Source organism: Pseudorasbora parva, chromosome 1 (assembly GCF_024679245.1).
Source record: "Pseudorasbora parva isolate DD20220531a chromosome 1, ASM2467924v1, whole genome shotgun sequence".
NCBI classification, from domain to species: Eukaryota; Metazoa; Chordata; class Actinopteri; order Cypriniformes; family Gobionidae; genus Pseudorasbora; species Pseudorasbora parva.
Genome location: NC_090172.1, coordinates 3,788,816 through 4,365,531, shown reverse-complemented (window position 1 = coordinate 4,365,531; position 576,716 = coordinate 3,788,816). Strand labels below are relative to the sequence as shown.

The 576,716-nt window shown below is 39.0% G+C and overlaps 8 protein-coding genes across 18 annotated transcripts in view; 3 read left to right on the top strand and 5 right to left on the bottom strand.

The window, feature by feature from the left end:
* Positions 1 to 2,704: 2,704 nt before the first annotated feature.
* Positions 2,705 to 85,156, bottom strand: znf609b (zinc finger protein 609b). 2 transcript variants are annotated; one of them, XM_067453649.1, is made up of 9 exons: positions 84,774 to 85,156; positions 68,108 to 68,973; positions 20,057 to 20,282; positions 10,147 to 10,234; positions 7,465 to 9,775; positions 6,854 to 7,178; positions 5,999 to 6,367; positions 5,545 to 5,623; positions 2,705 to 5,076 (listed from the first exon to the last, which is right to left on the bottom strand). In XM_067453649.1, exons 2-8 carry the CDS (start codon positions 68,846 to 68,848, stop codon positions 5,550 to 5,552), a joined length of 4,134 nt encoding a protein of 1,377 aa, XP_067309750.1. In that variant the 5' UTR covers positions 68,849 to 68,973; positions 84,774 to 85,156; the 3' UTR covers positions 2,705 to 5,076; positions 5,545 to 5,549. The 2 variants fall into 2 exon arrangements, with proteins under 2 accessions (XP_067309750.1, XP_067309667.1); XM_067453566.1 differs by having other exon boundaries at positions 5,554 to 5,623.
* Positions 85,157 to 93,756: 8,600 nt separating this feature from the next.
* trip4 (thyroid hormone receptor interactor 4) lies at positions 93,757 to 209,984 on the bottom strand. The gene is made up of 13 exons (XM_067456326.1): positions 209,815 to 209,984; positions 209,205 to 209,380; positions 206,945 to 207,075; positions 206,632 to 206,850; positions 203,290 to 203,368; positions 203,099 to 203,204; positions 201,953 to 202,168; positions 195,582 to 195,708; positions 195,274 to 195,458; positions 193,834 to 193,958; positions 193,651 to 193,742; positions 143,070 to 143,172; positions 93,757 to 93,926 (listed from the first exon to the last, which is right to left on the bottom strand). The coding sequence occupies exons 1-13, from the start codon at positions 209,892 to 209,894 to the stop codon at positions 93,868 to 93,870; spliced, it is 1,698 nt and encodes a 565-aa protein (XP_067312427.1). The 5' UTR covers positions 209,895 to 209,984; the 3' UTR covers positions 93,757 to 93,867.
* A 1,897-nt stretch (positions 209,985 to 211,881) lies between these two features.
* LOC137091416 (NLR family CARD domain-containing protein 3-like) lies at positions 211,882 to 225,940 on the bottom strand. Of its 2 annotated transcripts, XM_067455944.1 has the most exons (8): positions 225,277 to 225,940; positions 224,945 to 225,040; positions 223,449 to 223,639; positions 218,765 to 220,822; positions 217,374 to 217,547; positions 216,981 to 217,154; positions 215,047 to 215,093; positions 211,882 to 212,814 (listed from the first exon to the last, which is right to left on the bottom strand). In XM_067455944.1, exons 3-8 carry the CDS (start codon positions 223,595 to 223,597, stop codon positions 212,273 to 212,275), a joined length of 3,144 nt encoding a protein of 1,047 aa, XP_067312045.1. In that variant the 5' UTR covers positions 223,598 to 223,639; positions 224,945 to 225,040; positions 225,277 to 225,940; the 3' UTR covers positions 211,882 to 212,272. The 2 variants fall into 2 exon arrangements, with proteins under 2 accessions (XP_067312045.1, XP_067311956.1); XM_067455855.1 differs by having other exon boundaries at positions 223,449 to 223,657; positions 224,945 to 225,940.
* Positions 225,941 to 240,312: 14,372 nt separating this feature from the next.
* senp8 (SUMO peptidase family member, NEDD8 specific) lies at positions 240,313 to 248,140 on the bottom strand. The gene is made up of 2 exons (XM_067456517.1): positions 248,005 to 248,140; positions 240,313 to 242,346 (listed from the first exon to the last, which is right to left on the bottom strand). The coding sequence occupies exon 2, from the start codon at positions 242,324 to 242,326 to the stop codon at positions 241,688 to 241,690; it is 639 nt and encodes a 212-aa protein (XP_067312618.1). The 5' UTR covers positions 242,327 to 242,346; positions 248,005 to 248,140; the 3' UTR covers positions 240,313 to 241,687.
* Positions 248,141 to 248,276: 136 nt separating this feature from the next.
* Positions 248,277 to 492,609, top strand: myo9aa (myosin IXAa). 8 transcript variants are annotated; one of them, XM_067455027.1, is made up of 44 exons: positions 248,277 to 248,569; positions 300,175 to 301,092; positions 363,630 to 363,724; positions 363,807 to 363,869; positions 366,377 to 366,476; positions 375,468 to 375,521; positions 387,748 to 387,848; positions 389,763 to 389,889; positions 392,970 to 393,059; positions 395,672 to 395,788; positions 398,716 to 398,850; positions 406,155 to 406,276; positions 409,480 to 409,621; positions 412,701 to 412,896; positions 416,123 to 416,236; positions 418,966 to 419,032; positions 432,699 to 432,818; positions 432,907 to 432,946; positions 434,589 to 434,711; positions 437,712 to 437,792; positions 437,872 to 437,982; positions 441,182 to 441,307; positions 441,472 to 441,621; positions 444,915 to 445,222; positions 445,916 to 447,313; positions 449,160 to 449,247; positions 450,380 to 450,577; positions 454,665 to 454,765; positions 459,769 to 459,890; positions 460,361 to 460,572; positions 461,073 to 461,189; positions 461,924 to 462,112; positions 462,304 to 462,351; positions 466,970 to 467,081; positions 467,340 to 467,401; positions 467,480 to 467,672; positions 472,746 to 472,874; positions 473,669 to 473,774; positions 476,222 to 476,353; positions 476,474 to 476,597; positions 479,799 to 479,852; positions 481,200 to 481,411; positions 484,903 to 485,045; positions 490,469 to 492,609. In XM_067455027.1, the coding sequence occupies exons 2-44, from the start codon at positions 300,250 to 300,252 to the stop codon at positions 490,897 to 490,899; spliced, it is 7,596 nt and encodes a 2,531-aa protein (XP_067311128.1). In that variant the 5' UTR covers positions 248,277 to 248,569; positions 300,175 to 300,249; the 3' UTR covers positions 490,900 to 492,609. The 8 variants fall into 8 exon arrangements, with proteins under 8 accessions (XP_067311128.1, XP_067311212.1, XP_067311539.1 ...); XM_067455111.1 differs by having other exon boundaries at positions 387,751 to 387,848; positions 490,469 to 492,608; XM_067455438.1 differs by lacking the exon at positions 416,123 to 416,236.
* Positions 492,610 to 496,569: 3,960 nt separating this feature from the next.
* On the top strand, positions 496,570 to 512,914 carry scamp2l (secretory carrier membrane protein 2, like). 2 transcript variants are annotated; one of them, XR_010908173.1, is made up of 10 exons: positions 496,570 to 496,986; positions 498,991 to 499,068; positions 501,188 to 501,262; positions 505,204 to 505,318; positions 505,408 to 505,536; positions 507,203 to 507,362; positions 509,023 to 509,124; positions 509,210 to 509,258; positions 509,530 to 509,647; positions 512,100 to 512,237. XR_010908173.1 is itself a non-coding variant. In XM_067456391.1 (10 exons), exons 2-10 carry the CDS (start codon positions 496,930 to 496,932, stop codon positions 512,226 to 512,228), a joined length of 963 nt encoding a protein of 320 aa, XP_067312492.1. In that variant the 5' UTR covers positions 496,573 to 496,710; positions 496,798 to 496,929; the 3' UTR covers positions 512,229 to 512,914. The 2 variants fall into 2 exon arrangements, 1 of the variants encoding a protein (XP_067312492.1); XM_067456391.1 differs by lacking the exon at positions 509,210 to 509,258 and having other exon boundaries at positions 496,573 to 496,710; positions 496,798 to 496,986; positions 512,100 to 512,914.
* A 1,467-nt stretch (positions 512,915 to 514,381) lies between these two features.
* enosf1 (enolase superfamily member 1) lies at positions 514,382 to 529,622 on the top strand. The gene is made up of 15 exons (XM_067456338.1): positions 514,382 to 514,516; positions 514,611 to 514,713; positions 517,744 to 517,859; positions 517,934 to 518,020; positions 518,127 to 518,153; positions 518,546 to 518,618; positions 518,726 to 518,764; positions 519,649 to 519,731; positions 519,818 to 519,940; positions 520,904 to 521,038; positions 521,111 to 521,152; positions 525,807 to 525,936; positions 526,028 to 526,127; positions 526,309 to 526,390; positions 528,768 to 529,622. Exons 1-15 carry the CDS (start codon positions 514,433 to 514,435, stop codon positions 528,867 to 528,869), a joined length of 1,326 nt encoding a protein of 441 aa, XP_067312439.1. The 5' UTR covers positions 514,382 to 514,432; the 3' UTR covers positions 528,870 to 529,622.
* A 14,145-nt stretch (positions 529,623 to 543,767) lies between these two features.
* Positions 543,768 to 576,716, bottom strand: part of LOC137091355 (A disintegrin and metalloproteinase with thrombospondin motifs 7) — a 113,749-nt gene continuing 80,800 nt past the window's right edge. The window contains exons 17-24 of the mRNA XM_067455724.1: positions 573,824 to 573,950; positions 573,489 to 573,702; positions 568,028 to 569,665; positions 563,741 to 563,893; positions 563,476 to 563,649; positions 562,846 to 562,992; positions 560,790 to 560,952; positions 543,768 to 546,160 (exon numbers count right to left, since the gene is read on the bottom strand). Coding sequence (XP_067311825.1) covers positions 546,012 to 546,160; positions 560,790 to 560,952; positions 562,846 to 562,992; positions 563,476 to 563,649; positions 563,741 to 563,893; positions 568,028 to 569,665; positions 573,489 to 573,702; positions 573,824 to 573,950 — 2,765 coding nt within the window. The 3' untranslated portion in view covers positions 543,768 to 546,011. The remainder of the gene's footprint in view (positions 546,161 to 560,789; positions 560,953 to 562,845; positions 562,993 to 563,475; positions 563,650 to 563,740; positions 563,894 to 568,027; positions 569,666 to 573,488; positions 573,703 to 573,823; positions 573,951 to 576,716) is intronic.

The window sequence follows — 576,716 nt, the reverse complement described above, 5'->3', positions numbered from 1 at the left end:
GAATGTGAAGAGGGGGATTGCTTGAGGCTGCTATATGATGATGGAGGATCACTCTTAAGCCCCTTTCACGCTGCTCGTCGGACCCGCAATATTCCCGGAGCATTGCCGGGTCGCCTTCTGTGTGAAAGCAACCACGTCCTGGAATTGATTACCGAATTCGACTCGGGTCGGGGACCTAGTACACTCTAAAAAATGCTGGGTTAAAAACAACCCAAGTTGGGTTGAAAATGCACCGACCCAACAATTGAGTTGTTTTAACCCAATGGTTGAGTTGTTTTAACCCAGTGGTTGAGTTGTTTTAACCCAGTGGTTGAGTTGTTTTAACCCAGTGGTTGGGTTAAATGTTGCTTAAGACAACCCAATTGCTGGGTAAGAACAACTCAACCATTGGGTTAAAACAACCCAATTGTTGGGTCGGTGCATTTTCAACCCAACTTGGGTTGTTTTTAACCCAGCATTTTTTAGAGTGTAACATTGCGGGATATGTATCAGAGTCGCCAAGGAAGCGGAAAAGAGAATTAAGCCGGCAACGCGACAGGCAAATCAACAAGACAAAAGTAAATATTGGAGTGGCCTTTCCAAGATGGAAAGAGCTCATGGGGAGCAACGATTTTAAAAAGAACGCCGACATTGCCTGCTTTCTTCTCGACAGGTAATATTAATTCAGCCTATTTGTGTATATTGGAAGTTTTATTGTTGCTTGGCTAATTATATCATGGTGTGCTGTGCATAACACTAGAACGACGTCTAGGATAGTTTTCCTCGCGTCAATGATGAAAAAGTATTGTTTACCTTATAACATAAATCCGTGTTCTATGACGGATAACATGACATTAATATTTTAATTGCATTATAATTTGTTTGCCTTACGCTAGTGGTGTTGTACAATATACAGAATAATGATAGCACTGATAAAAGTTCCTTTACTAAGAGCTTGCATTCGTCTGGGAACCTGATAGCTGATGTTAGCAATGAACTGGTTAAAAATAACGAAAACGTAAAACTATTATTCATTTTACATAGATTAATTTGATCATAGATCATTTGTTAAATTAAATAACTGCAAATTATAATAGTTTTCAAAAATTACCTCATCACTTGAGTTGACGCAACACTCACCGAAGAGGTCGAACTGGAAGCCATGACTAAATCGGCCACCGTAGGAGTTGAAACGAAATCGAAATTGAGAGGAGCAGAAACTATTATTCACTGGATGGTCATATACCTTTTCACCACTAGATGGGAGAAAATATCACACAGTGTAGCTTTAATGGTTGGGGGAAATCATGTAGATTTATTGGTCGTGTAGGAATGGGAAAAATTAATTAATTTGATAAAGAATCATTGACAAAGTAGGAATAAGTGTCCTCTAGTGTTAACTGGACCTTACAATTGTCAGCATGGCCCGGTTTACAGCTGGCGTTAAGATGCGTTTCGGTCAATCGGATCCCAAGTAGACGAGGGAGTGACATTCCCGTTTACACCTGGTGTTTTAATCCATCTCTTGTCCACTTTTAACCACTTCTGTCCTGATTTCTTTGAGGGGAGGGTAAATGTATGGGCTTTTTCAGATCTTTCCATCTAATGAACAAAATAAGCTTTTAAAAAATGCAATTTACATATGAACTCGTCCAGAGATAAAGGAAAAACATCGGAACCAGTGTCAGAACCATTGAAAATGGGTGGAACGAGACCCCCACTTTTTAAGACCAAGATATTTAACCCACTCAGTTTTATCGTCTCTAATTCAGTGCATGTCTGTTTACCTACCCCTAATTGATAAACACTTATTATTAAACACATTAGATGCTTTATTTTCACATTTATATTGAAAATAAATGCCTTTCTGATCTGATATGTGATGGGGAAAAGGGAGTAGAGGGAGTTCGGCAAAAGGCGGATTCGAACCTCGGGTCGTTTTGCATCAAAACTTGATGCCATTCTCCTTACCCCTACACTATCGGTGCTGTAAATTAATCTGTGTTTTCCATAGTTTTGTCTGGCCCAACCAGATGTTTAGTAAACACGATATATTTGTACTCAATATGAATGGCATCTGCTCCAGTAAAATATTTTAGAGAGGACCCACCCACATTTTTTTGCTTCCGACACCCATGAGGGAAAACACACAGAGAGCCTCAGCTTTAGTTTTGCTCTGACAGCCCCAAGACCAGCAGAACGCTGAGAGTGTGTGTTAGAAATCAGGAATGGTGAGAGAACATTGTGCTGGTACGTTTTTCATCTTCAAACCAAACTTGGGTCTCCAGCCGTCAAAGTTAAAATCCCGTCTGGCTCGCACTCTTCCCATAATGTTCCCGCATTAGGTCAGTAGACGGAGAGAAGACGGTCTTTTGTGGCTGTTTGAACACATTCGGCCACATGAGCGTCTACACTACGAAAGCAATCCGGTCCAATGTGTTTTCCACTACCTCTGGACGTGGCCGAAAGTGGATAAGCTCAAAACATTTCAGACCCGTTTACACCTGTATTTAGAGTCGTCCACTTGTGATCTGATTGACCAAAACTCATCTTAATACCAGTGTGAACAGGGCCAATGATAACACTTGAAAACCATCTTTTGATTGAAAGATAATAACATCCACATTTATCGTTAAAAAAAAGAACATGTAAAAATAAATAAAAATAATTATAAAGTTCTTTAAATGATTGTAAAACAGAACAGAGAGAGCCACACAAGGACAGATGTGATTGTCTCATAAAAAGATTTATTTTTTTTTGCCTAAATGTACAAAGGCAAGTTACAGTATTGTATAAAAAAGAAACGTGGTAATGTACACTTTACATAAGAGAACAGTCCAAGAAAGAACAGGAGGAATTGGGTGAAACAGCAAAAAAAAAAAAAAAAAAAAAATCAAAATAAAGCCATTAAAAAAAATGTAAACATTCTTTATTCTTTAAGTACCGGGGCCTGATACTTGGTGATAAGATGAGAAACACTTGGGATGAAGCGCAACAGGAAAGAGGTGGTAGTCCATTGTGAAAATGACGTAAAGCATGCAATAGTGCACTGCATCCTCTTTCCACAAAATCACAGCATGTCAACTGAGCACCATTTGAAGCGAAATGCATGGGACAATTACCATGTTCTGAGAATCTTTCTTCACTGACAAAAAATAATTGTTCAGGTTTGAACTCTTGGCAATTCAGAAAGTGGTTCTGTGCAGCACAAACATCCCAATGTACCTAATATCAAATTACATATTTGGATGTGTAACAGCCCATTTCTCTCTGTGTACCATGGTGCTTTACTGCTTTTTATTATCCATTGCGACTTTAAACACGAGAGGGAGTGAATGAGTCAACGTAATCCTCCGAACACCTGTCTGTCGTTTCGTTCCAAAAATCTACCCATTTGTGTGAAAATATGACCCCAAATCAGTATTTTCAGCAGAAAATGACCAGGAAACCGCCTGAGAACCACCATTATCTAACAAGTTGAGATTTTGGATTGAGAGACCCCCGAGACTTATTTGAGAGTTTCAAGGATCTACTGAATGTTAAAAAATCCAGCAAGCCAAAACAAAGCTATGGCAGATAAAGCCGAGGACAGTACCGAAAAACACACCTAAGAGACAGATTTCAACAAAACAACAGTAATCAGATGGTTGCTCGATTGCATTTTAAAATAGTCCCTCTGTACATCATATACAGACATCACATGGTGTGCGCAACCAAGAAAGTCGACAGTGTTTGGTGTGAAACCAAAGCTGCTTTGCCTGAGGAGACACTGTTTAAAGCCACATTTCTAGTGCTATAGTACACCATGCTGGACGACACATGAAATACACAGAGCATGATGGTCTATGAAAGCATGTTCGGGTCAAACGCTCACTTGGTTTCATAAAACACGCTGGAGTTATCACAACACTTCCACAATAAGTGTTCAGGGATAGAGCGGCCCCATGCAAGAACGAAACTACTGGGCCTCTGGTGTCACGCACCCCATACCGCTGTCACAGAACGGCCACCACGTAAGCGTCTCTCTAAAAGAACTTACTATACCTTGTCACATAAACAAACACCCATTTTAAGAACCACAGCGATAAATCGGAAATTCTGTTAGCAATGAGGTAAGGTAGCCAAGACGGGAAAGAGGATATTCGGATTCAAGTTGAAGGATAACCGAGAGAATTCCCTGGAGTAAACGGACCTCAGCCGGTGCTGTTCTTCTGAAAGACTGGCCAAACAGTGCTCACTAAAATTAGATTTCACAAAAATGAATCTGGAAGTGAAGAATCTCGGGCAGTCATGCTAGTGTCTAACTGATACAGGACGCTTACCATGAGAGGCCAGATGGTCGTGCTGAACACGTCTTGATAAAACAGCATGACGGTCACCGGAACTTACTGCACAGTTTAAGCAGTGCTATAACTTACTGGTTGTTGGAACAGAAATGTTGATGTCATTTTTGTTACACGGAACCATGCTGATGATAGAGAAGCGAGGCGTGGAAAAAAGAAACAATCTTGAGGGGGGAAAAAGCAGTCTTGAGGCATGTGGCGATCAGAACCGTTTAGGAACCAAGGGCCAAAAGACAGAGTTATGAGACAATACTAGATATTATCTGAAGCGTTCACTGGTGGTATCTAGAGAACAATTCAAAAACGTGGGTCAAACCGTTTTTTGTTTTTGTTTTCAGTGAGGATGCCAACTAAAATAAAAAAGGAAACAACTTTAGTTATCTCAGTGTGATAAAACTATTCAGTCTTTGTGTTCTTATGTCCCCTCCAAGTCCTCGCCTCAGCCTGGCCACAGCCTGCGTCAGGCGAGCACAATGACAGTCCTTGCTTTTCAACCATTCCTCACCAGTTGACAGGCAGAGTTCAGTGGCCAGCTGGGCTTTGAGCAGGGCAGGATGGCTTTGAACCTGGTCTCAGTCTGTAGTGGGGTACGAGGTACAGATACTAGGAAAACATCAATCTGCCACACATTCCGGCAGAAAAACTAAAAATATAGAAACACCATTCAACTGATGTCTAAATGAACTCCATATACTTCCCCATGTGATCCAGTCACATGATTATTTGTAAATAAGGGCGAGACAATCAGGTTTCCCTAAAAGAAAGAAAGAAAACACAAGAAACCACTGGTTAGAACAGAGCATTTTAATTTGGCTTTCAAATGAAATCTATAAACAATTATAAAAGTAAATTATTTATTATTTTTATTATTATTAAACATGCCTAATGCAATGCACTCTCCCCAGTTCCCTGATGTCATTACATGTCTTTCCACCAGAGGTCAGCACAGGCTTCATTTGTCGAAACGGTGCAGGAGTGTTAGCAATGCTGCTGTGCTAAAAACACTAGCCTCGATCTAGGGGTCCTTAAATAATCTTGCTATGAAACATATGGGAGGGCTACAGAACCTTTAGTAAAGAGCCTTCTATGAAGCTTTGACATGAAAGCAGAACTAGGGATACACATGCTGCTGTCATTACTGACTGATTTATGCGATTTACTCTCTGTTTGGCCACAATCCATCGCTCCTGCTGACTTTCCTTGATCTTTTGTTTCCTCTTACCATTCTCACCTCCGTGCTGGTGGGTACAGGGAAGGGGCTGAGGCTTGCTGACTGGCAACAATCGCTGACGATGAAAGGCCTGCAATTAAGGAACATCCAGTAAAGATGTTGTTTATGCTCAGTTTCCTTGTGCAATTGGCACAGTTTTATGAGCAGCAATATTTTGTTGTGTTATCCCCCCTAAACACATCACATAAGCCATTTTAAATCTCATTAAGAAATGCCTGGAAATTAGTGTGGTAAAGAAAAAAAGCTAATTTATGATATCATCATGATTAAAAATGAGGCCATATTGCACAGCATATGCTACCTATATAAAACGCATATAATAAAGTAAAACAATGATTTGGAGGTTAAATATATGTTCTGGACAGACTGTGAGCTTCATCCACAACCATCTCAAAATAATCTGAATGCTCATGTTCATAAATTAATGTAAAAGAGTAATGCTAACCTGTGGCATAAGACAGATCATACTGTCCGGCTACAAGGGGATAGCCTAGATGGTGGTGGTGGGGTTGCATTAGACGTTGGGAGGGAGATGATCGAGGCCGATCCATTTCTCTTTCCCTCTCTCGATCCCTCTCTCTTTCCCGCTCTCGATCACTTGGTCCTCTCTCCCTTTCATGGGAGGGCTTGTCGGCAACGGTGGGAGATTTGCTCTTGTACTGGTTGGCATGTTGGTGTAGTATGTCCAGGGCTTTGGACTCTGAAGCCGACTTGCTGCTGACTGTGGGGCTGGAGCGAGATTTCTCTGCTTCCTCTCCACCGCCCATTTTACTGCCATAAGGGGAGAAAGGGTATCCCGCTGGCAGATAGGACCCTAAAGATTAGGAAACCATATTGTGTTTCTATTTTATGGAAGTGCCTTAACACACATAAAGACCCAAAACATACTTTATGCAAGTATATGAATGTCAACTCTTTTACCAACACAAATTGATTTTTACATGTCATTGTGTTATAAAATGTCAAAACCAATTTATAAAGCAGCGCAAGTGTGTGTTGCCTTCTCAACGTTGCCACAAGGGGTGCTATAATGGGGATTCTGTAATCTACAAGAGGAGATTCTTGCTGAACAAGTTAAACTGTAGTCATGTCTAAAAATGATAACGCATCTGATTAAAAAGCAGCGGTATTTGAAAGTAATAGTTGCCACCTTGAGTACTGACGTTTGTTAATGCAACGCAAGAAAAATTTGTCATCTAAGTGATGATCCTTTGCACCATTCTATAATTGCATAGAGTATGTTGTTGGCCAAAACATACAAATCGATCATTAAATTAAATGATGTTATTATTTGTCTTACCTGGGTAGTTCTGCATCATGACGGAGGACATGCCTCTGTATCCAGGATGGTTGGGATCGTAGCTTTGTCCAAAAGGATATCCATGCATGTAATGCAGGTAGGGTTGGTGCTGTGCCAAGGGGGAGCTGAAAGGTATGTGGGCATTGGGCCGGGGATCTTTCCCTCCACTTCGATGGTCCTCAGTGCTGGGAGGACATGAACCATCAGTTCCATCTTTACTATCTTCTTTGGAGCTGTTGTCTTTTTGCCTAGGTCTCTCATCTCTGCCTTTTCTGTCTCGTTCCCTGTCTCGCTCCTCATCTGGCGGTCTCTGACTGTCAGGGTACTGGAAAACAAGAAGAAGTAACAGTCATGGTTTTAAAAGGTAATTAAATATGTTTACCCTTATGAAATCTGTGATTTTATCATTTTGACATATAATCTCACAATAATACTTAGAGTTTGCATTAGAAGACTTTAATTATGCTCATTGTTATCCTTTTCAGACTTCCTGGTCACTATGTGACATGAAGATGAGTAAAAGATGACTGATTTTTTATTTGTGTGTGAACTATCTCTCTAGCTTGCAAACAGTGCAGTTGTTCAGTTCAAGAATGACATGTTTGCCTCACCTGTCTGTACCACATGGCTTGCTCCATACCCAGCCTGGCAGACTCTACACTTGCCTTTGAGTCATCCTTTCCATGATGACCAGCTTCACTGAGCTTCATTTTAAGCCCCTCAGCCTGCTGTGGCTGCAGCTTGACCTCCTCCCCTTTAGGGATGATGACTGACTTGACAGGTTCGGAGTTAGTGTCTCTCTGCTTGCCAGTGGCCTGTGGCTTTCCAAGGTCTGAAAGGCTGGGTGCTTTTGTTAGGCTTGGAGGAACAGGGCCCTTCTGTTTCCAGTCCTCCTTCATAGAGGCTTCCCTGTCCTTTACACCTGAATCAGGCTTTTTCTCAGCAGACCTGTGCTGCTCAGCCATGAGTCTCTGCCTCTCCTCATACTGCTGCCTATAGGTTGGATTAGTGTTCATGAGGTGGTTGTGATATACCTGGTCTGGGTATCCATATGGGGGGACATAGTATTGGTTGTAGTAGAGCGGCTGCATGTACATATTGGAGCGCTGCTGAATGACCGAGGCTTGCTGCTGTTGGTGTGGCTGACTTGAAACAACCTCAGCTTTGCGCTCATCCTGCACGTCCACCTTCGCCTTCTCCTCTGGCAATTCTTGTTCATCTTCTTTCTTCAGTTTCACAGCTTGCACATCTGGTAGAGGACCACCACCAGTGGAGCCACTAGGGCTAGGGTGGGTGTAACTGGGAGAGTAGTAGTTGTCATAGTTAGCGTAATACGAAGATTCCTTAGAGGATGCCTGAGGCGGAAAGAGAGCCTTTTTCGCACTGTCCCTGCCTGACTGATCTTCAGTCTTGACTTTGACCCCTTCCACTTTGCCTTCCCCGTCCTCTCCTGCGTCAGATATGTCAGAGTATGCAGGACTATTCGTCTTTACTGAGGAACTATCAGCCCCATTCTGGGTGACAACGTGAAGAGGAGTGAGAGGCTGTCCGCTGCTATCCACACGACTGGCCACCCCGATGGATGGACTGGGAGCATTGTCAGTGAAGCTGTATATCTTATCCGCCTCTGCCTTCATGCTAGCAAGGCGGCTTTGATGAGGGTCTGAGGAGCCATTGAGATGACCTTCACTTCTACTTCCTGGGTCAGAGGTTTCAGAGTATGGACTTTTCCCCTCTTCGGTTTTCCCGCTTTTTGCTGGGAGCTTGGGACTGTCTGCATCCTTGGCCAAATCTTTCTTTTTCTTATCCTTTTTCTTTTTGTCCTTGGAGCTGCTCAAGGCTGGATTAAGTGGCGACGAGTCCCCAGCTACACCTAACTTAGATTGCATGCCTTTTAGCTGGGGACTCTTGGGGATGCCCTGCAACAGGTTGGGCATCCCAGGGGGATGGTTGGGGCTTCCACCACTGAATGATGTTGGCTGCAGAGAGTACATCTGCTGAGAAGGTATGGATGGAGCCATTGTCCTGGAAGATTTCATGTTCTTCTGGGACAGCTTGTCAGATTTGACATTGCTGTTGGGCTTTTTGGACTTCCTATCCTCTATGCCATCATTGCTAGCCTCATCAGCAGTGACGCAAGGCCCATCCTCACAAACCTCCATAGGTGTGCCACAAACGTCTGCCTCAACATCGCCATTCTTTTTCTTTGCCTTAGAGCCAAACTTTCCAGGAGAAGGAGATGGACTCTGAGCATCAAAGCCTCTTCCTTTAGGCGTGACAGACCGTGCTGGGGAGAGAGAGCCTTTCTGTGTAATCGAAGCTCCATTGCAACTTCCTGGCTCTGGATGAAGAGAGGATTCTTCCCCATACTCGCTGTCCCCATCCATGTCTAACTTAATATCATCGTCATTATGAGCACGAGCCTGATGGTACTTCAAGCCATTGATGTGCTTGTACTTCTTGTTGCAATTGGGATGTGGGCAGTCAATCAATACAGGTGAGGGGCAGGTTCTGTCTAGTGGAGGAGGAAGGGATTCAGTTTTGATGATAGGAATTGGGAGTGCAGAAGAGGTCATTCCACCATTTGAATTTGTGCGCATACGCTTATTGCCTTTAGAATCTTCAGAGCTGGAGTTGGGCTCCATGTCTGATGCAGGCTTGCTCTTGCGCTTACTGGCCGAGGAGGGACTGGCTTTTATATCCTCTGTGTTGCTGTTGGGAGGAGTCCTGCGCTCAGAGGAGTTTTGGCTTCCACGTCGACCCTTGCTGTTGGAACTTGCTCTTGTCTTGCTGTTGTTGCTGCCCTTATTATCAGACGAGTTGCTGTTCTCATTTACTGGGGTGTTGCTATTGGGTCGCATTCTTTTACCACGGCCACGTCCATTTCTCATTTCTAGATCACTTGTGGGAGACTCACAGAACCTGAAAGAAAAATGTACATTATTTATAAGACCTTCACAATTAACTTAATAGTTAGCCGTCATGTCAATCCCTAAATGAAATGCTGTCAATGGATAAATTAGATCACAGTTGTTATTGTAGATTCTTGCATTAAGCCAAAGGAGGGATTATATTCTTATCACCTGATAGGCTTGGTGATGTGTGTGTTTTTAATAGTGTGCCTCATCCCTAGGGGTTATGATGTGATACACCTGGCTTACTGCTAGTCTAGAGGGAGTAGGGGCAAGTGAAGTGGGAGGAAGGGAGGGGGGCTGACAGTCAGAGACCAGAGAACAGGATCCTGGTACACTTGACTTTCTTGATTTGAAATGTGAAAAAAACATTTTACATACCTTGGAGGGGCCCAGTCATGACGTGTACAATCCAAAAGTGTTCCGACATATGTTTTGTTCCTCCAGGTAACGTTAACCACCAGCATACCTGTAAAAAATAAATATGACCCTTAATTTAATGTGAGAATATCTCTGGAGGCTCAATGACACACTAATACTATGGAGTTATAATTCTAATGCTCCTCCACCTCATTCACAATATTCAATGCACAGTCCTGACAGAAGCCACAATTCCCATTTAAAGAGTTCAAATGGAGGCTTTCAAAACAGCCATGCTATTTTATACGGTGTACTTCATGATTACACCAACTAAAAGCTGTAAGAAGTAGAGTGTGTCATTTCTGGAAGGAAAATTGTTTGATGGTGTCCTCCATCTGACTTTGCAGTACTGTGAGCCGCCTCTGCAAATGGTTTAGCAATTGTGTGAAAACAGCTGAAGCAAATGAAAATGTTTGTGTCTGGCAGTGATTCAGAGGCTTCGCTACAGAAGCTTGGACAGGTAAGTGCCTGATATTTCTATTTTACACTACCATAATAGCAGGCAAAATCAATATAAGACTACAATTAAATGCCCTTAATAGCTCATGCGAGGCAGTATAATGTTGTGTAACACTGATATGGCTTCAGTCAGACTAATGTATTTCAGGTAAGCCACTTTTATGCTAAGTATACTATTTTGTGCACTTAATGAACATTTGTAGAATGTTGGTTTATTCAAGGAGGAGTATCAAAACCTTTTTCTTGTTTTCCACCATCCCAAGCATTATAGCATGGGCATCTGAATGTGAGAGCTGAATTCATGACCGTTCCTTTGAAAAATGTCAATGGAGGTCAGTCGAAGGGCACATTAGTGGGGCCCCTTCCTATTTCACTTGCAGTCATTAGTGGTTCTCTGGCCACCTGTCTGAACCCAGACTAAATGAGGCTAAATGGCCGGCGTTTCACCTCTGATGCTCTTCAGAAGCCAGAGTGGAACAAACAGAAGCCTGGCATGTGCACTGCTGCACTCTTACACTCCATTAAAAACAGCTCTATTAGTTTTGAAAGGCTACACCAACTGAAGATTTACTAGCGGGGATTTAAATCCATAAATAGCTCACATGTAATATTTAAAATGCAAAACCCAAAACATAAAGAACTCAACAACAACAACAAAAATCACACACACACACACACACACACACACACACACACACACGCGCACACACACACACACACACACACACACACACACACACACACACACACACACACACACACACAAACAACATCACAAACACCACACACAAAAAATGTAACAGCTTATTTGTTGGTGATAAAACAATTGCAGTCATAATTTTTTTGTTTTTAATTGTTCATTGTTACTTAAGCCTGGTGATATTTTACAAACCATAGTTGTCATGCAATATGTCCACCCAAACTTTCCATTGCACTTGGAAATACATGAGCAGACTCCAGTTTTTAAAAAGAGCCAGAGTCTAAACTCAGCAGGAGGTAAGTTTGATTGATTTTTAAGATGCATGCACTTCATTGGCCTCATGGTGAAATCCAAGAAGTGACAAGTATGCAAATGAAAACAGAAAAGCTAATGATACAATCAGCTATGTTTTGCTTAAACCAACAGTCAATTCTGGCCATAAAATAGCAATGGGTTATTGAGGTGGCCCTGGAAAGAGGGTTGAATCAGGATACTGGCATATTAGCCTTGCTGTTTGGCACGGTTGTGTTTGCTGGCACGGAGCCCCTCATAGTCTGTGGGTGAGGGCTTTCTGGGCTCTACTTCAAGAGCAATAAACTTTCAGAAGATTTAGGGCTGACATTTGGAGGCATCAGCATGCACGGCTTGTGAGAGAGGATGCCACACCAACACGACCCTGGTCCGCTTCCAGCGTCCTGCAGAGGGGATTTGTGTCAGAGTGATGCCTAGAAATATTGCACCAATCTGCCTCTGACTGTTTCATCATGAACTGAGAGCTGTCTGCCCTTAACCTCCTGCCATTCTGGGATTCACGCACTGGGCTGAAACATGAGCAAGTCAATATGTCCATCCACAAATAAAAGGTTGCAGTGCACTAGATAAGATTTCCACAGTCTTTGGCTGAAATAAAGCACAGCACTGTTGATTCGAGGAAGTCAGGAGAGGACACTGCGACTCAGCAACAACTTGATCTGCAATAAGTCATGGAAGATAGATACTCTGTGTCAAAGCCCAGCGAGCTGCCTAGGCAACATTTGTTGTTTTACTAGTTACATTCCTGACACAAATGCTGCTAAATTATGTTTCCCTACAATATGCCTTGTTGAAATCTCAGAAAGCACTGTATGCCTCCATACATAGTGAAACTAAGGGAGATTCAACAAAAGTATTTGACTGACAACTACTGTATTGATGCCAATCAAGTCAACTGGGTGCTGGGTGTCCAAAATAGTGTACTGTACGAGTAGGGACTACAGGGAGTGCAGAATTATTAGGCAAATTAGTATTTTGACCACATCATCCTCACTATGCATGTTGTCTTACTCCAAGCTGTATAGGCTGGAAAGCCTACTACCAATTAAGCATATTAGGTGATCGGTCATCTATGTAATGAGAAGGGGTGTGGTCTAATGACATCAACACCCTATATCAGGTGTGCATAATTATTAGGCAACTTCCTTTCCTTTGGCAAAATGGGTCAAAAGAAGGACTTGACAAGCTCAGAAAAGTCAAAAATAGTGAGATATATTGCAGAGGGATGCAGCAGTCTTAAAATAGCCAAGCTTCTGAAGCGTGATCATCGAACAATCAAGCGTTTCATTCAAAATAGTCAACAGGGTCGCAAGAAGCGTGTGGAAAAACCAAGGTGCAAAATAACTGCCCGTGAACTGAGAAAAGTCAAGCGTGCAGCTGCCAAGATGCCACTTGCCACCAGTTCTGCCATATTTCAGAGCTGCAACATCACTGGAGTGCCCAAAAGCACAAGGTGTGCAATACTCAGAGACATGGCCAAGGTAAGAAAGGCAGAAAGTCGACCACCACTGAACAAGACACACAAGCTGAAACGTCAAGACTGGGCCAAGAAATATCTCAAGACTGATTTTTCTAAGGTTTTATGGACTGATGAAATGAGAGTGAGTCTTGATGGGCCAGATGGATGGGCCCGTGGCTGGATTGGTAAAGGGCAGAGAGCTCCAGTCCGACTCAGACGCCAGCAAGGTGGAGGTGGAGTACTGGTTTGGGCTGGTATCATCAAAGATGAGCTTGTGGGGCCTTTTCGGGTTGAGGATGGAGTCAAGCTCAACTCCCAGTCCTACTGCCAGTTTCTGGAAGACACCTTCTTCAAGCAGTGGTACAGGAAGAAGTCTGCATCCTTCAAGAAAAACATGATTTTCATGCAGGACAATGCTCCATCACACGCGTCCAAGTACTCCACAGCGTGGCTGGCAAGAAAGGGTATAAAAGAAGAAAATCTAATGATATGGCCTCCTTGTTCACCTGATCTGAACCCCATTGAGAACCTGTGGTCCATCATCAAATGTGCGATTTACAAGGAGGGAAAACAGTACACCTCTCTGAACAGTGTCTGGGAGGCTGTGGTTGCTGCTGCACGCAATGTTGATGGTGAACAGATCAAAACACTGACAGAATCCATGGATGGCAGGCTTTTGAGTGTCCTTGCAAAGAAAGGTGGCTATATTGGTCACAGATTTGTTTTTGTTTGGTTTTTGAATGTCAGAAATGTATATTTGTGAATGTTGAGATGTTATATTGGTTTCACTGGTAAAAATAAATAATTGAAATGGGTATAAATTTGTTTTTTGTTAAGTTGCCTAATAATTATGCACAGTAATAGTTACCTGCACACACAGATATCCCCCTAAAATAGCTAAAACTAAAAACTTCCAAAAATATTCAGCTTTGATATTAATTAGTTTTTTGTGTTCATTGAGAACATGGTTGTTGTTCAATAATAAAATTAATCCTCAAAAATACAACTTGCCTAATAATTCTGCACTCCCTGTACATTTGAATTTGAATTTATTTACTGTCATGTGACCAAGCAGCTTTAGTTGCGTTGCGTCATTTCACTTCCATTCATAAATCCCCTCCTGTGGCCTCATGGGATAGTAAGTGTCCATCGAACGCACACTTCAGAATTTTTCAGTAGTAGTAGGTAATCCGGGGACTTTTTGTTGACTATTTTCCAAATACTATGTCTTCGGACATACTATTATTTTTGGCGTACTGTTATTTGCATAGCATATAGTAGGGAAGTATTTGATTTTGGATGGTCTTATGACATGGCTTGGCAAATCTGGGCTATGTCCGAAATCGCTCCCTATACACTTAAATAGGGGAACGGCCATTTGTAGTGGTGTCCTAAACCACAGGAGACATCACAGAGTGCACTCATTCAATCCCACAATGCACCCCAATAACGAGCATACAACCGATGTATACTCAACTGCTAGAGAATACTAGGGCTGTAACGATATGTGGTATGAAATCAAAATCGCAATATGCAGGTCCACGAACCTATGTCGCGATGTGAGAAGGCAGAATCGCGACACACTCCTTCCAACTCCCAGAATTATCCTTCCTGTCCAGGTCCAAATTTTAAGTCAGCAGTATGGCAACATTTCGGCTACCCGGTGGAGAACAAGGATGGCAATCATGTAGTTGACAAGACCCACACAATTTGCCGTAAGTGTTTCAAGAAGCTTCCCCAACTGGCCAGCAACACAACCAACATGCAGATGCTGGAGACACACTGATAGATTATTTTTTATCGCAGACAAATGCCCGAGATCATCAGCAAATCAGTGCTCGTGTACACGAGTGACAATCACACAGTGTGAATGATCACAGACGCTATCAGAGAGAATCGCAGACGGGTCGCCAACGCCTGCAAGATATTTGGCATGCTAAATATCTGGACCTGTCAATAGGGTCTGGCTGCAGACTTGCAGTCTTCAGAACTCATTTCAACTTCTGCTGTGTGAAATGAGTTCTGACTGAAAATGACATCTGCGATGACCGACAGCCAATGAGAGAGTGAGATACAGCAGCGGGAGGTTCAGGGAGGAGTTATAGACAGAATATCAGTATTTTAATAGATATATTTACAATTCTATCAAACAGAAACAAAGCCTAAACATTTGCGCGTCGTTCAGCCGCAGCAGCACATTACACAATTATTTATTTACCTCAAACTCTCTTTGCAGAACACAATCCTGGCTCCCTCTGTCTCTCCAACAATTTCCTCCGCCATATCCTTTTTCCTTTTTCTCCACAAATCAGTGCACAGACAATTTGAAGCAAACTTTGTGCAGTTCATAATTTTTAATAACAATTCCAAGTCTTGCGCGAGAACTCCGATCTGACGCACGTGTGATCTCACGTGATTACTTGTCACATCGCACGTGTGTTTGGTTGGGAAACGTAGTTTGCGCAGCGGAGAGAGAGTTGTCTGCGATTCTTCCTCTTGTACAGTTTTATACAGTGTGAACTCTTCTGTCTCCGATCCATCGGTCAGTGTGAACCCCTCTGTCTCCGATCCATCGGTCAGTGTGAACCCCTCTGTCTCCGATCCATCGGTCAGTGTGAACTCTTCTGTCTCCGATCCATCGGTCAGTGTGAACCCCTCTGTCTCCGATCCATCGGTCAGTGTGAACCCCTCTGTCTCCGATCCATCGGTCAGTGTGAACTCCTCTGTCTCCGATCCATCGGTCAGTGTGAACCCCTCTGTCTCCGATCCATCGGTCAGTGTGAACCCCTCTGTCTCCGATCCATCGGTCAGTGTGAACCCCTCTGTCTCCGATCCATCGGTCAGTGTGAACCCCTCTATCTCCGATCCATCGGTCAGTGTGAACTCCTGTCTCCGATCCATCGGTCAGTGTGAACCCCTCTGTCTCCGATCCATCGGTCAGTGTGAACTCTTCTGTCTCCGATCCATCGGTCAGTGTGAACCCCTCTGTCTCCGATCCATCGGTCAGTGTGAACCCCTCTGTCTCCGATCCATCGGTCAGTGTGAACCCCTCTGTCTCCGCTCCATCGGTCAGTGTGAACCCCTCTGTCTCCGATCCATCGGTCAGTGTGAACCCCTCTGTCTCCGATCCATCGGTCAGTGTGAACCCCTCTGTCTCCGATCCATCGGTCAGTGTGAACTCCTCTGTCTCCGATCCATCGGTCAGTGTGAACGCCTCTGTCTCCGATCCATCGGTCAGTGTGAACGCCTCTGTTTCCGATCCATCGGTCAGTGTGAACCCCTCTGTTTCCGATCCATCGGTCAGTGTGAACCCCTCTGTTTCCGATCCATCGGTCAGTGTGAACCCCTCTGTCTCCGATCCATCGGTCAGTGTGAACCCCTCTGTCTCCGATCCATCGGTCAGTGTGAACCCCTCTGTTTCCGATCCATCGGTCAGTGTGAACCCCTCTGTCTCCGATCCATCGGTCAGTGTGAACCCCTCTGTCTCCGATCCATCGGTCAGTGTGAACCCCTCTGTCTCCGATCCATCGGTCAGTGTGAACCCCTCTGTCTCCGATCCATCGGTCAGTGTGAACCCCTCTGTCTCCGATCCATCGGTCAGTGTGAACCCCTCTGTCTCCGATCCATCGGTCAGTGTGAACCCCTCTGTCTCCGATCCATCGGTCAGTGTGAACCCCTCTGTCTCCGATCCATCGGTCAGTGTGAACTCCTCTGTCTCCGATCCATCGGTCAGTGTGAACTCCTCTGTCTCCGATCCATCGGTCAGTGTGAACTCCTCTGTCTTCGATCCATCGGTCAGTGTGAACTCCTCTGTCTCCGATCCATCGGTCAGTGTGAACCCCTCTGTCTCCGATCCATCGGTCAGTGTGAACTCCTCTGTCTCCGATCCATCGGTCAGTGTGAACTCCTCTGTCTCCGATCCATCGGTCAGTGTGAACCCCTCTGTCTCCGCTCCATCGGTCAGTGTGAACCCCTCTGTCTCCGCTCCATCGGTCAGTGTGAACCCCTCTGTCTCCGCTCCATCGGTCAGTGTGAACCCCTCTGTCTCCGATCCATCGGTCAGTGTGAACCCCTCTGTCTCCGCTCCATCGGTCAGTGTGAACCCCTCTGTCTCCGCTCCATCGGTCAGTGTGAACCCCTCTGTCTCCGCTCCATCGGTCAGTGTGAACCCCTCTGTCTCCGATCCATCGGTCAGTGTGAACCCCTCTGTCTCCGATCCATCGGTCAGTGTGAACCCCTCTGTCTCCGATCCATCGGTCAGTGTGAACCCCTCTGTCTCCGATCCATCGGTCAGTGTGAACCCCTCTGTCTCCGATCCATCGGTCAGTGTGAACCCCTCTGTCTCCGATCCATCGGTCAGTGTGAACCCCTCTGTCTCCGATCCATCGGTCAGTGTGAACCCCTCTGTCTCCGATCCATCGGTCAGTGTGAACTCCTCTATCTCCGATCCATCGGTCAGTGTGAACCCCTCTGTCTCCGATCCATCGGTCAGTGTGAACCCCTCTGTCTCCGATCCATCGGTCAGTGTGAACACAGCAGTGACTGAATGATTCCCCAGACTGTCATGCAGTGACCCGACGAGTTTGAAAATCGCGCAGTCTGAACTAGGCTTTATGTTCAAGTAATGTCGGAAAGATTGCACGAGCGCCACCATAAAGCCTTCATCCTCAGGTGAATTTAATGTAAATGCGGCAAGGCAAATCACTCCTGCACTAATTATTTAAAACCAAAATAAACTTTAGGACTTCTGAAGTTATCTTTATGAGAAGTGTGGGTGGACTGTCTGCAACGTCTTTAAGAGAGTGCAGCACAGCGGAAAGACATCTCAAAGTGTGTGAGAGATGTGTTCCCTGCCACGGGATCTTGCTGCTCTACTTCCCACCCACACAAAGTGTCACCACGATACAGATCTGCCCAACACCCCGATGAGGAAAATAACACATCAAAAGGAGAGATGCACACCAGTGGAACCAGCTCTCGCATCCCAAAGAGAGAGAGAGAGAGGTAGTGTATGACATCTGCCCAACAATGGTTCCCTCTCTGAAGTGAAAGAGCAGATGACTGGAGCCCTGTGTTTGAGAACCGTCCTGCAAAAAAAACAGATCCGAGCTGATGTCATGGAAGTGTGGCACTGGTTGGGAAGGGCTGTCAATGGCCACACAAACGGTCTTGTTTTTCTCTCCCTCTTGACCCTTCAACTGCGTTCTCTCTCCATGTCAAAGACACACACACTAGAGTGGCCACAGAGGAGCAGGGTGAATCAGACACACTGTGCCCATGGCAAGAGGAATAGAAAACACTTAGACAGCCAATGCGCTCTGAATGTTGATGAAGCAGCCCTTTATGTGTCGGCATTGGGAGGATGGCAGCAGGCAGAGTGTGGGCGGCACTTATTCCACTGCCTACCCAAGGCCTAGATATGCTCTCATTTAGGGATTCGAAGGAGATTTTTCCTTTTTATTCTCGACAATCAAGACTGAGGCTGGTGGAGAGCAGAACACATTGATGTTTCTGCAGTGGGCTATGATTAGAAGGCATAAAAAATAAAAAAACTTCAGAATCTGGCCAAATCCAGTTAGAATAAATTAAATTGCAAGCGTGAGGTGCCTTACGCTGCTCTGAATGAGAAGCTGAAATCATTACCAGGCAGGTGTTTTCATACAAGATATATAGATAGATGTACTTTATAGTTCCCTGAGGAGAAATTCAGGAAGAGACTAATATGTAAATTAGGACAGGAACAAATGATTATTTTGGTATATGTGTAGTGTGCTCTAGATCTACTTTAGAAAGCATTTCAGCCGTTGTATCCATTTGAAGAAAGCCGACGTCACAGTGCAAGTACTGAACTAAATTCCCTAATTGCGCTTTAATTGTCAAATACATACAAGGTTTACATAAACACAGCCGGTTATATCTGAAGTGAATGTAGACAGTTGTGTGTCAGTATATTGGATCCGCGCATGAGACATGAGCCTAATAAACCTGCTGACTTTGTGTCATTCATTTTAATCAAACAACAAAAGACAGAGAAAATCACCCACCGAATAACTTCAGTAGCATAAATGTATATTTAATTAGGTAAAAGCAGTTTAATTTGAAAATTCAAAATAGACCTTGCCAAAAAAAGTCAAGCACTGTTTATTTAATTTGTATCTAATATTGTATATTTATTTAGACTGATCTCATGAAATGGCATACGTATGATACGCAAATTCGTATGCCATTTTGGCGTGCTATCAAGACACATAATCGCTTTTTAGCGTGTTTATCAACGCCGTTTTATCCCATCCCCCTACATTGCCCCTACCCCTAAACCTATTCATCACTCTTTCACACACACACAATGCCCCTACCCCTAAACCCATCACACATACACACACTGCCCCTACCCCTAAACCCATCACACATACACACACTGCCCCTACCCCTAAACCTACTCATTACTCTCTCACACACACACACACACTGCCCCTACCCCTAAACCCATCACACATACACACACTGCCCCTACCCCTAAACCTACTCATTACTCTCTCACACACACACACAAACTGCCCCTACCCCTAAACCTACCCATCACAAGAAACATTTTGCATTTTTACATTTTGAAAAAAACATAATTTAGTAAGTTTATAAATCCATTTACATTGTGGGGACACACTCAAGCACACACACACAATGGTTCGTTTCGGCATAGACATTCATACGGAATCACAGAGTAGACATACACGCTGATAGCTCAAAATGCGTACTTGCCTCCTTATTCTCATTTTAAATAAAGACAACATAACACCTTTTTTCAGACTGCCTCTTCCTCAGTGTTGGCGGCTCTTGGCCAGAGTACGCTACAATAAGGTCCAGACTTATACAAGATCAATCGAAAAAAGTCTGGCTAATCGAAACGTGCACGGCCTTGCTAGTACAGTACGTTTTCTTACCGTCCTCAGTTTCCTGCCACACAATGCCCTCCAGGTTGACGCTGGTGCCCGGCTCGCAGGGTCCCAGGCACTCCGGCTCCGTGGACAGGGCGACGTCAGACGTGTTGACCGCCACCGAGCGAGTGCGCACCATAAGCTGCTCACAAGGTGAGGCGATGTCGCTGTTTCCCAAAGAGGCCAAGAGGTGAAGCGGCGGAGGGGCCGGCGTGGAGACCGGAGACTCCATCTGAAGAGAAAAACAGCAAGAGATAGACAAAACAAGCAAGATAAGTACTGGTGGATCTAAGACAGGAAATAAATGACACATGGAGAGCATTTGCACATGCCCTTCAGGTAGACTATTTTATGAAGGCTGTTAGAGAGGACCTGACCTGCACCCTGCTGGACCTCATTAAGAGCCAGAGATGCTTTGAGTTTCTTAAGCCTGACTCCAGGGAAACAGGGCCCACACAGCAGGCTCTCTGACACCACATCATCTCACGGCACGAGCAAAGGCTCATTTGTTCAATTAAGGTACAGTGGCTGTGTGTGTTCAGGCGCTCTAATTGACCCTACCTGCATTCAGGGGGCCGTGATGGACACCAGCCAGGTAAACGGACAGAAATAGACTGGTATGAATATGGCATGCTGCTTCACAGGGCACATCATGGTATTTTTTCTGTGAGATTCCTCTCCTACATATCTACGGTCTCTGAGTTAATGCATTATTATTATTACTAATATGTTTAGGAACAATTGGGAAGTGTTTGGCGCACGACTCCGTTATAAACCATAGATATCAGATCAAACAGAGCTGACGTGGAGACCAGGAGAAACGTTGAGCCATGAGCGAAGATCAGGGGTTTCAGTCGACAAATCACCAACATTCACCATGAGTTACTGTAGTTACACCTCATGATATATTGTGGAAAAAAGTCGAATGCTCTCAGGGTTTGTACAACCTTTTGGGAGGGGAATTTAAGCAAGGGCTTTCAAGAGCTTCACACTTTATCCAGCTCTAAACATCTAAATATTTGTATGTTATTTTTAATGCAATGATTAGTGAAACTAAAAGTTTAAAGGTGTAGGCCACTTTGTGGCAAACAAGCACTTTTATTTTAAAAATACATGAAATGACCACTTTAACCAGTAGATGGCAGCAGAGGAGCACTTAGTGAAGTGGCAATTTCCACTCCTTAATATAAAAAAGTAAATAATGGGAAAAAGTTGGATGTCACAAAGTCCCACACTTTTCTTAAAATTGTGACTAAATTACCCAGAATTTTTTTTTAAATCGCTTCATTTATAAATCACTGGAGCTGTCAATCAGTTCAGTGTGATACTATATCAGCAGTATAGTAGAACAATGGTACATTTGGTATATCAATTCATGCTCAGTGCTTCACTGTTAAATGTCCAATAAAAAATAAAAAAAACATGTAATATTAGTAACAACTTATTAGCAAAACAATGGCAATTTTATGATTAAATTAACTATGATAAAAATGTATAATTTACCGCTGGTGCCACTGCTCTCAAATGTTAGTCTGGAGCCTTGCTTTAAACAAAGAGAGAAAGATGCTCCAATATATATATATATTTTTTTTTTATGTTATCTAAAAAATAAGTCATGATGACACCAGCAACTGTAAACAATGACTTTCTGAGCTCTTAATCAACGAGATTCAATACCCACTCACGACCAAAACAAAGCAAAACATGCCATAGTTTAATTTGTCTTAGAACATACATTTTGTAATATATATATTCCCTCCAAAAATTGCACTTTGGTGCAATAAATAATTAACGGGGAAAAAAAAGATGACTAAATATATCATTAACCACAGGAATCATCAACGTTGGGCATGCGATCACCGCTGGCATGCAGAGGAGTAAACATTGGCCAGAAACGGAGAGAGGGGAATATTATATTATATGATTGTAATTATAATATGTTTGCTTTAGAAACCCTGAAGTCAAGGTCCAAAATGAACACTCGCAAAGCAGCAGTCATGAGTAAATCTAACATTACATGAGAAACTGTAAAGAAAACATGATTTACATTTATAATTTAGCAGACGCTTTAATCCAAAGCGACTTACAAATGAAGAGCAGAAGCAATCAAGCTAACAATAGGGCAACGATATGCAAGTGGCAGTCCATCCAGCACAGTACACACACACAGAGCAAGGTTTTTTTCCTAACAGAGAAAATATCTGCCGTCACATGTTTTCCTCCAGGACTCGATGTGGAATATCCCTCGCATGATGTCACCAAAGAGAAAATATGAGAGAGAAATGATTGCAAAGTGTAAACCAAAAGCAGCACTGCAGCGGGTCAGGAGTGTAAATGTGCATCGCATGTACAGCATCGTTGCTTCGGAGATGATGGGAAAGTACATTCACAAGTTTGGGGTCATTACTTTTTTTTGTTGTTGCCGTTCGTGAAAGTTTCTTTAACGCAGCAAATCAGCATATTAGATTAATTTCTGAAGGATCGTGCGACACTAAGATCCTTTGTGATGAAAATCACGTTTTTAATGTTTATATGTCGATGTGGTGTGTTTATTAAGCTTTCAGACAAACCATGTGCAAATTTATCGGTCAACGTCATAATTGCGGAGTATGTTCTCAAATACACAATTTGAAACCACCTGTTGAAACATGTTACCAATCCCATCAACGTGTGGGCGGCTTTAACAATGTTCTGATGAATTATATGCCTTTCTCCATTGACTTTCTATGAGGTTTAAAGTGCTTTCTGCTGGTTTGGCATCTGTCTGACTCTGAGATGGCCAACGGGAACATGGTTTGTGTAACATTAACAACTTGCTTATGAGTTGTTAATGTTGCTTATGAGAATGATTACAAAGGGGTTACATCTGAATGTTTCCTGTAAAAAGCTATGTTGAATAACATTAATTTGTTGCTTTGCCTGTTTTTGATTTGCATGATACCTCCTGCCATTTAAAAGCCGTTTAGCGAAGCTATCAGTCTGCGTTTGTGCTGAAAGCTTTAGGGTACAACCCGTCTGAGAGATGCCACCATGGTGAGTGATAAAAATGCATCCCAGGGCTGGAAAGAAGTAATCAAATGTAATCAGTTACATTACTTTAATAAAGCAATAGAAATAGTTACACTACTTATTACATCTTAAATAGGGTAACTTGTAACCTGTAACCTATCACATTTCCAAAGTAACCTTGCCAACACATTATCAGCAGTTTGATAATGCATTCAAGCCAATGGCTAATCATAATAATTACTTTTATGTGTCTGATGTACATTAAAACGCATTACCATTCTGACACATCAACCTGTATAATTCACTCTTCCTCTTCTTCTGAATCACTTTCTGGTTCAATCATATATTGCTGAATTAAACTCATATTGTCATTGTGTAACGTTTACAACCGTTGAGCGAGGGGATCCGGTAATCCGAGCTGCTGTGAGTGGGGGCGTGGCTAATTTGCATATTCATGAGTCAGTGTATGCTAAATGGAGCGAGGGTGTCAAGTTACATTCAAGCTATTTTAAGGCATGGAGAACTTATTTTAACAGGATAAAAAAATGTAAATGTCATTTTGATAACCAATGAGTTTTAAGGGAATGATGCTGAAAATCAGTTTTCCCATCACAGGAACAATTTACATTTTAAAATATCATTTCACATATGATTTTACAGTATTTTTTTATTACATTTGGTGAGCATGAGACTCCCAAAAACAAAAGTCTTACTGAGCCCAAACTTTTAAATGATGGCGTATTAATATAAGGCCTGGTGCATGATACAAAATCGAGTACTGTGTAGGGGTGTAACGGTACACGTATTCTCACAAAACCGTTACGGTACAGGGCTTTCGGTTTGGTGCATGTGTGTACCGAGCGGTACCGGAAGCAATCTTTAATAGTTTTAAGCGCATAACAGTTCAGTGTGAGTTCCCACACGATCATATTAAGTATTCAGTCCATATTATCACGAAATTCAAACGATAAATACCGTTTTGATGTTCTCTAAATGTGAGAGATCACTATAGGCTCTTCAGTTCAAACGGCGGAGCGGCACGCAAGTGAACGTGATTATCTCTTCCTAAAGAATAAACATGAATTAATATCTCAAGGTATGTTGAGGATACATTACAACTGCCTGAAACGTATCATATGTCATGTAATCGCTCAATGTTTCAACCGCGGAAAGACAAAACAGCTTAAGATCAATGTCCCTTTACCCGTAGCATTACATTTACCTCAGAAGTCATTCAGTGTCCACAGCTGTGTTAGTTCACTAGTAAAACAAACTCTTCCGCTAAATATATGCACTATATTAGCATATATTCACATTATATTCATATATAAACATTCATTATATTCTACTTAACCTGTTAGTGATGTCTAATAAATCTGTCATGATTTGACAGCCGTGTATAAATAATTATATATCAACAACGAATTGGAGGAGAAAAAAAAAAGGTAACACTTTAGTATGGGGAACACATATTCACTATTAACTCTGACTTTTTCCTCAATAAACTCCTAATTTACTGCTTATTAATAGATAAGGTAGTTTTTGTTGAATAAGGTCATGCAGAATAAGGCATTAATATGTGCTTTATAAGTACTAATAAACAGACAATATCCTAGTTATAAGCATGATGATAAGCAACTAGTTAATAGTTAATAACTGAACCTTAAAATAAAGTGTAACCAAAAATGATTATAATTACATTTAGAAGTTAATGCAACAACTGCCTTATGTGAAGCTTATGAGTTGATTATTATATCTAAAAAATAAATAACTGAATTGAGGCTAATATTTGGGCTCTGTTGTTAACCTTTAATATTACAATGTGTAGCCTAAGTAAAGACTCACTATATTTACAGCATTATCTTTAAAACACTTTTAGTTATAATTGAATTAATTTAAGGACAGTCCATTTTTTTCAGTGAACCACTGTTGAATAAAAATAAATAAATAAGCAATTTTGTAAAACTGTTGTACCAAGCCGTCAGATTTGAGTACTGTTACAGCCCTAGTACTGTGTGTTAAAAACATTCCCAACTCCTGATCTATGGGAGCTTTCACACCTGCCTCGTCTAGTTTGGTTGAATCGTATTTCCCTCTTTGGCGCGGTTCGTTTGGTCAGATGTGAAAGCAGCAATCGCACTCGGGTGTGCACCAAAAGCGGACCAAACAAGCGTAACGAAATGGTCTCGGCACGCTTTCAAACGAACTGGAGCGGTTCATTTGTGGTGGGAACATGATCCGACCTCGAACAGAACCAACTGCAAAAGTACTGGTCATTTTTGGACTAAACCAGCTGCCGTAGTCAGCTGTGCTGACATTATGTGCATTACATTACCTGATAGATCGTTGGCAAAATTTTCGGAAGATGAGCATGTCAGAGTTAGGAATATTTAATGCACGCCTCCGCTTGAAGTGACAAGCGATGTGCGCTTGCCGTTTGCAGCGCATAATGCTCTAGAGCGTTGTTTTCAAGTCCCATCCGCGCTTCATTATAGAAATGTATTGTTTGCATATTGTGGTAAATACACACAATGTAGTAGATTATGGCCAGGGACAAAACCAGCCTGTGCAGTCGTCTCTCCATAGTGTTATTAGGGTGACCAGAAGTCCTGAAAAATTCAGGACAGTCCCGAAATCTACACTGTTATCCCGACTCTGGCCCTAATTGTCCCGAAAATTATATTTAAGCAAAATCTTGACTAGCCTGATAAACATTAAAAACTGTCTGCAGAGGTTGAGGCGTCCTGTAACCAGCCCCCGCCGGCTGCTCATTGGCTGCAGCATTTCTAAGTTCTTAAAAAACAAAATGTAGGCGGCATGTACTGACGTCGGGCCTCCACAACCTAGGTAGGCTATAGCTGTGGGAATTTAAAGTTTTATTGTTTCTATATGTTTCTTATTAATCTATATGCACAAAGAAAATAGTCCCCTTTTTGTCCCCCAAAGGGTTGTAGTTTGCTGGCTTTTCCTCTTCTGTTGGAATTTTCCCACACGTAAATTCTGACCAATCAAAAAGCAGTTTAGGAAATATGCCATGGCCAATGAGTGATGTGGATGTTGTCATGTGCCTGCATTTTGTGCGTTTCAACTGGTTGAGTGTCGTCTAGCAACTCTCAATACCCTTCTGAGCTGTAAACGCCAAACTCTGGTCGGGCCAATCACATTGTGTATAGAGTCGGTGGGCGGGGCTTAACATAATGACGGCCGAGTTGCGCTTGCGTGCTTCTAGTAAACACAGAAGCTGGCGAACGGCGGCCGTTCGAATCAGCTTTGGCTGCTTGAAGTCTTATAAAGTCTTATTTGCTTATAAAGGGAAGATGTGTTCAGAGTTTAGCCGACCGGATACGGTGAATGTTTAATCTTTCAGCGAGCTCCGCTTCACCTTCGTTGCTCTGGTTGGTGGTAGCGCTATCCTATCGCGTGCAGAGGGAGTTTGAAAGACAACCGTTTATCCCGCCCCTCGGATTGAGCCGTCAATGGTGAGTTTCCAGACCAAACATCTTGATGTGGGTACGGCTTGTCAGGCTACTGATTTGGACCAAAGCAATCCAACAAGAAACCCAAAAAGCTGAAAAATGCAACAATGCATAATTCTTTGCCCTTGGTTCAGACCAAATAAACTGAACTAGAGATGTGAAAGGACCCTAAATGACGAAATCATGTGGACAAATAGTGAAGCATGTCTGAATTGTGCCTAATGGCCTGTTATCACCAGTGATTGAGATAATAACAGGTTCAGGAGCTCCATGACTGCTTTAACCTCCTGCATGAAACATCACACCAGCGAGAGAAGCTCCTGTCATCTCAACCGCCTGCTGATTTATGATCATGCGTGACTCGCCAGAGTGGAAGCTGGTGCGCTGACACAACAGACGAGCAAACATCCAGCTGTCAGCTCTCCCAGAAAACACACAGACATGCTCAAACACACTACAGGCCGTTCAAATATACTTACAGCCCTAATGTCCTCCGTACCACATTCATCAAGCAATTACCTCACAGGATCTGGATGTTCTCCGCTATACATCAATGAGAGCATTCAGGACTTTTAATAGTGACGAATAATGAGAGCGCATCTGCCGATACTGACACACGAGCCTTCAGAATGTAAATGAAAAAAAACTCCAATTGGTTTTGATGCCAAGCACCACAATCTAGCGGAATTGCCTTGGCAGAAAACAACCGTCATGCGCGCACAAAGAGCGGGTAGGAAAAAGTGAAGGCCTTCAAATCGAATAACAAAATTCCAGCTCTTCAACCTAATCTTTTCCTGAAATGAGAATTCAATGTGATGTATAAATCTTGCCCAAACGTCAATCATCTTTGGTTGAGCACAGATGCTTCTAATACTCTTGCAAAACACCAACATAGCCTAAAACAAGATAGAAGAAATGAAAGACCTGGAGAAATGATGATAAAGAGGCTATTCTCCAGCAGTCTCAGCCTCAGACGGCACACCCACGCTCAGGCCATTTGCGGATCGACTAATGCATTTATGTGCAGAAACCTTACCCAGTGTTTTAATCTGACTGCTAGTTTTATCAATACACTTGGAAACAGTCGTGAGGAATAAATAATCACTGGATTTGCTAAGGTAATACCAAGTAGGTAGGCATTGAATCTTTAAAGGATAGTCCCGGAAAGAGTTTCATTACGAGGCACTTTTAACAAGTACAAGATTTGGGTTTCAAATAAATATCTAAAAGTAAACTGTGGTTGGTTTAGAGAGTGCTCTCGTGTGTAAGTGGGTGGTTGTTGACTAAAATAAACTACAGTGCGAGGAAAACTTTATTCTGTTTAGATAAATATCAAGCGATGTTTGACTACACATCAGAACTTCTTCTCTGCTTATATTTCCTCAACTCTGTATTAGGTAGATAGTGGCTGACTGGGTTTTAAATATAAATATAGCCTATATATAAAAATGATAAAATAACAGCGATTAAGATGGACATTAAATAAAAGTCCAGAAAAAAATAATAATACACAATACTGAATTGAACTTCACTACAAAAATACCAAGACTAGTATGGATATACCAATAGTAAAGTGAAAATAATGAAGCGTTTATTGATCAGACACGTATTGATATAATTCCAAAACCTTCATAAAATGGCTGATTAATGACTGATTAATGACACTACTGACTACTGAGCAGCGATAATAAATATACACGTATTGATTAGGCAATAATGTATAGACATATGATTTATTAGGTAATAATAAAGCATAAATGGCTGATATTAAAATTCTATACTATATTTTGTGCAAAAATTTGTTTATTAAAATCTCTATTTTAAATTTAGGCAATAATACATTGTTTGAAATCTTGAAATGCAAATGTTTAAAAATCTATTCAATGATTTATCAAAAATGTATGTGGTTCAGATACAATAATATTTTGAGTTTCTATTTATTAAACAAATTTCCTTCATTGTATCAACTCAAATTTTTAATTTCAATAATCTCAAAATTAAGGCAACCACACTGTAAAAATTTTAGAAAAAAGTTACCTGGTTGCCTTAACATTTTGAGTTCATTGAAATTAAAATTTTTAGTTAATACAATGAACTTTTTTTGAGATTCGGCAACCTTTATTAAAATATTATTAAAAGATTTTGTAAGCATATTGGGTAATTGTGTGTTTTATTTCTGATGACAGTGAAACTATTTTTGTGCTATTTTCATGATTTATCACATTTTTTATGTGGTTCAGATACAATAATATTTTGAGTTTCTATTTATTAAACAAATTTCCTTCATTGTATCAACTCAAATTTTTAATTTCAATAAACTCAAAATTTTAAGGCAACCAGGTTACTTACTTTTTTAAGTTAAACCAACAAAAACCAACACAAATTTTTTACAGTGCAGGTTACTTACTTACTTTAAGTTAAACCAACAAAAAAAATTCACATGGTGGTCACAATACTGGCTCAATCTGACCGTCTATCACCAACTCTAAATGTAATTTAACTCACAAACGTCCTTTTCCAGGAGGTTATCAGAGTGTATAAAGCCCTTACAATGTGAGCAACAGTAAACTTTGACACAGAGGTCGAACTACGAAGCCGTTCCACAAGAGTGGAAGTACAACTCAGTCCTGAAGAATGCACAAGCCATGCATACTTAAGAGCTCAAAGCTCAACTCATTTCATTCGCAGAGAAACCAATAACTTCACTAAGCCAGGAAAAAGGCGAAGCGGCCAAAGAAGATGAGACGAATCTTCACAGCAGTTGCCAGATGAAACGGCTTAATCTGCAGCCGTCTGCGGAGATGCACCAAACAAACCGGGTCTGAGGTCTCTCGCCGACATCTTTACACACAATGAGAAGAGACTGGACCATCACCCTTCCAAGTGAGAGAAAACTGTTTGTGCATTCCTGTTTTTGGCTTAACCTCTTAAACTCCAGGACCATTTTTGGGATTTGCGCCTGGATTTGGCCGACCCAAATTGAAAAGCTTCCCATACACACATACAGTGGTCTAAGATCAAAATGTTGGTGTTATTTTACAGGAAACCCGTTGAAGTTACATAAAACACTGCTAAAAGTCATAAAAATGTAAGCATATGTTGTCTAAGCTGTTATACCCTTACAAACTGTCTGCAGGGTCCAAGAGCACACAGGGCCTGAGTTACACACTTTCGAAAATTAATTTATATTAAAATCAAAAAGCGTCTACATTTTTGGGGGGTTATAATAGCTCAGACAACATATACTTACATGTTTATGACTTTTAGCAGTGTTTTATGTAACCTCAAAGGGTTTCCTGTAAAATAACACCAACATTTTGAACCTAGACCACTGTATGTGTGTATGGGAGGCTTTTCAATTTGGGTCGGCCAAATCCAGGAGGAAATGGCACCAGAGTAATTAAGAGCAATACATTACTTGGTCTAAAACAAATGCCAAAGTGATGCATATCTCCAGAAAGTAGAGACTCTAAGCTTTAAAATGGTACCTCATATGACATCAGAGCTCCTCCACAGACATTTAAAAGGGAAAGTATTTACATGACGATGTCTTTCCGTGTCATGCAGGGAAGCGAAATACATCAAAACCACAACAGCAAAGATTTATTCTTGGCTAATTAAAAAACAATTATCCCCACTCCCCAGCATCCACTTCACTGATGCTTAGCCTTCCGCTAGAGCCGCATACAAGGATGTGATTTTTATAACTGATAAAGACATTTTCCGCAGGCAGAGGAAGATCTGCTACAGAAAGCCTGGCTGTTGAAACAGGACCTCTGCTTTCCCCAGAAGACATCCATAGAAAAACTAATAGAGAGGGAATAAAACAATTGCCTTTTATGAGTCCAAACACAAAACAGCAAGAATCAATCTGAGAATGATAGCAGTGCCTGAGGGTGAAATGTTGAGAAGGAATCGATGGAGGCTAATAAACAGGCAAACGGCACACGTGCATGATGGGCTCCGTGACGTCTTTGACCCATCAATCTCAACTGGAAACGGACAGAATATATCAAGCGGTTTTCCCACCTTGCTTGATAACAGAAAATCCGCCAAATACAAAGAATGAAAGTTCAAAGGCAAACAATCAGACAGTATAAACAGGCCAATTACACTTGATCAACAGCTAGACGGGCCAGTTTTCATTCCAACTGATTATACTTGAGTCAACATGAATAATATCCTAGATCAGTGTTTCCCGACCACGATCCTGGAGGCACACCAACACTGCACATTGTGCATGTGTCCCTAATCAAACACACCTGATTTAAATGATCATCTTATTAGTGGAGACTCAGGCCATCTCCACACTAATACTTTTCGTTTGAAAACACATGTTATCTCTCCGATTTGGCCTTCCGTCCACACTGAGACGCCGTTTTAAAGGTCCTGTTCTTCGCGATCCCATCTTTCGCATATATAATACCTGTAAAATTATAACGCTCAAAGTTCAATGCCAAGCTAGATATTTTATTTAACAGAAGTTCCCTTTCAAAAGTTCCCTTTTGCTGTCCAATCACAACACGGGAAGCGCTGGCCCAATCAGAACTCGTTACGTATTTCTGAAGGAGGGACTTCATAGAACAAGGAAATCATCAGGCCGTTTTTAGCAAGCGGGTAATCTAGCGCTCGGAAAGCGTTCCACCCATAGAGGCGGCCATTGCTAACCAAGCCATCACCTGCTGTTAGCATCCCATTGACTCCCATTCATTTGTGAGTCACTTTGACAGTGAATAACTTTACATCTGAGGGGTTTAAAGACTCCGTTTGTCCGTTGTTTATTTCTAAAGAAACACGACAATGCATAAAAGGCTCCATTACCTTGTATCTTACACTATCGCCCCGTAGAAGCTGTTTTTGTAAAAATAGGCTAACTATTGCGTCATAACCAACGTGACTCTGTCGCACAGTTGAGAAATTACCGTATAGGCCTGAGGAGACGCTCGCAGGCAATCTTTTACTGTCTATGAGACAGTCGGGGGGACGTGGAGACAAAGTCTGATAAAGTCAAGGGAGAAGAATGGGGAGAAGCCCATAGTGAGCCAAAAACAACGGGAGAAAATATTTAAACAACGTGATTCAGATTTCACTTTCCACAACTACTAGAAGACTCACAGCTGTCCGACAGGAGGCTCACGTCACATCTACGTCCTCAAGCTCAGTCTGAGCCTGCGCAGTTCGCTCAGCCATCAGGAAGTGAGCGCCCCTAGGTTGACTTCATTATTTCGCCGTTGACGTCAATGGGATCGCTCAGTCCATTTCTTTTACTGTCTATGGTTTTTAGGACAGAGGAAACATTAACTCGTTATATTGCACACTATAAATACAATCAAGGCTTCAAAAACACACGAAAAACGGGACCTTTAAGTCAACGAAAACGTAGCTTTTTGAAAACGCTCTCCAAAGCAGATAAAACTGAAAACGCCACCTTCGCGTCGTAGTGTGGACTGTGAAGACGGAGGTACTTGAAAACGATGACGCATGTTTAGTCATGTGACGCATATTATACCAATAGATATGCATCTTTATACAGCTATGGAACCAGTTGTGATATTCACTTTCACACAGTTGCTCAAATAAGTCACTTTGCTGACTTCATATCACAGTCCTGCAAGATGAAAGAAAACGTACTTGTATTTGCTGACCTGTGGCGAAACACGAGTGGAGTTGCGTTTTAGACCAAACATAATAATGGTCGACCGAGTGTGACCTGGACGCATCAGTGATGGTGAGATATTGTGCTAAATAAAATGATCCTGCCAGAAGAATTGTGTGATAACTTTATGATGTCTGTATCATCTCAGTGAGCTTTTACGCATGCGCAGTGAGATGAATTTGGCGTTTACTGACGTTTCAGTGTGGATGAGAAACTTTAGGTTAGTTTGGACAGAGAGTGTTTTGAAATGAAAACTCAGTTTTCAAATTTATCCGGATTAATGTAACCCCAACGACATGAAATGGGCGTGGCAGATAAAGGAGACCGTGTTGTTGGGCCTCTAGAATCGTGGTTGGGAAACACTGTCCTTGATGACGGGTTTCCAAACCTATGAAAGGCCCCTAGCAAAAGGTAGCCCTTCCTAAAATATCAAATTAAGCTACAAACAGCAACCATATATACTGTGATAAAAATAATAAGTATTATATTACAAAAAGACAACAAAATTAGTTGTTTCCAAAATAATTGCACACGCAAAAAGATGAACTTTCACTGTTGTTAGTTGCACTAAAATCATCCTTGTTCAAAATACTTAAAAAACTCATGTAATAATAATAATAATAATAATAATAATGCGTTCGATTTATACAGCGCTTTTCAATACACTCAAAGCGCTTTACATTGAAGGGGGGAATCTCCTCAACCACCACCAATGTGCAGCATCCACCTGGAGGATGCGACGGCAGCCATATTGCGCCAGAACGCTCACCACACACCAGCTGATTGGTGGAGAGGAGACAGTGATGAAGCCAATCAGGATATGGGGATTATTAGGAGGCCATGATGGACAGGGGCCAATGGGCAAATTTGGCCAGGATGCCGGGGTTTTTTAATGACCACAGAGAGTCAAGACCTCGGTTTAACGTCTCATCCCAAGGACGGTGCTTTTTGTCAGTATAGTGTCCCCATCACTATACTGGGGTGTTAGGACCCACACAGACCACAGGGTGAGCGCCCCCTGCTGGCCTCACTAACACCTCTACCAGCAGCTACCTGGTTTTCCCAGTTGGTCTCCCATCCAGGTACTGACCAGGCTCAGCCCTGCTTAGCTTCAGTGGGAAACCAGTCTTGGGCTACAGGGTGACATACTACATGAACTTAAATTTACTGAGTTGTTTCTACTAAAAATGAGTATTGACAGCTTTACTTAATAAGTGTTTGTTTTGTCAACTTAACATTGCTGAGTAAAAAACAAACTGGGCAGTGGATCTGTAGTTCCCATCATGCTTTGCAAGGGACTGTATTAGAAGAGTAAATATAGGGAATAAAGTGTTATTTTATGTGTTTTTCAGTAGAGATAAATATGTTGTTAGTTTATGTTAGTGTTTAATGTTCAGTTATGTTGGTTATTTAGAGGAGTTTCTGTAATTTTGTGGTTACCTTTATGCAGAAGACTGGTGCCTGTGTTTAGGCGGGTGTTTATTTCACTCATATACACATTTATTAGACGGAAATCCTGCCGTCAATAAAATTTAGCTTGTCCAATGAGTTATTTTTGCATTTTGTTTCCAAAGAATATGCTTGTTATTTAATAGTGGTCCACTTACACTTATACTTAGATCAAATAGTTCATTTAATAAGGTAAATTAAATCAATAAATGTGTTCACCTAACATAATAAACCTTTATAAATTTAACATAATATTATTAAGTAAACAGTGGTAAATTCAAATGGTTTGTATTTACTCAAATTGTCTGCTTTACTTGAATTTCTTTTCTTCATATAACTAAATTATGTGTAAAAAAAATTACTCAATATGGTTGTGTGGAACCACTGACGCTGCATTTTTTAAGTAAATTCAACAAGTCCTTTTTTGAGTGCAGAGCTCAACGCTAATAGTCTACTTTTTACTTGGCCTGCCAAATTTGTCACTGGCCCCACCACAAAAAAACAAACAAAAAAACAGCCCTAGTTATTGTCTTCATTGTTTTTGACCCATAACCCTAATAAATAAGGTTGAGAGTTGTGACACCAAAAACTACTCATATATACTCACCTAACTCATATATATTTCAAATATTGTTTGACAAGGAAACTGTCAATAACAAAATAATAACAAATAATCATGTTTTTCCATGCTAGTCTAACAGTAATGTTCAGGAAGAGAAAATTAATGAATGTAAAATCAAATATCTTCACTACATAAATTAAATATAGATTAATGCTTATGCAAAAGTTACAAAAGTTATTTAGTCAAGAGCAGCAAGTGTCTTTGTCTTTTGTTGTTTGACTGACATTAAAACAAAGACAGAAGCTGGAATATATTAGTCACTTTAAGAGTGAATGCACCGATCCAATTTACTGATACACACGCGTTTTAGTTCCCTTGAGATATAATAGACTATGTTTACTAGAATACAAACCTCTCACACTATTGAATGGAGTTCTCTTTTGCATCATCTTGCGATTGAATATTAGAAAAACACGAAGTGACAGTCGTGTCAACTGTCCTGAGTGACCAAAATAGTTGTCAAGCCCTGAATTGGCTTTGATATTGTCAGTAGAAATACAATTATGACAATAGTCTCATGGTTTCTGACCAGTCTTTACAAAACAGTATGAAACAGTAACGTTATGAAATTTCTTTAATTAATTGAAAAAAACGTTCCCTAGATTACCATTTTCAGCTTAACCTGGTGTCAGTAAAGGCAATCAGTGCTGTCGATGGAGGGGAGACAAGTGGTGTCAAATCGGCGATTTCAACCGAGGAATGACTCTACCTAGGGGAGTAAAGGGACACATATTCGCACTGAAAATACACGTGTAATGAATGATTACTATAATATAATTGCCTCTAAATGTTACAAATGCACACACGTATTTTCATTTCACAATCCTGACAGCAAGCGAGTCTCTTTTTAACTCCGGAGACTTCTACGAAAGAGTGCCGGTGCATGCATACGCATCAAATATGAGCTAAATAATGCTAAACGTATAGTAAAATATTTAGCTACTATGCATCCAAAAGAGTAAGCGCTTCAAATCTCGTCATTCATTTACAACAGCAACATGAACTGCAGAGTGTGTTGCTGCCGGATGCAAAAATATTGGCACTTTTTTTTAAAGACAGCCAGTTCAGTAAATCAAAAACGGTTTCATTTCCCCAGCTGTCCTGAAACGCACCAATTTGTGACCGAGGTACGTACCGAACCATCATTTTTGCATACCGCTACATCCCTAGCGTTACCCTGATTAAGGTCTATTGGCAGAAACTGCCCCGCACAAACACATGAAGCAAAGACATTTAAAGCAAACCACAGATGAATTCAACTCTGATAGCAGCTGGACAGAGGCTCTGAGGCAGTAATCTGTCAGCTTTACTTAACTGCTTCTGCGCTTTCCAAGATAACAGATGACCTACGCTGATCAACTGAGCTTAGGCTTATTTCAAGCACTGAAAACATTATGTTGTCCATCAGTATGCCTACATATGTCCTTATAGTTCTCTGAATTTGATGCCGGGATAAAAGCTTTTAAACTTAAAACAGACACTGTTGGAGAGTTCTAAGGAAGTGAGGGGAATGGACAAATATAAGCTACGTCTACATTAATCCGGATAGATTTGAAAACTGAGTTTTCATTTCAAAACGCTCTCCATCCACACTAACTTCTTACATTTACATTTACATTTATGCATTTGGCAGACGCTTTTATCCAAAGCGACTTACATTGTATTCAAGGTACACATTTTACATTTTTGACAAGTCTTGCTTTCCCTGGGAATCGAACCCATGACCTTGGCGTTGCTAGCGCCATGCTCTACTCATTGAGCTACAGGAAAGACAATTTTTTCTACAGGATTTTTTCCAAAAGTTTCTCATCCACACTGAAACGTCAGTAAACGCCAAATTCATCTCACTGCGCATGCGTAAAAGCTCACTGAGATGATACCGACATCATAAAGTTATCACACAATTCTTCTGGCAGGATCATTTTATTTAGCACAATATCTCACCATCACTGATGCGTCCAGGTCACACTCGGTCGACCATTATGTTTGGTCTAAAACGCAACTCCACTTGTGTTTCGCCACAGGTCAGCAAATGCAAGTACGTTTTCTTTCATCTTGCAGGACTGTGATATGAAGTCAGCAAAGTGACTTATTTGAGCAACTGTGTGAAAGTGAAAAGCACATAACTGGCTCAATAGCTGTATAAGGCACCAATCACAGAGAACACGTTTTTCATGTTCGAAAACGCAAGGCGAACTGCAGTGCTTCTTTTTGGTTGAGGTTTTTTCATTCTTTTCTCAAGTTTTTTTAACTTCATGCACTTGGAGCGCTCATTCAAAAACACGAGGTGCAGCAAGCGGTTATAACGCTCTCTGCCAACCGAAATCCATTCAGAAAAGGCGCCTCTCGCTGCAAAAACACGTTCTGTGTGATCGGGCCCTTAAGAGGTAGTCTCAGCGTGGACGGAAGGCCAAAACAGAGAGAAAAGGTTGCGTTTTAGTATTACACTAAAACGTATTAGAGTGGACATGGCCATAGTATCATTATTTCTGTGTTACTATAATTCATATTAATTACAGGAGTACTGGGATAAAAGTTCAGATACAGACACTGATGTCTACGTTGGTGATCAAAATAAAGGGAATTTTCTTTTCAAAGTAACTTGACACTTCTAAGAATGATTGCATTCTTACATTACATCAGTAGGTAGAGACACGTGACTGTTAAAAATATCACTGAATCATTCACTCAACAGATTAGTTCAAAAACACTGATTCATCCAGTAATGAAACAATTCTTTGAGTGAGTCATTGAATCATTCACTCAACCCAATAGTTTTTTTAAGTAATTCATTTAGATAAATTAAACATTTTACAAAGTGTGCATACATTTGCATTTTGTCAGAACATCTAGTAAATTGCATGCTATTTTGTTTAGTTGTCTGTTCCTAATCATGGGTGAATCGTGATCTCGATTTGAATAAAAAAAATTGGAGATTCTCAATTTAAAAATTGAGAATCATTTCCCAGCACATTCAGCATCTGGCTTATATTCGCCATCTCAAACCTATTCTGAAAACGATAATTTTCAACATTGTGAAAATCAATGCTTTGATCGCTGACAGCTTCTTCACCAGATCCACCATCACGAACAGTGACACTAATATTTGATTGTGTTCAATACTTGCTCTGTAGTAAATCACCCAGCCATTTCATATCTCGCAGATTACACTTATTTTTGTTTTCAGTCTGCAGTAAGCAGTGTTGGGCAAGTTACTGAAAATTAGTAATTAGTTACATTTACTAGTTACTTCGTTTGTAACAAAACCATCTAGCCAATACAATCTTGTAATGTAAAAGGTTTTCTAAATGTTGTAAAAAATAGCATTTCACTAAATAAAAATAATCAATTAAACTGGATTACATGTTTTGTTTTGGACAAAATTAAGAATGTTAACCTGATTTAACTAAATGGCATTGAATTAGCTTTACATAAAAAAAATATGTTTACCGAAATAAACAATGTTAATTAAATTCAACATAACCCAATTACGTGGAACCTGTTGTAAATCCAAGGTATAATTTTTTTTGTGTACACAGGTCTCAGGGTTCAGTTACGATTATCATGTCATCGATTCGGTTCAATTCAATATCACTGTGCATCGACGGTTCACTGCCTCCTCATGTACACAATTTTGTCAGTGCGCACAGATGTCGACTATTAAAGCAGTTAGAGCATTTTTAATCACTCGCATCTCGCCAACCTCTGCCATTGTGAAGATACACGTGCGTGACAAATAAACATTATATTTTTATAATGACGTCAGTAACATTATAACCGGTTATGGTCTATTACTGAACCGAATCCGAATCGCGATGCATCGAAGCAACGATTAATTTCGACAGCCCTATCCGCAGCATGTGACACAAAAGCCAAAGTCATTTGATGTATAAAAATGATCACAATAAAACATTACGCTAAAATAAAAGCACTAGCACAAACAGACACAGTGAGCATGGGCCTGCTCTGCACCTCCTGCTTTGAGAATGTGTTTGGTTAGTGGACTGGCTTCTGCACAGCAGGTGTGTTGAGCTCATTCTCTCAACATGGCCCGGTCGTGTCTGCCCTTCCCCCTCCTGCCTCGTTTGGCCTCCTCCACGCAGCTGGTTGGGCTTGGGCTCATGCCCAGTATTGTTTAGGGGCCTGTGGGAGGCTGGAGGGGAAGAGGGAAGGCCCCTGAGCTGAGCGAGAGTGGCGACCTGAATTCCTCAAAGCTGCTGCTGCTGCTGGAGAAAATGGACGCCTGAGAGCATTTATTGAGGCTGCGAGAAGAAAGGATTCACAGAAGCAGATTCTGCAGTGATGTGTAAAAAGCCACCGTCAGACTTTTAACTTCATTATTAATACTGTTTATTGAAAAAACAAGATTAAACATTATAGATTTTTTGAGAATGACTCAAGGGGCATTCACTAGGGTTGCCATCCGTCCCGTGAAAAAGGGAATCGTCCTGTATTTACAGGCAAAATAGCTGTTTCCATCCAAAGTTGTGAATGTGCAAAATTGCAATATCGCATAAAATATTAGCGAATAAAGTTTCCATCCAGTGAGTCGAAGAGAAAATAACCTTCACTTCCTGATAAACTAAAAAAAAACATAGGAGAAGCCACCATATATAATAATTTTTATATATAAATAATGATATGCGTCTCAATAAACGTGTAGTCGTGCTTTCAGAGGCAGATGCTGCTGTTTAAGAACGCAGTCATGTGACGCCCGTTTCACACATACTCCGTCTGCAGTGCGTGTGCGGTGCGTGTGACGCCCGTTTTCACACATACTCCGTCTGCAGTGCGTGTGTGGTGCGTGTAACGCCCGTTTTCACACATACTCCGTCTGCGGTGCGTGCGGTGCGTGTCACGCCCGTTTCACACATACTCCGTCTGCGGTGCGTGTGTGGTGCGTGTCACGCCTGTTTCACACATACTCCGTCTGCAGTGCGTGTGTGGTGCGTGTCACGCCCGTTTTCACACATACTCCGTCTGCAGTGCGTGTGTGGTGCGTGTCACGCCCGTTTTCACACATACTCCGTCTGCGGTGCGTGTGACGCCCGTTTTCACGCATACTCCGTCTGCGGTGCGTGCGGTGCGTCACGCCCGTTTCACACATACTCCGTCTGCAGTCCGTGTGTGGTGCGTGTCACGCCCGTTTTCACACATACTCCGTCTGCGGCACGTGCGGTGCGTGTAACGCCCGTTTCACACATACTCCGTCTGCAGAGCGTGTGTGGTGCGTGTCACGCCCGTTTTCACACATACTCCGTCTGCGGTACGTGCGGTGCGTGTAACGCCCGTTTCACACATACTCCGTCTGCGGTACGTGCGGTGCGTGTAACGCCCGTTTCACACATACTCCGTCTGCGGTGCGTGTAACGCCCGTTTCACACATACTCCGTCTGCGGTGCGTGTAACGCCCGTTTCACACATACTCCGTCTGCGGTACGTGCGGTGCGTGTAACGCCCGTTTCACACATACTCCGTCTGCGGTGCGTGCGGTGCGTGTAACGCCCGTTTCACACATACTCCGTCTGCGGTACGTGCGGTGCGTGTAACGCCCGTTTCACACATACTCCGTCTGCGGTACGTGCGGTGCGTGTAACGCCCGTTTCACACATACTCCGTCTGCGGTGCGTGCGGTGCGTGTAACGCCCGTTTCACACATACTCCGTCTGCGGTGCGTGTAACGCCCGTTTCACACATACTCCGTCTGCGGTGCGTGTAACGCCCGTTTCACACATACTCCGTCTGCGGTGCGTGTAACGCCCGTTTCACACATACTCCGTCTGCGGTGTGTAACGCCCGTTTCACACATACTCCGTCTGCGGTGCGTGTAACGCCCGTTTCACACATACTCCGTCTGCGGTGCGTGTAACGCCCGTTTCACACATACTCCGTCCGCGGTGCGTGTAACGCCCGTTTCACACATACTCCGTCTGCGGTGCGTGTAACGCCCGTTTCACACATACTCCGTCTGCGGTGCGTGTAACGCCCGTTTTCACACATACTCCGTCTGCGGTGCGTGCGGTGCGTGTAACGCCCGTTTCACACATACTCCGTCTGCGGTGCGTGTAACGCCCATTTCACACATACTCCGTCTGCGGTGCGTGCGGTGCGTGCAACGCCCGTTTCACACATACTCCGTCTGCGGTGCGTGCGGTGCGTGCAACGCCCGTTTCACACATACTCCGTCTGCGGTGCGTGTAACGCCCGTTTCACACATACTCCGTCTGCGGTGCGTGTAACGCCCGTTTTCACACATACTCCGTCTGCAGTGCGTGTAACGCCCGTTTCACACATACTCCGTCTGCGGTGCGTGTAACGCCCGTTTTCACGCACACTCCGTCTGCGGTGCGTGCGGTGCGTGTAACGCCCGTTTCACACATACTCCGTCTGCGGTGCGTGCGGTGCGTGTAACGCCCGTTTCACACATACTCCGTCTGCGGTGCGTGCGGTGCGTGTAACGCCCGTTTCACACATACTCCGTCTGCGGTGCGTGCGGTGCGTGTAACGCCCGTTTCACACATACTCCGTCTGCGGTGCGTGTAACGCCCGTTTTCACGCACACTCCGTCTGCGGTGCGTGTAACGCCCGTTTCACACATACTCCGTCTGCGGTGCGTGTAACGCCCGTTTTCACACATACTCCGTCTGCGGTGCGTGCAGTGCGTGTAACGCCCGTTTCACACATACTCCGTCTGCGGTGCGTGTAACGCCCGTTTTCACGCACACTCCGTCTGCGGTGCGTGCGGTGCGTGTAACGCCCGTTTCACACATACTCCGTCTGCGGTGCGTGCGGTGCGTGTAACGCCCGTTTCACACATACTCCGTCTGCGGTGCGTGCGGTGCGTGTAACGCCCGTTTCACACATACTCCGTCTGCGGTGCGTGCGGTGCGTGTAACGCCCGTTTCACACATACTCCGTCTGCGGTGCGTGTAACGCCCGTTTTCACGCACACTCCGTCTGCGGTGCGTGTAACGCCCGTTTCACACATACTCCGTCTGCGGTGCGTGTAACGCCCGTTTTCACACATACTCCGTCTGCGGTGCGTGCAGTGCGTGTAACGCCCGTTTCACACATACTCCGTCTGCGGTGCGTGTAACGCCCGTTTTCACATATACTCCGTCTGCGGTGCGTGTAACGCCCGTTTCACACATACTCCGTCTGCGGTGCGTGTAACGCCCGTTTTCACACATACTCCGCCTGCAGTGCGTATGCGGTGCGTGTTGCGTTGTGTATGCGGTGCAGGAAACTGTCAAACTGTTCTGAACTGTCAAAAAAGTGATTGCTGGTTCAGAATGACCGCTTAAAGGGCTAGTTCACACAAAAATCAAAATTCTGTCATTTCCTCATCCTTTAGTTGTTCCAAAACTGTATGGGAAGATACAGGAACACATGGGAAGATCCATTCCTACTATAGAAGTCATCGCTGCCCCGAAAGCAGCCTGGGTACAAACTTTATTCAAAATATCTTCTTTTGTGTTCAGCCGAACAAAGAAACTCAGAGGTTTGGAACATCATGAGGGAGAGTAACACATGACAATTTTCATTTTGGGGTGAACTATCCCTTTAAAGTGCACCAGAAAGGCTACTAAAAAGTTCTTTAGAAATAGATAAAATGTAAACAAAATGTAACAATGTAGTATTAAGTGTGTTCTGTTGCAAGTTCATATTCTTGAACTCATGTTTCCTTACGGTTTTTTGTTGAGCTGTCAAGCTGTCATAGTCAGTTCATGACTCATTCTTTATTTGTGTCCTTGGAGTCCTTGATTGTGAACTGAATTGTGAAGAAGAGTTAACAAAGACTGTCTCTAACATATCTTTACAAAAAATTTATATTATTTATATATATATATATATATATATATATATATATATATATATATATATATATATATATATATATATATAGGAAGAAATATATACATTGCATATGAACACAAACTAAACACTTCCTGAACACAAACTGAGGCCCCGTCCACACAGAGACGCGTTTAGCTGTATACGTATAATTTTGTACCGTATCATCAGCGTTTCCTCCACACGGATCCGGCGTTTTAGAAGCATGCATCCGATATTTTTCAAAACCGGGTCCCAAAGCGGATAAATCTGAAAACGATCATCTTCCGTCTTCATGTGTACAGCGAATCCGTATATTTTCTGAAATGGTGATGTCATCACACTACGTCCAGCACGGTGAAAGAGTTAAGGGATACAACTACGGGCTCTGGGCATGCGCACATCAATATCGCGCCTTTTAATTAACGTATCTGCATTGTTATAAGGGTATGTTTTGGGTTGGGGTAGGTGTAGGCATTAATAAAACACATCTGTTAAGTAGCAAATGTATTTGTTGTTATTTTATTGTGAGATTTTGCCTCACCTCTGACCACTGCTATACCCCTGCTAGCCACAACTCTTCTTCTCCGTTTTTAGTGTATTTCTGTGGCAGAATTACAGTGCCACACACTGGCCTGGCATGCAAACTACATCGTTTTTAGTCCGTTTTTGTAATCTTGTGTGGACGCAGATATTTCTTGAAACGAGGGGAAAAAAAGATCGGATTGGGAAAGCGCTGGCTTCGTGTGGACGGGGCCTTAAACTACAGTTCACTGAAGAGATCGTGTGATGATTATGTAAAGGACGGGAGGGTTGATATTCAACATGAATCGACTAGTAAAGGTTACACTTTTGTATGTTAACTATGCAAACCAAAGATAAAACACCATCTGAGTCGAATACTTAAAGCACAAATTTAAGGACTCACATAAAGGTGTGTAATAATCCTGCTTTATTACACTCTATATTAAATGTCTATTTCTGTTTTAATAATGATGAATCAGTTTCCCATTCATTACAGAGTAATCAGCCTCGCCACAATTTCGTAATGAACCTAAAAGATCAGTAACTTGCGTTTTGCACCATTGCTTTGGCAAATCATCTTGTCAATCGAACAGAAAACGAATTTGCGATATAGCTTAGTGTGCTTTTCATTAACTATCATTTACATAAACCATTACTGCATGTGCTGTGAGTAGGGGTGGAACGGTATGCAAATTTAATATCACGATTATAGTGACCCAAATTATTACAGTTAACAATATTATCACGGTTTTATTCAAATTAGATGAAAGTGTTCAAAAAGAACAGATGCAGACACTGAAAATATTTCAACAAGTTTTATATTTGAAAATCAACAAAAAAACAAGCAGCTCTACGCACTTTAAAGGCCCTTTCACATCAGACGCGTAACGAAAAAGCAAAGCGAATGAGCGAATATTTCACATCAAACCCATTTGCATCAGCCACGACACATTTTCAGAGCTTCAACATTCCTAAACATTCACGGCGAGAGTGAATGTTTCATCTTAGGAGATGTGGTCTTCACCTCACAGCCGGTGGAAAATAGGACTCGGGCAGAAATCACGTTCATGCATGCGGTTATTAACGTTACTGTAGTCTAAAGCAGAGCAGGACCGAGTGTTGTGGACCTGAGCACTTGTTAAACAAACACACGCCTCGCGAATACCAGGACTTTTATTATGACGGGACGGGACACAGTCGCCGGGCGCCTGCACAGATCCGCTCTTCCGGTTATGATTTTGAGGTAATGGAGCTCTGTTTATCATATTAGATACATTTAAGTGTGTTCAAAACGATGTTATGACGTTACTCCGTGCGTTCACTTATTCACACTGCTAAGAGTAAAGCGCTCCTGCGAAATAAAAGCCGAAACCGAGGGTAGCGCAGATATGACGCAATTGACAGGCGACTCCCTCAAATGCAATGCTGAAACGTCCCTGTCCTTAGTTAAAATAGCAATTTTCTCACAATTTACAAATAGTTCATCTGGGATATTGTAGATACTCAACTGAACAAAATATATAACACTGGCCTAGGGGTTTTTGGATATTTTACTGCAAAAATACTACATAGTGCACCTTTAAAAGACCGAAAAGATGGTTTTGGGTGCACCCACAATGTAAACATTAAAGTGCCACAGTCGTACTGACGGAAACACATTCACTTTCCATAATCGCGGACACAATGTTAAAAAAAAGAATAAAAAAATAAAAAATAAATCAACGATTTATGAAAGGTTAAGTTATTGCTGTTTACACAGCTGCAGCTTTAACTAGACCTACAGTTGTAATCTCATGAGAAATGCCATACCTGGCAAAGGTTTATGTTGAGTAAATAGCTTGTGACATCAACTGGACAGTGTCACCTTTGTTTCCTTGTATGTGATTGGTTGAAGCCGTTTCTGTCGCCGCTAGAGAGAAAAAAAAATCAACATCGAAATGGGGAAAAAATCTCGTTTTTTCGCCGCAAAGTCTTCGCGTTCGGTGTGGAAGCGCTTATTACACACAGAGCTGATCAAAAAATAAAACTCAAAAACACTCAAAAAAGTATAAAGGGCCTTAAGGAAGATTCTATTCTGTTAGATTTCCTCCCTTATAATGGCCGTCGTCAATAGCAACGCATGACAGCAGCTCAAATCCACATACCACAACGCAAACACTCGTTTCATTAATGCACATTTTCAGAGCTTCAACATTCCTAAACATTCACGCTGACAGCTGAGAAAACACAGACAATTCATCATTTAGTGAAGAAGAGCATTTCATTTTATTTAAAAGACCGAAAAGATGGTTTGGGGTGCACCCACAATGTAAACATTAAAGTGCCACAGTCGTACTGACGGAAACACATTCACTTTCCATAATCGCGGACACATTGTTAAAAAAAAAAAGAATAAAAAAAATAAAAATAAAAATAAATCAACGATTTATGAAAGGTTAAGTTATTGCTGTTTACACAGCTGCAGCTTTAACTAGACCTACAGCTGTAATCTCATGAGAAATGCCATACCTGGCAAAGGTTTATGTTGAGAAAATAGCTTGTGACATCAACTGGACATTTCGTCACCTTTGTTTCCTTGTGTGTGATTGGTTGAAGCCGTTTCTGTCGCCGCTAGAGAAAAACAATAAAATCAACATCGAAATGGGAAAAAAATCTCGTTTTTTCGCTGCAACGTCTTCGCGTTCGGTGTGGAAGCGCTTATTACACACAGAGCTGATCAAAAAATAAAACTCAAACACTCAAAAAAGTATAAAGGGCCTTAAGGAAGATTCTATTCTGTTAGATCTCCTCCCTTATAATGGCCGTCGTCAATAGCAACGCATGACAGCAGCTCAAATCCACATACCACAACGCAAACACTCGTTTCATTAATGCAACTTGCGCCTCTGTTTTTGATTGTACTGAAAATGAAATCAGACTTTCCTATTAACACTACTATAATTATAACTAACTTCTTCTGATCATCTTGTCTGGACGATTGTTTTGTACGCTATACGCAAAAAGATGTAAAACAATCTCAATTCAATATGCCCTGTAATTATTTATGTAGTAAAGAAAATCTGTGTAATAATAAGTGTTGAAAGAATTTACAATTTTATCCTTTAAATGTCTCTAGTCTTGTCTGAACTTGTTTGTTCGACTTTGGTTCAAAGCCACTTGTGCTGCAAGCTTTTCTTTGTGGAAGCTTCACGTTAATTTCAAGTGAGTGAGATGAAATATTTAAACTCAAAAGTTTGTGTCCAATTATTTCCCAGACGTAGTTTTGGTATTGAGGTCAAAGTTGCCACACCTCAGATATGGTGCTTTTAAAGGCTGAGAAATCTCCCGGTGCTGTCACTGCCTTGTGCCATTTCATCTCATTCAAAAAAACAGCGTCTGCATCAGACTGATGCTGGACAGGATTTACCATGAGTTTTCAAAATCGTGATAATCAAACGTGGTTTTAATGATAATTAAGTTTGAAACAATATTACTATTTATCGTTTATCGTGAAACCGGTAATCGTACCATCACTAGCTGTGAGTTTGAAATACATTTTTGACTACTCTTGTATGTCCCATTTAAGTTGCATACATTTTGTTCTTGCAATGATGTAACATTTATTGCAATTTTGCACTTTTACTTTGACATGAAAATTTTGGTCAATACCGATAACCGATAATTCTTTATATTTGAAAGCCGATAATTGATATATTGGTGAACAGTACACATCTTACGTGTCTCAGCTGAAGTAAATAACGCATTATTTATCAGCTTTATTATATAGGACATATTTTCGAACCGATAACAAAAACATAAAATTTTTACATTTAACCGATACCGATATGTGGCCGATATATTATGCATCTCTAGTGAAAAGTAACAATTGCTGTTAAGATTTCCGGGCAATATCTCGGTTTATCCCAGTTAATTAACAAATGGTCTGCTCTGAAGTTGACATTGCCCACCAATCATAGATGCATTTTGTTTCATAAGCCCTATTCGGACTGGATTAGATTAACATGGGGAGGTGGGGGTAAAGTAATTATTACCAGAGGTTCTCGGTGATTTTAGTCCCGTCCGAATGTGCCATCTCGGTAATCATTATGGACAATGTCAGTAAAGATTACCGAGAGACTTTTACCTTCTGGAAAAAGGTCTGGAAAAATGACCTCGGGTAATACTAATCCCGTTCGAATAGACCTGCTGTAAAAATGTATGGTAAAATTCTGTCATTTCCTGTTTAAAAGTTTTTAAAAAAGCGCATTTTGCGAACTTGGAGGCGCTTGAAGCATTCGGTTGCGTTGTAGGTAGTGGGACAAATCTGTGGAAAATGTCCGGTATTTTCCGCATTTCATTTAAAGAAAAAAGAAGATCAAAAGCACTTATTAGAGGCACAACACATTTAAGCTCTAGGAAAGTGTCTATTACCAACATAATCCCATCAGAATCGTTAGACTGGACCTAACTGTTAATTAAAACACACATATATATTGGAGACGGAGTTCAGACTGGCGCTCAGGTTGTGTGTTTGCTCATGTTGGTAACGTCATACGCACATGAAGTCAAGGAGGTGCGTAAAGCGAGTTACTCCTCCCACTTCTGCTAGTTTTACTGAGATGTCTTATCCCGTGCGAATTGGCCATTAATATTACAGAGGTCCTGAGGTAAAATTACTTTACCCCCACGTCCCCATGTTAATCTAATCCCGTCCGAATAGGGCTATAGAGTGAATAAAGTCCCCTTCATAATTCACTTTACCCATTTATAACCCTGACTGAGAAAGCAAAATACCAGTGTCGACATAGTATAAAATAGGCAATGCGAACTAGGTCATATCGTTCCATGGCAGTTTTACATTTTTAACTTTGACAGTCCTAAAACAAAAAAAATGTATAGACCGCTAGAACCCTGATTTAGACTAATTTCTTAATGAACTGAACCATATGAAAGATTCATTAACACATAAATAAAGAGTTGCTGAAAGCACTGCGTCTCATTCTAGCGGTTTGATAATGTGGTACCATTCTAGAATAACAGACATTACACATATTTGAACAAGGAGTGTTTCTTGTCAGCTAGTGAGAACATTTTCTGTGGAAAAAGAAAATCAGCTTGTTTGTTCGAGACACAGGAGATCCAGCTAATTTCAAGTCGCTTTGAGTGCTCTGTCAAACCACATCTTGCTTTCTTTTCTTAAATGCAAAAAGGGTGTCTGGAAGACCAAAAAAAAAAAAAAAAAAAAGATCCAGATGTCAAGCCAAGCGCTAATAGTGTAGCAGATCAGAGAGTGAGAGTGATCAAGAGTAAAACAGGCGTGGGGGAGGGGGTAGAAAAGCAAATTCTTTCCCCTCCTCCATTATACCACCTCCTGGTGTGACTAGTCATTCGCTAACAACAGTATCTATTACAATAATAATCCACATTCTTGTCAAGGTCACCCGCTCTGGAAAAGGCTGGGCTGAGAGGAAATCCAGATAAGCAGCTCAGAAGCAGCGCAGCCTCTGCTTCGTCATTCACCTTTTCACAACATATGCAAAAAGCGCAACGCAACTCGCTGCCAGACGCCAGAATAAACATCCAGCGCTCCAGCAACTTCAACGAGAACTTTGGCCCACAATCCTGGAGAAAAACAACTCTATTAATAAGACATTTTCCCAAATGTCCATTGTTATGATACGTTTTTTTGTTTGTTTAACGCAGGTCACGTTAAAATGGTCTTGTTATCATGTCTTGGCTTGTTTTTAAATGCCTTTTATGCATGTTTTTTTTCTTTTTTTTACCTTTGTCCCATAGGAAACTATGAACTATGACAATCTGTCATAAAAATATGAATTACATCATGTTTACAACTATGATAATCAAAAGAAAAAAAGAAAAACAAACCAATATAAAACACATTCAGCCTACACACACTACTAGTCAAAAGTTTGGACACACTTTCCCCCAGAAAATTGTGTCGAAACTTTTGACTGTGTGTGTGTGTGTGTGTGTGTGTGTGTGTGTGTGTGTGTGTGTGTGTGTGTGTGTGTGTGTGTGTGTCTATCTAGAGAGAGAGAGAGAGAGAGAGAGAGAGAGAGAGAGAGAGAGAGAGAGAGAGAGAGAGAGAGAGAGAGAGAGAGAGAGAGAGAGAGAGAGAGAGAGAGAGAGAGAGAGAGAGAGAGAGAGAGAGAGAGAGAGAGAGAGAGAGAGAGAGAGAGAGAGAGAGAGAGATGTATCTATGCAATATTTATAGTAAGGTTTTCCAAATCTACGGCACAGACTATTATTTGTGCACTTCAAGGTAAATATAAGAATATTTTGTGTGTTAGTTTCAATCATGCACTGATTTAATTATGCACGTGTGAATTTGTTTTTTTCTTTGATGCATAAAAATTTGACAAAATGCTATCTCAAATGTTTAAAACGTCATTTTCAAAAGTGCCAAAATGATTTCAAAAAACTAATTGAGATGTGGTGGGAATGTTTAATTTTCAGAAAAAAAATTTCATCTTATAGATTTTCTGCCATACAATCGTACACAATGACAGAACCAAAACACTGCTCTGCATACCCACTTACAGGACGAGTTGTTTTCATTCTGCTAGATTTCCCTGGAGAAGCACAAGCCAACTATTTATGGATGTAAAGCATTCTGCTGCTTCCTCTAAACAGAGGAAAGGCTCTATGTGGGTGGTACTCCGTCTAACAGATACAACATATATACAGAGTCAGGGGAGGAACAGCTTTTTCACAATCCTCCGAACTCTCGGAGCTGAACTAAGGTCTATGAACAAAAGACGTTGATTGGCGACTACAAAAGAAAAAACATCCATTCAAGCACAAACCTTCTTTCTGAATTGGCTCTCAAGACACAAATGTCACACAAAACAGCTGGAGCTGAAAAGATTAGTGTTTTACTACAACACCTTTGTTGGGATTTTGAACTCCAGGCAATGGTTTTCACATAATAATTTGTTGAAGGGTGATGAAATACTGCAGCTGAAACTACAAATCTTTATGATTATTATTTGCTGTTGTGTATGACAGCCTCTCCAGAAATAACAGCATTGAGCAAAGCAGAATTCAGCTTTTCGTCAGGGAATATTTAGATTTATCAGATTAACCCAATAATTTAGTAGTAATTAGGGGTGTAAGGATACACTCGGGTCACGATTCGATACAAATCGCGATACTGAACTCTAAATATTTTAAGCTTTTTAAGATATTTTAAAATCACAAGAAAGCCTGTCAAAATTTCTACACCCAAACTGTATTAAATGTTGTTTAGCCCATCCAAAAATGTTAATTCTTCATTTACTCACTCTCATGATGTTTTACGCGCTTCACGCCAGCATCTGAATGTCCATCTTACGACAGTATGCGTGTCGTTGTAAATCTATTCATCATACAAAGCCATCGTGTGTCTCTTCAGAAGACTTGGATTTGGATTAGACACTGTTTGGGTCTTGGATCTTTTAAGTTTGGGAGGAATGAACTTAAAATGGAGGGGCAGAACTCTCTCAGGTTTCATCATAAATATCTTCATTTGTGTTTGTAATAAATACAAATATGTTGAGTACATGAGTTGAAAATACTCTTCATTGGTGAGTACATGAGTAGAGCTTTGGATAAAACTTGCAAATCACACCGTTTACATCAACGATACATATCGTTGCATTTTTATATCGCACTATATCGATTAACAATGTATCGTTAAACTCCTAGTAGTAATAATGTAGTGTGGCTACAGAACGGAACATAATGGAAGCTTTTCAACATGCATTTTTCAAATTTAACTACTTTTTACCAAGATGAAACAGCCAAAAAAATGTACATGGACCAACTATTAAAAGAAAAACATGCATAAAATGCATTCTGAGTCTACCTGTAGCCATGTTTCCATTTGTCTATATTTATTCTCATTTTGGGATATTGCATAAAATAAAAACAATGAATAGGCCTGTCACGATAACAAATTTTGCTGGACGGTAAACTGGCCAAGAAATTATTCCGATAAACGATAATATTGTCATCCTGAGACCATTTTCATCTAAAATAATGATAATGGCATAAAAATGCAGGTACACCTTTTCAAAGATCAATAAACTTTAATTTCTAAAGACTATTTAAAGGGTCATGAAACCCCCCTGCTGCAGCGGTGTTTTTTCACACCTTCGATTTGAAAAAGCTTGTTAAAAGGGGAGTGGTCGACTGTGAAAAGGTGGGATGGTATTGTGTGGAAAGAGGGAATGTTTGCATAAATAGGGGAGTGTCAGTAGGTGCATTAAGATTAGCGATACCAACAGCAGCAGTTACAGCGGTTCTGAGACATGTTCTTGGTTCACGTTGGCATAGTTTACCACAGTGAGATTAAATGAGGGATGAGTACAGCGAATGAGAGAGCTATGAGTGGCGTGCAGCAGAGATCGCAAATCATTCAGCTCTTCAAAGTTCAAACCAGCATAATTCAGTGAGAAATGAAAATAAATGTTATTCTGCGTGACGAAATATTTTGCAAACGTGATAAAACTATATTTGTCCAAATATGCACGCTGTTTGGCAAGATGAACAACGCGCCGACGTGATAAGAGAACGTGAACCACCCAACATGCGATGTGACAGAGATGTGTAATTCTAGATCGGGGTAAAAGCGAAGAGGTTTGAGGCTGAGGGATTCCTCAGGTGAATTTTACTTTACCGAGCCTTTGTAGCAAAGGCTTCCACAGACGGCGCCGGTTACAGCTCGCTCGGCGCTCTTTACGTTATTTCGTATCAGCACAACGCCTAGCTTTCCTCCGTGACTTTTCCGCACGCTGCTTCCAAAGCTTCCCCACCATATCTCTACAATAATGATGTAAGACGAGCCTGACAGAAGTGACTGTCTCATGCATATTAACTAAATTATCTTGTATGCATACTACAGCGCAGTGATTGGACTGAATGAGCTTCATGTCATGAATATATATCGAGAATCGCTCGGAGCGGTCGACGTCAGCATGTGCCCAGCAGCCCATACTTGGGCCGAAAAGGCCGCGCCGACGTCAGCATTTGTGACGTTGCTCCGACTAAGCTTTTCAAACCGGAAGACAGAAATCGCTATGAAAAATGCAAAAATAACTATTTTCACATATTAATACCTTTAATGAGTACCCTTAGTGTTTTCAATGATGTGCAGCCTATACATATCTGTTTACATCTCAAAAAAAGTGTTTTGGGGTTTCATGACCCTTTAACACTAAAAATGGAAATCATTTTAAATAACCACAATAAATTAACAAAACAACCAAAAACAATAAAAGCATGGACTCTCAGTCTGTTTAAAAAAATGCATTTAAATAAGTACCAAAAACAATAAATAAAATGTATGAAAACTGCAACGGATGATTGTGTTTTAGGAGCATATTAGGGGCGGCACGGTTCACAAAACCCACGGTTCGGCTCGGATCACGGTTTTAGGCTCACGGTTTTCCGTTCTGTACGGTTCTTGTTGTTTGTTTTTTTTCTTTTTAATCCAGAAATGTACTTCAGCATATGATATATTAATTATCCACAATTTAGGATACAGCATTAAAAAAAAAATGGTATATCATAGCCTAATCATGCACCAACTGAACTTGACCATCTCTGAGGAAAGTGATATTTCGATACGGCAAGAGAGAAGACATTGATGAGATGCTTTTCATTTATTTGGCAAAAAAGGAGAATGTGTATTGCTTTCTCTACTGGAACTCATGTGCCTTTTTAGCACACAAAGATTGAACTGAAGGATTAACTTGCGTTTATCAAACTTCAGTGTAGCTTTAAGTCTCGTTTATACACGACGCGTCCGCTCGAGCGCGAGGGTGCGTGTTGCAATAATGACGTCGACGCGAGACCCCATTTCGCTTGCCATTGTGCACGTCAAATTTCATGACTTTGCGTGTGGCTCTGCAAACGAAGAGCCATTAGTTTCAGACGAATCTGCTGGCAGAGAATGACGTCTCATCACGCCGCACCCGGTCTGCACGTCAAGTACAAACACCTCCCCAAACGGACGAGGTGCGTGCAGTCAACGAGAGAGACGAGGAAAACAAAAAAGCATGCAAATGGCAATTATCGCGGCCGGAAAAATTATCGAGCTCATTTTATTTATTGTGCGATTAATTGATTTATCGACTATCGCGACAGGCCTAACAATGAATGGAAATACCAAGATGTGCATAAATTCTAAAAATGTGCTTAGACACTCAATTGAGCTGGATACAATGTCTATCTGATAAGACGACATGTGCATGAACTACAATAGAAAACACCTTTATGAGTTGCGTGATTTGCATAAATCATGTGACTGTGTAGTGGGATGGCATAACTGTCTTACCCAGCTGTTTTGGTCATTCTGAAAAGCTTGAGCCAAAGCTTCCATCTCAATGTGCATGCTATCCATCCTAAATAGTATGTGACCTTAATATTCAATATTAGGGCAGATTGGATGCAGGGAAAGTCTGTCATCAAAGTGGTTGGTACATACAGAGAAAAAGGGTGTCAAAATTGTACCTTTTAGGGGTACAACAGTTTGCCACTGGGTCAGTACCCTTAAAAGGACATATTTGTACCTTTTTTTTACCACAAAAGATTCATAGTAGTACCTTAAGGTGCGTATTTGTACTCTAGGGTACTAATATGCACCTTTTAGGGGCACTGACCCAGTTATAAACTGTTGTACCCCAGAAGGTACAATTTTGACATCCTTTTTCTGTGTAAATTCCCTCGCAGAATTGTCTTACACAACTGCGCTCCCAAACTTGCTCTGAAAGCAAGATGACATGACGGCGTTTATTGCGTTTTGTCATTTATTATAAATGAAAAACACCCACAGTGGCTTCTCCTACTGAAGCAACTTCCGACTCTGTGAATGGAAGCACAGCTTCATTCGCAAATGTTTTGTGACATTTAAATTTTGCGCATTAGTTAAATACACAACTTCAGATGGAAACACCTTGTGATGAAGCTTAACTTCAAAGAAATATCAAACAAATAATAGTCATCTTTATGGTATTCATTCATTAAACAGCATGTCATGTAATAAAGCCAATCAAAAATGAATCGACTGACAGATCTCAGAGTAAGTAGATGAAAACATGAATGACGCCCAACTGGAAAAACACATGATGAGTGAATAAACTCCAGGCATCAACAGATGAGTGGTGAAAGTTCAGATTTCTTGAATAAAATATCAGTACTCAGTACAGCATTTGCTACTGAAGTTTGGAGATGGATTGTGGGTCACAGTGGTTAAAAAACATTGCCACGCCAAAGTATAAGATACTTTTGGTCTCCTAGTGAATTAGTCTACTCATCCATGGAAAAGTTAGGACATGATTTCATTTCATTTTCATTGGCTCTCCTGCAATAGATGCCATTCATACCACTTCACAATTCTTTCAGTTTAAGTATCAATGCCAAAGCACTTCTATACAACAGGTAATACAACCCTGAAAGCCTGATACAATGGTAAATATGACAATGAAAGAAAAGAATGCTCCAATGTCATGTATTCAAGAGCATGTGAACTCCAACACACACCATAAAGTAGGCCGTTCATACTAAGGAATGGTGTGTGGAGGTTTTCAAGAGTCTTTACCATCCTATGAGTCGGGTTGGGTATCATTTTAATTTTAACAATTCAGATTCTGCTTATCGATTCCTAATTCCGATTACAATAAGGTAAAAACCTTTGATATAATTCACATTTATTCTAAGTCTTATTGAAAAACATTTCACTGTAGCTGAATACCGTGAATAAAAATCAACACCAAAACTTCTGCCTATAGTTTCAAAATACCATAGCAAAAACTAATGTCAATATCAAGCATTATGAAAGATGAGTAAACACTCAGTTATTTAGAAAAAAGAACAAAAACAAATGAGCAATTGCACAAAAAAATACAACTCTTATCATAGAGACGGCAGCAGGAATATTAGGCTGCTGTCACTTAAAGAGTTGCATGGATCCAATACACTGATACACATGCGGTTTCTATGTCAACTGTTTACGTTCATTTAAGATGTAATCAACTGTTTACATAAGGATATTTTGACATATCTTGGTGTGCATTTGTCCGGTCAGAAGCAAAAAGTTCAAACTTTACAGAATGAAATCTGGCTTTCTGTGTGCACGCTCTGGATGTGTGTGCAGCACAGAGCGCGGGTCTTCTTACGCTTGAATGGTTTAAAGTCATATTGAAATGCACATAAAGGAATCGATGAGGAATATAAATGTGCACATCTTATCGAATCCCCGGTTATGGGAATTTTGGAACCGCTCCTCGATACCCAACCCTCACAATGAGAGGTGAATGTTTTAAATTAATTCCACATCCTCTGAAATGCATTTTACTTTCAAAAGGTACATTTACATGCAACCAAATAATCTGTTAATAATCAGATTCACTACTTAACTACCATAGTACGATGCATCGTTGAAGAAATCAACTAGCTAGTCTGTTTACCGAAAAAATATTGTTGAAAATAAGGATGTACAACATAATGGCCACCATAATGGTATCAGCAGATATATGTTAATTTTTTTATGTTATTGGTTTCAGCCAGAATTCGTATGTTCTTATGTACTAGAGCACTCTTCAAAAACAGCGCTTCAAGTCTCTTGACAAGCTAAAATGTGTATACATTCAAAATAAAAGATATAGATTTTAGTGAATGTCAGCCTGTTTATATAGCTCAAGATAAGGATTTATTAAGTCCACGTCATGCGAACGAGAAACTGCTTCTTACCATAGGTCGAGAGCTGTCGTTCCAACCATACAACTCTTTAAAATGGTTATTTTCAAAAATGATAATCAAAAGCATTAATAAATTCAATCATGTGGAAAATATGCACAGAATGTACCCAAGGAAAGTTAAATCAAACCATCATATGGTGAAAATTAGGTCCACCAGAATTGCTAAATAATCCCCAAAAAATTGCTATATATATATAGCAGCAGAGGGGCGGCAGTGGCTCAGTGGTTCATGTAGGTTGTCTACAAACCGAAAGGTTGGTGGTTCAATCCCCGGTTCCACCTGACCAAGTGTCGAAGTGTCCATGAGCAAGACACCTAACCTCAGCTGCTCCCGACGAGCTGGATGGCGCCTTACATGGCTGACACCGCCGTCGGTGAATGAATGGGTGAATGTGAGGCAATATGTAAAGCGCTTTGGATGGCCATATGGTCTGTTGAAAGCGCTATATAAATGCAGTCCATTTACATATATATATATGTATATGTGTGTGTATGTATGTATGTATGTGTATATATATATATATATATATATATATATATATATATATATATATATATATATATATATATACTACAGTCTAACATATTGCACTGAGAGTAAGTAGCTAACTAACAATCATTAAAAAAATCCCACTTTTATTCTAAAAACAAGCCATTTGTGTCATCTATCCTAATCAATAAGGGTGGTTATTGGCATGAGCTCAACAGTTCAACTATAATAAAGCACCAGACATGCTTTAGATCAATATCTCTATCAGCATCATCTGTGCTATCATTGCTCTATCGGATCAAACCCTTTAAGGGCCTCTATCTGCATGTGAAATTCAATACACATGAGCGAATACATTTAAAGGGACGGTTCACCCAAAAAAGATTACTTGCTATGCATAGATTTTCTTCAACAAGGAGATATTTTGCAGAATCTCTTCCATAAGTCTTTTTGTTTTCTTCTCAAAGATAAGGGTTAAATGAGATAAGTGGAACATGAATCATGATAGCACAAAAGAAGTCTGAGAAGGTCGCAGTAGGGGATTCAATTAACGCTGAAAACACTGTGCAGACTTACACTTTTAAAGACCAAAGGGAAGGGCAAGTGATTCATTAATAACGGCAGTAATCAGAGTAACCTTGAGTACAGAAACTCACACAACATCAGGAAAAACACACTGAAGCTAGACATATTAAAAACAGCATTAATCGGCGGCAGTGAGGTACAACACAGAGTGATTAAACACCTGAACATCTCATCATTACGGCTCGAATACAGGAGGACAACGCCGATGAAAACGACACAAAACAAGACGCTGTAAACTCAACTGGCGTGGTGTCCTCTAATTTCACCTCATTTTACTAGATATTTATGAACTCTTATGATGAAGCCAGGCTCTCAGTTTTGTGTTTAAAGCCTTCTAATGTTGTCACGATACTGACATTTATAACTTGAATTCAATACCTCGGAAAAAACGTAATACCATTTGATACCACAGGGAAAAACTGCCCATATACACTCAAACCAAATATGGTTCAGACATCAGATATTATGTTTCACTAGTGTGTGCAGGACACTATAGTTCATTTATGTAAGTGAGGACAGCAATATAAAGTAACACATTATACCCAAAAATACAGTGGACTACCAGTAAAATTGATAAAAATTTGGTCATTGGTTGACCGACATTGGTATTATCTAATTGTGTAAATTGAACAGCTGATTGGTTGACTGTAATCCGTTACACACTTTTCTATTAAAGTTATCTGACATTATCAAGATGAATTTGTTCTGAGTTCTTGTCATATTTTATTACCATTTTCTAAACTATAGTGAATAAACTGTGACAATAAGGTGTCTAAATACAATTTGGTTTGATTGTAGATCATTTTAATATTATCCAATTTGTCGTCAATTCTAGTCAATCAATTTTTCAAACTTCAAAAAGCACGACACACATTGTAACAGTAAGGCCGTGTGTCCACCAAAGCGTTTTTAGCCAGCTGAAAACTAGGCGCTCTGCTGAAAACGCCTCGCTGTGAGCGCTTGAGAGCGTGTCGGCAGGCAGCGCTTTTTTCCTCAGGTGAGACTCTTTGCATGTTATGATACGGAAAATCACAAGAGTGTTACTAATTTCACAGGTAGTTTGTTCCTGTATTGATTCTATATAAAATTGCAGATACAATGTAAAGTATTTACTCTGGCTCTTGTTTTAAATCATTTTGTTCCGTTATTAATGCTTGTTATCATCTGATGACGACACGCAGGATGTGGCGGTCGGTCTGTGTAGTATTAGCCCCGCCCCTCCTCCACTGTGATTGGACGACTGAGTGAAGAGTGACAGTGATGAGCGCTGCATTTCACTCAAATTTGAACATTCTTCAACTCTTGGCGACCAGTTAAAAACGCCGAACACTCAGCGCGTGAGCTGGAAATACTCGTTCAGCGCCTCGTTGCGCTCCAGGCGTTCTAAAAACGCGGCGCTCTCATTGAAAACAATTGACAACGCCAGCCCGCAGCGTGGAAAAACGCTTTGGTGGACACACGGCCTAACACTTTTTCATATTTACTGCACAGCTCTGTGAAATACTTGATTCTGATTGGTCAATCGCACATTCCAGCGGTATGTTATTTCCAGATAACACCCGCTCATCCGGGTACTACGAGTTATCTTGATCGGTACTACTTCTATGCTTAATGCTGGCGCCATCTTGTGGCTGTTAAATACTTAAACAGCCATGGCTACAATGGAAGACTTCAAGGCGGGTTTCCTTTATAAACTTTTAAAAATTTATATTTTTCTTACACAAACGCATCGATTTGAATCAGAAGGCTCTATTAACCCATCGGAGCCGTGTGGAGCACGTTATTTGACGGACAGCTGCATTTTTTATGGACTTCAAAAACAGCTACAACTACTGCTTGGATTAACGTTAGCCTGGACTTTTTAAATATAACTCTGATTGTATTTGTCTGAAAGAAGAATGTCATATACACCTATAATGACTTTAGGGTGAGTAAATCATAGGCTTGGTTTCATTTTTGGCTGAACTAACCCTTTCAGCATTCATTTTCAACATTTAGCAGCAATAGATAAAGGCTTAAAGCAGGTTGGAACTGTTTTTCTTCGTGGAAGCTTTGCGTAAGAACTAATAAAATATTTAATCTCAAGACAATATTTTGTGTCTAATTTATTTGAGACTAGTAGCCGTGTAATAAGCGGGATAATGTCCACCCAGCCGGTTGTTATCGCAGAATAAACCCCTTCAGAGTGATGCTCCGCTTCGCCTCGGGGTCCTGATCACTCTGTCGGGGTTTATTCTGCGATAACAACCGGCTGGGTGGACATTATCCCTTACTTAGAGTAAACACTGCACTGTTTTTCCAAGTAATTACGCAAACAAAGAAAAATTATATAAAATCTTTTCTATGTAAATATAGTTGTTTGATTGACATGTTGAATTACATGATTAATGATGACATTATAATGGCAGATCTGATTCTCAAGACAATTCAGATTTTTGTTTACATTAACTTAATACTGTATCGTGTACATGCGCACACACACACACGTTACGCTGGAAAGTGGTATGCAGGGACCAAATTACTACCGACATTTTAGTGCCAGCCTTTCCTAATTCCCTACTTAACGGAAACGTTTTATAGATTACATTAGTGGACCATTTTTTGTTCCTTTTGAAACTCTACATAGAAAAGAGCAGCAGAACATTCTGCTAAATAACTTATAGTTTTATGGGTTTGCAATGAAAAAAGATGAGAAATTTTGTCTTTAATCCTTTCAGAAACATCTATATTTAAAGCTGTACCAAAACTAACCTCTCCAACAGCTATTTTGTCTTAACAGTAGATGCACTGTTTTGTCGAATTATGTGGATAGACTCAGCATTCAAAGCAAAGCTCAGATCATGGCTGACACTGATTATGGAAACATGGAAGTATGAATGTATGAGCCTTTCATCTCACATGTGCTCTTTGCACCCCTGAAGCAGCAAAACATATCGCACAGCACGTTCTCTCCACATAAAACATCCATAGCATTACATGATGTAATGAGTAGCTGAGACAGACTGAGAAAATAAAACACACACACACAACCCTTCAGAAGCGAGGCAGCTTTAGTGTTGCTGAACTGCTCGATTCATTCAGGGGCTCCCATGACGGGAGGGTGTGAAATAGTGAAATAAACAGCAGATGAATGTGAGAGAGGGAAAACATTTGAACAAAGGCACAATTCGGCACACAGCAAATCCCCAAAGAGAAATAAAAGCGTTTCTTTTTTAACAGATGAACAGCTTCCACTTTGAGGAAGGAGAAATTCAGTATTGGTCGAAATTTTTATATTGGTCTATAATTGAGTTAGTTGATATGTAGTTTGTAGTAGGGCCAGTGACATACAAGAGACTCCACGAGCGAGCGAGAAGAGAGAGAGAGAGAGAGAGAGAGAGAGAGAGAGAGAGAGAGAGAGAGAGAGAGAGAGAGAGAGAGAGAGAGAGAGAGAGAGAGAAGAGAGAGAGAGAGAGAGAGGAGAGAGAGAGAGAGAGAGAGAGAGAGAGAGAGAGAGAGAGAGAGAGAGACTCATGGAACCGGATAAAATGAAATATTTTGTTTAAAATAGACAGAGGTCATGATTCTACCACAATTCCGATTCAGAAAACCAAATAACATGTAGTTTTCTAGACAAAGTGTCAATTGCTGCAGTCTTTTTAAAAATATTTAATTAATATGATTTATTTTTTAAATCGGGTTGAGTGAATGATTCAGTGACTCACTGAAAGACTTCCCTTGTTGATGAATCAGTGTTTTTGAACGAATCTCTTGAATGAAGGATTCAATGACATGTTTAACAGTCACGTGTCTCCACCTACTGGTGTGACAATGTAATCAAAAAAACTTTATTTGAAGAGCCAAGTTACTTTCAAAAGATGATTTCCTCTATTTGATCACTACCGTAGACATCAGTGTTTGTATCCACTAGGGATGTCACAATACTCAATATAATTTTGAACCGTTCGTACGTAATTCACGGTTCAATACTGTGCTTGTGAATTGCGGCTTTTTTGGTTTTACATTTAATAAAAAAATGTTCTATAAATTCTATAATTTGCATCCATCCCAATATACTGAACAATGCGACATACATTCACTTCACACGTTAGTGCTAGAGTTATACTCACAAAACACTATAGTTATTCACAATCACGAAAGTTCATTATTTGCCTGCGTTTTAAAGCCTTGCCGTTAAACATATCATTTGCGTGCGTATCCACGTTTTTAAAATGCGCTTTTACAGCGTGCGCAATAAACGCCTGTCAAACACGTGATTACTGGACTAAGTAGGTGTATTCCTGCATTAATACTGTCAAATACACACAAGGTTTACATAAACACAGTCGGTTATGTCTAAAGTGAAAGTAAAATCGGTGTCATTAGATGCACACAGGTCTTAAATTGACAGCAGCGCAGCCCAGTGAACAGAACACGCTGTGCTTAAAGGGACAGTTGACCTCTAAAATTATGTAATTATTTACTTACTATAATATTTTTCCAAACCTGTATTCATTTCTTGATGACGGAGGTTTCATTTTTGAGTTAACTATCCCTTTAATGTTAATACAACAACACATGATAGAGAAAACCTATCAATGCTCTTGCCTGAAAAACTAATACAGTATTTAAGAATCAATGTATATTTTATAGTGAAGTCTATGTAGTGTTTTATTTTTACATTTATTCATTCAATTTCCGCTTAAATGCTACTGTACAGCTCTGAGCTGCCAGTGTAAATCTTTATGTAATCTGTATTATACAATACACTAGGAATGTGTACAAGGGTTGTTTTAAAAGTAAAGTTCTACGTTTAAGTAAGGTTTTTCAATTATTTTAAGTAAAATAAAGAACGAGTCTTTTTACCCCTTTAACATCCTGCTGTTCCTGTGGCTTAAGAATAGAATAGCAAAAAACCGAACCGAAAACCGTGGTTAAAAACTGAGGTGTGTATTGAACCGTGGACTAACTGTATTGTTACATCCCTAGTATCCACAGGATAAACTCTTATCCCAGTACTTCTGTGATGATATGAATCATTGTAAGACATGATAAATAATGAAACTGTGTGGTTAAAACGGCTCTCTCTGGATCAGAACACACATCAATGTTCGCTGAGATTATATTTTTCAAAGGTTTAATAGACATAGAGCCGAATCGCTGTCATTTAGGAATCAGATCATGTGGGTGTTTGAATCGAGATCGAGCCATCTTTTCACGATTATCAAGACTGTTGTATCACCCTGAAATTTCATGCAACATTCAGAGCCAATACAGCCTGGATTGTCTCCTGCACAAAGAAATCCTCAATCATTCTGTCGCCGAAATCTTTAACAATACCCTCTAATCTTCTTAAAAGGATCTTTCCAGTGACACTAACCTCATTAGAGCCAGAGTAACTCGACACACAATGCCAGAGCACAAAGATGTTAAACACACCACAAGACTAAGCAACCTTGAATGGCAGCTCTTTACACATTCTGCATTACAAGAATGAGATCTTGTGATTTTCTTGATCAAACAATAATGTTCCACTTTTCATAGCAGCCCCAAGGGCTTAAAGCATTGTGCTTGTCAAAATGAAAGAACGGCCATTGTAAAGCGACTCATGATGGTCCAATGCCCACCCCCACAACACTGGGTTACTTCATACAACAGCTGTTTTTGCTAAAGGAGAAGGCAAAATAATCTTTCATTTCAGCAAAACAACATGCTGCACATGCTACGGATTATGCTACATTTTCTACAAAAATTACAGCCAATCTCTGCAAGTTACCACTCATTCTGTCCTGTGAGAGAGAGCCGTTCAAATGATCAGACCACACACCCTAAATAGACTACACCGCATCCCAGCTCATCATATCCACCCTAAACTGTCAGCCAGAGTAGGTTTAGTGTGTCTTAATGCGCTGTATTCCAAATTATTAAGGGATGATGAACTGATGATGTGTGATTCAGGCTAATATTGTTTTCAACCCCTTGCATAAAATTGGAACCATATTGCTTATTGGCTGATATTTGTGTTCTGCATTTATCTGTATTGATATTGGATAATGGACATTGAATTGTGGATCATTTCCACCCATTTTTAAAATGTTCCGATTGCTTTTGCCAGTTGAGTTAGCAAAGATGAGCAAAAGATGAGTTAAGTGTTAGTTAATTTTTCTAACACTTATTTTCTTAGTCATATTTCATATGGTACATTCCTTAAAGTTCAACCAAAAAAATTCACTAACAGTTATTTTTAATCGAGTAATCAGTCGATTATTCTGACGATTAATCAAGTTTTTTTATTATGGCAATAAATAAAAAAAAGACCCAAGCGAACAATAGCAAAAAAAATCATTTAAAATACATATAATATAATATTTATAATCGTAATATAAAAACGATTATTTTGGTAATAGAATAATCGGTCGATTATTTTGACGATTAATCAATAATTTTTGTGGTAATAAAAAAATAGAGCTAAGCAAACAATAGCCTTTCAAATGGTGTAAAATACATACATCCATAATGAGGCAATTTTTTGGATCAAATAAAGTAATCATATCAACACTGTTAAAAAACATGACCTGCTCCACGCATGTAAAATGACAACAGTTCATGTAGTGATCCAGTCAACAGTTCTCTGAGATGCACATAAGCTACATGCATGTAAATAATTAAAGCGCATCTATATTAAACCCGCAGGGCATTTTCTTATTTAATTGAATCGCAGTCTTTGTGAATTCAATAGCACTGTGCTACATTATCAGGTATTTGTTGTGGTAATAAAAAAATTGACCCAAAATCTTTTGACATACAGCATATATTTTGACACACACTAAACCTACTCTGGCTGACTGTTTAAGTCGGATATTATGAAATGGGATGCGGTGTAGTCTATTTAAGGCATGCGATCTGAACATTTGAACGACTAACGGTACAGAATGACGTTGGAAAACTTGCAGCCATTGGCTACACATTTTGAAGAAAACTTTGCATAATCCGTAGCATGTGCAGCACGTTGTTTTAATACATTGTGGAGCCTTAGAAAACGGCCTAATAATGCGGTTCATGAATTCTCGTCTGTGGAAGAGCCACTTCCTGTTTTTTGCCAGTTAGTTGACATTGACAAATTGCAACCAATGATACTTTAAATGGATTTAAATTTAATGGAGAAATCGTGACAGCCCTAAACGTCTCCTTATTGAAAGTCTATGTAACAAACTCAAAAAGCAAGAATGAAAACTTGAGCTTCAATTAACCATATTTGATTAGCTCTGTATGTGCATTAGACCCACACGATTAATCGTTAAAAGTTGGCAATCTCGATTCAAACACCCACATGATCTTATCCCTAAATGACAGCGATTCTGGTCAATTTCTTTTAATCCTTTGACAAATACGATTACAGCGAACATTCAGATCATATCATTCAGTCAAGAGATTAATTCAAAAACACTGATTCCTCTAGTAATGAAACGAGTGAAGTCTTTATGAGCGAGTCATTGAATCAATCACTCAACCTGATTTAAAAAATAATAATAATTTTATTTAACATCCTGTCAGTACTTCTCAGAAGACTCACGATCTCTATTTTAAACGAACAAATTGTGATTCTCAATTTATCCAGAATCGTCCAGCTCTAATGTGCGTTGACCACTTGTTTCAGAATAAAAGCCTAAATTAAATGTGTACATAATATAAAGTGATTGAGTTTGTTCAAAAGACATTTTTGCGTGAACTAACCCTTCAAATTAATTAAATTTACGAGCAACACAACATTGCTCATCATGGTGGTAGCGTGACCCAATTAATACTTTGTGTTTCCAGCAGTGCTAAGTGAATTGTGAAGAAGTCCTGATTTCTTCTTTGCCTCAGTGGAACTGTGAGCGCTGACAACCTCCTTAGTGTGTAGGAAGTTAAAGACTTCATCCACTTACAAAGCAACCCCCCTCCCCCTCTTTCATTTAGCCAGGTCATTTGTTCCCTCTTCTCTTTCCTCTGGCCCTCGAGTGGCCTTTTTTTCCCCTCAGCAGATCCGAGCAGAGCACCTTCCAACCCCTCGCAAAGCTACAAGCAGACTTCACCGCTGGCATTTAACACACAATCTCTGCAACCTCCATTTGTGGAAGCACTGCGGCAACTTGAGGCATTCAACAGTTCTCTCATTTATTCATTCCTTCCCTCATTTATCGGCCTCTGTTTGTTTATCCCCCTCTGTTCTGCCCTCTAGCTTTCTCTCTGCTCACATCGAGAGGTGAAATGAGGCATGCTGGAAATTTGCTGGCTGACAATGGAGGACAGCTGCTCTCACTGCTCAAGCCTTTCATGAGCTGAATTAGCAGTGCTCTCCCTTCCCCCACCCTTGCTGCTGGCTTCAACACCCATCCAGACATACTCGCAGTCGCCGTGTACAACACACCACCAAATGCCTTTGTTTCTCAAATCTGCCATTGCTCTAATTGCTGAGATTTCTGAGCCACCTTGTATTTTTTAATCAGTTCCCTCAAGCATGCCGCATCAAGAGCTTAAATCATTTGAAATGCTCTAAAGGAAACCGTGTTGCATACAGCAAAAACAATCTATTAATCAGTCAATAGGTTATAAAATATATTGAATGTATGAGATATAATAAATGCATCACTTTAGTTTAGGGGCCAACTCAAATAAATACTGATTTCTCAATTTTAATCAATTATTTTTTACAAACCAATATTGATTGTTGATTGATCAGTCATCCTGTTTTCAGTTAATGAATGAACGGAGCCTCTCCCGTCCGCATCCTGTATTGCAATAAATTTGTGCTTTGCTACTTTTTATATAAAAGTCTCAGATTTCAAATTATGTCCATTTTTATTATGAAATAAAAAATTAAAAAATTCTGGCGCTGTTTAATGTGGCGTGACAGATCGCTTTAGTTTAACCTGATCATCTCCTTCGCTTTAATACCAGTTACAGCGCCAAATTAACATTTAAATGAGCATCTGAAGGTGTGTTAAAAGATACAGTACAACTTACAGAAATCTGTATCATGTCTCACGTAACCGTTTTAATCATGGAAAGCCGTCAATGAAACAGTCACGTAATGTCACATTTACCTCAGAAAAACCACAGTCAGTGGTCATAAACTCGATAATCAGCTGGAAAATAAATTTTGTTAAATATGTGCACCATATTCATTAAAATTTTTAAATGTTCTTCAATATTTAATGCAAGTTTGAATAAATCCTTCAGGTTTTTATGACAGCCACCATTTAAATGTTTATATTTCAAGAAAACTAAAGTTAGTATTATATTGTTTTTATTGTATATTGATGTTTTTATATTATTATAGAGTGGAATTTAAGTCCTTGCATACAAATCAGCTCATTTTAATCTTCAATGTTACAGTTTACAGCATTAGTTGGGAGATTTTTTTTCCTTTAGAAAATTTGCCATGTACTTTATCTGATATACATCCAAAATAATCGATATTGAATCATGAAATTTGTGTCAATAGTACCCAGCCCTACTATTAACAATGACCTTTGCCTCAATAAACTCCTATTTACTGCTTATTAATAGTTAGTAAGGTAGTGGTTAAGTTTAGGATTAAGGTAATGCAGAATAATGCATTAATATGTGCTTGATAAGTACTAATAAACAGCCAACATCCTAGTAATATGCATGATAAGAAAGTTAATAGTGAGAATTGGACCCAAAACTAAAAGGTGTTGCCTCTTCTAAGAAAAATTGGCCTACAGGAATTTAAATTACAATAAATATCAATGCACAATTAGCTGCTACAACATAAACTGCAAAAAAAAAAACTGCTCATGCAAGAATACACTGCATTCTTACTTCAAGCTTTAAATCTTTAAATTGCATAATATCTACTTGACCCAAGTTATGGGGGAAGCAACAAAATCTCTTTTGAACTGGTGTTTCCAAGAAGATTGTGCACTGTGGAAATCTGGGGAAAGAAAAGGATTTGGCTTTGATTTACAGCATTTGCTTTTAGAGCCTTAAAATGGGCTTTAAATCATCTCCAGAAGACACAGGGTATACGCTCTTAATGGGGACTGGAGTTTCAATGTTGGTAGCAAACATAATCCTGAAATGAATATGACATGAATCTGCATTTGTTCTTTTAGCCGAACGGCATGTACTTGCTAAAAGTTACATCATTATGTTTAACACGGTGGAAGCCATTACTGTTTCCACAGATAAAAGACCAGTGTACAAGTTACAAACACTGGCATCACGTCTCTGCTTAAGATCACACACTGGATTTGAAGCTTTTATTGGAATTTCCTTCCCGATTTTAATGATGCACAGAAGCACAGAAGCTGTTCTGATTAAAAGCTTGTATGCATGCAGATAAATGACCATCTCCCAACCCTTCCCCCACCGTAAGTTTAGGCCAGTGGGTTCCAGGGTCTGAGATTTTTCCCAACCCTCCCCCACAAACACATCTTTGGCTCCTGGGATTAACAGCCAAACCAGTCCTAAACTTCCCTCTATACAAAGAGTGGAACAAATCGAGCCAAACACATTTGTAATGTGATATTTTTAGCATAATACTGTAAATGCTTGAATATATGAGTGATTCTATCATTGGAGATACATTTGGCATTTCGAAAGCATTAAGGGGAAAAAAACTGAAATTCTTTCCAGTACATACTGAATTTTAATAATAATTTAGTGCTTGCCAAACACAAGTTACTGAAAAAGTCATTTCTTTATAGTATTGTTAGTCAACTCTGTTGCAGACAAATTAGGCAATCTGTAGAAATAACATTGGCAACAGAGTTAGACGGTAACAGGACTGACCATTTTAACTCTACTTGTTGGCATAAATGAGAAGATCATGATTAAAAGACTTAAACAACCCACTGTGTGATCAGAGATCAATTCTATTTTCATTTTGATATTGTGGTTACAATTTTGACGTTTACAAAAGAACTATTTCGATTTTAATATTCTCTCAGAGAGCGCACACACCGCTTCAGATATTATCAGTGAGGGACAGTGAAATAATTTCCTGTATCTTACATAGTTGTGGGAGATAATTCCCCCGATTTAACGGCAAAGTATGGCACGGTAACAGAGATGACGCACGATTTACGGACACATTTTTATAAGATAAAAGTTGTTTTTAAACATGTTGTACAATTAGGAATATGGCTATTTGGGGCTTTTAGAAATACAATAAATGAAATATTACCAAAAGAAAAAGAAGTAAAAAAATAAATAAAAATGGATTACACAAAACATGATTTACAACTATATATGACACTTTTTACAGAAAATTATATTATTATGGCCTGTAACTTATTGTGATTCATGACAATAACATGTGTTTCAGTAAACAATCATAAAAAATATAACCATTTAAAAAAAACTGAAAAACAATTATGACTATGGACACCAAATGTAGCTGAAATGATAGAATCACCCATATGTTTTACACAAATAATTCAATGACGGCCTAATGGCTGAAACACCATGATTATCTTACTCGGGTAATGCAATTTCGAATCTGGTCCTGATCAAAAATGTCATTCAAAAAGCACACACACAATGCCAAAAACAGGATGTGAGGAATCCGCAGAGGAAACGACTTTAGGTCGTTAATATTGACTCAAGCTATCAATACTTCAATAACACAATTTGCAGAAGCTGCTAAATGGCTCAAATACACAAGCGGGCCATCCCGCGCTTACCTTTTCATTCTTCATCTTCTTCAATGCTCTGCATTCCCCGTCAAGCTCCTCTGGCTCGGATTTAATAGCTAACGGAGAGACAATCCCAACAGTTTCCAGAGCGTTATTCCCAAGCTGCTCTGTCACAGCCATGTCTGCGTTCTGTGTATTGTCAAAGGGAGCGTTGCGTGTGCTTCCAAACGCCTGAGCGCTTGCAACTATCTCCTTCTCAATTGCCACGACTGCAACTGGTGCACTTTCGCTTTTATCTTTCTTGTTTTTCCCACCCGATACTTCCTTTTCCTTTTTGCTGTTGGGCACACCGCGCGAGGCTTTGGCGCCTTTCTCGCCACCCTTGCCCGTAGTGGCATTTCCGCCTCCTGAACTACCTGTCGCGCCGGTAACCTCCCCTTGGGTCCGTCCCTGATGGTCCTTTTTTGCTCCATCTGCAGCTGGAGACTTGCTATTGTCTTTAGAATTTTTGTTGCGTTTGGATTTGGATTTGCTCTCTTTGCCCTGAGGGGCGCTCACGGGGCTAACGAACTTGATATTGTCTGGCAGAGCCGCTACTGCGCTAGGTGGAGCTGCCATTCCCCCTCCGTCCTTGGTGCCAGACATCTCGAGTTTGTCCTTCTCTAGGTCAGCGTCAAGGTCGATAATCAGATTTCCAACCCCAATATCCCACTCATCACCGCTGTCGTAAGTGTCCACCGCATGTGAGTCCACACCTTTCCCGCCTGCAGTGCCACCACTTAGGGACATTTTAGTGCCAGCGGCCCAGATTTGTCACAGTAACGTCTGAATTCTCAGACTGCCAGGGTGTGGGGAGAAGGAGAACAGTAGCCTCAGCGTATCGATGTCAACTTCCCAGTCGCCCACATTTTGCCCTAGAGGAGAGACATACAAAGAGGGATTATCTGTCTTGAAATTGTACTCTGAAAATGAATTGGTAAGGAATGAATATGCAGCACTAAACAAGGGGTTTACAGAAGAGCAAAGAGCAAGACAAATACAATTTCACACAAGAGCAAATACAAAATAGTTGGTTAGCAAACAGATTTCCTGAATCTTCTTTAAGAGTTTATAAAATGAATAAGCATGAGATGTCCTAAACAGATGCGATCAATCTCTTCCATGTTAAATTCGACAAACTCAACAGAAAGGCGTGTTTTTTTAATGCCACTATTTTCTGGGACACATTTTTACATCATTCTCTTAATTTCAGTAGTACTTTATTTTACAGTTCTGGTATGCATGTGCACACAAAGTACTGATTATAGTCATAACGGAGTTATAACCAACCATAAACCTAACCTTAACCCGTGTGCGGTCCATGTACTCGGGCTGCTCAATTACAGCAAAATCATTATTAAGATTATTTTGTTCGATATTGAAATCATTATTTAACATGATTATTGGTGGGTGATATGATCAAAGTCTTATTTCATGATAGGAGTCATTTTCAATAAGCAAAATGATCAATAGGCTACTTATGCAAAAAATAATACTAGGTTAACTAATGTAGCCAAAGTAAAAGATCCTCAAAACAGTAAACAGTCAGCAATCTGAGAAACTTATTACAAACAAAACCGACAAATACACATCAGGAAGATGCACTAACAGTGGTTTTCAGATTAGTAATAGCCTACGACGAAAACTGAATAAAGCAATCAAATGTAAAAACACTCCATGGTCTTCATTGTGTACACTAAATTTAGATTAATCCTTATTAAATCTACACAAGTTATTCAGTCAAGAGCAGTGAGTGATTTTATCAGGGAGAGGGGGGGTGTTTGATTAACATTAATGACAAACTGAATCAGTAATATTAGGCTGCTGTCACTTTAAGAGTGAATGCACAGATCTAACATACTGTTACACACACATTTTCTTTTTAAAACCTTTACATTCACTTTAGACATAACTGACTGTTTATGAGGATACTTACCAAAACAGCATTTTGACATTTTTAGGCGTAGGCTATTCAACCTTTTAGACACAATTAACCCACAGTATTTTTTAATATGCGCGTCTCGGCACAGTGTATCTCTTAATGCGGTTTTAAAAACACTGTTTAATGTCAAACACATCCCGCAGTTTAGCAACAGTAGACTATATTTCACAGCACTCTTTTTTGGCTGATTTGGATGTTAAGTTTGGCTTGGGGAGGAACAGAAGCGCACCGCTGAATGTGGCAGTGGCACAATAATTGCTTTCTCTCAATTATCTTGTTTTCATAATCATTGGAAGCCAACATCAAAAATCAATTACGATTAATCGCACAGCCCTACTATGTTGTTAGCTTATATTGCTCAGTACTTTCTTGGGTTAGTACACTGTAAGTGCATGTACTATAAAATTAAGTGCAAACAATATTACATCATTTATTGAATAATTTCTGTTACTATGGCATTTGGCTAATCAATCAATCAATCAATCAACATTTGGTCATTTTAGGCCCTTTTTACAGCTGGTATTAAGATGCGTTTTGGTCGATCGGATCACACGTGGGCGAGGCTGACACATTCCCGTTTACACCTGGTGGTTTAATCCGTCTCTTTTGTCCACTTTCAACCGAGGGGAGGGTTGTAAAGCCAAATGAATTGGCTTTCAGATCTTTCGATCTAATGGACAAAATAAGTTGCCGCAATTTACATAAGAACATGCACAGATACAACTGAAAAACACATCACATCAGCTTTAGTTTCTGCTCTGACAGACACAAGACCAGCCGAACGCTGTGAGTGTGTGTTAGAAACCAGGAGTGGTGAGAGAACATTGTGCTGGTACGTTTTCATCTTCATATATATATATATATATATATACACACACACACACACACACACACACACACACATATACATATATATATATTATCACAATCTATAACAAATATACTACACATAGATTAGTGGATAATTCAGCAGCAAAAGTTGAGTGCAAAATACATTCATGAAAACCAAGCTAATATATTTATAGAAATAGGGCCTATATACTAAGAAATTATATTCATTGGAAATGTATAGTGCATCTTTTTTCGAAGGGAGTAACATATTAGATAGTTGTCTGACCGATACCCGATCCGGCAAATAATGGTGGATCGGAGCCAATACAGTTACGGAGTATCAGATCCGTGCATCTCTATCCACTCGTGGTCCAATCAACCAAAACGCATCTCAATACCAGCGTAAACTGAGCCTTAGATTACGGAGTGAAATTTCCTTCTTTTGCCAGTTCCAAAATCTGCCAACAGTCATGAAAACCAATAATAAAGATTTTTGTCTTATTTATTGGTCAATAGTAAGTCAGCTCTCTAGATATCCTGCATTGTCCATTGAAAAACCTATCATCACTTGACCAATACTGTAAAACGTCTATGTCAACAATAACAGATTACCGGTTTCATGATAAACCACGGTAAAATGCACTGACGGTTTAATATCGTTTAAAATTTAAATATCATTAAACCCGTCAAGTGAATATCACGATTTGGAAAAGTCACAGTAAATCCTGTCCAGTCTGGTGCAGGCGCGTGCAGCACGTGACGCAACGCTGTTTTCTGAATGAGAAGAAATGACAGAAGGCAGTGACAGCACCAGGAGATCTTCTGAAATCTGAGGTGTGGCCATATTTTGGCTTTTACAAAAGTCCTAAGGGAAAATTAATTTTGGAGTTTTGTTCAGAGCGCGCTTTCACTCACTGTAATCTGCCCTCAAAGCAGAGATGAATGTGCCGCGATGTACACAGGAAATTCATTCAGCATACGGTGGTTAAAGGTTTTTGTTCTATTTCAGCAGCGAAAATAGTTTACAACTAACACCGCAGAGGTAGAGCACATCTGATATGACTGGCATAAAGTTGGCTTGACGTTCGAGATTCTCAAATTTAGGGACTGTCTCGAAAGTTACATGCAACATTGGTGTGCGAGTTTGTATAAAACGGACTGTAAAGTGTTCATCTAGTTGTCGGTATAATGCACACCTTTTGGATTTTTGATGTTTAATAAAAAATAATAAAATAAAAATAATAATTAATAATTAATAAAATAAACTGTCATATGAAAATATGGATGATTTATTTTACTGGGATACTGTTTTGGGCTCATACACAAAATATGTTATATTTAAATGTGTCATAGCTGATATAGGACACTGATGAGAATATTGCTTTAACATATTTATGAATATAATATTAGAGATTATATTTACACCAAATTATTATTTATGCATTATGTGGTGCTAGTGATGACGGCCAATATAAAAAAAGGAAGGAAATCCCACAGAACAGAATCTTGCTTTAAAAAAGTGCATACGAGCAGCTTGATTTATTTGTTGTTTGTTCATTTTCAACTTGTAGAAATGTTTTCAGCGTGTGCATGGGTTCTTTTTGAACACTATGTCATTTGAACAAAAGCGTGATAATATTGATAACCGTGATAAATTGGGTCACTATAACCGTGATGTTAAATTTCCATACCGTTTCATCCCTAATACACACAAAGCATAACGTTACACTGAACAATGAGCAAAGTTTAGATGACAATGGTGACATTTTTGCAAAGACATTCCCTTCTAAACAGAAAACTGATCTGTGAAATTGTGAGCATTTTGACCTGTATTATGTGCTTAAGAAGAGCACGTGTCCGCTGATATTGGGCTGCTTTCAGAGCCTGATGTCTGTGAACTAATTACGGCGGCCATTCTTTTCCACAGGTCATCTCTGCTTAGCAGGGGGACGGCCAAATAAGCTAACACAAGTCAAGGGAGCACGCACTCTGACCTCTGACAGTGTAAATAATTAACACTTAAGTCTGCAGCATTTGTCCTGCAATGCCAAGGGGCTCAGAGCAGCTCACACACACATCACGGGCTGGAGAAGAACCGCTCACGCTAGATCTGTAAGCATCTGATTAACTCATGTTACTCTATCCACATTTGAAATGCTTCGCCAAGCTTAACTGCAGATGAGTTCAGCGAGCGGAGGGCTTTGTTCAATAAGCTGGAGCTTATATTAGTCTTTCATTTACTTCCATATAGGTTTTCACAAGTCTCTGATGATCACAAAAGCCAAATAGTTGCATTGAATGTGAGCGATAACATTTGAGACACTGTAATTCCCCCATCAGGCACCTGGCACCAATCGATTGTGCTTCTAGCTTCAGTGCCTAATAACTTCCTACTATGAGTTGATCAATTTAGAAATAGATACTTAGAAGAATACTTATGTTTTACTTCAATGGTCAATCCTCTAATAAAAGTGTTTCTTTCATTACACCAAACAATGAGATGTATGTATATATGAATATGCATATCATAAGTTTGTTTACAGGAAAACTTGATAACTTATTGTACTCTTATAAATTATTCTTTTGTTTTGTTTATTTAATAAATACATGAAAACACTACAAGATGTCTAAACTTCGCCAACAGACATAATGAAATGATTTAAAAAGAAAACTGTAGCAGCAGGGCTCGACAGTAAGGACTGCCCGATCAGGCAGTTTATTACTTGCACATTTTTTGAGGCTTGACAAGATACATATTCAAGAGCAAGATGACACAAAAGAGAACACAGTTTGATTGATTTGTTTTTGATCACACATCCGAAGCACACACTAAGAAAGTGTGTGAATGCGGAGTTCTCTTTCATGTCTCCTTGCGCTTGAATGGACATATTCACACATAATTACGTCAAAAAATGCCAAGTATCATTGGCCCTGTTCACACTGGTATTAAGATGTGTTTTGATCGATCAGATCACAAGTGGATTGCTCTAAATACAGGTGTAAACGGGTCTAAAGCGTTATGACCTTGTCCACTTCCGACCTCTTCCAGAGGTAGTGGAAAACACATTGGACCGGATTGCTTTCGTAGTGTAGACGCTCATGTGGTCGAATGTGTTTAAACAGCCACAAAAGACCGTCTTCTCTCCGTCTACTGACCTAATGCGGGAACATTATGGGAAGAGCGCGAGCCAGACGGGATTTAAACTTTGACGGCTGGAGACCCAAGTTTGGTTTGAAAATGAAAAACGTACCAGCACAATGTTCTCTCACCATAGACCCTCTCCTCGGGACAGAAGGGGTTGAAATAGGACAAAAGAGACGGATTAAAACACCAGGTGTAAACGGGTCTGCTTGTGATTTGAAAACACATCTTAATACCAGGTGTAAACAGGGCCATAGTCTATCTCAAGTGAACAAACAATTAAGAAATAAAACACGTGTGTATCAGTATATTGGATCTGTGCATTCACCCTTAAAGGGACAGCAGCCTAATATATTCCAGCTTCTGTCTTTGTTTTAATGTCAATCAAACAACAAGACAAAGAAAACCCTTGACTGCTTTTGACTTTAATAATGATTCATCTATATTTAATTTATACAGTGCTATTTTATATTTGATTATTCATTTTCTCTACCTGAAAAATTACTGTTAGATTTTATGATTTTTTTTTTTTTAGAAATGAAAAAGATGAAAATGAAAAAAAATAAAAGCAGTGTTTATTTTATTTGTGTGTTTGTTCTACAGCTCGTAATTTGATTATTTGTTCTCATTTTAATACTGACAGTTTACTTCTCTTCAACAATATTTGAACAATATGAGTAAGGCGAGTTGTTTTTGGCGTCATAATACACAACCTTATTTATTAAAGTTATGGGTCAAAAACAATAAAGACAATTTTATTGATTACTTTTTTGTGGTCGGGCCAGTAGAATTCCTAAGCGTTGGGCCCTGTCAGATACCACATCACACTAAAACATAATAGCTTCTTGATTTCTTGAATCTAGTATTACACAAACCTCCTAAATCCTAGATTTGAAAAAGTTCTTTCCTAAGTGTAATTACCATGGATACTGAGGAGATAAGGATGAAAACGGTGTTGCCGTTTAAATAAAGATTTGTTTTCTACTATAACCTGATTCCCTGTAACTATGTCTTGTAAAAGGACAATAACCAATCAAGAACAAGACGCAAAATCTCATATTGATCACAGGCGCTTCATAATCCCAGATGGTTGTTCTTCCTTTTAAAGACTGCAGCTGTCCTGCAGGAACACACACTCAAACGGGTCAGTGTGTAACATCTGCAGCTGTCCTGCAGGAACACACACTCAAACGGGTCAGTGTGTAACATCTGCAGCTGTCCTGCAGGAACACACACTCAAACGGGTCAGTGTGTAACATCTGCAGCTGTCCTGCAGGAACACACACTCAAACGGGTCAGTGTGTAACATCTGCGGCTGTCCTGCAGGAACACACACTCAAACGGGTCAGTGTGTAACATCTGCGGCTGACCTGCAGGAACACACACTCAAACGGGTCAGTGTGTAACATCTGCGGCTGACCTGCAGGAACACACACTCAAACGGGTCAGTGTGTAACATCTGCGGCTGACCTGCAGGAACACACACTCAAACGGGTCAGTGTGTAACATCTGCGGCTGACCTGCAGGAACACACACTCAAACGGGTCAGTGTGTAACATCTGCAGCTGTCCTGCAGGAACACACACTCAAACGGGTCAGTGTGTAACATCTGCAGCTGTCCTGCAGGAACACACACTCAAACGGGTCAGTGTGTAACATCTGCGGCTGACCTGCAGGAACACACACTCAAACGGGTCAGTGTGTAACATCTGCGGCTGACCTGCAGGAACACACACTCAAACGGGTCAGTGTGTAACATCTGCGGCTGACCTGCAGGAACACACACTCAAACGGGTCAGTGTGTAACATCTGCAGCCGACCTGCAGGAACACACACTCAAACGGGTCAGTGTGTAACATCTGCGGCTGTCCTGCAGGAACACACACTCAAACGGGTCAGTGTGTAACATCTGCAGCTGTCCTGCAGGAACACACACTCAAACGGGTCAGTGTGTAACATCTGCAGCTGTCCTGCAGGAACACACACTCAAACGGGTCAGTGTGTAACATCTGCAGCTGTCCTGCAGGAACACACACTCAAACGGGTCAGTGTGTAACATCTGCAGCTGTCCTGCAGGAACACACACTCAAACGGGTCAGTGTGTAACATCTGCAGCTGTCCTGCAGGAACACACACTCAAACGGGTCAGTGTGTAACATCTGGAGCTGACCTGCAGGAACACACACTCAAACGGGTCAGTGTGTAACATCTGCGGCCGTCCTGCAGGAACACACACTCAAACGGGTCAGTGTGTAACATCTGCAGCTGTCCTGCAGGAACACACACTCAAACGGGTCAGTGTGTAACATCTGCAGCCGTCCTGCAGGAACACACACTCAAACGGGTCAGTGTGTAACATCTGCGGCCGTCCTGCAGGAACACACACTCAAACGGGTCAGTGTGTAACATCTGCAGCTGTCCTGCAGGAACACACACTCAAACGGGTCAGTGTGTAACATCTGCAGCTGTCCTGCAGGAACACACACTCAAACGGGTCAGTGTGTAACATCTGGAGCTGACCTGCAGGAACACACACTCAAACGGGTCAGTGTGTAACATCTGCAGCTGTCCTGCAGGAACACACACTCAAACGGGTCAGTGTGTAACATCTAGAGCTGTCCTGCAGGAACACACACTCAAACGGGTCAGTGTGTAACATCTGCAGCTGACCTGCAGGAACACACACTCAAACGGGTCAGTGTGTAACATCTGCAGCTGTCCTGCAGGAACACACACTCAAACGGGTCAGTGTGTAACATCTGCAGCTGTCCTGCAGGAACACACACTCAAACGGGTCAGTGTGTAACATCTGCAGCTGTCCTGCAGGAACACACACTCAAACGGGTCAGTGTGTAACATCTGCGGCTGACCTGCAGGAACACACACTCAAACGGGTCAGTGTGTAACATCTGCGGCTGTCCTGCAGGAACACACACTCAAACGGGTCAGTGTGTAACATCTGCGGCTGACCTGCAGGAACACACACTCAAACGGGTCAGTGTGTAACATCTGCGGCTGTCCTGCAGGAACACACACTCAAACGGGTCAGTGTGTAACATCTGCAGCCGTCCTGCAGGAACACACACTCAAACGGGTCAGTGTGTAACATCTGCGGCCGTCCTGCAGGAACACACACTCAAACGGGTCAGTGTGTAACATCTGCGGCCGTCCTGCAGGAACACACACTCAAACGGGTCAGTGTGTAACATCTGCAGCTGACCTGCAGGAACACACACTCAAACGGGTAAGTGTGTAACATCTGGAGCTGACCTGCAGGAACACACACTTAAACGGGTCAGTGTGTAACATCTGCAGCTGAGATGTACAGATCATTCAATCCACTTCTCTTTTAAACGTGCCATTACCGAATAAGCCTTTTTGGGATCGTGAATCCTAATATTTTTCAGCCTTTTGAAAATGCATGATATGCATTTTGATATGTTTCTGCTGTAAAATGACGAAAATCAGCTTAGGGAACGATCATATTGGGCAAAGTCCAGTTGTTGCCAAGTAAATTCAAGATCTAAAAGGCACACTGTTAAAAAATGTGTTCTAGTGACTGATCACATCAAAACATTTTAGTCGGCCAAATTGCATACATTCACAGAAATTCAATTTGGGCAACTAAAAATTTAGATGTGATCAGTCACTAGAAAATGTTCTTTTGGGGTCTGATTTGTTTTTTACAGTGTATGCTTTCCTCAGTTTTTAACTAAATGTACACAGGGACATATGATATCTGATCATTTCTACAGTAAGAGTAATAAATAGCTATATTTGAGTAAGGGTGCGTTCACACTTGTCATGTTTGGTTCGATTAAAACGAACCCTGGTGTGATTGCTCGGTTAGTGCGGTTCATTTGAACATATGTGAACGCTGCCATCTGAACCCTGGTGCGCACCAAACAAGCGGACAGAGAGCGCCAAAAGGAAGGGTCTCGGTCAGCTTCCAAACCAACTCTGGTGCGGTTCGATTGACATATGAACGCAACACGGACCAAAGACATGTAAACGGACCAAAAACAGGACCTAATGTCACAAGATGCGACGCACAGTCAGCTGATTTGACGACACGGAAAGATTGGTGTACGTTATCCAAAAGGAATAACATTAACGTTAGAGGGCAAACGTAGAGCAACGAGGAAGAGCCTCATCAATATTTGGTCTGACGAGCATGTTTCGAAAATCCTAGAAAAAACACACAAAAAGCAAACCTGGCTCTTCTCATCAAAGGACCTGTTGGCCATTATTAGCAGGTACAGACGACAGAACGGCCGTCTCTTTTCTGCACAACGGAGGAAATCCTGCTGCTGTTTTGAATGTTTTGAACATTTTATGAGCTCTTCATGAGTTCTCAGCGGGTAAAAATAATGCCACATGTACACGCATAAAATGACCGTGTGTAATCAGTACACAGCGTTGTTTTGCATGTTCGGTAAGCGAGCTCCTGCGTCATATAAGCCGACCAATCAGGTTGTGAGCGTCTCCCTGAGCCTTTGGTTCGGTAACTTTAGGTTCGCTGTTAAAAATGCCAGTGTGAACGGTAAGCGGACCAGGACTATATGTTTTGTTTTTGTTTTTTGGTCCGGACCAAACGAACCAAACCAACCGAACTACAAGTGTGAACACACCCGAAAATATTTTAAACATCTAAAATGGTGCACATCTGTTTGTCAAACCAAAAATGATTCATTCACAAAATATAATTTTTCAATAGTGTGTGCATTACACTATAGTTCATTTATGTAAGTGAGGACAGCAAAATAAAGTAACACATTATACCCAAAAATACAGTGGACTACCAGTCAAATTTATGACAATTTGGGCATAAAATGATTCAGACACTGAGCTGAGCATGTTTTGCTGAAGTGTTTTTTCTTGAATTGCTAATGTGACCTTTGACACCACAGACTGAACAAAATGAAGCATTGCCTGGTCATTGGTTGACCGACATTGGTATTATCTAATTGTGTAAATTGAACAGCTGATTGGTTGACTGTAATCCGTTACACACCTTTCTATCAAAGTTATCTGACATTATCAAGATGAATTTGTTCTGAGTTCTTGTCATATTTTTTTTAACCATTTTCTAAACTATAGTGAATAAACTGTGATCGTGTGAGAAATGTTGAAGGTGTCTGAATAAATGTTGGTTTGTAAGTGACTGTGGCTCTATCAAGCTATTATAATACCTTTATAATCTTATACTAATGAAACATGACAAGATGTCTTTAGGAAACGTAACGCCAAATGAGCAGCGCAATAAAAACCCCACAATATTGACTAATTTTATCAATAAAAAATACAAATAAAGAAATCCGCCCTTTTGACACCACAGTGGCTTCAATAGCATTCATCTGCATTAGAAAGATCAGGCACAATCATCTCACCAAAGAGCATAACGGTCCACTTGTAACGCACAATAAAGATCGAACGCTGAACTGAGTGATGTGCGTAGCTTGAGCGGTGACAACAGTAAATTCATAATGAGCGTATGGATCTTTCTAAGCATTCACAAACATTACAGCGAGAGCTACAGCAGTACATCTCCATCCCAGCTGTACGCTCCCACCGGCTCGGACCTATTGATTTCCCTTGGACTATCTTGACACCGGATCAGAGAGCTTTCAATATCAAAGCGTGGCGCTCGACGCGATACAGACTGAAAAACAGCTGTCTAGACCAAGAGGATTTTAGCAGAAAGTATAGAGAGTAAACATCTCGCTCTGGCCTGCAGACAAAACTCAACTCTATAAACACTGAACGGCTAAAAGACAGAAAGAAATCTGTCTGAGATACAGGAAATAGATTCGCCCTGCGGCTGACTGCCAACTCCTCTCCACACGAGGACTCGACAGCATTATTACTGATAAAAGCAGATCGTATTGAAAGCAGATGATGTGAAATGTCACATATTCGACTGCATTCATAATATTGCGATATTCTTTTGGGACATGGTGTCACAGAATATTTATACACACTTAGAAATAGCATCTAATAGAGCGCCGCAGTCGTGACGTCAAAGCCGCCGGTGGTTTCCTCCAGGTTCTCCTGTGGGTTTTACAGCGAAGAGTAAAAGAAGCTGTGTGTGAAACATCACTGTCATGTTTTGTTCCACGGCGTAAATTACACACACTCCCAACTCAAACATTCTTATCTATTCACTTTAGACCAGGGGTCGCCAACCTTTTATCATTCGAGAGCTACTTTTTAAAAATGAAAGTCACAGAGAGCTACTCATGTATTATTATACTTAAAAAACTCATAAATAATGCTTCATAAATCTCATATTAACAACTATCCAAACTGTTTCACACCTGAAAGAGTGTATTAGTGGTTCCAGTAGTAGCTCCCAACACAAACGTTTTATCTAGTCACTTTAGACACTTATTAAAAACATACCAACATTTTTTAAATAAACATAACAGCTTCAAAATTTTTGACACCGTTTTTGACAGGTGTGTGCAATTCACACAGTGGAACAAAACGTCCAAGCATCGTCAGCTTGTGTTCATCACAGACTAGAGCTGCACGATTCTGGATAAATTGAGAATCTAATTTTTTTCTTTTCAAACAGAGATCATGATTCTCCCACGATTCTGAACAGGCAACTAAACCAAATAACATGACATTTGATATTTTCTTTCCTTTTTAAATGCTATTGCAGATTCAATGTCTATGTTCATTAGGGATGGCGAAAACTAAACATTTTCTTGACCGACCACCGAGCCTCATTAGCCGGTTGAAACCGGTTAACTGATTATTTCAAAATATGCTGCGCTTTTCGAAATAACAGCCGCGAGCCGCGCCTGCTATCTCACAACTCTGTCGCATCTCTCTATGATCTCTCTCTGCCGCTCTCACACACACACACACACACTGTCTCGCCGCCTCCCTTCCACTCACGTCACTTTTTTACAGCGCGAAACGCGCCACCGAGGAGCTTGTTTGTAATCGGAGGACAAATGGCTCCTTAGTTTCGAAATGGTTTGGGTACAAGGTGATCGTGTTGAAAATAAAGGCATTTGTCTAGCGTTAGAAGCTCATTTTAAACATTGTGAATGAAATGTTTTATATTCTCATTTAAGAAAATGACAGCTCCGAAGCGACGCCGCTTTAGCTCGAGGTAGAGCTAGCAATAATAAAGAAAGATGATCAACACCTTATGCGTTTCCACTGAAATGAAGATGTAATATTTCCAAATGTAAGCGCATCTTATGCGGAATGACGCTTCATACGGTCGTCTGCCCTGGCTCTAACCTCGAGTGTTTATTTTTTGCAAACCTTGTGAGCGCGCAAACCCAAACGCTGTGACCTCGTGCCAAATGTTTTTATTGGTTTATTAAGTACAAACAGGTGAGTTATGAAAAATTGCTTTTCAAAAGCATCAACAGAATTAACGTGTAATTTTCTAGAATTTCTGATAAAATGTTCATTACTGCACTCCATTTAAAATATTTAATTAATCTGAGTATTTTTTTTATGGATTGAGTGAATGATTCAATGACTCACTCCTAAAAACTTCACTTGTTTCATCACTGGATGAATCAGCGCTTTTGAAAAAATCTCGAGTGAATGATTCAATGACTCATTCATAAAGACTTGTTTTATTAGTGGATGAATCAGTGTTTTTTTAACGAATCTCTTTAATGAATGATTCAAGGACGTTTTTAACAGCCACGTGTCTCCACCTACTGGTGTAACAATGTAATAAAACAATCTTTATTGTGTCAAGCTACTTTCAAGAGGTGATTTCCTCTATTTGATCACTACCGTAGACATCAGTGTTTGTATCCACACGATAAACTCTTATCCCCGTTCTTCTGTGATATGAATATAACAGAAATAATGAAACTATGAGGGTTTTCATACCTATACATGACATTTGCTCTCTAGGTCTAGGTTTGAATGTTCCAGTTCCAGTGTGGTGTGGTGTAATAGACAGGCGAATCGTTGTCATTTAGGAACAAGATTGCAATCTTTTATGGATTAACCTTTAGGAAATTCTCAAGGGAACACTTTTAAAAGTAGTCTTTTGGGTTTTGATGTCACGGCTGCAGCTCTCTATACCAGCGCTGTGCAATATTATCACAGTACTGCACTGGAAACTCAAATGAGTTCTCAACTCCATTTTAAAGAACCCTGTATGCCAAAAACGAGAAGATATTACGATATACAAGGAGAAAGTCTTAAATTATTGCATAATCCTTTCATGTTCAACAGTTTTTTTTTGTAATAAAGTATTTTTACAAGTAGTTTCATTAATAAAATGTAGTCAAAAAAATAACAAATGAATGAAACTTAATGAATTAATTCAAACTAAATCCATTAAATCCAATCAGAAGTGTCATTATAAATGAAGCGCCTGACAGAACCTTTAAGATCTAGAACCTTTAGATGATGCGTGGCTAATAAAACCGCGCCATATCAGCGATTAACATAATCGGTTACCAGAAAGGAGGAAACTGTAAATTAAATACTAAATGTAAAACCCAAGTTCAGACTCAAACAATTTTCTGAACAAGGAAACGTCTTCATCTTATCTGGAGGATGTCAGCAGGTGTCTGCTCCAACACTGCTTTCTCAGACCAAATAAAGTCTGGGTTTTGATTATTTCCCATATGCTATTCATTATGGTTTCCCTGCTTGTCTTTATTTGATATCTGTGCTAATTCTTTAAACAATACAAAAGGGCAAACACATTTCAGTACCATTCACACACACACACACACACACACACACACACACACACACACACGCACACACACACACACACACACACACACACACACACAGAATAGTGTACAATAGGTTTCCCTAGCTAGTACATGAAGTGCAGAAACCTAGATTATATCACCATAGCAAGGTATTTACATGACATGGGGTGCTATGGTGGTAATACGCAACCATCATGCAATGGTACAACATGGGCAATGTCCAACAATGTCAGGAAAACATACACCAGCACAATTTTTGTTAGCATTGAGAGCCAAATTAAGACTTTTAGGAAATTAAACTCACTGGACATTTAAAGGAGATGCATGGAAACTAGATGAGTAAAAAATAAGTTTGTAATTTTTCTCTGCTTATTCAAAACAAAGGTGTATCTTGATGACGCCAGGATTAGGCGGGCCTTTTATTCTGCCGCATACGAGCGCTTCCGCTTCTTCCGCTCATGTGTATGTTGGATAACGCGGTTCTGTTTTATCATATTACACACATTTGAGTGTGTTAGTGATGTTATTATACTACCCTGTGTGTTCGCTCAGCACTACTATGAGACACTTGTTCACACTGCAGTGAGCGAGATCGATATTAGGCATGGTAAAACATGGTACTCGCGGTAAACCAAGAACACCAGATTTAAACATTAAGACTAACTGTGTTGAACTGGAGAACAATGATTGGTTTTCTGTCCATTAATGATCCAAACAGTGTCTATAATTAATAAAAAAATCTCTTATATTAAAGCGTTTTTGGTGCTTCCATGGTTTCTACAAAAAATGAAACCAGAAATCGAGGGTAACGCAGGTGTGACTGTAATTGATAGGTGACACACGCACGCACGGTCTGTGTTCAGGTTAAAATTGCTTATTTCTCTGGATTTAACCTTTCTTGGAAACATTTGGAATAATGTAAGTACACAAGACAACAAAATATACAACACTTATTTTTTGATATTTTAATCCAAAGTTTTTACATATTGTGCCTTTAAAGAGCTAATAATCCACATCATAGAGCGAACACAATCTCAATCCACACTGGTAAAACTAGAAGAATTTATACAATTATTTAGAATCAGTGGGAAAATTAAGCAGATAAGAGAAATATGGTGTGAAACGTTAAAAGGATAGTTAACTCAAAAGAAGATATTTTAAAGAATATTGGCAATCAAACAGTTTGCCAATATTCTGACTCCAGAGGAAGAAATATAAATACTATTGAAGTCAATGGTTACAACATTCTTTACCATATCTTTTGTGCTCAGCAGAAGAAAGAAACTCACAGGTTTGGGCGAGTAACAGATGACAACATTTTCATTTTTGGGTGAACTATCCCTTTAATTCCACAGTACTGATTTATGCCGTGGAATTTGCACTGTAATCGAAGATACTTCAGAGAACACCACTTGTCCAAAAACATGGTACTATTATGGTTTGTGTCCAGAAACCATCCTATAATCATGATACGATGTCTAAAAGCCATTGTAATGACATGGTACCCTTTTGTTAATGTGTGAGAAAGACATGTGACTGTTGAAGGTTGTGTTATATGGAGTACTGGAGTTTAAAGCAGTGATTCTTTGCAAATCTGCTGATACTCGCTCGCTCGCTCGCTCTCTCTCACACACACGCGCGCGCGCGCGCACAAACATCTTTTGACATTCAGAGCTGACTCGAGAACTGCAACTCCAGCATAAACAAGCCACAGCCGTTTAAAGCACTGTCGGTGTGTTTATGGACTAGCAACCCGTTTATTTTTGCCGAGCTCCGTTTTCGAGTAATCGAGTGAGCCGGGACTCGATTGTTCGATTCGCCGCGCCTAACGCGTTGCTCGAGCGCATTGGTCCGCGTTGCTCTTAAGGAAATTACTCTCTAAGATGGTCAAAGCATGTGTGAGCCATGACAACCAAGCTAAGCTAACGGGCTAAAGCACCTCCAGTCTCCATCTGCACCAATAAAACACCACCCCCTACCCACACACACACACACACATACATACACACACAAAAGAAATGCACTAATCCCAGCGACACTTACCCCACACGCGAACCCCTATCCAGAGAATACTTATGTACATTCCATAGAGGAAGATGGAAAAGCCTCTGGATTTGTGTGCAGAATTCCAAAAATGATCCCAAAGCGGTGCACTTCCCAACACATCCAGCAACTAGAGAAAGGGAAGGCCAGCAGCCATCACACTCCTAAAGATCCCGTTCAGAAATGCAAACACTGCCCTGAAACTGGCATCGCAGGGTCGAAATCTCACAGCTTTCTTCGAATGCGTCTTTCTTAAACTCCCAGACGATAAATCCAACATCTCGGCGCGTACATTTTCACGTATATTCATTCATTTTCTCCCTTGAGTTGAGTCCTAGATCCCTCGCTCCTTTCAGTAAGGGAGATACAATGTAACTAAAGGGCAGGAGGAGGAAGCGCCATGAAATCCAGGAGAATGATCCGGGTGGATTGAACCCTAGGCGCGCAGTCCGCTGTAAGACGTGGAAACTGGATCACTCGTTCTGTTCCCAGCATTCTTCCTGAAACTTCCAGCGTGTGTCTGTGTGTTCACATTTCTTAACTCTTTATGTTTTGTATATGAAATGGCAGATTGATTTTGCAAATTTAAACTAAATTTCTGTGGGTGAACTCAGGATGACTGGGACACTTTTTTGGGAAAAAGTATTCCAATTCATAAAAATCTTATTTTTAGCTTCATTAATGTTAATGCATTTTTGAATAAACTTTAATTAATTGTTTTAATGCTGGGTCAAATATGGACAAACACAACAATTGGGTTAAACGTTTAATTATCAAATTTAACCCAGCGGTATATGTTAAAAAATGCTGAGATGTTTAAAACCAAATTTGGGTCATATGAACAAACTCAACCATTGGGTTTAAAATTTTAATTTAAAAATGTTTATGTTGGGTTTGTCCACATTTGATCCAGATTTAAGTTAAAACAGCCCAGCATTTTTTAGAGTGTTCGATGATGAAATGATCACCCGTGTATTAGACGATTCCAGTCTTTTAATGAATGCCAGTTTTGGATAATTAAAAGGACACAGGTTCACACAATGTTTTTTTTACGGTCATGCTGAATTATCAAATCACAATTTAGTTATCCTGCCTGACTTCTGAACATGAAAACTCTTATTAAATGTCTTGTAAAAACCATTTTTCACCTTTTCTGCCATGAACTTTAGCAGTTTAGCACACAATGAAAGTGGAAAGGGACCAGGGGCCGCCAAAGCCTAGGACAAAAAAGACCATAAAAGAATGATAAAAATGATCAGTGTGCTATATTACAAACCTTCTAAAAAATACTTGAAATTATGAAAGTATATATATATATATATATATATATATATATATATATATATATATATATATATATATATATATATATATATATATATATATATACTGTAAAAAAATATATATATATTATTCAGGCGGCAATTGAAAATGTTTTAGTGAGTGATCACATCTAAATTGCTTCAATTCACAGAAATTCAATTTGGCCAACTGGAAAATTTAGATGTGATCAGTCACTAGAAAATTTTCAATTGCGTCCTGAATATTTTTTACAGTAGGCTATATATATATATTGCCTATATGGTGTGAATAAGACCAGTTTTGACACCACTATAGCTGTTTTCATCAAAAGTTACGAATTTAACATATACAAAATTAGAATATCGCATTAACCAGCGTTTCCATCACATGTACTAAAGAGAACAAAATCGTGAAATTGGCGCAAAATATCAGCAATAAAACTGTAAGCTGCTGTGTGTCTTTTCCCCTCCGTCATTAATGAGTGCCGTCTCACAGCGTCCGGCGAAACACTAAACGCTGTCATGTTCCCTTGCGTTGGGGATGTTGGTGTTTGGGAACACACTCGTGAGAGAGACACTCATTATAATTAAACCCAACCATTGCGGTGACAAACATAAATGACCAAACCAACAGTTGAGATGCTGCGATGCCATTGGTTCGCTGGTTAGTCCGGTTATCCAATCACATCTTCTGTTGAGGCAGTCATATGCTTTTTGTTGGGCATCAAGGGATTTATGCGTTTCCATAATCTTATAGGATAAAAAGAATGATCCGCCTCAATTGAGCGTTTCCATCCAGCGCTTATCCCAAAATGTGCATAAAAATAAGTGGATGATGCCATGCTTTAGAAAATGAGCAGCATTAACATTGTGCTAAACATCCTTTACATAAAGGTTTGAAACAATATATTTGAGTTTACACTCTAAAATGGGCCGGGTTAAAAAAAAAAACAAGCTGTGTTGAAAATGGACACACCCAACAATTGTGTTAAATGTTTGCCCATCCTGCTGGGTAGTTTTTATTTAACTATTGTTTAAAAATGACTGTATTGCTGGCTTAAAAATGAACCCAACGTATGATGGAAATGACACATAAATTAATATGTTTAATGAATAATAATCACCTTTTGATTATTATTGTTGCCTCTAGTAATTATGTGTCAGAGTTTTAATTTCCAGCCTATTTTGGGTTAATTTAAAGGGGGGGTGAAACACTCAGTTTCAGTCAGTGTCATGTCAATCTTGAGTACCTATAGATTAGCATTGCATCCTGCATATCTCCGAAAAGTCTTTATTTTTTTTATAATTATATAAGAAAGATGCGCTGTTCCGAGTCTTTCCGAAAAAAGCCGAGCGGGTGGGGGCGTGTCGTGTGAGCGGAGCTAAATAATGACGTGTGCTCGCTGCTGCTATTGTGTTGAGTCGAGTGCGTCGTAAAGCTGTGTCATCCCTAACAGCGGGAAAAAAACTTTATTCAAAATAAAAATATGGCTTTTAATCAGATACAGCCATACATCTATGATCCGGAATCAGACCCAGAGGCTGCAGTTGAACAGGAGCAGCAGCAAAAACGACTAGAGCAGGACGTCTCTATGTGGTACAAGTTATACACTAACTATATAATATGCTTAGCGACTTGTGTTATTTACATATTTATACTTGAATTATATCATCGTATTTTTGTCTTTGAAGGTGTACATGTGGGAAGTGCAGTTGTGCACGTGTGTGTGTGTTTGTGTGTTTACGCGTGGTTTAGACAATTGTAACGTTAGTAAGCGGACTGGTTTTGCACGGCAGGCTAAGTTAGTGTTTACATAGAAAGACACGGAATAGTAGCGCATTTGAATGAAGAAGCGCTTATTTAGTTCAACATATTTCCCCCCTCTTTGTGTATTGTTGTTTGGAGTGCTTTTACAATACACAAACATAAAGTTACACATATAGTGGCCAGCTAAACAAATGTACACGCACTACACATCGCATGCTCCATTGATCAATTAACTATACGTGATCATGTTTGGGCTACTTGATGAGCATTGGCAAAAACACAGACATTTGAAGCAGTCTCACTCACCGCCTGCGGTTCTAATGTTGGGACTGCTCCATCCTTCAGCATTAGGCGATTGGAAAATCCGGCGTCGAGCTGGGCCTTGTTTGTGAAACAGTCGGCACCGAAATGCAGCGAACAGATATAAACATTCGCGCAACTCAGTTGCTGATCCGGAAAAGCAAATTCCATCCACTGTTGCCTTAACGCGGGGGTTTTGGGGAATCTGTGCAGGACTGTCTTGGTCTGGCAACCAAAAACGCACTTTTTTGGTGACATTATGTGCACATCACGTGTGCAGCAGCCTACAAGCCAGCGCTTTGATGGGCGTAGCCTGTTACTTTCGCTCTCTCCCTCGCTCTCTCTCACGCGCTTCTGGTAGAATTGTCCGTAAGGCCCATACAAGGAAATTCCGCCCCCATTAACGTCAAAGGGGACGCATGATCTCAAAAAACTTGCCGAAACTTATGACTAACCGGAAGTAGTATTTTTGACAAAGAAATACTCCCATCAAACGTCCACCTTAAAGGGGTACTTCAGCGCTGGGAAGATGAATCTGTATTTAAACCGGGTCATCAATGCAGTAGAAATGTGAAATTATTTTTGAATTTGGTGTCTTCTAGACTGAGAAAAGACAGAAAATGTATTTTTGTCCCATGGGGATGAAAGACTACAATTCCCAGAATGCTTCGCTGCCCTGTGAGGCCATTCCCAACACCACCAACTTCATTACTGTGACAGAGTTAGAGAAGACACTACAATTAAAAACTGAACGTGTCTGTTCAATATAATGAGTGAGTCACCGCGCGAGTATCACAGCACTGAGCACTAACTGCAGGAGTGATGAGAGCTGAGGTAATTGCGACTACATTCGCGGCATACATTCACAACTCGAGTTCAGTCTGGCACGCGTTTCAGTTCATGCCTTTGCAAGCTTAACTTTCATAGAAATGAATTTGAGAAGTTAAAAGACTTACATTGCTCACCATAGCTCCGTTTAAATGATCCTGTCTGCAAGCTGAGCTCTCCCTGCCAGCTGAGTGTAATCTCCCATCCCCCATGCGCAGATTCAAAACATGCGGAAATAGCTCCCTCTGCTGGCTGTAGTCTTTAGCCTCTGGGCAAACATTCCTCCTATGATGCAAAAATCGTCATTTTGCATCATAGGAGGAATTTTTCCAGAAATAAAATGCATAAATCTCTTGTCTCAGGGAGATATGAGGGGGGAAAGCACAATAATTTGAATATTCTCCAGGGTTTCTACTGATACAAAGCCATATGCTAATCGCTGAAGTAACCCTTTAACTTTTGAAACTTTGTCTATGTTTAGTATGGGATTCCAAGTCTTTAACAGTGTAAAAAGATCAGTATGCATGAAACAGCATTTCACCCCCCCTTTAAGCCAGCCATACAGTCGTTTTTAAACAATAGTTGGGTTAAATAAAACTGCCTCAAGAGCTCATGTTAGCAGCTCTGATTACCTCACGCAGAAAAAAATTAGAAATTGTTCACCCTATTATGTTAATAAACTGGAGTCGGACAATAATGGAGAGACTTAAGGGCTGCGTCCGAAACCTGGAAAATGCTGCCTTCGGAGGACACATTTGAAGGCATGAAGGCATCAATCTACGTCTGAATCTAATGTTAGCTTCACTTCTGAGAAACCTTCATCTGATTGAGTTTTGAAGGCAGCATACATGTATCCTTCTCTACCTTTGATATCTCACAATCCTCTGCTTTCCATTCAGTGACAGTTGAGCTGGGAAGAAAAGATGGCGTCCGAGAGTAGCGTTTGCTGGTCAGTTTGTGTGTAAATGTATATTTTTTACCAATATTTTCCACTTCTGTTGTCATTTCTAGCATGAAATTATCAATGTAGTAGTTAAATATGTGTTTAGTTCTCACCAAAACTCGCTCTGTATTGCTGTAGATCATTAAACTGTTACTCTGCCTTAGCAGTCTGTCCGAAATCAGTTTCGTGAGGTGCTTTCTTGCTCAAAATGCTGCATTATAAGTCATTGTCTGATGAGGCAGCGAGGCAGCGAGTCAGCTGTCTAGGTTTTCGGACGCAGCCAAGAAGAAATGCCAACATGTAGAATGAGACAGGACGATTCTGAAGGGTTAGTTGATGAATTTATGAGTTTACAATCTTCAAGTCATTGATTTGCATATTCTGTCATAGAGACAGAGCGTATTTAGGCCACGCCCACACCGGGCGGGAAAACAATCCAACGCCCTCCATTGACTTTGTATTGTGTGAAGCGATTGCCTCGTCTTTTTTCACTTATAACAAAAAAAAAACTGAACGAATGTCTAAAAGCTGATATGTGACATGGTGTGCCGCAAACAAGCTAAAAACACATAACTAAGTTTTAATAAGCTGTCGACCCCAAAAAACGAGCGTTTAAGAAGACAAGTGGATACAGGCAATAAGACATAAAGCTTCAGCGGGAAGAATAGGTCAATTTTTGGGGATCCTGACCCTCAGTGTGTCTCAGTATGCCTACGTGTGCAGTAAACATGTTGTCAAATATCCAAATGTCAGTTTTGTATATTAAATTTCCTGTCGCTGATTACTTTCCCCTTCAGTGTGCGAAGTTCTCAGCGTAATCCCGCATGTCCCGCTCTGTCTCTATTGCATGTATGCCCTTTTATGTCTTTAAACGCTCGTTTTTCGGGTCAACAGCTTATAAAAACTTCTAGTGTTTTGTTCCTGGGTTTTTTAGTTTGTTTTCTGTACACCTTGTCACATATCAGCTTATAGACATTGTTCGTTTTTTTTTTTTGTAATAAGTCTGAAATGACAAGGAAATCGCTTCCCGCAATAGAAAGTCAATGGAGACGGTTTGTTTGTTCCCCCCCCAGTGGGCGTGGCTTTCAGATTATGACGCGTGTCGCTCTGTCTCTATGATAATCTCCCCCTTTGTTGTGTGTTCTGTGGGGCGGGGTTTATGTAAATTCCTTGTTAGTGATGTCACTAACCCGGGAGGAAGCTTGTGTAGTCCCCACCAGCCGATTCTTGTAGTCCTTAAAAAACTATTTAAAAAAAAAGAAAATATCTCCCTTTGCTTTGAACTTTGCAAATATTGTTTATGCTCAAACAGCAACATTACACACTCAGTGAAATCATAAATCAATCACCCCTTTAAAAGAGGAGGAGTTAAATGATTAAACACTTGACATTGTGGCTGAGAGAACATGATTATCTGTAATGTTTTTGCTTTCGGTTAGTGCATGATGACTGACAGCATTGCCTTCGAGGCATGACCAAGCCCAGACATACGTGTTAATACAGCGAACACATTTTTAACACTCAAAAATGTCCTAATAATGTCCAAATGCTATTTGTCAATGTGCAGGTATGCTTGTTACTCTTTCACACTAGAGAGCTCCTCAAAACAAAGATGGCTTCCCGCCGGCTGATAACAAACCAGCCGAATCTGAGCCGTGGGGAGATCGTTCTCTGGGGGGCAGCGTCGTGTCTGTAGCCACAGGTATGCTCATTTGCACTTTCTTTATTCGAGGTTAACAGAGTGAGGCCTGTCAAACCGTGGTAAGAGAAGGAAACGCCTGCGAGGAAAGTGCTGACCGAGAACAGGAAGACCTGCTGCTGACATTCCTCCTACAACCTAAGCCTCTTTTAAAATGCCCCCTCATTCAGATGCAAAAACTGACGCTTTTCACAGGATAATTAGCTCCTTCACACTTGAGTCGTGCTTTTAATGGCTCATACTGTTTGCTTAAACAAATGCAGGGAATTAGTTTGAATGCTCCACAATATTGTTGTTTTATTGAGAAACATTTTTCACGTATGTATCCCGTGCATTGAAGCCCACCCAAGATCAAAACTCTGAAAAACTGAACTTTGGAAGCTCTTCGGCTCTCCCAGAGAAACGTCTTTTGTACTTCGGCACAAAGCAGCGTCCCAGACCCATCGCTGCTTCAGATGAGCCCGTTTGAGTCGCTGCTCACGGCCTTTACACAACGGAGGCTTTTCAGAAGGGTCAATCTGAGACTCAAACGCGTTCGCAATTTGGGAAATTCATTTGGCACATTACAATATGATGGTCAAATATTTGGAAACATTAAGGTGTACTGAAAGGAGTCTCTTCTGCTCACCAAGGCTGCATTTATTTGATCAAAAATATAGTAAAAACAGAAATACTGTGAAATATTATTAAAATGTAAAATAACTGTTTTCTATGTCAAATGTAATGTATTTCTGTGATAGCTGTATCTTCAGCATCATTCCTCCAGTCTTCAGTGTCACATGATCCTTCAGAAATCACTCTAATGATGATTTGATGCTCAAGAAACATTTATGATTATTATCAATGTTAAAAACAGCAGTGCTGTTTAACATTTTTGTGGATTTTTTTTCCGGATTCTTTGATGAATAGAAAGTTCAAAAGAACAGAATTTATAATAATAACAAATATTTTGTAATATTTATTTATTTCATAAAAGACCCCACTGTCTTATTTTATCAGTTTAATGTGCATTTGCTAAAAAGTATTTTCCCTTTCTTTTCTTTTGACTTTTGAATGACAGTGTATCATTTCCAAATAAACCGATGTTTGAACATTGATAATATTAATGATTATCGAAGGATCATGTGACACTGAAGACTGGAGTAATGATAATAAATTCAGCTTTGATCACAGGAATAAATTACATTTGACAATATATTCATGTAGAAAACAGTTTTTACATTTTAATAATATTTCACAGTATTACTGTTATTGTATTTCTGATCAAATAAACACAGCCTTGGTGAGCAGAAGAGACTTTTTTCAAAAACAAGGCGTTTCCAAAATGTTGGCCGGTAGTACATATAATATAAAATGTAATTGATTCATTTAAACTTTATTTTAATGACGATTAAGCACATTTCATCCTTTCTCAATTGTTAGTAGTGTACCGTAAATGTGAAATATAAAATAAGTATAATTCACATTTTTTGTAAAAAAAATATATTATATTTAAATATATATTTATTAAAAAAATAAATATTTATTTTAAATAACTATTATTTTAATAAGAAGAAACATTTAAAAAAATGAAAGCAAATTTTTGCATTACAGGTATTGTAATTTAGTGGGAAACTGACTTTTCTTTTTTCCTTTATTGTTATTATTTTGTGAGAATTACCCGAAAGGATTCACAAATGACACAAAGATCAAAACGAAGCGATCCCAGAACAACAGAACGCATATGCGAGCGAACCGCTCGTCATGCTGATGCATTTACCCGTGTGGAAATGTACAGAAGAAGAGGGGAATATATGCTCCATGGCTACTCGAATGCAGTTCCCATCATGCAATCTAGCGTTAATGGAGGCAGTCATTTGCTCTTTCTGGTGCAGAGATGCCTGTGTCACAAAGAAGACACTCAATCACTCTGAGAGCAGCACAACCAAAACCCTGAGAGGCCGCGAGCCCCACAGAACAAGAGCAGCTCCAGCACAATCGCCTCTTCAGTCAGCAGAACATTCCTTGCTCAGCCAACCGCTTCTGGCTCAGCCGGCTTTATGAGCTGGGAATCCAATTGAGATTAAAAGGGAGCTGGTTAATTAAATGGCAAAAAAGACAACAAAAATATAATACTGAAACGTATGAAAGAACAGATACACAAGTAGCTTTCAGCCTTTTATTGCAGAAAAAGGGAATGATGTGTATTTTGGGCGCGGTGGCTTCCACGGGGATCCTCTGTTCCTCGTCTCTTGACCGCCATGTCTTTGTTCAGGTCAGGCCGGCTGCATTAAACACTTCTTGGCACTTTGGTGGCTCTGGCTCTCCAGTTTCCCTGTGTGAGAGAATGGGGAGGGGCGAGGTTAATGGCGATTCGAGTCCCGGTGACCTTTTCAAAGCTCCCTGTCAAACAACGAAAAGCTGCCCCGCTGAGCTGAAGGCTGGGATCAGGAAGAGGGAATTTATGAATCTGTTTACACACACACAGTCACACGTCCAACACCTTTTTCACACTCTCTCATCGTACATATAGTGACTGCAGCGCGGTAAAAGTCACACTAACACGCCGTTACTCGGGATGCATGATGCGTTCACAGAACAGCCCATCTGTTACATGTGAAGAGCAAGAAATTCAGGGAATTTTGATTGACAACCAACTAACGTTCCTCGAATGATGTTCAACATTCAACTGCATGGATGTTGTTATTGGGAACATACAGTACCATCTGTAGGGAAGTCAATAGACTCAAATCTTCCATCTTGTTTATTCTTTAAAATCTGTCTTAATGTCTTCTTTTTCTTTCCAAATGCCGTTTTAATGCACTCGGTTAATCTTGCAAGGAATATTGCCTTATTGATTTCTACCAGTGTTTCGCTCTTATTGCATATTTGTTGAGCTTCTGTAAATACATTTAACCATGTAAAGACTGCAAATGACTTAACCATTGTTAAAGTCCAGTTTGGATTGGGTTTTGTCATTAGGAAGGCCATGGGTGTTGTAGTAGAGGAAAACAGATGAGAATGAGGCAGTTTTGTCAAATTGAGTAAAAGTGTTACCCTCGTCTAAAAACAAATGATAGTAAACACTTAAAATGTTCTCAGTCTTACAGTATAGTTTTTTTAGTTAGTTTTATCAGCATCACAGTGAAAGCTAATGCCATGTTTTCTCATAATATCATCTAAAGGGAGTGTGTGTACGGAGAATAACAAAGGGCCCGAGACTGAGCCTTGTGGCACTCCATACTTACAGTACATTGATTATCAGTGAATAACAATTTCAATTTTAATCTGTTTTTCGCACAAAACTATTCAATTACTTTAAATGGAAATAAGAATACATGACTGAGGAGCACAAAACCAGTCCTGCGTCTCACGGGTATATTCGTGGAAATAGCCAACAATAAATTGTATGGGTCAAAATTATCCATTTTTCTTTTATGCCAAAAATTATAAGGATATTCAGTAAGGATCATATTCCATCAATACATTTGGTACATTTCCTACCGTAAATATATAACAAATGCATTATTATTAGTAGTAATATGCATTGCTAAGGACTTAATTTGGACAACTTTAAAGGATTTTCAAATAGTTGTATCTCTGCCAAATATAGCAAACCATTCATCAATGGAAAGCTTATTTATTCAGCTTTCAGATGATGTATAAATCCCTATTTTAAAAAATGTACCCTTATGACTGGTGTTTTGTGGTCTAGGGTCACATAAAGCGCACAATGTAAGTTGTACTGACCCCCTTTTTTGGAGTATTGTTTTGTCCTTTTTGAAGCTTTTGTTGTATGGAAAAGAACAGATTGGATATTCAACTATAGCTCAAGCTGAGAAGATGATTTTAAGTTTTAGGTCTATTGTTTTAAGTTCCTTGTTACATTTTACTTGTATTTTTTTATCTGCCCTTAAAGGGATAGTTCACCCAAAAATTAACGTTACCCCATGATTTACTCACCTTCAAGCCATCCTAGGTGTTTCTTCTTTCAGACGAATACAGTCAGAGTTATATTAAAAATGTCCTGGCTCTTTCCAGCTTTATAATGGCAGTGAATGGCAGCCCAAAATTTGAAGCCCAGAAAAGTGCATCCCTCCATTATAAAAGTGCTCCACACGACTCCGGGGGTTAATAAAGGCCTTCTGAAGAGATGTGTTTGTGTAAGAAAATTATCCATATTGAACACGTTATAAATTAAAATAATAAGCTTTTGCAAGACCAGCTTATGAATTTAGCTTATGAAAAAAGTGTAACGCCTCTTCAAGCATTCAAAATGCTTCCGCTACGTCCGACGTCACGTCAGTAACACTTTTTCCGTAAGTTGTATACAGAAGGCGCTCTTGCGGAGGCTAGATATTTTACTTTATAGCGTGTTAAATATGCATATTTTTCTTACACAAACCCATCGATTCGCTTCAGAAGGCCTTTATTAACCCCAGTGGAGCTGTGTAGAGCACTTTTATAATGGATGGATGCACTCTTTTGGGCTCCCATTCACTGCCATTATAAAGCTGGGATTAGCCAGGACATTTTTTAATATAACTCTGATTGTATTCCTCTGAAAGAAGAATGTCATACACACCTAGGATGACTTGAAGGTGAGTAAATCATGAGGGAATTTGAATTTTTGTTGAACTAACCCTTTAAGTTTCCAACAGTTATAGTTATTCGAATGGCCCATGTTGTTTTTTCCAGACTATAAGCAGTCCTGTTAGATTACATAAATCCTTGAGTTCAGAGCTTGATCTGAGCGTAGGTAGTTGATGGAGTTCCAGCAATGCTGCGTACCCACTGCACCTATTACTGGGCTGGCTCCTGTGCTGCAGTATGGGTAATAAACTGCTTCACAGCAGCCCCCAACTAGAGCAATCAATGGGAAATTATCTTGCCGGATCGATATCTGGCCTTTTAGAAGTTGCCTCTCCAGCCAATGCAGAATCCCGAGACTCAGCAGCTCTACGCAACCATTGGCTGGAGAAGAGCATCTCCATTAGACTGTGTTTGTGATGTTTCTTTGTAGTTATATTATGTTTAGATCTCTCTTCTGGAATCGTCTTACCTCATTTCAAATGCGCTTCTATTGCTCGGTTTGATAAGAAAAAGTGTTTTTATCAAAGAAAATAAATTCTCTTTGTTGTTGACCCAACTGATCTGTTCATTCATGTCTCGGTAGTGTGAAATTCTCTTCTTACTGCAGTGTGACAGTGTGCTTCAGATACATGCTCTGAAAGATTGTTTACAAGGTTTTTGCTTTCCTAGCGCCCAGGTTTAATAGGACGAGACAAACAAAAAGACAACATCTGATAAGCTGGCTTTAGCTTATGTCGTGTTTCGTGACTCAAATCTTGGTCAGGTTACAGATTTCATCCGTATGAGCTGTTTGAAGTGAGCCAGATTCTGCCGTTCTCACAGGTTGACAGATGCTCTCGCTGTGCATCTTGTGCTGAGCGCTGCCAAATGAAATGAAAAAGCGGCCAGCTAAGATCAAGGGGTGGAATTGAGAGTCTTTGCTTTCCCACAGAATAGAGATGCTAATGCCAGCCAGATCAGCATCATCTCTTGTGCTATCGATCGAGTGGCTCCGGTTTCAGAATTGAAGACTGTTGAGAGCCTCGCACAGGCGGATCTTAGCTACAGTAATGCAGCGTTAGGAATCACAGAATCTCCCCTGAAAAATCGGACAGAACTGACACTAGCCTGGAATTGAGATTTCTTGAGCATTTGTAGTTCTTGAAGATTAAGGGCCCTATTTTAACGATCTGAGCGCATGGTCTAAAGCGCATGTCACAAGTGCACTTTTGCTAGTTTAACGACATGAAAAATGGTTGGCTCGCCCGGTACATGGACCAAAAGGGTCGTCCCTCGTCTCTTAATGAGTCATGGGTGTGTTTTGGGCGTAACGCGCAATAAACCAATCAGAGCCTCATCTCCCTTTCCCTTTAAAAGCCAGTTGCACTCGCACCATGGTGGATTCACTATTTATATGCGAGTGGAAAGACTGAATGCTTTTTTCAGAGAAAAATCCTTTTATTTGTAATATTTAAATGTGTGTGTGCTGCTGCTCATCCCTGTGTGTGTGATAAGCAGAGCGTACACGTGTTGTGCGCTGCCTATATCAGTGGTCGACAACTGGCCAAAATTGGCCCGCCAGCGATAATATCTGGCCCACGTGCGCCGCCAGATTGTTTTGATAGAGGCTGGTTCTGAAATATATCTGTCATGATAGCGTAACAGAGGTGAGCTAATGAGAGCTGTGCAGGTAAACTCCCCCCATGTCAAGAGACGCTGTAGTCTAGTGGCTTGCGTAAAAATGTTGCAGCCTTTAACCTCATTGTTAGAGCGTCAGACTTCCATGCAGAAAGACCCGAGTTCGAGCACCGCTTAAAGCGGGCGGTGCGCACCTAAGAAATTACAACACCAGTTACTCACAATTAATTTGTCTTTAGTGATTTTGAAATTGTGAGCTTTTAATTTGAAACGTTCTGAAAGACTTGTGGTTCGCTAGACAGGCCTCTAAAAGAGCCGTCATGTATATTTACTTAACATTCTTCCTTTCCGATACACAACATATGTTGTAATATTGCGTGTCCCGTAATGTCTGGTCTCAAATAATACCAACAAGTGATGGTGAATGTTCAAAATTATTGAATCTGCAATTTTGAAAGAAGTTATTGAAGAAGACACATAGAAAATAATATGAACAAGGAGGAACTATTATATTTATTTTATTGTCCTTTTTTTATGTATATAAGTGCGCAGGTGTTATTGTTAGATGGGGTGGAATTATTTGTGGGTTCTATGTGTAAGTGAATAGAGTTAATTTGTGTGTTGTATGGTTTTGTTGTGTTTAACAAAATACAATAAATAAAGTATAAAAAAAAAAAAAAAGAGCCGTCATGAAATGTGTGGTGTGATAAAACGAACAGTGAACCATTGAAACAATTGCTTATAACGCGAGGCCTCAGCACCCACACGTGAGCAATAAAAACTCCCTTTTTTTTAAATCAAAAATACCATGAATTTCTTTCTAGTGGACAATATTTTCATTTTCTGGTAGACTTTAATCTCATTAAAGCCTTGATTACATGTGTGACGTTTCACACTTGTCCATAGAAGACCACAAATGCCAGAAATCCAATAGTATCATAAATGTTCAGGATGGATTTCATTGTTGGAGATCCCCAAAGGATCCGTACAGGAGGAAACACTCTCTGGTTTTTATTGTGTTCAATCATATGTGTTCCTGAAACGGCTGTTTGTCTTGTAGCCATGGGCAGTGAAGGGTGGGAGGAGGGACGTCAACACATGCACTCAGTGGGGGTAATAAACACAGACAGCTGGAGCGTTGTGATCTAGCTCTAGAGGTATTATCCATGTTAATGAGTTAAGACGAGCTGGAATAAATGACTAGAAATAATAATGTAATAACGTCTTTGAGTCAAGTCAAAGCCTAATAAAACAAATCTGACAAACTCTGAGGGTCTCAATCATGGATAACGCACAGAAGTGCCAATGGAGAATCACATCACAGTCTAGGGAAATCCAGCACGTTTTTTCCAATCTAACTCTAAGTACCTTAATGATTAGAGCATGTCATGAATGCTCACAGACACTTACAGCTTCCTCACTGCGGTGAATTCAATGCACACGCGTCTCCTGGAAGGAAGAGGCTGTCGGCTGGTTTAATCATATGGAATTTACTCAACGATTTCCCCTGCTGCAGAATTGGACTAAAATGAAAGGTATGAATAGGTCCCTGTGCACTTTTTTCATCAAGTGTGTTAAACGGGAGCTGAGAGTGCTACACTTTTATTATCAGAAAATACATTCCCCAAATTACCTACCAAACGAACACGAGCAGCACTTTATGAATGAAGGCAGCCAGAATTCTGGGTAAATCTGAACAGCTTTCTGCTGAATGTACTTAAATATGGTCAAATGTGCTTGCCCATTATCAAAACAGCCATTGAAAAAAACAAACACGCAAAGGTCAGGGGAAATTTTGAACACTGTGGAAGATGATCATTTTTATTTCTGCAGAGCTTTCTGTGGTGACTGAGGTGGGAGAAAGTCACACATGTTCAGGTCACAAATAGGCCTTAAGAGCCTTCCATCAAGTCTCAAACCAAGTTTTCAAGAAGAGAATGAGGTTGTAATGGTTGTGTCTAATATCCCGCCATTGTAAAATGTGCATACAGCAAATCTCCTTTTATGAATATGGTCCATTTATCCAGTCTTTACATCGAAAAGTAATGCTCTTGGGAGATTCTCTTCTACCTTCTCTATTTTTTGTTCTGTGCCGGTGGTTCTGTGACTAGCATTGTTTATCTGTAGATATTGCATCATTTGCTAAATGTGTTTTGTGCTGGCAAAATGAGACGATATGAGCAAAAACATTCTCAATTAAAAAAACCTTAAAAATGATTTCTGATAGTTTTGAGATCTAGACTTAAATTGAGGGGTGACCGTGCCTTTCCTATTGTTGGCCCAAAATTGTGGTATATTCTTCCTCTATCCCTAAGATTAACCTCCACCGACTCTGAATTTAAAAAACAACCTTTTCTCCAAGGCCTTCAAATGTTTTTGAGTTTTAAGGTTGACATTTTTTTCTGATTGGTGTTTTGATGTTAACTCCCTTTATCATTGGTTTGCGTTTATTAAATTTTTTCTTATCTGTCCATTTTTTTAAATATATATCTTTTGTCTTTTTCTGTACAGCACAATGGTCAACTACTTGTGCTATATACTGTTAATACGATTTTATTTGAAAATTTGATTGGTTTGAATCAGACAAAAAATGACCGAGCTACACCTGTTTGAAGTTGATTCTGAGAAACATCGAGTTTAAAAAATCGAGTTTGTTTCTAAAACAAAATCACCTAGAAATCATACCTTAAAATCCCTGGTAATAACACCAAATTTGACACACACAGGTCAAAACCAAATATCTATAGAAAAATACATATTCAACATTTTTTATATGATACCATCCGATTAACATAAATTAAACAGACAGTCTATATATTAATATCTGCTGTAATGCACAGATCTAATATAATGTTACACATCAGATGTTTTCCCCCAACAATTAACCAAATGTTCACAAAAGATATAACAGATAATGTTTGCTTGAATACTCGCCATGACAGATTATTATTTTTTCTTTCTGATATAATTTTTTAAGCATAGGATTGTGTGCTATGTGAGTCTTTGCGCATGTGTCAAATCTGATCATCATCATTTTAGATGTTTAATTGCTATTTGGAGCATTGGGATCACTAGACAAGAGTTTACTTAACTAATTTTTGTGAAATGCTCAAAATCGACATTTTTTTCCTGTGCGCATTACTACTCATTTTGCCAGCACGGGCCACAAATGTAATAATTTCATTACAGTTCTTATAAATTAATTGTCGAGTCATGCAGTTCAAGTCCAAGTCAAGTTTTGAGCCATTGGTTCCCAAGTCAAAGTCAAGTTAATCATGACGCAAGTCCTTAAAGGGATCCCCGTGGTGTTGAGACTTGTATGGCTTAATATGACATAAATTATGTCTCTTACTGAAATATGTAGTAGAAAACCCATGAAAGATCTATGTTATTTAAAAAAAAACATGGGCGGCACCATTTTGTTTGCGTTCTAGGTTGATGACGTAGAATGGTTGCACTCCTCAATCAGCTGGCGTTACCCGTAGCTATTTTTACCACAACGCAACTCGAAAATTGTTTCAGAGTTAAACAAAACCAATGAATTGCTTTGTAATTGTACTTAAAACACACTCAAACATACATGTGCACACAAACTCACCTACACAAGTCACAAACAGATCGGCGGGCGCGCACACCTGACAGACTGCTGTCTCAATCGAGATGTTGGCTGCTCAGTCTCGACCACGACAGGGGCTAAATCTGAAATCGACCCCTTATACCCTGAAATAGGGCATTATTTGAAGGGACGGCCATTTGTAGTGTTGTCCGACACCATAGTGGACATGTTTGAGTGCACTCATTCAGTCTTACGTTGCGCCGCAATAACGAGTGTACAGCCGATTTACACACAACAGCTGTCCGACTTCACGCACTCGTCTTCATTCACTCCTTCAAGTTGTATTAGTGAACAAAAGTAGGGAATGTTATTCGTGTCTTAAAGATGAAAGTTTAAAGATTGAGGTTTTAAGTCACTGAGCTTGTGCTCAGTGACTTAAATGCACGAACCAACATCATCACCAAAACATCCTGCCTCTCTTCCTCACGTTCCCCTATCCCATGCTCCGACCTAGATAGTTCCCTCTGCTGGATACATTAGGCATTACAGTTAATCTACTGCATATCAACAGTCTATCTATGATATCAACACAGGGAATCGTGAATGAGGGTGATCTGTTGGTGTGTGTGTGAGTCTGTGAGAGAGAGAGTTTGTGAGCACATGTATGTTTGAGTGTGTTTTAAGTACAATTACAAAGCAATTCATTGGTTTTGTTTAACTCTGAAACAATTTTCAAATTGCGTTGTGGTAAAAATAGCTACGGGTAACGCCAGCTGATTGCCGAGTGCAACCATTCTACGTCATCAACCTAAAACGCAAACAAGATGGCGCCGCCCATGGTCCAAATATAAAATAGATTTTTTAAATAATGTAGATCTTTCATGGGTTTTCTACTACATATTTCAGTAAGAGACATCATTTATGTTATATTAAGCCATACAAGTCTCAACACCAGGGGATCCCATTAAATTTTCAACTCAAGTCAGTCTCAAGTCAAGTCATGTTGCTCGAGTCCCCCCACCTAAAGCTTGAAGTCGAGAGCTGAACATGTTCCATAAAAATCTCCAATGCGCTTTCCCATTTTAGATGCAAACCCACACACAGACCAGGACAGGTACGCAGAGGAATCACAGTGCTTGGACCGTTAAAACAGGGACACACTGTGTTTACAGCACTTCCCCTAATATGCTGTGACATTAATCAATTCCACCTGCCACACAGAGTTTGGAGTTTGTTGAAACAGCCAGCTGAGGATGGGAATTTTCCAGACACATGAAGAGAAAGACAAAGAAAAGTGACTGATGAAAAGAAAGACAGCCCAGTCCTACTGGCTGCCAGGGAGCTCCAGACCAAGAGAAAAATCTTCCAGCCACCAGGGTCGCCCATACTAATGGGCCAACCAGAGAAAACAGATTAATCCTGCAGCCATTAATAATTCCTGCAACTGTTCCCTCCAAGGCAATTAATCACCTCCCCTCTCTGTCAGCACAAGAGCCTGGGGCTAAGCACAGATTCGGGGCTACTGCTGGAGACACGACTAAACTCATTCTCAATCACAACCATACTCACACCGCTCCATAGAGCAATGCAGACATCATTAGCAGAATCTACTCAGATAATACACACAACATCCATCCATATTCTTAATATACATGATAGTAAGTGTTTTTGGATCATATTAAAAGGTATCAAAGGTATCATCATATATATGGTATTAATATGATACCATGTTTAAAAATCGTACATGTCCATAAAACCTTGTCACCATATTAATATGTAAGATTTTTGGATCAAAATATCCAAAAACCACTAGAATGGTGTTATGGTGTATATTTTGTTTACTTGTGTACTTACATTATCTCAAATGTTTCCAAGAATGTTTAAATCCAGAGAAATTTTAACCAGAACACAGACCATGGTAAAAACCATGGAAACACCAAAGACCCTTTCAAATGTGTTTTATTAGACAGGTGAGCAACTGTTTGGATCATTGATGGACAGAAAACTAATCATTGTTCTCCAGCTCAACACAGTTAGTCTTAATGTTTAAATCTGGTGTTCTTGGTTTACCGCGAGTACCATGTTTTACCATGCCTAATATCGATCTCGCTCACTGCAGTGTGAACAAGTGTCTCATAGTAGTGCTGAGCGAACACACAGGGTAGCATTATAACATCACTAACACACTCAAATGTGTGTAATATGATAAAACAGAACCGCGTTAACCAACATGCACGAGTAGAAGAAGTAGAAGTGCTCATCTGTGGCAGAATAAAAGCCCCGCCAAATCCTGGCGTCATCAAGATATACCTTTGTTTTGAATAAGCAGCGAAAAATTAAACTTATTTTCACTCATCATGCATCTCCTTTTAATGTCCAGTGTGAGCTTGTGAAGGGATACCATCTCAAAACTTAATTTAGTTTTCAATAAGCGGCCTCTAGCGGTAAAAAAAACCTACATATTGTGGCTTTAATCTTCACATTAACTATTACTCTGTGTCATGCTAACCCATGAAATAATTAACCATAAGAGTTGTTTTAGCCTTATGTTGGCATCACAAAAAATCAAGCAAGTGAAATATGGAGTTCCACAAGGTTCGGTCTTAGGCCCTTTGCTATTCTTGAATACGCCTCTCTTTCAAGTAATATAATCAAGAAACATCTTGTTTTTGACACTCCAATGTATCAAACAAAACCATGGTATTACCATCCCTTACCAAAATGAACCATGGCTTTATCATAGTAAAAGTGTAGTAACCATGTTTTTTTGCTAATTGATTACCATTTATATAACCACAGTTTTACCACAAATACCACGGTTAAACTATGGTTAGTGTAGCAAAGCCATGGTTAATTTGAGGTTACCATAGTTTAACTATAATAACCATGTTTTTTGGGTTTTATTTGTATTAAAACCATGGTTCATTTTCGTAAGGGATGATCCCATGTCTACAATATATATGATATCCCCATGGTACCACTATCAGAAAGATTATAATTAGGTACACGTAATGATTCAGCCTTACAATGTAATACACAACATTAGCTTGTTAAAAAAACTACCATGTCATTAACATAGTATAACAATGTCCACAATGACAAAACATGTCCAAAACCATGAAAGTACCCAAGCAGGCTACAGCTACCACTGATATACAACCACCTGGTCTCTGTATAGAGCAATCTGGCATAACCATCACATTAACATTTACTCTGTGTTACGCTAACTCGTTAAATAAGCATAAGTAGTGGTTCAGGCTTATTATGTTGGCATCACAGAAAATCACAGTGAAGTATGGATTTCCACAAGGCTCTGTCTTAGGCCCTTTGTGGTTCTTGTATACACTTCCCTTTCAAAGGGATATAATTAGAAACGTATTGGTGTTTTTGAATGGGACTCCAATGTATCAAATAATACCAAGATACCATGCCTACTACAATATATATATATATATATATATATATATATATATATATATATATATATATATATATATATATATATATATATATATATATATATATATATATATATATATATATATATGACCCTGGAGCACAAAATCTGTCATGCATCTCAAGGGTATATTTGTGCCAATAGCCAACAATACATTGTACGGGTAAAAATGATTAGGATATTAAGTAAAGATCAAGTTCCATTAAAATATTTTGTAAATTTCCTATATGTATTAATAGTATACATTGCTAAGGACTTCATTTGGACAACTTTAAAGGTGATTTTCTCAATATTTAGACTTTTTTGCACCCTCAAATTCCAGATATTCATATAGTTGTATCTCAACCAAAAATTGTCCTGTCCTAACAAACCATACATCACTGGAAAGCTTATTTATTCATTTGTGATGTATAAATCTTAATTACAAATTGGCCCTTATGACCGGTTTTGCGGTCCAGGGTTACATACATGATATCACCATGATACCATTTTAAGAAAGAATATAATTAGGTATACGTAATGATTCAGCCTTACAATGTAATACACAATTGTAGCTGTAACTTGTACAAAAAAAAACATGGTATTACAATGACTAAACATGCCCAAAACCATGAAAGTACCCTAGCAGACTGGCTTTTGAACAAGCTACAGCTACCACTGAAAAACAGCCAGCTGGTCTCTGTATAGACAAATCTGGCACAACAGTGAGTCAGAACTCAATCCAGGTGAGAAAATCTCACATATATGTTGACGGTGACTCACTAAAGCCTTTTGGAAGAGAGATCAGGCAGATCCTCCCAGCAAACAGTGTAGCACAATTAGTCACAGAGCTCTTTACATGAGATATGATGGCTCGATTATCATTCATTAATGAGAAACACTTGAGTACATGACCGCTCCCCCACACTCAAACACTGCTGAGCTCTCTGTTCCACTTCTCTCCTGTGAGGGGGAGGCAGGGCAAGAAAATCTTCATTAGCAGAGCAGCGGCAAAAGAAAGCGGATGAGAGAAAGGAGGAGAGAGAAGCAGAAGGGGGGAATAAATTGAGGCTGATCTGCTGCTCTGTTTTTGAGGCACTGAGATTTGCATATATGTGCAGCAGTGCAGAGGGAGAAATGTGTCAGTACTGACAGCTTCCTGAGAATCTTTAGGTTCGACATTGGCGCCTCTCTTTCTCTCCCAGAGACCGCAGGAGCCCTGCTAACAGCCGCTCGGGGGTCAGGACCAGTGCCTTTGTGCTCAGCCCTCCTATGGCAACCCAGCAAAGCATGTTTAACGGTCAGCTCAAGTGCAAAGCTGCTCTCTGGGGGGAGGGCGAGTTGAACCTTCCCTGCTGCAAGGGCAAATGGAGATGAGTGTGTGTGTGTGGGCTGGTACAGAGCTAGACTAAAAGAGAACAAATTAATATTATAAGACTCGTACAAATTCATATACTGTAAATACTTTCCAACATACCTATAGATTAATATTTAATTTGATGTGAGACTGAGAAAAAGATGATAAGTTAGTCCTGAGATTTTTTTTACCTCTTTGGAAAAACGTACTGATTGACATCAAGGTAGAACAGACCGTACGATGCCTTTGGCGCTTAAAATCAAATATGGCCTCCACCCAGACTAAGGTCGATATTGTTACCCTCCTGAAAAGACATGCTTAGGCAAGTATTAATTTCCATGCTTGTCATGGTTGGTTTTTATCCTGGTTTGATGGTGATGAACCAACATAAACATGCTATTCACCAGAAAAAACTTTGCTGGTAAAGCTTTCCAACCAGGATAGATCACAGAAGCTGGCTAACTAATGATGTCTAGGGGAGCTAGTTAGGAAACTGGGACACCAACCAGTCCAGGCAACAGCTAGCATGTTAGGACTCTTCTTTAAAGTGTCATGAAACCCCCGTTTAAGCCTGGTCGTTCACACTTCAGTTGCAAAAAGTCTCTGAAAACGGGCGTGTAAAGCTGTAGAAAAGTTGGAGTGTAAAGGGGGGAAGAGGGAAGACAACAACCAATAAAACACAGACCAGCATCACACATTACAGACACATGAATATTAAAATATGACAATGGAGAGAAAAAAAACAAGATTTGTAGGCACCTTGCATTTTAAAAATATAACCCTATATAAAAAATCTGCCAAAACGAGGGAGAAACGCAGTAGAACATTTAACATGTCTAATAATATTTTCAGCACATTTGAGAGCACTAGAGTCTTCAAACAAACGCCATGTGTCAGTTTAACACAGAAACAATAAAGGCATAGTTACCATCGCGCCATTATGTTTATAATCAGACGTACGGCTGTATCAGTGTCCTTATTTGCACATATATTTCATATATTTTCAGATGACGTGATTAAATATGTACGCATACATGGTGCTAGTTCATGTTTAGGTCACCATCTCATGGTGGCTGTAAAAAAAAGTAACCACCATACAATGGAAGACTTCAAGGGTTTACTCTATAAAGTTTTAATATGGATATTTTTCTTACACCAACGCATCGATCCGAATCAGAATCTGCGTTTTTTTTTGGACTTCACAAACAGCTACAACTACTGCTTGGATTTACGTTAGCTAGGACTTTCATCTGAAAGAAGAATGTCATATACACCTATGATGACTTGAGGGTGAGTCAATTATGGGGTAATTTTAACTTTTGGGTGAACTTCAGCATTAATTTCAACATATATGGTAAAAACAAATCAAAGCAATAGATAATAAACTAAAGACAATACATATTTCGTGTTTAATTTACTTGAGACAAATAGCTGTGTAATAAGCAGGATAATGTAGCTCTGCTCCGCTTCGCATCGGGGTCCTGATCACTCTGTCGGGGTTTATTCTGCGATAACAACTGGCTGGGTGTACATTATCCCTTGCATATGATCCACGTGGTGAGCGTTGTTAAACTCATTGTGGCATTCCACGCAGAATCTTTTCTCGTTGTTTGAATTCTCCGCTGTAATGTGATCTCATGTGTAATATAGTGCAGTGATTGGCTTAAAAGAGCTCATTCTCATGAATAAATGCAGAGGGCCGGCTGATGTAGAATCATGCCCGCAGCCAGTCACACACTCTGAAGGCATGCTTCTACCTCACATTCTGTAATGCTGCTTCGAATTTTGGGTTGAGGTCAGGACTCTGTGCAGGCCAGTCAGGTTCCTCCACACCAAACTCTCTCCCCCATGTCTTTATAGACCTTGCTTTGTGCACTGGTGTGCAGTCATGTTGTAACAGAAAGTGGCCATCCCCAAACTGTTCCCACAAAGTTGAAAATTGTCCAAAATGTCTTGGTATGCTGAAGCATTAAGAGTTCCTTGCACTGGAACTAAGGGGCCAGGTCCAACCCCTAAAAAACAGCCCCATACCATAATCCCCCATCCACCAAACTTTACACTTGGCACAATGCAGTCAGGCAAGTCCCGTTCTCCTGGCAACCGCCAAACCAAGACTCGTCCATGGGATAGCCAGACAGAGAAGCATGATTGGTCACTCAGAGAACATGTCTCACTGCTCTAGAGTCCAGTGGCGGCTGCTTTACTCCACTGCATCCCACGCTTTGCATTGTATTTGGTGAAGTAAGGCTTAGATGAGCTGCTCGGCCATGGAAACCCATTCCATGAAGCTCTACGCGCCGTTCTTGAGCTCATCTAAAGGACACAGAAGTTTGGAGGTCTGTAGCTATTGACCGATATTTTGCTGTCAATACCATAGATGTGTATGGTCAATACTGCCGACGTTGTCTTTGCTGTATCAGTAGGCTATATATTTATGTTTACCATGAAGTATAGGGCTTCCCTGTATGCACCTAGCCGAAGCAACGCAGCGTCAGACACACTTCTGACGTGGAAAAGGCATAGAAAACGCCACGCTCATGCCACGCTTGCAGTGTGTCTCCGACCTCAAGATGGGTCATAGAGTTGTGGGTGGCTGGGTTGATCCTCAGACCCCTCCATGAATCAGCTATGCTGGTCTTTTCAAGGAAAGGGATCCAAACCGTTCCCAATCATCATAGCGAGAGTAGTCAAACTAAGCATTCATCAGCAGACATACTCCTCTACCAGTCTCATGAGATACAAACCAGCACACACACACACAGACAGCTTCTGAAAAACACATGGATCTAAATCCATCACTGTGCATGCAAAATCCATCACGGTTTGTTCTGTTACATTTTGAGACATGGCTCTCCGGGAGAAATCATTCCCACTAACTACCAGGGGTCCTCTTCTTGTTGGCGTAAGTGAGTCACAAATCAAAAACCAGCAGGAGAGGTTTTCCGAACACTTCTCCAACTGTTCATCTTCCTGCCGTAATTTCTGTTAAGAATGAAAAACGATAAGCAGAATAACTGCACAGATTTTGCACATGAAGTTAATAAACTCTTATATTTACTCGAGTAGTGTTTGATCATGAAACGCACAGCAGTATGGTGTTGTGGGTGGTTTTTAGCAGTTACATAGCAGTGTAAAATTAGTTTTGACCTCATAATTTTTAATCAAATTGCCATAACTCGATCTTCCGGTGACGTATACTGGCCTTCTCCAATAATTTAGTCCAATTAAACCCAGCCTCTATTTTTTTTTTTTGACAATCGACTGCAATCTCGCATCCAATCAACAACTGATGGACTGAACCAAGTCCCCTATTTTTTCTCGATAATCTGTTTCACTTGGATGTACTTCACAAAAGGGAAGAAAATATCTGTATTTCTTTACGACTTGAATGTGTTCCCGTGCATTTGCTAGGGTGGTTTTTAGCACATTCCTTGGTTTCTAGGCTGTTCTGGGTATTTTATCCTGCGTTTTCACTTTTCTACCACAGTCAAATATTCATTCGGGGGATTTTCTCCGGGAAAAAAAAAATCATTCATGTTCGTACTATAAACGGAATTAGTTGATGCAATGAAGTTTAATACTTAAAAAAACTCTTAATCCTCTGTATGAGCAATAGCAATGTCTTAAAATCCGCCATTAGTTAAGTTAACAGCAAGCACTTCACAAACAATCAATTACCTGCTGTGTAATGGCAAGAAATTGCATTGTAGTGCCTGTTAAAGACTGTTGCTCCTTTGATAAGACCTTGAGAAAGGTAACATAATCAGTATTTATAGCTCTTCCATGTGGGCTGAGCTCAGAGCATGGGTAGGACAGGAAGCAGTTAATGGTGTGCTTGTGCTGGCTCTTTGGCATGCTGGAGGGAGAGTGACATTGATCCACCAGCTCCCGTCCATCCGTCTCCCTGACAGAGGTAACAGGATTGTTAATAAAAATGGAAATTGAGCTGCACAACCCCCTCACACACACACACACACACACACACACACACACACACACACACACACACACACACACACACACACACACACACACACACACACACACACACTCTCTCTGACCGTATCCAGGGCTTGCGCTCAGCTGGCTTGCTCTGCCTGACATCTCCCTGCAGAGGCTAAGCACTGGTTGCACTCACCGCCATGGTTGTGCTTCTTTTTAAGCATGAGCCAGAGACCTAACACACACACACACACACACAGGCACACACACACACACACACACACTTACACACACACACACACACACACACACACACACACACACACACACACACACACACACACACACACACACACACACACACACACACACACACACACTACCTGGCAGTGGGGGAGGAACACTGACAAACGGTTGGTTGTCACATCATATATTAAAACATTTAAGGTTAACAATTCAATCCAGCAGGAAATGACTCACACGGTGCGGTTAGGGTTTTACTAACACAGAGACTTGGGGTATAATTAGTTGACAGATAAGGTTTTTTTTATGACCAATGCTGAAATGATTTGTGTAGTGCCGATAAACACCGGGTCCAAAATCCAAAGCCACCAGTGACTGTGATCTATCTATCTATATATGGTTTGGTGGAAACTGGAAAGTAATGGGCTTACAAACTTCACAAAAAGCATTAGCTGTGTTAAGCAGCAATTTTTGCATGTGGATCCCTGTCTTTCAGAGGCGTATTTGAGAAGGCTGTAATCTCAATAAGATAAGATCACAGTGCAAAACTAGCTGTGTTTCCATTACACTTTAAATTGCGAAATTTTAAAATATGCCCAATGGAAATGCATCAACTTCGCAAAAACTCCCATATATCACAAAACAAGTTTTTCGATCGCATGAGGTGGTTTTTCAGGCAATTCATAAAAGGAATATTTTGCAACACTGGAATGGACTTTTTCACATTTACAGGTCACCTGGCATATGTAGAAGTCACATGATCATTCTTTGAAGATGGTGCGGTATGTTTGGACAGAAGTAGTTCTTTATTAAACTCATAAAAGACAAGAATTATGGGAATACTGGAATCTAAACAACAAAGAAATGCCACAATTTATCAAGATCTAAAAGCAGATATGAGGGAGAAACACCTCATACGTGACACTCACAACTATAAGAGGCTTTCCTTGCCATAAATGCTTGGATAACGCGTCAACGTCTCCTTCGGTTAAAATAATGGGTAGTGCGGTGACTGCGATATAGGTAAACCTATTAATATGCTATTCTACCTTGCATGATCATTTTATTAGCAAAATATCCCACCACTCAGTGTTGCGTCTAAAATGTAAAATGCAGGACAGCAATTGCGAGTACATTTGCAGGAATGCAATATGGAGACTGTACAAAGGAACATTTATCTTTAGCAACACTATGAAAGTATAGCAGGCACAACAATGCCGGTATAACCATATATATTTATGGTACAATATGCGTTTAATGACTAAACATGCATCGTCGTTTTCAAACACGTCAGCTTTCAGAGTTCACACTACAACGAAAACAACTTTTCAAATTCATCCTTTGGGAGAGAGTTTTAGAAGCATCTTTGTTGATAAAAATGCTGTCTCAATGTGGACGGAAGGCCAAAACAGAAAGAAAAGGTCTGTTTTCAAATGAAAATGTATTAATGTGGACAAGGCCTTATACATGGGTATAAAGGATGATAATCTTGCAGTAAAATAATGATTTTTGCAACAACGACAAAAAAAAGAACACAATGATTAGCGATGCGCACTTTTCCTATGACATTATTGGTATAGCCTTATACCAATATAAATGTTTTCTACACTAATATTGAAATGTTTTATTGCACATCCCAAAAAGTAACACTGAGCTTTTGGTTTCTAATGTCTCCATTTTTCTAAACTCTAAAGTCTTCTCGTTTCTCATTTCAGTTTAATGCACTTTGAGCAGATGGCGTGAAAAACAGATGCAAACTCCTCAAGATGTCTGTTTGGATGTGTACACACATGAACAATAGAAAAGCCTCTAAAGCCACTTTATGTAACGACTAGTAAGTGCTTTATTCGTCTGCCACAATTATGTCTTTGAACTCTCTTCATTTGGTGCCTTCTCAGCAAAAACATGCAATTATTTTTAATTAATTATGTTATACGCCAATGAATAAATCAATAAAAAACAATGGGCAGATCTACTAAGTGTTTTTTTTTTTTTTACTTTGCATGGTTTTGTAAATGGTTCAAGGATGAGAAGATGCAAAACTGTTTATTTTGGGATCTGTCAAGTGACGGATAGATTAGTGGCAAAATGGTCTTTAAAGTCAACCACAACAGATACTGGAAGCACCTTTTAAAAAAAATAAGCATTTTTGCTATAACTATGCATGACTATACGATTATTTGCATTGAGCTCAATAGACCAGCTATCCGCTGTTGGGTCTCGCTCCACCAGGTGAGAATCCCAATGTTAGCATATCAATTAATGGCCATTACTTAAAGATAATGAGTAATCAGTATAGGACACACAACAGTCATGTTTGTGCTTTAAAAAGCACTATTCATTCAAAGGACAGGAAAGCAGCAAAGGATGATAAATATCAGCGGTTTGTTTATGAGTGTGAGATCAAGGACAGATGATTTTAGCCCACGGAGCCAGTCTAAATGTAGATTCACTCAGAAACTGGGTCAATTTGGCTCCCCGAAGGCTGTGCGCACAGACAGTGGAATTAAACACTCTTGGTAATCATCAAAATGGGTTCTCGAGATGGAAGGTTATGTGTTGGGTGTTAAGGAATTGACTGTGGACACAGTGCGGAGTATATTCCAGAAGCTCAGCTGGTTTTCTGGAGTGCAGGGAAGAATAAACAGAGTGACGCGAGGCAGAAAGAGCTCAGCAGACTGAGTGCTGCCTCATTGAGCAGCCCTGGAAACCTGCCAGTCTAACGCCACAAAGCATTAATACACGCAGAGTCCATCAGAGGAGTGTATCGCACACCTCTACACAGCCACTGCTTTTACAAGCAAACGTGTCAGGAGCACTTATGAGTGCACTCTGTGACATATGCTTTCGCGTTAGACACGCAGAGCCATGGAAGCACTGCAAAAAATCATTTCCTTAAGCAGTATTTTTGTCTTGTTTTCCAGCCTTAAAGGGATAGTTCACCCAAAAATGAAAATGATCCCATGATTTACCCTCAAGCCATCTTAGGTGTATATGACATTCTTCTTTCAGACAAATACAATTGGAGTTACATAAAAAAAATGTCCTGGCTAATCCAAGCTTTATAATGGCAACCCAAAAACATGCATCTATCCATTATAAAAGTGCTCCACACGGCTCCGGGGGGTTAATAAAGGCCCTCTGAAGTGAATCGATGGGATATTTTTCTTACATAAACCCATGGATTTGCTTCAGAAGACCTTTATTAATCCCTTGGAGTCGTGTGGAGCACATTTACAATGGATGGATGCAAATGGATTGGGCTTGCTGCCATTCACTGCCATTATAAAGCTTGGAAGAGCCAGGACATTATTTATTATAACTCTGATTGTATTCGTCTGAAAGAAGATCATCATATACACCTAAGATGGCTTGAGGGTGAGAAAATCATTTTAATTTTGGGTGAACTATCCCTTTAAAACGATATGCACTTAATCAAGAAGCAAAATTATGATATTATTATGATATTATGATATAAATCATTATATTGAGATACTCCAATACATATGGTAAAAGGTTAACAAAAATTTGCTGTTAATAAAAATGCTAAATTTGGTATTACATTGGGGGTGGAATTGAATGGGCGAATGAATATGGTGCTGGTAAACGTGCATCAATGAGCCTTGGCCGCCCATGACCCTGTGGCCGGTTCTCCACTGTTCCTTCTTTGGAGCACTTTTGATAGATACTGACCACTGCAGACCGGGAACAGCCCACAAGAGCTGCAGTTTTGGAGATGCTCTGACCCAGTCGTCTAGCCATCACAATCTGGCCCTTGTCAAACTCGCTCAAATCCTTACGCTTGCCCATTTTTCCTGCTTCTAACACATCAACTCTGAGGACAAAATGTTCACTTGCTGCCTAATATATCCCACCCACTAACAGGTCATAATGTTATGCCTGATCGGTGTATATTCTTACAACCCTAGTAATCTTGCAACCAAGTAACTAGAACTAGAAAAAAGATTCAAAGCAGGTTTTCCTAAACACTTCTTCCACCACTTTCCTTGCCATTCTTACCAGTTCACAAAGATATAGTAGGGACATTAGGGTAATAAAATGGGAAATAAAATGGGTCGTGAAAGCCATTTCACATTGACTTAGAACATTCATAAAGGTAAAATGAGCTTAGAAATGTAAAAATACCACATTTTCTCTTTCCGCCACATTATGGGAAGCAGCACAATGGCATAAGAGATGTCAGCAATCCTCTCTGGTGCGACCTCAGACTCTTCAAAAAAAAAAAAAACTTAAAAAATTCCACGAGTGCTGTTTTCAAAGTGTGAATCTTACAGCCGGCAAACACAAAGCCTGTGGGGACTCAGTATAAACACCAGCATTCGGGGCCTCTTCAGCACACGGAGAACTAGTCCATACATGGGGAGACAGGAGCGAGGGCCCTTCCCCCAACAAAGAAGGCAGATCTGGCTGCGATGTAGGGGGTGAGCAGATCAGACTGCAGATTATCCTGCTGAGAGAGGTCTGGCTCAGCCGAGGTGGCTACAGACAGCTCTCCGAGTGTAAATACACTTCTTTCAAAAGCACAACAATAAGCTCAACTAGAGATATGGAGATTAAAACAAGCTCAACACAAAGCCAGGGCTAGCTGTTGGAAGCACTGAAATGTAAAACAAAGAGTCTTTCTAAGTGCTGTGTGATTTTGCTATGGTTTTTATCAGCACACTTTCAAGGGCACTGGTACTAAATATCACAGATAAGATACAGATCTGATAATTGCCATGGGGAAGCGTGTGTTTGTGTGTAACCTTAGTCTTCAAGACGGCCTTGTCCCTGTAGAGCCTACTGGGGAACATCAACAGGAAATGACTCTAATTATCAAATCAAATCTTTTTCTAATTGTGAAACTGTTGTGAGGAAAATGTAGGCATTAAACTGTAAACTACAAATCATTTTCACTGCAAAACAAACTGAAAAAACTACTTTCTAATGACAGTCCACTTACAAATGTCAATTTGCAAGTATTATTGTGAGCTATTTTCTCCATAAAAATTCACTGATAAAAATGTTTACCTTAAAAAAATTTTTTTTTTTTTTTTTTTTTTGCTTAATTTTACTACGTAGCTCAAACTAGACTTGTCTGTTGAAATAAATGTTGGTTACACTTTATTTTAAGGTGTAATTTTACATTTAAGTACTGAATAATATTAATTAACTATGTACTTACTATAGGATTAGGATTATTTGCATGTAATTATGCATCATTTACTGATATTACTATGGTAAGTACATGTAACATTTGTAACAAGGACACTGTAAAATAAAGTTTTACTGGGTTTGGTTTGGGGTTAGTTGCGTGTAATTATGCATAATTAATCTATAGTTATTACTATAGTAACTACAAGCAACATTTGTGACAGTGACACTCAAATTAAGTGCTATATTAGCATTTCTCTAGTAATTTTTTGAGTGTAGTTAGCTTCATTTGTAATACTTTTTACTCAAACAATACAAGTGAATTAAGCCACACGTTTGAAGTGTATGCTTTAATTAGAACATCTAAGTAAATAATACAATAGATATTGTGTAGACAACATATCTAAGTAACAAAAGTAACACGGCATACTGAACACAGAGACCGCAATACTTGGTACACAATACACAGTGAGGGTAACATTCGACTGATAGTTTGAGTATAAATGTCATTTTGAGGAGAAAATGAACTCCAAATGTCACAAAATGGCAAGTTACTAAACCTAAAAATAAAAAGCAATGATAAAATTGCGAAAAATCAACCTTATTCTTTATTCATGCCCCAGTGCATGATGGGAACACTAAAATCAGAAAAGTTGAGTTGGTTTTCCTTAATTTTATAATGCGGATACTTACGCTTTAATTTCTACAAGCTTGAATAGAGTCCTAATATAATATTATATGTTTATTATATTATATATTTTTTATTGGTGTCTGAACTACCGTTTTGATGAGGAAATTACATCTTGTCTGTAGTATTTACTATGTCACAGAATCATTTTTATAAGTGTGTGATAAAGTGTAACCATTTTATTTTTTATTGTACTTTAAAACTACGGTTCTATCAGGATTAACGTTGAGTTATAAATGTTTCTATAACATCACTCTCTTCGTATAAATGTTAAGATGATTATGATATTCTTTAAGGAAAAAGTACATATTTTAATATTAAATCCAGTGCAATGTTCTAAAAACCATTGTAAATGCATTATTGTAAAGAGTTCTTTGTTGGCAGTAGCTATTTACACTAAATGTAAATAGCAAGTATATTTTATTTATACATTAAAAATAGCAGTATTTCTTTGTAATAAGTTGAAATAGTACTTTGATTCGATTTATATTTATAAATAGTGGCAGATACTGCACTTCAGTTATGTTATATATTAAACAGTATGCGATAATAACAGTGTAAATGATCATATTTAATACGATTATTAAATGGATGCCGCCTTATTCATAGTTTTCACGTGTCGTCGTCACACCATTATAGGAACGCCCACCTGGAGGGCAAAACAAGGCTCTCCTCCATTGCCCGCCAGTTATTTTTACCAGGTTTGTAGTCGGTATTAATGCAGTAAGACAGTGACATTAAAATACCTAATTCAATATACACCTTATTGATGTTGCATACGTTGTACAGGAAAGCAGATGAACGCCGAATATTAGTGCAACACAAGGTTTCACGTTATGTGTTTGCCCCAACAAAACCCATTATGAAGAAAATATAATGGCTCAACTACTCGCCTGTACATAGTATGCATCATCAAAAAGGTGTAAACTGAATTTGATCTTTAAATATCACTGGTTTAGTACATTACGCCACTTTAAGTGTGGGTTGCACTAATATAATGATTCTTTAGCCTGCCATCGGTTCACCCGCCGTCTGCTGCTTGATCAGCTCTATAACGGTTTTACTGCGTAATTAATCTTTTTAAAATTAAGTGGTGCAATAACTGTCACGTCACAGACAAGGGAAAAGGGTGCGAGGACTCAAGTGCAGAAAAAAGATGATTTATTTACAAAAACAAAACATAAACTCAAAACAAAACCCACGAGGGGGAAAAACAAATAATAGAATAATATAAATACAAACTTAAACAAACCAACAGAATCACGGGGAGGACGGAAGACGCAGACATTACACAAGGATCCAACACAGACTGACAAACACAAGGAGATTATAAAGGGAACAAACAAGGCAGATAATGAGGGAGAACAGGTGGGGCAAATAAACCAATAATCAGATAACAAGAAGGGCGGGGTTGACAGTAGCACATGCAAGACATGACAGAACCCACATGTGCACACAAGACAGGACAGGCATGTGACATTACCCCCTCCTTAAGGAGCGGCTACCAGACGCTCCACTAGGGACGGGCGGGACAGACCAGGGAGGGACGGGAGGGACAGACCAGGGCGGGGCGGGAGGAACAGACCAGGGCGGGGCGGGAGGGACAGACCAGGGCGGGGCGGGAGGGACAGACCAGGGCGGGGCGGGAGGGACAGACCAGGGCGGGACGGGAGGGACAGACCAGGGCGGGACGGGCGGGGCAGACCAGGGGGGCACGGGAGGGACAGACCAGGGGGGCACGGGAGGGACAGACCAGGGGGGCACGGGAGGGACAGACCAGGGGGGCACGGGAGGGACTGACCAGGGGGGCACGGGAGGGACAGGAGAAACAGACAAGGAAGGAACAGACAAGGGAGGGGTCAACAAGGGACACATGAGGAAAACAAAAAGTTCAGGCACCCAGGGCGGCGCACGGAGAGCAGGACGCCTCAGCGGCGCACGGAGAGCAGGACGCCTCAGCGGCGCACGGAGAGCAGGACGCCTCAGCGGCGCACGGAGAGCAGGACGCCTCAGCGGCGCACGGAGAGCAGGACGCCTCAGCGGCGCACGGAGGGCAGGACGCCTCAGCGGCGCACGGAGGGCAGGACGCCTCAGCGGCGCACGGAGGGCAGGACGCCTCAGCGGCGCACGGAGAGCAGGACGCCTGGGAGGCGCGGTGAGAGCTGGACGCCTGGGAGGCGCGGTGAGAGCTGGACGCCTGGGAGGCGCGGTGAGAGCTGGACGCCTGGGAGGCGCGGTGAGAGCTGGACGCCTGGGAGGCGCGGTGAGAGCTGGACGCCTGGGAGGCGCGGTGAGAGCAGGACGCCTGGGAGGTGCGGTGAGAGCAGGACGCCTGGGAGGCATCTCCGGCCCAGCGGCGTCCACCGGAATGCGATCCACCAGCACAGGGACCACCGGAACACTATCCACCGGAACAGAGACCACCGGCATCGGGACCACCGGAACACGATCCACCGGAATAGAGACCACCGGAACACGATCTACCGGTACAAGGACCTCCGGAACACGATCCACCGGAATAGGGACCACCGGAACACGATCCACCGGCACAGGGACCACCGGAACACGATCCACCGGCACAGGGACCACCGGAACACGATCCACCGGCACAGGGACCACCGGAACACGATCCACCGGCACAGGGACCACCAGAACACGATCCACCGGCACAGGGACAACCGGCACAGGGACCACCGGAACACGGTCCACCGGCACAGGGACCACCGGAACACGATCCACCGGAATCGGGACCACCGGAACACGATCCGCCGGTACTGGGACCACCGGCATGCGATCCGCCGGCACTGGGACCACCGGCACAGGGACCACTGGAGCTGGGACCACAAGAACAGGCACGGAGGGAGCCTTCCTTCTCCTCCTCCTTTTAGAGACCACCGGAGCTTGGGCCACTGGAACTGGGGCCACTGGAACAGGAACCACCGGAGCTATCCAGCCCCTGGTCCTAGAGGGACTGGAGTCCAGCTGTTCCACAAACTCCCAAAAGTCCGGGGTTCCCATTCTCTCAACCTCCATGGGGCTGAGAGGCATGTCCAGGCAGAGGTTAAACACCTCTGCCTTCTCTGTCTCATTGAGGTACAGGTGATGCACCTCAATAAGGAATTTGCAGGCGAACTCTCTTACACCCGCCCCCTGTTGGCGGATGTATTTAGAGTTCACCTGCCGCATCACCTGTACGTGCCTGGTTAGCTCCATAGTTCAAAGAGCAAACAACAAAAATAAACAATCCTCTTGCTGAGTCCTCTATGGTTGGATCCTTCTGTCACGTCACAGACAAGGGAAAAGGGTGCGAGGACTCAAGTGCAGAAAAAAGATGATTTATTTACAAAAACAAAACATAAACTCAAAACAAAACCCACGAGGGGGAAAAACAAATAATAGAATAATATAAATACAAACTTAAACAAACCAACAGAATCACGGGGAGGACGGAAGACGCAGACATTACACAAGGATCCAACACAGACTGACAAACACAAGGAGATTATAAAGGGAACAAACAAGGCAGATAATGAGGGAGAACAGGTGGGGCAAATAAACCAATAATCAGATAACAAGAAGGGCGGGGTTGACAGTAGCACATGCAAGACATGACAGAACCCACATGTGCACACAAGACAGGACAGGCATGTGACAATAACTCGATTTAAAATAAAAGCCACATCAACAAATCCTAGATTAGCATTAAACTTTGCTTAATTTAATCCTTATCCTTTAACTCACCCTATAGTGTTTCACATGATAAGCGTTTTAAAAATGTCCCACTGTTTTTAGTGATTGAAATATTGCAGCAGGTGCTGTATATGATCATAAGTGCCCAAAATAGAATGGAATTTTTTTTAATTTGACAGGCTTGTGCTGCAGTTTTAATGGAGTTTTATGGCAGTTTTGCCCTCCAAGGCTCTGCGACAGTCACGTGACTGAAAACTATGAATTGGGACAATAAAGCCCTCCCTACACCGGCCCCTAACCATAACCGAAAAACACTTCAATATTAAACACAAGTTTCTGATCTGATATGTGATGGGAAAAGGGAGTAGAGTGAGTTCGGCAAAAAGCAGATTGAAACTCGGGTCGATTTGCGTCAACATTTTCTGCCAATCATCTCACCCCTAAGCTATTGCTACTGTTGACAATCTAGCATCTTCTGTACTTATGTCTGGCCCAACCAGATGTCAGTGGGCGGAGTTAGGGTTTGTTCACACAGAACACGGTTTTGCTTTGAAAAACACAAGCGGCGGCCAATGGAAAAAACGCAAGGTCTCAAGATTTTTTTAAAAGTTGAACTTATTTTGAGCGCCGCATTTTAAGAATGTGATTTCATGCTCGAGACGCTGCAAAAGATGCGAGAGCAACGGTTATACATGTCCATCTAGCGCATGTTTACATTGAACAATAATGGGAAAGTAGTGTTGTGGAATGGAAAACACACACACACACACACACACACACACACACACACACACACACACACACACACACACACACACACACACACACACAGATTTCTGTGGCAAGTTATTTTGGACCTGGAACCATTCATTTAAATCAAAACAATGCTTTCCTATGTGTTTGTTCACAATGGATGCAACATTTCATCCATAATTTCTTGTTGGTCAGTTTTTGGGCAAAAACACAAACAAAAACCCCGTAACATAAAACACTGAACAACCAAACAACCAAAGCAAAATGAGAATGTGTTTGAGGCCAGGAAAAATGTGTGCCACTGCCTGAATAGATAAATAGTTTAGGGGTGACAGTCGCTGGATGATTTTGGGCAATGACCTGCTTCCTTTTGTCGCTTTGCTCTGATGTTAGGTCTTAACGCGTTTAAAACAGGAAATCCAGCTTGAAGGTGAACAGCTGATGCACTGCAGCAGAGAAGCAGCAGCGTTTCCCTCCAGAGACAAGCATGAGTGCGCTTCCAAATATAACCAAAAAGCTCTCTAATTACTGCAGTCACGATCTAGGGCTGAATCTTCCCTTCAAAACACTGTTTGATTGCTTAACAAGGACATCTTTTCTGTCTTCTTTGCCACGCTTCAATTATGAGCCTGATTCAAATGGAAAACCATGGCCAGTCGCTTTCAAGTACTGGAGAAATTCTAGCAGACAGTTTGAAAAAGGATTTCTTTTTGATTGTGAAAGCCCAATTAGAGGACGGGAATGCCTGCCATGCCGGTCTTGTTTGCGGCAGCCTTTTGGGGAAATTCCAGCAATATCTCAAGGCTCTCAAAGCAACACATTCCTCTTTCGGCTCAGGCAATGGCTGCTGTCCAGGTAAAAGAGAGATAGTGAACATTAAAGATGACTAACACCAGTGCTGGCTCTTTTTTAAGCTCCCCAAATGATGCCGAAATGGTTTCACAGTGACAGCCGTGACATTCAGTGACTTTTCAGCAAGGTTTAGAAATCGGCTATGTAGCCAAAAAGAGGACAAGTATGTTCTAATCAGGCATGATGTGACAGTTTTCAGTGAAAAACTCATTTTTCCATCTACACTTAAATAGAAAAACTGTATGAAGCATCAAATACACTGCCAAAGAGAAATGTTAAGAGGTTTAATATACAGCTATGTGAGACCAATGACCAATGCCGTGGATTGCAGAGGTGGCTATAAATAGATTTAATTGCTTGTGCAATGAGTTCTCACCATAATTTGTACAATATGGGGAAATCGTAAGAAAACAAAAATGCAAGATCCAAACCTGAACCTAAAAAAGAGCATATATAGTCATATTATTCTTACACAAATGTACACAAAAAATGACATTTAAAATAGTTTTTATTCTAATATGTTTCTGGATGTTTACTTTTTGTGCCAAAAACTTGAAGATAAATTATTATACTCTCTATTACACTGCCTCATGTACAAAACAATCTGCAGTCAAATGCTCCGAACAAACATATCCGAATAAACAATGCTTTACAAAGACTCAAATGAGCTCTTTAAATGGGACGCCTCAAATCAAACATTCTTTTATTCAAGCACATGGATTATGTCAGCAATTGAATGGGTATCTGTTTACCAGTGTAGACAGCACCACTGATTATAATGGCTTCTTTTGCTTTTGTCAGCCGTTAAGCAACTAAACGCCATTGGCCTATGGTGTGATGATTTATAACTATTGGCCAATGTGTTGATCTAGGGGTGGTTATATGAATATGTATTGCTTGTGTGACGTCACAGATCCCACAATATCCAAACGAGCCATTTTTGGAGCTTGGTTAAATAAATGCTTTTTTATAACGAGGATGACGTTTTAAGCTCTGAAACGTGCACAATGTTTTGATGGTTCAAAGACCTCTTATATGTCAAAAGATGAAGGAAATTTTTATTTTTTCATGTCATGACCCCTGTAAATTCTGTACTTGACATTTAATGCAATTATACAAGGAAAGCAAACGTTTCAAAGAACACAAAGCACTCAAAAAGTATAATAGAAGTGATTTATACAACTCATGCAGTATTTATGTGAGTAGTTAATAGTTATTCTCTAACAATCTGTAGAACAGTGCACAAATCTGTTGTGCAATCGACTTTTGTTGCTTTAATAATAATCCATTTATTTTTAATTAATAGACTAAAGACCAAAGCGATTATTTTTATATTTGATTATTCAATTTATGTATTATTTCTTACTGGAATGCTTCTGCAAGTTATTTCTTCTTTGCTTCAGAAGGACATATATAATAAAAGTACTCAATTTTACAACAAACAGTCAATTCATATGTATGATAGGCCTGTTTAATTACATTTTGTCTTTATGCATCGATGCAGAACCGTTCACATCAGCATCATGATGCATTATACAAATGATTATATTCCACAGCTCTACAGGAAACAATTTCAATAATCAGCAGAAAAGGAGAAAAACACTGGCAACAAAAAAACTCCATTACAGAGTTAATCTCGCGTAGCCAGACGTTCAGAGTGACTGACGGCAGAAGGTCTGAACTCCATCGCAGCTTTCATTGGCCAAAGGCCCAGAGACCCTCTGACTGGCATGGAAAACAACCAATCAAAGTTCGTTTTGTCCCGCATCATGTTTAGGGGTGTGAAAATGTAACGTTGATGTCCCTACGACAGATCAGTGTGCAAAACTCCAGGACATATTTTAAAGTCTATGACTTGACATACTTTTGAAAATCCAACATTTAGCTAATAAACGCTCATTGTCACAGTTGTAAACACGACAGCTTTCTTTTTTCATGATGGGGTTTGGCTTCACTGCATCTTTGTTTCCAGGTGCACCGTTAAAAAACACAACACACAATATAACAGTGTTTCCAGTCAAGCGTGCCATAAGCATCAGACGTTCAGCCAGCGGCCCGTGGGCTGAGGCTATCATAGAGTAGACTCTGCAGATGCACCATAGATTTACGTGCAAAATGAATGTCAAAACAATTCAGTGAAATCCACTCCCCTCTACTCCATGCATTTACAGTACCCTACCCTCGAGGGGCACCTCGGCAACATCCCTGAGGTCAAAGCTCGGGCTAGACCTAACAAAAATCGATCCAAACATGGTAACATCCTTGAGCTCATTAATCACGCCAACTGGACTGCTTGAATATCAACACTTTGGAAGGGCCATTTAGAAAAGATATGATGATTCCTTACTGGCACAAAAAGTCAAACTTAATCATGGTATTAAGCCTGTTTATTTATATCAGGTTTCAACGAGTGTTTAACTGTATGGCTGTTACCCAACCAAAAGACAAATCTACATATTCTACTCATTTCGATGTTGGAGCTTATCGACAAAAATAGTACACTCTAAAAAATTCGGCCCCACTTTATATTAGGTGGCCTTAACTACTATGTACTTACATTAAAAAATAAGTACAATGTACTTATTATGTTCATATTGTATTTCAAAACACTTTTGCTGATATTGAGGTGGGAAAGGTGTAGGGTTAGGGACAGGTGTGGTGTGGGTCAGTCTAAGGGTAGGGTTATTATGGGAAAGAGAAGTGTCAAACGTGTAATTACAAATGTAACTACAGAAATGAATTACAGACGTAATTACATGCAGGTATTTTTTCAAATGCAAGTACAATGTAAAAACATGTGTGTACTCAAGAAGTGCATTGTATCAAATGATTAATTAAAATGTTAGTACATAGTAGTTAAGGCCACCTAATATATAGTGGGTCCAAAAATAAATTCTGGGTTAAAAAAAACCCAAGTTGGGTTGAAAATGGACTAACCTAGCAATTGGGTTGTCTTAAGCAAAAATGTTACTCAACCACTGGTTTAAAACAACCCATTTGCAGGGTTAAAACAACTCAATCGGTGGGTTAAAACAACCCAACTGCTGGGTTAATCCATTTTCAACCCAACTTGGGTTGTTTTTTATTCAGCATTTTTTAGAGTGTGTGTTTATATAATACAGAGCTGCTGCTGTTGGCAGGTCAATGCAAGGCAGCGACTCTCACTGCATACTAAGCACACTTGCTGCAGTAGCCAGGGCGCCTAGGCTACATATGGTGGGGAATGTGTTAATGCAATATTCATGGTGTGCATGAGAGCAGAGCACAACACAGCTTTGAGGACTCTCTGAAGTCCCTTTCACACTCAACAGAACAGAAACGTAGCGTGAAGGAAAGCCATGTGTGATACACCAATGCTCTGGCCTTTCGCACGAACACCAGCGAGCTTTATTACAGCTCTGACCTCAGACCGCTAAGCGAATATGCAACTATTTGACACTGAATTTCGTGTAGACTCTTGGTATTAAGATACCGCAGCCAACTGACAGCTAAGTACCAATAGGAAGCATAACCATGCACATAACGTTAAAGATTCAAAGTGATCCTGTCAGTTTTACACAAATCTACCTAGACAAGTCAAATGAGGGTTTTTTTCACCATCTACAACCGTGTACGTCAAGCTGTGTTGATGTATAGTAGTATTGTAACTCTCCAGTTAGACTTGCACAATGTGTAAATAGTCAAGGGATAACCCTGCCTTTGTTTTTAAGCCACTTAAGGAGTAATGCAGCATGAAGAGAGAAACACCCACTGATTTGAAGTGGTTACAACAAAGCTTTGATTTAAGGTGCTGTGCTTGGCAACCTAAAATGTGAGAATCTGATGTTGTGTTAGGGCTGCGGAGAGACAGGAAAAACAATGAAAAACAGTTGTATGTAATATATACACCAACCATATAACCATATCAAGCAGAGTTGCAAAAGAAATAGGCTTATTTAAACGAGAAAGAGAGAAAATGCTTCCCATATCGATGCCAAGTGCTGTGCATCCAATGAAGCTATTTTGGAGCAAATTCATCTGTCATTTAGTAGAAATTAGGAAAATGCCAGAAAAGACAAATTGCACAACATGCCCTCAACCTTAAAAGCCATGAACGAAACTGCTCCATTTAAAAGGAAAAAATAACCTACACTTTACCTGCCACAAGGAAAATCTTATAACAATGCACTGATTTGAAACTCGAGACATTTAGAAACCAAAATAGTTAATTTGCCAATTCAACCGACCCTGTTAATTGTATTATTAGTATTAAAAACACATTTTAAGAACAAAACTAATTAACCCTCTGGTTCTGTTCACATGTCGGTCAGTTAAATGTTTTTTTCAATTAAATAAATGTACCATATTTTAGTTTGATATTTTTTCATTAATATTTTGTAATTTAGGGGATTTTATGATACTAAAATATATTTATGCTGTAATAATATTTACAATCCATTTATTCACTTTTGAGGACCTGAAAATTTTTTTTCCGAATTAAACATAAATCTTGAATGCTTTGGAGCACAGACTTCATTTTGGTCTCTCTTTAAAGATGACAAGTGAAAACATTGAAATCAAATTTTACATTTATTGTTATGAAAAACGCATAAAATCCCTTTTAATTTTTAAATGAAATACAAAATTTCCGAAACACATTTTCAAAACACCATTCCAATGAAATAAATGAATAAATGAATAAATAAATAAATAAATAAAAGTAATATTTTTCATCAAAAATGGCCGTTTTTATTTGTTATATGCTAACTGAAGGAAGAACTAGGGTAGAGTGTTTCGGCAGCAAAGGAAAAATAAAAAGGTTGTTGTGATAAATAAGATTGTACGTTTTGTTGGATAAATTCACTTGTCACATAGATACACATCTAAAATACAATGCATGTTTTAAGCATTTGATTTTTTTTTTAAAAGAAAAGCTTTTGTCAATTGCTCATACAACACTTGAAGATGCAAAGTGCAAATGAGCAACAACTGTAACCAGAGACCAGCAACTCGACTTTCATCCATGCACATTCTTTCCATTTACTCCCACCATCTTCCTCTCTCTCGCTCATGCATTAATTTTTCAAGAGCTTAAATGGCCATCTTGGCAGAGGCTGAGGGCGCAGAGTCAAGGGCTCCTACTTCCAGCAACAAAGTAGTAGATGTATTTGTCGACAGATGAGCCTGTAAAAACACGCTTGACAACACCAAACCGAGACCTTGTAATCTTTGTCATCATATGGTGTGGGACTCCTGTACTCCCACACTGTTGCTAGTGCTCTATTGCAGTTGGCTGTTGTGTAAATTAGGATTAAATCAAGATAAAGAAGAGGGCTTTTTGCCTCATATCATTATTCATACGTGGTGCAGTGGGAAAATTAAACCTCAGACAGCATGAGAAACATGGGAGCAGCTGGCAGCCCACACATAGACGCGATCTCCATCGCTCTTCTCTGAGGACCTGGGCTCTGAGCGGTCATTACTGATAACAAATGGAGGGCAAAATCATGCCAGATCACCACAGATCTGCCTCTCAGGACTGCAGAACTACTGCCATTCTGTAGAGGGACACATTAAAGCTGAAGTGTGTCATTTTTTCCAATGTTGAAACACTCTCCCAGCGTAATGAAATGAGACCCCTATAAGTAGACCATTTGTAGAGTGGTGCTTTCCTGTTTGTTTTTGAGGGGTCCGCATGCCAAAGCGAGAGTTTGAGACAGGACCACCAGTTTTTATGATGGGGGAGGGGCTGAAGGGGCAATTTAATTTTTTTTTTTGTGCAATACCACTTGGTGCTAGCCTAGAAATCTAGACGCACCCTAGCGGCAGCAAATTTAATCTGCCCGCGAGTGTCGTCTAGCAACTCTCAATACCCTTCTGAGCTTTATTCCTCACAATCTGGACGGGCCAATCACGTCGTGTATAGAGTCGGCGGGCGGGGCCATAATGACGACGGCCGAGTTGCGTTTGCGTGCTTCTAGTAAACACAGAAACTGGCGAACGGCGGCGGTCTTTCGAATCAGCTTTGACCGAGACTCTGGAAGACTTGGAGTTAAGCTTTTCTCTGAGAAAAGAACAAAGAACAGCACTGAAGTCATTCTTAAAAAGGGAAGATGTGTTCGGAGTTTAGCCGACCGGATACAGCGAATGTTTAATCTATCAACAAGCTCCGTTTCACCTTCGTTGCTCCGGTTGGTGTAGCGCTATCCTATCGCGTGCAGAGGGAGTTTGAAAGACAGCCGTTTATCCGCCCCTCGGCTTGAGCCGTCAATGGTGAGTTTCCAGACCAAACATCTTGATGTGGGTCTGGCTTGTCAGGCTAACTTGGTGCCACCAAAAGTTTCATTTACACCTTATTAGTGATGCGACAATACAATACAACTTCATATATAGGAAGACGATGCACTCCGATTTCTTATGACAGGAAGAAAGTGCAATGCCCAATAAGGCGAATAAGCCCCGCCTTCTAAATGAAAGAGCCAATCGTTGATTAGAAAAGTCATCGTGTCACTGCAGCTGCCGTTAGAAGCGGGTCGCGTGTTGAAGATTGCACATGCAGTAGCTTTGTCCAGACTGAAAATTTTTGTTTTTTTTGTCGAGGTTCGAGCATTTTAAAACAAAATTTGGGTAGTTTTTGTGTTACTCTGATCCTGGGTCAGACATATCAACCCAGTGTTTGGGTAGTTTTTGTGTCACTCAGATCCTGGGTCAGACGTAACAACCCAGTGTTTGGGTAGTTTTCGTGTTATGTCTGACCCAGGATCTGAGTAATACAAAAACTACCCAAACACTGGGTTGTTACGTCTGACCTGGGATCAGAGTAACACAAAAACTACCCAAACACTGGGTTGTTACGTCTGACCCAGGATCTGAATAACATAAAAACTACCCAAACACTGGGTTGTTACGTCTGACCCAGGATCTGAATAACACAAAAACTACCCAAACACTGGGTTGATACTTCTGACCCAGGATCTGAATAACACAAAAACTACCCAAACACTGGGTTGTTACGTCTGACCCAGGATCTGAGTAACACAAAAACTACCCAAACACTGGGTTGTTACGTCTGACCCAGGATCTGAGTAACACAAAAACTACCCAAACACTGGGTTGATACTTCTGACCCAGGATCTGAATAACACAAAAACTACCCAAACACTGGGTTGTTACATCTGACCCAGGATCTGAATAACACAAAAACTACCCAAACACTGGGTTGATACGTCTGACCCAGGATCTGAATAACACAAAAACTACCCAAACACTGGGTTGTTACGTCTGACCCAGGATCTGAGTAACACAAAAACTACCCAAACACTGGGTTGTTACGTCTGACCCAGGATCCGAGTAACACAAAAACTACCCAAACACTGGGTTGTTACGTCTGACCCAGGATCTGAGTAACACAAAAACTACCCAAACACTGGGTTGTTACGTCTGACGTATCAACCCAGTGTTTGGGTAGTTTTTATTTTATTTCATACACATAATATTGGTAACACAATAAATTTGGGTCCAATTCTCACTATTAACTAGTTGCTTATTATCAGGCATATTACTAGGATATTGGCTGTTTATTAGTACTTACAAAGCGCATATTAATGCATTATTCTGCATGACCTTATTATACATCCCTTAGTTATTAGGAGTTATTTGGAAGGAGTTTTTTGAGGTAAAAGTCATAGTTAATAGTGAAAATGTGTTCCCCATACTAAAGTGTTATCAATTGTTCACAAGATTTTAATAACTGTTGTAACACAAATGGTACAAACATCAACTTGTGTCTCACAGCCTTAAAGAACAGGACTCAGGTTGAACTGCGTTATTTATTTACATTTCATGCTAGGCTGACCTGTGCTTGAAATGAGAATTATGTCTATTTCAATTCATAGCCAAATACCAACCGCATTCTTGGATTGTTGCTTGAGTGCACAGGACCTTCAAAGGCTGGCTTGGTTTTTCTGGCAGTGTCAAACAGTCTCCCTCCCATTCTCTTTTCATGTACACATATGCTTTATGTGTTTGTGTTGCACACAGTTTAAAAGCTAGTCTTCTTAGCACTGAAGGGTTGTTTCACGAAGACAGATATACAAGCGTATCAAAACCGCTTGTTGATATTTTGATCACACACACCATGATACGACTGAAGAACTGTGTGTGAGTTTGGAAAAGTAGCCAGCAATTAAACTCTTAAACTCTATTCCACATGGCCTCAGGACACCACTCAAAGTAGACTACATTTGTTTTTTTAGTTACTAAGAAACATTAACAGATCCTTTTCAGGGTAAACTCCACATTTAATGTTACACGGATGAAAACAAGGCTGCGAGGGACAGAAGTAGAGTCCATTCAGTGAGTTATACTGTTTTAAAAATGCCATTAAATGATAACAATTTACTCTTTCTCTTCCGTAAATACTGGCCAAAATCATGCTCTAACATTTTCTCTAAAAAAGTTGTAGTGTTACCCAGATCCTGGGTCAGACGTATCAACCCAGTGTTTGGATAGTTTTTGTGTAACTCTGATCCTGGGTCAGACGTAACAACCCAGTGTTTGGGTAGCTTTTTTGGGGTAATCAGATCCTGGGTCAGACGTAACAACCCAGTGTTTGGGTAGTTTTTGTGTTACCGAGATCCTGGGTCAGACGTAACAACCCAGTGTTTGGGTAGTTTTTGTGTTACCGAGATCCTGGGTCAGACGTAACAACCCAGTGTTTGGGTAGTTTTTGTGTTACCGAGATCCTGGGTCAGACGTAACAACCCAGTGTTTGGATAGTTTTTGTGTAACTCTGATCCTGGGTCAGACGTAACAACCCAGTGTTTGGGTAGTTTTTGTGTTACTCAGATCCTGGGTCAGACGTAACAACCCAGTGTTTGGGTAGTTTTTGTGTTACCGAGATCCTGGGTCAGACGTAACAACCCAGTGTTTGGGTAGTTTTTGTGTTACCCAGATCCTGGGTCAGACGTAACAACCCAGTGTTTGGGTAGTTTTTGTGTTACTCAGATCCTGGGTCAGACATATCAACCCAGTGTTTGGGTAGTTTTTGTGTTACCGAGATCCTGGGTCAGACGTATCAACCCAGTGTTTGGATAGTTTTTGTGTAACTCTGATCCTGGGTCAGACGTAACAACCCAGTGTTTGGGTAGTTTTTGTGTTACCCAGATCCTGGGTCAGACGTAACAACCCAGTGTTTGGGTAGTTTTTGTGTTACCCAGATCCTGGGTCAGACGTATCAACCCAGTGTTTGGGTAGTTTTTGTGTTACCCAGATCCTGGGTCAGACGTAACAACCCAGTGTTTGGGTAGTTTTTGTGTTACCCAGATCCTGGGTCAGGTGTAACAACCCAGTGTTTGGGTAGTTTTTTTGTTACCCAGATCCTGGGTCAGACGTAACAACCCAGTGTTTGGGTAGTTTTTGTGTTACCGAGATCCTGGGTCAGACGTAACAACCCAGTGTTTGGGTAGTTTTTGTGTTACCCAGATCCTGGGTCAGACGTAACAACCCAGTGTTTGGGTAGTTTTTGTGTTACTCAGATCCTGGGTCAGACGTAACAACCCAGTGTTTGGGTAGTTTTTGTGTTACCCAGATCCTGGGTCAGACGTAACAACCCAGTGTTTGGGTAGTTTTTGTGTTACTCAGATCCTGGGTCAGGCGTAACAACCCAGTGTTTGGGTAGTTTTTGTGTTACTCAGATCCTGGGTCAGACGTATCAACCCAGTGTTTGGGTAGTTTTTGTGTTACTCAGATCCTGGGTCAGACGTAACAACTATAGAACGTAAAAAAATATGGACGACTCTGCATCATCCGTTTCCGCTTGCCAGATTTGAAGCTTTCAGGCGGCCAGCATGGCGCTGACATCTTGGGACCGAGTCTGCGCAGTAGAGATTTCGGGACTGGAGTTGCCCAGTAGAGAGCAGGAAGTCGCGATATCAAAAGCCCGCCCACACTCTCACAGATGCAGAACAATTAATTATGTTGGTGTGAAATAAACAGTTATGGAAATGTAGAAATTAAAGCTAAAGCTCCAATCTGCTCCCAAAAATTCAGAAAAAAGTCCGTTAGTGCCTTAGTGACAACTTCACTCAGAGAAGACGTCGATCTCAGCTGTCAATCATGACGTCACATCCCCCGTTTTTAAAGCATCAAATAACTAACTAAAACTAAACTTATTTAAAAAAAAAAACACTTGAAATGAAATCATCGCGATGATAACTGCCTTCAATGACATAAACTAACTTTGGGGGGAAAATATGTGAAGTGTAATTTTATTGTGTAGTTTGCCTCGCGTCCATTAGAAAACACAGAGGGGCGGCTATACTGGGACCGGGCGGCGATCGAGGCGCGAAAGCTGCAGTATCTGAGAGGGTACTTCTATCAATCAGAGCGTCATTTACATTTATTCAGAGTTCTAGAGAGAGAAAAAAAACCTCAACCCAACAGTTTCTCTAAAACACTGGTTCTCTCTGAACCCGAAAATGTTGCATAATCTGGTATGTTCACCCACCTGTAAAAGGGGGTGGTGTGCAGTAGTAAGTACTGGAAGGTTGCCGTCTTGAGCCTTGTAAGGAACGAGCCATGAGGCGACATCAATGTGTTAGGCACTTAACCCAAGGTTTCTCCAGGGGGAATTGTCCCAGTAAAAATGCACGGACACCATGATTGTGCCAAGTAGGACAAGTTCCTGGAAAAACATTAGGTTAGGGGAGTGGAAAATTCAACAAGCTTTTCCATCCCTCCTTCACAGAATTTGACAGGCTGACCTATATATTTAGGCTGTATACACATTTCCTGTTCTTTTCCAGTTGATGAATTTCTAATTTAAGAACAGAACACAATAGCCTGGATGCCAGCCGAACTCAGCCCTGCCCACAATTTTTTTAGGTCGGGCGGTTCGATCTGGACTCGATCCCTAGAGGAGTAATTATCTCCGAACAGAAACTGTTCTGACCAATGAAATCGTCAGGGCGGGCTTTAGACGATGACGGACAGATGATCAACAGTAACGTAATCATCACGTCATCAAAGGGGCTTGGATTATATTTGTTCGAATCCTAAACGGAGAGCTTGTTTGTATGCATTCACCTTCACTATTTCTCAGAAATGATGATCATGTTGGGTAAGTGCTCTGTGTATCATTAAATTATTTAATTTTTTACAACACCAGCAAAGATCGTGTATTCCAGGCATGCAGACAGGGTTGCCAAATTTTTTACAACAAAACCCGCCAACTACTAGCCCAAAACAATAGCGTCTCGAGGGGTTCTCCGGGAAAAAATGGTGTTTGGGGGTAAAATGTGTTATTTTCGCAAGGTTGCTGCTAAAATTCGCACTCATGGGTCTTTATATCACATAATAGTCGCTTCAACCGGCGGGCATAGAAAACAACCCGCAAAAAAAAAAAAACGGACTTGGCAACACAGTGCAGTTGAGGTCTGTTGACATTTGACAATGCGTCTCTCCGTTGCTCTGATTGGTTGTAGGTCTGTCCAATTGATGTCTTTCCTGGTTGGGTTGAAACACACCCCATAATCACAGCCCAATGGAGCATCAGACTCATATTCTGACTAGAGTTGAGTATGACCACGTCAGGCTAAGAACATAAGGCACATGCTAGATACATGTTTTGGGGATTACTTTACGTCACGGCTTTATATCTAGATTCTTTGACAAAAATATTCTTTCAGGACTTACAAAAGTTGTTCCTTGGCAAAATCACAATGAATAGTACAGGGCTTACTTAAAGTGTACATAACACTCACAGTTTCCGCCAGTCTCATGTTAATCTAGAATATCTATATAGAGTAGTATTGCATTCTTCATATCTCCAAAGATTCTTTCATTTTTTCATATTTATAAAAGATAGAGACATTGTACCGATTCTTTCAGAAAACAGCCGAGCTAGTGGAGGCGTGCAGAGACATACTCTGAACACACACAAACAAAACTTTCAGAAACTTGTTCGCATCCTGAAGGGGTGTATTTGAAACAGAAATACTCTGTCATATGTCCAACTCATTTTCTTTTTGGCCATGTTTAGCATGAGAATCAACTCTTTAACAGTGTAAATAAATAAAAATGCACGCAATAGCATTAGACCCCACCCCCTAGTGTTATAACGAGCAATGTCTGAAATTTCCTCCCAAAATCAGCGAAGTAAATGCCCTTCAGATGATTCCTGAGCCTGCCAGTAATGTCTGTTGTAACTTGTTTTGGATAAAATCATCTGCTAAGTGACTCCTCACCCACTAGCATGCAGTTTTATAACACCTGTGCAATGTTTGAAAACTGTGATTGTATTTGTTCACCTTTTGCCAGTTTGGGGATCACCATCACTGCTTTGAGTTTAAAGGGCAAAGAGGGGGAGGGAGGCCTTCCCTGAGCACTAAAGTCCTCTTGTTCACTGCACACTTCTCCTTCACATTAGTGAAGCAGCCAGTTCCCGGCTGCCCATTAGCTGTGTGACAGATCTGTAATAAACACAGCCTGTCACCTCTGAAGCCTGCTGCACATTTCCTGGGTAATATATAACCACCCCCAATACACATTCCCTTCCCCCACCGCAAGGCTCAATAGACCTGAAACCCGATTTCTGTCGAGCATCCCAGCAGCTGCTGAAGCAAGAAATTCCACCGAACCCAGATAGCCCTGGAAAATACATGAATATAAAAAAGGAGTCCATGAATAAATCAAAACCTTTCTTTTTACCTACCCTATGGAAGAGAATGAATTTTTTTTTTGTGGTGAAATGAAAAGAACAATTGAAGAAACAAGGGCACTGCAGGGAAAAAAAAGAAAGGGCGATAACGGTAGAAGTTGTCGATAATCTCATGGCCTCAGTCTACTGTAGACTCTTGGTAAGGTAGCTGGTGGGTGATTTTGCACACTTTTCTGCAACGATTGTGTGGGACAATCTGGCAGGATTCTGCGACTGGACATAAATATGCGAATAGAGCTGAGAGTGCTTAAGCCTTGTGTATATATACTATATATTACGTGGACAACACGGACACAGATTACTTGTATTTATACTACTGAGTGTACAACATGCTCAGTAGATCGGCGTGTAGACTTCCACACAAATGATTTCACACCTGGCCGTCTTTATATTGTCTTAAAGGGGCGGTTCCGTGTTTTTTTTCTAGGCTTGGTTGTGTTTATGGGGCGCAGTATAACATGTCTTAATACTTCTTTTTTTTTTTAAACACGGTATTTTTCTTATATTCTCCCTTTATTCCACACCGCTGTCTCCACTGGCCTTTGAACGGCTCGTTTGCTTCCTGCTTCTATGAAGCCCATCCCTCCGAAAAACGCAATGGTCTTAGATTGGTTAGATGGCCAAATGTAGTTTCCTGTATTTTTATTGGCTGAAGTGCCAAGCACAGGTTAAGGCCACACCCCTTCCCATAACAGGAAGAAGTCACATCTGCGGAGACTAGCAAGGGTTTATGATGTCACCAACCCAGGAAGAAGCTCGTTGTAGTCCAAACCGGCCATTTTTGTAGGCAATAAACCTCCATAACTTTAAAAGACAATATCTCCGTTTGCATTGAACTTTCAGCGCTGTAACTTTGCAGATACTGTTTATGCTCAAGCAGCGACATTACACACTAACTAAAGTTAAAAAAGTCAAATCGCATGTGACCACCCCTTTAACGACGGATTGTAGAGGTGTGGGTAGCGATGCACTCCTTCACACAGCCTCTTTGAAGCCTAGTGACCATGCGTACTTGTCCGTGCAGTAACAAAAATTAAGAGGCACGCGGATGTCCGCATAGAGCCTCTGCGTACACCCTCCGATGACGATTTTTAACTCACACGGACCCTTGCGCCTCCATGCGGACATGGAAAGTATAACACTAGCTTTAGTATATCCATTAGAAGAACAGTATCTCTCACTTTAGCCCTATTCGCACATGATTAGTACTATCTGGGGACCTCGTGTAATTTAGAAATTCCACCCCCACATCTGAATTTCCCGTGGCGCATTCACGCGGGATAAGCAAAGCCTGTGATTTTACACGTATTTTCTGACTTATCTCCCGGATATGATGTCAAGACTTGTAAATGTTTTTTTCGTTATAGATATAGCAGTATGAAATCATAAACAACAGCTCCTTACCGTGTGCTGCTATCTAGGCTTGTTGCAATAGTCAGTGTTACACCGGTTACATCACTTTCTCACCGACGTTTTGATTATTTAATTTTTTTATAGTAGTCCAATAAAAAATTATTTAGTTCAGTTAAAAACTGATCAAGTTTGGTTTGAAGAGGAAAAATGTACTGTGGCTGACGAGCGAGAGACGTGGGAGGAGCGAGCGAGACCAGTGAAGGACGAGAGAGGAACAGGCCTGGACTTTATGTTATGTTTGGTTTATGTTTTATCATGTGTGTGCATGGCAGTCGTCCGTGAGAGACTGCCTACATTACTTTCAGTTTGTTTATACATTTTGATTAAATTATTTTTAACGTTTGCCAGTTCCTGCCTCCTTCTTCCTTATTCTATGAACGTCATTACATGTACCAAGCACAATGTTCTCTCACCATTCCTGATTTCTAACACACACACACAGTGTTCGGCTGGTCTTGGGGCTGTCAAAGCAGAAATTAAAGCTGATACTCTCTGTATGTTTTTCAGTCATCTCTGGGCATGATCATATGTAAATTGTGCAAGGTTATTTTGCCCATTAGAAGGAAAGATCCGGAAAAAAACACATACATTTATAGACCCTCCCCTCAGAGAAATCAGTGGTTGAAAGTGGACAAAAGAGACAGATTAAAACACCAGGTGTAAATGGGAATGTCTCTCCCTCATCTACTTGTGATCCGATCGAATAAAACGCATCTTAACACCAGCTGTAAACAGGGCCTAAGTGGGCCGTTCTTGGCCAGAATAAGCCTGTTTATTAACACTTGGTTAAAACAGACAAAAGTGGTTTCCTTTCAGGAAATAAATGGATCATCTACTTCAAACCCATCCTTCAGCACAGCATGCTCGAAGCTAGGCTGCATATTATTAATGCATGCAGTTGGCAAGGCGTGCTTGTTTGGATATTGAAGCCGTATTGATTTGAATAAAGCAAGAAGAGAGAGACAACCTTTAGCCTTTGAAAGGCTGGCATGTAACAGAATCACTGATGTGAACTTGCAATATTCACACATGGCTGAAGCCACTCATCAGGATATCTCTGTTAGCTCGGTGCAGCGACGGTGACCTTCAGTGCGGAGATGAAATGACAGGATAAAAGATTCAGAAACCTCAGCACCCACACAGCTTTTAATACAGTTGTTTTAATCAGCGAATGGAAATATTGTTGTAATGGAATGACAGAGTCCAAATTTGCCACATCTAAATGTCAGCAATTCCAGCAACAATGAGGGGATAGATGGATGGTTTCCTATTATGCAAGTCAGTTTTCTGTTTTGTAACAGCAATCTTTTTTGATTGCTAATCCACACAGCATCCTGTTTTTGGGACAATGGGGTACAGACAAAGTTGTTTGGTCTTCATGTGCAGGACAAAAAGGGTGACACATTGACCCTAAACCTAGGAAGACACGAAAGAGGGCAAGACATCTCTGTGGTGACTTCTTACTCTTAACTGCCCTCCCAGCGTATCAGTCTTTATCTCCACCCCCATTCACCCCATGAGGAGTTCACGGAGGTCAGCTCTCATGAGAGATCTGGCAGCTTAGGAGAGAATGAAAATGAATGGGAAACGGTGGCTAGACACAAGGTCAAAATGGATATAAAATTCTCCATTACGATATGAAAAGCTGGTGGAGAAATAAGAGAGCTTTGAATGTCAGAGGGCAGGATTGCTTTTGAGGGTCTGGCTTTGTGCTTCCTTTATGTGAAAAACAAAAGAATCCGAACACAGTCGCCAATGCTCTTGTAAAAGCAGTCACCCATGCTTGTCGGAGATGCTTTTCCCCAAGAGAATTCACAAATTTAGTTATATAATCAATTGGCCATTTTTATCTGAGAAGCTAAGCAGGTTAAACAGAAAAGAATGTGCACATTTGATTACGGAGGAATCGTCACGCAGATACTATCCAAGTGTGAAATGCTTCCAGTCTGTACTGTGAAATAACACCATTGTTGACAGCCAGCTGCTGTGAAGAATGACTGGGAAAATGGCACCAAACAATCTCCGTTAAGAGTGGAGATTTGCTGCAAACAAGACTGTAGATAGTAGGGCTGGGTATTGACACAAATTTCACAATTTGATTTAGATTCACAAGCTTGTGATTCGATTATTTTGAATGTATATCTACGGTGGGCCAGTAGTGCAGCCATACTAAATTAAACCACAGCACAACGGAAGTGCTCCCGACCACGAGGGGCTCTCGGAGTGCAATAAAGTTAGTTTCCCTTGCCATTGCTCTATTGGCCAGTCTTACAAAGATTTAAACACTACCATGAGTTTTAAGTGTGTAACCATTGTATATCAACATGAAAAATCTATTCAAAATCCCCTACAGGCATTATAGCTGCATATTTATACTATGTATTATACTATATATTTATGAATTAAAATGACTTTTAACATTTAAAAACAGACATATTAAAATCCCACAGCTTTGTTGTATTCTAAAAAACAGACTCAATGCATAACATAGGAATTTGAACATTTAAACAAAACAAAAAATGTAATTTTAATGAACAAAATTATACATTTCAACCACTTGGTAGAATTGGCAGACGTTCCCTTAGGCATCAAGTGCCGTGATCACGAGTAAAAATGTTTTTGAGAATAAATATGCAGCTATAATTCATGTAGGTGATTTTGAGTTGATATTTCATGTCGATATACAATGGTTACACACTTAACTGATCGTAGTGTTTATATCTTTGTAAGACTGGCCAATCTATAGAGCAATGGCAAGGAAAACTAACTTTGTTGCACTCCGAGAGTCCCCTCGTGGTCAAGAACATTTCCGTTGTGTTATAGCTTGATTTCGTTGTGTTGTAGCTTGATTTCGTTGTGTTGTGGCTTGATTTCGTTGTGTTCTAGCTTGATTTTGATGTGTTGTAGTTTGATTTCGTTGTGTTGTAGCTTGTTTCCGTTGTGCTGTAGCTTGATTTCGTTGTGTTGTGGCTTGATTTTGTTGTGTTGTGGCTTGATTTCGTTGTGTTGTAGCTTGATTTTGTTGTGTTGTAGCTTGATTTAATTGTGTTGCAGCTTAATTTCATTGTGTTGTAGCTTGATTTTGTTGTGTTGTAGCTTGATTTTGTTGTGTTGTAGCTTGTTTCCGTTGTGTTGTGGCTTGATTCCGTTGTGTTGTAGCTTGTTTCCGTTGTGTTGTGGCTTGATTCCGTTGTGTTGTAGCTTGTTTCCGTTGTGTTGTAGCTTGTTTCCGTTGTGTTGTGGCTTGATTCCGTTGTGTTGTAGCTTGTTTCCGTTGTGTTGTAGCTTGTATTCGTTGTGTTGTAGCTTGTTTCCGTTGTGTTGTAGCTTGTATTCGTTGTGTTGTAGCTTGTTTCCGTTGTGTTGTAGCTTGATTTCGTGGTGTTCTAGCTTGTTTCCGTTGTGTTGTAGCTTGTATTCGTTGTGTTGTGGCTTGTTTCCGTTGTGTTGTAGCTTGATTTCGTGGTGTTGTAGCTTGATTTCGTGGTGTTCTAGCTTGTTTCCGTTGTGTTGTAGCTTGTATTCGTTGTGTTGTAGCTTGTTTCCGTTGTGTTGTAGCTTGTATTCGTTGTGTTGTAGCTTGTTTCCGTTGTGTTGTAGCTTGTTTCCGTTGTGTTGTGGCTTGTTTCCGTTGTGTTGTAGCTTGTTTCCGTTGTGTTGTGGCTTGTTTCCGTTGTGTTGTGGCTTGTTTCCGTTGTGTTGTAGCTTGATTTCGTTGTGTTGTAGCTTGTTTCCGTTGTGTTGTAGCTTGATTTCGTTGTGTTGTAGCTTGTTTCCGTTGTGTTGTAGCTTGTTTCCGTTGTGTTGTGGCTTGTTTCCGTTGTGTTGTGGCTTGTTTCCGTTGTGTTGTAGCTTGATTTCGTTGTGTTGTGGCTTGTTTCCGTTGTGTTGTAGCTTGTTTCCGTTGTGTTGTGGCTTGTTTCCGTTGTGTTGTGGCTTGTTTCCGTTGTGTTGTAGCTTGATTTCGTTGTGTTGTGGCTTGTTTCCGTTGTGTTGTAGCTTGTATTCGTTGTGTTGTGGCTTGTTTCCGTTGTGTTGTAGCTTGATTTCGTTGTGTTGTAGCTTGTTTCCGTTGTGTTGTGGCTTGTTTCCGTTGTGTTGTGGCTTGTTTCCGTTGTGTTGTAGCTTGATTTCGTTGTGTTGTGGCTTGTTTCCGTTGTGTTGTAGCTTGATTTCGTTGTGTTGTAGCTTGATTTTGTTGTGTTGTAGCTTGATTTCGTTGTGTTGTAGCTTGATTTCGTTGTATTGTAGCTTGATTCTGTTGTGTTGTGGCTTGATTCCGTTGTGTTGTAGCTTGTTTCCTTTGTGTTGTAGCTTGATTTGATTTTGCACATAGCACCTTAAATTATATACGTTCTGGACACATTATACCAGGCAGTGTCCAGCATTGTCCCACAGAAACATACCCCTTGTCCCCCCTTGGGATATTGGCAGGTGGTCACCTTATACGTGAGACAGGATACTGATTTTGGCATGTTGTACTGTATCTTTTATCAAGTTAATATTATATATATAAAATTTTTATTGTAAAAAAAAAGTGTTGTATACAAATCAGCTCATTACTTCCATATCTCCAATAGACTCCCATAGTTTACAGCATCGATTTAAAGATTAGTTTTTCTTGAGAAAAATTTCCATGTTTTGTACCTGACATATCCAAATAATCGATATTGAATCTCAATCTAATCAAATTGTGAAATGAGTCAATCCCCAGCCCTAATAGAAACTATGCATTACTTTAAAACTAATCGTATTTGTTGGACAAACTGAGATGTTTCTTTCATCATATATAGTTTTTTTTAATAATGTCTGGTGACAAAATCTGGATCATGTGGCTGGAACAAGACATTCTATCATTTCCCCAAAAAACCTAACATTCATCAGTTAGCATTCCAATTCATCTCAATGGCAGCTTCTCAGCTGGTGCAGGCCCTTCCAAGTACACTGGCATGAGGTGACTTTTGGCCGTAAATGCCATGTGACTTATCATTCTGATTGGCTGATGGCACCACAAGAACATGCAGACCCAAAACCCTTCATTAGTGACTATCCCGAGCTTTGACGTCAAGCCCAGGAAACGCCCAGGGGAAAGGACCAGCTGGAGTGCCGTCTTTTGTTCAGACTGACAATTGTTTGTTTTACTTTGTCTGAATATTTTAACATTAATCATCTGCTTTGATCTTCATAGCCACTAAAAAAAAATCCCCCCCAAAAAATCAAACGATTGACAAATCAAATGGTAGGCCATTGATATATGCTATGGTACAATCTCCACAATATTACAGAGGATATTTTATAGTAATTTAATGTTTCTCTTTTCAAACTCATGCAAATCAAATTTGCTACCATTATAATTGGCAATGCCTAAAAGATGCGATTATTTGGACATCCACAATGTGTCGGCATAAATTAAAAAAAAAACCTTGATCATAACCAAAGGGAACCAAAGCTAGATGATAGTGAAGACAACAATGCACATTAAATGATAAAGGCCAGTGCTACATGAAAAACGTGACATGTTGCATGAAAAGAGTGGTGTAAACATACGGTCATTAGACAAAATGTAATATTTTGAATACCAGTTACAGTAGAAGGTGTGTGTGTAAAATCATAGCTCTGCTGTGAAGTGTGAAAATGTATGGGATTGCCTTCTCTCTGAAGTGCAAAAGTACATTAAAGGGATAGTTCAACCAAAAATGAGAATGTGATGTTTATCTGCTGACCCCCAGGGCATCCAAGATGTAGGTGTGTTTGTTTCTTCAGTAGAACTCGAGTGAAGATTTTTAACTCAACCGTTGCTCATATAATGTATGTCAATGGTGTGTACATCAAAAAGAGATCAAAAAACACACAGACATACGAATCCATATTTAAACCCTGTGGCTCGTGGCGACACATTGATGTCTTAAGACACAAAACAATCTGTGAGAAACACAACAGTATTTATTATTTACCTCATATCAGACGAATCTCATCTAGCATTCCCAGCATCAAAATACTGGCGCAATCATAGATATATGTATGTAGATTCCTCATTTGACCGATCCGCGCATGCAGCAATGAGGAAACTATATATATATTGTATTAGCAATTGCATTTTCAATTTGTGGACGCATAAAATGTGCCATAATCCAAACGCAGTTTTTATAAATCGCGCATTTCTGTTTGCATTTTCGTTTACGTGAACGCACAAGGATTGCCATATTTCAAATGGAAAAGCAAAGTCTATTTGCAATTGCATTTCCAATGTCTTAAAAGTCCCACGTTTGCCATTTCATTTCCTCCGTGTCCTGCAACAACCTGCACAAAATTCAAATGGAATCGCGCAATCCCCTTTGCGTTTGCATTTCCGATGTCTAACACAGTCATCTGTCAATCAGGCTTGAGGGTTAAAAACAAAATAACTTTTTCATCATCATTCATTCCAATAAAGAAAATGGGGAGAATTACACAATAAATGTGTCTATTTTGCAACAACAACAACAAAAAAGTCATAAAATAATAATATATATAATATACACATACACAATCATATACAATCTTTAAAATAGGCCTATCCTTTCAGGCTATTGAACCTGGTGCAAAGAGATATTTTGAAACATTTCACCTGCTGGTACTTTCGCTTTTGCTGCAGAGACCCTTGTGATAAATACATGTGTTATATTTATGATAATCTACACAGATTTCAGTTGACGAAAATAAATAATAAAAGTGCGATTACTGACAGGATGCTGTGCGCACGCTCATTGCCCAACACGGAAAAGCATAGCGCGCCTAAATAAACAGAAATATATGATATCTATGTATCTTATATATATCTATGATCACACTGGTATTTTGACCTTCTTCGACAGAAGTAATGGCGATGGGAAACACTAGATAAGATTCGTCTGATATGAGGTAAATAATAAATACTGTTGTGTTTCTCACAGAAACCGATTGTTTTTTGTCTTAAGACATCAATGTGTCGCCACAAGCCACAGAGTTTAATATGGATTCGTATGTCTGTGTGTTTTTTACTCTCATAGAAACACACCTCATTGACATGCATTATATGAGCAACGGTTGAGTTAAAATCTTCATTTGTGTTCTACTGAAGAAACAAACACACCTACATATTGGATGCCCTGGGGGTCAGCAGATAAACATCACATTTTCATTTTTGGATGAACTATCCCTTTAAATGCTTCTCAAAAACATTTGCTTTAACACATTTATTAATATCATTTGCATCAGTGTGCCATTTTTGATTACCAAACATTATGTTTAGCAAACATCGCATAATATGTGACCCGTGCTTGCAAAAGCATAATGAATTTGTTGCATAATGAACGTGGCAGCATAATGAATTTGCCTACCTTCGTGTGTGTGTAGTGGCCTATAGGATGCTTAAAATTGCTGCTCATTGGGGTTTATGCATGTGTTGAATTGTGAGAGTGCAGAAAGGGTGAACGACTAGCACATGAAAAGAGGCAGGCAGGACTTACAAATCTTGTGTTTCCCTTTCATGGGAAATTTCACCACCAACTCCTGGGGGTTGGAGCAAATGAAGACAAATGGAGAAGTCGACTCCTCACTGATCTGGGGATACTGAAAAGAGAGAGGAAACAATGAGCTGTGTTCAGCCACTTGGTTACCACGCACAGAAAGCAGGGCTGCTTTGAAAGGCTTCTCTTCCCTGTAATTGATAGGCAGCACATAGGAGAGGCGAAATTGACTGGCACTTTCATAAGAAAGGTGACATCTATCTAATCTGTCGGGGGGAAGGCGCAGGTCATCTTATTTCCTCCCGACCATCAGAGAGTCGTATGATTGTATCACAGCATTCGAGAAGCACAAGCTTTTCACAACACTATTTCCTCCCCCCCACCCTCACACTAAAAGAGCTTGACACAATCAGGGCTTTTAAGAGAGCTGCAGATATGAGGTCCCTCTGCATACTTGAGTTGTCTCGCAGGAGACGTGGATAAATTCAGCCCCTGCAAGATTTACTTACACTCGTGTGGTGATACGCCCACATATCGGTTTGAAATGAATGAATGTTCCTTCAAGATTAGCAGATGAAAGATTCACAAGAAGCATGTAGGCCCTATGATTTCCGCGATGCGTCTATTTAATTTACTACTATTTACTATGATTTACTGCTATTTAAATATGGATCCTGCATGTTCTGCATGTCTCTGTGTGAATGAATGGTGTGGTTTCATTTTACACACACACAACACACACACACACACACACACACACACACACACACACACACACACACACACACACACACACACACACACACACACACACACACACAACGCTCGTGCTGTTTTCAGCCTCTTTCGCCTTAATACATATATACAGTACCGTCGAAAGGGCTGTGCCAAGTGTGCGACCGCACAGGGCCTCGCACAAAGTAAAGTGACAGCTGACAATGTGAAAAAACAATAGTTAGTTTTTGTCCTTTAAAATACTATAATAGTTAAAAGACATAGACATAGCTAAAAATGTGTACCGTGATGCTGTATTATTCTGCTTGTTCAAATTTTATTATGTAGTGGGCTAACTTGAGACAGCGATTCGTGCGCATATGTCACTCAGCGCGGCATCGCATGTCAGGCCCCTAGAGAGAGCTTTATTCGGGCCATTCAAATTCTGATTTTGGCTGCCTCTGAAACCATAGATATATTAGACTACCTAAGAAGTTCAAAATATATAGGCTACACTAGAAATCAGTGCTCAAAACAAAACTAAATTCACTTTAAAGAAAGACTTTTATTCAAAACAATACTCAATGAAGTGGTCATGCCTGACCCAACCCCATGTCTCCAGACATATGCGCATCTTATGTATAGCCTATCTAACTTATGCTGCTCACTATTCATAATCAACATATGAAAAAATATATATTGAAGGCTAATTTTAAAACATAGCCTAATTAAATTTGCAACTTTTTCTTTAACCCATAGCCGATGAAGGCGCTGGTGCATTCTGATGGACATTTTCCTTTATGAAAATGGATATAACTCGCAATACTACTACATTTTTAGCCATACAGATAAGTGCTAAACATATTTATAAACTATAAACGATCTACTTTTGTGTAGGTTACACTCACAAAGGTCTTTGATTCAGGGAACAGATTATTTAGCATGCACTCACTACAAACACTGTCTTCATTTTATATATATATATATATATATATATATATATATATATATATATATATATATATATATATATATATATATATATATATATATATATATATATTTTGTTTACTAAAAGCAAAGTTTTTTAATTTTAAAAGCATTTCTTAAATTCAGTTAATATTTCTAAAAAAAGAAATTCAAAGCCAAAAAAACGAAATGTTAAAACAAAAAATGAATGCTTGCATTTGCATTTAAATTAATGCTTGCATAAAACGCCTATATGTCTCCTTCCATTAAAAACAATGGCTGGGATATACATAAGTCTAGACTTATGCTGCATACTTTTTGGAATGACTTATCATGAGAGGAAAAAAAAAATTTTAGTCGCATAAAAGCGGTTAATGAAAACGTGTCATTTGGCAATAGATTTTTTATTGACATTTAGTAGCCTAAATATCACAACGATTTTGAGCAAATCTGTAATGGAAATTTGACCCATACATAGAACATAATTTAAGGGTAAAAATGTGCGCACTGCGCAGTTGAGTTACATTTTAACTTCTTGAACCCAATGCTGTTGAACTTAATATACACATTTTTTTATTTTATTTTAAAATATCCACATTAACAACTAATTGTTCGTCAATATAGACCCCCTTTAATGTAACTACCCCTGGGCCTTACACATCACATTCGCACATGGCCTCCCATCCCCCTTGCGACAGGCCAGCATATGGGTGTGTGTGTGTGTGTGTGTGTGTGTGTGTGTTACTGCAAAATGTCCCTCTAGTTTATTTTACTAGATACAGTAAATGTGGATCCACTGATCATTGTGGGTAACTAGTGTCTCAACAAGTAGCAAAAGCTGTTTAACTACATTTCTCATCAGAGTGCTATTTTTGTAATCATGTAGCTTCTCAGTAGCAAAGATGTTTTATTTATTTTATTGATTAGTGCAGCTGTTTCACATTATAATTTAATGCTGTGCCTCATTTCTTTGTTTGCTAAATAATATATTAAAACTAATTAGAATGCACAGAACCAGCTGACAATTTTTAATATTTACTCTTTATGAAACAATTATGATCTAGCTTCAATGTAACAAGATATTTCACCATAGCTTGTGGTGCAACTAATGCTTTCTCCAAAGGCTAATGTTCACCGTAGTGTAGTTTTTTCTGGCAAGTTGGTGGTTAAGATTGCTGTGTTGTTTCAAAATACAGCAGAACTATAAAACAGCTCAAAATTAAAACCTATTTTATGTATACATTTAATTAAACACTTCTAGATGAAACAAAATATTCAATGAAGGAAAAAATCTCTACGTGGAAGTGATTTAATTCTCCACACCAGAACAAAACAGGGCTAAATGAGAACCGGCCAATTAGAATCTAAATAGTTTGCTATTGGAATAAGCATCTGTTTGCATTATCCAACAGTCTGCATGGCCTACATGACATCTGTAGAAACAGAAAGTAGTAGGGCTGGGATAAACGATTATTTTTTAAACGATTAATCTAGCGATTATTTTTTCGATGCATCGATTAATCTAACGATTAATTTTTCCTGACCGATTCGGTTACGATTCGATTCGATTACCGATTATCTACCCATTAATTGCCTAATAGTAATTTATACATGTTGATTTAATTATCTGAATGAAAAAACGAATTCCTTAACATTGCAATATATGTTTATTGCTCTTAAAATTCCAAAGTAAGACTATACAAGAGCAATGCATTCAATAAAACCTTGAAAACATAAAGTAGGCTACACACACACACACACACACACACACACACACACACACACACACACACACACACACACACACACACACATAAATAAGTATTAACCTACAACAAAGAAACATATTATACGATTTTTCTATGTATGCAACTCAGCCTACAGGCTATGCCCATCGATTAAATATCAACAAGTTGGTTAATCAAATCCGGGGACACACTGCAAGCGTGAGCGTCTCGGCTGCGTGGCGTGTCCGTTTTTGTTTCGGCTCCCATGTTAACAGGTTCTGCACACTGACTGTGACGCGCGGAAAACGCGTGCATGCTAGAAATAGAAGAGCGCCTATTTTTCACGTGTTGGGAGCGTCTCCAGGCAAAATAGAATAGGAAAAGATGTTTATATATCATTTTGACACGAATACATATTATTAAATTACATTTTCATGTTTGAAAGTCTGTAGGTTTACATAAATGCAGATATAGGCCTAATTGTAATAATAAAAAACGTCAATTATCGATTTTGAAATATTGCAACTGTCAATACAGAACGAAATATTATATAGCCTATTTTGCCGTCAATACCATAGATATGTGGCTACTCCCGACGTTTTCTTTGCTGTATCAGTAGGCTATTTATGTTTAACATTAGGAATAGGGCTTCCCTCCGCATCAATAGCAGCAGCAGCGCCGCGTCAGACACGCTTCTAGTGTGCAAAGGCAGAGAAAACGCCACGCAGCCCCGTGGCTGACACGCAACAGAAACACCACGCGCATCCGCGGCATGACAGTGAAAAAAGTTACATGTAGTGTGCATTACGGGCGCCAATACTCCGTTTAAAACCGGAATAGTCCTGGGATGAAACTGCTCACTTAGAGGATGGATACCCTCGGTCACATCAGCGCGATTAGACATTGAACATTTTAAATTTAAAACAGCTTATTAGGTAACGGAGCCAATGTGTCCGATGCTTTCACTTGATGCACACGTTTGTTTTTGTGATTAAAATACATAAAATATTACCAAAACATCTGTCTTCCTGTGTGCAGAAATTTAGCCGTGACAACAAAACGCGTGCGCGCATGCCTGTGATGCTCCGTGCGCACCGCGCGCCAACCCCATATACTGTGGCCAACCCGCAAGCCTTGCACTTCTGAAAGTCTGAGGAGCCACTCGTGTTGCTACCATAGATATACATAATAAATAATATACTTAATTACATAATATACTTTATTATGTACATCTATGGTTGCTACTACTCTCCGGCGCCGCCATCTTTATTTTGAGTCTGACGAATCGACGCGCATATTTTGCGTCGACGTAATGTAATGTGATGGAGGGATGTTAATAAATACACTGTAAAAAGTGAACCTGGGTGAAAGTTGGATTACTATTTACTTGGTATTTCTGCTTTCCCAATTGTAATGGATTATTGTACACTTTTTTCAACTTAAACGCATAGAAATTCAGATAGATTCAAAATCTCACTTTCACCCAAAGTATGATTTCCCTTTAAGGACACCCGCGTCAGACGTTTTTTTTCTGACGTCTTGACGCAGGAGCCTGTCTGAAAATGTTCTGCTCAACCGCCATTTTCTTTTTCTCTCGGGACCTGCTCGGGACTCGGATTAAAAAGGTAGGTTGGAAGTTTGTTTTAATTACTATACTCGAAAATGTACCTTGTGGACATGTGTTTTAGTTGTTTATGAGTTAAGTGATGTTGTCTGTGAACATAAATTCTAATGAAATCTAAATTAACCAAACTTTTGAACGTGCGCTTGCGTTTCTGAATATGTTCTATGTATACAAAATGTTGTATTTAACTTAAGTTACTCATTTGACTTAGCTCAGCACTACTTAAAGATTTTGGGCCCTATCTTGCACACAGCGCAATTGACTTTGTACACCGCCGCATGTGTCATTCCTATTTTGCACCCGCGCAAAGCGCGCTTTTCCCTCCACAGAAGCACGCTGCTAAACTAGTGAATGAACTTGCGCTCCCTGGGCGGTTCAGCGCAAAAAAAGGAGGCGTGTTCCGGCGCAAACAATCCCTGGTGCTATTTTGCTGTTCCATTAAAAAACTGCGCCACTGACCAGAAAAAACCTCGTCTAAAGTCAGTGGCGCGTGCATACACTTTGCTCATGAAATCTACACAGATGCAACAGTTGTTTTTGCAAATCATAAATTGTTACACTAAAAACATATTAACACATGAGATGACGGAAATCTTTGTGGTGTGCCACGAAGATGTGAAAAAATAGGCATAAATCTAGCTTACAAATTATTCAGGCTGTGAACCGCTCCTGGCGTGCGCCTGGTAAATACGACATAATAATAGCAATCCATAATGGAACTTGCGCACCTGCTTTTAAAGGGAATGTTGGATGACGCTCTGATTGGTTTATTCACGTTACGCCCAAACCACACCTATGAATAATGAAGCTACTTCAGACCAACCCATTTTAGATTTGCGCCGGGCGCAAGAGCCATTTATCCCGCCGGGAAAATAGCAACAGCGCCGAGACCCGCCCACAAAGTTACTTGCGCTTTGCGCTTTGACACTTGCGTTTCAGATCGTTAAAATAGGGCCCATTGACATGTTAGAGTGATAAAGAAACATGCATGACTGAGAAAATAAAACAAGGGAAGTGCTTGGCGTTTAAAACGGTTAAGCACAATAAGCTGCAAGAGAGAGCTCAATGCTGTAAACAAATATGAACACAATTGTCAAAATTGTTATGCCCGTGTCATTTACTAGCTTTAAATAGTATAATGTCATAAATATAGGCTTTATATCGGTGACCAACAAAGTGCAACAAAGTCACTACTACTAGACACTTTGGTGGGTTGAATTTTAAATACATTTTTTTTAACTGTAATCTTTTAAAAATGCATCTGAAATAAACTAAGTGCAATGCAGTGTTGTCAAAAATATAGATTTTTGATACATATTGATACTGAAATATTTGAAATGCGTCCAATACTCAAAATGGACGCTAAATACTAATACTAAAATACTAAATTCAATTTGATTAAAATTATTTAAAAATGAATATTTATTTTATCAAGTCGTTTATTCTGTTATTTATTTTCCTATTATCACACTTATTTATCTATTTATCTGTTTATTCCTTTTCATATGTGTATATTTATTTATTTATTTATTTATTTATTTATTTATTTATTCATTTAGTTACTTAATTTCTGCAGATTTGGTCCTCCATAGTAGTGAGCATAACAATTGGAAAAAAGTGAAAATATACTGGATCTGTGCATTCTGTCTTAAAGTGACAGCAGCCTAATATAGCAACTGCTGTCCATATCTTTAATGTAAATGTTAAATCAAACAACAAAAGAAAGAAAGAGAAAATCACTCACTGCCCTTCAATTAGTTTTTTTCATGTAAATTATACAGTGTTTTATTTTTTTTACCAGCGTTTTAGTTTTTCAACCTGAAAAACCTACGGCACTTTATTTAATTTATACTTTTTTATCAAGTCAATACACTTGAAATTAAAGTTCATGCACAATTTTTTCTTGATTTCCTCTGAAAAATGTGTACTGATAAATCGTGCACAATAAGACCTGGAACATGTATTATGAAAGTAAATAGACCCTTTTACAGCCCACGTGATCAAAGAGTTGCGCGCGCATTTTGGCAACGGAAGTGGTGTTGTTCCCTAGTGGTTCTAACGTGTTAGCAACTCCGAAAGTTTATCAAAACGGTTTCCCAGCATCAAAATGTCTGGCTGTTGCGTTTTCGGTTGCACTAATCGCTATTCCACCAATGGGCTTAAGTTTTAAAGGATTCCGACAGGATCACGGCCGTTTCAAAAGAACCGGCGGGACCTGTGGCTGCAGGCGATTAAATGCATTGATTGGAACGAGGACATAAAAATGCTCGCATAAAAAAAAATCATTTGTAAAACATTTACTGCACTTGAAAGTTAATTATTTATAATAAACCTCCCAACATTGGCTGCCACTGGTGTGTATTGTACCCCCCATCCACAGATTATCATATCAATAATCACAGTACTTATCAATTTCATTTGTAATGATTTTATTAATAGTTTAATTGCAAAATAACCATCTGACAAATGTATGCAAGCAACATAGTTGCGATTAAAGTACTATAGCATTACAAAATTAAACTTTAAACAAGTGTGTCTACACATACGAATCAATAACAACATAAAATGTAAGGAAAAGGATAAATGTATGTCTGTGTGAAGAATAAGAATAAATGTAGAAAATTGTATTGGACATTCTGTACATGCCCACAGACAGCGTATTCATAAGCATCCAGTGATTTATATGCTTGTCTCGGGTGGACACGCTCGGTTTCTCAACTAAATACGTATATATCCGACCACTAAGTTATATCTGGCCATCTTCTAACGTCTTCTATCCACTCCACTATAGTACACGGATCTGGTAGCCGAATACCATTTGATAAAGTCAACTTTTTAAAATAACTTACTAGGTTTGTGTTGCTTAATCCGCTCACGTAGCTTGACATGCTGCGGATTCTCGCCACAGGTTGTTGCCAAAATGCGCGCGCATACGTTGCTACGTCATCATTGTATACAAACAGTAAAAGGGTCTATAGCTTCAATTTTCTGACAGACAAAAAGCCAGACAAAAACATGTTTTTAAATTAGTTTGAATGGTAGATAGAACTGCAGAGTTCGAAGATTTAAGCTTGTGGGCTAAGACTTGTTTAAAAGGATGACAGATTGCATGATGGGCCGGTGGGAGGATTACCGAACAAAAGAATAACAGCACTATTCCTTAATAGCTTCCTTGAATGTGCTGCCTCGGTCTTCTTATTTGTTAGACAACCTTCATAAAGCCTCTATATGCATCTCAAATTAAACAGTGAATAAATGGAGACGAAGGAATTTGTTTGATATAAAGGAACTAATCTCAAATTTAAGCCAACGGCCTTTGGCTTAAAAGAATAGCCAAAGAAGCCTATGCGCATACAATGAAGAGGGAAATATGGCTAATGTTCAGAATCTAATCTTGATCAAAGAATGAACTCAAAAACATTTCCCTTTCATCCTTCCATGGATAATTAGGATTTAATGCTGCTGAACTGCACTGGCCAGTTCTCCCTTCCCCCGCGTGACAGTTTCAATACCTGACTAATTGAAAAGGCATGTCAAATTCATATCCATCTACAGAACAAGGGGTTGCATTCAAAAGCTTCAGTCATATCGCTGCGATGAGATACAATCTCAACACCAGTCATTATAGCAATATTGAGGATTAAATATAATTTAAGCTATATTGAAGGCATATGCTGCCCATTAATACAGAAAATAAATGTTGGATTGCTCTGTTCCTCAGTTTGTAATGAAGATCAGATAATGCACATTTCAATTTTGGAGATCTAGGTGTGAAGCGTGTATTTTTATTGTTCAGTAAAAGGTTTTTGTTTGAGCTGACAAGTTGTCCACTGTTTAAGCTGATGAACCAATTTGGGTCAGAAGTTTGTGGCAGGATTATCTGCTGAAATACGGCAAATAGTGACAGTGTTGTGGAAACTTAATTGTTTGTGGTGGAAACAGTCATTAGGGGCCAAGCACAGTAGGCAGCTCTTAAAATCATTGGCGTCCTTTCTATTCTTCTTCTTCTTTTCCGCTCTGGAAGTCTATGGCAGCCCATGCTTGTGGGAAATTTGGCACACATATAGAGGACAGTCTAAAAAAAGTCACTATAGCAAATGTGGAGTCTCTAACTCAACCCCTCTAGCACCACCAACAGTCCAAAGTTTCACTCGTTTATGCTAAAATAATTTTTTCCACAGTAATTCGACTGCACCCGATTGCGCCATTTTTTATTTTATTTTTAACTCCTCCTATAGCGCCGTTACTTTTCACGAACCAGATCATCTTCAGACCATGCTGACAAAAAGTTGATTAGTCAAACCAAATTAATGTGAAACTACATCTCCTCAACTTTGGCGAAGTCTGACCAAACTTGGTGTGTGTTATGACAACCATGACTTGAGGTTACCTGCACAGTTCAGGAGAAAAATGTTCTTTTGCAGCATGCTGAGTCAAACAATATCCAATTTTCCCATATCGGCCATTGTGGATGTCAGTAATTTTGAATTTTGGCATAAAATGCTATATTTTATGAACGCATTGGCGTATCGTTACGAAGCTAGGTATGTGTCTTTGGCTGTGCCCTAACAGTACTCAATAAAGTTTTGGGGCAGCGCCACCTTGTGGTCAAAAGTTATAATGAAATTTCCAAAAATGCTAATAACTTCTGATTAAATAGGCCTAATAGATAGATACCATTTACCAGCCAAACTTCTTGTCCACCATTTTGATTTTCTTTAAAAACATACTTTTTCGAACAACTGCAAGACCGTTTGTCCAATTTGCACCACAATTGAATCGTATCATCTTCATACTGTTCCAACAAAAAGTTATGGATTTCCTGTCGACAGATGAAACTTATATGTTTTCTTACAGCGGAGCAACCAATTTGACACAGTGATGCTAAAATGGCTCTGAGGCTGTATCTCTGCAATGCTTTGGCATATTGACACTAAACTTTGCATGTGTCATTATCACCTTACTCTGACCATATCACTTCACAGTGCCACCTCTTGTTCAAAAGTGATAAACCATTAAATCGTATTACTAGTGATTTTATTGATGTTTTCGCCTTAAATCCTCTTAAAATGTCTTTAATTGCTAGTTGTTGCAGTTGGTCTGATGCTCCTAGCCTTGTTGGCATGACGTATCGTCTTCTTTGTGGTTGGCCCCCAATAATTGCTGCTTGCAGCTATATTAATATTTACAATTACAACATGACCCAACAGTTACAGTAACCCAAAAATGACAATTCTGTTCACCATCCTATGGGAGTCTGAGTACTATAATCAATATTAGCATTCTGATGCTATTCGATAGCTTTGTGTCAGGAACAGACCGAAGTCGATATAATGGGTTAATCTGGTTCATGATAACAGCATGAATGATTCATTCATAATTCTGACAGATATATTTCTCTGGTTTCTCAACTCTCTGACTAGAATATCTGGATGTCGTGATAAACAGCTCACTGGATTGGAAAATTGTCAGAGAAAAATGACTTAAATTCTGGTCGGTTCATTACACAAAGCTATTGTAGCTTCAGAAGACTTGGTCATGTGAGCTACTATCATTATACTTTTATAAGGTTTTTAGTTTTTTTGCCCTTTTATAAAAGCCAGCAAGATCCAATCTCCATTAATTGCTATTACATGAAAAAGAGTACAATCTTGTAAACTTATTTTGTGTATAAGTCGCACGGTTTCGGAGTGCCACAGAGGTGAATAAACAATGACAGAATTTTCATTTTGGTAAAATGATGGTTATTTGCTCAAAATATTGTGATAGAAGCACTTTTTAAGCCTTTTTTGTTATGGATGATTGGCTGCTAAGCTTCCACTGTAAGTATTACTGCACACTCTGTTTTTACATATTGAGGAATGAGTCAATATTACCTTCTTGCGGCAACTGACAGAATGCCACGATGCTGTCGACTGAGCTCAAATTGAATTTAACCAGTCAAATTTCAAGCATGATGCGAAAGCCCTTCACCGAAGAGCATTTCGGATAGCTCACACCATGGCCGCATGTATTCAAAAACACTACGCTAGCGGAGTGCAAAATGTGTGCGCAGCCACAACTATCTGCTGACAGAGAGCCAGATAAGTGGAAAGACGTTTTTTTTCCTCTCTAGGCTGGGATTCTGCCAGTGTGTCCCAGCTATAAGCACTGTGATGAGAGATTCATATTGTCCAGTGCAGAGGAGGGCAGCAAAGGGTGAGCAGCCCTTGCCAGGGAACATTATAAGATTAGTGAACAGACAGAGCACACCATAGCTTGTAAGCCTCCCCATGTCCCCAAACAAAGACAGCCTGGCGCTTTAACTAGCCAATGGAGCAATGAATCTGAGACTGGCTGTCTGCTCACCACTGCAGAGAAACAGCCTTTCAGCTGATGTCCGCAATTAGATGACAGAGGCAGGCAATCTCCTGCACTATGGCGCAGTGGTAATAGGGCCGGCCCGCTTGGCTGCACTCAATCTCGGCCAAATAAAAAGGCTTCATTGGCACAGACGCCCTGACACAGGAGAAGCACTAAGGAAGAGGTCCTTCAAACAGTGAGGGAATAGGAGAAAAAGGCAGGCTGTCAGGATCACTGCTTTTATGCTCTATTTCAGCATTTTCAGTTGTACTTCACTAGCATAAGACCAACCCTCAATGCAACATAAAAAGCTCAGCAGCCTTTTCAAGAAACAAAACAAGAGGGGGAAAAACCCTGCAAGTCAAAGACCATCTGGGAGCTGTAGTGTGAAATAGCTGAGCAGCATTCCAGCTTCATGACGGGTAACAGTGAATAAACCATTAAAAGATGAGAAGAACAAACAGCTTTCTGAGCTCTTGCTGCTATTACACATCAATAATACTGATTAACAGACCAATTGGACAGTCCGATTAGTTGGCTGATATACTGGATGTGTTATCTCTCTATTTCATGTCAATACTGACAGCTTCTCAACTGATAGCTTTTTTTTTCCAAGTGAATTGATTTGATCAATGAATGAGTTTTTCATGACTGTTCATAACCACAGGCTGTCAAGCTCCAAAAAGAAGGGAGACCAAAATGTAGGTCATTATTCACAACTGCAACAATTATTAATTGTTTGACCTTATGAGGTTTGGTTATGAGACACTCGGAACTAGTGGTCGGCCGATATTTTTATGTATGGTTAATGCCGATATCTTATAGAGCAGGGTGGTTGACATTAAGCCGATATATACTTTATATTTATTTGAATTAATAGACTTAGTTTAGATGGCAAGTTCTTGATTCTGTAATTAGTAAACACTGTAACCAACAGGGCTAATATGGTAAGTTTGTGCGCACTGGGAATGATATTTTTTTTCAAATAAAGACAAGGTAACGCTAATTCTACTTACAGCACAGCGAAAACAAAATGGGGGGCAACTGAATATTTGCATAGTTTAAATCAAGGTTGTAAAGTTTGTAGATTGTGTGACTCCAGTGAAGATGAGTTCGCATTCACTTCACACGGACCGACCGTTGTGCGCAGAGTAACATGCGATCATGCGAGATCTGACAGCTGGATTCGACTAAAGCCCAATTTATACTTTTGCGTTGAGTGTGCGCCGTAGCTACGTCGTAGGCTGTGTGTGGCGCGCTGTGTGTACATCATTTTACATGATTTCACAAACATATTCAGTGCCATATCAAGCCACTATCTGCCGCCATCACTGCTGATACTTCGGGTGCATCTCAATCTGATCTCTAGTTCAGCATATTGACTTATGTCCTGATCAATGACCTGACTACTGAACTAGTGAGCTGATTGAGACGCATGCAATGATTGTAAACAAGCCACTTCTTCTTCGGCTTTTGCCTTAAGACTGGGGGTTTCCATCAGCATGCCTGTGGACACTGCCCACTAGCGGTCTGCATGTGTAATTGCACATTGACACAGACAGCAACGCAGAAATGAAAACCAAACGCATAACTTGCGGAGTAGAGGATACGGCGTAGGTCCAACGCAGAAGTATAAATCAGCCTTTAGTCTGCAAAGTTTGTGAAATTGAATGTGCATTTGATATGCAAACATTTGATTAAAATGATATAAATGCGGATTTGCAGACCTTAACACAGACGGTATAATAGTGTTCACCTTTCTGTTATTAATAGTATAAAAACAAACGTTATAATACTTTTTCGTATACAGTTTACTTTCTTTGTTGTTGTTTTTTTTGGGCGGGGGTGGGGGGTGGGGTGGGGGGGTAATGCTACTTCATGTCACCATCTGTTAATAGTATGGGGAACACACATTAACTATTAACTACGACTTTTTCCTCAATAAACTCCTAATTTACTGCTTATTAATAGTTAGTAAGGTAGTTTTTGTAGCATTTAAGTTTAGGTATTGGGTCGGATTAAGGGATGTAGAATAAGGTCATGAAGAATAAGGCATTAATATGTGCTTTATAAGCACTAATAAACAGCCAATATCCTAGTAATGTGCATGATAATAAGCAACAAGTTAATAGTTAATAACTGAAACTTTAAAAAAAGTGTTACGGTTGATTCTCATGCTAAACATGGCCAAAATTTTAAGAAACATATTTTAAGAAACATATTTTACACAGAGTATTTCTGTGCCAAATGCACTCCTTCGGGATTCAAAAAAGTTTCGGAAAGTTTTACGTACGTACACACACACACACACACGTACGTACACACACACACACACACACACACACACACGTACGTACACACACACGTACGTACACACACACACACACACACACGTATGTACACACACACGTACGCACACACACACACGTCAACCAGAGTGAGAGCAAGAGTGCGCCCATCAAGAGCTTCGTTCAGGTTATGGGAGTTGGCGGCGGCACTGGCGTTGAGGTTTTAAACCACAAAATCAACAATGTCACTAAAGAAGTGTGTGTTTGGAGTGAGGGAAAGATCACCTTGTTCAGCTTCCCAAATAACCCAGCGTTAAGGGAACAGTGGATGCAGTTTGTTTTTCCGGAGTTCTGCAAGTGTGTGTGTTTGTTCCCGGTCATAAGTCGAAACCACAGGTATGAATTAAACTGCATCAAATGTTTTTTTGTTGGCAATCGCCGTGTTAGTGCATATAATGTGCACAACAGCAACGTATAGTGAATCAAAAGTTATCTAGGGATAATGCCATGATGTATTGTGTGTTCGTGTGTTCGAGATTGTTTAGCTACACCCACTGCACGCCTCCACAAGCTCAGCTGTTTTCTGAAAGAATCGGTACAGTGTATCGGTCTTTAATAAATGATTCTGATATGAAGGATGCAAGACTAACATGAGACTGGCAGAAACTGTGTGTTATGACCCTTTAATAAACAATAAATGTATTTTTTGTTAGTACTTATGTGCACTTAAATACGTGAAAGCACATTGGAATTTAAGTGCCCCCAAAATCGGCGTTGTGATTCCTTCTGTTTACATACCAGTAACCAGTGTTGAGAAAGTAATTAATTACTTAGTTACTAATTACATCTTCAATAGTGCAATAAGAATACTGTACAAATTACTCTCTCCAAAAAGTATTTAATTACTTATTACCAATTACTTTTTAATTACTTTCTAAATCCTAAATCAACCTCGAGTTGTATGTATAAATACATAATATAAAACAACACAAATTACTCCTATTAACTGACCAAAGTATTACAAATGTGAAGAGGGTACATAAAAACATGCATTTTAAAGTTACACTCTAAAATATGCTGGGTTGTTTTTACCCAATGTTAGGTCAAATATGGAATAACCCAACAATTGGGTTGCTTTAACCCAGCGATTGGGTTGTTTTAACCCTGCGGTTGGGTTAAATATTTGCTTAAGACAACCCAATCGCTGGGTTAAAACAACCCAATTGTTGGGTTAGTCCATATTTGACCCAACATTGGGTTGTAGACTTGTGTAAGACTTTAAATGTTTATGTTAAGTCCACTATTGAATAATGTAGAATTATATTTAGTATTTAGTTCTGTTACATCAGAAGTAACTGTAATTAAATTACAGAAAAAATAAGAGTAATCCCTTACTTTACTTTTTCAAGGAAAAAGTAATTAAATTACAGTAACTAGTTACACCCAATACTGCCAGTAACATAGGTACCGGAGCTCCCAACCCTAGTGTAGTGGGGATAGGATATTGCACTACATTGGAGAAAAGACCTGCTGAAATCAACATGTGTTCTGAAGTTGTCATGTTTTGATAAAGACCTGCTGATTTTTATGTTTTGATGTAAATGCAGATGATTCGGCTCAAGATAGAACTCCAAATGCTGAAACCACAGCAGGCAATTCCAGATAAACAGAAACTTTTCAAATGTTATTTATATTTATGGCAGGCAGAGCTTCTCTCTCTCTCTCTCTCTCTCTCTCTCTCTCTCTCTCTCTCTCTCTCTCTCTCTCTCTCTCTCTCTCTCTCTCTCTCTCTCTCTCTCTCTCTCTCTCTCTCTCTCTCTCTCTCTCTCTCTCTCTCTCTCTCTCTCTCTCTCTCTCTCTCTCTCTCTCTCTCTCTCTCTCTCTCTCTCTCTCTCTCTCTCTCTCTCTCTCTCTCTCTCTCTCTCTCTCTCTCTCGTAGAAAAGATCTGCAGTGATTAATATTTAAACATACTCCTTCATCCACAAACACAACTGGTGTCAAGTTGGAGCGCAAATTAATTATACACCACTGTCCAACACTGCCACTAGTGTTTTTACATAATTTATGTCTCAGCCACAAGAAAATTCATGTCCAGCTATTACCGCTTCACAAACCGCCACTGTGTCAATCAAGCTGATGGTAAACGCTCACCTTAATGCATACTGAACAGGTAATGTACCTCTCAAAACTTCCAGGAGCAGCTGGGCAACGGCCCGCAGGGGGAAAAAACGTTGCTGTAATGCATTGATTGGCCTCGTTTAAAAAGAGTCACTGAATTAGGCTCCTGCTGAAAATGCATAAGCAAAATGAAACACTAGCGGGCTTCCAATGGAGCCAGAGCTGGTTCTACATTAGCATTCGACAGACCTTCAACTTACTGAAAATCATGGCTTAGCGAATGGGAAAAATGCAGTTTCACAAGATGATGATAGATTTTATGAGGTCACTTGTTTTGGTGGTATGATTAATGTAGCCCAAATGTTTTGCTCAGTTCCAGGCCCCTGAGCTTTGCCTATGACCTCACCTTCGAGAGCAAACCACAAGCAATGAGAAAACAAGGTCGCTTAAGAACCGACCAGACGCAGAATTAGACAAAACCACATTCTCGAAACGATTTCTTCAAGTGAATCATATTAAAACAGAGCTCAATAAAGCTCAAAATAAGAAAAATTAAGTAAAATTTGTGTAAAATTCTCAGCACGGTCACTATCATAAATCTACATTAAAGATAATTTTCATAGTTTTAAGAATGTCATGCATAACTCCAGTCCGTGTCGATGTAAACTAGACCCTGAAATAATACCAAAAACAGCAGTCTAGATACTTAAAATATAGAAAAATCTGTCAAGACAGCTTGACAATTTCACCCGAATTTCAATGGCAGGTCTTGTCTGGCCAACCAAACGTTATTTTCTTGATCAGGTTAACGTTCACATTTTAATATTTATTTGAAATAAAATCATAGAAATATTGTAAACATTAACAATACCCAACAAAGTTGACGGGCAATTGATATGCTCTTTGACAATTGGTAATTGGAAATAAAATATAAAAACTAATGTAGAGGATATTTAGCATACTGTGTTCAAAATATCCACCGATGAACACAATTTTTTCAGTTTTGGGATAAAACATTTTTTAGTTTTCAGCTGAGAATTTGGTTTGTAACATAGTGGACATAATTTTAAAGAAATTTCATTTAAGCTTTATCTATTTTTTCAGGTATTTAGATTGTGTAAATAAATGTAATAAAGATAATCTTGACTAACATTTTTATGAATTTAAGACTCACGTAAAAAGTGAGTTAAAAAACACTTAAAAAACACTGTTTTTTACAGTTAAAAAACTGTAATTTAAAGGATGTAAAGGGAATTTTAAGCAATCTGAAAATAGGGTGCATAAAAATTTGGTGTGTGATTATAGTATGCATTCTCTTATTGGATAAAATATGATATTTCTGAAGAAAATTGTTAGACAATTTCAAAAATCAATGCTCAATGAGTTAAGCACATTAAACAAATTAATAAAAAAAAAAAGCTTTACTTGAGTTTACTTGTGCATGTTGTTTTTAGGTTACAGCATACTGCTTGATGTATGTACTAATTGTAAGGGGTGTAACAGTACACGTATTCGTACAGAACCGTTTCGGTACAGTGCACGTGTGTACCGAACGGTACCGAAGGCAGTCTTTAACAGTAAACAGTCGGCTTATTTGACGCACTCCGAGTTCCCACACAAACATATGTCCATTTTATCACGAAATTCAAACGATGAATGCCATTTTTACTCTCTTTAATGTGGCGTGACTGATCACTGTATAGGCACATCATTTCAAGCGGCGCGTGTGCGAACGCGATCATCTCGTCATAGTCAAAGAATAAACATAAATAAATATCTTAAGGTATGTTGAAGACAAATTACAACTTACTGAAACGCATCATGTGGTGTAATCACTCAATCAGTGGCACAGACATTTGGTGGTTATCACTTCCTTGAGTACAGAGAGGATTCAGTTTGACGTTTTAACCCTTCATCTTGTGGTGTGCCAAGAGCATGGTCCATTTGGACAGTGTGGATGCAGCCCAAATTTTCTAGCCTCATGTTTGAATGTCTCTTTGGTGGTAAAATCTGTACAGTTGGAACCAAGTGCATTATCCTTCATGCCATCACAAGTATTGGAGTCAATATTGGTAAGTTTGGGCTAACTCAAAAAAGTTTAGGTAATCATTTTTTATGTCACATCAGCATAACAATCAAGTTGAGTTTGTAGTACTCATGCATGTTAAATGCCCCTAACTTGAAGTACCGAGTTAGCTAACTCATACATTTAACATGAAATATTTAGTTAATTAACTTTTTTATTTTGAGTTCTTGCAAATCAAATGTTACCCTGGACCACAAAATCATAAGGGTCATTTTTATTTATTTATTGAGATTTATACATCATCTGAAAGCTGAATAAATAAGCTCTCCATTTATGTATGGTTTATTAGGACAATATTTGGTTAAAATACAACTATTTGAAAATCTGGACTCTGAGGGTGCAAAAAAAAATCAAAATATTGAGAAAATATCCTTTAAAGCTACACTGTGTAACTTTTTTTGTTACTCTTAGCTAAAAACACTTAGTTCTTTCCAAAATATATGTGCTCATTAATGTATATTTACTTCTTTCAAGTAATAAAGTATACTCGTAAGTTTATGATATGCCATTGAAAATACATTCGGGTGAGGGGTTCGAATGCCGGTCGCCATGTTGCCCCTCCATCTTGAAAGTACAGTAGCCAAAGAGGGACATACCCGTAAATTCAAGCTTTGCCTTTCGCGTTTTAACACTCGATGGCACCATGTCGAATTTGAAGAGGGGGATTGCCATGTTAATCTTGGACTAAATCAGCCACCGTAGGAGAACAGAAACTATTATTCACTGGATGGTCAGATCCCTTTACACCGCTAGATGGGGGACAATATCACACAGTGTAGCTTTAAAGTTGTCCAAATGAAGTCCTTAGCAACGCATACTACTACTACTAATAATACATTTTTGATATACTTACGGCAGGATATTGACAAAATATCTTAATGAAATATGATCTTTACTTAATATCTTAATGACTTTTGGCATAAAAGAAAAATTGATTGAAAATTGATTGTGGGTTATTGCCACAAATATATCCGTGAGACTTATGACTGGTTTTGTGCTCCACGGTCACATATGAGTTATTTAAATTTTTAAGTTTAAAAATATTTAGCTTGCTAACTATTAATTAAAACTAATTAAAAACGAACTAAATTCAGAAATCTTGCTAATTTGCTAAAATGTTAACAATATCATGGTAACGCACTTACAAGCCCTTTCAAGTGCCATGGGCAAAGCCTACTGGGAAATTAACAATCCCAGCCCTGTTTCAGTTAAACTTCAGTTAGTCTAAATTAATGGTAATTAGTTCATACAACTCAAACCAATCAAACCGTTTACTTGAAATATGTCAGTGCTGTGAACTCAAAAGAGAGACTTTTCAATACTGTTTAATTTAAGTTTGTCCTATTCAAACCAAATAAGTATTTGAGTGTGCAAAATGGACATGCCAATCAGCTTTAAACCTAAACACTGCAAATAAATATCTTCTTTCAAGGCAAGATAGCTGCTAAACTGGGAACATAGCAAGACTCTTGAGTGGGTTTAACATCAAAACCCAATAAAATAAATCACAACTTGGTTTTCTCAAGAGCGTTATTAAAGGGTAGGTTTTCCTTCTGGATCAAAGCTCAGCAGGAGATTTAGCAGTAATGCACTTTTGGAATAAATCTTATCAGCCCCACAAAATCTCACCTTGTCTGTCAGCGTGGACCATGTCAACAAGTATTAGGCAACGAGCAACTGTTTCTTCACAGGTCCTCACCCAGAGGTCTTGACATGAAATAAGAGATACGTTTATGAGTTTGTCGGCAGGTAGACACGAATGTTTGCTTTGATTGAGGTTTTGGACACCAGCCCATCTATATCTGCTGGAAGCCGTTGCCCCACGGTGAAATTCCAGTTGCTCCCACAAAAGTCCCATAAGAGGGAGACTAACTGGCCACAAGGGCATGCCTTTCATCCAGATCCCCCCTGGATCTACTGACACCTCATTAAACAGACCTGGAGAAATGGCGGGGAAAGAGAGGGGAGGGTTCAGCCATGACACGATCAGCTGAATAGAGAAACGGAAGAAAAATTACCAGTTCTACAGGGCAGCTCATTAGGGAATCCTTTAAAGGGTTAGTTCACCCAAAAAGGAAAATTCTGTCATTAATTACTTACCCTAATGTTGTGCGACACCCGTCAGACCTCCGTTCATCTTCACACACAGATGAAGATATTAGTGTTGAAATCCGATGGCTCAGAAAGGCCTTCATTGACACCAATGTCATTTCCTCTCTCAAGACCCATAAAGGCACTAAAGACGTCGTTACAAAGCCCATCTCACTACAGTGGCTCTATAATCATTTTATGAAGTGACAAGGATAATATTTGTATGTGAAAAACAAAATAACGACTTATATAGAGTGCCGAAGTTCTGACGTCACTTTGTAGGCCAAAACGCTGAAATGAGTTAGCATTTTAGCACTTCCGGTTCCCTCGCTCAAAAGTCTATGTGTTTTTGCTAAATCGCCTGAAATAAGGTCTGTGGTTACCAAAGCCTCTAAATATTTTCACGTTTTGATCTATGACATAAAACACACTAGTTCTAACCTGCTTGTGATTTTTTTAAACTTTATTGTGTCTTAAAAACGGCGGTTGCTAACAAGTTGCTAAAAGGGACTACATCCTTTGGCCGGGACATTAGACGTCATCGTGACAAACGGGAAATCTCACCAGCCCGCGTTTCATTCACTTTTGAAATCTGTAAGTAAATGTTTAATAAAAATAAAAAACTAACCCGCGTTTCAGCCTCACGTTCTTAGAAGTTTACCTTTCAGTTAATATACATAGTTATATATTTAGTCCTTTCAAATAGTGGTGTTTCCAAATATTGTTATACACAGAAATCTGTGATATTAAGGTAACCGATTACCAGTTCTTCATTTCTGTGGAGAGACTGTAGTGTTTTGTTTTGTCCTGAGATGGAAGCACAAGTCGTCGAATGAAAGCTGCGCTGTTCTACATGTCCAGATTTATAGTGGTTCTCTCCTTGATATATGATCAACCGTCTAAGAAAAAGGACATACGATTGTAAATTGATACGGCTATAGCTTACGTCGTGAGTGCTTCTGAGGTGGTAAAAGCACCTTTTTTCTGCCGAATTAGCAAATGGTATGCAAACATACAATCAAACATAACGCAGTGAAAGATTCTTCAAAAGATTCTTTAAAGTCTATTTGGGGCACGATGATCAGGCATAATCTTAATCACAAAGACAATAATATTAAGCTTTATATAAACTAACAAAATAATAAAATAATAAATAAAACATTAACAAACGAGAAAACAAATCTCAGAGAGGCACACATTAACCCAATTAGTTTCTAACATTTTTGGAAAAAACGAATGGGCAATATTTCTCATGAAAAAGTGGATAAGTGTTCATACCATAGGGTTCATGAACAGCGCAGATCATAATGAGCGAACGTGTTTTTAAATAAAGTTTGAGGAAGCCTGATGATGACGTAGATCCGCGACTGTGTGCTGTAGTCCGTTAATAGCCTATCGTTAGCATTTTATATCTGACGGCTTTATTTAGGCTTCAAACGGTATACATGTTGGATTCACTTGTAAAGATTATCTTGATAGACAAAATGTGTAAGGGTCATAACTCTTTGTTGAACACAGATCTTATTTTTTGCGATTGTCCAAAAGTCTATGGGGAAAATGCATAGGCTTTTGATCGAGGGAACCCATGGGCCGCTAACTTCCGGGTTGGCCTACAAAGTGACGTCGTGACTTCGGCACTCTATAATGATGGGCCGATTTCAAAACAAAGTTTCAAACCATTATGAATCAGTGAATCAATTCATGATTCAGATCGGCAAAGTCAAGTGATTTCAGCAGTTTTACACACGATCCGAATCATGAATCGATTCATTGATTCACAACCGTTCGAATCTTTGTTTAGAAATCGGCTCATCACTATACAAGTCGTTATTTAGTTTTTTTGCGCACAAAAACTATTCTCGACGCTTCATAAAATGATTATAGAGCCGCTGTAGTGAGATGGGCTTTGTAACGACATCTTTAGTGCCTTTATGGGTCTTGAGAGAGGAAATGACATTGGTGTCAATGAAGGCCTTTCTGAGCCATCGGATTTCAACACTAATATCTTCATCTGTGTGTGAAGATGAACAGAGGTCTGACGGCTGTCCAAAGACCTTAGGGTAAGGAATTAATGACAGAATTTTCATTTTTGGGTTAACTAACCCTTTTAAAGAGGAAGGTGTATTTTTTGAAGAATAGTGCTTAAGAGGGTGCAAAATCCCTTCCTGTTAAAGGCGAGGCCTGACAAGAAACAGGATGAAGGATGAAAGCAGCACCGCGTCTTTGATCCATCAGGGTGGGGTTGGCTTAGAGGGACATTCGTACCCCAGAATAACACTGTTGAGTTTGTACATTCTGACCCACGACACCCTCGGCGGGTTTCTCCGCTCCACCTGTCAGGAAGACAGATGCCTACGGAGCAGCGCTGCAGTGAATGGCTGACGAGGTGAGCTTCGCACAGCCTGTGTCTTTCTCTGACTGACAGCTCCTGGCTTCTGACCGCAGGCCGGCTGGAATAAGGGAGGAGAATGTCAGACACATTAACACCACCTCAAATTCAGTAGCTGTGGCACAGGCCGACACCTGCCATTACTGAAGGGTGGGGGATTGGGCTGTAGTTCTTTAACAGACCCAGCTGAGCACCTGCTGGACGCCACACGGCCTCCATTCATGAGGGCAAGTGAAAAACGACCCCTTACTGACCATAACAATGTCTTTAAGGGCAAATCATTTACTCAAATGATACATTGATGCTGGACAAAGTTGCATTAACACTGATCTACAAACGCGATTCCAAAAAAGTTGGGACTCTGTAATGAAAAAACGAATACTGTAATTTACAAAGCTCATCAACATAACATTTTATTCACAATAGAATATAGATAACATATCAAATGTTTGTCCTGCATCAATGTATCATTTGAGTAAATGATTTGCCCTTAAAGACATTGTTATGGTCAGTGAGGGGTCGTTTTCTACTTTCCCTCATGAATGGAGGCCGTGTGGCCGTGTGGCTCAGCTGGGTTTGTTAAAGAACTACAGCCCAATCCCCCACCCAACAGTAATGGCAGGTGTCGGCCTGTGCCACAGCTACTGACGGCGAATGGCACGGTGGATTGTGTTCACCGACAATGTTTTCTGGAAGTATTCCTGAGCCCATGTTGTGATTTCCATTACAGTATCATTCCTGTATGTGATGCAGTGCCGTCTAAGGGCCTGAAGATCACGGGCATCCAGTATGGTTTTCCGGCCTTGACCCTTACGCACAGAGATTGTTCCAGATTCTCTGAATCTTTGGATGATATTATGCTCTGTAGATGATGATAACTTCAAACTCTTTGCAATGTTTCTCTGAGAAACTCCTTTCTGATATCGCTCCACTATTTTTTGCCGCAGCATTGGGGGAATTGGTGATCCTCTGCCCATCTTGACTTCTGAGAGACACTGCCACTCGGAGAGGCTCTTTTTATACCCCATCATGTTGCCAATTGACCTAATAAGTTGCAAATTGGTCCTCCAGCTGTTCCTTATATGTATGTAGGGCTGGGCAATATGGCCCAAAAAATTATCACGATATAATTTTCCATATTAGTCTATATCGATAAATATCACGATAAATGTAAAATCTTTATTTCTTTAAAGTTTAAAGACATATTTTTGCTCCTGAGTGAAAGATGTAGAAAACAGACAGTTAACTGTGGCTTTAAACTATCCTTTATTGTCAAAACATGACAAACACTTCCCAAACAGTTGAACAATTTATTAAAACTGAGGTAGATTTATTTATTAAAATCTTAACTGTGACCAGCATTTTTTTACTCTTCACTATATATCAATAATATCATTATATATACTTAATTGTGTAACTAGTAAAACACTAAAAACGCAAATGGGCAAAAAAAATGTGTTTTAAGTTAAGAAACATCCTTAACCCTTAAACTTCCATCGTGCATCTCACACACACAAACACCCACGCATGCATTTCACTAACACACACACCTCACCAACAGTGGGACGGTCGGGAGAGGAGGGAGAGAGCAAAGTTCAGTTTTTGTAGATCTCCAGTAAGGGCTGTCTAGTCTATTTTATTCATTTTACACATCGGATGAAATTATTTCTCTTTTGATACAGGCGATGCCAAGTCATTAATACATCACCAAAGACAAACAATTATGATAGCGATGTACAAGTCTGATGTTTTAGTGATTATAGTTTGGTAACGTTAGCTTATAAGTCACCCATTACAACTAACAAGGTAATAAGCCTGTGTGTGAATGTAGTTAATGTAGATTTACCACTGTGTTGGGCTCAATGTTATATCGAAGAACATTGAATAAGCAAGATAATTTAATAATTAAATTCTGCGTGGTGAACCTATGATAAGCAGTCCAGTCCACGCACGTCGCTCTGTTTTTTGTCAGATGGGATCGCCAAAATATCTCCAAACCACTGAAGTTGAGCGAACTAACTTGTCAACGATATCTGTGTCCTCTGAGCTGGTCATGAGCGCTGAGTTTTCTTTACTCTCTCACATTTTTTATCGCTCCACTTCACTCCGATCCCCCAAGCCTTTCAGACACTGACTGTAAACAACAGCACGTGCAGCACCCAGAAGCCCGGTCTGCTATACGCATGCGCAAAATTACGCATAGCGCGTAAATATTGTATCGAGAATTTATCAAACTGATGTTATTGTTTTATCGAGGAAAATGATATCGTGATAATTACCGTTATCGTTTTATCGCCCAGCCCTGTATGTACATTTAACTTTTCAGGCCTCTTATTGCTACCAGTCCCAATTTTTTGGGAATGTGTATTTCTCGTGAAATCCAAAAAGAGCCAATATTTGGAATGACATTTCAAAATGTCTCACTTTCAACATTTCATGTATTATCTATATTCTATTGTGAATAAAATATAAATTTATGAGATTTGTGTGTTATTGCATTCCTTTTTTATTCACAATTTGTACAGTGTCCCAACTTTTTTGGTATCAAGTTTGTATATTAGTGATCCAGATAGGACCAGCAGGATGTGACCAGTCACATACACAGTCTGACCTCTCCAGAACGGCAAAGCGCCAGCACAGAGAGGGAGGGGGCTTCAAAGCACCTCTCCACACAGCAGATAATGAAGGCAGCTACTGGAGAAATTGAATTCCTAACAACCACATCCTTACACACTACACTGACAGGGAAAAACAATGTCGGTGGGGGGAGGATAGGTGGAGAGAGTGAGAGAGAGAATAAGATAGCATGAAAGAGAAAAAGGGTTTTCTTGGTTTGGCTCAGATTCAGAGTCTCTCCCACTGGAGGAAGGCTTTTCAGCATATAAATATCACATTACCACACGAGGAAACACAGGCATCAGCTGGCCTTCTAACCTGCACTAACGAGGGCTGCCGCCCCCTGCCAACAGGCCACCGTCTTCTCATAAGAGGCAGCTTAACTGTTTTTGTCCTGCAACTCTGTAGACAAAGCACCTTTTCCAAATAACAACTAGGGCTAATAGATTAAAATAATCTCAATTTTCTGACTGGGATCGAAAAACAATGTCATGATTTTACGCAGTCAACACAATTAACCTCTCATTTTGAATTTGCTCAAAATGCAGTGCACGCAGTTTTAATGGATTGTGATAAAATATGACGACATAGTAAACAATTTGGCTTCTTCAGCTCAAATCACAGTTAATGCATTCCCCCAAAAAACAAAATTGGTGACGGCTCTATCAAAATGTATGTTAAAGTCTCTATGTAGTCGCAAAATACCTACAGTGATTCGTTTTTGTATTATCATTATAGATTTTAAATCTCCTAGGTTAAAAACACTAAAGACTGGCCAACTTCTATTTAAAACTTATTTGATTATTTTTGCAATAAATTGTCCAGTAAACAAAATTGAGAATGCACAATTAATCAATTTTATTGTTTTCTTTTGCAAAACTGTTTCTAAATAATCCAACATTTTATTACACAATAACTTATATAATATCACATATAATTAAAAACAAAAGGTTTATATGTTTTTATAGAGATCCCTATTAAACGATCTACAAAATATGACAAAAATGTCAGTGTCCAGGTTATTATAATTGTTACAGTGGCAATAAGAAAAATTGATGATTAAATAAAGGTTTTCAAAAACCATTGTAATTTTATTTTATAGTGTAATCAGATATTATGCCAAACATAGCATATACACTATATTGCCAAAAGTATAGGGGCCATATTAAACCCAACGGATTAAGAATGGGATTAAAGTTCATGTGCATGTAAAGGCAGGCGTCCCAACACTTTTGGCATTATTGGGGTATTATAGTATGTGTATGTGCATATATATATTCAATTTATTGGGTTATGATATAGCTAGATAATCTGCACCATAAACAGCTGATATTCAAACCTATTAAATCAATAAAGAGGCAAGCCCTTACATTTACATACACACTGAGCAAATGATGGAGTACTACAACAATACCACAGTTTCTCTATGGAGAAACAGCCTGCCCAAGCTCAGTCAATACAGATCAATGCAGCACTCAGCTACTGTAGAGGGGAAATTGGTTCTTTTTTTCCCCAGTTCATATCTGGCTGACTAAAAAAGTGCCATGTTGACAGCCAAATGGAGGCGTCTGTAATCACCCTGACATGCAAGCCTACAAAACAGCACTGGACTGACAGAGATATTAAAGGCTCTGTTCAATGTTTAGATCAATACAATCAAACTGAACAGAGTATGAGATGTAGGAATGAATGGCTACAAAGTAGAGCTCACGATTCTGGATAAATTGAGAATCACAATTCTTTTGTTTAAAATAGAGATTTCTGAATAAACAACTAAAAGAAATAGCATTTAATTAGGTTCCAACAAAATGCTAATTGCTGCAATCTATAAAAAAAATAAAATCATTGTAATTATTTACTTTTTTTTTAGATCGGGTTGAGTAAATGATTCAATGATTCAATTCAATGAAGTGAAAGACTTCATTTGCTTCATTACTGATGATTCAGTGCTTTTAAACAAATCTCTTGAAAGAATGATTCAACGACAAATAGACACTATAACAGTCGCGCGTCGCCTCCTGCTGGTGTAACAATGTAATTGATACAATCTTAATTTGAAGCGTCAATTTTTTTTGATTGCTACACTAAACATCAGTAATTATATCCCAACTATTATATCCCGCAGTACTTCTATGATGATTTGAATTATTGTAAGGCAGAAAAAATTATACAGTGGTTAAAAAGGCTGTTTGTTTTCATACCTATAAATGACAGCTGCTCTCTCTGCCAATGAATGCAGAACGGGTAGAATTGCAATAGAAGAACGTTAGTCAGACTTTTTTTGATTGATTGACTTTCACAGTTGTAACCAAACCATATTAAGAGATACAAAATATCTACTAAATGAAAGCTCAAAACTGTGGTGTGATATTCTTGGCATTGAGCAAACAAAACAAGTCTAACAAACAAAAATGGCATGTCTCTTTCTAATGTATAAAGCTACAAATGGCATGGTGGTTTGCGCGCTCTGCCACAAATATGTTTGCAGGGAAAAACAGCTAGACAATTCATTTGCCCCAGGAAAAGCATTATGAATCATGCAAAAGAAACATGCTGGAAAGAAATCTTGATGGCTGGTGAATTCCCAATTGTATTATGACCAGTATATTTGACAAAATATTAATTTCGGACTCTAACTGACTCAGATAATTATGTTTCGTTGTAAATACCATTTGAATGGTTACATTTGATGCAAAGAAAGGCTGTCTCTACTGTAAAAAAATATTTAAAAAATAAGTTCATTATTTTTCAAAATTCTAGACTCAAATAACTAAATATTTGAGTTAATACAATGAACATTTTTGAGAGTCGACAACCTTTATTCAAATATTATTACACGGCTCTGTGAAATACTTGATTCTGATTGGTCAATCGCGCATTCCAGCGGTATGATATTTCCCGATAACACCCGCTCATCCGGGTACTACGAGTTATCTTGACCGGTACTACTTCTATGCTTAACGCTGGCGCCATCTTGTGGCTGTTAAATACTTAAACAGCCATGGCTACAATGGAGGACTTCAAGGCGGGTTTCCTTTATAATCTTTTAAATATGGATATTTTTCTCACACAAACGCATCAATTCGAATCAGAAGGCTCTATTAACCCATCGGAGTCGTGTGGAGCACATTATTTGACGGACAGCTGCATTTTTTATGGACTTCAAAAACAGCTAACCTTACAACTACTGCTTGGATTAAATCGAGCCTGGACTTTTTAAATATAACTCTGATTTTATTTGTCTGACAGAAGAATGTCATATACACCTATAATGACTTGAGGGTGAGTAAATCATAGGCTTGGTTTCATTTTTGGGTGAACTAACCCTTTCAGCATTCATTTTCAACATTTAGCAGCAATAGATAAAGGCTTAAAGCAGGTTGGAACTGTTTGTCTTCGTGGAAGCTTTGCGTAAGAGCTACTAAAATATTTAATCTCAAGACAATATTTTGTGTCTAATTTATTTGAGACTAGTAGCCGTGTAATAAGCGGGATAATGTCCGCCCAGCCGGTTGTTATCGCAGAATAAACCTCTTCAGAGTGACGCTCCGCTTCGCATCGGGGTCCTGATCACTCTGTTGGGGTTTATTCTGCGATAACAACCGGCTGGGTGGACATTATCCCTTACATATTAAAAAGATTCTGTAAGCATATTGGGTAATTGTGCGTGTTTAATTTGTGATGATGCAGTGAAACATACCAAATTGTGCTATTTTCATGATTTATCACATTTTGTATGTGGTTCAGATGTAATAATATTTTGAGTTTCTATTTATTAAACCAATTTCCTTCATCATATCATCTCAAATTTTTTATTTCAATGAACTCAAAATTAAGGCAACCAGGTTACTTACTTTTTTAAGTTAAACCAACAATATTTTTTTACAGTGTAAAGGAAATCGGTGACTCAGCCACATAATTTATGTCTCAATCTCCAAAATAATGAAGGAGGGGCAAGGAGCAGATGACGGTTCCTTCCCAGTCGTTCTGAGAGTGGGGGGTCGTTGATCAATATCTCAAGGCACTCTAATACTGCAAGACTGTTATAATGCCTCCAAACAGATGGGCCATGGTGTATGTGTCTGTGAAAACCTACCCCCGTCAAAGCCCTCCTCTCTTCCTTCCCTCCCTCCGGGCTGCCCACTGCTGCTCCAAAGCCAGTCGAGCCTTTTTTCTTTGAGTGGGAGGGGAACAAACTACAGCCGGAGAGGCCACATAGCCTGCGCTAATTCTCTTTCAGAGGGGGTGGAGGAGGGCAGGATGGAGGGATCCACACTTCTCGTTCAGGCTTTTATGGGAAGCTTTATTTACGCCCAGCCTCTCTCTCTCTCTCGCCTTCGCTCCCTCAACCCCCAATCCACCCCCTCCTGCTTCCCAGACTGGATTTATGGTTGGCCTCCGAGCTGTGAGCACTCAAACAGAGGGATGAAAAGGCGCTCACACTGCCTGTACCTCAAACACAGGCTTTTATGGCACTCCACAGGATCAGCGCCGAAAAGCCAGGGAAAACAGCCACTGAGCAAACAAGACAAACACAAGAAAGAGGATCCCAGGCAGATTCCGCTTGCGCTGTTATTGCCACGGCCAGACCACAAACCCGCGGGCTGGAAAAGCAGTAAGAATTGTCCGACGACTGGGGAGAAGTTGCTCAGAGCCTTCTCTCCATAATCACCCTCTGAGTGATCTAAAGGAGAGCAATTACATTTCATCAGTGCTATTTATACATCAGCGGAAAACGAGTGTGCATAATTTAGACACCAGTGTCTGTGTCAATATCTCATTAAAGCTAATGAGACTAAGAGGGTGTGGGAACACTGGCGGTGGCAGTCACAGATGTTTGCGCTGTCAATTTCATCTCCAAATAAAACCGCAAGACAAAAGAGGGCTCTTCTACTAATGCTCGGAGATTAATGTGGTCATACAATCCAGAAGACTTGCAAACAATGAAATAGTAACCATGCACCACTATCGAATGCTGGATGCACTTATCCACAAACTCACTAGCCTTCAGTCAGGTCCACTTTTTAGTTTGTTCAATCCGCACACTTGGACAGGAAGGAGTGTCTGAAAAGCGAAGTGACTACAGTTTGCTATAGGGGTGGGCAGTGTTAATCCTATCAGCAAAATTCACTAAAATGGTGATTAATAGCCGTCTTTCCACTGTTGCTAATGAGTGCCAGGACCAGTCGCGTTTCCACTGTCACTTCCGGGGCTTGATTGGGCCTCGTCTGGGACAACGGCCAGGGGGTTTTGGGCCCGCCGAATACCTTGGACCAAAGCGGGCCAGCTCGGGCTTGAGGAGTGGTTACAAACAAAGATTTCATACCAGCTAATATCAGCATTAAAGACTATTTAGAGCATTAAATAAATTTAGCTCAAACCCCACTTTCAGACCACGGCGAGTGTTTGAAATAACTTGTGTTTGTGAGCCGATGTGGATTATTTATATGCGCTGCAAAAGACTACATGTGCTAACCATTACTATAGTTAACACGGTAAATAAGACCGCTTGAAGAAATCAGACAAATCATAGAAGCGATCACAATCGAGTATTTATTTTATCTGTCAGTATGTCTCAGTACGACTCTGATATCATTATTTAGCTCTGCATATGTCATAAAAAATGTTTCTCTGTTTCTCTGACTGAAGATATAACTCTAACTGTAACTGAAGGGAGTGTTAAAGCTCCTCAGGTTGTATTTTTTGGTTGAAAATTTGAAGACATGATCATTCTTTCTAAATTATGTAAACACTTTGACTGGGTAAACCCAGCCTGATCTGCCGGCGATTTGATTTTGCCCTTCAGTCTGAAACCTGTACATTGATTTATCCTGCTTCTGTTACACTTTTGCGGGACTCAATCACAGACTGGCTTATCCACCTGGATTGCTATTGGGGGGTTGAACACGATGACGGATAGAGAAGTGATGGATTGTTGCCCGTTGATCACGGCTCTTGTGGTCTGACTGGCTAAAGGACTATACAATTGTGTGCAGACTCATTTGAACTATGCCCGTTGATCACGCCTCTTGTGCAGTAGAAAATACAGAGCATGAAAACAAACTAGAGGTGAGCAAAGAAGCCGATCCCCTCTCTCAGCATCTACTGACCCCCATCACACTGATGCTTGGAACCAGAACAATACTGCCAAACTTATTCAATTAAACCAAATTACAGCACAAATGCAACACAATTACGTCAATCATTGGGAAACTCAAGCACAACATCAGAGCAAAATGCAATGCTATTTGGCCCTTAAGAGAGAATATGCAATAGGATATTTTGTTGATCCATGAACAACATTACTGTCTGAAAATTGTCATAACCCTGTCCCAACTCTTAAACCTATTAATAGTGTCATTGATTGTCATTGATTCATTTAAAGGAATTCAGCAATTAAAGGATTAATGGGGATTTAAGGAAATAAAGAAATATAAATTAGTAAACAGTAAAAGTTTGAATTTTGTTCTATTGTAGTTATGAAGTAAACTATTTGCAAATAATATACTTCATTTAATTTTACATTACTTTTTCTTTAGAAACATTATGTATTTGAACTAATGTTATTGTACTTTCTAGGGATGCTCATTTCGGTTAATTTTTCCGACCGACAGCCGATGCTCATTAAAGTGCACTGTGTAACTTTTTTTGTTTATTCTTAGCTAAAAACACTTAGTTCTTTCCAAAATATATGTGTTCTTTAATGTATATTTACTTATTTCAAGTAATAAAGTATTCTCGTAAGTTTATAATATGCCATTGAAAATACATTCGGGTGAGGGGTTCGAATGCTGGTCGCCATGTTGCTGGTCTTGCTTGAAAGTACAGTAGCCAAAGAGGGACATACCCGTAAATTCAAGCTTCGCCTTTCGCGTTTTAACACTCGATGGCACCGTGTCGAATGTGAAGAGGGGGATTGCTAATCTTGCTAATCTTGCCATGCTAATCTTGGACTAAATCAGAATTGAGAGGAACAGAAACTGATATTCACTGGATGGTCATATACCTTTTCACAGCTAGATGGGGGAAAATATTAGCCTGACAAGCCAGACCCACATCAAGATGTTTGGTCTGGAAACTCACCATTGGCAGCTCAATCCGAGGGGCGGGATAAACGGTTGTCTTTCAAACTCCCTCTGCACGCGATAGGATAGCGCTACACCAACCAGAGCAACGAAGGGGAAGCAGAGCTCGTTGATAACATAGACGGTTGATAGATTAAACATTCGCCGTATCCGGTCGGCTAAACTCAGAACACATCTTCCCTTTTTAAGAATGACTTCAGTGCCGTTCTTTGTTCTTTTCTCAGAGAAAAGCTTAACTCCAAGTCTTCCAGAGTCGCGGTCAAAGCTGATTCGAAAGACCGCCGTTCACCAGCTTCTGTGTTTACTAGAACGACCACACAAGCGCAACTCGGCCGTCGTCATTATGTTAAGCCCACCGACTCTATACACGATGTGATTGGCCCGACCAGAGTTTGGCGATTACAGCTCAGAAGGGTATTGAGAGTTGCTAGACGACATTCGCGGGCAGATTAGATTTGCTGCACCTAGGGTGCATCTAGATTTCTAGGCTAGTAAAATATCACAGTGTAGCTTTAATCGATTATTAACCGTTAACTGATAAGATTATAATATTGAATTGGCATTAAATAAAAATAAGTGTCTGTGACCCGTTAAAAATACTTTTTTTCAAGTGTTTATTTTACTGTGCAAACAGCAGAACATACAGAAGAGCTCAACAACCTTGCAAATAATATATTATTATTATATATAATAATACATTGGATATTGTTGGTGGTCGCTGATGTAAAATAGTTGTCAAATATTACATGTTTAGCTACTTACATCTTTCACAGTTAAAAAACTAAAGCGTCACATTGAAATTTGCACAGTTAAGCCCCGCCTTCTTTGATTTGATTGGCCATCTCACTCATTCTGACAGTGATGAGTGCTGTTAGACCACTGAGACAGACCAGCCTAAAAAAAACACTTTATTTTAAGGTTCAGTTATTAACTATTAACTAGTTGCTTATTATCATGCATATTACTAGGATATGGGCTGTTTATTAGCACTTATAAAGCACATATTAATGCCTTATTCTTCATGACCTTATTCTACATCCCTTAATCCGACCCAATACCTAAACTTAAATGCTACAAAAACTACCTTACTAACTATTAATAAGCAGTAAATTAGGAGTTAATTGAGGAAAAAGTCATATTTAATAGTGAATGTGTTCCCCGTACTAAAGTGTCACCAAAACGCTTTACAATCTTTACAAAAAACAGAGCAGTGTGTAACGGAGTACAGCAGAGCAGCTTCAAGATTATCAAATATTGGAGGTGATAATTTGGCCATTTCTAATTATTGGGATCCCCATCAGTGTCTATGGTGGTTTCGGCCCTGTGGATCCAGAAACATGTTGCACATGTATGTACACATTTGTACATAGTGACAGACAAAAACTGAGAGCCACCGTGACCAGTAACAGACTCACAATAGAGACGAGCTGACACAGAAAAACATGGCCGCCACCGCAGGAACAGAGGTCGTGTCCACACTGCGATCAAAAAAAAACCGAGACAGAGCTGCACTTTCTAACAAAATGCACAAAATACAAAGATATTCGTACCCTGCTTTATCAAGTGCATACACTACATATTTGGAACACAATCAAACAATGAAAAACTGCCCTTCCTGTTAGAAGAACACAAGGACTGCTGTGTGTTGGCAGCACAATATGGGTCCGCCTGCCAAAATATAAGAGACAATGAATGATCTGGCATGACTTAATGTTTCCCTTATGTGTAGCTAAACTGCATAACATATATTATTTTGTTATTTAATTTTGTTAATATTTAATTTTACTTCATTTTACATTACTTTTTCTTCATAAATATTATATATTTGCACTAATGTTATTGTACTTTATAGAGATGCTCATTTCAGTTAATTTTCCCATAAGTTTAGCATTTAGGTTTAGGTATTGGGTCGGATTAAGGGATGTAGAATAAGGTCATGCAGAATAAGGCATTAATATGTGCTTAATAAGTACTAATAAACAGACAATATCCTAGTAATATGCATGATAATAAGCAACTAGTTAATAGTTAAAGGTGGGGTAAGTGTTATTTTAAAACCGTTTTAGAAAAAGGACTCGGGCCGAGTGGAATAACAAACTGGTAGCCAATCAGCAGTAAGGGGCGTGTCTACTATTGATGTTCAGAAGAGAGACTCAGTCAGTGCACGTCATTATTTAAAAAAAACATGCGAGTCACACATAACAAACATTAGCTAAGAATTAATATATGCTGGCTATTGCTCAAATATGTTTGCGTGTCATGTTCGCTTGTTTGTCCATTTGCGATTGTATTGTCACTCACTTCAGCGATGATAAAGATCATACATTTCCACACCGTATGTATCATCTAAATCTCCTCACTGTTTCAAGCGTCAGCTCACAAGATGTGTCCGACAAGTGAGATACTTCTAATATATGTTTGTTTCCTCTTTTCATGATCTATATAACCCTTATCCGGTCATAATTGTAATATGTCGTTAGCTGGACTATCGAATTTATGTACTATCGAGTTGTTCATGAGAACGGTTTGTGATTTTGTGATCGCTATAACTCGAATCTTGCCATAATTGTAATATGTCATCAGCTGGACTGTCGGCTCGTGTTCTATAGAGTTGAGAGCGGTTTGTGTTTTTGTGATGGAAGGGGTGACTTTTTCATTGAATATTCGACCTGTATTAGTTACACACTGATTCTGCCGTAGTTGTTGTCTGGGTTCACGCATGTGTGGGGCGGAGCCATCACAATAGGACTGAGACCCTTTTGGGGGTAGGGGCGTGTTTGTTTTGGTGATTTGAAATATCAACAACGGTTACCAGAAAGCACTTACCCCACCTTTAATAACCGAACCTTAAAATAAAGTGTTACCAAAGTAACTAAGTAACGTAATTAGTAACTTTTTAAGGGAGTAACGCATAATTGTAATACATTATTTTCAAAGAAAACTTTCCCCAACACTGCCAACCACTATAAAAACACAGGGGGTAAAGAGAAAAGCCACATGATGAATCATAATTCATCACAAGTAGCTTTTCCACAAGCTGATTGAATACTAACATATAGAAAGTGCATGCAGTGTCATGCACTTAATACAAAACACCATCATGGTAACACACAACACTAAAATAACGCAATTAACATTAAATTTACCAATGTAACATTACCAGCAGCCATTCAGAACGTTTGGTCAAACGATTCTCCTTGTATCAAGGGTTTTAAACCCAGAATAAGGATCCACAGTCTGACCATCAGACTATCTTTATGACAGAAGCCTTCACCTCTCTGCAAATTCGTTCAGTGCATGGTTTGTCAAGAGGTGTCTGGTTTTTTGAAAAGCACTCGGGTAGATAGATTCTCTCAGGTTAAAGCAGACAGAGTGGCTGAGGCACACCGACATTTACACTGGATGAAAGAGAAAAGATTAGAGCCCTCTGAGCTGCAATAGACTTCATTGATTTATAATTAATCAAGGACAGAGCCGGGTTGCGATATTGCACCTGGACATAATCCTTTTAAATCCTCTGCTTGACATCACAGAAACTAGGAAAATAGATGCTCGCTTCAAACATACGGCTATCAATAGTAGAAGTGTGCAATGTGAAAGTAAATGCATGACATGAATTAGTATGAAAGGATTGTGAGGCTTCAGTGTTGTGGCAGTCAAAATGGCAGTAGTGGGACTGTGAGGTTGAGGAGCTGATGCATTGCGCCCTCTGCAGGCTGTACTGAGAATAAAACACTTACAAAAATAAAGGCTACATTTAGGCTTTTATTACATGTCTGTTACCTCTGAGGCAATCCGTATGCATGCACAGTACTAAAAATTAATCAAATAAAATGCATCATTAAAATAAATAAAATGTATAATTATATAATAATCTCTGTTTCTATTATTTATACTTTATGCTCTTCCAACTACTGCTGTAAACTATACAGAGATCCATCTCATTTGGTACATTACTATAATATTAGAGGTTCAAATTAACAACAGAGCCCAAACTATTATATTCAACAGCTAGTTATTTTCAGTTATAAAAATTACACTCAAATACTGAAACGTCTGTATGCAACACTTGTCTTCTTGATAAATGTATTCTAACTAACAGTAAATAAGCTCATCTTAAGTATTTTTATAGCTAAATAACGAACTGTGAACATCAATGGATAACTTTCCTGAGATAAATGCAACGTTAGGTCAGATATTGTCTTTTTTATTATTATTATTGAGACATGGGACATGATACATTTCAGTAAATGTAGTTTATCTTTCGACATAGCTTTTGATGTTCATGTTTTTTTTGTGTGCTATAACTTGCATTAAAATAAAGAAAAGACTGACGTGCTACACATCTAAGAGCATTAAAAATCAATTTAGTTATAATTTGATGATAAAATGGACAGAATTTGAATGCTGAGACTTTGTCTCTCATCACAAGTAACAAAACACGAAGCTCTGTGATTACTACCAATAATGTCTGGTGCAGGGAAAAACCGCAGACCTGGCAACCCTGGCTTGAACTACGGGTGATTCATAGTCAAACACAGCAGGGCCTAAATTGACCATATGCTAACTAGTCGAACTTTGACCCCTTCATTTTTCTAGGCTGTGAAGTGAGCTAAACGGCCCTTTTTAGTATAAGTCATTTGATATGTCCTACCTAAAGTCCTGTTTCAAGGGGTGAAATTTAGGGGTAAAGCACAGAACAGAATGTAAAAGTGCCTATTTAAGTGAGTTTGTCATTGTGCTGTATTGTTGTTGTGTTTTTCATTAAGAATAATCCAGTTGTTAAGGCTGACGTCACACGGCAGCGCTTCCGGGTCCAAACGCTCTCTCTCATACCACAAGAAAAACTACAAACGGTGCTAATATACACACACAATGTGGTGAAACACTACAAAAAAAAGTTATAATCATAACCTTTTTCTTCATACCAAAATTCCAGATGGCCATACAGCGATTCATCTTTTTTAAATCGTTAAAATATTAATGTATGTGATGCTGTGAGCACAAAGACTGTTGTGTAGACTGTAAGTATTTAAAATGTTTAACTGTTTTAAATGTTTGATGTTTAATATGAATAAATAGCACTTATAAACGGGCGTCGATGGCATTCTCAAGTGCAACGAATTGAGGCTTGGACACAGAAACTTAACAAGCGGATAGGCTAATGAACCCAAAATTTCAAGCAACCCACCCCTGAATTGGCGCTAATTCTAAACCGAAAGTAAAATGTGCAGACTCGGTGCACAAGCACAGTAATGTGACAGTGAGAGGAAATTTTCTTACCTTCACATCCCTAACGGGTAAGGCCCTTTCACACTGGACGCGATTTTAACGCGCGAATAATGTGTGTAATGAGTGCTTCCACACCAAACATGAACGTGCTGCGTCAAAAAAAAGTGCCATTTATTTTTTCCGTTTCGATGTCGACTTTTTTTTTACTCTAGCGGCGACAGAAACGGCTTCAACCAAACACATACAAGGAAACAAAGGTGACGAAATGTCCTTTGTTTTATTTTTATTTTTTCAAAACCATCTTTTCGGTCTATTAAATAAAATGAAAAGCTCGTCTTCACCGAATGGAGAAGTGTCCGTGTTTTCTCAGCTATCGCCGCAAATGTTTTGGAATGCTGGAGCTCTGAAACTTTGCAAATTCGTGTTGCGGCTGATGTGTATGGTTTTGAAGCGAAATATTTGCATGCAAATTCGCTTATTCGCTCCGCTTTTTCGTTACGTGTCAGGTGTGAAAGGGCCTTTAAAGGTCCACTGAAATCAAAATTTAAGTTTTTTAGCTTTTAGTATGACTGTGTTAGCCTTAAAGTTATGAATAAGCTGGTATGTTCCAAAACTAGGTAACACTTTATTTTGATAGTCCACTTTAGACAATCTACTAACTATAAGTAACTTTGCATCTACGTGTCAACTAACGGTCATTAGAGTATTTGTAGACTGTCTGATTAATATTTACTAAAACTTTATTTTGTCGGCCCCCCAACAGACATTCTACTGACTATAAGTAAATTGGCAACTACAATTCAACTTATTCTGCTAACCCGAACACCTAACCATAACCTACCAGTCTACTGACAGTCTACAAATACTCTAATGACAGTTAGTTGACATGTAGTTGCAATGTTACTTATAGTTAGTAGAATGTCTAAAGTGGACTATCAAAATAAAGTGTAACCCAAAACTATGACAAAATTTGCATTTAGGACATAAGCATTCAAAATGTACAGTCTCCCACTTCCGTTAAAACGAATCTCAGATTTTGGTGACATCATCGAAGACTTCACTTTCTTGTCAAATCTTCTGTCCAATCAAAATAATCTCTAGAATCTAAAGCCCGCCCCCTTCACTGCCGAAGCTAAGGCTGAAATCGATCATGAGTTGTTAACACACATTTACTTATTTCTACATGGTGAAAGGCACAGCACACTATATATGTGATAGGAAACCATTCAGTGTAAATATGCTTTCATTTGAGGCGAATAAAGTCTGTTTTCACGTTAGTTTCACGCACCGCAGCAGTGCACACACCCCAACGGCTCTGGTCTAAATTTAGACTACAGACACGAGAGCGCAGTGCGGATCATATATGAGCGAGTCGGCGCAGACAACAAACATATCGACCCATTTGAATTCTGCACAGAATGCTGCATTTCAAAGCGACATGGAAGAGATTATGAGGAAACTGGCTTTACCAAACACAGAAAAGTCCACTCTTGCGCTCTAGTCAAACTGTATATTAAAGAAAAGCTTTTGGCTGTTTCAAAAAAGGGGTGGAGCTGCTAACAGCTGAAGCCGTTTCAGGGGAAATTACGTCAACCCATTGAATAATGTGGCGAGTTTCAAGGCACTTCAGTGGGCCTTTAAAAGGCTAATACATTTTGTATCACTTTTACATGAACTTGAAACACAAAAGTGTATACAAGTACGCTAAATAAGATATTCATTGTACAGTCAGCTTAGGCCCTGTCCACACGAAGCCAGCACTTTCCCAATCCGATCTTCTTTTTTTTTTCCTCGTTTCAAGAAATATCTGCGTCCACACGAGATTACCTAAACTAACTAAAACGATGTAGTTTGCATGCCAGGCCAGTGTGTGGCGCTGTAATTCTGCCACAGAAATACACTAAAAATGGAGAAGTAGTTGTGGCTAGAAGGGGTATAGCAGTGGTCGGCGGTGAGGCGAATAAAATAACAATAAATACCTTTGTTACTTAACAGATGTGTTTTATTAATGCCTACACCTACTATTAATGCCATAATGCAGATACGTTAATTACATGATGCGATATTGATGTGCGCATGCCCAGTGCCCGTAGTTGTATCCCTTAACTCTTTCACCGTGCTGGACGTAGTGAGATGACATCACCGTTTCAGAAAATATACGGATTCGCTGTACACATGAAGACGGAAGATGCTCGTTTTCAGATTTATCCGCTTTGGGACCCGGTTTCGAAAAATATCGGATGCATGCTTCTAAAACGCCGGATCCGTGTGGACGAAACGCTGATACGGTACAAAATGTATACGTATACAGCTAAACGCGTCTCCGTGTGGACGGGGCCTAAATCGATTAGCAGAATTTTGGGAGACAGATGAGTGACAGCTTAGGAATTATAAAAGGGAGCGCGATAATGCACGCTTTCTAGGTGAATCCATTGAGAATAAGTTTTTAATCAAGGTATATGGTATCATCATTATCACGATATTGCTCCTTGCTCTCCCTCAAAGCAAGGAGATTCTGCTTTTAGCTATCATCCCAGCCGCAGCTGTAAGCAGCTTCCTGAACAGATTCGACTCAAAGCACATCTGTTTAGCTGAGCATTTACTGAATGAGCTCTGTGCCACTGATTGCACCATCTGTTTATTCTTTTTATAATTGTTTTAGTTTACCTTTGTTCTTATCTTTGGTTATTGTTATTTTATATGTTCATTTGAGTTAAATATGATGAGTGAAATCTGGGTTTGAGAAAATAGCAAGTTTGACAAAAAGGTTTGGGTATGTGTTAATCTGTAGAAAGGTATGATGAGTGATAATGGGTTTGACAAGAAGGTTCCTGAGTAAAAATCAGGGAATAGTGATTAAAATGGATGTTATGAACGTGTTTGAGAAAGAAATGAATGAGAGATGCTCTAGAATTTCTATGTAAAGCAGTTTAAATTGCCATTGGGTATGAAATGTGCTATACAAATAAACTTGCCTTGCCTTGCAAAACGTTGCAAAAAAAGCGTTAAACTATAACAAGTTGAATAAATTTCTTATAACAAAAATAACTGAATATTTAAATACTATAAAGCAATACACAAAAATGTTTAAAGAAACAAATATTTAAACCAGATTAAAGAGCAAAAGAACAATTGGTAACACTTTACAATAAGGCCTCACATGCATTAACATTAACAAAACACGAATAGCTACGTTTGTATAGAAGTTATTCTGATTTTATAACATTAGTTAAAAAATCAACTGTTAGTGTTAGCTCAGGTCCATTAAACAATACAGTTACAACTTTTGATTTTAATAATGTGTCATTAAATGTTGAAATTTACATTTAACTTAAGATTATTAAATGCTTTAGAAGTATTTTTCATTGTCAGATTGTTAATGAATAAACTTATGTTAAATAATTGAGCCTTATTGTAAAGCGTGTGACTGAAGAACAAAGAATCAGAACATATTCAAACAATATCCAGGGCATGTAATTTAAACCAGATCAAAAAATAAAATATTTAAGTTTGAAAATAAATAGCCTTTGGTCTTTAAAGGGTTAGTTCACCCAAAAAGGAAAAATCAGTCATTAACTCCTCTCCCTAATGTCGTTCCACACCCGTAAGACCTCCGTTCATCTTCACACACAGTTTAAGATATTTTATATGTATTCCGCGAGCTTACTGTTCCTCCATTAAAAATGTATGTACGGTATACTGTCCCTTTCCAGAAAGGGAATAAAAACATCATCAAAGTAGTCCATATGTGACATCTGTGGGTTAGATAGAATCTCTTGAAGCATCGGAAATACATTTGGGTCCAAAAATAACAAAAACTACGACTTTATTCAGCATTGTCTTGTCCTTCCATTTCTGCTGTTGCATCAGCGCCCTCTGCTGTCAGAGAGTGAATGCACGTCTCCTTCAATCGTTTCATTTTTATCCATTTTATCCATCCATCTCCCACATACTGTAGATATAGATGTTTAAAAATAAGGGGGAAAAAAAGTGATTCAAGCTCTCTTGAGTATTTTTGCACTTGAACGGTCAAAAACACAATTATGTATTCAGTAGCAGTCGGTTATGTAATGCTAAAATGCTCAATTAATGCATTACAATTTAACAAAACTCATTAGATTTAAGTCGACTTTATACTGTAGATTTATAAAATATGCTATTTAGTCAACTAAAACTAAAAACAAATCAGGTGACTAAAACATGACTAAAACAAAATCAAAATTTGCTGTCACTGCATTTGACTAATTTCTGTTCATTTGGCGGTACAGTCTGGACGCCCATTAGCAGACAATCTCTGATTCAATTTGATTAAAATCTTCACTGTGTTTAAACTAACACCAAGTTTTCTTTCAGGAAAGCACATACATCTGCAAAAAAAAAAAAAAAAAAAAATTGTCTGGCATATTTTTCCTGAGCAGTCAAAAAGAACTTGACTTCTTCCTCATGGGCAAACACATCGTTCCCTTCACTGTGAGCATCAGCTTATGGAAGTCATTAAACAATGTCACAATGCAAAAATCAGCATGTACCTTGAGATAATTGAACCTATTTTTAGGGCCAAGTTATTATTTCTTGTTCAACCTTTTGATTTTGTGGTGAAATATGACGGTGACACGGTGAAATGAAGCGCAGCGGAGAAGAAGCTCAACTCAACAGCAGACGCACCAATTACACCTCTATTACAGGGAGTCTGCCATGCAGGGAGAGCAGGAAATGAGGCAGGAAGTGTGCTGTAGGCTACAGAAGAAGACAGCAGGGGAAGAAGACAGACAGAGAGAGGAACGTGTGCCAGAATACTGCTGTGTGCTGCTCAGTTCAAGAGCACTGTGAGCTCTGATTTCAGTGAGGCGAGTGCCTGAGACACTTTTAAAGGGATAGTTCACCCGAAAATGAGAATGTGATGTTTATCTGCTGACCCCCAGTGCATCCAACATGTAGGTGTGTTTGTTTCTTCAGGAGAACACAAATGAAGATTTTTAACTCAACCGTTGCAGTCTGCCAGTCATAAAGCATGTGAATGGGTAACAACTCTATGAGAGAAAAAAAAACATGCTTACAACATGCACAAAAACCCTGTGGCTCGTGACGACACATTGATGTCTTAAGACACGAACCGATCGGTTTCTGTGAGAAACACAGCAGTATTTGTTTTTTTTTTTTGCCTCATATCCAGACGAATCTCATCTAGTGTTCCCATCTGCTATTACTGGCACGATCATATATATATATTGTTGGGGGAAAAAATATCGCAATGTATCTGCATGATATTGGAAAATATCTGCATGATATTGGAAAAAAAATACATTGCGATATTTTTTCCCCCAACAATATATATATTGCGATATTGAGAGCCATCAATCCAGGCTAAAGTCAATAATTACCATTCCATGATATTAATAATAAGCAAGCTTCATTACAAGTGACAAAAAGAAATGTTGGAAAGTATGTGTAAACATGAAACTAAACCTCCAGTAGTTGGCAGCAAGTGGCCGTTCTTTGCGTGTTTTTGGAAGCTTTGATTATGTTTACAGTGTGAAATATAACATGAGTTCATGTTTCGCGTGTAAAAAAACAGTATTTTTCACACAATTTATTATCTGTACACCGCTGTTTCCTCTGTCCTAAAAACGGCCTGATGATTTCCTTGTTCTATGAAGTCCCTCCTTCAGAAACACGTAACGAGTTCTGATTGGGCCAGCGCTTCCCGTGTTGTGATTGGACAGCAGCTTAGCGCACGTTGCCCGGAAAGGTCCCGCCTCTTACCATAACGGGGAGATGCAAGCACTGAATGCACGCTCTTCTCCACGTGGGAGAGCAACGAGACCACGCCCCCTATTTTGTGTGTTCTTGTGGGCGGACCGTTAGTCAACAAACGGTTCTAGTGACGTCATTACATCCCTGCACTTCCTGCTGTAGTCCAAACCGGCCGTTCGCTGTAGGCTTTGAAAGGGAACTTCTGTTAAATAAAATATCTCGCTTGGCATTGAACTTTGAGCTTTATAATTTTACAGGTATTATGTATGCTCTAACAGCAACACACTGACTAAAGTTTGAAAGATGGAATCGCGAAGAACGGGACCTTTAATGAGTCATTGAGTCGTTCATTCAAACGATTCATTCAAACGCTGAATCGTTTAGTAACACACTTGTTGCTGTGAGTGAGACGCGTTACGGGTTTGCTGTGAACAACTTTTACTGCTGAAATAGAACAAAAACACATCTAAAATATAAGTGACTTTAAGTGAATGTTAATTAGTTGTTTATGGAACCGTCATATGAAATTAGTGTCATTTTCAGTCGTTATGATATTCAGGAAAACGCTCAACTGTTGTAATTTCTCCTTGAGAGGCTGCACGAGCGTCAACAGATCGACCTTATTATCATCAGTTCATTATATATTATCCACAATCGATCGCCACTTACACTAAATGAATGCACAAACATTCTTGCATTTGGTGATTCGCTAGTTATTTTTTGTTTTAATCCGGGCTATTGTCCATCAGGCAAGTCAAATTCTCTTTTACTTGTCCCTTCAAAAAATCCACTTGTCCCGGACAAGCGTTATTGTCGAGCCCTGCTTTGTATTTGTCGTAAAGATGATCTTTGTGGTGCCGTTTTAAGTGATCAGACAAATTGGTGGTGTTTTCTTGTTTTGTGGCCACAACTTTCTGGCACTTCATGCTAAGTACCCCTTTTTAGTCAACAGCCTCCTTTTTGTAGCCGAAAAAGTCCCAAAAAGATGATTTCTAATACGAAACCTTTTTTTTTTTTTTGCGGCGGATCCTCTTCGTTGCGCATTTTAGCAGTGAATGTTTAGCTGCGAGCGGTGAGCAGCGGCACTTTGAGCGGCACAGCGAACCAATCACTGTGCAGGCATGAGGAACATACATGTCACTCCAGGAACAAACTCATGTTTACTGTGTGCTACCGTTCTCTTAATACACCATGGGCTACTACCCTTCACATCGCATGTTCCGCCATGTTGCCCCTCCATCTTGAAAGTACATTAACCAAAGAGGGACATACCCATAAATTCAAGCTTTGCCTTTCGCGTTTTAACACTTGATGGCACCATGTCGAATGTGAAGAGGGGGTTTGCCATGTTAATCTTGGACTGAATTGGCCACCGTAGGAGTTAAAACGAAATCAGAATTGAGAGGAACAGAAACTATTATTCACTGGATGGTCAAATACCTTTACACCACTAGATGGGGGAAAATATCACACAGTGGAGCTTTAAGGAGCCCACCCCTTGCCCATCTGCACATCCCAGCTGATATACAATGTAGTCTTGATTTGGGGGGGTCACTCTGCATTTGAAAGTTTGAAAGGGTTTTAAATCTTATAAATCAAGTAAAATGACTCAAAATCAAGTAATTTAAGCATGCCAAAGTCAACTTTAAACATATACAATGTAATTTCCAAACAGCAAAATTGTGGCCAGTGAAAATGCTGAGTGGTTGGTAACTTTGGAAAACCAATAGCCACTGTGGCTGGTGAGCAAAAAAGTTAATGTCAAGCCCTGTATGTGTGTATATATATATATAGCATGTTTTTTTTCTCTCATAGAATTGTTACCCATTCACATGCATTATGACAGGCAGACAGCAACGGTTGAGTTAAAAATCTTCATTTGTGTTCTCCTGAAGAAACAAACACACCTACATGTTGGATGACCTGGGGGTCAGCAGATAGACATCACATTTTCATTTTTGGGTGAGCTATCCCTTTAACAGGACTGATTATGCCCAAAGTCTTGATTATGGCTGCACGATATAAAAAAAAAATACTTACATCACAATATTTTGTTTTTTCTGTGATATATATATATATATATATTGCGATATAAAAACAAGTTTACCAGATGACTAGAATAGCTCTATTTGAAAAGAATATCATTCTATAAAAATTGAGGTGATTTTATGGGGAGTGAATCTGCACAGAAAATAATAAACAAATTACAAGCATAGATTTATGCTTTAGTTAGAATTATAATTTAAAATATATATTTTTAATTGATTTATTAATTATTGATTTTATTTGCAAATTTTAATAAAATTGCTTTCTATTGCAGTCACACAGTGAGTGTGTGTGTGTGGGGGGGGGGGGGGGGGGAGGTATTACAAGGAGAGGGTGAAATATGAGGACATTGGCCATGTCCCCACTTTTCAAAATGCTTATAAATCATACAGGATGAGGGGTTTTTTTGTTGAGAAAGTAAAAATGCAGAATGTTTCCTGTGATGGGTAGGTTTAGGAGCAGGGGCTGTGTGTGTGTGTGTGTGGGGGGGGGGGGGGTAGGTTTAGGGGTAGGGGCAGTGTAAGGGGATAGAAAATATGGTTTGTACAGTATAGCAACCATTACGCCTATGGAATGTCTCCCCATATATATTTAATTGGGGTCATATTGACACTGACAATTTTATGTAAATTAAATGAATCATGTTTTTTAACTAAGGAAAAGTCAACTGAGGTCATATAGACCCCAAACACCCGATTAGGGTTAATTAAACATTATTATAAATGCATTCAAATTCATCAAGACAAAAAAAAAAAAAAACTTGGATAGTTCTCAGTGGGTCTCACCTGTTTTTTTCAGGCACCAAGATTTAATATTATTTATCATGTGGTGAGCCAAAACAGACTCAGAATATAACTGAACTGAAGTGCGGTCACAGGTGTGGGTATATCGGCTACTCAACAGCTTCGAGTGTGACTCATCCAATCTGATCTGTTTTTAATGGCTTCTAAATCACGTTGCTTCATGTAAAGCCTAACGGGTTGTACACACAGGAGATGTGATTAAATTCAAAAACAGCTAGACCCAGCGCAGTGTAACGGATCAGAAAGCAGAGGTCTTGAGATGCAAACTATTTTTCACTTGTCACATCTTGCCATTTTACGATGATGAATCAAGACCTCCATCTGATAAAGTTCTCTCAAATATTTAGAACTACTTCACTTTTTTGACCCTTTTAATTTTGTATTTTTCTTTTTTTTGCCATCAAGTGTTGCAGGGATGTTTAGTGAATGCATGAAGTTCTCCTAAAGTTCACCTACCAGTGTAACCACATGCACAGTTCATGATCCACTAACAGTATAACATTTCAAATATTTTCCCCTTTTTTTAAAGGGATATTTCACCCAAATATGAAAACTAGCCCATGATACTCACCCACAAGTCACTTTAGATGTATATGACATTCTTCTTTTAGATGAATACATTGTTATATTAAAAAATGTCCTGACTAATCCCAGCTTTATAATGGCAGACCAAAATTTGAAGACCAGATCACGGCGGCCGCGGCACCTGGGGGTAAGTAAAGAGAGGCGAGAGAAATGGAGACGGGAGCATGAGGAGTTACAGAACAAGAGAGGGGAGGGAGGGAAAAAGAAAGAAAGCAAAAAAAAAATCTGATCCGGTTCCCCGACACTGCCGCTCGGTCCTCACCAGCTGAGAGGCTCTTGCTCGCGGTGCTATGCGATGGTGCTGGACACCCGGTGGACGGCCCGATCCTCCTCCGCCCCCTGGCAGCCGGCGGTGGCTCCTCCGATTGAGGGCAGTCGGCAGCGAGCTCAGCGTTCCCTGCTCCTCCCCATTATGGCGGACGGCAGCAGGCTCCGGCTCCGGCCCACGGCGAACGCCGGCAACTCCTCCGCTCCCTCCAGGACGGCCGCCACCCCACCCCAACTCAGGGGGACGGCAGCGAGCTCTCCGTCCCACCGGTCTTCACTCGCTCCAGCACCACCGCCTCGGACAGCCACTCGCGGTCTTTCCTCATCCGTGCTGCCCGAACTCCTCATCACCGCGATCCCCCTCAGCAGCGAGGGCTCTCTGACAGCGAGTCCCTCCTTCCTCCCGGGTTTCGGCACCAATGTAATAAAGTTCGTAGATTGGAAGGAAGGAGGCGGGAACCGGCAAACGTTTAACAACTTTCATTAAATAAACAAAACGAAAGTAAACCGCGGGCAGCCCCTCACGGACGACTGCCCGCACAAACATAAACAAAACTCAACATAAAGTCCAGGCCTGACCCTCTCTCGTATTCGCTCCTCCTATTATGCTCCCGTCACTTGGCCGCGATACGAGACCTGTGTGTCGCGCAGCTGGTACTCATTGCCACTCATCACCGGCCCGCTCTCGCGGTCCCTCGCCCCTCTGCTTGCTATATATTATATATATATATATATATATATATATATATATAATGGATGGTGCACTTTTTGGGCTTCAAATTTTGGGCTTCCATTCACTGCCATTATAAAGCTGGGATTAACCAGGACATTTTTAATATAACTCTGATTGTGTTCGGCAGAAAGAAGAAAGTCATACACCTATGATGGCTTGAGGGTGAGTAAATCATTCATTTTTAGGTGAACTATCCCTTTAAGAGTATATCTATTGCTTTATACAGTAACTTCTTCAAGTGAAATATTTTGGTTGGTTATGTGATATTTTGTTATATGCATTTTACTCCAGTGAATAATTCTCAGGGTTTTGATTTCTCTACAGACAGCCAACATAAAGTCTTGGCCCAAAAGCAGGTAATGTTGTTTTGGGGTAAAGGCTGGAAAACACTAGGACTTTTGCACCGATCCCTGCACCAATCAAAACCAGTCTGCAGATTATTGGCAGTCTGAGTCAAAAGATTTCACAGAAAATCGCGTAGTCTATAATGGGCACAGACTCAAAAATATGTTTGTTATTTTAGTCGATTTTAGAGCACACATTGTTTTTATTTGTCATGTATCTCCTAGCAATGTTTCTGAACGAGTTTGTCGTGTTTGGAATGAGCCCAAAGTCTGATCAGCAGTGTGTGATCTTTTTAGAGTCATTTAGAGTATGATGCCCAGTATTTATCTGTAAGCATTTTACAAAATGGGTAAGTGTATGAAACATGTTAGATATACAAAGAGGGAATGATGCATGAAATCTCATTTCTCATGTGCCTGAAGCCTAAATCCGAGGCTTTGGAAAAGGCATGGAAAATGAGTAACACATGCTATGGAGCCCTTAAAGGGACATGGCTAGGCTTGCTTTGGTAGTTGGTTACATTACAGTACATCAGATTTCATCATTTATCACGTTAAGAGAATAAGAGATGACTGACAGGACGATGTCTGAGAATTTAGTGCGCAACAGATCCTAAACATCATTGACAAATATCTTGTAAAATGTCCAGTCCGTTGAAACCCTCACTAAACAGAGTACGTGTGATTAAAAATTCGAACATAGAACGTATTACTTTATTATTATTATTATTATTATTAAAATGGCCAATACCCCCAAAAAATTCCCCCGTTGCATTATATTCAACATTAAATTGAAAGGTTGGATTCTGAAATCCACTGCCGCTTCAATATAACTGTAAATATCCTAATTCAATTCAAAATCAAAGCCTTAATCAATATTTATCTTCCTATATTATTATAATAATTCTTTGCAGTTACTTAATCAATAGACTGACTGATTGTTTGTTGTTCCTTTATGCTTTCTAAAGTGTGTATTTGGTCTCTGAGTGGTGACTGAGGGTCTGTCCTAGAGATGTGTGAATAGGGTTGGGTATGTTTTTTTTGTGTTTTTTTACAATATCAGTGCCAAACCGATACTTTTAAAACGGTACCAGTGCCTAAACGGCGCATGAACCGATACTTTAAATAGAAAAAGAGCCACAAAACAACGGTGGATGACAGTAAAGAATGGGTTTTTATTGAGGAAAAAATTATACTTTAAATTGAACAATTCAACCTTAAAATTACTTAAATATAAATAAATACAACAAATTCACAGTAAAACCTAACCCAACTATAATAGACCTAATGTAACACTAAATAAGAGTAGCAGTAATAATAACAGCAAAGTAGTCTGTATTATTGGTATCCTACATACTAGCTTCAAGGTTCAGCTTTATTTTGCTGAAATATGGCCATATTCTCTGGCTAAATATTTTAGAACGCATTTCTCATGAACTGAGAAATCAAATTTTCCTTCAGCTATTGACATATAAGAGGTCATCATACTATAAAAATATCCTGTAAGTTTCATAACTGAGAACCTTGTTAGTCCAATAAAAAATGTTATTGACACCAGCAAACAACAGGCTTTTCAAAGTGAGGATCAAAGTGAGGCAAGCTCCGCCTCTGCAGAAGAAGATTAACGCCTACTTTTTCACGGCCCGTTTAGCCCCGCCCACTGATTCGACACATGTAGCATAGGGCTAGTGTTAAACCAGATCGAGCTACCAAGCAATAAACATGCCGTTGAGGATTACAAAATATTGTGCAGTGCTTGGGCTCGACAGTAATGCAACATATAAGTAACTGTTAATTCTAATGCCTGATCTAATATTAATGATTCATGTACAGTCAGGTGTTCTTTGTCTGTGTGTCAGTAAATCAGACCATTGACTAAATGCCAACTTGCATTGTTTCTCTTAGTAGGATGAAAATAATCTGTTATTTGATGGTGATTAAACTCTATAAAGAAAGCGATCAAAGAAAGCTCCCTTTACAATCGTTGGAGCAGCGCGTGCTGCAGCTGTCAATCAAACAAGGAGAGCTTAGTGACGCGTTTATTAGTGACTCTTTAACGAATCTCTTAATTACATCACATTTGCACTGTTAGTGAAGATGAAAGTATTTGTTAGAGAGTGCAGAAACTGAGTTGCAATGACGAGATCGCTGCTTTCATGCTCTCAACATGTGTGTGAGATCGGCTACAATGATCATCTCTGCAACCTTTAATGCCACGATCTGTAATGCCATAGATCTAAATGTAACGCAACACTTTTCACGATTAGTTAACCATGAGAGCTGTAATAGTAAAAACATGCTAAAATCACAGCAGTGGGCGTTTACACTGAAGTCTCACAGCAGACACGCCCCTTCAAACAGAGCGTTTAAACCAGAGGGCTAAAATCAGGGTAGGAAAAATGCCTTTTATTGATAAATTATGACAATTTTTGATGGAAAAAGTGTTTTAACATTATTAGTGCACCCCAGGAAACATCATAAAACAAAACAACGCAGTTCATGACCCCCTTTAAGTTGTCAGAATGGAACCTTCCATTAAAAAGCCAGCTGACAAATAAACACTGTAACAATACAAAGCTGGTCGAAAATCAGCAAAGCTATGGGTTGCTTTGTTGTATGCGCGTGTGATGTTAATGATTCAAGCACAATATGTCATGCATGTTCACAAAAACAACCTCTGAGAAGAGTAATGTTTTTTTTGCCACTTTAAGGGAAACTGAATATTTTGTATGGATAAATACAAACAGGGACATTAAAAGTCACTGACCTGTTCCCTGAACTGCTCCTGAGAGAGACAATCTGTGACGTTCACACAGCCCAATAGACAGCCAGTGGGATACTCCGTGGGAAACTGGGGTTCTGGACAGCAAAATTACTACGTTAGGTGAAATGACAAAGACACTACATTCTGCCGACATTTAGTGTTATGGTCACGTATCTGCAAACATACCATCTCTGTACATCTGGCGGTACATGGCCTCTACCCCTGCGATCTCTTGAGGAGTGGCTCCTTTAGCAGCAGCAGCGATCCACAGACGCCCTCTATGGGACGAGTACCACGTTCTGCCTTCAACCCTACACAAACACAAGAAACGGAGAAAAAATGAAATATCTAAATATAAACATTTAAAAGCTCTACAAATCAGTAATAAAAAGATGCCATTAATGGGTCCTATTAAATGGTTTGAAAAAACACAAATGTCTTCCCCATGTTATGTATTTTACTAAACTGGGAGTGGTAATGGGACATCTCAAAGGGCTCAAGTTTTTCTTCAGGTTGTATCGTTTATTTTACATTAGAAGTGCACCATATTGGTGCCACATCCAGTTATCAACCAATATCAGTGATACATTTAAAGGTATGTTCAATTTGTTAAATACATTCTCCTCAGTTTATATGCCATTCATGAGTTTATCTCTCTCAAAACTGTAAAGATTGAGTCTCCCAGGCACCATCTAAACATTGAGAGTGTTCCACTCAGATCTGTCAATCACTTTCCAGCTAAACCTATAGCGTGAGTTTGGGCTACTGTAGCAAGCAGATAGTTTGGGGTGTGGCTACTGCAACAGGTGGAGAGTTTGGGGCGTGGCTACTGTAGCAGGTGGAGAGTTTGGGGCATTTATTTACTTTTGTTTACACAAAATAGTACAGCCATATTGTAAAAATAATTATTGACTTATTGCTATCGTCCAGTTTTAATATTGGTGCATCCTTAGTTTAGCCTAACAAGCCAGACCCACATCAAGATGTTTGGTCTGGAAACTCACCATTGGCAGCTCAATCCGAGGGGCGGGATAAACGCGATAAACTCCCTCTGCACGCGATAGGATAGCGCTACAACCAACCAGAGCAACGAAGGTGAAGCAGAGCTCGTTGACAGATTAAACTTTCGCCTTATCCAGTCGGCAAAACTCCGAACACATCTTCCTTTTTTAAGAATGACTTCAGTGCCGTTCTTTGTTCTTTTCTCAGAGAAAAGCTTAACTCCAAGTCTTCCAGAGTCGTGGTCAAAGCTGATTCGAAAGACCGCCGTTCGCCAGTTTCTGTGTTTACTAGAAGCACACAAGCGCAACCCGGCCGTCGTTATGTTAAGCCCCGCCCACTGACTCTATACACAATGTGATTGGCCTGAACATAGTTTGTTTTTACAGCTCAAAAGTGTTTTGAGAGTTGCTAGACGACACTAGCAGCAGATTAGATTTGCTGCCGCTAGGGTGCGTCTAGATTCTTAGTTAACATAACATCTCAAAACTATTTGCTACTCGCTATTGCTAGACGCAGGTGGGATTTAAAATTTAGGGGGCAGAACCCATTTTAAAGACTATTGTCTGCAGCCACTAAGCAGGGAGTGATGTAATTTATTTTTTCATGGTTTAAAGTGAACAGTACCTTTTTATGCCCTTAACAAGCAGTGAAGCCCATGGCTGATGCATGCTGAGACACCAGCCTCCATCTGAGATCTCCTGCAGCTCTTTGTCCTGCAGTCTGAGTCGGCTGCGCTCACTTTTCTGTGTACTGATCACAGCCTTTGATGAAGACTTGCGTGAGGAGTCGCTACAGGCCACGTCAACCCACTGACAGAAACACACACAAATTAATTAGATATGTACACAGATAAATCTCAAATATAACTGGCAACTTCCTTTCAGTCAAGATTCTTTTATGATCTAATTATAAGCTCTTCAGTTTGCACCCACCTCTGGCGCTGCCTGTACTATGTTGGGGTTGACCATCTGTCTGAGGTGCTGTCGATCAGTGGATACAGAATGTTTTGATGTCTGACCAAAAGAGCCAGTGTGGATGTCCTTGAGTGTCTCATCAAACCTTTTGCAACAAAAAAAGAAAAGATTTATATCATACTGTGCCAATTATGGATTGCAATTAATCTACCCTCGAGTCATGTCGAATTGACTGTATTTATGAAATTAACCAGGGCTTGCAAAATCGCCTGCCCGACGTCCCGGGGCTAATGTGTTTTCCAGTCGGGCTACCAAAATGCATCACCACCCTGCCCGACGGGCTATCTTGATGTGCGTTGTTGAAACTCTTAACTTGTTATCTGAAGGAAAAATATGATCGCAGAAGTTTTGATTATGCTGATTTGACCGCATAAAAGTTTAGCTGATCGGTTCCACACCGCACGCGCAGAGGCTGTATGGAGAGCATGAGCAGCGCGCGCCCGTTGTGCTTCACACACGTAGCGTTTGTTGTGCGCAGCTGAACCGCAGCTTGTGTACTGCAAATACAGACGAATATCGTCCATTCTGTCACTTTTCCGGCGTTCTCCTCCAACCGCTGTCTGTCTCGTGCTTTTATTTATGATGGGCAGCAAATATCTGCTGCAAATACGACCGCGTTCCCCTCACACATGCATAATGCATATAACATGCTGTATGTAGGTAGTTTACATGATAAAAGTAACCTTAAAGTTAAGATATGCCTCTAGTTTTAATCATTTAAACGCCTCTGTGTGCGGTGTAAATGCTATAATCTTGTAATGTGGGCGCCGGAAAAAATAAATGCTGCTTATGCCCTGCTAATGTGTGTGTGTGTGTGTGTGTGTGTGTGTGTGGGCGGGCGCGCATGCGCACGCGTTAGTGAATCGTGATGCACGGTTCTATATCCACCGTTTGAGTGGGCCAAGTACCAACAAAAATAAATAACTTAGAAATCATTATTGTGTTTGTTTGATTAAGACACAACTCTCATTTCATGGTCAAATTCAATGAACGTGCATTACGTTTTTGCTTTCATTTCAATTCTTCAGGGAAACCAATCAAGGAAAACATACGCCTTAGAATACCTAGTGTACCTAGTAATTATATAACACACACAAAGGAACTTACACGAAATATTGTTTAATAACTTTGGCAACTCTTTGAAAAACAGTGTATATGACAGTAAGCTAATAAAGCATATCCAGTCTCAGCTTGGGATGAACATATTTAGTGTTGTGTGTTTGTGGGTTCGGGAAGCTGCGGTAGAGTTTAGATTCTCTGCCCGAGCCCGAGCCCGAACCTGACCCGAACCGTTTGTTTTTTTAATCATTAGCCTACTTTAACTAGTCTAATTGGGTGGGCAGAAAGCCATGCTATAATCAGAAATTATATATACATATTTAGCAAAGTAAGAACTAATACAACAACTAAGAAACAAATGTGTAGGCTACAAAGTTGCACAAGTAAGGATTAGTGTAAAAATGCGTGTTAAACTCACAGCTCGTGCAGTGATGGAGCGCAGCATTATAAACAGAAACACTCTGTGTCAAGAGCTGCTCGCGTGAACACTGCACTTTGCTTAATTAAATATCTTCGAATCGTTTCGTTTAAAAGTGGACATTTCAAGCTTTCTATACGCATATTTGTCATGTCTGTGAGGCGAGTAGCTGCTGAGTTTCGGTTTATTAATGAGACGCGCGCTCCAGTTCATGAGATGAAATGAAAGCAATCACTCCCACGACTTCACCTCGTGATTATAGTCTGCTATTTGCTTTTTATTTATTAAATCCAGGCAATTGGCCCAAGAAACCTTTTTTAAAATTAAGATACAATTTAAACAAAACGAAATAAATGCTTTCTACAAAACAAATCTTAATATTAAACTAAATATAACCACCAAAATAATTTCTGACCCACTCACATCTTTTCACTCATCATAATCAGATGAAATATGTAAAAATAATATTATAATATTTAAACATAAATATGAAGGAAAAAACACATTGTTTAATGGCAACAACACAGTAAGCTACAGATAACTGTCTGAGCTGGATTTGAGCAAACATCAGTTTACCGGCGGATCATGAGCGCGCGCCTGCGGATCGTTTAAATCGGGCTCGGGCTCATAATTACAGTTAATGTGTCGGGCCGGGCCGGGCTCGGACACAATGTGCACGGGCTCGGGTAGGGTCGGGCTGGATTTTTTGACCCCGATCTAACCTCTAAGCTGCGGTGATGGAAACAGTGACCATTTAAGAGGGTGTTAATTAAGGAAATGTAATTTGGCCAATAAACGTTTGCATGCGTGTACATATAATTTATTTTATAAATAATTTTTTTTTTCTTTCATAAAAATATAAATAAAAAAATATATATATACATGCATGTGCATATATTTATATATACATAATAATTATACACAGTACACACACATTATATAAACACAAACTTTTATTTTGGATACGATTAATCACGATTAATTTTTCCCCAGCACTAATATATATATATATATATATATATATATATATATATATATAGCTAGTATGTTTTTTTTGTCAATCTGAATGAAAGATTGCAAGTGCAGTGGGGAAAATTGTGAAAACAATGACACTTTACTGTGTGCGCGCAAACATGTTAAGAGGTGCATGGATTTACAACAATATTTCAGTTGTGCTTATCCAAAAAAAGAAACATCAGGATAAAAATTCATAGTAATTTCAGCTCAGTTAGAACCAAATACATATGTTTTTGTTTTTATTTGATATTTCGACTCCTATCCAATTTTCTACATATATTTTATTCTATTTTTTATTCGGGCTGGTTAAATTCTTTTCGGGCTACCAAAATCTCAAGGGTGCCTGCCCGAAGGGTTACCAGGGATTTCAAAATTTTGCGAGCCCTGATTAACAGAGCTGAATGAATGAATGAATGAATGAATGAATGAATGAATGAATGAATGAATGAATGAATGAATGAATGAATGAATGAATGAATGAATGAATGGAGACATTCAAATAGTGCTTTATTACATACTCCTGTACATTGGGCCCAATGAAATCAGTTTTATTTTCCCAAATTTCGTTTTTTCCCGTTTAATTTTTTTATGGATTCCATTTTTTTCATTTTACATTTTTTTGACTCAAATTAAATGGGTAAATTTAAATTTAGTTATCAAAAAGCACATCTAATTAATTGAAATCATGAAACTTATTAGGGTTGGGCGATGTCCCCTAAATGTTCAGCTAACGATGTTTACAGTAAAACACTGCATTGTTGCCGGGGGGTGTATTTTACTACATCTCGATACATAAATACTACAATTACTATAATTTTCTTTATTTTACTAACCCAACTAATGACTAATCTGGGCTTTCCATCAAAGAAACATCACAATTTTAAACATGGTATATAATGAAAGATATTAGACTTCTTTACGCATTGTTTACAGAGCTATTCAATTTTGTTTTTGTATATTCTTTTTTAAACGTTCATTCGTGTAATGCATATGACCACTTTACAACATTGTAATAACAATATATTTTGTAGCCTATGCCATGCTTTGCATGACAAAAAGTTAATTGTGTTGCTAATTATAAAAGAAATGTAAATCCAGGGTTTCGGTCTGAGCATTGTTCCTGTTTTCTTGTTCTTGATTTGTTGTTCTTCTGTGTTTTAATAAATGTGTGTTATCAGAAACACCTTCATTCTTTCGTTTGATTTGACATTATAGTCAAGGCAAATTGTTTTTAAAAGTATTAACCAGACAAAGGTTATTTGACATTGGCTGAAGTCTGGGTTTATCTTTAACTGCCGCTTCAGTGCAGGAGCCACAAAAGAGCTATGAGCCAGATTTCCTGAGACACTACAATAGGCTACTAATAATTAATTAATAAGAGCTGTTTTCTTGAATATTTTAAGTTAAATGCACAGTGTAAGACATGTAAAAAAGACAAGAGGCTAACAATGTCAAGATCAATATTTGTGTAACCTGCCTGAGACGGTATTTTCACAGACTTCACATCACGTCTCAAAACAAGATTTTCAAAAACTGCTCATAATTCAATGTTTTCAGTGGCGCAATCAGTAAGGCGTACGGCTAACGGATCGTTGTTTTGACACGAACAACACAGAGTCGAATCCGCCTTTTGCAGAGCTTGCTCTTCTCTCATCACAAATCACATCAGCAAGGCATTTACTTTCAATAAAAATTAATAAAATGTTCTAAATGTGGAAATAAAAGGCCTAACGAAGGCCGAATCCATTTACCGGAAATAATTTAAATAAATATAATAATCTACACTATATTATTATCGCATCCTGTTAATGTACAACAATACTGAGGTGCAAATAGTACATATCTTTAAAAATAAAGTAGAAATTACATTACTATGCTTTTTCATATAGTGTAAATAGAATACAGGGAGTGCAGAATTATTAGGCAAGTTGTATTTTTGAGGATTAATTTTATTATTGAACAACAACCATGTTCTCAATGAACACAAAAAACTAATTAATATCAAAGCTGAATATTTTTGGAAGTTTTAGTTTTAGCTATTTTAGGGGGATATCTGTGTGTGCAGGTGACTATTACTGTGCATAATTATTAGGCAACTTAACAAAAAACAAATTTATACCCCTTTCAATTATTTATTTTTACCAGTGAAAAAAATATAACATCTCAACATTCACAAATATATATTTCTGACATTCAAAAACCAAAGAAAAACAAATCAGTGACCAATATAGCCACCTTTCTTTGCAAGGACACTCAAAAGCCTGCCATCCATGGATTCTGTCAGTGTTTTGATCTGTTCACCATCAACATTGCGTGCAGCAGCAACCACAGCCTCCCAGACACTGTTCAGAGAGGTGTACTGTTTTCCCTCCTTGTAAATCGCACATTTGATGATGGACCACAGGTTCTCAATGGGGTTCAGATCAGGTGAACAAGGAGGCCATATCATTAGATTTTCTTCTTTTATACCCTTTCTTGCCAGCCACGCTGAAGAGTACTTGGATGCGTGTGATGGAGCATTGTCCTGCATGAAAATCATGTTTTTCTTGAAGGATGCAGACTTCTTCCTGTACCACTGCTTGAAGAAGGTATCTTCCAGAAACTGGCAGCAGGACTTGACTCCATCCTCAACCCGAAAAGGCCCCACAAGCTCATCTTTGATGATACCAGCCCAAACCAGTACTCCACCTCCACCTTGCTGGTGTCTGAGTCGGACTGGAGCTCTCTGCCCTTTACCAATCCAGCCACGGGCCCATCCATCTGGCCCATCAAGACTCACTCTCATTTCATCAGTCCATAAAACCTTAGAAAAATCAGTCTTGAGATATTTCTTGGCCCAGTCTTGACGTTTCAGCTTGTGTCTTGTTCAGTGGTGGTCGACTTTCTGCCTTTCTTACCTTGGCCATGTCTCTGAGTATTGCACACCTTGTGCTTTTGGGCACTCCAGTGATGTTGCAGCTCTGAAATATGGCCAAACTGGTGGCAAGTGGCATCTTGGCAGCTGCACGCTTGACTTTTCTCAGTTCACGGGCAGTTATTTTGCGCCTTGGTTTTTCCACACGCTTCTTGCGACCCTGTTGACTATTTTGAATGAAACGCTTGATTGTTCGATGATCACGCTTCAGAAGCTTGGCTATTTTAAGAGTGCTGCATCCCTCTGCAATATATCTCACTATTTTTGACTTTTCTGAGCCTGTCAAGTTCTTCTTTTGACCCATTTTGCCAAAGGAAAGGAAGTTGCCTAATAATTATGCACACCTGATATAGGGTGTTGATGTCATTAGACCACACCCCTTCTCATTACAGAGATGCCCATCACCTAATATGCTTAATTGGTAGTAGGCTTTCCAGCCTATACAGCTTGGAGTAAGACAACATGCATAACGAGGATGATGTGGTCAAAATACTCATTTGCCTAATAATTCTGCACTCCCTGTATATCACTATTTTCACTTAGTAAATAGAATCTACAGCTATTAACACTTAGTGCAAATATCATCTATCGCTAAGAAAATATGTTATTTTCACTTAGTGTAAATAGCCGCTGCCTAAAATTAAAGTGCCCCTATTATGGCATTTGAAAGGTTCCTATTTTTGTTTTGGAAGTCCCCAACAACTTGCAAAGGCTTACATGCACGCAAGGTCACTTTGATTGTCTTATAATATGCATTTCATTCATCGATCTTGCGTCCTGAAGCCCAATGTCATTTAGGAGTCACTACTACGTCAAACAGATCTTGCCAAAATCAGGCTGATATCATGTAATCTTAACCCGCCATTACATTAAACAAAAATAAAGTAACAGAAACAACAAATTATAAAGGTGGCTTCTTACTTCTGGTAGTACGGACTCAGATTCTCCCCTTCATCCAGGATTCGTCTGCCTGCAAAGTCGAGGGTGATTTTGCGGTCCTTGCGGGAGGCGTGTCGAAGCTCCCGCAGCTCCTCATCTCGCTTGCGTAACGCCTCCCTCTCTCCTGGAGAAAGCCACTGGTTGGAATCCGTTGCAAAATAATCGGATTCATCATCCAAGACTTGCGTTCTCTTAACACTAAAAGAAAGAGGAAGAGGTCAAATTGATTGAAAGTGTTTAGATGATAAGTGGGAAATTCCAAGGCTGAAATTAATCTGAAGACCTATTCGCACGGGATTAGTATTATCTGGGGACCTCTGGTGATTTGTAATAATTGCTGAGAATGTCTGTGATCTTAATCCTGTGTGAATCGGCCATGTCTGTAATTTGTAAAGTAAAAATTCCCCTGCAAATGACCTACCATACTTTGCCGAACAGCAAGGTCCTGTGATAATATTAGTCCCGTGCGAATCGGCATCCCTGTGATTTGGCCGTGATTAGGCGGATCGTATATCATTTTTGCAAGGTCCTGTGGGCATTTCTATTTTAATCTTTCACGAAAGATTTCACACACTCTTATGAATTCCTGCACGTATACTTTCACTTCAGAATGAGTAGCCTACTAATTTGGGAGCAAATTGCTTGAATGGCGTGTTTCAAATTAATATCAATAATATTCTTACTGAAAAACATAACAGTACAATGACAAGCTTAAATGGGCTATTTTACATTTAGCTTTGAAACTGAATCTTCTCACTCGTGATAAACGAAATCTGACTCCTGCCACGGGTCTGTGCTCAGATCAGTTTTTAATTGTAGCGTCTGTTCTCTAACTGAACAAAATTATTTGCATTACTATAAAACAATCAAAACGATATCGAAACATATGACTGTTTATGATTTCATACAGCTATATCTATCATGAAAAAACATGTACAAGTCTTGATATCATATCCGAGAGATAAGTCAGTAAACTCGAGTAAATCACAGGCTTTGCTTATCCTGTGCAAATGTGCCGCGCAAAACTCAAGATGTGGGAGTAATTTCTAAATCACAGAGATCCCTAGATAATACTAATCCCGTGCGAATAGGGCTTAACTCTGTAATAGTGTATTTGGACAGGCAGACCTGTTCTTGTCAAACTCCAGAAGTTTCTCTTTGTGCTTTACGGCTTTTTCCAGACCGGCCTTCATCCTGGCCTCGTGGTGGGGCAGATAGTCTCGGTCAGTTCCCTCTGGGATCACACAGAACACAAACGCTGTCACGCAAAGCTACACGTTAAAGCAAAGCACGTACTGTACAATCCCTTCATCTCTCACCTCCCATGAGTTTTTTACGGAGTTTTTGACTTTTGTTGGAGTCTCGCTGCAGTATCTCTTGCTCCTCATTTGTACAGACCTGAATTATGAGTGAAAGATGTGTATCAGCAGTTGATCATTATTATCAAAATCAAATTTGCATAAGATTAGACGAGATACAGAATAGTTGTTGCCCGATATGAGCTTTTTCTTTTCATGGCCAGTGCAGATATCTATAGTCAAGATTTATACTATGATTGAAAAGTTTTGGATTTTTTTTTTTTTTCAAAGAAGAATCTAATGTTCACCAAGGCTTTACTAAATTGAAAACACAGTCAGAATAGAAATATTAATAACCGTTTTCTTAATGTATTTATGCTTTATGATCGTGAAAACCATGATACGGTGTACAAACTGTCTTTATTTATTGAAATATAAATATTTTGTAACATTATAACTGTCCTTACTAGATTTCTGGATCAATTTTACTCAGTCCATGCCGAGTAAAAGTATGTCCTAACACAAAAGGTCAAGTTGATCTCACATATTTTAACAGTAGTGTATATATGCTAATATTACAATGTTTTGCACATTATTTATTGGTGAATCGCATGAAGCCTGCAAGGACATGTCTTGGTCATTTTCCCCAACCCTCACACAAAACTATTTATGTATGCATGTATATTTAAGAAAGTTAGAAACATTTCATTTTTTGGAGTGAATCTCATGAATATAAAAACTTGTGTTATCTTACTCTTATCTGTATGACCATAAATTATAGAGTATTTTAAGTTGGTTACTCCTGTTATAATGAGGGGGGTAGTGGGGAGATCAACCCTACAAAAAAAAATGACCTTTGGAAGAGTGCATTTTATTTACTGCTGTGTGTTTAATACACTAAAGGAGGCTGTAGTGTACCAACGAGGGGACTAAATGCCACAAGATGGAATAAAACTGTGATTTGCACTACTGTCTGTTCAAAATAAATGAAAGGAAACTTGTTGCTTTTTCCTGTTGTACCAAACTCACATCAAACCGTGATCCCAAAACCAAGGAGCATACCTAACCTAACCGTGACATCTGTGTGTTGTTACACCCCTAATATTTACACGTGTTAAGAAATGTGATGGACAAAAAGCAGTTGAAAGTGAGAGGATGTTTCTCTCTCTGCTGAGTTTAGGTCTATCACTAACCAGTGCTAAGCAGTTGACTAATAATTTATCAACAACATTTTTTCACTGACGAAAACGAGACGATAACTAAATAAAAACAGTTTTGGATGACAAAAACTATGGCAAAAAATCTAGTCATTTTCGTCAACAAATAAAAATGAGACGAAATGTTAGGGAGGGACGAATAGGGAAGGGATCTAGTCAGAACTGGTGTCCTGTGTAACAGACGCACACATTTGAGTAGTAACGTGCGGATCAAATGGCAGGAAAACAAGGAGCTGTTGAGCTTCTACCAGCTCACGTGACAGCGCTTCAGAGCGGCTCAATCAATGAATAACACTCATTTATGACGGGTAATATTTATGAACTAATGCTGAGGAATAATGACAATGTTTACTTTACCATGTTTATATAAGTAATATGGTTTAGACCAGTGGTTCTCAAACCTGTCCTGGAGTACAACCAGCCCTGCACAGTTTGTATGTCTCCCTCATCTAACACACCTGTTCAACTCTTGAGCTCATTAAGCCTAGTTCACACTGCCCGATTTTTGCCCCGATTTTGAGTCGCCGACAGGTTTTGCGAAATCGCCGACAAATGCCCGAGATTACAGGCAAATCGGTGCTCGTGCACGTGAGTGACAATCACGCAGTGTGAATAATCAAAGTCGCGATCAGAGAGAATCGCCGACGCCGGTGAGATATTTGGCATGCTAAATATCTGGACCTGTCGGCGATTCAAACTCCTGCTGTGTGAACAGCTTTCTGACTGAGAATTACATCGGCGATGACCGACAGCCAATGAAAGAGTGAGATACAGGACAGCAGGACGTTCAGGGAGGAGTTATAGAGCAGAATATCAGTATTTTAATAGATATATTTACAATTCTATCAAACAGAAACTAAGCCCAAACATTTGCACATCCAGCCACAGCAGCAGCACATTACAAAATTGTTTATTTACCTCAAACTGTCTTTGCAGAACACAATCCTGGCTCCCTCTGTCTCTCCAACAATTTCTTCCGCCATAATCTTTTTTCTTTTTCTCCACAAATCAGCGCACAGTTTGAAGCAAACGTTGTGCAGTTTATCATTTTAAATAACAATTCAAAGTCTCGCAAGAGAACTCCGGTCTGACGCACGTGTGATCTCGCGTTGTTTACTCGGCACATCGCACGTGTGTTTGGGAAACGTAGTTTGCGCACCGACAGGGGCGTAGCACCAAATTTTGGGCCCTGGTTACAAACCATCTTGCTGGGCCCCTGTACCATGTATGTGTATGTATAGAAAACTGACTTCTAAGGCCCCCCCCCCCCCCTGCCTCGGGCCCCGGTTACTCAGTACCCTTTATCCCCCCAGTCCCACGCCCCTGCGCACCGGAGAGAGAGAGAGTTGTCGGCGATTCTTCCTCTTGTTCAGTCATGCAGTGTGAACTCCTCTGTCGTCAAACCATCGTGCAGTGTGAACACAGCAGTGACTGAATGATACCCCAGATAGTCATGCAGTGTGAAAAGAGCAGTGACCCGACGAGTTTGAAAATCATGCAGTCTGAACTAGGCTTAGTAGAGACTGCAAGACCTAAAATGGGTGTGTCAGATATTGGGAGACATACAAAATGTGTAGGGCTGGTGGTGCTCCAGGAGAGGTTTGAGAACCACTGGTTTAGACGGTTGTAGCGATGCATATTTGATATTTGATCAAAACAATGATTGATGATTCTGATCGCCAAAGTCCGTGATTTCAACAGTTAGGCGGTTTGACACACGATCCGCAATCATGAATCGATACGCTCATGAATGCTTTGAAACTTCAGGAAGCAGTGTTTTGAAATCTGCCCATCACTATATAAGTTGTTATTTAGGGGTTTTTTTGGCACAAAAACTATTCTCGTGTCTTCATAAATGATTGTAGAGCCGCTGTAGTGAGATGGGCTTTGTAACGACGTCTTTAGTGCCTTTATGGGTCTTGAGACGAAATGACATTGGTGTCAATGTAGGCCTTTCTGAGCCATCAGATTTTAACACAAATATCTTCATCTGTTACATTAGTGTAAGTAATTAATGAGAGATTTATAAAATCTTAAGATATTTAATCGACTAAAACTAGAAACAATTCAGGTGACTAAAATTTGCTGTCAAAATGAACACTGCCATTAACACAGACCGTGCTGATGAGTAAGAGGACCGGCTCACCAGACTACCGCAGAACAAACAGGGGCCGGAGCCCTCCTGCTCACACACGATTCGGCCGCAGCTCAGACAGTTGTTGACGAGTCTGTGTTTCTGAGCCAGACACTCGCAGGACTGACGGCCAGGCAGCAGAATAGCCAGCTTATCTCGACCCTCTTTAGCATACAGATTCACAAACTTGCTCTTCTTTTTCACCGAGCTGGAGGCGCTGTTCTCCTGTGCCTGATAACAGCAAGTAAACGCCACTGTAATTTTTTACACCTAGTTTAACTTAATATATTTGAAGGGTTTTAGGTATTTAAATGAGGTGACTTACCTTCATTAAGTCAATGGGAGTTTTCACTGGCTCTGGCTCAGCCTGACACACAGTCATTGCAATCTCTTGCTTGTTTCTTCCCTTTCGTTTAGACTTCTTCTGGTTGTCTTTGAGAGTTGTGTCTAGGCCCTCTGGGGTAGATATTTCACACAATATTCACTCAATAGATATATTTCTATAGCAAGTACAATACTGTTAATAGGAATGCCGAGATCAAGCACGTTTCTGTCTTTATACTAGCAAAAGTGGATTCGGACATGCCCTAAGTGCCGTACGCTTCTGACCATGCGCTTGGATCGATAAAATTGGGCCCACTGTCAACATGAATTAGCACATTGCTAGCATGTTGTTAGCATGAATTTGCATTTTTTAACACATTGTTAGCATGAATTAGCATGTTGAAAACATGTTTTAACATGTTGACCTAGGATAGTTAAGCTTTGCTAGTGATAGCTTAAATACTCTTATTGTACAAGAGTTTTGACCCTCAATGAAAGATCACCCGTTTAACGAAAATCATAAATTGGCCAACATAATCTTTTCAGACTAGCATGTGTTAACAGAGATGTGCTTGAATATCTTTTCCATCGCACTGCAAATAAAACTGGCCAACCAATATAAGATCCATGCTTCTGGTCATGTGACCGGAGACGCCTTCCATATTCATCATCAAAGTGTAACGCAGAAGGTGATCTGGCAGAAGCTAGATATTTTACTTCATAACGTATTAAATATGGATATTTTTCTTACAAAGCCCAATCTCTTCGCTTTAGGAGGCCTTTATTGACCCCCAGAGCCGTGTGGAACACTTTTATAATGGAGGGATCCACTTTTTTAAGCTTTAAACTCAATGGACCCCGTCACTGCCATTATAAAGCTTAGAAGAGCCACGACCTCCTCACCTAAAGGATTATTAGGAACCCCTACTAATACTGTGTGTGTTTGACCCTCTTTCGCCTTCAGAACTGCCTTAATTCTACGTGGCATTGATTCAACAAGCTGCTGAAAGCATTTTTTAGAAATGTTGGCCCATATTGATAGGAGAGCATCTTGCAGTTGATGGAGATTTGTGGGATGCACATCCAGGGCACGAAGCTCCCGTTCCACCACATCCCAAAGATGCTCTATTGGGTTGAGATCTGGTGACTGTGGGGGCCATTTTAGTACAGTGAACTCATTGTCATGTTCAAGAAACCAATTTGAAATTATTTGAGCTTGACATGGTGCATTATCCTGCTGGAAGTAGCCATCAGAGGATGGGTACATGGTGGTCACAAAAGGATGGACATGGTCAGAAACAATGCTCAGGTAGGCCGTGGCATTTAAACGATGCCCAATTGCCACTAAGGGGCCTAAAGTGTGCCAAGAAAACATCCCCACACCATTACACCACCACCCTGCACAGTGGTAACAAGGCATGATGGATCCATGTTCTCATTCTGTTTATGCCAAATTCTGACTCTACTATCTGAATGTCTCAACAGAAATCAAGACTCATCAGACCAGGCAACATTTTTCCAGCCTTTAACTGTCCCATTTTGGTGAGCTCGTGCAAATTGTAGCTTCTTTTTCCTATTTGTAGTGGAGATGAGTGGTACCCGGTGGGGTCTTCTGCTGTTGTAGCCCATCCGCCTCAAGGTTGTGTGTGTTGTGGCTTCACAAATGCTTTGCTGCATACATCGGTTGTAACGAGTGGTTATTTCAGTCAAAGTTGCTCTTCTATCAGCTTGAATCAGTCGGCCCATTCTCCTCTGACCTCTAGGTCAGGATGTTGACTGGATGTTTTTCCCTTTTCACACCATTCTTTGTAAACCCTAGAAATGGTTGTGCGTGAAAATCCCAGTAACTGAGCAGATTGTGAAATACTCAGACCGGCCTGTCTGGCACCAACAACCATGCCACGCTCAGAATTGCTTAAATCACCTTTCTTTCCCATTCTGAAATTCAGTTTGGAGTTTAGGAGATTGTCTTGACCAGGACCACACCCCTAAATGCATTTGAAGCAACTGTCATGTGATTGGTTCATTAGATAATTGCATTAATGCGAAATTGAACAGGTGTTCCTAATAATCCTTTAGGCCAGAGTATAGCTCTGATTGTGTTTGTCTGAAAGAAGAATGTCATAAACACCTAGGATGGCTTAAAGGTTGGGTAAATCATGGGGTAATAATTTTCTGATTAACTACTCCTTACGTTAAATCCTAAATTATTAAAATTACCTGCACATTTTAAATCCTAAAAAATCAGTGTCCATATTTACCCATGACTGGCTCCACCCTGAGGACGCCTCCCGGACCACCAGGCGCTGACGTACGACACCTCTGCCATCTCTGCACCAGCTCGTCCACAAACTCCTGCCTGTCCCCCTCGGTTCCTTGCAAAAGATCTCCAACATACTCCACAATCTCATCAGCATTATCAATGGAAAGGATGTACCTGAGGAAAAAAGGGTAACTTTTTTCCACAAAGGCCCATTCAAAATAACATTTGTCTGGATACTAGATGCCCAAACATACCCATCACAAGCTAAATCTAAAGTCTAAACTTGTTTATTAATTATCACAACACACATTTCTTACACATTTCACGTCATATTAATACAGCTTTTCCATATGGTTATTGTAACCAGTTATGTAACAGTTAGTCATATAGGACTAACGTTAAATGTCATAATCATGCACTAAGGTGTTTACATGCACATCGTTATCTCTGTTGACATTTCAGATAAGACACATTTGTACACATTAAGTTCACCTTCTGGCCTGTCAGTTCTGTTGCTAATATTTTACAGCATTTCTACAAATGACATTAGACCGCCTCGCGCACAATTAAACCTCCAGAGGCATAAATATCGACTAAAATGTACTTACTGTACAATGTCATCGCTTGCCTCTAATCCAAAACTGTGCTTTAACTTATCAACAGTCCAGCGAAGCAAAGAGTCGGTCATGATGAAGTTATTAAACTGTGAGACACAGCAGTGAGTGTCTGTACTTCAACTCATGAGCTGTCAGCATTTACTAACAGACTGGAAAGACTTCCGGGAGACGTGTTTCAAAGTAAAAGTCTCCAACACGGGAGACGTGTTTTAGAATAAAAGTCCTTAAAGACACCAAGATCATCACTCTTGCTTGTCCGTCCGGTGTGATGCGTTAAAATTGAATTATATTAATGTAACTATTTAATGTATATTTTAGGCTAAAATAAAATAAACTAAAGTTTATCGTTTTTTATCAAATGTACATTTTTGTCCTGAATGCTACATGGTTGTTTTATTACTTGTTTCTTTTCTCAACGATGGACAGGGTGATCACAATCGTTTATGATTACTTGAAGAACTTTTATTATTATTTAAAGCATTTTAACAAATGTATAAGGCCTATAAACTAAGATAAGAAGCTTTTATAAGATAAGTATCCATTTGGTAAATAAACCTGAAATACTACATATTGTATATTTTGGCACAAATATACAGCTCTGGAAAAAATGAAGAGACCACTTAACATTGAGAAAACAATGTTAAATAGTCTCTTATTTTTTTTCCAGGGTGTGTGTGTGTGTGTGTGTGTGTGTGTGTGTGTGTGTGTGTGTGTGTGTGTGTGTGTGTGTGTGTGTGTGTGTGTGTGTGTGTGTGTGTGTGTGTGTGTGCGTGCCAAAGTTAGATTTTCATTGTCCATTTTGATTTGAAGCATTCGTTTTCAATTACATTCATGGTTTCTTAAAAATATGGCAACATTATGGCTAAATATATAATTTAATTGGGGGGGAAAATGCAATATAGAAGATAGTGGGTTTGGTATGTGCAATGAATGATTTTTATCATAAACTTGCAAACAGAAATAAGAACACATGATTTTAAAATGTTAAATCTAAGACAGAACAGCTGAGTAAACCAAAGATCATTGTATATTTGATGCTTGTACACTACCAGTTAAACGTTTGAACTTTATTATTTTGGTTGTTTTTGAAAGAAGTCTCTTCTGCTCACCAAGGCTGCATTTATGTTATTAAAAAAATAAAATAAAAACCTGTAATATTATGAAATATTAAAATAACTGTTTTCTATTTGAATATATTTTAAAATGTAATTTATTCATGTGATCAAAGCTGAATTTTCAGCATCATTACTCCAGTCCTCAGTGTCACATGATGATCCTTCAGAAATCATAATAATATGATAATTTGCTGCTCAAGAAACATGTATGGTTATTATAAGTGTTAAGCAGTTGTGTAAAACTTTTTTTTCAGCATTTCAGGATTATTTAATGAATAGAAAGTTCAAAAGATGTTTTGGGTCGGTAAGAATTTTTATTTTTGGGTGGTAAAATTAATGGGTGGGGAAATTAATACATTTATTCAGCAAGAATTCATTAAATTGATCAAGTGTTAGTATAGACATTTACAATGTCACAAAAGATTTATATTTCAGATAAATACTGTTCTTTTGAAATTTCTATTTGTTAAATAATCCTGAAAACGAATTGTACACAGCTGTATTCAACATTCATAATAATAATAAATGTTTTTGAGTATCAAATCATCATTAGAGTGATTTCTGAAGTTTCATGTGACACTGAAGACTGGAGGAATGATGCTGAAGATACAGCTTTGATCACAGGAATACATTTTATTTTTAAAACGTATTCAAATAGAAAAAAAAGTTATTTTAAATTGTTGTAATTTTTCACAGTATTACTGTTTTTGCTGTGTTTTGGATCAAATAAATGCAGCCTTGGTGAGCAGATTCCTTTCAAAAACAATCAAAATAGTACAGTTTCCAAACTTTTGATTGGTAGTGTATATGTTATATAGGACACCATATGTCATATTTTGTAGACTTTAGACAATGTTAAAGGCATTAAAGACATTAATAAAATACATTAAAGTGGGTTATACATGTATGAAATGTTTTTCACCTAGTTCCACAGTGCAAAAAAAAACTTTACTACGACATTTATTTCTCTGTAAATTTAAGACACTTCTTACAGTAATATTTCAATGATACTGTAATAACTACATGTAACCTCCAACAAGAAATAGTTAACATTATTGCACAGCCTTTCTTTGTTGTGCTCTGTCTGTTTGACATGAATAAATAAAACAAATATGTTTAACAGACATAGGATGCAAAATATAAAAACAAGCATAGTTATTATTTTTATACACTTAATTTATATACAAAATAGAATACAACAGTCAAATGCAAGCTATGCACTGGTAGAAAACACTTCTCAAGCACATTAAATTTGCCATTTTTTATAAACACAGACACTGAGTTTCATTTTGAAAGGAGCACAGATTAATATATCACACCAGCATAATAAATAATTAATTTAAGCATTTTAAACACACTGAAGTGCCCCTGTCAACCCCAACACCAACTCCTGCATAGAGCGGCTCGGTGAATGTGCAGTGGAAGGTGTAAATGTGGATCATTTTGCCTGTTTCAGAAGAAACACTGTAGAAAGACAAAGAGCCAGCTGGCTGATCTAGGTACACTCCTATAATGTTAGAACATGATGAGGGAGCGGGTATGTCGTTTCTTGCATTATTATGCCTGGCATAGTAATTTTTACCAGAGCAGACCAGACTCCAAGACTTGTCATTGAGCCCAAACCTGCAGTCGCTCCCACCTTTCCTGTTGATGCCTCGATATGTGACTGTTATATGACTCCAGCCACTCCATTCAGCCTCCCAGTAACAGCGTCCACTCAGACTCTCTCCACACAGGACCTGCTCGTAGTGCTCAAATCTTTCTGGATGATCAGGATATGGCTGCTCCTCTTCTAAATAAGTTGCCTTTTTGTTGTTCTCAGACAGAATGAGATGAGTGTTCACTGTGTTTAGATCGAATGTGAGATCACATGCATCTGAAGAAAGATTAAACCATCAGTGATATCACTAAAAAATCCTTGATATTGTCATCTTCGGCTTTGGCACAATTCTAGGGTGACCAAACGTCCTGTTTTCCCAGGACATTGTCCCCTGTTTTCAAGTCCTATCCTGGCCATCCTCACTATCTTTTATAAAGTGATGAAAATGTCCTGGTTTAAATGGATTTAAATTAATAAGGCATCTTTGAGAAAACTTCAAGTATGATTTGAGTATCTCATTGCCGGGCTGAGTGTCCTGGAGTCCGTTATTCGTACGTACAGTGGCGTAACTTTGTTTTAAAAAGTGGGTTGGACATAAATTGCGTATCATATGTGTGTGAGGGGCGCTAATACGTCAAAATGAGCTTTGGTGTGCATATGGTAGGCAGTTTTTCACGTGCATATGATACGCACTATATGCCGTATTAAGGGGGGGGGGGTAGCATTGCTGATACAATGTTATATCAGATGTAAAATATGTACAATAACAGTTGCAGAAAAAATTTGTATTAATATGTAATGAAATCAATTAAATAGTTCATTTATTGATATAGATCTCGTTTAATTATTGCATCTAAACACAATAGTGTTGTGCCAAGATTTTTCACGTGAATAAAGGCATATAGATTTGCACACTTATATAATCCCTGGTCTAGTCTGTTAAACTTGTCAGAAGTTCTCGTTTCTAATCTGCCCTCGTAGCCTATTTTTTCTCTCATCAAAACCGAATACCATCAGTGGTTGTACATCAAGAGCAGGGACAGTTTTTGTGCATTTTGTTTCGCGATCTGACCGGAACAAATAGAAAGTCTCTGCAACGGCGTTAAGCGTTCGATTAAAGCGCTCGTCTGTGTGGAGACTGCATGAGCAGCGAGAGAAAACTGCAGCACTGATAACAGCGGCAACGAGCGCCAGATCGCCTCTTATTTAACAAACGAATGAAATTATACTCTTCTAGTTAACCAGAGATGTTTTGATTGTATTAGTTAGGTTCATCCGTGAAGCAAGATGTTTTAAAAAAGTGGTAGGGACATGTCCCACCCGTCCCACCCGCAAATTACGCCTATGTGTACGTTGCTAACTCGGTTAGATGGATTTGCTTGTTGACGATTTGGCTTGATCCTGGATTGTTTGGTTCTTTGACACTCATCCTGGACTTGCTGTCATAGCAACAGGTCTGTGAGCTTAAACCTGCTCAGAGCGGCTTATTTCATGTAAACAGGATTAGATTGCTAAAATCTGTCCCAGCCACTGCTAATTTATTACAAGAGTTCATTACTGAACCAGAGGTAATAATAATTTTAAATAATAATAATAATATAAAAGTTTATTTGAAAATAATATTATAATAATGTGTAAAAGGTATATAATACTATAGACACAGATTTATTTGTGATGGAATAATCACTTTATAATTTTATTGGAGTCTTAAACACATGCTGTACAGTTACTCTGAGCCATGCATTAATGTAAGTGATGACAGACATTATGGGATAGCTTGATGCAGAGAACTCAATCATGACACTTAAGAAACTTGAATTAATGCTGTCACGTAGCAAATCTACTTCAAATTGACTTAAACATGTAATTAATTGCTAATTACAAAATTTAAATAAAAATGTAAAGAGTGTACAAATTGTATAAAATTGTGACTATAGATAATTGGGAATCATGTTTAAAATAAAAACATTTATCATTTATCTATTACAACTTTTATGTTGTTTGGTCGGTTAACAGTTACCTCATAATAGTCCAGAAATCATGTTTTTTAAGTTTTTTATTTGTCAATTTTTTTTGCCAAATCTTTTTTAAATATGTAATGTCATAATGTTGCTGTGTTGACGCCTGCCAATCGCTGCATTGCTGATCGTGGTTTTGAGTATCGATGCGTCTGCCCTCTTCAGAGAACACTAAAACACGCAGTAATCTCAAAACAAATGAATCCAGATATTTTAATCCAATCCGCTAATTCATTTGAAGAACCAAATTAGCCAGAGATCCGTTATCACAATAAGAAGATCTGGGATCTGTCAAATCATCTCAGATGTATTAAGCGAGGCATGAAGAACCTTCATACCTCAAAACCATTGATTACCTGGTTTTCGGTAATCAAAATATGGTCAACCTACACTATTCTATGGCTGCTTTTTGGTAATGTATATAACCACAATAATACTGAATTAAAAAAAACTGAATGTGCATGCAGTGTGTGTCAGAGAGAGCACCTACATTTCCGAAGTCCAGGTGTGATCCTATAGGACTCTCCATGGTCCAAACTAAACGACACAAAAGAAGGCATGTCAAAAAAAGTCTAAGAAATGTTTTTTAAACCCTCATATTTTTTCACTAGTCAAGAGTTTGTATGTTGACTGTTGTTTTGTTTTGTCTTTTTACCCCTCTAGGGTAACATGGGGGAAGATGCCCCCTTTTAATCTGTAACAATGATTATTATTGAGTGTTATTATAGTAACTGGCTGATGGACTGGAGAAGGAAAGGAAGCGGAAAGGAACCAAGGCCCAAGAAAATGGCCCCCACTTCATTGGCTTCCTCAGGCCTGGGGAGAAGGCAGTCAAGGAGGACAGATGTTTAGGGGTCCTTGGTACGGCAGAGGACTGGGAGACTGGGAGCAACTCAAGTTTCCAAAAGAGATTGCCGTCACCAGCCTCCGACCAGACATCCTGCTCTGGTCCCAAGCAACAAGGCAGGTGGCCATAATAGACCTGACGGTACCCTGGGAGGAAAGGATTGAGGAAGCACATGAACGGAAGCTAGGGAAGTATCAATTGCTCATCTCTGAGAGCCAGCAGAGAGGTTGGAGAGCCTGGAATCTACCGGTGGAGGTGGGCTGCAGGGGGTTCCCGGGACAGTCACTTTGGAGAGCATTGGGGATGCTTGGGGTTAGAGGGGCAACACGTAAGAACCTGTGAATAATATATTTCAAAGCAAGCAGAAATAGCATCCCGATGGTTGTGGTTAAAGAGAAGTGAGCGGTGGCTATAATAGGCTGGCAGAGGGGGCGGGGGGCAGAGCTGAGTGGTGAAGTACTGAATGGCAAAGGGAGCAGTTCCAGGACGCGGGTTCTGCTGTCAAGCCCCATTGAGGTGTCGTGGGCTAGTTGACGAAACACCGGTGAGTTGGGGTGCCCACTTGAAAACCCAGTGAAGTCAACAGGTCTGAATCATTCAGCTCTGGCACAATATGAAGATGTCTGAGGGAAGCGACTTCAATGTTAGCCACCCACATAAAGAGCAGGACGTAACTCCTGCCAAGTGTTGTGGTTGCGATATACCCTTTCGTTTAGAAACATAGTTAATAATATAATATAGTAAAAAAATAAATAGAAAAACATTTGCTAATTTAGCTGTTATAGAACAAAATGTTAAATTATTCAAAGAGCCATCTTACCACACTACTGGGGTAAGAAGCCCACCTGGCTAAACCTTTACAGGATGCATAAATTACTTATGATATTATTCTTTGATGTCATTAATGTCAAAATTTTAATTTGACAATTTAGTTGAACAATTGAATAACCGACAACAGACAAAGCAGAATCCCACTAAAAGAGATTAATCTGAAAGGTAAAACTATTCTATGACTTATATAGGCATATGAATATTTACATATTAAACTGCACATATTTTAATTGAAGATTTATCATAATATTAACCCTTTGAATGCAAATTGAATGATTTCACTTAACTAAAGTTTTAATGAAAGCGAAGATGTCTGAAATATACATCTAATTCATGGAATACTGACTTATAACCCCATTAATTACAATAATTATTATTTAAAATAATAATAACACTAGTAACACCATGCCACTTTGGGGCTTTTGTGCCGATTCTGGGTGGCTCATCTTACCCTGACTTACCCTATTTTTTTACATTCAAAAGCTAAAGTGTATTTTTTTGTTGTTGAAAGTCCCAATGACTTGCAAATTTAGTTAAATGCTCATGTTATGTGTTTTGGTTGTATTTGTAAGTTAGAAAAAATGAATGGTGTAAAATAGGCACATAATATTGAAATATTGATATATAGCTCAATATACCCCTGAATATAATTGAATCACAGCTTGTGTTATAGTATTGGCAAAGATTTCATCGTTTTATGTGATATACAACCCTAATGCACACTACACAATTTCATGTCTACATACTTGATTATCTCCAGTGTGCAGTTTGGATGGTTCAGTCGATCCAAGAGCATCTTGACTCCGGCGTGTCCTGGGTAATTGTAGCTCAGATCCAACTCTCTCAGGTGTGACGGGTTTGAACTCAGAGCTGAGGCCAGAAAACAACAGCCTTCCTCTGTCACCATACAGCCAGATAATCTAAACATGCATATCAACAGTCAGATCATCTGCAAACTTACAGTTTAAGACATTTTTTAGAGCTGTTGTACATGTGGTAGTATCAGACCAGATATTATAAGTGACTGTGTCTTTACACATACTGTACTGCTGGAACCAGATGGGCAGCTTGTGTGTAACTTTCACATAGGATTTAATTTTTTCAAACTTATATTGACTGTTAAAAAGACTATTAGAAACCTCAGTTTCTCTAGTTGACAGTTTGGACTCTTCAGCCCATCAGAGAGAAGCTTCACTCCTGAATCCCGCAGGTCATTGTTACTCAGGTCCAGCTCTCTCAGTACGGAGTTTGATGACTGTAGAGCTGAGGCCACAATCTCACAAGATGTATCAGTGAGATTACAGTCAGCAAGACTATAAGAGAACAAAACACAATTTAAAATGTTATCTACAGATAACTGCACTGGGTAATTTAGGTCAAACAACCTTTTCCTTAAAGGTGAAGTATGTAGTTTCTGCAACACTAGTGTTACCAAGTGGAATCACAAAAATAAAGCATATTTCCAAATGCCCCTTTCATGTGTTGCGCCTCCCCCAACTCAAATTCTCTGCTTGCTACAGTAGCCACGGCCCAAACTCTCAGCCTGCTACAGTAGCCACGCCACAAACCCTCTGCTTGCTACAGTAGCCATGCCCCAAACTCTCAGCTTGCTACATTAGCCACGCCCCAAACTCTCTGCTTGCTACAGTAGCCACGCCCCAACCTCTCTGCTTGCTACAGTAGCCACACCACAAACCCTCCGCCTGCTACAGTAGCCACACCCCAAACCCTCCACCCGCTACAGTAGCCACACCCCAAACCCTCCACCTGCTATGCCTCAAAATCTCTGCTTGCTACAGTAGCCAAACCCCAAACCCTCCACCTGCTACAGTAGCCACACCCCAAACCCTCCACCTGCTACAGTAGCCACACCCCAAACCCTCCACCTGCTACGCCTGAAAATCTCTGCTTGCTACAGTAGCCACACCCCAAACCCTCCACCTGCTAGAGTAGCCACGCCCCAAACCCTAGACCCGCTACACCTCAAAATCTCTGCTTGCTACAGTAGCCACAGCCCAAACCCTCCACCTGCTACACCTCAAAATCTCTGCTTGCTACAGTAGCCACACCCCAAACCCTCCACCTGCTAGAGTAGCCACGCCCCAAACCCACCACCTGCTAAAGTAGGCACGCCTCAAAATCTCTGCTTGCTACAACAGCCACGCCTCAAACTCTCAGCTTCTTAGAGTAACCCCTCCCCAAACTATTGGCTGAGCTAAAAGTGATTGACAGATCTGTGTGGACCATTTTCAATGTTTTGATGGTGCCTTGAATGTTTACAATTTTGGGTGAGATAAACTTATGAATGGCATTCTAGTAGTAGTCAATGAACACTAAACTGGGTTATGAAAATGTATTTTAACATAAAATAAATCTTACATACTTCACCTTTAAGCGTGCATCTCACAAGCCCACTCAAACCAACTTGATAACGGTCAAGGCCACCTTGCCTATTAATTTTGCTAGAGACTTGTTTCAGCTTAATAAGGAAAAAAATTGTAAAAAAAATAAATTTAAAAACTACACTCACAGAGCTTTTCTGCAGTTTTTCACAGCCGGTAAGAGTTTTCTTCGACCTTCTTCTGATGTATTAAATTTCTTGGGATTAAGTTCCTCCAGGACCTCCTCTGACATCTGAAACATGTAGGCGATTGTTGAGCAAAGTGCAGACGAGAGTTTCTTCTCTGAGCATTTGTCTGATTTCAGAAACTCCTGGATCTCTCTGTACAGAGTCTGATCTTTCATCTCAAAGAGACAAAGAAAAAGATTGATGGATCTATCAGCTGAAAGATTATGTCCATGTTTAATTTTGTCTTTAATATAAGTTGTTGTCTTTTCAATGCTCCCTGAACAGCTGTGAGTGCTGGTCAGTAGATCCTTTAAGAGTTTCTGATTGGACTCCAGTGAGATGCCCAGCAGGAACCGGAGGAAAAGATCCAGGTGTCCATTCTCGCTTTCCAAGGCTTTATCTACAGCTCCTCTGAGCAAATTATGCAGGGAATCAAAAAACCTTAGTGCCTCCACAGTGTTAATTACATAGCAATAAAACACATAAACAGCTGCCAGAAACTCCTGAAAGCTCAGGTGCACAAAGCAGTAGACTTTCCTCTGATGAATCACAGATTCCTCTTTAAATATCTCAGTGCAAATCCCAGAATACACTGAGGCGTCAATGACATCTATCCCGCAATCTCTCAGATCCTCCTCGTAGAACATGATGTTGCCCTTCTTCAGTTGTTTGAAAGCAAGTTCAGCAAGTTTTAAAATCACTTCTCTGTTGAACTGCAAGGGTCTTCCTGTATCTCTCTCATCATACTTCTGATTCCTGATGTTTATCTGAATAAGTAGAAAGTGGATGTACATTTCTGTCAGAGTTTGAGGGATGACTGCACTGTCGTCTTGTTTCAGGATGTCCTGAAGCACAGTGGATGAGATCCAGCAGAAGACGGGTATGTGGCACATGATGTGGAGGCTTCTTGATTTTCTGATGTGCGAGATGATTCTGCTGGCTTGATGCTGATCACTGATCCTCTTCCTGAAATATTCCTCCTTCTGAGGGTCATTGAATCCCTGAATTTCTGTCACCCGGTTAATGCATTCTGAAGGGATCTGATTGGCTGCTGCTGGTCTGGAGGTGATCCAAATGAGAGCAGAAGGAAGCAGCTCTCCTCTGATGAGGTTTGACATCAACACACCCACCGATGAAGACTCATTCACATCACAAACTTTCCAAGCGTCTGAAAACATCAGTGTAATTCGGCTTTCATCCAGACCATCAAAGACGAACACCATTTTACATTCATCATACATATTTGAGTCCACATCTTGAAGTTCAGGAAAAAAGTCAAGCAGAAGTTTGTGAAGACAGTACTGAACATTTTTAATCAAGTTCAGCTCTCGAAATGGAAGCACAAACATGAAATCTACATCCTGATTGGCTTTTCCCTCGGCCCAATCCAGAATGAACTTTTGCACAGAGACGGTTTTTCCGATTCCAGCGACGCCTTTAGTAAGAACAGTCTTTATTTTGTCATTCCCCTCTCGTCTCTTCCCTTCACATCCTAGTTCAGTTAAAGGTTTAAAGATGTTATTGCAGTGTATTTGTGAATGTTGTTTCCTGGTTTTCTCCATCTGTAACACTTCATGTTGTTTATTCACCCCTTCACTCTCTCCCTCTATGATATAGAGCTGTGTGTAGATCCTGTTCAGGAGGGTTTGATTCTCCTGTCGTCTGATTCCCTCAAATAAGTTCTCATACTTGTTCCTCATGCTGGTTTTGTGTCTCTGTTTGACTCTCTGCAGGACATCATCCACAGCCTTTTTAGACTCCTCCGGCAGGGCTGTGTTTGTGTAACAGAGAGCAGAACCAGCAGAACTGGATCCGCCCGAGACTTTATCTGTTTGTAGAACAGGCCGTGTTCTTGATCTCTTCCTGCACTGAGGACAGTCAAAGTCTTCTGATGGAATGGATTTATCCCAGTAGCAGCTGATACACTGTTTGCAGAAACTATGTCTACAGGAAATAGAGACCGGGTCTCTCAAAACCTGCTCACACACTCCACATTTGGAACGAACCTGGAGCAAACCCCTGCAGAGAGACTTTAGATGTGTTATATGGTAACATCATTAGCGCCATATGCACTTAAACGTTTCTGATTGTACTAATTAGCTAATAATATTCGTTAATCAATGTTCTATTAGGTGAACTGTCACTTTTTATGACTCTATAGACACATACTAAAGTTGTTGCATTGTGAATCTTCTTACAGATAAGACCATGGAAAGGCAGTATACTTATGTTTAAACTGCAAAAAATGCTTTTCTTACTTAGTATTTTTGTCTTTTTTCTAGTCAACAATTCTAAAAATTCTTACATTAAGAAACATTTACTAGACAAGTAAAAAAATGATTGTCTTGTTTTTTCGGAAAAAAATAACTCAAATATAAGTAAAATAATCTTGTTTTAAGATTATTTTGCTTACCCCACTGGCAGATTATTTAGCTTATTTTAAGCAAAAACTCTCTCTTAATTTTGAGTTATTCTTTCCCAAAAAAAGACAATTATTTTTACTTGTCTAGTAAATACTTCTTGTTTTAAGAATTTTTAGATGTTTGGACTAGAAACAAGACAAAAATACTAAGTAAGGAAAAACATTTTTTTGCTGTGTATCCATCTGTACTGTATTCATTGGTTTCAGTTACGTGACTTTTTTGCATAGACAGTAAAAGAAATGGACAGAGCTATCCCATTGACTTCAACGGCGGAAATTGATGTCAGTAAAGGAGCACTCATTTCCTGATGGCTGAGCGAACTGCGCAGGCTCAGACTGAGCTTGAGGACGTAGATGTGACGTGAGCCTCCTGTCTGACAGCTGTAGGTCTTCTAGTAGTTGTGGAAAGTAAAATCTGAAACAGGTTGTTTAAATATTTTCCCGTTGCTTTTGGCTCACTATGGGCTTCTCCCGATTCTTCTCCCTTGACTTTATGTCTCCACGTCCCCCCGACTGTCTCATAGACAGTAAAAGATTGCCTGCGAGCGTCTCCTCCTGTCTATACGATAATTTCTCAACTGTGCGACAGTCGCGTTGGTTATGACGCAATAGTTAGCCTATTTTTACAAAAACAGCTTTTGCGGGGCGATAGTGTAAGATACAAGGTAATGGAGCCTTTTATGCATTGTCGTGTTTCTTTATAAATAAACAATGGACAAATGGAGTCTTTAAACGCCTCAGATGTAAAGTTATTCACTGTCAAAGTGACTCAAAAATGAATGGGAGTCAATGGGATGCTAACAGCAGGTGATGGCTTGGTTAGCAATGGCAGCCCCTATGGGTGGAACGCTTTCCGAGCGCTAGATTACCCCCTTGCTTTTTTGCAGCGGTCGCCATCTTTAGGACCTTTGCGTAGCATAGCCGGTTACGCCTCTGTCTTGCAGACAGACCCATCTGAACAAGATTTACATAATAATTACATGATTACATTATTATGTAGGCTATATCTATGATCGGAAAGATTTCACACGCCAAAATAGCACATCTCACCACTGACGAAACGTCAATAGCAACGGTATTTAGATACTTAAAGAAAATAGATACTTGTCTTTAGGATTAGATCCTTATTTACTGTCAAACAAACTGCTGACACCCAGTGGCGGAGCCAGAGGGGTGCGGGAGGCACTGGACACCTTGACATTTGACAGGCCACCCTGGGTGCCACCCCAAAATAAAGATCGCTATTTCCATTTCACTCACATCCCTAATGAAAGCAGCATGTACTGACGTGCGGTCGCACGGCACATTTTTCATGCAGCCTACTATAACCGTTGAATATTAACCTTAGAGAATAACGTTGCCAAACATATGATTAATCAACAAAATGTGTTTAAACGTTGTTAATGACTTCACCGTAGGTTGGAGTAAGTAGCTATTTTTCTTTCTGTGTAAAGTCTGTGTTTATGGAAGGTTAGGTAGCCTATTTGCGCTTTTTTGTTCTTGCAGTTTTACAGCAACACATCTATGCCACTTCTTTCATTTTTGAAGAAAAAACGTTTTGCCTGTATGGTGATTAGATTTACTGTTTACTGCGCGGCATATGGCACTTCATCAATAGCGCAAATACAGGAAGCATAGCTTGCACTTGAACGAGTAAAATAATCATAAAGGTATGCCAAAAATATAATAGTAAACACAGTCGGCTATACAGACTACCGAATGTAAGCTGTGAAATCCGATGCATGTCTATTGGATTCAACATTGTGCATTTGGTCTTAATGATTGCACACGCTCCTTCAGTCCGCCATTAAAGTTAATCACAGAACAAAAGTGAAACTTAATTCTGTTCTCACTTGGCTGATCTGTTCACTTGTATTTGATATTGTTTTAAATCTTTAAATATTGCACCTGTAAGTAGCCTACATAACGAAATATTCTTTGCCATGAATACTGCCGACGATGTCTTTGCGGTCTCATTTTAGTACTTTATTTTTATAAATGATTGTTAAAAGTTAGCAGAAAAAGAGCAACGTATTTCTAACGACGCTTAGGGTTTTTGTGGATATTGTAAAACTTTAATCCATGTTTATTTTATTTGCTGTTGTCACAGCCCACAGCACAGCAGATAGACGCATGTTGCAATTCAGACCTACAAATGGCGGCCGCGCCACTGTGTGACGTCACATGAAATCTAAGAATAGGTTATCTAATCTTGTTTCTCACTTGAGGTCAGAGGTCACTGGTTCACCACTGAATTCAGGTGGCATGCCCATAGATACGTCACTCTTCATAGACACACAGGTGGGTTCTGGAGTTCCTGCCCTTTTGGCCTGAACAGAAAGTTCATCCTCTCTCTTCTCATAGAAACTCATTTTAGAGGCACTGCTGCTCTTCACAAGTGGCTGGCATTAGGTCTGCAAATACATATACACCTTAAAATGGGGCATAAAGTCAAGGTTATAGAACTGTCCTAAATGCTGATATATAATTGCTGATAATGCTATATACATAGCACTACTGGGCAAAAATAGAACACCAAGGAAATTTTAATTTAAGCAAATGAATACAATTCTCAAATATCAAAGACAGAATACATTTTTTGGCGGAATATGGGAAGTTGTGTGTGGAGTGATGAATCACAATGAAACAAGTTGCATGGTGATGCTTCCAGTCTTTGAAAATCTGTTAAGAAATACACTATATTGCACTATTATATCATCGTCGTCGGCCAGAGTGACTGTGGTAATGCCCACTGAGTGGCAAAAAGACTGAGAGGCAGCATTGGTTTTCAGCATGAATGCCATGAAAACACACAAAACCAGGCCCAGCATCAGATTAAGAATGGATTGAGAATGGGATGTCATTAAAGTTTGTGTGCATGTAAAAGCAGGCATCCCAAAACATTTGGCAATATAGTGTATAATAACAAATTAATCTCTAACACAGTGAAACATGGAGGAATTAGCAGCTGGCATTGGTGAGCTACTTCACTGGGAAAAGTCATTTAATGCTTTAGAGTATTTGTTGCAGAATATCTTGCTTCCCACAAATTAAAATTTGTTATCTAAAGAGGAATGATCGTGTTTTTTGTTGTTGTTGTTTTAACAAGACAATGCTCCCAATTTGCAAAGACAACCGAAAAGTGGCTTGAGAAGTCATCAAATCCATCAGGCTCATCATGTTTTGTCCTGGTCAGAATCCATATTTGAACCCTGTGAATATTTTGTCTCAAATTAAACTCAAATGAACTGGGAGACATTTTCAACTACTCATGAACTGTTTGAAGACATTAATATTAACTCTTCTTCCTGTAAAAAGCTGTCTGCAATTTGAGAAAGATTATGCTGTGCTAAGTTACTTTATCTACACTAATTTCCTGAGTGATTTGTAATTAACTTTTTTTTTGTTGCCCAGGAGTGTATGGATGGATGGATGGACGATAGATAGATAGATAGATAGATAGATAGATAGATAGATAGATAGATAGATAGATAGATAGATAGATAGATAGATAGATAGATAGATAGATAGATAGATAGATAGATAGATAGATAGATAGATAGATAGATAGATAGATAGATAGATAGATAGATAGATATTACTCAACACCACAAATCTCTGCTATCGAATCTGAATCTTAAAATGTTTGTCAATGCCTCAGGATATACCGACATTTATCAAACATTTATGGTAACATACAAAAATATTAGGCTACTTACCTCTCAAAGCAAGAAACGAGGGTCAGACACTAGTAAATAGTCAGATGAGCTCCATGTTCCTGTCAGTCGGATCAGGTGGTCGCATTATTCATTAGTCTGAAGTCCAAACACAAGATACCTCACAAACATGAAGCCGTGTTTCTGCTTACTCATCCTTCTTGAAAGTCTTTGTTAATTGCGACAAAAACGCCCGCGAGTTTCACTTCCAGATTTCACCATGGTGGAAATAATCAGTATTTGTTGGGCTATCTGTTGTAATGATTAAATAGACTAACGTTACATGTAGTTATTTTTACACAATGTCTCTCCAGACTAACAGCTGATAGTTTTACCGGTATCGTCATGTCAAGCATTGGTCTCTGCAGCAAGAAGTCATGGCCGTGTCGAAACGGGTTACTCCAGTTTGGCGAAATTACTGTCGGTCACGCATAAAGACAGGCAGAAGGAAAGTTGAAGGGTCATGTTTTTGGTTTCGGATCCTCCAGTTCCAGAGAAAATTAGAGGTGATGGGCGGGTGGAGGAGCACACCCTACTGGACAGCCACGATTAACGATGAAGGAGCGCGAGCTGAGACAAAAAAAACTGTAGTGGAGGCACTTACTAAAATGTATAAACAAAGCCTATTTTGTATCATTAGAAACACAATACCAACACATATAATGACTCAAATACGGTTTGATAAGATTGACTGCCGTTATATTTTTATTTTAGTGAACTGATTATGGCGCCATCCAGCGGGTCTTTAGTTTAGCAAAGCCATAACAAGCCTGCATGATATGGTGTTTGTCAGTGGAGAAGACACTTCACTGAATAAACCGCTTTTGTGCGGAAATAGCTTGTCGTTTAAAGGGTTAGTTCACCCAAATATAAAAATTAGCCCATGATTTACTCCCCCAGGTTATTAAAAATGTCCTGGCTCTTCCAAGCTTTATAAGGGTAGAGAATTGTTGGGTCATTTTTGAAGTCCATAAAGTGCATCTATCCACCATATAACTGCTCCACACGGCTCCGGAGGGTTAATAAAGATACTCCTGAAGAGAAGTGACACATTTGTGTATGTGAAACATGTTTTTTTTTTATTTATTTGTTTTTTTTACATATTTAAAACTTTATTGACTAAAATACCTCGCTTCCGGCAGTCACTTTTATGATGGATTGATAGATGCACCTGACCCAAAAATGACCCAACATGTCATTATGAAGCATGGAAAAGCCAGGACATGTATTTTTAATATAACTCTGATTTTATTCGGCTGAAAGAAGAATGTCATACACCTAGGATAGTTTGAGGGTGAGTAATGGGCTAATTTTAATTTTTGGGGGAACACATGGCCCCCTTTAATTTAACTATCCCTTTAATGAATCAACTGCCTGTCTGCTAATCTTCAACATGCTTTACACACTGAATAATACTTTTGTTGTGGCAGATGTGTAGATTTTACTATGATTAAAATATTATTTTATAAGATAAGGGGATTACACTCCAGACCTCATTTTACCATACATTTAATAGTGATATTGAGTGATAGCTATTGTATATTGTCTAAAAACCCTATGTTTTCTTTCTTGGGATAAAGGTTACCAGTTATGACTTGAATTCTATTAGTGACCTGATTAAAATTGCATGTATGCATGTGACGTTTATATTATGCATTTTAATGAATAAAGAGAGCATTAATAATTACATTTTTGTGATATTGTGTTGTTTAATAAAAACCAAAAATGAAATGTTTCTATTGCTGCCAGTATTGTAATGATTTATGAATTGTGCCATTGATGATATAACCCACTTTAATGACTGTTTAAAAAATATATACAGGTCCTTCTCAAAAAATTAGCATTAGCAAGTTCATTATTTTCCATAATGTAATGATAAAAATGTAACTTTCATATATTTTAGATTCATTGCACACCAAATGAAATATTTTCAGGTCTTTTATTGTTTTAATACTGATGATGATCGCTTGATCTTAAAAAATTAGCATATTTCATCCGACCAATAAAAGAAAAGTGTTTTTAATAAAAAAGTCAACCTTCAAATAATTATGTTCAGTTCTGCACTCAATACTTGGTGGGGAATCCTTTAGCAGAAATGACTGCTTCACTGCGGCGTGGCATGGAGGCGATCAGCCTGCGGCTCTGCTGAGGTGTTCTGGAGGCCCAGGATGCTTCGATAGCGGCCTTAAGCTCATCCAGAGTGTTGGGTCTCGCGTCTCTCAACTTTCTCTTCACAATATCCCACAGATTCTCTATGGGGTTTAGGTCAGGAGAGATGGCAGGCCAATTGAGCACAGTAATACCATGGTCAGTAAACCATTTACCAGTGGTTTTGGCACTGTGAGCAGGTGCCAGGTCGTGCTGAAAAAACAAATCTTCATCTCCATAAAGGCACCCCAGAGCATTACTGACTGTGGGGACTTGACACTGGACTTCAGGCATTTTGGCATTTCCTTCTCCCCAGTCTTCCTCCAGACTCTGGCACCTTGATTTCCGAATGACATGCAAAATTTGCTTTCATCTGAAAAAAGTACTTTGGACCACTGAGCAACAGTCCAGTGCTGCTTCTCTGTAGCCCAAAAGTGTCTTGACCTGGGGAATGCGGCACCTGTAGGCCATTTCCTGCACACGCCTGTGCACGGTGGCTCTGGATGTTTCTCCTCCAGACTCAGTCCACTGCTAACAATTAGTTAACTTAAAAAGTTGAATGCAATAAAGTTAGCTCGACTTTTTCAGTTAATGTCCCATCTGTTTATATTGATATCATTAACAGTATCATGTTTCTAATCCAAACAGCATACTAGTCATTAATTTAACAAAATTAGAGTCACCCTGGTTTTCTTGATAAAATGCCAGTGGGATTTTTACAATGGCTTTTTAATGATTTTAGAAAATAAATTCTGTGATTCCCTGCAATTTGAATAGCATCTGTATAATGTAGTTCTCCTCTGAACACCAGGTGGAGACAAATATCAATAAACATAAATTAGTCAATCATTTTAAAGGGATAGTTCATGCTCTGGCGACTCAACCTGGTTCACAAGTTTAAAGTGGTCATGACCTCACATTACCATTAAATCACCGGTCCTACACTACCTGATTTCTCTAGAAAGGCACATAGTAGCATCATTATTTACATACAGATGGGATAATTGTTAATTGGGGCCTCCAGGGCAGAGAAAACCTTGATGTATTTGTGTGTATTAGTTAATTAAGAGAAGGTACACACCATCTTGCTCCGACGAAAGTGGCATTGTAAACGCTTCCCAACTCATAAATATGAACTTCATAGGAGAACTTAAACACACAATTTTATTTTTGAAAGTCAACTTCTGTACAGATGCATGAATTTTACACCTTTGTTGTCCCGTTTGACTCATGCTGACCTCATAGTGGGATGTTGTTAACATAGAAGAAACACACATGGTATTAATGAATTACAGCATATACACGACCTTGTGTTGGTCGCCACTTTTCTGCCAAAACAGCCCTGACCCGTCGAGGCATGGACTCCACTAGACCCCTGATGGTGTGCTGTGGTATCTGGCACTAAGATGTTAGCAGCAGATCCTTAAGGCCCTGTTGTGAGGTGGGGCCTCCATGGATTGGACTTGTTTGTTCAGCACATCCCACAGATGCTCGATTGGATTGAGATCTGGGGAATTTGGAGGCCGAGTCAACACCTCAAACTCGATGTTGTGCTCCTCAAACCATTCCTGAAGCATTTGTGCTTTGTGTCAGGAGCATTATCTGCTGGAAGAGCCACAGCCACCAGAATACCGTTTCCATGAAAGGCTGAACATGGTCTCAGCAATGCTTAGGTAGGTGGAGCGTGTCAAAGTAACATCCACATGGATGGAGGACCCAAGGTTTCCCAGCAGAACATTGCCCAAAGCATCACACTGCCTCCGCCGGCTCGCCTTCTTCCCATAGTGCATCCTGGGGCCACGTGTTCCCCAGGTAAACGACACACACACACCCGGCCATCCACGTGATATAAAAGAACACATGATTCCTCAGACCAGGCCACCTTCTTCCATTGCTCCGTGGTCCAGTTCTGATGCTCACGTGCCACTGTTGGTGCTTTCGGCGGGGTCAGGGGTCAGAGATCACCCTGACTGGTCAGCGGATATGCCGCCCCATACACAACAAACTGAGATGCTCTGTGTATTCTGACACCTTTCTATCAGAACCAGCATTAACTTCTGGAGCAGTTTGAGCTCCAGTAGCTCGTCTGTTTCATCGGACCACACGGGCCAGCCTTCGCTCCCCACGTGCATCAATGAGCCTTGGCCGCCCATGACCCTGTGGCCGGTTCTCCACTGGTCCTTCCTTGGAGCACTTTTGATAGATACTGACCACTGCAGACCGGGAACAGCCCACAAGAGCTGCAGTTTTGGAGATGCTCTGACCCAGTCGTCTGGCCGTCACAATTTGGCCCTTGTCAAACTCGCTCAAATCCTTACACTTGCCCATTTTTCCTGCTTCTAACACATCAACTCTGAGGACAAAATGTTCACTTGCTGCCTAATATATCCCACCCACTAACAGGTGATGAAGAGATCATCAGTGTTATTCACTTCACCTGATCGGTGTATACATTAAATGTGATAACCTGACATTTATGACATATAACTCTATCCAGCATTCAGTGCATTTCCCTGTTTGTGTGTAAAAACCTCTCCTAGAGAAAAATTTGTGTTTTATGCAATTGGAGATTCAGATCAAAACCTGTGATACAATGACCTATAAAGTATTAAATTAAACACATTAAATTGTTGGTCTCAGATTCAGTTGAATGGAAAGTCAGCAAAGAGAGATTTGAGATAAAATAACTTAGGTGCATCTCTAAAAGGTTATTTCTGTCATCATTTATCATGTTTTCATGCTCAGTGGACTGTTGCCGTCCTTTTGGCATCCTGGCATGCCGTGACCTATAACTATGAGCCTAAGGCATGTTTTCATGCCGTTAAACTTGACCTATAGGTCCTATAGGGTTTTCATGTGGGGGGAAAAAGGCAACAACCTTCAGATGTCCTGTATTCATGATCATAAATCCATATAGTTTTGTTTCTGCTAGAGGAATTTCTCTTAAAGGAAGTTGTTGCATATAGAAACCTGTTTGGCGGCTTTTTCATGAAATGTTTTTGTGGTCTCAAATAAAAGACTTCTCTTTTATGTTCTCTTTCTTTTCTTTAAGCCTTTCTATATTTATCACCACTGGTATTTAACACACAGCTCTGAGGAAATTCTAGCTGAAATGAACAAACAAGGCCAGAGGTCATTTAGCATTTGGTGGTAAATTTACTGCAGACATGTTAACGCCTCACTGTCAAGTGCTTCGAGGGGAAAAGCTTCAAGATCCCACTCATCCCAGCCTCAAACAGCAGTGAGTTCCCAAATGACATACTTTTACATGTCAATCTTATCTGCTTTCTTACGCTCTATCTCTTTATTACAGACACTTTGGAGACTGCGCACAAGGCTATTTGTGTTACAAACCTCATTGTGTAACAGAATATTTTGATCCATGGGTGTTTATGATCAATAACATGCTTTTCACATCACACTAGAGATTCATTTGGCATCTACTGTCAAAATACACATAGTTTTAGTATTTATGTATTTTTTTAATTCAGTGTCCATGTTACAGTGTAAATACATTTAAGTAATAATTAGGTAATTAAAAACATTTAAGTACTGAGTAAAATGAATTAACTATAGGGTTAGGAATAGGTTTGGTGTCAATTAGTGTCATTGTTACATGTATTTAGTATAAATTATGCATAATAACATGCAGCTAACCTTAAACCAAACCCTATTCCTTAATATTACACAGTACTTAAATGTATAATTACAGTGTAACAGACGCCTCAAATAAAGTGTAACCCAAGATTTTTCAAATATATTATAAGCAATCAAATATTTAGGTTACACGTTATTTTACGGTGTCATTGTTACAGTGTAATTACATATTTATGTACTGAGTAAAATTAATGAACAACTCTTGGGTTAGGGTGGGATTAGGGTTTAGTTGAGGGTTAGTTGCATGTAATTATACATAATTTACTGTTAGTACATTTAACATATGTAACAACGACACTGTAAAATAAAGTATTACCAATATTTTACATTTATGGTGAAGCTGTTACAGTGTATTCAAACAATTTGTGCTCTTATAAGGTTAGTTACTTGTAATTGTAAATTTTAATTGTACATTATTTCGGTTACACTTTATTTTAGGTTTACATTGTAATTATTCAAATAAGTACTGAATAATATTAATTAACTAAATGTACTTAATATAGTAGGCTAAATAATAACAGTAAATTATGCATAAGCAACTATAAATCAAACCCTAACCATAACTCTATAGTACATACTTAAAGTGGTACTTCAGCGCTGGAAAGATGAATCTGTATTTAAACTGGGTCATCAATGTACAACCCCAAATCAGAAAAAGTTGGGACAATAAAGCATTTACCACTTTGTAATGTTGCCATTCCTTTTCACAACACTTAAAAGACGTTTAGGGACTGAAGACACCAAGTGATGAAGTGTTTCAGGTGTAATTTTGTCCCATTCTCCCTGCAAACAAGTCTTAAGGTGGGCAACAGTACGGGGTCTTCGTTGTCGCATTTTGCGCTTCAAAATGCGCCACACATTCTCTATTGGAGACAGGTCGGGACTGCAGGCAGGCCAGTCCAGTACCCGTACCCTCTTCCTCCGCAGCCAGGACTTTGTAATGTGTGCAGAATGTGGTTTTGCATTGTCTTGTTGAAATATGCATGGACATCCCTGGAAAAGATGCTCCAAAATCTCTATGTACTTTTCAGCATTAATGGTGCCTTCACAGAAGTGCAAGTTACCTTTGCCAAGGGCACTGACACAACCCCATACCATGACAGACCCTGGCTTTTGGACCCTTTGCTGGTAACAGTCTGGATGATCTTTTTCTTCTTTGGTCCGGAGCACACGGCGTCCATTCCTCCCAAAAATACCTGAAATACTGATTCATCTGACCACAGCACACATTTCCACTGTGTGATGGTCCATCCCAGATGCCTCCGAGCCCAGAGAAGTCGACGGCGCTTCTGGACACTGTTAACATAAGGCTTCCTTTTGGCACAGTACAGTTTTAACTGGCATTGTGGATGTAACTACGTATTGTGGTACTTGACTAAGGTTTGCCAAAGTAGTCCTGAGCCCATGTGGTGATATCGCTTCTAGATGAATGACGATTCTTGATGCAGTGCCGCCTGAGGGATCGGAGATCACGGTTGTTAAGCTTAGGCTTGCGGCCTTGTCCTTTACGCACTGAAATTCCTCCAGATTCCTTGAATCTTGTAATTATGTTATGCACTGTTGAATGTGAAATATCCAAATCTCTTCCTATCTTTCTTTGAGGAACATTGATTTTTAAACATTTCAATAATTTTCTCATGTATTTGTTGGCAAACTGGCGATCCTCGGCCCATCTTTGCTCCTAAAGGATTAGATCTTTCTTGGATGCTGCTTTTGTACCAAATCATAATTTCAATCACCTGTTGACATCACCTGTTTCAAATCACATCATTATTTAAGCCTTTTACCTCATTACTAGCCCTAAATTGCTCCTGTCCCAACTTTTTTTGAAATATGTTGCAGGTCTGAATGACAGGAAAGGATGCATATTTACAAATTACATGAAGTTGACCAGACAAACATGAAATATTTTGTGTTCATATTGTCTGCAATGAAATACAAGTCAAGGTAAATTTAGAAATCACTTCTTTCTTTTTTTTATTTGCGTTTTCCAAACTGTCCCAACTTTTTCTGATTTGGGGTTGTATTTTTTTCTAAGAAATAGTGGTAACACATTATTTTAAGGTGACATAGTTACATGTTACTTAGGGCTGGGACAACGCGTCGACGTCATCGATGACGTCGACGCAAAAAATACGTCGACGCAAAATATGCGCGTCGATTCGTCAGACTCAAAATTAAGATGGCGGCGCCGGAGAGTAGTAGCAACCATAGATGTACATAATAAAGTATATTATGTAATTAAGTCTATTATTTATTATGTTTATCTATGGTAGCAACACGAGTGGCTCCTCAGACTTTCAGAAGTGCAAGGCTTGCGGGTTGGCCACAGTCTATGGGGTTGGCGCGGTGCGCACGGAGCATCACAGGCATGCGCGCACGCGTTTTGTTGTCACGGCTACATAAACAAATTTCTGCACACAGGAAGACAGATGTTTTGGTAATATTTGATGTATTTTAATCACAAAAACAAACGTTTGCATCAAGTGAAAGCATCGGACACATTGGCTACGTTACCTACATAATAAGCTGTTTTAAATTTAAAATGTTCAATGTCTAATCGCGCTGATGTGACCGAGGGTATCCATCCTCTAAGTGAGCAGTTTCATCCCAGGACTATTCCGGTTTTAAACGGAATATTGGCGCCCATAATGCACTCTACATGTAACTTTTTTCACTGTCATGCCGCGGATGCGCGTGGCGTTTCTGTTGCGGATCAGCCACGGGGCTGCGTGGCGTTTTCTCTGCCTTTGCACACTAGAAGCGTGTCTGACGCGGCGCTGCTGCTGCTATTGATGCGGAGGGAAGCCCTATTCCTAATGTTAAACATAAATAGCCTACTGATACAGCAAAGAAAACGTCGGGAGTAGCCACATATCTATGGTATTGACGGCAAAATAGGCTACAGAATATTTCGTTCTGTACTGACAGTTGCAATATTTCAAAATCGATAATTGACGTTTTTTATTATTACAATTAGGCCTATATCTGCATTTATGTAAACCTACAGACTTTCAAACATGAAAATGTAATTTAATAATATGTATTCGTGTCAAAATGATATATAAACATCTTTTCCTATTCTATTTTGACTGGAGACGCTCCCAACACGTGTGAAAAATAGGCGCTCTTCTATTTCCAGCATGCACGCGTTTTCCGCGCGTCACAGGCAGTGTGCAAACTCCAACCTGTTAACATGTGAGCCGAAACAAAAACGGACACGCCACGCAGCTATGGCAAGCCAGAGTATTCACAATCGCCTGGTCGGACGTCTGATTGCACACTGACGCGTCAAAAGCGCGCGTTTTCACTGCAAAACGCGCGTCCTCGACGTGTGTTTTGGCACAAAAACGCGCGCTCTTAACGCGCGCTTTGGTATCATGGAAAACGCGCGTCAAAAACGTGCGTTTTTGTCTACCAAAACGCGCGTCCTTGACGTGTGATTTGCTTATTAAAAACGCGCGTTCTTGACGTGCGCTTTGGAATGACCAAAACGCGCGTTTTCGACGTGCGTTTATCTTAACAAAAACGCGCGTCAAATACGTGCGTTTTGTTTCAGAAAAAGCGCTCGTTATGAACATGTAAACGGGTAAACCCAACAGGCAGTGCAGAACGTGTGTTTGAAGTGTCCACCGGGCGAAGAGAACGCGCTCTTTCATTAGTGTTCTCAAGCTTGCATGTCAAAAGCCTGTTCACTCCATAGGGCTTGAGTCTGTTATGCTTTTGTCTGCTGTATGTTTAGGACTCTATTATTATCATTAAACCCAACCAAAATAACATGGAATTATTATTATCGAAGATAAATTTGACATTGGATTATTATAACTCAACAGTTATAATCCCATCTAATTCATATGAAATATGCATATGAAAACGTAAAACTTGTATTTAAAAGTGGGGATGACGTTGGATAAATAGGCCCATACCTAGGTATGTAAGGATACAATAAAATACTACACCACAATTATGATCAGTTTAGCTATAGCGACAGATCACTGATATAGTTGCCTGTCTGGATTTTTTTTGGTGGTGTAAATATAATTTATTCTGAAGCAGTATTCTTATGCAAGTTTTTATCGGAATCAGCATATTGTGTCATTTGCCCACGATGTTTTGAATGTAATAATAATTAAAGCTGCGAGCAGCATTTAGCGGGGTTCAAGCCATTTAAGGTTTTTAAGTATTTGACACCTTTTGCATGAAAGGCTTTTAAGCACTGAATGAATTTGAGAGATATCAGGTGAAATGAAGTGATAAACTGACAAAATGTGATTTTAAATATTATAATAGTGACTTTATAAAGTCTAAATATGAATTGATCAGGAGAGTGCAGAGAATCATACTGCTGTGGTTTGGTTCCTATCAGGCAAAAAACCTAGGACTAGTTTGCAAAACGAGGTTTTTAACATAATTGTGAATATTTAAATAAAGATTTGATTGACAGTATTGGTTATAGAGGCAAAGTTGTTCAGTATGAGAAGATCTATCACAATATATGCAATTACAGAGATGGAAAATACAATTTACAAGCAATTCACCAGAGGGAATACTTGGTTTTCAAAGCTTTTTAACACTTATAGCGCCCCCTATACTCCGATCTCCATAAAACTTTGCATGTGTCTTCAACATGTTATGCCACATATACCCAACAATTTTCGTGAAGTTTTGAGTTTCCCCTTAGGATTTATAGGCTTTTGAGTGTATTTTGCCACACCTCTTTTCTAAATGGCTCTGTTATAGCCATCCAAATGCAAGAAATCAACTTTTTTTTGATAATTATTAATCTAGAGAGTCCAGAGAATTGTCCTAGACTGGTTTGGTTCTGATTGGGCAAAAAACCAGGGACTAGTTCGCAAAAGTAGGTTTTTAACATTATTGCAAATATTTATTTAACAAATTAATAGCCAAAAATGGTTCTAGAGGCAAAGTTGTTCAGCATGAGGAGATCTATCATACTGCAGTCCCTTTTTTCTTACTCTCTCAGATATTTCCCGTTCGCCAGAAATGACTAATTATCTCCTGGGAAATGTCTGACACCGGCACATATATACTGTAATAGACGTGCCAGGCGTGAAAGCTTGACAGGCGTAGCAACAGTAACTACGGGGGGCGGGGCTTAGCGAAGGGTCAATTATACATTTAAGTACTGAGTAATATTAATTAAATGTACTTACTTTAGGGTAATGGTAAGATTAGGGTTTGTTTTAGGGTTAGTTGCATGTAATTATGCATAATTTATAGTAATTACCAATTAAAACCCCAAAATACATCACAAAATAGTAAAAAGCATACAAATGTTTTTAAATGACACATTCAGCAGATTTAATATGCTAATATCCCTTAGTTTTTTAGTCTTTAGAACAAGTCTCTTCATTATGACAATGTCACCCTGACATAATTGCACTTATGTATGAACTGCATTTAATAGATTGAAATATGAATGACAGTCTTTGACATATTCTCACCTACAGAATGATAAAAACCCAACACACCAGTTAGCCAGTGGGCTGTATTTAAAGGAACACTCCACCATTTTTAGAAATAGGGCTTATTCAACTTCTTTCCTACATTTAGATATGTAGGGAAATGCATTTTTGTCTCAGTGTATGCATTGTTTTAGTTTGGCAGGGTCGCCGCTAGCTTAGCTTAGCATAATGAATGGAATCCTATGTTGCCAGCAAGCATGTCCCGAATAAAAGTGAAAAACAAAACAAAAAAACACCTTATTACTTCTTGTGGCCTGCGTATTCACAATGAGAACAAATAGCGATGCAGATTGGGACTATATTATGGGGAAGCACTGCTACTTGGGCGCAGAGGATGAGAGCCGTGATATCTCTGCTTCGCCTGTGCTTCCCCATAATATAGTCAATAATAAATCGCCTAGTCTTAATCTGTATCGCTGTTTGTACTCGTTGTGAATACACAGGACACAAGAAGTAATTAGGTGGGGTTTTTTTGGATCACTTTTACTCGGGACATGCTAGCTGGCAACATAGGATTCCATTCATTATGCTAAGCTAAGCTAGCGGCGACCCTGCCAAACTAAAACAATGCATACACAAAATGAGACAAAAATGCATTTTTCATATCTAAATGTAGGGAAGAAGTTGAATAAGCCCTATTTCTACAAAAAAACGTGGAGTGTTCCTTTAAGCTTTTAGAGCGACGTGAAGAAGGCCCTGAATGTGTTTACACGACTGTGGAGATCTGCAGTGCATTACAGTGCCGTTTCAGAGGATGTGTGTGAGATGTACAGTCCCAGAACTGAGATCATGAAGGTCAGGACCCCCTCAGAGAGGTAATGTGAAACACCTGAGGACCCCGAGGAGCTTTCATACAGAGCGTACTGTTGAGAAAACCCTGCAAATGTGGGGCCCCTCAGCCATCAACACGCATAACCTGTCAATTATGGACTGAGAGCTTCGTATAAAACGGGTCGTTTGTTGCATACGCAAAAATGACAGTTGGATTTTTGACTAATAATTCATTATAATTTTAAGATTAAGATTTATTTGAATGCTATGCATGACTCCAAGACCATTGTCCACAACAATATTCAAAGGCAAAATTATGTTTTCAAAATGTATTTTAATCCATGCACACTCCAATTTTCTGTAAACTTAATTTATTTAAATGTTCTTAAAGGTTTCCATTCATTTTGACCAAATTTAAAGGAACATTTTCATTTTCCAACTTCATTTGACCGTTTTCAAATCCATTCAGCCGATCTCCGGGTCCAGCGGAAGCACTTTTAACATAGCTTAGCATAATTCATTTAAACTGAGTACACTCAAAGAAATGACTTGTTGAATTTACTTAAGAAAGCAACGTGAAGTGGTTCCACACAACTATTGAGCATTACAAATAACAATTTAGTTATATGATCAAAAGAAATTCAAGTAAAGCTGACAAAATTTATTTGAGTAAATACAAACCATTTGAATTTATCACAGTTACGCAACATTTATATGTGCAGTTTACTTAATAATGGTAGGTTGAATTTATAAAAGGTTATTATGTTAGGTGAACACATTTATCTATTTAATTTACCCTATTCAATTTACCATTTGCTCTAGGGTAAGTGGATGTAAAATGGAAAAATAACTCATTGGACAAACTCAGTTTAACTGAAGACAGGATTTCCATCCAATAAATGTGTATGAGTGAAATAAACCCCAGCCTAAACACAGGCACCAGTCTTCTGCAAAATGGTAACCACAAAATTACAGAAACTCCTCAATGTCCAACACAACATTAAACACTAACAAACTAACAAGATATTTCCCTTTACTGAAAAACACATAAAATAACACTTTAAAGGGGGGGGGGGGGGGGTGAAACACTCACTTTCAGTCAGTGTCATGTCAATCTTGAGTACCTATAGAGTAGCATTGCATCCTGCATAAAAAGTCTTTATTTTTTTATAATTATATAAGAAAGATGCGCTGTTCCGAGTCTTTCCGAAAAAAGCCGATCGGGTGGGGGCGTATCGTGTGAGCGGAGCTAAATAATGACGTGTGCGCGCCGATGTTATTGTGTTGAGTGCGTCGTAAAGCTGTGTCATCCCTAACAGCGGGAAAAAACTTTATTCAAAATAAAAATATGGCTTTTAATCAGATACAGCCATACATCTATGATCCGGAATCAGACCCAGAGGCTGCAGTTGAACAGGAGCAGCAGCAAAAACGACTAGAGCAGGACGTCTCTATCTGGTACAAGTTATACACTAACTATATAATATGCTTAGCGGCTTGTGTTATTTACATATTTATACTTGAATTATATCGTCGTATTTTTTTTCTTTGAAGGTGTACATGTGGGAAGTGCAGTTGTGCACGTGTGTATGTGTGTGTGTGTTTACGCGTGGTTTGTGTAGACAATTTTAGTAAGCGGATTGGTTTTGCACGGCAGGTTAGTGTTTACATAGAAAGACACGGAATAGTAGCGCATTTGAATGAAGAAGCGCGCTTATTTAGTTCAACATATTTCCCCCCTCTTTGTGTATTGTTGTTTGGAGTGCTTTTACAATACACAAACATAAAGTTACACATATAGTGGCCAGCTAAACAAATGTACACGCACTACACATCGCATGCTCCATTGATCAATTAACTATACGTGATCATGTTTGGGCTACTTGATGGGCATTGGCAAAAACACAGACATTTGAAGCAGTCTAACTCACCGCCTGCGGTTCTAACGTTGGGACCTTTATCGTTGGGACTGCTCCACCCTTCAGCATTAGGCGATTGGGAAAATCCGGCGTCGAGCTGGGCCTTGTTTATGAAACAGTCGGCACCGAAATGCAGCGAACAGACATAAACCTTTGCACAACTCAGTTGCTGATCCGGAAAAGCAAATTACATCCACTGTTGCCTTAACGCGGGGTTTTTTGGCAATCTGTGCAGGACTGTCTTGGTCTGGCAACCAAACACGCACTTTTTTGGTGACATTGTTAATTTCTTGAAGTCACATCACCTGTGCAGCGCAGCCTACGAGCCAGCGCTTTGATGGGCGTAGCCTGTTACTTTCGCTCTCTCCCTCTCTCTCTCTCAAGCTCTTCCGGTAGAATTGCCCGTACGGCCCATACAAGGAAATTCAGCCCCTATTAACGTCAAGTGGACCCATGATCGAAAAAAACTTGCCGAAACTTATGACTAACCGGAAGTAGTATTTTTGACAAAGAAATACTCCCATCAAACGTCCACCTTAACTTTTGAAACTTTGTCTATGTTTAGTATGGGATTCCAAGTCTTTAACAGTGTAAAAAGATCAGTATGCATGAAACAGCATTTCACCCCCCCTTTAATCCCTATATTTACTCTCCTAATGCAGTCCCTTGCAAAGCATGCTGGGAACTACAGATCCACTGCCCAGTTTGTTAGTTTTACTCAGCAATGTTAAATTGACCGAACAAACACTTATTAAGTAAAGCTGTCAATACTCATTTTTAGTCGAAACTCAGTAAATTTAAGTTCATGTTCATGTATGTTCAATTCAAACAGAAAACTAGATTTTTCTCACCACATTGGCAGATTATTTAGCTTATTTTAAGCAAAAACTCTCTTCATTTTGAGTTATTTTTCCCCAAAACAAGACAATTTTTTGCCTAGTCTAGTAAATATTTCTTGTTTTAAGATTTTTTTGATATTTAGACTAGAAACAAGACAAAAATACTAAGTGAGAAAAGCATTTTTTGCAGTGTAGGCTTCATAAATTATAATGAGAACATCATAAATGTGTGTTTTTTACATGGGACATGGATTTTAATGGTGAGCTTTTTGTTTTTGTAATCAGGCTCTCAAAAATGTATATTTATCGGCCAATATATTGGTTATCGGCTGACAAAGATTATCGGTTATCAGTATCGGCCCAAAATGTTTATATCAGTGCATCCCTAAGCACAACCATCTTATATGCAAATAAATAAGACAATGGTAACAACACAAGTACAGTAAAACACATGACAGAAAGAAAATAATGGAGTAATATCTCCCCAGGAGTTAGGACACAATCACTTGTGTTCCCTGCATGCAGCTTTTTATTGGGATGAAAAAAAAAAAAGCTCATTCTTATCTGCTTCATTTAGTTCATACAGCTGAAGAATAAACTGTCATACAATCATGCATTTGTGAGGTTATGAAGCATCTTCTCAGCTCAGAGTGAGAAGATGATCGTGGTAAAAAATAAAAGCCACTCTATTGTTGTTCAGGCCATTGTTTGTAATCTACATGTCCATGGCAAACAGTAGCTTCGACAGTAATAACATAGATCACGTTCCCTGTCATCTGTACTTTTCTCAAAATAAGCCCTGAGCAAAAGGTCTTGTAAACAAGCATCACATTCACTTACTCACTTCAAGCGAATACTCAGCAACAATACATTCTCAATCTACAAACTTGTGCTGCTAACTGCTTGGTTACACTGATCACAAGTCTCTTCTCCCTTATGAACGAATAAAAGATTATAGATGTATTCTTAAAGGAACAGCGCATCCGTTCAGCGTTCACTCGCCCTCATGTGTGATTTTATCTCCTTAATTGAAGATGTCACCGACTGTTCATATGGTGAAAGTGAATGGGGTCTGATGATGTCAAGCTCGAAATATAAACAAAAAAAGCATCAAGTGTTACAGAAGCAGTTGAGTGTTATAAATCTTCTGAAGCCATTTAACAGATCTGTGTGATCTTCAGTCCAAATCACAATTTCAAAGTCGGGGCAAAATTACTGGTTAAGACGCATTCATTGACAAATCTAGGGTTGCAGTTTCCAGAAGCTTTCCAGAAGTTTTCTGAAAATTGTGAAAATTTGTACTTTTTTTTGAAAAGTTGGACAATTTTGGGGATTTTTTTTGGAAAGTTTTGCTATTTTTGGGACATTTTTGGAAAGTTAAAAAAAAAAAATGATTTTTTAAATCCCCACAAAATTTGAATTTTTTTAAATGTGATTTTGTTTCATTGTCATACATTTTTGGGCCATTTTGGAAAGCTTTGACTATTTTTTCAAATTTCGACATTTTTGTGGGGGGAATTTTTGTGAAAAATTTGGGATATTTTCAGCCCCTTTCTCTCTTCATGTGCCATCACTGAATACATGCAAATAAAAATGAGATTTCAGGGAAATAACTTCTTAAATTTTTTCTTTACCCCGGCACAAAGCCATCGTATGACCATATAGCGCATGATTCCTATGGACTACTTTAATGGCGTAATTTTTGGAGCATGACAGACCGGTCCCCATTTATATTCATTATGTGAAACTTCTGGATCTTGCAGTGACATGAAGGTGGGGAACATGATGATGGGATTTTCTAGTTTTGGTGAACTATTCCTTTAAGAGTTTGGCAAACAATCTTTTGCGAAGTGCATGCTGTTTCTTCTGTGCAGGATTGAGTATGATACTAACTAATACAATTCATCACCTTCATGATATAAGAGATCATCCCGTGGCAAGTCTCTGTATTAGCGAACACCATTCTGTCCGTTTCCGTGTAATGTAGGTGGGTGTTATGATCTGAGCGGGCAGGTGAGGACATCCTTCGACTCTGGCACTCTCACACAAAGCCTCTGCGTTACAAATAACATACATGCCGCAGTCGTAGCTATTCTGCTGCGAGGGACATTGCTCCTCCACAAAAGGCACTTTCACCCCAGCTCCTAGGAAAGCCTCCAACTTGGCTGCGATACGCCGGGCGTGCAATGAGTTACTTCCACTCTGGGAGTCGAAGTGTGTGAACTGACCGGTGTCACGCCGAAAGAGAAGCAAGCTCCAATGTGAGCCACCGGCGGATTGATTGGAGTTATCATTGACAGCCAGAAAAACCCAGCGGCGAGACGCGAGACTCAGCGGCTCCAGGAAAACAGCGAGCTCCTCTTGACACGAGGAGTACTTGATGAACTGAGCCACTTCAGGGCTGATGAAGCAGACCTCCTCGCCCAGACTTTTGAAGCGCTCTGTTGTGAAGTACTCAAAGGTGAAACCTATGACCTGATCGTTAAGCCAGTGGGGTCCGCTTAAAAGGGCCACATCTGAGCGCCGCAGCAGACTGTCCTGGTAGCTCAACACCACTGGATCCATCCTCAAGGCCACCTGAGTTACTGTGGGCATGAGAACATAGAGATTTTACTCTTTTACATATGGGGTACCAATGTTAATACCATGTGTTATTAATCAATTTGTGGGACATAATGATGCCATTTCACCCTTAAAGGGTTAGTTCACCCAAAAATGAAAATGATGTCATTAATGACCCTAATGTCGTTCCACACCCGTAAGACGGGTCTTCAGACACAGTTTAAGATATTTTATATTTAGTTCGAGAGCTTTCTGTCTCTCCTTTGAAAATGTGTGTACGGTATACAGTCCATGTCCAGAAGGACCAGAAAGGGAATAAAAATATCATCAAAGCCCATATGGGACATCGGTGGGTTAGTTAGAATCTCTTGAAGCATTGAAAATTTATTTAGAAAAAATATTTTGGTCCAAAAATAACAAAAACTCAATCAATCAATCAATCAACTTTATTTATATAGTGCTTTTACAATGACGATTGTTTCAAAGCAGCTTCACAGTGTCAAACAGGACAATATTGCAACACATTTTGATTTGGCTAGTTTGATGTGAATAGTTTATAGAATTAAATTTGACCTACTTTATTTGTATATTTAGTTGAATAACTTGGATCATAATTTTAGTGTCCCCAAAAACTACGACTTTATTCAGCATTGTCTTCTCTTCTGGGTCTATTTTCAATCCGCGCCTGCGCAATGATGTTGCTGACGGTCATTTATGAGCTTCATTTATAGTCTGCACTGTAAAAAATAAAAACGGAAAATGTGCTGGTAATTTTCTGCCAGTACATAATCCAGAAATTTCCGTTAACCCTTAAAGGGGGGGTGAAATGCTGTTTCATGCATACTGATCTTTTTACACTGTTAAAGACTTGGAATCCCATACTAAACATAGACAAAGTTTCAAAAGTTAAGGTGGACGTTTGATGGGAGTATTTCTTTGTCAAAAATACTACTTCCGGTTAGTCATAAGTTTCGGCAAGTTTTTTGAGATCATGCGTCCCCTTTGACGTTAATGGGGGCGGAATTTCCTTGTATGGGCCTTACGGACAATTCTACCGGAAGCGCGTGAGAGAGAGCGAAGGAGAGAGCGAAAGCAACAGCCTATGCCCATCAAAGCGCTGGCTTGTAGGATGCTTGTAGGACAGGTGATGTGCACATAACAATGTCACATAAAAATGGCGTTTTTGGTTGCCAGACCAAGACAGTCCTGCACAGATTCCCCAAAAACCCCGCGGTAAGGCAACAGTGGATGTAATTTGCTTTTCCGGATCAGCAACTGAGTTGCGCGAATGTTTATATCTGTTCGCTGCATTTCGGTGCCGACTGTTTCATAAACAAGGCCCAGCTCGACGCCGGATTTTCCCGATCGCCTAATGCTGAATGATGGAGCAGTCCCAACGTTAGAAGGGTGAGTGAGACTGCTTCAAATGTCTGTGTTTTTTTTAGTCCGCTTACTGTCTACACAAACCACGCGTAAACACACAAACACACGTGCACAACTGCACTTCCCACATGTACACCTTCAAAGACAAAAATACGACGATATAATTCAAGTATAAATATGTAAATAACACAAGCCGCTAAGCATATTATATAGTTAGTGTATAACTTGTACCACATAGAGACGTCCTGCTCTAGTCATTTTTGCTGCTGCTCCTGTTCAACTGCAGCCTCTGGGTCTGATTCCGGATCATAGATGTATGGCTGTATCTGATTAAAAGCCATATTTTTATTTTGAATAAAGTTTTTTTTCCCGCTGTTAGGGATGACAGCTTTACGACGCACTCGACTCAACACAATAGCAGCAGCGCGCACACGTCATTATTTAGCTCCGCTCACACGACACGCCCCCACCCGCTCGGCTTTTTTCGGAAAGACTCGGAACAGCGCATCTTTCTTATATAATTATTAAAAAAAATAAAGACTTTTCGGAGATATGCAGGATGCAATGCTACTCTATAGGTACTCAAGATTGACATGACACTGACTGAAACTGAGTGTTTCACCCCCCCTTTAAAACAAAAAACGAATTCATGTGTAGTTCAAAACACAGGTAAAACACCTGTAAAAAAACAATACGGAAAATTACTTAATTTCATTTCATTTATACAGTACATTGTGCCCTATTTTTACAGACTTTTTTTTACAGTGTGAGGTAGACGCAGTTGTGAACACGGATTGAAAACAAACTCAAGAAAATTCAAAATAAAGTGGTAGTTTTTGTTATTTTGGGACCAAAATGTATTTTCGATGCTTTAAGAGATTCTAACTAACCCACTGATGTCTCATATGGACTACTCTGATGATGTTTTTATTCCCTTTCTGGTCCTTCTGGAAAGGGACACTATAGCGTACATACGTTTTTAATGGAGAGAAAGAATCTCTCGGACTAAATATAAAATATCTTAAACTGTGTCTGAAGATGAACGGAGGTCTTACGGGTGTGGAAGGACATTAGGGCGAGTCGTTAATAACATAAATTTCATTTTTGGGTGAGCTAACCTTTTAAGTTGTTTCAAACCTGTACGGGTTTCTTTCTTCTGTTGAACACAAAAGATGAAATTTTAAAGAATTTTGATGACTAAACAGTTCACGGCAGTCAATGATTTCAATAGTAGAAAAAAAAATATGGATACCATCAACTGTCTGTTTACCAAACCAAACTGTGAACTATCTCTTTAAAAGCTGCAGATGACACGGTTATTTAAAGGGGTGATGAATTGAGAAATCAACTTTCCCTTGATCCGTTGATATATAAAAGGTCATTGTGATATAATAATATCCTGTAAGTTTCAGAGCTGAAAACATCCTTCCTTGTTAATCAAAGAAAAGCTTTTATTGACAGCAGGCCCAGCAAACGCGAGCTATCAAATATATATTGATCAAAGACGTAATAGAACAGGGAAAAGGCGCCTCAACAGATAAATGTGTAACTGCTTCAGTAGCCCCGTCCACCGACTCGTGCAGCTAAACAAGCAATAAACATGCTGAAGACAGCAAGATATTACGCTGAGGCTTGTTCACTTCATTTCACTGCGGAATCGTTTGTAAACAAGACACAGGTCGACACTGGATTTGCAGACATATTGAGATTAAAACACAATGCTGTTTCTTCTATATTCGATTCGACAGGAATGGTGCAGCACACTTATGTGAGTAAAACGTGTTTTTATATGTGATAGTGCTGCATTACAGATCGTATTAATGATGTGTTTGTGTCTAACAGAGCATACCTCAGAACGCTGTCACAGGCTGGAGAATCCTTTATTTGTTGGTTCATTACGATTCGGGATCAGACTCGGAGATGTAACGTTATGGGCCAGGGCTTGCAAAGCCCCACATCTCTGGGCTGTGTGTTTTGCATACGGGCTACTAAAACCTAAGCCTGTCGGCAGGCTTTTTTGTAGGCATCGCCTTTTATTTTACACAAACGACCAAAAATAATACTCTGCTAGTTAAAGGTGCACTATGCAACTTTCCGTCCACTGGAGGGCGCCTATTCAAAACAAATGCGTAGTTTGATGACGCAAAGTGTGAGCGCAGTATCTTGGGACATGTGGTCTTCACCTCACAGCCGGTGGAAAATAGGACTCGGGCAGAAATCATGTTCATGCATGCGGTTATTAACGTTACTGTAGTCTAAAGCAGAGCAGGACCGAGTGTTGTGGAGCTGAGCACGGCCGCTGGAGTGATTGTTAAACAAATACCCGCCTCGCGAATACCGGGACTTTTATTATGACGAGACGGGACACAGTCGCCGGGCGCCTGCACTGATCCGCTCTTCCGGTTATGATTTTGAGGTAATACAGCCCTGTTTATCATAGTAGATACATTTAAGTGTTTTTAAAACAATGTTATGACGTTACTCCGTGGTTTCACTTGTTCACACTGCTAAGAGTAAAGCGCTCCTGCCAAATAAAACCCGAAACCGAGGGTAACGCAGATATGACGCGATTGACAGGCGACTCCCTCAAACGCAATCCTGAAACATCCCGGTCATTAGTTAAAAATCGCAATTTTCTCACAATTTACAAATAGTTGGAAACATTTGGGATATTGTAGGTACTCAACTGAACAAAATATATAACACTGGCCTAGTGGTTTTTGGATATTTTACTGCAAAAATACTACATAGTGCACCTTTAACTAAAGATGTTTAATTTTTTATTGATATATCTGTACCAAAAAAGTCCCTTTTTCAATGATGTACGACTTGCATAGATGGGGATATCCGATCTGTCTGCTTACATGGCAAGCGCAAATGTGCGTATCCAATTCATCGGATTTATTAATTTCCACATATGAGTGAGGCCTGAAACCTATCTGAGAATATCGTAATCCATGCACTTTATTGCTTGAAGGGGGTCTCGCCCAGGGTCTAATTCAATGTAGAACCGCCACTGAGTGTGCCCACCGATTGGGCGGGGCAAGTAATAAAAAACTATATTTCAATCAATCGCGGGTGGATGAGAAATAAATCATTGTGTTTGTTTGATAAAGACGTTTACGAGCCCTGTCAGAGAATTATTCCGGTTGCCGCTTTCAAAACAATCCCTCCCTCATGTGAACTGAACTGACAGGGGAGCTGAAGCTCATTAAATATGCAAATCTTATCCAATCCTAGCCGTGGGCGTTTACTTTCAAGTCTCCAGCGACACGCCCACCATAACCCAGCGTTTTTGAGAGAGCCTCACAAACCATTGTAGAAAATTATTACTATTACTTATTAATTATGATGTTTTTGAATGTAAAAACCACATGAAAGTCATTAGTTGAGCTTAGACAACAGTATATATTTTTTTATTTTTAAAAACCACATAGGTGTTTAAATGTAAAATAAATAAATATTTTGAAAATAATAGCCCTTATAAAACATCTGATTTTACATTTTTATAGTCATATCCAGTTGGGAGAAATATTTTTTTTTTGTGGTAAATATTTGGTAAAGATTCTTTATTTTACAGAGTACTACTGTTGCCCTGATGGAAATGTATAACTGTTCCAAAAAAAGTATTGTCCGAAGCTCCGCTGGGAAGGAAATATAGAGACGGCTTTAATGGAATACCCCCGGTCTATATGTTTAATGTCGCCATGAAACGGAAGTTGCGATAGTCTTTTCTTCTTTTTTGTAACGTATATCAGATTGAAGCGCCTTCTCAAACAAGAACAAATGTAGGTCGGGGCTTAATTTTGTGGGGAATTGATTGGATGGCTGCTATTGGTGGATCTCATGTGAGTGACAGGTTGCCCCGCCCTCGTGCCAGTCATCAGATAAAAGATATCAATGCAAGGGAAAGTTATTTTGATTCAACAATACAAGACACATGAATTCAAAAAATAATGATGTGCAAGGATAAATAACTTATAATAGATATTCTGTAAAAAACAAAACAAGAATTGTATATTTAATCTTTCTGATAATACCTTTCTAAACGCATTACTTTTCACCAACAAAGTACTTTCTATTTGTATTACCACTCTATTGTTATTACTCTAATTCTAGTACATCATGTGCCTTCTAGTATTACATATAGGTAACTTTAAAATATTAAAGTTGTCTTATTTTTCTCATTGCTCAATCACTCCTGCACTGCGCACTGGTCAAACAAACACGATTACACTTCAGAGTTCTCTGCATTCTTCCTCTGTTTAAAAGCACATCGACAATATATTGTTTATTACCTTGCAAAAGAAAGAAACAGCCTTCATAACGTCCACCTTCCTCTACCACAAGAAGCGCACTGACGGCAGGTGCCGTAAAGCGTTAACTGTTGTGACAGAAAATGTCGCGCTTCTACTTGTTTTGCGACAGTATTGAGGGGCAGGGTACATACACGCCTCTTTTAAATGCCAGACGGTGATTTGTTAACACAACGTGACGGAACTAGTCACGTACTGCCTCTCTGAAAGGCAGCCACCGCCCATCGCCGCAGATGACCCCGCCCATTCGCGTCTGGACGCTGATGAGAAGCAGCACTGATTAAGCAGAAAAAACAGAAAGGAGTTTCAAGCGAGCGACTCCCACGAGAAAAGAAACGCCGCACTGTTCGGAAATTTCAATGGGGAGAAGATTATAGTCCGTTTTTAATCGAAATGGCAAAGTGGTACGTTTGTTCGGACGCGAGAAAGTTGCAACGGATAATTTGAGAGAGACAATTCTGGGATATTAGTGGACTCGAGCTGCGCTGGATTTGATCTGTCCTTAAAGGAGAAGCTGGATTTTTTTTTTACACTGAACTCAAGAGAGGTGAGTTTTAACGTTAGTGGCTTGAAATGATCTTCACTTGTGTTTTCAGCGAATTATACAAAGTATCTTATCGTGACCCGAAGTTTTTTTCCCCCGCATCTCCTGCGTTGTGTGTATTATGATTGGACGTGCGCGCGCCTGCTCGTGGCATAACGATACGTGCAAAACAATACTGTGATATTTCTTCTGATTCAGTGTCAACAGACACAAGCGTAACCAGTGAATGGTTTAACTAGTATAAATGTGTTAGGATAACTTTAGGAACGGATGAATATACCCCTTATTTAAGGTGTGACAGATGTCATGGGTGAGGGTGAGGATGAGGATGGTGGTGCATGTATTATTGAGGACTCACTTCAGCCCCAGTGCTGCAGTAATCACGGGCCAAATCTGCACAGTCATCCGGACCCAGAATGTTTCCTCTCTCTCTCTCTCTCTCTCTCTCTCTCTCTCTCTCTCTCTCTCTCTCTCTCTCTCTCTCTCTCTCTCTCTCTCTCTCTCTCTCTCTCTGTCTCTCTCTCTCTGTCTCTCTCTCTCTGTCTCTCTCTCTCTGTCTCTCTCTCTCTGTCTCTCTCTCTCTGTCTCTGTCTCTCTGTCTCTGTCTCTCTCTCTCTGTCTCTCTCTCTCTGTCTCTCTCTCTCTGTCTCTCTCTGTCTGTCTCTCTCTCTGTCTCTCTGTGCGTGTGTACTTAAGTCAAGAGTTGAAGGTGTGTGCGAATGTCATTGCATTTATTTATTTTTCGAACATGAGAGAATAAAAATACAATAATGTTCAGACATTTAAAAGTAAAATAAAAAAAACAGCAAAGTATCTAACTTTCCTGTAAAAATACATGCTTTTATCTCCTCTACGAAAAAGAAGTAGGAAGAAGTACAATTAAAAAACCTACCCCTTTAATTCTTATTTTCCTTTAAATAACATACATATGCCTACACCTACACGCATACAAATCTACATATATACATACACATGTACACATTTGTATATATATATACATACATACACATCTATATCCACATACACATGTACATACATACATACATAATTCAAAAGTAACCACTAACAAGTATTACAAATCATAACAAAGGAGCGCTTCCATTTTCCTACAGTACTTCTGGATACTTCATAAGAATCTTTTCTCTATACATTTTTTTAAAGAGGATTATGTTAGAGCATTGCTTTAAATTTTCATCTGTTTTATTCCACAAGTGAACTCCACATATTGATAAACAAAGTCTTTTCCTTGTTGTTCTAAATCTATTAATCTTAAAGTTTCCACTTCCCCTTAAGTTGTACCCTCCCTCCCTCTCAAAAAACATATTTTGTATATTCCCAGGCAATAGCCTTTTTCTTACTTTGAACATGAATACTGCAATTTGATGTTTGATTTGATCATAGTATTTTAATAATCTCGAATGAATTTGTGTGTTCACCGAATCCAACATTATGAATGATTCTCATAGCTTGTTTTTGTATTATTACTAACGGCTGTAGTGAATATCGGTAAGTGCTTCCCCAAACCTCTACAGAGGAGTTCAAATAAGGTAACACTAATGAACAATACAAGATGCGAAGAGATTTAAAATCCAGAATTGCAATTCTTCTAGACAGTTTGGTTTTGATGTATTAATACTGTATTTAAATGGCAAACTTTCAAACCAAGAGGCATCTCTGCGAATGAATTATGCTACAGCTTTTCTAATAACTAACTAACTAACCATTTTGCATGACTTTAAACCTGTAATTAGGATTTTTTTAGTGGATAAAGTCAGTTTTCTCAGGTGTAGTTCATCACATTTACCTATCAACATGTTCCAGTAACATTTGACTATTATATAAAGTGTCCAAATCAATAGTTTTTAAAGTCCTCATGACACCTATTAAACTTTGATTAAACATGATGCCAGTAAACATGACTTCACCAAGATTTTGGGGTATTTCATAATAATGAAGTATATCATAATGCAGTGCTGATTGACATAGACTTCATCACTGTATAGAACACTATCTGTCTCAATCTGTGATGAGAAGCCACATCAGCTCACAAACACTCGACTGACGATATGAAGTGAGTTAAACATGTTATTAAATGTTGTATTTTGTTGAACAGGTTTATGAACGCTTCACTAGTTTGTGAAGATGTTTGACTCCTGTTGCTTGTTCAAACGCACGTTATAAGCAACTTCAGACAGAGCAGCGTTTACTGTGTGTTCACACACCGCCGCCAGCGAGAGCGTCAAGGTGGCCGGAAGTCATTTATTTTCAATGGGAGCCGGCGGCGAGCTCCGGCGAGAGCGGCACGTTGCGTCTTGGACGATTTGGCCGTTGAGGAGAGATGAAATCAGCTCAACTTTACTTACCAATTGGAATGTAGAAGTGCTCCGCTTAAGAGAAATCCAGAGAACGCAGGCCTGTAAACTTTGGTTCCGACCAAATTAGTTCCCAAACAAAATAGAGGAGAAGTTGATCATTGCTGTGCGGGTTTCCTTATCATTTATGACGTGATCATTCATAGTGATTCATTCTTACTTTCACATTTAAACGATTTCATGAGGTTAACTTATGCCCTGCGTGTGGTCAGTCTGCCCATCAACATGCTTGATTGCTTTGCAGCCTCTTTAAATACAGTTAAAAAAAGACCAAGCATTCGATCTACGTCAGAGCGGCAGCGCGTCCATGAAGCTTTCTTCAGCGTCGTTGCCAGAGCAAATTTTTACTCGTGATCACAGAGCCGCTCTTCGCTAACACACTGGGCATATATTACTTTAATTAAAATCGCAGCCTTTACGCTTTCATAATCACACATAACCCAAATCACAATTGTGGTTTGATTTTGCTTAATTATGCAGCCCTACTAGGGGATAGGGAACGATAAACACAGTGTAAATATGCTTTCAATTGGGGCAAATAAAGCCTGGTTTCATGTTAGTGTCACGCAAACCCCAAAATGTACCGTACTCTGCACAGAATATATTTTACAGCGATATGAAGGAGCTCAGGAGGAGAAACTGTTAGCGATTGGGAGGAATCTGTGGCTTTACTGAGCTCAACGACTTTAGACGAGCTGTGATTGTAAACCAAACACTATTGGCTATTTAAAAAAAGGGGAGGAGCTGTTTTGATATGCCTCGCCCCCTCATGTCTCAGTGGAAATTCTGTCAACATTAAATAACTGAAGTCACTTCAGTGGGCCTTTAGACAACAATACATCTGTTTTTATCATTTGAAACCTAACAAACACTTTTATTCTGCATGCTGAATAAGTCGGTTTGATACTTTGTTTTTTTGAATGCAGCTCGTACATTTAAATGGACTGCATTATAACATTTAGAGTTCCTTAAATGCTGTTTGGGATCACTTTACACTGGTTGTGTTGTCTTTGTATTGTGGAGTTACTGAGGAAAGTCTGCTGTTATGGGTGGCAGTGTTGTTTCTAGGGCTGGGCGATATGGAGCAAAAAATATATCTCGATATACGATATATATCTCTATCTTTACAGGAAAAATAACCCCCTAAAAACTACAGCAAAAACAAATATGCCAAATACCACAAATACCACAAAAGTGCAAAGAGGTCAGTTCATGAAGGAACAAAGTGCTTTTGCGACATAAAAAAAAAACTCCCTGATAACTGTAAAAGAAAATAAATAATACATATTGCCTTCTTTTCATTTATTTCATGCTTTCAAAAGATGAATCAAAGACTCCCTTTTTTACACTTAAAGTAAACAGTAAGCATTCTGCAGAAAGATGGGGGCATGACTGAGATATTAATAAACTGATTTTGTCATGACACCACTTCCTGTTATATTTATATTAAAATTCAAATAGTAGATCTCGCGCTCTTTACTAAAGCGTGACTAAGCGCCTCATCATGCGGATCATGTAGGCTACACATTAGCTGATTTTCACTTCTTTTCCAGTTACAGAACTAAATATGAATGTCAGAAGGTAGGCTATATGATACAGTACAACTTACAGAAGAGCACTGTGTCTCAGGACACCCGGGATGTCGCCCTCTTGGTTAAAACATGAATAGACCTATTCACCATAATCGCGTGATAAAGCTGACAAAATAATAATGATATTGCAATACTTTTTAAATGTTTTCAAATATGCGATAATTTTGACATTTTAACCGAAAACCATGCGATCAGTTAGACACAAATCATAAACTGACATGATTGTGACCGCGTCTCGCACCAATAGAGTCAATCACCTGACTGTGGGTGAAACTTGCGATTTGAACTATGATGAACATTAATATTTCTTTATGAATTTTAGCAAGCAGTTGTGTTAGAAGGAAAACATGGTCTCTAAACTGAGTCCTGAACAACGCGCGTGCTTGTCAACATGATAACTAATCCTAACCTGGTTGCGGACGCCGCCGTGTTCAATGAGACAACACGCGAGGGGAAGGGGGAACAAAAGCGACGAGGCGGGAGGCGCGAGCGCAGCACAGAGAAGGCAACAAGCAAAGTGGCGGAATCAGAATTAAATATAAACAATATATCTATATATACGATGTGTCCAAATCCATATCGAGTTGAAAAAATATCTCAATATATTTAAAATATCGAGATATTGCCCACCCCTAGTTGTTTCCCCAGCACAGGTGACGTGAGGAATGTAAAGGCCCTGTCTCAGCTGTTATAGATTGTGCCAAGACATGACTACTCTGACAACTGGCCTTGTATACGACACCCCAGAAATGATCTAAACCCCCATGTGTCTGCATGCATGCTTCTCAACCAGATTCATACGTTAACACTTGTTCTAAATGCATGCACTTGCAAGAAAGCACTGTGCTAGTGGTGAATATCATAGTCCTGAATTATTATATGCATGCATTAACATGACTCTAATGACTTATTTTAAGCGTATACTATGGGGCTGTCGTTTATGTAAAACACAACAAAAGACTTTTTGTTGCAATCAGTGAGATTCTTGAGGGATCTTTATTCAGAGGCTTTCAGTTTGAAACCAAATCACATCACAGGTTTAAAATTCCTTGTTATTAAATATTAACACGGATCAGAAATAGAAATTGCATCATATGGCCTGGAGGGAGAAGGTAAAGTCGAATGAGAATCACTCAAACGCTCATTTTTGTGACTAGTTTGTCCTATTTTTTTTCCCCCTTCTGGATTCAGTTTTTTTCTGTTTTAGTTTTTGCTTGATTTTTATAGTGGTTAATGAATTGAAATCATGAAGCTTACACAGTTTAACATCAATATATTAAAAGTTTTTAGGACCCTATTAAATCTGTTTTTCTTTTTAATTTATCTGATTCTAATGGTTATACATTTTTAAATAATCATTTAATAAACTCTTAAAACTGAATTTATATTAAATAAAAAAATATAAAACATTTATATTAAAAAGGGCCCTATGAATGTTTTTTTTTTCCCTCAGAAATTCTGTTGGTTTAAATTTTTCTGGATTTATGATATCATACAATAGCCTAGAAATCTAGACACACCCTAGTGGCAGCAAATCTAATCTGCCGCGAGTGTCGTCTAGCAACTCTCAGTACCCTTCTGAGCTGTAAACACCAAACTCTGGTCGGGCCAATCACATCATGTATAGAGTCGGCGGGCGGGGCCATAATGACGACGGCCGAGTTGCGCTTGCATGCTTCTAGTAAACACAGATGCTGGCGAACGGCGGTCTTTCCAATCAGCTTTGACCGCGATTCTGGAAGACTTGAGTTAAGCTTTTCTCTGAGAAAAGAACAAAGAACGGCACTGAAGTCATTCTTAAAAAGGGAAGATGTGTTCGGAGTTTAGCCGACCGGATACGGCGAATGTTTAATCTATCAACAAGCTCTGTTTCACCTTCGTTGCTCTGGTTGGTTGTAGCGCTATCCTATCGCGTGCAGAGGGAGTTTGAAAGACAACCGTTTATCCGCCCCTCGGATTGAGCCGTCAACGGTGAGTTTCCAGACCAAACATCTTGATGTGGGTCTGGCTTGTCAGGCTAGGCTTTAGTCTTTCAGAGTCGCAGTCAAAGCTGATTCGAAAGGCCGCCGTTCGCCAGTTTCTGTGTTTACTAGAAGCACACAAACGCAACTCGGCCGTCATTATGTTAAGCCCCGCCCACCGACTCTAAACACGATGTGATTGGCCCGACCAGAGTTTGGCGTTTACAGCTCAGAAGGGTATTGAGAGTTGCTAGGCGACACTCGCGGGCAGATTAGATTTGCTGCCGCTAGGGTGCGTCTAGATTTCTAGGCTAACTAAAGCCCTATTCACACAGGATTAGTATTATCTGGGGACCTCTGATGATTTGTAATAATTGCAGAGAATGTCTGTGATCTTAATCCTGTGCGAATAGGCCATGTCCTAAGGTAAAAATTAAAACTATATTTCGCTGAACACCAAGGTACTGTGATAATATTAGTCCCATGCGAATCGGCATCTCTGTAAATTTGACCGGGATTAGGCAGAACGTATATCATTTTTACAAGGTTTTTGTTTCCTGTGCGCATTTATATCTTTATCTTCTACGAAGAATGGAGGCTGCATTCATAATGCACATCGTAATGAATTCCCGTGCGGCACTTTCCCTTTAGAATGAGTACCAATTTGGGAACAAATTGCTTGAATGGTGTGTTTAATATTAATATCAATACTATTCTTAATGAAAAACATGACAACAGAACAGTACTATGACAAGCTTGATTTTACATGTAGCTTTGAAACTGAATCTTCCACTGTATATCGTCAGCTTCTCGCTGGTGAGAAATGAAATCTGACTCCTGTCGCTGGTCTGTGGTCACTTTAGTTTTTAATTGTAGCGTCTGTTCTCTAACTGAACAAAATTATTTTTATTGCTATAAAACTATCAAAACGATATCGAAACATATTTTATCATCATTATTATATCTATAGCGAAAGTCTTGACATCATATCCGAGAGATAAGTCAGTAAATTCTGTTCTGTAGTTTCCGTACGTGAGTATTTGTTGTAGCTGGCTATATATAAAAAAAAAAAAAAAAGAAAAAAAAAAGGTGTGTACTGTGCTAATTAATTGAGATTTCTTACAGCTCTTACAGGTTGTTGGCCTTGTTTGTTTCGTTGCTTCTATTGCTCTACCCTTTTTTTGTAAGTCGCTTTGGATAAAAGCGTCTGCTAAATGATTAAATGTAAATGTAAATTCGAGTAAAATCACAGGCTTTGCTTATCCCGTGCAAATGTGCCACACGAAACTCAGATGTGGGAGTAATTTCTAAATCACAGAGATCCCCAGATAATACTAATCCCCTGTGAATAGCGCTAAAGACACGCAAAACATCCAGACGTCAGATTTAAATAGCAATATTTAGTGGATATTAGACTGTAAATCCCATTGCATTTCGCCCTTGTTTTCCTCATCACGGAAATCATTGTGCCCTGTATGACTCCGCATGATGAATCTGGCATGTAGGAGAAATCTGGAGCATTTTTGGACCACAACAATAAGAGGAAACTGCCATAGGAAGTATTGAAACTCACGGTAATCAAGTTGCCCGGATTTTACTTTGAAGGGTATGCGGTAATCCATACTTCAGGCACTGATGCTACACAATCACTGTATGTTATATGACCTGACCAAACCTCTAACCGTTAAGCACAAGCTGCCTTTTTATCGTAGTTATCTCCTAAATATGTATCTCTTGAATATGTCAGCTGTACTTCAGACAGGAAGTTATTTGCTGAATTGCAAATTGCAGACAGCTGTAAGCAGACCGACAGCTGAAAGGGAGTATGGGTCATATTCCCCAGCTGTAAATAACTGGACACAACAGTAATTATTACTTTTACCATTTGTCTGAGACCCTCCTGTATTTCAGACACGGGTTAATGCGTGTTGACAGGTCATTGTTCGGTTACCAGCCAAGCCAATTTTTTGCGTAAAGATTTTTTGCTTACATTGTGCATTTTGACTTCAGAAATATGTTGTATTGGCTTTCCAAATTGACCACAATATGTGCCAGTCCTAAATTATCATCAAGCAATAAATCATCTTGGATTTAAGTATCATACAGGCTGTAATTTTTCTCGGAGCTTGTTTTTGAGATGATCTGAAATTCAAAGCTCGGTGTTATGTTTGTCCAATCCAAATAAATATTTGCAGTGGATTTGGATGTTATTCAGATCTAATTCCAGACTTTTAAGCCTCTACAAACTCCCAGCAAAATCATTCACTGAGAACATTATTTATTGAGCTTTAATGAGTTACGATGGTTTTTCCTCTTAGATCGGGATATTAAAGGAATAGTTCAACCGAAAATGAAATTTCCCCCATGATTTACTCCCCCTCAAATCATCATAGGTGTGTATGATGATCTTTCAATCCAAGCTTTATAATAGCAGTGATTGTTGCTCTGTTTTTGAAGTCCATAAAAATCCTTCCGTCCGTCAAATAACGTGCTCCACATGGCTCTAGGAGGTTAATAAATGCCTTTAAAAGTAAATTGATGCGTTTGTGTAAAAAAAAATAAAAAAATCCATGTTTAAAACTTTATAAAGTAAAGTTTCCGCCGATTGCCTTCCGTATTCAGTTCATGGGAAAAGTGTTGAAAGTTCCTCTGCAGTTCAAAGGCTAAAGCTATGAGTTACACTCGTCAGACGTTGCGTACACATCTTGAAATCCGAGAAGGCACTTTCAACACTTTTCCATGGACTGCAAGCTCTCGGGCAGAACTTTAATTAAAGAAGTTTTAAATATGGATATTTTTCTTACACAAACGCAACGATTTGCTTAAGAAGGCCTTATTAACCTCCCGTAGCCGTGATGGGATGGGAGCGTAATTATTTTTTACCGAGAGTTGGCAGGACTGGGAATCGTAATGACACTATAATGCCACCAATACAAATATACTGTTTATATAAATTAACTATAAACTCAATTCTAGTTGCCCTGTCTCTCTATTAGTGTTGTCACGATACCAAAATTATGACTTCGATACGATACCAGACTAAAATATCGATATATCGATACTAAATGGTTACCACAGTAAAAAAAAAAAATGTGGCCAGCATGTTCCTTAGGGTTGGGCATCGTTTTGATTTGAACAATTATTGATCAATTACTATTAAAATTCTCACAAATTTTTGCTATCTCAATGTATTTTTTACAATGGGGTAATTGTGTTGCAATAGCTTACACACAGCACAAGAAAGCTTGATTTCAAATGGTAAATTGAATTTAAAAGACGAGTAAAACGTAATAAAATAAGAACAAATAAACAGATTACAAACAATAGCACAAATAAATGCAATAGAATAGAAGATACAAATTAAATAGACTGCTTTATTTTTTCAGGTAGGTCTAACATTCAGAAAAGAAACTGAATTAAAAAAATGCATAGTAATTACATTTAAAACAACATTGGATAATGTTCTTTGTTAAAAATTCAATAGCGTACAGATGAAACTATTAAAGGGGGGGTGAAATGCTGTTTCATGCATACTGATCTTTCTACACTGTTAAAGACTTGGAATCCCATACTAAACATAGACAAAGTTTCAAAAGTTAAGGTGGACGTTTGATGGGAGTATTTCTTTGTCAAAAATACTACTTCCGGTTAGTCATAAGTTTCGGCAAGTTTTTTGAGATCATGCGTCCCCTTTGACGTTAATGGGGGCGGAATTTCCTTGTATGGGCCTTACGGACAATTCTACCGGAAGCGCGTGAGAGAGAGCGAGGGAGAGAGCGAAAGTAACAGGCTACGCCCATCAAAGCGCTGGCTTGTAGGATGCTGGACAGGTGATGTGCACAATTAACAATGACATAAAAAAGTGCGTTTTTGGTTGCCAGACCAAGACAGTCCTGCACAGATTCCCCAAAAACCCCGCGTTAAGGCAACAGTGGATGTAATTTGCTTCTCCGGATCAGCAACTGAGTTGCGCGAATGTTTATATCTGTTCGCTGCATTTCGGTGCCGACTGTTTCATAAACAAGGCCCAGCTCGACACAGGATTTTCCGATCGCCTAATGCTGAAGGATGGAGCAGTCCCAACGTTAGAACCGCAGGCGGTGAGTGAGACTGCTTCAAATGTCTGTGTCTTTGCCTATGCTCATCAAGTAGCCCAAACATGATCACGTATAGTTAATTGATCAATGGAGCATGCGATGTGTAGTGCGTGTACATTTGTTTAGCTGGCCGCTATATGTGTAACTTTATGTTTGTGTATTGTAAAAGCACTCCAAACAACAATACACAAAGAGGGGGGAAATATGTTGAACTAAATAAGCACGCTTCTTCATTCAAATGCGCTACTATTCCGTGTCTTTCTATGTAAACACTAGCCTGCCAAGCAAAACCAGTCCGCTTACTACAATTGTCTACACAAACCACGCGTAAACACACACACACACACACACACACACGTGCACAACTGCACTTCCCACATGTACACCTTCAAAGACAAAAATACGACGATATAATTCAAGTATAAATATGTAAATAACACAAGCCGCTAAGCATATTATATAGTTAGTGTATAACTTGTACCACATAGAGACGTCCTGCTCTAGTCGTTTTTGCTGCTGCTCCTGTTCAACTGCAGCCTCTGGGTCTGATTCCGGATCATAGATGTATGGCTGTATCTGATTAAAAGCCATATTTTTATTTTGAATAAAGTTTTTTCCCGCTGTTAGGGATGACAGCTTTACGACGCACTCAACACAACAGCGGCGCGCACACGTCATTATTTAGCTCCGCTCACACGACACGCCCCCACCCGCTCGGCTTTTTTCGGAAAGACTCGGAACAGCGCATCTTTCTTATATAATTATAAAAAAAATAAAGACTTTTCGGAGATATGCAGGATGCAATGCTACTCTATAGGTACTCAAGATTGACATGACACTGACTGAAACTGAGTGTTTCACCCCCCCCTTTAAAGTTACACAAGTTGATCAGTCGAGCAGTGTGATCGTTTGTCTTTTTGTAGGTTGAATAACAAATGACTGCTGTCCCTTTAAGACTAACGGACGCATGGATCCTAAACACTGTTCCTGTTACTCGTTCTTCCTGAACTGTTTGCGACTGTGTTTACGTGAATACTCTTCCAGATGTGCACTGATAATTCTTTGAGTGTATTTGACCAATAATAAGCTGGAAAAGGAAGCAAATGTTTGTACTTGTATCATGTCAGAGGCGGCTTTATTACGGTAGGCTATGTGTGTGTGCGCTTCAGATGTGAGCACGAAATCTGCGGGGATTAGTAGAATTAATTTATGTGCTATCCTGCGTGAAATTCAGACCGATCACACACTAACACTAACACACTGTCATGAGGAAAAAGTCCAGCAGAACGCGCGTTCACCGTGCTCAGAGGTTAACCGGGCTGAGTGAGAATATGCCGGTGTGTGTCAACTCGCTTTCAGTCGGAGAGGAGAGCGCAGCTGGTATCGATACTGTAAAAACTGAGAATCGTATCGTTTCAGATATTCCAGTATCGAGAAAGGAGGCTTCCCCATGCACTTTGTAGCCGTGAAAATCGAAAATGATTTTCACGAAAAGCCATGAAAATTGAGTCAGACCAGAAAGCCACGCTGCAATGACTGCTGTTGGAAAATGATTCCTCAGTTGTTCTCACCAAAATTTTAGGGCAGTCTGAAGTAACCAAAAAGAAGGCGTGACATTTGCTGTGCGTGCGTATGTGTGCGCGTGCCTGTGCTTGGATAGATGATTTACGTTGAATTTAATGTGTGTGCTTCGTTATTATATTATTGAACTGAAAGCCATCTTAAACAAAAACGACATTGCAGGTTTTTATTCAACGGGAGTCATTCTTCTGGGATTGGGATGGGATGGGAATTTCCCCCAGTTTTTTGTGGGATTGGGATGGGACAAGATTTTTTTTTTGTGGGAGTGGGATGGGAGAGGTTTTGTAAATCCACAAAGACGCACGGAAAAACGTCTTGAAAAACGCTGGCGTTAAGCTTGCGCGATAATCGTCCTGGTGTGCACAGGCCTTTACATTTAAGTGAAAAATTCTTGTAATTTCTGTGAAGAAGTTTCTGGTGAATTTGTTTTTGTTTTGTTTTGTGAATTCAGCCTCTGGGTCTTGGGTCTGTGGTGTTTTCTTCACCCATTTTACTGGCTTCAAGGTGAAAATCGCATTTCCAATTGTTTAGAAAAGTAAAAAAAAATCCTTTACAAACTGTGTGATTTTTGAGGATATTATTTATTAGGGCTGTGCAATATATTGAAAATATCACAAATGTACATATCGCAACGGCACGCAATAGCTGAATAATTTTAATAGGCTACTTCAGCATTGTGAAAAGTGTACGTTTTAATAACAGAGAATCGACTGGGCACACAACTGTTACTTATGTGACTTGCTTGACGTTAAAAAGAGTTATTAAACGCAATATTTTTTTGCGAAAAACAATAACTTGTAGTCTTGCGCTGTCTGACACACACACACATGCGCGCACACACACGGAAACGTGAACGATTTGTGACATAAATGTTTGCTAAAACACTGCTGGTCACTTTCAGAAGTTGTAGCAATGCTTTCTTTTCCCAGAAAGAATGTGAAACACAAATTGTTTAATTCTCAGTTTTTAAATATTTTTTAAATATAATTTTCAATATTGTATCGCATATGCAATATCTTGTTAAATAATGCAATATTCAATATCACATTTTTCTTCAATATCGCACAGCCCTATTATTTATGTAAACATTTCCTTTACAAACCGTGTGATTTTTAAGGATATTATTTATGTTTGTAGCATTTCAGGTTTTGTTTAAACTCCTAAACTTAAGCATGAGCAATAGTGGTGCTTTGCAGTAGTTTGGATGTAATAGTAAGCCAGCTTAAGTAGGTAAGTAGGTGTCTGTCTGCTCTTGATAAATGTGCAGCAGCAGAACAGGTGTTGACAAGCCATCTTTTGTAGCCTGGGGCCCTAGTAAAGGGGGCACTAAAAAACTGGGCCGTTTCTCTAAAGCACAGGATCGTAAGGGAAAAGTGGGACTGCTCTGACCTTCTTATCAAAGTGAGAAGAGACCGCACCTGATCTTTTCGAGTAAAGTGGTCAGTCTTCACCAGTCCTGCTCAATATCTCTTAGTGTTTGACAGGAAGGCCTGTTTGGGGCCGCAGGAGAAATGTCAGAAACTGCTGGCTGAAGGGGAGGAAAGATGTATAAGTGGCTTATCTCGTCTCAAATCTTGGGTACTAGGGTCCTGCACACTGTGCGATTTTCAAAATCCTTTGCGAATGTCCCTTGTCAGACTGTACGAACATGATCCCCGTGTCACACTGTAAGATCTCAGTTGTCATTAATGTCAGACTGTACGATAGTTTAGGCGCGCTAAAAACGGACGCGTGCAAGAAATCTCACCCGGAGTTTTATATCATCAATGAATGACTCGTTGGGTGACAGTGAGCTGCATTACACGCGGGACTGAAATGCTGGCTACAAAGAAATCTCTAGCTCTCGTTTTGGTCATAGTTTGTCTTGAAAAACCGAGATATTTGACTGTCGTCGTAGGAGAAGTCACACTGCAGGATTCTGTGCCAAATCTTCTGACACTGCCAGAATTTCATCTGAGGTAAAATCTGATCGCAGCGCTCATTAATCGGCTGCCGGTGAACATGTCAAACTAACGACCAAAGACGTCAGATTTTAGCCTAGGATCTGAGGAATCTTTTAGGATTTCCTAAATTTGTCTCAGACGGCCAAATCGTGGCCAAAATCGCACAGTGTGCATCCGGCGCCGAGAGCACACTGTGCGATTTTGACCAAGATTTGGCCGTCTGAGACAAAATGTGCGAATCCTAAAAGATTCCTCTGATCCTTGGTTAAAATCTGAAGTCTTTGATCGTTAGTTTGAAATGTTCACCGGCAGCCGATTAATGAGCGCTGAGATTAAATTTGACCTCAGATGAAATTCTGGCAGTGTCAGAAAATTTGGCGCACAATCCTGCAGTGTGACTTCTCTATGACCAAAATGAGCGCTAGAGATTTCTTTGTAGCCATGATTAAATACCGTATGTAATGCAGCTCACCGTCAACGAACGCATCATTGATTGATATAAAACACCGGATGAGTTTTCTTGCGTGCGTCCGTTTTAACGCAGCTATCGTACAGTCTGACATTAATGACAACTGAGATCTTAGTGTGACGTAGCTTACAGAGGGGATCATGCTCGTATAGTCTGACAAGCAACAATCGTAAAGGACTGTTAAAAATCGCACTGTGTGTACACGGCTTTAAAATGAGCTGTCTGCAAAACCAGTCGGCTGTCATTTTTAATGTAATAGAAAAGGAAGGTAACCAGTAAAGCAGTTACATCCTGTTGTCATTTTTCTCACATTCTGACTTGGTTATTTTCTTTCTTTTAGAACATAATGTCACAAATACAAAGAACAGCTTACTCCATTTCATGCAACAAAAGTGCTGATTATACTGTCAAGCTTTAAAAAGGACAATAAAGCAACACTAAAGCTCCCTAACACTGTGTCCTAGCCATGCATGATGCAACTGAATTCCAGCTGCAGTTTATCCGTCTACATGGAGCACTTTTCCTCGTGGAAATTTAGAGATTTATCATTTAATATGTTTTCTAAACTTCCACAATGAATTTCATCTAGCCCATGTGTAAAGTTTAATTCCTTGTATAGTATGAGACAGAGAAAAACATGAAAGACCCAAACAAAACATGAACAAACTGTTTTATTACTGCATTTATCCACGCCAATAGGTATCAGCTGGGCTTGATTAACTGTGGTTAGTGGTTTTCCAAAGTTACTAACTACTCAGCATGTTCACCAGCCACAATTTTGACATTTATACCATGTGGAAAAACTGTCTTAGATATATTTAATATTAATATTTTATTATTTTAATATTAGTCAGCAGGTTTATTAGGCTGCTGTCACTTTAAGAGCTGACGCACGGATCCATTACACCGTTACGCATGCGGTTTCTTTCTCAACTGTTTATCTTCACTTAAAACTGACTTTGTTTACGTGAATACTCAGCATTTTGCCAAGACCAAGACCAGCATTTTGACAATTATTTTGTGTGTATTTGACTGTTAAAGCGCAATATGCAGTGAAAAACAGTTAAATGTAATGCTGAGACACATTGGGTGTTTGAGCACAAAATAAAATTTTGCACAATATGTGCAATCCCACTGTGAAATTTAAGCAACTATTAATCTGGAGCAAATTAAACGAGTGAGTGGAGGCAGCTTTGTGTGTCACTCGCTGTCGGAGAGATGAGAGAGTTTTGTGTGTCTATTATGTGGTAAATGAGTATTGGAAGCGTTTTAGTATCATTTGACCAGTATTTTTGACCACATTACATTGCACTAGACATGTGCCGATTTTCGGTAATGCGATATATCACGATAATGAATATGCACGATATTGTTATCGTGGGCACTTTAAAATATTGTAAATAATAATTTATTAACAATTAATATTTTTTTTTATAATGCACTCAAGAATACTTTGCCCATCAACCGTATAAATGCTCAACACCGCTGTTCTGCGTCAAATGGACGTGCTCAGATGTAAACAAGCACAACATGCGTTTGCACATGACTGAACCGGTGAAGGAGACGTGCTGCTGAAGTGCCGCTCAGTGACAGCAGAGGGCGCTGATGGACGGCAAAATGCAGCGGTTATCCCGAAAGCATCAGCGCGAGTGAAGGAGTTTTTAAAACAGCCATTTGTTTTTTGTAATCTCAATGTTCATCACAGCACCTAATACTTAATACTTAAAGACTTAATAGGCTATTTATTTTCAAGCTTAAACATTTTTATGTTTTAATCTGGACTACAACATGCCCTAATGATTAGAACTGTTCTAACGTTAATTATTTGTTATTGTTCAGTAAAACTTTGAGACATACAACTTCATTAGTTAACATGTTAATTCATTATTACCAAACTGACAATGAAAAATATTTATAAAGAATTAATTATTCTAATTAATGTTAACTTCTTAGTTACTGTTGAATAACATTAAAATCAAAATAACATTTTTAATGGACCTAAGATAAAACTAACAATAATCAGTATTTCTTAACTAACATTGCCAAAAACATAATACTTTCTGTAACAAATGTAGCTATTGCTCAGTCTTAGTTAATGCATTAAATAATGAGACCTTATATTAATTTGTTACCTGTTGTCCTTTATAGCCTAATTTTTTTGCGCTTTAATCTGTTTGAAAATTGTACTTTTACAGCTCTGAAAAAAATCAAGAGACCACTTAACATTGATTTCTCTTAATTTTTTTTCCAGAGCTGTATATATTTTTGGTGCATTATTGTATTTAAACATTCAGTTATACTAAAATAGTTCTTAAAGCTGTTATGCTATTGCAACATTTTTTTGCAACTTATTTCAATATCGTGATAATATCGTATATCGTGATAAAACGTCAGCAATTAATCGCAACATGAAAAATTGATATCGGCACATGCCTACATTGCACTTAGTTTATTATTTCAGATGCATTTTTAAAAGCTTACAATTTTAAAAAATTATATTTATACAATTTTGAGATTCATCGTTCGACCGACCTCCTAAAACCACCCGTGTAAAAATCCCTGGCTGAATTACCTCCTGTTTTTTGACAAACACCAAGGGTCGTGTGGTGATTTAATTGCCGTCCGAATCCACATCTCTGAGTTTAAGAAAAGATTGCTTCAAAATTAACTTTTTATATCCTTATTGACCACAGCGGAGCACTGCATCCTTGCATTTCCCTGTAATTTGGATGCATTTTCAAGATCTTGCCTATACACTTTTATTACTGAAATGCTGGAAAGTATTTAGAAGAACAATCTTTCATCACTGCTCACTGTAATTAATGTTATAGGGTAAATTTGCAGCATTGTATTAACTTACTTCCGTAATTTACACTTTTTTTAAAATGACATTTTCCTTTTTTTTTTAAAAAAACCAGAGTTATTATTAAAAAAAAACAATTTAAACCAAAATTATTATTAAATTAAATATGATTTTATTTAGGGATGCACGATATTGGATTTTTGCCGATATCCAATGTGCCGATATTTTTCAGCTCAGTTTGGCCGATGCCGATACTGATGCCGATATATGTTTATTTTTTCCCTTTGTTTGGAAACAACATTTTGAGCAAAAACTCTTTTTTTTTCATTCTGGTTTCAGATTTCTGAGGTCTCCTTACTAAAAGGATTCTTGTTGAAGATAAATAAATGTTAATAAAGTTCTTTTTATGATAATAAAATAACAATAATAAAGTCAGTCATTTTTCGCCCCAGATGCAGCTGTAACCTAAATATTGTATTTTTGGATTTAACGTTTGTGCACATGAAGTGGGGGTGGCATGACATCCGTTGATGCTGTCTTTTAATTCTACAATTATTGTAGAGCTCCTTGGATTATTGTTCATCATCCATTTCCTAAAATTATCACAGATTAATACACTGTATATAAAAGTATTTAATTTACACGTGTCTTGCTTGTGATTTATGAAATCATTACTTATTTGTTTATTCAGAACAAGAAGTAACTTCAATTTTTTTTGTGTATTTTACTTTTTATTGTATAACAAACAACAGCGCCCCCACTACATAAATATATAGCATCTGGTGGGTGGGCACTAGGACCTGGAGGAGCTTCTGCTGCTGTGGAGGCGGCCGCACGTGCTAGAGAGTGGAGAGACGCGATTGGGCTTGTATTGGGTTCGTTTTGGTCTAGTTGTTGTGAAAACCGGGCAAATCTGCTGTTGACGGTCACGCGCATTCACAAATTCAAGGCAGCATTTAAAAACAGTCAATATAAATCACTGTACATGCAATGTATTTGCTTGTTTTCACTTCAAGAATGACCAGTGCTGACATGGTCTCATCGCTGTAGCACTCCTTGCACACGTGAGTTATTGCAGGCGCATATCCACACGTTATCATATCGGTAAGGCATATCGGCATAATGTTGTCATATTTGCCGATTGTTATATTTTAAGCGTTTATCGGCCGATTCCGATGTCGTGCCGATAATATCGTGCATCCCTAATTTTCTTCTTATTATTCCAAGCATATGCCATTTTTACAGCAGACATTCATTCGCCTGACCACGTGAGTGTGTTCAGGTGCCCAGGATCACAAAACTCACTCCTCCACCGGGTGAATATATCGGCATCCAAATTCATACGTTTTATCACTGAGGCGGCATGTAAATTAATTTTTTACAGACATCCACATGAGAATCAATTACCGGCCGAATAGGGCTATAGTCTTTATGTACAAAAATAAACATCGCCAAAACTGGACAATACTCCATCACATCCAGCAAATTGTTGCCTGAGATCTCTGCAGTTATCAAACGCCAAAGATCCGATCAAAGGACAAAATCAAGTCCTTTTATACAGGTTTGTTGTTGTTGTTTGAGAAACTAATTAACTCAGGTTTTCTCTAATCACGTCACAATAGGGAAGAACAGGCGATCTTGATTTCGGTTTCAAACTGAATTGAACACTAGAGTGCTAATGTTACCAGTCCATGACATGGCGGTCTGTTGTACGAGGATGCAGTTTTATGATGTGTTAGTATGAGGTAGTATCCCAACACTGGTGTACTTTCTTTCTACATTCATAAAAGGTCATTGTACCAGCAAAGTGCTGGACACAGGCCAAGACTTGAAACGTGTCAAACCAGTGGTGTAACTAAATCTCATTTAATGTTTCTCTTACTTTTAGGCTTTTGTTTGGATCCGCTCTTTTTCTTTGTAGAGTTTGGCTATATCCGAGCAGTAATGGAAACAGGAAATTATAGGCCTTATCATGACTGACGTGAAGTTGGAGCAACCGTATTTTCCTTTAGTGTAGTTAAACCATTATGTTACATCTTAAATTGCACCTTTAAATAACTCTTGGACCATTATTTGTGTGAATGGAGTAATCTCTTATGCTGCAAACTATACAGGGCATCTCAGTTGGTACATCATTAAGATTAACCAATTTTTAGGCTACTTAGAGTTAATGATGTTATAATACATTTTTAATTACATAATTGTTTCTAAAATAAAATAGCCTTTTATTTTTATATTATGGCATTTATTTTGATGTAAAAATCCTACTATTATTACAGGATTACAAATGCATTTTGCAACCTTTTTTTCTGTTGGTGCAAATACATTTTGTTAGAGATTCTCTGTTATAAACCATAGATATCAGATCAAACAGAGCTGACGTGGAGACCAGGGGAAACATTGAGCCATGAGCGAAGATCAGTGGTTTCAGTCCACAAATCACCAACATTCACCATGAGTTACTGTAGTTACACCTCAGCATATATTGTGGAAGAAAAAGTCGAATGTTCTCAGGGTTTGTACAACCTTTTGGGAGGGAAATTCAAGCAAGGGCTTTCAAGAGCTTCACACTTTATCCGGCACTTTAAAGCTTTGGGCTAAATATTATCCCATTTTAATGTGACAAAAACTAAAAGATTAATGGTGTAGGCTACTTTGTAACAAGGAAGCTCTTTTAATTTTAAAAAGACAACAGGAAATGATCACTATAACCAGTAGATGGCAGCAGAGGAGCACTTATTGATGTGGCAATTTCCACTCCTTAATATATGAAAAAAGTTGGAAGTCACAAAGTCTCATGAAAAACTAAAACTTTTCTTTGTGTTGTGGCTGAATTATACAGAAGGCAAGAGCTCCTTTAATAATCACTGAAGCTGTCGGCCAATTCAATGTGAGACTACAGGAGAGTAATGGTGCATTTAATAGAGTAAAATATATAAATTTTTAGGTTTTTGCACATCACTGTCGTTAGTGATTTTTATGTGCATATCAATTCAAGCTCAGTGCTTCACTTTTAAATTTCCAAATAAACATGTAATATTATTTGTAACTGCACTTTTTAACAAAACAACGCCAAATAATAGTAATTTTATGATTCAATTAACTATGATAAATTTACTCATATGATACTCATATAGCCAGACTCACATCAAGATGTTTGGTCTGGAAACTCACCATTGACGGCTCAATCCGAGGGGCGGATAAACGGTTGTCTTTCAAACTCCCTCTGCACGCGATAGGATAGCGCTACAACCAACCAGAGCAACGAAGGTGAAGCGGAGCTCGTTGATAGATTAAACTTGGTAAATTAGCTAGTTGAAGCTAGTAAACATGTGAAGATCAAACTTTCGCCGTATCCGGTCGGCAAAACTCTGAACACACAACACATCTTCACTTTTTAAAAATGAATTCGGTACTTTTCTCAGAGAACTCTGACGGCAACTCTGCCGTCGTCATTATGGCCCCGCCCACCGACTCTATACACGATGTGATTGGCCCGACCAGAGTTTGTTTTTACAGCTCAGTGAAGGGTATTGAGAGTTGCTAGACGACACTCGTGGCAGATTAGATTTGCTGCCGCTAGGGTGCGTCTAGATTTCTAGGCTAATACTCATACCAGGGCAGAATAATCATGTTCTGCCCTCTTTAGAATTTGGTGGCGGTGGTGCCACTGCTCTCAAATGCTAGTTTGGAGCCCTGCATTATAAATGCACCTAAGGAGACATTATAAAACAGTAAAAAAAAAAATGCAATTCATGACAACTTAAAAACAAAATTTCAGCAAAAAGAAAAAAAATTCAATGGATTGAATTAGGATGCAATTCATGGACTAACACCTCTGAATGTGTGCGATTGTATTAGTTCCTTCGGGGGTTAATCATATCAGTCCAGCTCTCTGGTGTGTGTTTGTTCATCTGTCAGACATTGTGCCTGGTGGGACGCCTTCTGCTGGGCTCCTTGTGTCCTCCTCCTGTCTGCTGTGCCCTCGGGCCACGTTCTGCTCAGTCTCGCAGTTTGTCCTGAAGCAGACGTTTCTAAAGGGGAAATGGTGTGTGCATAATCCTTGCTACTGATATATCCAGCCTCAAAACATCTCATTATCTCCCTTTAATGCTCATGCAACTCGCACCGTGTCTTAACCGGGCACCAAATGCAAAAGCTATTCTAGAGATGTTTGATGTGGACTGAGATTTTGGACCGATGAGATTTCATTTTGGTATAATGCATTTTTTGTTACACTTTCAGTGTTGTTAAATGCTATGTTAGTGTCCGCACCAATTGATCGATATATTCTAAGCATGGATTGCAGTTTTAATGTCTGCTTAGCTTATTTGTTTTCCTTAGCATTTGATAATGCTTTGTAAGTTGTTTATGTCATATGTTTGTTTTGTTTTTGTGTTTATTTTTTACTTTTTCTTTTATACCTCCTGAACAGCACCTAGGTTCAACTTGTGGTGTTGAAAGGGCTTTATAAATAAATGAAGTTGAAGTTGCTGCTTTAAGTGCTTGCTTTCTTAAAAGCAGGATAGATTCTGATTGGCTGTCAATGTTTTTATCGCTCATCAGCTGAATTTTTTTTTTTTTTTTATTTAAAAGTGATTTCAACATTATTATTTCTCTGTGCTATTCTTGTATATTTAGAATGATTTTTAGGACTATCAATATAGTCCTTGGTGTGATTGGGCCTTTAGAGTCACAGTGTGTTGTTTTCCTGTTTTGTTTCCTATCAGAAACTAGCTGGAATAACTTTGGGTGAAGGTGGGAGCTAATTATGACTTTAGGAGGGTGGTTTACTGCATCTGTTTTCATTTGGTACACGAAATAGCGTAGTGTGTTAAAGGTGCGGCATGTTCATTAAAGTCAATATGAGTGCAATAATGTCATGTTTTGGTTTTGGATCTGAGTCACTCTTCCTGTACCGCCCATGTTGGGGTCTTTGTCCCGGGACTGGGCGCCATAGAGAGGACAGGAAAAGTGCCATTGCCATGGAGACATTGACGGAGTTGCTGCTTACATGCCAGGCCTCCACCTTTCTGTACTCGCTCACTGAAGGAATAATGAACAAGAGAGGCCCAGAGAAATCAGTGTTAGGTCACCAAAAAATTCTGCCATCATTTACTCACCCTCATGTCACTCCACATATCATTCATCTTGAGAGCCACCACAGAGCCGGGTCTTACGTCACTCTATATGTCTCATCTTTCTCAGCAACGTTAGCGAGGCAGCGGGAAACACACACACACACACACACACACACACACACACACCAGGCTTGTTCGAGATGCATCGGCGCTGTGTAGATTGATCAGCATATGTTATCCAAATACCGCATGAGCTATTCAAAAGCATAAGGAGTCGTTTTGATGTCATACGCCGATCGGTCTGCACAGCGCCGATGCATCTCGAACAAGCCTTCCATCATCAATGGTGAATGTTGCATTGCTATTGATGCTAATGGCTTTATGATCTTACATCGGCATCAAAACGCATCGAATCCAATGCATTTTTGTAGCTCTCGGTAATTTGTATAGACGGAGATTACAATCAAGCAGCTATTAGCTCGATTAGCTGCTTTTTTTAAAATGGTGGTCACAAGTTTGTGTTCGTCTTGTTGGTCACGGTAACGCCGCCCCTGACACAAGCGGTTACTTCTAGCCCAGCAATGTTTTGGTGCTACTTAAGAACCACTTTTCCTGGTTTGGAGCTGGTGCTTTGGGTGTGGAAAGACAAAGAACCATTTTTAAAACTAGGCTCTAGCTCCAAACCAGCACTGCCTTGGTGGAAAAGGGGTATAAGAGATTGTAAAACGAATCCATTTGAATTAAGCGGTTTAGTCTGGTTTACACGAGAATGAACCTCATTGGGTCTTGCAGAAGCTCAAGCGTGCTGCGTAACACGAGAATGAACCTCACTGGGTCTTGCTGAAGCTCAAGCGTGCTGCGTAACACGAGAATGAACCTCACTGGGTCTTGCTGAAGCTCAAGCGTGCTGCGTAACACGAGAATGAACCTCATTGGGTCTTGCTGAAGCTCAAGCGTGCTGCGTAACACGAGAATGAACCTCATTGGGTCTTGCTGAAGCTCAAGCGTGCTGCGTAACACGAGAATGAACCTCATTGGGTCTTGCTGAAGCTCAAGCGTGCTGCGTAACACGAGAATGAACCTCATTGGGTCTTGCTGAAGCTCAAGCGTGCTGCGTAACACGAGAATGAACCTCATTGGGTCTTGCTGAAGCTCAAGCGTGCTGCGTAACACGAGAATGAACCTCATTGGGTCTTGCTGAAGCTCAAGCGTGCTGCGTAACACGAGAATGAACCTCATTGGGTCTTGCTGAAGCTCAAGCGTGCTGCGTAACACGAGAATGAACCTCATTGGGTCTTGCTGAAGCTCAAGCGTGCTGCGTAACACGAGAATGAACCTCATTGGGTCTTGCTGAAGCTCAAGCGTGCTGCGTAACACGAGAATGAACCTCATTGGGTCTTGCAGAAGCTCAAGCGTGCTGCGTAACACGAGAATGAACCTCATTGGGTCTTGCAGAAGCTCAAGCGTGCTGCGTAACACGAGTGAACCTCATTGGGTCTTGCAGAAGCTCAAGCGTGCTGCGTAACATGAGAATGAACCTCATTGGGTCTTGCAGAAGCTCAAGTGTGCTGCGTAACATGAGAATGAACCTCATTGGTAAGCATGCTTGAGCTTCTGTTTACCATAACAAATGTGTTAGTTGATTATTGTTTATATAATTGTTTATTGAAATACCAGTAAATATACTATGAGGATCTCTATTGCCAGTGCATTGAGCTTTCTTGGCCTCTCATTAGCATTCTCCGTGTAAGACTTGCCAAAACTACAGATTTTGTTGACGGTCTTCATCAGCAGTTAGTGTGCTGAGCTGAAGGTTTATAAGAGATTAAGTGAAGAAATGCAGAGATCTATGAATGTTTAAATTTGCCAGGGTCAGCACTGCATTGGAAACGTGTGGCCTACGCTCTCCTGCAGAAATATTACATACTTCTGACCATCAATAACAAAAGCCAGTGGCACCAGGACACATGCCTAAAGCCTTGCGTTGCAGTAGATGTCAACACTGGCTCTGATCGCACCCGTCAGCATCTAGTGTTACTCATGCATGTTTGTATTATAGCATGGGATGCTGAATAAAGCACAACATCAGCTTCAGGAAGGCTTGCGTGCTGTCAGAGGGTCTGTCTCAAACCCAGAGGTCCTCTTTAATTACAGTAAAGATTGTGACGTGGGCTTGAACTCTAGCCAAGGTTTGGATGGCTGTCAGGCCCGGCTGAGCACATGTGCCGAGCTCAGCAGCGATCATATGTCTGTATCGGTCATTGGCCAATGGCACGAGCCTAAATAAATGTGGTTGGTTTAACTTAAAAAAGTAAGTAACCTAGTTGCCTTAAAATTTTGAGTTTATTGAAATTAAAAAATTGAGTTGATACAATGAAGGAAATTGGTTTAATAAATAGAAACTGAAAATATTATTGTATCTGAACCACCTAAAAAAAAAATTGATAAATCATGAAAATAGCACAATTTGGCATTTTTCACTGCGTTATCAGAAATAAAACACACAATTACCCAATATGCTTACAAAATCTTTTAATATTTGCATAAAGGTTGTCGATTCTTCTCAAAAATGTTCATTGTAGTAACTTAAATTTTTAATTTCAGTGAACTCAAAATTTTAAGGCAACCTTGTAACTTTTTTTATATTTTTTTTTTACAGTGTAGCCAGTTGTAGCCATATGTAGTGTCGCTGTTGTGTATGTAGGGCTGTGTTGAAAAAAATCGATTCACCAATTCTGCGTTTAAAACACCGACGAGCTCTTCTGGCACTGCAGGGTTGTATTATTGAAAAAACAAGCTCTAGGAGTCGCACGATAACTACGTACACGTTGCGGCATTAGTTTCGGCTTTTGTTCACACAGCGCTCGTCCCGGGTCGAATACCGCAATATTACTAGGTCCCCGACCCGGGTCGAATTCGGTAATCAATCCCGGGACGTGGTTGCTTTCACACAGAAGGCGACCCGGCAATGTACCGGGAATATTGCGGGTCCGACGTGCAGTGTGAAAGGGGCTTATGTGGAAAATAATCAACATTCACGCAGGAAAACCTCCTCAGATCAAGAGAAGCAGAAGCACCTCAACAGTAAAATGCTCAATAAAGTATTAAGAATGTGATTTTTATTTTTTTCTCTCTAGGCACAGTCTGTAGATTCGATTAGAAACATTGATGCATGTGTGAGTAATAGTGCAAGTCGTCTTCCTTAATGAACTCATGATGTTCGTTTCTCCCATACGAGAGGTCAGACCAAGATTTACAGCTCTGTGATATGACTCATTCACTCCTTGGTGAAGGTTTCCACAAAATTATCATTGCAAAGACTCTCCAGACCACCCTCTCTGTTCCTGATTCACAGCTGTCTTGTGTAGCTTGAACGGAGATGACTGCACCGTGAACGGTTGACTATCTATTACCTTCATCACTGGCCTATCTAAATGCACTTACTGTTTACTCAGAACCCTCATTTCGGACTCAGAGCCTGATCGATAGTAATGATGCATTACTCTGCGTCTCTTTGTGCACCTTGGGGGATTTTTTTTACTGGATTGATGAATAGACAGATCCGTTTCAGTATTGATATTTTGCTGGTAAAACCCTTGTGGTCCAAGTGTTCTTTAAGACACATTATTATTTTAGTGGAAAATGGATGAAAACTGATGCTACTACAGTCGTGTCCTAACCGGGACTGATCGATCAACAAGCAATGCGTTTAATCTCGTTCAAGACATTCTCTTGTTTCTTTTTGAGTCACATTGAGTGAAATCCTACAATCTAAATAATGCTGGGTTAGTTTTTTAACCCAAAATGCTGGGTTAAGACTGTTGGGTCATTTTTTTTTGTTTATTTGATCACATTTTAAACACCATTGGGTAGTTTCAAATGTCCAGTCGTTGGGTTAAACCTGCTGGGTCGCAATGCTTGGTTGATTCTACCCAGCGCTTGGTTGTTTCACCTGCTTCCCGCCTTGATTCGTTTAGCTTCGCTCCCAAACTGTCATTTTGAAAGGGCAATGCAAAAGGCAAAGCCACTGGTTGCAGATGTTTTAAGATAAGTTCATATATTTTCATTAATAATCATTTAAATTAGCATAATTATAGTTTTTTTCTTCTTCTTCGCGGCAACAATTCTTAAGCTTACATGACGTTAAGACGACAAAAGTTTTACCCATGCAATGTAACTACTGACTCGTGTTAATCTAGGTAGGCATGTGAGATGATAGATTAATACAGTTTGTGATTACACAGAACCATGATCCCCTTACGAAAATGAAACATGGTTGTATGTATGGATATCACAAGTACCGGTACTTCGGTACCAAGTACATACTGAAATGTTAAAAATGTGACTGTATAGCATCGACTCACAAGTAGACTATATGCGGTCCCGCAGCTGCGTTCAGTTGCGGCATGCAAGGCTCCAGACTGTAGCCGAAAATATTCGAGTGTCTGTGTATATTACATACTATTTTAATATTACTCTTCCATGTTTTGCGTCTCTGTGTGAATGACGGGGGCGCATGTCATCATGAACACAGAGACTCAAGTCACGGCAACCCGTCAAAATAAAAGTTTTATTTAAACGTGAATAAATTGACAGAATATATTATGTTTGTAGTTGTCATTGTTGCCAATTTTTAACACATTTGTGTATTGTACCATTTGTCAAGCAATAAAAATGATTGTTTTAACAGTCTAAACATGCATTCTTCATTTGTTCTTTCATGATTGTCTAGTTTTACAGTAGGCTAATGCACAGGAGATTTTTTTTAAAACAACCCAGCAAGAATAACCCAAATCCATTAATAGTAAAAAATTGACTACATTTTGGGTTTTCTCAACAGCCCAGCCTGCTGGGTTAAAATGCCACTGGGTTAATTTAACCCAGCATGTGTTCTGTCCAATATTTACCCAGCGCTGGGTTGCTAATTGGGTTGTTTTTATCCCAGTCATTTTTAGAGTGTATTGGTCCAAAGTAATCTGTATATTTATATATTTAAATGTTTTGCGTCCTTTTGGCTTTGCAGGATTTTTTCTTTCTATGTGGACAGAAAAAACATACTTGTAAACTTGACAAAATGTTTGAACAAAAAGATCAGTGTTGGGGAACATTGCAATTTGAGATTTTCAGTTTGTATTTGTCAAGTAAAAAAAAAAAAAAAGCAACTAATCTGTGAGAAAATATGTAGCTATGCATTCTGGCTTCACTCGCTACTTTTAAACATCTTATTTTGTAACACGCAAAACTGGTAACGGCTCCAACTTTAACCGAATGCGTTCTTTCCCTAATAAAGTGTTCGTTCTTTTTTTTTTAAAACAACGTTGATAGCATTGTGTCCAAATGTTGACACAAACTGAAGGACATGCTGTGTCTCCGCAGTTTTTGGCTCTTATGCTTGCATGTTTCCTGCTCCGGCTCACTCTGTGTCCCTTCAGGCCGACACAAGCTTGAACTGAGGTTTGTGAGGTCAGCCAGTCTGATTTGTCGAAGTGCTTGTGTCTCTTCCAGTTTCTAACATAAATATTTCAGTGTTGTCCTCCTGACTATGATGAAGCTGTTTAAATGTGTTTCATTTTTGTGACAGAATCAACCTGCTTGTTATATAACTCATGGAAATTCCCCATCTTGTTTGCCTGAGGATAGAAGAGTTTTCCTATGGCTTTAATCCTGGTGTGCATGAGAGAACAGCAGACTCGGGCATATCCAGATGCGTATTACAAATGTTCGTAATGGTCTGAGAATACCCCAGGCCTTTGACGTTATCCCGTACAGGAATCCTCCCAACTCTCTTTACCATCTACTTCTCTTCCTCCCTTTCTCTCAGTCCTGGAAAGTGTCCAGATTCACATTCTACCCAACCTAAGTAGTCTGCAAGATTTAAAATGAGTTTATTTTAGTATCGTAGCAGGTATAAGCAGTGCTTTGAAATATACTTGCGATGGTAGCCAGGTGGATAATCACAATGATTATGATCAATTTTGAAATCACGATTATTGGTGGGTCTTATTTCATGATGCGAGTCATTTTAAATGTCAGTGAAATTTCACAATTATCGAAACTTCTTCAAAAACGAATAGGTTAAATTATTGTTAGTAAAAAGTCCTTAAAATGGCTACAGAAGACAAGTAAACAATGTTATAAGAACAAAGAAACTAAACTTTCAGGAAGATGAACTTATTCAGATGTAATAACATACCACATACATTGAATAAAGCAAATGTAAAACAACACTGCCGTATACATACATTAATCCTTATTTAAAACTTCAAAAGTTATAAATTCAAGAGAAGTGAGTGATTTTATCTTTGTCTTTCATGATCATGATATGATAAAAAGAGCTGCTTTACCTGACTGGAAAAAGCAGAAGTGCAAGCGCCCGGCGACTGTGTCCCGTTCCGTCATAATAAAAGTCCCGGTATTCGCGAGCCGTGTGTTTGTGTAACAATCGCTCCAGCGGCCGTGCTCAGCTCCACAACACTCGGTTCTGCTCTGCTTCACACTACAGTAACGTTAATAACCGCATCGTTGAACATGATTTCTGCCCGTGTCCTATTTTCCACCGGCTGTGAGGTGAAGACCACATGTCCCAAAATACTGCGCTCACACTTGGCGTCATCAAACTACGCCTTTGTTTAGAATAGGCGCCCTCCAGTGGACGGAAAGCTGCATAGTGCACCTTTAAAGAACAAAGGGAACAGAGAAAATGACTCACTGCTCTTGACTAAGTAACTTTTGTAGCTTTAATAAGGATCAACTATTTAATTTATAGTTTATGCAGTGCAGACTGCATATAACTTTCATAACTTTATTACATTTCTGTATATTTCCTAACTGTTAAGACAGGAAGGACAGGAGTAAACATGACGTTTATTATGGGTTTATGTTAGCATTGTTTTAAGTTTACTTAAATTAAAAACTGTTATATTTTTGAAGCCTAATACCAAATGTAAAAACAAACAAAAAAATCAGTAGCTGTATTAATATCAGTTATACTGGCCTTCATTCATAAAAAGATGCCATTTAAACAAGTATTTAAAAATATACTGTCTTTATGTTGTTTCTACATTAGTTTGATTAACTGTGAAATTATTATATTAAAACATATATTAAAAACGTACAAAAACATTTCTTTTTTTATTGCGATTAATCACAGAAAAAATGTGTGATTAATCTAGTTAAAGTTTTTAATCGATTGACAGCACTAGTTTTTAGTATTTTGTTAAATTCAACAACTTATCACAGTTATAGAAATGTAATATTTGGCTCAGGTTTTTTTGTTTAAATAATTTAATTGCTGAATTACCAATTATTTATTGAAATCAAATGTGTATGTAGTAATGCTTCTCCTTAACCAACCTTTGTGAATGTTGAGATGTATTTTACTGTGTCTGAATGATAACTTGAGTGATTTCCTCCTGGTGTCGATTCTAAATCTATTCTTTTTTGTGTTATATCTGTCAAAATCTGTGTAAATAATAGAAAGGTTGATGATTAACACTTGCAATTCAGTGTCGTGATGGTTATAAAAAATATTCTGAAGGTAGTAAAAAAGGTATTAAAAAGTAGTACATTTAACTTAAGGATTGCTGTATATACTCAAATGTTTACATTTACTTAATCCATAACCGTTATTATTACCCATTGCTCCTTCTGTGGAAAAGTGTTATCTGCTGGACTACTGCGAAAACTGTTATCACAGAAGCGATCTATGCTGATTGGCCATAGTGTTAACAAAAGGGATGTTAACAATTCATGAATTGATAGTTGATTAATTGTCGATAATACAGTTAATCTATAAAATGTATCAATCATTGATTAAGCAGGGTCATGTGGTGTCTTCTCAACCACCAATCATGTAAAGACGGAAAAAATGAAGCGATCGCGCCGGAGCATTTCAGAGTTTTTTGTTTTGTGCAAATGTAAGTTGTAATATTGTTGTTTATTAAGTGTTGGCCTATATATATCTCTTCTTATATAGGATGCATTTGCAAATTAATGCGGCCGTAGAGTGCCGGTGATTCAATGTGCGCTGCTCAAACAGCAATGCACAACTAATAATGACTATGATTGGCACTATCATATTACATAGCATTATAAAGAGAACAATATTGTAATAAAACATTGAGAAGAATTTGGGTTTAGTTGCCATGTTTCAGTGCATTTCTCCAGGAAGAGCGCGTCCACAACATGAATTAAAAACACACTGCGGTCAGCCGTTCGCAAGTCGATTTACAGTGAAAGAGTAACTCTTGAAAATGCGTATTGACGAACACAGAAGCGCAAACAATAGAGTAAAACAAAACGTAACGTCAGGGGTTACTCTTTTAGCGCAAGTCAACTCGCGTACTGCTGACCGTCATAAGCTTTTAGTCAATGAAGTTTTAAATATGGACATTTATCTTTCACAAACGTGCCACTTCGCTTCAGAAGGCCTTTATTAACCCCCGGAGCCGTGTGGAGCAGTTATATAACAGATAGATGCACTTTTATGGACTGCCATTTTAAAGCTTGGAAGAGCCAGGGCATTTTTACTATAATTATTGTATTTGTCTGAAAGAAGAATGCCATTTACACCTAAGATGACTTGAGGATTAGTAAATCATGGGGTAATTTTCATTTTTGGCTGAACTAATAATTATTTTGGCTGAACTAATAATTTGCAAATATAGAGATATATATATATAGGCCTACACATAATAAACAACAACCTTTAAGGCTAATGATTAATTGATTGTTCATTTAAATGACGATGAATCATGGGAATTTCTCATTTTGGTGGCCGTCAAAATATTTTAATTTCCTGATCACAGTATGTCTCGGTGTTTATATTGACATACTGTGTCAATACTTTCCTGTCAGAGGAGTCCTTACACTGTAAAAAAAGGCTTTTATTACTTAGTATTAGGGCTGAGCCATATTGAAGAAAAATGCAATCTTGTTAAATAATACGATATTCGTTATGCGATACGATATTGCAATTCGTGTGTAAAATCTATTTAAATTATATTTAAAAAAAAATGAACCTATTTGCGTTTCACATTCTTTCTGGGAAAAGAAAGCATCGCTACACCTTCTGAAAGTGACCAACAGTGTTTTAGCAAACATTTATGTCACAAATTGGTCACGTTTCGGTATGTGTGTGTGTGTCAGACAGCGTGAGACTGCAAGTTGTTTTTCGCAAATTATTTAGTTTAATTACTCTTATTAACATCAAGCAAGTCACACAGTCGTGTGCCCAGTCTATTCTCTGCTATGCGTCGAACTAAAACGTACACTTTTTACAATGTTGAAGTAGCCTATTACAAATCATTCAGATATTGCGTGCCGTTGCGATGCATATTGCGATATATGTACATTTGCTATATTTCAATAATTATGATATTTAGTTTTAAATATGAAATATTTAATATTAATTTAGTATTAAATATTTAGCCCTACTTAGTATTTTTTAGGGATGCACCGAAATGAAACTCTTGGCCGAAGCCGAAACCGAATAATAATGAAATGCTTGGCCGAAGACCGAAGGCCGAATACCGAACGCGGTGTTTCGCATTTTTTCCATTTATTTGGCAATTTTTTTTTACCATTACAATATTTAAATAGTAAAAATTTGCTTTTTACTATTTTGTGTTGCTTTTCAGAGAAATAAATCAAATAACAAAAATACAATTTCAAAATATTTATTTAACACTGAATTTTTTTTTAACATTCCAGCAGATATTATACAAACTAAGCACAACATAACTTAAAATAAATAATTAGTACAATAAAAAATATATTTTTATTTGGCCATCTTAGAAGCCCCCCTTCTTGAATAGCCTATGTTTGGCCTATAACTGACTGCTGAAAGAATGTAACTCTGTATGTCTACAACAACAAATGTGCATTGAATAGTGCAAAAAATGTGGATGAACCCACAACAAATAAATAACTGTCTTAGACATAAGCCTACTTAGCCTACTTCTTCAGGAAAAGTGGCAGGTTCTTCTTTATGAAAAGTAGCTTCTCTGCTTTCTCACATGAAAGTCGGTTCCTCTTCTCATCGATGACATGAGATGCAGCACTAAACAGTGCTTCCACACTGCTGACATGTTTGCTGTATAAAGCGCGCGCCTCTCACTCTACGTGGGTTACTTTTTGATCGCGTCATTAAAAACGTCATTGTTCGGCCAAAATTATTCGGCCTTTTTACTTATTCGGCCGAATGCCGAAAGTGCTTTTTTTGGCTATTTTCGGCCGAATAATTTCGGTTGCCGAACATTCGGTGCATCCCTAGTATTTTTGTGTTGTTTGTTTTTAATCAAAATTGCAAAAAAATCTTACATTAAGAAACTTTTACTAGACAAGTCAAAATTATTGCCTTGTTTTGGGAAATTTTTGGGGAGTTTTTACCATAACCAGAGAAAATAAATTGAGAGTTTTTGCATAAAATAAGCAAAATAATCTGCCAATGGGGTAAGTAAAATAATGTTGTTTTAAGATTATTTTATTTACCCCACTGGTAGATTATTTTGCTTATTTTAAGCAAATATTCTCTTAATTTTGAGTTATTTTTCCCCCAAAACAAGACAAATACTTTTGCTTGTCTAGTAATTACTTCTTGTTTTAAGAATTTTTAGATATTAGAAACAAGACAAAAATACTAAGTAAGAAAAGCCTTTTTTGCAGTGTATTTGTAATGTAGACATTGAATGGTCATTTCGGAAAACGACAGTCCTCCGTCCAGCGGCCTCATGTCCCGTGAGTGAGGGAAAGTAAAGGACAGGGAGGGATGAGCAGACCGGAAACCGCAGACGTACTGCTGTGATTCGGCAGTGACTGCAAACGGGGGGAATCTCTCTTTTTAACCGAGCCTGCGTGTTGCTGGCTCGCTCTGAAGAGTGGCTTTTGTAGATAAGGTCTCTAGAGTGAAATGTCACAAGCCAACACAGGAAATTGTGTCAGAGCGGGAGAGAGTGAGAGGAGGGATTGTCTGCCTGTGCTTTAAACACTCGGATTACTGTCATCCTCTTCAACCGTTCTGACACCCATCCACATGGAGCAGCTTTACACTCGCAGCCACAACAATATGCTGGGCTGTAAAAAGTCATCTTTTACTCATCATTACACTCTTTCTAGCATGTTGTATGGAGCTCCTGACATAAATTCAATGTACAAGTTCTATACAACATTCTTCAAAATATCATCTTTTGTGAAATACACTATATTGTCAAAAGTTTTGGGACTCCTGCCTTTACATGCACATGAACTTTAATCCCATTCTTAAGCCGTAGGGTTTAATATGGAGTTAGCCCACCCTTTGCAGCTATAACAGCTTTAGCTCTTCTGGGACTTTTGGACTTTCCACAAGGTTCAGGAGTGTGTTTATGGGGATTTTTTGACCATTATTCAAGAAGCACATTTGTGAGGTCAGGCACTGATGTTGGACGAGTAAGGCCTGGCTCTAATTCATCCCAAAGGTTTTCTTTTGGGTCGAGGTCAGGACTCTGTGCACTGGTGTGCAGTCATGTTGGGACAGGAAGGGGCCATGCCCAAACTGTTCTCACAAAGTTGGGAGCATGAAATTGTCCAAAATGTTTTGGTATGCTGAAGCATTAAGTGTTTCTTTCACTGGAACTAAGAGTCTAAGCCCAACCCCTGAAAAACAGTCACACACCATAATCCCCCTCCACCAAACTTTACACTTGGCACATTGCAGGCAAGTCCAGTTCTCCTGGCGACAACCAAACCCAGACTCGTCCATCGGATTGTCAGACAGAGAAGCGTGATTGGTCACTCCAGAGAACACTTCTCACTGCTCTAGAGTCCAGTGGCGGCTGCTTTACTCCACTGCATCCCACGCTTTGTATTGCACTTGGTGAAGTAAGGCTTGGATGAGCTGCTCGGCCATGGAAAACCATTTCATGAATCTCTCTACGCTATTGACTCTGCAGAAAGTTGGTGACTTCTGTGCACCGTGACCCTCAGCATATGCTGATCCCACTCTGTGATATTACGTTGCCTATCAACAAAGTTTCTGTTGTTCCCAATCGTTCCCAATCGCTTGCACTTTTGTTATAATCCTACTAACAGTGGCGTGTGGAATATTTAGTAGTGAGGAAATGTCAGGAATGGACTTATTGCACAGGTGTCAGCCTATCACGGCACCACGCTTGAGTTCACTGAGCTCCTGAGACCGACCCATTCTTTCACTAATGTGTGTAGAAGCGTCTGCAGGCCTAGTGCTTGATGTATACCTTGAATTTGGCCATGAAGTGATTGGAACACCTGAATTCAATGATGTAGAGGGCTGTCCCAATACTACTGGCAATAGAGTGTATCTGACCACCTTTACAGTTTAAGAAATCTTTGTGATGGCTGGATCATTATACAGATAGCCTTATCTGTTGGCCTGCTTTCAGGACACCAGCAGCTCTGGGCAAGCTCTGCTTTTCATGTAGAGGAATTCACAACAACCCCCCCCCCAAGATCTCTATTGTCATAAACAAACCTCTTGTATCATATTTACAATGTGAAGCAGGTTTTTGAGATAAACATCTAGCCCATCTCCCCCCCCCCCCCCCCCCCAGCCCATATTGAGATTTTACCTCTGATGTGAAAGGTTATTTTTTTTCATCCAAAACAAGTGTTATGCGTAATATGTGGAAGTGGATCTTGTTTTTCATTTTCAGCTCAGGAAAACTCTAGTTCCCCTTAATTAATGATCATTTGCCCAGAGGCCTGCGGAAATATTGTATTATCTGTAGCTTATGAACACAAGTAAGGCCTTGTGTCACACACACCGCTCTTTTCACTTGGATGCTTATCAGTACAACTGCTCTACTCACTTTAATGCCAATATTCTCGTCTGGGTTAATTGAGCTTGATATAGAAACATATGCATGTGTTTTTTTGTACTTGCGTGTCAATATCGAGTAGATCAGATATGCAGTATCTGATGATTTCGTGGTCACTGAAGAGCAAGGCTTCCCTTCGTACCGATACCAATACTTATTTTGTACAGTTCAAAGATATTTAGATTTGGTTTCCAATACAAAAATGTACAATTTTCTTATTCTTAAGTGTTTTTGTCCAATTTTAAGAAGAATGTAAGTTAGATGCATATTTTCCCGGCTATGTAAGGTAATGCAACATTGTGAATAATTTCAATTCGCTTTTTTTATTTGGCCATTGTCGTTTCTAAAGAGAGCATCATTATACTAGAAATTAGTTTTGATTTATATTCAGTTTAAAACAATTTTATGATGGTAAATGTTGTTTATTACTATAAATTATTAATATTTACATGTATGCACATGTGCAGTACTGATCATAAGTTTGGAAACATTTTTAATGTTTTATGCTAATCAAGCCTGCATTTATTTGATCAAAAATACAGAAAAAAAACTGTAATATTGTGAAATATTACAATCTAATCTATTTTAATATAGCCTACTTTAAAATATAATTGATCTTTATAATTGACCCTTAAGAAATCATTCTATAATATGATGAGTTATTATCAATTTTTGGAAACAGTTGTGCTGATTAATATTTTTGTGGAACCTGTGATACTTTTTTCAGGATTTAGTTAAAGTTAAAAAGAACAGCATTTATTCTGTCCGTCCGTCCGTCCGTCCGTCCATCCATCCATCCATCCATCCATCCATCCAATTTCAAAATAAATCTTTACTCTCACTTGAACAATTTAACACATCCTTGCTGAATAAAAGTATTGATTTACTAAAAAAAAAGACAATAATTACTGTCCCCAAACATTTGAACGTTAGTGTATATTGTTACAAAATATTTCTGTTTTAAATAAATAAACTTTTTTTTGTTTACATTAATGAAACATGAAAAACGTTCATGGGTTATAAAAAAGTAACACTTTATTTTACGGTTCAGTTATTAACTAGTTGCTTATTATCATGCATATTACTAGGATATTGTCTGTTTATTAGCACTTATAAAGCACATATTAATGCCTTATTCTTCATGAGCTTATTCTACATCCCTCAATCAGACCCAATACCTAAACTTAAATGCTACAAAAACTACCTTACTAACTATTAATAAGCAGTAAATTAGGAGTTTATTGAGGAAAAAGTTGTAGTTAATAGTGAATGTGTTCCCCATACTAAAGTGTCACCAAAACATATTAAGCAGCACAACTGTTTCCAACATTTTTAATAAATCAGCATTTTAGAGTTTATATATATGTATATTATACGCACGCACGCACGCACACACACACACGTTGGTTTACAGGGACTCTCCATAGGCGTAATGGTTTTTATACTGTACAAACCGTATTTTCTATCCCCTTACACTGCCACTGCCCCTAAACCTACCCATCATAACATTCTGCATTTTTACTTTCTCAAAAAAACATAATTTAGTATGTTTTTAAAGCTATTTAAAATATGAGGACATTTGAAATGTCCTCATAAGCCACATCTATAGTGTAATACCAGTGTAATACCAATGTAGTTATACAAATTTGTGTCCTCATAAACCACATAAACAGACACACACACACACACACACACACACACACACACACACACACACATATCATACTGATCCAATCTGTTGTCCACTTGTACTAGCTGTAAATTTCATCTGTGGTCATTTGGCTACCAATGTCCTTTACTCTAAAGCAAACAGAAATTATCCTGACAAGGTCATTGCCGCCTCTTAGTGTGAGTAGCTGTAGGCGAGGGCCGCAGTAGCCAGAGCTCTCGTCTCTGAACATGTGGCTGTTTGACTGCAGGCCTGGCCTGTAATTACACAGACATTTGTGAGGGAGTATGTCCATGGGGCGAGTTGGTGCCTGAACCGGTATGCCCTCCCAGGCCTCTTTTACCCCTCTACCCCTGTCATAAATCAAAGGGCCAGCTGCCAGTGGCTCATTATCGGTGTAATTATCTCATCCTGCAGTCCTGCTTTATCTCCAAGACAGCCTGGGCCTCACAGCCCTATCCCGTCCTTTCCCAGACAGACCACTGCATGAGCCCGCTCCTCTGATCCTGCGCCCTGTATTCATCTCTGATATGTATAATCATGTTTTTAATTGGTATTTTAATGAGTTTCTGACATGACCACTGTTAGTAAAGGAGGGTTTCAGCAGGTCGGCAAATCAATCCATGTTCATTGTCCCTAAGACAAAGAGAAAGCTAAGAGGTGACCGTTCTTTTTTTCAGTCTCTGGCCCCAAATTATGGAATGAGCTGCCACACTTCACATCAAGCAACTCACTTCTAGTTTTCAAATCTCTTCTTAAAACCAATTTTTTCTCTTTGCCCTTTAACACAATTTGAGATGACTTTTATTGTGACTGCCCTTTTACTGAGTTAACTTCTGGTTAAGTTCAAGTTTTGATGTGGTTACCTTAAGTAGTTTTAATGTGTGTTATGTAAATTATTTTGTGTATTGCCAATGTACAGCACTGGCTAACCTTATTTTTAAAAATGCTTTATAAATAAATGAGATTGAGGTCTTAAAAAGTCTTAATTTGACCTTCCATCATTTAAGGCCTTAAAAATGTCTTAAACTGGAGCAGCAAGTCTTAAATTCAATATCATGTCATTAAATTAGGGCCAAAAACATGCAGAAAACATGGGCAGAATCCAGTCATAAAAATGGAATAAAAGAAAAGTATTTCATGAGGCCAAAAAAAATGTTTTGTTAAACTTAGTACGTTATATGATTTCAATTAATAAGACATGCTTTTTGATTAATAACATTTTATTTAACCATTACAACAGCTCAGATAAATTAAAACAGAATTAACTATATATATATATATATATATATATATATATATATATATATATATATATATATATATATATATATATATATATATATATATATATATATACATACTAAAATAAAATAGGGCCCGACATTTAATTGCTAAATTAAATTGCATGAACTGCAAAAGAGTCCCACAAAAGTATATAAATATGCGGATGGTGGATAAGTGGATGGTGACCAAACATGCCAAGCTCCAAATGTCCCATAAAAAAACATGCACATTCACAATACTCTGAAGAACACCTTTGCTGCGTACAGTTGAGAAGTTCTTGGTTTTTGTAGATCGGGACGACCCAGGTTTGAACATGCAGTAACAAGAATAGGATCTGAGAGCTAGAATACAATTAAATCTGGACTCAAATAAAGGGTGCAGCTCTTTATTTGAGTCAATATGCTGACGTTTTAGCACTTCCAGTTTCACCGGTCTGAAGTCTGTTCTTCTTTTTTTTTTGTGGTTAAATGCCTAAAATAAGATCTGTGGTTAACACAAGCTAAGGATATTTTCACATTTTATTCTACGACATAAAATGCATCAGTAATACTGCCTGTGATTTGTGCAAAGACAAGTGGCTAAAAGAATTGCAATCTCAAACTTTCAGGGGAAATATACTTTTTTTTAAATGAAGATTAAAATAGTTGTGTGTAGTTCATTTATAACCTAGATTTAGCATTTAAACTTTAAAATTGTGATAATTTGTGTAGACTATCATGATAAACTAAATGTGCAAGAATCATACACTTTTTTTGGTCCCTATTTTCTGCAATAATCCAAAAGCCAAATGAAAAATCATATTAGGTTTTTGTCGTTTTTGGTTGAACTTACAGGTTGGCCCACAAAAATACATGATTTGACAAAAATACTTGAGCATATCGTTGCCTCTCATTTGTGTAACCATCTAATGATTAATAACCTTTTTGAACCCCTGAGACTGAGGCTTTGGTTGAAGGGGACACATTATGCCCCTTTTCATAAGATTTAATATAAGCAGGTGTCCCCAGAATTTCTGTGAAGTTTCAGCTCAAAATACCCCACAGGTCATTTATTATAGCTTGTCAAATTTGCCCCTATATGGGTGTGAGCGGTTTTTGTGTGTGTCCCTTAAAATGCAAATGAGCTGCCCCCCCCCCCCCCCTCCAGAAGGGGGCGGATCCTTTACACAAGCTTTAGATACTCTGTCAACAACAAAACAGGCCAATCTCACTCAGCCAAAATGTCAGAATAACAAGTTGTGGAGCAGCCGTACATGTTTAACCTGGAGTCGGTCACAGATGAGAGTCTTAGGAAGAAGTTGCACGTTTTAGACTGCACCTGAACATTTCTGAATGGTTAGTGGGTACATTTATGTAACGTTAGTTGTTGAGTTACGTTGATTAACCTCATAGACTAGTACTTTCATGTTAATGTATAAACTGTTTTATAGGAGCTTGTGTGGGAACGTAAAAAGTCTGTCACAGACTATACAATGCAAAATAAATGTGTGTTTATGAATTACGCAAATGGTGAGCGTTTTTGGAACAAAACAATAAAGCCTCTTTGAATTCAGTCAGAGACTGTTAACTTTAGCCATTTCATTTAGCCTTTCTAACATTCTAGAAAGAAAAGTTGCAAACATTCACAAAAGATGAAGTGCCATCCTTACTTGTTGTGGATATGAAGTTAGAGCACAAAGCGTTGGTTTTGAGCCATCCTTTAGAAACAACTTTTTTGCAAATCTAGCGTTGCACTGAACCTCGTTGGTGAATAAGTCATGCGTAAAAGGATTTGTGCAAGCATTGGCGTCTGAACCATTGTGTGTGTGTGTGTGTGTGTGTGTGTCTGTGTGTGTCTGTGTGTGTGTGGGACAAGACCCACCCACTTTTATCGTTTCTAATTCAGCACGTCTGTTTACCTACTCTTACCCGATAAACACTTGTTATTGAACACGTTAGATGCTTTATTTCCTTTTTTCTAATATTTTCTCCATTTTTATTGAAAATAAATGCCTTTCCGATCTGATATGTGATGGGGGAAAGGGAATAGAGCGAGTGTGGCAAAAGGCGGATTTGAACCTCTGATCGATTTGCGTCAAAACTTGATGACCTGCATCTCACCCCTACACTATTGCCATGATAAATAATTTATTGATTCATTGAATTAATCGTTTAGTAAATGGCAGTATATTTGTATTAAATGTAAATGGCCTTTAACGCTACTCCAGTAAAAAAAAAAAAAAAAAAAAAATCTGAGAGAGGACCCACCCACTTTTTAGTTGCTTCCGATGCCCATGTGTGCAAATTTAAGATTTTATCGACATTCACTGTCAGATGGTCTCTGGCCGGTCTTTGACCAATGAAAGCTGCGATAGAGTCGACCTTTTGCCGTAAGTCTGAATGTCTGACTACGTGAGACCAAGTATGTAATGACATGGACAATAAGAGGTGCAAGATTACGCTCCAATCTCTGATTAATCAGATTTCAGTGCATGATTTTTTTCTTTTTATCGTCCCCTTGTTCCACAAATATTTGGTTACATTCTTGGAATTTTCCATTTTTTTTAAAATAGTTAAACTATCCCTTTAAAGATTGATTTCTATTATGTATATATTTCTTGGAGGTTGTGTAAGAGCTTCACTAAAGTAATGCATGTTTTCCCTCACTTAATGTTCGGCATATATTCCCTTGTGTCTTTATTTTTGGCAGCAGTCCTATATAACAGTCCCCTTCCTTTACTTTGAAACATGTTTGTTTTGCAACAGTATATCTTTGCTTATTACCAGCAATAATAAACCCAGGCCCAGAGGCAGTGAACATAGTGAGATTATGGATGTTTGTGCTCTGCATTTTTTTGAGGATAATGTTTTTGTGTGTTTAAAGGTGTAATTTTTATTTTATTTTTTTCCTTTCCTGCTCCCTCTCAGAGCATTATTGACTCTTACGGTGACTTGTAAGCGCTTGTAAAAGCAGCAGAACGTAAGGAACGAGCCCTTGGTCATCCATGCCTCATTAATCTGTGTTTCAACTGCATACATACTTCGGTCGCAGTGCTCTTCGCTGATTGGCCAGTGCTTGGATCATATGCTCTTGTTGTATAGGCATTCTTGTCTCCATAATCAGGGATAGCCGCTCCAGGAACTGTTGCCCTGCAAAAGGTCTCAAGCAGCGTTGGGTTTTGGAACAAAGGGCCCGTTTGACTGATTGAGTCAGGGCATGTTTGAATGGACCTCTGTCTTCAAGTGTCCGGCAAATGAGTCGCTGAGCTGGCTGTGTTGGAGTTTCCTCTGGGTTCACCGCACTGCGTCAGGACTTTAACTAGGCCTATAGAGTATTATCTTTTGGTGAATCTCATAAAATTTTTAAGTGATAGTTCACCCTAAAATGAAATTTAAGTCATTATTTACTCACTCTGGTGTAGTTCTATTTTCCGTTTACCTTTTTTTTTGTCTGAAAAAGAAAGATAAAAATTAAAAGAAATGTCCAATGCATGCTCATCCCTATAAATGCATCGAATAGCAACCAATGTCAAGCTTTTTAGAAGAAAAAAAAGAAGAAGAGGCAAACGTATCACAGAATAGTCTGACGTTACATGTGTTGTATTATTGTTTTGGGCTAGTAGTTGGCTGATTTTGTTGTAAAAACTTGGCAGGACCCTGTCTGCACGCGCGCTGGAATAAACAATCTTAGCCGGTGTTGTAAAAAAATAAAAGAATTGAATGATACACAGAGTACTTACCCAACATGATCACAATTTCAGAGAAATAGTGAAGGTGAATGCATACAAACAAGCTCTCCGTTTAGGATTCGAACAAATATAATCCAAGCGGCTTTGATGACGTGATGATTACGTTACTGTTGATCATCTGTCCGTCATCGGCTAAAGCCCGCCCTGATGATTTCATTGGTCAGAACAGTTTCTATTCGTAGATAATTACTCCTCTATGGATCAAGTCCTGACCGAACCACCCGACCTTAACATTTTGTCGACAGGGACAGTGGACAATTTAAAGAAAAGTTTGTTTTTCATGAGACTGTGACTCCTCTGCTGCCATCTACTGGTTATAGTGAACATTTATTGTTTTACAAATCATCACATTAAAAATAACATTACAATTTCATACTATTTAGAGGTTTGAAGTGCTGGTAAAAGTGTGATGCTCTTTAAAAGTGCTTAAATTTTACTCAAAATGTTGTTCAAACCCTGAGATGAAGAGCTTAATGTAAAAAAACAAAAAACATTAGACTATTTCTGCCACAATACCATGGTTACAGTTAGCATTATTACATTAAGTCCATGGTAAATGTTGGCTTCTTGTGGATTGCAAAGCCTTCTATAACTTTGTTTATGGCACAATGTTTCTCCTGGTTTCCACATTATCACTGTTTGACCTAATATCTATGGTTTACAGAATTCAACCTTCCCACCAGATCTCGCTCTGACGTTATTTAATACTGCAGCGAATTCAAACACCTTCTCACCGGCTCTCCCAGTGCTGTGTAGTAACGGTGTTGTGTGATCGAGATTGCTGTCTATTATTGGTCATACAACAGAAATGGCAGCTCTTATCAGTTGGCCAACGTTGCCGCGATCTGGAGCTGTGATTTTATCTAATTAGACTTTTAAGCTTTTAGGAGAAGTTGTGTGTGTTATTAGTTTTAATGCAGGCCGTTTGCATTTCTGTGCAATTGTGGTGTTCTTTGGGTGCAGATTTGTTTGGATCCCCCAGTTTTACCAGACACACTTGTCCACTGTCAATGGTAATTACATCACTTCTTATGCATCCACAAGGACGTGCTACAGAAAGTTTCACATGTGATAAAGATTGGTTACAAGAGTTGCAAATTCCTGCTGAGAGATTCTCACTCTTGATCACAAACCGAAACCTCTCTATCCATGTTTTTTTTTGTTCAAGAATGCCCGGCTGATGCTAAAGTGAGATTATAGAATAACTTTACCAAGTTTGTCAGTCTCAATGTCTGGTACGTCTATTATGTGACCCAACCTGTATTTGTATGGGGAAAAAAATATTTCCCATATTTCTTAACTTCTCAAATGCGTGGTTCCTTTTTGACTAGTTAAAGTTTGTAAAGTGTGAAATCCTGATGTCCTCGGGCTGTAGCCATTAGCTGATTGAGCTGTTATGGTAAATAAGGTGCAGTATGGACTCTGGAGAAGAATCTTCCTCCAAATCTGTTGCTATCCTTTAAGTAGCGTGCTGACCATCTGCTCCGCTGTGAAGTCCCCAAATCCTCCGAGAGCTCAGCAAAGTGCACCTCTAATACTCTCCTTATGGCTCCCTATGCAATCTGGTCAGGCATTACGGAGTGCGCTGAGCTGGATATTAGTATTTGTGTGTGCATTATGTGAGCCAAAAATCACAAAGTAGGATGAGGTCTTTGGATGTAGTATATTCAGAACTAGTGTTGGCACGATACTGGACAGTATTGGTATCATTTCCGATATTTCCGTATCGGTACATTTCAAAATCTCTATATTTTTGACAACACTTATACAGAAGAATGTGCTACTACCATGTAGGATAGATAATAATACAATAAAATATGGACAAACCCAACTGTTGTTTAACTTTTAAACCCAATGGTTGAGTTTGTCAATATTTGACCTAAACAGGAGTTGAAACAACCCAGTATTTTTTGAATGCATGTTAATTACTGTGTTATATCATATTATATGGCATACTGCTTTTATGAACATTCAGTATGCACAGATGACTGATAAATAGCCAATACAATTCTGATCTATACTATATTCTCTAAACAAATACAAATTAAATGAAGTCAATTTATGTATCACAACATTAAAATGTACATCTTGAAGGATGGATAATACTTTTTAGGGTGTTTTTTTATTTCCTGTTTTATTTTTATAAATTTTGCCAGATTTGTGTATTTTTATTTTTTATTTAATATTTCACCCTTTTGTCCCTTTCATTAATCTATTTTACACCAGGTACACAAAATAGTTCCACTCTGGACCTTAAGGACAAAATCGTCCCCATTGAAACCCATTTAAACTGCAATTTTGAATCGCAGGGCCATTTATCTATAAAATGATGCAGTCTTTAGCTGATTTCCCACCGTCAGGTTTCCTCTTGAATTTGGTACTGCACTGTCTGGTTATGAAGCGGTTGGCTAACCGCGTCGAACCGTGCTGGAAAAGCGGCTTTTGGTAATAGGCTTTCATTCTATTGGCAACAGTGTTGGGTTAGTTACTCTAAAAAATAATTGATTACTAGCACTATCTTCAACAGTTTAATTAGATTACTGTACTTATTATGCTCTATAAAAAGTATTACCATTTACTTAATAAATCCCATATCAACCTGACCAGTTGAACAATACAATGATAGCCATGAAACTGCTCTTTTAAGCAAATAATATACAATTGCATATGTTTTTCTTTCTACACACACACACACACACACACACACACACACACACACACACACACACACACACACACACACACACACACACACACACACAATTCGAGAAGGTTAAATGGTCCTAAAGAATATAGTCACACTTGTATTGTTTGCAGTCAAAAATGAGTCCATTGGAAATTAATGGGAGACGAATTTCATCTAGTGGAAGCACTTGTTACTGCACCCAAACAAAATCTGACTGACATAACTTGTTTATATTTATGGCTTTGATGTTCTTACATATCTAAACATTTAAGTAGTATTTTTGTGCATTTTTCATAACAATAAATGTGTAATTCTATAACTTTAAATTCATTTTTTTTTAACTATATAATCCGCCAAATTTCCTCTTTAAAAAGAGATCAAACTACCATCTGAGCTCCTAAAGCAATCAAGATTCATGACAGTTTAAATTGGAAATTATTTTCAGGTCCATGCTAAAGAATTGAATAAATTGATTATAACTACAGCATAAATATAATTTAGTGCCATAAAATCTCCTAAAAATACAAAATATTAAATAAAAAAACATTATCACACTAAAACATACTGCATACTAGAGGTTGAACGACTTCAGTCGACATTTGTGATGAAAGTCGAGTCGACGTCGACTAGTCGCTGATGACGTCATTAATAAAAAAATAAGCCTAAGCCTCGAGCTGAGACTCCAACACAGGTTTTTTTGTGTGTGCACAGCTTATAGGACACAGTGCTGCCCAAAAGGTTATTTCTCCTACATAACAGCTTTTATTGATAATTTATTATGTGTCGTTTCATTTTTCACAGATTTCTGCTTGTTCTGAATTAGATTCAGATAAAGTAGCCAGGTAAAGGCCAGCGACTGGTCGACATCAAGCTTAAAGCGTCATACATTTCATTATATATATTTATATATAAAATTGTTCTATAGTCTATACACATTTTTTCTATACAGAAATAACTAATTCAATTAGAAAAATAGAGTAATGCCTGACTTTAATTATTTTTTCCTTATAAAAGTACAGTAATTAATGACTTAGTAATGCATTACACCCAACATTGTTTGGCAAAACCTTAAAATCTTTTGGAGAGAAAAAATATATATTTTTACCAGTTTGGGATAATTTTTTATTTTACTTTTTTGACAAACATTTTTGGAAGGAAATAAAATTATTAGTGCTATATGTAAACATTGGTGTAAATGAGAGCATGCTTGAATATCAGATGTGTATTTGTATCTGTGTGCATATGAAATGATACCAATATATCATGTATCCCTGGAAATCAACATCTTGAAAATTGGATTAGAAATGTCAAGTAATAGGATTTATGTCCTGGATGATGATGATGCCTGGACACTTCTCACTGAATTAAACATGCAATGTGTCACGATATTGCAGTTTGAAACGTTGCATTTTAAATGTTTCACATGCGGTTAAGGGAATTATTATGCATTACACACCGACCAGGCATAACATTATGATCCTGACATACGCAACAAACTGAGATGCTCTGTGTATTCTGACACCTTTCTATCAGAACCAGCATTAACTTCTGGAGCAATTTGAGCTCCAGTAGCTCGTCTGTTTGATCAGACCACGTGCATCAATGAGCCTTGGCCGCCCATGACCCTGTGGCCGGTTCTCCACTGTTCCTTCCTTGGAGCACTTTTGATAGAGACTGACCACTGCAGACTAGGGATGGGACGAAATATCGTTTGACAAAATATCGCGATACAAAACGTGACGAAATGCATCGAGGTCGAAAAAAATGTATCGCGAAATAAAGATAGATGGCACTGCTGCATGATTTGCGTAGAATGAGGGTGGGGTGCAGCAGCAAACATTAATAGGGAAAGAAAAGGGTTGACATTAGCATTAATATTCTAAACCAAAAATGCAGTTATTGCCTACATAAACTACCATATTTTCTGTTTAACTTTTATTAGACTCCAGAAAGAAAAGGGCGTTTTTTCACTGAGCACATTCTCTGCAGTCTGAGCGCGATGCACTGCAGCTCACTCTCGCTCATGTCTGAGGTAAATCATTAACACCATCACCGCTTACAGTACACCTGTTTTATTGAACTAAATACATTACAATCGGCTAAAACGAATGCACAGGTTACTTTCCTGAACAAGCGCGCTCCCGAGTCCGTGTTCTTCACACTGTCCACGTGAATCGCGGCCAAGCGGCAACCTCCCGCGATCTCTCTTGAAGCCAATACGGAAGTAATGTAAACTGCAATTCCTCAACTGGCCACTAGGGACAGGCTCCAGAAGGGAGCAGAATCTCATTGAGCTCCATGTTAAAAATCTCAACTTTAAAGCAGAAAAAAACATGTTTACAGCCTGGTACAAATTGTGGTTTTGGCTTATAAGGCTAATTTTGATCTTCATGACAACTCTGAGGGGGGTGAATTTTTTTATAACTCATTCGTTTACGTTATATAAAGCCTTAAGGTTCTGCATAATTAAGGGCGTGGTTACAAGTGGATAGCCATTTATCCGCCGTCTATAGTCATTGCGTCACCTCAGCTCCGCGCACATCCCGCCTTTTTGCCCATTTTCTGTTATCCGGGAGTGACACGTGATGACTCGCTCACAAGATGGCAACGCCCAGCTCGCCCCTACTTTAAGCTTCAGAACGGCTTATCAGAATCCTATGGGTGACGTCACGGACGCTACGTCCATATTTTTTTACAGTCTATGATCGCGGCCCAGTTCGGCGCGCACGCGCAAAATACCGGCAGTTAGTTCAACAGGAAATGCGGATCTCTTAAAGGGGCCGCACTATATTCCTACTCGTGTAATATGGACCTCCTCCAGGTATGGTGTGGTTCTGGTTCGTTCACTGGTACACATTAACAATTTTTCATACGAACTTTGCCCTGTTCTGAATTAAACTGCCAGTGTAAAAACTCCCTTTATATACTTAAAATGAGAGAAATCACTAACAGTTACTTACTCATTATTTTTAAGTTTAGGCTTAAGAGAACAATTTCTTAGATAAACATATCTATGACCTTTGATATGTCTAGTCTTCATACTGTATTGATTATTATTGAATAAGTATGGTTTCACTAATAATAAATGTACATTTCCATAAAGCATGCACATTTGTCCATACCTATGTTGATTAGAGTATTAAAAACTTAATTTAAACTTAATTTAAGATACATTTACAATTGCTAAAAAGGTGCGATTTAAAATCGAGTTAACTCATGACAATCATGCAGTTAATTGCGATTCAATACTTTAATCGATTGACAGCCCTATAGTGCCCTCCACAATTATTGGCACCCCTGTTTAAGATGTGGTCGCGGACTTCTAAAAATTCTTCTTCTTTTTTAAACAACATAGAACCAAAATGCAAAAAAAATAGAAAAATCCTACCTTTCGTTTAAGTACATTACTTTGGTGGTAAAAAAAATCACAGATTTGAAAAAAATAAAAATAAAATTTGATATCGTATCGTGACGTATCGTATCGTAACACTGGCATATCGAGGTGCATCGTATCGTGAGTTTAAGTGTATCGTCCCATCCCTACTGCAGACCGGGAACAGCCCACAAGAGCTGCAGTTTTGGAGATGCTCTGACCCAGTCGTCTCGTCTAGCCGTCACAATTTGTCAAACTCGCTCAAACTACGCTTGCCCATTTTTCCAGCTTCTAACACATCAACTCTGAGGACAAAATGTTCACTTGCTGCCTAATATATCCCACCCACTAACAGGAGCCGTGATGAAGAGATCATCAGTGTTATTCACTTCAGCTGTCATAATGTTATGCCTGATTGGTGTACACTGCACTGTTTTACAAAATGCAGTATGCTTATGTTCATAAATGCAGCCAGTGTGCTGAAAACCAACTACAGGATGATAGGATCTGTTCGCTTTGACACTAAACGCTGTTTTTCCACCAATGGTATCCAACTTGAACAAATCTTGGACTGCAGTGAAGCTCTAAAACAATCCTGATGTTTGAAAGATGTCTAAATACCAAATGTCCCCGTGTTGATGAATGTGTCTGTTGTATCAATGCCATCACTAGAGGGGTGAACAGGGAGCTCAGTGAGACCTGTCTCTGCACCTGAGAGGGCTGGCCGGACTCCAGGTATTAGAGCTCAAATATCCAGCTCATTAGCTCCCGATGAGAGACGGGGGCCACATTGACCTCACAAGCACAAATAAATAAAGCCCTGCTCCCGAACGGGCTCCTGTATTGAAACATCTCTGAGTTGTTGTTTCAAAGATGGCCTGTTGCCCTCAGATTGGTTTAAGACTGAAAGTAGAGCTGTGGGTGTAATTTCAGTAGATTTAAAGGGTTAGTTCGCCCCGAAATAAAATGTCATTAACTCCTCACCCTAATGTCGTTCCACACCCGTAAGACCTCCGTTCATCTTCAGAACACAGTTTAAGATATTTTATATTTAGTCCGAGAGCGCATTAAAGTGTATGCACACTATACTGTCCATGTCCAGAAAGGGAATAAAAACATCACCAAAGTAGTCCATATGAGACATCAGTGGGTTAATTAGAGTCTCTTGAAGCATCGGAAATACATTTTGGTCCAAAAATATTAAAAACTACGACTTTATTCAGCTTTCTCTTCTCCTCCGGTTTGTTTTCAATCCTCAAATAAAGATTCGAACTGGTATGAATCAGCGGATCGTGTGTCAAACTGCTGAAATCACGTGACATTGGTGATCCGAATCATGAATCAATACGCTGATTCATAAGCGTTCGAATCTTTATTTGAGGATTAAAAACAAACCCGGAAGAAAAGACAAGCACAAATAAATAAAGCCCTGCTTTTGAACGGGCTCCTGTATTGAAACATCTCTGAGTTGTTGTTTCAAAGATGGCCTGTTGCCCTCAGATTGTGTGAAGACTACAATAGAGCTGTGGGTATAATTTCAGTAGATTGACTTTTACAGCTAAATCAGTTGTTTTATGTTAAACATCGACATTTATGTAACGTTTATAGCAATTTAACAAAGTAATTGCCTTGTTTTTTTTCTTTGCGTCAGTATACACAGTGCTTCTGGAATGAATAGTAACCCTTGGAGACTGTTCAGGCTTTATTAAGTGGACGGTTGTGAATCAAGTTATTGTGTGTCTGTTGGAGAAGGTGGCAGCTGGTGATTTTGGCAGCGAGATGGTTTTCTGTGCTCTGTTGAGAGCAGATAGTGACCCAGTGTGTGCGGAGACACGGATCTGTCCATTCTTCATAGTAACTCAAAAGTCAGTCTGTTATAATCTCTTAAAGGGGCTTAACACACACAGTCTCATGTTAATCTTGAATTATTGCATCCTTCATATCTCCGAAGACTCTTTAGTTTTTTCATATTTATAAAAGATACACTTACCTAAAGGATTATTAGGGACACCATACTAATACTGTGTGTGTTTGACCCCCTTTCGCCTTCAGAACTGCCTTAATTCTACGTGGCATTGATTCAACAAGGTGCTGAAAGCATTCTTTAGAAATGTTGGTCCATATTGATAGGAGAGCATCTTGCAGTTGATGGAGATTTGTGGGATGCACATCCAGGGCACGAAGCTCCCGTTCCACCACATCCCAAAGATGCTCTATTGGGTTGAGATCTGGGGACTGTGGCGGCCATTTTAGTACAGTGAACTCATTGTCATGTTCAAGAGACCAATTTGAAATAATTCAAGCTTTGTGACATGGTGCATTATCCTGCTGGAAGTAACCATCAGAGGATGGGTACATGGTGCTCATAAAGGGATGGACATGGTCAGAAACAATGCTCAGGTAGGCCGTGGCATTAAAACGATGCCCAATTGGCACTAAGGGGCCTAAAGTGTGCCAAGAAAACATCCCCCACACCATTACACCACCACCACCAGCCTGCACAGTGGTAACAAGGCATGATGGATCCATGTTCTCATTCTGTTTATGCCAAATTCTGACTCTACTATCTGAATGTCTCAACAGAAATCTAGACTCATCAGACCAGGCAACATTTTTCCAGTCTTCAACGTCCAATTTTGGTGAGCTTGTGCTCCACTATTTGTAGTGGAGATGAGTGGTACCCGGTGGGGTCTTCTGCTGTTGTAGCCCATCCGCCTCAAGGTTGTGTGTGTTGTGGCTTCACAAATGCTTTGCTGCATACCTTGGTTGTAACGTGGTTATTTCAGTCAAAGTTGCTTTTCTATCAGCTTGAATCAGTCCTACACTGCCCCTAAACCTACTCATCACAGGAAACTGCACGGTTTACTTTATCAAACAACAAAAAAAACCTCATTCTGTATGATTTATAAGCCTTTTGAAAAATGGGGACGTGGGGAATGTCCTCATAAGTCACCCTCTCCTTGTAATACCTATGTCATACCCATGTCATTATACACATTTGTGTCCTGTGTGCACGTGTACACGCACATCCAGGAGAAATGCCCATACAAGGAATTCCGCCCTTAATGATGTCATACAGGGCCATACTTGGACTGAAACTTAAACTTTCCGAGACTTGTTTGAATCCTGAAGGAGTGTATTTGGCACTGAAATACTCTGTCACACATCCCATGCCCATGTTTAGCATGAAAATCAACTCTTTAACAATGTAAATAAACCAGAATGCATGAAAAAACTGCAGTTAATCATTTAACTTTGTCTGTTAGTTGGTTCATTTATGTGGAATAATAAGTTGGATTACTAACTTAAGTAGTATACTGTTGCTAGAAGAAATGTCAGTAAATAGCTACACAATATCCTGACATAGTAATGTGTTTACAGGTATCTTTTTATTTTGATTGATAACATTGATAACCAGTTTGTTGGAAATGAAATCATCATTAGACCACAGGAATAAAAATGTCGGCCTATGCATTTTATTATTAGTGATATTTAGTAGTATTAATGCTATTTATGCAAAGAGAAATCAGTTTCTCACATGAGAATGCTTGGCTCTTATGAAAATAAGTCATTTAAAATATCCCTGAAATGCTGTTAAATCTTGTTAAACACTCTGCTCTTCAGAGACCCACCCAATAATGCCAATTTATACATACTGTAGACTTGTACCCGACCCAATTTGACTGTCATTAAACAACCACTGATTAAGTAAAAAAAATGAATATCTGTTAAAAAAAATATATAATAATAGCAACACTGATTGTTGGACTCAAATATCTCAAATGCTAATACTGGGCGTGGGTGATACTAGTATAGTTAATGGTATATCATGCTTGTGTCATTTTATATTTGTGCATTTAATGATATAGTTATTAGAAATCATTATCCCAAAATCATTTTATACCGTTAGTGCCAAAGGTCTCTGCGACAGGGTTATTATAGTTAACTAAAACTGAAACCATAAACATTTGAAAAATATATATATTTTTTGTTAGTTCTCAACATATTGATGCCGAATGATTGTCTCATTATAACAGCAGAAACAACTTATGGATAATAGATTGGATCGGTTCTGAAAAAATGGTATCGGTGCATCCCTAATTTTCTTATCCTCATTGCCTCTTTTTCTTGCAGTTGTAATGTCTTGAAGCAGTATCTGGGCCTTTTGAAGGATGTACAGTGAGTGCTGATGGAAACTTCTGCTCCAATATGAGTGTTCATGATGTTGGCGGGAGACGACGCTTTGAGGACTCCGAGTTCACCCTGCGCATCTACCCAGGGGTCATCGCCGAGGGCACCATCTACTGCCCCATCACCGCCCGCAAGATCACTTCAGCTGCGGAGGTCATCGAGCAAATCATTGGCCGGCTGCAGCTGGATCGGACGAAATGCTACGTCCTGGCGGAAGTGAAGGAGTTTGGCGGGGAGGAATGGATCCTCAACCCCACCGACTGTCCCGTCCAGCGCATGATGCTTTGGCCTCGCATGGCCCTGGAGAACCGCTTCAGCGGCGAGGACTATCGCTTTCTGCTGCGGGAGAAGAACCTCGACGGCTCCATCCACTATGGAAACTTGCAGATGTGGCTGCAAGTCACGGAAGAGCGGCGGCGTATGATGGAGCGAGGCTTCCTTCCGCAGCCCTCGCCGAAGGATTTCGACGACCTTTGTAACCTGCCGAATCTCAACGAGAAGTCCCTTCTGGACAACCTACGCAGTCGCTTCAAGCAGGAGAAAATCTACACTTATGTGGGAAGCATACTCATAGTCATCAATCCCTTCAAATTCCTGCCAATCTATAATCCCAAATACGTTAAGATGTACGATAATCACCAGCTGGGCAAGCTGGAGCCGCACATCTATGCGGTGGCGGACGTGGCTTACCACGCTATGCTGCAAAGTAAGCAGAATCAATGCATTGTTATTTCTGGAGAAAGTGGGTCAGGCAAGACCCAAAGCACCAACTTCCTGATCCACCACCTTACGGCTCTCAGTCAGAAGGGCTTTGCTAGTGGAGTGGAGCAGATCATTCTGGGTGCCGGACCAGTGCTGGAGGTAAGAGCGGATTATATTCATTAACAATATTGCATGGTTGTTGGCAGTGCTTTTTATAGGTTTGTACTTAGAGCTGCTCATTAAAAGAGGTAATTCAGCACTGGGAAGATGAATCTGTTTTTAAACTGGCTCATTAATGTAGTAGAAATGCCTTCTAGACTAAGAAAAGACAAGACATTTTTTTATTTTTTTATCATGGGGATGAAAGACAACAATTCCCAGAATGCATTGCTTCGCTGCCCGACGAGGGTGAGGCCACTTCCAAAGCCATTGCTACTGGATCACTTTCCCACTGTGTTTTTTCCCCATAAAATCAGTTCAGTTAGGGAACAGACACTACAATTAAAAACTGAACGTGTCTGTTCAATATAATGTGTGTCGAGTGAGCCGAGCGAGTGTCACAGCACAAACGGAGCAGTAGTCAGATTACACTCATCATGATGAATGAGCTGAATGAGCTCTCCTGATGAGAGCTGCAGGTAAACGTGTCCGTGACATACATTCACAGTGATTGTTGGCAGTGCTTTTATAGGTTTGCGCTTAGAGCCAATTTTTAATTAACCTTACCATTCTGTCCTAACCAGGGATGCACTGATATGAAAATTTGGCAGATACAATAACCGATAATACTTGAAAGCCGATATACTGGCCAATAAATCTACATCCAGATTTTTATATTATTTTTGAGAGGCTGATTACAGAAATAAGTCTTAGCCATGTCCCAAGCTCACAATTTTAAAGTTCTCATAACAATTGTAGCCTATATGACCATATTTTCATTTTTTGATGTGATTCCAATCTTATTTCAAGCAATTCAAAGCCATCTTGGCATACAATGCGTATCTGAAGTGTCTGAAATAATCCATTATTTATCAGCCAAATTCTTTTATCAGGCCGATAACGATAACAATAAATATATCGGCTGGTACCGATATGGTGGCCGATATATCATGCATCCCTAACAAAAACTATTTTTTAAAATTGTATATTTTATTTTATAATGTATATACATTATGTAGGCTATTTACATTTTTTTGGTATCTACTAACTAGGGTGTAACGGTACACGTATTTGTACCGAACTGTTTCGGTACAGGACTTCTGGTACGGTGCACGTGTGTACCGAATGCAATCTTTAACAGTTAACAGTCGGCTTGTTTTACGCAGGGAACACACTTCAACCCGAGTTTCGTTAAAAAAAATTCCAGGGTGCAAATATCACCCCTTACTGAAAAAGTTCATTTCTGACTCTGGACCTAAAGCGCTGTGGCATGTGACAAGACATTTTGTTGGCTGCTTGGTTGCTATTTCAATCGTGTCACGCTTGGTATCTGTATATTAAACACGCAAATGTGTTCTGATTGGCTGTGACTGTGTGTGTCCATGCAGCATTTTCAGTTTCAGAGTGAACAGAAAAGCTTGTAATTCATCTTGTGCGTCTTCCTTGACGTGTGAGGTCTGATAGCCGTCTGCTCTTGGGCCTTTGTTAGAAATGCTCAACGTCACACCTTCAACTCAAGTTATTGTATTGTGTTGCAATTGTCACATTCTTTGATTTGCTTCCAGTTTCGTGTGCTTTTGTGACCTAGATAAGCCCTTGAGTGATGATAGTTTAGAGAGGCATACGCTAGGTCATGCAATACAATGTTGCAGTCATAATCTAGACAAAAGGACGTGTTTTAAAGCTGCTCTTCTAGATTCCAGTGATGCCTGTAATTCCACTCGGCTTTTGTTACCAAAAGGCACATGATCTTGTTTTGATAACATTATCAAAGTTACTGTGCTTAGTCCTTTTTCTGTGTGTAGTTTACCGGAAGGGTATTTTGTTTTTGGAAGAATGAGTTTGTTAAAGCCGTTTGCATGCATTTACAGGACTCTTAACATTTGAGAGCAGTGGCTCCGGCGCCACCAAGTTCAACAGATGGTCGCCCTGGTTAATTTAATCATAAAATTGCTAGGCCATTATTTTGCATGGTTTTGCTAAAGGTGCTCTATGTAGTATTTTTGCAGTAAAATATCCAAAAACCTCTAGGCCAGTGTTATATATTTTGTTCAGTTGAGCACTTACAATATCCCAAATGTTCCAACTATTTGTAAATTGTGAGAAAATTGTGATTTTTAACCAAGGAACTGGGAGTGTGAGGGAGTTTCGTTCAAACATTACGGACCTTAGTAAGCAGACTTTGGAATAAAATGAGGAATTAGGAGTAATTTTGACCCATACAATGTATTGTTGGCTATTTCCACAAATATACCCGTGAGATTTATGATTGGTTTTGTGCTTCAGGGTCACAAATGTTCAGAGCTTACTAGTCGAAATGGATTTTTTTGTTTCAATCTAATAATCTCGGTATAATCCCTGACTTTTTGACTTGCCGTCCACATGCTTACAAAAGGCTAATGTTTAAGCATATGAGTTAATGTCCAACCATCTGTCACGATTGAGCAGCTCTTGAGTGGAGAGGACGGGCTTTAATTGTTTGCGGAGTGAGATTGTGGATCTGCTCATTACTGATTAATGCCGAGCGTGTGGAGTGGACGTCTCTTCATCTTGACTCACATGGACGTGACACATCTGTCAACACACATACACTTTGTTATACTTTAAAGCTCTTTAAGGGCATATGAGTTACGGCTGGTGTAGTAATACAACATTAAATGTGTAGTATTAATAAGAATTTGCCCTTAGTGCTGGATTAGTTTGAGGAGTCTAACTCGTCCAACAACAACAAAACATGTCTTAAGATATCAGGCTTAATTTTTCCAAAATCTTACACTGATGAAGGAGAACCTGAGTCATATCTTGAGAAGTTATACCTTAACTTAGCCGCATAGCAACACCCTGGCAACCACTTCATGATGGGAACTGTGGCATGGCCAAACAGAACAAAAACAATCCATTTCTGGACATATGATTCAACTCATTTGAAGCTTAATTTTTTGCAAATGTTAAAGGGGAGCTGTTTTGCCCTTTAAAAAAAGTCTTGTCTTTGTTTTAGGCTCTACTAAAAGAGGTTTTCAAGCTGGAATGTTGATTATTTTTCCCATATTGTCCATTGTTGCAGCTCATCTCTTCCCAGTCTGTCAGTAACGCATTGTTTAGTTTCTCTGTGAAACCCAACCTTCTGAAAAGCACACTGTGCTCTGATTGGTCGGCTGCAGTGTGTTCTGATTGGTCGAGTGCTTCACGCATGTTTGGGAAATGTCCCGGCCCTTACCATAGTCGGCAGTTTCAACACCCTCCCAACTCATACAGGCCTCGCACCTTTATTATGCGTATGCCAATTAATTAAATGAGGAATATTGTGAACTGTTCCTTTAAACTCGAGAGGCGACAACACCGTCGGCTTTCATCGATGCTTGTTCTTTGACGTCGGGTTGGTGTGTCCCGGACTTTAAGCGCATTGATGTGATGCAGCCTGATCTTAAAATCTAGCAACAGAAGTTCAGGAAGAAGTTGATCTATTTGGAAATGGCAGTCAACCGTAGCCTGGTGGTTCAAAGGCATGAGCTTTAACATGTACACTTGTTTCTTCTTGCAGGATTTTGTATTTGGTGTAATCTTCCCTGAAGCTTAAAGTTTCTGCTCGAGTGAGTGTATCAGTTTCAAAGGTTCATCTCGCGGTGGCTTTCTGCCAGAGCAGTAGCGTGGATAGTTGGGAGTCTGTGTTATGAGTTGGCCAATATGTGGTGAGGATTATTCATCTAATAAACCTGCTGTCATATTTAAAGGGTTGTTGACTCAGTGCTGCTGGTATCTTTACTCATAGCAGTGTTACTGTGTAACTCTGCAAACGGTTAACAAAGACTTCAGTCTCATTATCCAGACATGTTAGCCACACAATGGGCCTCTGTTGGTACTTCATGAGGCAATTTATATCCGTTGTTGTGTGTGACGTTGACATTTTGGACAACTTTAGTATAAGGCAGTTTGATTCCAGATTTTGTGTCAGTTTTTAGATTTGAAGTCGTATCCAAGAGTTGATTCCATTGATTCTTTGGTGGGAGAAAGGGAAGTGAGATGAAACTGAGCAATTATAATAAACAGTGTAATATAATGTATAGGGATGCACGGTATATGTTATCAAACAATATATGTTTGTTAAATGTTATCGTTATTGATCCAATAATAAAATTTGGCCCGATTTAAAATATTTTATTTATTTACATATTTTTAAAGTTGTTAACGTTAAAGGCACAATATGTAATGTTTCAGCATTAAAAAATATATAACACAGATATAGTGATCTTTTATTTTTTTAAAGTTGTGTGTTTACATTATCCCGACAGTTCCAATTAACTTGTAAATCCAGAGAAATTAATATATTAATTCGAAGACACGGACCGTGTCTTTATTTCCGTTTGGCGCCCGTCTTTCACGTCATATCCACGTTTGCGTCTTGCTTCCTGCGGAACTCAGCGGAACCGCCAAACTCAAAGAGGAACACTGACAGTATAAGGGGAACACCCCCCGTATAAAAAAGTCTGTATGATAATGGATCATGACTACTCTTTGCCTGTACGTTTTGCCTGCTCAACAAAGCGCAAACGTACGGGTGAAAAAAATGACCCGAGAAGATTTTGGGACAGTAGAAGAAGCAAGAGACGTGTAAACCTTGGAGAAGCCTTTGAAAGATGGCGAAATCTTCGTGACAAGCTCGGACTGCAGAGAGAAGCTGATCTCACTTGCGTTTTAATAAACAGGTAATTTAAGTAACCATTCAGCTAACATAATAATCATATAATCATAACATGCTGTATGTTTGCATATTGCATAGCGATCTTGACCACATTGAGACGCGTTTAGCTGAATACGTATACATTTTGTATTGCATCGGCTTTTCAAACAGGCGGATTCTGTGTTTTTGGAGACTGAAACTGAGACTTTTTAAAACTGATTCAAAAGTATATTTCTATCCATATATTTGGTGACACGATGATGTCATGTGTAAAACGCAGATGGGCTAACGTTAGCTATTATTGGTTTTATATGTAGCTGGAGAAAGTAACGTTAGCTTCATAAGGTAATATGCCACTATCTGACCGTCACTTTTATCATATGTTAATACTAGCTACATATAATATCGATATAATAATGATCTACTTATTCATATATCTCTGAGTTCCAAAATAAATGTTTATTAGAATGATTGATGAACGTGGGGAGCGACACAGCGCGTGTTCCAATGAACCACGTAACGTTATTGCTGGTCCTGGTTCTCTCATTTAACGTTACTATGTTTTATGTTGGTAATGATAAACTAAATTGAAATGTATTTCCTTATTGAACAGTTGATATACAGAATGTTCGACAATCGCGGATGCCATGTCAACATATCTATAATTTGAGTAACTCAAATTATGATGCACGGTTAATATGTCAACATAGCCTACCAACTTATAGGTATGTTGACATAGCGACCGCCCGCACAACATTCTGTCTCACACATTAGCTAACGTTACTGATAAGTTTGTTAAGTAACGGTAGCTCGCTGCTATTCCATTAGATTGACATTATATAAAGTGAAAAGCCGTAACTAAACTTAACAATAATAGAGATGTAATATAACAATTACCTTGTCAGTGAACATGTTTTCTGCTGGAGATGCCAGATTCGCTGGTTGACAGTGACAATGACAACAACTCCCATGAGCCCACGCACTTTCCCGACGTCATCAAAGTACGTCTGTTGTTATTATTTTGAATGAGTGACCCCTAGTGGCCAAAAGTTGCATACTGCACGTTTAACCGATGACCGTTTGACCGATGGCTGACCGTATCAACGTTAACCGACCAAAGTTGTCGTTTAAATTAGGCTGTTATAGACCGTGGACTAAACGCTACAAGTAGCCGTCTCATTACAAAATCTTTTTCTGTGAAGTGAACAAATCCCTCACACTCAATTTTTCATAACTCGCCTGTTTGTACTTAATAAACCAATAAAAACATTTGGCGCGAGATCACAGCGTTTGGGTTTGCACGCTCACAAGGTTTGCAAAAAATAAACACTCGAGGTTAGAGCCGGGTCATACATTTGGAAATATATTACATCTGCATTTCAGTGGTAACACATAAGGTGTTGATCATCATCTTTCTTTATTATTGTTAGCACTACCTCGAACTAAAGCGGCGTCTCTTCTGAGCTGTCATTTTCTTAAATGAGCCGCGGCAATGTTTCAAATGAGCTTCCAATGCTAGACAAATGCCTTTATTTTCAACGCGATCACCTTGTACCCAAACCATTTCGAAACTAAGGAGCCATTTGTCCTCCGATTACAAACAAGCTCCTTGGCGGCACATTTCGCGCTGTAGGGGGTTTAAAAAAGTGACGTGAGTGGAAGGGAGGCGGCGAGACAGTGTGTGTGTGTGTGTGTGTGTGTGTGTGAGAGAGCGGCAGAGAGATCATAGAGAGATGCGACAGAGTTGTGAGATTGCAGGCGGCTGTTATTTCGAATAGCGCAGCAAATTTTAAACTAATCGGTTAACCGGTTTCAACCGGCTAATGAGGCTCGGTGGTCGGTCAAGAAAATGTTTAGTTTTCGCCATCCTAATTTGTAAGGCAAAAGATTATTCTTTTTTTGATGAAGAAAGTTGGCCATATGGCTGTAAAGTTAATTTTAAAACAAACTAGTCCACTGCACTATGTTTGATTTATGTTGTAGTGCTTGAGACAGGACTTTTAATGGTGAGCCTTTTGTTTGTGTAATCAGGCTCTCAACAATTATATAAATTTTTTTGATTTATATGTATCTTGGATTTATATTTATCAGCCAATATATCGGTTATTTGCTTTCAAAAAAAAAGTTATAGGTTAAGAGTTACGGGTTATCGGTATCAGCCAAAATGTTCAATGCCTATAACATTTTCTTTGAAATATAGAACATTTTGATTTAGATTAATTAGCCAATATATTGGTTATCAGTAGGGCTGCACGATTTGGGGAAAATATATAATTGCGATTAATTCTGGGTAAAATTGCGATTGCGATTTAAAATGCGATTATTGTTATTATAATTTTTTTTTACAAATGAAAAGTGTGTGTTTATAATATTTTGTGTTTTTAGATTAATGTGACTAAAAATAATTATTATGATTATTATTACTGCAAAAAATATTTTAAAAAAATAAGAAATATTACCATAACAATAACATTTTCATAATTACAAATAAAAAAGAGTAGGTCAGAACAAATATAACTATATAATACTAATACTAATTATTATTATTATTTTTGTAATATTTTACAGAAAACATTTTACACACGCACACAAAAAAAACTGCTGGGTTACCTATTAATATGCAGACAGCCTATGACTAAAAAACATTAGAAAGGTCTAAGCCTAAGGAGTTATTCTTAAAGTCTGTCTTTAATTAGCCTAGAAATCTAGACGCACCCTAGCGGCAGCAAATTTAATCTGCCCGCAAGTGTGGTCTAACAACTCTCAATACCCATCTGAGCTGTGTTCCTCAAAATCTGGACGGCCCAATCACATCGTGTATAGAGTCGGCGGGCGGGGCCATAATGACGACGGCCGAGTTGGGTTTGCGTGCTTCTAGTAAACACAGAAACTGGCGAACGGCGGCGGTCTTTCGAATCAGCTTTGACCGCGACTCTGGAAGACTTGGAGTTAAGCTTTTCTCTGAGAAAAGAACGGCACTGAAGTCATTCTTAAAAAGGGAAGATGTGTTCGGAGATTAGCCGACCGGATACGGCGAATGTTTAATCTGTCAGCGAGCTCTGCTTCACCTTCGTTGCTCTGGTTGGTGTAGCGCTATCCTATCGCGTGCAGAGGGAGTTTGAAAGACAACCGTTTATCCGCCCCTCAGATTGAGCTGTCAATGGGGAGTTTCCAGACCAAACATCTTGATGTGGGTCTGGCTTGTCAGGCTAGGCTTTAATATGAAATATGAACCTCTTGTGCATCCACTGTGGGGGAAAAACTCCTGTGCATTGAAGAAAAACATGGATTGTCCAACACATTTATAATTTTTTAAGTTTATTAAGTTTTAAAATGTATTATTCTTATTATTGATTACCCAAAAGTTTTTAATTCATACTGAAAGCCAGAGGGCGCCCTCGAACGGAAAACGCCACATTTGCCCCAGAGAAGTAATTGACGTTAGTTTTCAGGAAATCCATGATGTGAAGCTAACGCTGTAAATAGAAGATAGAGATGCTTTGATCAAACATGACGACAATAAACACGACTGCAGCAAAATATGGAGTATTTGAGTTCTTCAAGCCATCAAGGGTAATTTCATAGTAATAAAGTGTATTATAATGCAGTGCTGATTGAGATAGAATGCTATATAATAACGCATCGTCTGCCTCACTCTGATGAGAAGCCACATCAGCTCACACACACTCGACTGACGATATGAGGTGAGATAAAGCATGTTATTAAACATTGTCTTTTGTTGAACAGGTTTATGAACGCTTCACTAGTTTGTGAAGATGTTTGACTCGTGTTGCTTTTTCAAACGCACGTTATAAGCGACTCAAACTCGCAGTCTTCCAGACGGAGCAGCGTTTATCACAGCGCCACTCTTCTCAAACACTGGGCATTTATTTATTTAATTAAAATCGCAGCCTTTGAGCTTCCATAATTGCACACAAGCCAAATCGCGATTGCGGTTCGATTTCGATTAATGGTGCAGCCCTAGTTTTCAGGTTTCAAATATAAAGAATTATCTGTATTGGACAAAATTTTCAAATCAATGCATCCCTAATAAAATGTTCTCTTAATTATATACAAATTTGGATTTAGATTTATTGGCCAATATATCGTTTATCATCTTTCAAATAAAGAAATATTGGTTATCGGTATCAGCCTAAATGTTCACAATGGTGCGTCCTTATGAACATTTTCCTCTCTTAAAAATTATATAAAAATGTGGATGTAGATTTAACTGCCAATATATTGGCTCACAAATATAAAGAATTATCGTATTAGCCAAAATGTCCATATCGGTGCATCCCTTATAAAGTATGTTGTGATTGAATGCTTTATCTGCATTGTAAATTAATGCTCTCATTGTGTTTTGTTTGTGATTGGCTCTGTGTTTTTGAATGAATCTTTTGAGTGAACGATAGAAACATACTCGTAATACTCTAAGATTCACCAGTCGCCATCTACTGGTGTTGTCAGAGAACGAATCTGAACGATCTTTTTCGTAAAGCAATAGCAAATCATTAAGAGTTAATTGGCTAAATCAATTCTACCACCAATAAAATTGTACAAAATAAGTTTCAAAGCAACTGAAAGACTTGATAGGTTTCGATTCCTCATTTTTCATGGTCAGATTTGTGACAGCACAATTTTTAAAAGGTTCCCTTACATATTTTTGGTATTCTTTGTTCAAAAGCAGTTTTTGTCGTCATTTCCTATGGTCAGGTTTTCACAATCTCCAAATCTTGGCACAATGCTCTCCGCTCTGTAGTTTACTTCAGCGATTCGGTGGGTTTGAAGGTATTCGTGTGTGTGTGTGTGTGAGGTAAGGGTCTCTGGGAGTTTGGCAGGTTTCTGGAGTTTGTTTCCAGGCCTAAGTGAGGCTTGGTGTTTTTCAGTCCAACAGAAACATTCCTGCTAGAGCCATATGAGAGTCAGCCCAGGTCACAGCATGGCCATTCCTCCTCAGCAGACTATAATGAATCTTTAATGCCTACTGTCATTAGTCTTAATGCGCTACTGGGATTATTGTGAATTACTGCTAGCACTGGGTGGGGCGGCAGAGTTTGGGGGATTTACTGTATGTTAGTCTTCATCATCCTGGCAGATATGTTCTGGACCGTTTTAAAGCCAATGGTATCTTTATCGTTTTGTTTTTATGTAAACTCAATGTTGTGTGAACAAGCTGTACGGTTAGTGAAGTAAAGTTGAGGCTCACTGGATTTATGTTCTGTGTATATATATATATATATATATATATATATATATATATATATATATATATATATATATATATATATATATATATATATATATATATAAAATAAATATATATATATATATATATAAAATAAATATATATATTTATTTTAGCTCACTGATTATAGCTCACTGGATTTATGTTCTGTGTATATATATATATATATATATATATATATATATATATATATATATATATATATATATATTTTTTTTAAAGTGCTATTTCTGCTTCTATAAAAGTATAATATATTAGATTTTTTTTGGGGGGGAAATAATGTCCACCTCCAAAAATAAACCAAAAATAGTGATGAATGGCCATAAGATTGTGAAACTCGAAGTGTGAGGAATGTTAGCCACAGAACTGGCATATTCCTGAATCTCAAATTATCCTCAATGTTTCTCCTGTAATTGTAATTGTAACTCCTGTAGGGTCGTAAGGTATTTTCATCATTGACGGGATAGTCTGTGATTTTATTGCCGTCCGAATCTAGAATGTCAGTCTTTCTCCCACCACCGGCGTAAAAATCCCCTGCCGAATTACCTCCTGTTACCTCTTGTTTTTGGACAAACACCAAGGTTGTGTGGTGACTTAATTGCCGTCCGAACCTGGAAGAGATCACTTCAAAACTAAACGGTTTATATCCTTTTTGAGCACCGTATCGTTGCACTTCCCTGTAATTTGGATGCATTTTAAAGATCTAGCCAACACTTTTATTACTGAAATGCTGAAAAGAATTCAATAATAATCTTTCATCACTGCTCAAAAGAGAGAAATAATTAATTACGACAGTAATTAATGTTATATAAGCCTTACTTAGCTTAATAACTTATTAATAACATAATTAACTTATTTACGCTTATTTTCAAATTTTTAAAATGACATCTTCCTTTTTTTAACAGGAGATTTGAATAAGTAATAATGTCCTATTATTAAATTAAATATGATTTTATTCTTAATACTCCAAGCATATGACATTTTTACAGCAGACATTCATTCGCCTGACCACGTGAGCGTGTTCAGGTGCCCAGGATCACAAAACTCACTCCTCCACCGGGTGAATAAATCGCCATCCGAATGAGTTTATCACTGAGGTGGCTTGCAAATTATTTTTTACAGACGTTCACATGAGAAAAAATTACTGAATAGGGCTAATGACAAATGTTAGTCTTTTATTCCACAAAGCAGTCACTCAAGAAGCATAACATGAGTCAACAGGTATTCTATCCTGTTTAGGATCGCATCTTGTGACGTCACTTCCTGTTTTTGGTTCGTTTAGATGTCTTTGGTCCGTGCTGTGCTCATATTTCAGTCAAACTGCATCAGAGTTGGTTTGCAAGCCGCATGTTTGGTGCACTTCAGAGTTTGGATGAACAATCGTATCAAACCTGACAAGTGTGAAGTGTGTCATGCACCATCATATAGCTAGGCTTAAAGGTGCACTATGCAACTAAGGCGTAGTTTGATGGTCTTTACCTTACAGCCGGTGGAAAATAGGACACGGGCAGAAATCATGTTGATGGATGCGGTTATTAACGTTACTGTAGTGTGAAGCAGAGCAGGACCGAGTGTTGTGGAGCTGAGCACGGCCGCTGGAGCGATTGTTACACAAACACACGGCTCGCGAGCAGCGGGACTTTTATTATGACGGGACGGGACACAGTCACTTCCGCGTTTCCGGTCATGATTATAAGGTAAAGCAGCTCTGTTTATCATATTAGATACATTTAAGTGTGTTTAAAATGATGTTATGACGAAACGCAGATATGACGCAATTGACAGGCGACTCCCTCAAACGCTATGCTGACACATCCCCGTCCTTGGTTAAAATCGCAATTTTCTCACAATTTACAAATAGTTGGAAACATTTGGGATATTGTAAGTACTCAACTGAACAAAATATATAACACTGGCCTTGTGGTTTTTGGATATTTTATTGCAAAAATACTACATAGTTCACCTTTAACACAGATTTCCTGCAACTTAACATCAACATTTTTGTGAATCTCCAAAGATGTGATTTGAGCACACTGTAAAAAAAAAATCAGGTCTCTGATTGAACATGTGCTAAACATGATTCTAGTAGTGTTGTCACGATACCAAAATTATGACTTCGATACGATATCAGACTAAAATATCGATATATCGATACGAAATCGATACCACAGTAAAAAAATAAATAAATAAATAAGATAAGATGCTTAATATGACAACAGAACTTATTATTCATTGTTATTTTTAACTAAAAATTCATGTGGCCAGCATGTTCCTTAGGGTTGGGCATCGTTTTGATTTGAACAATTATTGATCAATTACTATTAAAATTATCTCACAAATTTTTGCTATCTCAATGTATTTTTTACAATGGGGTAATTGTGTTGCAATAGCTTACACAGCACAAGAAAGCTTGATTTCGAATGGTAAATTGAATTTAAAAAGACGAGTAAACAGTAATAAAATAAGAACAAATAAACAGATTACAAACAAAGAACAAATGCAATAGAATAGAAGATACTAATTAAACAGACTGCTTTATTTTTTCAGGTAAGTCTAACATTCAGATAAGAAATGAATTAAAAAAATGCATAGTAATTACATTTAAAACAACATTGGATAATGTTCTTTGTAAAAAAATTCAATAGCGTACAGATGAAACTATTAAAGTTACACAAGTTGATCAGTCAAGAGCAGTTGATCGTTTGTCTTTTTGTAGTTTGAATAGCATATGACTGCGGTCCCTTTAAGACTAACAGACGCATGGATCCTGAACACTGTTCCTGTTACTCGTTCCTCCTGAACTGTTTGCGACTGTGTTTACGTTAATACTCTTCCAGATGTGCACTGATAATTCTTTGAGTGTATTTGACCAATAATAAGCTGGAAAAGGAAGCAAATGTTTGCACTTGTATTATGTCAGAGGCGGCTTTATTACGGTAGGCTATGTGTGTGCGCTTCAGATGTGAAGCACGAAATCTGCGGGGATTAGTAGAATTAATTTATGTGCAATCCCGCGCGAAATTCAGACCGATCACACACTAACACTAACACACTGTCATGAGGAAAAAGTCCAGCAGAACGCGCGTTCGCCGTGCTCAGAGGTTAACCGGGCTGAGTGAGAATATGCCGGTGTGTGTGTCAACTCGCTGACGGTCAGAGAGGAGAGCGCAGCTGATATCGATACTGTAAAAACTGAGAATCGTATCGTTTCAGATATTCCAGTATCGATATATATCGAAACATCGATATTTTTGACAACACTAGATTCTAGTGACATATTCAGAACATGTTCTAGTGACATTTCTGTGAATTAAATTGTATCACATCACAGAAATTCAATTTGGCCATCTGAATATTTTAGATGTGACCGGTCACTAGAACATGTCCAATTGGAGAACTGAATTTTGTATTTTTTTTATAGTGCACAGCAATGTTCAATTCCACGTCTCACAAACACGGTCACAACTCTTTGATTTGCCATTATACACTGTAAAAAAAAAAAGGCACATTTTTAACTTTTTCAGTACAATCGACTTGGATGTTTAAGTTATTTCAACTTAAATGAAGTTAAACTGACTTTAAAAAATGAGTTACATCTTGTGTAACTAATAAAAACAAGTTTAACATTTCTTAACTTATCTTGATGAGTTAAAACAATGTAAAAACATATGTTGTCATAACTTATTGAACATATAATTTTTTACAGTGTATAGGGTCAGTGTGGCTCAGCTATTCGGGATTTTATGTTGAATCGCTGAAAACAATTAAAAGTTTGAATCGGTCCAACGTCTAGTCCTGGTGTGGTTTCACTCCGACACCAGAAACTGTCATCGCCTCTCAGTGCGGTAAAGCTCATTCACTTTGAGTGGAAATGCCAAACTTTAGTAAACTTTCAAACATTGTGACACTTTTGATTGCATGCAAGGGAAGTAAGACTAGGGCACACTGACCTTTGTAACCTGAGTTGCTCATAGTAGGTCTGACTAAGAAGATTGGCAATCATTAAGCTCATTCGTTGTTGGCATGGTTTATTGTTGTAACAGGTCTGACTGTTGACTTAGTTCATATAGATGTTCAGACCAGTGCATGACTTGCATTGCAGAACGTTACATAGTAATTAACACACTGTCCAAGCCAATGAATGGCTTTCTTCTCTTTACAGCTGTGCCTTATTTATACAAATCAATCACGCTTTTTTCACCGCGTCGCGTAGTGAAGACAGCCTGACTAGTAGTTTAGATATTGTGAATGGTGCTGATGGAACTAGTTAAAGCAAACTATGAGATCTAAATCTCCACGTGTATATAAAAGGTTGAACGATGTCTCATTTTACGCAGTTTTGTAGCCACAGGAACTTGTAAATTACACTCATGCCATTTAGGAAGGTCACATCCACATTCCAGCCTCGTCAACATGTCGAAATTAAAAGTTACGACACAAATGTTTGCATACAGCTTAAGAAGTCTGTATTGTACGGTTTCTGTGATGTGTTAGTGATGCTGGAGGGCGCAGATGTTCTTCTCGTCCGTTCACACATAATGCATGTTGTTTGTGAAGGCCACACTCCACGCAGAACAGCTGCCTTAAAGGGATACTCCACCCAAAAATGAACATTATCCCTACAGTTACTCACTCTCATGCCATTCCAGATGTGCATGACTTGCTTCAGATGAACACAACGAAGTTAAAAGTGGATATTACCAATAACTATAAGTGGGTGGGCCAACGCGAAACAATTAATCAACAGATAGTTTTTAACATGGATACTGAAATGTTGAAATTAACAATGAACAATACTTGCATTAACCTTAGTTAATGTTACAAAAAGAAAGTATCGCTACAACTTCTGAAAGTGACCAGCAGGGTTGTAGAAAACATTTGTCACAAAGTGTTCACGTTTCAGGGTGTGTGTGTTAGAGGATGGATACCCGACCCGAGCCCGACGGGTTCTGACGGTACCCGACGGGTCGGGCCGGATTCGGACAGATATTTAGAAATGACGTCCGGGTTCGGGTCGGGCTCGGTCACGTCAGCGCGATAAGGCATTGAACCTTTTAAATTTAAAACTGCTTATTATGCAAGTAGCCAATGGGCCTGTTTAACTTGATGCAATGGTTTGTTTTTGTGATTAAAATAAATGTAAAATATTTTGTCATTCCAGTGAGCGCAACTTCAGCGCTGCTGGCAGCAGGACAGCCTTGAAGCCATCCACAGTTGATGCAATCCTTTTTCTGCATAATCTATCCATCAAAGTTTAGTCTAATCGAGGTTGTGTAAATAGATCCCATGTTGCAGTTTAGGAACCATACAGTTTGAGAAAATTGGTAAGATGACTTTCATTTCAATAAGCATTTCAATTGTGTTACGTTAATGTTTTGTTCTGTTAGCTTGGGCCATTTTTAGCAGACCTTTGTTCGTTTAATTTCAGTTGGCTCTTTGATTGGGCTCTGTAACGTTTGATGCCCCCTGCGTGTGCTGATACGCTCGTCTGTAAACATTTCAGAATGCCTTCCTACAGTTGCTTAAAGGGGTACTTCAGCGCTGGGAAGATGAATCTGTATTTAAACTGGGTCATCAATGTAGTAGAAGTGTGAAATTATTTTTTAATTTGGTGTCTTCTAGACTGAGAAAAGACAAAAAATGTATTTTTGTCTCATGGGGATGAAAGACTACAATTCCCAGAATGCTTCGCTGTCCTGTGAGGCCATTCCCAACGCCACCAACTTCATTACTGCGACTGAGTTAGAGAAGACACTACAATTAAAAACTGAATGTGTCTGTTCAATATAATGAGTGAGTCACCGCGCGAGTCTCACAGACAGCACTGAGCACTGACTGCAGGAGTGATGAGAGCTGAGGTAATCGCGACTACACTCGCGGCATACATTCACAACGCGAGTTCAGTCTGGCGCGTTTCAGTTCATGCCTTTGCAAGCTTAACTTTCATAGAAATTAATTTGAGAAGTTAGAAGACTCACATTGCTCACCATAGCTCCGTTTAAATGAGTGCCTGTAGCTGAGCTGAGCTCTCCCTGCGAGCTGAGTGTTATCTCCATCCCCCATGCGCAGATTCAAAACATGCGGAAATGGCTCCCTCTGCTGGCTGTAGTCTTTAGCCTTTGGGCAAACATTCCTCCTATGATGCAAATATCGTCAATTTGCATCATAGGAGGAATGTTTCCAGAAATAAAATGCATAAATCTCTCATCTCAGGGGGATATGAGGGGGGAAAGCACAATAATTTGAATATACTCCAGGGTTTCTACTGATACAAAGCCATATGCTAATCGCTGAAGTAACCCTTTAATAAGTGGCTTTCCACACAAACAAACGTACGTGTCATTAGTATATGAGGAAAAAAAAATAGATTTTAACTGTTGGGCTCGGACATAAATATTTTAATGCCTGTCGGGCTCGGGTCGGGTTCGGACAGAAAAATGCGGCCCGATCCGTGTATGTGTGTGTGTGTGTGTGTGTGTGTGTGTGTGTGTGTGTGTGTGTGTGTGTGTGTCAAACAGCACGAGACTGCAAATTATTGTTTTTCGCAAATTATTGCGTTTAATAACGCTTTTTTACATCAAGCAAGTCACATAAGTAACAGTAATGTGCCCAGTCTATTCTCTGCCCAATATGTGACCTTAAACGTACACTTTTCCCAATGTTGATGTAGCCTATTAAAATCATTCAGATATTCCAAGCCATTGCGATATGCATATTGCGATATGTACATTTGCGATATTTCGATAATTTCGATATATTACACAGCCCTAGTTAAAAGTGGATATTACAAATAACTAAGCAGGTTGGCCGGTGCAAACCAATTAATCAACCAATAGTTTTTAACATAGATGCTGAAATGTTGAAATTAACAATGAAGAATACTTGTATTAACCTTATAGTAGGGAGGTTAAGTGACTTTTGACTTCAAGTCATGATGCAAAGGTCCTCTTTGGTATGGAAGTACCTTAGGCTCATACAAATAAATTTATCCTACGACACAAGTGAGATCACAATTTTTATCAAAAAATAAACAGGTTTTTTCAAAATTGGCCGCCAATGTGCCGAAAATACTCTAGAGCCCATATTATAATATATTGCTTCTGTTATCGCTATAATGACAAATTTGGTGTCAAAGTGTACATTTTTGAAAAAAAATGTTTATTTCTGATAAAAAGTGTGATCACTTGTGTGCATATCGCAATTGCTCGCAATATCTGAATGATTTTAATAGGCTACATCAACATTGGGAAAAGTCACATATTGGGCAGAGAATAGACTGGGCACATTACTGTTAATTAGTTAATGTTACTAATGGACTCTTATAAGGGATGCAATACGATTCACAATACTAATTTCACGATACCATTTTATCTCCTTGTTTTTTTTTTTTAGTTTTTTTTTTTACAGATTAGGATTTAAGACAAATTATAAAATGTCCTTTAATTTCTCAGACAAAATTCTGCACATTTCTTTGTACAATTTAAATATATATGTTATGTCAAATAATAACTCCTTTAAACAAATCCTCAAAAAGTCCCTTCAATGAGATGGTGTTTTTTGGGGAGGAGGGTAATTTCAGCTTCTTCACCTTCGTCCTAGGCTGAGGAAGAGCAGAAATAAAAAGACTACACTGTAAAAAATGCTCTTTTTGTCTTGTTTCTAGTCTAAATATCTAAAAATTCTTAAATTAAGATGTATTTACTATATAATTAAAATGATACAAGATATTATTTCTTGTTTAAAACGAGCAAAATCATCTGACAATAAGAGTGAGAAAAATATTCTTGTTTCAGATTGAAATCTTGTTTTTGTCCCAAACAGAAATAAGATTACTTTTCTCACCTCATTGGCAGATAATTTATCTTATTTTAAGCAAAAACTCGTCATTTTAGATTTTTTTTTATTTTTTTTATGTGACGAATAGGAGTGAGACCGCTTTGTTTTTAGAATGAATAATTATTTTCTTGTAAAAGTTAATCATAAAATGCAGTGCTAAATATTTAGTCCAGTGCAGATGTTAATTTTAGGTATGAATATGGTGGGTAATTTAACACATTATTGCAGGAACCGCTACTGTAATCGATCAGTATGGATTGAAAAGTTTGTTTTTATTTTGGCTTAAGAAAGCCTAGCCAGTTTTTCCCAGATTTTTAAACCATAAACCACAGCTTTCGGACAAGTTGGGCGTTTTGACATCATTAAATTATTTTGCTACTTTTCCCCCCAAGTAGGAAAATCAGATTTTTTTTGTTGTTGTTGTTGTTGGCTGTGGTTTAGCTACTACATACATGGCATTTTTGCTTTCATTGAGGACAGAAATATGACTTGTCTGCTTAGGACATGGTTTAAAATGCTGTTTAGATATCCATGTCACCTTTAACCAACACTTGTCATGTTATTTCCGGTGAATGTATGGCCTGTAGCTATATGAAGCACAGAGGATCAGCATTACCATCCTGCTAAGAATAAAGCTCTTGTCACTAAGGAATGTTGCCTTTGGTGTGACTGTCCACGACTGTCATTAAAGAGACTGCCATGGCTTTGTGTTGCTTAGAAACTTCTCTAGTGAGTTATGGCTTTTGTTTCATGGCCATTTTACTCTTGCTGCAGGTTGTTTTGATGTTTAACAGTCTAAAGCAGCGGTCACCAAATGCGGCTCTAAACCCAAGAATCATATTCTACCATATTCTTAACACTTAAACCATGCACACTTTTTCTTTTCATTTCATAGCCATGTTTTTGTTCATAATTCATATTAAATTACATTTTGCAATCTTACATTAGCTCTTACATAAAATTAAGCCTTTTTGGGACCATTATGATTTTTGCATTCCCAATAATTTTATTCAACAAGGATGCATTCAAAAAAAGGATAAAAAAAATGTATACATGGTTCCAAAAAAATTTATTTATATTTTTAAATAAATGTTATTCTTCTGAACTTTCAATTCATAAAGGATTCCTGAAAAATATGCATCTGTTTCCACAAAAAACAAAAATACTGTACATTTTTTTACACTTTTAACGCTCTCTTTTTGATCAAATAAATGCAGCCATGGTGAGCATAAGTCTTCTTTTTTTCTTTCTTTCTCTAAATTCAAATATATGGGTCCTATTTTAGCAATCTGAGCTCATGGTCTGAAGCGCACGGCACAATTGCACTTAGGGCGTGTCTGAATCCACTTTTGCTAGTTTAATGACGGGAAAAATGGTTTGCGTACCCGGCGCATGGTCCAAAAAGATTGTCCCTAGTCTCTTAAGTCGTGGGTGTGTTTTGGGCATAACGTGCAATAAACCAATCAGAGTCTCATCTCCCTTTCCCTTTAAAAGCCAATTGTGCTCACACCATGGTGGATTTGCTATTTACATGCGAGTGAAAATACTGAAGGCTTCTCTAGCTAGCCAAGGAAACCGATCTGCTCATCCAACGACGCCTGCTTGCTCATCATTACTGCAACTAGTTAGGCTAGTTTTGATACATGCAGTTAATATCTATTATGACATGTTGGCATTTTTATATTTATGTACACAATTAGAGGTCAACCGATAGTGGATTTTACCGATAGCTAGGTTGGACCTCGTTTGCCGATAACCGATTAATCGGCCGATAGTTTTTTAAAAGATACTAGATTAAAATATAATAATACATAAAATAACAGGTAAAAAAGCAGTGCTGAACTTTATTACAAGAAATTTTAAAAAGTACTGAACCATGAAAATGTGTTAAATTTCATATGTAAACATGAAAATATTAAAATGAGTTCTAACAGAAAAAAAATTCTACAGAAAATAACTAAAACATTATAATATTACAAATAAATGTTTCTTTAGCTATAACCTAGAAACATGTATGTAAATGTCAGGTAACAGACTGCAAATCCCCTTTGTTAACAATGATGTATTTATTTAGCTAGCTTACATGAACTAAATGCGTTATATAATGTACATTTTACAGCATGTATAAATATTCAAGCATTACAATTCTACCTTAATCATTCATGTTAGTTCATAGTGCATAAAAAAGGTTAACAGATAAAACTAATAATGAATAATACTTCTACAGCATTTATTAACATTACTTAATGTTACAAATTGAATATTGTTGTTAAACATGGCGCTGAATTTGATGATAGTTGCGTTAGGCTGAAACTAGCAAACAACACTTGCATCACGCATTGCGACGTGTGTATTTGAGGACCCTAAGGGACCGGCAGTAATGCTTCATTGTAGGCCTGTCGCGATAGTCAATTAATCGCAAGATTTAAAAAAAATATGAGCTCGATAATTTTTCCGGCCGCGATAATTTCCATTTTTATGCTTTTGTCTCTCGTTGACTGCACGCGCACGCCTCGTTTGGGGAGATGTTTAAACTCGACGCACAGACCGACTGCCGTTGTTATGAGAAGTCATGCTCGGCCAGCTTCTCCTGGAGCTCGTGTTTCTTCGTTGTGGAGCCGCACGCAAAGTTAAAATTTTTTACGTGCACTTCGCTGAGCGAAATGGGGTTTCGCGTTGATGTTATTTTTGCCGCGCGCACCCTAACACTCGTGCGGACGCGCAGAGTATAAACGAGGCTTAAAGCTACACTGAAGTTAATTCTTCAGTTCAATCTTTGTGTGCTAAAAAGGCACATAAGGTCCTGTAGAGATAGTAATACACATTCTCATGTCGTCAATGTCTTCTCTCTTTCTGTAATCTCACCGAGCTTTCCTCAGAGATGGTCACGTTGTTTGTGCATGATTACAAGATATAATTTTTTTTTTTAATGCTGTATCCTAAACTGCTGATAATTAGGTTGTATATCATATGCTGAAGTACATTTCTGGAGTGTTAACGATTTAAAAAAAACACACAAAAAACACAAAACGTACAGAACTGAATATGCACCTTATCTGTTGCAGTTTTCATCCATTTTATTTATTGTTTTTTGTTCATTTATTGTAATGATTTATTGATTAATGATTTAGGCCCTGTCCACACGAACACGGGTATTTTCAAAACCGCAGCTTTTTCTACGCGGTTTGGCTGTTCGTCCACACGCAAACGCTGTATCCGGTTACTAAAACCGGACTTTTTTGAAAACTCCGGCCAGGGTGAAGATTTTTAGAAACTCCGGTTACAGCGTTGTCGTGTAGATGGTGAAACCGGAGATTTCGTTTTTTTAAATTGAAGTGCGCGCCGTTCTCTCCTTTGTTTGACGTCAGATTTTCCACATCTCCTTTTGATTTACGTGAGTCGATTCTAGGCGGTGGACTCCACTAACAGCATATCCTACAGATGTTCAGTTATTTCATTGTATTGCAGAACAAAGGCGCCAGAATGCAATAATACAAAATAGTAAAGCAAGTGTGTGAAGCTATTACAGTCCACTTCGGCCCTGCACCTGTGTATACAGTTACCTGTCACTGAGTCCAAAGTAAAGGAACTTGTAGAAGGGTTTCATTTGAGCCCATGGCATCCCTCAGTCAGTGTAATGTGCATCGGTGCAGTGAATGGGACCCATGTGGAAATCAGGCAGCCAATCATAGCGTAGTTTTGCGTTCTCATGTGGACGCGATTGTTTTTTAAAACGGAGGAGGAAAAACTCCGGTAATAAAAATACCCGTGTTCGTGTGGACTAGGCCTTATTTATTGATATTTTAAATGTTTTCAGTTTTCAGTGTTAAATAGTCTTTAGAAATAAAAGTTTATTGATCTTACATTTTTTTAACCTGCATTATCTGGCCATTATCATTATTTTAGATGAAAATGGTCTCAGAACGACAATATTATCATTAATCGCAATCATTTCTTGGCCAATTTATCGTCCAGCAAAATTTGATATCGTGACAGGCCTACTTCATAGTCATGCATGAAGAACCTTTACATTGCTAAATGTTTGCATATTGCTTTGTTTGCATTGTGGGTTGCTGTCAGATATTTCCATACGGGTGTCTGAGAGGTCAGAGTGCACTAGATACCTGTAACGCTCAGCAGGACTCTGGAGGAGATCCCTGTGTTTGTCTCACCATCACAGCTAATCAGATTGGCCGCATTTCTCAGAGCTCCAAGCGGGATGCTTTAAAAAGTATGTGGGTTCCCCCTCCCCCAGCAGCCAGCCGGCCCGTGTGATTAATGTGGGCTGCGTTTCTGGTCACCACCTGTTTCTTAGCAAGCAATAGCGCAGAACTGCAATGCAGCCCTAAAGCTGTTCTGTTTACAGTTTTAGACCACACTTATGCCATGTGTGGGCGACCTATACGTTTTAAGCCGCACTTGGCTACTTTTGCTCTCGGGGTCCCCCTACAGTTTGGAAAAAATAATGTCCTCAACTACTGTCGTAAGGTCTGTCATCCTACAACAGGGGATGCCATCGCGCGTGCATTTGTTGACATGTCAACCCTGATAGCCCTGAACTAGTGATGCGCGGTTCGTCTCATAACCCGCGGACCCCGTATGTCTATTTAATGGTCGCGGGTGCGCGGCGGGTTGTAAAAATATATACAGTGGTGCGGTGCGGGCCAAATAACTTCATAAAAGCGTCCCGCAGGTCGTTGAACACTGCAAGAGGAGTTCAGAGTTCTTCTGGCGTCGCGTGTGAAATGTCTTCATCCCAGGTAACGTTACAGTCAGTGGCATATGCTTCAGCATGTCATATGAATATAATTTCATGGGTTTTATTTTTTTCAAACGCCAAATAATCACGATGCTCACGTTTACAAGCCAGCATCATTATAGTAACGTTAGTCTATTGGTTAGCGTTTTACAGAATCTATATGATACTTCAGTTCAATGTTTGAGTGGTAGCTCACCGTAACAAGCAGGACAGCATCGGTCGGCCACGCCTCCTTCAGCTCACGCCGACGAGCAAACGCTGGTCACATGTTGATCCTCGTCCTGCCTTTAATCACATCACTTTCTCGTTTCCTCTTATTGCTTTCCTCCAACAAAACCTTTTCTTTCTTATTTGTCTCTGCTGCTTCGGACATGACTATATTATCTGACGAACAAAGTTGGGCTCGCACGTCCGAATGTAAGGACGACTATGGCAGACGTGTCATTCAACCTATTGTAAGTCGATTTATCATCACAAGAGTCTTAAAAAATATATTATGAAGGTTGAAAAGTTACCTAGTGCTGCTTTAAAGCCCCCATGAAATCAAAATGGCCAATTATTTTTCTTTACATATTACTTACTTTATTATATGTATATATATATATATATATATATATATATATATATATATATATATATATATCTTTAATCGCTCTATGTAGTATTTTTGCAGTAAAATATCCAAAAACCACAAGGCCAGTGTTATATATTTTGTTCAGTTGAGTACTTACAATATCCCAAATGTTTCCAACTATTTGTAAATTGTGAGAAAACTGCTATTTTAACTAATGACCGGGACGTGTCAGCATAGCGTTTGAGCAGTGTTGGGTGTAATTAGTTACTAAGTAATTAGTTACTGTATTTTAATTACTTTTCCTTGAAAAAGTAAAGTAAGGGATTACTCTTATTTTTTCTGTAATTTAATTATAGTTACTTCACAAGTATTTTGAACTAAATACTAAATATAATTATACATAATACAAAAGTGGAATTCACTTTAAAAATGCATGTTTTTATGTATCCTTTTCATATGTGTAATACTTTGGTCAGTTAATAAGAGTAATTTATGTAGTTTTATATTATCTATTTGAACAAATTAATTAGTAATAAGTAATTAAATACTTTTTGGAGAGAGTAATTTGTACAGTAATCTAATTACACTATTGAAGATGTAATTAGAAACTAGTAATTAATTACTTTTTTAGAGTAACTTACCCAACACTGCGTTTGAGCGAGTCGCCTGTCAATCGCGTCATATCTGCGCTACCCTCGGTTTTATTCTGCAGAAGCGCTTTTGCTAAGAAGCAGTGTGAACATGTCACAGCAGCGCCGAGCGAACGCACAGAGGAACGTCAGAACATCATTTTAAACACACTTAAATGTATCTGATATGATAAACAGAGCTGCTTTACCTTATAATCATGACCGGAAAAAACGGAAGTGCAGGGCCTGGTGACTGTGTATTGTCCTGTCATAATAAAAGTCCCGGTGTTCGCGAGGCGTGTGTTTGTTTAACAATCGCTCCAGCGGCCGTGCTCAGCTCCACAACACTCGGTCCTGATCTGCTTTACACTACAGTAACGTTAATAACCGCATCCATGAACATGATTTCTGCCCGAGTCCTATTTTCCACCGGCTGTGAGGTGAAGACCACATGTCCCAAGATACTGCGCTCAAACTTGGCGTCATCAAACTACGCCTTTGTTTAGAATAGACGCCCTCCAGTGGACGGAAAGCTGCATAGTGCACCTTTAATATTGTATAGGTATGAAACAGCTTCACAAACTCTGTATTTTCAACCACACAGTGTCATTATTTCTGTTACAAATGTTCATATTTTCACAGAAGTCCTGGGATAAAAAGTTTATAGTTCAGATATAAACACTGATGCTTAGGTAAATCACCTTTTGAAAGTAACTTGGCGCTTCAAATAATGATTGTATCATTGCATTGTTACACCAGTAGGTGGCGACACAGGACTGTTAAAAAATGTCATTGAATCATTCATTCAAGAGATTCGCTCAAAAAATTACTTATTCAGTAATTAAACAGTCATTGAATCATTCACTCAGTTTAAAAAAAAAGTCTATTATTATTAAACATTTTAACATCTTGTAAATTATTTTGTTCAGTTGTCTGTTCCGAATCGTTAGATAATCTCTGTTTAAAAACAACTTTGGTGAGAGTGCACTCCAAAACAAAAATTTTGTCATTGTTTTCTGACCCTAATGTTGTTCCAATGCCATTTATTTTGCTACTAAAAATGACCAAAAGCCCATTGATGTTTATTGAGTGGAACAGCGCAGCTATGAAATGCTACAAAATAACTTGTTTATATTCCCTAGCAGCAAGAAAAACGTGGGTTTGGAATTACATGAATGTTTAAATTTCATGTAGGTTAAATGAAACTTAAAAATCTGTCATTTACTCATCCTTATTTAATTCCAAACATGGATGGGTTTTAGGGATGCACGATATATCAGCCACCATATCTGTATCGGACGATATATGTCCATTTATATTGTTTTTGATACGAAAACATTAAAAACTCAATTTTTAATGTTATTGGTATCGAATGACAGATGTTTGTTATCGTATCGGCCGATATAAGTCATGTCAGTTTTTAATGTTATCACTATCAGATGATTTATGTCAGTTTATATTATCGTATCGGCTGTTATATGTCCATTTTTTGTGTGTAATCAGGCTGTAATCTAAATTGTATACAACTTTGATTATGTCTTATTGGCCAATATCGGTTATCGGCTTTCATATATAAAGAATTATCGGTATTGGCCAAAGTCACTATAAAAATGTTCTTTATTTAGTTTTTTTTTCTCTTATATGTTTTGAATTGTGAAGATACTGTGCAGCTTTTCTGGGTAAATAGTCATGTTTCTGGCTGGGAAATTCTCCAAACTAAATCATGCAGATCTGTAGAGTTGGACAGATGTTTATGGACATGGTCCAGCCCTGCCCTGTCGAGCCTGATAACATGGTTTCTTTGGATTTTCTAAGATATTTAGGGCTTTATAGGGAATACAGTAGCCGTCGTCTTTAGACACTATGCCATATTGAAGATTAAGTTGTATTTGATAAAGAAGAAATCTTGCTAATTTTGTCAAATTCAGCCGATTAATCATGGGAGAACTATTAGACCTTGTTTTAGCCTTTTGGTGTCTCAAAGGAAAATCTCATGAGATGTGAAAGACAGCTCAGTTATGAAGACTGGCAGTTCAGATTAGTCTTGCATAGACTTGCTTTTGACTTTTGGAGTTAAGTCTGGTACTTAATTTTGGCACAAACTGAAGTGTTTGCTTTACAAAGATAACACCCATCACTGTGGGAAAGCAGTCAGTTTCCTGATAGCACTCATTCCATAAAAGATATGGCCATAAAAGCTTCTGTAGGTCAGATTCCATGTTTTTGTAACTCAGCATTGGTTGATTCTCTGCTGTTGAAGTTCGATGATTGTCGAGCATTGTTACGAATTACCCTAGTGAGCTTGGCTAGTAAACTGACATGCTGTCTATTGCCTATATAAGAAGCTGACTACAACATGCAGACTTTAACAATCCTGAGTTTTAACAACATAGGCTCATTGGAAACATGCCTCTGCCTATGTTTTCACATATAATTCACTGCAGTTTCCATTTGAAAAGAACACTAGTGGCAGTAAAACACTAGAAAAGTAATTTACATTAAGGTTGTCTGATTGATTGGAACACACAGGCCAGCCTTCGCTCCCCACGTGCATCAATGAGCCTTGGCCGCCCATGACCCTGTGGCCGGTTCTCCACTGTCCCTTCCTTGGAGAACTTTTGATAGATACTGACCACTGCAGACCGGGAACAGCCCACAAGAGCTGCAGTTTTGGAGATGCTCTGACCCAGTCGTCTAGCCATCACAATTTGTCCCTTGTCAAACACGCTCAAATCCCTACGCTTGCCCATTTTTCCTGCTTTTATCAGCTTTGAGGACTAAATGTTATTCCTATACTCAAATATATTCTACCCCTCTAACAGATGCCTTGATGAAGAGATCACAGACAATCAGTCAGTGTTATTCACCTGTACAACAACCAGCTTAAAGGTGTAGTGTGTAATTTTTAGCAGCATCTAGTGGTGAGGTTGTAAATTGCATCCCTTGGAGCACATAGAGAAGCTACGGTGGACGACGCAGGACAAAGATATTGTCGTCTTAGACAGCAGAGAGTGACTAGCGCTCTGTAGAGTAGTTTGTCAGTTTAGGGCCACCGTAGAAACATGACAGCACAAAATGGCGACTTCACTGTAAGGGGACCTGCGACGTGTGTAGATAGAAACAGCTCATTCTAAGGTAATAAAAAAAAACTGCTCATTATGTAAGGTCTTTATACTCCACTGAAAACATAGTTATGTGTATTAAATTGCATTTTTGTCAATAGATCCTCATAAATACTACACGCTGCACCTTTAATAAAATATCTGTTCATCTGTTCCAGAGAAAATAGCTTTTAGCTTCACTTTGAAAAGTGTCGCGAAACATGCAGGAAACAACTATATCATTTCGCTGAAGTGTCCATTTTATGTAGGCAACAACTCATGTCACAAAAATACTCCTAACATGAATCACGCTGGAAACACGACAATTCAGTAAAAGCTTGACGTTAGCAGGTTGCCAAGTTAAAGGCAGCACAATCTAAGAAGTATAAAAAAAATCACACATTTCGGCCAAAACAGATAATTTTTGTATATGCAATGAGGCTTTTAAAGAACTTTTTGGGTATTGAATGAAACGCATTACAACCGTTTCTCAGTTCACCCAACTCATTACAATGCATTATGGGATGCTTTGCTCTAAATACAAAAAATTTTTTAAAAGTTGTGGGAGTCTTCCTTCTTGCCCTCCTTCTTGCCATTTGAGACGTGTCAGGTAGGCGGTTTATGGTGGATCTGTGGTTTATTTTTCATCTCCTGCAAGCATTTGGGAAGCTCCTCTTCATGTTCGGCTGCAGTCTGTTCTGGCTTTCCTCTTCCTGCTCCCACACATGTCTACAGCCTGTGTTTTAGCATCCTTAGGTCTCAATCGTTCAAACAGGACTGAGGGTGTGTGCAGTTTAAGACCGTTGCAATCAACAGAAGAGCTCATTCTTGCTTAATGTGCTGCTGACTAATAGATGAGCAATGGAGCAGAGTGCTTTTAAAACTCACATTTACACCCACCAACACGGCATTAACACACCCAGCTCTCATTTACCAACACGCCCACACACACTTACACAGGGTGGGAATGGCACGCAGTTCATTAGCATGGACATATCTCACTTTCTTCTAAACTGTCTATCTAATGCTGCCATTTTATCAGTTTCACTCACTAAAGTAGGTCACTAAATAATGAAACTGGTCTTTTAATCACCTTTATTCTTTCAAACCTGCATGGCTCTCTTCTGTTGAACAAGAGATCTTTTGAAGAACATTGCAGTCCAAACAACATTGGACCCCATTGACTTTCATTGTATGGACATGCATAACACAATTTAAAAAAATGTTGGTGTAGAAACTCGTTTCTCTCAGAAATTGCTAGTAAATGTCATAAGTAATTACAAAGAAATTGAGGATTTGAAGTAGAAACACTGAAAGTATTTTCTTGTAAAACATACTCTAATAATCATGTTTACAACTTTGAAAAATCTTTTTTTACAGTGCAAAATATCTTCTGTTTTACACTGAATCAAGACCTCAAGTCATACACGTTTTAAATGATATATTTCATGAGACATTTGTGGAGTAAACTATCTCTGTAATTTAGAATTTGTATTGTTGGAATAATTTTCCCCCCAATTTAGATTTCCATTTAAAGTTTGTTTTGGATCAATATGCGTCTGTCCTGTGTGTGTTAACTTGTATTTACACAACTTTGTGTATGTGCGTGATGAAAGGGTTGTTATCTGTTTACTCAGAGATAAGCCTGATTATGAAGAGATAAATTGCCCTAATACTAGCCAAAAGCTTCAATCTAAGATGACCCAGAACACTCTGGTTTAGATTGATCGGCGTTGAGTTTGAACTTTCTACTTGGCCACAAAAATGTGACTCCGGACAACGGATATGAATCCGATTTCTGAGCTATATGCAAATATATGAAGAGTGAAAACTCCACCTGACATGTTTTGGTCTCTGTGAAGTTTAGCGGCGTTTAGAAAGGTGGCGTTTAGTGGTTTCTGACAACAAATTGGCATTGTTTTAACTGTGTGAGCAGGTTTGAAGGGGTTCTGGCTGCCATTACATCGGATCATGCTCGCTTCAACATTTACATTTACATTTAATAATTTAGCAGACGCTTTTATCCAAAGCGGCTTCAAACCCGCTAAATCCCAGTTGCTCCATCCACAATCAACCATGCAGGGATTGCAGGGCTCCCAATCATCCATATGTTGGTGTAGTTCTGGTTGTTTGGGAGTAAAGCTTACATTGATCAATCAGATGATCATACTGAAATTACCTGATTGGTTATTGAAGTTCACACTTGAATTTGAGAGATTTTATGCTGGTTTTGGTCATCCTCCATTCCAATTAGGCATTTATATTACTGGAAAATAGCTGCTCTATCTATCTATCTATCTATCTATCTATCTATCTATCTATCTATCTATCTATCTATCTATCTATCTATCTATCTATCTATCTATCTATCTATCTATCTATCTATCTATCTATCTATCTATCTATCTATCTATCTATCTATCTATCTATCTATCTATCTATCTATCTATCTATCTATCTATCTATCTATCTATCTATCTATCTATCTATCTATCTATCTATCTATCTATCTATCTATCTATCTATCTATCTATCTATCTATCTATCTATCTATCTATCTATCTATCTATCTATCTATCTATCTATCTATCTATCTATCTATCTATCTATCTAATTTTAAGCAAAAACTCTCTTCATTTTGATTTTTTTTCCCTCAAAACAAGAAAATAATTTTTACTTGTCTACAGGGCTGTACCCACCATTGAGGTCCCCGAGGTCCGGACCTCGGTAATTCTCCGAGGTGTACATAATAGAAGTTGCAAAATAACAAACAGGTGTTCTCGCCTCGTCCGGCGTATGTTTTCAATTGTTTCCAATGGATGCGCCGCACTTTTCAATAGCACCAACAGCTGGCAGGTTTTGTCCATTTTTACGCGTTGAGCGTCCACAGTTCAACTTTGGGTGAACATCAATGTCCAATCACAGTGGAGGAGAGGCGGGACAAATGCCACAACTACCAACCGGCGCTTCGAACAACGACGGAGGTTTGACATCACAACACCGCGAGAGCGCTTAATAATCAGGGATGCAAACTAATAACGATACAGACGAAAACGAAAAGACTGCTTCAAACAAAGCTCAGCTTTGAAAGGTGAAAAGATACAGGGCAAGAGAAGGAGACTGGGAAAAAAAGAAAAAGAGATGATGGTGATGAGACAGAAAGAGCAGGTAGCCCCCTGTGCTCAGAATAGAAAAAGCATTAGCCTACAATATATTCCTAATTGCTACACATAATGTGATTCTTGTCTGTGAAATCCAGACTAAAATCTCATAATCTAATATTGAGATTAGGAGCATCAAATTTTGATTTCACTCATTGGTTATTTTCACATTGATTTCTATCTTTGACATGATCTTACTCATTCAACATTAAATATATCAAGGTTATATGTTCAAATAATGTTCTTCACATAATGTAAATCACAATAATTGACTTAGCTAGGTTTTCAAAGATGGAGTTACACATATGTCATCTTTGGCTCAATTTAACAACAAAACTGATTTTCTGATTTTCTACTTTCTATTGTCTTCTTAAAATAATGTATACTGCACACGGAGATGGTTTTAAAGCTACGGTTAGCTGATTCTTTGATTTTCTTATGTCTTAAAATGCATATGTAAAGGAGGGAAATGTTTTTTTTTTCAAACCCTCCAAAATTCATATTTGGACCTCGGTATTTTGAAAATCCCGGGTACGGCCCTGCTTGTCAAGTAAATGTTTCTTAATGTAAGAATGTTTAGAAATTTTGACTAGAAACCAGACAAAAATACTAAGTAAGAAAAGCATTTTTTGCTGTGCAATAATAATAGTCACCATCATTGGCAGACCTTTGACTGACGTCATAAGGGTTTAAATAAGTTTGTGAAGTCTGAACCACCTGTAGCTGGTTTGCTCTGTGTTAGTCCTGTAGTACCAGCGTCAGAGTCCGAGTGATGTAACGGCAGCCAGAAACAGAAGTGCAGTGTGTAATGGGTTCACTGAGGTTAGGCTTTCCCTGGCACCAAACCAACACCGCATGCTCCAAGATGCCACTCCATCGGCACTGTGCCAGAGCTTTGCTCAAGAACACACACACGAATAACTCCGACACACTCTGAGGACGCAACAGGTTGTGTGTGTGTGTGTGTGTGTGCGCGTGCGTGCGTGCGTGCGTGCGTGCTAGTATGACTGAACGCCTCTGAACTATGACCCTAACAGAGCAAAGCTGACCCTCCTGTTTGAAGTCCTCATTGGTCAAGGGAAGTGTTGCAATGTGAATGTTTCTGAATCGCCCTCATGCTGATCCAAAGACTCTTGTTCATCTTTGAAACGCAAATGAAGAAATCTTTTTACGAACCCTATAAAAAACTGAACTCTGTGATTCTTTCCTCAAAAAAAATTTGACGATTCAAAAGTTCATACAGAGATCGTAAATGCTGCTCACCCTGCAGAGATAAAGACTCTTACTAAACTCTCTACTTCTAAAAAACGGACAAAATCCTGACTCGTACAGCAACAACAGTGTGACCATACATTCAGTGTATACATTTTTTTTTAATTTTACATCTAGTGTAATATCTTAATACAATATTTCCTTCTAGGGACAGGTGTTGCGAATTAGCCTTTGGCTATAAACACTTTGATACTGGCATGGGAGTGCTTAAAGAAGATAATCTATGTTTACTCTTTCGGTCCCTATTAAATAAACTATAAATAAATAAATAATAAACACATATTATGTATAGAGCAGTTTAGTTCAAGTCTTCGTATTGCTTTTACTCATATATAAACATTGATTAGTGCACATCATCTGATTTTCTCCCAACTGTTAAATTTGACTGTCTATTTGAAAACTCTGCAAGACGGGCATTTTGACTTAACTGTGTTAGCTTTGACCTCGTTCATGGTTGTTTGAGCGCCCTCTAACTAAAGGTGTTTATTTTAGGGGTCTACTCGCTTTTGCGTTAAACACGTGTGTGGCGAATGGTATTTGAGAAACGCCTGTAGACTATAATCGATTATAGTCTATTACTGCATCGATTCAAAATCGTCTATGTTCGCATCAGATCAATGCAACAATTAATTTCAACACCCCTAGTCTATTTACAGCCTGTTTTTACAAGCGTTGAGCATTGTAGTCAATTGCAATCATATCTGCTCAATGGTGCTAGTCAGGAAGTTAGTCAGAATCCAACCAACTGCTGCAAACACACAAGGTTTTGTTCAACGCAAGCCACTTTAGAGATTGTGACTATAAAGGGATGCTCTTCTCTTGCTTTGTTTTTTACCCATTCACAATCTGAAGACAAGTTTAGTTGGACCCACTATATATTAGGTAGGGCTGTAACGATACACCAAACCCACGATTCGGTTCGTATCACGATTTTTGACCCAGGGTACGATACAAACCTCGATATGGGGGGGACAAAACAGTTTTATTCTGTACAGTATTCTGTAGCCTATTTTGCCGTCAATACCATATATCTGTATGGTCAATAGGCTACTGCCGACATTTTCTTTGCGATACCAATAGGCAATATATATTTAACATGAAGTATAGGGCCTCCAGTACATCAATACCAACAGAAGCGCCGCGTCAGACACGCTTCTGGTGTGCAAAGAAAGAGAAAACGCCACGCACCCGCCCCGCGGATGACACGCAACAGAAGCGCCACGCTCACACCACATTGCCAGCCGGTTGGGGAAGCTTCTTGAAACACTTACGGCAAATTGTGTGGGTCTTGTCAACTACACGATTGCCATCCTTGTTCTCCACCGGGTAGCTGAAATGTTGCCATACTGCTGACTTAAAAGTTGGACCTGGACAGGAAGGATAATTCTGGGAGTTGAAAGGGGTGTGTCGCGATTCTGCCTCCTCACTTCGCGATACAGGTTCGTGGACCTGCGTATTGCGATTTCGATTTCATATCGCATATCGTTACAGCCCTAATATTAGGTGGCCTTAACTACTATGTACTACATTGTAATTAATCATTTGGCACAATGCACTTGTGTACATACATGTTTTTACATTGTACTTGCATTTAAAAAAATACCTGCATGTAATTATGTCTCTAATTTATTTCTGAAGTTACATATGTAATTACACTTTTGGCACTTCTCTTACACCTAACCCTACCCTTAAACTGACCCACACCACACCTGTCCCTAACTCTACCCGTATCCCACCTCAATATCAGCAAAAGTGCTTTGCAATACAATTTGAACACAGTAAGTACATTGTAGTTAAGGCCACCTAATATAAAGTGGGGCCGTTTAGTTTCTGGGTTTAGAGCACTATTAAAATGAATGATTGAAGCAGAAACAGCGATGATTGATTGATTGACTGGGATAACCAACAAACTAGACAAAACGTGGCAAAACATTTTAAAATACTTTATTTTTATTTATTTTTGCTCTGGTACCAAAATTGGTACAGAGAACCACAACATTTTACTGGTATTGGTACTACTGCAATTTTGGTAAGGTGACAACCCTACTCCCTGGTTTGCAAATTTCGCCCAGTTTATTTTGAGGAATGCTTTGATAACTAAGTTACAGCTGCATTTGTCTATTATTTCACAACCGTCAAAATATTTGTTAAAATCACAATAATCCAAACCATGCATGTGTATTTTGGAGCAGCTGGTGCTTATGTTCAGCGCTCACACATTCCCACTGTCACCGATCGTTTAGCCCCAGCCAACCCTGCCAGCTTCATAATCGATACTGTGGATGGCGTCTGAAATACTGCAGCTGCTACCAGGGGCAAGGTCATGTTTGTTCTAAACCCATTATTTATTATAGAGCTTCAGAAATCTGCAGATCCTACTAAACAACCTTCTGATGAGCTCTTTTTTTTTTTTTAAATGGACGTAACAAAAAATTATAAATATTGACCAATATTCTGATATTCATCCATATCCAGGGCCAGATTAACGCAAACCCTTTTTTGGCGTTTATTTACTAAAGAGACGCTGTGAAAAAAAAGAGCTGAAAAGGTGTGGACAGGAATATTTTTGACATGTACAACAAATTGCATATGCATTTGTAGGAGTTTCTAGCCTGACGTGGTTATACTCATATACTAGTAAGAATATGAGTCTGATGCTCCATTGGGCTGTGATTATGGGGCGTGTTTCAACCCAACCAGGAAAGACATCAATTGGACAGACCTACAACCAATCAGAGCAACGAAGCGACGCATTGCCTTTGTTGTCAAATGTCAACAGAGCTCAACTGCACTGTGTTGCCAAGTCCGTGTTTTTTTCTGCAGGTTGTTTTCCATGTCCGCCGGTTGAAGCGACTATTATGTGATCTATACACCCATGAATGTGAATTTTAGCAAAATAACACACATTTTTCCCCCCAAACACAATTTTTTTTTCTGGAGAACCCCTCGAGAAGCTATGGTTTTGGGCTAGTAGTTGGCGGGTTTTGTTGTAAAAACTTGGCAACCCTGTCTGCACGCGCTGGAATACACGATCTTTGCTGGTGTTGTAAAAATGTAAATAATTTAATGATACACAGAGTACTTACCCAACATGATCATCATTTCTGAGAGAAATAGTGAAGGTGAATGCATACAAACAAGCTCTCCGTTTAGGATTCAAACAAATATAACCCAAGCCCCTTTGATGACGTGATGATTACGTTACCGTTTATCATCTGTCCATCATCGTCTAAAGCCCGCCCTGATGATTTCATTGGTCAGAACAGTTTCTGTTCGAGGATAATTACTCCTCTATGGATCGAGTCCAGATCGAACCGCCCAACCTAAATATGTTGTGGCCGGGGCTAAGTCCGGCTGGCATCCAGGCTAAGGAGTTTCCCTTTCAGATGCAAAATTCATTTAAATTAATCATGCAAGGTGATTTGTCAATTTACTGGTGTTTGTGCTCACCATTATTTACCGGCCAAAAGAAGCATCTTAAACCAGACTCTAACTGGTAGATTGAGTTGGTCAGTATGGAAATGATCCGGCTGCGTCTGTTCTTTCATTTGCACGTCATCAGTAGATCACACACACAAATTTCCATAGTCATCACCACACTTTAGGAATGCGCTCACGCTAATCTGCCCTGTTTATTAAATCTGACCCTTAATATTTAGTTTCCTACTGTTTTTGTAAAGTTGGAGGCTTGCTTTCAGTGACACTTTATTACACTTGTTTATTTTCTGTTTTTAGGCATAACATTACATCCCTAATACCCACAATGCTGTAATCCGTCTGTGTGACAAATGCTCAGTGTTAACGGATAGCTGCTCTTGGATATAGTCCCCTTGCAACATTATCCAAATCTGCATCATTTTGTGCTATCAGCTGCGCAGCAGGAGGAAGAATAGTGTCGGTCAAATGGGGTTAGTCTGCAGGACAATGTGCTCTTGTTTCTCATGGTGGGCGACTGAAAGAATGGAATAAGCGCTGTGTGTGTGTGTGTGAGTCAGTGCTCAAAGGTTGGGTAACTGCCTCTGAGCACTGGATCAATGGTTTATCTGGACCACTGCACTTCACAGCTTTGGAAACCGCTACCAGATAAGCACTCACCCCTGTCCTCCTCTTTCTCTTTCTCCCGCCGTGACCTGCACTCATCCTGATATCCTCACAGCTCCAACTCAGCACAGCGTTAACCTGAACGTGGTCCAGGTGCAGTTTCTAAAGGATATACATCACATACTTGTTTGTAATGATTTGTCTACTGATATGTGATTTAGAATCTCATATAGAGACTTGCGGGTGGGCTTATCTGCCATGGGCCAGTAAGCAGCCGCCCTACTGTCATTTACCAGAGCATACACTTTTATTATGAATTACTCTGACATGCACTCTTCGGTGGGTGAATGAATGGAAAGTTGGATGGATGGGTGGGTGGATGAATAGAAAGTTGGATTGATAGGTGGATGAATAGAAAGTTGGATTGATGGGTGGATGAATAGAAAGTTGGATTGATGTGTGGATGAGTAGATAGTTGGGTGGATGAATAGAAAATTGGATGGATGGGTGGATGAATAGAAAGTTGGATTGATGGGTGGATGAATAGAAAGTTGGATTGATGTGTGGATGAGTAGATAGTTGGGTGGATGAATAGAAAGTTGGATGGATGGGTGGATGAATAGAAAGTTGGGTGGATGAATAGAAATTTGGATGGATGGGTGGATGAATAGAAAGTTGGATTGATGGGTGGATGAATAGAAAGTTGGATTGATGGGTGGATGAATAGAAAGTTGGATTGATGGGTGGATGAATAGAAAGTTAGATGTATGGGTGGATGAATAGAAAGTTGGTTTGAAGTTGTTAATGAGTAGATAGTTGGGTGGATGAATAGAAAGTTGGATGGATGAATAGAAATTTGGATGGATGGGTGGATGAATAGAAAGTTGGATTGATGGGTGGATGAATAGAAAGTTGGATTGATGTGTAGATGAATAGAAAGTTGGATGGATGAATAGAAAGTCGGGTGGATGAATAGAAATTTGGATGGATGGGTGGATGAATAGAAAGTTGGATTGATGGGTGGATGAATAGAAAGTTGGATTGATGGGTGGATGAATAGAAAGTTAGATGTATGGGTGGATGAATAGAAAGTTAGATGTATGGGTGGATGAATAGAAAGTTGGATGTATGGGTGGATGAATAGAAAGTTGGATGGATGGGTGGATGAATAGAAAGTTGGATGTATGGGTGGATGAATAGAAAGTTGGATGGATGGGTGGATGAATAGAAAGTTGGATGGATGGGTGGATGATGAACAAATTAATGAATGGATAAATAGAAAGTTTGATGGATGGATGGATAAATAGAAAGTTGGATGAATTAATGAATGAATGGATAGATGGATGGATGAATGAATTAAGAACCCCCAAATTTGGAGAACCTCTCTGTTCTGCCTATCCTGTGTACCCCTGTGAGCTCGGCTCCAGCGCGGTGGCTGTGAATCAGGCACAAATGTCATCTGTTAAAGCTACACTGTGTGATATTTTCCCCCATCTAGTGGTGTAAAGGTATATGACCATCCAGTGAATAATAGTTTCTGCTCCTCTCAATTTCGATTTCGTTTCAACTCCTACGGTGGCCGATTTAGTCATGGCTTTCAGTTCGACCTCGTCGGTGAGTGTTGCGTCAACTCAAGTGATGAGGTAATTTTTGAAAACTATTATAATTTGCAGTTATTTAATTTACCAAATGATCTATGATCAAATTAATCTATGTAAAATGAATAATAGTTTTACGTTTTCGTTATTTTTAACCAGTTCATTGCTAACATCAGCTATCAGGTTCCCAGACGAATGCAAGCTCTTAGTAAAGGAACTTTTATCAGTGCTATCATTATTCTGTATATTGTACAACACCACTAGCGTAAGGCAAACAAATTATAATGCAATTAAAATATTAATCTCATGTTATCCGTCATAGAACACGGATTTATGTTATAAGGTAAACAATACTTTTTCATCATTGACGCGAGGAAAACTATCCTAGACGTCGTTCTAGTGTTATGCACAGCACACCATGATACAATTAGCCAAGCAACAATAAAACTTCCAATATACACAAATAGGCTGAATTAATATTACCTGTCGAGAAGAAAGCAGGCAACGTCGGCGTCCTTTTTAAAATAGTTGCTCCTCATGAGCTCTTTCCATCTTGGAAAGGCCACTCCAATATTTGCTTTAGTCTTGTTGATTTGCCCGTTGCGTTGCCGTCTTAACTCTCTTTTCCGCTTCCTTGGCGACTCTGATACATATCCCGCAATGTTACTAGGTCCCCGACCCGAGTCGAATTCGGTAATCAATTCCGGGACGTGATTGCTTTCACACAGAAGGCGACCCGGCAATGCTCCGGGAATATTGCGGGTCCGACGTGCAGTGTAAAGGGGCTTAAGAGTGATCCTCCATCATCATATAGCAGCCTCAAGCAATCCTCCTCTTCACATTCGACACGGTGCCATCGAGTGTAAAAACGCGAAAAGCGAAGCTTGAATTTACGGGTATGTCCCTCTTTGGCTAATGTACTTTCAAGATGGAGGAGCAACATGGCGACCGCCATCCGAACCCTCAACACTTATGTATTTTCAATGGTATATTATAAAATTACGAGAATGCATTATTACTTGAAAGAAGTAAATATACATTAATGAGTACATATATTTTTGAAAGAACTAAGTGATTTTAGCTAAGAATAAACTATATTTAATAATTTATATATTCATCTATTATGCATTTTTAAAAAGGTTGTAAAACAAAATAAAACCTGATAAACAAAAAGAATAATAATTCTCAACTTGCGCGCACACTGATTTGATTGGACAACTTTCGAATACATCACATCCGGTCGGCGTGTCGCATACGGTGTAGTCGCTCAAGTTCAAATATTTGAACGCATCCGAAGCTCAAATCGGATCCGTAAATTCCGCATTCGCATATGGTCGGCACCCCACGCAATCCCTGTACGACTCCATTGGAAATGAATGACTTCCGGTCCGACGGCGGTCGTTTGTCGTGTGCAGTGGAAAGGCGGCTTTAGTGTTGGCCTGTCAGAAGACTGTCTCTGCTGCGTGTCCTTTAAATGTCAGCCATAACGGCGAGCACCAGAAGCCATTAGTGTGGGGTTTAGAAGAGCCGGTATGGCAGGGTTTGGGTCATGCTGTTCAGCTGTCAATAACAGATTGCTTTATCGATGCATTAGCAGAGAACGCACCCCTAATAGCCTGCGTCTTCCTGTCTGAAACGGCAGACCCCTCATTTCTGATTAATGGATTGTTAGAAGCCAGAGCTTTATCAGTCGCACTGTTATCTGTTCTATCACAGTTCGCAAAGCATCCGTAAAACATCAGTATTGATTGTGTGCTTGTATGAGCTAGTGGAGTAGTGTGTAGTCTAGAGCTGCACCATTCTGGATACATTGAGAATTATTAGGGGTTCAAGCCTGAAAGGCTGAAACCCTATTGTTACTGTTAATTTTCCCATGATGCATCATTCTCCATCTAAAACTGATCGGGCAGACCAAACCGTAAGTCTTAGAGACTTGAAACTTTCAGGGCTGGTGGTACTCACACCGACTACTTACATCACTGAGGCACGCCCCGATCGGCCTGACGGGGGCGCTACAGCGAGCAAAAGTACGAAACGGCTCATAACTCCTTAACCGTTAGGCGTGGGCTGAAGTGTCTTATATCGTTGGAATCCTTGGCTCGGGACGGACAAAACGCATGCCGATTGGCTCGCCCTTCAGGCGCCAATTTCGCGAAATTTTGTTTTTTTTGAAAAACCTACTTTTGTAAACTTCTCCCAGATCTTTTCCCTGATTGGAACCAAACCACTGTAGAAATGTTCTTTGGAGCGAGACTATTAATAATTATGAACAAAATTCAATTTTACAATTCATGGTCGCTAAGGGGAACCAAAATGTTCAACTGGTCCGGGGCTACTTTTACGAAAATGACTATAACTTGTTAATGGAAAGAGATATTTTCACAAAACTTGGGTCACATGTCTATGAGCTCAAACTTCGGTCACTTGAAAAAAAAAAAAAAGCGATGATTGTCCACTTGGTGGCACTATAACATGAAAAAAACACAAAAACGGCTATAACTACACGATCACTAGTCCGATTGACTTGAAAATTGGCATGCGGTTGGCAAAACTTCACGAAAAAGCTTTAAAAAAAACATGCATTTCCTATGGTAAATTGCCTATATTGGCTGTAAATGGACTTTTCCATCTATTATTTCAGTGTTTAAAATCTTGCTAAATAAACTTAATGTCTTTAATGCCTCTGTGCTTAAAAGGCCTTAAAAGCTTGAACCCTGCTAAATGCTGCTTGCAGCTTTAATTATATTTATTGTCATGTTGGAAATACGAATAGCGGTCAAACTCAATAGATCATCGCCAAAACATGGCATGGACCTCTTTGTTGTAGCGGCATTTCTTCCACTTCTTACAGGTGCACTATGTAGTATTTTGTCTTGTTTTGAATAGGCAATCTCTAGTGGACGGGAAGTTGCATAGTACACCTTTAATACTTTAATACGTTTAACATGGATAACAAGCAAGTTAATTATAAGGTTATCATTATTATACTTGATTTTCCTGAACTTATGTACACAGGTCATAACTAAGCGGCAACTTCCTGCGGTCTCTCTTGAATCCATCACAGAACAGAATCGACTTGAACTGCAGTTCACAGACTGGCTCAAATCTGTATCTCCCCCATGTTAAAATGCCCAACATTACAGCAGAAAATCTTTACAGTCTGGTACAAAGTGGTTTTGGTCTATATGGATAATTTTCCCCTTCATGACAACTGTGAGGGGCTGATTTTCTTTTTTTTTTTCTCATCCATTTCAATTATATTAAGCCTTAAAGTTCTGCATAAATAAGAGCGTGACCACTTGAGTGACAGGTGGATTGCCATTATAGTTGAGATAGGTGGGCATGGTTTCACCACCTTAGCTCCACCCATGTCCCGCCTTTTTGCCCATTTTCAGTTATCTGGGAGTTGACATGCTGCCAAGATGGCGACGGCCCACTTTATGCTTCAAAAATGCTCTTCAGAAACCTATGGGTGACGTTACGGACACTACGTCCATATTTTTTATACAGTCTACACTCTAAAAAATGCTGGACTAAAAACAACCCAAGCTGGGTTGAAAATGGACTAACCCACCAATTGGGTTGTTTTAACCCAGCAATTGGGTTGTCTTAAGCAATATTTAACCCAAAACTTGGATCTTTATTTGGTACTTTCATACACCGATCAGTCTGCGCAGCTCCGATGGATCTCGAGCAAGCCTAGTTTCATTCCTGGATGAATCAGTGTTTCTGAACAAATCTCTTGAATGAATGATTTAATGACTCGCTCATAAAGGCTTGAATCGTTTCATTCCTGGATGAATCAGTGTTTTTGAACAAATCTCTTGAATAAATGATTCAATGACTCGCTCATAAAGGCTTGAATCGTTTCATTCCTGGATGAATCAGTGTTTCTGAACAAATCTCTTGAATGTATGATTTAATGACTCGCTCATAAAGGCTTGAATCGTTTCATTCCTGGATGAATCAGTGTTTCTGAACAAATCTCTTGAATGAATGATTTAATGACTTGCTCATAAAGGCTTGAATCGTTTCATTCCTGGATGAATCAGTGTTTCTGAACAAATCTCTTGAATGAATGATTTAATGACTCGCTCATAAAGGCTTGAATCGTTTCATTCCTGGATGAATCAGTGTTTTTGAACAAATCTCTTGAATAAATGATTCAATGACTCGCTCATAAAGGCTTGAATCGTTTCATTCCTGGATGAATCAGTGTTTTTGAACAAATCTCTTGAATAAATGATTCAATGACTCGCTCATAAAGGCTTGAATCGTTTCATTCCTGGATGAATCAGTGTTTTTGAACAAATCTCTTGAATGAATGATTCAATGACTCGCTTATAAAGGCTTCACTCGTTTCATTCCTGGATGAATCAGTGTTTCTGAACAAATCTCTTGAATGAATGATTCAATGACTCGCTTATAAAGGCTTCACTCATTTCATTCCTGGATGAATCAGTGTTTTTGAAAAAATCTCTTGAATGAATGATTCAATGACTCGCTTATAAAGGCTTCACTCATTTCATTCCTGGATGAATCAGTGTTTTTGAAAAAATCTCTTGAATGAATGATTCAATGACTCGCTTATAAAGGCTTCACTCATTTAATTCCTGGATGAATCAGTGTTTTTGAAAAAATCTCTTGAATGAATGATTCAATGACTCGCTTATAAAGGCTTCACTCATTTCATTCCTGGATGAATCAGTGTTTTTGAAAAAATCTCTTGAATGAATGATTCAATGACTCGCTTATAAAGGCTTCACTTGTTTCATTCCTGGATGAATCAGTGTTTTTGAAAGAATCTCTTGAATGAATGATTCAATGACTCGCTTATAAAGGCTTCACTCATTTCATTCCTGGATGAATCAGTGTTTTTGAAAAAATCTCTTGAATGAATGATTCAATGACTCGCTTATAAAGGCTTCATTTGTTTCATTCCTGGATGAATCAGTGTTTTTGAAAGAATCTCTTGAATGAATGATTCAATGACTCGCTTATAAAGGCTTCACTTGTTTCATTCCTGGATGAATCAGTGTTTCTTGATTCAATGATAAACATTTTTAACAGTCACGTGTCTCCACCTACTGGTGCAACAATGTAATGAGAGAATCTTTATTTGAACAGCCAAGTTCATTTCAACAGAAGATTTCATCTATTTTGGTCACTACCGTAGACATCAGCGTTTGTATCTGAACTATAATATCTTATCCCAGTTCTTCTGTGATATTATGAATCATTGTAAGACAGAAATAATGAAACTCTGTAATTGAAAAGCGGTTTCATATCTATACATGACAACGGCTCTCTCTGGATCAGAACACAGATCTGAATGTGAATGATCGCTGTGATCGTACTCGTCAAATGTTTAATAGACATAGAGGTGAATCGCTGTCATTTAGGGATAGGATTGTCAACAATGACAACAGGAAATGGACACCTGACTCTCTAAATGTCCCTCTGTCGGTCACTGAAGGTATGTGATGATTTTATCTAGGGTCAGTTATTATTGCAGTTTTAGCCCCCAATGGACCCATATCAAGTTTTTAACAACATTCTAGGATAATGTGATTTCCTCATCATTGAGATCTTTCCAAGAAAGCCCATGAAGAGCCGTAAGACGGCTCCCTCTGTGAGTTTTCCTGTGGTCTCTGAAGCTGAAAAGCGGCTCGCTCCTGTTACATCGCCGCAAGGAAACACTACGCCATTGTTTGCTGTGGAATTTACTGGGAATTTTGTGTCCAAAAAAAAAGGAGTCTTCGCTTCAGCCGGACCCCTTCGTTGTTTATTATTCACGTTTCGTCATGTTTACCTTGTTTAGGTCATAAATGCCATTTTGCATCAAGGCAAAACTTTAATTTTGGGATGATAATCTTTGATAAATACGACTCCATACGCATTAAATCCTGCCTCTCACCCACTTAGAAAATAAAATACTCTTACATAACTCGAGTCAAAAGTTCAGTTTTAATCAGATTCTGTTGGATTGTGTGTGTTTTTTGTTTTTTTGGTGGACGTTTTCCTCACATGACTCACTTGAGATGCTTCAGTGCAGCTGGAATTAGGAAATGATGGTTTTAGAAAGATACACATACATCTACTCTGATTCCTGGGAAAATTACTTGTTCAGATCGAGTTCAAATATATATAAAAAGCAATTTATACTGTACATTTTTGCCTTGACAAAGTAAAAATTTTATGTTTTCCTGTTTCATAAAAATGCTTCTTCATACCAACCTACAGGGGAATAAAAAAAATGTTGGTAGATAAAAATAAGATGATAATTTGACATTTTAATGACTTTGCAATGTTTTAGTGTGTGTGTGTGTGTGTGTGTGTGTGTGTGTGTGTGTGTGTGTGTGTGTGTGTGTGTGTGTGTGTGTGTGTGTGTTTGTGTGTGTGTGTGTGTGTGTGTGTGTGGGGTACCGAAAGTTGCAAAACTAATATTTTTAATGGTTTTGAAAGAAGTCTCTTCTGCTCATCAAACCTGCATTTATTTGATAAAAAACAGGATATTATTTCATATTATTGTGAATTACAATTGAAAATAATGGTTTTCTATTTTAATATACATTAAAATATAATTTATTCTTGTGATCAAAGCTGTATTTTCAGTATCATTAGTCCAGTCTTCAGCGTCACATGATCCTTCAGAAATCATTCTGATATAAGGATTTATTAATAAATGTTGGAAACAGTTGTGGATTTTTTTGGAACATTTTTTTTGGAACCTGTGATACTTTTGTCAAGATTCTTTGAATAAAAAGTAAAAAAAAAAACTGCATTTATTTAAAATATAATTTTTATTATGTTTGTAACAATATACTCTACAGTCTTTTTTTTTTTCTTTGAAAGGAATTGATACTTTTATTCGACAAGTATAGAAAACAAATATTTTTTAATAAATGCTGATCTTTTAAAATTTTATTAATCAAAGAATCACAGGTTATTAAACTGTTTCCAACATTGCTAATAAATCCTCATATCAGAATGATTTCAGAAGGATCATGTGACACTGAAGATGATGAATTCAGCTTTGATCACCATTATTTTAAATTGTAGTAACATTTTACAATATGACTTTTTAATTAAATGAATGCCAGCTTGATGAGCAAACGATACTTTTCATACATACATTTATATTAAAGGGGTGGTTGCATGCGATTTGACTTTTTTAACTTTAGTTAGTGTGTAATGTCGCTGCTCGCGCATAAACAGTATCTGCAAAGTTACAGCACTGAAAGTTCAATGCAAACGGAGATATTGTCTTTAAGTTACGGCAGTTTATTGCCTACAAAAATGGCCGGTTTGGACTACAACGAGCTTCTTCCTGGGTTGGTGACATCATAAACCCTTGCTAGTCTGCTCAGATGTGACTTCTGCCCGTAATGGGAAGGGGCGTGGCCTTAACCTGTGCTTGGCGCTTCAGCCAATAAAAATACAGGAAACTACATTTGGCCATCTAACCAATCTAAGACCATTGCGTTTTTCAGAGGGATGGGCTTCATAGAAGCAGGAAGCAAACGAGCCGTTCAAAGGACAGTGGAGACAGCGGTGTGGAATAAAGGCCAAATATAAGAAAAATACGTTAAAAATAAAAGAAGTATTAAGACATGTTATACTGCGCACCATAAACACAACCAAGCCTAGAAAAAAACACAGAACCACCCCTTTAGGTTTTTTTTAAAGCTATATATAACCAGCATGAATATAAATGCTATATTTCTGAGAACCCATCTTACATTTGAAACTAGATTTTCATCCCATCCCTTTTGTATAACAACGTTTTTTGCATAATGCTACTGTATATTGTCTGTCATATTGACCAGCTAAATATGATTAACAGATTGCACTTGACACGTGAGGATTACTGTGGCTTGTCCTCGGACTGGTACACAAAAAATGTCTCCAATTGAAAATTTCCTAGTGACTGATCACATCTACATTTTCCAGCTGGCCAAATTGAAATTCTGTGAATTGATGCAATTTAATTCACAGAAATTAATTTCGGCCAACTGAAAAATTTAGATGCGATCAGTCTTTTTTTTTTTCCAATTGGAAACCTGAAACTTTTTTTTACAGTGTATGTCTGTGACTCTGGTGTGGTGACAGCTGCTGTTTGTGGCCACCCACATCCCGGCTCGGTCATCAGCTGGGCTAATTTTAGGCTCTTTGCATGTTAGGAATAATGGGAAACCTCCAGCAGGCCTTTCAACGCATATCTGACATAAGTTTCCACCCTAAAGCTTAAAAACAAATTCGGCAAACCGTATATTAAGCGTTTCCTAGATCCTCGTGAGCCTGCTTTTAAAGAATCCTTCTGTTCATCATCAACACAGCATTTAAGCTCTTAGTATAAAGTACACCAAAGCCTCTTCTCACTTCGTTTCATAGCCGTTAGAGTGACACAAACACATCATTATCTGTGGTATGTGCTGTTGCAATCTTGGGATACTGAGACTTTAAAAATATTTGGACGATGTGCTTTAAAGGAATTAAACTAAAAATGTTAATTTACTCATGTTTCGTACATGCAGCCAAAAAGAAATGTTCACGCTCCTCTTTGCCATGCAATGTTAATATGGTCATGTGCATAAAGGACACAAAAGTACCATAAAATATGTTCCATTCTATAAATAGTGGCTTTTTAAATGCGACTAAATGCGTTCTTAGCTTAGTGGGCTTATCAGGGTCAGCGGCGCTGTTCCCAGTAAGCATTATTCCTAATAACTCAAGAACTCAACATGAGTTAGACAAAACAGCTACACTTTAAAAGATAAAGAGTTGAGTTAACTTAAAAAAAGAAAGCAACATGCTGCAAAGCAGTTTTGAGTGTTCTCAACTTCAGGAGTTGTAGTTGTGCCAACTAATTATAAGTTCTCACTATTTTGATTAAAAGGGTGGTTGATTACCCCTTTTTACAAGATGTAAAAAAAGTCTCAAAAATCAATACCGATAGTTTTTCCGGTTTTCCTTCATTGCGGGCGCGGCTGAGAAGGGTGCTGTGTAGTAGCCACGAGAGCTATGAGAAGGGTCTACTGGCATTATATAGCGCGAGATAAAAAACTATCACTCGAAAGGGAAACGGTATGAATACAGAACACTTCAATACATGTTGCCAAATCATTATAAAGTATTTTTGTTTTGGTGGCTAGATGCTTTAGTAGTGAAAGAACAGCAGTATGTATGTACTTTACTTTGTTGTCGAGGCTGAGAGGACGCTAAAATTAGCAGTAACATTTACAGTATTGTTCAAAATAATAGCAGTACAATGTGACTAACCAGAATAATCAAGGTTTTTCGTATATTTTTTTATTGCTACGTGGCAAACAAGTTACCAGTAGGTTCAGTAGATTCTCAGAAAACAAATGAGACCCAGCATTCATGATATGCACGCTCTTAAGGCTGTGCAATTGGGCAATTAGTTGAAAGAGATGTGTTCAAAAAAATAGCAGTGTGGCATTCAATCACTGAGGTCATCAATTTTGTGAAGAAACAGGTGTGAATCAGGTGGCCCCTATTTAAGGATGAAGCCAACACTTGTTGAACATGCATTTGAAAGCTGAGGAAAATGGGTCGTTCAAGACATTGTTCAGAAGAACAGCGTACTTTGATTAAAAAGTTGATTAGAGAGGGGAAAACCTATAAAGAGGTGCAAAAAATGATAGGCTGTTCAGCTAAAATGATCTCCAATGCCTTAAAATGGAGAGCAAAACCAGAGAGAGACGTGGAAGAAAACGGAAGACAACCATCAAAATGGATAGAAGAATAACCAGAATGGCAAAGGCTCAGCCAATGATCACCTCCAGGATGATCAAAGACAGTCTGGAGTTACCTGTAAGTACTGTGACAGTTAGAAGACGTCTGTGTGAAGCTAATCTATTTTCAAGAATCCCCCGCAAAGTCCCTCTGTTAAAAAAAAGGCATGTGCAGAAGAGGTTACAATTTGCCAAAGAACACATCAACTGGCCTAAAGAGAAATGGAGGAACATTTTGTGGACTGATGAGAGTAAAATTGTTCTTTTTGGGTCCAAGGGCCACAGGCAGTTTGTGAGACGACCCCCAAACTCTGAATTCAAGCCACAGTACACAGTGAAGACAGTGAAGCATGGAGGTGCAAGCATCATGATATGGGCATGTTTCTCCTACTATGGTGTTGGGCCTATTTATCGCATACCAGGGATCATGGATCAGTTTGCATATGTTAAAATACTTGAAGAGGTCATGTTGCCCTATGCTGAAGAGGACATGCCCTTGAAACGGTTGTTTCAACAAGACAATGACCCAAAACACACTAGTAAACGGGCAAAGTCTTGGTTCCAAACCAACAAAATTAATGTTATGGAGTGCCCAGCCCAATCTCCAGACCTTAATCCAATTGAGAACTTGTGGGGTGATATCAAAAATGCTGTTTCTGAAGCAAAACCAAGAAATGTGAATGAATTGTGGAATGTTGTTAAAGAATCATGGAGTGGAATAACAGCTGAGAGGTGCCACAAGTTGGTTGACTCCATGCCACACAGATGTCAAGCAGTTTTAAAAAACTGTGGTCATACAACTAAATATTAGTTTAGTGATTCACAGGATTGCTAAATCCCAGAAAAAAAAAAAATGTCTGTACAAAATAGTTTTGAGTTTGTACAGTCAAAGGTAGACACTGCTATTTTTTTGAACACATCTCTTTCAACTAATTGCCCAATTGCACAGCCTTAAGAGCGTGCATATCATGAATGCTGGGTCTTGTTTGTTTTCTGACAATCTACTGAACCTACTGGTAACTTGTTTGCCACGTAGCAATAAAAAATATACTAAAAACCTTGATTATTCGGGTTAGTCACATTGTACTGCTATTATTTTGAACAATACTGTACCTCAAGCAGTTAAAGCGATGTAACAGCTAGTGATGTAAGAAACCAAACTGTATGGTCATGCATCCGACAGAAATATAAACACATCAGAAACGCATTCGATTTCAAAACATTTTATTTTGGTAAGAAAACCATAAAGTGTTCTAAAAAAGCAAACTGTTTGGATTTATATGAAATAACACTTGATATAATACAATAATCCATTATAATACTTTAGAACCAATATTACATTTGTAACATTAAGTAAGGTTAATAAATGCTGTAGAAGTATTATTGATTGTTAGTTTTATCTGTTAACCTTTTTTTATGCACTATGAACTAACATGAATGATTTAGATACAATTGTATTGCTCAACTATTATTACATGGTGTAAAATGTATATTGCATATCATTCATGTAAGATAGCTAAATAAGCTAATAAATCCTGGTTAACAATGGGACTTGCAGTCTGTTACCTGACATTCACTTACATGTTTCTAGGTTATAGCTAAAGAAACATTTATTTGTAATATTTTAATGTTTTAGTTATTTTCTGTTGATTTTTTTCTGTTAGAACTTGTCATTTTAATATATTCATATTTACATATGCAGTTTAGAACATTTTCATGGTTCAGTTCTGTTTTTTTATATCTTGTAATAAAGTTCACCACTGTTTTGTGTTTTTTGTTGTTGTTATTATTATTATTTTAATCTAGTATCTTTTTAAAAACTATCGGCCGATTAATCGGTTATCGGCAAGCGTGGTCTAACCTAGCTATTGGTATCGGTAAAATCCACTATCGGCCGATTAATCGGTTATCGGCAAGTGTGGTCTAACCTAGCTATTGGTATCGGTAAAATCCACTATCGGCCGATTAATCGGTTATCGGCAAGCGAGGTCTAACCTAGCTATTGGTATCGGTAAAATCCACTATCGGTCGACCTCTAATGAAGAGACTCAAGAAGAAGTGCCAACATGTAGAATGAGACAAGACGATTGTGAAGGGTTAGTTGATGAATTTATGAATTAACGATCTTCAAGTCATTGATTAGCATAATCTGTCATGATGATCTCACACCCTTTGCTGTGTATTCTGGGGGGAGGAGTTTATGTAAATTTCAGGGTGATGTCACCTACCTGTGAAGATGCTTGTTGTAGTCCCTACCAGCCGATTTGTTTTAGTTGCTTGTATTGCTCTCCTCATTTGTAAGTCGCTTTGGATAAAAAAGCGTCTGCTAAATGATTAAATGTAAATGTAACTTTGCAGATGTTGTTTATGCTCAAACAGCAACATTACACACTAACTACAGTTAAAGTCAAATCATAATCAACCACCACTTTAAGTTTCTCATAATAAAACCTAAAAGTTTTTATTTGATCTACTTTTTTGTAGTAATAACATGTTCTACATCAGATAGCTCAGTTAACCTTTAAAAAAAGTCAAAGACAAAAAAGGTAATAGTGTATTAAACGTAAGTAACAAATTATTTTTGTTTTTTATCTAGTTTAGTCATGAAACTCTAGAGGGCGCCAACTGATCAGTCCTTTACATGTAATCTGCAAGCAATCACATCATTACCAGCTGATTGGCCTCTGCTGATCCTGCAGCCAATGAGATTGCTTGCTCAACATTTAGATAGCCTGGTTCAGTGTTTGCTATAGGCTAGTCCTTTCACATCTCCTCTGAGACCCTCCACCTCCCCAGCTCCACCTGCCTAAATCTGCTACAGGATTTGTGTCTCATGCAGTATCTGTATCTATTGGCAGTAGCAAGTCCATACTTGCTCTTTAACAGCTGCAGCATAGCAGATGTAATCCACCAAGACCAAATGCTTTGCCATATTCAATAACATGTTAAAATGTGTCATGATTTAAATATATATCACAGAATAAACCACAAGTGTGCTCATGTAGGGCCCTATGAAATCTGTAGGATCTTTTCTATATTCCGTTTTTTTTGTCTTTTTTTTAAACATTTTTATGGTTCAATTAAAAATGTTGTAATTAAAAAGCATGCCTTATTAATTGAAACTATGAAGAAATCATGAAACATACAATTTAACAACAAAGCTCAACAAAAACTACATTTTAGGGCCCTATAAAAATAAGTTAAATTTTTTCTTAATTTCCATTTTATTGTTACCAAATTCTGTTTTTTTTTTTTTTGTAAGTTGTAATAATCAAAATGTAGGTCTAATTAGTTGAATACATAAATATAAAAGTTTTTTTTTTTCATTTCAATTACATTTTTTCCAGAAATTCTTTGTTGTGTATGTAAATAATTTGGCAATCAAATTAAGTCATAAAACTAATCATTAATTAATCTTTTATTATATGAAATTAAACTTTTTTTTTTTTTTTTTGTCAAGCAAACTTTGCTTTACTAGCACAACAAAGCTTTAGAAACGGGGAAAAAAAGTTGATTCTTGCTCAACTTATTGCTCAATAAAAGTGATTATTCCTTACATTCTTAAGTTTTTATTATAATGTATTAATTATAATTATCATAATTATTATTATCATTAGTGTTAGTATTATGACCATATCAACCACCCAAAATACCCTAGCAACCACAGAACATCATAGCAAACGCGTAGCAACCACCTGTCTACCCAAGCAGAGACACTGGTCCATATCATGGTGTTATTTAAGTGTACTGACCTTTTTTTTTTTTATTCATCAAAAATGTGAAAAATTCCATGACATTCCATATTATACAGTAAATTCCATTTTTATGACTGGATTTGTCCACGTTTTCCGCCTCGCGGAAATCACAGGCCCTCGGTTTATGAGTCAGATGAGTGAGATGAGTGAATTTATCCTCAGGAAGTAATAATCAGTGACTCTTTGTCTCCGTGTGTTGTTGTGTCCTTCAGACTGAATCATGAAATAAAATCACACACACACACACACACACACACACACACACACACACACACACACACACACACACACACACACACACACACAGCTGTAGAAAATTATAAAGGTGTGTCGAGACTCCTGAGGGCTACAGAAACCTGGTCACGGCCTTCATTGAATTTGTTCAATGAAAAAATGGTGGCTAATTAACACTTTTTATTTATTTATTATCATTTAACTCCCTTACTGAACCTCTGTAAAAGCTAAAGAACACGTGATGATTCTGGTGCGCTGTCACTGGAAAACTGGGGCCGAGCAGAAACTTGGCTCCTGTCAGAGCGCGGCGTTTAAAATGCCAGCCACACCAATTAACTCTGAATAGACTACTATCACAGGGAAGTGTGTTTGTTTTTCTACGTGTGTGTTTAGGAGTGAGAGGTATTTAAAGAACTCTGATAGGCACACTTTCTCGCTGTGTAGTGTAATTGTGAGGGGATGACGGGAAGGATGTGGCTTTCAGCTCGGAGTTGAAGGAAAGCAGGCGACTCTCAGAGCACTGAAAGATAAGAGCCTGAACTTCCCTGCGTTTGACGAATGAGGAATGGCATTATACACCCAACCGCTCCGCTTCAGTCGCGTCCGACTCTTGCTGATTATATGGGGAATCGATGGGCAAACGTGAGAGACAATTATTGGCAGGAAACTTCATGGACAGTCTATGACGGTGGTTCTCAACCTTTTTTTAGTGATGTACCCACTGTGAAATATTTTTTCAGCCAAGTACCCCCTAAGCAGCGCTAAGCATTTTTGGTTTGGAGAAGACTTAAAAGAGAGCACTGCAATCAGTGTCTGATTTATTAAACTTTGGAACAGGTAAACACATACAAAATGAAAACATTAGAAAACTTTTTTTTATTATTTTGAAGGTGCTGCTACGCTTTAACTACGACTCCATCGTTAATCTAAGTGATTGACAGGTGATGTCAAGCGGCATATTACAGGTTGGGCCAAACCATCCTGGTATGGGGGGAACTCTGGGTTTTTAGGGTAATAAAAATGGAATAGCCTACTGAATATAAAATTAATTTTATGAACTTATATTTTCCTTAAATATTAATTAAATAATTAGTTTTAAAGGATTTTTGCATGGATGCTACTTTTTAAATATATGTAGGCTATATTTTAACCACTTAAACTCCATCGTCATGTATATATTTTCCATTTTAAATGTCTGTGGAGGAGCTCTGATGTCATATGAGGTACCATTTGAAAGCTTAGGGTCTCTTCTTTCTGGAGATATGCATCACTTTGGCATTTGTTTTACACAAAGTAATGTATTAACACTAAATTACACTGGTGCCATTTCCGCCTGGATTTGGCCTACCCAAATTGAAAAGCCTCCCATACACACATACAGTGGTCTAGGTTCAAAATGTTGGTGTCATTTTTCAGGAAACCCTTTGAAGTTACATAAAACACTGCGAAAAGTCAAAAAAAAAATTTAAGTATAGGTTGTCTGAGCTGTTATAACCCCCCAAAAATGTTGGTGCTTTTTGATTTAAAAAAATGCATATTTGTAAGTGTGTAACTCAGGCCCTGTGTGCTCTAGGACCCTGCAGACACTTTGGGCTGCTTCCAACATATATCATTAATTTAATGAAACTGGGATATTGCATTTATATCACTGTATATGGTGGTGGGAGGGGGTGGTGGAGGGGTGTAGCAGGGTCGGGGAGGGGGGAAAAAGGTGGGGTCATCCCTTCAGACCCATTTGAGTAAATCTGGCATACAACATGACACCGACAAACTTCTTTTTTCCACTATTTTCTGGAATTTAGTGGAAGCAGCCCAAACTGTCTGCAGGGTCCTAGAGCACACAGGCCTGAGTTACACACTTTCAAAAATGAATTTATATTTTAAAAAAGCGCCTACATTTTTGCGGGGTTATAATAGCTCAGACAACCTATACTTACATGTTTATCACTTTTAGCAGTGTTTTATGTAACTTTAAAGGGTTTCCAACTTGTGTACACAGTGTATGTGTGTATGGGAAGCTTTTCAATTTGGGTCGGCCAAATCCAGGCGGAAATCCCAAAAAAGGGTTTTGGAGTTTAAGTAGTTAAAATCTCACCCTCTGGAGTGCCTTTACGTACCCCTATTAGAGAACCACTGGTCTGTGACACTTATACGATTTAACAATGATTTATTAAAATTTAACATTTTATGAAATGTTATGGCCCCATGAAATCCAATTCATTATTGCATTCATAAAACTTCCACAATTTAAGAATGTATCACAATATTTACAATTAATAGTGCATTTGACAGTTTAATCGCAAAAACACGTGAAAGAGAACTAGTCTAGTTTAAAAGACTTCATCCAGCTTTCTGTGTGCATCCGTTTTCACTTAGTGCAAATAGCAGCTCCCTTTTAATAATTCTTATGAAATTGGCAAAATTTCATGATTATTTCATGTCAAACTGCAAGTTGTTTTGCAAATTATTGTCTTGTTTTGGGAAAAAATTACTCAAAATTAAGAGTTTTTTTGCTTAAGCAAAATAATCTGCCAGTGGGGTAAGAAAAATATTGTTGGTTTAAGATTATTTTGCTTACCCCACTGGCAGTGTTTTAAGCCAAAACTCTCTAAATTTAAGTATTTTTTCTCAAAACAAGACAAGACTAGAAACAAAAATGCTAAGTAAGAAAAGCCTTTTTTTTGCAGTAAGACAGTAGAGAGAGTGTCCACTTTCTCGACTTTTTTACTCAACAGTTGGCCTTAAATGCAATACGTGAACCGTACACAAGACTGATCATCCCTCACAGGAACACAGACCCTCATTTCACATCCCTGACTTTCGCTGCAAGGCCCTACAGCTTCATCATGGACCGCTATTGACCATTGAGTGATGAGTCCCCCTCCAGCTCTGTCACGAGATGAGCCATTCCCTCTTTCTGTCTCATACTAACCCCATCCGTCTCCATCCTCTCCTAGCATTTCTCCACTACAAAATGGATCACTCCGACTTTAAAATCATATTAGATAAAGCACTTTTAAAGCCGTTGTAAATTATGCTTGTCTCTGCCTGAAGTACAGTGATTGAATTCTGTTATAGGGGAAGTTGATGGAACCACATTGAAGTTTTAGGATGAGCCTTAAAGAAGAGTTTAATCTAATGGGTATCTATGGTGCGTTCTGTCTGTCCTCTGAAGTGGGAAAGTCCTAGTTTCCAGTAGGCACTTTAATTTGGAACAGTGCCGCAGTCAGTAAAGCGTACGGCTCAAGGATCTTGGTTTTGATGCGATCGACCCGGGTTCCAATCCACATTTTACAAAGCTCGCTTTTCTCCCTTTTACCATCACATATCAGTTCAAAAAGGCATTTACTTTCAAGAAAAATAAGAAAATGTTCTAAAAGTGGAAATAGTGCCTAACAATTTAAAAACAAATAATAATAAATATTTGTTTTGTAGGTGTAGGGAGGGCTTTATTGTCCCATTAAGGTGGAATAGATTTAATACTTTGAATAAATACGACAATTTAAACTCTGTTATTATTGCATCCTGTTAATGTATAATAATACTGAGGTGCAAATAGTATGCATCTTTCAAAATAAAGTATAAATGGCATCTAATTGCCATTTACATATATTGCAAAGAAATGCTACTTTTACAAAGCCTGCCGTGGTCATACTCAATTCTAGTCAGAATATGAGTCTGATGCTCCATTGGGCTGTGATTATGGGGCGTGTTTCAACCCAACCAGGAAAGACATCAATTGGACAGACCTACAACCAATCAGAGCAACGAAGCGACACATAATGTTAGTTATCAAATGACAACAGAGCTCAACTGCACTGTGTTGCCAAGTCTGTGTTTATTTCCGCGGTTTGTTTTCTATGTCCGCGGGTTGAAGCAACATCAATTATGTGATATATAGACCCATGAGTGCGAATTTTAGCAGGCAACATTGCCAAAATAACCCATTTTACCCCTCAACGCCATTTTTTTCCGGAGAACCAATACATTAGTCTGGAGAGTCTGCTCTGTATTTTCTCCTGCACAAGAGGTCTGATCAACGAGCATAGTTCAAATGACTGTATGCAAATCGATAGTCCTTAAGCCAATCAGACCACAAGAGGCGTGATCAACGAGCATAGTTCAAATGACTGTATGCAAATCGATAGTCCTTCAGCCAATCAGACCACAAGAGGTGTGATCAATGGGCAACGACCCATCGTTTCTCTATCTGTCGTCGTGTTAAACCCGCCAATAGCGCGTCAGGTGGATAAGCCAGTCTGTGATTGGTTCTTGCAAAAGTGTAACAGAAGTAGGATAAAAGTATGCACAGGTTTCCAGACTGAGCTGCAGGGCGATATCAAATCTCTGGCAGATCAGGGTGGGTTCACCCAATCTACAATATATCACTTATTAGAGTAAAACTGTGGTAAAACATTAATGCTTGGCTTTCTAAAACAAAAAAGCCAACAAACGGCTGCTTTTATTTTTAATTTATTTAATGTTCGCTCTGCGATCTGGCTATTTTTTTGTCATTTCTTTCAGATTAGTTTTCTGATCAAACTTCCATCTGCTAGTGAAATGATGGTGTGTGTGTATGTGTGTGTGTATGATTTTGTTCCAGAGAGGTGTGTTACAGAGGGTTTTAGTGAAGAGCTTCTGGTCCGATGGTTAAAACATTGTGGTTTTGGGCTCAGTGCCTCAGGTCAAGCCTGGCCTGTTGAAAGCCCTGACCCGCACTGACCCGACAGTGGAAATGCGGCTATCGAGTTAGTTATTTTTACCATGGTTCTTGGTTTTTTGGCACTCTGCTATGTGTCATGCCTAACAACAACTCTTCTTATATCCATGGTAAAATCACTGTAACGCATGACACATTGTGATTTATTGCTTTATTGTGATGTGTGAGATCAAAAACTCTTACCATGAGAAGTGTTGGAGAGTTTCGTCAAGGTTTCTAATTACACTTGCTGTAGCTTCCTGTTTTTCACATGACTAATCTGGATGCACAGATGCTTTTGCGTGCCAAGAGCATCACATAAATACTTAATGCTGGCCGATGTCGGATGTGTGAAGGTTTTAACTCTCTGCATTGGTTTTAATTGCATCCAGAGTCTCTGGGAGCTTTGGTGGGGGTTATATAATTATGTAGCAGAAGTAGATGCCAGGGTCTCTGCAGTGCAGACGTCTGGGTTGTGTCCCAACTAATGGTCCCAAAGACCCTCTTCATGTTTCTGGCAGATTGGAGAATATCTGGGGAGAAACACAGGTGCTGTGTTTTGAAAACTGGAAGACATATTTCACTCTATAGCTCAAGACATTTAATTTGATGATTTCTTTGCCATTTTATCTCATTTTAGTGCATAATATTAGGGATGCACGATATATTGGCACCCATATCGTTATCAGCCGATATAATGTTCATGTTTAATGTTATTGTTATCAGCTCTATAAGAAAATTTGACTGATATATTAAAGCTTGATAAATAATGTGTTTATTTCCTTCAGCTGAAACACTTCAGATGTGTAATAGGTTTGAATTGCTTCAAATATGATTTAAAACACTTTCTGTCATATGCTACATAAAATTATAACGAGAACATTTCAATTGTGTGTTTGGGAAATTGATTTTAATGGTAAGAATTTGTTTTTGTAATCAGGCTGTCAAAAATGATATAAAACTTTGGATTTAGATTTATCTGCCAATATATCTGTTAACAGCTTTCAAATATAAAGGATTATCGTATCGGCCAAAATGTTCAAATCGGTGCATTCCTACATAATATATGTTTTCCAAAACTGAATTCAGTTTAAATGCATTCAGCATTTAAACCGAATGCAGGGAAAAATAAGTTATTTTTACCCAAAACATAAACTCGTCACCTCTTACACGGCTGCATTTCTGTGTTTGCTTTATTTAATATGCTCTATGCAAGCGTGTTAATCAATGTTAATATGTGATTAAAATAAACTCCATTTGTGCATCATAATTCATCCGCACAATTCATATATGGATTACTTTTACATTTTTTTTTTTTTATTAAGAGAGAATATAAAACATTTCTTTATTTGAGTTCAGAAGATAACCAAAGGTTTTAGACCAGACATCAGGGTGGGGAAATTACTGAAAAATTGTCATTTTTAGGTGAAACATGCCATATTAAAACCATTTTATATTGAGAAAAATTAATAGTTTAGCATCTTCACACACAAAAAACAACTGTGCACCAAAATTCTGGCTACCACAAATAAATTATTTGGTTCTGTGTTTATTTTGGTGCATCACTGAAAAATGTAATTAAACAACTTATTTGATAGGATTTTACTTAAAAGAATAGCTGGAAGATTATACAGCTATAAATTCATACAGTTTTGCTAGACATTGCAAAACATTTAGATAGTTTTGGAAGCATCCGTTAGAAAGGGTTGAAAAATATCAGAAGAAATACTGGACCATCAGAACATCCCTGTATATTTATATTAGTAATAATTATGGATGTCATTTTACAGAAATTCCCTTAATTGACCGTTGTTTAAGTTAACAATCAATAAACTAATTAATCATCATCTTAACCTCTTAAATCTGAAATGTGCTACTAAGTTATCATGTTACTTAACAACCACTTGCTTAGCCAGCACAAAATGAGTGTCGTTTTACATTTACATTTACATTTATGCATTTGGAAGACGCTTTTATCCAAAGCGACTTACATTACATTTTTAAGGTACACATTTAACTTTTTTTTTTTTGTGTCAATTCTTGCTTTCCCTGGGAATCGAACCCATGACCTTGGTGTTGCTAACACCACGCTCTACTGGATGAGCTACAGGAAAGTTTTAAAGTTTAGAAGCTTGGCTTTACAGGGAATATAAGGAATCTGGCTTTTAATTTTGCTGACATATTTTATATACATTTACCGCTCCCATTACTACAACTGACTGCATCCCACAGATAATCTAAAGACACACGGGAGGATTGGCTCCATTTCGGCCAATCAAAAGCAGAGTTCTGGGCCATTCAGGGCTTCCTTTTTGTGTCTTCGCGCTGTAATCTAGGAAAAATGTCCTATTTCTGGAGTACGCCAAGCAGTGAGTCACTTAAGAGTGCAGGACGAAAGGGGAAATGAGGAAAATGAGTGCTGTTGAAATTTTCAGTCCATATGGCATAAAGGTGACGACGGCAGAGTGCCAGAACATTTGGAAGATGCTCTCATTCCTATTGAGTGATTTATAAAGCACAGTAAAACATCACACCCATACACTCTCAGAAAAAAAGGTACAGTGCTGTCACTAGGGCGGTACCCTAAGGTACAAAAGTAAAAAGGTACATCTTTGTACCTTACTTAGCCCTAAATGGTACATATTAGTACCTTAGAAGGTACATATTACTACCTTTTCAGTTTTGTACCTTAGGGTACTGCCCTGTACCTTTTTTTCTGACAGTGTATTTGCTGGATTTTTGTGTGTGTGTTTAGCTGCGAATCAGAAGATCCACCAGCTGACCCTTTATGTACCACGATGCTCATTGCACACTGAAAGGTCATGGGTTTTCCTCAAGACGGCTCGCTTCAATCACGTATTTCAAACTTCTTTTTAACCCTGAGTGAAGAACGGACTCTGTGTGAGTTTATTAGGGCCTTAAGAAAGACACTTGAGACTCACTGCAAACACTTTGTGCTCACATGTGGGGGAGGCTTATCAAACTGAAACCTGTATTGAGAGTAATTCCCCTGTGACGGTTCTCTGTCCACGAGATAATCTTTACCTGATGCGGTCCATTAGCAGACGTGGTGTGTGATCAGAGCGGGTTGTTGTGTGTTTGTGTGAGTGACAGAACGCTCTAATGGTTTCAATTCTCTCTTAACCCCTGAGATCAATTCAAAAGCTCTTACACTGAACAAACGCCTTTGTGGAGCTCATCCAAAACATGTTTGCTGAACGTTCCCCAGCGTCTTGTGCTGGAAACAGCCACGAACTTCTCATTCCTGCTTTTGACGTCATTTTATTCTGTTCATATGTGTCAATGTATTTCAGTAATTTGGCTAAATAGTAGTTTATTCACTTCCTCCTTCTCCTATGAGGTCAAGACCTTTAACTCCAGACAATGTGTATATACCGATCAGACATAACATTATGACAGATGTAGTGAATAACTCTTCATCACGGCTCCTGTAGTGGGTGGGATATATTAGGCAGCAAGTGAACATTTTGTCCTCAAGGTTGATGTGTTAGAAGCAGGAAAAATGGGCAAGCGTAAGGATTTGAGCGAGTTTGACAAAGGGCCAAATTGTGATGGCTAGAGGACTGGGTCAGAGCATCTCCAAAACTGCAGCTCTTGTGGGCTGTTCCCGGTCTGCAGTGGTCAGTATCTATCAAAAGTGCTCCAAGGAAGGAACAGTGGAGAACCGGCCACAGGGTCATGGGCGGCCAAGGCTCAGTGATGCACGTGGGGAGCGAAGGCTGGCCCGTGTGGTCTGATCAAACAGACGAGCTACTGGAGCTCAAACTGCTCCAGAAGTTAATGCTGGTTCTGATAGAAAGGTGTCAGAATACACAGAGCATCTCAGTTTATGTGAATGGCCATGTGCGTTGCTTACCTGGGGAACACATGGCCCCAGGATGCACTATGGGTAGAAGGCGAGCCGGCGGAGGCAGTGTGATGCTTTGGGCAATGTTCTGCTGGGAAACCTTGGGTCCTCCATCCATGTGGATGTTACTTTGACACGCTCCACCTACCTAAGCATTGCTGAGACCATGTTCAGCCTTTAATGGAAACGGTATTCTGGTGGCTGTGGCTCTTTCAGCAGATAATGCTCCTGACACAAAGCACAAATGCTTCAGGAATAGTTTGAGGAGCACAACGAGTTTGAGGCGTTGACTTGGCCTCCAAATTCCCCAGATCTCAATCCAATCAAGCATCTGTGGGATGAGCTGAACAAACAAGTCCAATCCATGGAGGCCTCACCTAGTGGAGTCTAGTAAAGTCCATGCCTTGACGGGTCAGGGCTGTTTTGGCAGCAAAAGGTGGACCAGCACAATACTAGGATTGTCATCATGTTATGCCTGATCAGTGTGTGTGTATATATATATATATATATATATATATATATATATATATATATATATATATATATATATATATATATATATATATATATATATATATAATATCAGGTATAGTTAGCTGGTTTATTTTGCTGAAGCATGATGTATTGAAGGCCACGTGTCATACTAACCAGACACAATGCTTCTAACCGCAGGTCGAGAGTGTAATGCCTGAAAACGGTTTGCTACCAATGCTTCTGGGAAATGCACTTCAGTACAATGATATGGAAATCTCAGCAGATTTTAATGGCAGCGGTTTCCTGCAGTAACAGGAATGTCTAGTATCAAGAAATCTGGCGTGCTTTCACGTGCGACAGGCCTGCCAAGTCCATCCTCACTATTATTCTCTTCAGTCTGTTTAAAGATGTTTGTCTCCAGAAGGCCTGTGATAGCCGTCGACTGTTGCGGTGTCTTCTGATTTAGAGTTGACACTAGGGCTGTGATATTGAAGAGAAATGCGATATGCAATATGTTTTAAAATAATGCAATAGTCGATATGCGATACGATGTTGCTATTAGTGTGTAAAATCTATTTAAATTTTATTAAGTATTAATTATTTAAAAATTGAAAATGAAACGATCTGTGTTTTACATTCTTCCTGGGAAAAGTAAGCATCGGCAACTTCTGAAAGTGACCAGCAATTTTTTAGCAAACATTTTTCACATATCGTTCACATTTCGGTGTGTGTGTCAGACAGCGCGAGACTGCAAATAATTTTTTCCCGCCTTACATGGCTGACATCGCTGTCGGTGTATGAATGGGTGAATGTGAGGCGTTATGTAAAGCGTTTTGGATGGCCATAGGTCTGTTAAAAGTGCTAAATAAATGCAGTCCATTTACCATTTTAATAACTCTTTTTAATGTCAAGCAAGTTACATAAGTAACAGTCGTGTGCCCAGTCTATTTCTCTGCTATACGTCGACCTAAAACGTACACAATGTTGAAGTAGCCTATTAAAATCATTCAGATATTGCGTGCCGTTGCGATATGCTAATTGCGATATATGTACATTTGCGATATTTCGATATATTGCACAGCCCTTGTTGACACGTTAACTGATTTCGGTCCTCGTCTGACCACACATCCTTCCATTTTAGTGATGAATTTCTGACGTAGCCTTCGTTAATATGTCAGAGGAGTAACTGTGCAACGTCCACTTGATGTTCACCATGTGCTGTTCGTCCTGAAGGGCTAAAAAGACTTTTCCAACACGGGTTCCAGAGGCCATCTGTAAAGTTTATCTCTGTGTTTGACAGAACTTTTTCTAGACAATTCAAGACATTACTTAACATAGCTTGTTCGATGCGTCACGATGTCCGTGAGCACAGACTGTTACAGTAGCTCATGGCTGTCAGCTGTTTGTCTGTCGGTGGAGCCGCCCTACCAAGAATTCGAGCTGTCCTTGCTTCCCCTTAGAGCCTTAAACCCACTCTGAAAGTCTGACTCACAGCAGGGCGGTCGGTGTGCGTCTGGTTGGCCTGGCTGTGAGAGTGACCTCTGGAGCGGCCGTGGGTGTCCAGCTCATTCCACTGAGGAATTTGTTTACTTGTGGTGGAGCTACAAATAACGAGAGCGTTTATGTACAACTTTAAAACTTCCTGTTCTCCAGGCCGGCACATAACAAACACAGACCAAAAGGGGATGTAGTGGACACTTACACCAGATTTAGAGCACTCTTACCAAACATTTATTTTAGTCTTTGCCCTGTGTCAGATTGAGGGCTGTGCGATATTGAAGAAAAATGCGATATGCAATATCTTGTTAAATGTGATACAATATTGCAATTAGTTTTTGAAATCTATTTAAATATTATTTAAAAAAATATTTAAAAACTGAGAATTAAACCATTTGTGTTTCACATTCTGGGAAAAGAAAGCATTGCTACACCTTCTGAAAGTGACCAGCAGTGTCGTTCACTTTTCTCTCTCTCTCTCTCTCTGTGTGTGTGTGTGTGTGTTTGTGTATGTATGTGTATGTATGTGTGTGTGTGTGTGTGTGTGTGTGTGTGTGTGTGTGCTTGTTTATGTGGTTAATGAGGACACAAATTTGTATAACTACATGGGTATTACACTGGTATTACAGTATAAATGTGGTTTATAAGGACATATCAAATGTCCTCATAATTCAAATGGCCTTATAAACATACTAAATGATGTTTTTTTGAAAAAGTAAAAATGCAGAATGTTTCCTGTGATGGGTAGGTTTAGGGGCAGTGTAAGGGGATAGAAAATACGGTTTGTACAGTATAAAAACCATTACGCCTATGGAGAGTCCCTGTAAACCACATAGACCAACGTGTGTGTGTGTGTGTGTGTGTGTGTGTGTGTGTGATGGGTAGGTTTAGGGGCAGTGTAAGGGGATAGAAAATACGGTTTGTACAGTATAAAAACCATTACGCCTATGGAGAGTCCCTGTAAACCACATAGACCAACGTGTGTGTGTGTGTGTGTGTGTGTGTGTGTGTGTGTGCCATTTTTTGAAATACAAATTAGTTTGTTTCAAATTCCTGAATTTTTTGTTGTTGTTGCTGCTTAATGAGCATTGAAAATGTGTAGTAAAACCTGTTGCATTATTATATAAATTATTTTTATGACAATTTAAGGTTTAACATAAAATATTGTAAATTAATATAAAGGCCTAATATTTAAATTCTGAATCATTTATATTGCCATTTATATTAATTAGTTTTAAGTTTTTTTTATTCCCTTCAATTCAATCTTACTTAAATGATATACAAACTTTATACCATATTAAAGTGGACTTCAGAAAATGCAGCTAAAAGTTAAAGTTTTTTTCCTGTGTTCACAGGCTTTTGGCAATGCAAAAACAGCCCACAATAACAACTCCAGCCGTTTCGGGAAGTTCATCCAAGTGAACTACCAGGAAAGTGGCACTGTCAGAGGGTAAGAGCTACACGTGTCCCGTCGGCAGTGTTTTGGAGAGGTTTGGACTCTGTCTAATCTGCCTTTTTTTTCCCTTATCCAGAGCATATGTGGAGAAATACCTGCTGGAGAAATCCCGCCTCGTCTATCAGGAACACAACGAAAGGTAGGAGAAAATGAGGATTTGTTGTGTATTCATTTCAACGGCTAAGAAAGAAATGACGTCTGCTAATGAATGTATTTTGTAATGAAATCAACATTAGGCTAGACTAGAGTTTATTTAATCTGAGCAGAGTGTAGATTTGGTCAAAGGAAATAAATCCATCCGTGAACTTGTGGTAATCATTTCTCCACTGTTTTTACCTGTCATTACCAGTCTCACCGGTTTCATGACATGAGGGTTTATGAGGGAACCCGATCATAATTTCCTTGTTTTTGTGAGTTTGGTATAAATCACAGCAGTCACACTTCAGTTTCGGGGCAGTGCATTATCCAACTGAAACCAGCTCAAAATAATTTGATAAAGTGACAATTGGTTGGGCTATCTCTTTATGAAAATCTCAGTTTTTGTCCAGGTCAAAATAGTTCTGTTCTGCACAATGCATCAAATTAAAATCAATATGGCGATATAGCATTGTGTGACCAACTGCATGCATCAATTTACCAGCAACCCGTCAAAGCATGATGGTTCAACATTTCAAAATTTAAGAAATTAAGTTTTCTTAAATACTTTATATCTAATTTTATATTATATTACAGTATATTTCTTATTTTGTTTAATATACTGTTTTTTGGGCTTGTTCAGCCCTGAAAGAATGGTTTGCAAAAAGAATAATTTTCAAGCTTTTTTTTATTATTTTTATTTTGCACTCCCCAGCAAATTCACATCACTCATTTTAGAATGATTAATTCTGTCTAAGTACAGCTATTTAAGTCATCTGCTGAACATTCCTGTATTGCAATATATATTGCAAAATCAGTGAGAATATATATATCGCAATGTCATTTCTTTTCCAATATTGTGCAGCCCAAGTTCAAATACATGCCTTGACTTGAATGCACCTTTTCTGTAATGAAGCATTGCCTTTACATTTACACATCAAAAATGTCTCCAGTGGTTTTAATTGTGCATAGTACAGTATTTTCACCACGCCATGCAATTGTCCAAAATCTTTGGTAAGCATTAAGAGTTCCTTTCACTAGAACTAAGGGGTCAACACCAACCCCTGAAAAACAGCCCTACCCCATAATCCTCCCTCCACCAAACTTCACACTTGGCACATTGCAGTCAGGCAGAAAGTTGGTGACTTCTGTGAACTCTGAACCTCAGCATGTGCTGACCAAGCTCTGTGATTTTTACGTGACCTATTACTTCGTGGCTGAGTTGCTGTTGTTCCCAATTACTTCCACTGTTATGATCCCACTAACAGTGGCACGTGGAATATTTAGTAGTGAGGAAATTTCAGGAATGGACTTATTGCACAGGCGGCAACCTATCACGGTACCACGCTTGAGTTCACTGAGCTCCTGAGAGTGACCCATTCTTTCACTAATGTCTGGAGAAGCGATTTGAACACCCGAATTCAGTGGTTTGGAGGGGTGTCCCAAAAAAATATAGGACTTAATTTTGTCCCATCAGGATTTGTTTGGATCATTTGCTGATGTTGTTTGCTTATTACTGCGACCTCATGTGAGTTAATGGTTGTTGGCCCATTGGACTTCCATTGCTTTACATTTACATTTATGCATTTAGCAGACGCTTTTATCCAAAGCGACTTACAACTCAGGAGAACAGGAAGCGATCCATCAAGAAGAGGCAACGAAACACAAAAAGTGCCCTAAATACCAAGATTTGTATACCGCTCAGAGTAGCAAAAACCAGATAAAGGAAGAGAGGAAGAAAGAGTTTTTTTATTTTTTTTAATGTAAGATTAAGTGCTCGTGGAAGAGATGAGTTTTTACCTGTCTTTTGAATGAAGCGAGTGATTCTGTCGTGCGTATGGAGGATGGAAGATCGTTCCACCAACCAGGAACAATGAAAGAAAAAGTTCTAGAGAGGGATTTCATGCCTCTCTGTGATGGTATCACAAGCCTTCGCTCATTAGCGGAGCGAAGGCTTCTGGTGGGGGTGTAGACTCGTAGGAGTGAGTCGAAGTATGCGGGTGCTGAGCTTGAGGAAGATCCATAAGCAAGAGTCAGAGCTTTGAATTTGATCTGGGCAGCGAGTGGTAGCCAATGCAGAGATGAATAGAGGTGTGACATGAGCCATTTTGGGCTCATTGAATACAAGACGTGCCGCAGCGTTCTGGATCATCGGTTTAATGGTAAAAGATGGAAGTCCAGCCAGAAGCGCATTGCAATAGTCAAGTCTAGAAATGACCAGGGCTTAGACAAGAAGCTGTGTTGCATGCTCCGTAAGAAACGGTCTGATTTTCCTGATGTTGTGCAATGCAAACCTGCATGACCGAGCTGTCTTTGAGATGTGGTCTTTGAAGGACAGCTGGTCATCAAAGATTACTCCAAGATTTCTGACAGGGCTTTAAAGAGGCTGCCCAACACTGACCCCTGACACCAACCCCCTAACACAGCAACAGACCCCACTGAAACCCTTTAAGTATTTATATCCAAATATATTCATACAGTACCTGACATTATATGGGTTTTTTCTTCTAGGAATTACCATGTGTTTTACTACCTGCTGGCAGGAGCGAGTGAAGAGGAGAGGACCGCGTTCCACCTCAAAAAGCCTGAAGAATACCATTACCTCAATCAGGTACGGCCTCATGCCACCGCATGCACTACTATTAACAATTCTCTCCGAGGATCCGATCACAAGTGTCAGCTGGAACGCATCTCTGTTCACACCTGCTGATAACATGCGTCTCCTGTGTCCACTTGCGATTGAATTTCATTGAGAGGAATGGTCTCTGATTTTATGACCGCTTACATTGCTTTCTTTGTCAGTGTGTCACTGCATGTTGACATCAGGCTTACGGAAGATGCTCCGTGAAGTCTTGTGCACATTTATGTGTGGGTTTTTCCAATTGGTTGAATCTTTTCTTTTCAAGCTTAAAAACAGATTGCAGGAATAGACGGTTCTTCATTGCATCAACACAGTGAACGCAACGTCTCATGCCTCCCTCAGTATCTCAAAAGGTGGTTTGAGTGATCTCTGTTTACACCTGGAGCTGTCCACATATGACTGAATGTCCTGGGATGGTTTTTAAATGGACAAAAAGAAAATTCTGTCATAAACTTTCTTCCAACACAAAATGAGAGATTTTGGAGAATGTTCATGCTGCTCTTTTTCCATACAATTAGTGTATTTTGGTCTTAAAATATCCTATGATAGAATGAAAAACAAGTCCATATTACTCAATAATAGCTGATATTCTACTGTAACTTTAATACCAGGTGTAAACCAGTTCAGTTATGCTCAGACAAAAGGCAGTGGATTTCAATGTGTCAGGACTAGGGGTTTCAGAATATCACGTCCACGACACTATTATCATTCACAATAACTAGATTATCATGATTATCTATTAGGCGATTTAAAATAAGGCTGTCAAATTCATAGTTTCCTCTTTTTTGGTTGACCAATCTGTCATTGTACGAGTGTAGGGAGGCTGAGAGATTTTGTAACTGTAACTATACTAAAAAAAAACGTCCTTTTTTTGGCACTTCCTTCTTTTTGATGGAATCTGGCTAACTTTGAGTGTGAATAGTGTCGCTTTTGCTAATTTTATGACTATTGCAATCAGTGTTAATGTGCAGTACCGCCACCTACTTGTTGGAATGTCAACTACATAGTTGCTGGTTCTGTATTATTTACGTTATACCATGATCTGTCTGAATACTCGATTTTGATTGGCTGGATGGTGTGCATTAAAACCATTTAATTCACAGATATTTCCAGTCAGTTTAATCATCGTTCTTTATTAGCAAGTAGTTTTTTTTGTTTAGTTTGTTTTAAACACACACATATCACTCGCATAGAGATCGGAGACTTGTTGGCTTTCATTTAGAAAAAAGCTTCTACTGAATCACTACATTATATTTCTCATCATTTAGAGGGTTACTGCGCTGTTTTTTGAAGTAACGTATCTCACATTTTCACAGCTCCATTTTTCATACAGAGAGAAAATCCCCCCCCCAACACACACACACACACACACACACACACACACACACACACACACACACACACACACCGCTCTCTCTATGGATAATTAATTCAAATAAATGCTATAACTCATGCAAATAAGTGTATTCTTGCACACTACTTTGTCTGTGTTATAGCTGGCCGAAGCTGACCAAAATAACCATAGCTTTTACCCTTTCGGTCAAATATTGAGCTTTAAACACCAATAACAGCTTTAACTTGTCAATGGCAGATGACCATGGTATAATCGGGATAATCCACAGCTGGCTTAACCATTTGAATGCACTCCACTTCGCATTGGCTGGAATTTTCCTCCATATCGTGCATTAAAATGGTTCAATGCACAGCTAGCCACAGTGGATGCCTAACTTATTATTGTCATATTTGTAGTGATGACATCAATATTTAATGTTTTAAATATGACTGTTATCATCAATGCCGGTATATTGTGAAAACCCAAGTCAGGACGATTGGTGCACTGCCTCTGCTGTAAAAAATCAACACAGCTTTGTTGAGAATTGAATGTCGTGCCCTTGCCGAGTCAGTTTTTGTCAGGAGTGTGTGTGAGGCAGCTGCTCTCCGAGGCCGTAAGAGACCCATTGATGGATTCACTCTCACTAGGCAAACAGGAAGGATGGGAACATGGAGGAAACAGATTCCAGTTCATTCCTCTCCGCTGGCCCAGTGGTCTCGCACACTTTAAATCTAACCCACCCACAGAAAGCAGGCCTGTGCTCCTAACATACCCCTCATTTCCATTACACACACCAGCCTCATGCTTTTGTTTCTATGTGAAAAGCTGCTGCATGCACGCGTCCAGTCTTTTGTATGTGTGTAGATATATTTTTGTCTAATATAATGTTAAAAGGATAACCCCCCCCTCGTTATTTACTCACCCTCATGCCATCCCAAATGAACAAGACTTCCTTCTGTGGAACACAAAATTAGATTTTGATACATAATTCTTTTTTTTTTTGAGTCAATATAATACAAGTGGAAAGGTAACGTCAAACCAGAAGTGATTCACACACCAGATATCATTTTTCTCTAGTGTGTGCAGGACCCTATAGTTCATTTATGTAAAGGAAGACAGCAAAATAATGTAACAATACCCAATAATTCTTCAAACAGTGACTACCCATCAAAATGATACAAATTTGGGCCCAAAATCATTCAGACACTTCGAGCTGAGCATGTTTTGCTGAAGTGTTTTTTCTTGAATTGCTAATGTGACCTTTGACCCCACAGACTGAACAAAATTTGCATTGCCTGGTCATTGGTTGACCCATTGGCATTATCTAATTTTGTTAAATTGAACAGCTGATTAGTTGATTGTAATCCTTTACATCCCTTTCTATCAAAGTTATCTGACATTATCAAGATGAATTTGGTTCTTGTCATATTTTATTACCATTTTCTAAACTACAGTGAATAAACTGTGATAATGTGAGAAATGTTGAAGGCTGAATAAATTCTGGTTTGACTTTAGATCAACGTAAAATTGTAAACATGACTAATCCATACGACTCTAGTTGATGAATCAATGTCTTCTTAAATGCATGAGTTTGAGTTCATGCTTGACGGTAGTATTGTAGTTAAGATCACCTAAACTGAGACAAAGACCAAGACCAGCGAAAAGATCCACATCTACTGTCTGAGAAATGACTTCTGTTTAGTGAATAAATGTAATTAGAATAGTAAGACACTATAGCGCTGATACCAATCAAATCACTAACGATAAAATTAATGGCACAGAAGCTGCATCTGAATTGGTACAGTTACACCTTCATAAATAATGTTGAGATTAATTTAACATTAAAACATTAACATTATTTAACATTCACAGAATCATTTATTCAACTGATTTGTTCAAAGCATCTGATTCATTTAATAACAAAATGTTGCCAAATTAACTTCTTGTTTATTGAATGTTTATATGAATCAATATAATATTATGCAATCACACTTATATTCATGAAAAAAGCTCTCTTGATATTGCTTAATTATATTCTGTTATACAGTATATATTTAAAAAAATCTAAATCAGACTTTTGTGGGCATTTATATTAATTTTGGGCATTTTTGAGACAATGCTGCGTTGATTTTGAACCCGGCAGTACAGTAACACAATAAATCACATTACAAAGAAGTTATTGATTGCATTTTAAGCAGAACATTTTACATCAAATCACACCAATGATGTTAAATCAGACAATGCACCGGCAATTTAGTGATATCCTTGCAGTTGTGGTCTTGACTGGTCTTTAGATAAAATCCCGAGTCCTCTAAGTCTGAGACGGAGACTAAACGAAACCTTCAAAAAATGGTCTTAAGACCAGTTTCGAGTACTACAACACCACTTCACGGAAATGTGCGCTCATTGTGAAGACTTAATCTAAGACTATCTTTACAATAGAGCTGCACAATTAAAGATAAATTGAGAATTACGATCACTGATGTGATTTTCTTTTTTTGTTTAAAATGGGGATTCTCCCACAATTCTGAAATAGACAGCTAAATGAAATATGGAATTAAATAGAGGTTCTTACAAAATGTTAATTGCTGCAGTCTATTTAAAAATATTGAATTAGAATTGTTTTAATTGGGTTGAGTGAATGATTCAATGACTCACTCGCAAATACTTCACTCGTTTCATTACTGGATGAATCAGTGCTTTTGAACAAATCTCTTGAATAAATGATTCAATGACTCACTCGTAAATACTTCACTCGTTTCATTACTGGATGAATCAGTGCTTTTGAACAAATCTCTTGAATAAATGATTCAATGACTCACTCGTAAATACTTCACTCGTTTCATTACTTTTTTTTTTTTTTTTTTTTTTTTTTCACTCGTTTCATTACTGATGAATCCGTGTTTTTGAACAAATCTCTTGAATAAATGATTCAATGACTCACTCGTAAATAACTCACTCGTTTCATTACTGGATGAATCAGTGCTTTTGAACAAATCTCTTGAATAAATGATTCAATGACTCACTCGTAAATACTTCACTCTTGAATAAATGATTCAATGACTCACTCGTAAATACTTCACTCTTTTCATTACTGATGAATCAGTGTTTTTGAACAAATCTCTTGAATAAATGATTCAATGACTCACTCGTAAATACTTCACTCTTGAATAAATGATTCAATGACTCACTCGTAAATACTTCACTCGTTTCATTACTGGATGAATCAGTGTTTTTGAACAAATCTCTTGAATAAATGATTCAATGACTCACTCGTAAATAACTCACTCGTTTCATTACTGGATGAATCAGTGCTTTTGAACAAATCTCTTGAATAAATGATTCAATGACTCACTCGTAAATACTTCACTCTTGAATAAATGATTCAATGACTCACTCGTAAATACTTCACTCTTTTCATTACTGATGAATCAGTGTTTTTGAACAAATCTCTTGAATAAATGATTCAATGACTCACTCGTAAATACTTCACTCTTGAATAAATGATTCAATGACTCACTCGTAAATACTTCACTCTTTTCATTACTGGATGAATCAGTGTTTTTGAACAAATCTCTTGAATAAATGATTCAATGACTCACTCGTAAATAACTCACTCGTTTCATTACTGGATGAATCAGTGCTTTTGAACAAATCTCTTGAATAAATGATTCAATGACTCACTCGTAAATACTTCACTTTTGAATAAATGATTTAATGACTCACTCGTAAATACTTCACTCTTTTCATTTCTGATGAATCAGTGTTTTTGAACAAATCTCTTGAATAAATGATTTAAGGACTCACTTGTAAATACTTACAAGTGTACTGCTTACTTTATACTATTCAGTACTTCACTCGTTTCATTACTGGATGTTCTCATAGAAAAAACATGCACAGAAATTAATGCCGAGTTTGTCTGTGGCTTCCAGATTCAATCTAGCCAGTTGTTTTTGCTTTGCTAATGGTCAAACAGTTCTGAAAACTGTTTATGCAAGAGCAAATACTAAATGTTATTAGAATCTCTCTAACATTTCAACGTTATTAATGCATTAGATATCATGAACTAGCAATTTTAGCGCATTTATTAATTTAATTTATAAATGTACATTAGATGGACTGCGTATAAAATTATATAAATATATACATACACCAATCAGGCATAACAATATGACAGACAGGTGAAGTGAATAACACTGATGATCTCTTCATCACGGCTCCTGTTAGTGGGTGGGATATATTAGGCAGCAAGTGAACATTTTGTCCTCAGAGTTGATGTGTTAGAAGCTGGAAAAATGGGCAAGCGTAAGGATTTGAGCGAGTTTGACAAGGGCCAAATTGTGACGGCTAGACGACTGGGTCAGAGCATCTCCAAAACTGCAGCTCTTGTGGGCTGTTCCCGGTCTGCAGTGGTCAGTATCTATCAAAAGTGCTCCAAGGAAGGAACAGTGGAGAACCGGCCACAGGGTCATGGGCGGCCAAGGCCATGGATCTCAAACTGCTCCAGAAGTTAATGCTGGTTCTGATAGAAAGGTGTCAGAATACACAGAGCATCTCAGTTTGTTGTGTATGGGGCGGCATAGCCGCAGACCAGTCAGGGTGTCCATGCTCACCCCTGACCACACCAGACAGTTAAAGGGGGACCAACACAATATTAGGACATAATGTTATGCCTGATCGGTGTATATACAAACATTAACTACATTTATAAATTCCTTTATTGTTCATTATTTCATGTCCACTAATGTTTACACAATCAATCGTGTTGTAAGGTTTAACCAGATTCTTTATCAGGGTCCCCGCGGAGTCTTAAAAAGTCTTAAAAGTATTAAATTTCAAAATCGAAATATAAGGCCTTAAAAAGTCTTAATTTCGCGGAAGCACTGCGTTCTAGGTCTTAAATAATGTTTAACAGGTCTTAATTCTCCTACGTCCATGTAACGCTACCTCATTGAAATGCTCTCGCCTCCTGCAGCACGCGCGCACGTGTGTGTGTGTGTGTGTGTTTGTTCTGTGGTGTTTGTAGTTCTTTCTTTCGGTTACAACTACAAATTAGACAAGCATGCCACGTGTATCGTACCCCACAGACGCATAAAACGGATTTTATTCTTCAGCTGACTCTGACGGTTCTTGCAGTTCCGCGATCGTGAACGCGAAGGCGAATCTTTCTTACCATCTTGCTTAATGACCAAATAAAAGTATAATATACCTGATTGCACTAAAAGAGTTAATAACAGTGATGTAAACTCCGAACTCCGATGTCAGGCTGCGTGTGTTTGCTGCCTGTCAGCGCTCGTGCGAGTGTATTGGATGTGTTATTTCTTGGCTCATTAGCCTAACGTTACTCTTGAACGATCAAATATACACATTATGCATATGTCTATATCCTGATTTGAGTTAAAAAGTTTGGGACGTGTCAGTAAGCACTGGATCTGCACATTAGTAAGTTCTCAAAGTGAAAGCAAACTAATATAGCTTAACAACAACACAAACGGGGGAAACAGCACTTACACTTAAAGGAACACTCCAACTGTTTTAGAAATAGGGCTTATTCTACTTTGGTACTTTGCTACATTTAGATATGTGGGGAAATGCATTTTAAGCTAAGCTAGCGGCGACCCTGCCAAACTAAAACAATGCATGCACTGAGCCATGCATTTGCCCACATATCCAAATGTCTAAGTTGAATAAACCCTATTTCTAAAAACGGTGGAGTGTTCCTCTTTGTAGATATGCATCTTTATGTTGTATTTATTTGTCCTATTGTCATTTGTTTATAAGTATACATTTTATTACTGACCGATTACTTGATTACGTAATCACTTGAAAACGTTTTACTTATATTAAGCAATTATTGCTGTGGTTTACTTTTAAGATGTTGGTTCCCACCCCAAGCGTTCGTGTTATTAAAGATAGATAGTGCACTACTGGACCAGCCTTTTTTGATAATAACAAAACAAGATTCATGCATTTTGTCAGTTTTGTGTGACTATTGTGCATCTAACATAATAATATGGTTAATGTTGCATCCTAATTATTTAAAAAAATAAAAATGTTTGCAAATCTATGGAAGTGACCACCACAAAATAAAGACTAATTTTTGTCAATTTTTAATATATATAGATATATATATATTATATATATATATATATATGCGCTAATCCTGGTGGGATTGAGCTATGAATAATAAGTTTACTAATACTTTGTTCAATTTAAATAAATTAAATAATATAATTTTAAGTAGCCTAATTGAGTGATTCTGCATTTCCTATGCATGTTTTTTTATTGCGTGATATAGGTCTTAAATTTTATTCATAATGGTCTTAAAAAGGTCTTGAAAAGTCTTAAATTTGACTTGGTGAAACCTGCAGATACCCTGTTTATGAATTAAATCATTCTTTATTTTTATAAATCTTCATGAAGGTAAATCATTTCTCCTGTGTATAAAAATGAATCTAATTACTTCATTGTGTGCCATCTTTTGTCATAATCTATTTGTTGTACATGTCATTTAATATCTTTGCCTTGTCTTAATGGAATACTAGCAATACTGCTTCCTTTATACTATTCAGTATTTAATAAAACTTTATTTTAGGGTCCAGTTCTCACTATTAACTAGTTGCTTATTATAATGCATATTACTAGAATATAGTACTTAAAAAGTACGTATTCTACATCCCTTAATCCTAAACTTAACCACTACCTTACTAACTATTAATAGGCAGTAATTATGAGTTTACTGAGGCAAAAGTGGTTGTCAATAGAGAGAATTGGACCCTAAACTAAAGAGCAGCTATAAAAAATGTAAACCATAGCATTGAATAAAAAATGCAAAAGTGAGGTAATGTGACGGCAATAATCTCTAAAAAAAAAAATAATAATTAAGTTTTGAAAGTGCAGTCACATAGGCCTGGTTTCACAGACAGGATTTAAATCTTAGGGGGAAAAAACACGCTAGTACGGGGAACACATATTCACTATTAACTACGACTTTTTCCTCAATAAACTCCTAATTTACTGCTTATTAATAGTTAGTAAGGTAGTTTTTGTAGAATTTAGGGATGTAGAATAAGGTCATGAAGAATAAGGCATTAATATGTGCTTTATAAGTACTAATAAACAGCCAATATCCTAGTAATATGCATGATAATAAGCAACTAGTTAATAGGTAATAACTGAACCTTAAAATAAAGTGTTACCAAAAAAACATTACTGATGTGCATCTTGGGAGAAAACAGTGGCACTGGCTTATTTTACGGTAACTGTGCAAGTTGCTTTCTGTTGAAACTGCTCAAACCAGCTAATCTGGGACTAGACTTAAGCCTTGTCTGTGAAACCAGTGAATAAGTTAGTAAAGACATGTAGTCCATTGGGATGTCACACAGTGTGCCCTGTTGTAAATGCAGTAGGTTATCTGGGTATGCCATGTCATTTTGTGCATACTGTATACATACTGAAATATCCATATGAGCAGTATGGCAGTATTCCATTATTGAGCATAACATGTCTTTCTAAACTATAACATGTGTCTATATTCCATAATGCTTTTGTTGTCCCACTTACAAACAGCATGTGTTTAGCAGGCATTGTGTGGAATGTCGCTCTAATCCCATCTACCTTGCTTCCAGATGACAAAGAAACCTCAAAGGCTGCACTGGGAAAATTACTATGAGAACGAACCGGTCAGTATTGAAATAGTGTGTCGTTGCTGTACAGAGACGAGTCACTGGCTCCACAAATCACTTTCCATAGCTTTCCCTTCACACAACACACCACTCCCATCCTCTGTTTGTGTGTGTGTGTGTGTGTGTGTGTGTGTGTGTGTGTGTGTGTGTGTGTGTGTGTGTGTGTGTGTGTGTGTGTGTGTGTGTGTGTGTGTGTGTGTGTGTGTGTGTGTGTGTGTGTGTGTAAGAGTCTCGGGATGTAATCGGTGTGCTCACTGCATCTCTCTGGCTGTACGTTGTGTTTGGTCATTGTGTTTTTGGGGTGTTCCCTGGTCTGGCGTCATGCAATTCGTCTGCTTCTATAAATAGTCTGAACTCTGGGCAACTCGGTCAGATCTCTATTGGCGAGTAAAAACTACAGTCGATTGGATAACAGTGATAAGCAACAGTGCAAACACGGTTTATTTGCATTGGGAGTGTGCTACAAATGTAAGCTTGAGCTCTTAGGTCTGCGGTGATAAAGAGAAGGTTTTAAATACTAGTGTTGTATTATTTAATTGGTTCTCTGTACCAGTTTTGGTACCAACTATTGGAACCGTTTAACTATTTGGCATTAAAATGAACCGCATGTAGCTATCAAAACAACTCCACATGGTAAACACTGCTTTAACCCTCTGGTGCTCTTCATGTGCCGGTCAAAAATGACTGGATTTAAATTAATGTACTATATTTTAGTTCGATACGTTTTTTTAAATGTAATATTTTGTATGTTCAGTGGGTTTTATGGTACTAAATTATATTTATGCAGTAGTTATAATTTATTTATTCACTTTTTAAGCATTGACCTCAAAATGAAATTTCCAACTCTTATAAATCTTGAATGCTTTTGGACTGAAGTTTGGTCTGTTTTTAAAGATTACAATCGGCAGATTATTGCTGAAGTGAAAAAAGTTAAAAAAAAATGTATTTAAGGTTACAGAATTTTATGTTTATTGTTAAGAAAAATGCACAAACATGCTAGTTTCAAAAACACGTTTTACCCTAAAACTGCAAGAAAATCAAAGCCATCAATCTGAGCAAGCTGTGTTTCAAATTTGAGCTTGATATCTTAAAAAATGAGCTTTCAGTCAGATTTAATTTATGCGCAGTACCAAACGTTTCCACTAGATGAATTTCGTTTCCCAGTGATTTCCAATGCAACCATTTTTGACCATGAACAACACACTATTTTACCTTTTCAAATAATGTCCGTGATTGTTGTGTGTTCAAATAGCAAGTGCCAAAACCTTTACAAAGTTTCGTACCATACAGATGAAATAAATAATTATTGAATGAGTTGAGTTCAAATGCCTGAGCAGAATAGATACTTAAATCGCCTAAAGTAGCTTGTTTATCAGTCTGCATTTACACTCCAAAACTTAATGCACAGATCTATAATTCACAGATGTCAAATGCATTGTTTGTTATAGCAATATCGCAGAAGTACTGGTACTTTTGACAACACTATTTCTAGCTCCATCTGCGACTTGGTATATTAAGTGCACAACACTTTGAAAGATAATTATAACTAAACACGTTGCCATTTCCTCCTTAAATAAGTATATTATATATAAAAGCACTACTATATCTTTAACCCTACCCTTTATAGTGGTTCTACCTTGAGTTTAGATAACTATGCTAATTTATAGTGCAGATTGTCAAAGTTATAAATTATAAGCTTTACTTTTGTTTCTTGACTTCCTTCGAACCAGTGCATTAATGCGTTTTTTTGATGAACTTGATGGATGGATTAGCTTTGTCTATAGTGAGTGACAGCATCAGAGGGGAAAAAAACAACCTTAAAATATCCATTTAAATGAACCTTCTATTACACTTCTATTTCCTGTTCCCCATATATTTCTGACATTTGATGCCATGACTGTAGACTTCTGATGGAGATCTGATCGCGATTAATGCAGGTTTTTTTGTTTTACATGCCAGTGAAATCATGCAAATCCACATACTTTAGATTGAGCATGATATTCTGAGGTCTGAGATCAACTTTCACACTCTGAGGAAACAACACACACTAATCGATGACCAAATCAACACGAGTATGTTGGTAGGATTCAGGGCCGTGAACAGGGGGTGGCCCGGTGGCTAGAGCCACTGCCCCTTTGCCCTCATCGGCTGAGGTGCCCCTCTTGCCCCCTTCCCTCCCTCACTCTCAGAGGATTCCCATAAAAGCGTTCGGTTCTGCTAAAAATCCACTAATTCCACTAATCCTTTCCGTGTTTTCCCACTCGCTCCGCGCAGCATCGCTCAAAGTCTGCGGCTGTGTCCACTCTCTGTGGAGACGGCTGTTCCAGAATGTCGTCCCATTAAAGGTGCACTATGTAGTATTTTTGCAGTAAAATATCCAAAAACCACTAGGCCGGTGTTATATATTTTGTTCAGTTGAGTTCTTACAATATCCCAGATGTTTCCAACTATTTGTAAATTGTGAGAAAATTGCTATTTTAACTAAGGACAGGGACGTTTCAGCATTGCATTTGAGGGAGTCGCCTGTCAATTGCGTCATATCTGCGTTACCCTCGGTTTCGGCTTTTATTTGGCAGGAGCGCTTTACTCTTAGCAGTGTGAACAAGTGAACGCACGGAATAACGTCATAACATCGTTTTAAACACACTTAAATGTATCTAATATGATAAACAGAGCTGCTTTACCTCATAATCATAACCGGAAGAGCGGATCAGTGCAGGCATCCGGCGACTGTGTCCCGTCCCGTCATAATAAAAGTCCCGGTATTCGCAAGGCGTGTGTTTGTGTAACAATCGCTCCAGCGGCCGTGCTCAGCTCCACAACACTCGGTCCTGCTCTGCTTTAGACTACAGTAATGTTAATAACCGCATCCATAAACGTGATTTCTGCCCGAGTCCTATTTTCCACCGGCTGTGAGGTGAAGACCACATCTCCCAACATACTGCGCTCACACTTTGCGTCATCAAACTACGCATTTGTTTAGAATAGGCGCCCTCCAGTGGACGGAAAGCTGCATAGTGCACCTTTAACAGGTATATTACAAACTAAAATCAAACAAACTACAATCCACATTACAGACAGTAGTTGATCCGGGGAATCAGTAGTTTGTTTGTTTCACCAGTGCAAACATGGATTCAAAGCTCCTGCACGCCACTTATTTAAAACAGATTTCCGATTATAATCAGTTTTACGAGGTAATACTAGTATCTATAACATACTTCATATTTATGATATTTTATTTAGACCATATTTATCGTATACACAATTTTAAAAAAAGGTAATACAGGCTATTATAAATATAAATGAGTTGTATCAGGGTAGCCTACAATGCTCATTTTTCAAAAAAGTTCATACTTGTGCAAAAAATCTCTAGCAACGTTTGCAGTATTTTCAGTTTTTTTTTTTTTATTAATAAAATATTAAATTATTGTTCAGTTAATCTTAAAGCAGCACTAGGTAACTTTTCAACCTTCAAAATATATTTTTTAAGACTCTTGTGATGATAAATCGACTTACAATAGGTTGAATGACACGTCTGCCATAGCCTGATGGGGTCTGTATCGTTTTTAATCGTACTTTTAACCTTCGGGTAGTAACCCGAGAACAAAAAGAACTACAAAATTCGCCTGCTTTACGGCATATACGTCACTTCCACCAACACACACACTTCCTTACATTCGGACGTGCGAGCCCAACTTTGTTCGTCAGATAATATAGTCATGTCCGAAGCAGCAGAGACAAATAAGAAAGAAAAGGTTTTGTTGGAGGAAAGCAATAAGAGGAAACGAGACAGTGATGTGATTAAAGGCAGGACGAGGATCATCATGTGACCAGCGTTTGCTCGTCGGCGTGAGCTGAAGGAGGCGTGCCCGACCGATGCTGTCCTGCTTGTTACGGTGAGCTACCACTCAAACATTGAACTGAAGTATCATATAGATTCTGTAAAACGCTAACCAATAGACTACTATAATGACGCTGTCTTGTAAACGTGAGCATCGTGACTATTTGGCGTTTGAAAAAAATAAAACCCATGAAATTATATTCATATGACATGCTGGAGCATATGCCACTGACTGGAACGTTAACTTACCTGGGATGAAGACATTTCACACGCGACGCCAGAAGAACTCCTCCTGCAGTGTTCAGGGGAACTGTTAGTGCTGCACCAACCCGCGGGACGCTTTTATGAAGTTATTTGGCCCGCACCCCACCACTGTATATATTTTTACAACCCGCCGCGCACCCGCGACCATTAAATAGACATACGGGGTCCGTGGGTTATGAGACGACCCGCGCATCACTAGTTCAGGGCTTTCAGGGTTGTCATGTCAACAATTGCACGTGCGATGGCATCCCCTGTTGTAGGATGACAGAGCTTACGACAGTAGTTGAGGACATTATTTTTTCCAAATTGTAGGGGGACCCCGAGAGCAAAAGTAGCCAAGTGCGGCTTTAAAATGTTAATATAAAAATATTTTTTAAATACAGAAACAAATTTTTAAGTAAATAATCTGAAAATGTTGAATGAATGAGATTCCATAATAACAACTAAATATATTTGTATTATATGATTATCATCATATTTTTTATTATAAATATGATGTTGCCTCTAAGATGGACACCCAACTTAAGATATTTTCCAGCTGAATCTTAACCATGCCAACAAATGGAAATCAGTCAGCTGTTTATTATCGTGTTAAATGTGCCTTTTACCCCAAATACCATACTTTTACATATTCTGTTATTAAAAATCTGTTGCGTATGATTTACATAAATCATAAACAAGAACTTTGTCTCAAAACATATTCAATAATTTTAGTGATTCTCATTTGCTACTTAAATCTCCAATAAAAAAAAATAATAGAAAAGATATCAAATTAGCCCAGAATCAACTTTTTGGAAGAATAATTAGCACTAAAGCCTAACAATTGTATTTACAGTATGATTGTAAAAGGTTTGTTATTCATTTTCTATATTAAGGTGATACTCATACTTTTTTTGGTTTTGGCCACAGCCCCTCAAAATGTCTGTGCACGGCCCTGCTACGATTGCTGGTTCTGGTGTGTGTGTGTGTGTGTGTGTGTGTGTCATTTCCTGATTGTTGCCCCTGCCCTTATCAGGGGTCTCAAACTGCTGCTCCCTGGATATGGGCCCTAAAAGTGCAGCAACACTAGATCGCAGTTGTTGACTGACGCCAAATTTTTGATGTTCTGCAGCACAGCAGCTCTATTTTTCAATTGTGAACACACCCTTAAACACACATTGGCTGAATCTGGCCCCAGGTCATTTGAGTTTGAGACCCCTGCTCTCCATGCTGGTTTTGGACTACCTGTGCCGTCTTTCAATTCACAATGCACGTTCCCATGAGTGACTGTTCAAATAAACCGTAATCAGAAGGTAAGTGATCGTAATGTGTGACTGAGCACAAGACAAGAACTAGAAACCGTGTGTACAACACTATTTTGTTACAACATTTAACATGAGAAAAAGCCTCTTTTTTATTATTACATTCCCTAGACTGCAAATGTGGACGAGAGAAAACAAATAGGCGGGATTTGGTTTGAACCGTAAGGCTTACAGAGTTTCAGCAGTGTTTGCCTTTCCAGGGCTCTGGTATGCTATAATTTTGGCATCAGTAATGAAGCGAGGCGATGAAGGAGACACCGTCTCATTAAAGGGAGGACGACGTGTGTGTAAATTTGACTGTGAGCAGGAAGCAGTTGCTGTGCCAGCTGGAGCCGACTATGTGGATGACAGAAATCTCTTTCTCAACACTTTGCACGATTGTGGTGAAGGAGTCTAGGGATGCAGCAATATATAAAAATGACAGCTGATATTATGAACCAATATGGCAACACTTTAGATTAGCAAACACATATTAAGTTACTTATTAGCATGGATATTACTAGGATGTTGGCTTATAAAGCACATATTAATGCTGCATCACTTAATCCTACTCGCCTAAACTTACTTACTATTAATTAACAGTAATTAGGAGTTTGAGTTATTAGTGAATATGTTCTTAGTGTTGCTATCAATACAGATATGTTCCAATCTACTTTTAAAATATTTGCTAATTAAATTAATGTTTAGTACTTTTGGCTTTTGAACAAAAATTATTATGGACCTCAATAGCTTCTTTTTTTATTATTATTATCCGTATTGTTGGATGATATTATATACATTTTTTCTATAATATTTATTTTAAATTGCCGCTAATTAATATGATGGTATTATAAATATATGCTGTTCTGCCTCAAAATAAACAGCAGGCATCAAAACATAATTTACAGCAAGATATATTTACATGTTTTTGAAACACACACACACACACACACACACACACACACTGGTCAAAAGTTCGGAAGCATTAATATTTTTAATGTTTTTGAAAGAAATCTCTCACAGAAACAGAAAAAAACTGAAATATTGTGAAAATATTACAATTTATAAAAACTGTTTTCTGTTTTAATATACTTTTATATACTTTAAAATATATTGTATTCCTGTGATCAAAGCTGTATTTTCAGCATCATTACTCTAGTCTTCAGCGTCAGATGATCCTTCAGAAATCACTCTAATATGAGGATTTGATACCATCATTTATCAATTATCGTTATTATCAATCTTGGACACAGTTGTGCTGCTTATTTTTTACAATCTGTGATGCTTTTTTCAGGATTCTTTGATGAATAAAAAGCGTTTTTTTTAAAAACCCGCATTCAAAATAGAAATCTTTACTATCACTATTTATCAGTGTAATACATCCTGGCTAAATAAACGTATTAATTATAATGTTTTTTCAATAAAAGAAAAAAAAAAAAAATACAGACCCCAAACTTTTGAACAGTTGTGTGTGTTGTTACAAAATATTTATATTTTAATTAAATACTTTACTTTTTTATTTATCAATCAATCCGGATAAAAGTATCTTAGGTTATAAAATAGTATTAATCAGCATAACTGTTTCCAACACTAATGATAAACATGAGAATGATTTCTGAATGTGACGCTGAAGACTGGAGTAATGATGCTGAAAATACAGCTTTGATCACAGAAATAAAATATATTAAAATAGAAAAACACTATTTTAAATTGTAGTAATATTTCACAAAATTGCTGTTTTTTCCGGTATTTTTTATCAAATAAATACATACAGCCTTGATGAGCAGAAGATTTCTTTCAAAAACATTAAAAATAGTAATGTTTCATATATATATATATATATATATATATATATATATATACTTTTAAATGATATGATTGATGATATTATAAATATAATGTAACTAAATAAATACATATTTTTTGGCTTTTTGAAATGCATTTAAGCACACATCTAGAATTTTACAAGCTAAAGTGTAAAATCAGTGAGTGACGGAAAATCAGACATCAATAAAACAATAAAAAATGGATTGGGTCAAATATCTGAACAGTCACGGAAAATAGGGACACAAGTCGGTTCTGGGGCATTTTGAGTTATTCACAGATTCTGAAAGTGTAGTCTCCAAGCTTTCCAACGATGTGTAACACATGGAAATCTGATAATATTTGGAGAAGTTGTGTCCATCTGAATGTAGGCCTTTAGAAAAGTGTAAACGAGAGAAAACAGCCTCTAAAGTTTTGCAGTTCTCACCTGTTGGGAGTGACAATAGGGCTCATTTAGATAAGCCACACCCCCTGTAAAGCTGCATGGTTGCTAGTAACGACAGACAAAACGGGGAAAATCGGACCGCATACTACTAATAATAAAGATGCTAACATTACCATCTAAAAGCCCTTTATAGTAATGTTTTTTTTGGCAAGTGATAGGATGCTAACGATTACAATTAAAACGACAGTTAAGAACAATAGGTAGGTATGGGAAGGTCTAAACATGAGATAACGTGTGTGTGACAGAAAAGAAACAGAAACAGAAAAGTATTCTTGCTAATCTTGTTGCCTCCAATGAAATAAGTCGTTCGGGCACACTTTCTGTTTGCCGGGGTCTTCTTAGTGGATGTACTGTTCATCTGTTCGAAAGGGATAAAGCCAGAGAAATGGGTAAAGTTTCTAACCATGGCTGTAGTGTAGGGGTAAGACGCATGTCATTAAGTTTTGACGCAAATCGATCAGAGGATCGAATCTGCCTTTTGCCACACACTCTAACCCAGGGGTGTCAAACTCAAATTACCTGGGGGCCGCTGGAGGTAGACTCTGGGTCAGGCTGGGCCGCATCAAATTTTCCACAAAAAAAAAAAAACGTACAACTGATCAAATATTCTCAATCTTTATTATTAACAGTTCTTCAACATTAATGTTTCATCTGAACATGAACATGGCTTCTCTTGCTTACTCGTGTTTTTTTTTAATTTATTGCCAATATATTTGAGATTCTTGGATCTGTTTATCCTTCGTCCTTCGCACCTATCTATTACCAACAGGTGTGTGATGGTAATTATGTACTAATAAATATGGCCAATAGAAATTAAATCATTATGCAATACTGAAATAATAAATGTGTTTATTTTTATTTAAAATAATAGACTATTTCAAAGCAAGGCCATAACCAGGTCAAACAGATCAGTGAACGAAATTCTGCGAAATTCTGAACGATATTTGCATTAATTGTTGTCAAATATTATTAGTCCCGGGATTATTCCCATGAGTGAATAAATACGTACATCCACTGCTTATATTTGAGTTCCTCAGTGGTCTAATAGTAGACTTTTAGTAAATCGTCTCAAATGTTCAGTTTTAATCCGTTCATATAGTTTTCTTCATTATAATGTTCATCTATGATTGTATATTAAGAGCATGGAAACGTTGCATTTTGTGTGCTTTTGTGTGTGTGCAATTTAGTTTTGTGATTTTACCGGAAAGAATAGTCTCTCTTCGCAACGGCATTACGCGATAGATTGACACACTCTCGTCTGTGTGTGTGTGTGTGTGTGTGAGAAGACTGCGGGAGCATGTGCGCGAGCCAAAGGAGAATGTAAATCCCGCCTACTTTGATTTGATTGGCCATTTGAGCGCCGTTAAACCACATTCATTTCGACTGTCTGAACATGTCAATCATGCGGTGTCAACCAATTGTACTGCATGAGAGAGGGCCGAGCTAACTCTCTCAAACACACACACACAAAGTGAGGCATAAAGCACGGCACACGCAACGACTCCGCCAAAAATAGTTTTCAGAGCAACGCGCGGGACGCACTAACATTAAATTTTGATGTCAAGTAGGGGGCCACAAAATATCATCCTGCGGGCCGCAAGTGGGCCGGGAGTTTGAGACCCCTGCTCTAACCGTAACACTTTAATTAATTAATTAATAAACACGTTAGATTATTTCCACTAACATTTTCTCAATTCTTTTTGAAAATAAATGCCTTTCCGATCTGATATGTGATGGGAAAAGGGAGTAGAGAGAGTGTGGCAAAAGGCAGATTCGATCCTCTGATCGAGTTGCGTCAACTTGATGACATGCGCCTTACCTCTACACTATAGCCACGGTTAAAGATTTGACCCATTTCTCTGTCTTTATCCCCGTCAAATGTTACTATCGCTATAGCCTCTGATTTCTTACGGTCCAACTCGTCTGACGCCAGTTTGATACATTCTTCCTCTTCTTCATCTTCGCTCAGTTGTAGATTAGGGTATTATCCAGTCTTATTATGCCGCTTTCATCGTCGCTTAGATCATCTCTACAGCCGGCCAGAGCGCTGCATGAATAATTAGCCACGCGTCCCTTGGAGGGCGGGGCAACAACAAAAGCCAGTATGGAAATACACACAGACAAAACAAGGCGATTTCAAACTCAAAATATACGCTTTTAAATATACAATTAATGCCATCTCAAACACAGAGAGGCTTCTTCGGTTCTGCAAAAAACAGATTCTGCAAAAAAGCGAAAATCACATAATTTGAAGGGGAAAAAAAACGCTTCTTTCTCATTTTTCTCAATAGTAGAGCTGCCGACTTGTGTCCCTGGTTTCCGTTAACGGGTGACATATGCTCTGACATTATCTGCTTCCTAATATTGTCATCAACATTATTTTCTATAGTTTTATCCAGTAGTAAAATAGTCACAACATTGTAGGGCTGGGCGATATGGCCCAAAAAAAAAAATCCCAGATTTTTTGCCAAAAAATTCGAATTACGATTTTAATCGATCCCCCCCCCCCCCCCCCTCCTACTTAAAATCAATCTGCATGACAAAGAAATTGTTCAAAACAAGTTTTAACTTTATTTTGTTTAGGTAAAATATTTGCGGCTTGGTAGAGTGTCTACCTGGGGTGCCAAACTTTCAGCATGTGAATAACCCAGACCATTCCACAGTATAAATGGGCACCATATCTTTTGCAATATACAGTATACATATCAAAGGTTTATTAATTGATATGCAGATTTTATTAACAGTAATGTGCAAAAAAAGTATAGGGAAAATTGAAATGTTATGCTATTTAATAATATGCTAATGATATTATTAAATATAGATTACCATTGTTCTTCAATATTCTCAAACTGAACTGACCGATAGCTTCAGTTATTATAAAATGAGCTCTTTACTTGCTTTCTGTGTAATTTAGTTTTTCATGAGACTTGGTGACTTCGTACTTTTCTCCATATATTAAGGAGTGTAAATGGCTAATAAATCAATAAGTGCTCTTCTGCTGGTTATAGTGGTGGGCACTGCATATCTTTTTTTTAAATAAAAAATGCTTGTTTGCCACAAAATGGATTAAACATTAAAAAAAATTAACTAAAATACGATTTCTTTCACAAGACCCCTTTACACTTTTAGTTTTACAAACCATCACATTAAAAATAGCATATTTTGGATATTTAGAGCTTTGAAGTGCTGGAAATAAGTGCAGTAAGTGAGTGTACAAATAAGTGTACGAAACCATTGGAAAGTGCTTGAATTTCAATCTCAAAAGGTTGTACGAATCCTGAGATAAATATTGACAACAACATTAAATCCATGTGGTTTTACTACAGTAAATCATGGTGAATGTTGGTGATTTGTGACTGAAACCCCTGACCTTCGCTCATGTTGTCTCCACGTCAGCTCTGTTTGATCTGATACCTGTGGTTTATAATAGAATTCTGCGCCGAACGCTTCCACTAGATCACAGTAGCGCTGTTATTAACTCTGGATCTCCAGCGCTGTGTATCGTGTCTGTCACGAGATCTGCCCGTGTATGAGCTCGCGCTGCGTTCATTGTCCGCGCAGCTCAAATAAGCGCAGCTCCGTTCAGACTTCAAACACACTTTGCAGTGGGGTATTGTTAATAGTTCTGTGAAATACTGAACCAATGACACTTGTTAGACCCTATCCTTGTTGTTTGTGTATCTCTGTGGCAAACGCGCGGGGGAGGGTTGAGCCATTACGGGAGCCCAGAGGGAGCGTCGGCGGATTTTAAAGAAAAAAAACCGATTTTCATTCACAAAAATCGACATGAAACTACAAACTCGAATTAATCCATAAAATCGATTTATCGCCCAGCCCTACAACATTGTATACTTTTCTAACTCTGCGTTGAGAAACACAGATCTTGCACATGGAAAATCATCTTTTAGATCATTAGCTGTTATTTCTAATCCAGATTTCATCCTTTTGTGGGATGGTGATGCACACGTATGCAGCTGGTTTCTGCACCGAAAACCCGGTAACCGTTCTAGTTCAGATCCGTTTGATGCAATGAATCTAGTCATAAATTGCTAGTTTTCTCTTACCATTACTGGTGTGCCAAATTTCCTGTGTGTGTGTAAAAGGCAAATCACTCTGGATTTTCCACTGCATGGGCAGAACATGCATATGCTAACATTCACCAGGGCCCTCATTTTCAACCAGAAAAATGTGGCAGCTCTTGCTTTTTTGACCAAACGTCATAATGACATGGTGCTTTAAGTCAATCAACCAAACCCTGACAGTTTCTCTCCGGAGCGTTGGCAGCACATAAGCCCTCAAAAGCTGCTCTACTGTCCACGTGTGTGTTTGAATGCATTCGAGCAGCTGAAACGCAACATGCTATTAGCCTATTATGTATTGATGTGCTGTAGCATTTTGGAAACATCAATGGTATATCAGGTTTATGAGCTTTTTGAACCGAGTAATTAAATGCAATTATTGCATAGCACACCACCCATGAACAAACCTCAGGCTGTGACTGTGGTGTGAAATGGTGTTTAATTGTTTGTAGTGCCGGTAACCTTCTTTTTTTTGTCTTGTTGACACTAGCAGGATTGCTTCACAGTTGAAGGGGAGGATCTTAAGCACGACTTCGAGCGCTTGCAGCTGGCTATGGAGATGGTGGGCTTCCTTCCCATCACACGTAAACAGTGAGTTTGTCCAAAACACAAACTTTGCATGCAAACTTTTTATGTCTTCATTAGCTATGAGCATGCATTAAATATTTATTCTCTTAAGTAAATAGTCTAAACAATTTATTTTTGAATATGTTGGCCTTTTGCAAATCTTGACTTCTAGCCTAGCTCTCCTTCACGCACATTCATGAGAGTTTGTGTTTAGTAATAGTTTTAAACGTAATAATGAACCATTAGATGGGAAGATTTACAGGAAATAACTTATGTGTCAGTCTGTTCATCACAAACAATATCATATACTGTAGTTTTACAATAATTGGGGGCATAGTTTTAAGGTCTATTTTGCTATTTTTATGATGATTTGTGTTGTTTTTAACGCTTTAGTGTCCATTCATCGTGTGGAAATGACTGACCAGTACAATACATCTATATTTCTCTTTTTGTATTTGATGGAAAAAAGAAAGTTTTACACCTAAACACCTTCTTGCTGTCTATCGTCTAATGTCTGGTGAGGTGAAGCGCTTCATTCACGTCTCGATTTTTCTCACTCGACGAAGCTTTCACACAATGAGACCTAATCTTTATCTTCATTATTCTTTTGTTTGTGTTCAGCCTTTATTCTGGCATTATGGCTTTCTGATCCCACCATACATTAATCCACGTATTATCTGAAGTCTTTCTAGAAAATGTTTTCTTCGAAAAGTTTTAAAGGACTACTTTGCTATATGATGCTTTTGAGTCTTTTTTTAAAGCTTGAAAGCTTTAGTGTCCATTCATTGTGTGAAAATAACTGACCAGTTCAAAACATCAATATTTCTCTCTTGTATTTCATGAAAAAGGAAAGTCACAGATTTAAAATAGCATGTTAATTGAGTGAATGATGACAGTTTTCATTTTGGGCTAAACTATCTCTTTAACCCTTTAGGCCTCTTTGGTCAGAAATGACCAAACAAGTTTAGATTTTTTGATTTGTATTTATTTGCTTCAATGGAAATGAGTTGACACTTTGTGGCTGTTGTCACATTAGCTATGTGAAAACTCAAAAAATTATAGACATCATTAGGATATATTAAAGGGAAGAAAAAAACAAAACATATGTGGCTCCTTCTCTGCCAAAAATGACCGACATAGGAAATGCATGGGAAATACGAAAACTCAAGAGTACAAACTACAAATCAGCCACTATGCAGAAAAAAGTGCTCAACAAGAAGATTTATTGCTTATTTTGTTAGATTTTTTCTAATTATGAAATACTGAGTAACAAAAATGCTTTCCAAGATTTTAAAGGCCTTGTCTCTATTTTATTATGAAATATTCCATTTATACAAAATACTGGCATTATGGGTTTCCAATCTCCATAGCTTAGATCCCACTATACATTAATTCATATACTTTTTTCTTCAAATGGTAAAAATAGCTCATAAAAAATTTATAAATATTGCATAGCATCACAAAATTCTAAATAATAATCAAAATATGTTATAGAGCAAAAATATATTATTTTGAATTGCCTGAATAAAATTACATTTTTCAAGGCTTTGGTCAGTTTTGTCCAAGGAGGAGTCAAGTGTGACCCCTAAACGAAGAGGTTTAAAACGGTGGATTTTAAACTTCATTGTCCACAACAATATTCACTTAAAATAACTTAGAGCTTAGCATAACTAGAAATATGTATACTCATTATAAAAAACGGCATAATCTAGTAATATTTTATTACAATAATAATAGTAATATAAACAAATGTAATAATTGAAGTCATCTTGAGGCCCCCTTTGATGTTTAAACCACTGGTTTGACTGTTTAAGTTAACTAAAATAAAAATAAAAATAAAAATAAAAAGATGACAAGCATAAAAAAGGTATGAACACATTTGTCCAGTACCCATTTATATCTCTCACTCAGGAACATCTGTTTTTTTTTTCCTTGCAGAATTTTCTCTCTGCTGTCAGCTATCCTTCATTTAGGGAATATCCGATACAAGAAGAAGATATACCGGGATGACTCCATTGACATCTGCAATCCTGAAGTCCTGCCTGTAGTGTCAGAGCTGCTCGAGGTACAGGATTAGTCCATCACAATAAATCACAAGACACATGTTTCGCTCGGCCATATGCTTTATGCTTTATCATAGTGAACCTGCATGTCCTCGGTCCAATAGACTGAAATCTGAAGTCAGTAGGTGCGTTTACATGGAGCACTGTAATTTGGTTTAAAAGTCTAATCCAAATGAAAATGCTTCATATAAACACCTCAATCGGAATAAAAACGCCCAAACCGAATGAAATTGTAATCGGTTTGAGAGGGGTGGGATAAACCTTTTCATGAACCGATCAAAAGAAAAGTTTAACCATGTAAACGACCTGACCGGATTACTTTTGAGTGTGTGTCCTTATGTGACGTGATACACAGCATGCGCCTTCACCACTGACTGCGCGGCGCGCTCACACGCCGGCTATAATGTTGAGAGGAAAGTTAATTTTTCTGAGGGGTGAACTTTTTATTTCTTTAGAAGTTATGAAGATAATGTTGGCATAATGACACAGACATAGCCCGGCTACACCCTCTCATCTTGACAGCGTTTGTCCCAGGCACTTTTTACTTCAACTGCACCTGACAGAAGATTTTATTTTGTATTAGATGATTATTACACTTTACAATAAATAAATAGCTTTTATGAAACCGTATAGTCCTGGTGGTCGTTGAGAGTTGCTATGGCGTCCGTGAACACATTCAGCTGCTGGAGAGGATGGCGTCGACATTTCTGATGCAACAGACATACTGAAAGCTGTGATGATTGCGACGGAAAGTCAGCTCATGTGACCCCAGATCGGTTTAGATAACGTCTCATGTAAACAGTCCACTAAATATTTCAATCGGAATGACAAAAAAGTATGCATGTAAACGTGGCTAGTGTTCACTGATAACCTGTTTACCTCCAGTGAGCAAAACTACTACACTGCAAAAAATGCTTTTCTTACTTAGTATTTTTGTCGTGTTTCTAGTCAAATTTTTAAAAAATTCTTACATTAAGAAACATTTACTAGACAAGTAAAAATTATTGTCTTGTTTTGGGAAAAAATAACATAAAGTAAATAATAATAAGGTTAAGCCCCGCCCACCGACTCTATACACAATGTGATTGGCCCGACCAGAGTTTGGTTTTTACAGCTCAGAAGTGTACTGAGAGTTGCTTGAATAAGATTAGATTTACTGCCGCTAGGGTGCGTCTAGATGCGCATAAAAATTACCATGTGACTTTCGCGATATAATATCATAACTGCACTAACCAGCAGAAAAATCTTGTTTGCAAAGCGTCTGAAATGATGTTTGTCATTCAAAAGCGTGTGGTTAAAGATGCTTGATTTATATTTCCTCCTAGAACTGTCTGACACGACTGCGTTCCCAAACAGCAGCATCTGCCTCTGAAAGCAGCACGACTACACGTTTATTGAGACGCAAATCATTTATATTATATGAAAATGATTATATATGGTGGCTTAGTTTATCAGGAAGTGATGATTATCTTCTCTTCGATTCAGTGGATCGAAACGGTGCTTTATCTGCAAATGTTTTATGTGATATTGCAATTTTGCGTATGTTACATTCGCAACTTTGGATGGAAACATGCGTAGCTAATGAGACCTATTCTTCATTAGTCTTTTGTTTGTAATCAGCCTTTTTTCTTGCATTATGGCTTTCAAATCTACATCGCTTTGATCCTACTATACATTAATCCACTTATTATTTAAGTCTTATTGAAAACAAAACAAAAAAGCATATTCTTGGGACCATATGTGAACAAATCTCTTGGAAAAAAAGAGGAAGGCTGGGCTTCTTTTGCACAGGATTTGGTCAGCAAACAGACCTACTCCAGGAAGTAGATAGAGTTCCTGAATGAAGGCCATGGAGCCCTGTACTGTGAGCCAACAGGATATAGGATGTGATTGCTCGGAGGCTTTGAACTCAACACATATATAATGTATGCACATACCTCTCCATACCAGGACCTCTCGTGGCCTAATAGTGTGATCAAAGCACATCTGGCCTTTATCTTTAGACACACACCTTCATGAATCCCTCTGAAGGAAAGAGAGAATGAACATGCAAGTGTTTTTACAATTGCCCTCAGACTGCAGACACAGGTGTGTGTGTGTGTGTGTGTGTGTGTGTGTGTGTGTGTGTGTGTGTGTGTGTGTGTGTGTGTGTGTGTGTGTGTGTGTGTGTGTGTGTGTGTGTCATCAAAATTATTGTAATATATGCAGATGAGGCCAGGCCAAACCTTTGATCCCTTACACAGCTGTTCACGATTACAGATGAATGACTCAACATCAGGCTCAATGAGTTTATATAATCACTATATTAGATGTAGACATTTTTTCCTGTGTGCATAAACCAGCCACATATTTTTCACAGTTCACCGCTGGGTTCAAATCGGCCCTTTAATGTGTTAATGAGCGAGTGTTAGGGTCTCTTGATTGTCCATGGCATTGAGTGTGCAGACTTTGATTCGTAACAGTTGCTACACTGCAAAATATTGCACACACACAAAAAAGCATCTACTACATAAGCAAAAGTTTGTGTCTTGTTTTGGGGGAAAATAAATCAAAACAAGACAATTACTTTTGCTTGTCTAGTAAATACTTCTTGTTTTAAGAATTTTTAGATGTTTGGACTAGAAACAAGACAAAAATACTGAGTAAGAAGAGCATTTTTTGCAGTGTAAGATTTATTTACTGGTATTCTAACCATTTGAGTCCTTATTATAGCTGTATTGTTTTTATTTACTAATGTTACAATATATAGAGGTGGATCCAGTGCTAAATTACAGTCTCTCTCTGTCTTAAGAAACCTCAAAAGTCAATATTACGGAGTGCTACCGGATGTTTAATTAAAGGACAATTCAACATTGCAGGCCCCAAAGTCAACAATTGAAAAGAAATCTTTCTCACAGCCATTAGTGCTTGTAATGTTTTGCTCCTTGTCCATCTACAGTATGTAATTAAACACTGAGTGTGATCCTTGTGTGTTATTGCTTGAGAAACTTGAGATTTGGGATGCATTACTGTCCAAATCCTTTGATCTGTATTATACCATACACCAAAAAGTTAATGTCTAATTGTTCCTGTGTCATGACAGGTCAAAGAGGAGATGCTCTTTGAGGCCCTGACAACTCGGAAGACGGTGACAGTGGGCGAGAAGCTGATAGTCCCATACAAACTGGCTGAGGTAAGCAAACATTGCTGTTTAAAACATTGACCAGATAGCCAGAATAAAACCAAATATTGGGTCATGTCCTGGAAACACCTTATTATGAATATCAACATCAGTTTTGGATGATATTAGACAGACAATTGTAAAAAATCTGACTGTTAAAGAAACGTTTTTGGTGTGAGGAGAATTCTTTGTTACAAGAAGCATCATGGCCTGCATTTTGCAAATGAATCACATCATTGGGCAACACTTTATTTTGATGGTCCACTTTAAAACGGGCGTACAATGTGGGAGTTCGGACGCCCGGGAGGTCGTTTGATATTGCACATGCTACGAGTCAGTTAACTTGATAATCGCGTCATTATGTATGTATGTAATGTATGGCTCAAGCCACTTATAGCCTAATAATACTCATATATTTAACCTGCGAGACGTGGTTGTGTATGATTTGGCAATAGGGCACAGCCTATATGTTGGTGAAAATCGACTTAATTTTTTTAAACACTATTTCTCCAAAGTGAAAAAAAAAATCATCTGCAAGCTCGGACGACAGCAAAAATCACACCGTGCATCTCCGGCTTTAGACATTATATTAACTTTAAGTATCTTTGCATCTAACTTACCAAATACGTGCACAGAAAGCCACGTCTCTCAGCATGCGTCTTATTACACTTGAATGCTCGAATACACATGCAATTATTTAAAATGCCCATTGTGTGGAGTATTGATGTAAACACGACCTGTTAAGTCTTAAGTGAAAGTAAACAATTGTGTGTAAATCAAATGTCAGGGCTCGACATTAAGCATTTTCATGTGCTTGTCCTTTGGACAAGTTAATCGTTCATTCACTTGTCCGAGTAAAAAATTTACTTAACTTGTTCATACAAGTAAAATTTATCATATCATATAATTTGGTCATATTTCCCACCCTTAGTTGCAAAGTCACTTATAGATAGCAGAATGTCTATTATCGAAACAGTGTAACCCATTGTTGTGTTATTGTTAAGGACACACGAGATTGAATGGGACAGTGATTTAAAATGTTAGAAATGCACCGTTATATGTAGCAGCGCTGTTGTGAAGCATGTTAGCATGTTAAATAAAGTGTTAACCAGATGGAATCGTCCTAACAAGATACTTTGGTGTTAATTTTGAACATTTTCTGATTGTCTTCATTTGGCCCCCTCATTGAAGTGACTCTCAGTGTAGTGATGTGTTTCTCAAGGGCTTCGTCATGATTCATCTTCATAATTAGACCCAGCCATGAGCATTTTTTCAGAGATCTTTTCCAGCATTAGGACTCTAATGTTCTCCCGTCATCTTTAAATATTGAACCGGCGAGCTGTTTTATTAAAATCAGAGGTTCACAAACAACTTCATAAAACCCTTGAACTTCATATGCTTGCAGATTTAAACATTAAAAGCCTTGAATATATGGAGTTAAGTCATTTATATAACCACAAATAAAAGTTTTCTGTCCCTCTAACTAGGAGTGGTCAGTATTTTGTAGATTCCAGATATATGTGCAATGACTTTGGCGATGTTAAATCAACCAATATTGTGGTGATTATGGAATATTATTTATTTGGCATTAAGGTACCTAAAGAATCAACAGGCTAGTTTCACGATCCTTCCCTTTCTTGTGTTTTTAAGTAGCAACAACATCCAACTATTTTGGATGATCTGTGCTAGTTTTAGATCAGTCTTTGCGTTAGCTGTAGCTCCGTCACAGAAGATTGGATTGTGCACGGCTCTGTCACAATATTGAGTATTAAACAGCTGAATGTCATCATTCATTTTGTAAGACATGTTAACGTGAACAAATACTGGCCATCCAGAGGTTTAATCATCTATAATAGTAGTCCCACCTCAAATGAACATTTAGGAAACGCTACAGCTCAAATATTTTGCTAATGTATTGAAATAAGTGCTTAGGCTGTTTTGAATGTTAGTTCACAACACACTTCTTGGTCTCATTCGTCACATCTACCTTGCAGAGCTCCAGACTAACATTTAATAATACTAATAATTAGTTACATTTCTATGGTGCTTTTCTAGGCACTTAAAGCGCTTTACATGGAAATGAAGGGGAGGACATTAGCTTTAGCCAAAGATGATGGCACCAGCTCCTGATTTGGCAGCGCTAGGGGTTTAATCATAAAATTGCAGTTTTACATTCATAAGTGCAGTTACTAATAAGAGTATGTTTGTTAATTGGAGATTTAAAAGTGAAGTGCTGAGATTGAATTTATATGCAGATAAAATTCACTTTTCTTAATAACAGTGATGTGCAAAAACAAATTTTTATAGGGAAAATGTAAATATTCTACTAACAATTGTACCATTGTTCTCCTATAGTCTCACACTGGCCTGACGACAGCTTCAGTGATTATTAAAGGAGCTCGTTACTTGCTTTCTGTGTAATTCAGTCACAACACGAAGAAAAGTTTTTGAACTTCTTATCAGTTGCGCACCGTGGTGGCACTAGTGTGACCTCTAACAAAATGTAGTCGCACCGACAGGAAAAAAAGTTGCAAAATGCAACCATTTGGCCTCAGTCTGGAGCCCTGTTCTTGGTTTAAAAAGTCTTTATAATTAAATCAGTGACATTCTTCTCTCTCTTGCAGGCTGGAACGGTACGGGACTCCATGGCTAAGTCCCTCTACAGTGCTCTTTTTGACTGGATCGTGTTCAGGATCAATCATGCCCTGCTCAACCAAAGAGACTTGGAAGAGTCAGCCAAGGTCATTTTTACTCCCAAAAAATCCCAAAGAATGAAAACAATAAGAGCCTGATATTAGCAGCTGCATTAGCTTCATGGATGGCACCTGACAGCAATTACATTACACAGCAGGAATATGAGTCTATCTGACAGAGACGCACCCTGTTTTTCTGCGGCTCTCACTGCTTTAATCTCTAAATTATGGATGGAGACATTATGTAATGGGATATATTCAGCCACACTGAATGGGCCCCTGCTGTTATGTATTCACTAGAAGATTTCTGCAGAACATTATGTTAGAGTCGAGAGAACATTCGAGCTAAACAAGCTTGCTTGATTAAATGCACCGTTGCGTTTGGAAATGTGTTCGAACACAATTCTTAAAAGTGCAGGGCTCTGTTAGTCTGATCATGTGACACTGAAGACTGGAGCAATGATGGTAAACTCATATAGAATAATATACAGAGTATATATATATATATATATATATATATATATATATATATATATATATATATATATATATATATATATATATATATATATATATATATATACAGAAAATATATACAGAATAATGATGCTGAAAACTCAGCTTTGATCACATGAATAAATTACATTTTACAATACATTCATATAGAAAACAGTTATTTTAAATTGTAATAATATTACACAGTATTACTGTATTTCTGATTAAATAAATTCAGCATTGGTGAGCAGATGAGACTGCTTTTCTTTCAAAAACATTAAAGGTGTCCTAGAATGAAAAATTGAATTAACCTTGCCATAGTGAAATAATAAGAGTTCAGTACATGGACATCACATACAGTGAGTCTTAAACACCATTGCCTCCTACTTCTTATGTAAATCTCGTAAATCAAAAACACCACGGAAAAAAAGTGCTTCTCAACATAAACCCAACCGTGACGCAAGCGTTGGGGATCATTTATATGCACGCCCACAACATTTGCATCTGTCCAGCAAGCCGAATCTACTGACGGTAAACAAGACACTGGAAGATAGCAAACACGGCTCTCATGAAACACGGTTGAGGTTTATTATAATCGGATACCACAACAAATTGTTTGTTTGTTCGGCCCATTTCAAGCAAGCTTCACTCAGTGTTTTAAACTGAAGAAAGGGGCAACTATATTCCTGCAAGCAGTAAGTAATTTATCCACTTATTGACTGTTTAAACAATTTCTGATTAAAGTGAAAGTTTCTTAGAGAGACTGCATTGTCTAGATGACGCAAGATGCTACTACAGTAACAATAGGAAACACCAAGTACCATACCAAACTAAATTGTGTGTCTAATGACAAAGGCTAATATTATTTTGTCTTACAAAATACAACCGTAGATACTTTGGTTACAGATCATTCACGCGATCCTTCTAGCAAACGTCACCTTTTCCACCATATAAGTTAAAACGATAGTCAATGGAGATTGATAAAATGCAGCTTACTTGTTTATTGGTGTTTTCAGATCGTCCGTGCGCGAGAGAGAGCTCCTGTGCATATGGTTGCCAGATTGGACATGTTTAGGTAAAAAACGGAGTGTATACGGGTTTCTTTTCACAGAAAAGTTCTGTTTGGGGGATTTACTTACTGAAATCTGGCAACCGCGCGAGCTCTTTCTCGCGCGCGGATGATCTGAAAACACCAATAAACAAGTAAGCTGCATTTTATCAATCTCCATTTGAGATGTTTTGCTCAAAGTGTCATTCAGTTGGTCTGTGTTGTGTCAGGAAGGTCAGGACTCACGAGCCGCTTCACTGAACTGCTGTGAGCTGCTGAAATACGCCAATCAGAGCAGAGCTCAACATTAATATTCATGACTCTTCCAAATAAGGCAAAAACAGAGCATTACATCCTAGGGACAGTTTATAGGGTTGTAAATGGACCTGTAAAACTGTATCTGGACATTTTTTCCCCTTAAATAAGCCACATACCCTCAGAGAACAATTTAACATATTGTTTCAAATCATTCTAGGGCACCTTTAAAAAACCTTAATGTTTCCAAACTTTTGACTGGTACTCTACATGTATAACTAACAGCAAATACGCTCATATTTGCTGTTTTTATAGCTAAATAATGAACTGTGAACTTTTGATTACTTTCCTGAGGTAAATGCAATGTTATGTGACGTATCGTTCACAAGTTTTATTGATGTCTTTCCGTGGTTGAAACACTGGTTGAGCGATTACATGAGATATGATTCATTTCAGAAAGTTGTAGTGTTTTTTTCAACATACCTTCTGATGTTCATGCATGTTTTTTCATGCTATAATAACTTGCATTAAAGTGGAAGAAAAGACTGAGATGCTACAGCAATCCGTCACGTCACATTAAAGAGCTTTAAAACAGCATTTATTGTTTGAATTTTGTGATAAAATGGACAGATTTTGAAAGCTGAGACTTTGTTTCTTATTAGCAGTAACAAAATGCAAAGCTCTGTGATTATTGGATGGGAGGCTCTGCAAATAATGTTTAGTGTAGGGAAAATAAACGCAGACCTTGCAACCCTGTTTTTTTAACTGTTAATGCATTATTGTCACGTTAACTTGGCCTAAATTCAATGCAATACTTTCTTCACACAGTACTTTCTTTCCCGCCCCCTTTTGATTGACAGGATATAATCGGCCCTGATCATTGGCTGTTTGTAAACAATCGGCCGATGGCTGAAAATAAGTGCGTTTATCAGCTGATAAGGATTATTGAACGATAAATCTCTTTTATAGTCATACATAATAAAATTGCTGTATTTTCCTAGTAAATGCAACTGAAATGATCACACTGCAGATCCCTGATCTCGATAAGCAAGCGTTAACTAAACTGTAGACGTGTTTATTGTTAGTAACCTAACATTTGAACTTTATCACCCCCACAATGACACTTTAAATCGCCTTTTCTGTTCTTAATGTTGCTTCCATCTCTTCATGTTTTCAGATCCTGTCCATCGGGGTTCTCGATATCTTTGGCTTCGAAGACTACGAGAACAACAGCTTTGAACAATTCTGCATCAACTTCGCCAACGAGAGACTCCAGCACTATTTCAACCAGCACATCTTTAAGCTGGAGCAGGTGATGTGTTCATTTTTTTATTTGAAAGCTGAGATAACCATCAGCTTCTCTCCCCCACAACTCCAGATTATAGTCTAATAACTGATTTATTGCCAGCCATTATGACGAGTTGTTTTGACTGCACACAGAATAAATGAAGCACCCACATATTGCTTGACTGAATGTTTTCGGTTAAAGGTTTCAACCGCCCCTGAAGTGCACGAATCCATCATTGAATCAGCCCAGGTTATATATTCTCCTGATGGAGATTAATTGAAAAACATAGGGACATGTGTTTTTCATTACTCGTGCTTGCCTTAGACTAACGCCAGTAAGTTTAGGGACCAGAATGTCATAGAAACTTGGGCATGGGCCAGTTCTTCATTTTATGAAAGTAAACTTTCCATAAAAGAAATAAATTCATCCAACAAAACGAGGGAATTGTCACCATTACTCTTTAATGGATTAGGCTGTTTGATCATGCAAGGTAGGTTGTCATTAATAGTAACAGTTTCGCACAAAATAAACCATTTGATGAGACAATAAAAGGGGTTGCTTTACTCCAACCTCAGACAAAGAATTGTGTCTCTGTAATAATGTGTGTTTTCTCAATGAGGTCGTTCTCTCAGGATGACTAAAGAGGCAACCAATTACGGTAATGACAGCCTGTCAAAGCCGTGCCTTTGTGACGCACCTCAAAGTATATGTTTGCTCAAAGAGGGTTTGTTAGTTTAAGTTTCTAGTCAGTCCAGTGTCCAGATTTGATAAACTCACTTTGACAGATTTGCTTGCACAAGGTACATTTATCCACATAAATCACACACACACACACACACACAAAGTCATAGGACGTGTCACTTTATGTAGATGTGTGAGTAATAGACTATCACTTCTTGGTTTAGCACTTCATCTCTGTTTCCTGTGACAGTTGATCCTTGTCAAAAGTGTGTGGACAGTTAAATGTGCTTATCTGATTCATTGTACTATATAATTGTAGTTTCAGGATGGCTGTTTTGCTGGATGATACTGTAACTGCATAATTTTGAGAGCCATCAGCCAATCGGTGACATGACATGTTTTACCCATGACTCCATTTATAGAGCACAACATTTATTGTCTCTATAGGGAAATTGATTTTTAATGTTAACTTGTAGATATTTAGCCACTTGTTAGCAATCACCTTTTGAAAGACAAAGGGGTATTACTGATGTGTTTTATGGCATAGAATAAAACATGAAAGTATCTTGAGCTTGTGTTCACCACAGACCGTATTTCAGTCATTTCACCAAAAACCCATTCAAAAAATGACTTCAGGCAGATGGAGCCAGAAATGCTAAAATGTTTAGTCATGTCCGGGCCTCGGCCTGCGAAAAATATGTCATCCTACGGTATGAAGAGCTCAGGCTGAACCCGCGTTGAGTTGGATTCTGAGTAACTTTGTTAAAAGGATTTTTGATGTTCTTAAATGGCATTTGTGAAGGGATTCATTTCCATTGCCACAACAGTTTTGCTGTTTGTTCCTTGATAAAAGTACAGGAATTTCACTGCGTCTGCCAAGTTCCACGCTTTAATTGCTCTAAGAGTTGGAAACTCTTGGATTCAGATGTCAGGAATGAATTCACATCCTGAGTGTACCGCCAAGTATGCCGTGTGGTAACACTGAATGTTTAATGTAGACCTTACCCAGGTTATTCACACAAAACATGGAATGTGCAGATTCATACTTTATGACCATTAGTTAATGTTTGACTGAGGAAGAAAAAAAGTTTACTTTAAGCTAACTTGGATTAGTTAAGATTGTTTGAATTGAGTTCAGCATTAAGTTCAAGTAATAGCAGACAAAATGGTATTTGAACAACAAAATGGGCGTACCTCAGGGCTCGATTTAAGGCCCGTTGTTTTTGTTTTTTTAGTTTGTTAGTAAATGATTTTCAATGTTGTTGTCCATATGTTGAGTACCAACACATTTTTAAATGAACAAATGGAGATGATAACCATGTGGCGGCAGGAAAATCATAAAAAAAGTGAGTGTTTTTGACAGTGAAATTGACATTTTTTAGGTTTAATTCAATATTTAATTTGATAAATATAAAAAAAATTAATTCGATAAATATAAATGGTTTTAAACTTATTAGACAGTATATCTCGAATAAAGCATCTCATCCTTTTATACATGCAATAATTGTCTCGTATTTCTTACTGTATTACAGTCTGAACTCCAAATGAGTCCATAAAAAAATAATAATAATTAAGATCTCTTAATTATTCAGGCTTTAAAAACAATGGATAAAAAGCCAAATCGATGGCATCATTTATATTTATAAAAATAACGAATTTCATAAACTTGTTGTGTATTACAGTACATGACTTATCATCTTATAAAATGATGGTTAAGTATCAATATTTTACTTGTACTGAATATAGGCTCAAAGATGCACTGATCGTCGACAGCTGAGACATGCCAGTGAAAATAGGAATTATTGATATGTAAGATTAGAAATCATGTTTAATAACGTCTCAATATTGCAATAAATCAAGGTAAACACAGCCTCTTAAACGTCTACAAACTCTCAAGTCTCAGTGAAGCTCAAGTGCTCAAAAAGGCCATAGGTAAACGAATGTCCTTAAAAATGTCTCGTCAGTATAGCGGATAAATAAAATGATGTTCAGGAAAATTAAATAATCAAAGCCTTCTTGCACTGGATGTGCTGGTTTCAGCCTCATCACTGACTGTGGTCATGAACTCATCTCATAAATCAAACTTTTGCATTCATCACCTCCCTACTAATGCACTTGGATTCATGTAAAGTAGCCTTGATGACATGTTTGGGTGAGTAAAGGCAAAACACACACGAAATAGTACCTTTAATGCCCTCTTTATAGCAAAAACTGCTGCAGAAAAAGTTAGGTGGAGTGCAAAATGTCATGTGTAATTACTCAACACCAATGTATTGCAGTAAAAAGTACATTTACTTAAATACTTTACGCCACTCCAAACCAGAGCACTACACATTTAAACGTATAAAATTTGGTTTTATTCATGTTTCCAGGGTTGGAAGTATCCTTCAAATATGTTTGTATTTGTATGTATTACATCTATTTTCAGTGAAAGCGGGTTTTAGCATTAATTTCCGGTAATAGGGGAAAAAAGTTAGTTGTAGTATTTGAACAACAAAATGGGCGTACCTCAAGGCTCGATTTTAGGCCCGTTGTTTTTTTTTAGTTTGTTTATAAAATAATAGAGTTGTTAGTTTTCAATTTTTTAATATAGAAAAACCTTTCTAGGTACTTTATCACATGCTATACTCTGTGTTTTTCAGCCTTTAGCTAGAATCATGTTTTCTGTATTGTCCCCATTCAAATAAACCAGGAAACTAGTAGTAGAAGTAGGTTAGTGTTAGATTATAGGCAGCGTAGCAGGAATGCTGGCCTTCTGATGCCCATAAATACAGCCATGCTGGAGCCAGACACAACACCACACACACTTTCATTAGTCCATTAGTGGGCCATTTATGGAGATGCTGTAAATGGATTTTATTTGAGTGTGTTTCTCTTATCAGTCAAATAGAGAGTGCATGCGGTTGCTGAAGTGCCTCAAATGAGGGCTAGATTATTATTGCTCATACTGTGGGTTGAGGATTTGTACAAACCCATTGCTTGAAGTGCTAAACAATCCCAGGTGAGAAGTATGTACTATTAAATGCATTACAATTTACTTGAGTATGTTTTAAGTACAATGCAGATGTACTATGATGCATTTTTAATACGTTAAATAGTACATCTTTTTCACCTGGGGTGGCACTATATCATTATGAACAGACATTCATGAGTGTAAAAAACATTGATTTCTTTTATCCCTCATTGAACAAAAGAAACATCAACCTTTATCGAACTTCACTTAGGAATAGGATTATACTGTATACCATATTATCATGCTGAAATATCAATAGTCAGAAGGTTTCTTGTACTCCTAATCGCTCTTCCTTAGTTAAACTAGACGTGTAGATCATCTGCTCTGTTCTGCTGGTTTTATACTTGTGCCGTTTAATGTGCAAACTGGAGAGAGATTCCACTGATTGTATGAATCCCTACTGGGATTACATCCTTTATTGTTTCATTTACTTTCCCAGCGATCCAAGGAAACAGTTGAGGAGAAAAAAAAGCAACAAAATGCTAAGAATGTCTTTCATATTATTAAACCGCAAAGACCATGAAACCTCGGACCGGCGAAAGGAAGTCTCCTCCAGAGGAACATGAAAACACTTTGCAGGCCTGTTGTTTTGTTGTTCTGGCTGCAGACCAAACATATGATTTACCCGTATAGTTATAACAGGTTTTGTGAGATGTTACCTTATGTGCACATCTCATGTTACTCTGGTAAACATTGTCGAACACAAAAGGACGATTGACGCTTTCATGAAAACATCACCTATTAATCCCATGGTCAAAGTCTTGATGCTGTTTTTTGGCTCTACTAGAACAGGTTTTAATGCCCGAATCGTCATATTCTCCATTAGTGCGGCTCCTCTCTTTCCAGTCTGTCAGTAACGCTCTATTTAGTTCTTGTCTCTGAAGCCCCTCCTTCTGAAAAGCACACTGTGCTGTGATTGGTTGGCTGGAACAGTGTGTTGCGATATGTGCTTCCAGTTTTTGGGAAATGTCAGTAGAGTAGAGCTTAGATCGGGCCCAAAAAAATCAAGCCTGACCCTACCCGAGCCCATGCATGTTGTCTGAGCCCGGCCCGACACATTAACTGTAATCATGAGCCCGAACCCGCTTTAAACCATTTTTTAATATATGGACGTTCTGATGGGGCGGCAGTGGCTCAGTGGTTCATGTAGGTTGTCTACAAACCAGAAGGTTGGTGGTTCGATCCCCGGTTCCACCTGACCAAGTGTCGAAGTGTCCATGAGCAAGACACCTAACCCCAGCTGCTCCCGACGAGCTGGATGGCGCCTTACATGGCTGACATCGCCGTCGGTGTATGAATGGGTGAATGTGAGGCAAAAATGTAAAGCGCTATATAAATGCAGTCCATTTACCATGAGAACGAGACTGTAATGAGCAAAGCGGACTGGTGTGACTCACCTCAATAATCCGCTCAATGCCAACTCCACTCATGAACCGCTCACCGGTAAAATGACGTGCGCTCAAATCCCGCATAGACATGAAATTTATCTGTACTGTAGCCTACTATTAGCCTGGCTCTGCCCTCCTACGTACTTCCGCTCAATTTTCATTTTCCTTCAGTACTACGTCTGGGACTGCTGTGTAGTCTTAGGTTTTCTCCGAACAAATTTTTACCGGTCCAATCAGCGAACAGAGGGAGTGGCTGAGAACGATGACGTTGATGTCGAGCGCTAGTTTGAGATGTAGTTCAGTAATGGCGGCGGAGAAAGATGCGAACTAAACCATTCACTCCGTTGTGGCACCGCTGCTGAATATCCAGAAGTTAAAGCCGGAGCAATAACAGTCTTTGCTGGGGTTTGTTGTTGGCCATGAGTTTGATTTCCAGCTGGCTTCGTTAGTGATGAAGGAGTTGGCTGAAGCTATTCGGGCGGTAACTGTTCCTCGTGGGGTCAGAAGGTATTGCCATCATTTAATTTACAGGGACTGGTCAGTTATTTTATTGCCATCCGTCCCGCGTAAAAAATCCCCGGACGAGTTACCGACTGCTTTTGACAAACGCAAGGTCGTGTTGATGTAACAGCTGTCTGAATCCACATCTCTGAGTTTTCAACAATATATCACTTCAAAATTCACTGTTTGTAATCATTTTTGACCCTTGCAGAACACCATACGGTTGCTTTGCTGTTATTAGGATGCATTTCTAGACTTGTATTTCATTAAAATGCTGGCAAGTATTTAGAAGAGCAATATATTTCTTCACCGCTAAAAAAAATTAAAATAAAAGCACTTAAACATTTGAATCGGTCCGTTATTTATAGCAGCATTTATTATCATACCAAGCATATGACATTTTATTTACAGCATACAATGATGTTACGGACCACGTGAGCGCCGCGTTCCCGATCACAAAACTCTCCTGTCCACCGTGACGTGAATAAATCACAATCCGAATGCACGAGTTTTAGGTTTTATCCTATAGTTTTATTACTGAGGTGGCATGCACATGTGCACTTTTGTTTTATTTTTCCATGAGTGAAACAGGCGAAGGGCGCATGACATACGTCACGACCAAACGTTAGCGATTGGTTATGGCAGATCCAGAGTGGCTCAGGGCTGATCCAATAGTTTTAAACCTCAACAGAGTGCCCGCCTTCGCGGAAATAAACGCTTGTCAATGGAGAGTGGCCAGACTCTATGTGTACAAATGAAATGTACGAGAGTCTGGTAAAACCAGGCTAGCCTACTATACTTGTAGCTAATAAACAATGTATTTTGTTTCATATTTGTGTTTAAATATTGTTTTTTTTTATTATTATTTCATGTAGGCTATATTGATTATGAAATATGCAACGATGCCAGTGGGTCAGAAATTATTTTGACCCCTTCATTAAGTTTTGTTTTGTAGAAAGTCTTTCTTTAAAGTGAATTTCGTTTTTTTATAAATTAAATCTTAATTTATATCAACATTTCATTAGCCAATTGCCTGAATTTAATAAATAAGAAGCAAACAGACTCTAGCAGACAATAATCGTGACATGGAGGCAGTGTTGGGAGTAAAAGTAGTGGAATTACGGTAACATGTTACTTTGTAGCGCATTACTGTAATTCCAATACTTTTAGCAGTAATGCGCATGTAACTAAATATTTTTTTAATCAAGTAACACAATTAAAAATTACTGAAATTTAAATGAGTTTGTTAATCGCATTACTCTTTTGTGAAAAATGAACGCTTGCAGACAGGAAGCTCAAATCTAGGCCTTAGCCTTGCTTGTGTTTTTTCTCTCATTACACAATGTCACAGCCATTAAAATAGTTCAGTTTTGTTTTTAAATGTCAAAGTAGTTATATTTTGTTTAATTTCTTTTTTAAGTTAATTTAGAAAAAATGTTTGGAGCATTTTTTTTGTTTGTTAAATTAAAGTTTTTATTTTTTAAAGTGACGACCAAGTTAGTTAACCCTCTCAAATCAACACTTGACTTCTCTTTCCTATAATAATAGATATTAAATCACAATTTTAGTTTATAGGAAAAATACGGCATTAAGACATGTTATACTAAGCCCCATAAACACAACCAAGCATAGAAATAAAACACAGAATCGCCCCTTTAAACAATCAGGAAACAGGTAATGGTCAATTTTTGATGACTCTTCATAATTACTGATTTTAAGTGTTCAATGTGTTTTGTTTCTTACAGGAAGAGTACCGAGAAGAAGGCATTACCTGGCATAACATTGATTACATCGATAACACCGGATGCATCAACCTCATCAGCAAGAAGCCTACAGCGCTGCTCCACCTACTGGACGAAGAGTGCAAGTACGTCTGACCCTTTCACTTCACACTTCTAACACTGGAAAGTGGCTTCATAAAGATTAAAGTACTATATGTATTATTGCCAGTCAGACCAATGTGGAATCTCTTGAGTGTAAATATGAAACATACTTTACTTTTTAATCAATCAATCAATCAATCAATCAATCAATCAATCAATCAATCAATCAATCAATGTTTATTTATAGAGCACATTTAAACACAACCAAGGTTGAACAAAGTTCAACCTAACAAACAAGGAAACAACTCCTTGTTTCTTATGTACAAGGTATAAAAGAAAACAAAGAAAAACAAGAAAATAAAGAAGTAAAAGAACAAGAACAAGCACACAAATAAACAATCAACAATAAACAAGGAGAGCTAAGACAGCATAAGATTTAAACGTATTTAGAGAAGGAGCGACCCTAATACAGAGAGGAAGGCTATTCCAAAGTTTGGGTCCAGCATAGCGAAAGCACGATCGCCACGATTTTTAAGCCTAACTCTAGGTACTGTCAGTAGGCCACGATCACGTGATCTCAAGTCTCGTATCGGGCTATACAGAAATATCTTTAGTTCAATAAGGCAATCGAAAAGAGGCTGGAGAGAGAATTTGTTTTTGGCTTGGGAAGGTAGATTTGAGTATCATCGGCATACAGATGAAAGGAGACACCATGTTTTTCAAAAATAAAAGCAAGGGGAAGCAAATACAGGGTATGAAACAGGATATAAAAGTTGTTTTATAATTGATTATTATATAATATATAATAATATTTTATAATCAAATAAAACAAATAAAAATCTCGGATTATGGTAGTATCCTAGAGGTTCTCTTTGCCTAAAATAGCTGGAAATCTGACTCCACATCAGTGTTCCTCATAGCTCAAATCTCTAATGTCTCATTCTTCCTCTTCCTGTGGCTGTGCTGCTTTTCTCTGGAGTTTTGGCAGCAGATCTCATTCTTCTCATGGCCAGAGGAACTGCACAGGATTATAATATACGGTCTTTGTTACATATCAGTCACGCTCCCTAGATGACCGCTCTCACTCTCCGGTTCTCAATAGGGGACCTCAGCAAACCTCCAGTGGGGCAAAGTGTTTAAATTAAAAAGTACATGTGCACATCTGTGGCAGTCACATTTGCAGGATGTGCATGTCAAGGAGGGATCGTAGTTGTTCGTGATCTGTACGGACAGGATCGCGTGCGACTCGCGGATTAATTAGAGGTTTAATCATCATAGTTGAAAGTTTATCTTTTGCACGTTGTCAGTCCTGTCAGTTTAGAAATGTAAGAAACTTCCTGTACGAGGACATTTGTATTTTAGTGCATTTTTAAGTCTAGATGTCCTTGGTCTTTAAAAATAACTGAATGATCAAATGTAGCACTCTTACAGAAATATGATGTTTCGTAATATTGTGTAGTTAGTTATTGTTTAAAGACCATGTAAAGTCAAAATTAAGTATGTGATCTGAGTTTGTCACACCACAGAAAAATATGTTATTAACCACCCAGCCAAATTTGAATGATAATTAAAGTCATGAATGATTTGTTATGAATCAACATCTCATCTCTAATAAAACAATGGGTGACACTTTATTTTAAGGTTCAGTTATTAACTAGTTGCTTATTATCATGCATATTACTAGGATATTGTCTTATTCTACATCTCTTAATCCGACCCAATACCTAAACTTAAATGCTACATAACTACCGTACTAACTATTAATAAGCAGTAAATTAGGAGTTTATTGAGGAAAAAGTCGTAGTTAACAGTGAATATGTGTTCCCCATACTAAAGTGTCACCAAAATATGACTTTGTTATAAAACAGGGCATTGATTTCATACATGACCTCTGTAGAGGACACCGGGATGTTTATTTATCAGGCATTTTAGGAAGTGAATAGGGAAAGAAATTACATATTAATGTTCCTATGAAATATTAGATATTATTATGAAAATGTTGCCAATTATTAGTTCCCATTATTACACTTATTTTTGCATTACATGCTCCAAGAACACATTAATATGCAAATTATATCCAGTGTGTAGATACATTGCATTGCATGGGAAAACCCATGTATGGTCATTTTACCCACATATTGCATGAAGTAAAATATGTTGTTTCATAACGTAGTCAAGAATCATCTTTAAACAAACTTTGGTAAAAACGAAATATAGAAAACCTAAAAATTGATTGGTGAATATAAAGAAAATCCCATTGTTTTTGCCTGTACATGTCATTTTAATTTTTAAACAATTGAGTCCTGGTGTCCACTTATGAGGACATAGCATAACATATGAACATAATATAATTTTTCACACACAAAAAAAATCTCATTTGTTTCTTATGCTCTAAACATTGTAATGACATGATAAAAAAATACTAAATTCAAAATTAAAATTCTTAAAGCATTCAAAGTATTAACCCTAACATTCAGTTCTCTTTCTCGTCTTTTTGTGCTTGAATGGACACACACATGCAAAATTGTCACAATTCCTGTCTCTGCAAGTATCCTCATAAACACCGTCAATTATTTCTTAAGTGAATGTGAACAATTGAGTAAGAAAACGGATGTGTAACAGTATGTTGGATCCATGCATTCACTCTTAAAGTGACAGCAGCCTAACATTTAATTAATAATAATAATGCTTTATTATAGTGCTTTTCAGGAACCCAAGGTCGCTTCAGAATATAGTTAATCAGTACAATCAATAGAAAAACATAGTAACAGTCAGCATGCTTATTACAAATAAACAAGCAGATGAAGATGACAAACAGCTACAGATAATTAACATACATTATAATATCATCAAATACAATAATCATATACCATAAAAAAGTTCTGCTGCTGTCTGTCATTAATGTTAAGTAAACTACAAAAGACACAGAGAAAATCACTTTTGTAGCTTGAACAAAAAATTATAAAGACTATGCAGTGTTATTTTACATTTGGTTATTCAATTTTTGTACCTGAACACTGTTAGATTTACCAAGCAGTGCTTTGTGTTTTTCAGGTAAGTCTAAAAAGTCATTTGTATCTTTGTTCTATTGTATTTATCTTTCCTAATTAGTTTTTCTATGCACATTCACTCCTCATAAAAATAGTTTTAGGATGATTAATTATTTCCAAATAGAGATATTCAAGTCATCTGGTGAAAGTGCAGAAAAACAATGGATTTTCTCTAATGCTCTCTCTGTGTTTTACAGCTTCCCACAGGCCACCAATCAGACCCTCCTGGACAAGTTCAAGCGGCAGCATGAGGGAAACGGCTATATTGAGTTTCCTGCAGTCATGGAGCCGGCCTTCATCATTAAACACTATGCAGGCAAAGTCAAATATGGAGTGAAGGTCAGTGCTGTATAGAGCTACACAAAGGGTTCGATCAGTTTTATGCATTGAGCACTTTAAGGCGATCTCGGACTAATTATTTTGGTGTGGTTGCATGTTTTCCGTGTTCATTTATGCCTCTCTGGACCGAAATATGTGAGAAAATGTGGCAGGTTCTGAAACAAACTCTTCAAACAAACCAGATGCAGAGCTGCCGTAGTATGAATACGACTATAAAAGATGATCCTGTATTATATACTTACTTAGCAATCCTAGGCAACATTGATAAATTCAGAACCACTCACAACTCTTATTTTTCTCACCCCATTGGCAGATTATTGTACTTATTTTAAGCAAAAACTCTCTTCATTTTGAGTTATTTTCACCCAAAACAAGACAATTACTTTAGCTTGTCTAGTAAATACTTCTTGTTGTAAGAATTTTTAGATATTTGGACTAGAAACAAGACAAATATACTAAGTAAGAATAGCTTTTTTTGCAGTGTGCACTTTGACTGCACACATTCTCTGTGATTTAGTCCATTAAAATGCATTTATAATACCCTCAATATTCAAGATAAGGGGCAAAAATACCTCTGTATGTCTTATATTTATATCAGTTAGTAGTTCATCGAGTGCTGTAGGCAGGGCACAATGTGTGTACACTCTGCTTATAACACACACATCAAGTCTTGACTCACAAATGACGAGACAAGGGACAAGCCTTTTTAGACAATGAGCAGGGCGTGCTAAATAATTGTTTCCGTTGCTAGTAAAAGTGGATTAAAAATGCGCATAAAAAACATGCGCTCGTTTGAGACGGATCAATTTTCTGTTTGATATGAAAACATGCGCATAAACTACAATGGAAATGTCTTTACAGAATAAATTCCTCGATAGTGCTAAAAACAACCACGTGACTTTCGTGATGTAACGGCATAACTGCACTAACCAGTGGACAAAGCGTCTGAAATGATGTTTAGGTCATTCAGAAGTCTGTGGTCAAAGATGCTCGGTATATTTCCTCCTAGAACTGTCTGACACGACTGCGTTCCCAAACAGCAGCATCTGCCTCTGAAAGCAGCACGACTGCACGTTTATTGAGACGCAAATCATTTATATTATATGAAAGTGATTATATATGGTCGCTTCTCCGATGTTTCTTAGTTTATCAGGAAGTGACGATTATTTTCTCTTCGACTCATTGGATTGAAACGGTGCTTTATTCGCCAATGTTTTTATGCGATATTGCAATTTTGCGCACAAGTTACATCTACAACTTTGGATGGAAACATGGCTAATGACTCTCTCATTAACAGTGACTTGCTGCCACCTACAGGCGGTTTTAATTTCAAATTTAAAGTATCTTTTCATTTTTTTGTTTTTGTTTAAAAATATCAATATTCAACTTATTATATTTAAAACACGAACATTATTTATGCATTAGAAACAGCTGGTTAAATATGTTTATGTCCCTCTAAGCTCATTAAAAGTGAGCTTTTCTAATTTAATTTACTGATTAAATGTAAGAATTTGACACAAAAGATGATGCATATATTTAATTGATAAGAAAAATTCATTTTAAACTTTTTGGAAAGGACTGATCACCACACAGAATATAAAGAAAATCAAATCAAACACTTTAAGAGTCACTGGTTCATGTCAGTCCTAAACCTGGCAGAGTACAGTAACACACACTCAGCTAAATACTGTCTAATTATTGCTAGTCATTATCAATATCGCACACCCTTAATTTTGACCATATCTTTCAATGGCAGAAATAGTAACAGTAGCATGTGGTTCTGAGTTCAGCACATTCTTCCTTCAGTGCCGTTGATTCGCAGTGGCTTGTTATTTGACCTCTACAGCCACTGAATGTAAAGCGGGTGTGATGCCTTTGTCACATGACTATTTATAGTATATAATGAGTAACTCTCAGTTTGTCGCTTATGGCTCCATGACAGTAATGAGTAACTGTGTGTGAAGTCCCAGCATCCCACTCAGGCTGTTTATGTTAACAAATCAAGGGCTGGCAATGTGTTGCTTTAGCGCAATGAAAGATCTGGCACACTCATTTTTGCCAAAACCTATTGGTTTGTTTCCCAGGTAAAACTTCGGTACCACTTTTGGGTGTTTCATAGATTTTGCTAAAATGTTTGACTTAAAGGGGTGACTGCATGCGTTTTTACTTTTTTAACTTTAGTTAGTGTGTAATGTCGCTGCTCGCGCATAAACAGTATCTGCAAAGTTACAGCGCTGAAAGTTCAATGCAAACGGAGATATTGTCTTTTAAAGTTACGGCAGTTTATTGCCTACAAAAATGGCGGTTTGGACTACAACGAGCTTCTTCCTGGGTTGGTGATATCATAAACCCTTGCTAGTCTCCGCAGATGTGACTTCTGCCCGTAATGGGAAGGGGCGTGGCCTTAACCTGTGCTTGGCACTTCAGCCAATAAAAATACAGGAAACTACATTTGGCCATCTAACCAATCTAAGACCATTGCGTTTTTCAGAGGGATGAGCTTCAGAAGCAGGAAGCGAACGAGCCGTTCAAAGGACAGTGGAATATAAGCAAATATAAGAAAAATACAGAGTTTAAATAGAAAGAAGTATTAAGATATGTTATACTGCGCCCCATAAACACAACCAAGCCTAGAAAAAACCACGGAACCGCCCCTTTAAATGTTAGTTCCTTGGCTTTTACTCAAGATGTCCCTAAGGTCGTAACAATTTGACAAGCAACAATCATAAAAGAAAGGCCTAAGTTTGGCAGCGTTTGACAGTCATGAGTCGCTGATCCTCTTATTTACAATACAAAGCCTTTGTTCGCGCATTACATAATGGAGCTGTGCAGGCTTCTCTCTCTCTCTCTCTCTCTCTCTCTCTCTCTCTCTCTCTCTCTCTCTCTCTCTCTCTCTCTCTCTCTCTCTCTCTCTCTCTCTCTCTCTCTCTCTCTCTCTCTCTCTCTCTCTCTCTCTCTCTCTCTCTCTCTCTCTCTCTCTCTCTCTCTCTCTCTCTCTCTCCACTGATGTTTCATTGAGTAGATGTGCTGATGTCCAGTTATCTGACCGTCTGTCTGTCTGACATGCTGTCTGTCCCAGGACTTCAGAGAGAAGAATACGGACCACATGCGGCCAGATATCGTTGCGCTCCTCAAGAGCAGTAAGAACGCCTTCATCTGTGGCCTGATTGGTATTGACCCGGTGGCCACCTTCCGCTGGGCTGTGCTCCGGGCCTATTTCAGAGCCATGGTGGCCTTCAGGGACGCTGGGAAGAGACACGTGGAGAAACGCAGCGGTGAGTCAAATGAAACATGCACACTTTTTTTTCCCTGGTCAGATGCTTGTACCGTATATACCCGAATATAAGACGACCCTTCCATTTTCCAGACTTATTTTTGGGTAAAAATAGATTTATGTGGGAAAAAACATAACATAATGCATTGATATGCCATTTTACTTCATGCAATATGTGGGTAAAATGACCATACATGGGTTTTCCCATTCAATGCAATGTATCTACACACTGGATATAATTTGCATGCTAATGTGTTCATCGAACATTTAATGCAAAAATAAGTGTAAAATGGGAGTAATAATTGGCAACATTTTCATAATATCTAATATTTTATAGGAACATTAATATGTAATTTCTTTCCCTATTCACTTCCTAAAATGCCTGATAAATAAACATCCCGGTGTCCTCTACAGAGGTCATGTATGAAATCAATGCCCTGTTTTATAACAAAGTCATATTTTGGTAACACTTTAGTATGGGGAACACATATTCACTATTAACTACGACTTTTGCCTCAATAAACTCCTAATTTACTGCTTATTAATAGTTAGTAAGGTAGTTTTTGTAGCATTTAAGTTTAGGTATTGGGTCGGATTAAGGGCTGTAGAATAAGGTATTAGGTAAGGCATTAATATGTGCTTTATAAGTACTAATAAACAGACAATATCCTAGTAATAAGTAAGTGGTTAATAGTTAATAACTGTAAAATAGTGTTACAATTTTTTTTTACTGATAATTCATTGGAAACAACATTTTAACACCATTCATTAAATATTTGGATTAATTTTCACAAAATAAAGTGCACTCTGTCAATGAGTTCAGAAATGAATGAATGAGTGACAAAAATTAATAACATTGCCACAAAAATACTATAATTATGTATGTATGTTAATGCGGTTAACGCATTAACCGGCTTACTGGTGTGCAAGTAAACTGTCACTAGTTACGTAGCCTATCGTGTTGGCGCCCTCTTCTGTTTGCCCCTGAATTCTCCCTTTCCCCCGTGATTTTGTCAATATCGCGAATATAAGACGACCCCCCCATTTTTCAGCCTATTTTAAGGACACAAATCTTGTCTTATATTCGGGTATATACGGTAGTTTGTGCTGAAGATTCTTCAGGCATTACATGTCATGTACACATCTTGGACCCATAAATTATTCCACTGCCTAAAAATACTAGTTTTGGGGTTCTTTTCTATGCAAATTGACTTTGGACAATGTAGTTCTAACCATCAAAATACTTCAGTTAATGCATTTTATAAATTATATATTGCATTATATATCAGACGTCTAAATGGTTCTAAACAAGCTTTTGAACATCATATCCTCCTTTCATAGAATATCATGCTTTAACAATGTTTTAATGTCTCTTCTGCTCACCAAAGCTGCATTTATTTGATCAAAAATACAGTAAATGCAATAATAATTCACAATATATTCAAATTACTTGCATTTTTTAAGCTACACTGTGTAACTTTTTGAGTTTATTCTTAGCTAAAATCACTTAGTTCTTTCAAAAATATATGTGCTCATTAATGTATATTTACTTTTTTCAAGTAATAATGCATTCTCGTAATTTTATAATATACCATTGAAAATACATAAGTGTTGAGGGTTCGGATGGCGGTCGCCATGTTGCTCCTCCATCTTGAAAGTACATTTGCCAAAGAGGGACACACATCAAGCTTCACTTTTCGCGTTTTTACACTCGATGGCACTGTGTCGAATGTGAAGAGGAGGATTGCTTGAGGCTGCTATATGATGATGGAGGATCACTCTTAAGCCCCTTTCACACTGCACGTCGGACCCGCAATATTCCCGGAGCATTGCCGGGTCGCCTTCTGTGTGAAAGCAACCACGTCCCGGGATTGATTACCGAATTCGACTCGGGTCGGGGACCTAGTAACATTGCGGGATATGTATCAGAGTCGCCAAGGAAGCGGAAAAGAGAATTAAGACGGCAACGCGACAGGCAAATCAACAAGACAAAAGTAAATATTGGAGTGGCCTTTCCAAGATGGAAAGAGCTCATGAGGAGCAACGATTTTAAAAAGAACGCCGACGTTGCCTGCTCATCACTTTCAAAAGCAACACTCACCGAAGAGGTCGAGCTGGAAGCCATGACCAAATCGGCCACCGTAGGAGTTGAAACGAAATCTAAATTGAGAGGAACAGAAACTATTATTCACTGGATGGTCATATACCTTTACACCGCTAGATGGGGGAAAATATCACACAGTGGAGCTTTAAATTTTTAGTATGTTATTTCAGTGATGGCAAAGATGAATTTCCAGCTTCCTCAGTGTCACATGATCCTACAGAAATCATTCTAATTTGCTGATTTGAGAAACATTTCTTATTGTCATCAATGTTGAAAACAGTGGTGCTGCTTCATATTTTTTTTGTAGAAATCATTAAATGAATCAAATTAAATCAATCAAAAAGTATTATTTTTCAGAAAAGTTAAAAATATCAGCATTTATTTGACATACAAAATTTTTATAATTGTCTCTACTGTCACTTTAGATCAATTTAATGAGTCCTTGGTGAAATGTATTATTAAAAAAAATCGTACTGACCCCAAACTTTTAAACAGTTGTGTACACTTTTTAAGCATCACTACAGATCATTTTATTTGATGTTTTATTTTTTATTTTAATTTTTGTTTTGTGATCAGCTGTAACCGGTGGTCCACGAGGGTTTTATTTTTGGCATATCGAGCTTTTGTCACATTTAACAGTGTTGTTCATTTTCAGGGGTCTGCATCTTTTATCAATCAGTCTCATTTAGCTGCATAACAATCATTGCTATTGTGCATAAGAATATGTTCAACATCTTATACAATAATAGGGCTATTTTGTAAGTATGTTGGCTAGCGAATCACGCCATGTTAGCCCAGCTCCTCTTGCTTGATTTCTATTGCCCTGCTCTCCAGCTTTTCAGTATCTGTATGCCTTTCTTCCTTAATTACAAGTTTGGACATTAGTAGTTGATCTATGCTTTGATGCCTCACACATGGTGAGTTTGAACTGTGAGTGCATTATGGGTCGCACTGCATTTCACTGATGTGTGAACACCGAAAACCATGTAATGCAAACAAGTCGACGTTTGGCTTCGCGTGTCAATCCTTGTAGACAAGCACATCTTATTTCTCCCTATTTAATCTGTCTTTTCTCTCTCTTCTCTCTTTCTTGTGTGTGTTGTTGTTTTTTTGGCTTCCTAAGGGCATGATGCTGCTGCTCCGGTTGTGAAAAGTGTGGATAGCTTTAGTTTTCTGCATCACCCTGTGCATCAGAGAAGCTTAGAGATCCTGCAGAGGTGCAAAGAGGAGAAATACAGTAAGGCTGCCTTTCCTTCATCTCGTCTCCTCACTCCATGCACCCTGGGCCAAGACATGCGGCTCTATAAATGCATTCCTCTTCAGCTACACATATGCAACAGAATCATTGATTGGATTCAGAGCTGAAGCTGTCAAGTCTCGTCCTCATGTCTCTGCCCATCCTGTCTTGCACCTGTCTTGCTTTCCTGCATTATGTCATTTTTCACTAACAGCCCTCTCTCTGGGTTTTAGTCCAGCATGCATGCTTTTTGGGCAGCCCACCTCTGTCCCCTCACTGGAGCCCCAGCATGAGTATGCATTCGTTTCTCTCGCCCTCCGAGGACAGCGGGCTCACGATAGGGCTGCTTGATGGAGGTAGCTCGGGTTATAGACTAGACACAAAATAATAATAATAATAATAAAGCTTTATTATTCCTTTCTGCTAGAAGGAAACCTTTCTTCATAATTCAATCTGTAGTTAGGGCTGGGTGATTTATAATTGAAAAACGATGCATTCTATTTACTCCTCTCAAAATTAGTAGTTGAAGGGTTAGTTCACCCAAAAATGAAATTTATATCATTAACTCCTCCCCCTAATGTCGTTCCACACCCGTAAGACCTCGTTCATCTTCAGAACACAGTTTATTTTATATTTAGTCCGAGAGCGTATGCAAGTCTATGCACACTATACTGTCCATGTCCAGAAAGGGAATAAAAACATCATCACAGTAGTCCATATGAGACATCAGTGGGTTAATTAGAGTCTCTTGAAGCATCCAAAATACATTTGGGTCCAAAAATAACAAAAACTACGACTTTATTCAGCATTGTCTTCTCTTCCGCATTTGTTTTCAATCCTTAAAGGTCCCGTTCTTCGTGTGTTTCCGAAGCTTTGATTACGTTTACAGTCTGCAATATTACATGAGTTCATGTTTCGCGAGTAAAAAAACACAGTATTTTCCACACACTTGACTTATCTGTACAGCACTGTTTCCTCTGTCCTAAAAACGACCTGATGATTTCCTTGTTCTATGAAGTCCCTCCTTCAGAAACACGTAACGAGTTCTGATTGGGCCAGCGCTTCCCGTGTTGTGATTGGACAGCAGCTTAGCGCACTTTGCCCCTTAAGGTCCCGCCTCTTACCATAACGGGGAGATGCAAGCGCTGAATGCGCGCTCTTCTCCACGTGAGAGAGCAACGAGACCACGCCCCCTATTTTGCGTGTTCTCGTGGGCGGAGCTTTAGTTAACAAACGGTTCTAGTGACATCATTACATCCCTGCACTTCCTGCTGTAGTCCAAACCGGCCGTTCGCTGTAGGCTTTGAAAGGGAACTTCTGTTAGATAAAATATCTCGCTTGGCATTGAACTTTGAGCTTTATAATTTTACAGGTATTATTTATGCTCTAACAGCAACATTACACACTTACTAAAGTTTGAAAGATGGAATCGCGAAGAACGGGACCTTTAAAGAAAGATTCGAACGGTTATGAATCAGCGTATTGATTCATAATTCGGATCGCGTGTCAAACCGCTGAAATCACGTGACATTAGCGATCCGAATCATGAATCAATACGCTGATTCATTACGTTCAAATCTTTATTTGAGGATTGAAAACAAACCCGAACTGAAGACAATGCTGAATAAAGTCGTAGTTTTTTTTATTTTTGGACCAAAATGTATTTTTATATACCATACATATTGCACCAATATATGTTGGACCGGTTTATTGAAATGAAGAGTTTGAAAAGATTACGAATGTGGTTAAACCAATAAAGAGCTTAACTCACTGAATAAAAAAGTTCATTAAGGTCCTGCAATGTTGCTTAATTGCCACCAAAAATATTTCAAATAAATTATATATTATATTTCAAAATATCACCCAGCTTTAGTTGTAAGTCTCCAGGTGATTTTAAATGTATATATCTGAACCCAGTGTGCGTGGAGTACGAGAGTGTCTGTGTGTGTTTGTGAAAGAGAGTGAGAGTGTGTCTGTGTGTGCGTGTGCATGTGTATGCATGTGTGTGTGTGTGAGAGAGCGAGAGAGAGTGTCTGAATGTGCATGTGTGTGAGAGAGAGTGTGTGTCTGAGTCTGAGTGTGCTTATTTTGTGCATATGTGTGTGTGAGAGAGAGTGTGTGTCTGAGTCTGTGTATGCATGTGTGTGTGTGTGAATGTGAGAGAGAGAGAGAGAGAGAGAGAGAGTGTGTGTGTGTCTGAGTGTGCGTGTGTGTGTCTGAGTGTGCGTGTGCATGTGTGTGTGTGTATGTGAGAGAGTGTCTGGGTGTGCATATGTGTGAAAGAGTGTGTGTCTGAGTGTGCTTATGCTTGTGTGTGTGTGTGTGTGTGTGTGTGTGTGTGTGTGTGTGTGTGTGTGTGTGTGTGTGTGTGTGTGTGTGTGTGTGTGTGTGTGTGTGTGTGTGTGTGTGTGTCTGAGTCTGAGTCTGCATATGTTTGTGCAAATATGTGTGAGAGAGAGAGCGCGTGTCTGAGTCTGTGTATGCATGTGGGTGGGAGAGAGAGAGAGAGAGGTGTGTGCATGTGTGTGTGTGACAGTGTGTGTGCCTGATTCACAGAAGCATGTTTCAAGTAATTCACCTCTAATTGAAGTTTAATTTCATCATCAGCTTTAATCACATCCTGTTATTCTCATGAGCTCATCACAGTCCTCTCATAACCTCTCACTCGTCCTCATATTACCCATGTGTGTGCGAGCAGTGTGTTGTACAGGCTTTGTGATCTGTTTCAGGTGTGAACCGGAGGAATCCACGCACTCCACTCTCTGATCTGCAGGGAAGCAACGCACTTAATCAGCGGTAAGAGCGCCTCATGTCTACATATGTACAGATATGTAGAAAATAAAAGACATTAAAAAAAACTGCCAAGTTACCTGACGTCGCATGGAAGATTTGTAAGATGATAAGACTTTTATAAAAGACAGGAGAAAAGCAGTAGACAGACATATCTCACAGACATCCCAGGCAGGTGCTGGTCATTCAAAAGCTAAATGCAGAAAATGTGAGGCATATCTTGTTCTCAGTGTTAATGTGGTTGGCGAGGAGGAGAGGCTGCGTTCACACCGAATGCGAATAGATCGTCAAATTCTCGTCTATTGGATGCTTGAACATTTTGAATCCACTCGCACGTCTACACCGAATTGAACACGCGTATAAAACGAGCGTTTGCAGAATAGACGTGCGTTCAAGGCGCTCCAGGAGCTGCGTCTGGATGACGGCCGGTACTTCCGCTCGTCTCGTGTTCAAGTTTGACTCAGGAGAACGAATTCCCGAAGACGGGAGGACACAAGTCCACTCTCACTCTAGATATTTTGTATATTTTAGGCTACAATAAAATAAAATGTCATAAAACACCACTCTGCCTCTTTTCATTTAGTTACCAAACATTAATAGCCACACAAATGGGGTTCAGGCAACGCATATGGATTATATTCAATATTATAAATAACAAACAAAAACCTGCCTTTTTTGTTTACATAAAAAAAAAAAAGAAACATTAATATGTGGTTCAGGCCATAAGTGTGCATATATGATTATCACTATAATAAAATTAAATATGAGATAAAACACAACCCTGTCTCGTATGTTAAATGTCAGTTTATGTGTGATCAATAATAGCCATTATAAAAGTAGGCCTATAAGTAAAAAATTATCTAACAAGGACAGTTAAAGCATTTATGTGCGCTTCATGTACTATATGCCTGATCAGTTTCAACAGCAACACAATTGTAATTTAAAAATGTTTAAAGTGTTTAATTTCAATGAAAAAAGAAACAGTCCATTTTCATTTTTTTTTGTGTGTGTGTGTGTGTGAAATTAAATTGATTTGGGGGGGCGCCACATTTTTTCATAGGTTGAAAGGGGGACGTGACCAAAAAAGTTTGAGAAGCTTTTGCCTAAAATAAGCTAAATAATCTCTCAGTGGGGTAAGCAAAATAATCTTAATTCAAATAGAAAACAAGATTATTTTTCTTACCCCATTGGCAGATTATTTAGCTTATGTTAGGCAAAAGCTTACTTCATTTTGAGTTATTTTCCCCCAAAACAAGATACAAACTTTTGTTTATGTAGTAGATGCTTCTTAATATAAGAATTTTAAGATATTTGGACTTAAAACAAGAACAAAAGGCAAAAGTAAGGGAAACTTTAAAGAGGTTTCATACTTTTTTACTTTAATTAGTGTGTAATGTTGCTGTTTGAGCATTAAAAAAAAAGAGTCCACTTCAAAGGGAGATATTATTTTGGGGGTTGAAATTTATTTTAATCACTGTTCCTGAACATTATAACCCCAACGTTTATCTGTGCGCTGCACATTTTATGAAGAACAGCTTGTTTTCTGTTGCTTTTGTAAGACGGTTCACTGCTCCTTAGGGAAATTAACCATGGTTTTGTGATTGATTCCTGTTTGTATTACCATAGCTTTCCGAGAAGTATAACGATCCAATGGTGGATAACATTATATCTTTAATGTATAAGAAAATTACAAAAAAACATAACACTCTGAAACGTCCTGTGAAATCTGTGCTTGCAAAGGCCGTGCATTAAATTTGTTCTGCAGGATCCTCTGGTTTGTTGCCGTTGTCAGGGTCTGATCAGGCTCAAATTGGTTTGAAATCGATGCCATCATTAATATTTACACTCGTGAAGAACTCGCAGTTGTGGAGAGGCGGGACATTTCCCAAACACACACTAAGCGGCGCCAATCACAACACACTGGGTCAGCTAACCAATCACAGTACATTTTGTTTTTCCTAAGGAGGGGTTTCATCGAAACCGGAGCTTAAGACATGTTCGAGCCAGACTAGCGAGAGAGGTGCTGTAAAACATGTGAAAAATAATGTTTTTTTTTAAACATATGCTTCCAAATTTGTGGGAGCAGTTTGGGGAAGGCTCTTTCCTATCCCAGCATGACTCTGCTCCAGTCATAAAGACATGGCTGGATGAGTTTGGTGTGGAGGAACTTGACTGGCCCTGACCTCAACACCTTTGGGATGAACTGGAACGGATATTGCAAACCAGGCTTTCTCCTGACCTCACAAATGCTCTAATGTGACGAATGGGCAAACATTCCCACAGAAACACTCCGAAATCTTAAGGAAAGCTGAACAGTGGAAGCTGTTATAGCTGCAAACACTGTTAAAGGGGTACTTCAGCGCTTGGAAGATGAATCTGTATTTAAACTGGCTCATCAATGCAGTAGAAATGTGAAATTATTTTTGAATTTGGTGTCTTCTAGACTGAGAAAAGACAGAAAATGTATTTTTGTCCCATGGGGATGAAAGACTACAATTCCCAGAATGCATCGCTGCCCTGTGAGGCCATTCCCAACGCCACCAACTTGATTACTGCGACTGAGTTAGAGGAGACACTACAATTAAAAACTGAACGTGTCTGTTCAATATAATGAGTGAGTCACCGCGCGAGTATCACAGCACTGAGCACTAACTGCAGGAGTGATGAGAGCTGAGGTAATCGCGACTACACTCGCGGCATACATTCACAACGCGCGTTCAGTCTGGCGCGTTTCAGTTCATGCCTTTGCAAGCTTAACTTTCATAGAAATTAATTAGAGAAGTTAAAACACTTACATTGCTCACCATAGCTCCGTTTAAATGAGTGCCTGTAGCTGAGCTGAGCTCTCCCTGCAAGCTGTGTGTTATCTCCATCCCCCATGCGCAGATTCAAAACATGCGGAAATGGCTCCCTCTGCTGGCTGTAGTCTTTAGCCTTTGGGCAAACATTCCTCCTATGATGCAAAAATCGTCAATTTGCATCATAGGAGGAATTTTTCCAGAAATAAAATGCATAAATCTCTTGTCTCAGGGAGATATGAGGGGGGAAAGCACAATAATTTGAATATATTCCAGGGTTTCTACTGATACAAAGCCATATGCTAATCGCTGAAGTAACCCTTTAATAGTCCATACACACACATGGAACAAGGAACATTTTGCTAGAGCTCTGATGATATTTTCTGCATATCATTGGTTTCTACACAAAAAACACTGGATTAATATAGGACAGAACACGTCTTGGGTTAATTTTAACTAGCAAAGTGGGTTATTTAGCCCTGCATTACCCCTGGGTTGATACATCTGACCCAGGATCAGAGTAACACAAAAACTACCCAAACACTGGGTTGATACATCTGACCCAGGATCTGAGTAACACAAAAACTACCCAAACACTGGGTTGATATGTCTGACCCAGGATCAGAGTAACACAAAAACTACCCAAACACTGGGTTGATACATCTGACCCAGGATCTGAGTAACACAAAAACTACCCAAACACTGGGTTGATACGTCTGACCCAGGATCTGAGTAACACAAAAACTACCCAAACACTGGGTTGTTACGTCTGACCCAGGATCTGGGTAACACAAAAACTACCCAAACACTGGGTTGATACATCTGACCCAGGATCTGAGTAACACAAAAACTACCCAAACACTGGGTTGATACATCTGACCCAGGATCTGAGTAACACAAAAACTACCCAAACACTGGGTTGATACGTCTGACCCAGGATCTGAGTAACACAAAAACTACCCAAACACTGGGTTGATACGTCTGACCCAGGATCTGAGTAACACAAAAACTACCCAAACACTGGGTTGATACGTCTGACCCAGGATCTGAGTAACACAAAAACTACCCAAACACTGGGTTGTTACGTCTGACCCAGGATCTGGGTAACACAAAAACTACCCAAACACTGGGTTGTTACGTCTGACCCAGGATCTGAGTAACACAAAAACTACCCAAACACTGGGTTGATACGTCTGACCCAGGATCTGAGTAACACAAAAACTACCCAAACACTGGGTTGATACGTCTGACCCAGGATCTGAGTAACACAAAAACTACCCAAACACTGGGTTGATACGTCTGACCCAGGATCTGAGTAACACAAAAACTACCCAAACACTGGGTTGATACGTCTGACCCAGGATCTGAGTAACACAAAAACTACCCAAACACTGGGTTGTTACGTCTGACCCAGGATCTGGGTAACACAAAAACTACCCAAACACTGGGTTGTTACGTCTGACCCAGGATCTGAGTAACACAAAAACTACCCAAACACTGGGTTGTTACGTCTGACCCAGGATCTGGGTAACACAAAAACTACCCAAACACTGGGTTGTTACGTCTGACCCAGGATCTGAGTAACACAAAAACTACCCAAACACTGGGTTGTTACGTCTGACCCAGGATCTGGGTAACACAAAAACTACCCAAACACTGGGTTGATACGTCTGACCCAGGATCTGAGTAACACAAAAACTACCCAAACACTGGGTTGTTACGTCTGACCCAGGATCTGGGTAACACAAAAACTACCCAAACACTGGGTTGATACGTCTGACCCAGGATCTGAGTAACACAAAAACTACCCAAACACTGGGTTGATACGTCTGACCCAGGATCTGAGTAACACAACAACTACCCAAACACTGGGTTGTTACGTCTGACCCAGGATCTGGGTAACACAAAAACTACCCAAACACTGGGTTGTTACGTCTGACCCAGGATCTGAGTAACACAAAAACTACCCAAACACTGGGTTGTTACGTCTGACCCAGGATCTGGGTAACACAAAAACTACCCAAACACTGGGTTGTTACGTCTGACCCAGGATCTGAGTAACACAAAAACTACCCAAACACTGGGTTGTTACGTCTGACCCAGGATCTCGGTAACACAAAAACTACCCAAACACTGGGTTGTTACGTCTGACTCAGGATCTGGGTAACACAAAAACTACCCAAACACTGGGTTGTTACGTCTGACCCAGGATCTGAGTAACACAAAAACTACCCAAACACTGGGTTGTTACATCTAACCCAGGATCTGAGTAACACAAAAACTACCCAAACACTGGGTTGATACGTCTGACCCAGGATCTGAGTAACACAAAAACTACCCAAACACTGAAAAAAACAACGATCCAAAAAAAGACGGGATTTATGTAGAAAGAATAACCCAAGAATAAATATACAGGTCCTTCTCAAAAAATTTGCATATTGTGATAAAGTTCATTATTTTCCAGAATGTAATGATCAAAATGTAACTTTCATATATTTTAGATTCATTGCACACCAACTGAAATATTTCAGGTCTTTTATTGTTTTAATACTGATGATTTTGGCATACAGCTCATAAAAAAAACACAAAATTCCTGTCTCAACAAATTAGCATATTTCATCCGACTAATAAAAGAAAAGTGTTTTTAATACAAAAAAAGTCAACCTTCAAATAATTATGTTCAGTTCTGCACTCAATACTTGGTGGGGAATCCTTTAGCAGAAATGACTGCTTCACTGCGGCGTGGCATGGAGGCGATCAGCCTGTGGCACTGCTGAGGTGTTCTGGAGGCCCAGGATGCTTCGATAGCGGCCTTAAGCTCATCCAGAGTGTTGGGTCTCGCGTCTCTCAACTTTCTCTTCACAATATCCCACAGATTCTCTATGGGGTTCAGGTCAGGAGAGATGGCAGGCCAATTGAGCACAGTAATACCATGGTCAGTAAACCATTTACCAGTGGTTTTGGCACTGTGAGCAGGTGCCAGGTCGTGCTGAATAACGAAATCTTCATCTCCATAATAATAATAATAATAATAATAATAATGTTTTATTTATATAGCGCCTTTCCAGAGCTCAAGGACACTTTACAATAAACAAACAACAATAAAGCCAATTGTCAAAAAGAGTAGACAGGACAACAGTAGGCAATTGAGAGTGCAAGTACAATAATTGAGAAATCAGAAGACAAAAAACAAAACAAAAAAAACATAATTTCTAAGACCTATAACATTCAGAAAAGAGGTGTGTTTTGAGCATGGATTTGAATTCAGAGATAGGGGCAACAAAACGGAGTGATCGGGGTAAAGAGTTGCATAATTTGGGTGCAATAACACTGAATGATCTGCCCCCCATTGAAGCAAGGCGATGCCGAGGGACAACGAGAAAGTTGGAATCAGCAGATCGTAGAGAGCGAGTAGGGTTGAAGGGGAGAAGCAAGTTACAGAGGTAGGGGGGAGCAAGGCCGTGCAGAGACTTAACAGTGAGAAGAAGAATTTTGAATTTATCATGCAGAATTGGGGAAATATGAGCAGAACGTTTGGTGTGTGTGAGTAGTCTGGTAGCAGAGTTCTGAATATATTGTAATTTGGAAATGGAGCTAGCTGGTAGGCCAATGAAAAGTGCATTGCAGTAATCAAGACGTGATGTGACAAACGCATGGATGAGTGTTTCAGCATCAGAGATACTGATAAAGGGACAGAGCTGAGCGATACGACGCAGATGAAAGAATGCTAATTTGGTGACGGAATTACTGTGAGAGTGGAAAGATAAAGAGGAATCAAAAATTACACCAAGATTTTTAACAGTAGTAGATGGTTTAATAAGAGTGCCAGCAGTCTCACAGGTGAAGTTGGTAGGAATTTTATTAGTGAGTGATGAAGGTCCAGTGAAAATAATCTCAGTTTTGTCCATGTTAAGTTTTAGAAAATTTGAATGAAGCCAATTTTTTATTTCATGTACACAAGCAGAGATTTTGTCAGTTGTGAAAGATAAAGTGGATGTACAGGTGGTATATAATTGAATGTCGTTAGCGTAAAAATGATAGTTAAAACCATGACGGCGTAGAATCTCACCAAGAGGTATTATATAGATTATAAATAATAATGGCCCAAGAACGGATCCCTGAGGGACAGTGGGTGAGTGGAAATTCTGAAGAGAAACGTAGAACAGTCTGTCAGAGAGATAGGAGGAGAACCAGAAAAGAGCAGCACCGGAAATACCCACATCCGAAAGGCGCAGAATGAGTAGTTGATGGGAGATGGTATCGAAGGCAGAGCCAAGGTCAAGCAGCAAAAGCATAGACAGTAGGGATGTCCCGATCCGATCACGTGATTTCAGACTCGATCGGAATCGGACGTTACATCCCGATCAGGACTCGGATATAATGTATATTCTGGGGTGAGGTGAGCATGATGACGCATCAATAATATGGGTTGTAACTTGAAAATAATGCTTTATGTATGTTTCTGTAGATGGATACACGTGCTGGCTCCTCGGTGATACATTACAACAGCGCTAATATCACCCGTGTATATTCGCCAGAAGACGCGAATGAGAACGCGCGCGCTGTGCATCATCCGAAAGCGCGCACTCGTCTCACAGCGCGCAAATATTGAGTTCTCTTTCAAGACTTGCGCTTAAACGGACCAACTCACACAAGAAGTATGTCAGCATGTCCATCTTGATGAGTATCCAAGCAGACACAGTCTGAATATGCCTTAAGAGGACTTTATACAGTCGAGAAAGACGACAGAGCCTTCCATTAGGTCTTAAAGGGGCAGTAGCCTTTACTGCTGTCTGTTTAATGTGAAACAAAAGATAAGGAATCACTCACTGCTCTTGATTTAAATAGCTTTTGTAAGGATTATTCTTTAATTTAAACAGTTAAATATGCAGCTATTTTACATTTCATTACCCTACTTTATTAAATTTATCTACCTAAAAACTAATGTTAGACCTATAAAAACCTGAAAAACATTGTTAATTACAATTCAGTCAAATTACACTTCAAATATTTTTTCCCCAAAGTTTATTTATGTCATTGTAGGCAGTTATCATCACAATGATTTCATTTAAAGTGTTTGTTTTTTAAATAAGTTTAGTTTTAGTTAGTTATTTGATGCTATAAAAACGGCTGTGTGATGTCATGATTGACAGCTGAGATCGATGTCTTCTCTGAGTGAAGTTGTCACTGAGGCACTAACAGACTTTTTCAGGATTTTTGGGAGCAGATTATTTAATTTAATTTAATTTCCATAACTGTTTATTTCACACCAACATAATTAATTGTTCTGCATCTATGAGAGTATGGGTGTGCTTTTGATATCACCGTTGTACTTCCTGCTCTGCGCAACTCCGGTCCCAGACTTTTTTATATTTACTGTTGCACTAAAATCCAAAAGTGAAGAATTTGTTATTTATTACTTGATTGTTCAGGCTACCTCACAGAAGTGCTCTGTTTGTTAGAGTTGTTGAATGTTAAAATAAGGTGAATAAAATAAAAAATAAGGAACATCCTGGTTCGTTTTTTCGCTCTTCTTTATTATTTTTTTATGTATTACAGAAGTATCGGATCGGGACTCGGTATCGGCAGATACTCAAAATCAAATGACTCGGACTCGGACTCGAGGGCAAAAAAACCTGATCGGGACATCCTTAATAGACAGCGAACCAGAATCACCAGAGAGAAGCAGATCATTCAGTACCTTAACTAGAGCAGTTTCAGTACTATGCAAAGGGCGAAAACCAGATTGAAAAGGATCAAAAAGATTATTTTCAACTAGAAAAGACTGAAGCTGGGAGGCAACAGTACTTTCCAGTAATTTGGCTATAAAGATTTGAAATGGGACGATAATTAGATAAAACTGAGGGATCAAGGATTGGTTTCTTGAGAACGGGGGTAACAGCTGCAGTTTTGAGTGATAGAGGTAATGAAGCAGCGGTAAGAGATGCGTTGATGAAATGAGAGATAGGTCCAGAAATGACTGAATGGCAACGTTTCAGTAGAGTAGTTGGAGCAGGGTCAAGATGACAAGATGTAGGGTTAGATTTCAAGATTAACTCGGAGACAGAAGAGGGAGTAGACATAGAAAAAAGCAGCAGGGATTGACCAGGTTGATTCGGCAGATAACTAGTGTTAGTGGCATCATTAAAGAGACACTGGTTTACGGCATCTGTTTTTTCAAGCATATGAGCTAAGAATGAAGTGCAGAGTTCATCAGAAGCTAGAGCAGCATGAGACGGAGGTTTGATAAGTTTGTTTATTGACTTGAATAATGCTTTTGGCCTGTTGCTTGATTTATTAATTGTAGCTGATACAAAACTGGAACGAGCAAAATTCAGAGCCGATTTATAATTTTTGATATGTTCTTTGAATGCCAAATGGTGAACAGTCAGGCCAGTTTTCCTGTTGTAACGCTCAAGCCGTCTACCAGTGGCCTTTAAGATACGGAGCTCAGGAGTGTACCAAGGAGACGAGTGTGTGGAAGGGACACTTCTGGTCTTGACTGGAGCATGCTCATCTAAGATATCCGAGATTATGGAGTTATAGTTGGAAAGTATCAGTGAGGGTGAGGATATCAAAGACATCAGAGAGATTCGAAGAGGAAATAGAGGTACAAAATAATGAAATATCAACAGCTTTGAGATTGCGGTAAGATATGACAGTTGTAGAACAATTTTTATGGATAGGCAGGCTGAAGCTATAATCAAGAAATTTGTGATCAGAAATACCAGTATCAGTAGAGGTGATAGAAGCAATATCAGCCCTTGACGTACAAATCAAATCTAGAGTATGACCATGAGTATGAGTTGGAAAATTAACATGCTGAGTTAGATAAAGCTTTTCAGCAGATGGAAGCATGAAGTGCTCCAAAATCTCCTGATAGCGAGCTGCATTGACCCTGCCCTTGATAAAACACAGTGGACCAACACCAGCAGCTGACATGGCACCCCAGACCATCACTGACTGTGGGTACTTGACACTGGACTTCAGGCATTTGGGCATTTCCTTCTCCCCAGTCTTCCTCCAGACTCTGGCACCTTGGTTTCTGAATGACATGCAAAATTTGCTTTCATCCGAAAAAAGTCCTTTGGACCACTGAGCAACAGTCCAGTGCTGCTTCTCTGTAGCCCAAAGTGTCTTGACCTGGGGAATGCGGCACCTGTAGCCCATTTCCTGCACACGCCTGTGCACGGCGGCTCTGGATGTTTCTACTCCAGACTCAGTCCACTGCTTCCGCAGGTCCCCCAAGGTCTGGAATCGGTCCTTCTCCACAGTCTTCCTCAGGGTCCGCTCACCTCTTCTCGTTGTGCAGTGTTTTTTGCCACTCTTTTTCCTTCCCACAGACTTCCCACTGAGGTGCCTTGATACAGTTTTCTGGGAACAGCCTATTCGTTCAGAAATGTCTTTCTGTGTCTTCCCCTCTCGCTTGAGGGTGCGGTTTTGAGTAATGAACCAGGCTGGGAGTTTTTAAAAGCCTCAGGAATCTTTTGCAGGTGTTTAGAGTTAATTAGTTGATTCAGATGATTAGGTTAATAGCTCGTTTAGAGAACCTTTTCATGATATGCAATTTTTTTAGGAATTTAGGGTTTTCATGAGCTGTATGCCAAAATCATCAGTATTAAAACAATAAAAGACCTGAAATATTTCAGTTGGTGTGCAATGAATCTAAAATATATGAAAGTTTAATTTTTATCATTACATTATGGAAAATAATGAACTTTATCACAATATGCTTTTTTGAGAAGGACCTGTATATACATTTTTTTTTTTTTTTTGAATGTACTACAAGTAGCCAGGTTTCTGAAATCCCCACTGTATTGTCCTGACACATCCTCCTTCTGAGCGGTAAATCAGGCGTGTCCAATGAGCCCCTGGTCAGTCCTCACATGGCCTGTTAAGTTCTCTGTGTGGGTGTGAAGGGAGAGCAGTGACTCCACAGAGACCCGCAGATGACCCACGGCCTTCCCGGCTTCATGCTTTGTAATTGACTGCATGGCTCTGAGATTAGTCCTGATATCCAGAACAAGTGCTCACAACAGCTCTTTTGTTGCGCTGTAAAGTCCCCCTAATCTGTTTTGCAACCCCACACACTTTTTGGGTTACTAAGTGACCACAAAACCCCAGGAAAGAGCAGCTGCTTCCCGTGTGATGTCAGAGTGGCGCTATTTGCTCATTTGGAGGACAGATCCGAGGCGGATGGGTAATTGCTCTCCTCAGTTCATGACCACATGCTCCAGTGACCTCCTGTAGAAGGAATATTGACACCAAATTACTGAGCAGATAAGCCACATTTACATCTAAATCATAATAAATCCTCATGGGACAGTAGCTGTTAACCTCTTTAATGCTCTGCACTCTGTCAGATTAACTGAGTAAGTCTGATATGTCATAAAAATGGATTGCATTCATTGCAGTTTGATAGACTCTAAGTTAAAGATGCTGTTTTTTGTTGTTGTTGTTGTTGTTTTTTTATTCTTTATTTGACAGGGACAGTGGACAATAAAAGGTTACCCCAGAATTAGCTACAGAGCAAAATTTCATCTGTTGTCCCTGGGCAATAGTACACCAAATTATATAACAAAAATTATACAGATTAAATGCAATAGAATACAAGCTGTATAAAAAACATGTTAAAAGAATTGTTTACCTTGTATAATTAATGATCTCAAACCTGACTTGCCTTTAAAAATCTTTTCAAATGTAATTTGAACTGGACAAAGGTAGTACACTTTCTAATATTAGTTGGTAAACTATTCCAGTTATTAGGGTTGTGCTATATATATCGAAACTTCAATATTGTGAAAAGTGTACGTTTTAGGTCGACGTAAAGCAGAGAATCGACTGGGCACGCGACTTATGGGACTTGATGTTAAAAAGAGTTATTAAACACAATAATTTGTGAAGAAGTTTTATTTATATTGCGCCTTTCCGTAGCTCAAGGTCACTTTACATTTCTCAATTACAGTACATTCAGACACTTACATATACATCTAAACATACACATCACATAATACAAATAATTATCCATCCGAAATGCTTGTTGAATAGGTATTTTTTTAACTGGGACTTAAATGCACCCACAGATGAGATGTTTCGTAGTATAAGAGGTAGGGCTGGGCGATATGGCCCCAAAAAAAATAATCACCAAAAATTCGATTTACAATTTAAAAACGATTTCCCCTTGCTCTTTACTTGTTTTCTGTGTAATTTAGTCACAATTTGAAGAAAAGTTTAGTTTTTCCTGAGTTACTTCGTAATTTTCTCCATATATTAGGGAGTGGAAATGGCTAATAAATCAATATGTGCTCTTCTGCTGGTTATAGTGGCGGGCATTTCATATCTTTTTAAAATGAAAATGCTACAAAATGGATTACACATTAAAAAAATAAATAAACTAAAAAACAACAACATTTGACTATTTCTTTCACAAGACCCCTTTAAACTTTTAGTTTTACAAACCATCACATTAAAAATAACATTAAAATCGGATATTTAGAGCTTTGAAGTGCTGGATATAAGTGTGAAGCTCTTGAAAACCATTGAAAAGTGCTTGAATTTTAATCTCAAAAGGTTGTACGAATCCTGAGATAAATAATGACAACAACAACATTAAATCCATGTGGATTTATTCCAGTTATTCATGGTGAATGTTGGTGATTTTTGACTGAAACCCCTGACCTTCGCTCAGCTCTGTTTGATCTGATATCTGTGGTTCATAATTCTGCGCCGAACGCTTCCACTAGATCTTTAAAGAGAACCATTTTTCATTCACAAAAATCGACGAAAACTAAAAAGTCGTATTAATCGATAAAATCTATTTATCGCCCAGCCCTAATAAGAGGCAGCGATTTCCATAATTCAGGAGCATTTATACTAAATGACCTTCCACCAACAGTAGACAAATGGAAATGCGGGACGGACAACAAACCAAGTTCAGCAGATCTAAGGGACCGGACAGGGCGGTAAGGGGAGAGTAAGTCAGACAGATATTGGGGAGCAAGACCATTTAATGCTTTGAAAGTTAGAAGCAATACCTTAAAGTGTATACGTGATGCTACAGGTAGCCAGTGAAGGTCATGAAGCAGAGGAGTAGCGCCTAGTGGAGGTGACAACTCTTGCTGCTCTTGAGTTTTGAACATACTCTAATCTTGCAGTATGTAATCTTGAAAAACAATAACTTGCAGTCTCGCGTTGTCTGACACACACACACACACACACACACACACACACACACACACACACACACACACACACACACACACACACACACACACACACACACACACACACACCGAAAAGTGAACAACACTGCTGGTCACTTTTAGAAATTGTAGCAATGCTTTCTTTTCCCAGAAAGAATGTGACACAAAAATTGTTTAATTCTCATTTTTAAATAATATTTTTTATATAATTTAAATAGATTTTACACACTAATTGCAATATCGTATTGTAAATGGCATTATTTAACAAGATATTGCATATCGCATTTTTCTTCAATATGGCGCAGTTTTCCTAAAATGCGCTTCAGTCGCCTCTTAACGAGTCTTAAACTGTCATTGCGCAATTAAACAAACATCTTTAAAGGTGGAGGTGCAAGATTTACACAATTTTATACATTAAACTACAATTGTGAAATATTACAAAGTTATTAAAGGTAAAAAGATTATGTTTTTGAATTATAAGACTATGATGATATCTGTCAGGTTTCTTATCAAACACTTTTTTAGCAGGTTTGTATAAACTATGTAAAGGTCTAAGAGTAGATTTTCCTGCTTGGGACCATGAAGTATTGCAGTAGCATAAATGAGGAACGATTAAGAATGCAGAGAGGTTGTGTATATGTTTAACATGCATGTTTTTGCCGTCCCTGTCAGAGAGGGCAGGAATGGGAGACAACACCGCCTGTCCTCCGCTGGGTCCTTGAGTGAGGACGACGGCATTTTCGTCAACTCCACCAGCAGCAAACTCCTGGAGCGAGCCCACGGCATCCTCATGTGAGATCCGGCCTTCATCAAATACATCAGGAGGATCACAAACACTATTAGGATTATTAATTATTTATTTTTATGCTTTGTTTTTCAGGAGAAATAAAAACTATAAGATGAAGCCCAGTCTTCCTAAGGTGTGAATCCCATAACATGCTTTTTTAAATTTTATTTCAAGGCACACTTCTGTTATGGTCTTCCCCTCATGTTGTCCAAACCTAGGGTTTTTGTTGTTTTGATTTTTGTTGTGTTGTGTTTTTTTGTTGTTGTCTCCTGTTTTTTTTTGTTGCATTTTGTTGTCTTGTTTTTTTTTGTGTGGTTGTGTTTTTTGTTGTTGTAATGACTTGTTTTTTGTTGTGTTGTTGTCGTGTTGTTGTTTTATTGAGTTGTGTTTTTTGTTTTGTGTTGCTTTGTGTTGTTGTCTTGTGTGTTGTATTGTGTTTTGTTCTCTTGTTGTTTTTTATTGTTGCTTTGTGTGTTGTTTTTTGGTGTTGATGTGTTTTGTGTTGTTTTGTGTTTATGCTGTCTTGTTATGTGTTGTTTTGTTGTGTTTTGTTTGTTGTTTTGTGTTGTTCTGTTTGTTGTTGTTTTGAGGTGTGGTGTATCAACTCATGTTGTCCAAACCTAGTGTTTTTGTTGTTATGTGCTTATCTTTTCTTTTGCAGTTGTGTTTTTTTTTGTTGTTGTTGTTGTCGTCTTGTTGTGTTTTGATGTCTTGTTTTTTGTTGTGGTTTTGTGTTGCTGTCTTTTGTTGTGTTTTGTGTTTATTCTTGTCTTGTCTTGTTGTTGTTGTTGTCTTGTCCTGGTGTTTCAACTCATGTTGTCCACACCTAGTGTTTTTGTTGTTTTGTGCTTCTTTTGTTTTGTTGTTTAGATTTTTTTTGTTTTGTTTTTTGTTGTTGTCGTGTTGTAGTTTTGTGTTGTTGTCTCGTGTTGTTTTATTGTGTTGTGTTGTTTCGTTGTTCCATTTTCTTTTGTGTTGTATTGTGTGGTCTGTTGTCTTGTTTTGTTCTGGTTTTGTGTTGTAATTTCGACTGCTAATTTCACAATCAAAGACCGCAGACACAGCACTGGTCAGATCATTCAGTTTCTTTACTTTTAATGAAGATGATTGTGTGTTAAGCACGATTTTACTTTCGGTTTAATTTGCGGTAGTTTGTGCGTTGACTTGATGCCGTCATATCGGGCTATAACATGACATAGCTCTAACACGCTCTCATACATTTATTTTTTTTAGCATTGTTAGGATGAGTAAAATGTACACATGCGGTTTGAACAACCTGATGTTTTTAGACTTTAGCATTGACTGTAATGTGACCCAGACCACCTCCTGAAGTGGCTTTTAGTATTTTGTGTATTTGTTCTAATGCTCCGGTTGTTTTCTGTGCCCAGACGTGAGTTTTGTTTGATACATTCAAGGAGCGTGTTTTCTTTGAGCAGGTCAAATTAAAGGTTCAGTTCATATAACTGACTGACAAAATTGTATTCATGAGGATGCAGTGAACCGTCAATGCATCGTGATATCGAATTAACCCGAATCGCTGACATGATAATCGTAACCGAACCGTGAGACCTGTATAGGTTCACACTCATACTTTTTAAAAACAATTTTGATATCGTCATTAACAGAATTGACTTTTTGCTTTTTTTGTGCTCCATGAATGTTCGTATGGGTTTGGAACAACATGAGGTTCTGTAAATGCTGATTTTTGTGCCCTCGATCCCTTTTACTGATCTCTGTGTGTGTGTGTGTGTGTGTGTGTGTGTGTGTGTGTGTAGCACTTGCTGGATGTCAAGTCTCTGAAGTACCTGAGTAACCTGACGTTACACGACCGCATCACTAAGTCCCTGCTGCACCTCCACAAGAAAAAGAAACCCCCGAGCATCAGCGCCCAGTTCCAGGTCAGATCTCACGCTTGCTTATTGGCAAACTGAGTGTGTTCTGAATCATGTCTGTGTTGTGTAAGTGTGGCGTAATTTCCACCCTTTTACAGCCCAGTAAAAACCCAAAATAATGACATAACGTCTACCATTTAGATACATTAAGTCATTCCAAACTCTTTTGTTTTGGTTTCATTTAAAAAACAATAGCCTGTTAAAGTCTATGATTCATAATATTCTAATGCAATTTTATTTCTGAATCACCATAAGCTCAAACAAAATCATCTCATTTTGTGGTGACCTTTTTAAAAATGCATGAAATAAAATGTTTAGAAGATATAATGAAATAATTCTGTCACATAAAAGTAAGGTAAATATCCTAAATTTAAACATTAAAAAAAACATTTTATTACGGATATTCAAAGTTTTAAGATTGAAAGTCTGGGGCAAGAAAATCTAGCTGGGGAAAAAAAGTATTTTACAAAGTTTTAATGCAACGTTCATGCAATCTAAATGTATGCATTTAAATGCAAAGATAGAGAGAGAGAGTGTGTGTAGAGTGTGTAGTGTGCAGTAAAAAGCTAGCCTGACGTGGTCATACTCAATTCTAGTCAGAATATGAGTCTGATGCTCCATTGGGCTGTGATTATGGGATGTGTTTCAACCAAACCACGAAAGACATCAATTGGACAGACCAACAACCAATCAGAGCAATGAAGCGATGAATAACATTAGTTGTCAAATGTCAACAGAGCTCAACTGCACTGTGTTGCCAAGTCTGCGGTTTTCCTGCGGGTTGTTTTCTATGTCCGCCGGTTGAAGCGACTATTATGTGATATATAGACCCATGAGTGCGAATTTTAACAGCTAACCTTGCCAAAATAACACACATTTTACCCCCCAAACGCCATTTTTTTCCAGAGATCCCCTGAGAAGCTATTGTTTTGGGCTAGTAGTTGGCGGGTTTTGTTGTCAAAACTTGGCAACCCTGTCTGCACACGCGCTGGAATAAATGATCTTTGCCGGCGTTTTAACAAAAATAATTTAATGATACACAGAGTACTTACCCAACATGATCATCATTTCAGAGAGAAATAGTGAAGGTGAATGCATACAAACAAGCTCTCCGTTTAGGATTTGAAAAAATATAACCCAAGCCCCTTTGATGACGTGATGTCGTTACTGTTGATCATCCGTCCGTCATCATCTAAAGCCCGCCCTGATGATCTCATTGGTCAGTTTCTGTTCTGGCATAATTACTCCTCTATGGATCAAGTCCAGACTGAACTGCCCGAGCTCAATTATTGTGGGCGGGGCTGAGTTCGGCTGGCATCCAGGCTAATAAATAGCAGCATTGTGTGACAGGATTACGTGTCCCTCTAGTGTCCTAGGTTGGGACCGAGAGCTGAAAACATTCACTGGCACGGCAGTTCTGGGGCGTCTGGCAGCTCGCCTGCACAAATGTGTGGATGACCTCACTTCCCACATCCTGTTCTGTGCGGCTCTCACTTTGGGAAGGGAGAGAACCAAAATAGTTGCTTTCCTCTGTATAGAATGATACAGACATGGAAACATACTCTGGGACACACACGTCTTATTTTAAAGATACACTGATCAGGCATAACATCCTTATATTGTGTTGGTCACACTTTTGCTGCCAAAACAGTCCTGACCCATCGAGGCATGGACTCCACTAGACCCCTGAAGGTGTGCTGTGGTATCTGGCACCAAGATGTTAGCAGCAGATCCTTTAAGTCCTGTAAGTTGTGAGGTGGGGCCTCCATGGATCAGACTTGTTTATTCAGCACATCCCACAGATGCTCGATTGGATTGAGATCTGGGGAATTTGGAGGCCAAGTCCAACACCTCAAACTCGTTGTTGTGCTCCTCAAACCATTCCTGAAGCATTTGTGCTTTGTGTCAGGAGCATTATCTGCTGGAAGAGCAACAGCCACCAGAAATACCGTTTCCATACCGTTTCCATGAAAGGCTGAACATGGTCTCAGCAATGCTTAGGTAGGTGGAGCGTGTCAAAGTAACATCTACATGGAGGACCCAAGGTTGCCTTCTTCCCATAGTGCATCCTGGGGCCATGTGTTCCTCAGGTAAGCCACACACGCACCCGGCCATCCACCTGATGTAAAAGAAAACGTGATTCATCAGATCAGGTGATGAATCTTCCATTGCTCCGTGGTCCAGTTCTGATGCTCACGTGCACTGTTGGTGCTTTCGGCGGGGTCAGGGGTCAGCATGGACACCCTAATTGGTCAGCGGCTATGCCGCCCCATACGCGACAAACTGAGATGCTCTGTGTATTCTGACACCTTTCTATCAGAACCAGGCATCTTTTTATGAATGAAGGCCAGTATCACAGATAATAATTAATGATAGACATTCAACATTACAGTATACTTGAAAGCTATATCAATTTCAACATTTATTAGCCATAATAAAAATAACTAGCAAACTTAAAACAATCTTCACATAAACCCATTATAATGTCACATTTTACAGTCTGCATTGCAGACAATAATAAATTATAGATGAATCCTTATTAAAGTTGTTTATCCTTATTTGTTCTCTGAAGAACATTAATGACAGACATCATTACTTGACATCTGCTGCTGTCACTTTATGATCTGTCGTTGCCGAACATGACACGGATCTGACGCACATCTCAATCTCCCACAACTCTTTAAGTTCATTTAAGACATTATTTAACTAATTTAAGACTCTTATGAGGATACTTGACCATACGGGCCTTTTGGCACCTGCGTAGATCTGCTACAGGATTCCTGCAGCGGCAGCTGATCTTACAAGACCAAATACATTAATAAATAATAAAATAATAAATTGCCATATTCAATAACATGCTGTTCTGAAGTTCTAAAATAGGCTTCATTGTCTTTTTTTTGCAAAATACATTTTTATTTCTTTCTGATGTGTATTTTTATGGGATTGATCTGTGACATGCTGTCGACTCTGCTTCTTCGTTTATCTGTGATGTTTTGCTCCATTTAGGCCTCTCTCAACAAGCTGATGGAGACGCTTGGTCAGTCAGAGCCGTACTTTGTGAAGTGCATTCGATCAAATGCAGAGAAGGTGTGAATGCATCATATCTCGTTTATGCGTTATATACATTTCTGTTGTTACTGTTTGACACGTCCTTGCTGCTTTTCAGCTGCCTCTGCGTTTTAATGATGCCCTGGTGCTGAGACAGCTTCGCTACACAGGCATGCTGGAAACTGTGCGGATCCGACAATCTGGCTACAGTATCAAGTACACTTTTCAGGTGAGACTGCACACACAATGATCTCTACACTTAAATCTCCTGCCTAAAAGTAGGATGGTGTGAGATGTTCTCTACTGTACAAAAGTTTGGGGTCGGAAATATATAAAAAAATCTCTTCTGCTGACCAAGTATGCATTTATTTGATCAAAAATCAATATTGTGAAATATTATTATGAAACAAAGTTTCCATTTTAATATATTTGATGCAAAGCAGCCATTATTTCACATATTTTCAGTGTCACATGATCCTTCAAAAATCATTCTAAAATGCTTATTTGGTGCTCAAGAAACATTTCTGATTATTATTAATGTTGTAAACAGTAGTGCTTCTCAATGTTTTGTGGATACATGATACATTTTGAGGAATCTTTGAATAGAAAGTTAAAAAGAAACAATGTTTTGAGCAATTTACCACGTCTTTGTTAAAAATATTAATTTCTTAAAGTCCCCCTGCGGTCATTAATTTATTCTCTTAAAACTCATTGATAATCAAAATGACATATATTTTTTTTTTCTCCAGTGAAAATAATTTCTTTATGCCTTAAAATAGCTTGAATGTAACTCGACACCCTCGCTCCATTTAGTATACGCTGACTCATGAATATGCAAATTAGCCCCGCCTCCAGCCAATCACAGTAGCTCAGATTACCGGATCCACTCGCTCAACGGTAGTAAACTTTACACAATGACAATATTAGTTTAATTCAGCCAGAAGAAGAGGAAGAGTGAATTATACAGGCTTGTCTACAAGTCGATGTATCAGAAGGGTAATGCATTTTATGTACGTCAGACACATAACAGTAATTAATATGATTAGTCTTAGGCTTGAATACATTATCAAACTGCTGATATTGTGTTGCTAATGCTACACAAACCGTGTTCCCGTGCTCCATCTCAAAGTCAGATGCTGCCTTCTAACAATCAGCATCCTTAGAAAATCTTTTCACATCATAGACAGTTCATTATAACATTGTGAAAGACTGAGACTGTCTTTGGTTCACGGCAGTTTTAAAGACAAAATACTCAGCAATGAGGTTGACATGAATCTGCGCATTAAAAACACCACATAGACATATAAACAACATTTAAACATTAGAGTTTCACCTCAGGGCGTCTCTAAAACATTTCTGATCCCTTATCCTCATCTTCTGGAGTTCCAAAGCTGAAATCATTATTTCCCGTAGTTCATTTCCTGTCCTGGGTGTGGCTGTCTGGGGATGATTGGGATGTTTGGGCCACTCTTTACCATCTGAAGCATGAATTTAGCCCAGATAAACAACATTATGCAGTTTGTTTACACCCTAATGAGTGACAGTTCAAACAGACTGTTATCTCTCTCTTCAATCATTCAATAATTCATAATTCACAATGTTTAAGGCAAGGCTTACTATTACTGTTGTTTATATCAGGTACAATGGCCTTTACATGAATGTGGGACTCCAGTACTTTGCCCTTATAACTAGGGGGAAAAAAGGTTATATTAATTTAAATGCCATGTTGAATATTACAATTGGAGCACACACAATGCAGCTCACAAAATAAAGTGTAACCTTTAAAAAAACACTTTGAACTTTGTCTTCAGCAGGAACTATTCAAGGATTTTAATATTGTGGTGTAATCTTACCCAATGATGTATGATTTAAGATATATTACTGTAATGTATTGTTTGCGTACTAAGGTAGGCATGAACAATACAGTAGTGTCTAGTCAATCCCTTAATATGGAAACTCCTAATTGTAGTGCTTATTCATATTTAGTAAGGTAGTTTTGTAGTGTTTAAGTTTAGGTATTGGGTGGATTAAGGGATGTAGAATAATACTATAATATGTCCTTCATAAGAATTAATAAACAGCCAATATCCTAGTAATATGGATGATGATATGCAACTTGTTAATCGTGAGTAGGAAAAGTCACAAAGTCGCATGCCATTTAGATGGAAGGAATTTCATCAAAATAAATATATATAAGGCCAGATTTTACAGCGGATGAAAAACCATCTTGAATTGCTCTCGTATCATATTATGTAAATCACATTTATGACAAAGAACTACACAGATGCAGATATCAATCTATTAATAAATGCACATAAGTTGTCCATTGTTTCTGGCATTGGTGCTGCTGCGGATTGAAGAAGACGCTGATAACAAAGATTAAAATACGGGGATGACCCGAAGCCTGTCGCTGGTTTCATATGAGTTTAAAAGGGGACTGAGGCGGTCACAAAATAATGCGCATATTATGAAATTAAAGGGTTAGTTCACCCAAAAATGAAATTGATGTCATTAACTCCTCTCCCTAATGTCGCTCCACACCCGTAAGACCTCCGTTCATCTTCACACACAGTTTAAGATATTTTATATTTAGTCCGAGAGTTTATGCACACTATACTGTCCATGTCCAGAAAGCTATTAAAAACATCATCAAAGTAGTCCATATGAGACATCAGTGGGTTAATTTCTTAAAGCATCGAAAATACATTTTGGTCCAAAAATAACAAAAACTAAGACTTTATTCAGCATCGTCTCCTCTTCTGGGTTTGTTTTCAATCCTCAAATAAAGATTTGAATGATTATGAATCAGTGGATTGATTCATGATTCGGATCGCCAATGTCACCTGATTTCAGCAGTTTGACACGCGATCCGAATTATGAATCAGTACGCTGATTCATAATCATTCAAATCTTTATTTGAGGATTGAAAACAAACCCGTAAGACAAGACAATGCTGAATAAAGGAAGGAACAGAAAAGCTCTCGGACTAAATATAAAATATCTTAAACTGTGTCTGAAGATGAACGGACATCAATTTCATTTTTGGGTGAACTAACCCTTTAATTCCACATTTTATGGGGGCTCGGTGGAAATGTAAGGGGGCTAAAGCCCTCCTAAAATGGGCCTAGTGATGCCCCTGGCCTCCGGTAATTCCTGTAAGATATGAAGCTGTAGTCTGCTGACTTCACAGAGGCTCTCTATAGTCTGCAATAAAAGTGGCCAGGAATAATTGCATACACAACGGCATCTGCCTCCCAGACTGTCCACCCCCAGGAGACTTCATACCATCACAGTGATGCTAGTGTTCTGAAATCAGCAGCATTTTTAGGCCCTAATGAGAAATGTCACCTCCTGGAAACTTCAGAAAGTGAATGACTGAAGAAATAGATTTGTTACGGTGCCGTAAAAACCTTTCTTTTGCCTTCCAGGATTTTGCTCGACACTTCCATGTGTTGTTACCTGAGGGTACCCAGCAGGCCAGCCAGGAAGCCATCAGACGGTACCTGAGCCAGGTGGATCTCACTCCCGAAGGGTTCCAAGTGGGCCGAACCATGGTACGATCAGCCTTCAGCCTCTGGCAGTGATAGGACTTAATTAAATTCCTACAGTGTAACTTTTTCTGATGCCTTTTGGATGACACATACTGTCCATTCATGGTTAGCCTTGTTGGAAATGCCCAGTATTGCATGCATGTGACGCGTCTATATGTGTATGGCAGGTGTTCCTCCGTGAAGTAGAGCGTCAGCGGCTACAAGACCTGCTCCATCAGGAGGTGCTGCGTCGAATAATCAATCTCCAGCGGCGTTTCAGAGCGCTTCTGGAGAGGAAGAACTTCCTCAGAATGAGACAGGCTGCCGGTCAGATACAGGTACCACATTTCTTCTTACTGCATTATGTGATTGATTGATTGATTTTTATTTATTTTGTGCAAGTGAACATTTTTATACAATGAAACATCAATAGCATCTTTATTGAGAGTTTGTGCGGTAATCCACACATGCAATAACGTGACAGTAATGGTTTAAATAGAAGTGGAAAGACTGGAAATATCCGGGCTATTGCAATTTCAGTTGCAAGAATAAAACTCATGTTTTTTCATTATTTGTTTTTTATTGGAAATGTATTTTTTGTAGTTTCAATGGAATATTATTATCCAGTTATCACAAATGACTGGAAACTCATGGGAGGTCATTCATTGGACAGAAGGTGCGGGAACCGTGTCTGTGGTTTTTGGGTTAGACTTTTGACATGAAAACAGCAGAAGTACTTACAGGAATAAAGGATTTAGTATTAAATCGATATTTTAACTCTGAATGTATTTGTTCCATCATTTAATGTATTTTATTTTAAAATAGACCCTAATAGTCCGATTGTAATATCCGGTTATGTCCAGTGTCAGATTGTACTGGCACAGTCGTAATAAAAGTCACAGGCAACCACGTCGATCGAAAAGAATTGGCCAAATCCAATTAAAATGTCATTTGGATCGGTAAGAGGTGGTTGCAGCTTTCCTAATCCGATCGAGAGGACATGTAATCTCTTTATCGGGTTGAAACCCGAAACTAGAAATGTCGTGTGATGCGGGGAATGAGCTGCTGTTGTTGAATATAGTGTCATGAATATCTATCGTGTCATTCTCAAATTCTCCTTCCTCTCAGCGTCCCACCAGTCCTTTGGCCACAGAAAGGGCAGTTTTTACTGCTTGATTAATATAGCAGCACGACACGGCAGTTCATGTGCTTGTCGTTTCCTAACTAGGACCTGAAATCGACAAATATTTAGTCTGCTCTTTAAAACAGATTAAAAAAGCAATATAGGAGAATGGTGTGCGCAAACAGCGCAATGCTGTATATTTGAGCAGTGAAATCAAATCAGATTTTAAGCTTGTAACATATAGTCATGGTCACTTTGTTTTACTGATCAGATAGCGATCTGATTTATCAAAATGATTCAATTTACAAAAATTGGCAAAACGGATATAAACCCGATCTTCAATTCCCGCATTATATGCAGATTTAATGGAGTTTACGTCACCGAAACCAACAGAAACGAGCTGCATTTTATTATTCATCAGCCAATTAAAAAAAAACAAAGACTGCAATATGAGCTAGCACTGGTAAGATCATTCAGTTTCTGTATTTTTAATGAAGATGGTTGTGTGTTGATTACTCTAACTTACTTTCGGTTTTATTTGCGGTAGTTTGTGTTGGCTTGATGAAGAGATACTCATCTTCTGATTTGCAGCGATGTGTGCTGCAGCAGAGCTTTTATATCTGGCTATAACATGACTATAACCCATTTCTCAGCATGGTTGGAAGTAAAATTTGCATGTGTGGTTTCAGCAACCAGATGTATTTAGACTTGTTCAGTTTCGTCTGGAATGCGTCTCGGATCACCTCCTGAAGTGGTTTAGGTGATCGGATATAAATCCGTCTTAAAAGCGTTTCGGAGGCCATTTACACCTGGTCTTATTACGATCGGATGGCTATCAGGGAAAACGCATGAAGTGACCAGGTGTAAGCAGGCCCATACACACACACACACACACACACACACACACACACACACACACACACACACACACACACACACATTGTTTTTGTGACATATGGGGACATTCCTTAGGCGTAATGGTTTTTATACTGTACAAACCGTATTTTCTATCCCCCTACACTGCCCCTACCCCTAAACCTACACACACACACACACACACACACACACACACACACACACACACACACACACACACACACACACACACACACACACACACACACTGCCCCTAAACCTACCCATCACAGGAAACATTCTGCACTTTTACTTTCTAATAAAAACTCCTCCTGTGTGATTTATAAGCCTTTTGTAAAGTGGGGACATGGGTAATGTCCTCATATTTCACCCTCTCCTGTAATACCTGTGTCATACCCATGACATTATACACATTTGTCTCCTCATATGTCACAAAAACATGCCCACACACACACCAACCCGATCACTTTATTTAGCGTTCATGAAAAAATTATGTTCGGATTCATGAATCAGAATGAAATATAAAGTGGTTAATATGGATAGACTTTGTTTGCACTTCTGTTGTGGAAGTATATGGCACAAACCGATCCTTTTTATTACTTTTTAATATTATAAGTATATATTTTTTTGATGTCTTGGTATTTCCTCAAAAAAGTAAGATTGGAACATTTGGGCAGGCATTAAGTCTATAGTGGCCTTATAATCGCTGTAATCACAACATAAGAGTAATGAGGATTACATCTCATACACTCAAAGGTGTAAAATGATCGTCGAGTAAGCACATTGTTGCATTAATTGAGCTGTTCTCCTCGCTATACATCAGACAAAAGACTGCAAATGGGTGTCTGCAGGCCAACAACATATTTGATTAAAAAAAATTCTTCTCTAAAAAAAATCCCAACATGGTCTTAGAAAATGTTTAATAAAATTCATAGTTTTGAACATAACAGCCTCAGATTTGAAATGTAGCATGACCACACTTGTGGCTTCACTTTAGTTGTGGTTATAAGTTGTAATACTACATTCACATAATTTTATACATTAAGAAAAATATTTTTAATATTTAAATGTATGTTTTAGCCGATATATCTCCTTATGAATAGCTGTCTGAGTAATTCTGAGTATTCAGCTGTAAACTCTCAAGTGTTGGCTCTTTAAATATATATTGGTTATGTGTATATTAAGTAAATCTTGTGAGCAGCAGCCTTTTTACCATGGTATGTCAAAAAATGCCCCACTTGCCAAATGGGGGGCTGACAGGCAAGGGGTTAGTACTGATTTTCTTAAAGGGATAGTTCACCCAAAAATGAAAGTGTGATGTTTATCTGCAGACCCCCAGGGCGTCCAAGATGTAGGTGTGTTTGTTTCTTCAGGAGAACACAAATGAAGATTTTTAACTCAACCGTTGCTCGTATAATGTCAGTGGGGTCTAAATTTGTGTTCTACTGAAGAAACAAACACACCTACATCTTGGATGCCCTGGGGGTCAGCAGATAAACATCACATTTTTAGTTTTGGGTGAACTATCCCTTTAAGTGCATGTGAAAGAAATATGAAAATGCTGTCTTTGTCCTACATGCATGTGACCTAGTAAGTATTTTATACAATCCCGGTTTGCTGTGTCTCATGCAGAGCTGGTGGAGGAGCTGTCAGGCCTCACAGAATGACAGTAGGCTGGAGTATGATCTGCGTGTCCAGCAGGGGGCAGCGGTCTGCATTCAGGCCGCCTGGAGAGGCTTTAGAGAGAGGCGTAGACTCCTGCTGTGGAAGGAAGCAGCCGTGGTGATCCAGAAAAACTGGAGGCTGTATCGGCGGGATGGGGCGGCCCTCCGGATCCAGGCTGCATGGAGAAGACATCGGGCCAGAGAGCTTTACCTCCGGCAGCGGGACGTCGCTATCCTCCTGCAAGCAACGAGTAGAGGCTATCTGGCCAGGCAGAGGTACTTTCTTTTTTTTCTTTATGATTTATTTATTGCTTTTTAAACATTTTACAAACAAAACAAACAAAAACACACACAGAAGGAATACATTGATATTGGTGGTTACGGTACAAATGACAAAATAAAACAAAGCAAAAAAAATAAAGAGGTGAGTGTGTGTTAGAGTAATCAGACTGGATCCAGCAGGGTCTTAAAGGGATAGTTCACTTTAAATTGAAAATTCTGTCATCCTTTACTCACCCTCAAGTTGTTTCAAACCTGAATGAATGTCTTTCTTCAACTGGAGCCATTGACTTCCATAGTAGGAAAAAAAATTATATGGTCCAGTTAACTGTTTGGTCATATGGTGATTGGTGATATGGTCATAAAAAGTAGCACAGCTCTATATAAAAAGTCAGAAATACAGTATGTCCAACCTTATCTGCATGCATCCAGTTAATTATATATGTGATATAGCAACTGCTTGATTCTTTATATTTGTGCAAAATTAACTATATTATCGGCCTATTCCTTATTCCTCTCATCTGCTAAATATGACTATAAAGCTTGTAGATATTATGAACATATCATGATTTTAAAGCTGCATTGAAATCAGTCGTTGTGCCTTTGAAAAGCACTATACAAAAATCCTGTGTTCCTACTTAAAGAGGTGGTCTTTTACTGAAATAACTGGGGTTATCTTGAAATTTTCAGATTTAGAGAACTTCAAGAGCAGAGATTAAAAACCACTCAGTTGCCGAATGGAAAAACCAATCTGCTAACAGAAGAGGACAAGCTTGGAGACATGGGCGTGTGGGGAGACTCCTATGAGGAGCAGGACAGGAGCAAACAGGTCCTCAGTGGAGATCATTTGGAAGAGATGGAGACGGAAGGTACGGCAATAGGACGATCGACTTTTGAAGTGGCGATCCGAGAAAGACCGCGCACTCTGGAGGATCCCAATCAGAAGACACGGGCCAAACGGGAGAGCCGACGGATGCGAGAGTTGGAGCAGGCCAAGTTTAGCCTGGAGCTTTTGAAGGTGCGCTCCACTGGAGGAACGTCTCCTTCGGAAGAATTGGAGATGGTCAGCGAGGTCGCACACACTCCTCAGGGTACTCCAGATAGCCAGAGCTCCAAAGGCAGCTTTGAGCTACTCAATATAGATGAGTATTTTAAAGACAAGGCACCTTGTGCCGAACCGGAGGACCTTGGTTCTCCTTCATCTGCACCAGACCAGCACGATGTGTTCTCCAACATGCCCGAATCCGCTTTGCTCTCTGACGGTCCGGCACCTGATATCTTACCGGAACCAGCCGGCCAAGCTCAACCTCCTAGAATACCAAATTCACTCCCTACTTTCTACTCCCCTAAATTAGAAAGCAGCTCTCTAGTCATGAAGTCTACCATAAATTCGGTCACCCCGTTCCCCAGCAAGCCTATGAAAGACAAGGAGTCCACTCGAAGACCGATGGTTGTGGTCATTAGCATGCAGAAGGAAAGCGCCTTGAATGAAGCGGATGTGAAGCCTCCCGAGGTCAAAGACAGCGCCGTCCAGACCAGCCCAGCACAGCCAATCAGCGCCAGCCTTTATGTGCTGGAAAAGCTAGAGAAGCTTAATGAGGAAAAGCAAGAGCGACAGAAACACCAGCAGCAGCAGAATGAAAAAGAGATGATGGAACAGATCCGTCAGCAGAAGCACGTCCTGGAAGAACAACGGAGGCATTTCGCCCAACATGAGAGGGAGATGTTTGAGAAGCAGAGGGTCGAAGCTCTGCAAAAGATCGAGCAGAGTAGACAAGAAGGCTCAGGAGGAAGACCAGACCGATTCGTTTCGGACAGAGGACCTGCTCCCATAGCCCAGCAGGAGCCTGACCTCAGATCCCAGCTGCTAGTCCTGGAGAAGGAAGCTGCTCCTTCCATTATCAGAGAGCGACCGAAGGACAGCCGCAGTGTAGCCGAAGGGTGGGCGCCGAAGTTGACCCTGGAGTCCAGAGGAGATGAAGCCAGAAAGAGAATAAACAAGAAACCCTCCACTCAGAATGTCAACGTCGCCATGTCCGAGAGGCCCGGAAACATTTTCTTTTCTCCGAAGAAGGCTTCCCTCTCAAAGTAAGTGCTGAGCTTGACCTCCAGGCTGCTGAATAGTTCATCCCAAAATGAAAAAAAAAGTCCCAAAATGTCATTCCAAACCTGTATGATGTTCTTTCTTTTCTCTAGCAAAAAAGTAATTACTTAGCAAGTTACCCTTTCCTATACAACAAAGGTGTCAGGCTTCAGAAATAAAAATGTAAAAAATGTCATTTGACTTTTCTATTATTAGTCTTTTCGAGTTATACGATAGCTTTGTGAGACAAATTTAAAAGGTTAGTTCACCCAAAAATGAAATTTCTTTCATTAATGACTCACCCCAATGTCGTTCCACACCTCTAAGACCTCCGTTCATCCTCGGATCACAGTTTAAAATATTTTATATTTAGTCAGAGGGCTTTCTGTCTTTTGAATGTAAGTGGATGCCTACTTGCTGTCCACGTCCAGAAGGGAATGAAAACATCATCAAAGTAGTCCCTATGTTGCATCAGTTGGTTAGTTAGACTCTTTTGAAACGTCGACAATACATTTTGGTCCAAAAATAACAAAAAATACGACTTTATTCAGCATTGTTTTCTCTTCCGTGTTCCTCAAATAAAGATTTAAACGGTCAGGAGTCATGATTCGGATCGCGTGTAAAACTGGCAAACTGCTGAAATCATGTGACATTGGCGATACGAATCACGAATCAATCCGCTGATTCACGACCATTTTAATCTTTATTTAAGGATTGAAAACAAACACGAAAGAGAAGACAATGCTAAATAAAGTCGTAGTTTGTTATTTTTGGACCAAAATGTATTTCATTAATGTCAAACCTAGCATGAGGCTTTTTGAGACGATATCTTTTAATATGCATACACATGAAAATGATTTTGGCATGCAAAACTAAAGACGTTTGAATGGGTCAGAGCAGAAACTCTTAAATTCATAAAGTCATCGCATTAAATGTTAAATGCACTGCAAATATTTTCCAGTACAGAGACTTATAAACGCTTAAATCATCACGCTCACATTTACTTGCGATGCAAAATAAAGATGTATATTCTTGTTTTCTGGGAAATAGAACAAAATTAAGTGAGCTTCCACTTTAAAACCAATGCATATATCTGTCATTTGGGAATGAGACTGATTTTCCATTTAAATCAAGTAGATTTTTCTGAGCCCATTGACAGATATTTGTTCTTGTTTTAATCATAAACTCGTGTCAATTTGACAAGACTTGCTTGCTTCTCAAGTAAATGTACCTTGATTCAAGCATTTTTAGACATTTGCACTGGAAAATGACAGAAATACTGAGAACATCCCTTTTATTTGCGGTGTGATCAGAATGTACCGTAAAAGTTATGTGCATAATCTAGTGTTTAGGTGCAGAGATATCAAGCCTTAGGCAAAACATTTTGTAAAATGAATTTAAAAGTAACGTAGACCAGTAGGAAGTTGTGTTTTGAAATGTGTATTGATAATGAAACTCATCGTATGATGTTTACTAATGTTGTCACAATACTGAAATTTCCAACTTTGATATGATGCCTTGAAAAATATTTGATACCACGGTGGGAAACTGCCATGTACTGTATACTGCCATACAGATAATTTATTCTCACAATTATTTGCTAATTTGGGTAGTTGTTATAATAGCTTCCACATTGAGGCTTTATTTGAATCATTGAGATACATTTACAAAAAAAGACCTAAACAATCAGTAATAAAATAAGAACAAATAAACAAATTGCAAATGACAGCCCAGATAAATACAACAAAATAAAGAGACACATGAAATAAACATGGCTTTAAGTTTTTAAAAAGGTCTATATAAGTTTTATATCTACTATCAGAAACCCTGTAACCCTTGAACTTCTTTTAGGTTGGATAAGGACTTGGCCAATCAAGGGAAAGCACCAGGAGTCCAGGATGAATTGAGCCTCTTGGGTTACAAATCCACTAAGAGCGAGGTAAGAAAAACTCTCTATGATCAAACGTTCACAGGTCATGATTTTAAACATCTTCTCACAAACCTCAGGACCCCTCATTAAAGGGATAGTTCACCCAAAAATGAAAATGTGATGTTTATCTGCTGATCCCCAGTGCGTCCAACATGTAGGTGTGTTTGTTTCTTCAGGAGAACACAAATGAAGATTTTTAACTCAACCGTTGCAGTCTGCAGTCATAAAGCATGTGAATGGGTAACAACTCTATTAGAGTAAAAAAAAACATGCTAACAACATGCACAAAAACCCTGCTGCTCGTGACGACACATTGATGTCTTAAGACACGAACCGATCGGTTTCTGTGAGAAACACAACAGTATTTGTTATTTTTTTACCTCATATCAGACGAATCTCATCTAGTGTTCCCATCTGCTATTACTTCCGTCCAAGGTCAAACTGCGATCATATATGTATGTAGATAGATAGATAGATAGATAGATAGATAGATAGATAGATAGATAGATAGATAGATAGATAGATAGGTAGGTAGGTAGGTAGGTAGGTAGGTAGGTAGGTAGGTAGGTAGGTAGGTAGGTGGGTAGGTGGGTGGACGGACGGACGGACGGACAGATAGATAGATTCCTCCTTAGTGCCTGCGCGGATCTGACGAATGAGGCATCTACATAATATATGTCTATAATCACGCCAATTTGACCTTACCAGACGTAAGTAATGGCGGATGGGAACATTAGATGGGGTTCGTCTGGATATGAGGTAAAAAAATGACATAAATACTGTGTGTCTTGCGACATCAATGTGTCGTCTGGAGCAGCAGGGTTTTTGTGCATGTTGTTAGCATGTTTTTTTGTTTGTTTGTTTTGCTCTCATAGAATTGTTACCCATTCACATGCTTTATGACTGCAGACAGCAACGGTTGAGTTAAAAATCGTCATTTGTGTTCTACTGAAGAAACAAACACACCTACATGTTGGATGAACTGGGGGTCAGCAGATAAACATCACATTTTTCACTTTTGGGTGAACTATTACTTTAATGAATACGTTTGTCTTTGAACTCTTTCTGCCTCGGTGGGGTCACCTGACCTTGATGTACGAGGGAGCACCTTCACTTGTTTAATTATCATTTGATTGATTAGGTTGGCCGACCGGGTCATAAAAAAGCCCGCATGGCACGGACGCGTTCAGACTTCCTGACCCGCGGCTCAAACGCCCTGGGAGAGGGGGAGTCAGAGGAGGAGGAGTATGATGAGACCCCTCTGTCTCCTGGCACACCCCTCCCCAAACAGGACTCAGAGGAGAGCGCACTAGAGGCTTGTCACAGTGACTCCGAAATGGTAATTGAACGGTCTGATCAAGCGCTCGCAGGCCCAGTGGCGAGATCTTTCTCTCTCTCTACAGCTAACTCCTCCAGAAGAGCCTGATAGATCGCCTTACTGACCACCTAACCGCTTCTACACTCCCTGTCTATCCAGCTGAAGGACCACAGATGCACAAACACCTTATGAAAACTATTCTCATCTGTGATGGCTGGCCTTTTCCTGCAAAGATCAATTTCCTAATTAGTGTTTTGTCTCGTTCTTAAATGATTAGTTAACTTTAAAATAAAAATGTCCTGATAATTTACTCACCCCATCTCAAGATGTTCATGTCTTTCTTTCTTCAGTCGAAAAACAAAATATAGTTGTTTTTTTTGAGGAAAACATTCTTTCTCCACATAATGGACTTCAATGGGGACCAACGGTTGAAGATCCAAATCAATGCAGTTTCAGAGGAAGAGCTTCAGAGGCTCTGACTGATCCCAGACCAGGAATAGGGTCTGATCTAGACAAACAATCGGACATTTTCAAGAAAAACCAAACATTTATATACCTTTTAACCCAAACTGCTCATTTTGCGCTGCTCTGCGACACACCACGCAGACCTTTTTCTGCTTAAGCATGTTTGTATTTGTCTTCGCACACGCGCTTTGTAAACAATGGGGCGGTACTTCCGCCTACATCTAACCTGACCTTTCCGACGGGATTACGCAATCCATTGCACATCACAGAGCAGCGCAAAATGAGCAATTTAGGTGAAAAAGTATATCAGTTACATTTTTCTTGAAAAGGGCCGATGGTTTGTCTAGATCAGACCCAATTCCTCTGGGATTGGTCAGAGCCTCTGAAGCCATTCCTCTGAAACTGCTTTGCTTGGATCTTCAACAGTTGGTTCCCATTGAAGTCCATTATGTGGAGGAAAATCCTGGAATGTTTTCCTCAAAAATGTCATTTCTTTTCGATGGAAAAAAGAACACATGAACATCTTGGATGAGATGGGGGTGAGTAAAATATAAAATCTTCATTTTAAAGTGAACTAATCCTTTAAACATGGGTAAGACAAATATACTAGAGAAAATGTGATTTAAGAAAATGTTTATCTTTTTGAATTGCATAATGCACTTTTAAAATAAACAGAAGGTTGTAGTTCATATTCATTTGATACATTTAATTAGGGCTATCAGTAGATTAAAATAATACTGAGTTATCTTACATTTTGATTTTTCATTCAGCTCTAATACAATCTGATAACACTTTACTTAAAGCCTTTGTGTAATGCATCATGACAGTATTCTTAATGCATTGATGAAATGCCCCTTATAATGTATTTTATGATCTCATGAATACTCATAGGCCCTAATTTTAATGCATTTTTAAACTCAAAAATACAGCAGATACAACTCTCTGCAACAACTTCTGTTCATGAATACATTGGCACATCAACCAGCCACACAGATCTGAATGGCTTCCATCAGAGGTTTGCTTTCCTCTCCTGATGTAAACAGGCATTAGCGAAACGTGTAACCCACAGCACTCTTCACAATCTGACCACGCTTGTGTAGACATAACAGCTCTGCTAGTTACTTTATAGGTTGCTCCTTCCTGAACAACAAAGACTGCGAGATTCTGCTTTCTTCACTGCCATGCTTTAACATCTAGCTCTGTCTTCTTCTGCAACACTTCACCAAGGCTAAAGCTGTGGATCTGTCATGGCGCCATATTCTTCAGTCCTTTTTCTGTAGCCCTCTTTTCAATAACCACTCTTTCCAGTCCTGTTGATTAAACAATACAGTAAAATTGGCCATATGCACGGTTACTTCCTGGTTTTAGATAAGCCAGCGTGGGCATTTCCGGTGACCTGTTAGCTGTCATTCTGTACATCGACACACAACCAGCAATGCTTGACTTTTTAATGTTGCATTTATATTTAAGTGGTTATCACACTTGCCTAATTTGCCAATAAACCAGTTTTATTGATTGCAATAAAGACTAATGATCATGTTGGAATAAGAAACACAACCTCTATAATTGGACACACACACAACATTTTCCCAGCACTTTAAATGTTATTTTTAATGTGTTAACCAGTGCTGGGGAAAGTTACTTTAAAATGTAATGTATTATAATGCGTTAAATGTAACTAATTGAGTTACTACGTTACTTTTTAAGAAAAGTAATGCTTATGTAACTTTTTCTGGGCTGGGCTTGTTTTTGTTTTTTTTATAACGCAAAAGTTCTATTTGTGCAGATGTAAAGTTAAATAATATAATGTTAAATAATAAGCCTCAGGCTGATATTGCACTGCACTTTATTCTTGTGTTCATGTAACTACTCATTATAATGCTGTTTGCACATTACACTCCTGCACTTCTGTTATCCACGTATTTATTTTTAATCCAGTCTCCAGTTTACTTTATCTCACTTATTTTATTCCACATCTCTTATTTCTTTACTTGATTTATTCATAATTCTACATATGTATATATATATAGCACCTTATCCTATTCCTATTTTATCCTATCCCTATTTTATAATTTATTGTGCTTTTTTTTGTTAATTGTTATTTGCTGTCCATGGAGCGGACCTGTCTACATTTCACTGCCGGTTGTATTCTGTATAACTGTGTATGTGACAAATAAAACTCTTGAACTTGAACTTGAGGTAAAAATGCAAATTGGCGTATGTCCAGTAGAAGGCGCAGCTCAAACAAACCTCTCCGCTGTGCTGCCGTTTTGGATAATGGAAGAATAGGATGCATGAGAAAAAAGTTTTACAAATAAAAATAAAAAAAGACATTATGCTCATGGTTTAACTGAATCATCGAAGGTTAGCAGTGAGACATTGGTCAGTAAGATAGATTAAATGCATCCAAATTTGTATTCATTTTGAGGAATACTGAATCTTTATTGTGCAAGTGAGATGAGTAAATGCTGACATTTAGTCTAGAACCACAATAACCATCATGTTTACGCAACACCTCTGCACTTGCTCTCCATCTTTCTCAACATTGGGACAAGAGAGCTGTCAGTCAAATAAATGTGCCAAAGTAACTCAGATATTTTGTTGTAAATTTTAAAAGTAATGCGTTACTTTACTGGTTACTTGAAAAGGTAATCTGATTACAGTAATGTGTTACTACCCCCAACACTGGTGATAACCAAAACACATTTCTTCATCTTTCCAAGATTGACCCCATTTATAAAACCAAGTCACCAAGGCTCATGAAAAACTACTTTTTTTCTTCTTTTTTTCAAATTGTGAATAATTACACAGAAGGCGAGTGCCATGCTAAAGTGCACTATAGGGGACATGTCTTTTTTTATGTCTAACATTTGAACACCTAAACAATGGGTGACCTAAGTGACTATATTCTGATTATAAACTATTACACTACTGATGCTGCTTAAGTTCCCTCAGGACATTGAAGATACCGACACATCAATAAGTGACATTTAACCGGAATTTTTCCAGCTGGCTTATAGTATCGAGGAAGTTCTTGTTCTGTGCATATGGCCAATTCAGTCATTATCTGGGTCTTTTTATGAAACTAGTACCATAACAAAGAAGTAATTAAATTAATGCAAATTAAGTTCAGATAACAGGATTGACAGTTTTTCAGTTTACTTAGCTATTATTGTTGTTGTTGTTTGCTCATTAAGATTATAAGATGTAGAAGATATCATTTAATATCATTTAAAGTACACAAAAGGTGCCTGTTTTGTAGAATGGCCCATTTAACTTTGATGAAATACTCTGTGCGCGCGCGCGCGTGTGTGTGTTTAAGAGTTATTTTATTGTCCTAGTCATATGTTATCATTAAAATGTTCTTTCATTGTGTGCCGCTGGTTAGTATTAGAGCATTAGTGTTGTAGAAGAAATCGATTTAACCACTTAGTGCCTTCAGACTATGTTAAGGAGCGACATCTTTGTGCCTGCTGTACATGTTTTAAAATGACACTATCTTCCAGCAAATGGTGGCTGAAGTGAGAGGAAGGGACAAAGTGTTTGTTTAATGCTGTATATTGAGCTATTGGAGAGGTTTGGACAGACCGATGTCTGTCAGAGATCTTTGCTCTTTCATACTATACATAATGATGTCTTTCAGCCGGCCACAGCCACTGAAGAGCAGAAGAACATGTACAAGACTGTATCAACTGGAGAGCTGGCCAAAAGCGACACGAGGAAGAACTCTCATGGAGATGGAAGGTGCTCGTTTTTCAACAAAAAATTAGATTCAAAAGACTATAATACTCATTTACTCCCCCTCATATTGTTCCAGCACTGTATTTATTTATTTATTTTTTCCATGAAAGAGACATAAGACCAAATGCCCAAGTTATTTAAAAAAGTGTTTATTCCAGTCAGATTTAATAAAAAGAAATCAAAAGCACCATAAAGGTGCCGTTAGATTCATCACGGCTGGTCTCTTTTATGCAGAGATTTTTCTGTTCATTTAAAAAAACTAGTTAAATAAAAAAGGTAATTGCGACTTATCTCACAATTCAGAATTTCTCAGATTTGCACATTTACATCTCGCAATAAAGTCAGAATTGAGTGATGTAAAGTCGGAATTGAGTGATGTAAAGTCGGAATTGAGTGATGTAAAGTCGGAATTGAGTGATGTAAAGTCAGAATTGAGTGATATAAAGTCGGAATTGAGTGAGTGATATAAAGTCGGAATTGAGTGAGTGATATAAAGTCGGAATTGAGTGATATAAAGTCAGAATTGAGTGATATAAAGTCAGAATTGAGTGATATAAAGTCGGAACTGAGTGATGTAAAGTCAGAATTGAGTGATATAAAGTCGGAATTGAGTGATATAAAGTCGGAATTGAGTGATGTAAAGTCGGAATTGAGTGATGTAAAGTCAGAATTGAGTGATATAAAGTCGGAACTGAGTGATATAAAGTCGGAATTGAGTGATGTAAAGTCGGAATTGAGTGATGTAAAGTCAGAATTGAGTGATATAAAGTCGGAATTGAGTGATATAAAGTCGGAATTGAGTGATGTAAAGTCGGAATTGAGTGATATAAAGTCGGAATTGAGTGAGTGATATAAAGTCGGAATTGAGTGAGTGATATAAAGTCGGAATTGAGTGATATAAAGTCGGAATTGAGTGATATAAAGTCGGAATTGAGTGATATAAAGTCGGAATTGAGTGATATAAAGTCGGAATTGAGTGATATAAAGTCGGAATTGAGTGATATAAAGTCGGAATTGAGTGATATAAAGTCGGAATTGAGTGATATAAAGTCGGAATTGAGTGAGTGATATAAAGTCGGAATTGAGTGAGTGATGTAAAGTCGGAATTGAGTGATGTAAAGTCGGAATTGAGTGAGTGATATAAAGTCGGAATTGAGTAAGTGATATAAAGTCGGAATTGAGTGAGTGATATAAAGTCGGAATTGAGTGAGTGATATAAAGTCGGAATTGAGTGAGTGATATAAAGTCAGAATTGAGTGATATAAAGTCGGAATTGAGTGATATAAAGTCGGAATTGAGTGAGTGATATAAAGTCGGAATTGAGTGATATAAAGTCGGAATTGAGTGATATAAAGTCGGAATTGAGTGATATAAAGTCGGAATTGAGTGAGTGATATAAAGTCGGAATTGAGTGATATAAAGTCGGAATTGAGTGATATAAAGTCGGAATTGAGTGATATAAAGTCGGAATTGAGTGAGTGATATAAAGTCGGAATTGAGTTAGTGATATAAAGTCGGAATTGAGTGATATAAAGTCGGAATTGAGTGAGTGATATAAAGTCAGAATTGAGTGATGTAAAGTCGGAATTGAGTGATATAAAGTCAGAATGGAGTGATATAAAGTCGGAATTGAGTGATATAAAGTCGGAATTGAGTGATATAAAGTCGGAATTGAGTGATATAAAGTCGGAATTGAGTGAGTGATATAAAGTCGGAATTGAGTGATATAAAGTCAGAATTGAGTGAGTGATATAAAGTCGGAATTGAGTGATATAAAGTCGGAATTGAGTGAGTGATATAAAGTCGGAATTGAGTGAGTGATGTAAAGTCGGAATTGAGTGATGTAAAGTCGGAATTGAGTGAGTGATATAAAGTCGGAATTGAGTGATATAAAGTCAGAATTGAGTGAGTGATATAAAGTCGGAATTGAGTGATGTAAAGTCAGAATTGAGTGATATAAAGTCGGAATTGAGTTAGTGATATAAAGTCGGAATTGAGTGAGTGATATAAAGTCGGAATTGAGTGAGTGATATAAAGTCGGAATTGAGTGAGTGATATAAAGTCGGAATTGAGTGATGTAAAGTCAGAATTGAGTGATATAAAGTCGGAATTGAGTGAGTGATATAAAGTCGGAATTGAGTGAGTGATATAAAGTCGGAATTGAGTGAGTGATATAAAGTCGGAATTGAGTGAGTGATATAAAGTCGGAATTGAGTGATATAAAGTCGGAATTGAGTGTTGTAAAGTCGGAATTGAGTGAGTGATGTAAAGTCGGAATTGAGTGAGTGATGTAAAGTCGGAATTGAGTGAGTGATATAAAGTCGGAATTGAGTGATATAAAGTCGGAATTAAGTGAGTGATATAAAGTCAGAATTGAGTGAGTGATATAAAGTCGGAATTGAGTGATGTAAAGTCGGAATTGAGTGATGTAAAGTCGGAATTGAGTGATGTAAAGTCGGAATTGAGTGAGTGATATAAAGTCAGAATTGAGTGAGTGATATAAAGTCGGAATTGAGTGATATAAAGTCGGAATTGAGTGATGTAAAGTCGGAATTGAGTGATATAAAGTCGGAATTGAGTGATGTAAAGTCAGAATTGAGTGAGTGATGTAAAGTCGGAATTGAGTGATGTAAAGTCGGAATTGAGTGAGTGATATAAAGTCGGAATTGAGTAAGTGATATAAAGTCGGAATTGAGTGAGTGATATAAAGTCGGAATTGAGTGAGTGATATAAAGTCGGAATTGAGTGAGTGATATAAAGTCAGAATTGAGTGATATAAAGTCGGAATTGAGTGATATAAAGTCGGAATTGAGTGAGTGATATAAAGTCGGAATTGAGTGATATAAAGTCGGAATTGAGTGATATAAAGTCGGAATTGAGTGATATAAAGTCGGAATTGAGTGAGTGATATAAAGTCGGAATTGAGTGATATAAAGTCGGAATTGAGTGATATAAAGTCGGAATTGAGTGATATAAAGTCGGAATTGAGTGAGTGATATAAAGTCGGAATTGAGTTAGTGATATAAAGTCGGAATTGAGTGATATAAAGTCGGAATTGAGTGAGTGATATAAAGTCAGAATTGAGTGATGTAAAGTCGGAATTGAGTGATATAAAGTCAGAATGGAGTGATATAAAGTCGGAATTGAGTGATATAAAGTCGGAATTGAGTGATATAAAGTCGGAATTGAGTGATATAAAGTCGGAATTGAGTGAGTGATATAAAGTCGGAATTGAGTGATATAAAGTCAGAATTGAGTGAGTGATATAAAGTCGGAATTGAGTGATATAAAGTCGGAATTGAGTGAGTGATATAAAGTCGGAATTGAGTGAGTGATGTAAAGTCGGAATTGAGTGATGTAAAGTCGGAATTGAGTGAGTGATATAAAGTCGGAATTGAGTGATATAAAGTCAGAATTGAGTGAGTGATATAAAGTCGGAATTGAGTGATGTAAAGTCAGAATTGAGTGATATAAAGTCGGAATTGAGTTAGTGATATAAAGTCGGAATTGAGTGAGTGATATAAAGTCGGAATTGAGTGAGTGATATAAAGTCGGAATTGAGTGAGTGATATAAAGTCGGAATTGAGTGATGTAAAGTCAGAATTGAGTGATATAAAGTCGGAATTGAGTGAGTGATATAAAGTCGGAATTGAGTGAGTGATATAAAGTCGGAATTGAGTGAGTGATATAAAGTCGGAATTGAGTGAGTGATATAAAGTCGGAATTGAGTGATATAAAGTCGGAATTGAGTGTTGTAAAGTCGGAATTGAGTGAGTGATGTAAAGTCGGAATTGAGTGAGTGATGTAAAGTCGGAATTGAGTGAGTGATATAAAGTCGGAATTGAGTGATATAAAGTCGGAATTAAGTGAGTGATATAAAGTCAGAATTGAGTGAGTGATATAAAGTCGGAATTGAGTGATGTAAAGTCGGAATTGAGTGATGTAAAGTCGGAATTGAGTGATGTAAAGTCGGAATTGAGTGAGTGATATAAAGTCAGAATTGAGTGAGTGATATAAAGTCGGAATTGAGTGATATAAAGTCGGAATTGAGTGATGTAAAGTCGGAATTGAGTGATATAAAGTCGGAATTGAGTGATGTAAAGTCGGAATTGAGTGAGTGATGTAAAGTCGGAATTGAGTGAGTGATATAAAGTCGGAATTGAGTGATATAAAGTCGGAATTGAGTGATGTAAAGTCGGAATTGAGTGATGTAAAGTCGGAAATTGAGTGATATAAAGTCAGAATTGAGTGATGTAAAGTCGGAATTGAGTGAGTGATATAAAGTCGGAATTGAGTGAGTGATATAAAGTCGGAATTGAGTGATATAAAGTCAGAATTGAGTGATGTAAAGTCGGAATTGAGTGAGTGATATAAAGTCGGAATTGAGTGATATAAAGTCGGAATTGAGTGAGTGATATAAAGTCGGAATTGAGTGAGTGATGTAAAGTCGGAATTGAGTGAGTGATGTAAAGTCGGAATTGAGTGAGTGATGTAAAGTCGGAATTGAGTGAGTGATATATAAAGTCGGAATTGAGTGAGTGATGTAAAGTCGGAATTGAGTGAGTGATGTAAAGTCGGAATTGAGTGAGTGATATAAAGTCGGAATTGAGTGATGTAAAGTCGGAATTGAGTGATGTAAAGTCGGAATTGAGTGATATAAAGTCAGAATTGAGTGATGTAAAGTCGGAATTGAGTGATGTAAAGTCGGAATTGAGTGATATAAAGTCAGAATTGCGAGATGTAAAGTCGGAATTGCGAGATGTAAAGTCGGAATTGCGAGATGTAAAGTCGGAATTGCGAGATGTAAAGTCGGAATTGCGAGATGTAAAGTCGGAATTGTTTAATATAAAGACAGAATTGAGTGATATGAAGTTGGAATTATCTTTTAAATTGTTTTGTTCCCTGGTGGACACAAGCTTCCATAAAAAAATTTGACCATAAGGGAAACAGAAAGTATTTGGCTGAACTATTCCTGCTGTCCTCGTCAACATCTGTATCGACTGCAGGGTTCGCGGTAAAATGCGGTTTTGGGGAAAGGCGAAGCATGGAGAGAAGAAGACGTCGCGAATTTGTGGCATTGATGCTCTGGATGGAGACTACGCTGAAGCCACGCTTCTGATGGAAGAGGGTGAGATGAGAAACTGTCATTAGTACACACTGCAAAAATGCTTGTCTTACTTAGTATCTTTGTCTTGTTTCTAGTCAAAATATCTAAAAATTCTTACATTAAGAAACATTTACTAGACAAGTAAAAATTGTCTTGTTTTGGGAAAAAATAACTCAAAATTAAGAGAGTTTTTGCTTAAAAGAGGAAAAATAATCTGCCAATGGGGTAAGAAAAATAATCTTGTTTTCTGTTTGAATTAAGATTATTTTTCTCACCCCATTGGCAGATTATTGTACTTATTTTAAGCAAAAACTCTCTTAATGTGGAGTTATTTTTTCCCCAAAACAAGACAATTATTTTTACTTGTTTAAATATTAAATACTTCTTGTTTTAAGAAACAAGACAAAAAACGAAGTAAGACAAGCATTTTTTGCAGTGCATATTGAGAAGGACTCTTCGGTCATTAAAGCATTGCTATTCTCATTCTCCAGGGGTGGAGCGCCTGTCCCCTCCTCAAAGCCCAGACCTTACATTACAGAGAGAGTTTAAGGAGAACAAAGAGCCGTCCCCTAAAGTCAAGCGGCGGCGCAGTGTGAAGATCAGTAATGTGACTTTAGAGCCAGTTCAGTGGCAGAACGATGCCCTGCAGATCCTCACATGTGCCAATGACTACAGGAGCATGAACGACTTCCTCATGAAGAAGGTGTGTGACTGCTCTCCGCTTGACTTTACTCACTGCAAAAAAATGCTTTTCTTACTTAGTATTTTTGTCTTGTTTCTAGTCCAAACATCTAAAAAATTCTTGCATTAAGAAACATTTACTAGACAAGTACAAATTATTGTCTTGTTTTGGGAAGAAATAACTCAAAATTAAGAGAGTTTTTGGTTAAAATAAGCAATATAATCTGCCAATGGGGTAAGAAAAATAATCTTAATTCAAACAGAAAACAAGATTATTTTTCTCACTCGATTGGCAGATTATTTTAACCAAAAACTCTCTTAATTTTGAGTTATTTCTTCCCAAAACAAGACAATAATTTGTATGTGCATACAAATGTGTATAGTAAATGTTTCTTAATGTAAGAATTTTTAGATATTTTTACCTTGAAACAAGACAAAATTACTTAGTAAGAAAAGCATTTTTTGCAGTGCTACAACTGCATTCAGTCGTCGAGCCATTGTAACCTTGTTTTAATCTCACAGATTACAGATTTAGACACAGAAGATGGTAAGAAAGACACAATGGTGGATGTCGTCTTCAAAAAGGCGCTGAAGGAGTTCCGCTTGAATATCTTCAACTCGTACTCCACAGCTTTAGCTGTAAGTATCGCAATAAAGCACTTGTTTTACCAGCCATGTCTCTATCCACCTATTTTGGGATATCGCATTATAAAAAAAGCTGGATGGAAATGCCAACATCCATAGAAAAAATGTATACGACGGAAACACATTTGCCAAATGAATCCCTCGATGCACAACAATAAAATCGGGCAGCTTGGCTGTGATTGGATAACTGGACTAACCAGCAGGCCAATCGCATCGCAGCAGCTCAAATGTTGGTTTGGTGGCTCTGAGTCAAAGTCTGTGATCAGAATGATTTGGTTTAATTCCCTTCAGAAGTGTCTCTCCCGATTGTGTTCCCACACACCAGCATCCCAACGCAAGAGAACATGACAGCATGTAGTGTGTGTGTGTGTGTGTGTGTGTGTGTGTGTGTGTGTGTGTGTGTGTGTGTTTCACGTGTGTTTCGCCTGACGCTCTGAGACGACGCTCATTTATGATGGAGGGGAAAAGAGACAAATGCAGCAACTTCCATTTTTATTACTGATATTTTGCACCAATTTCCCAGGAAGTGACTATTTTGTACTCTTGAACATGGGATGGAAATGGTGCTTTATTCACAAATATCTTTTCAAAATTCAAATTTATTCATATTGCCATCTATAATCATTATGTATTACTTTTGGTCATTGTGTCCAAGAGTGAACACCCTTAACATGGAAGAGATTGTTGTTTCTTCAGAGTCAGATGTATTGTTTTTGCTCTGTATGCAGATGGATGATGGGAAGAGCATTCGTTATAAGGATCTCTATGCCCTCTTTGAGCAAATCCTGGAGAAAAACATGCGTCAGGAGCAGAGGGACTGGAGTGAGTCACCGGTCAAAGTTTGGGTCAACACCTTCAAAGTCTTTCTGGACGAGTTCATGACCGAGCACAAACCTCTGGACAGCAGTGTGAGCAAGGTACTGTCATAACACTATACATGAACATTGATGTAAAGAAATATGCCTTAACATTTTAAAATGGCAGATATAGGATTAATGTGTCCAGTTCTTGATAACTTTATAACTTATAGTTTTGCCATTATCCAGAAGCAGTCCAGTGGCTTCTTCTCATACCACCATGTGTTTATTTGGCTATTTTTCTCCCACAGATTCCCAAACCAGACCGCAAGAAGAGAAGGAAAAAGGACGCTGATATAGTGAGTGAATCACAGTCTGAGGCCCTGATTAAACTGGTATTAAGATGCGTTTTGGTCGATCGGATCACAAGTCGACGACACTACAGGTGTAAACGGGTCTAGAACATTTTGAGCTTGTCCACTTTCAGCTACGTCCAGAGGTAGTGGAGAACACATACGTCCGGATTGCTTTGGTAGTGTAGACGCTCATGTGGTCGAATGTGTTCAAACAGCCACAAAAGACCGTCTTCTCTCCGTCTACTGACCTCATGCGGGAACATTATGGGAAGAGCGCGAGCCAGACGGGATTTAAACTTTGACGGCTGGAGACCCAAGTTTGGTTTGAAGATGAAAAACGTACCGAGCACAATGTCCTCTCACCATTCCCGATTTCTAACACACACTCACAGCGTTCGACTGGTCTTGCGGCTCTCTGTGTTTTTCCATCGTCTCCAGGCACGTTCATACCTATATTACAATAGTTTATTTTGTCAATTACCATATTTTCCAGACTACAAGTAAAATATGACTACAAGACTACAGACTACAAAAAAAATAGACTACAGCTGTGTCTCATTTCGTTAAATTTCGAAGGCTGCGTCCTCCGGAGGACACGTCCTGTGTAGGATGCAGTATACGGAGTGTCCTCAATCAGAATTAAACGAGACGTCCTTTGTAGGACACACAGGCAGGAAGTATCACGTCGCTATGCCAACACGTTCAGCCTCGTTGCGCTCTCACGCCAGTTTATATGAATGAAAATGATTTATAACTTAAAAATTACTGTGAAATGTTTCTTGTCTTGACAGCAATGTACTGTTCTAAACGTTTAAAAAGCACTAAAGCGTTGTAATCCTGTTAACCACAACTATCTGTTTGAGGTAATAGAGCTTAAAAATAAAAACAAGCTTGAACTTACATTTTAAACACCACACCTACGCTCGCATGTATATCTGGCAGTGGTGCAGTTTTTTCGTAGCCTGACAAGCCAGACCCACATCAAGATGTTTGGTCTGGAAACTCCCCATAGACAGGGCTCAATCCGAGGGGCGGATAAACGGTTGTCTTTCAAACTCCCTCTGCACGCGATAGGATAGCGCTACAACCAACCAGAGCAACGAAGGTGTAGCTGAGCTCGCTGACTGATTAAACATTCGCCGTATCCGGTCGGCTAAACTCCGAACACATCTTCCCTTTTTAAGAATGACTTCAGTGCCGCTCTTTGTTCTTTTCTCAGAGAAAAGCTTAACTCCAAGTCTTCCAGAGTCGCGGTCAAAGCTGATTCGGAAGACCGCCGCCGTTCGCCAGTTTCTGTGTTTACTAGAAGCACGCAAACGCAACTCGGCCGTCGTCATTATGGCCCCGCCCGCCGACTCTATACACGACGTGATTGGGCCGTCCAGATTGTGAGGAATACAGCTCAGATGGGTATTGAGAGTTCCTAGACGACACTTGCGGGCAAATTAAATTTGCTGCCGCTAGGGTGCGTCTAGATTTCTAGGCTAGTTTTTTCGTATAATATAAAAAAATGTATATGATGGTTGTTAACGGCGACGCAAAGAATTATGGGTTATCTCCAGCTGCGAAGGCTACACCTCATGCACACTAGAGGCTGACATTTTTCCGGGAATCCCACGGGTCACGGGATTCCCGTGGGATTCCTGCAGGATGGGAGTCATCTTTGCTATTAATCACGGAATTTGGACGGTACAGGATAAATCGTTAACGGGAGCAGACGGGAGCGGGAATCAACCAATAGCAAAGACGAAAATAAAATAAAAGTAAATGCAACATTTTGTAATTTCCTTTTAATACTCCTACAATGTAACGCAATTACAAAATAACTACATGACCCAGCCATCCCAGAAGCCATCAGTGCTTTTTGTCACGGCTTCCCGCCGGAATTCAAACAGCAATGCTCTAAGAACTATAACTAAAACTATAAATGTATTGTTTACTCAACAATAAATGAGTAAAATGCAGCTTTATGTGCTGTTTGGATTTATTAAACTATTGTAGACATGGTGTGAACTATGTACTGTTTTTCTTTTATTTGCTGTCTTCCATTTTCTGGAGAAAATCTAGAAACAGGGGCTCAGCAGCTAAAACAGGATGGAGAGCAGATTAAATCAAATTCTATGTATTAACTAAACACTAATTGAAGAAAAAAAAATATGGGAGCGGTACAGGAGCGGGAGTCAGTTTAAACAGGAGCGGGATGGGAGTGGGATTATTTTTTAAACTTTGGTCTGGGAGTGGGACGGGACAAGATTTCTTTCTATGGGAGTGGGACTGGACAGGAGTGAAAATCCACTCCCGTGTCATCCTCTAATGCACACTCTGAAATCCTGTGAAAGAAGGACGCATTCGGAGGTCGCATTTGGAGAGTCCTACTCACTTTTTTGAAATGAGACGGCCTTATGACGTATGCACCCTTCAAATGCGACCTCCGGAGGACGCAACCTTCTGAAATGAGACACAGTTTACAAGACTATCAAATTTAATTCATACTAACTGACAAGAATAAACATGTATCTACGTCTACAGCCGGTATGCTGCTCCTGTAGCCTACCCCTGAAAAAATTACCTGAAAACAGAACAGAAAACAGTAAAATATGCACACAATGATTCACACTGGCAGCGTTCGACTCGCGCAGCTGTCTCTCTCCCGGCAGAGCGCTCAATCTGTGGACTCGTTCCTCCAGCTCTGATCTTGCTTTCAGTCCGCGATTAGCTTTCTTTGTTTTCTTCATTACAGTTAAAGTAACCTTTGCTTTTCGCCAGTCCCTGACAAGTTTCTCACTCACTCCAACCTTTCTTTCTGCTGCTCGATTCCGCACTGGCATTATATTCCAGTATAATGCAGTCCAGTGCGACTTATATATGTTGTTGTTTTTTCTCTTCATGATGCATTTTTTGACTGATGCGACTTATCCTCCGGAGCGACTTAGTCTGGAAAATACGGTAGATTGAAAGATCTGAAATGTCTAGGGCTGCTCCGTCTAAAGATGTTTCTAGTTGACAAGTAGTCGTTCATTTAAGCCATTAGTCCACTAGTTACACGTTTAATACAAATACATAGAGTATTTGTTTTCCATTTAAATTGGTTTGGTTAAAAGTAGACTTTTTTTTAAAGCTTTCTATAGTTATATTTCTCATGTCTGTGAGGGGAGTTTCAGTTCATTTTAGTGACCTGCTTCAGTGCATAGAGACTGAGACGGCACAAAGCACATCCTGTTGGTTTACTTTATTTTACAAAAGCACAGTGAGTGTACTCAAAGTTTCGAATAATGTCTTATGACCATAAATGACAGAGTATTTTAAGTTTTGCTGTTATCAAAAATGCAAGTGATCGAGACTTGCCTACTACTTTAGCTTCCACACTCCGCACAAACACTTTGATATGTGTCTAATAATAGCACACATTTATCTAGGTTAACATTAGAGCGAGCGGCCAAATTACTTACATGTTTCAAATGATAAGCCATATTTGACGTCGATGGATGATGAACATTTCAATTTCCTGACATACTGTAGTTACCACACGTATCTGCTGTTTGATGGTCTGTAAGCTAGGTTTTCATTTTTTTTTTCTGTGACTAATAAAAGTTGGTCAAAATTTGTCTATTAGGAGGCATCCCAAGAAACATTCCATACATGTACCCGCAAGGGGTTGCAGATTAGTCGACTAGTCAACTTTAATGCTCTGTCATGACGCTTTAAGCTTGATGTCGACCAGTCGCTGGCCTATAGAGGGCGCAACAGGATAAGCAATTTCCTGACACGCACGCTCCATTTCCAACAATTAAAATAACAAATAAATGCATACTCCAAGAGCCATCCAGAAGATGTTTGATTACCATCTGGATGCTCAAAATTGATCGGGAGAATACACGCTATTAATCACCGTTCTAAACTAATGCATGGTGCATTGTAACGCATGCACACACACACACACGCCCATCACGCAGAGATCACACGCGCAGAGTAGCGCAGAGATGTATTGTCAACACTGTTCTGTGATTTATCAATAAAATAGCTTAACTGAAAAGTTCTAGCATATATTTCTTGATAACTAAAACTCACAGCTTCACTATTAGAAGAGAGACACTGGCAGGTAGAATTAATTCACACGCAATGGCCCTCTCACTACTAATGCATTCATATACTAAATGTAATATAAGCTTTATTGTGCCAATTTATCTGTGTCTGATTCAGAACAAGCAGAAATCTGTGAGAAATGTAACGACCAAATGACAAAAGAACTGATACAAAAGCGGTTATGTAGGAGCAATAACCATATGGGCAGCGCTGTCATATGCCACAGCTGTCCTGTGCACAAGAAGACCCGTGTTCACGTCGACTCAACTTTCATCACATAAATGTTGACTTTAAAACATCTAAAGTCATTCAACCCATAGACCCTCCCCTTAAAGAAATCAGGACGGATGTGGTTGAAAGTGGACAAAAGAGACGGATTAAAACACCAGGTGTAAACGGGAATGTCTCCCTCGTCTACGTGTGATCCGATCAACACATCTTAACGCCAGCTGTAAACAGGGCCAGAGTTTTTGTGTACTGATTTAGCAGTTCTGTTGTTCTTGTAAAGCATCTGACACTGAGTCTTTGTTTGTTTCAGGTGGAGGAACACAACGGCCACATATTCAAGTCCACTCAATACAGTATTCCCACCTACTGCGAGTACTGCTCCTCCCTCATCTGGATGATGGACAAGGCGTGTGTCTGCAAACGTGAGTTTCATGTCTGAGTCAAAGCGGGCCTGAACTCAATTTAACATAATCCGATTGATCACCAACAAACCCATGGCCTCTCGGCTCGAACAGAGAACAGGCTTTGTAAAGCAGGATGTTTTCCGCCATCTTACAATGAGAGAGGAATGCTGACTTGAATTGAGTTTATTTTAGGTGGCTGTGCTTTTTGAAAAAAAAAAAGAAATCCGTGCCGTATGTGGAAAATGAGAATGAATGAGATGTCTGTGTCTTGTGTAGTTTGCCGCTATGCCTGTCACAGAAAGTGCTGTCAGAAGATGACCACCAAATGCAGCAAGAAGGTAAGGATTTTTTTCTGATAAGTGCGTTCATGTGATCGGGACGGATGCGTCACTGACTTTCTTTCTTTCTCTGTGCAGTATGACCCTGAACTTTCCTCAAGGCAGTTTGGCGTGGAGTTGTCCCGTCTGACCAACGACGAGCGAACGGTGCCTTTGGTGGCGGAGAAACTCATCAATTACATTGAAATGCATGGCCTGTACACCGAAGGGATCTACAGGAAGTCTGGATCCACCAATAAGATTAAGGAGCTGAAGCAGGGTCTGGACACAGGTATGACACATGACAATGCAGTGATTTCTAGCCATGTTTAAGTCCAGCTCAAGTCATAAAGTACTGTGCAAAAGGTCGACCGACGGTGGATTTTACAGATGGCCGATAACCGATTAATCAACCAATAGTTTTAAACATGGATGCTAAATGAAAACAAACACATATAATAGTGCTGAACTTTATTAAAAACATTTAAAACGGCACTAAATCATGAAAATGTACTGTATTTTTTAAATATAAGAAAACATTTTATATACGAATTATACCTGGTTCATTCATGTTAGTTCATAGTGCATTAAAGGTGCAGTGTGTAGTATTTATGAGGATCTATTGGCAGACTGCAATATACTACGGTTTTATGGGGGGGTGTTGGTGAGAATAGTGGTGAGAATTTGCAACCTCACCACTAGATGCCGCTAAAATTTACACACTGCACCTTTAATTAGTGTTATGGAATAAAACTTAAAAATCAAAAAATGTATTGACGTCACTTTCCCGCCGGACTGAGTGGCAAAAGAGCTGTTGCACGACTCGATTGTGAAGTTTGACTCGATAGTGTTCCTTACAACTTACCAAAGATCCAGTGATCCATGGATATTGACGTGCTTTCTGACATTTATATGAGCCTGATTTCGACACCGGGAAATAATTCGAAATTCATTTTTATAAATAAATTATAGGTAGGTCTAAATCTGGGTGATCACTCATATCAATGTTATACATATCATATCGTCCAGCCCTAAAACTTGTATAGTTTTTGTCAGTGTTTATTAAAAAAAACATCCAGTTATGCAGAATATAAGATGGTAAATATTTAAGGCAGCGGCTATTTACACTTAGTGAAAATAACATATTTTCTTAGCAATGAAGACGTTAAAATGCGTGTTTTTTTCAACTTGTGTGGCCCAACCAGGCATTGTTAGGCTGAGCTAGTGCGAATAGCACGTGCCGACAAGACTATTTGCACTTGGTGTGAATAGACACTCTGAATATATAATTAATGAGTCGTCAATATAATATATAACAACACAATATATAAGGTATGAATTTACCCCAAAATTCACATTTCTCTGCCTGGAGTCCAGTTGTTTTCCATTTTCTAGGAATCCATTTGCTTCTCTTTTCTGTAGCGTTCGGCAGTCTGTAAAAATATACCTCAGATTTCTTGTCGAATCTTTTTGAACAGTCAATCTCACAGCGCTTTCATGTTTTCGATGTGTTTGGTGTGTTTTTCGCATTGAAAACCAATGCTGCCACTCAGTGGGTATAACCGCGTGACCCCGGCTGATGGTGACATCACGTACCCTCTGTTAGTAAATGTTGAAATTAACAATGAACAACAATACTTTGTTACAGATTTATTTATTTTTTTCTTTTTTAAGTGTTGCCATTTCATCTAAATCCAAAGAGTCATGCTTATAGATGGACATCTTTAAATATCTACACAAACGCCACAGCTTTGAAATTAGACACATTTGTATATTGCATGTACAGGTCCTTCTAAAAAAATTAGCATATTGTGATAAAGTTCATTATTTTCAATAATGTAATGATAAAAATTTAACTTTCAAATATTTTAGATTCATTGCACACCAACTGTAATATGTCTGGTCTTTTATTGTTTTAATACTGATGATTTTGGCATACAGCTCATGAAAACCCTAATATGCTATCTAAAAAAATAAGCTATTGGTGCCGATTAATCTGCAAAACCATTCAATCGACTCATAGACTCTATACTGTGCTATTAAACCTATGAGTTATATAATGAACTACGCTTAGGTAAAATTTCTTATGCAGTTTTACAGGGATAAACAGAAAAATAATGAGTTCCGTTCTGCTGTAGAGCAGCTCTAAAAAGACAATAGTGTCATTGTTGAGCTGAAGTCAGTTCACTGTTGATTCGCTTCTGTTCAAAAACTGTGTAGAGTTCATAAGTTCAGCTGTAAATCATCTCTACAGAAAACACTGAAGTCATCAGATCAGTTCAGCTCTCATCCAATAGTGTCAGTGCAGTCGAAACAGGGCTGCACTGGGGCTAAAATTCGGCCCTGGACAAACGCAGCCCATCCGGCCCATGAGTTCCCCTGTGATTTTTTTTTTTGCTGAGCCTTAAATTCGAGTACAATTAGGACAGGGACAAATAATGATGGATATTATTGAATTTACTGCAAATGCAGTTAACAAATGTAATATTGCACTTTTGTCACACAGAAATGCACTTGACTTGTCTGGCTATCACCAGACAGAGCTCAATTTAAGATTGAACATTAGTCTGGAGAGTCTGCTCTTTATTCTTTCTTTTTTTTTGTACAAGCTCTGTATTTTCTACTGCACAAGAGGCGTGATCAACGAGCATAGTTCAAATGACTCAATTGGATAGTCCTTCAGCCAATCAGACCACAAGAGGCATGATCAACGGGCAACGACCCATCGCTCCTTTATCTGTCATCGTGTTAAACCCACCAATAGCGATCCAGGTGGATAAGCCAGTCTGTGATTGGTTCCCGCAAAAGTGTAACAGAAGCAGGATAAAAGTATGTACAGGTTTCCAGACTGAAGGGCGAAATCAAATCGCCTGTAGATCAGTCTGGGTTTACCCAGTCTAGCACTTGACAGTAAAGCACTGATTTTGAGCTGGGATGCATTAAATTCAATTTACTGCTTTTAAATCCTGTCATCATTTACACACCCTCAAGTTGATCCAAACCTGTTGGACTCGCTCTCTTCCGTGAAACACAAAAGAAGATATTTTAAAAGAATGTTGGCAACCAAAACCATTTTTGTTAGGCAACCATTGAATATTGTATGGACAAAAAAACAGACTCAAATGATTTTCTTTCATGCTACACAGAAAGAAAGTCATTCAGGTTTGGAACGACTTAAGAGTGAGAAAACAATCACTTTTTTTGGGGTTGAACTACCTCTTTAAAAACAATCATATTTTAGAGTTAACACCTGATTTATGTAAGACACGATATCTATCTTTGGTGAGGCTCTCATTGAAATAACATTAATTAAATTTGAACTATTAAAAAGTTCATAAAACATTTAAAGAGAAAAATTATCCTTTAAATTGAATGTATAGTTTTTAACTGTAAGATCATGCAGTCACAGGTAAAGCCATGCCCCTCATTGGTATAAGGTTTCTAACATGTATGCCTAGAAAATACGATAACAGCCTCTATAAAAGTGATTTATATTGCGCAATATTTAATGTTTAACTTTTTAATAAAGCAGTTCTGTCAAAACACCATATTTCTAAGTAGCTGCAGGTAAATTATAAAGGTGTGGTGGAGCTAGATTGACAAGTTTGCAGTGTTGGGGTAACTCATCACAAGTAACTCAGGTTACATGATCAGATTACTTTTTCAAGTAACTAGTAAAGTAATACATTACTTTTAAAATTTACAACAAAATATGAGTTACTTTTTCAAATAAGTAACGCAAGTTACTTTGTTTTCCCATTTATTGACTGACCCAATATTGAGATAAATCGTAAGTGTGGAGTCGTTGTGTATAAACATGATGGTGATTGTAGTTTAAGCGTGCATTTACTAATCTCATTTGCATAAAAAAAAACTTTTAAGTACTCCTCAAAATTAATAAAATCTGTGAAATGCAAAATCAGAATACTAGGCAAACCTCCAACAATTAAATATTTTAAATAAATCAAATATTTGTATGCATTCAATCTCACTTGTCTTGCTTTTGACCTTTAATGATTCAGTTACAGTTACCATACGCAAATAATACTTTAGATTGTTTTTTTTTTTTTACTTTTTTGTTATATAAAAAAACAAGCCCAGTCCAGGTGAAAAAACGTAGCGCAAAAGTAATGCAATGCATTACTTTTCGTAAAAAGTAACTAGGTAACGCAATAAGTTACTTTTTAAGGGAGTAACGCAATATTGCATACCTGTCAAGTATCCCAATTTGGCCGGGAAAGTCCCATATTTTACACTTCTTTCCCGCCATCCTCCCATATTCGTATTTTTCCATAAATCTCCCGTATTTTAACCTGCGTTATTAACAAAATAATAATACCGGAGTAAAAAAACAAAAAAAAAACATTTCCAATCTGAGCTCTGTAACTAGCCTCGCGATAACTGCCATCTGCAGTAGCCTTCAGGTGGCCGTTGTCGCGAGGTTATAGTGTGTGAGGTCAGATGACGACGAGTGACAACGCGGGAAAAAAACAGAACAGAGACGGATGATGGACGTAACTAACGATAGAGACGGAAGGCACTCTTGCCAATAAACCCAAACCCTCGTGTAAATACCGAGATCATTGGGACAGCGATTTAATTTTTTGAAGAGGAGCAGGTGGGGGACAGTCACGCGTTTTGTAAGTTTTGTAACTGCGCCTTCATTATGTGCGACAGCGGAAGATCTTTTAAAGTGACAGTATTCACTTATAATGACAATGTAAAGAACAAAACTAATTGCTCACTAAATATGCTCTGCTCTTGAGTAAATAACTTCAGTATCTTTAATAAGGTTTAATCTATATATAATTCATAACTTATGCAGTCCAAACTGATAACAATTTATGTATATTTCCCACTTCTTAAGTTGTCATACAGGTAGGAAGAGGTACAAATAAAATGTATTATTATTATTAGTATGGGTTTATGTGAGGATTTACATAAACCAATACTAACCCATAAACCCATACCCCCCCCCCCCCCCCCTCCCAGATTTTTGATACCCAAAAGATGATATGATATTGTAATGCATTACTTACAACTTTCCCCAACACTGGTTGTGTGTATTGCCGGTTTCCAGTTTACCTCGTCATGGTCGCGGTCCCAAAGCACACGACTGTATAAAACACAAATCAGAGTCAAAGTGCCGTTCATCACTTTATAGAGCAGCAGAATAGCAGCACACGTTCGTCAGAAAAAAAGAAAAAAAAAGCCTAATATGGAGGAGGGGAATCCTCACCAGTCTTGCCCTGAGTCAAATCATTACAGAATATTTAGTTAGTAATAATAATGCTGAATTTTAATATTACTAACTCTCTATCGTATCTGTATCTACAGTGTAATATCTCTTATTTTCTTCCCTCAGATGTAAACGGCATGAATCTGGACGACTACAATATAAATGTCATTGGCAGTGTTTTCAAGCAGTGGTTACGCGACTTGCCTAATCCTCTGATGACCTTTGAACTCTATGAGGAGTTCCTGCGGGCCATGGGTGAGCAGATTATTGCTTTAGCATTCACATTCATATAGCGAATACAGATTTAGTGTCCGGTTTGCTTCTCCTTGTTCTTTTGTTTTGGGACACATTAAAGTCAGTACTAGTGGACAATGCAGCACATGATCATTTATTTTAATTTATTAATTATTTAAATTTTTGTTTTGTTTTGGCACATTCAATTCGATTCTAGTGGACAATGCAGCACATGATCATTTATTTTAATTTATTAATTATTTAAATTTTTGTTTTGTTTTGGCACATTCAATTCGATTCTAGTGGACAATGTAGCATATGATCATTTATTTTGATATGGACACATCAAAATAATTTACCACATTGTCCACTAGTACTGATTTTAATGTGTGCCAAAACAAACAATAAATAAATAAACCATTAGTACTGATTTATTCGATTTTGTTTTGCTTTTATTTGTTGTTTTGTTTCTGCATAGATTAAAATCATCCCCGGGTCACTTAGCCATTTCACTTTTCGTAGTATAAAAATGTGAGATTTTATCGATGATGCTGTCAAATTATAACAAAATCAAAAATCCCTAAAGTTGTGTTTACATAGTTTCTCAATTAACTACCTTTAGGTTTTGGACTCAAGGTGGTTTTGAAATAGATGATAAATCAATAAACCAATAAATAATAAAATAATATCGAACGCTTCACAATTTTAAATGTATAGATTTGTGTACGTTTTATATATCCGTCCACAGATGCTTTAGATAAACTGGACATTTATAGAGGCATAATGTTTGAACACAGATGGTAATGTCTTCTCAGGTCTCCAGGACAAAAAGGAAGTGATTCGAGGGGTTTACTCTGTAATCGACCAGCTCAGCAGAACTCATCTCAACACGCTGGAGCGCCTTATTTTCCATTTGGTCAGGTGAGAAACCACCAAAAGTAATGTTTTTAACTATTACACCCTGATGAGACACGGTAGTCTCGGTTGTGTTTGTATAGCCCCGCCCACAGCCAAATCTCAGTGGCCTAAAATCCCACGGCACATAGCAGCATAGATATCCATAATAAGGACTAGATATCTTACGGCGGAGTCACCCTCGTCATCACCAGCGACCATCTTGTCACAGGCAAGCTTTCTGTCGGGCTCTGTGGAACCTGATTTAAGATGAGTGATCTGTATGAACATAAATACTCTTATCTCGCTGAAATCTTGACGGATTTACAAATGGTTTGGTTTCTTACAAACGTTATTAACATGGCTACAAATCTGGATGCTTTAACACACTGAAATTGCAGCTTTTCGTTTCGATAAACGACTTAATCGTGCAGCTTGTGTATAACTTACATGCACGTTATCAAGGGGGCTGAGACCCAATCGAGCTGTTCAATTATATAGGTTTTATTGACTCCAATAATGATTTTATGACAACCAATCTTTTGTCTAGTTAAAATAAACTTAGTTTGCATGTTTTTTTTGTATAATTAAAAAAAAAAAAAATATATATATATATATATATATATATATATATATATATATATATATATATATATATATATATATATATTATAATAGTGATATTCTTATTCTTAGTGATATTCTTAGTGATATATATATATATATATATATAGCTAGCTCTGGAAAAAAATTCAGAGCTGTATATGTGTATAAATATATATAATTTCTCATGGTACACAGTTTTAGTAGCCTATATATTGATTTAACATAAATACCGTGTGTGTATGTATATTCATTGCACCTATCTGTTCTGTTCAATGTTACTTTCATATTTAAGTCCATGGTTATAATTATTCATAAGTATGTAGTGTCATAACTACATCTCTGACATTTATAACAAACAAAACAGTTTGAAAATCGGTTGAAAATTGAGCAAGTTATGGTTATTTAAAAGTACATGCACCATTAAAACACACTGTTACGAGTGAGCGAGCTGCCTGTGACAAGATGGCCGCAAGTTGCGGACGGCGACCTCCATTGGCCAACAGCGCGCACGAGACATCTAGCCTTTTTATGGATATCTATGCATAGCAGACTACAGATCAAATATGTTCTCTCACTTTTTGTGCAGAATGTTGACTTTCAGTGCTGAAAATGTCAATTGTGTTTGTGTTGTTTGAGCAGAGCCTTTTTTAGGCATAGGTGGTCACCTAGAGCGCTATCAGTGTGGGAGGGGTGCCAATGAGCGCATACCTGGCACTAGATTTTTGTGTGTGAAGGCTGTTATTGCCCCACTAGCAGAGGTGGACAGTAACTAAGCACATTTACTTGAGTACACTTTTTGAGTATCTGTAGATTACTCAAGTATTATTTTTTCTGGAAATGTATGACTTTAACTTCACTACATTTGAAAGACAAATATTGCACTTTTTACTCCACTACATTTCTATCAAGTAGGGATGCACCGGTTGACCGGCCCAAAATCGGAACCGGATGGTTTTCGCTTCTAGCGCGCGACCGGCAACCGGACGTTTTTTTTTTCTTCTTTCCGCCGATTTTTCCAGAAGTGCGCCCGCTTGCACAATCCACATACACTTATATTGTAATCATATGCGAACATGTCACTTGTGTGGAAGTGTTTTGCAATATGCGAGCAGGACTGGAAATGCAGAGCTACCTGTCTGAAGCACAGATACCAAGAAGCGAACAGCCGTTGGTGTGCTGGCACACAAATACGATAAGAGCCGCTTTCCTGCACTTATTCAATTTAATTATTTATTTTAATTTAACTGGTAAAGACTTTTTTTTCTTTAAACTGAATTTAATTTTTAAGTAAATTCTTAGTTTGGATCGTTGAATGTGTGTTGATTGTGTTGTTTGGATTGCAGAATATGCATATGTTAAAGTTAGTAATGTTAATTTTTAAATAGGTTCAACCTAATTTAATTTCCTATTACTTTCAGATTGCAAACTTGTTTTAATTGGCCAAAAGCCAAAATTGGCCTATTAAATACCAAATAAACATCTTGTTCATGTATACTTTCTTTCTTTATTGTTTGTTCCTTAAAATTAAATCGGTATCGGAATCGGCCATGTAAAATCATGATCAGTGCATCTCTACTATCAAGATCCTGGAAGTAAAAAGTCGTTTCTGTCGCAGCTTTGAAAGTCAGTGGATGATTTTTTTCTTCTTTAAAAGGTGTTTGGGTTTTTGCAGAAAGCCTTTCAGGAATCACTCTTGTAGGGTCATGTGAAGTTTAATGATTTCACAGCATTTTTGAACACTTTGGCTGGTCTAGTAGATACTTCTTGTTTTAAGAAGTGTTAGATGTTTGGAAAAGAAAAAAGACAAAGGCATTTTTTTGCAGTGTAGAAACATCCCTGGTTCTGAGCCTTCTTTCTGCCGCCTACAGGATTGCTTTGCAGGAGGAAACGAACCGTATGTCTGCTAATGCGCTGGCTATCGTATTCGCTCCCTGTATCCTGCGCTGCCCTGACACTATCGACCCTCTGCGGAGCGTTCAGGACATCGGGAAAACCACAGCGTAATGGACAGCTCTTACTTACTTACTAGCTTAGTGCTGATACTAACATTTTACAATACTAGTACATTGACAGCGTTAAAAGCATTGATTTTTGCCATAACACACTGGGTTTTTTTAAAGGTGTGTCGAGCTGATCATTTGCGAGCAGATGAATAAGTACAAGGCCAGGCTGAAGGACATCAACACTCTGGAGTTTGCTGAGAACAAAGCCAAGAGCCGACTAACGTTCATCCGCAGGTCCATGGTAAGAGTTGAGTCTTTTTCATATTTCTATAGACGTCCAAATAACCCAGATGTCTTAAAACCACAGGAAGCAGGACATGTTTCTGGATCAACATCCTAGAGTATTCTTATCTAGCCTTTTTTTGCCCTCTTACTTTAGATTGTTAATGATTAGTTTGTTTGACAGGGATAACCAATAAATGATGTTGCTCCAGGAAGCAGGACAGTCCTACAAGTGTTGGTCTTGGAACAACATTCTTATCACAATCATATGCCTAACTTTATACCAACCCTACCCCAAAAATCAGAGAGAAATGACAGGTTGATGCATTGGATCTCCAACCCCAGTTATATGTTTAACTCTAACACTAAATCTAAAATCTCAATCTTCCTCCTGATGTTTGTAACAGTGATTGTTTATTGACCTTTAAAACGCGTCTTAAGACGTATCTTTTTATACAGGCTTTTTTATAATGTGTTTTATTGAGTCTTGACTGCACTTTTTCTGTATATGCGGAGTGTTTGTTGTGTGTTTGTGTAGTGATCTGTATTTTTATTGTGAGGTGACCTTGGGTGTCATGAAAGGCGCCATTAAATAAAATGCATTATTATTATTATTACTAAACACCGTCATGATAACCCACATGAAAATTTAAACATGCAATGTCCATAATGTACATAACTGATTAGAAAAAAAGGACAGTTATTTCAAAGAAAATACACCAAATGTGAAGTGTCATGCAGGGAATTCTGGGAATGTCAATTTACGTTTTTTCACTGTAAATCGCACAACGACTTGTTCTTTTTCACTTCCAAAAATGGTAAATTTAACGGTATTTCACTGTAAAATAACATTAAATGCAAGGTCAGATCTATTACAGTTATATAGTACGGACACTTTCTGTTAACCAGTTGACTGTTTTAACCGTAGCATTTTTACAGTCTTTTACCGTTAAAATCACGATCATTTATTACAGTGTAGAGACACTTAAAAAACACTGCAGCGTGTAATTGGCCATCTTAGCAACATGAAAAGCAATACCTTTGTTCAATGGATTATGGCTATTTATACTACAGGGCCGTTGAATGCTTAAATCTGATTGGCTGATGAACGTTCTGTGGTGTGCAATTATTTTCTGGGAAACGCACAGCGAACTTAGTTCCAGGTAGCTCTCTTGACCGCATTACAGTTCCATATCACTTCTCATAGTTAACTGTAATAACGGAAATTATAGGACAAAAAAAAAAAACATAAAGCAACTTAAAGGCTTCACTTTTTTTTCACTAGCAAGGTAATAACCGCGCTGTTAGAGACGCACAGGTATAACCTAACTCACACAAGCTCTCTCTCTCTCTCTCTCTCTCTCTCTCTCTCTCTCTCTCTCTCTCTCTCTCTCTCTCTCTCTCTCTGTCTCTCTCTCTCTCTCTCTCTCTCTCTCTCTCTCTCTCTCTCTCTCTCTCTCTCTCTCTCTCTCTCTCTCTCTCTCTCTCTTCAATTCAATTCAAGATTGCTTTATTGGCATGAATGTAAAAATACAATATTGCCAAAGCGAATTACATAAATAATAATACACATTGACATAAATAATAATAATTGATAGTAATAAGAAAGAAAATATTACAACACCGTATAACATAACTTGACCTTAAATAACCGGTGTAACAAATTAGAACATTTGATACCACAGTGTTTTAACATATACACACAATCACACATTCAGGGGGTCACTGTGGTGGACAGTAGGGACACACACTGAGGTCAGATGCATTACACACATTACACACACACTCACCTGCTGTCTCTCAGGCTGTGACACGCACACACGTATCTCGCAGCCAGTGCCGCTGTCTGTCCCTCTCCTAGTATTATATTTATTTGTTCTATTTCAGTCATGGCTGTAAAGTTATTTATTAATGTACTAAATTTATTAAAGTAGAGGTCTCTTATAGAAATGTATTTGTGACAGTGAAGGAGGAAGTGTGTCTCTGTCTCAATGTCTCCTCTCCTACAGTGAACACACACCCTTTGCTCTCTGGGTAACCAGCTCTTTCTGTGTCTGCCCGTCTCGATGGCCAGACTGTGCTCACTGAGCCTGTACTTGGTCAGGATCCATCTCTGCTTTGTGTCTCTGACACTCTGGAGATATTTTTCCAATTCATAATTTAATTTTAGAGTTTGATAAAATTGTAATTTACTTTGTGTTTTAGTTTCCTGATCCCAATGTTCCAGATATGTATTCTTCAATTGTTTGGTAATTTGGTTTGTTCTGATGTGAGTGTGAGAAGCAGTGCTGGTCTGAGACTGGTGTGTGTTAGTAGAGTTAGTCTGGTTAGTAAGTCTCAGGACCAGCTGACTGAGGGGACTTTTTTCGGGGTTCAGTTCTTGGGTTTGTAACGCTTTTAAATGTAGCGATTCTGTGGGACTTGATTTAAGGTGCATCCAGAATTCTCTCTCTCTCTCTCTCTCTCTCTCTCTCTCTCTCTCTCTCTCTCTCTCTCTCTCTCTCCTCTCTCTCTCTCTCTCTCTCTCTCTCTATCTCTCTCTCTCTCTCTCTCTCTCTCTCTCTCTCTCTCTCTCTCGCCCTTTATAATAACTTCATTAATAACTGCAGTAGAATGCTATCAACAGCTCAAGCCTTCTTTACCAGCTCAAAAATGGCGTTTCGGACGTAGCAAAAGAGCCGTTGGATGAGACGCAGAAGAAATAGTCCTACTCACAAAAGCAATTTAAGTACAAAAACCGGACGAATCCCTTTAAATATGTAATCGGATCGATGTCTTGAGGTGTGGTAACCGTAGTATAAGCGGAATAATTGACTCCGAGCCGTTGCATTATTAGAAAAATAATGCACAACCGAGGTGCGGTCACGATGCGAAGCGGAGTTATTATTCCTTACATATCCTCAAAAGCACAAAAGATTGTACTAAAACAACATGTACTAAAAAAAAAATATGTACCTCTAAAACAGGGGTTTTCAAACTTTATGATGCCAAGGACCCCCAAATATGATGCACCTTTATGAGGGACCTTCTTTTCGGGTCCCCGGACCCCAGTTTGAAAACATCTGCTCTAGACTCTCATGTCAATCCCAGGACCGTCACTGGTGCTAAAGAATTAGATGTTGTTCCAGGATCATGTCCTGCTTGTGTAAATCACCCACGTGAGCTCTGTCTTGACACTAACCCCGTCTCTCCTCTCCCTCCCCTTTCCTCTCTAATCCAGAAACCCGTAATAATCGCTGTTAGATTTATGAGCATAACCCGCAGTGCTGCGGCGGTAGGTATTTACTGTGTGTGTACTCTGTTACCGTAAGTCCCAGCACTGTGGGGTCCGTCTGTCTACATTATCACGACATGCAGACGCATTTGTGTTGCACTCACTCCATTTTACACTCTTTTTACTTGCTTTCTCTGGTAATGAGCAGTCGAATTCATTCAGAAAGGTAAAAGCTTTGGGCTGAAGTGAGTGTGTTGTCCATCCAGGCTCCAAAATGAACATCATTAACCAAACGGGAATTTGCTTTTGGAAATCAATCTTACCAATGACCAATCATAGTGTAAGAATGTTTGACTCTTGCTGATATGATGATAACGATAACAAACAGCCTAATGAATCATTTGTTCTTGGGACAGAAGCGTTCATTTTGGACCCTGTGTCTGTAGTCTGAAAGAGAGTCTCTAGAATGAAACTAGGGTTGGGTACTGAAACCCGGTGCAAATATCGCACCGCTTTCTATATAACCGGTATGTACCAGACCGAATCAGAACGCAGATTTTGGTTCCTCATGTCGGTGCCGCCCACTTAAATCCAAACGTGCTTTCGGGCTTTGGCCGGCGCTGATCCAGAGACAAACGTGCTCAGCGCTCATCACCACGATTCAGTGTTTTCAACCACATTATGTTCATTTTAGGTTTCAGAACTTTAAATGCACATAAACACTTGCAAAAAACACACACTGATGTCTATAAAAGCGGCAATAACAATCCTTTCAGACAGTTATAATTTGACTACATGTCTTATTCATATCAGATACACATTTTATAAGTAACTATATAGTTTACTCTTCTCTCACTTCACTGGTCACTTACTTTCATGTGTTTCGTGAGACGTGATTTAAATCCGACAGATCCGATTCTCTTAGGCGCAAACTTAACATGGTGGCACCCATCGCGCATTATAGATCAACTAACATGATCATTATGAGAACGCATTCACTTACACATATTTGAAAATCAGAATACCAGATAGTTCATGATATAGTTAACAAAAAAAAAATACATCTGGGATTGGCCTACAGCGCTATTGTGGCTGCAGCGTGTCACGTGAGAAGCATGACACATGGAAACAATAAGGCGATGCGTTCTAAAATATTTAGTCAGATAATATGGTCATATTTTAGCAAAATAAAGCTGAACCTTCAAGATGGTAAAATATTTTTTTTAATAAAAAGCCATTCTTTAATGTCATCCACCTCTCTCCTTATCGAAAAAACCCAGACGATACCCAACCCTAAATGAAACTGCCAAACGCTTTCTGCAATCATAGCTAATAGCAAAACTTCTTTACATCTTCGTATAAGCTCGAGCGCTGCCAATCATTGGTGTGTGTTGTTGCATTTGACAGAGTAAGAGCCAGATACACAGGGTGAAGTATCACACACCATCGCCTCCAGTGAGTCCCCGCTCCCCAATCGTCCCGGAGCTGATGCAGGAGAGCGGAGACGAGGACGAGAGAAAAGCCAGCAAAGAGCCGGACGTCTCGGAGCAGCAGCAGGTGGCCATGCAGCAGGAAGAGAAAGTGCTGACCGAACAAATCGAGAGTCTGCAGAAAGAGAAGTAAGAGTCGCTTAAGATCTGGGACCATTTTTGTGATTTCCGCCTGGATTTGGCCTACCCAAATTGAAAAGCTTCCCATACACACATGCAGTGGTCTAAGTTCAAGATTTTGGTGTCATTTGGTTTTCAGGAAACCCTTTAAAGTTACATAAAACATTGCTAAAAGTGATAAACAAACATGTAAGTATAGGTTGTCTGAGCTGTAATAACCCCCCAAAAAATGTAGCAAAATATTACAGCTTAGACAACCTACATTTACATGTTTATCACTTTTAGCAGTGTTTTATGTAACTTCAAAGGGTTTCCTGTAAAATAACACCAACATTTTGAACCTAGACCACTGTATGTGTGTATGGGAGGCTTTTCAATTTGGGTAGGCCAAATCCAGGCGGAAATGGTACCAGAGCAATTTAGTGTAAATACATTACTTGGTCTAAAACAAATGCCAAAGTGATGCATATCTCCAGAAAGTAGAGACCCTAAGCTTTCAAATGGTACCTCATATGAGGTCAGAGCTCCTCCACAGACATTTAAAATGGAAAATATATACATGATGATGTTAGCGTCTCTCATTGGTCGCATGAACTTGGATATTGAGGGTGAATAGCATATCATCATACTATTACGGCATATGAATACCAGGGGTGTAAATAATCAAAGTGTATGGTTCTCCACTTGCACCACGGTTCATCTCAAATCTGACGACGCATCTATAATGTGGTTTGTTGTAATGACGTGTAAAACAGACAGACAGATTTAGGCTAATGTACTTTCTGTCAATGGACACACATTCTGGCTTCCCAATACATTACACCAGCGATGATCAAAAAGTGTGGACAAAACAGTCACTCTTGTATGCGAGTGTGTCTGCTCATGCGCGGCTGGCTCAGTCTTCATGGGGTGCGGCAATGAACACAGACGCATTGCTATTTTTTTTAACTAAACTCATTTAAGCCTTGCCAATTTAAACATTAGAGAGCAAGGTGTGTGTGTGGGGGGGGGGGGGGGGTATAAAAAAAGTATAAAAACCTTTACGTCTATGGAAAGTCCCCCTATGTGTGTGTTTATTTATAGAGCACAAGTTTAACAACCGTGGTTGATCCAAAGTGCTTTACAATACAAAAAAAATGCAACCGTAAGATAAAGAGAAAAGGAGTAGGAAAAAAAAAAACAGTAGTATCAAAAACAATCTAAATGTATATACGTACAATACATTATCAATCAATCAACTTTATTTATATAGCGCTTTTACAATGCCGATTGTTTAAAGCAGCTTCAGTGTCAAACAGGATAATATTGCAACAAAATTAGATTTGGCTGTACAGTCGTACTGGAGAAAACAGTAATGTTATCAGCTTATTTTAATTTATCATAGAGTGACAATGTCGGCAGATCAGTATTATAGTTTATAGAATTACATAAGACATAATTAATTCATTTTATTTGTATATTTAGTTGAATAACTTTAATCATATTTTTAGTGTCCCCAACTGAGCAAGCCAAGCCAAAGGCGACCAAAGGAACCAAAACTCCATCAGGGCGTGATGGAGAAAAATAAACCTTGGAGAAACCAGACTCAGTTGGGGTGCCAGTTCTCCTCTGGCCTATTAACACACCGTGTATGATTATTATTCTGGCAACCTTACTGGTCAGAAATCATATTAGATTTTACAGGAAATTTCTGGGTATCACGCAAGAGACGCGTTTATTTAGGATGGCGCGTCAATTACACTAGAGTATGAATACTTGAAAGATCGGAGTTATTGCGCCGGAGACGGGTTTACATAGAACATAGAACACAGCTACTATAAAGTACATACACAGCATCACTCGAACACTAGGGAGTGAAAAGAAGTCTTAAACTGGATTTAAAAGCATCCAGTGATGAAGAGACCCTGATGTTTAAAGGTAGACGGTTCCAGAGCTTTGAGCTTTGGGGCGACTTCAGAGAAAGCTCGCTCACCTTATGATTTACAGCATGTACAGATAAAAGTAACTGATCACAAGATCTTAGTGACCTAGACGCTGTGTGTGGTGTAATAAGATCACAAATACAATGCGAATTGCATCATGCCCTGTACGCAAAAAAATTGCCAATGGTAGCCAATGCAGAGAGGCAAGGACAGGGGAGATGCAATCCCTTTTCTCAGTTCCTGTTAACAATCTGGCTGCTGAATTTTGGACCATCTGTAACCAAGACATCGTAGATTGAGGTACGCCAGCGTACAGGGAGTTACAATAATCCAATCGAGAGGAAATTATTGCATGAATCACAATTTCAAGATCAATTTCAAGTGTTTTACTTTTCCTATAGATCTAAGTTGAAAAAAGGTGTGTTTGTGTTTGTGAACAAATATAGAGTCTTGCACTTAAACGGACAAATTCACACAAAAAATGTCAACAAGCCCGTCTTGGCGATTATCCTAGCAAGCATAGTAGATTATGTCTGGAGTAAAACATAAACAGCTGAGAAAGTCCATAAAGATGTGTGTTCATGTGTAGTGTGTACTGGATCTGTGCATTATCTCTTAAAGGGAAATACGTTTTTCCTGTTTTTAATGTTAATCAAACCACAAATGGCACAGAAATCACTCTGGACTAAATAGATTTCTTAAGTTCAATAATGATTCATATTTATATAATTTATACAGTGAAGATTATAATATGCAAAGTTGTTTTATATTTTATTAGTTTATTCAATTTCTGTACCTGAAAACTACTGTTAGACACCTAAAAAACCTGCACTGTTTATTTTCTATGCATCATTGCTCTATTATTGTATGCATTTATGCTGTTGTGTATTTTTATTTGACAAATATCCTAATTACCCTGAACACAGCACATCCTGAACTAGGGCTGTCACTTTTTATTAGATATTCGGATATGCATTTGAACATGACATGAAATATCTGTAATCGAACTATAAATAAACGATACGGTTTTTAAAGTGCCATGTAGCGAAATTTTTTGCAGTCGGGTGCGTTTACATGGAGCACTGTAATCGGTTTAAAAGTCCAATCTGAATGAAAATGCTCCATAAACACCTCAATCGGAATAAAAATTGCCCAAACCGAATGAAATTGTAATCGTTTTGAGATGGGTGGGATAAACCTTTTCATGAACCGATCAAACGAAAAATTTCACCATGTAAACGACCTGACCGGATTACTTTTGAGTGTGCTTCCTTAATTATATGACGTGATATACAGCGCGCCTTCGCCACTGAAGAGCGTAGATATTCAAATATATTCAAATACATTGCTTGATATTTGATATCCATTCGAATTGGATTTTTCTCAAAAATGACAGCCCTACCCTGAACCGTACCTAAAACCGTGATGCAAACCGAACCATGAGTCAATTGAACCGTTCCAGCCCTCTTGAATACCTAGAGGATATACTGTGAGTTAGTGTGTGGTAGCCGTAGACAGTGCACTAGTATTCCTTCATGAACGCAGCCATAGCCTGAGATTTGTTTGGTCTCCTCACAGGGAGGAGTTGACCTTTGAGATGCTTGCTCTGGAGCCGCGGGCGTCCGATGATGAGACTCTGGAGTCCGAGGCCTCTATAGGCACAGCAGACAGCTCTGAAAACCTGAACGTGGACTCTGAGGGAGCCACTTCTGACTTCTCTGGTGAGTAACTAGTACGTCACATTGCTAACATAGGCAATATTCGGACGGTAATTGTTTATCATGTGGACGTCTGTAAAAATACATTTGCATGCCAGCTCAGTGATAAAACTCGTGCATTCGGATGCCGATTTACTGACGGTGAAGGAGCGAGTTTTGTGATCATGCGCACCTGGGAACGCCGCTCACGTACACGTACTCACGTAAAAATGTCATTATTTTACATTTTATTTATTTATTTATTTATTTATTGTTTTAATTCTGTAGCACTTTGAGATTTTGTTTAATATAAAGTGCATTACAAATAAAATTATATGCTTGGAATAAAATGTAATTTAAAAAATGTGGAAATGAGCGGAATACTGCAAATTTAACATTAATTAGTCGTAATAATGCCTCATTTCAAATGTTTACATGTATTTTTCTTTCTTTCTCTTTTGAACAGTGATGAAAGATTATTATTGAATTCTTTCCAGCATTTAGGTAATAAAAGTGTAGGCTAGATCTTTAAAATGCATCCAAATTACAGGGAAACGCAACAATACGGTGCTCCACAGGGGTCAAAAAGGATATAAACAGTTAATTTTTAAAACTCAGATGTGGATTCAGACGGCAATTAAATCACCACACGACCTTAATGTTTGTCTAAAAACAGGAGGTAATCGGCCGGGGATTTGTACGCGGGTGGTGGGAGAAAAACTGACATTCTGGATTTAGACAGCAATAAAAATAAAGCACATTATCGTATTTTCCGGACTATAAGTCGCAATTTTTTTTCATTGTTTGGCTGGTCCCGGTCGGGTGCGACTTATATATAAAATGTAATTCATACTGACTGACAAGAATAAACGTGTAGCTACGTCTACAGCCGCGAGAGGGCGCTCTATGCTGCTTCTGTAGCCTACCCCTGAAAAAATTAACTGAAAACAGAAAAAATTGTTAACTGAAATGTTAACTTAAAGACAACAACTGAGAAAGACTGAACACAAACAAAATGCAAATTACAAACTGCATGCAGTAAAATATGCAGCCGAGAACGATTCACACTGGCAGCGTTTGTCTCTCCCTGTGAGTCTCTCCCGGCAGAGCGCTCAATCTGTGGACTCGTTCCTCCAGCTCTGGCCATCTTGCTTTCAGTCCACGATTAGCTTTCTTTGTTTTCTTTACAGTTAAAATAACCTCTGCTTTTCCCCAGTCCCTCACAAGTTTCTCACTCACTTCAAACGGTCTTTCTGCTCCATTATGCACAGTGAGCGGGTGCGCGCTTCTGACCTAATGCGACTCATAGTCCAGTGCGACTTATATGTTTTTTTCCCTCTTCATGACGCAATTTTTGACTGATGCGACTTATCCTCCGGAGTGACTTATAGTCCAGAAAATAGTATATAAATAGCCCCAACTTGCCATTAGAGATTGACTGAATCAGGGTTTCAGACAGTGACTACAATGTTACCCAACTCTCTTTGATTATGCACTGTCGTTTGCACTGTATGAGAAACATCAAATGGCTGACGCTCCAAAAGCGTAACGAAAGTCATTTGAAGTGCAGCCCAATAACCGCGAGCGCACCCAGAGCACATAGAGCGGAGCAGACGCGTTTAAATTCAGCACAGAATTCCTCATCTCTACTATAAACTCATGAGTCAGTGATTTAAACTAGCTCAAAGCCAGATAAAACAACATCGATGCGGAAACAAACAGATGACACTCCACAACTCATGAATATACTATAGTAAAATGAACTGTTTGGGAAGAAATGTTGTATACATTCATATCAAATGCTGTTGTATTAATATAGTCATGTATAAATTAATTATAATATAACTGTAATTATATTCCATTACTCCTCTAAAACATTTAATACATAAATTTGACCTAGAACCACAAAACCATATACAGGTCAATTTTTTAAAATTGAGATCATCATATGAAAGCTGAATAAATAAGCTTTTCATTGATGTATAGTTTGTTAGAATAGGACATTTGGCCGAACTATTTGAAAATCTGGAATCTAAATATTGAGAAAATCTTTTTAAAGTTGTTCAAATGAAGTCTTTAGGGACGCATATTATGAAGTAGCTCATAAAAGCTTTCTTCAAATGGTGTTATTTTCAAATTAAGTTAGAGCAATGGTACTTTAAGTTAGAGGTCTTCACGGGTCCAAAAATTCGCACCCGAACCCGAAGAGACCCGCAATGTTCAACACAGACCCGACCCGGACCCGTCTATTATTTCAAAAACTGGACCCGGACCCGTGCAGATCCGAAAAATGCCAAAAATATATTACCCGGAACCGACATGGACCCGTCTATTATTTGATAGCTGGAACCGAACCCGCCGGGAAGACACAGACGCGACTGGACCCGATTGTCTCATATTACACAATATAACGTTACTGCTGTTAACAAGTTAATGAACAAGCTGCGAAAAATAACTTTGTCTCAGTCAGCCTACCTAACGATATAGCCGTTGTCTCCCTTGTACCTTGATTGTGATGTATTACAATATTCCTCATTAATTGTTCCAAGCATGCTTAATTCACTCATTTCAGCTGTAAAAGACAATTTTATTTCACAGTGACGGATTTATGAGTTAATTCGCATAATAACTTTGACTGTTTGCCCTTTTGAACTAATAACTATTGCTCGTTTAGTGCCATGGCCGCTTGCGTTACCATTATTTATTTGCCATAATCTCTCTAAGTCTGACTAGCAGAACTTTAAGATTAAACAAGACGGTTCATTCATATTATTCATAAGTCATTACAGTCACTGCGGTCTGCGGAAGCTCGGGTCGCCATAGAAACATGACACGCGCTTGAGACTGCACTCGCGCGTCAGCTGGAGCAACCTGAAATATGAGCCTTTTTTTACGCAATTTGAGCATCACAGAAAACATTTATGTGACAGTTCACCTGAGGTCTTGTTGCTGATTTGAAATATATTCTTGAGTACATTATTACCGCGCGCATGCATTAAATCTGCCCGCTTTCTAAACGGCTGAGAGAGCGCGCGCGAGAGAGAGAGAGAGAGAGAGAGAGAGAGAGAGAGAGAGCGCTTGTGTTTTTGTTGTTGTTGTGTATTTCTAAACCTCATTTCCCGGCTCACACTTTTCTTATCCTAATTTAGCAATTTGTAAGTTACACAAAACACACAAGCCGCGCTGACTCTCACGGCCAGGTGTTCTCCCAGTCCGATTGACGTATTACATAGGCTACAACATTAACAGACCAGGGAACCGAAGTAATAGATTAGGACCCGACCCGGACCCGGCTGACCATTTAAAAAATAGACCCGAACCCGTACGGGTCCCGGGTCGGATCCCGGGTCCACGGGTCTCGGGTGCCCCGTGAAGACCTCTACTTTAAGTTGCTGGTGTATATTTTAATGCAATTATTAAAAAGATAATTTGTTCATTCTTCTGAGATTGTCCCCACTTGTGTAAAACCAAACACAATGTAGGAAATCCAACATTTTATAGAAAACACTTATTTCAAAATAAAAGACATGACCACTATAACCAGTAGATGGCGGCAGAGGAGAATATTAGCCATTTCCTGTCATACTATTTTTCACGTTTCACTTTTTGAAATAATATTAAACATTATAAAATCTTAAGGTTTAAAAACAACGTTTTTGTGTAGTGAAGTATGAAGTAGCCAACATGACATGACTGCGTAAACATACACGCCATTTTCTAAAGGCAAGTGTCGTGTTATCTGTACGCATTTTGAGCTATCCGCGTGTATGTCTATGCCGTGTGATTCCGCCAACCTGATCTCACAGAATTAATATTTATAGCCTAATTTTATATTTTGGAGCAACTAACTCCACTCCTATCCTAAACCTACCCACTCTCAACAATATAAAACACGTAACGGGCATATAAATATACTTTCACATGTATTTATTGCAAAAACGGACCAAATAACAGTATAAAGGTATTAACTCATGTTGCATTGTGAAGAACAGAGTTGATATTAATGTTTTAGTCGTTGAAATGATTATCGCGCCCCTTTGTGAACAGAACACACGCACCCGTTAATATTTCTGATTCAAATGATACACGAGACGACAGTTAGAATGACGCGATCGGTCACGAGACACACGAGAGCCAATGGCATTTTACAATCAAAGCTGACGTAATGACGCAATTGGTCACGAGACACACGAGAGCCAATGGCATTTTACAATCAAAGCTGACGTAATGACGCAATTGGTCACGAGACACACGAGAGCCAATGCTGTCAAAGCTGACCTGACGTTTCTTCCAGCGGCAATATTTGAAATTTATTAGTAATCTTTGGCGGATGGACTCGACCTTCTGATCGCTTTTGGGGATTTTCTTCACACAAATCAATCGTTTGGAACACTTGGAGTATTTGTACTTTCTGAATAAATTGTGCCTGCAGTCGTATCTGCCTGTTATAATTTTTAATTATACACAAATGGGTAGGTTTAGGGAAGAGTTTGTTGCGCGTTCAAAATGTGTCTGAATATGTGTGTCCACAAGGTAAATGGATTTATAAACATACTAAACATTTTTTTTTTTTTTTTAAATGTAAAAATGCAGAATGTTTCTTGTGATGGGTAGGTTTAGGGGCTGTGTGTGTGTGTGTGTGTGTGTGTGTGATGGGTAGGTTTAGGGGCTGTGTGTGTGTTTGTGTGTGTGTGATGAGTAGGTTTAGGGGCTGTGTGTGTGTGTGTGTGTGATGGGTAGGTTTAGGGGCTGTGTGTGTGTGTGTGTGATGGGTAGGTTTAGGGGCTGTGTGTGTGTGTGTGTGTGTGTGTGTGTGTGTGTGTGTGTGATGGGTAGGTTTAGGGGCTGTGTGTGTGTGTGATGGGTAGGTTTAGTGTGTGTGTGTGATGGGTAGGTTTAGGGGCTGTGTGTGTGTGTGTGTGTGATGGGTAGGTTTAGGGGCTGTGTGTGTGTGTGTGTGATGGGTAGGTTTAGGGGCTGTGTGTGATGGGTAGGTTTAGGGGCTGTGTGTGTGTGATGGGTGGGTAGGTTTAGGGGCTGTGTGTGTGTGTGTGATGGGTAGGTTTAGGGGCTGTGTGTGTGTGTGATGGGTAGGTTTAGGGGCTGTGTGTGTGTGTGTGATGGGTAGGTTTAGGGGCTTTGTGTGTGTGTGTGTGATGGGTAGGTTTAGGGGTAGGGGCAGTGTAGGGGGGTAGAATGAAGCGGCGTTGATAAACATGCTAAAAAGCGATTATGCATCTTTATAGCACGCCAAAATGGCATACGAATTGTCATACATACGCCATTTCATGAGATCAGTCTGGAAGTAGCTCATAAAAGCTTTCTTCAAATGGTGTTATTTTCAAATGAAGTTAGGAGCACTGGCGCTTTAAGTTGCTGGAGCTATTCCAGCACATCTTTCATTGGTGGTGTTCATTTATATACCATTTTCTTTTGACTCTCAACAGAGCGAGGCCCAGCGCTGACCATCTCGAGGCCCAAGAAGTCTGAGGGGAAGATCAGGCGAGTTCTGCGAAGACAGCCTGAATCCCTGGACTCCATGGATTCCAGTTCTACCATCTCCTCTGTGTCGTCTTCCTACATGCAACCAGCCGCACAAACTCATAAATTACGCTTGCGGTCCAAATTGCCTTCAACCCACTTATATCCATCCAGCCCACCTGACAGCCTGGACCAGCCGGAGCAGGACGAAGAGGAGCGACCGCAGTTCTCCAGCCGAGGAACCTTCAACCCAGAAAAAGGCAAACAGCGTCTGCAGGGCACCAAAAGCTCACCTCAGAGACACCCCGAACCTCCGACGGGCGGGGGGCGGAAAAAAGATCCGGATTTACCGCCCCAGCAGGTCGTAGTGTACGGCAGCAACGAGTTCATGGTATGAAGACCGCGAGATTCATCCACGGAGAAGAGCTCGTCCCTCCCTGCAAAGCTCACTCGAGTTCACGTTTGCTGCATTATAGTCCTTAAGTGCCATGTTGACAGAAAAAGCAGGAGGAGAGAGAGCAGGGCAAAGGGAATGCTGAACCGTTCCGAAACGGAAAGTTCTCCTTTTGATCGGCAGTTCCGTTGTAACTCCGGTCCAAATGTGGGAGACGAAGCCATGAACTCCATGAATTCAAGCTGCTTTAACGTTTACAGTGTAGAACCATGCGAGCAGCTTTCTCTGCCATGTATTTGCCGACCCCCCCAGCCTATTTAATATGTTTTATTTACATGGAATATATAAATCTATATAAATATATTATAGTGTACAAAGCCAGAGCACCAGTGACTGCTGGGTTGTTGAATTCATATATTATATCTTGAATGAGTTGGAGAGAGAAGTGAGGACGTTGTGTGTGAGTGTGTGTCGTATGAGAACCTCTGGATGTGTTTGCGCTGCTTTTTGTGTCATGCTTGGAGGGAAATGATGCCATTAAAGGGACCAAGCTAACTGGTGTTATAACGCCAGAGGATCCCGACGCTGAACGAAGACTCGGACGTCTTCCACAATCACCACACAGTGTATTAAGTCATTACGTCAAGTCGTTTGAATCCATTCAGACTTTCCCATTCCTGTTCTTTTTCTGCCTCAATCAAAGAAAACCAGTGTTAAATCACAAAGCCACAGAGTTGCAAGATTTGATGTTACTTGTTTTTGTTTTTTAAATATAATTAGCGTTATTTTTTCCATAACTCTTAGGATCATTCATGTCCTGCAAACATGAATTACCTCTTGCCAGAAAATGACTTAATATATTACCAAATGGTCTCTTCCGCCTGTATATAAAGTGCGATATGCCGTATTCTTTTTCTAAATATTTAATTATTAAAAAACCTGACTATAATAATCCACAGAAGTGCATTTGGATTCGACATGCCTCTCTTATTCAACTGCTGTTTGTTTGATATTAGCATTTCCATCACTAGTTACTAATTGCGAAATGAACAAAATTGTGCCACCAGCAAAATAGACCATCTCTTATTTCTATGGATTCTGCAACTTTAGGATGAATTATTGTCACCCTCATGTTAAACTGTGATTCTAACATGGGGTGTGAAGGGTTTCTGCATGTGATGGAGTGAGTGTACGTCGATCTCAGAATCAAGACTGTTAATTTATATTCTGTTATTTAGCTGACACTGGTCACGCCGCCTGCAGGATTGAGCAAACAGCCGTCTGGCCTCAGATTTGTCTTCTGTGTTGAACAAATATTTCTTATGAAAGAGAGAGAAAAAAGTCAAGGGTTGTAAAATAAATTACACATTTTGAACAAATGAGAACTGGTTTGTTACATGAAAGACCTGAGACCTGCTGACTTGTTCCGATGAGCTTGAAAGACCGGTTTGTTTCTTCACGTTCAACTCCTCAACTATCACCCCCCCTTTTGACAATATGTGTGAAAATGCACTTTCCAAACTGAAAATAGCTCATGATTGCTTTGGAAGGCAGAACTAAGGTTGGTCTCCTTTTAAACAGACATTCAGCAAAGATTATTGCTGAAATGGAAGTGTAAAATAAGTTTACTGTAAAGCAAATGTACTGTACTATTTTACAAAATAATACTCTAAAATTGCTATAAAATCAAATGTCTAACCAAGTTGTGTTCCAAATTTGAAGTTATCACAAAAATTGAGTTTTTTTATTTAGGCGTAATATCAAAAGTTGCCACCGGTTGACACGTTCAATTTAATTTATGCATTCTCCTGTAACAAATTAATACATTTGTCACAAAATCACTCTTATCACAAAACGGCTGCCAAATATGAAACCTTGTGTCTCAGACCTTTCCAATGATATCTGTTTTGTCATGATTAGAAAGTTTTATTATTAAAAAATGAAACCTTGCCCACTAGTGGGAGGAGCCTGCAAAGGGGCTTAAAAGCAAGGGGGTAATCTAGGCGTGCGTCTCAATCAGCTCGCTAGTTCAGTAGTCAGGGCACTGATCAGAGTGCCAGTCCATTGATTTATGTCCTCATCAGTGCCCTGACTACTGAACTAGGGAGCTGATTGAGATGCACCCTAGCACTCGGGAAGCATACTACCCATGGGGGCGGCCATTGCTAACCAAGCCATCACCTGCTGTTAGCATCCCATTGACTCCCATTCATTTTTGCATCACTTTTACAGTGAATAACTTTACATCTGAGACGTTTAAAGACTCAGTTTGTCCATTGTTTATTTATAAAGAAACACGACAATGTACAAAACGCTCCAGTACCTTGTATCTAGCCCTGTAGAAGCTGTTTTTATAAAAAAAAATAGGCTAACGATTGCGTCATAACCAACGCGACTGTCGCACAGTTGAGAAATTACCGTATAGACAGGAGGAGACGCTCAGAAGCAATCTTTTACTGTCTGAGGCAGTCGGTGGGACGTGGAGACATAAAGTCTGATGAAGACAAGGGAGAAGAATGGGGAGAAGCCCATAGTGAGCCAAAAGCAATGGGATAAAACATTTAAACAACCTGTTTCAGATTTTACTTTCCACAACTACTAGAAGACCTACAGCTGTCAGACAGGTTGCTCACATCACATCTACGTCCTCAAGCTCAGTCTGAGCCTGCGCAGTTCGCTCAGCCATCAGGAAGTGAGAGCTTCTTACTGACCTCACTTTCCGCCGTTGAAGTCTATGGGATCGCTCTGTCCATTTCTTTTACTGTCTATGCTTTAAAGTACCGTTTGATAACGCAATGTCCAATTTCATAATGGTTTTCTCAGGATTAATTTAGAGTGTTTAAGCTTTCAATTTTTGGGGTTAACCAAAAGAGTGCATCCGGTGTGGTGACAAATCAGGTCACCCTCAGAACCGGGTCTCCTTTAGGACCCCAATCAATCCCACTGGATCAAATATATTACTTTATAGGTAACCTCGTAAGTGCCTGATTACAATTTCTACAAAATCTTGCTATGATAAATGCTGTTTGAACTGCATTATAATAAACATTAAAGTGATATTTCACCAAAAATTAAAATTATGATGTTGATCTGCTGACCCCCAGGGCATCCAAGATGTAGGTGTGTTTGTTTCTTCAGGAGAACACAAATGAAGATTTTTAACTCAACCGTTGCTGTATAATGCATGTCAATGGTGTGTATTTCTATTAAAGTGTAAAAAACACACAGACAAACGAATTCATATTAAACCTTGCGGCTCGTGACATAGTGTTGTATTTGAGGTAAAAAAATATATAAATACTGTTGTTTCTCACAGAAACTGATCGTTTCGTGTCTTAAGACATCAATGTGTCGCCACGAGCCTCAGGGTTTAATATGGATTCGTATGTCTGTGTGTTTTTTACTCTCATGCAATATACAGCAACGGTTGAGTTAAAAATCTTCATTTGTGTTCTACTGAAGAAACAAACACACCTACATCTTACCCAGAGGTGTAGTGGTAAAAAAAGAGGTGGGTAAACTATAAATTCTAGGTGACTGCAACGTGGTCACGGCAAGGTGGGTCACTGCCTACCGGTGTATGCAGCCCGATCTCACGGCAATTCATACTAATTATACGAGGTGGCTAATATGAGCACATATGAGAGAACACACTAGAACATATTCACATTAAACAAGCTGGAATCAAAGAATTTTACTTTTGTCTTAAAAAATTACTCAAGCCGACTAATCGATTATCAAAATAGTTGTCAATTACAGTTTTTGCCAATTGCTAATGAGGCGGGTGCAGATTAACGACAGAAGGATGAATTTGGTGCCACATATTTTAAACTCAGTTTCTGTAATTAACAGAAGATAGACACGTTGCACTGTAGTTTCCACAAGTGTTTAGCCTAATGGCTGCCGACATTAACAGACGATTTTGCTAAACTAAAAAAACAATAATAACAACATTTTTCCATTTGAACACAAAATACACTGCATCATTACAGCTTTTTTACAGGGTTTCGACATGCTCTCTACAATAAACCAGCTGCCTGTGATTAATTAATATCACAAAAATGTCCAGAGTGCCTCTTTGTCCACTTGAAAAGTGATTGAAAAGTGTCACAAGCTGATTAAATGTACTACAAATGGATAATTATGTCACTTAGAAAATTGCCGGATATCCATTTTTGAATCTTGGTTGCGTGCCGTTCATGAGTGATTTGTTCATTTTGAACGAATCTTTAATATGACTCGGGACTACCGAGTTGTCTCAGAGAGTGATTCGTTCACTTTGTTTCGACTGCGCATGCGCATTACGCAACATATGGCTTCTGATCGTTCTGATTCTGCATCGACAGGTGAGATCCGAGTCTTTTGTTCTTCCTTTCAGTCCCATAGAGACGGAAAGAGAAAAGATTGGTTCATTTTGCTGAACGAGACTCAAAGATTCGAGTCAGTAAAATGATCCGAACTTCCCACTACTCTCACTGACAGTTGCAGCGCAATATGAAAGACTTCGTCTAACTGTACAACAAACAACCAATGAAAATGAACAATATGAAACTAAAACGACATAAGATTAATTTAAAATGGCTTAGGAACTGTAGGCTATTTAGAGGTGGATAAACGCTATTTCCGAATTTTGGGAGGTGCGTAAACGGCGTTTACGTCCGTTTAGCCTACACTACATCCCTGATCTTACCGCCCTGGGGGTCAGCAGATAAACATCACACTCATTTTTGGGTGAACTATCCCTTTAATGTCTGTATTAGTTAACTAATGTACTAGCATAGCATGCAGCTACCTGAATTAGCCTGGTAGCTTAGTTTATGGACATATTTCATGTAATTGTGTGTTAAATTAGGTGATAAATGAAAAAAAAAAAAACGATTTGTCATGACACCAGTGTATCAATCATATTGTTCAAATTGCCTTTAAAGGTGTAGTGTGTGGATTTTAGCAGCATCTTGTGATGAGGTGAATTGCAGTCAGCGCACATGGAGAAGCTACGGTGGCTGACACAGGACAAAGATGTTTTCTTCTAAAACAGCAGAGATTGACTAGCGCTCTGTGGACAAGTTTGTCCCTTTAGGGCCACCGTAGAAACATGACAGCGCGAAATGGTGACTTCAGTGTAAGGGGATACACGGTGTGTGTAGATAGAAACTCATTCTAAGGTAATAAAAACATAACTATGTTTTCAGTGGAGTAAAGACCTTACACAATGACCCGTAATGTATATTGTATTGCATTTCTGTCAATAGATCCTCATAAATACTACACACTGCACCTTTAATAGGTACCTTATTTAGCGCCTGATTACAATCCTTACAAAACCATGTTATGTAAATGGTTTTTGAACTACATTATAATAAACATTAATGTCTGTATTAGTTAGTTGATGTATTAGCATAGCATACAGATACCTGAATTAGCCTGGTAGCTTAGTTTATTTGCACTTAATAAGCTATTTTTATTATTCAGTAAGTTTATCAAGTGACAAAGTCAAATTTGTTTTATGCGCTACATAGTAACTTTTACATATTTTAAATCAATATGGTTTGTGTATATTTGGTATTGGCTAATCTGATGGTCTATAGGCCCGATTTTGAGGGAGGACCCAATTTGTCAACAGCGGCCTTAGGGAATTGTAATTGTGTTGAGAGCTGTTAAACCTGCCTTACTGCTGCCAAAGGTGTGGAGTTATTCTGATTCGACCAGAGAGATAAAGGGAGTGCCTGATTACCTGTGAATTGCAACAAAAGTGGCAGGTTAAAAAACAACAACACTGTTATCTTCCCTTTTCACGTCTTCAAATAATACCAGGTTATTAAAATCTTACATTGCTGCACGTTTAGTAGTATAACTCTACATCAGAACTCAAGATGTATTAATTTCAAGCGTTGTAAGCAGAGCTTGAGAGCCAAACTAGATCCCTGGCGTGACGTCACGCCTGATCCCAGCGCGCATGTGCAGCGGTCAGGGAGTTGCGCTGGCAGGTACACGGAGCACGAGAACACCTGTGCTTAAAAGCCGCGACACAAAATGTCTGGATTCGATAACAACCCCTTTGCCGAGCCAGTTGATGTCAATCCTTTTCAGGTGAATACCTAATAATGTCTTTTTGGTAATATGTTGACGGATTTGTTTTTCACTGTAGACCTGTACGTTTGTTTGGCTCGGAGTCACTAGAGAAAGGTGAGCGTGACAGGGCTCAGCCAATCAAATCTCACTGTTCGGGTGACAAGCCAATCACCTTCCGATGACGATACAGGAAGCGTTATTTTGTTTTAATGGTTTTAAGTCGTCTTTAAATATAACAACCGAGTTTTGCAGCGGTTTTGAGCATTTTAAAACGTATTATGTCGAGAGTCAGGCTTTTTTCCACAGCTTTGATCCATCACGTCACGCGATAAGGGCACGAAGCCTAACGTTATGCAAAAAAATCCAACAGGTTCTTCTTATTTACCGTGTCGCTATGGCAAGCCGTTTCGACATTAAAATTCATTATCAACAATTCAATTGTCATTTTCTTAATATCAGGAATTTATACTAGTAACAATGGCCATTTTTGATATCAAGAATTAGCCTACATTTCAACTTGTAAAAATAAAATATAGCCTAATTTTTGATATTTGTAATTTCCCTATAATTAAATGCCATTTTAGAGATCTGAAATTGCTCTCCTAATTAATGATAGGCTACCAAAATACATTTTCAGATCAGAGATGCCAAATGTAACTTGAAGCACATTTTCAGATATCAATGATATAATTTTATTAATTTACTTTACAGGAAATTAATTCTTGATATCAATAATTTAATTACCGCTAGTAAAAAATATTAATTTCTGATACAATGAAGGTCATTGTTACTAGGAAGAATTGAGTTCTTGATATCAGTAATTTGTATTTTTACTAGTAAAGTAATTATTGATGTCAAATTATATTTCTACTGGTAAGAATTGCAAAGCTGGGATGTGAAACTGGAATTTCAACTAGTAAGAAGTCAATTATTGATATTGAATTTGAATTATGGCAAGCCGTTATGACTTTTATTCATTAACAGGATATGAATTCTTGATATCAACAATTAGATTTCAACTTATAAAAACTGTAATTCTTGCTGTTTGTATTTTCACTAGTGATCTCTCACCATACGCTGCCATTCAAATTCAGTTGTTGATATGAGGAATTGATTTCTTACTAAACTGAAGAGAAAAAAAAATAAGCAAGATTAACTTTTTCTTTGGCAAGTTTTTGCATGCATTTTTGAAATGCATCTTTTAAGTAAATTTCACATATGAAATTGTCAAATCTACTTAAAATTAAGTAAAATTAACAAAGAAAATAAGTAATTTTATCTTGACCAGTAAAAGGTGTAAAAAGCAGTCATTTCTACTTAGTTGAAGGTCACTTTGCAATACATTTTATCTTCAAAAATATAACCCTGAATTAAACCACACTTTTAAATGTCATTTTGAGTAGAAAATGAACTCCAAATGTCACAAAATGGCAAGTTACTAAACCTAACAACAAAAGCAATGATAAAACCGTGTAAATACAGCTGGAAAACAGCGGAAAATCCACCTTATTAATTATTCATGCCCCAGTGCATGATGGGAACACTAGAATCAGAAATGTAGAGTAGGTTTTCCTTAATTTTATAATGCTGATATTTATGCTTTCCTTTCTTAAATTGAGCACTAATATAGAATGTACTTACTTTTTTTTATTCTTGTGTGAACTAACGTTTTCATGTAGAAATTACATTAGTTTTTTCTGTAGTATTTACTTCACCACAGAATCAGTTTTATCAGTGAAATTCCAGCTTCACATCAGAAATACAATTCTTTCTATTAAAAACCTTTATTTTTGATATCATTAATTATGTGGTTAGTTGTGCAAATGTCTGTTCTTGATATCAGCAATTGAATTGCTACTAGTGACAATGTCAACTTCTTATTCAATGTGATTGTTAGTAAGAGAGATGATGGTATGTGGCACTCCAAAGTACTTTAAAGAATGCCTTGGCTCATGTCCCAAAATTTGTTCATATCATGCAGTGTTTAATAAAGAGGCACGTCACGTTTGTTGTTCCTGACAGGATCCATCAGTGACTCAGGTGACCAACACTGCAGCCGATGGCGTGGGAGAGTTTAACCCGTTTACAGCCGGTGCTCTGGTAAGAGGGACCATTTCCTGCAAATCACCAATCATTCCTCAGGTCCTAGTCCACACATACCTACAGGATCATTTTCCTCTGTCAGTTTGGAACCAAAATTATCCTACTGTATGAAATCCTATTTTGACTTTTATTCAGAATTTGAGTTGATCTTCAAGAAAATTATAATAATATGTATTAATAATGTTAGAAATAGTAAACAGATGGCAAATTATTGCTCTCTCCTAATACAATCAAATTAAAGTCTGAAAATCCCACATTTAGTTGTTTTGAGAAGCAGTGTTAATTTTGACAGAACATTTTGATTTATTCATATTTTAGTCACCTGAATTGTTTCTAATTTTAGTCAACTAAATATCATAAAATTGTATAACTACAGTAGATTAAGTCTCCTAAAATCTAATCAATTTAGTTGAATTGTAATGCATTAATTGAGCATGTACACATTACATAACCGACTGTTACTGAATACGTGAAAAACAGACATTTTGTCATCGTGTTTTTGACATCAGAGCTCAATTTCACTTTTTTGTTTGTTTTTTTTTAAAAACATCTATATATATATTTTTAATGTTGTATTTCTGTTTTAGTTAGATATCAGGTTAAGCTTAAGCTTCAGATAAGCTAAAGTTTATTTTATTTTTTAATTTCAGTTAACATTTATTTAATTTCATGTAATGAATATTTTGTAGTGGTTTTAGTAACTATTATAACCCTGATACTTTATTGAATAATGTGTCAAATACTGTGCTTAGTCTTTCCTCCTGACTATGAATTAAATGGGAATTAAATTAAATAGTTTATTGTGGAACCCAAAACGTATAAATAATGAGTAACTTAATTATAAACAAGCTGAAGATACACCTAGACTCTTATTTTGAAATGTCTGCGCCTCTATTGCAGTTCAGATAAGGAGATAACACCAGAGGCGGACAAAACTTAAGTATTTTTACTTTGAGTAATTTTGTTTTTCAAGTATATGTTCTTTATCAGTGTTCTTCTTTGGAAAACTTTTACTTCACAACATTCAAAAACATAATATTGTAATTTTTACAGCAATACATTTCATATTGAATATCATTTAATACTTAATTACATTAAAAATGTAGTGCTGTATACTTTTACTCAGGTAAAAGTATTCAGATTTACTTGAGTACTAGTAAGAAAGTACAACATTTTTAGTGTAATTAAGTATTAAAAGTTAGAAAACAACCACTGTTCTTCATGAAATGTAGTGCAGTAAAAAGTATGACGTTATATATTATGCGTTGAAATGTAGTGAAGTAAATGTTTTCTAAAGAAAAACACTGATAAAGTATATACTTAAAAATGTACTTGAGTAGAAATTAAAAAATACTCCGCTAGTGTCCGCCTCTGGATAACATATGCATCGCTACAACCGTCTAAACCATATTACTATATAATCATGTCATAAGTGTGTTATTTATTGATTGAGCCAGTAGAAGCTCAACAGCTCCGTGTTTTCCCACTGTTAGATCCGTACGTGTTCGATTCCAGGTTTTTTGGAGTCGACTCCATTCACTTTACATCAAAACATGTTCAGAAATAAGACTAAATAAGGCTTTGTGTTGGGGGGATCCTTAAAATCCCTTCGTTAAAATTTAGCGTGACCGTCCAATTTAGCGGTGACTTGATGAGTGGCTATCAACGTTTCCAGCTGTTGCCGATACCTAATTTTACAGTAAAAATTCCTCGATTCCTGAGCTGGAGTCGACCCTGACTCTGAGACTATTCGAGTTGAGGAATCGACTCTTTTGAAGTTGACTTCCGATCATGTTTGTCTGTTCCCCTTATCGTCCCTCCCTAACATGTTCCTCTCGTTTTAATTCATTGATGAAAATGACAACAGATTTTCCTCATTGTTTTTGTCTTCCAAAACAGTCAATCGTCTTTTTTTCGTCAGTAAAAAAAAGGTTTAACACTGTTGGGAAGTTAATTTCTCTTTCCTGTTTTCATTATTCGATTCATTCAAGATTGGCTCCAATTTATGACAGAAATTCCAATCCAATATATTCATTTAGGGTCTTTTGAGTGTTCTTCACTAAATGTAATCACATTCACAGGCAAAGAGTTTGAAATGCACATTTCTGTCATTTAGGGTGGAAGCACCATCCCCGTGTCCGTCACCTCTCAGCCGGCGGTCCTCCAGGCGACCGTGGAGCCCAGTCCACAAGTTAGTGCAATGTCTATGCAGAACCATAATATCTGTATGCTGATGCAGAAAAGCCACAAGGGGTGTAACGGTACACAGAACTCACAGAAAGCCTGACAGTGTCACTGCTAAATACCCGTTATATTCAATTACAGACGTTGCATCCTTTGATTCCCATGTTTCTCACTGACACGCTCCCAACTCCTTCAGATCGGGGCTTAAAGAAAATCCCAAACTTCCCAGTGGTATTTACGACTTCGTGGTGGCGTTAATGCCTGTTCAACTCGTAAATACGATCTTTACGACATGACTTAAAGGGGGGGGTGAGACACTCAGTTTCAGTCAATCTCATGTCAATCTTGAGTACCTATAGAGTAGTATTGCATCCTTCATATCTCCGAAAAGTCTTTAGTTTTATTATATTTATAAAAGAAATATGGGCTGTACCGAGTCTTTCCGGAAAAAAACGAGCGCCTGGAGGCGTATCGTGTGGGCGGAGCTAAAGAATGACGAGCGCGCACAAAGCGGTGACGTCCTCAAGCGTGGAGAAACCCATGGCTATCGATCTCAGCTAATACAGATAATGATCCAGAATCAGTCGGAGGCTGAAATAAATTGAACAGGAGAAGCAGCAGCAGCAGGACGTCCGTCTCTGTGGTATGGACTGTATTTAGTGGCCTGTCAACATTTGTGTGTGTCTTTACTCGCAGTTTATGAGGACATGATTCGGTTTATGGACTATTGTATGCGACTAAACCTTAGCAGTAGCAAGCAAAACGGTTTTGCACGTCAGACTAGTGTAACGTTATACAGAGAACAACAACGGAGTAACGTTAACCGTTAGCGCATTTGAATGACGAAGCACGCGATCGTGTCGTTTACTGATGTTTACTCACGCGACGATAGCCGACAGCACAGACATCTGAAGCAGTTTTACTCACCGGCTGCTTCCAAAGCAGGACCGAACCTTTATCGCTGGGACCGCTCCGTCAAAAACACACTTCTTTGGTATGATTTGGTGAAGTCCTGACAGCAGTGAACGGTGGATATCCACTTTGCGACGCGACTGAAGCGATGTTGTGAAGCTTCCCGTCATTTCTGCGTTCAAATCGGTTCAAATGCAGCGTATGGAAGTAAAACTGTGCCACTGGATTTTGAATTCTAATTTTTAGCACTGAATTTTTTTACATCGAATTTTTAACACTGAATTTTATTTTGCATCTAAATCAGACTTTGAATTTTAAAAGCCATCGAATTTCTAGCTCTGTTTTTTTTGACTATGACATTTTTTCAATGTTTTAAAAAAATTCAGTGTAAAAAGAAATTCAACGTCTCAAAAAATTCAGTGTAAAAAAATTCAACGTCTCAAAAGATTCAGTGTAAAATAATTCAACGTCTCAAAAAATTCAGTGTAAAATAATTCAACGTCTCAAAAAATTCAGTGTAAAAATATTCAGAGTCAACATCCGGGTAACCAAGGAGAAGCAATCGATCCCTGTATCAAATCATCCAACATCCAGCCAATCATTTACGCTCCATTGGTCATGAGTAAACTCACTGAAGCGCCATCGTGTGTGTTCTGAGCCATGCTGCTGAGCTCTGGAGCTCACCTTGGAGTGATTATTGGAGTGAAGTCGCCATGGTGATAGTGGAGCTGCTGTAATGAAATGAGATCATGTAGAGGGCGGCAGGGAACGTCGTCATCCGTGGCGTTGTAACGCTTGTGTCCGAGTGAAAAATGCGGATAGCTCACTTAATGTAACTGGAGTGGATGCAAACACGGAGGCGATTAACATCAAACAGATCGCACTTTATTCCCCGCTGAACTCTCATCACAAACTCCCTTTCCATCCACAGCATTACTTAATAAAACAAAATAACTGTTAGCAACAGAAAACAGAAAATAATCCCCACACATGGGAGCTCAAGACTCAGTGCGCACATACACAAAATGCAGACTTCGTTTGCAGGGAGCGCTCGCAACTCTTAAAGGGGCCACACTATATTTCTACTCGTTACAGCGTGCTTTAGTTTCATCATCATGAAAAGGTCAAAGCCATCAGGGGCTCAGTATCGTAAAAAGAAAGCGAAATATACAGGTATAGCCTACTTATTGGTTACTTGTTCTCTACTAAGCTGGTCCCTCTATCATAATGTTGAGCAAAACATTACACTGAATATTAGTACTGGACGGACCACACGCCATGCTCATTTCAGGTGCAGAACATTATAGCAGTTAATTTGAATAATTTTTTTTTTTACATCAGAGATAGCTGTTTAGTGTAAATTGATCAAGTAGGCTAATACTGTCATAACCATGGGCGTCACTAGGCCCTTTTTTATGAACTTATGCATCAGCCCCCCCTAAAAAAATATGTGATTAACCTTTAAAACATGAAACTGGCGCAAGGCTTCGGCTACTGCTTCGTCCCGTCTTTTAGTCTTTGATTCACTGTGTTCTTCAATCCGCAGCGGCGCCGAGTGACATGGTTTTCAAGCTATTGTTATCTAATTTTTTGGCCTTCAGAACATCTTAAAATACACATATGTAGATCATAGAAATCAAATTTTTCTCGGGGGAGCATGCCCCCGAACCCCCCAACATCTGTGATCTCAGAGATAATAAACCTAGCTACATTATTCGATTAATGCATGTACAATATGCCCATGAAATAAGGAAGTCATATTTACTTAATAAGTTGAAGTAAAAAAAAAAAAAAAAAGGGGGGGGGGGGTGCAACATATGAATCTTGCCTAGGGTGCCAGAAAGGCTAGAAACGGCCCTGTTCCCCGCCTTCCTGTTTCAGCATCACATGACCAATGGAGCGTAAATGATTGGCTGGATGTTGGATGATTTGATACAGGGATCGATTGCTTCTCCTTGGTTACCCGGATGTTGACTCTGAATATTTTTACACTGAATTTTTTGAGACGTTGAATTATTTTACACTGAATTTTTTGAGACGTTGAATTATTTTACACTGAATCTTTTGAGACGTTGAATTTTTTTACACTGAATTTTTTGAGACGTTGAATTTCTTTTTACACTGAATTTTTTTAAAACATTGAAAAAATGTCATAGTCAAAAAAAACAGAGCTAGAAATTCGATGGCTTTTAAAATTCAAAGTCTGATTTAGATGCAAAATAAAATTCAGTGTTAAAAATTCGATGTAAAAAAATTCAGTGCTAAAAATTAGAATTCAAAATCCAGTGGCACAGTTTTACTTCCATAGCAGCGCTGCCTTCCTGGAATACTGTGCTGAAGCGTTGAAGTCGCTCGACGTCACCCATAGGAATAAAGTGGAGCGCGGCGCGACATAAGTGTTCACGGACGACTGGATCTGCACCTGAGAGACTGTTTATGGGCGTGCATTTCCTCTCCGGCTCTAGTCACGCGCGCGCACCCAACCGGGAGAAGAGCCCGTACGGCCCATACAAGGACCTTCCGCTCTGTCGACGTCAAGCCGACCCATACTCGAAAAAAAACTCTCCGAAACTTCTGAGAAACCGGAAGGAGTATTTTTGACAAAGAAATACTCCATCAAACGTCCAACATTAGTTTTTGAAACTTTGTCTATGTTTAGGGTGGGAATCCAAGTCTTTAACAGTGTAAAAAGCTCAGTATGCATGAAACAGCATTTCACCGCCCCCTTTAAACATAGACCCTGTGTTCATGACTTGAACACAACATGACTTGAACATAGATCAACTCTTCTGCTCTTTTTCCTGTTGTGGTGGTTAGCAAACAGGGTTGCATTAGCACACGCGCCCCCTTCTGGATTGGAGTGTGGATCACCTGTGACTGTATTCGACATCTGACTGTATGCAACGCACCGTGACGAATACATGTACCGTTACAACCCTAAAAGCTACTGATTTCATATCCTCCAAAAGGCAACCAAACAAAGCTGGTTAGGTTAGGTTTGGGTGTAAAGGTCAATGCGTGTGGTTCCTCCACCAGGCCAGTGTGGCTGCGGGACAGGCTGACCTCCTCCGTCAGCAAGCGGAGCTGGAGCGTAAAGCCGCGGAGCTGGAGCGTAAAGAACAGGAGCTTCGGGATCGCGATTCTGCACGAGGTGAGCCGCTACGATACTGATCTCCCTCTGAACTCGTTCTTCTGAGGTGGCCTGTGCTCTTGACATAAAGGTAACATGTTTGATTGCAGGTAAAGAAAACAACTGGCCGCCTTTGCCCAGGATTTTCCCCATCAAACCGTGCTTTTATCAGGATTTTAATGAAGAAATTCCTGTGGAATATCAACGGGTTTGCAAGATGATGTACTACCTCTGGATGTGTAAGTGAACACAGCTTGCTACAATTATACCAGTATTTTTTTACCAGTGTTCAAATGTACACTGATGAACAAAACATTATGACCAGTCATAGGTGAAGCGAATATCATTCATCATCATCTAACAAAAGTAGATTAGATGATAAGCAGGTTATCATCAAGATGCTGGAGAAATGGCAGGAATAAAGATCTGAGTGACTTTGACGAGGGCCATGTTATGCCTGGTACACATTGTACAATTTTGGGCTGTTCCAGATGAAAGATGACCAGTCGTGATGATTTTTGTGGTCTTGGCTACTGCGTTGTACAGTGAGAGAGTTTTAAAGATGGCAGTTGTCACGGTCTTGCGACCAAAGACAGCCTGCGATAATTTTCGGACAGTCATAAATTTAGCATGATCTCACAGTGTTTGTTGCTTGCTACGACCTGCGTCTACTGACCAGCCAAAAAAAGTGCAACATGAAATGGTGTATTGATCGACGCAACATGGCGCTAAAACTTAAAACTACTTACCTCAGGCTCTATTTGCAAAACTGGCATGCCAAGTTGCCCTCTCTTCCCCGCTTCCATATTCTCCATTTTCGCTTCCTCCTCTTTTTTTTCAGCACACAAACAATTCCCAAAGTATGATTCATCCTGCTCTATTCCTTTACCACTCGTGCATGCTGATGAGATTTTATTCTTCTATACTCACTTGTGTCGTAGCCTATGATTCAATAGGTGTCCTCATCTCTCAGTCTACATGCATGTCATACCCAAGTTAAGTAGATCTATGTCGTACAGTGTAATTTGTAATGATCTTCTAGGACTGCCGTAATCTCACAGTCTGTAGCAGGCATTATGGTAAGGCGACTGGGTCAGAGTATGAAACGGCAAGGCTTGTGTGTTGTTCCCAGTCAGCAGTGGTGAGAGTTTACCAACAGTGATCCGAGGAGGGACAAAGACAAGCCGGTGACAGGGTGTTGGGCGCCTGAGGCTCATTTGTGCACGAGAGCAATAAAGGCTTTACTGTCTGGTCCGATCCAACAGAAGATTTACTGTGGCACAAATCACACAATTTTAATGATGGTTATGGGAGGAGTTTGTCACTCACAACACACGGAGCATCTCATTCTGCTGCGTAGATCCATCAGACTGCCTATGATGACGCTTGGTCCAATGAGTCCTGTTTTCTTTTACATCAAGTGGATGGCTGTGTACGTGTGTGCTGTTTACATGTGGAAGTGATGCACTATGGGATGATGACAAGAGGGAGGGAGTTTGATGTTCTGCTGGGAAACCCTGGGTCCGGCCAAACGTGTCTCCTACCTAAACATTGCTGAAGACCAGGGACACCCATTCATGAAAAATGGTGGAAGGTCATAATGTTTTGGCTCTTCACTGTGCATTTTTTATGGTGGTTAAATATTGCAATTCATTCATATTGTTTGCCATTCAGTTTATCACACTGGAAATTAAAGGTTAAGTCAAGCAAAATTGCATTCTGAAAATTGAATGTATTTCAAAAAGTGTTTTAATTCTGAACAGTTTAGTATCACCCGATTATTGCATGCATGTGCCTACTATACATTCTGCAAAATAGTTTGAGAAGTACAGCAACTTAAGCGAGCATTAGAGGAAATGTTCATGCTCTGTAAGTCTGGATAATAAGCCACATGTTGTTCAACAGATCACAGTGTGACGCTGCTTCTCAATCTGCTGGCCTGTCTGGTGTATTTCACTGTAGACACGACGCGAGGCGTGGACTTCGGCCTCTCAATCCTCTGGTTTATTTTGTTCACTCCCGTCGCTTTCCTCTGCTGGTACCGACCCGTGTACAAGGCTTTTAAGTGAGTTGATATTGATATTGATAGTGATGCTGATATTCTGCATTGTGACATTATATTATATATTTTTTAGCCTCACCCTCCCTTTAAAATTTGTATATAAAGTGGTACAACAAATACTACCATGATATATCATCTTTTGTACATTACAATAATTGTGGGGGAAAGTCTAGACATCACAGGTGAACAGGGTATAGATTTCACCATAGTTCGCCCAGTACATTAGGACATTTGCATATAATTTGCATGTATTTCAAGAACAGAAATCTGAACATTGAACAAAGCCTGGTTCAAAATTCGTTTCATATGATCTTGTTAACATATTAACGTTTTGGATTTCTCTCCATAAATCAGAAAATACTGTCAACAGCCAAAAATAAATAAATCACCACATTTTTATGAATGAAATGTTAAATCAGGCCAGTGATATATGAACAAACCTCACTGTAAAAACCTTCAGAATAAATTAACTCCTTTTGAGAAAACAGCCTTTAAAGATGTTTTTCCACAGATGCACATAGTGTAATGACATAAACACTTAAATGTGTATTTTGGATGCTTTCTTCCAGCTAAAGATGATGGGTTATGGAAGCAAAAAAGCCCAACATATCAGTATATAAACAAAATGGTTTTGCCTTTAGTGTCTTGCCTTAATTGTCATGAAATATAATAAATATCTAACTAACTTTTTGCCGCATCTGCCAATGGTCGATGACTTAAGAAAATAGACTGGCCAAAAATATTTTTTACTGGGCATGAAACTGTTCTTGCAAAAACAGGCGGTAATGACACTGAAATGTTAGATACCAGTTAAAAATTTCACAATTATCTTTTCCATTTTGGATTCCACTGTTAAAACTACCAGCCTAACTGATGTAAATTTAAAGCATTATTTAAGATAAGTAATAAAATAAGAACAAATAATCAAATTACAAGCAAAAGCACAAATAAGGTTTAGATATTTAATAAAGCAATCAAATGTAAAATAACCCTGCATAGTTTTCACTGTAAAAATTAAACATCCTCATTAATTAATCGTTATTAGTTACGAATGTTATTCATTCAAGAGCAGTGAGGGATTTTTTTTTCAATTAACATTAAAAAACACAGACAGCAGCAGGAATATTAGGCTAATGTCACTTTAAGAGCGAAAGCACAGGTCCAATACACTGGAACACACTTTACGTTTACTGTCTATACTGTTCATGTTCAAGACATGACCGACTATGTTTACTAGGATACTCGCTATTTTGGACATCATTTTGTGAGAATCTGTCCACTCAAGTGCAAGAAGACGTGAAAGAAAGCTCAGTTTAGTATTCACACGCTGTCTGAGACACGGCTTTCTGGGGGCGTGCTTCAGAAACGCAGAAACGGTATGAGTTCCCTTTCGCATCTTCTTGCGCTTGAATATTTCAGTTGTAAAGTCTTAAACTTTAGTGACGATGAAGCGCCGGTCCTTCAACCCTCCTAAGCATCGTCCACATTAGTTTACATTCATGCATTGTTTGAATTCTTAAAAATGTTTCCGGCCAACTGGCAAGTTTAATATGCTCTCTTCAAATGGCGCTTGGCGAGTGTTAATTATAGCCCCTGTATATACACACTAAATGTATATCATTCAGTATCTCATCTGTAACTTCTGTTTTGTTTTGCGTTGCAGATCTGACAGCTCCTTCAGTTTCTTCTTTTTCTTCTTCATTTTCTCATTCCAAGTAATCGTGTACATCATTCAGAGCGTGGGGATCCCGGGCTGGGGAAACAGGTGAGTTCCTGGCACAGTTTTAATGTGTTTTAGTGTGTGGTTTGAGTCTATATGTGTTCTTCCTCTCAGCATGTTTCTTTGACAGATGGCCTCTTCATAATCTGTCGGTGTGTTGGTTTTCCGGGGCTCTCTCTGTGAGTGTGTCTCTCTGTTTTCTGCTGAAACATCCTGTACTCTTCTCAGCAATGTGCCTTTTCATTCTGCTCACATTTACACTCTTGCTAAGGCAGCCGCCACTATTAATATCCTACAAATCTCTAACCATCGTTTAAAGTGAATGATTTTGAGATTGTGTACTTGCTGAGAAGAGATATGTGGGATTACTTCCTAAACACTTTTAGTTGATCATATTGTATGTTTGGTGTATTTTGAAAGCACTAATGTGATGTAATGATTGTGTAACAGTGGCTGGATCACGGCCATCAGTGCGCTCAAGACTGATAAAGCGGTGTCCGTCTTCATGATGCTGGTGTCCGGATTCTTCAGTGTCAATGCTGTGCTGTCTGTCGTTTTACTGAAAATGGTAAGTTAGTGTTTTAACTTCTCCCAAACAGAAAACCACAGCTGAAGAAGCAGAAACAACTGATAGAAGCAACACTGATACACATGTAAAATACCGCAATCAGACATTAAACAGCATATAAATCAAAATGCCTTATGTTACTGAATTAAATGTTGGACCCTTGAAGAGGAAACGACTGTGAAGATTTAGGGGTGTTGATTAGGGTTGCAAAGCGGTGGAAAATGTCTGAAATATTTCCATGGGAAGTAAAGCTGGGAATTTTGGAAATATTTCAAGTTGGAAATTTAACAGGAATTAAAGGTAATTAATCAGAAATGTGGGGTAATTTATTCAAACTGTATCATGTAGAAACATAAATAGAAACATTTTGTTTAGTCAAAAGCAGCAGCCCAAAAAAATATATTTATATAACAAAAAATGCTAATTCACTCACTACCAGAAGGTGGCGCTAATAAAACAGCTGCAATACACTAAAACATTTTTTTAATTAGATTATTAGATTACTTAGTGTTTTTTTCTTGTTTTCAGTCCAAATATTTTTTTAAAATCATAAATCAAAATGCTTAAAAGATAGATGGATAAAATATTTTTTTTCTAGTCAAAATAAAGTGTAAATAAGCAAAATGATGGAAATGCATTCATATAAGCTACCACTCCAATTGAATGTGTAGATTTTCTTCCAATATCCTGAGCATTGCAACTGTGAGCTTGCTGCCCGGTACAGTATTTTCTCTGCTCTTCTCTTTCCGTCCGCCTTCAGTGTGTCCCGTCTCTGGCCTCCCTTAACGTAGTCCACACAAATTACAATTTGAGAATCGATTGCAATGCATTTTGTGTGCAAGTCTGGGACTGAGAATGGGCGAAATAAAAACAAAGAAAACGGAACTGGCCGGTTCTGATTGATGGTCGGCATCTCTACTACTGGCAACCCTTCACCTGAAGCTCTAATGAGGAGAACACCCTCCCACCTTGTGAGGGAAAGAGTCCAGAAGGGAGTAAAAGAATTCTGGATTTTTTTAATAAAGTAGTTTAAACCATACACACCTTTTCACTGCGTTATTATTGGGCCTGGAGATGCAGCTGCTGCTGATCTTTTAATTTTTGTCGCAACTCTCACAGCTGGTGTGAGCACGCTCGGATCTTTTGCATAATTAAAATGTGACCGGCAGCTGAGAGACCACGTATAGAATCAAAGGAAGTAATGATCAACATTTTCGGTGGCCAATCATTTGGAGCATTCCTAGAAATACGGGAAAGTTTTTCGTATCCATGTTTGACATCAAAGCATATAAACTCTCTCAAACAGACGAGCTACTGGAGCTCAAACTGCTCTAGAAGTTAATGCTGGTTCTGATAGAAAGCTGTCAGAATACACAGAGCATCTCAGTTTGTTGTGTATGGGGTGGCATAGCCGCTGACCATATACCCCTGACCCCGCCGAAAGCACCAACAGTGTACGTGAGCATCAGAACTGGACCAAAGAGCAATGGAAGAAGGTGGCCTGGTCTGATGAATCACATTTTCTCTTACATCATCCACGTGGGTGCGTGTGCATTGCTGGAGAACACATAGCCCCAGGATGCACTTTGGGAAGAAGGCGAGCCGGCGGAGGCAGTGTGATGCTTTGGGCAATGTTCTGCTGGGAAACCTTGGGTCCTCCATGTGGATGTTACTTTGACACGCTCCACCTACCTAAGCATTGCTGAGACCATGTTCAGCCTTTCATGGAAACGGTATTCTGGTGGCTGTGGCTCTTCCAGCAGATAATGCTCCTGACACAAAGCACAAATGCTTCAGGAATGGTTTGAGGAGCACAACGAGTTTGAGGCATTGACTCGGCCTCCAAATTCCCCAGATCTCAATCCAATCGAGCATCTGTGGGATGTGCTGAACAAACAAGTCCGAACCATGGAGGCCCCACCTCACAAATTACAGGATTAAAGGATCTGCTACTAACATCTTGGTGCCAGATACCACAGCACACCTTCAGGGGTCTAGTGGAGTCCATGCCTCGATGGGTCAGGGCCGTTTCGGCAGCAAAAGGGGAATTAACACAATATTAGGAAGGTGGTCATAATATTATATATATTAGTGCTGTTAAACAATAAAAAAATTACTACTTAATCTAACAAATTTGATGTAATTAATCGTCTTTTTGTGCATTAAATCCGTTGTAACCAAGATTGTTTTTTTCTACTAAATTTAAGTTCCCTGTTATAGGCTAACCGGCACATTTCCAGTTTATTCCCATTAATTCCCATGGAAAATTTCCAAATTGGAAAATTCCCAGAATTGAGCAACCCATTTGTTGGATTCGATCAATGTTTTGATCATCGTTCTGAATCTGATCCAGGCGTAGTCTTTGACAAAAACATGATTTTCTCAGCTTTTCGTTGAGTTTAATGTTGTTCAATAGGAAGACTGTACAAAACTGACTTGGCTGTGTTTTCAGGTTCACTCCATGTACAGGCACACAGGCGCGAGCTTCCAGAAGGCACAGGACGAGTTTTCTCAGGGCGTCGTCACTAACCGAAGCTTCCAGGCCGCTGCCGCCACAGCCGCCACTTCAGCCTTTCAGTAACGTCCACCGATACGACTTAAGACTGTCAGGAAGCCACGCACACACACTTCCATCACACCACCCTGAACTCTAACGGAGGGACAATCTGTGTTTGAGGCTTCTCAAAGCTGCAATACGTTCATTTGGTTACTGAAAATGTTACCTGGCTGTTAATCGGTGAAGCGCTTTACGTGACGACTGTCCTCCTCATGTAATGTAAGTTAAAGTGTTTCAAACGGCACTATTTAATAGAAGTTTATACAACACTGTTACAATAGTTGGTGACACTTTCTAGTTATTGTCCCTGCTATATGTATTTAGAAATCTTCTACTCTTTGATTTAGTCCAGATACATATATTGATGATATCTCAGTTATACCTACATCTGAACATCCCTTTCCTAATCAGAAACATGATATTTACCTATATTCTGAATTCAGAGGCGCACACTGTGTCTGCCATAGAAAGATATGGTAACAGTAGTGCGCTAGTATACGGTTGAGAAGTCAGCAGTAGACTTCTTCAGAGTGAACCGTCGTTCTGTTGATCTGTTTGTTACACTCTCAAACTGATGTGATGATTTTGCAGTGTTCTTGATTATGAACAAAATATGTATATATTTATAAATTAAGCGATTTTATTTTATTGTGGTTGACTTGGGTTTTATTAATTATTGTTGAATAAACTTATTCTGATTATGTTGTTTATTGGTGTTAGTCTATTTTAACTCTTGTGTGTCAATTAAAAAACATATACACTCACCTAAATGATTATTAGGAACACCTGTTTAATTTCGCATTAATGTAATTATCTAATGAACCAATCACATGGCAGTTGCTTCAATGCATTTAGGGGTGTGGTCCTGGTCAAGACAATCTCCTGAACTCCAAACTGAATTTCAGAATGGGAAAGAAAGGTGATTTAAGCAATTTTGAGAGTGGCATGGTTGGTGCCAGACGGGCCGGTCTGAGTATTTCACAATCTGCTCCGTTACTGGGATTTTTACGCACAACCATTTCTAGGGTTTACAAAGAATGGTGTGAAAAGGGAAAAACATCCAGTCAACATCCTGACCTAGAGGTCAGAGGAGAATGGGCCGACTGATTCAATCTGATAGAAGAGCAACTTTGACTGAAATAACCACTCGTTACAACCGAGGTATGCAGCAAAGCATTTGTGAAGCCACAACACGCACAACCTTGAGGCGGATGGGCTACAACAGCAGAAGACCCCACCGGGTACCACTCATCTCCACTACAAATAGGAAAAAGAAGCTACAATTTGCACGAGCTCCCCAAAATTGGACGGTTGAAGACTGGAAAAATGTTGCCTGGTCTGATGAGTTTCGATTTCTGTTGAGACATTCAGATGGTAGAGTCAGAATTTGGCGTAAACAGAATGAGAACATGGATCCATCATGCCTTGTTACCACTGTGCAGGCTGGTGGTGGTGGTGTAATGGTGTGGGGGATGTTTTCTTGGCACACTCTAGGCCCCTTAGAGCCAATTGGGCATCGTTTGCATGCCATGACCTACCTGAGCATTGTTTCTGACCATGTCCATCCCTTTATGACCCCTATGTACCCATCCTCTGATGGCTACTTCCAGCAGGATAATATACCATGTACAATTTCAAATTGATTTCTTGAACATGACAATGAGTTCACTGTACTAAAATGGCCCCCACAGTCACAGATCTCAACCCAATAGAGCATCTTTGGGATGTGGAACGGGAGCTTTGTGCCCTGGATGTGTATCCCACAAATCTCCATCAATTACAAGATGCTCTCCTATCAATATAGACCAACATTTTAAAGAATGCTTTCAGCACCTTGTTGAATCAATGTCAGATAGAATTAAGGCAGTTCTGAAGGCGAAAGAGGGTCAAACACACAGTGTTAGTATAGTGTTCCTAATAATCCTTTAGTTGAGTGTATACTTGATGTCATTGCTTATCAGGGTCCTTTGAGTTTAAGAGGTTAAAGGTAAGTAAATAATGAAAGAATTTTAATTTGTGGGTGAACTGTCCCTTTAATAAACTAATAAATCCAGCAGTAGTTTTGTTTCTTACGATCATATGATCACGTTGTTGTCGTTTGTGACGACGTTCCAAAACAGCCAATCACGTTCTACGGTCTGATAACATTGTCAAAAATCCAGCCAATCAGAGCCTTCCTGGGGCGGGGTGTTTGAAGTGCAGCTCGTAAAGTTTACAAGTGAAACAACATGTCTGGAGGCAAAATAATAAACGTGAATGTTCGCGACGTGAGATTCCCGACGTCTCAGGAACAGCATGGATCGGACGCAATGGTTCGTTGCTATGAGACTCACTTCTGTGGGATGTTTCTATCAGTCTTCTGTCATTTTATTCATGCTCCAATAACAATAAATGTGCTTTATCCAGCACAAAGACCCAGATTACTCTGTGGCGTATGTTGTTGTGGAGACGGAAGCTGCTCTGAAGGGTTACGGGTTGACTTTTACTGTGGGAAGAGGCACGGAAATCGGTGAGCTTCACAAATCAGTTATACAAATACACGTGTCATATGACCAGTTGACCACCAAGGTATTATTTCAGTAACGACACGAGCCTGACACCTTCTGGAGAAAACGTGTCATCAGGTAAAATCCTTTATAATGGAATGAACGTGAATATTGTTTTCCATAATTAGGGCTCTTCGTAAATATGAGCGAAACCAGCTATAAAACAATGTATTTGCTGTTTATCTTCTTGATTTTTCATTCAAAGTCTGTGAAGTATAGTTAGTGTAGTGTTGTAGTCAAGACCAGACCAGCACTCCTTAAATTCATAGAGATCCACATTACCGCCTGAGAAATGAATTATAACTTATAATAAATATAGGCCTAATTAGAATACAGTAGATGCATCTGAATTGGTAAATTACAAATGCATAAATAATGTTGAGGGTGATGTTTATATATATATATATATATATATATATATATATATATATATATATATATATATATATATATATATATATATATATATATGTATATGTATGTATGTATGTATGTATGTATGTTTGTGAAAACAGCTCTCCTGCTCTTGTGATTGGTTAGTTATATCACGTTATGAATCCAGAGCTCATACAAGAACTTTTTGCAACAATATCTTAAATATTGTGAAATGAATTACACAATCCCTCATTAATTTCTGAATCAGCACAATAAATAAATCAAATTAGAATTAAGTTATTAATTCTGAAGGAGTAAGTTTTACATCCAATCAACATTAAAGTTAAGAATAAATGAATTAGACAATGCACCAGCAATGTTATGTAATATCCCAGTAGTTGTGGTCTTAAAACAAAACCCAGAGTCCTCTGAGACCAAGACAAGACCAAGACCTTCAAAAGATGGTCTTAAGACTGGTCTCGAGTACTACAACACTAAGTTTAGTGGTGTCTTCCATCAAGTACCAGCAGATATTAACTCTATGGAATGCATTATGGTCTAACAATGAAACAACAAGTTTTTATTACATGAAATGACTTCAATCATACAAATCAAAACACATTTTTGAAAAAAAGATTTTTGCGGTGGTACTTGGGGAAAGTGTTTTTGTAATGCATTACGTTGTTGTAAATGCATTATGTAATCAGATTAATTTTTCAAGTAGCTCGAGTTATGTAATCAGATTACTTTTTCACGTAACTAGTAAAGTAACGCATTACTTTAACTAGTTTTACAGCAAAATATCTGAGTTACATTTTCAAATACTTAGTTACTTTCTTAAGGGAGTAAAGCAATATTGTAATACAATCTAATTGTATTTCAATCCAACACTGCTTAGGGAAATGCTATATGGCAACTCTGCACTACAATGGAAAATGGTCACAAAAGTATTTTTTCTAAGAAATTATGATTTTCTTTTCTATTTAAATGCACATTTCTTTTAGAAGTTGATGCATTCATATACAAACCCGATTGCAAAAAAGTTGGGACATTACACATTTTTAATAAAAACAGAAGGCAATGATATGGAAGTTTCAAATGTTAATATTTTATTTAGAATACAACATAGATGAAATATAAAAAATGTTTAAACTGAGAAAATGAATAATTTTAAGGGGAAAATAAGTTGATTTTAAATTTCATGGCATCAACACATCTCAAAAAAGTTGGGACAAGGCCATGTTTACCACTGTGTGGCATCCCCTCTTCTTTTTATAACAGTGTGCAAACGTCTGGGGACTGAGGAGACAAGTTGCTCAAGTTTAGGAATGGGAATGTTGTCCCATTCTTGTCTAATACCGGCTTTTAGTTGTCAAACTGTCTTAGGTCTTCTTTGTCGCATCTTCCCCTTTATGATGCGCCAAATGTTTTCTAATGGGTGAAAGTTCTGGCATCTGTCATGTTGGAAAATGCAAGGTCTTCCCTGAAAGAGACGATGTCTGGATGGGAGCAGATGTTGTTCTAGAACTGGGATATACCTTTCAGCATTGATGGTGCCTTTCCAGATGTGTAAGCTGCCCATGCCACACACACTCATGCAACCCCATACCATCAGAGATGCAGCTTCTGAACTGAGCGCTGATAACAACTTGGGTTGTCCTTGTCCTCTTTAGTCCGGATGACGTGGCATCCCAGTTTTCCAAAAAGAACTTCAAATTTTGGTTCGTCTGACCACAGAACAGTTTTCCACTTTGCCACAGTCCATTTTAAATGAGCCTTGGCCCAGAGAAAACGCCTGCGCTTCTGGATCATGTTTAGATATGGCTTCTTTTTTGACCTATAGAGTTTTAGCCGGCGACGGCGAATGGCATTTTTTCCATTTCCATTACAGTATCATTCCTGTATGTGATGCAGTGCCGTCTAAGGGCCTGAAGATCACGGGCATCCAGTATGGTTTTCCAGCCTTGACCCTTACGCACAGAGATTGTTCCAGATTCTCTGAATATTTGGATGATATTATGCTCTGTAGATGATGATAACTTCAAACTCTTTGCAATTTTTCTCTGAGAAACTCCTTTCTGATATTGCTCCACTATTTTTCACTACAGCATTGGGGGAATTGGTGATCCTCTGCCCATCTTGACTTCTGAGAGACACTGCCACTCGGAGAGGCTCTTTTTATACCCCATCATGTTGCCAATTGACCTAATAAGTTGCAAATTGGTCCTCCAGCTGTTCCTTATATGTGCATTTAACTTTTCCGGCCTCTTATTGCTCCCTGTCCAAACTTTTTTGGAATGTGTATTTCTCGTGAAATCCAAAATGAGTCAATATTTGGCATGCCATTTCAAAATGTCTCACTTTCAACATTTGATATGTAATTTATATTCTATTGTGAATAAAATATACGTTTATGAGATTTGTAAATTATTGCATTTCTTTTTCATTTGCATGTCTCCCAACTTTTTTGGAATCGGGTTTGTACTTGGAACTTGCAAACCAAAAATAAGTAGATCCCTATCATTTAATTCCAAAATTATGATAGAAATTCCATTGTTTTGGACTAGGTTATACTAATCTACATCTGTGTGTGTGTGTGTGTGTGTGTGTGTGTGTAGTCGTATGTGCAGTTAAAGCCTTATCTACTCTGGTGGTGGGGAAGACTTTAGAGGAGATAACGGGTGACTTCAGAGGCTTCTACAGACTCCTGAGCAGTGATGGTCAGATGAGATGGGTGAGTATCAGGAGCTTCAGCCCTTTCAAGAAGACTTCATGTACAGCTGAATGAACAGATGATCTCGCTGATAGATCGGGCCTGAAAAAGGAGTAATCCAGCTGGCGACGGCAGCCGTTCTGAACGCTGTCTGGGATTTATGGGCACGAGTCGAGGGAAAGGTGATCAAAAAGACAGATTATTTTACATGCCGTTAATTTGCATGGATATTGTAAGAATTCATGAATACAGAATATCATTAAAGGTCAGAATGAATGTGTTTTGCAGCCCTTGTGGAAGCTGCTTGTTGACATGGTGAGTACTCGCTTTTAAAAATGTCTTTACGTTCTTAAATGATCGCGATTAGGATGCAAAACAAAGCAATATTACTTAAAGTAGGCATTAAACTAGGAAATAGTGGCTAACAGTGTTTCCATATTGTTACACATTTCTGAGTGAATTGGGTTATTGAGCAAAATGTAGGGCCTGATGTTTGTTTAGATTGTAGTGTTGACATTTTGATTAAAGATTATGTAGTTAATTTATAATTCTTTCACAGCAAGACCAGTAACATGCATTAGGAAAATAAATAGGGCCAATTTTGAGTCCATGCTTCGCAGTAAAAAAAAACTGTGTTGGTGTGCTTTTTATAAATGTGTTGCACATTATGTTTGCTCAATGTGTATATTTCTGAATCCTCTGCCTAGGATCCGGAGAAGTTGATCAGCTGTATTGATTTCAGATATATCACTGATGCACTGACGGAACAGGAAGCTTTAGGTGAGGTCCTCAGAAACTGGATCGCCATTGTCATTTAATCAGCCGGTGTTCATAATGCAGTACTACTAATACACTTAATAATAACACTCCTTTTGTCTTTCGTTTAGATATTTTGGTAAAAGCCAAAACGGGGCAGAAAACTAGAGGTGAGTCAGTTCATAAATGCTATAAACAGTGTTGAATCATATTTATTTTATCCTATTTAACATATAATCATTTTTCATAAAGTGTCATTTGATCACAGAAGCACAAACATGCACTTCACTCAAAAAAAAAAAAAGCTGGGTTATCTTTTTAACCCAAATGCTGGGTCATTTTATTGGGTTATTAAAAAATAAATGTTTTACCCAGTGCTGGGTCACTTATTTTTTTAAAGGAACACTCCACTGTTTTTAAAAATAGGGCTTATTCAACTTCTTTCCTACATTTATATATGTGGGCAAATGCATTTTTGTCTCAGTGTATGCATTGTTTTAGTTTGGCAGGGTCGCCGCTAGCTTAGCTTAGCATAATGAATAGAATACTATGTTGCCAGCTAGCATGTCCCGAGTAAAAGTGATCCAAAAAAAACCCCACCTAATTATTTCTTGTGTCCTGTGTATTCACAACGAGTACAAATAGCGATGCAGATTAAGACTAGGCGATTTTCTGGGCAGATATTGACTATATTATGGGGAAGCACAGGCGAAGCAGAGATATCACGCAACACACTGCGATCGCTCAACAGCCGGAGGACGTGAGGATGAGAGCTGTGATAGTATCTAACAATATCTAATCGAGTCAATATCTAACAAATATAGGGCGGGGCTTGATTTTGTCTGTGAAATTGATTGGATGGTTGTGGTTTGCTATTGGTGGATCTCATGTGAGTGACAGGTTGCCTGTCATCATCAGAGAAGATTTGAGATGCTATTCTGATTCAAGATTACGAGGGCATATGAATGTAAAAAAAAAAATTATGACAGACAAATCATTCATCATAAACAAGAACTATTAAGTTTGATTTAATGCTGACTTTAAACCACTCCAGAGGAGCAGATGTTAAGGGAAGGCTATCCTGCCTACACCACGTCCTGTGCCTGGCTCGGCTACACTGACCAGCAGCTCACACAGGTACGTCTGTTCTTCAGCTCTTCTGCTCTTCTGGTTTCTGTTTTAATCCTACTCTGACCTTAACAAAGATCATTTGCTTTGAATAGCTCTGCTTAGAAGCTCTTGCCCAGGGATGGACTCAGTTTAAAGTGAAGGTCGGGGCTGATTTGCAGGATGACATTCGAAGATGCAGCCTCATCCGAAAGCTGATTGGACCAGACAAAACCCTGGTGATTCTAACGCAAATAAGTCAAAACAGTAGTGAGATACGTCAACCAGATAAGAATTAGCTCAAGTTGAATATTAAAGGGTCAGTTCACCCAAAAATGAAATGTCTGTCATTAACTCCTCCCCCTAATGTCGTTCCACATCCGTAAGACCTCCGTTCATCTTCACACACAGTTTAAGATATTTTATAGCTAGTCCGAGAGCGTATGCAAGTGTATGCACACTATACTGTCCATGTCCGGAAAGAGTAACATCATCTGAGTAGTCCATATGAGACATCAGTGGGTTATTTAGAATCTCTTGAAGCATCGGAAATACATTTGGGTCCAAAAATAACAAAAACTACGACTTTATTCAGCATTGGCTTCTCTTCCGGGTCTGTTTTCCGCTGCTGACGTGTTATTTAGTGCGCTCAAGGTTTATAGCCTGAGAAGACGCACGCTGTAAACAAAACCTAAGCAAACATTTCTAAGGATTTCCACACAGAGGAAGACTTGCATTTTTTTGCTCTGCCATATTTATTTGAACCCGAATACAAGGACAGACCAGATAACACGTCAACAGCATCACTGCGGAGTCACGAACGCAGATGACAACAGACCCGGAAGAGAAGCCAATGCTGAATAAAGTCGTAGTTTTTGTTATTTTTGGACCCAAATGTATTTTGGATGCTTCAAGAGACTCTAATTAACCCACTGATGTCTCATATGGACTACTGTGATGATGTTTTTATTCCCTTTCTGGACATGGACAGTATAGTGTGCATACACTTGCATACGATTTCGGACTAAATATAAAATATCTTAAACTGTGTCTGAAGATGAACGGAGGTCTAACAGGTGTGGAACGACATTAGGGGGAGGAGTTAATGACAGACATTTCATTTTTGGGTGAACTAAGTTGGTCCAAATTATGAATGGAAGGCTACATTTTGTAGGGGAGTTTTAAGACCTCTTGTGTGTCAGATGATTGACGCCAACCAGCGGTGGGATGTTGACGAAGCGGTTACTTGGGTAACCAAGCTGGCAGAGTTTCACCCTCTGTGGATTGAGGAGCCCACATCTCCAGATGATATTCTAGGTCATGCTTCCATCTCAAAGGTAAACTGGTTCATTATGTTCATTATGAGAGCTTGTTTGTCAGGTTTTGAGTGTTTTCTGTCTTGTTTTTAGGCGCTTGCACCCTATGGTATCGGAGTGGCCACTGGAGAGCAGGTGAGAGTGAATGTATTCTGTATAAAGGCCCGTTCAAACCATAACTATATTAGCGTTCACACCACACGGACGATATATTTGTGTTTATTCTAACCGCGCTGCAGATTTGTCGTCTGTCACTTTAAATGCTTGGGCTCTTGATGTATAAAATATCATTGTAATATAAGAATATCCTATACGTTTCGGAGCTGAAAACTTCCTTGTTAGTCAAAGAAAAGCTTTTATAGACACCAGGCCCAGAAAACGAGTGATCTGCGAATGCTCTAATGTGACATTAGAGAGCAGTGAAATGCTGCCTTGACTGAAAAAGATGAAGACCTGATTCTGTAGCCCCCCCCACCGACTCGCGCCTGATTCTGTAGCCCCCCCCACGACTCGCGCCTGACTCTGTAGCCCCGCCCACCGACGCGCGCCTGATTCTGTAGCCCCGCCCACCGACTCGCTCCTGATTCTGTAGCCCCGTCCACCGACTCGCGCCTGATTCTGTAGCCCCGCCCACCGACTCGCGCCTGATTCTGTAGCCCCGCCCACCGACTCGCTCCTGATTCTGTAGCCCCGTCCACCGACTCGCGCCTGATTCTGTAGCCCCGCCCACCGACTCGCGCCTGATTCTGTAGTCCAGCCCACCGACTCGCACCTGATTCTGTAGCCCCCCCCACCGACTCGCGCCTGATTCTGTAGTCCAGCCCACCGACTCACACCTGATTCTGTAGTCCAGCCCACCGACTCGCACCTGATTCTGTAGCCCCGCCCACCGACTCGCGCCTGATTCTGTAGTCCAGCCCACCGACTCGCACCTGATTCTGTAGCCCCGCCCACCGACTCGCGCCTGATTCTGTAGTCCAGCCCACCGACTCGCGCCTGATTCTGTAGCCCCGCCCACCGACTCGCGCCTGATTCTGTAGTCCAGCCCACCGACTCGCACCTGATTCTGTAGCCCCCCCCCACCGACTCGCGCCTGATTCTGTAGTCCAGCCCACCGACTCGCACCTGATTCTGTAGTCCAGCCCACCGACTCGCGCCTGATTCTGTAGCCCCCCCCACCGACTCGCACCTGATTCTGTAGTCCAGCCCACCGACTCGCGCCTGATTCTGTAGCCCCCCCCCACCGACTCGCGCCTGATTCTGTAGCCCCCCCCCCACCGACTCGCACCTGATTCTGTAGTCCAGCCCACCGACTCGCACCTGATTCTGTAGTCCAGCCCACCGACTCGCACCTGATTCTGTAGTCCAGCCCACCGACTCGCGCCTGATTCTGTAGCCCCCCCCCCACCGACTCGCACCTGATTCTGTAGTCCAGCCCACCGACTCGCGCCTGATTCTGTAGCCCCCCCCACCGACTCGCACCTGATTCTGTAGCCCCCCCCACCGACTCGCGCCTGATTCTGTAGCCCCGCCCACCGACTCGCGCCTGATTCTGTAGTCCAGCCCACCGACTCGCACCTGATTCTGTAGCCCCCCCACCACCGACTCGCGCCTGATTCTGTAGCCCCGCCTGATATCTGATAGCGCCGAGAGAGCGCTTGTGTTTTTGTTGTTGTTGTGTTTTTCTAAACCTCATTTCCCGGCTCACACTTTTCTTATCCTAATTTAGCAATTTGTAAGTTACACAAAACACACAAGCCGCGCTGACTCTCACGGCCAGGTGTTCTCCGAGTCCGATTGACGTATTACATAGGCTACAACATTAACAGACCCAGGAACCGAAGTAATAGATTCGGACCCGACCCGGACCCGGCTGACCATTTAAAAAATAGACCCGAACCCGTACGGGTCCCGGGTCGGATCCCGGGTCCACGGGTCTCGGGTGCCCCGTGAAGACCTCTATTCTGTAGTCCAGCCCACCGACTCGCACCTGATTCTGTAGCCCCGCCCACCGACTCACGCCTGATTCTGTAGCCCCGCCCACCGACTCGCGCCTGATTCTGTAGCCCCGCCCACCGACTCGCGCCTGATTCTGTAGTCCAGCCCACCGACTCGCACCTGATTCTGTAGCCCCCGCCACCGACTCGCGCCTGATTCTGTAGCCCCGCCCACCGACTCGCTCCTGATTCTGTAGCCCCGTCCACCGACTCGCGCCTGATTCTGTAGCCCCGCCCACCGACTCGCGCCTGATTCTGTAGTCCAGCCCACCGACTCGCACCTGATTCTGTAGCCCCCCCCACCTACTCGCGCCTGATTCTGTAGCCCCGCCCACCGACTCGCGCCTGATTCTGTAGTCCAGCCCACCGACTCGTGCCTGATTCTGTAGCCCCCCCCACCGACTCGCGCCTGATTCTGTAGCCCCGCCTGATATCTGATAGCGCCGAGAGAGCGCTTGTGTTTATGTTGTTGTTGTGTATTTCTAAACCTCATTTCCCGGCTCACACTTTTCTTATCCTAATTTAGCAATTTGTAAGTTACACAAAACACACAAGCCGCGCTGACTCTCACGGCCAGGTGTTCTCCGAGTCCGATTGACGTATTACATAGGCTACAACATTAACAGACCCGGGAACCGAAGTAATAGATTAGGACCCGACCCGGACCCGGCTGACCATTTAAAAAATAGACCCGAACCCGTACGGGTCCCGGGTCGGATCCCGGGTCCACGGGTCTCGGGTGCCCCGTGAAGACCTCTATTCTGTAGTCCAGCCCACCGACTCGCACCTGATTCTGTAGCCCCGCCCACCGACTCGCGCCTGATTCTGTAGCCCCGCCCACCGACTCGCGCCTGATTCTGTAGTCCAGCCCACCGACTCGCACCTGATTCTGTAGCCCCGCCCACCGACTCGCGCCTGATTCTGTAGTCCAGCCCACCGACTCGCGCCTGATTCTGTAGTCCAGCCCACCGACTCGCACCTGATTCTGTAGCCCCGCCCACCGACTCGCGCCTGATTCTGAACCCCCGCCCACCGACTGTAGCCCCGCCCACCGACTCGCGCCTGATTCTGTAGCCCCGCCCACCGACTCGTGCCTGATTCTGTAGCCCCGCCCACCGACTCGTGCCTGATTCTGTAGCCCCGCCCACAGACTCGCGCCAGATTCTGTTGCCCCGCCCACCGACTCGTGCCTAATTCTGTAGCCCCGCCCACTGACTCATGCTTGACATGTTAAAGAGAAATAGCACAGGCCTACGTGGAGCTAAACCGGATTGAGCTACCAAGCAATAAACATGCCATAAGCCTTCTGCAGATTCCAATATTAACAATGCATGGTTAAACTAATGAAGTTCCAGCTCACGTGGATAAAAAGCTCTGGTGTGGCTTTGTTTGGAACTACTTTCGTTGACAATATTGAAGTTACTTATACAATAGTTTTGCTGTTTTGATTCCTACTCGAGTCTCACACAGACGAGATGCGTGAGCATCGAGTAACGCGACTGTTTACGTTATTAAATAATCTGTTAACATTTATTGTAATGCAATTAATAATTTGCAGCTATTGACGCGCTTTGATCACGTTTAAACACGTATCCCGGGAAAGCGTTAATGTAAAACCCGTAATGGTAAATAGTAACATAATAATGAATAAATTAAGACAAATGTTTACCTCTGAATTTGGTTTGCTAATTATTATTATTTGTCTTTGCTGTATCAATAGGCAATATATTTATATTTAACATTAAGTATGGGGCTTCCCTGTAAATTTAAAGCAGCAGCAGCGGGCGACGCGTCAGACACGCTTCTGGTGTGCAAAAACAGAGAAAACGGCAGGCAGCAGCCCCGCGGCTGACGCACAACAGAAACGCCACGCTTACGCCACGCATGCTGGCAAAATTGATAATTATTTTGTTTTTTATTATTACAATTAGGCCTATATCTGCATTTATGTTAACCTACAGACTTTTAAACATGAAAATGTAATTTATTAATATGTATTCGTGTCAAACTGACATTTTCTTTGGCTTGTAGTCAGTGATTTCAAGATGACGCGATGCGTCATGTGTTCTAAAATCGGCTAAAAATATAAAACATGTTTAATATCCTCCGACTGGATGAAATCAAAATCTGAAGCTAAAAAATCAAGAGTCTATGGCCATGATATACTACGCGAGTTTTCATGGAATCTGTCGCCTCAAATCTGCAGACTGGCTCTGACTTTTGTCAACTAGCGTCAACTTGTTCAGACTCTAAATCGGGGGGAAATCGGGGCAAAAATCTGGGAAGTGTATTCCAGCCTTTAACTGTACTGCTCAGTTACTTGCAAAATAGTCTTAAAAACCAACGTGAAAAATAATTGTGATAAGAACGTGGATCGTAATCCTGCCTGAAAAAGAATGTGATATGATATTTTGCCATATCACCCACCCCTAGTGTGCTATTCTTTAACTTTTATAAAGATTTTAAGAACTATATCGTTCATCTTTGATGTGAATGGGCCTTTAGACACGAGTTTCTTCAATAGCATGAACAGTTATTGAAATCTTTTGTTATCTATTAATGCCATTTTAAAGGAATATTTCACCTAGAAATGAAATGTCTGTCATCATTCAATCACCCTTCCAAGGTTGCTATAAACCTATAACTATACTTTTGCGGTACACAAAAAAGATACTTTTAGGAATGTTAGGAATAACATTGGTCCTCATTGACATCATTTTAAAGTAACTCCTTTTGTGTTCCATTGAATAAAGTTAATTTTAAGACCTCGTGTCTTTGTGTGCTGTTTGCAGTGCCATAACAGAGTGATGTTCAAGCAGTTCCTCCAGGCCTCGGCTCTTCAGTTTGTTCAGATTGACAGCTGTAGGGTGGGCGGTGTGAACGAAAACCTCGCCATCATACTCATGGCTGCTAAGTTCAACGGTAAATCAAATGTCTCGTGTCTCTTAAGCTTATCTATGAAATACAGGAATGATTACCGTCTTGATTTGGTATGTCTTGTTCTTGTGTTCAGTTCCGGTGTGTCCTCATGCCGGGGGTGTGGGACTGTGTGAGCTTGTTCAGCACCTCATTTTATTCGACTACATTTCAGTGTCTGCTAGTTTAAATAATAGGTATGTGTACTGAAAAATGTGTGTATTCCTTTGCTTTCTTTCTTTTTGTGTAATGCTTTGAAGTCTTGATGCACCAGAGTTAAAAATGACTGCATTTTTGGAGTAATTTTAGTTTTGGTTGAACAATTTCTTCAAATCAGTGAGTTCATTGAGTTGAGTTTTTGCTCTGTATGTATTAAAGGATGTGCGAGTATGTGGATCATCTGCATGAACACTTCAAAAGTCCCACCATCATCAGAAACGCCCACTACATGCCACCAAAGGTAAGATATAAATCGCAAAGCAAGGGATATATTGTGCTGCTGCACTATGAACAGTTGGTAAGGGACTAAAAAGTTTAACTTAACAAATAATTAGGGTATAATTAACTATGGCTTGTTGAATTATTGGAAAATGATGTGGCCGCAATGCAAAGCATTATTTTTCAATAATTCAAAGGTCTGGAGTAGGATTGGGTATCGTTTGAATTTGAGCAACTCAAATTCTGCTCATCAATTCCAAATATTGTATTCAATTTCCAAGAAAAATACATTCAAACATTGGGTTTTTGCAAAAACATTCTGTTGCAGCTGCATACTATTAACACATTTTTTTTTAAATTAAATTTTAACAAAAATACCACAACAAAAAACAACTAGATTAACTCATACGGTTTGACACAATTTCACACAGTAACAGTAATGTGATAAGTAATAATGTAATAAAAATGTGAGCTCATGTAATAATACAATTTTTGTATAATAGGCCTATGCTATTAAATGTGTTACATTATGAACTCACTGATAGGCAACTCCAATTAATACCACAAATGAACACTTCTCAAATTAATACTGCTGCATAACAATATAGCTGCACGTAATAATAATAATAATAATTAGGGCCGGGACTTTAACGCGTTTATTAAGATTAATTAATTACGTAACTTTAACGCGTTAATTAATTACGCAAAAAAATAAAAACGGAACCGGGAACGTTTTTCAATGAATCAGTTTCGACGGACCGATTATACTGGAACACCAACTAGCGCGACAACTACAACAACAAGCCATGGGTGCGTCTCAATCCGCTCCCTAGTTCAGTAGTCAGGGCACTGATCAGGGAGTCAGCCCATTGACTTATGTCTTGATCAGTGCCCTCACTAGGGAACTAGGGAGCTGATTGAGACGCAGGGCATGCGTGAACATGAACGAAGAAGCTGATGAGACTGCTTTGCTTGGCCCCGTGGATGGGAAATTTTGTTTTAAAAAACGAAAGAATGGAAGCGTCGTCAAGAGCATGGTTGTGTGCACGCTATACAACAAGGAATTTGCGTATCACCGCAGCACATCGAGCCTCAAATATCACAAATATGCTTCTGCTACACTTAATGGCAAACATTGCACTGGTCTGCTGGACTGAAATAAATAAACAATATTTTGTTGATTAAGCTTATGTTTTCAGTCATTATTCAATGGTATACTAAAAATACATGTGAAAAATTACTTCTCATTGTTCTCAGGTCAAATATTTATATGCAATTAAAATGCGATTAATTTCGATTAATTAATTACAAAGCCTCTAATTAATTAGATTAATTTTTTTAATCGAGTCCCGGCCCTAATAATAATGTAAAATTAAATGTAATAAATCATTATCTTCATCATGTAATACAAATATATTTTTAATTGTCTTTAAAATCATAATGCTAGATAAATAATTGACACTTTTTAGTGTCCTTGTTACATATTACATGTACTTACTGTAGTAGTAATATCAGTAAATTATGCATAATTACATACAACTAACCCTCAGCCAGACCCTAATCCTATAGTCAGTACATGTAGTTCCTAAATATCACTCAGTACTTAAATATTATACTATATCTAAACCGACCCCTAAACCTAACCTTGTTTAGTAACCTTACATTACCCAGTACTTTCTTAGATAAGTACACATACAGAAGTATACTGTAAGTGGACGTAGTGTAAAATAAAGTGAAAGCAGAAAATCTACTCTTAAAGGGTTAGTTCACCCAAAAATGAAAATTCAGTCAATACTTCCTCATGTGGTTGGACACCCGTCAGGCCTCCGTTCATCTTCAGACACAGATGAAGATATTAGTGTTGAAATCCGATGGCTCAGAAAGGCCTTCATTGACACCAATGTCATTTCCTCTCTCAAGACCCATAAAGGCACTAAAGACGTCGTTACAAAGCCCATCTCACTACAGCGGCTCTACAATCATTTATGAAGAGACCAGAATAGTTTTTGTGCACAAAAAACTAAATAACGACTTATATAGTGATTGACCGATTTGACCGAACGGTTATGAATCAGTGAATCGATTCATGATTCGGATCGCCAAAGTCACTTGATTTCAGCAGTTTGACACACGATCCGAATCATGAATTTATTCACTGATTCATAACCGTTCGAATCAAATTATCATGCTTGGGTGAACTAACCCTTTAAGCCTAACTTTATAGTAAGTACATGTTGTTAATTAATATTACTCACTGCTACGATTGCACTCTAACAAGGGCATCTTAAAATAAAGTGTAACCTAATGGATACAATAAATAGCTCCATTTGGACAAACATGTATAAAATAAAGTGTGTGATATGGACATGAGTGTACAGTGAGTGTTTGTCCATCTTCAGGACTCTGGATTCTCCTGTGAAATGCTGGAGGAATCCGTACAGAAGCATCAGTTCCCTGAAGGAGAGGTCTGGAGAGCCATCGAGAAGCAGGAGAAACCGTAAACATCAGCACATACTGGACATCACACTGACTGCTGGACTAATCATCACACTCATACCTTCAGAGCGTAATGGAAACCCTGCCGGATTGTCTTGATTGGCCAACGAATTGGGAATAAAATGTATTCTTAAGTGCTAATTTTAAGCTATATAGCCATCATATTTGATCTTTCTTAAGGGTTATATGCTTGAAACGTACTGTAGGTAATGGAACAAGTGCTTGCTGAAACTTACTATTCTAGAGAAAACGTGCGAGGGGCCATGTGTGTACCGAAAATAACACTAGTTTTACATGACAATTCATGTTTGTAGCCATTTTGCATGAAAATGCATTTCTAGATATTTCCAATCATCTGCCAACACTCAGTTTTGCTCCCCACCCCTGGATGGATCAGATCAGTTCAGGTTTATTTGTATAGCTCTGCCACAATATGTGCTTTCAAGCAGCTTCACAGAAAAGGCTTGTTTCAGAGTCTCAATGTGCAGTAATATACAGGTGTAATATAATATACTGTATGTGTTAGATAACATCATGTATCAGTTTTAATGACACAAAAAAACACACTGGACAGCGATTGCAACTTACAATGATTAATAGATGATTAAATGATTGATTAATTACATCAACATTGCTCATATTTTCTTTTAAATACTAACTTTTACCTTATGTGACCCTGGACCACAAAACCAATCATAAGGGTATATTGTCAATATTTATGCATAATCTTGAATAAATAAGCTTTCCAATGATGGTAATATTTGTCTGATATATAATTATTTGAGAATCTGGAATCTGAGGGTGCAACAAAAATTTAAATTGAGAAAATCTCCTTTAAAGTTGTCCAAATGAAGTCTTAAGCAATGCATATATTACTACTACTAATATATCTTTTATATATTTATGGTAGGAAATTTACGAAATATCTTCAGTGAATCTGATCTTTATTTATCCTGTTAGGCTGCATCCCCACTTTTGAAAAAAATCCATTCAAATTTTTTTTTGAAAAAGTATGAAAGAAATGCATACTCAGACTAAAACAGATACAGTTTGTGAATCCTTTGCACTAAAAGCATAATTATGGTCTCATTTGAAAGGAGACACTTGGCAGTTTACTGTAAAGTCAAAATTATAATATTTTTTATAATCAAAAATAGTTATAATAAGCTTCAAAGTTTTGTGAAGTTGTTAGGAATTTATTTGTATGAAATATCTTAATGAAAATAAAATTGAAATTGGCCTTTAAGCAATCTAGAAATGCACTACAGCTAAAGCCACACGTCTGACCATGTTATATTTCAAATCTGAAGATGATAAGTCTAAAACTCTGAATTTTATTAAATGTTTTACAAGATCGTGTCGTGATTTTATTTTGAGATATCTCTAAAATATCAACTGATGTTTATTGCCATGTCTTCTGAGCTTTTATTCAGAGTATCGCCTTTATTTTTTAGAGGTGCAAACTGCCCCATTCAGTTTGTCTCCCCGGCACACATTCACACTTCTGCGGACTGGTTATGGCTCTAATTATTATTCCTTTCTCTGCAACGTATTTACTAATGAATTTTGGCATAAAAGCAAAAATGGATCATTTTGCCCCGTGCAATATATCGTTGGCTTTGAGACTTTTGTGCACTTTCCCCTTTAAACTTGAATCCGGAAGTGCTTGATGTTGTATTGTTCTCCATGGGGAGGCGCTGTTTCTCTTCCCTCTGCAGATCAATGTTTCTATTGAAGACTGAAGGGCATGAGATGCACAGATGCACAAACTCTGCAGGCTTTTAATGATGAAGAATCAAAGCTTTGTGCTCACACTGAACTCTTTGTTTCATGAACAGGGAATGGGATCACATGCAGGATTTATGATTACCATACTTACAGTCGTCCATCAAATCCAGTAGATCCAAGAGGTTTTAATAAACTGAGCATATGAAAAGCAACATTGACGTGAAATTAATTACTACGGTCAACTTAGGGTTATGATGCTTTTTGGGAAACGCAGACGTGATTAATTCCAATTCATATGAGAATCACGGTCATTAATCATATAACATACTGACTGCTCAAGACTTGATAAAGTTCACATCGGTTCACGTCAGAGGAACAGCCACAACACAGACCGTTCGCTAAGAAAAATGACCTTTAAAGGAATGGCTCTGAACTGAGATGAAATGCTGTAGTTTGTACTTACATGTCTAGTCTGACTCAGATGAGATCATTTTAGACTGTGTTTGCTTTCTAGCCATGAGACTACAGATGTTTTTCTTCATCTGCACTACAATTTGAACATAATGTGTTCCACTTACAACCTTTTCTTTTAAATAAGATAAAAGTTTCTTATTAAAAAAAAATCTTCACATCATTCATTTACAAAAACTTTTAATAACGTACAAAAAAAACAAACAAAGATGTTTGCAGAAGTGCAATATGAATAATATTTAATTCGACAATGGCACTTTTCCCACAATAAAACGTTGTAAAAAAGAAAATATTATGTAGAAAAAAATATCTGTAACACTTTATAATACGGGTGCACTAATATGCATTAATTCATGCTTAAAGGTACAGTGTGTAGTATTTACATTTACATTTATGCATTTGGCAGACGCTTTTATCCAAAGCGACTTACATTGCATTCAAGGTACACATTTAACATATTTGTCTATTCTTGCTTTCCCTGGGAATCGAACCCATGACCTAGGCGTTGCTAGCGCCATGCTCTACTCATTGAGCTACAGAAAAGCTTTATGAGATTTATGTTTATGAGGATCTATTGGCAGAAATGCAATATAATTTTTGTATAAAGACCTTACATAATTAAAAGTTTTTATTACTGTGAGTGCAACAAGCTTACTCACTAGCTTAGGACTTTAAAGTTCTTTTGTACTCAACACAAAACGTCAGTGAATAAAAGTCTTGAATCCAAGGTTCTTCATTTGACTGTTTAATTATGAATCGCAAAACATAAAAACAAAACTTAGGATATACTTTTCTTACAAATTAACTGTGCCGTTCCGTGTAGGTCAAAAGACTGTGTTGCTCCAAAGTCCAATGCTTCTGACTAATTCGCGGGGTTCTATTTCTTTCATGCTAAATCTAACAGCCAATCAAATTACATTATACTAGATCACTGGTTAACTGTTTACATTACAATTTCTTTGCAACACAGGTTTTCTCGGGTATTACTAAATGAACTTAAAACATTATTGCTTCCATAGAAAATGGCTTCAACATATCCCGGTCCCTAATTGACTAGGCCTTAACATATCAATTATCAACTTAAACTTAAACTGAAGTCATTTACACTCTTACGTTTAACACTTTCTCAACTCCTTTTAATCTTCTCTTCACAGGAAAGTACTTAAAAAAGGTAAACATTTACTTGAAAGTATTAACAACTAAATACTTCTATTCTAATCGATTCTTTCTTTTCTATCTTCAGTCTTCTCCCTGCAACAAACAAAGTTTAGTTATAGGTCTTTGAATGATGCTGGTCTTCGTCCGGACTTCAGCACTTCGAACAACGCCTTTGGAGTCGGGCATCACCCTTATGATTCTGCCTAACATCCAGGAGTTTCTTGGCAGGAACGAATCTGCGACAAGGACAACATCCCCAACCTTGAAACTTCTCTTTAAGCCGAGCCATTTTTGCCGCTCTTGCAGAAGCGGTAGGTATTCGTGAGTCCACCTTCGCCAGAACAGATCCGCCATATATTGTATTTGTCTCCAGCGCCGGCGGGCATAGATATCATCCTTAGCAAATACACCAGGGGGAAAACTAGGCTGTGTTTTCAATACGAGCAGATGATTCGGCGTTAGTGGCTCGAGGTCATTGGGGTGATCTGTGTTTGTAGTTAAAGGTCTCCCATTTATGATGCTCTCAACTTCACACAAGAGAGTGTGTAGTCCTTCATCTTCTAAGAGTTGTTGCTTCACAACAGAGGTCAGCACTTTTCTCACGGTGCGGATTTGACGCTCCCAGATACCGCCGTAGTGAGATGCAGCAGGCGGGTTAAAAATCCATTGCACACCCTTTCTCATCATGACTTCATTGATACGAGACTGATCCAGCTCTGCCAATGCCTCACGCAGCTCTCGTTCAGCGCCGACAAAGTTTGTGCCATTGTCGGAACGAATTATTGACACTTGACCTCTCCTGGCTTGAAAGCGTCTTATGGCATTAATACATGAATCGGTATCGAGAGAATGGGCTACTTCGATATGCACTGCCCTGACAGTTAAACATGTGAAGAGCACTCCATAACGCTTAACCTTTGCACGTCCTCTTCTGACCTCGAAAGGTCCAAAATAATCTACACCCGTGTTGGTGAAGGGTGGTTTGTCAGGGAGCAAACGGTCTTGTGGCAGATCTGCCATTTTCTGCTCTCCTGCCTTTGCATGCAGTCTTCTGCAGAGGTTGCACTCTGAAATCACTTTTCTTGCTGCTACATTGGCTCTTGGTATCCAATACCATTGTCGCAATATGGCTAAGATGTGGTTCCTACCTCCATGTCCACAATCTTGATGGATGTGGTGAAGAATGAGGTGAGCTATTCTGTGCTCTTTATGCAGAATGGCAGGATGCTTGGCCTCCTCAGGCATCGCCGATCTGTTCAAACGTCCTCCTACTCTCAACACATCATCTTGCAAGTGTGGATCCAGTTTGAAGATAGAGCTGTTCTTTTTCACATGGGAGCCTGCTGGCTGCAAAGCTTTTATCTCCTCCATGTAAGCTTGTCTCTGACTGTATTTAACCAGTTCAATTTCAGCTCTGGATAGATCTTCCATGGTAAGTATTCTTTTTTCTATGTTCTTTTTGCACATCACCATTTGCTGTTCAACTATAGATCTGCATTTTTCTGGATCGTTCTCATTCTGCTGTATGTTCTGCTCAAACTCTTTTCTCTTCTCGCTCAGGTACCGCAACGTCCTTCTGATGTGCAAAATCCAGGCTGTCGCCTTTTTCAGCTTATGCCAACTGGAGTAATACTCAACAAGCTGGTTCAGTGGATCTATGCACTCGTTCAAGTTTGTGCATGACACTGCAACAGATGTCTTCACTTCAACATCATCTTCAGTAAGGTAAGGACATTGCTCAGGTTGTTCAGGCCATTCAACTTCCTTTCGCAGAAAACTAGGCCCCTGAAACCAGCTTTTACTTTCCATGAAGCTCTGGATCTTCAAACCTCTTGAAGCCTGATCGGCTGGGTTTTGTGAGGTGTTGACATACTTCCACTGAGAAGATGCAGTTGCTTCTCTAATAAAAGAGACTCGGTTGGCTACAAATGTCTTGAAGCGAAGGGCATCGTTTTCAATGTACTTTAGTACCGTTGTACTATCCGTCCAGAAGACCGACTCTATCAGAGGAACTTCAAGTTCTTCTTTCAACATCCGATCGATCTTGACTGCAACCATTGCTGCTGTCAACTCCATTCTTGGGATTGTGATCTGTTTGAGTGGAGCGACTCTGGACTTTCCCATCAAGAATGATACATGTTTCTCACCTCGGTCATTTGTCAGCAAGAGATACGACACAACACCATATCCATCTTGGCTAGCGTCTGAGAAATTGTGAATTTGAGCAGCGTTCGTGGGCCCAAATGCAGAGGGTTTGAAACATCTGTCAAGACTGAGTTCTGAAAGTTTGTCTAAGTCCGTCAGCCACTTCTTCCATGTCCGGCATGATTTTTCATCAATCTCTTCATCCCAACCTTTCTTCTCTTGGCAGAGATCTCTTAAAATTAGCTTGATAGGTAGTAGGAGTGGTGCCAAAAAACCCATTGGGTCATACACCGAACTGACTACAGATAAAATGCCCCGTCTTGTACATGGCTTGTCCGGTAGATTTATTTTGAACCTGAAGCTGTCAGAACTTGTGCACCACTGCATGCCTAATGCCCGTTCCACTGGTAACTCATCATGTTCCAAATCGAGGTCTTTGACTTCCGCAGCTCGTTCATGGTCAGGAATGGAGCCCAGCAGGGCTCTGCTGTTGCTAACCCACTTGGTCAAATGAAAACCACCACTGGAGCACAACTTCATCAGCTCCCTCACAAGAGCAACGGCTTTCTCTTCTGTGGCTACTGACTTCAAACAGTCGTCCACATAGAAGTTCTTGAGGACTGTCTGAGTGGCTTCTGGGGTACTTTTTGATGCTGCATCTTCCGCTGTTCTTCTTAATGCATATGACGCACAACTAGGGGATGATGTTGCACCGAACAAATGCACACACATTCTGTACTCTTCTGCTTCCACATTCAGATTACCACCTGGCCACCAGAGAAAGCGTAGCATGTCTGTGTCCGTGTCTGGAATCCGCACCTGGTAAAACATTGACTCTATATCTGCCATCATGGCGACAGGCTCCTGTCTGAATCTCAACATCACTCCGATGAGGGTGTTAGTTAGATCAGGTCCTTGCAACAACTGATCATTTAGCGACACACCTCGGTAAGTTGCCGCACAGTCAAAGACGACTCTGAGTTTCCTCTTTTTTGGATGGTAAACCCCATGGTGTGGAATGAACCATACTCTTCCATCACTGCGAATCAACTGTTCTTCTGGAATCCTTACTGCATAGCCTTTTTCCAGTATGTTGTCCATAAAAGCCTTGTACTCTTGAAAGAAGTCTGTATTCCCACTTAACTTCTTCTTCAAAGAGTTAAGCCTCTGTTCAGCAATACCACGGTTGCATGGCATCTTCAACTTGTCATCCTTCAAAGGCAACTTGATGCGGAAGTGACCATCCACAAGCTGGGCTGATGTAGTCACCATATGCATGAACTGTTTATCATGTTGTGACTGTTCTCGTCTGTCCTCACATCTTCTTTCTGGAAAATCTGCATTGTAGTGCTTCATCAGCATATCTTCAATGCTTATTACAGAAATACGGTTGACAAGGAAACTTTGTTTTTTGCCACCATCTGATTCCTTCTCTTGGCCTCTGCTGATTGGCCCATTGATGACCCAGCCAAGAGCGGTCTTCACAGCATATGGTCCGTCGTTCCGGCTATTAATGATCTCCCATGGCTCCATGGCTTTGTACGCGTTGACACCGATGAGCAGACCAACTTCTGCTTCAAGTTTTGGGAGATGGACTCGACTTAGGTAAGACCACTTTTCCAAATCTTCCTTCTGTGGGATGTTGGCCTTTTTTGCAGGTATATCTGGCTGAGTATACACATTGGGAAGCTGAATGTAGTCTTGCTCATCTAAGCCACACACCTCCAGATCGGTAAGTTCATAGCTATCCACTTTCTGTTCTTGCGCTATAGTACGAAGCAGGAACTCTGTCTTTCTGCCTCGCATATTCAACTTCTTCGCCAATTCTTCGGTGCAGAAAGTCGCTGTACTTCCTTGATCCAGGAAAGCATAGGTCCTGATTATCTTTGTGTCTTTCTTGTGTTTTATCTGCACAGGTACGATGGGAAGAATACGCTCACTGTTCCCGGCCCCAGTATAGTCACCTTCTCTGCACCCTGCAGATACGAGAGCACTTGTGACTTCACTCGTGTCTTGTGTCCCGTCGTCTGCACTGTTGTTTTTTGGTGAAGTGTCTTCCTTAACAACGTGCAAGATAGCTGGGTGCTTGAATGAACAATCTGGGCAAGAGGCCCTTTTTTTACAGTCCTTGGACATATGACCTGCCGTCAGACACCCGAAACAAAGGCCGTTCATTTTTAAGAACTGAATTCTTTCTTTCAGAGGCTGTTCTCGAATCTTGTTGCACGCATTCAGTGCATGGTTCTTCTGGCAGTAAAGACAGGGACTTTGAAAAACACTTGCTGACTTTATTGCAAAAGGTTTCTTCTCAGGTTGGCTTTTACTGACATTATTTTCGGTAGCAGACACATTCACAGCAAAGCTGCTTCTTTTAGACTCACTTTTTCTAATACTTGGTTGCTTTTTTGAGTTGGTCTGTTTACTTGAAGTGGAGTCCAGGATATCTCCAAACAGCGGGTCATTGGCAACCTTTGCTTGTCTGTACACATATTCCACTAAATCAGGAAATCTGGCTCTTTTTCTTGTTCTTTCTTGAATGTCATAAGCATAATTTCTCCATTTTTCCTTCAGTTTGAATGGAAGTTTGGATAAAATGGACTTCATGTTGGTGGGGTTGTTCATTTCGTCCATGTAGTCCACATCATTCACTGTGTTACAACATCCAACCAAGAACAAAGCGAAAGCCTTCAATCCTTTTCTGTCTTCTGGCCGTATCTGAGGCCATTCCATAGCCTTCTTGATATAAGCTGTAGCGATGGTCATTTCATCTCCATAGTGACGGTCAAGCAGTTCTCTGGCTTCTGTATAAGCTCTTTCAGGTTTCATGTGCTCACAGCTTCGAATGAGATCAAGTGGCTCTCCACTCGTGAACTGTTCGAGGTAGTACAGCCGGTCTTGATGACTGTCTGTTTTACTGTCAATAGCATGCTCGAATGACCTTATGAAAGATCTGTAAGTCAGAGGATCTCCTGTAAACGTTGATATGTCTCTTTGAGGGAGTTGAGACAAACTCTGTTGTTTAATGAGCATCTCAGTGACTTCGTTTTGACGCTGCAACACTTCGTGAAGGCTATCTGAAGAAAAATCAGTGTGATCATGATGACTAAGATGTGGCGTGCTGCTGACAGCATCAAACCTTGATGGTGACTTTCTTCCATCTGAAGCACCAACTTGAGTGGCTGGCTTTGGATTGTATGTAAGGGACGTCTTACCAGCTCCACGACGCACATAATGGTCTATACTGTGTTTTTCTTGTCTACGAATCAGTGGTTCAAATCTGGGTCCTAAAGGTAGCTCTAATAAATCATGTTTAGATTCATGAGCATCTTCAAATTCTTCGTACACCTTCAGTTTAGCATCTGAAGCAGCAAGCTCAGTTTCAAGCTCCAATTGTTCTTTTCTAATTCTCAAACGAATTTCTTCCTGTTCTATTGCTTCTCTCTTTTTCATTGCTGCAGCTCTTGCCAACAGTGCTTCACGTTCAGCTTTAATTCTCAGCATTGCAGAATTAGTACTGGAAGTGCGGCTTACGACGGAGTTAGCTTCGGATACACTATCCTGTGGCTTAATATCATCTGTCTCATTCTTTAGGACATCTGCAATCCATTTGTTTGTATCTTCTATGAACCGCTGAAATTCCGAATATCTGTTCTCATAAGCATCTTGATCTGCTTTCTTGTCATCTTCATTAATTAACTCACACAACTCTTCATTAATCCGTTCATACTGTCTTAAGCATCTTTCAAACCTTAGCAATTCTTCATCTTTAATGAAATCAACATTGTGTACATTTTCCTTCAATTTGACTAAATCATTCTTCTGTTTGGTTATTTGTGCCAACTTTCCCCTGCGTTCTCCTTTCAGCCTTTGTAGTTTCTCCTCTACAGCCTTTTCTGTGGGCTTTGGCGCCCTCTTTTGGTCAACACACGCAGCTGCACTTTCATCTGCCATGTCATGTCACTTTAAAAATCTTCACGCAAAACTGTCACAATTCCTAATATTGTCCACGGCTTCTAGTCTTCTTGTAAACACTCATTTAAAAGAGTCACTGATGTGCGGGATTTATTTATTTAAAGCTCTATGACTTCCAGAATGAAATATCCAGTGAACACTTACTGTCACTTTTAGATGAAGGTTATAGTGTTAACTTACGCATCGTCAGGAAAGACATTAAGAAAATATCAGACCTGTTCCAGGGAAAGTTTCATTCAGCCGACGATTCAATAGGTAGGCCACCTCTGGCTTTCTTTTAGTATTCTTTTGCTGTGGCGCAGTTTTCCTCCGTATTGGTCTATTGTTAGCTGCCACTAGCAGGTTTCCATAGAATCCGCCCGGCCGTTTAGCTCGCCGTCATCACGTGTGGCTGTCTTTTTCTTTAGCGATCTTCTCACGCGGCTCGTCTTTCGGTTTCGTCGAGCAGTCTTTTGACTTTAATGTGAGTGCAACAAGCTTACTCACTAGCTTAGGACTTTAAAGTTCTTTTGTACTCAACACAAAACGTCAGTGAATAAAAGTCTTGAATCCAAGGTTCTTCATTTGACTGTTTAATTATGAATCGCAAAACATAAAAACAAAACTTAGGATATACTTTTCTTACAAATTAACTGTGCCGTTCCGTGTAGGTCAAAAGACTGTGTTGCTCCAAAGTCCAATGCTTCTGACTAATTCGCGGGGTTCTATTTCTTTCATGCTAAATCTAACAGCCAATCAAATTACATTATACTAGATCACTGGTTAACTGTTTACATTACAATTTCTTTGCAACACAGGTTTTCTCGGGTATTACTAAATGAACTTAAAACATTATTGCTTCCATAGAAAATGGCTTCAACAATTACCTTAGTTTATTTATTTCCAGAATGAGCCGTTTCACACCGCGGGTCCCCTTACAGTGACGTCACCATTTTGCGCCGTCATGTTTCTACGGTAGCCCTTAAGGGACAAACTTCTCTACAGAGTGCTAGTCACTCATTGCAGTCTCAGACGACAACATCTTTGTCCTGATTCGGCCACCGTAGCTTCTCTATGTGCTTCGAAAGGGAGGGGTGAGCGGTGGGTGACTGCAATGCACAACCTCACCACTAGACGGTGCTAAAATTTACACACTGCACCTTTAACTAATGCACAGATAATCATGAGTTAATGTATGACTCATAAAGAAGTAACACATTTATTAATGATCACTGCATCAGAAACTAATCAACATTCTATATGATTAAAAGTTTAAGTAATATATGAATTGCTATTAATTAAATGTGTCATCATGTATTAATTCCCTTATATTATCTAATAATGTAAATTAATGTGTTAATTAGCACAACGGGTCAAAGCCATGCACTTAAACTTCCAGTTGTCTGCTTTCATTATTAGCTAATGATTCACACAGGTTTCATTATGTTATGATTGAGGCACATTACTATTAACTAATTATTAAGTAATATGTAATTGCAGGTTTTGAATTAATTTTGAATTAGTTAATAGTCATGTGCCTCAATCATAACAATGATAATTGTGCAAATCAAATGAAATGCATGGCTTTGACCCATTGTGGTAACACGTCAACTTACACTATTAGATAGTACCATATGTTATTAGAGAATTAATACATTAACCTAATAAAAAATGATTGATTACTTAATCTATTTAATCATACAGAATGTTCATTAGTTGCTGATAATCATTAATAAATGGTTTAGTTGTTTATCTGTGCATTAGTTTAGCAGTATATTAGTGCATCCATACTGGACCGTCCTGAAACATCTGTCTAAGCACAGAATAACAAAACACACACAAACATCATTACAAAATCAATTCAAATTTCTCAGTGCACCTTGACAAACATAATATGTTGCATTTGTCGATTTGATGTTGATCAGTTGATAGTAATGCAGCGCTCGTCTCAATCATTTCATCAAAACAAGAAGAAGAAGAAATGATTTCGACTGCAGCTGCATCACATGATCCCTGGATGAACGAGTGATGAAAGTAAAGCAAGTGTTCACATAAATCCAACAAATGATACCTGAAATGTGTAAAAACAAAAACTATGGCATGTATTATTAGGCTAGGCAGTTAAAAATAAGTACAAGTAGGAGTCAAATACATCTGAAATATTAAAAGCATCCTGACATTTCACAGCAATATGCACCACAGTTTATATAACATGCAACTTAAGATGTGGTCACACTTTCCAATGTTTAGCAAATTTTCAGCTAAATGTCACTGAAAAGAGGCTAATATGACGGCACCTTAAGACTGAATGCACAGTTAGTGGTCAGGTATTATTACCAAAAAGGCATTTACTTCATGTAATATTACATGTACCTGACATAAATCTTGACTTCGAACATAGACATAATTCATAATTCTGACATAATTCCTGACATTTCCTCACTACTAAATATTCCACGCTCAACTGTTAGATCCGATGGACGAGTCAGGGTTTGGTGCATTGTGCCAATTGTAAAGTTTGGTGGAGGGGGGATTATGGTGTATGGTTGTTTTTCAGGGGTTGGGCCCAGCCCCTTATTTCCAGCAAAATGAAATCATAATGCTTTAGCATATCAAAACATTTTGGACAATTTCATGCTCCCAACTTTGTGGGAACATTTTGGGGACAGCCCCTTCCGGTTCCAACATGACTGTAAGTTTGGTGTGGAGGAACTTGACTGGCCTGCACAGAATCCTGAGCTCAACCCAATAGAACAGCTTTGGGATGAATTAGAGCGGAGACTGAGAGCCAGGCCTTCTCGTCCAATATCAGTGCCTGAACAGTTAAAGCTGATATAGCTGTAAAGGGTGGGACGACTCCATATTAAACCCTACGGATTAGGAATGGGATGTCATTAAAGTTGATGTCCATGTAAAAGTAGGCGTCCCAAAACTTTTGGCAATATAGTGTATGTACATTTAAAAAATGTAATGATTCATTGATAAACACATTTTTAACAGTCACTTGTCTCCACCTACTGGTGTAACAATGTAATCAATACAATGTGTTTCTTCATTCAAAGGGTAAATGATGCAGGTATAAAAATGCAGATACTATAAATATTTCTTTACATTCTAAGTACCAACCAACAATAATCAGAGTGAGGAGCGAAGCGCTCGCTACCTTTAGCACCAGGTACTTCATTACTCGTTTAATATTTGATTTGCAATCAGCTGCAATAAATAGAAACATCGGCAAGCTCAACTTGCTATTACAGGGAATTGCTCGCTAGTGTGGTGGTTATATGTGGTCCAATGAAAGGAAAGTGTTAATAAAATTACAAATAATTAAACTGCAGTCTTGGCAGAGTTAAATACATATGATTAAAAAGCCACATTATGAATATACTTGTTCCACTGACAGTTGTGACCCTGGACCACAAAACCATATAAGGGTCCTTTTTTTTTTTAAAGAGAGAGAGATGTATAATGCATCATATGAAAGCTGAATAAATAAGCTTTTCATTGATGTATGGTTTGTAAGGACAATATTTGGCTGAGATACAATTATTTGAGATTCTGGAATCATAGAGGGTACAACAACAACAAAATCTAAATATTGAGCAAATCTCCTTTAAAGTTGTCCAAATGAAGTGCTTAGCAATGCATATTACTACTAATAATACAATTTATATATGTATATATATATTTAAGGTAGAAAATTTACAAAAAAATCAGGATCTTTACTTAAAGGGATAGTTCACCCAAAAATGAGCCTGTGATGTTTATCTGCTGACCCCCAGTGTCCAACATGTAGGTGTGTTTGTTTCTTCAGTAGAACACAAATGAAGATTTTTAGCTCAACCGTTGCTGTGTGTAGGTCATATAATGATGTAACAACTCTATGAGAGTAAAAAAAAAAACATGCCCTGTGGCTCGTGACGACACACTGATATCTTAAGAGACAAAACGATCAGTTTGTGTGAGAAATCGAACCGTATTTATATCATTTTTTTACCTCAAATACAACGCTATATCCAACAGCCTGGAACGTGCTTCCATGCCACTGTGAAGATCTTCTAAAGATATTTAGTAGGCCTACAGCAAGTCATCACAATGGGAGACAATTTTGATATTTAAACAGACCAGGTGTATTTTTCTTGCGGATAGGTCACTTATTGTTAGCATGTCATTGCAGGACGGCTAATCTAAATGGTATGTACTTGCGTTTATTCAGATTGTTAAAAAACGATTAAAAATTCAAAGATCACATTCTCTTGCGCAAACTCATTTTCACATATTCCCAACTTCTGATCCTGCTCGCCTGAGTTATGGTTGATTGCCCTTCGGCTGGATATCAACACACTGATTCACGTGATAAAATGTTGGAAGATCTGCAGCGATCATTTTTCCCTTGATGATTTTACACACTCAGGAAGAATTAAATCAAATGCCCAGATGTTCCCCCTTCAGCATACACTCCAAAACCACATGATATGCCACCAACATGCACTGACTAAAATACAGGGCAAATATTATAATAGACTAATTTGTTCAGCTTTAATCATTGCAATAACATTACAAATACAACACATTACTCACTCTATTGACAGCGTGCTGTTGGGTCCCTCTGGCCTTGCTTGGACGACACCTCCAGTTTATACGTGGCAAGCTTAACACAACATGCAAAACGCTGCGGCTCAAAAGCGGAGAAAAGGATCTTCAGTCAGGCAGGTGTATGATGGAAAGCATTCGGAAATGTCCTCGCCGGTGTCTTGCAGTTGTGGCATTGCTATGCTCCACTTCTGTTGGCATCTCACAACACTTATCAGATGCTTCCTCCATCTCTCTGAGTTCTTGATCAGAGTATTCTGGTTCAAATAAATACAGTTGGGTCTGTAAAATCCACCTGGTCTGTTGATATTGCTGTACGTCTAAATATCTTTAGCTCTTCACATTGGCAGGAAACACTTTAGCGATGACTGTGCGCTGTGTAAAAAATGAGTGACGTTTACGTGCACAAGATCACTTCTAGCGTTGGTGTAAACTACGCCAGATTGTGATGTCTTTACACATACACAGTGTCTATAATGACCTTCCTTGCTGGAAGTGAAGAGCGTTCCAGGCTGTTGGATATAGCGTTGTATTTGAGGTAAAAAATGATATAAATACGGCTCGATTTTTCACTCAAACTGATCGTTTTGTGTCTTAAGATATCAGTGTGTCGTCAGCCACAGGGCTCTTTGTGCATGTTGTCGAAGCATGTTTTTTTTGCTCTCATAGAGTTGTTACCCATTCACATCATTATATGACCTACACACAGCAACGGTTGAGCTAAAAATCTTCATTTGTGTTCTCCTGAAGAAACAAACACACCTACATGTTGGACACACTGGGGGTCAGCAGATAAACATCACAGGCTCATTTTTGGGTGAACTATCCCTTTAATATCCTAATGATTTTTGGCATAAAAGAAAAATTGATAATTTTGACACATGCTAATGCCACAAATATACCCGTGAGATGCATTACTTGTTTTGTGGTCCAGGGTCGCAATTAGTAATAAAAATGGGAATGAAACTTAATTACTGTGGTCACTATAATGAGATGGAGAGATGGCCACTTTACCTGCTTTACTACCATTGATCTGAGATGATGGACAGAAATAAGCACCATTTAAAGGGATAGTTCACCCAAAAATGAAAATTCTGTCATCATTTACTCACCCTCATGTTGTTCCAAACCTGAATGAATCAATCTTTATCATTTACATTTCTTCTGAACATGAACTGTTTTTCTGAACATGAATTGTTCATATAGGCTTCTCTTGCCTACTCGTTTTATATTTTTTATAATTGCCAATATATTTTTGAGATCTTTTTGAGTCCTTCACACCTTTCTATTACCAACAGGTGTGTGATGGTAATTGTGTACTAATAAATATAGCGTATAGAAACCAAATCATTATGTAATACTGAAATAATAAATGTTTTTATTTAAAATTATAGACTAATTCAAAGCAAGGCCATAACCAGGTCAAACAGATCAGTGAACGAAATTCTAGGTCTAATTCTAATTGGGAAATAATCCATTTGGGACTATTTGCAAACAACATTTGCATTAATTGAGATTTTTCGCATGAATGAATAAATACGTACATCCGCAGCTTATATTTATATAGTTCCTCAGTGGTTCCTCAGTTTTAGTAAATCATCTCAAATGTTCAGAGTTTTAATTCGCTCATATAGTTTTCTTCATTAAAATGTTCATCAATGATTGTATATTAAGAGCATGGAAACATTGTATTTTGTGTGCATTTGTGTGTGTGCAATTTAGTTTTGTGATTTCACCGGAAAGAATAGTCTCTCTCTGCAACGGCATTACGCGATAGATTGATGCGCTCGTTTGTGTGTGAGTGTGAAGACTAGGGGTTGCACCGACTAGTCGACTTTAATGCTCTGTCATGGCGCTTTAAGCTTGACGTCGACTAGTCGCTGGCCTATAGAGGGCGCAACAGGATAAGCAATTCGCGACACGTACGCTCTGTTTTGAACAGTTAAAAATGACAAATAAATGCTTACTCCGAGAGCTCTCCACAAGACATGTTTGATTACCATCTGGATGCTCAAAACTGATCGGGAGAATGCACGCTTATTGTACACGTAAGTTAATTATCGCACTAAACTGCGTGCTGCATTGCAACACACACACATAGCCTGATCATGCGGAGATGGCGCGCACCTCACACAAAACCATTGAGTAGCACAGAAATGTATTGTCAACACAGTTCTGGGATTTATCAATAAAATAGCTTAGAAACTGAAAAGTTCTAGCATTTATTTCTTGATAACTAAAAACTCACAGCTTCACTATTAGTAGAGACGCTGGCAGGTAGAATTAATTCACACACAATTATATACAAATCTTTATTGTGCTACTTTATCTGTATCTTATTCAGAACGAGCAGAAATCTGTGAGAAATATAATGACCATAAGACGAAAGAACTGATACAAAAGCTGTTATGTAGGAGCAATAACCTTATGGGCAGCGCTGTCATAGGCCATAGCTGTCCTGTGCACAAGAAGACTCCTGTTCGTGTCTCAGCTCGAGGCTCAGGCTTATTTGTATAAAATAATGATGTCAACAGCGACTAGTCGACGTCGACTCGACTTTCATCACATAAATGTCGACTTAAAAAAAATGGAAGTCGTTCAACCCCTAGTGAAGACTGCGCGAGCCAAAAGAGAATGTAAACCCCGCCTACTTTGATTTGATTGGCCATTTGAGCGCCGTTAAAGCACATTCATTTCGACTGTCTGGCACACGCAACGACTGTTTTGTCAAGTGTTATGTCAAGTAGGGGGCCACAAAATATCATCCTGCGGGCCGCGAGTTTGAGACCCCTGCCCTAGAGGGTTGTTCTCTCTGCTTGGTTACAAACATTCTTCCAAATATCCTCTTTTGTGTTCAGAACAATGAAACTCATACAGGTTTAGAACAACTTGAGGGTGAGTAAATGATGACAGAATTTTCATTTCTGGGTGAACTATCCCTTTAAAGGATATAGGGACAGAGTGTCTCCCTGATAAACTGTTGGTCAATGGCAGCAGCTTGACCACACCAGACCAGATGAAAGTCTGTCCAACAATGGCTGCTTTGAGTATTTGTGTCATAATTTTGTGTTATAACAGTCATTCTGCAATCCCTTTGTGTCTCAGCGGCTCGCAGTGCGATCTTCGCCCCGGGACGGCAGCCCGCAGGTCTTGCAGCACTTCGCACGCACAGAAGACATGTGACATCGGCCGAGCCATTGGAGGGTCTGACAGAAGCGAAATGTCAAAAGATCCCGTAAACACAACTGACCTGAAAGACACAGAGAACGAACAACATGAGAGAGAGAGAGAGAGCGAGAGAGCGAGAGAGAGAGAGCGAGAGAGAGAGAGAGAGAGAGAGAGAGAGAGAGAGAGAGAGAGAGAGAGAGAGAGAGAGAGAGAGAGAGAGAGAGAGAGAGCGCTTTGCCACCTGCACATTCATGCACCAGTGCTTTCACACATCAGGGTATTTGCTCTCAAGCCAGGCAACACATTACAGCAACACAAACACCCCGAGAGAAAAAACACACTCCTCACTGATGCTGTGAATTAAAGTATAATGGCTGCACAGCAAAACATAATTAAGGATAATTTCCCGAAATGGACCTTTTCACATTTTCTCAGAAGCGGAAGTCGTAATGCTTGGGTAAACTTATACTATAGTGGGGAATTTTTTGCATTCCCATTTACCGTTCCCAGTGCATGCCCCCTTTTTACAAGATTTAATAAGTCTCAGGTGTCCCCAGAATGTGTGTGTGAAGTTTCAGCTCAAAACAGCCCACAGATCATTTATTATATCATGTTGTAAATGGCCATTTTTGAGTGGAAGGAAAAACATGCCGTTTTCATGCATGTTTCTTTAAATGCAAATAAGCTGCTGATCCCCGCCCCCTTTATCCAGAAGAGGGCGGAGCCTGTACAGCTCATGCCTCGGATACTAAAACATCTGTTTGGTTTTGATGATCATCTCCATCAGGCTCACGTGACATCACAATTCTTCTTCATCATGAACGTTTATGATCTGCATGTCAGTCTAAACTTTTGATGGTTTTCTGAGCACACACACACACAAACACACACACACACACACTCAAAGCACAGTCTTATTGGACTTTCACGTCTTATTGCGCTTAAACTGTCAAAAACACACACAGTTCAGATAAACACTGTCGGTTCTGTCTGTGAACGTAAAGAAATCGCATGTGTATATTAGATCTGTGTATTAAAGTATAATATACAGTACCTAATGCAATATCTGCTGTTAATATTAAAAACTGAAAATCACTCACTGCTCTCGACTGAATAACTTTAGTAGATTTATTAAGAACACATTTCTTACTTGAATGCTCTGGCGAGGAGATAAACATGTCAGACTGTGTACAGCTCACTGAGGGCGGAGTCTGTTAGTGGATGAGGGCGGGGACTATGCTAATAGGGTGGAGTTTGTCAGCAATTGAGGGCGGGGCCTAATCACTTGTGACATCACACTGCTAGAATCTGCAAACGGCTTATTCAGAGACACTGCTTGATTTATGGGGTTTAAAAAATAGATTTTTACGATTATAGGGTGGTTGTGTACACATTTTAACAGTTAACCTCTGCTGGTCATGTATTTCAAACTTCTTTTTACCTCTAAAAGCGAAGAATGTAAAAGAACATGCCATGAGTATATTGGGGCCTTTAGTGCCCAACCATTTCTTCAATGGCATTTAATGGTTCTGGAAGTATTTTTATCTCTGAAGTATTTATAGAAGCTCCGATTGCTATATAGTCAGTGTTATGGTGGGTTCACACCAGACGTGAATGAAGCGATAAGCCCGAGTGATTTACATGTTAAGTCAATGTAAAGATGTGAATAGACTTGGAAGAAAGTGAGTGAGGAGGTCAGACAGTCTGGTAATTCGTAAAAAAAAAAAAAACGCTCTTTACTCAATTTGAGCTATACATAGGGTGATTTCAGGGTGATTGGGACACTTTTTGCCATTGAGATGGTTTGGAAAAAGTGTCCAAATCACCCTGAATTCACCCTATTGAGACAACAAGCTATTTAAAACCTGCAAATTGAGCTTATTCGCTGTATTTTAAAACAATCCTTGTCAGCCATTTCACAACGAGACGAGCCGCCTGGCAGAAGCCCCTCCCATGATATGAATTCACGTCTGTTGTGTAGTGAATGTCACGCTCGAATGAAGCGAGTAAACTTAAAATGTTCAAGGGTCCAACTACGCACAAATAACTCGATTTATTCGCTTTATACGCATCTGGTGTGAACACCCGACACCTGTGCTTATGACTGCACATGCGCATTGGCTGGTTCAGCCTAAAAAATTTTTTTAATGCTATTTGAGCATAAAAAAACAACATTATTGGGTCCATTCATGTCAGATTTTATTGCTGATTTGAAATATGTTATATAAATGTGAGTTCGGAAAACAGTTTTTGCAATTTCAAAATTCCCCCATTCAAGTAGATGGGACTTTTTTCTTGGAGGCTCGAAACAGCTGCGCAGGGGCGTCGTAAATATGGCCATCAAGTGAACAGATTTTACTTTTGGAGTGTTTTGCTTGTTTTGACTCTCCTTTGGTGGAATTTTCTGCACAGCATCATGGGTAATGTAGTTTTACACCATGAATTGCGCTGTTAAGAATGATTATTTTAAAAATAAGTTGAAATAATGCGGGCTTTAGGCTTCAACAAAAGCATATGCCATTGATTAATAACCTTAGAGCTCACAGTAAGGCTCTCTTTAGAGGTTTATAAGTTGTCATTAAAAATCTATTTCCCTATGAAGAACCCAAGTGTTGCAGTCAAAATCAACAATAGCATTTCAAAGAGGAGATCGATTAAATTGTCAGAAGAAAGAATGATGTCAAATTTTTTGTCTGTATTACAAGCACTCGCTCAGCAGCTTTAACCAGTTTTATTAGATTTAATGTCAAGGTAATGAAACACAAAACTATAGCCTTATAAATGAACTTTTTTGTTTAAATAAAATATCAAAACTTTGATGATGATAATATTTGTGGAACCGCATCATTAGAGTCTGTGAAAAGGGCCTATTATTCATACATTACATTCTAGTTGGTACAAAAATACAAAAGGCAAAATGCCATCAGAAGAAAATATTTTGTCCTCTTTTCTCAACAGGTAACAGCAAATGTTCAAAATTGTCAAGCAAATATCTCAACCTTGGATTCACCAATACAGTGGTGGGTAATGAAGAGAGGCCATTCATTTCATGCCTCGAAATATTCACTTCTGATAGTTTAAAGACAAACAAGATGCCACTTAGAGCCTTCCCAACACAAAATGCCATATATTGCCATGATAGCCATAAAAAAATCTCTGCTGTATTTTTTAAATTTTAACCTTTGTTGGGCATGTTTTCAATGCATTCCGCAAGACAAGAAATATTTTCTTTCTGAATACCAGTTAGAAGACTTCAAGTGTGCCAGTAACAGGCTGATTAAAAGCATTCTTTAAATGCCTCGTTTGAAAAAGCGATAAGACCAAAAACGCTTAGAGGAGAGATCAAAAACAAAGAAGGGTTTACAATGCAAATTTACAGAAGAGTTGCAGACTAAATGGATTTTCAGAGCATTCCCACCGGGTGACTCCACTAACAGAAGGAGTCATTCAGGTCTCAGCACGACAGCATCTCGATCACAGTGTGTTGACATCAGTGGGGTCAGGGGCCTCAGCTGCAGTGGGATCACACACTGCTCCTGTGCCTTCCCACACTGCCGCTCTATATGCACACAATGGGATTTAATAAAAAAATACATGGGAACATGCATATGTGGTACATTTTAAAAGGATGGTTGCATGCGATTTCACTTTATTAACTTTAGTTAGTGTGTGTAATGTCACTGCTTGAGCATAAACAGTGTCTGCAAAGTTACATCGCTGAAAGTTCAATGCAAACGGAGATATTGTCTTTTAAAGTTACGGCAGTTTATTGCCTACAAAAATGGCCGGTTTGGACTACAACGAGCTTCTTCCTGGGTTGGTGACATCATAAACCCTCACTAGTCTCCGCAGATGTGACTTCTGCCCGTAATGGGAAGGGGCGTGGCCTTAACCTGTGCTTGGCACTTCAGCCAATAAAAATACAGGAAACTGTATTGGCCATCTAACCAATCTAAGACCATTGCGTTTTTCAAAGGGATGGGCTTCATAGAAGCAGGAAGCAAACGAGCCGTTCAGAGGCCAGTGGAGACAGCGGTGTGGAATAAAGGTAAAAAAAAAAAAAAAAAAAAGTATTAAGACATGTTATACTGCACCCCATAAACACAACCAAGCCTAGAAAAAAAACACGGAAACACCGCTTTATCCATCCAAAAGCATCATGGAAATGAAGTCTAGTGGTATTTTGAATAAAAGCAAGCATGTCAAAATAATTGTGGCATGCTCGAAAGGCCAAAAAAAAAAAAAAAATTGGTGTAGAAATACATTTCACTCAGAAGTTGCTAGTAAATTGTACAATTATTACAAAATAATGGCAAGTATTTACAATGTGTGTGAAACACACTGAATTAAATGTGAGGTATGAAGACTGAAATAGTATTTATTATAAATGATTTACCTGTGCACTGTGCATTTTTTTTTTTGTGCCTCAAAATCTTTAAACAAAATAATTTCCCCTCCCTCTTGCAGTGATATCTCTTGTCTGATGATGAGGGCGGGGCAACCTGTCACTCACATGAGATCCACCAATAACAGACCACAACCATCCAATCAATTCCCCTCAGACAAAATCAAGCCCCGCCCAACATTTTTTCTTATTCCAGAAGCTATTTCAATTGTATATACTGTTATCCTCTAACCAAAACTGTTAGGGGTTAACAAAACGTCACAACAGGAAAAAAGACTAACGCAACTTCAGTTTCATTATGACTTTAAACAAAGTTGGTGAAGATTTATGCCAGGAAAATATCAACTTCAATGACATTCAGGGACACAGCATTATTGAAGATGACGTCTCATTCTAACATATTCTCATGGCAATTCACAAACTGTTTGGCAAATTGGTGGCTAATTCGTATGAATTTATACGATCTCACTGGTATGTTTTTGTTCGATTTACTTAAAGGGGTACTTCATTGTTGGCAAAATGGGCTTTCATTATGCCTATGCAGTAGAAAGGCAAAAAAAGAAGAAAAAAAAGGCTGCGCTAGGTAGGTAGGAATACTTCAACACCCATAATGCACTGGGCATGTTGCCATCCGAGGCCACTTCCACCAGTCCGCTGTGGATACGCTTACCAGAGTAAAATACCACCTCTTACTTTAGTAGGAAATACCTTTTAGCCATAATCGTGTCTACTTGTATTGTTTCCAGGTGCAGGAATTCAGATGTGTATTGTTGGCAGTGGCTAAAGGCTGCAAAGAATTATAAATGCGGAAGGAAAAAAAATAAAAATTGTTGTCAACATTTCAAACTGAATGACAATGACCAGTCTTTTAGGACTAACTGAGGTTAAAAAACTGAAAGAAACTGCAGTTCTGTCAGCGAAAGAAAGGCGTTGCCATAGTGTTACATTTTACCATAATTCAGTGCATATGTTGCATATCACAAAGAGCCATTCATAAATAGTTCATTGTGCAGTAAAATAAAATCTTAGCTTCTAACATATACCTGCAAAGCTTCCTAGTTTTTGCTTTGTCTCTGCTGGAGAACACTTCATTACAGCCTGTGAAAGCTGTCATGTTCTGTCAGCTCAAATGAAGACGCTTCAGAAACACTTCACATGGTGCATAGTCTGCTCATCTATGATCCTGTCACTCTGAGGTCATTCAGTCACAGGTTCTGCAGGATTTACAGCACACTTACCATGTTGATAATACATATATAAGTATTAGAGCTAAGGAGGCTGCAGAACAAATCAACAAGGAGCTTCTAACAGCAGTGAATTAATGGACTGACCATTAACTGAAAAAGAACTGTAATGTTTTATTACAAAAATAGGATGAATTAGAGCCTAATAAGACTTCATTTTATGATGCATTCAGGATAGATCTAACTGTAGTCTCGTTGTGTGTACATATTCAACTCATGCTTGCCATCATAAATGGGTGAAGGGTTCAGCTAGATGGATGGATAATTGGTTGGTTAGATGGTTAGCCGGATGTACGGATGAATGGATGGATGGATGGATGGTTGGTCGAATTAGATGGATGGTTGTTTGTTTGGATGGATGGATGAATGGTTGGTTTGTTGAATTGGATGGATGGTTGTTTGTTTGGTTGGTTACATTGTTCTATGTATAACGTTACACTAGTCTGACGTGCAAAACCGTTTTGCTTGCCACTGCTAAGGTCTAGACGCATACAATAGTCCATAAACCGAATCATGTCCTCATAAACTGCGAGTAAAGACACACAAATGTTGACAGGCCACTAAATACAGTCCATACCACAGAGACGGACGTCCTGCTGTTGCTGCTTCTCCTGTTCAATTTATTTCAGCCTCCGGATCTGATTCTGGATCATATATGTATTAGTTAAATCTGAAAAAAGTAACATTTTTCTCCACACTTGAGGACGTCACCGCTTTGCGCTCGTCATTCTTTAGCTCCGCCCACACGATACGCCTCCAGCCGCTCGTTTTTTTCCGGAAAGACTCGGTACAGCCCATATTTCTTTTATAAATATAATAAAACTAAAGACTTTTCGGAGATATGAAGGATGCAATACTACTCTATAGGTACTCAAGATTGACATGAGATTGACTGAGTGTTTTTTACGTTCTCAAAAAAAACTCATCCTGTATGATTTATAAGCCTTTTGTGATCTCAGGTTTTACTATCCTTAAAGGGTTAGTTCACCCAAAAATGAAATTGATGTCATTAACTTCTCCCCCTAATGTCGTTCCACACCCGTAAGACAGTTTAAGATATTTTATATTTTAGTCCCAGAGCACAGTCAATGCACACTTCACTGTCCATGTCCAGAAAGCTAATAACGCTAATATCAAAGATTTGGGTCGCCAATGTCACATGATCTCAGCAGTTTGGCAGTTTGACACGATCCGAACTGCTGAAATCACATGATATTGGCGACCCGAATCTTTGATCGATTCACTGATTCATTAACCGTTTGATTCTTTTTGGAGGCACATGGAGAAGACAATGCTGAATAAAATCGTAGTTTTTGATATTTTTGGACCAAAATGTATTTTTGATGTTTCCAGAGCCTCTAATTAACCCACTGATGTCTCATATGGACTACTTTGGTGATGTTTTTATTAGCTTTCTGGACATGGACAGTGAAGTGTGCATTGACTGCATAATGCTCTGGGACTAAAATATAAAATATCTTAAACTGTGTCTGAAGATGAACGGAGGTCTTACGGGTGTGAAATGACATTAGGGAGAGGAGTTAATGACATACATTTCATTTTTGGGTGAACTAACCCTTTAAGGGGACATTTGGTCCCCACGATGTAATATAAACAAGGACACAAGGACACAAGGACACACACACACACACACACACACACACACACACACACACACACACACACACACACACACACACACACACACACACACACACACACACACACACACACACACACACACACACACACACACACACACACACACACACACACACACACACACATCCTGTATTTACATGATTTATTCCACACAGAGAAGCAGACCAAATCCCGTGACACACAATGTCCTTCGGCTGGGAGAGGGCTCATTAATCCGGTCAGAACTTACCCCACCTCCCCAACATCCTGTAAGAGCTGCTTTAAACAATGCTGAGGAGTCTCAGTGACACAGGAAATGTAGTTTGCGTTTATTTTTGGTCACTCATTCAGTACTCAAAATCTCAGAAGACAAATGAGGCAGTTCTCATGGAAACTACTGTAAATCACACTGGAAAACGTTTGTCTTTGTAATCTTCAATCAATAATTTTCCACAAAATCACATCTGAAAGGGCTTTTCTTTTGAACTGACGTTACTTTTACCTTCAAGTTGATTCGATTCGATTGTTTATTTCGCCACACGACAATGCCTGGGGAATTTTTTTCGGTACAGTGTGTTTAAGCTCTACATCAACATTCATTACAAACAACAAATAGACAATACACATCACAACATGTAACAATACAAAATACAGTGGGTACATGACCATGCGTAGTGTATGAGAGGAAAAACTAAACTAAAGAGAGGAGTTCAGAGTCCTGATGGCTATGGGGAAAAAGCTCTTTATGAAGCGTTTGGTCTTGGTAGATAGTGACCGGTAGCGCCTCCCTGAAGGAAGGAGCTGAAATAGGTGGTTCGCTGGATGTGAGATGTCAGAGATGATTTTCTTTGCCCGCTTTACAGTCCGATATGTATAGAGGGAATTGACTGAAGGCAGTGGTTTCCCTATGATCTTGGATGCTTTGTTGACAGTCTGCTGTAGTTTTTTCTTTGTTTGGCTATCTGTGCTACCATACCATACTGTTATTGACAGTGTGATGTTTTGGACATGCATTTTCATTACAGCATTTTTTTTAAAATATGGACTGAACAACCCATAGAAAAGTTTTTGATATGAACCCATAGGGGGAAATGAGCACAAAATAAGGTCTCTTTAATGTCTCAATTATTTATCCTACTGTAAACAGCATTGATATCAAACATAAAGCAAATAGATATTATCACAGATTTCAATATGAACTCAAATTTTCTCTTCAAATTCTTCCAGGAATAAAACCTGCATGACAACAATTGTCTCATTTCTAATTGTATTCTTCCTAAAGAGTCATTCTGCCACAGTTCTCTCAAAGTTATGAACAAAGTTTTTTCCAAAGTTATCTGGTCTTTAATAATGCTCTCAAAATGTTCGTGGAACTTTCTTTTTTTTACCTGAAAAGTTTAGTTGGACATTTTGTTTTAAATATTTTACTTGTTACTTTTGAATGTTCTCTAAACTCTCTAAAATTGAATATTCCCCTAATGTTCGTACATAACATTTAAAAAACTGGATTTTTTTTTTTTGACCTTTCAGAAAACATTCCAAAATAACATTTACCGTATTTATCTTAATGGGAAAATATGGCGAATTATCTGAACTCAATTAAGCCTCTGAGCAATACATTTACATTCATTATTTTAGCAGACTGCGTTGCATTCAATATGTTAACACAATTGTTTAAAGATGTACCGTAGCACAGGGTTAACTTGTTATATAACAGCATTCATTCAACTGTGCAAGCAAGCAACAGCTGACTTCAGTTAATATGCCATGCAAATCCACTTGTGATCTATTTGGACAATGTCAAAAGAATTCAATCCAAACACTTATGCAAGACCTCTCTCAACATCCAAAACACTGTCAGTGAAGTGATCGCATCAGCAGATGCCTTGCCAAAAGCGGTTTTTATCTGAGGCAAAGGAAAAAAACAATACTATTAATAGCCCTTTGGGACGCCATAATTTACAAATGTAGAGTGGGGAAGTCCACACTCAGAGAGCACTCTTCAGCAGAAGGCATCCAGGATGGGAAACAGTGAAGCAAAAGCTTCCCCTCAGTAACACAGCAGACTGTGAGACCCTCCAGCTGATACTATCACCGTTTGAGCCAACGGGACCAGGTTTTTGGTAGCTGGTCAAGAAGCTGATTAATTTACAATCCAACACCAACAAACAAAGAAAGGAGATCCTATTCAGATGACTGTTGAACTCAAGTATTCCAGGGCTAGGAGTCTGCACTGTAAAAAATGCTTTTCTTACTTAGTATTTTTGTCTTGTTTCTAGTCTAAATATCTAAAAATTCTTACATTAAGAAACATTTACTAGACAAGTAAAAACTATTGTCTTGTTTTGGGAAAAAATAACTCAACATTAAGAAAATTTAAAATAAGATAAATAATCTGCCAATGGGGTAAGAAAAATAATCTTAAAACAACACTATTTTACTTACCTTATTGGCAGATTATTTATCTTATTTTAAGCAAAAACTCTCTTAATTTCAAGTAATTTCTTGTCTAGTAAATGTTTCTTAATGTAAGAATTTTTAGATATTTAGACTAGAAACAAGACAAAAATAATAAGTAAGCAGTGAGAGTAAAGTATCAACCAACCAACGAAATCATTAGTTAATGAGGACAAAGGGAAATCAGTAGTCTCACATAGCAAATTTAAGCCAGTATTTTATGTATGCCTCAGAAATCCATAAGCCAACCCACCAACCATCCAAACAACCAGCCATCCATCCATCCATCCATCCATCCATCCATCCATCCATCCATCGAACCAACCAACCAACCAACCAACCAACCATCCATCCATCCAACTAACCAGCCAACAACCCGCCAACCATCCATCCATCCATCCATCGAACCAACCAACCAACCAACCAACCAACCATCCATCCATCCAACTAACCAGCCAACAACCCGCCAACCATCCATCCATCCATCGAACCAACCAACCAACCAACCATCCATCCATCCAACTAACCAGCCAACAACCCGCCAACCATCCATCCATCCATCGAACCAACCAACCAACACACCGACCGACCGACCAACCAACCAACCGACCGACCAACCAACCAACCAACCAACCAACCAACCAACCAACCAACCAACCAACCATCCAACCAACCAACCATCCATCCATCCATCCACTTGGTTGATTCGCGAAATTAGAAATTTAATAGTTAGGTTTTTTATTTATGTCGGTAATGTTTTTCTCCTGGTCTTCTAATAGTGCAAACACAAACTGAAAAAACACATCTAAAAGATATTTAAATAATACAATTCTCCACATGACGAAAGGTAAAATTCAAGGTATGACAAAGAACAACATCTTGGGGCCAGTAAAGTCTGTATGGATTAATATAAATAATACATATAGAAAGCTGAGGTGTTTCATCCGGAAAAACTTTTGCACACAACATGGTGGCGTAATTATTTTTTTAAATAATCATGAAGTCTCCTATTCCCCTGCACTAGGGTGAAATTATTAAGAGCAAACATTGCTTTACCCAAAACTAATCAAACGTGGGTGGATTTCCAGGATAATTTCTTTCTAAAGTTAAGGAATTAACCACATGTACCACCAAACCACTCATCACGAATGACATTTTAATTATCAAACTGAGCCGAAGCTATTTTCTCAGCACTAGTACATGACAGGCCTGGAGGTACATTTCAAAGTAATGATGATGGTAATTAAAGGCTGTGAGACAGGTGAGCTGTAGTACTCGAAGAACGAAGAAGTCACTAAAATTCCTCACAGGGATATGAAGAAGAAGTAAAGGTTAAGGAAAGGAGCATTTTCTTGCTTGAAATTTTCCAATTTGCTGATAGCTGCTATCTGTGAACCTCCAATTAAGGACAATATATGAATAACATATTCCTGTAAATTCGTCTAAAACCTGCTGTGAATGCCTTTCATCTCATTCTATGCTAAGACTTTAAAAAGGTGTCATGAACTGGCTTTTTTTCTTTTTTATACTGTCATCTGAGGTCAACTAACAACATTCGTGTGGTTTTTACATTCAAAAACATCATAACTAATAAGTAATAGGCTATTTTCTACACTGGTTTTGAGGCTCTCTCCTGAACGCTGGGTTATGATGGGCGTGCAGCACTCGAGCCCACGGCTAGGATCGGAGAATATTTGCATATTTAATGAGCTTCAGGGAGGGATTGTTCTGAAAGCGGCAACCGGGATGATTCTCTCACAGGGCTTTATCAAGCAAACACAATGATTTATCTCATCTACCCGCGATTGATGGGAATATTATTTCTGTATTACATGGCCCGCATGATCGGTCAATATAAGCGTGAATTGCACACACACACACAAACACACGTGCGCAACCAGATCAAGAAAGAATATCTGCCGACGGGCTTACGTTTTGGTACACAGCCCAAACACACAGCCCCCGGACTACTATTACTACATATAAAAAATACGTTTTACTCACATAATTTTGTTGAACCATTCCTGTCAGATCCAGTTATAGAAGGCAAATCCAGCACTTGAGACTTCCGCAGTGAAATGAAGTGAACACACAAACGATCTTCCCCACGTGAGCTGGAACTTTATTAAAAATAAATGAAGTATCACACATTCCTAATATTATGATTCGAAGGAAGCTTATGCAGCGACTGTGTTCTTCCACAATATATTGCTATCTTCTTCAGCATGTTTATTGCTGCTGGCTTGTGATCGACCGATCAGCTCCATGAGTCGGTGGGCGGGGCTACTAAATTAGATAAGTGGGTGGGCGGGGCTACTGAATTAGACGAGTCGGTGGGCGGGGCTACTGGATTAGACGTTCTGTAGATGTGTGTGTTTCGTCGTGCGATGACGTAAGAGTGAAGCTCACGATCGTTTTCTGGGTCTGGTGTCTATAAAAGCTTTTCTTTGACTAAAAAGGACGTTTTCAGCTCTGAAACTTACAGTATAATCTTATATTATCATGACCTTGCTCAAGGGAAAGTTGATTTCCCAATTCATCACCCCTTTAAGCTAAAAGCTACAATCTTTTAGATTTTATCTTATTTGTCTGAGACTATAACTCTTGTTCATGTATCTCGTTCTCTTTATATCAGAATAATCATTGTCGGGGCTGCACACACAGTGTTCTTCTATCCCCAATGACCCATGACAAAAGAGCAGCAATGAAGGACGATTCATGGGTCCTTAAATGGCACAGACATTCTGTCTAAGTCCCCAGCAATCGGCAATGATCAAGCCAAACCAATCTAAAGGTGCAGCACTTTATGGAACCTTGAATAGCAAATACAGAGAAAATGGATCTCTCTCTCTCTCTCTCTCTCTCTCTCTCTCTCTCTCTCTCTCTCTCTCTCTCTCTCTCTCTCATTGCTGATAAATGCAAGGCAATTTCTTTAAGTCTACATATGCTCTTAGTGTTCATGCTACCTAGTAACTGCAGTTCACAATAACATACACCGCACTGAGTGTACAGATTTGCCCAAGCCATAGAAAAAAAAAATCCCTTTTAGCTTTGGCATCTCATGTGTATGAAGTCAATATTTTCAATGTTAAAATTCACCTATTCCAGTTTAATTTGCAACAACAATAGATAAAATGCATGTACAACTAAGCTTCATATACAGTGAATATAGCGCAAGTTCGCATCCTTTGGAAGTCCATGCAGAGTGGATTTGCTTTTACAGCGCAGAAAACATCCTCTTGTCGACATCATGTCAACGACACAATCCAAACTCTTCCAGTCTCAGCTACAGTTACAGTGTTTGAGGGCGGGTCAAAGAAGACGCTGTTCGCACGCAGCCAATTAAGGCCATCAGCTGGCATTATGCAAACTTGTTACAAACCTACAGGCAGTTCAGAATCACTTCTTTCTTTGAATTTCTCAGTATTTCTCTGTTTGCATGTAGAGGTGCTGGTCATATAATTAGATATCATCAACAAGTTGATTTATTTCACTAATTCCATTCAAAAAGTGAAACGAGTATCTTATATTCATTCATTACACACAGACTGATATATTTCAAATGTTTATTTCTTTTAATTTTGATGTTTATAACTGACAACTAAGGAAAATCCCAAATTTGAACATTTGAACAACAAAAACAGAACATTTGACTATTGTGAAAAGGTTCAATATTGAAGAAACCTGGTGCCAAACTCTCATTAGCTAATTAACTCAAAACACCTGCAAATGCTTTTAAATGGGCTCTCAGTCTAGTTATGTAGGCTACACTATCATGGGGAAGACTGCTGACTTGACAATTGTCCAAAAGACGACCATTGACACCTTGCACAAGGAGGGCAAGACACAAAAGGTCACTGCAAAAGAGGCTGGCTGTTCACAGAGCTCTGTCCAAGCACATTAAAAGATGTGGTAGAAAAAAGTGTACAAGCAATAGGGATAATGGCACCCTGGAGAGGATTGTGAAAGAAAACCCATTCAAAAATGTGGGGAAGATTCACAAAGAGTGGACTGCAGCTGGAGTCAGTGCTTCAAGAACTATTACGCACAGACGTATACAAGACATGGGTTATAGCTGTCGCATTCCTTGTGTCAAGCCACTCTTGAACAACAGACAGCGTCAGAAGCATCTCGTCCAGGCTAAAGACAAAAAGGACTGCTGAGTGGTTCAAATAATGTTCTCTGATGAAAGTAAATTTTGTATTTCCTTTGGAAATCAGGGTCCCAGAGTCTGGAGGAAGAGAGGAGAGGCACAATCCACGTTGCTTGAGGTCCAGTGTAAAGTTTCCACAGTCAGTGATGGTTTGGGGTGCCATGTCATCTGCTGGTGTTGGTCCACTGTGTTTTCTGAGGTCCAAGGTCAACGATACCAGGATGTTTTAGAGAACTTCATGCTTCCTGCTGTTGACCAACTTTATGGAAATGCAGATTTCATTTTCCAACAGGACTTGGCAGCTCCACACAGTGCCAAAGCAACCAGTACCTGGTTTAAGGACCATGGTCTTAAGTAGCCAGCAAACTCACCTGACCATAACCCCATAGAAAATCTATAAGGTATTGTGAAGAGAAAGATGCAATATGCCAGACCCAACAATGCAGAGGAGCTGAAGGCCATAGCAGAGCAACTGAGTATAAAGTACTGTACTGTACATGTTCATACTTTTCATGTTCATACCTTTTCAGTTGACCAAGATTTCTAAAAATCCTTTCTTTGTATTGGTCTTGAGAAATACTGTTATTTTCTGAGATACTGAATTTGGGATTTCAATGAGTTATCAGTTATAATCATCAAAATTAAAAGAACTAAACATTTGAAATATATCAGTCTGTGTGTAATGAATGAATATAATATACAAGTTTCACTTTTTGAATGGAATTAGTGAAATAAATCAACTTTTTGATGATATTCTAATTATATGACCAGCACCTGTATAGATTGTCTTTATCCCACAAGCTCTACTCACCAGAGGGGGCGCTGTCACAGTCATGAATGTTACACTTCTTTGTGTTCTTTGGTCGAGGTTCATGATCACAATCCGCATGCTCATTTTCATCCTCAAGCTCGGCCTTAGTGTTGACACATTTGACCAGTCGTCGCTGAACGCCTCCTCCACAGGACACCGAGCACTGCCAACACACAATAGACCGTTCACATGAACCCTAAATGTTTCAGTCCGATTTACACATTTGTTTACGTGTGCATTACACACATAACAAAACTTCATTGCATTGCCCACTCGCCACATTCAGGATCGAAGAAAGTCACCGATATGATGTCACTGCTAAAATAAAATTAAAATGCCATTCAGACTGAGTTCAGTTCAGAAACATTTTGAAGGTTTTTCAGTCCAATTGTGCTATCAATCAAATTATAAATGGATTATCTGAATGCATGAAAACATAGTGTTACATGACCAGTGTCCACTCTGACCCTTAGAATTTAAAAAAGTGGGTGCACAAGGTTTGAAGGACTTAAATATTTTATCATACGAACACTTTAATACCGATTAGCAAACCAGCCATATTGTGTCAAATCAACACTGGTGATGTTTTAGAATATTGAAATACTATGTCATGATTTCTTGACATTTTGGATGTCCAATAAGGAAACCTAATTATAGTGTAAGGTCTATGTATAAAAGCTGGTTCAGATGCAACTTAATGTGAAGGATGAGCATCGTGTTCATGGAGACAGTGATAGCTGCCGAAAGGTGAAATGTTACACCAGAAATGAACTCCTAACCCTATCCCACACTATAAGAGGCAGCTTACACAACCAATTGTACCTAGTTTTTACGCCTATTACTCCAACTTGCAGATACCCACACTTGAGTTCATGTGGTCACACTGTTCATTTGAATTCACTGATTGTCCAATTATGTTATTTCCTACATTGAGGTGTGACATTCTGCACAGTGTGAGTACTCTATTATTTCTCTTTATTTTTGAATACCTGGAAAGACTGAGAGATAATTCCAAATGAATCAATCTGTAATTTTCTTCCACTATTTGGGACGTTGACATTTTCAGAAATTGCCAAAACAGAACAAGTAAATTAATCAGAGGCTTTCAAGCGAATGTTTTCTTGCCAATCGTTTGTTGGGTGTTTTTTATTCCTTATCCATACATAATATAAGGGGGGTATTTTAATGGAGTCAGGAAGTCTTCTCTTGTTCACAAATCTTCACTTTTACACATTCAAATCAATCATGAGGTTTGTCCTCACTTTCTTCTTCTTTGCTGCCTTCCAGTTTTATGGTGTAGAGTTCGCTCACTGTTCTACACTTATGTAACCAAACAGATGTTCTTGGTTTTAATGGGACTGGGCAATATTTTGAGTGTTTTTCAATAATAATAATTAAAAAAAAAAGAGAAACAGAACCAAGCAAATGATGTCCTTTTAATTCTGAGTGTGTGGGCTTTTTGGATTCCATCTTTAGATGCATCGATTGTTATCTAGTGCAGCAAGACTGATCTCATGAAATGGCGTATGTATGATACACCAATTCGTATGCCATTTTGGCTTGCTATCAAGACGCATAATCGCTTTTTAGCGTGTTTATCAAGGCTGTTTCATTCTATCCCCCTACGCTGCCCCTACCCCTAAATCTACCCAACACACACACACACACACACATGCATGCACAGTCCCTACCCCTAAACCTACCCATCAAAAGAAACATTCTACATTTTTACATTTAAAAAAAAACATAATTTAGTATGTTTATAAATCTATTTACCTTGTGGACACACACACACACACACACACACACACACACACACACACACACACACACACACACACACACACACACACACACACACACACACACAGAGACATAATGGTTCGTTTCGGCGTAGACATACACGCGAATAGCTCAAAATGCGTACAGATAACACGCCACTTGGCTTTAGAAAATGGCATGTATGTTTACGCAAAGTCATGATGTCATGTTGAGTGCAGAGACACACTGTCAAACTTCAAAACTAATGCTTTCTCAAGAGCTTTATGATACCCACCCGACCCCAGGATCCAGTAATCCATTGGTTGCATGGATGGACATTGCAAGCCTGGATGTATTTGGGCTGCCCGTCGTCATCACATTTCCCAGTTTCAGGGCAAGTGACCAGCCTCTGTTGCTCCCCACCTCCACACATCTCTGAACACTGTGGGCAAAGACGTGTTAAAATCAGACACTGCAAAACATGCTTTTCTTACTTAGTATTTTTGTCCTGTTTCTAGTCCAAACCTCTAAAAATTCTTAAAACAAGAAGTATTTACTAGACAAAAATTATTGTCTTGTTTTAGGAAAGAATAGCTCAAAATTAAGAGAGTTTTTGCTTAAAATAAGCTAAATAATCTGCCAATGGTGTAAGCAAAATAATCTTAAAACAACATCATTTTACTTACCCCATTGGCAGATTATTTAGCTTATTTTAAGCAAAAACTCTCTTAATTTTGAATTATTCTTTCCTAAAACAAGACAATAATTTTTACTTGTCTAGTAAATGTTCTTAATGTAAGAATTCTTTGATATTTAGACTAGAAACAGACAAAAATACTAAGTAGGAAATGCATTTTGCAGTGTAGAGTGAAGATCAAGAAACAAGAATCTCAAAGGCCAACTACAGAGCACAAAACCTCTTTACCTGCCCCCAAGAGGAGGTGTACCAATCTAAACAGCTGTGGATGTTGCAGGGAATTCGGACAGGAGGTCTGGGAGAGCTGGCCTGACAATGAAACGGCCGTAGCAACCTTTGATCTCTTGTGTCGTGACACTGAATCTCTCGGACCTTCACTCCTACGCCACAGTTTTTCGAGCACTGCCAAAATAGAGATCAGGAGTAGCATCCACTGTTTCATTATTCATTGAAAATTCTCTGATTTTATGATGTTTGGGAGCATGCATCTTACTTTACTCCACTCTCCAATTTTCCATGCGGAGCAGGGTCGAAGGTAGCAGCGGCGCGCTGGCACTGGCCTAGTAGCTAAATCACAGTCGGATTCCTCATCAGTGCTGCAGGACACGGACCTCCAGATGGCACCAAGCCCACAACTCGTGGAGCACTACCATATGAAATCATTTGTAGTATTACGTATCGGTTCACACTGAAACAGGTGTGTAACCCTGCTTAATGTAATTCATCCAAGTAGGACCCGTTCCTGGATACACATTTACATTAAAGGGATAGTTCACCCAAAAATGAGAATGTGATGTTTATCTGCTGACCCCCAGTGCATCCAAGATGTAGGTGTGTTTGTTTCTTCAGGAGAACACAAATGAAGATTTTTAACTCAACCGTTGCAGTCTGCCAGTCATAATGCATGTGAATGGGTAACAACTCTATGAGAGAAAAAAACAAAAAACAAGCTTAGACAACCTGCACAAAAACCCTGCTGCTCGTGACGACACATTGGTGTCTTAAGACACGAACTGATTGGTGTCTGTGAGAAACACAACAGTATTTATGTTATTCTTTTGCTTCATATACAGACGAATCTCATCTAATGTTCCCATCTGTCATTACTTCCGTCTGGTAAGGTCAAACTGGCATGATCATATATATATATATATGCCTCAATAGTGCTACATCGGCCGAATGAGGCATCTACATAATATATCGCGCCAGTTTGACCATTCTAGGCGGATGTAATGACAGATGGGAACACTAGATGAGATTCGTCTGGATATGAAGCAAAAGAATAACATAAATACTGTTGTGTTTCTCAGTCACCGATCAGTTCGTGTCTTAAGACATCAATGTGTCGTCAGGAGCAGCAGGGTTTTTGTGCATGTTGTAAGCATGTTTTTTTTTACTCTCATAGAGTTGTTACCCATTCACATGCTTTATGACTGGCAGACTGCAACGGTTGAGTTAAAAATCTTCATTTGTGTTCTACTGAAGAAACAAACACACCTACATGTTGGATGCACTGGGGGTCAGCAGATAAACATCACATTCTCATTTTTGGGTGAACTATCCCTTTAACTAATCACATTTTTTGAGATTTTGGGCTTCAACAGCATTCTTATAACTATATTATGAAACCTGGTGTACACATACAGATGTGCTTAAAATGTTGTGAACCTGTTGCTGAATCTGTGAAAATTTGAATAATTTTAACAAAATAAGAGGGGTTATACAAAATGCATGTTATTTTTTATTTAGCACTGTTCTGAATAAGATATGTTACATGGAAGACAACAGAAAAATAGCTGAATTTTAAATCCAGCAATTTTTTTGTCTTTTGGACTATATGTAAACATCTTTAATGTAAAATATCTTATCCAGGATAGTACTAAATAAAACATTACATGCATTTTGTATGATCCCTCTTATTTTGTTAAAATGATTCACATTTTCACAGATTCAGCAAACGGTTCACAAACTGTACACTCATACACTAGCTATATGTTTCCATCCAAATTAATTTAACCTATGCGCAGAATTGTAATATCACATAACACATTTGCAAATAAAGCAGTTTCCATCCAGTGAGTCGAAGTAAACAAAATCCTAACCTCCTGATAAACTGGTACCAATTATCACTGAGAAAAATGGAAGTTGCAGCATTAGGAGAAGCCACTGTGGGTGTTATTCATATATAATAAATGACCTCAGAGCACGCAGACGAAATGCAATAAACGCAGTCATGTTATCTTGCTCTCAGAGGCGGATGCCTGTTGTTTGGGAACGCAGCTGTTTGAGACAGTTCTGGGCGGTAATAATACCCAACCACTTTGATGACAGACTTTGGCTCAGGCATTTCAGATCGTCGCTGTGCAACGAGATCGGTCAGCTGACTAGTCCAGTTATGCCGTCCCATCATCCCAACTTTAATGTGCATCAAAGAATCGTGTTTACACCACAGTGTAAGCACGTCTTCTTATTGAATAAAAATGATTCTACCCAACTGAGCGGATGGAAGCATGCCTACTGTCTGATTTAAGGATGGATAGTTGTGTCAAGTGATCCTTTATATCCATTTTATGGTGCTAAAATAACTTGAATCATTTAAGTCTTATTGGACCTGGATTCATTTTCCAAGAGGACAATGACCCGAAACATTCTTTTAACTATTGCCGGAACTACAGTACCTGCGAAGGAAGGACTGGACATGCCCCCTCCGCACCTCAACCCTATCAACCACATTTGGGGAGATTTGGAAAATAAACTGACCTATTGCACATTCAAAGGAAAGCCTTTGGCTATAGTTGCATAAGGCATGGGATAACATTAGGGTTGAAGTTCTCAGAGGAAATATATTGATACTATGCCAGAGAGATGTGCTACTGTAATTGCTGCAAAAGGTGGACATACCAAATATTAAAGTTAGTGTTATGAAAGTTATTAAAGTGGATAAAAACTGTATGGGCCCTATTTTAACGATCTGAAACGCAAGTGTCAAAGCGCGAAGCGCAAGTAACTTTGTGGGCGGGTCTCGGCGCTGTTGCTATTTTCCCGGCGGGATAAATGGCTCTTGCGCCTGGCGCAAATCTAAAATGGGTTGGTCTGAAGTAGCTTCATTATTCATAGGTGTGGTTTGGGCGTAACGTGAATAAACCAATCAGAGCGGCATCCAACATTCCCTTTAAAAGCAGCTGCGCAAGCTCCATTATGGGTCGCTATTATTATGGCGTATTTACCAGGTGCACGTTCTTGAAAGAGCAGCCCTTACGAAACAAAAATATATTGCAGTAAATTGGAAAATTTCATGCAATACATTAGGCAATATATTCACATATATGGGAATTAATATTTATATCTTTCAATATATTGAAAGCGGCAATCATTAGTATATTTTGCAATATATTACATGAATATATAATATATTTTATAATACCATTAATATATTATTCCATATATTTACAATATATTAAAATATATTTCAACTAATATATTGGTAAATATATTTTCCTTTCGTAAGGGAGTGAAAGACAGAGAAGTTGTGTTGTAGCCTATGGGGATTGGAGAAACCCACCCAAAATAGCGTCGGTTAAACAGGCGTCTGTAAAACAGTTTTTTAGTTTTTCAGTCGATTTTTTTTCCTGGTTCTTGACGGACAAACCAATTTGTCAGATGTCCTTATATACATATATGTCTTGCCACTATTGGGCAAACAGGCCTGATCCTTAATTACTACAATAAGCCTGAATAATTTATAAGCTAGATTTATGCCTATTTTTTCACATCTTCGTGGCACACCACGTGTTAATATGTTTTTAGTGTAACAATTTATGATTTGCAAAAATAACTGTTGCATCTGTGTAGATTACATGAGCAAAGTGTATGTTTGTGCCGGAACACGCCTCCTTTTTTTGCGCTGAACCGCCCAGGGAGCGCAAGTTCATTCACTAGTTTAGCGACGTGCTTCAGTGGAGGGAAAATCGCGCTTTGCACCGGTGCAAAATAGGAATGACACATGCGTCGGTGTACAAAGTCAATTGCGCTGGGTGCAAGATAGGGCCCTATGACTAACTTATGATATTTGATGGTCAGAGCAACCATCTGCATGTTTCATGAACATTATGAAATTAATTAATGTTTTGGAGGCAAAAAAGGTCAATATTTTCAGATCTGTCAGGTGTTCTAATAATTTTGGCCACCGCTGTAGCTGTCTGTGAATGTAATGGAATGATGAAGGCTCGGGTTGAATAACTAGTTCTTCAATGATTCATCTTCAGATTGATATGGTAAAATTGGCGCCATCGCTACGGTCTTTACAGTGTGTACAATCACTGAGCTTTAGGAAGCCTCTGGAACTGAAGTTAAATTATGGTAATGGGCGTTCAGCTTCCGAAATGTGTTGTGTGGTAGACCAATCACAAAAGACTGGGCCATTTGGCCAATAAGAGCAGAGTAACTCGCAGAAAGGAGGGATTAAGAGAGACTGATTCATCTATCGAGTCATTTGAGAATCATTAAATAAAATGTGGTGACATGCAAAGTATATTAAGAGAAAATTAAAGTTTATTTTGACCGTTGAAGCATATAAACCTCCAAAACAAAATTAGGAGCCTTTAAAATAGCATAATAGGGGCACTAATGACCTGGAAGTCAAAGTTATGTTTGTGTTGAGATCTAAAGCTGTGGTGTCAGCGTATTTTAATGACTTTTATCATGGCGGGCTTCTGCGGTTTCTCAGCCCATTATGGTTTCATATCTAGAGAATGTGAGGAATGCATAATTAACTACTCACAGCACTCCAGTTGCCTTTTTTCCAGTGTGCAGGGGAGGCCGATGGGGAAAGGGAAGACACAACCAGCCCAGTGGGCATCCGAGGGCTAGAAGAATGCACTGAATGCTCAATGCTAGTAGGAGTCGAGAGAGTGGGGTTCAGCCCAGTAGGTCTAAGCATTCGGGAAATAATAATCTCATTGTTATCGATCTCTGTCCAGCGAGGTGAGGGAATCGGAGTTCCCCAAGGCTCTATTCTAGGCCCGTTGGTCTTAGTTGTTGCAGTGGTTTCTGAATACCAACTGTGAGGTTCTGCTGCAATTGTAGTGTCCGGAATCTCAGTTGGAGTAAAGAGTGGGGGCTCAGAGTCACTTTCCGTTTCTGTAGGAGGTAGAGCTGTTGTTCCAGCTGCTGAGGTCATGCTACTGTAATGTTTGGCTGGGATAGAGGAAGTCAGAGAAGGAACAGACTCTTGAGAAAGGCTATCTGAGGTCGTAGTGAACTCCCGTACAGCGGGCCATGGTTCACTGGCCTCCGTTTTAATTGTTGGTTCAGTAAAAATGTCATAGTCTTCGCTGGTTGCACTACTTAGAAGCTCCAATGGGTGAGAAGTTGCACTCAGTGGGACTGTCGGCATGGCCGTACTCCATTGTAATGGAGTAGTGGGATTATAAACATGCCTGTTCTCATAAGAAGGTTCATAATTTTGAGTGCCATGTTGTGGTCGAAAGCTTTCCCAGTCACTTTCACCCCCAGGAACATCTTCACCAAACTCCCCTTCAGCTACTGGTATACTGGTATCTTTTTGATCGTCTTTGTATTCATCATGGTTATTTGAATTCTGTGTTTCAGGAGTTAAAAAGATGTTTGGCACAGTTTCATATAATATTGTGTGTGTGTCCTGAGGGGACACATCTGCAGGGGGTGGAGGTTCTCTTGTAATGCTGATGTCCTGACTTAAGCCAATATCAATGTCTGATGCCTTCCATTTGTCAAATAACCTAGTGACTACAGAGGATGATTCAGTTGTCGTAATGACAGGTAGAAAATAGTCCTCAGCAAATAGCTCATCATTATTTTCATCCTGTCCGTCTTTCTTTTGACTTTCTGTACCCTTGCTTGCAATGCTGTCAGAGCGCATAGTGGTGGGACTGTATTGGTTTGCAGTGGTGGATGGCGATGAGGTAGTTTTGGGCACTTCTGTCCGTGCCCTATAAACGCTTCCATGTTTAATTCCTGAGTTATCAAACAGATCTTTATCAAGGTCATACGTCAGATCCTCGTGGAATTTTATAAAATTATAGTCATAGTAAAAATCATCAACTTGAAGGTTTTTCACAATGGAATTACCAGAGGACTTTTCAACATGACTGTAATGTGAGAAATCATCTTCTATAATGTCATTGAGGTCAACACTGCCCCTGGGCTGATTTATAGTAGGACTGCCATGAGGTATAGCTTTTATCTCATTGAAAACTTCTTTGCTGGACGCTCCACTTCCTGACCATTCGTTGCCAAAGGTGTCCGGGTTTATGGGGCATTCCTTAGCATAGCATGGCATGGTTGAATTAGGCTTGGCTTTCGGATCACAGTCTACACCAGTATTCCAGCTGCAGGTCACGTCACGAATGCGGAAACCAGCTGCACAGCTCACTGAGCACTGAGGAAGAAACAGTCAGAAAGAGCTGTCAAGGTCAGAAAACTCTCACATCAATTTAAAAATAAAACAAAATAGGAATTGAGACATTAAAGACTCGTCTATGTGCAGTTTTATCCCATGAAACAAAATCTGAAGCTCGTCTTTAGGAAAGTAAGGAGTAAAAGCATGTAAAGCATGTACATTGTGAAGATTAAAGTTTTCCTCAGTTCAAATAATGTGATGGAGTAGTACTATGGTATAGAGAGAGGTCCAATAGTAGTTCCAAAATAATACTTGTTACTGCCAAATCGACTTGCTTTCTCAAATTATATTTAGAGTTTGGTTCATACCTTAATAATTAATTTAATATTTATAAAAAAATATACACTTTTTTTTGTTAGTGCCGCTAAAGTGCTAAGGCTGCACAGATTTCAGTAAAACCTTTCTTCACAGATCATTCTGTACTCTTTATGAATGTCATAATCACATTTCTGACACGACCACTCTCGGAGTGTTTGCAATGGTAATGGGTATGCCAATGTTGATATCTTTGGTCTTGAGGGAATTGATCTGCTGTGCTGCTGCTGTTATTGTTGCTGCTGCTGACTATTATTATTATTATTGTTGCTGCTGCTGCTTTTATTGTTGCTGCTACTGTTATTGTTGCTGCTGCTGTTTTTGTGGCTGCTGCTGTTATTGTGGCTGCTGCTGTTATTGTTGCTGCTGCTGTTATTGTGGCTGCTGCTGTTATTGTGGCTGCTGCTGTTTTTGTGGCTGCTGCTGTTATTGTTGCTGCTGCTGTTATTGTTGCTGCTGCTGTTATTGTGGCTGCTGCTGTTATTGTTGCTGCTGCTGTTATTGTGGCTGCTGCTGTTATTGTTGCTGCTGCTGTTATTGTGGCTGCTGCTGTAATTGTTGCTGCTGCTGTTATTGTGGCTGCTGCTGTTATTGTTGCTGCTGCTGACTATTATTATTATTATTGCTGCTGCTGCTGTTATTGTGGCTGCTGCTGTTATTGTTGCTGCTGCTGTTATTGTTGCTGCTGCTGTTATTGTGGCTGCTGCTGTTATTGTGGCTGCTGCTGTTATTGTTGCTGCTGCTGTTATTGTGGCTGCTGCTGTTATTGTGGCTGCTGCTGTTATTGTTGCTGCTGCTGTTATTGTGGCTGCTGCTGTTATTGTTGCTGCTGCTGTTATTGTGGCTGCTGCTGTTATTGTTGCTGCTGCTGTTTTTGTGGCTGCTGCTGTTATTGTGGCTGCTGCTGTTATTGTTGCTGCTGCTGTTATTGTGGCTGCTGCTGTTATTGCTGCTGCTGTTATTGTTGCTGCTGCTGACTATTATTATTATTATTGCTGCTGTTGCTGTTATTGTTGCTGCTGCTGACTATTATTATTATTATTGCTGCTGATTATTATTATTGTTGCTGCTGCTGTTATTGCTGCTGCTGTTATTGTTGCTGCTGCTGCTGTTATTATTATTGCTGCTGCTGTTATTACTGCTGCTGTTATTGCTGCTGCTGTTATTGCGGCTGCTGCTGCTTCTGCTTTTATTACTGCTGCTGCTGTTATTGCTGCTGCTGTTTTTACTCCTGCTGTTATTGCTGCTGCTGTTATTGCTGCTGCTGTTATTACTGCTGCTGTTATTGCTGCTGCTGTTATTACTGCTGCTGTTATTGCTGCTGCTGTTATTACTGCTGCTGTTATTGCTGCTGCTGTTATTGCTGCTGCTGCTGCTTCTGCTTTTATTACTGCTGCTGTTATTGCTTCTGCTGCTTCTGCTTTTATTACTGCTGCTGTTATTGCTGCTGCTGTTATTGCTGCTGCTGCTTCTGCTTTTATTACTGCTGCTGTTATTGCTTCTGCTGCTTTTGCTTTTATTACTGCTGCTGTTATTACTGCTGCTGTTATTGCTGCTGCTGTTATTGCTGCTGCTGCTGTTATTGCTGCTGCTGTTATTGTTGCTGCTGTTATTGCTGCTGCTGTTATTGTTGCTGCTGCTGTTATTGCTGCTGTTATTGTTGCTACTGCTGACTATTATTATTATTATTGCTGCTGATTATTATTGTTGCTGCTGCTGATTATTATTATTGCTGCTGCTGTTATTACTGCTGCTGTTATTGCTGCTGCTGCTTTTGCTTTTATTACTGCTGCTGTTATTGCTGCTGCTGTTATTACTGCTGCTGTTATTGCTGCTGCTGTTTTTACTGCTGCTGTTATTGCTGCTGCTTCTCCTTTTATTATTGCTGCTGTTATTGCTGTTGCTGCTGCTGCTGTTATTGTTGCTGCTGTTATTACTGCTGCTGTTATTGCGGCTGCTGCTGATTATTATTATTGCTGCTGCTATTATTACTGCTGCTGTTATTGCGGCTGCTGCTGCTCCTGCTTTTATTACTGCTGCTGTTATTGCGGCTGCTGCTGCTGCTTCTGCTTTTATTACTGCTGCTTTTATTGCTGCTGCTGTTATTGCTGCTGCTGTTTTTACTGCTGCTGTTATTGCTGCTGCTGCTGCTTCTGCTTTTATTACTGCTGCTGTTATTGCTGTTGCTGTTATTGCTGCTGCTATTGCTGCTGTTGTTATTGCTGCTGCTGTTATTGCTGCTGCTGTTATTACTGCTGCTGTTATTGCTGCTGCTGTTATTGCGGCTGCTGTTTTTACTGCTGCTGCTGCTGCTTCTACTTTTATTACTGCTGCTGTTATTGCTGTTGCTGTTATTGCTGCTGCTGTTATTGCTGCTGCTGTTATTGCGGCTGCTGCTGATTATTATTATTGCTGCTGCTGCTGCTTTTATTGCTGCTGCTGTTATTGCTGCTGCTGCTGCTGCTGTTATTGTTGCTGCTGTTATTACTGCTGCTGTTATTGCAGCTGCTGCTGATTATTATTATTGCTGCTGCTGCTTCTGTTATTGTTGCTGCGGTTATTACTACTGCTGTTATTGCTGCTGCTGTTATTGTTGCTGCTGTTATTACTACTGCTGTTAGTGCTGCTGCTGTTATTGCTGCTGCTGTTATTACTGCTGCTGTTATTGCTGCTGCTGTTATTACTGCTGCTGTTACTGTTACTGCTGCTGCTTCTGCTACTGCTGTTATTATTGCTGCCGCTGATTATTACTACTGCTGCTATTGCTGCTGATTATTATTACTACTGCTGCTATTGCTGCTGATTATTATTACTACTGCTGTTATTGCTGCTGCTGATGATTATTATTGCTGCTGCTGTTATTGTTGCTGCTGATGATTATTAATACTACTGCTGCTGCTGTTATTGCTGCTGCTGCTGATTATAATTGCTGCTGCTGTTATTGTTGCTGCTGCTGCTGATTATTATTGCTGCTGCAATTGTCGCTACTGTTGGTGATTGCTGCTGCTGCTGTTATTGTTGCCACTGTTGGTTATTATTGCTGCTGTTATCGCTGCAGCTGATTATTATTATTGCTGCTGTTGTAGAGCAAGTACGGGACTTGCTACTGCCAATATATACATGACACGCTGCTGTGAGCAAGTAAGACATGCTGCTGATGTACAATATAGCGTACATGAATTACCCGTAGCAGATCTATACAAGTGAAGCTGGGGAAGCTGGGGAAGCTGGGGAAGGAGTGTTTCTGAAAGCACTGCAACTGCTACAGCAAACGCTGACCAGCATTTGAAGGTTGAGCATGCAAGCTCATTGGCTACTGATACAGCAGGAACCATCAGCTGTGCCCTATAGAGAATGATGTGATTGCAAGCAGGTTGAGTTAAGGACCTGTTAGCCTGCGCCATCTAGAGTTTCATGACAGAACTTTGTATGTATATATCCTGGACACTATTTTAAGTAGCCTACCTTGCCGCTGATATATGCTCACCTCTGACCAGCTTCCAGTAGTCCAGTCAGCAGGACAGGATACGCGTGTGTTGCACGGGACAATTGACTCAGGCTTAGGCAAGTGTTGGCATTCAGTTGGCTGAAGCGCTCGTTGCTCATCCAGCCCTAGGCTCCGAATACACAGCACTGTTCTCTTACTAAGCCCCATTTCCCCACAGCTAGATGAGCACTTCTGCCACTCTCCAACCCACCATCTGATGACACAGAAACATCACAGTTTACTGCACTGATGATGGCTAGTCGTTTTAAAAGCAATTGAGTAGACTGTTGCTGATGGGTGTGTAAAGCACATGTCCATCCAGCTGTAAAACTCACATTGCTGGACATGAGCCCTTATTACAGCTAGTCTGCTTGTCATCAGGCCTAGTAGACGGATCACAGTAATGCTCCTCAACAATTCCAGATGTTCTCTCCACACAGTGCACAACCTGCCTCTGCACACCTGGAAAAAAAGGAGCAGTTGTTTAGAAACCAATGCTCGACATAAAGCAATCAGAGAAATTAGCAAATTACAGAATTTTCTGAAATACAGCTTATTCATTTGATCCCTTTATAATAGGGTCTCATTAGTTAATGCACCAACTAGCCATTGAACAATACATTCTTTTACCATAAAATGTTCGTGATTATGTTAGTTTAGTTTTAACTTTTGACAAAGAAACGTTTGCAAAATAATTTCCGTCAAACTTTTAAACCAGGAGCAGTAGGCATCCCCAAGAGTAAAATGACAAAATTTGAAAATGATATAAAAATATTAATTGGAATGATGCATTACAAATTAGTGATCTGGACAAAAACTGCGAAATTGTGATGAGAACCATTGAAAAAATTATTCAAAAGTATACACAACCGTTAAAATATAGACAAAATAGTGCATCCTTACTATGGCTAAATTCAGACATCCATCAATTAATGAGAAAGAGAGATTCTGCTTTAAAAAATCATTGCTTACAAAAACACAGACAGATATTCTAATCTTTAAATCTTTAAGAAATAAAGTAGTTAGTGAAATGAGAAAGGCGAAAACTGCATATTTTGAGCAACTTATTGCAGAATCAGGGGGGAATAGCTCATCTCTTTGGAAGTGTATTAACAAACTTTCTAAACGATAAGGGATAAATAGAAAACCATTGTTGGAGCTGAATATAAATGGAAGACGTAGTACTGATAGCACCGAAATTATTGCTAATGACTTTAATAGATATTTCATCCAGTCTGTTGAAGAACTTGCTATATGTTTTGAACCTGTACAATTGCCTCAATATGCAATAAAAGATACACCTTCATCCTTTCGTATCTCTGAGGTTGATGAAGATAAGATTCTCCAAATTATTAATCAATTGAACAATTCAAGAGCTAAGGATATATTTGGAATGGATACAGAACTTGTTAAAACATATAGTGCTTGTTTGCTAAAGCCATTGGTCCATTTGATAAATTCATCTATTAGAGAAAGTAAATTCCCCTCAGACTGGAAAACTTCTATTATAACCCCAATTTTAAAGGCAGGATCGGTTGATGAGGTTCAGAGTTATAGACCAATTTCTATACTCCCGGTAATTTCTAAAATTCTGGAAAAGTTGGTAGCTGAACAACTTATCAACTATCTAGAAAAAAATTATCTACTTCACTCTAATCAGTTTGGTTTTAGGCCTAAGTATTCAACAGAAATGGCAAATTGCCATCTCACGGAATTCATTAAGGGAGCTTTAGATAATGGTAATGTGGTAGGCGCAGTATTTTTAAAACTTAAAAAGGCATTTGATACTGTGAATCATGAAATATGCATTCATAAATTAAATATGTTTAGTTTCTCTGAGCAGGCAATTAGTTGGTTTAGATCATATTTAGAATCTCGAAATCAGTGTGTTAAGATAAATAATTTAAAATCATCTTTACAAAACAATGAGATGGGTCTCCCTCAAGGGTCAATTTTAGGTCCACTGTTGTTTTCCTTGTATGTTAATGATTTTCCAAATTGTAGTACAGAAACTAAATGTCAGTTATATGCAGATGACAGTCATTTATGTATCAGCACAGACTCCTCGCTTAGCTGCAGATATATTAACAAGTGAAATGACTGGTGTGTCACAGTGGCTGCAAAACAACTGTTTGACCTTGAATTGTTCAAAAACTGTCTCAATGTGTTTTTCAATTAGAAGCAAGGAAATGAACGGTTTTATAATTAAGATCAATCAAAAGGCAATAGAGAGAGTTAATGATTTTACATATTTAGGTGATATTTTAGATTCTCAATTAAAATTTGATGTGCATGTAAAAAGGTTGTGTAGAACCATCAGAACAAATCTGAATTGTTTTTATATGATTAGGCCGTATATACCCCTAAAAGCAGCCAAGTTATATATGCATGCAATGGTATTCTCCCATTTATCTTATTGTGTGACCGTCTGGAGTCAGGTTTCTCAGTCGACTATCAAACCTGTTAGATCTTTATAACAACGAACATTAAAAATATTGGACAAGAAACCAGTTAGATGGCATCATTGTAACATTTTACAAAAGTATAATTTGCTTAGCTTTGAACATTTCATTAATTTTTCTCTTATTAAAATGGTTTTTAAATGTATAAACAATCTTGCTCCAGCTATCATATGCCAATTAATAACAAAACAACGCAGTAAGGGAATGACTACAAGAGGTACAACTAATCAGAATTGCACAGTACCGAAAAGGAAAACTACATTTGCACAATCCACATTTTCAGTTCAAGGTACACTGCTTTGGAACAGCCTGCCAGTTGAATTAAAAATGCAAACAGAGTTAAAACTCTTTCAAATAAATCTAAAAAAGTGGTTCAAACAAAAGCAGGTTAGTGAACATTGTTGGTCATACACAGTCTTAGTTTTCTTTTTTAATTGTTTTTTTTTCTTTTTTCTTTTTCTTTTATGTGTGTGTGTGTGTGTGTGTGTGTGTGTGTGTGTGTGTGTGTGTGTGTGTGTGTGTGTGTGTGTGTGTGTGTGTGTGTGTGTGTGTGTGTGTGTGTGTGTTGTGTGTGTGTGTGTGTGTGTGTGTGTGTGTGTGTGTGTGTGTGTGTGTGTGTGTGTGTGTGTGTGTGCGTGTGTGTGTGTGTGTGTGTGTGTGATGTTTTCTTGTTGTTTTAAAAGCCTAACCAGGGACTGGGGCTGCAAATTAGCCTTTGGCTATAAGCCTATATGTGGAGCATCGGCAGCATGAAAATGTTTTTTTC

Bases quoted from the DNA above. Each gene is read 5' to 3' on its own strand.
- scamp2l (XM_067456391.1), top strand. From the start codon at position 496,930: ATGTCTGGATTCGATAACAACCCCTTTGCCGAGCCAGTTGATGTCAAT. The intron at 496,987-498,990 runs GTGAATACCTAA...TGTTCCTGACAG, and splicing joins TTGATGTCAATCCTTTTCAG to GATCCATCAGTGACTCAGGT. The intron at 509,125-509,529 runs GTGAGTTCCTGG...ATTGTGTAACAG, and splicing joins ATCCCGGGCTGGGGAAACAG to TGGCTGGATCACGGCCATCA.
- senp8 (XM_067456517.1), bottom strand. From the start codon at position 242,326: ATGGATCCAGTGGTGTTGAGCTACCAGGACAGTCTGCTGCGGCGCTCA.
- trip4 (XM_067456326.1), bottom strand. From the start codon at position 209,894: ATGACCGACTCTTTGCTTCGCTGGACTGTTGATAAGTTAAAGCACAGT. The intron at 209,381-209,814 runs GTAAGTACATTT...TTTTTTCCTCAG, and splicing joins GCAAGCGATGACATTGTACA to GTACATCCTTTCCATTGATA. The intron at 193,959-195,273 runs GTACTGTTCACT...GTGTTTGTGTAG, and splicing joins CTTGTTAAGGGCATAAAAAG to GGTTGAAGGCAGAACGTGGT.
- myo9aa (XM_067455027.1), top strand. From the start codon at position 300,250: ATGAGTGTTCATGATGTTGGCGGGAGACGACGCTTTGAGGACTCCGAG. The intron at 393,060-395,671 runs GTAAGCAAACAT...TCTCTCTTGCAG, and splicing joins TCCCATACAAACTGGCTGAG to GCTGGAACGGTACGGGACTC. The intron at 449,248-450,379 runs GTAAGAAAAACT...TTGATTGATTAG, and splicing joins ACAAATCCACTAAGAGCGAG to GTTGGCCGACCGGGTCATAA.
- znf609b (XM_067453566.1), bottom strand. From the start codon at position 68,848: ATGTCCCTAAGTGGTGGCACTGCAGGCGGGAAAGGTGTGGACTCACAT. The intron at 10,235-20,056 runs GTAAGAAAACGT...TATTTTTTACAG, and splicing joins GTGGCAGGAAACTGAGGACG to GTATGCTGGTGGTTAACGTT. The intron at 6,368-6,853 runs GTAAGACAAATA...CCTAATCTTTAG, and splicing joins CATGATGCAGAACTACCCAG to GGTCCTATCTGCCAGCGGGA.
- LOC137091416 (XM_067455855.1), bottom strand. From the start codon at position 223,597: ATGAGTTTCTATGAGAAGAGAGAGGATGAACTTTCTGTTCAGGCCAAA. The intron at 217,155-217,373 runs GTTTCTAATAGT...ATGCATGTTTAG, and splicing joins TGTCAACTAGAGAAACTGAG to ATTATCTGGCTGTATGGTGA. The intron at 212,815-215,046 runs GTAGGTGCTCTC...ATCTTTCTTCAG, and splicing joins CACACCTGGACTTCGGAAAT to ATGCATGTGATCTCACATTC.
- enosf1 (XM_067456338.1), top strand. From the start codon at position 514,433: ATGTCTGGAGGCAAAATAATAAACGTGAATGTTCGCGACGTGAGATTC. The intron at 518,154-518,545 runs GTGAGTACTCGC...TCCTCTGCCTAG, and splicing joins GGAAGCTGCTTGTTGACATG to GATCCGGAGAAGTTGATCAG. The intron at 521,153-525,806 runs GTGAGAGTGAAT...TGCTGTTTGCAG, and splicing joins GAGTGGCCACTGGAGAGCAG to TGCCATAACAGAGTGATGTT.